At 38.6% G+C, this 576,716-nt stretch overlaps 1 protein-coding gene across 1 annotated transcript; it reads right to left on the reverse strand.

The window, feature by feature from the left end:
* Positions 1 to 91,177: 91,177 nt before the first annotated feature.
* On the reverse strand, positions 91,178 to 370,201 carry LOC150065030 (proprotein convertase subtilisin/kexin type 5). Its single transcript, XM_090329624.1, has 21 exons — positions 369,530 to 370,201; positions 331,962 to 332,066; positions 288,107 to 288,220; positions 254,756 to 254,899; positions 253,298 to 253,374; positions 223,267 to 223,355; positions 219,524 to 219,696; positions 193,031 to 193,243; positions 180,192 to 180,292; positions 150,524 to 150,627; positions 126,456 to 126,573; positions 125,324 to 125,512; positions 113,484 to 113,620; positions 111,538 to 111,681; positions 105,033 to 105,135; positions 103,175 to 103,368; positions 101,814 to 101,898; positions 97,337 to 97,434; positions 96,821 to 96,950; positions 96,438 to 96,553; positions 91,178 to 93,886 (listed from the first exon to the last, which is right to left on the reverse strand). The coding sequence occupies exons 1-21, from the start codon at positions 369,725 to 369,727 to the stop codon at positions 93,771 to 93,773; spliced, it is 2,748 nt and encodes a 915-aa protein (XP_090185750.1). The 5' UTR covers positions 369,728 to 370,201; the 3' UTR covers positions 91,178 to 93,770.
* Positions 370,202 to 576,716: the final 206,515 nt, after the last annotated feature.

Genomic DNA, 576,716 nt, shown 5'->3' on the forward strand with positions numbered 1-576,716 from the left:
ACTAGGAAATGCTACTTTAACATGAACTAGTGTCTCAAGTGTTAAAACTAGTTTGGATCAAAGTTGTTTTTTTTTTTTTGTTGTTGTTAGTTTGTTTTAAATCAGTCCTGGGGCCTGAATTCAGGGCCTGAGCATGTCCTTTGGCTTTGCAAGGCTAGAGCTCTACCGCTTGAGCCATAGCACCACTTATGGCTTTTTCTATGTGTGTGCTACCAAGGAATTGAACCTGGGTCTTCCTTCATGCATGCTAGGCAAGCACTCTTACCATTAGTCCAAACTCCTGGCCATGCATTAAAGTTTTGATGGAATAGGAAGATTTTTTTGTATTCTCACATTTAATTCTTGAAATGATTATGAATAGTAAGCTTCTCACACTCTCATTTTATAAATTAGGAAACCAAGGCTCAGAGATGAATAGTCATTTGCTCAAAGTTATGCTGCTAATAAAAAACAAAGCCAGGATTTGAACTCAGGTCTACCTAACTCTAGAGCTATTTTTATTTTATAGTGCTTGGCCAGACATGTGCTCTACCACCAAGCTTCTCTCCCAGCCCCTAGATCTGCTTATCTCCTTCACTCGAGAGATTTTTTTTTTCAGGAGTGAAGTTGGATTCTAAAGTAGTTTTAGAGATGCCAAAGCAATGGTATGCTGGCTAAACAGTTCTCTAGACAACAATACATTAGTAGCATTGACACTTGCTGTGGTATCCATGTTGCTACTTTAGCTAATTTCTAGCAGTGTCTGTGGCTTAAAAATATACCTATGAAGTCCCCCAGATGTTCACTCAACAATGCAGGTCAATACAAGTGATTTCTTCATATCACCGGGCCAAAATGGTAAGTGCAAGTGTGTACAGTGACTTACGTATTCTATGTTCGGTACTCTGATTGGTCAACTCAATAAACATCACCTCCTCCTTCCTACGTGATGACAAGTAATGCACATAGATGGATGAAGTCCTTCTAATGATCAGCTCTCTAGGGCATCTTTAGATAAGCTGTAATAACTCCTTAATGTTCAGTTACTATTAGAAAATGTATGTTACCAGGATTGAGGTTAGCTCCCTCTCCTCATTCAGTATTTGTGAATGAGTCTGAGATTCCAGTCTTTCTCTGAGCCCAGCTAGGAATTAAGATCAAAGGATGGGCTAGTGATAAATTATTAGTTTGTGGGGGAACTTTCAGGATCTACTCTAGCACTTCAGCACTATTAGGGGAGGAGTGAGAAACATCCTGAGAAAGCACAAATGCCTTCACAGTAGCGAAGGGGACTATTTCCATTTCCAGCAAGGAGCATCTAGCAGCCAATGAAGCATCATGTTCTCAGACTAACTGTAGCTTGCAGTACGTTACATCTGGTCACTCCTAGACATGCTGGCTGTGTGTAATGCCTGTGACACAGGGGTCACTGCAGAAAAGTCATTGGCTCTGTGTGTGTGTGTGTGTATGTGTGTGTGTGTGTGTGTGTGTGTGTATGTGAGTATGTGGTGTATGCACATGCACACACACGTGTATACCAGCTCAGTTCTAGTGCTTGAATTCAGGGCCTGGTGCTGGCCCTGAGATTTTTTTTTTCTTGGCCAGGCCTGGACTGATGCATGGTGCACTCTCCATCCTTGGACTACAGTAGGTCTTCCTATTCTGTTGGTAGTTGAACTAGAAAAATGATTCTTTTACTGATATCCTCCTGGTACGTCCAGTGTTTAAAATAAAAAATAAAACAGAGTTCCATGAAATCCAGTCAATTATGGGGCTTGAACTCAGGGCCCCTGGGTGCTGTCCCTGAGCTTTGTGCTCAAGGCTAGCACTCTACTACTTTGAGCCACAGCTCCACTTCCGGTTTGTAGGTGGTTAACTGGAAGTAAGAGTCTTGTGTACTTTCCTGCCCTGGCTGGCTTTAAACTGTAGATTCTCAGATCTCAGCCTACTGAGTAACATGATTACCAATGCCCGGATCTAGGATTCTTTTTTCCCACCTCTGCTCCAGGGGTGGGCTGTGATCTTTGGATGTGAGTACAATATAATTGTTTCTACTATAGAGGAATGGATAATACATCTATAAAAATTCCTGGATTTTAACAATGTCTAATAATCAGAGGTAAGAAGTTTGTGGCAGTTTATCCATGTTAAAAAATAAAAACAGAAACAGCAAAAAAAAAAATTTTTAAAAACCCTTTCCTGGTACCACCTAAGTAGCTACATTCTCTTATAAAGCCTCTGTAATGTGTCTGGGTGTTCTCAAAAGTTTCCAGGAATGGCTACAAATCTGCTTTCCATCCTGTGAAAGGTGTGGGCTAATTAGCATTTGCTCTCCAAGACCCTCCACTGCCTGGTGACACTCTTGACCTTGCCTTTGAGGGGAAGAAGGCAGGAGGAAATAGGCTTTGACTCTCGTCTTCCCCAAGCTTCATAAAATGCACTTTCTCTCTTAAATGCCTAGCAATAGAGCTGGGGGGAGATGGAGCTGTCACCTTCCCTTGTGTCATGAAGACTATGTATATATATATATATATATGTTAATATTCTACATGTTTTATTTCATGGGTCATAACCATGGAAAAGTGCAGATCTGTCATTGGCTTTATTGCCTTTATTCAGCCCTGAAAAACTTTCTTGTTAGGGTAGAGCCCCTTCCCAGGGAACAAATCCTTTCTTCAAACTAGTACATTGTCATGACAGGAAAAAGGAGAAGGGGTGGGTGTGGTGCTTCAGCAGAGGGGAAACAATCAAAATCTGATTTTTGCTTGCAGAATGCGTAGTCCAGTTGAAGAGACATGCAATCATTTGGGGAATCAAGTCTATCCTGACTCTTGGCTCCTTGGATCTTTTCCCTCATCTGGACGCCAGATAAAATACAGATGTTCTTAGCAAGAAACACAACCCCAGACTGTTTCCCTCTTGGCTTGAGTTGCCTCTTAAATGCCTGAATGCCAGACAAACTCGTTTGCAGCATTTTAGTTTAGCTATAATTCATGGGAGATATCCCAATTGGGATGGATTAATTTTCTCCTCAGCTCTGTGTCTGAAGTTAGGCCTTCTCTGTTCCATGGCTCTTTGGCTGCTGAGTTTGGGATGGTCTCTGAGCAGTGTTTCCTTTAATATGTGTGCCAAGTTGTTGGAGTCTACAGCAGCTAGGGATACCCTTTCTCTGAAACCAACTGAGACCTTTCTATTCCCTTGTGTCTGTCTGTCTGTCTGTGTGTGTGTCTGTCTGTATCGCTGTTTCTCTTTCTCTGGAGCGCTAGGAAAGCTGGTCCTGTGTGGCTTCCTTTGGCTTCTGCATTGAGAAGATCCTGAGCAAGTAGATCACTGTTTGCAAATCTGAATAGAAGTCCCTACACAGAATATGACTTCGATTTTTTTTTTTGCCAGTCCTGGGCTTGAGCTCAGGGCCTGCGCACTGTCCTTGGACTTTCTCAAGGTTAGAGCTCTACCACTTGAGCCACAGCACCATTTCTGGCTTTTTTCTATGTATGTGGTATCGAGGAATTGAACCCGGGTCTTCATGCATGCTAGGCAAGCACTTTACCACTAGGCCAAACTCCCGGCCCATGACTTCGATTTTTTCCAACAGGATTTTTGTTTTTATTAAAGCAACATGGGCATGGATGGCTGGTAGAGAGCTTGTAGTTAACTTGCCCATGACAGAAGTATACTGTAAGGAATTCTAAAGACAGGCTGGAAGGAATACCTGAATATCTATTATCTTAGAACCTAAGCTCCCACACATTTGTTTTCCTTGCGGTCCTGGTTTCCCCTCCTGCAACTGAGAAGAGCAACTTCTTTGTTTCTCTTCCCATCCCCACTCCTCCAGCACTAGGGATTGAATTTAGGGTCTTACTCATGCTAAGCAAGTGTAAACTGCTACTGAGCTACCTATATCCCTAGCCCCAAAAGGTAGCTTTTTCTTTTTTATTCCTTCCTTCCTTCCTTCCTTCTTTCCTTCCTTCCTTCCTTCCTTCCTTCCTTTTTTCTTTCCTTCCTTTCCTTCCTTCCTTTCTTTGGTGTCAGTCCTGGGGATTGAACTCAGGGCCTGGGTGCTGTCCCTTAGTTTCTTTTGCTCAAAGCTCCCATTTTACTGCTTTGAGCCATAGCTCCACTTCTGTGTTTTTGGGGGAGTAGTTTAGTGGAGATAAATAAGAATCTCACACACTTCCCTGCCTAGGCTGGCTTCAAACCATGATCCTCAGATATCCGCTTCTTGAGTAGCTAGGATTACAGGCATCTGGCTTGGGGCAGCTCTTTAAATGCAAGTTGGAATGGTGGCAAGTTCTAGCTTGTTAGTAAAATCACGGGTTCAAGCAGAAGTATAAATTTACAAGTCTAACTAGGAACGCTCCCTTCTATATGAAGGGTTCTTTTTAGAAGAGATATCTACATGAGATGGAAGTTATTCTAAAAAGTTTGAAGAAATGACTCCTGGGCTACTCAGGCATGAAGAAATTCAAGGACCTGACCAGTCATTAACCAGCTCCTCTTGGCTTCTAAGTTTCAAAGGTCCCTTCCTACCCGTTCTCTCTGCAATTTAACTTGGGGAGAAGCCAAAACTTGATTCTCATTTTAAACCTATGGGATCCATCAGACACAGGTGCTACAGAGGGAGGGAGGCAGAGAAGGCAGCTGGACTGCTGCCATCTCTCTTTGAGAGGCACTTACCATTCCAAAACTTGCCTTCTACCTGAGCCTGAGTGGGTGGCAGACACATCCCTAGACGCAGCTGGAGGCCATCTCCACAGCTGGTGCATTCATCATAGCCAAAGCCAGTGCAGGTCTTGCAGGCTTGGTGACAGGGCTCACAGGTTCTCACCTCTTGGTCACTGTAGAAGCCTGGTTCACATTCCTGCACACAGCTGCCACCTAGGTAAGGAAGGGCACAAGAAGGAAGGGTTGAGGTTATGCCTCTGGCCACCTAAGATGGATGCATGATTCCATGCAAATCCAAAGGAGGCTTTTTGACTGTTGTTGGAAAAAAAAAAACAACCTGAATTTTCTTTTTATCTTTTTAGCATATTTCAACTGAGAAATGTATTTGAATAAATCCAACACTTTTTTTTTCTTTGAGTCAGGCACGGGGTTTGAACTCTGGGCCTGGGCACTGTCCCTGAGCTCTTTAGCTCAAGGCTACCCACTACCACTTGAACCACAGTGCCACTTTGGGGTTTTTCTGGTGGTTAATTGGAGAGTCTCACAGACTTTAGAGCCTGGGCTGGCTTTGAACTGTGATCCTTAGATCTCAGCTTCCTGAGTAGCTAGGATTACAGGTATGAGCCACCGGCACCTGGCTCCAACACTTTATTGAAGTTCTCTTTCAACTGAGAATTTAAACTGGCCATCATCTTCAGGATTAAGAAGCTTTGAATAAATATTTATGAACTATTGAGGCTTTGAAAATTGCAAATAAAATTAATCTGGTCTTGGGAACCTCATGGTTATAATCCTAGTTACGAGACCGAGATCTGGAGGCTGGATATTTGAAGCCAGCTAGGAAAGAAAAGTTCATAAGACTCTATCTCAAAAAAAAAAAGATAATAAGTGAGCAAAAAGCTAGAGTGCCAGCTATAAGCAAGAAAGTGAATGAAGAAAAAAATAATCTATTAATAGTCCTATATTGAGACTGGGCATCAGTTATTCATGCCATAATCCTAGCTACTCTGGAGACCGAAATATGACGGTTCTGGTTAGAAGCCAGCTCAGGCTGAAAAGTTTGTGGGACTATTATTTCCAATTAACACCAAAACCCTGAAAGTGAAATATGGCTCCAGTGGTAATGTTCCAGTCTTGAGCAAAGAAAGCTAAGAGACAGTACCTAGGTCCTGAATTCAAGCCCAAGTAAATGACAAGAGAGATGGGAGTGGGATGGAGAGGGGGAGAGGAGGAGATAAATTGGGGATCAATGAGGATTGTGCTTCTCTCTTCCCCCAAACATTCAAGAGCCTGTGAAGACTCATGGAATATTCCTTCCCTAATGATCCATTTCCATTCAAGATGAGATACTGAATGAAGCCTAAAACAAAGGATTTCATTCATTTCTCGTTGTGCACAGGAATTTATAACAGGAATTTATATCAGGAATGATGTCTGTTGAAAATATTCATGGCTCTGACTATTTGTTACTTGATCATCCCAGGTGACTTAAATTCCAAAACAGTTATCTTCAGGTCCCCACCTAATGGTTCCTTTATGCCCAACCTACTCTTGTTTCCATTGGCTTGGAGATATTTGAGATTAATTAGTGGAACAGGAACTAGTCTTCAGTCCTAATTTCAGAAAGAAGTAGTTCTGGTTAGTGTTTATTGTCAAGCCAAATTAAAATTCCTCTTTGGACCTGAGACTCCTCTACACAGACTCTGAAAACCAACCACAGAAGCATGGAGGAGGAGCCTGGCCCAGCCTTTTGCTGGTGAAATGCCATTGTGTTCTTTGGCTCACCTGAGAGAAAGAAGCCTTCCTCACACCAATAGCACTCATTCTGGTCACAGCTGCCACAGTTAGGGTTGCAAGATTTGCATGTCCATTCTTCACTGAAGGTCTTCTCAGGGCAGGTTTTATAACAATGGTGTTCAAACCTAGGGGAAGACAAAATAAGTTTTTTCTATGAGGTAATGTTCTTACCATTTTACCAGCCCTAATTTGACCTCATAGATGGGTGTGTGTGTGTGTGTGTGTGTGTGTGTGTGTGTGTGTGTACGTGTGTGTGTACATGACAATTCTAGGCCTTGAACTCAGGGCTTAGTGCTCTCAGTTGGTATTTTTTGCTCAAAGCCAGTGCTCTATCTCTTGAGCTATACCTTCAGATTTATAGTCTTGATTATATGTTCAGAATCATCTCATTTAAATCTGTGCACAGGATTCCTTCTCTTGAATTTCTTGATAGGAGAACTCAAAATCTAGCTAAGGATGAGACTAGAATAATAACCAAAATCTGTGTGAACAGACAGCTTACACAATTCACTACACTGACATGCAGAAGGCTGGAGGGTTCAGTTTAAGTAGCTGATCATAACAGCTGCAACCAGATAATTACCAATAACAGTGAAATGCCTTAGACACGAGTCTACTTCTATGTCAACATACATTGCTGCATATATTATCTGTTATTCTCATCAAAAACAAAATAGAGTAATTCAGACTCCATCAGTAAGGTATCAGGGAAGACAGTTGCATTTTTTCCTTAAGCACTTCTGGTATACAACATTTCACTGGCTGTATTCAAAAGTACTAAATTTTCTAGAGGTGATAAATGTGATGCTCTATTATTTGAACCATACCTCTAGGATTGCATTTGACTGGTTCGTTTGGAGATGAAGGCTTGAGAGTTTTTTTGGGGGGGCCTGGCTGGCTTTGAACTGCAATCCTCCATGTTTCAGCCTCCTGAGTAGCTAAGATTACAGGTATGGGCTACTGGTTCTGGGCCTTATAAACATGTCTTTCTTGAATCAACTATTCCATGGTCTATCCTAGAGACATTGGGACATGTTATTTCAGTGCATTTCATTTGTAAAGAACTTCATAGAATGTGTTCTTTAGGGAGCACAGAGGCTAATCTTTGATGACAAAGGAAGCAGGTGCCCGTAAGGAGTCAAGGTACTTGGAATGAAGATGAAACAGCAGGGCAGTGCTAAACTAGAGGGATGCAAAGTTATAAGAGAGATGAAGAAGAGAATTTCTCATTTGTATCTGTTACAATTGTTTCTTATATTTGTGTCTAAGTTTTCTTTCCTTGGTTCTTCAAGAAACCTTTTGTGTACTGACTATCTGACCTCACCAACAAAAACTTTGTCATTTATTTCTGCTTGGGGAACGTGTAGGTTGACTGTGAACATGCTGGCAAATCACTTTCTGTTTATGAAATGTCAGTTGGTCTGTCATGTAATATAATAACAGGTGCCTCTTCTGTATCCATCCTTCTCTGGCCAAATTGGACAATAATTTAAAAATCAGTGGGTCAGGAGTGCAAAGATTAAGGACCCAGTCCATATATTCTAGAAGAGTTGAATTAAAATCACAAGACAAAATAGAGGTTTAGTCTATAAGTCTGAACTGCAAAAGGCTCCCAGATTAAAAACTTTTTGAGTAATACTATAATGTCCTAAGTGAAAAATTCCATACCAGCTATGAAATTTACTTCATGCACAGAATTTATTGGATGTTTCATAGTATTATCCTCAGGTTCTATGTACACAATAACAATAAAGTCCATGTTAAATTTGATATATCTATGTATATGCAAATATATCAAAGCAGTTTTTTGCTGGTCCTGGGGCTTGAACTCAGGGCCTGGGCACTGTCCTTGAGCTTTCTCAAGGCTAGTGCTCTACTACTTGAGCCACAGCTCTGCTTCTGGCTTTTTCTGTGTGTGTGGCACCAAGTAATTGAACCAGGGCTTTGTGCAGGCTAGGCAAGTACTCTACTGCTAGGCCACACTCCTGACCCCATCAAAGCAGTTGGGGCTTGCACTCTGGTCCTGGGCTTTGTGCCTGAGCTCTTCAGCTCAAGGCTAGCACTTGAGCCCCAGTGCCATTTTTGGTTTTCTGGTAGTTCACTGAAGGTAAGAATCTCGTGGACTTTGAAGCGCAATCTTCAGCTCTCAGCCTCCTGATAGCTAGGATTACAGGCTTGAGCCACCAGCACCTGACTATCAAAGCTCTTTCTTTCTTTCTTCTTCTTCTTCTTTTTTTAAATCTGAAACTCTTCTGGTCCTAACCATTTCAATGAAAGGATGCTCCATCAATAATCATTAAGTAAATTCAATACTTTCTATTTGCTTTTGTTTTTTTCGGGGGGGGGTTCTTTTTACCTTCCCTTTTTTTGCCCTTTTTACCTCCTTCACCAAAATCTGAGCTCCTGGAAGGTGATGAAGAAGAGGGCAGAATGGTGTCAAAGAAAAGTGACACGCTGAAGCATGGATGAGCTGGATGTGCCCCTGCTACTGGCTTCTGGGGTGGTGGGTGAGGAGCTAGCACCTCCCTATGCTTTGCTTCTCTTCCACTTGCCTCCTGTTCCTGAGAAGTGTGATGGGAATGGGCATGAGAGATCCCAGAACTCATCACAGCACTCAGCACAACTAGGCAGTCTAGGCAGTATAACCACTTGTCTTTCCCTTCCATCTGTTTTTCTTCTGGGATAAGCAAACAAGGCAAGCTGGAAGGGAGAGTAGATCAGGAAAAGAGGTGTCATTGAAACACTACATCTTTGAGTTTTGCAGATTTTTATTAGAAACTTTGGGGATGGTTATCTGTATTTTATTCAACCTGATGGTCTGTCTCCTTTTACTCAGGGGAAGTCTAAGAGCTAATATAATGCCTGGAGTGTCTGACTTCAGTTAAGGACAAGACGTCTCCATGGTGACATTTGGAATCAGTTGACTAGGGGTGGGGTAAATTATTAAGGTCTGTCCATAAATGACAAGGTCTGAATCTTGGTAACCCATGGCAAGATTACTAGACACCAGTGTCAGGCTGGATGACTTCCAGGATGAAGAGAGAAAAGGCCTCCTTTCGAGGCAAGAAAACAGCTGGGCTCTCATTGTTGAATCCAAGAATTACTTATATTAATGAGCCCACAGAACAGAGCTGCTTCAGCCTGCAGGGCCACTGCTTTAATCATAGGATTTAGGATTAAGTCAGTAATGCTTAAACTGCAGAAAAGTTAGTGTCATGAAAAAACAAAAAAGAAGAAGAAGAAGCCAGGCTTACATGTAATATGTCGCAGCACAGGAGGTACAGGTTCCTGGGTCATCTGGAAAAAAATTAGGATAATGAAAAATTATAATTGCCAAGAGTGTCTTATTTGGAAAGAGAAAGAGAGAGAGGGAAAAAAGGACTTTGGAAAAGTTGTGGTTTGAGACAGATAATTTTCTAAGACAGTTTTATGAAATGTACTGCCCAGAACTGATATTTGAACAGATTGCACCATTTTTTAATTAGTAACAAGAAGTACACTGTAATTTATCTTTATCAAAGGTAGTAAAATAAGAGGCCTCATAAAAATCTTGGCCCCAAGTTTCAAAGAAGAATAGGCCTTATGCTACTGGATCATCAAATTACAGTTCAACCACTGTCCACATTAAGAAGCTTTTCACCTCCAAGAGGTGTAGCTCAGCTCTAGATGCTCACCTAACGTGTGAGAGGGTCTGTGGATTGGTGCCCCAACACTACAAACCAACAAACAAACCAACCAACCAACCCACCAACCAACTAACCAACCAACTTTCTGTCTTCTGCCTGGAAGGTATGAACCCATTCTGCCTCTTCCTCTTATCTGTGACCTTTTTAAGTAATAGGCACCTCTGTCAGGTCTTCCCATGATCAAATCAACAGTCCAGTTCTGCTCCTTCCATTTTTATTGGACATGAAAAACAGCTGTCCCACCTTACACCAGTCTTCTTTGTTGTAAAGATTTTCCGGTCACCCTTAACTTCATTTAAACTAAGGAAAACCATGGCCTTAGAACTCTGAGCACAAATGTCCTTTGAAATTTATTCTGTTCTACTCTGGTTTCTTTAAAAATCTGCCATTTATTTATTTATTTGTTTGTTTGTTTGTTTATTGGTCAGTTGAAGGGCTTGACCACAGGGCCTGGGTGCTGTCCCTGAGCTCTTCAGTTCAAGGTCAGCTCTCTACTTTGAGCCACAGCACCACTTCTGGTTTTCTGGTGCTTAATTGGAGATAAGAAACTCACATACTTTCCTGCCCAGGCTGGCTTTGAACCTCAATCCTCAGATCTCAGCCTCCTGAGTAGCTAAGGTTACAGACATGAATCACCTGTGTCCAACTAAATTATTATTATATAGTGATATACAGAGGGGTTACAGTTACTTAAGTCAGGTAAAGAGTACATTTCTTTTTGGACCATGTCACTCCTTCCTTCATACTCAGGGCAGATAGTCTTGCCCCAGCCTAATTTAGTCACATGCTTGTCTTGGTTCTTTCCAAGGTGGCTGCAAGATGATTCTACTCTGTCTTGCCCAGCAAACAACATATACATCACAACAAGAGTTACTGTGGAATGATTTCTAGAATAAGCACAGCCATAACCTCCTGGAACTAGCCTGGAAACAATATAGTGGTAGGAAGCATACTGGGCTTCAAAGTTTAACCCAGGCTTTGTCTTGTGAACTTACCTAAACATCATGGTACTTTTCTGGGTTGGTCCAGGTTTCTGCAGTTATAAAATGAATCAGTGAGACTCACTAAAGTCAAAGATTCTCATATTGAGAACCATGGAAGTAGAGAATCTGTGATTCAACCCAGGGCCAAATCCTGCCTTCTCCATTCATTCATACTCTATAGATGAATGCCTTATGCTGCAGTAACAATGTGGACTACTTGTAAAACCAGGGGGAATCTTTAGGATTTGCTTCTTCATAGAAAAAGTTTGCTGACCCCTAGCTATGGTATTATTATCTCATGACTTTGTCAGGATCATTTTTGTTGTTGCTGTTGTTTTGCACTGGAATTGGGGTGTGATCTCAGATCCATATGCTCTCATTTGCTTTTTTTGTTCAAGGAAGATACTTTACCACTTGAACCACAGCTCCACTTATTACTTTTTACTGGTTAATTGGAGGTAAGAGACTCTTTGATTTGTCTATTCAGGCTAAACCAATAGTGTCAGAACTCAGCCTATCTGTGTTCAAACACATTCATCTTTGTTAGGTAGCACAGATGTAAATAGGCTTGTCTTCACAGATGATTCCAGTTTCTCTTAATGAGAGAGTCACATATACACTTAGGGGATGAATTGTTAAGCTACTTGGGGTAGAAGTTTAGTTGGAAGCATTATGTAAAAGCCAAGATCATCATAGAGACAGAAAGACCTTTGTACAAGGGAAAATGTTTGATTCCTTGGTACCACATACAAAGAAAAAGCCAGAAGTGGCACTGTGGCTCAAGTACGATTTGCTCATGAAAGGCAAATCATTTTAAAAATGTTTGGGTCATCTTTAATCCTAAATACTCAGGAGGCTGAGATCTGAGGATCATGGTTTGAAACCATCTCAGGAAAGAAAGTCCGTGAGACTCTTATCTCTAGTAGACTACCAAAAAACTGAAAGTGGAGATGTGATGCAAGTGGTAGAGTACCAGCCTTGAGTAAAAAAGGTCAGGCACAATATCCAGGCTGTGAACAAAACAAAAACCAAAACGAAACATTTGGGCCAAAACAAATGTTGGGTTAAAATTGGGTACCAAAATAAACCCCAAATCAAGCTAATTAAGTGGAAGTGGAAATTCACAGCTAGAGGTACTCATGAGAAAAAAAAGTCCTCTGACATTCTTAGAAATTCCAGGTAGTGCTTTATGTGTCTCCCTTCTATGGGCCCAGGATCTAAATCCCGTATGTCAGAACCATGGATTCTTCAGGGCTTGGACATTTCGCACAACTAGTCAATTTTTATATCTCCGTTCTTCTCAGGTTTTCTAAATAGCTTGCATTTTGGCAGCTGATTTTTCTCTCTCTGTCCCTAACTAATATCTTTGACTCGGATGGTTTTGCTAATTTGGCAAGGGCTAGGGCAAGTCTGTTTCTCTTCTTTAATGTTCAGATCATCTGTCCCCTCTAGAAACTTAATGAGTTCGCTAACTGGTCTTTGAAATAGGTCACTGCTGAAAATATTAAACAGAATCAAACCTTACCACTGTGCATACCAATATAATCCTGAGTTCAGGGACTCTTCCAGTCCAGTGGCACAGTGAATTTGGTACCTTTACAACAATTTGCACACATAAATAATGCATATGCCAGGAAATGTGCCTTCTAACAGATTATGAATGCCCATTAGCCTTTCTCATTATTACCAGTTATTCTAAGGAATGAAAATTAGTATTTTTTAAAAGAAATTTCCACTCCATAAGATCCGCTAGTCAGACATGAGCTAAATGGATTTAGCTTGACCACTGAGAGGCAGCTGTTACAAGATTAAAGAAAAAAGTAACAATCCCAAACCTAGAACTTGACTGTAAGTTAACAAGGCATTCAGATGGTCGAGAGAAATGGCTTAAGGAGAAAGATTATTTTTCCTGGCTTCTCCTGTCCATGTAGGGAAGTTTAGATGAGAATTATCTTGGAATGTGATTTTGAAAGTAGGTTGCTATCATAGCTTTGACTGTTTTTTTGTTTTTTTTTCATTGTTGCTATAAAGATGATATACAAAGGGTTACCATTTCATAAGCCATAACTACATTTTGTTTTGTACAATGTCACCCCTTCCCACACTCTTTCCAAGTTTTTCCCTTCCATCCCCATCCACAATGTTATAGTTCATTTTCAACACAATGTCTAGTGAATACCATTGCATTTTCTTACCCCATTTCCCTCCATTTCTCTGCTCCTCCTTGCCCTCCGAGAGACAGATAAAGGAAGAAATAAGACAAGAAGAAAACAAAAACAAGGAAGAAAAGCACCTCATATCTGTTTCCTCAGTTTCATTCCACTAATTTTTTTTTTTTTTACTTTATATGGTCACAGGCACATAGGCACCTTTGTGTTCTTCCTCTTATTGTCCTTCGGTCTCACTGTGTGTGAGGGTCTAGAGTCCTAATCTTGTCAAATATTGGAGCTGAGAAAGTCAAGTTGGATCAGTCAGAATTCGAAGCGAGCCTGTCACATTTAGTAAACAAAGCTGTCAAGTTATTGGCCTCTAGCATCTCACATTCTTGCTAAGAGAACGTGGAAGCGGCAGAGGTCTTGTCAAGATGGGAATTCAGGCTTTGTTTCTTGTGAGCATTCATTTTTTGTGGGCTTGTGTGTATGGACTAGAATGTCTGGTCTGTATGGAGAACTTAACTTGATCCTCGGAGTATCTTTCCATCAGTGTCCTTGGGGTGTCCCCATCCAGAGAAGCCTTGCTCATTCTCTCCATATCACATGGTGGTCAGTGCTATTCTACTGTTGCTCAAAAACACCCGCAGCCTTCGCCATTCACTATGGAGATGAATCAGTGCCAAAGGAGCTAAACATTGAAGCCCATCCAGAAAAGATGAAATTTATTTTTATGATTCAAATAAACTTCGGGTGTTCTGTCACTAAGGGTACACACAAAACTAAAAGGCCTTTAATCCGCTTTCTGATGATTTGATTGCTCTTGAATGTTTATATTTCACTTAGAGAAGGTGAAGAAACTCAGTGTCTTCAGGGCAGACTTGAAAAATCATAGAATATCTATCTGTGCACAAATGAGTCATAGATTAGATATGATGTTGAGGTAGAATTGACTGCTAAACAGTGGGGGAAAGTTGATAATAGGGTGTTTTCACCCTGTCTTTGGCTATTTTTCCAGGCTTGTAGGGCCTTTGTTAACATCCCATGCTAGCACGACATTGATCTGTTATTATTTCTTGAAGCCTATCTGTTTCTCATGATAGACTGACATATTCATATTTGGACTCTTGAGGAAATCCAAGCCTTCACTCCCCACAGTCTCTTCTCAAATATATCTGTACTTAAGTTTCTTCTGCCTTGTTTCTCTAAGGCCACATCTGTAAGCATTGCATCTATTTTATTGCAGTAACACAGCCTAGATGCTTGCTTTCCCCAACATTTTGGTCTCAATCTTTTGGCCTAGTCACCTTTGTTGGTTCAGTCATCTCAGAACTCTTGTTAAATTCGCAATATACATCTTGGCCAGTGTCTATCACACTCAGACAAGTGTTAGACTAGTCTACTAGTCCATTCATCCTTTCAGGGATTTCTAGTCCCCCCGATAACACTCCAAATTCTGTTGATGACAGAAGTCTATCATAATGTCCATCCATTTTACTCATCGCCTCATTGCATTAGAAAATTAGCGTGTACCTATAATGCATAGGCATGCATAAATTATTCAACTATTAATATTTATTATGTGTTAGTTAATAGTTATTATGTGTTAGTGCATGAGTATTTGCACCTACTTTTTTGCTAGTCCTGGGCCTTGAACTCAGGGCCTGAGCACTGTCCTGGGGCTTTCTCAAGGCTACAGCTCTATCACTTGAGCTACAAACACCACTTCTGGCTTTTTTTCTATGTATGTGGTACCAAGGAATTGAACCTGGGTCTTTGTGCATGCTAGGCAAGCACTTTACCACTAGGCCAAACTCCCCGTCCCCGTGCACCAATTTTCAGAAAGTGTGCTCATTAGAAAATTTAAGAGGATAATACAAAACTGTGAACATTTTTTTTCTGTCATCAAATTATCCTGGAGATCCCTTTGGAGACCATTGCCACCAAACCAAATGCCATATCTGAGCTACTGACTTCATATTTAAAAGACTTTTAAAATATATGAACATTGTGTGTGCATATTATAATATATATTAATGTTATAACTGGAAGAAGTGGATTTCTGTTGGGGTTACTCATCCGTATATATGCAAGAATTTGGCTGCTCTTCTTGCTTATTTCCTATTTAATGGGCTATTTGGGTGCAATTAAGTCACTCACCTAGCATTTTCAGGTTAGAACTGTAACTGAGAATCGAAGTGTCAATTATTTAATTAGATTCCACTTTCCCTACCACTCTACATCCTCTATAACTTTATTACACGGATTTATTCCTCAGAACAAATATTCTAGATGAAACTGATTGTGAAATGAAAGTGATTGTGACCCAATTAAAGAAAAATCCTGAAAACCCATTTGGTACATTTACATAAATTGTGCTAGTACTAGTAGCCATTATGTTTCTGTTTCTTAAGAGTATTGAGTGTCATAGAAAAATTTTTGCCGCAGGCCAAGTGAAATGGATGATAATGCATAGCTATGTGATATATATGGTTTGTATATGTACTGATCTGTCTGTATATGTGTGTATATGTATGCTTTTGCTACAAAAAGAGAAAAGCTAAAATGATCATCTCTGATTTTATCTTTGTGTACATTCTGCATGTATATATTTCTATGCTTTCTCAATAAATACGTTACAGAATTCACTGGAATGAAGTTTGTTTTTTGTTTTTTTGTGTTTTTTTTGCCAGTCCCAGGGCTTGAACTCAGGGCCTGAGCGCTGTCCTTGGGCTTTCTCCAGGCTAGAGCTACAGCACCATTTCTGGTCTTTTCTATGTATGTGGTACCAAGGAATTGAACCCAGGTATTCATGCATGCTAGGCAAGCACTCTACCACTAGGCCAAAATCTGGGCCCTGAAAGGAGTTTTTTTAAGCAAAGAAAAAAGCTGGATATAGTAGTACATTCTGGTAATTCCAGTTAGTTACTGCCAGATGTTTTCTAAAAACTCCATGGGAAAAATTCAGTTTTATTTGGTATCAGTGGCTCATTCCTGTAATCCTAGTTCAGGAGGCTTAGATCTGAGAATCACAATTTGAAGCCAATCCAGCCAAGGAAGTCTATGGGACTTTTAATCTTCAATTAATCACCAAAAAGCAAGAAGTGAAGTTGTGCTTCAGAGCACTAGCCTTGAGCACAAAAGCTAAGGGACTGCACCTAAGCCTTGAGTTCAAGCTCTAATACACACACACACACACACACACACACACACACACACACACACACACGTGTATGGGGGGTGATATTGAAATATGAATATGGGGGGGTGATATTGAAATGTGAATATGGGGGGGTGATATTGAAATGTGAATGTACTTGCTAGGCAGGTATTCTATTGCTTGACTCACACCTCCAGTCCTAAAACTCAGTTTTCAGGTGAGTACTATCCTCTGTTAGCACTCTGAAAAGAAAGTAGATGAAATGGAGTCATTCTTGGGTCTGTCTCAGATTTGCTAGCAGCACCAGGGGCTGCCCCATTCTTCCACCATTCCTGTTCTGCCCTGGCAGCCAGCAATCTGGTATCTACCTGGCACAGGTGTTCCTCTGCTTCTTGTGAGGGCATAGACAGCACCAGAAAAAGCCAATACTTGAACTGTTTTCAGAGATAATCAAGCAAATTGTCAGTAACACATATTCTCCCAGAGTAAATATGTACTTAGTTACTGGATGACTCTCTACACATTTGTAAAAGAGTTGCTGACATTTCTCAATCCACTAGAGGATAATGAATTGAGGAGGAAATTTCTATGCCCAAAGAGTACAACTAATTATGAGCCCCAAATAACCCTAAGAAGTAATAATTCAAATATGCTTTTCACTGAACATTTTGTATTTGAACTTTAATTCAAATTAGCATTCAAATATAAAATGGGTCTTTTGACGGTCTTGAAAACTGAATTTTTTTTTTCTGGAAGGTTCAGTGGAGCTTGGAGATGAGGCATTTGATTGGGAGGACTGGACTGTTGGTGTTTTTGATCATTTTACTCTTGAGGGTGTCCAAGGATAATGAATAAATATTTGAATTGTCAGTAAGACAAATGGCACAGCAGACAGTTGGGCAGGAGTGACATGGTAGTAGAAGGGATATGAATAAATAATAGGAATCATTATCTACCAATGTTGGCTGAATGAGAGCTCAGTCCTTCACTGGATTAACAGCTTTACCAAGTCTACTGGTTTCAGCCATGGAAGATCATAACAAGCAAGCTGTTAGTGGATTTTCCTGGATCTCTGGCCCTAGCAGAAAGAGGTGATGAATAAATATTCCCAGCTAATTCTTTCACAGATTGCTCATAATAGATGTATATGCATCCTTTTTTCCTTCCTTCTAACCTTCCTTCCTTCCTTCTTTCCCTTTCTCCTTTTTCCCCTCCCTCTTTCTTTCCCTCCCTCCCTCCCACCCTCTCTCCCTCCCTCACTCTTTTCTCTCCCTCCTTCCTTTCCTTTTCTTTCTTTTTTGCCAGTCCTGAGGCTTGAACTCAGGGCTTAGGAACTGTCCATGGACTTTCTCAAGGCTAGCGCTCTATCATTTGAGCCGTAACACCATTTCTGGCTTTTTCTGTGTATGTGGTACTGAGGAATCGAACCCAGAGCTTTGTGCATGCTAGGCAAGCACTATACCACTAGACCATGCTGCTGCCCCTCCCTTCTTTTTCTTTCTTTCTTTTTTTTTTGCTATAGTACTGGAGATCAAACTAATAACTTCACACATGCTAGGCAAGTGCTTTACCCCTGAGCCATATCTCCAACTCAAACAGGATCTCACTGACCAGGAAAATAAATGGTTTAACTACTATCTAAGAGTAGTAGAATGCCATATGGAGTCTTACATAGTTTTCTTTTTTTTTGCCAATCCTGGAGCTTGAACTCAGGGCCTGAGCACTGTCCTTGGGCTTTCTCAAGGCTAGCACTCTACCATTTGAGCCACAGCACCACTCTGGCTTTTTCTGTGTATCTGGAATCAAACCTGGGGCTTCATGAATTTTAGGCAAGCACTCCACCCTAGGCCATGTTCCTGGCCCCTGTTGTTGTTGTTTTAAGACCCAATGTGTTCTGACATACCTGATAAAAATCTAAAAGGTCACTATAAGTGCTGTAGGGAAAATGAGTCATTTAGCTATAGAAATACTTAAGTCAATTATAGCCTTCTTAACTCAATTAGAATTCTATGTAACATTTTCTCAAGAAACACTTTTTAAACCAATATAAGAGAGAGTAAATGATTAGGGACAAATCAAGACTGTAATAAGAAAACTCAGATCTTAGAGACATTAAAAAAGTAAAGGTAAGATTAGGATGAGCTCTCAGCAGCTCTAAAACGAACATAGGAAGACCAAGCACATATTTAACTAGTCACATACCACAATTCATATATTGCTGGGATATTACTAGAAGCATGTGCAGATGATAAAGGCAATTCTACAGTCTGGTGAGAAGACAGTAAGTAAGGAAGCTGATTAGAGAGAGACCACTGTGTGGTAAGTGATAGAATGGAAAAACAAACCTTTAATTTTGCACACGATACCGTATTTGTTTAGGCATGCAAGAAACCAAATTATGATTCTCCCTCCTCTTTCTTCCCACAGAGGTCTTTTATTTCTGGTTCTTCATGGAAAAAATCCAGAGTGTTTTAACTATAGAGTGACTAGATAAAATGTAGGATTGAAATAAGAACCAGAGGACTAGAATTTTTGCATAAGAATGAATGAAAAGTTTTTTTTTTTTTGCCAGTCCTTGGGCTTGAACTCAGGGCATGAGCACTGTCCTTGGGCTTTCTCAAGGCTAGCTCTCTACCACTTGAGCTACAGCACCACTTCTGGCTTTTTCTATGTATGTGGTACCAAGGAATCCAAATTTGGGTCTTCGTGCATGCTAGGCAAGCATTCTACCACTAGGCCAAACTCCTGGCCCCAATAGTGTATTACCTTGCAGGCAAGAGCTCTATACTAACACAGCTCCCCAGGTCAATAATTTTAAATTTTAAAACATTAATTGCAAAGCAAATCAGATAATAGGAGAAAAAGTCACAAGAAATAAGATACCATAGTCAGATCCACACAGACAATGGAGTTTTTTGGCAATGAATGTAATAACAAAACATGTAATATTTAAAAAAGAATGTATTGCAAATTTAGAAGTGCCAAAGTTGTTTGGAAGAAAATTGAATGTAATTTTTTTGTGCTAATCCTGGGGCTTGAACTCAGGGCCTGGGCACTGTCCTTGGGCTTTCTCAAGGCTAGCACTCTACCCTTGAGCCACAGCACCACTTCCAGCTGTTTTTTGTATATATGGTACTGAGGAATCGAACCCAGAGCTTCATGCATGCTAGGCAAGCACTCTACCACTAGTCCATGCTCCCAGCCCACTGAATGTAACTTTTATTAGCGGAAACTATGAGTTTTAGAATCTGAAATTTAATTGATAGAGTAAATAGTAGGCTAAATATAGCAGTAAGAGAATAAACTCAAAGATAGATACAAAGAAATGATGGAAAAGACAGTCTATAGAAACAAAAACACGGGACGTGTTGGATAAAAAACAAGAAGTTAAGGTGAACAGATCTGATAAATGTCAACATTTCAAAAAAGATATATTGGAAGAAGCAATATTCAAGAAAAATAGAGAATTTTCCATAACTGTTAAAAAGTCATTACTACTAAGAAGCTACACAGTCACACACATACACACAGACACATACACACAGTTACACACACACACACACACACACACATACCCATACACATATATATATATATATATATATATATATATATATATATACGCACACATTATTAAGAAATTTGGGGTCGGGAGCCCCAAATTTGTGCTTGCCTAGTATGCATGAAGCCCTGGTTTTGGTTCCTTGTACCACATACACAGAAAAACTGGAAGTTGTGCTGTGGCTCAAATGGCAGAGAGTTAACCTTGAGAAAGCTCAAGGACAGTGCCCAGGCTCTGAGTGGAAGCCCCAGGACTGGCAAACAACAAAATATTCTACATGAAGATTATCTCAGTGAAATTACAGAATCAGTAAGAGAACAAATTACCATTCTTCTTGAGAGGATAAAGAGACAATGATAAAGAACTTTGGGAAAAAGTTGACAATTTGCTGAACAAAATAGAATTAGTTCAGAAAGTTTTTGAAATTTTAATAGAAGAATAAAAATCTAAGCCAGAAGAGAATTTAAGCTTAAGGCCCAGGTCAACTGTTGAAAGTAACTATATAAATATTTTTGTGTTTTTTTAAGCATTCAAAACAAACAGCTCCATTCATCTGACAGAATATTACTAAACTGTGTAAAGATGCTACAGTTATTATTTGGTTGGAATACAGTGCATTGTTAATAATCAACCCTAGGTAGAGAATACATTTTATTTACCTCTTCAACTATAGTACTAAGTTATGTTTGGCATTAATCCATTCCTTCAACATATATATTTTAAGCCATCATTTATGCCAGGCCACACGGAGACTCCTTGCTATTATAGTATGGAAGCTGGTGTCTGGAAGGAGGGAGGGAGGAATAGAAAATTACATGGAAAGACAATGATACTACGAGATCAGTGCAACTAATGGGATTATGGACAACAAAAGAGTGTTAAGAAGCAGAAACAAGAAGTTAAACTCAACTTCATGGAATAGAATGTGTGTAGGGTTTCTTGAAATAAAGTTCTGGTAGAATTAGAGGGAGAGAGACAGAGAAGGTGGAAAAGGCTTTCCACGTATTCATGCTAAGTCTATGGAGTTAATACTTTTCTTCAATTGATTGACAAAATTACCCTTGAAGAAATTGTAGAGAGTCAAGATCTTGCCAAAACATAGTGACATAGTGCAGCTTGGTGCATCTTTTTTTTTTTTTTTTGTACTGGTGATTGAACCCAGGACATTACACTTGCTCAGCAGGCAAGTGTTTTGCCACTGAGCTACATCCCAGCCCCTTTAAAGGACCTGAGACTCTTATTTTTATTTTATTTTATTTTATTTTTTGCTAGTCCCGGGCTTGAGTTCGGGGCCAAAGCACTGCCCTTAGACTTTCTCAAGGCTAGAGCTCTACCACTTGAGCCTCAGCACCACTTCTGTCTTTTTTCTGTCTGTGGTACTGTGGAATCAAACCTGGGTCTTCGTGAATGCTAGGCAAGCACTCTACCATTTGGTCAAACTCCCGGCCCTAGATTCGCTTATCTTAAAAAAAAAAATCAAGGCCGGAAGTTTGGCCTAGTGGTAGTGTGCTTGCCTAGCATCCATGAAGACCCTGGTTCAATTCCTTGCTTGGTACCATGTACATTTAAAACAAACAAACAACCAAGAAGTGGTTCTGTGGCTCAAGTGGTAGAGCTCTAGTCTTGAGAAAGCCGAGAAAAGAGCTCATAATCTGAGTTCAAGCCCTGAGACTGGAAAAAAAAAAATCAAAGGGTGGCAAAAGTACCAAAGTGGGTTGTAAAGACTATGGGTCAGCAAAAGAGTGGTTCAGGGAAAACGAGATGAGAGAGACAAGGCTGAGGAGACCAGAGGCTGAAGGTTCTATGCCATGTTTGAAGGTCAGATTTTTCCCTAGGGCCATATTTTGGAGAGATCACCAGTGTTACAGTATAGGAAATAGTTCTAGATGCCGGGTCTAGATGATGGGAAGGGCCCTCGAAGGAACCAACCCTACCAAACCCTTGGTTTCAGATGGCCAGCCTCCAGAGCAAGGAGAGAATAGCCTTCTGTGTTTTAAGCCATACCAGTCACTGTACAGTACATTGTTAGAGCAGTTCCAGATACCTTTCAATAGGACTCGGTAATAGTTCCAGGACAGTTTTTCTTATGTTCCTGTCTGGATCTTTAGAATATTGGAATGATAATGTCCTGTCCTTTCCTGTCCTTTTTTAGGGAGAAGAAGAATTCTTTACACCATCTATGACCAGCAATATGGGGTGAAGAAAAAACATTTCATTATGCTTGACAGAACTACTGGCCAGTTGAGAGGAATATTAGGAAGATTGTATTACTTTTTAGTCTCTGTTTCACTGTCAGTAATTAAACTGACAATGGTCTTTATTGTTTCTTTGAGATAGGATTTCACTATTTGATTATGATCTTCCTGTCTCAGCTTCTTTTAGGGAAGTTTGACTGACCTAACAAAGTCCAAAGGGACAGGAAGGAACAACATTTTCTAGGATTTTGATTTGAGCAGTGAGTAATGCTATTGTTGGACCCATGTAACTCAGGAATAGGATTCTTTGGGTACCTAGTGAAGATGCTCTGTGGGTCTGACAAATTGAAGAGGGTCTAAGTCCCTCACTTTAGGGGTGTGCAGATGAAGTGTAAGGAATCCCAGGGCTTGGCTTGGATAGGGTCTGTTTCTCCTAGGGTTCATGTATCAGAATGATAGTCCTAGAATTGGAGCCATGTCACAAGTGGCAAAAAAAAGATCAGTGGCCAGGCCCTGAGTTCAAGTCCCAGGATTAGAAATAAATAAGTAAATAAATGGAAAAAGAAGTGTCATCTTTAGTATGATGATGTAAAAGTGGTAAAACCTTTTTTTTTTGTGAGTCATGGGGCTTGAACTCAGCCTGGGTGCTGTCCCCGAGCTCTTCAGCTCAAGGGTAGAGGTGGCAAAACTTTTAAGAAATGGGATTTAGCGAGAGGTGGTTAGGTCACTGGGGCCCTTGACTTCTATTTTTGTGTGTGTGTGTGTGTGTGTGTGTGTGTGTGTGTGTGTGTGTGTGTGTGTGTGTGTGTGTGCCAGTCTCGGGGCACACTTGAGTTACGGTATCACTTCTGGCTTTTTCTGTGAATGTAGTACCTAGGAACTGAGCCCAGGGCTTCATGCATGATAGGAAAGCACTCTACCACTAGGCCACACTCTTGGTGGCCCCTGACTTCTGAAAGGAAAAATTTAGTTCTCATAAGACCTTGGTTAGTTCCAAAGAGAGCAAGTTGTTGTGAAAGATAAGTCTGGCCTCTTTATACACTCTGGCTTCTTTTCCCAACATTTGATTTTTTTCATTTTTGTCTAAGCTCTGCCACAGGTGTCACCAGCCAGTGAGAGTCCACTGGTAGCTGAGTCAATGGAGTCTTCTGATCTTGGACTTCCAGTCTCTCAAGCTATGAGCCAAATAAACCTGTCTTCTTTATAAAACATCTAACCTCAAGTATTGGAAAACAGTAAAAACAACAATAATAACAAAAATTACCACTTGGGTACTTACCCAAAACTACACAGAATAAATGCAGATTTGGTGATTTCTGTTCCTCTCAATCCTAATGATTTCTTTAACCCCTTCCTGCATTCCTTCAACATAAGATTATACATTTGTGCTTAATAAAAATATTCACACACACATCCTCTAAGAAAATTGTATTTTGCAGGGAAAACCCTCACCAGAGTACCAACTTAAGAATGTTGGCTTGGTGCCAGTAGTTCACGCCTTTAATCCTAGCTACTCAAGAGGCTGAGATCTGAGGATCTTGGTTCAAAACCAGACTGGGCAGGAAAATTTATGAGACTCCTATCTTCAATTAACTACCAGAAATCACACAGTGAAGCTGTGGTTCAAAGTTGTAGAGTGCTACCTTTGTGGGAAAAAAAGCTCAGGGACAGCATCCAGGCTCTGAGTTCAGGCACCATGACCAATAAAACATTATGTATATATATATATACATATATATATATATATATATATCCCTCAGGCCTAGGGATCCTTTAGTCTGGCTGTAGGAGAATAGTTTACTCAAATCATTCAATTAGGAACTATCTCTTCCTTTATAAGTAGTCCCCAGGATATCAGGCCATGACTTTGTTTTGAAACTCCATACTGTGCCAAAGTTGAACTGACTGAAGCATAACTGGGCAGCCCTTGGGATTATGAAGTAAGTGTCCTGTCATGCAGGAGGCAGTCTAGAGAAACGGAGGGATTGGGCATGCAGATCTCCCAAATCACATATTTCTATTAACATTCCAGATAGACAGGGGAAGTTTACATCAAGTACAACTTTTTTGGTTTCCTGATTTGTTCGGTTTACCGCATGTTCCTAGCATGGAAATACTCCAACTAAATATATTGTTGGGAGAGAGAAAGACAAGACAACATCTATTTATCTCCCTTGCTGCTTAAATAGAACTGAAACTTATTCTCCAATAGATATATTTTTTCTAGTCTTTCCTTTTGGGTCAGACTGCTGGTTTGTATAAATAAATGAGGGTTTATGTAAACAAGTCTTTTTATCTGGGACAGGGGGGAGCTAAGAGCTACCCTGTGTGATTTTGTCTTTGAAAAAAGAGATTGCTCATATTTTAAAACAGATATTTTGAAAGACTCTGCCTATTCATCATCAGGCATATTTTAAGGAAGTGATGTTTTTATTTTCTGTATCTTCAAGTCACTATAGCAACTGGACCACTTTCTACTCATTAATCAGGAGGCACCAGCCAAAGAATCTATTCTTTCTCCCTGGGTTTGGAGCCTTTGTCTATCGCTTTACTTATTTTTAAGAAGTTTATTATTATTTATTATTATTTCTTGCTCTATCTTTACGTTTTTTCACAGATTTTGGAAATATTGTTTTTCAAAACCATTTCCTTCATCAGACAGCTTTCCATGGTTCAGAGTATTATTTGTCACTATGTATTTTCTCCTCAGTGTTATTTGTTGGGCTCTTTGGAGGAAAAAAAAGGTGTTTTTTGATTTTTTTTCCGTTTTCTGTACTTTTGTGCTTTAATTTCCTACTGCTATTGGAGGTTCTGCTAAGTTTCTACAACAAAAGAGCTACCTTTCAACAGAGAAGTTTATGAATACAGTGCTTCTTGACCAATGTTACCTCTCTCAACATGCTCACCCACCATTCCCATGCCACCCCTTTTCTCGAGTTTTTTAATTTTTAGGTTATGTATTGGATTTTTTGTCAGTTAACAAAGCAATTTATGCAAATAATGCATCTTGATCTGTGACATACCTTCAATATCTTCATCCTCTTTCTACCCATATCATTTCTACCCTTCCCTTATTTTTCTCAGTTCTGTGGCATATACAATGCATTCTTGCCTGCATTCTACTTATTTCCTCCATTCATTCTTCTAACCCCTCTCCTCTTGACTGCCCCTTGCATGTACTCATTTCCTAATACTCATATTGGTAGGTTTTGACTTAGTCTTTCTAAAGAATCACTCTATTTTCATTTTCCATAGAACCTATTATACTCCAGTTAATTCATTTATAACTGCTTGGGTGCTAACCAGTGTGCTGAATTCTAGATTTATAGTCACATTCTAGTTTACACTAAGGAAGAAAACCATGTGTTTCTCTGCATCTGGTTTATTTCATGTAACATAATTCTCCCCATGTCTTTCCATTTCCTTTTGAAGGGCTCGATGTCATTCTTTCTGATGGACAAATAGAATTCCATTTCATCTATGTGCACGCACGCACATGCACACACAATACAGACCTTTTCTTAATCCATTCATCCATTTAGGGTCATCTGGGCTGATTCCAGATTTTGGCTATGGTAAATAATACTGTAATAAACATGGTGGTGGTGGCTTTATTCTTGTTTGTATTCCATTGGATAAATGCCCAGGAGTGGAATTGTTGGGTCACAGGGAAGCTCTGTGTTTAGCCTTTTAAGGAACTTCCATACTGCTTTCCATAGTGGGTGAACAAGTTTACATTCCTACCAACAATGTAATAGAGTTCCTTTTCAGACACACCCATGTCAGCATTTAGTTTTCTTGATAATGGCCATTCTAACTAGGGTGAAGTAGAATTACAGTGTTGTTTTGATTTGCATTCCCTTTATGGCCAGAGATCTTGAAGATTTTTCCATGTGTCTTTTGGCCATATTTACTTCCTTTTTTGAGAAGTCTGCCTTTAAGTCATTAACCCATTTATTAATTTGGTTGTTTCTCTGAGGGTTTATTTTTTTGAGGGTTAAGGGTTTTGTTTTTAGCTCTAAATATATTTTGGATATTAGGCCTTTGTCTGATGGATAGCTGGTAAAAATCTCCCATTCTGTGATCTATTTAGCCTGTTAGTTATGCTCTTTGCCTTGCAGAAACTTGTAAATTTGATATAATGTTCTTTTAAAGCTTTTCCTCCTTCTTAGCTTTGGCAATTTCATCTCAATTTTTCATTGGTCATTTTTGGACCACAGGAACAATGATGAAAGATTGGCCTAAGCCTTCATCACCTGACATCTTGAGGTCTTTGTGACCGCCTTTCCCAGAGTGAATATACTATTCTGAATACGGTACTCATTTTGTATATCAATTGCCAAATCATCTTGAATGGCACCCAAAATAGGGGAGGCATAACCTCAGTATGCCAGAAGTCCAGAAGTGGAATCCAGTTTACAGAGAAACAACTCATTTTCTCAGCACAGGGTGGATCCAGATAAAAAGGTTTGGGTAAGGAGTTTAGCTCAGAGGCACAGGATACTTGATTTAGTGCAATTTCTACCTCTTCCAAAGTTTTACAAGTATAAAGACTGAGTCCCACCACTTTTCAGGGACTTAATCAAAGCTAAACAATAGTCACTGGAGAATTAAACATAGCAGTACTTGCCACTAACCCAGAATGTCTAGTTATCTAAGATCTATGACTTTGATTGATTCTTTGTCATACAGAGTGCTCTAGGCATTAGGGAAATACATTTACACCATGATTAATCTAAGCAAAAGATCACCAGGTGACAATATCACAACTTTTGCTGCTGCAAAAAGCATTCAGTAGTATTTAGAACAAAAAGAGAATTTTTATTTTGGTATAGAGGCAATGAACATGTGTGTGTGTGTGTGTGTGTGTGTGTGTGTGTGTGTGTGTGTGTGTAGTGTGTTTGTGTGTGCATTTATGTGGCTTGTAAGAATAAAAAAAGAGATTGATTCAATCAACAAATGTCCCCAAAGTTTTGAAATTGTCTACTTCAAATGAAATATGTTCATCTGAGAGCCAAGAGATATGAGCACGGTAGAAAAGGTTAGAAGCAGCACTGTAATCGTCAAGCTGGTTTATCTAGAGAAGGTAATCAAAGATGGGGAATAGTTTCACGTTATTTGCACTCTCTTTAATTAACAGTTCACATCCTGACGTCTGGCACAAGTCAGTTTATCTACCTCTCTGTGCCCTATCAGACCATCACTGGAAAGGCAGACCCAGAAATGTGTGTATACATGTATGTGTCTGTATAATTGTTACCTTCTATGTGTGCCCATGCACTTACAAGCCTGTGTATGGGCTTTCTGAGGACGGGCAATGCATTACTGAACAAAAGAGGTAATCTTCTTCAATTTTTTTGTGAGCCTTTTTCTCCTTATTTCCATTCACAAAGAGTACAAAAATTCATAAATACATCCTAGTTGTTTTGAAGCTATAGTAAGTAAAGAAAAAAGTTGGCCGTAAATGAGAATTCAGGCTGTGGTAATGCTTATTCTAAATGATTCATGGTGGAACCAAACCATTAAAATAATGAAAATAAAAGCTTAGCACCTGCCAGTGATTCAGGCCACCACTGAGATATTATGTCTTGCAGGGTGGGAAGATGCTCTGTTGTAGTGCCTACAATGGTTTTAATATAGGAGCTTTGTGATAGCAGAGAAAAAATTTCAAGAAGAGCCAAATACCCTTCTCCTCAAAGTCCAGCTCGTTTTCCTAATGAACCTCATGTGACCACTCTATCTGCATTCCAGGAGCACTTAGGTCTGAAGACAAGAGGGATTTCACAGTATGATTAAGTTTACACAATAGGGCATAAAATAGACAGCAGCTAACAATCATCTGCCAAATTTCAGGAGAACTTTGCCTCCCCCCACCCCCTGCCCATGAAATGTCTTAAATTAGTTGCTTTTCTAGTATCCGATTCTTTGGGATAATTGCTGGCTATCTCCTCCCCTTCATTTCAAGTTTTCTGGGCCCTAATGTTTTGTATGGCACAGGAAACACCCCAGTTTTCAAGGTTCAGTTAGAATAAGAGCTCCATTTTATAAGGCTGGCCATTTGTTCCACAGTCTGCTAAGATGTCTCTCACAGACACTGCAAAGATTTTGCTTCCCAAGGCTTTTGTTCTTCCTGGCATTTTGTAAGGGAGGAGGGGAAGGGCATTATTGATGGTGACAAGTGATAAGCTATTCTCAAGCCATGGGGGTAATCATAGTAATTCAGTATTTTTCCTCATTTGCACCGCTGAAAGGGGAAGTTATGCTGTCTCTCAGAGGTTTTAGTCCATATAGATTACAGACGAGGCTGTTGAATGAAAAAAAAAATCTCTCAATTTTTCTAATAGTCAAGTTACATGGATGAGAGCCCTGGGTTCAATTCCTCAGTATCACATACATGGATGAGAGCCCTGGGTTCAATTCCTCAGTATCACATACATTGATAACAGCTAGAAGTGGTGCTGTGGCTCAAGTGACTAGCCTTGAGAAAGCCCAAGGACATTGCCGAAGCCCTGAGTTCAAACACCAGGACTGGCAAACAAACAAAAAAAAGTGACATGGATGAATGATAGATGCATGTGTAGCTGCCTGAGTGTGCAAATGTTTCCTCTCAGGGATGAGGTAATTTCCCAGCACATTGATACCTTTTAGGAATCTTCAGAATTTTCTAAGATGAAGGGGGTGGGGCAGGGCGTGATACAAAGAAGTAAATTTAGACACCGAAGACTTATGCATTTTCGTATGTGAAGAGAAGGAACAGGGTTCAGCTCCCATAGAAATTCCATCATCAATGCTAGTTCCTTACTAATGTGATACAAGAGTGAAGTCTGCAATGGGTATCGAATAAACACACATTTAGAAACATTGAAGACAAGTGATTTATCTAAGCACGATGATTCCCCTTTGGGCCTATTATTGCCAATTAAATCAACATGGACTAAGTACATGAAATTAGTTTTTATAACGGACTGTGTATTCTATTCAGTTTTGTCACCTTTTAGAAGAAATGTACTTAGTCAAATTGATGACTAAGCACTGTTCTAACATTCCAAGGCCTAAGAATTTTGTCTAAAACTAGTGGTTTACTTGGAAATTGTATGCTCTTTGTTCAGGGCTGACATTTGACACATGAAAAGAGAACTTTGAAGAAAATTTCCCTCCTTTCTTCCTTTCTTTCTTCCTCCCTTCCTTTCATATACTGTTACTGGGACTTGAACTCAGGGTCTCATACTGCCCCTAGGCTTTTTCACTCAAGGCTGGTGCTCTACCACTTGGGCCAAACCTCCACTTTTACCCTTCTTCTGGTGAATTGAAGATAGACTTTTTACAGACTTATCTGCCACTCTTGACTTCACATCAAGATCCTTCAATCTCAGACTCCTGAGTAGCTAGTATTTACAGAAGTGAGACACTAGTACCTGGCTTAAAAGTGTCTATCTTTATGCTAATTTTGAAAGCTATCCCTTTAAAAGTCTGAAGAGTGAGCAGAAATGACAAGATAGAGAGCAGATTGAATTATAAATGAGAAGGAAAATACGTATTTTCAAATGACACCAAGTGCTAAACAAATCCCGCTCTTAGATCAAGTACTAGCAGAGATGAAATTTAAGCTTAACAGGTTAAATTGGGAGGACTAGTGGGGGGGAAGGGAGAGGGCTTCATAGAATTAACATGGATGACCACTGATCTAGGGGCTTCTGTGCTCCCTGATCTAGTTGTGAGGTTCTCCGAAGGGATGGGAAAGGTGAACTCTGAGTCTAGAGTCCGGCTCTTCCACTCTTCACTGAAGCTCTTTCAAGCCATAGTTGCAGCTCTTGGTACCTGGCTGTTTACATGTTACAAATTATAGATTGTGTGGTAAGTGCAGTCCATTGTACAGATTAGACCTCTGTAAATAAAAGGCATTAATATTCTCTGCCTTCTTGGAAGTTACACTGTCAGTGAGGGAAAAAGAATAGCCCATGAATTTTAAATTATTAAGAATCAAAATAATCAGATAATTACAGACAATCCATTAAAATTAAAATAGGATTGTGTGTGTGTGTATGTGTGTGTGTGTGTGTGTGTGTGTGTGTGCATACAGTTGCTTGTGCATGTGTAAAGACAGAATAAGGGGGCTGAATTAGGTATTGCGGGAGTCTTTTAGGAGGTCAAATTTAGCCTGGGATGGGATGACAAGGAGCCAGCCATATTGATGTCTTGAGAAGGGCCTGCCAGAGGGGAGCTATACTGAACACCTGGAGTGGATATGATCTGGAGGTGATTAAGATGAGGGCAACTGGAAAGTAGGGGTTTGAACAGAAGACAAGCTCATAGGTGTGTAGAAGGCTAAAGCTAGCAAGGTTATCTGCACATTGGCTAGCTGTTGGGCATTACTAGGGCTAGTAGTATTTCTGAAATACCAGCTAGTTCTAGTACTAGCCATAGACTTCCCAAGTACAAGTCAGGTGCCAGTGGCTCACACCTGTAATTCTTGCTACTCAGGAGAATGAGACCTGAGGATCATGGTTCAAAGCCAGCCCAGGTTGGAAAGCCTGTGAGAATCTTATTGCCAAAGAAACACTAAAAATGCTATAAGTAGAGCTGTGGTTCAAATGAGTACTAGCCTTGAGTAAAAAAGCTCAGGGATAGTGCCCAGGCCCTGGGTTTAAGCTCCAGGATAGACACACACACACGCAGAGTTCCCAAGTACAGAATCACTGGGATCTTTGCAAATCAAAGCTTAGTGCCCTATTATACAAGATGTTTGGTAACTGGGTAAGATTGCAATGTTTCCTCAGTAAGTAGCCTAAGCCATGTACGCCCTTAATGGCTTTCTTGCACACAGAATGTACTACTTGGACAGTGGCTTTGTGTTTTTGCCATTAATCATGTGTACAGTGAAGCTCTTCCTGACTTCATGATTCATATTTCCATTTCAACCTCTAAGAGTACAATGACCATATCTAGTTGTGAGGAATGATTGACCTATTTTATCTTTAAGATCTCAACAGGTCTTGCTTCTCATTTGTAAAAGGTTTCAATTGTCCTTTACTAAGCACATAAAATGAATTTACTTCTGAACTGAGACCTTGTATATTCATTTTTTTTACAACTTTAAATATAACATTTTATTGCTACTATAAATGGTTCTTGACTTATTTCTTATAAACCCTTGAGTGCTAAAGACAAGAGGCCTCCCTAGCTCTCTTGACCATTCATGTAGGATTTCTAAATTGAAGCCAGGTCATTTGGATAATATTTCAAACATATAGTCTGCACTTCTGTTAAACAAAATAAATGTGCAATTTTACAATTGGCCAGGGCAGCTAGCATGATTGTATTAGACTCCCCAATAAGAACTACTTCAGCACAGCTTCTTTCTCTTTTAAAGCTCACAAAACTAACCTAATGGCTCAGTCATCACTGAAACTCTGGGGTCATGATATTTAGAGTGTACATTTTTAGGTCAATGTATTTTTCTCATGGAACATCTACATTTCCAGCAATTATGGAAGAGCATAAAAATCTATCATGATGATCAATCAACTTGGGAATTCTTTCTGGCCCAAATTAGAGGCTGCATTCCATTTTAACATTCTACCACTTTATCACCAGGTCATATTTTTTTAATCCCTGTGGAGGTAATGCTATATCAGTTGTTGTCTTTGCCCCTGGTGACTTAATTAAATAGGGACTACTCTCCCCATGTTCATATTGGCTTCTCTGACCCAGTGGGTATTAATCAGCTATCTATCACCATGACAAAAATACTAGAGATAATCAACTTAAAAGGAGGAAAGATTGGTTTAATTGTTTCAGAGGTTTAATTCCATGGCTACTTGGCCCTGTTGCTTTGGGCTCATGGTGAGACAGAACTTCAAGGTGGGAAATAGGTAGTGGGATAAAGTTATTCACCTCATAGAAGCAGGAAACAGAAAGAAAGAGTCTGGGATACTACCATGTCCTTCAGGATCATATCCCCAATGACCTAACTTCCTTCCATTAGGCTCCACCCCTTGAAGGTTCTACCACCTCCTGGCAACACCATCAACTGGAGATGAAGCTTTCAACCAATGAGCTTTTGAGGGAAATTTAAAATCCCCAAAGAAACATCTGGTTGACTGCCTGGTTCATACAAAACATTATACATTTGTGTCATCCAAGAGTGAGTGAGTGATGGCTATTCAGAATACCACTTTTTATTAGGAAAATTGAAGTTTGTCTCTAGTTATGGCCATATGTGTAGCTGGTAGGAAAAGGTTTAACTAATCCAGTAACATCATCAGTGAGGACATGGCTAACACTTGGAAAGGCCAGCCTGGCTACTCATTGCCTTCTAAAGCTCCAACTGGGTCTTTGGCCAATGGGTGGCAAGTGAATCCTGGATCCTGTTCCTGAGCCCCCTGCCTTCTTCACCTTGCTTTGCTGATCAGTTTCCATTCGGCTTCAAATACCCTGAGCTGGCTCACAGAGCTAAAGATGAGCTGAAGGTCGTTGGGAGTGGTCTAGCCAAGATTTCTCTGTGTGGGAACTGCAGCAAGACCTCATAGAAAGGAGAAGTCTAGACTCCACCCAAACAACCCTGGTTGACTTTTGGAAAGCTGCAATTTGAAGCTGTAGAGGGGCAGGAGATAATGTACTGACACTGTTGGCCCCGTTGTCAGCTAGGAGCCAGTCTGTTGAGCAGGTGAGTAGTAATGTACAAATGCGCCTGCTTCACCACCCACTCTCAGCTTCTCTCTGCTCTGGTGTCTGCTTTGTGACTTGAATCCATTTTTCCCCTGCTCCTCAACCAGTGGAGCTTGAAGTCCTTGCCTCCATCTGGGAAAGGACTATGAAATGGCAGTTTGGCAGTGGCCTCGAGGAGATGGAGAGTTAGAGGTGAAATGAAGGCATCTAACAATGCACCTAGGAACTGCAGTCATTTCCTGATGGCCTACCTCAGAGGCTGTGCTAACACAGCAGGGCACGCAAGGTGTGTGTATCTGAGGATATATACATAAGCTTCTTTAATGATGGCAGATAGGATGGGAAAGGAAAAGAATGAAAATGAAGCAAATGGAATTTTAGTTTGATAGTAATGCTAGAACTTCTTGAAATTTCTTTCCTAAACAGCTCAAGATATGGTCATCTTTCTAGTTTCATTGCAATCTCTAGGGACCTATCAAGTGGTAAAAGGAAATGTATATGATATACATTTCCTTTCATATAACCAAAAGAGAATTTTAAGAAAAGTTTGTGGGAAGAACCCACGACTTTCATAGTAGTGAAAAGATAGGGATGAACAGACATTAAGATTTCCAATGCCATTTTCCACACTCCTTGCAGAATTAAGGGAAGCCTAACCATCTCAAGTTCTTGCCATTACTTCTGTTTCACTGTGTTTTTTGTTTGTTTGTTCATTTTATCTGGTTTAAGATTGATAAAGCTAGTGGGCTTAATGTGGTAAGGAATTCAGAAAAATGGAACCTATTTCACCGAAAGAAATAATTTGACAATGGCTTAACAGCTTATTCTTAATCATGTAAGAGATAGCCATTGGATTCTAGAGACATTTTTATTTTTTTGTGTGCAAGTTCTCTGGCTTGAACTCAGAGCCAGGTCATTGTCCTTTAGCTTTTTTTGTTGTTATTCAGAGATGGTGTTCTATCTCTTGAGACACAGTTCTACTTCTGGCTTCTTTGCTGGTTAGTTGGAGTTAAAAGTCTTATAAACTTTTCTGCCTGGGCAGAACCACAGTTCTTAGAGCAAAGCCTTCTGAGTAGCTAGGGTAGGCTCTTCGCTTGTAGAGTTTTGTAAAGGCAAAATCGACTCCTCCAGTTAGTTTTCTCTCCTCTTGTCACCGGAAGCTTAATGTCACAGACTTTACATTACCCTCAGCAATGGAGAACAGTCTTCTGTGTGTTGGGCTGGACCACACTTGGTGCTTTTGCTTTAGTTTGGATTACTTGGTCCCACTATGTCTCTGAAAGCCTACATGCTCCAGACAGACTTGGCTCACAGCTCAGCTTTGCAGGTTACACAACAAGTAGGAAACTCTTTGATTATACCCAGCTTGGGGGTGGGGTGAGGGGAATAGCATGAAGAGCCAAGATGATGAGCTAATCGCTTAGAATTGAGCTTAGATTATCTGGCCAACATGTCCTTCTCTCCCATAACCATAAGAATGTGAACTTGAGTGTAGGAGAATTTGCAAGGGGAATGTTAGAAGACACAACTAAGGGATATTCTTATATTCCTTTTATTATCATGTAGCTAGGAATGAAACAAATACAGAGACTTTAAATGAGACTTTCATTTAAAGTATTTAGCAAAATAGTGCACAATCAGTCTAGTTGGAAAAAGAACAAATATTTGGTTGGCCTGTAGGTTTGGAGCCAAATTGTCATAAGTTTGTATTTGTCTCTAAACTTGCTTGATATGTAACTTTGGCCAAATGACATAAACTTTCTGGCATTGCCTCTCTCATCTCTGAAATGACAATAAGGGTTTTGAACAGAGAGAGTTATATTGAGGTGCGTCTATTTTATCAACAATTAGCCTACCTCACTGAGGACAATATTATATACAAACAAGTATAATAAGACAATGTCCCTGCCTCTGCTTCCACTTTTATCCTCAACAAAAATATTTAAAATATGATGCTGAAATTATGTTTATATCTATCAATTTTCAACTCTTACTATACATCAGGATCAGAGAGTTTCTAAAAATGATCAATTCTGGAGATATGGCTCAAGTGGTAAAGTGTCAACTGTGAGTACAAAGAATAATGATGTCTGAACCTCACTCCAGAACAATCAAACCAAGGGCATTGGAAGAAGGTGTCAGGATGTCCAGGTGATTATAACATGCTTATAAACTGAGAACCAAAGGATAGACCACTTGCATGTGAGCACCTTTTACAGCAGAGATTAAGCTTATTCATCTTTATCTTCCAATTCCTAGCTCAGCACAGATGTTCAGTAAGTATCAGTTGACGCTTGCTCAAAAACGGAGTTATCCAATTCCAAGTCTTGACTCCTGGGAACTAATACTTTTCCTGAGCACAGACCAATAGGAAAGTCAGAAGTAACAAAAGGCCAAGTCCTTTAGGATGGCATCCCACTCACTGATCACATTACTTTGTGTTCGTGTGTGTGTGTGTGTGTGTGTGTGTGTGTGTGTGTGTGTGTGTGTGTGTGTTAGTAAGTAGTGTTTGAACTCAGGACCTTTCACTCTTGCTTAACTTTTTCCCTCAAGGCTGGTTTTCCATCACTTGAACCACTCCACTGCCAGCTTTTCTTTTGCTAGTTAATTGGTGCGAAAAGTCTTGAGGGCTTTTCTGCCTGGCCTGTCTCTGACTTGATTCTCAGATTTCAGCCTCTTGAGTAGCTAGGATTACAGATGTAAGCCACAAGCACCTAGCTGCTCAAACCCTTTATATGAAATGGATAGTATTTGTATATATAATGTCATTTTATATATTTTATATCATCTCTAAATTATATATAATACCTAGTACAAGATAAAATCTGTGTATATACTATATCACTAAGGAACATAGTGACAATATAAAGTTTGTACATTTGGTACAGACAGATGCAGTTCATTCTGAAAAATATTTACAATCCACACTTGTTTAAACCCATGGATGCAGAATCTATAGATGTGAATGGGCTTCTGTAGTTCACATACAAATGGGTGACTTGAAAGATCAGGCTCTATCAGTCACAGACAGGGTGAGTTTGTGACCACTATTTATGATAATTATTTCTGCTTTTTTGGCAAACACATGATCCTGAAAAGGATCAAGTGATCAAAAAATAAATATATAAGTAATAGATACAAGTAATCATATTCATGCAAATTCTCCCATGTATGTGCTGCCTCTGCTGTGTCAGATCAAGTAGCATCTGCTCTATTTATCTGGTTGTGGATGGAGGAACACACAGTACAAAGTTCTCAGTTTATCCCTATGGAAGATATAGCACGAAAGGAAAAAAAAAAAAAACAACCATTGTTGCCTGAAGTCACCGGGATGTGAGGATTATTTGTTAGTACAGCACAACTCTGCCCATCCTGATTATTTTTTCTACAGAGAAAGTGAGCAAAGTGTTGTACAAGATTGCTCAAAGCTGACAATTTCTGAACCACTTCTCACTCGTCATATATATAAAACCGGACAGGCTTCAACACTTCCCTAACTTCCACTCTCCTTATCTGTAAAAATCATTGGGCTGTGGATACAAAACCAAACATCTGCATTAAGGGTTAATGCCTGGTGAATGACGGTTATACATTTCTAGTATTTGTCAGATAAACAGAACACATAATGGAAAGGCAGAAAGCACAAAAGCATGCCATAAATACTTGCTAAACAAATGAGTGAAGAAATCCAAGATGAAGAAAGGACAATGACTTCAGAACATTTGTGAATCCTTTCAGCCTGGTGCTCAATTTCTAAAAGGTTTTCTGCCTGGGAAATGAGGTATATTAGAGAAAGAGAGGTGAGGAAAACATTAGTTGATGAAAAATAAGAATATAGTATTGTTGCTGGGCTCACATTTGTAATCCTAGCTGCTCAAGAGGCTGAGATCTGAGGATCGTGGTTCAAAGCTAGCCCGAGCACTCAAGTCTGTGAGACTCTTATCTCCAATTAGCCACCAGAAAATCAGAAATGGCACTGTGGCTCAAGGGGTAGGGTGGTATTCTTGAGGTGAAGAGCTCAGGGACAGTGCCCAGGCCCAGAGTCCAAGCCCCATGACCGATAAAAATAAAATAAGAGTATTGTTTTAAAGATCCTACTGTCTTATGCGACTTTCTTGTTTCTCCTCTCTTCAACAAATTATTGACAGCACATTTACACTCTTGTGAAGCTGGCTGTGTTCTGTCTCTCAGGGACAAGGAGCATCTAGGAAGATGAAGGCTGGTGGCCTCCTGGATTATGCATTAAGGCTGGCTAGATATGGCTGAGCCACAGGTTCCTGGAAGGAAGATTCTAGGTAAAAGCTGAGTTTTTTAATTTACAAGAAGCACTTCCTTCTGATTTATTGTTATTTTCGTTTATGGGGTACTGGGGAATCAAATCTAGACCCTCATGCATGCTAGACAAGCACTCTACCACTAAATCACATTCTTGGTCCCTTCCTTCTGATTTAAAATTCACTGTGTTATCATAAAACGTATTCTTTCATACCTTTAGTTTGGAAAATCCAAATATTATTGGACACTGTTCTTTTCCCATGGAAAGTTGTGGAGAGGGTCCAATAGATCTGGATATAAATGAAATAGTGTCCTGAGACTACAACATTTGATTTGTAAATAAACAAAACAAATCAAACATAATCCTGCATAACTGCTCCATTAGAAAACACACAGGTGAACTTCATGTCTCACAGCTCTGTAGTATGTTTTGAACTAAGGCCTCACTTTTCACATACACAGAGAGAAAATGGTAAGAAAATGAGATTGGTCCCATCCTTCCAGGATCTAAAGGTTAGCTTTAATGTGGGAGTTACAGTGAAGGATGGCAGATGTTCCTGTCAATCATACCTGTAGAATAGAATGTCCTTTCTCAAACAGCAAGAGTTCTTCATGGACGAGAATGACAATACATTGGTGTGAAGAAGCCAGAATGAATTGAAAACCTGCTCTCTACCTTTTCAGTCTTGCTGCTGAAGGAATCTCCTCTTTTCTACTCTGTTCCATCTCAGAAATTTCCAGTTGTAGGCTGACAGCTTGGGTGAGTAGTGACGGCAAAGTAGCTTGCTTGAGTGTTATAAATTTTCACTGTTTGATCCTTAAACTCAATTATGTCATTGAGTACAAAGCTTAGCCAACTCAGGGCAAGAGCTGTAGTATGAATGGCTCAGGAAAGGGGAGAAAGTAAAGCTTTATCATTTTGTAATTCCTAAATCCCAAAATATTCTTTCAGAAGAGAAGAACCTGAAGAGGTATGGATGGAGATGGTAAGAAAAATGTGAGAATTAGTGTTGGGCTGTCCTGGGTCAACTCCTCGTTTTCAGGGGTGAATAATGCTGAATGTATTTCTCCTCTTCCCTCCTTTCTCCTCCTCTCCTCTCTCCTCTCATTTCTCTTTTTGATTCTCTTTTCTTCATCTCTCCTTTCTCCTTCACTCCACTTCTCTCCTTCTTCCCTTCCTCTCTCCACAAAAAATGACTGAAGTAATGTACAGTGAACAACTTAACATGGTTTACCTGAATTCTGTATTTTTCAGAATTATTTGAAAAATAAGTTATAAATATCATGGCATTTTTTTCACTTTGTACTTTCTCTTGTATCTTCTAAGCCATTGTGTATTTTAGTTTATTCAACCCATCTTCAATGAACAGGTATTCAGGCTGTTTTCAAAAGTTTACTACCACAACTAATACCACTGTGAATGACCGTGAATATATTTGTCTTCTCTTTCCACAGTTTTAGTAAAAAGATCTTTTGTAATTCAGTTGAAACACAACATTAAGTCATCTAAGTATGTGATCCTAATCTTAGGTCATAATCAAATGCTGTATATATTACTATATTCTTTAAATGAAAATTAAAAGGTAGGCTGAAAACAGTAGGTAAAATTATTCTATTTCTTCTCTCACCTCAGTTACTAAAGAAATATAATCCAGAACACAGACTTTTCTTTGTTAAAAATTTCTTTTCAAGATGCAAAGAAAAACAAAGAATTTGATATCAAATACTCTTGGAATGAACTGGTGTTATTTAAATGCTCTCTGTTTTACACTTTAGAATGAAGCAAAATCTAAGCCCACAATAATTAAACAAAACCACTCTGTTCTACTCTAGAATATCAGATTGAAAAGTTTTCTCCAGACAAAATAACTGGCTTAGTTTTCAGTCTAGTTTATGGTAATAGTTCTTCTACCTAGGAATTAGGTGAGATGGCTATCAATGTGAAAATCAGTTTTTCCTTATTAGCTGTAAAAGGTCACTATTAATCTACAGTGTTCTAAATATCTGAAAAGAATTATAAAACTCAAAAATATTTCCAATATCTCAATAATTATTTCTTATGTAGTGTAGATAAAATGTTTCCAAGTGCCTCATATGTAAAATATATCAACAGCTAAAAAAATTGAATTACTCCAAAACTAATCTCCAAAGAAACAACCATCCCATTAAAAGATGGACCAAAGACTTTGAGAGTCTTCTCTGAAGAAGAAAATAAGAATGGCCTATAGATACATGAACACATCTCTGGCCATAAAAAAAATGTAAATCAAAACAACTCTAAGGTTCCACCTCATTCCAGTTAGAGTGGCCATGATCAAGAAATCTAATAACAACAGATGCTGGAGGGGATGTGGCCAGGAGGGATCACTACTACACTGTTGGTGGGAGTGCAAACTCGTTCTACCACTATGGAAAGCAGTAGGGCAGTTCCTCAAAAGACTAAACATAGAGCTCCCCTATGACCCAGCAATTCCACTACTTGGCATTTACCCAATCATCCAGAAACAAGGACATAGTAAATCCACTAGCACAACGATGTTCATTGCAGCACTATTTACCACAGCAAAGATATGGAACCAACCCAGATGCCCCTCAGTTGATGAGTGGATCAACAAGATGTGGTATTTATACACAATGGAATTCTATGCTGCTGTCAGAAAGAACGACATTGCCCCATTTGTAAGGAAATGGAAAGGCTTAGAAAAAATCATATTAAGTGAAGTAAGCCAGACTCAAAGGAACATAGGCTCAACGGTTTCCCTCTTTTGTCATAATCAGTAGAAACCTTGGGCTCTCCTAGCAGATTTACAATAGAACAAAACCTAGACACATAAGGCCGTATAGTATGACGCTAAATGAAAGGACCTCCAGGATATAGAAACAAAAACCATATAGTGAGTGATTGTTGTCCTTAATGTACTATGTTATCTCTCATCTTTTTTGCTGTCCCTTGGTTATCTCATATTGTTACAGTATTTCACTTTGTTATCTGATATATTGTATATATGTGTATTTGGTTATTTGAATTAGGATAGGGAAGGGGGGAAAACAAGATGGGACAGGGGTGGGGGGAGGGAAACGGGGACTAAGACATGAGAAGGGGTATCAGTGTATGTGAAGTAATGCACTCTGTATCTGGTGAATATAATATAACCCTTCTATTAATTGCAATAGAGATATATGGAAAAAATGTTTCTGAGTGACTGATTTTACTTTTTTTGAATTCCTCTAGAAAATGTCTAGACCTGGTCCAAAAATGAATCTACATTATTAAGACAGAACAAAGGTAATTTTCCCCCAAGGATTACATCTTATTTTAGCAATATCTTCATTGAAACTAATCATATATGTTAAAGTTTACATTTTTTTTCATGTGTGCTAGTGCTAGAGCTTGAACTCAGGGCTTTAAGTTGCTGTTGTTTTTTCATTCAAGGCTGGCACTCTACTACTTGAGCCACAGTTTTAATTCCAACTTTTTGATGGTTAATTGGAGGTAGGAGTCTCATGGATTTTTCTATCCATGGTGGCTTCTAACAGTGATCCTCAGAACTCAGTCTCCTGAGGAGCCACTTAGGCATAAACCACAGGCACCCACCCAGCTGAAATTTATATTCTTACCTCATTAAAATCATAAAATTTAGCAAATCATGTCTTCTTCAAATCTTCCTTATAGTTCTATAATTTTTATTTTTAACTGAAGAGAAAGATATCTGTTCTCTAATTATTGAACCACATGCAAATATGATTAGAAGAGTCCTTAAATCCCCAGGACTTTTCACAATGTATCTCTATTTTGAATTTGGGGAACTCTCAAATTCAATAACTTTTGTTAACAATACGATTATGTGTTGATAAACTTATCTGTTATGCTTAATCTGTATGGCTACTGTAATTGGATTAAGAAATCCTCAGGAAATCTAGTAAAGCATATCTCTGGTATGTCTAAGAAGGTGTTAGAGAAATGATCTATCACAAATGAGTTCTGATCTAATGAATGAATGAATGCATTTGTTGATAGATTGGTAATACGATAGTGTTATCTGGAGGTGGTAGAAGACAGGAAGTGGGACACAGGGTCATGGAGGGAGGGAGTCATTGGGATATGTCCTGGGCCTCTGTTTTCTCCTGGTCCCTTCCTGTCCTTCCCTTCTCTCTGTTTTCTCTTGGCCTTGATGTAAGCTTATTTATCATGCCATCTCTGTCATGATCCACAGGATCCTTTGAAAATGTGAGCTCATGGAAGTCTTCTTCCTCAGTTATTCTTTTTGGCATTTTGGTCACAGCCATACACAAGTTAATTAATACAAAAATCCTAATTGAAAATATGATTAAGCTGAAAATGTGTTGAATACTCTAGTGTAAATACTCTCAGAACACCTACATTTTCCTACGTTTGGGATTAATCTTCTAATCCAAGGGTTGTTTTATAATAAAACATTAAATATCTCATGTAATTTATCAAAATGAATCAATTATATCTAAAATACTAATAGCATACACTGATTTTATGTAAAAAAATGAATACTAATACCAGATGGCATGGGTTATTTCTCTATGTGACCATGTGGCTGACTGACAGTTGAGGTTTTCTTCCCCCCACCACCCCCCTGGCTGAGTTGAGGTTTTCTGCTTCTGCCCTGTGTGGCAAATGTACTGCATATTGCTACCCCAAGGAATAGGGAAAATTCTAAATCCTAAGTACAGGTGCTACTCAGTGTGTATCCTTTTTATATCATTGTTAAGCTGAAATCCTGTAAGTCAAGCCATCATTCAGTTAGGGTTATTTGCATATTATGCTCTTACCATGTCTTAGACATATTTCTAGTTCTTGTACAGAGCTTATTCTTAAGTTGTTTGATGTCTAGTGAAAAAATGTGTTAGATAGGAAAGATTATATCTGTCAGCTGTAAAAACTGTTATCACTAGCCTATAAATAAAGGGGGACAAATGACAAAGGAATTCATTGTATTGGAGAAATCAACAAAGTAGGAATCAATCAAAAATAGGCGATATTTGAGTTATACACACACACACACACACACACACACACACATACACACACACTTATATTAACCCAAGAGCACAACTGGTCCAATATATAGAGATTTCATAAATTCAGAGAAATTTTAGGGTTAAAATGTGAATAGTAGTAGCATTTACAATACCCTGGTCCTCTCCAGTGACTTTACTGTATTTTGTGCCGGTCCCTATGGCTGTTAGGGACCTTATCCATTTCCAAGTAAGCCACGACAGAAAGTGCTTCACAGTAAGCCTTCACAGTAGCACCTTTGAACTCCAGTTCCAACGTCAGCACTTGCAAATAGTAAACAACTAAAATTACTAAAAGGTGCAACCTTTTATAAAGTGAACCCAACTCTGATGTGTCTGTTTTTGTTTTCAAGTCAGTTCTTTCCAATTTGGAACTTCTGGATGGACAAAGTCTGCATGGAACTAACTCATTTTCTGGAGGTTTCCCCATCTCCTTTTTGATGGAGTCAGTGAAGAGGGTAGGTCACTGTGATCAGGGTTATCTTGTTACTGTCCCTACCCCTACACTAAGATCCTCACAAACGCTCACACCTTCCTGTCAAACTGTTTTAAAAGATGTGGAAAGAAAGGCTGAGAGAATGGTGCCCCCCCTCAGATTTCTTCTCCCTCCTTCCTTATCCTTTTTGTTTTACATTTCTATTTTTTGCCAGTCCTGGGCTTGAACTCAGGGCATGGGCACTGTCCTTGAATACTTTTTGCTCAAAGCTAGCATTCTGCCACTTCAGCCACAGTGCCACTTCCAGCTTTTTCTGTATAGGTGGTACCGAGGAATCGAGCCCAGGACTTCATGTATGCTAGGTGAGCACTCTACCACAAAGCTACGCTCCTGGCCTTCCCTTATCCTTTTTTCTCTTTCTCCTTTTTCTCTCTCATACACACTTACACATGCACAAATTGGCACACAGCACACAGCATATAATAATAAAGATACAAAAGGAAACTATAGGGTTAGAGTGTAGCTCAGTGGCAAAGTGCCTGTCTAGCAAGGTTTCATCCCCAGTACCAAAAAAGAAAAGACAAGGTCACTGTTTGAGGGAGGGGGAGGGGAAGCATAGAAGTGGAGGAACAAAGAGTGAGCAAATGCAGCTGTGGCACTCACTAGACACTGTGTTGAAAATGAACTATATGACTTGTGGTGGGGAGGGGGAGTCAGGAGGGAAAATCTGAGACAAAACAAGGGAAGAGGTAACAGTGTTTGAAATACACTCATTACCTGACTTATGTAAATTCAACCCCACTTGTACATCACCTTTACAATAACAATTTTTTAAAAAAGGAAATACAAACAATATAGTTAAAACAAACTACTCAGAGGTATATATTTTTTAATGGTGATTCTAAGAAGCTAAGAAGAGGCTGAGTCCCATGTTCTCCTTCACGCATGCTCAGTAAGCATTCTATCAAGCTATCCTGGCACCCTGACAAGTGGCCCCGTGCTTCAGAAGCATGGACATTCTCACTGTGTCCCTGTTCATATTGGAGTAAGCCTCCATCTTGAATGTTGATGGGACCATGATGGTAAGGACAATGACTAGAGTTTTCCTGAGGCTACAATGGGATGAGGATAGGTGAGAAAGAACACAGTGACTTCAGTTCTTAGGAAAGGCAGGTGACCTACCAACACTGCATCCCAGACATCCTTCCTCACAAGGCAAGCATTCTTCATAGTCGGAGTCTTCCACTTCACCTATGCAGTAAAGGGTGAAAAATAGAACTCATTTCCATACTAAGTGAAGATACATTAAGTGCTATAAAAACACATAGGCATAAAGTTTATGTGTGAGTAAATTATCAATCAATTATAAAACCCATCACCAACTTTGAGGTGATCTCTATCAGTTTAATTGATTAGTTCAGCTTGTTTAGTTGGGCACAAATGGAGCCAAGTTGGACTATATGTCATTTATGTAACTTTAGGATCAAATCAGTGGATTTTATATATTAAAGAAATCAGGTCTGAGCTGGACTCTCCTGGCTCACAACCTATAATTCTAGCTACTCAGGAGGCTGAGATCTGAAAATCTTAATTCAAAGATAGCCCTGGCAGAATAGACTAAAAATCTTCAATTAACCACCAAAAATCCAGAAGTAGAAGTATGGTTTACGTATTAGAACCCCAGCCCCAACACTGGCACCAACAACAACAACAAAAAGAAAAAAATGAAGAAGCATTAAGGAGAAAAAGAAATCAGTTTCTCCATTACAAAAAAAAAAATCTTAGAGCTTTCTTCAGCAGTGGACCAGTAATAACAAAAATAAAGCTTAAATGGAGCAGAAAAAAAGATGTGGCATTTTTACATAAAGGAAAGTCAAACTGCCAAGTACTGTTTTCTAATTTTCCTTTTTCTATCTGAGAAAAAAAAAACAGAAATGACATTCTGATTCACAACCATTTGCAGAATTTCAAGTCATTTTAGGTAACTTCATAAATGAAGACCCCTAAGGCAAGGAGACATGAGATTAGTTTTGTCTTGGGTCTCAAATCTAGGAATTGAGAAGTAAAAAAATCTGTTGGCCAAGACTTTGGGTTCTGACCTAATTTTCTCTCTACTATATTTATAAACCTCCTCTTGTGTCTAGGGAAATCCAGGGAAAGAATGTGTAGGTCAACTCCTGCTACAGAGAATAAAGCCTGGGTGATCGTTCTAGTCTCTACATCACCCAAGATGAGATGCAGCACTTCACCTCCTGATACTAGCAGGGACTCATAAACCCTTACCTTGTCCACACTCCAATTTCTGGCAGGTATGGTTGGTGGGCAGTAAAAAGAAGCCATGCAGACATCGTGTGCAGACATGTGGGCTTTGGCAAAGCTCACAGTTGTCTGGGCAGGGCAGGCAAGCGTTTTCCTTGGTGGGGTAGTAGCCCACTGGGCAGCTCTCTCGACACTCCCCTTGGTACAGGAAGTACTCTCGGCCATGTTTGTCTGACCAGTTATAGAGGCAGTGAAAAGAAAAGGGGGGGGGGGATATGTACATAGTCAGTCATAGAAGCTAATATTATGGAAGACATTTTCTTTTTGAAAAAGAGAAACAACTGAATGCTTTTGTTCCTAGAGGGCCAGGATTATAAGAATGTACTTAATGAAAAGTGCAATATCTACTATACCCTGGTTGAAAGTTTTCCTTGTAGGAAATCACTTTCTACTGTTTTATATATTCGAGTGAACAGGGATGTCATTGCAAAACCACAAACCATGCTCGGTGAATAATGACAATTCAAAATGGGTTTAACTTTCCCAAAGGGCTCCTTTGGTATCTGTGGAACTTCTCAGACTTAGACATTAAAGAGATCCCATAAGAATAAACACATGCTTCTTGACAGATATGCTTTATAGAAGTGCAGTTTCTAAAAATGACTTGGAATTGTTATCAAAAATCGTCCGCATTTTTGCAAAGTTACCAGGTGCCATAATGGCAACTGTCCTGAAGCACTAAAACCAAGCATGCCTTTCCAATTCCTTTACACGAATTCCTGAAGGTTCTGATTTCTGTCAAAGTTGGGCTCCAATTCCCCCAAGCATGACAGAATATGAGAATTGGTTCCTAGAGGGAACCGAAAAATTGAATCAGTTAGAAAGCATCGCAGCTAATGACAAGGGCTTATAATCAGGCACAAATATAAAAAGCAGCACTCGAATGAATTCTATACTTGTGTGCAGATTGCCTACTTCATTCTCAGTGTGTGTGTGTGTGTGTGTGTGTGTGTGTGTGTGTGTGTGTACACAGGTGTGCGTGTTTGCAGGCATGCTGACTGTGCACAGGGTATGTCTTCCCTGAATCATATTTCTAAAATGTTCTCACTTCTGAAGAGAAGCCAATCTGGGTTACTCAGAGTAACCGAGTCTAGTGTTCACTCAGTGTGTGATCTACCACATAAAGATCCAAAACCATTGACCTTCTAGATGCAACGCTTACCCTCTGTGGTAAGTGCAGAATTGAAAGCCAGTGTAATGTTAGACTGCACCATGTGAAATTGCCAGAACTATTTTTTTTTCACTTACAGATGTGGCACTCTCAAACAGTTCTTCATTTTTCATTCTTAATGAAGCATTGCTTCAAATACAACCTTGCCAACATATTGTTGAATGATGGACTTTCTTTTCAGATGGGATTTTCAAACTCAAGTCTGCTGCCTCTTGTGGGACCAAGAAAATGAAGAAGGATTCTATTAAGGTGGTAGGGAAAAAAGATTCAACTCTTTCCCTGATATACTAAAAAAAAGTCATCTCTGAAGATGGAAGAGCGTTTGGGGAACTATACTACACCATGTGGTGATAATATAGCTACAAACTAAAGTTTTGGATCACAAATCTCAAATCTGGCAGGATGTGAGCCCTGAAGAGACCACAAAGTATATTCTTCTCAGACCTTGGCAAACCCCAGGCCCCACTCTGACCGTTTCACGAACAATAGTGTTTTCCAACTTCTCAAATGTAAATGGGATGACGTGATGGACAACGTTGGTTATTCTACATACCTACAACTTTACAGGACATCATCTCCTCATCCAGAGACTTCACAAACTCTACTCCCACTGACTTCTAAATATATATCGGCTGCATGATTGCTTCAGTGAGGGAGAGGGTGAAGTCAGATGTGGCCATATTCAATTTCTTCCACAAAGAAAATCTACTGCATGCGGGTTGGTTAGCCAATGCCCTCTCCAGCAAGCCTCCTCTGCTTACCACAGTTGCAGATAATGCTGCTTCTGCAGCTTGTGACAAGATTCCTAGCATTCATTGGCTATTTGTTATGTTATAATACATGAGGACAAACTTCCTTAGTAGACTGTGAACGTGAAGGTGAGTATGGTGGAAATTCTGGGTTTTGTTATTGTTGCTGTGACAAAACACTGGACATAAATAGCTTACTTAAGGGAAGGAAAAACTTATTTTGGCTCAGGGTGTCAGAGTTTTCAGTCCAACATGGCAGAGCAGATCAGAGCAGAGCAGCTCACTTCATGATGCTCAGGAAGCAGAGAGGAATGGGGAAGACAGAGAGGGAAGTATGGAGGGGTGGAAGAGAGAGAGGGGAGAGAGGGAGGGAGGTAGAGAAAGAGGAAGAGATGAGACGTTTGTTTAGTATCTACACTTTTTTCTACTTCTGTGCTATAAATGGAGATTTAGAATATTTTACAGGGGAAAGTAACTTGAAATGCCAACTTCTCTTCTACCACCTTCTTTTCCTCCTTTTTCTGTGTACAAATAGTAGCTTAAAAATGGGAAATGACTGTGTTGGTGTTTTCCAGCCAGTAACAAAGCTGGGATCAGAGCCCAGGTTTTCTGTGTATTGGTTGTGATGTTCTGTTTACTGAATCATTTATTCACTCCCTTATTTTTTGGGCCATTTCTATAAGCCAGATGCTCAAGCTTAGAGCAGAAATTAAGGTAGAAACCTGTTACAGCTGCTACGGGGAAATCTTATGGCAACACAATATCAAACGTTATGAGGCTGTGAATAGAAAGTACAAGCGCCCACGGGTGGTCATGTGAGTGGGGCCTAATCTAGACCAGGACAGAGATGCTTCCTATGGCGATGACACTGGATGAAACAGGAAGAAGTCAGTCATAAATGAGTGGGGACAGCTCAAGGGAACCTTTGAGGCTAAGGAGTAGGCACATGAAATCAACAACAGTAGTAATAACAGAATCTAAAAAAAAAGAATAGCTAATATCATTGATTTACTATCCTAAAATTGCTTCATGGCTTTGTTTTATTTAATTTTCATAATTAAATAATGCCATAAAAGATAAAGATAGTTATCACTTTAAAGATGAGGGAAACAGCATGAGATAAAAATATTGAGGTAAAAGTGTATACAGTGTTTACATACAGAATGCAAAGCAATACTTTTTTTTGTCAGTAGTAGGGCTTGTACTCTGGGCCTGGGTGCTCTCCCAGAGCTCTTCAGCTCAAGACTAGTAGTCTATCACTTAGAGCCACAGCACCACTTCCAGTGCTCAGGTGGTTAACTGGAGGTAAGAGTCTCATGGACTTTCGTGACTGAGCTCGCTTTGAACTGCAGCTCAGATCTCAGCCTCCTGAGTAGCTAGGATTACAGGCGTGAGTCACCACCATCTGTAAAAGCAATCAATTTTCCTTCATTTTTCTTGGATTTACTGAAAGCAATAATAGAAAGAAATAGTTCTCTTCCATTAGAAACCTGATTTCTGTATGACAAGGATGGTAACTAAAAACCCTGGGGTCAGTGAGACTGGGAATGGCGAGGCAAGGAAGGAATGGAGAGCAGCATTTCTAGTGCTCCAGCTCTAAAACTTTTTGGGAAAGGTAAGGTGCTATGGTGTGAGGTCACTCTACTTTTCAACAGAAACAACAATAACAGTAACAAAAACCCAAGTTCTTATTTGAAATTTAAACTTAGTTCCCACTGGAAATAGAGAAAATGGAAATGAGAGATATCAAATGGCGGAGCCCAGAGACTACAATGACACTTGGAGAGTTCAGACTGGGACATGTCAGGAATTGAGATGCTTACCTTGTTCCTTCAGGACTCTGATGCCACCTGCATCCTACAGCTCAGCTCTGGGGAGACCTTACACAGCCCCTGATAGATTATCCCTTTTGTCCAAATGTGTCTCCTTTAATTCTCAGCATCCACTTGGATGCTACCTTTACTGCATTTGTGTGTTTCTATGCCTCCTCTCTCTCTCCTTCTCTTAGCTTTTCTGTCTTCTCCTCACAGGCAATTATCTGCGATAATGCCAGTAACATTTTCATGGCCTGAAAACAGACAGAGACTTCCAGGTTGGATGATCAACAGCTGTACACACAAACCTCAACACCAGGAAGAATCTTCTGTATCAACCCAAATCCTGATCCCTCCAGAGAACAGCTTTGAAATAAGGGGAGCGAGCCAGCAGCCAGCTCCCTCACCTGCTCTGCAGGAGGTGCAGTTGAACGGTCCACGTCCTTGGCATCCTTGGCAGGTGTGGTGGCATGGATGGCATTGGTTCCTAAATCCAAATTTCCACGAAGGACAGTTCACCACGCAGCGGCCATCATCCAGGACCCTAGAGGAAAAGCAGACGTTTAGAACCCATCACTGTGACTTCCCAGAATGGCTCAAGAATCAGAACATGTGGTATTTGTGTTTCACTGTACAGATGTGGTTTCCTTGGTCCAGAAAAAAGAGGGATGCCTGGGACTCATGAACTCAGAACATGTGAATCATTAGTCACGTACCCATTCTTGGCCCGAGATTTGGTTCCAAAGACAGGCCAACCAGAAACTGGCTGGAGATCTCATCCTGCATCTGGTTCTAGGTTCGCTTATTGGGTGTCCAAAGGGATTAAACGCACATTATAGGCCCCAGTCAAAATCAGCCAGCAGTGAACTGGAGGTCTCTGAACTTTCAAGATGCTAAATGAGCCTCTAAATCCTGAGGCCTTGGGGATGCGGGGTGGGTGGGTGGGGCGGGGGGTGGAAGGTTCCTCTGCCTTCAGTTATCAGCACACTCAAACTTACTTGACAAAGGGAATGATGGCTTCAAGGGCCTTTGAAGAGAAGAATGAAGCATTATTCTGTAAGCTTAGGTGCTACTTAATGAATTTGGTCTATACATGCTGTAAACAATCAGTGAACTCTGAGTTTGACATAGTACTACAGTCTTTATCTTATCCATGCTTGTGAACATCTATCATGGCACTGCAAATGAGTTAGCATATAGCCTTCTAAAATCTTTGGGTTTTGTATACTTACAATGTATGTCATTATTTCATTGCTAATGTTTTCATGCTTTTGCTTCTTGGTTCTTTGCCAAGTAATCTTGTTTTTTTGTTTTTTTTTTTTTTTGTGGGTCATGGAGCTTGAACTTGGCCTGGGTGCTACCCCTGAGCTCTTCAGCTCAAGGCTACCACCCTACCCTTGAGCCAAGCCCCTTCCCATTTTCTAGAAATTAAATGGAGATAAGAGTCTCAGGTCCTTTTGTGCCTCGCTGGCTTTGAACCTTGATCCTCAGATCTCAGCCTCCTGAGTAGCTAGGATTACAGGCATGAGCTACTGTGCCAGGCTTCTTTGCCAAGTAATCTTAAGAGAAAATGGGATTAAATCAATTGTATCTAAGAATTCTGCTCAGAAAAATAGAAATAGAAAAATAGAATTCAGATGGACAATGTATATAAGTGGAAAGAGCTATTGACTCCATCTCTGGAGAATCCAATTTAAAAGGGCTCCAAGGAAGGGAACTGAGAATTTATATTCAGGACAAATTTCCAGGTGATACTAACACTGTTGGTCCAGAGAACATATTTAAAGCATTCCTTTGTTATTTAGTCTCTGTGTGTGTGTGTGTGTGTGTGTGTGTGTGTGTGTGTGTGTGTGTGTGTGTGTGTGTGTGTGTGTGTGTGTTGATTCTGGGGCTTAAACTCAGGGCCTGAATGCTGTCCTTGAGATTTTTCTTTCTTGTGCAAGGCTTAAGTCAGAGCTACATTTCTATTTTTTTTTTTGCCAATCCTAGACCTTGAACTCAGGGTCAGAGCACTGTCCTTGACCTTTCTCAAGGCCAGAGTTCTACCACTTGAGCCACAGCACCACTTCCAGCTTTTTTCTATATATGTGGTACCAAGAAATTGAACTCAGAGCTTCATGCATGCTAGGCAAGCACTCTACAACTAGGCCAAACTCCTGGCCCCTACTTCTGTTTTCTGTTTGTTGTTGGGTTTTTTTTTGGTGGTTAATTGTAGATAAGAGTCTCACACTTTCTTGCTGGGGTTGGCTTCAAACCATACTCAGGTTCCTGAGTAGCTAGGGTTATAGGCACAAGCCAATGATGTTTGGCTATTTATCCATTTTACATTAATTTACTAATCCACTTATTCATTCATTTTGGTGGTAATGGAGTTTGAATTCAGGTTCTTGTGTTTGCTAGCTAGGTACTGAACCGCGTGAGTCATGCCCCCACACTGATTTTAGTTTTTGATTAATATGCATCAATTGTCCATTTTGATGAGGTGCAGCTTGATACTTTAACACAAATGTAGAGTGTGTGCCAACCAAAGCAGGGTACTATTTCTCTCTCCTTATCTTTCCTCTATGATTGGAGCTTTTGAGCTCTTCCCTTCAGATCCACATTGTGGTTCAGGATATCAGAACTTACTTATTTGCCTACATTTCCATCTCATTTATCTACCTCTTTTCTTCCCTGTCCTTCTCCCTCACCATTCTCAGCCTTTAGTAATTACTCCTCAACGTTCAGATACACTTTTCTTTCTTTAGCTTTTTTCCCCCCATAGGCATGAGATCATTGCAGTCTTTGTCATTCTATGTCTTATTTCACTTAACATATCCCTCAGTTTCATCAATTTTGCTGCAAATGGCAGGATTTCTTTATTCTTGATGGCTGAATACCATTACAGGTATATCCCATTTTCTTTATGCTTTCATCTTTGATGGACACCTAGGATGATTCCATGTCTTAGCCACTGTGAAAAGTGCTTCAAAAGTCAGCACATCTTTGATTTGACAATTACATTTTCTTTAGTGTTATACCAGCAGTCCTGTATCATATGAAGAATTTGCTTTGAAAATTGATGCTCAGTGACAATATGGATTACAATAGAATTATCTAAATTCTTCCCCTCTAATACAGGTGATGCCAAACTACTATCTCTTGTTGCTTCCTTGTAGTAGTAGTTATTGCTTGAATTGTGAGGCTGAGTAGACCTGTTAAGAAAGGAAACCTTTCCTTCTCTCTCCTCTACCTTCCTCCAACTAGGCTGGAAGGGACACAACAGGCCTGGTGTAGATAATTTGTGTCTGGGTTGATACTTATTTAACTAAACCCTATTATTTTTACCTCTAGAAGTAGTCCTCTGTGCCAAAGGTTTAGACAGACTGAGAGTACTGGTGATTTTGTTGTCTTCCAATTGCACGCAGCCTAGATTCATTTCCTATTTCCTGTCCTGCTATGCCCTGGAAGTGATCATATTCTGAATTTTATCCCAAACTCAATTATTCTCACTGGCTGTTGCCTTTCCTACCATCCTCCAGTTCGTTGAAGTCAAGGGTAAACAACAGCAGGAAATCTGAGGTGGGAGGAAGGTGAGATGTGAGGGTATTTATTTCTCCCTTACAACCTTGATTCTATCATCTGTGGTCAGGTATCCATGGGTCCGCTTTGGGTCCAGCCTCTGTTGAGGCTCATCCATGGGTCCAGTTATTATTTCACATAATGTGTTAAGATCTCCTCACTACTGCTTGATCCCAGGTGTGCCAAGAGCCCTTGATTGTGGCACCAATCTTTAGGGGTGTGCCCTAAAGAGCACCTTGGCTTTCTATCTAATTCATGGCTGGACACAAAAGCAGGCATTTTTGACTTGTCATGGATCGCCTGATTCTACTTGCTATGGTTTGTATGTGTCCCCAGAAGCTCATGTGTTGGAAAGTTAATTCATAATGCGAAAGCATGATGAGGTGGGGTTTAGTTAAGGGGATTAGGTATCGTGGAATTTTCTACCATGGACGGATTTGGTCTTCCTTTTGTTTTTCTCTTACTCTCCCTTTCTTGTGCTTACTCACTTCCTGCAGTGGGATAAAGGCCCTTCTCCTATACTAGTTCTAGGACTTCTAATTCTTCAGAACGATCAGCCAGACTTCTGTGGTTTATAAATAACCCAGTCTCAAGTAGTTTGTTATAGCAGTACAAAGTAAACTAAAACTCCCATCCAGGAAGCACTTTGGAAAACACTTAAGGAAAATACTTTGCCCATCTTTCAAAAACAAATAAGTCAATATCACCATCTTTCCACATAGTCTCTTTCTTTTCATCTTCTCAACTCCCTTCAGGGAAAATACTGGAATAATAAGAAAGGAGATCAGGTAGTTCAATGACACGCTACGTTACCCTTCGTGGACATATTTGTAAATAATGGACATCAAAGAAGAAAGATGGGGAAATAAATGCAATGCTCAGAGGAATGAGAAGAAAATTGTTCCCGGGAATAAGATTTTCTTAAGAAGATAACCTGGTTTAATATCCATGCAAATGTTTTTCTTTTTTCAAAAGCCAAAGCACAGGCAGCAGCACAAATGAAACTACCAAAATGACCCAGCGGCCTTACTTCTGATCTGCTCTCAATGGCTAAGATTTTTTTTCTCTCTTCAGAAAAAAAAAAAAAAGTGATTCTTTTGGAATCACTTTATGCTGATCTCAAACTCTAGTTCTTCCCATCTGAACATCTCAGGCACAACTATGGCTCGCTCTGACTCTGATTGAGTCATTAATTGTGTCAGTACTAGGGCTTGAAGTAGAGTCTCTTGCTGAAGACTTGCCCTACCTCTGTTGAGCATACCTCTTCTGGCTTTTTGGTGGTTCATTAGAGATAAGTACTCACAGGTTTTCCTGCCTGGGATGGCGTGTTTTTTTTTTTTCTTAATTAAATTTTATGGATTCAGGGCCAGGAATGGGTGTGGTACTGGTAGACTGTTTGCCTTGCATGCGTGAAGCCATGGATTCAATTCCTTGGTACCACATGCCCAATAAAAGCCAGAAGTGCTGCTGTGGCTTAAGTGGTAGAATGCTAGCCTTGAGAAAGCCCAAAGATAGTGCCCAGGCTCTGAATTCAAGCCCCAGGACTGGCAAAAATATTTTTTATGAATTCATGTATTGAATAAATTAATAAATAGATATTCAATAGTATAAAAAGAAAACACAAACATTATAAGTTTTGCCAGTCCTAGGCCTTGAAACTCAGGGCCTGAGCACTGTCCTTGTGCTTTCTCAAGGCTAGCACTCTTACCACTTGAGCCAGACCATCACTTCCAGCTTTTTTTTTCTATGTATGTGGTACCAAGGAATCAAACCTGGGTCTTCGTGCATGCTAGGCAATCACTCTACCACTAGGCCAAACTCCCAGCCCCCTCTAGATTTTTTTAGAGTACATTCATATTCATTAAGAATAAAATACTGTTATTTTTCCTCAATATAAAGCTGAATTTCAACAAAGCTTCATAAAGACACACTGTTTAATAAGCAAAATTCACAGAAGATTAATTACTACAAGTTCAGATGTTTTGCTGTCTTAGAGGAGATAGAAAGTATATGAGGCAGTTTAAATTATCCTTTTATAGGACTTTCCATTTTAAGGTAACATTTAAATTTGGTACAATAAACTATATTTTAACCAAAAAACAAAACTAACTATGATCTTCAGAGCTCAGTCTCTCTGAGTAGCTAGAATTGCAAGTGTACGCCACTACAGTTGAAACAAGATTTTGAATGGCCATTTATACTGGAAGAAATATTTTCTCATTTCTTATTTCTGGTGAGCAGGGACAATGATGTCTACAGTATAACCTGGATGGCTATACCTGCCTGTTAAAGAATCACTAAATATTCCCCCAGTTCAAAAGATGTGCCAGCAAGCAGTCCCATTTAATTATTTTTAGGTGAAGTGTAGGAAGAAATATAGGACTTCCTTGTGCTAATGTTTGTATCTTTTTTTTTTGCCAGTCCTGGGCTTGAGCTCAGGGCCTGAGCACTGTCCTTGGACTTTCTCAAGGCTAGAGCTCTACCACTTGAGCCTCAGCACCACTTCTGGCTTTTTTCTATGTATGTGGTACCAAGGAATCAAATCCGGGTCTTCATGCATGTTAGGCAAGCACTTTAACCATTAGGCCAAACTCCTGGCCCTAATGTTTGTATTTTAAAGTAAACTTTAAAGCTGCTTTAGAGGCATAAATTCAATATTTAGAAAGAGGCACTTGGAAATTATTCCTCTGGGTAGCCCTAAAAATTCTTAAGACTTTGTTCTTTACTTCTTTTCTCTCGTCCTTGTCTCAGACAGCCAAACCTACAATATGGATTACATAATGGATCAAATTCAGCAAATACATATGTATAGAATTGTCATGATACGGTCATCATAGTAGGGAAGTCAGCCCCTTTGCACAAGGCAATTAGAGTCCTAAGGAGAATAAGGAGAGAATTAAAAGGAAAGGAGACATGTATTCCAGAGAAGCAAAGCCACAACCTGCCACTGGAGCAGCCTTATCCCACTAGTCCTGAGAGAAGACCCTGCTTCCTACAGAGTTAGCTAAGCAATGAGGCCAGACATTTAAACCCATAGTTCTTCTTCCTTCCTGAGTAGTTGAAGTTCTAGTCAGAAAATCCTCAAGGATTTTCCCTGGATGTTTCAAAGTTGATTCACTCACTTTCAGTTAATATTTGCTCAAGGAAAGAGAATAGGGATCTAGTTTCAATCTTCCTCCTGTGATTTCGAGTTTTCTCTGCATCATTTATTTGTTGAAGTGACCCCTCTCCAACACAGGTTTTTTACACCTTCGTCAAAAATCAGATGGCTCGTTTCTGAATCTTCTATTCCATGGATCTATGTGTCTGTTTTTATGCTAGGCAGTTTTTGTTTCTATGACTCTGTAGGATAATTAGAAGTCAAGGATTATCATACCTCCCTTACTGCTCTTTTACTCAGTATTGCTTTGTCCATTCAGAGTCTTTTATTCTACTCAATGAAGTTTAGGTTCCTTTTTTTCTATTAGAAAGGATGCTATTAGAATTTTGATGTGGATTTTATTGGATATATTGATTATTTTAAGTACTGTGGCCATTTTCATAATATTAATTCTGTCAGTCCGTGGACAAAGGAGTCCTTTCCATTTTCTAACATCTTCAATTTCTTTCTTATAATTTTTGCTATAGAGGTCTTTCACCTGTTTAGGTTTATTCCACCCCCCCAGCATGTGTAGACTTTATGATCTTTTAAGTATAAGATCATATCTTCTACAAATAGGGTTCACTTGACTTCTTCCTTTCCTATTTGTATCCCTTTCATTTTTTTCCCTGCCTTATTGCTCTAGTAATTCTAATTTTACATATTGAATAAGAATGAAAAGAGAGGACACCTATGTCTTGTTACTGACTTTAGAGGAAATGGTTTCAGATTTTTTTCTCATTTAGGACAATGTCAGTATATTGAGGCAAAGCATTAATTAAATACCCAAAGAATGAACAATCCAATTAGTAAGTAGGCAAATAAATTGAACACACAAGCCTCAAAATAAGCACAAATGGCTAAATGTTCAAAATCCTCATTTATGAAAGAAATACAAATCAGAACTACATTAGAATTTTACCTTGCCTCCATTAGAATGGCAATCCATAAGAAAACAAACAAAAAAACAAATGCTGGAGATGGTAGTGCACAGGGACCTCAATATTGTTGGTGGGACTATAAACTAATGTGACCACTATGGAAATCATAATGTGACTCCCTAAGAAATTAAATAACTACTATAAAATCTTGTATGTCAGTGTACATTTGAAATGCCTGTACACTCATATTTATAATGGCATTCTTCCCAATAGCCAAGGCATAGAATTAATCCAGATACTCATCTTACTCATAAACTGATTAATGGGTAAAGTTAATGTATATACATACATAAGTTATGAACATATATACATAGTATTTATAGATATACATTATTTTTATCCATTCATATACATAATATATATATATAGTGTGGGGGGGTGTGGGTGTGTCTGTGTCTGTGTGTCTGTGTGTGCATATTCAGCTTTATTTTAAAGAAGAACGAAATCTGCAGGAAAATGGATGGAACTAGAGATTATTGTATTGAGTTAAGTAAGCTAGACTGAAAAAGGCAAACATTGCATGATCTCTTTCATATGTAGAATCTAGAATTTAAAAATTAAAAATTTAACAAATGTGAAATATAGACTGTTCTAGGATAGGGACTGGTGGGAAAGGACAAAGGAGAGGGCACAGTGGAGGTGATTATGATTGAAGTATTTCATAAACATGTGTGGAAATAGACTAATGAGAATGGTTAAACTTTGTTTAAAAAGGGAAGAATGAGAAAGGGACACTGAAGAGCTGTTGTACAATTGACATTAACTTAAAAATCACTTTAAGCCGGGCTTGGTGGCTCACGCTTGTAATCCTAGCTACTCAGGGGGCTGCAATCTGAGGACTAAGGTTTGAAGCCAGCCCCGGCACAAAAGGACCTGAGACTCTTATCTCCAACTAACCTCTAGAAAACAGGCTTGGCTCAAGGGTAGGGCGGTGTGCTTGAGCTGAAGAGCTCAGGGACAGCACCCAGGCCAAGTTCAAGCTCCATGACCCACAAAAAAAAAATTAAAAAGAGTATGCCTGGTGTATTCGCAGAGTTGCTATTTCTACATTCACTGAGTATTGAATGCAAACTCTCCCAAGCCCTGTGGTCAGGACTGGAGATGATGCACAGGTGAAAAGCTTAAGGACTTTATGGAGAGATGCAAATGTCTTTAAAGGCTCCAGGTGCTCCAATGACAGCTTATCTAGAATACAGGGAGTAAGAAGAGGAGGCTAATTTCTCTTGGAAGTGGTCAGAATGACTTCAAAGGATTTAACCTTTGAACCAACTCATTTGATCAGAAGATGGGAGTAATTGCTGAGGGATGGATATGTAGAAAGGGATGAGGCATCAAAAGTGACATCAAGGGGCCGGGAGTTTGGCCTAGTGGTAGCGTACTTGCCAAGCATGCACAAAGGCCCAGGTTCAATTCCTCCGTACCACATACATATAAAAAAGTCGAAAGTGGTGCTAAGGCTCAAATGGTAGAGCTCTAGCCTTGAGAAAGCCCAAGGACAGTGCTCAGGCCCTGAGCTCAAGCCTAGGACTGGCAAAAAAAAAATAGTGGCATCAAATCCACCATTTACACTATCAATAAAACCCTTCTACTGTCTAGGGAATTGGTCCTTTCAGAAAAAGGAGAGTTATGGGAAAAGATGCTACAGAGATGGACCATACCTAGACCAAGGACGAGCTGTGTCTCGGGAAGGAGTTTGACTCTATTTCCTGCACGCCTACAGGGTACCTCTAAAGTGGTTTATACCTCCCGTCTTCATCCTGCCCTCCACTATCCTTCATTCCCAGGAGATGCTAAGAGGCCACTCACCTTGTGAGGGGGCAGCTGGTGCAGTCTTCCTGGGTGGGCCCCAAGCACGTGGTACACGAAGCTTCACAGCCCTGGCAGTGGCCATGCGCATCCATGTATTCTCCTGGAGAACAAATCTCATTGTTTACTTCATTTCTACACGACTAGTCCTCCTGAACTGCTAGCCTGAGAGCAGCATGACCTCTCTGGGGCTGCCTGAACACTATCATGGTAAAAGACACACAAGGCCATCAAACAGCTTCAGCGACTAGTCCTCTATCTTGAGCGTGTACTAAGAGCCCCAGAATGTTACAACCTGAAACTGCTGTGAGGCAGTGACGTGACTTTGGATTTGATCAGCATGTCTTACAGAGGATGAGGAGGAAGATGAAGAGGATGAGGATAAATAAGTTGATTCTAGCTCAGTTTTTTTTTCTTGTCTATAAAGCATTTAACCCCCCTGTACACAACTCACTTCTTTTAAAGAAAAAAATTGAAATGTAAGGCTATGTAAGATTTGTTTTTAATCTTTCCAGTGCCTTTTTTTGGTATAGTTAACACACTGCAGAATGTGTCTTTAGATAGCCTTATCCTGGTGGTCTTTTCAATAGCCACTAACCTTGCCTGGTACAGTATGGGGGTTGTAAATTGGCATGGAAATTTAAAGCAGGTTCTTTTTGGTGCACACCACAAATTAGTTATATATGGGGACAGTAGTTTTTTTTTCATCTTCAGTTGTCTGATGCAACTTCTACAGAATAATTGTTGTTCTGTTAACTGAATACCACTCTGTAATCACACAAAAAAGTTGCAGCTGTTTTGCTGACATTCTGAATGCTTCGAAGTAAATACAATTTTTTTTATTAAAAAAAAAGAATGGAACTTGCATGTTGGCTGACATTTGGCAGGTATGAGCCACATCTGATTATGGAAGAGAGAGCAGAGAACTCTTCTTTTCACAGAGTGGTTATCATTTCCAAGGAAAAACACACAGGAGACCTTGCCACAGGGGCAAATATAATCTCGCAAGTTTCTTTTGAACATTTTGGAAATGACTTCTTTGGCAAAGGTGGTGGGGGTTGACCTCACTGAGCACAATAGTTCAAGGGTGAGCCTGGCTCACTGAATCCAAACCCTCTTTCCATATCGCATCCTTCCTTCTCTGCCATTGTTTTAACAAATAGTGACCAGCTTCTTCAGTTATATCCAGAGAGCCACCATTTTTAATGGGGGTGAGGAAGAAACTTAGACATATGTTATGCTCAGGATAAAATGAATGTTCAGAATTTTGGCAGAGTCATCTCCTTCACTTGACCCCAAGCCCCACCCCCCACCCCCCCGCAATTCTGACAGCCCTGTGTGCAGCTGAGTGTTGTTGATTTGAAACACAGCTGGCCTGGTGAGGTATCCTGATCCACCCATGGCTTAATCAAGCTGTCTTACTGATGCTCTAAGATTTACTGCTGCTTCATTGTAGTTGCATTGGGAAAAGCCCAGGAAACCCAGACTTGACTGGTTGAGGAATGGAGAGAAATTCATTCCTCTATCTTTTTCTCTGCATCTCTCCTGATGTGGTATAGTCAGAAAAGGTAAGGTTTACGTTAATAAATCTTCCATTTTCTTGAAGGAAACCACAAAGACAGAAATGAAGGGATTGCTACAGCTTACCCTTACCAAGAAGAAAAGGCCTTTTGATATAGTTATTCTACTAGTTTTACGAACGGGGCAGCAAGAATATTTTTGGAGTGATAGAGACCCTATCTATTAATTGTTCTCAAGGTACGAGGTGAACCAGAATCTGATACATAACTGTCAGAATGGAATTGTGTTTCTTACTCAGGAGTAGAGTCCTGGGCTCCAAAGCCTGACTACCCACCAGGAACAAAAGAAATTAAGATATGCAGCTTGATGTCTGCTGGTCAAATGGTTAAATGTTGACTAGACTCTAGCCCCTGTGTGTCTCACCAGGCCATGTTGTCTGTGTTAACTATCTCTGCCTCATTATCCAATGATGCTTTTTCTTAAGTCACTCCAAAATACTGAATGGCTTATTACTTTAATAGTCCTAAGGCAAAAAAAGCAGGAGTTGTAATTTCAAGATGGTCTCAGCCAAATAAGCATCATGTAAACATAGACTTTTTTTCATTGTTTGGATTTTCCAGCTCCCTTATTTATTACCTATTGTCTCTCTCTCTTATTCTCATGGGAAGCACAATCTATTGGGCAGAGGGATTATCATTTCATGCACTTGGCACAATGAAGAGCGCCATAACCAGTGGATTTTCTTGATCAGCTCAATGATCATAGTTCAAGAAGTATCTAGAGGAGACCTGGTTGGAAGAAATAGACCTTGTCTTTAGGGACCAATGCAATTTGTGTTCATAGAGAAGGATGATATGTATATATCTGTCTCGTGTGTGTGTGTGTGTGTGTGTGTGTGTGTGTGTGTGTGTGCTGGTTCTGAGGCTTGAACTCAAGTCCAGGGCACTTTTCCTGAGCATTTTTGCTCAAGGTTATTGCTCTACCCACTTTAGGGGGCAACTCCACTTTTAATTTTTAGTGGTTAATTAGAGATGAGTCCCACAGACTTTCTTGCCTGAGCTGACTTCAAACTGCGATTCTTTTGCATTCAATATCTTTCAAAAAATATGCTAAGTGGGAGGGGAATGGAAGAGGGTCACAGAGACTTCAAAACCTAAAGAAAGTGTATTTTAAAGAAACCTAGGCTCAGTGAAGTAAGTTTCTTCATTCATCCATCCATTTTATGTATATTTTTGGATAACAAATACAGGGCTGGTACTGATGAGATTCAGAGACATGCAAATTTGAAAGGTGTTTAAACATAAAAGGTGTTAAGTTTCCAAAGATTCTTGAGAAGAATGATTTATAAGGAAAGAGTTATAACTCAAATACTAGCCATCTACTCCCTCAGTCTAAAGAACAAGAGAAGGAAAGATATAAGGCACATGGCTAGACCTGTGTAGACTGAGAGGTGAAGGTGACTGCTTTGACTCCACTGCAATAAAGTCCCCAAACTAGAGGCAATTCTCAATAATGATCTCTTGCTCTGTGAAATCACAAGCAGCTTAGATGATTCTGAGCATTTTTTCAACCTATATCTGCACCCAATGCCTTTCTAATTACTGATAATACTTTGCTAGGTCAGGAAAGGATTATTAGGATTAGCCGGAACTTTTCTATCTCTCCTCATTTCCCAACATTTTGACTTCCATAACCAGTGGATTTTCTTGATCAGCTCAATGGTCATGGTTGTAGAAGGATCCACATGAATGTGACTTAGATTTCAAATATGTCCTCCAAACATAACCCCTCATACCTGTATGATTCTCCATTACTGCAGGTGCCTTCTATAATTTATAACTCACCCTGGCATTCCCCACTGAAGCCAGGTCAGACCATCTCACAACATAAGTTCCACCCCTTCTTGCTGGGAGGGGGGAACCCCTCTTAATTTGCTGATAAGGTATCTGAGTTCCCTCAGCTCCTTTTTCTCAATGTCAAAATAACTTCTTATCTTCTTAACTGTTTTCCTACCTCTGAGAATGGTAAATCTCTCTCCACTCCATTGTCAACTTTCCATTTAAAGGAATTCATCTTCTGCCCAACAGTGTTTTGTCCTCAATCTCTTCTTTACATCTCCCATTGTCTTCTACCCCATCACATTTTTCTTCTAACCTAACACCTTTCTCAGCTCTTCCTTTTCCTGATAAGTGAGTCTCCAAACTTGTTTTCTCCCTCCCCCCTCTCCCTTTCCTCTTCTCCCCTACACGCCAGCCACTTGGAAGCAATATGGAGAACACTTCATGACCTTGAAGCTTATGTAAGAGAGTCAGGAAATGACAACTAACTGGTTCATCTCTCTCCAGTCTGCATGCTTCTTCACTTTGCAGCAACTTCTGGCTTTGCAACTGATGACAATTGAGGGACCTGCCCTAATTCTCATATTTATATAGAAGTCCAATTAGTTACATAAACAACTGCCCATAGCCCTTACAGCACAAGTTTTCCACTGCACATTTGCAATTAAGGAAGTGAGATTCCAAGGACACAAGGAAGTTGGATAATTTTTTTCTGGTTGTTGGAACAGCAAATTCTTGTCATCTGTCTTCATTGCACAATGAAGTTGAATGTTTATGACAGGCGTGATATACAAAATTCTCAGAAAATGTCAATTTTAGCAGAGACTTCAGGAGCCAGTATTCTGTTCTCTACCTTATTCTCAAAGCTCTACTTTCTGGAATCTCTGTCCATTCTTATCATGTCTAAATTTTCCTTCTATGTGATAAAATTGTTTTCCCATTTCCATTTGTTTCCTTTTTCCTCCTATTCTATCATGGCCATAGGACACTAAAAAAATGGGGTCATATGAGGAGGGATGATGCCTTGAAGGTAAAGTCCTGGCTTAAGGATTCATGCTAGCTAGCAAATTTAGAAATGTACAAGTAGGCTGGAACTAGTGCTTCATGCTTAGAAACCTTAGTAATTAGGAAGTTGAGATCTGAGGATTACAAATTAAGCCAGCTCTGAAAGAAAAGCCTATGGGACTCGTATCTCTAATTAACTAGAAAAAAGCTGGAAGTAGAGGTGTAGCTCAAGTGGTAGAGTGCTAGCATTAAGTAGAAATGCCAAGAGACAGTGTGAGGCCCTGAGTTCAAGCCCCAACACTGGGATACACACACACACACACACACACACACACACACACACACACACACATTCAACTAAATAGCAATCTCTGTTTCTTTTTTTAAATCAATTTCTTGATAACACAACAGGAAACTATCAACAAGTCTGGGCTATAAGAAATTCTTAGGAAGCCATCCAGGATAGATGAACATATATTACAGCAAGAATTACTGTTAGATAGTTAGTTATAAAACGTGATGGAGACAATTATTTTTAGGTTTTTACATGGTAATTTCAGCAAAAGAAATACTGTTCTACCTTTGATATATAATACTATTTTATGATACTTCATACCAATATAAAATGTATGCAAATGAATATCTACCTCAATAAATTAATAAACCCTTAAATAGAAAAGAATTGAGTGGAATTTACAATAACTTTTGGACCAGTTGACTAGAGTGACAGGATAGAAAGAATCATTGAGCATCCAACTGCTTGGGTTTTGATCTGGTTATCTACTGAGCCACCTTGAGTGGTAAATTATTTCTAGAGCTCTGTGTGAAGCCTATTTGTGTACCTTATCACACAAGTGCCAGGAATCATAGTGAAACTTTTTTGAATAATTCCATTATCACAAGTGCTAATTAAATAATGCTATCTGTTTTCAAGGAGGCAAATAAGCAGTTTCCAACTTAAGATGCCACTATGTGAAAACAATTTCATAGGAAAAATACACCATACATTTATTACTTTCCATCAGCTACAATAAATGCTCAGCAACACTTTCAACTAATTATATGCTAATGAAAAAGTCCATTTTTAAAGCCTCATTAAACTGATGTTCTATAGCAAAGGCTGAAAATATGAGGCCATCAATGAGCCTGCAACACCTTTAAAGCCTCTGAGATCATTTCAGCCTTAAAGAGGAAGGAAATTCCAATACCTGAAACTGCAGGTATCACTTTCAAAGACAATCAGTAAAATAAAATAAACCAGCCACAAAAGGTCTTTCATGAGGTTAGTATAAGTCCTAAGACAAATGGAACAGTAGTTTTCTAGAGATGAGGGGAAACCCTAATGGTGGACGTTGTTCTATGGTGCCAGCGTTTTAGTTGGGAAGATGGAATGTTCTAGAGGTAGATGGTGAGGATCGTTACATAGCACTTGGAATGTGCTTAAGCCATGAAACTGAACTAAAAATAATGAAAGCACTAAATTTTGATATAGCTATATCCACAATTTTTAAAAGTCCACTCACTGAACTGGTTCCTTAATACTTCCATTTATTTTTCTGTGAGTCTGATGTCTTATGGTGGTACTAGGGTTTGAAATCTGGGTCTTGTCCTTGCTAGGCAGATGTATACCACTGGAGCCATACTTTCTCCAAACCTTGGGCAGGTTCCAAGTTCTTAATATTAACCAGAAAAATTCATGATATCTGTATTTTTGTGGTGGATAGCAGGACATTAATCATTGAGGAGTGCCAGGCTTGAGGGCTCTTTTGTGACCATTGGGAAATGCATACATGGATGAAACTTGCTTGTAAGAAAGACATGTGGCAAACAGAAACAATGTGTTTCTATCTCTCGGCATCCACTGTAGAGTGAATGCAAGGCAGCTGTGAGGCTGGTAGCTTCGAGGAGCCTAGACACCAAGGTTGCTTTATTTCAATTCTTACAATGGAAAGAGAATTTCCCATGTGTGCTTTTCTGATGCACAAGAACTCCTCTCCAGAGAGGAGTGCCTGATTGTTCAGTCCTCAGGCACATTACTTGGATCCCTGTGGTTTGGGCAGATACTTGGTGTGTTCCTCTGATACGCTCAGGGTTGGCATTCCTACAAAAAGCATGGGTCATAAATTTTGAGTCCAATACATGTGTAAATATTTAGTTTCCTTCAGCGTTTATGATGTTGGAAGAGCAGATTTGAGAGTGGTGCATTTTCATAGTTTAGACTATTGTTTGGGTGGTAACCACAGCAAGCCAGTCTTGGCCAACACACCTGAGGTGTATCTAGATCACACAAACTCTTATTCATCAACATTTGCCACAGTGTACATGCTGTACGGCTTGATATTTAATCCAGACAACTTCTTTTGTGAGTGAGAATCTGGGACTCAGAGATAAAAAAAAAATTAGGTGGGCAAGTGACAGAGTTGAGCTGTGACCTGGGCAAGCTCTTTCCACAATATGTCCCTGCTATGGATTCAATTCCCCTTTCAGGGTTCTAAGAAGCATTGTTGTTTATAGAAAGCTAGAACTGAATTCATAACTCACATAAACAATGTGGTGAAGTTATAGTATCAGAAAGGAGTTCATTGTGAAATAAATGGACTTTGAGCTGACTGATTGCACAAGTCTCATTTATTCAGTGATTGACAATACACTACAAATTTACTTTCTCTGATAAAATGGTCACCATTTATGAAAGGGTTATCTTATGTATCAGATAAACTGAGTTTTACAAGAAGTTTGTTCCATTCATTAGATACATATCTAAGTGGAACGCCAAGTGTGTGTGTGTGTGTGTGTGTGTGTGTGTGTGTGTGTGTGTGAATACTAGAGTCTGAAATCAGGACCTCATGTTTTTGCTTAGCTTTTAAATATAGCTAATTCCTCTTGAGTCAGGCCTCCAGTCCAGAACTTTGCTTGTTAATTGGTGACTGGTCTCAAGGACTTTTCTGCCCAGGCTGTCTTCAAATCATGAACCTCAGATCTTAGCCTTTTGAGTAGCTAGAATTACAGGTATGATCCACTGGCATTTAGATAGTATTTTTAAGTAATAAAATAAATTTTAATTAATAAAATAATAAAATAACTTTGGACAGGAGTTTTCTATAGAGTTCACTATCTAAAATGAAATATATTGGTGCCTCAAGAAACTTAGAGCTACAATTATAGTAATGCTTCTCTAGTCTCCAACTTAGATGAAAATCTATTGTAAAAAACAGTTCTTGTGGGCTGGGAGTTTAGCCTAGTGGTAGAGTGCTTGCCTAGCTTGCACGAAGACCTGGGTTCGATTCCTTGGTACCACATACGTAGAAAAAAAGCCAGAAATGGTGCTGTGGCTTAAGTGGTAGAGCTCTAGCCTTGAGAAAGCCCAAGGACAGTCCCTAGGCCCTGAGTTCAAAGCCCAGGACTGGCAAAAAAGAGTTCTTGAATATTTTTCTCTTGATTAAGGAGATTTGGCATTGCCTGGGTACTAGTGAAAAATCACTGTAAATCCAGCATGAAGATGAATGTAAAAGGCCCAGAAACATAAATACTGTAAAATCTTTCTTACATGAACAATCTAAAAACATGTATCTCAGGGAGGCAGAGTAGAATGTTGATTCCCAGGGGCTAAGATTCGAAGGACTTGGGCTGTTTGTCAAAGGATACAAAAATCTCAGCAGATTCTATTCTACCACTTGGTGACTCTAGTTTATAGGAATGCATTATATACTTGAAAATCATTAAGAGAGTAGATTTCAGGTATTTTCATCACAAAAAAACTGCGAGGTAGTGCACATGCTAATTCAGTTCAGTTTAACCCCACACAGCAAATACGTAAAACAGCATGCTGTACACTCTAAGTATATACTATTTGTACTTGACAAGTAATAACAAAGTGGTTCTGAAGAGTTGATTGCAAGATTAGACTCAGTGAGGTTAAAAGGCATCAGTGTAATTATTATCTGAAAGTGACTAACATAAACTTACAAACCATGTTATAGAACTTGTGAGTGAAAATGTGGATGGAAATATTCATGAGCCTCTATATATGTATGTATGTGTGTTTGTATGTGTGCTGATCCTGGGGCTTGATCTCTTGACCTGGATGTTATTCCTTAGCTTTTTCTTTCGTTGTTGTTGATCGTGGGGCTTGAACTCTGGGCCTCAGTGCTGTCCCTGAGCTCTTCAGCTCAAGGCCACCACCCTAATCCCTGGAGCCACAGCACAATTTCTGGTTTTCTAGTGGTTAGCTGGAGGTGTCAAGGTGGCTCCTTAAGTGGTAGAGCACTAGCCTTGAGCACAGATTGGCTCAGGGAAAAAGCCCAGGCCCTGAGTTTGAGACTCAGGGCCAGGAAAAAACATATTGTAAAAGTGAGGGATTACAGTTACATAAGTCAAGTAATGAGTTAATTACTTTTTCAACAGTGTCATCCCTCCCTCATTTTCTCTGTTTTTCCCTTCTGACCCCTTCCCCCCCCACAAGCTATACAGTTTATTTCCAACATAGTGTTCACTAAGTGTCACTGCTGAAATACTTGCAGCTTTCTGGTGGTTAATTGGCAGAGTTCCATGAACTCTTCGGGAGCAGGCTTTAAACCGAATCCTCATATCTGACAGCCTCCTAAGTAACTAGGATTACAGGTGTGAGCCACTGGTCCCCAGGATTTGGAAATGGTCTTGTAGGCTGGGTGTCTGGCAATGGAAGCTCATTTATTGCCCATCTCAGTTGGGAAAATTTCTCAGCAGTTTTGGAAGTGAGCTGCTGCTGCTTCTTCTTCTTCTTCTTCTTCTTCTTCTTCTTCTTCTTCTTCTTCTTCTTCTTCTTCTTCTTCTCTCCTCCTCCTCCTCCTCCTCCTCCTCCTCCTCCTCCTCCTCCTCCTCCTCCTCCTCCTCCTTCTTCTTCCTAGGTCATGGGGCTAGAACTCGGCTTGGATGCTGTCTCTGAGCTCTTCAGCTCAAGGCTACCGGCCTGTCCTCAAGCTAAGCCCCACTTCCCGTTTTCTATAGGTTAATTGGAGATAAGAGTCTCAGGTCCTTTTGTGCTGAGGCTGGCTTTGAACCTTGATCCTCAGATCTCAGCCTCCTGAGTAGTTAGGATTACAGGCATGAGCCACCACTCCCAGTGCAAGTGAGCTTCTTTTTGTACTCCTGTAACCGAGCTTAGCATTTTTCACAGGCTTTGCTAGAGCACTCAATGTCCAGGTTCCAGTTTCTGAGTGAAGAAAGTGTCTTCCCTGTTTTGTGGCTGCAGAAACAGAACTGGATGCGCTGACAGTGAGGGGATATCTGGGTTTTAATGCACAGTGATAGACATAAGGGCTGTGATTGTGAGAGGATAGCTCATTTACCTTTCAGAAAGCATCTCTGACTATACAACTTGGTTACCCCTGAGAGACACTCCCTGAGGAAGTGAATGCCTGGAGATGGGACTGAGGTCCAGAAGGCTGGGGACTGTCACTGACAGATGCAAGCTGGCACAGGCCAGATGGATTGTGGGAATCATGCGTAACTCCATATGGGAGCCCAGAGCTGTCAGGCCCTCACATGGATGCCACTTAGTTCTCTTTGAAGTGATGGAGATTGCAGGTGACAGTGATCAAGAGCATGAGCACGGAGCCTTCCTGACAATGCTGAATCAGACAAGGAGACTAGCGTGAAGGTGGTCAAAACCTCAAGTATTTCCTATGAGGCCTAAGTAGACAAAGTGTCTCCAGGAGACCCGAATCCCCAGGGACACCGGTGAGCCTGTGACCATCCCTTTTCATTTCTATAGTAACTCTGAGCACTTCTCTACAAGCTGCTATAACTTCTCTTAAGCCCTTCCAAAGTAGAGTTGCAGCCACCTTCTCCCTTGTACTCTGTCCCATCGGAAAAAAGGTCCTCAAATCATCACTATTTCTTTCTTCCTATCACTAGACAGTGCTGTTGTTGTTGTTGTTTTCCTCCTCTGCATTTCCTCATGCCCCTGCGTCATGGCGGAATCGCTGAGTCGAAGACGTGAAGACCGTGGAAAGAGGAGGCTTTCCATTCAACTCCTAGGGCTCTAACTGTACTGTAGCTTGTCCCACTTCTGGTAATTGACAATTTAGCCTTTAATTAGGTCACCATTGCCACGTCTGTTCACAGGAGTCGATATTGCCTCTTAAGAGATCTGCTAGTTTAGTGCCAGGTCTGTGTGGAGCGTGGCATCCAGAATGCTCTGGTTGGTCTCTTGATAAGCAAAGCAAACTGTTTCACATTTGTCAGTCCACTCTCTTCGGGGGCTGGGGGTGGGGAGTGATCAATTGGTCCTGTGTGTAAATAATGAAGGAAACCAGGATTGACTGCTCTGTGCCTGTTACGTGTCTGCTTACTAGGAAGCACGAGGTTGGATAAAGGCACAAGATTTGGAGTCATCTGACGTATAGATTTTGGAATCTCTTCTTCAGCTGTCTGAAATGAATCAAACATCCCTCTTGTGTAAACTGTGGCTAATCATGTCTCTCCTCTCTTTTTCTTATAGGATATGGTAGAGGCCAAGTAAGAAAACAGATCTGAGCACCTCACACAGTGCCTGGCACAGTATGATAACTATCAGGCACCTGATGTTGTAGCATTATATTTTTGATAGTAATGTAGGATGGATGGATGCCATTGGCTTCATTTGTCCAAATAAGGAATCGAAACATTAGAATGTTAACTAGGAACATCATTCAAAACCAGGATAGACCTCACTCTTAACTTTGCTTTTCTTACCATTCTCACAAGAATTTGAAAAATAGGTTGGCTTTATTACAATGAAGCAACTAAAATGAATGACTCTGGGAATTAAGAACAAGGTCCTCAAAGCAATTGAGTTGCAAGGTGCAACTTATCCATTCCTCCCTTCATCCTTTTCTTCGTACCTCCCTCCCTCCTTTCTTTACTTCCCCTCTCTTTCTTTTCCCTCCCTCCCTTCCTCCCTTCTTTCCTTCCTTCCTTCCTTCCTTCCTTTCTTCCTTCCTTCCTTCCTTCCTTCCTTCCTTCCTTCCTTCCTTCCTTCCTTCTGTCCCTCCTTCCTTCCTTCCTTCCTTCCTTCCTTCCTTCCTTCCTTCCTTTCTTCCTTCCTTCTTTTCTTCTCAGCCAACCACCCTTTGAAGACAGTCTCTCTGACCAGAAGGCACCTTCTGCCTTCCAGAGCCATGGTCTCTGTGCTTGTTAGGCTACTGAGATCAGTCCACAGGAACAATGCATGCCCATTAGAGGGGCTTCCTTCCAGCAAATCGTGCTCAGTACGTGGGACTCTCGGGTCCTGTGGTAGTGTGATCATTGTTCTTAGACCCTTGCTTCTCTGAGTGTAGAGATATGCAATCTGCAGGTGTCAGGACAAATTACACACTTCTTTCTCTACCTTTTCTCAGTGGGGGTGGAAAACATTAACAAGGGAACACAGAAGAGAGGTCAGTGCTCTGTGTGTGTGTGTGTGTGTGTGTGTGTGTGTGTGTGTGTGTGCCTGTGCATGTATGTTATAAGGAAGATCTCAGAATCACTGGGTGTCAAAGAGAGACTAAGGTGTTTCTCTGACTGCTAACATTTTCCCATGTGGTGTGCATTTTTTCAAAACTTTAAAATGTCCAGGGCCTGTTCTTGGGGATTAGACCCTCCTGTGGTCCCACTATACAGAGAATGCCGGGTTCCCATGTTCAAGACTCCTCTCATTTTTACAGTATGTTCAAACAATTACCAGTTGTCCTCTCTACTCAGAGAGCAATGACTTTGCCTGAGAGGCAGAAGAGAGGTTGAAGTACGTGTGTTCCATGTGAACTGTATTGCTGCCATGGCCAGCTGTGTGATTTTTGGATAGCTGTATAACCTCTCTGTACCTCACTCACCTCACTTGTAAGGTGGAAATAGTCACAGCTACACTGTAAAAATTTCAGAGGACTTGTGTTAGCTATCAGTTGAAATGTGCTTTGGAAGATTCTATCTATCACTCTAAGGGTTTAATAATATTAGTCATTGCTTTTCCAATGAGTACGGCCAGATGTCTGGATAAGCAACAGAAGAGGGAAAAGACCTTTAGAAGCTCTCAAAACTCAGCTCCCGTATTACTGTGTCTTTAAACAATTCACCTTTCTTCAACTTTGTAAATTAAGATCAATTACCTTAAATTTGATTTGTCCTTATTTATTTCCTTGACTGATGTCAGGTAATGCTCTTTATATACTATCATTGATGGAGAAGTGAATGTGTAAATGTACATGAACTATCTTGGAAAAACATTCCCTTTCTCTACAACTGATTAAGGACCACTTGCAAAAATGAACCCCAATTTTATTAACCATTTTGTTATCTTTAAAAAAAAACCTCAACAGGCATGTTGTTCATTAGCAGTAAAGCTCTGGGTAAGGAAGTGATAGCTCTTCTACCTTCTCATCTTTTCCAAACTGTGTAATTCTGGAACAATTAATGTTGGGTAACTTGGGTATCCCAAGTTAATACTTGATAGAAATGCAGTTCAGCTAATCTGTGATGCCACTGGTATCCTCTTGTGGTCTTGTAGGGAATCACATACATAGAAAAAAGCCAGAAATGGTGCTGTGGCTCAAGTGGCAGATTTACTAGCTTTGAGGAAAAAAGCCCAAGGACAGTGCTCAGGCCCTGCGTTCAAGCCCCAGGACTGCCAGAAAAAAATAAAAGAAAAAGTCTTGGCTTTGATCTTCATTCAGTTCTTAACCTAGTGGTCAGGAATTGGTTATGAGCTATTTTGTCCAAGCTCAGTATAAACTCAAGGAATTCATTTTTAGATAGTATCATAAGAGAATTCTTAATGAATCAAAATGTTTGAGGGCATTGTGGCTTAGAGTGGTCTTCCTCTCTGATCTTTTCCATTAATGCCTTAATATCTCCTTTAGAGATGCTACATGCATCAGTCCATGCCATCTACACTACAGAGAATTTTTTCTTTCAGTAAATATGTAGCCTCTGCATTCCTCATCAGATAGACCTCAGAACCTGCTTTCCCAGCCCAGTCATGCAGACCAGTCTTGCAGAGACATAGAAAAGAATATTGAAACAAAACCTCTGACTTTATCAGCAAAAGGCAAAATGGCTAAGAAAAAAAAAAACATCTCTTGGACAATTTAGTTGCGTTTATTGAAAAGCTAGAAGGTAGGCAAGTCAACATTTGAGGAGCATGTAAACTTTTCTCTCTCGACTCTCACCCCCATTCTTTGCATCATCACATTTATAGGCTCTTGGCACGTCTCCTGAGGTCACTGTACCTTTCTGAACTATTGACACTGCAGATCCTGGGAGGAAAGTAGTCTGGGTCCAATTTTAAGGGTCCTGGGACCCTCAGGGCACAGCCCATAACTTGAGCTGTAGCTACCAGGCCGCACGGGAAGGCTTAGCATCCTGGGCTGAGGAAGTCTGTTTCTCCCTGAACATTTGGTTTTGTGATTCCCTCTCTCAAGTGTAAATGGGGAATCAGGCCCGGCTCCTCTGGCTCAGACTCCCAAACCCCCTCTGGCTGATGTCTGACCTGCTCTGATTCCTTGTTGCTTTCAAGGCTGCTTTTGATAGTCATCTTAACCAGATTTTACATGGTGTGATGTGTCTGGGACTCCAGCTCTCCTGGAGAGAGTCGATTCTTTGCTCTGCTGGTCAGCATTGGCCAAAATGTTGCAGGGACATGTTGTAGAAAAGACGCCTGTGGGCCAGGGGCAGTTGAAAGGTCTCTGGCTTGTGCAACTGTCTGGTGTAATTTATGTTGTAATCTCCTAAGGATGTGTTTGTAAGAGGCTAACATTTTCTATGAAATATAAACGAATGGCTTCCTACGGTAGCATGAATGGAAAGCTCCAAACAAGCAAAAGGAGGAGAGACAGATGTAGTTGTGTTGTTTGAGGATTATAAGTGTAGATAAAGGAGACTTTTCCCAGAAAATGTTTCTCTTCCAGCCCCCCTCACCCCACATTTAATTCTCAGGGACAGCTTATAGAGATGCGCACTGTTTTCATTTTATAACTAAGAAAACTGAGATTCAGGAAATTAAAGCAATCTGTCCATGATCATAGAATTAGTGTAAGAAAATTAGCACTTTTAAAAAAGTAATTGCCATGTACCCATGTGCTAGGAATTGAGCTTATGGCCCTAATATATTTACTCACTTGATTATAATAACACTCACTTGGTTAATAATCTTGTTGGAGACAGATGAGATAGGCATACCTACAATTATAAAACTTTGGTGGAGTGAGGCAGAAGGATGGAAAATTTGATGCCAGCTTGTATAGCAAGCTGTATAGCAAGATAATATCTCAAGAAAATAAAACAAGTACATAAAAAGTAATAACCCTGCTGGATTTTTTTCTAGGTCTTTCCATTTCCTTACAAATAAGGCGATGTCATTCTTTCTGACAGCAGCATAGAATTCCATTGTGTATAAATACCACATCTTGTTGATCCACTCATCAACTGACGAACATTTGGGTTGGTTCCATATCTTTGCTATGGTAAATAGTGCTGCAATGAACATTGTTGTGCTAGTGGATTTAGTGTGTCCTTGTTTCTGGATGGTTGGGTAAATGCCAAGTAGTGGAATTGCTGGGTCATAGGGAAGTTCTATGTTTAGTCTTTTGAGGAACTGCCATACTGCTTTCCATAGTGGTTGAAGGAGTTTGCACTCCCACCAACAGTGTAGTAGTGATCCCTCCTGGCCACATCCCCTCCAGCATCTGTTGTTATTAGTTTTCTTGATCCTGGCCATTCTAACTGGAGTGAGGTGGAATTTCAGAGTTGTTTTGATTTGCATTTCTTTTATGACCAGAAATGTTGAGCATTTCTTCATGTGTCTATAGGCCATTTTTATTTCTTCTTCAGAGAAGACTCTCTTTAAGTCTTTGGCCCATCTTTTAATGGGATGGTTGTTGCTTTGTAGATTAGTTTTGGAGTGATTCAATTTTTGGAGCTGTTGGTATATTTTAGATATGAGGCCCAGACTCAAAGGAACATAAGCTCAATGGTTTCACTCATTTGTCATAATCAGTAGAAACCTTGGGCTCTCCTAGCAGAGATTTACAATAGAACAAAATCTAGACACATAAGGCCATATAATATGAAGCTAAATGTAAGGACCTCCAGGATAGAGAAACAAAAGCTATATAATGAGTGATTGTTGTCCTTAATGTATTATGTTATCTGTCATCTCTTTTGCTGCCCCTTGGTTATCTCATATTGTTAAAATATTTCACCTTGTTATCTGATATATTCTATATATGCTTAATTGGTTAATTGAAATTTGATAGGGAAGGGAGGAAATCAAATGAGCGGGGTGGGGGGAGGGAGAGTGGGAGGGAAATGACGACTATGTCATGAGAAAGTGTATCAATGTGAAGTAATGCACCTTCTATCTGGTGAATATAATGTAACCCTTCTATTAATCACAATAAAAAGTATATGAAAAAAGTAATAACCCTGCTGGAGTTTCCTTCCTTTCTTCCTTCCTTCCTTCCTTCCTTCCTTCTTCCCTCCCTCCCTCCCCCTCCCTCACTTCTTCCTTCCCTCCTCTTTCTTTCTTTCTTTCTTTCTTTCTTTCTTTCTTTCTTTCTTTCTTTCTTTCTTTCTTTCTTTCTTTCTTTCTTTCTTTCCAGTTTTCTTTTGAGGGAGTTGAAGCCTTGAGATGGTTAAGTGGCCTATTACACTATTACAGCCATCCAGCTGTTGACAGCTGGGCTTTAAATCAAAGAGATCAGTTTCTTAAATTGTCTTTTCTGAACTAGGGTTTCACTGCATGCCTGTGTTCAGAAAATGGCAGAGATAGCATTTTATTTTCAGATGCTCTCCTCTTTCAATATACCAGCAATTCAAATAATTAGTGAGATTAGAATGTGCACACGTGTTTGTGTGCATGAAAATGCAAGTGAACACAGGGATAGAGAAAAATACAAAAATTTAGACTAGTTATGCAACTTATAATTATTTGCATTGCCTATCATTTTCTGGCTATGTTTTGGAAAGAAGGCTCAGTGTCTACTCTTCGTGGGACAGACAGGATCAGCTCATCACCAACATCAAGAACATAAGGCAATGAGCAATCAAGGGCTCATAATAAAAGACTTGCCCAGAGCAGCTGGTTCTGTTTTTACTCCTCTCTGAGGACAGGACCAGAACTTGTTTGTCTTGGGATTCCCATGGCCTCATTGCCTGAGTGGAAGATTATTCCTAGGTTATTTTGTGTTCTTTCGGAGGAATCCATTAACATTATTTATTTGTCAGACAGAAATAAGGTTGGCTTGGGTCTGAAAATATGAGTTATGTTTAGAAGGTCAAGAAAGAAAATGGAAAATATTTCAGGAGAGGAGAACAAGGGAAACAGAAAACTGAAGGCTAGAATGTCCATGTGTCTCTAGAGGCAAGCAAACGTTTGGATGGATGACTGGAGCAGAAACTGAGCTTGGGGGCTGGAAAATGTGTATGGATAGAGGATATAAATAGGTAATAGAGTATCAACTGAGGTGATGGCTGGCCAAAGAGAGCCATTCACAACTTAGGAAGAGGTAAAAATCCATGATGTACATAATTTTATGGAAGATCTCCGAGGAACAGTAGAAGGACTAGAGGTGGAAATTTAGGAAGTTATGATAATAGTAAACCACACCTGAGGTAACAAAGCTATTACAACCAAAATAGCAAGAGCAGAAAGGTCCCCAGAAACTAAAGTCAGAAGCAGGGCACTGACAGTGCATGCCTGTAATCTGATCTACTCAGAAGTCTAAGATCTGAAAGATCAAGATTTGAAGCCAGTCCAGGCAGGAAATTATGAGACTCTATCTCTAATTAACCAGCAAAAATGCCAGGGCAAAGGCATGGATCAAGTGGTAGAGCTTCAACTATGAGCAAGAAAGCTGAGAGAGAAAATGAGACTTTGAGCTCAAGCCCTGGTGATAACATCTCATGAAGAAATGGGCCATATAGCCAATATACTTTAACTGTTCCTATCTCTTCTTCCTGAGAAATTTGCTAAATTTCCTTAATGGAATAGGAGCCTGAATTCCCTTATAATTACTTTTTCAGTCCAGTGATTATGCCGTGTCTGAATGAATCCTGCAGGAAGAAAAACTCTATCTCTACTTCTGTTTTTTTTTTTTTTTTTTTTTATAAAATACTGACCATCAGAGATATCTTGGTGGTAGGTTAGAACTGGACTTCTGGGAAACCTCATACATTGGGTATTTCAAAAGAAGAAACAGATACCTTGCTCAGAGGAAGAAACATCTATGTATATGTGGGAACAATCTCCTCTCAGGTTCTTGATATCAAAAAAGGCCTCATCACCAGCTCAGGATTCATGGAGTTATGGATTATAGACTGAATGATCAAAATACTGAGAATCAAAATAAATACTTCCTCACTAAAGAAGCCATTGTTCTCAGGTATTTGGACTAATTTTGTGAAGAGGTAACTAATATACTATTTAACTTCTCAAGTCCTAGTATATATAAGGTAGGATAATTATAGTCTGCTATTCAGCTTTCATCACTGTGACAAAATGCTTGAGAAACATCTTAGAGGGAGGAAAGTTTATCATTTTCTCAGAGGTTTCAGTACATGACCATTTGTCCCTGTTGGGACCTGTAGTGGCATCATACATAATGCAGAGTATAAGACAGATGGTGTCTATTCACCTTATAGTGGTCAGGAAGAAAAAGAAAAGAGAAACAGAAAGTGATCAGGGTGAATTTTCCTTTGACCCCAGTGACCTTTGTACCAAGATCTACTTCAATAGTGCTACAGATTGTAGACCAATCCTTGAATGCACAGTCATCATCATTCAGAGTATAGCAAAGCATAGTCATACTTCAGAAAGTTGCTGTAATAACTACATTTGATAGAGAATAAGCACTCAGTACAGAATGTGTCTTATAAATAATAAAAGGGAAAGGAGCATGATTGATCATTTTAGGTAAATATAACAGCTTGCATCCAGGAGATGAGCAGAGAAAGAGAAGTCAAATCCATGGACTTAGTAAACAAAATGATGGTATCATTGTTACAATCTGAAAGTGTTAGGGGAGGGGTTTGGAATAATCTGGCCGATATTTTGAAACAGTGCAACTCCTGCATTGGTCTGCTGGTTTACCCGTATGCCACAGGCAGTGTTTTGACAGTGGCTTCTTTGGGAGCATGCTCTATGCTGGGGTGGCTGTGCTCTGTCTCTGACATGCATGAAACAAGATCTGATGGGGTAAAATATAATGCAGGCGTTCAGAGCCCATTCTGCCTAGAGCCATGCCATAAACAATTGGGAGCTCAAATCACTGCAGCCAGATCGAGTGTCATGTTTAAATGCCAAGATGGTGAAAGAAATGTCATCACCTACGCATTCCTAGGGAAAGGCCGGCCTGTCCTTGGCTAGAACAATGCTTTGGCAGAAAAGACATGCATCTGTAGACACTCAGTGGAAAAACCATGTAGAAGGAAGGTAAATTGTTACAAGGGCTGTTATCACCATGGTTTCAGCTGCTTGGATTTTGTGACTATTCTAAACGGTGGTCCCAAGGGTACATGCTTTACAATCAGCCAATTCCTAGGGGAAAAATAACCCAGCACCTGCAGGTTAAAGGCCCAGAGTATTTCTACTGATGTGGTTAAGTACTTTGTATGGTTAAAAAAAAAAACAAACCATAAGTTTGGTCAGGAGGGTCAATGAGCTTTGCAAATTTCTAAAGAAAATGTCAGATAAGTGGATCACTGCTTATAGGATTCTATACTTTAGAGATGAAGAAGCTGGTAATTTGAGTTTAGACAACTTGCTCTGAGCCACACAATTTATCTTGCTCACTGTCTGTATCCAACTGTGCTGAGGAGAGTAAAATAATCATTTTGGAAATTCATAGAGAGAAATCTAATCCAAGAAATACCCAGAGGTGATAAAAGCCATGTCACTTCTAGATTGTCAAAGGACTTTTACTAGGGAGATATTGACATGCAACTAACTCAGCCCATATGGGCAACAGCTAGTCATTTATACTGGAATTACTTCTGCTTCCATGGCCTCAAGCATCTTCTATAAATTGGTGGTTTCTAATCATCTCTGCTAAGTTTAGATCTTTTCTCCACTGATCCTGAATTCATGCCCCAATGGATTCTGCACTTAGATATTTGAAAGGCAATTCAACTCACCATTTTTTCGTAGAGATTCCCTTTTTCTTATCTTCTGTTTCTTTTTAGTTTTGTCTGTCCTTGGGCTTGAACTCTGGATGTGGGAGCTATCCTTCAGCCTCTTTGTGTTCAAGGCTAGCATTCTACAACTTTGAGCCACAGCACCATTTTTCACCTTTTCCTGGTTAGTTTGTTGGAGCTAAGGATCTCACAGACTTTCCTGCCCTGGTTAGCTTCCAACTGTGGTCCTCAGAGCTCAGTCTCCTGAGTAGCTAGAACTACAGACATGAGCCACTGTGCCTGACTCAAGTAGAGTTATTTTAATCTGAGACTTACATTCTCTCTTGTATCTTCTATCTAGGTGACTACAACCATCATCCAGTCAGGGTCAGACAGCATAGGAAAGTCATCTTCCATCCTCTCTTCAAACATGAGATTTCTCCAGATTTATGAGAATTCTCTCTCTATTCATCCTTATCTCTAGAGCCATTTTGAGACTTCCAGCTCAGTCATTCCTTATCTAATATGATGGAGCCATTGTTTGCCACTTCCAACACCTCCTACTCACCCCATTCTGCCTCTCATTCTGCAGCCAGAATGGTATTCAGTTCAAATTCTACCAGCCCTAAAATTGAGTGCTTCTCCCTCCATATTGGCCATTCTAAGGAATGGCCTATAACAGTCTTCAAATTTCGGCCCTTGCTTCAATTTCTAGGTATACTCCCCGCCCCCCCCCCCACACATTGCTCTTTTTACAAACTGCAGCAAATGCTTGGTGCCCAGTGCCCATGCATTAGCCTGACCACAATGCTATGTAGAAATCAACTCCAAGGTATAGCATCTGCTGGCAGTTGCTGAGACTTTCTCTAGGGCCTCAGCAGTCATCCTTCATGCACAAGTAGCAGGCCAAGGACTGATGCAGTTGGTGTTCCTGAACTGTACGCAATCATGAGGATTTAGTTTGCATACTTCAGCACCATTGTCAACTAGAGGCATAACAGTGAGTCTTCCTATGGAACTAAGCTCCATTTGCCTCAGTGGTTTCTGGCTTGATGATGTAAGTCTTCATTGCTTACCTTCCCTTGTCTCTTTTTGCTCACTCATGGAATCACTGGCATTTTCTTTCATTCACAAACAAAGCTCTTGCACTTGAATCTTTGTTTCTTTGTGAGATTCTGAGTGGCCAATGAAGACCCATCGCTGTATTCTAAGAGACTGTCAGGTCCCTGAATCCTTCACGTACTCACCCATTGGAATGACTATACACACACACACACACACACACACACACACACACACACACACACATACACACACATGTTTTTTGTTTCTGCTTCTTCCTTTCTTCTCCAAAAAAAAAATCCCACTCATTTGTTGTTTCTGTTTTTAAGGTCAGATCTTTCTAGGGACTCCAGGCTAGTCTTGAACTTGTCAATTCTTGTGTCTCATCCTCCACATCCTCCACTCACTCTATATCTCAAAATAGCCTTCTCTAGGAAGCCTTCTTTAAATCTTTCCTATATTACCATTATGCAGGGGGATTGATTTTCCTATACTTGGACACAATCTGATTTCTCCTATGTGGTGATCTAAATTTCTCTTAGGGGACTAATTGTTCTTTGTAGTCAATAATAATTTCCCATGATGTACAATCATGATTTGCTGTGTGATCAAGAGTTCAAAATAATTTGGCAAATAAATATATTGGTATTAGTCGTATATTTTTAAAAGATTACCTAATAGCTGAAAGTTGCATGAAAAGTAGCTCATGAGTTCACTCAACATAAAATGATTGAGAACATAGGATATATCAGGCCCTATTCAAGGTATTTGCTATAAAATAGGAGACAAAACACAGAGCTTTTCTCATAGTAGAGCTTACAAGAGAGCACAGAAGAGATAGCTAATAAATTGTCAATAAAATACTAGTAATTTTATATGGTTGGTGTGGTTAGCAGCTACTAAATGCTATCGAGCTAAAAGCCAAACAAGCTGAGCAAATTAAAGAGGGATACAGAAGAGTATCTGTGGGAATGCAGCCTGCTAGCAGAACAAAATAGGATCCAGAAATCTCAGCAACGGGACCAAGAAAAGTTTGGGCATATTATTTTGGGGTTTCTCTGAAAGTGGGCAAAGCTAATGACTAACATGTGGGATGGTATTCTTGCCTCCAGTAGCTAGCACACTAGCCCTCTGCTCCCCAGTCCTGAGATGACTTTAGCTGAAAATGATTGCGTGCCATGGAGTCAACTTTTAACGCAAAATATCTTTCCAGTAGAGAAGTTCGCTCACAACATATTGAAGTTCAGGAAGCAAACACATTGGTAGACAAAAGCCTATTAGAGAGGCTTGCTAAGTTTCTGGAAGTAAAATGAGGGGTGACACAGAGCAGGGACAATGAACTTCAAAAAGCAGACATCCTCGACTGCAGGCCTAGCAGTTACCATCATTCTTCTTTAAACAAAACTACTCAGGTTGAAAAAGAAAATAATGCATGAGAAATCAGAGTGAGTACTGCCTAATTGTTAAAATGTCAAGCTAACATCTTTTGAACATTCTCATACGAAAAAGAAACTGCAGTGGGGTACTATTGGCTGGCACCTATAATTCTAGCTAATCAAGAGGCTGAGATCTGAGGATCACAGTTGGAAGCCAGCCCAGTAAGGAAAACCCACGCGAGACTCATGGCAAATGAGTAGAACCTGTGGCTCAAATGGTAGCGCACTAGCTTTGAGCAAAATGGCTCAGGGATGGCACCTAGTCCTTCAGTTCAAACCCCAGGACTGGCACCAAAACAAAATAAAACAACAACAAATAACTTCAAAGATTAGGGCAGGAGATGGAATACCAAAACAAGAGTATTCTAAAGAGAAAAGGATTTTTTTTTCATGTGATTGCTACAGATCCTGTGGAAGTTGATAGCTCAGCATGATGGGTGGCCCTAAAAAATAGCATTTGGAAAGTGTCAATCACAAAGGAAGAGGGTGGGAGGGGAGCTTTCAGACACCACATCCTGCTGGCTTTGTGAAGAAGAAACTTAGCAAGCTGGGACTTCCTTTACACAGATGCCAAGGCATGCCTTGAAACATTACTCCACAGTGTCAGGCTCACTGACTGCAGATAGGGGAGCTGTGGGTGGCCATCAGTCATTTCTTCCATTCAAAGAGCATGTAATATGCCGCAGCTCTGCTGCATTTGTCTAGGTAAGGACTGATTCTAGTCTGGCTAATCCCTCAGTGCCTATCTTTTTGGTATAGACTACTTGGCAGTAGCAGCTCTCAAGAGCTTAAACTTTACATCTTAACCTGTGATGTGCTCACAGGAAACCTTGGAATCTGACAGAAGCATTTGTTCTAGGTCGGGACCAACGGAATAGGTTCGCCAGCATTCCCATCACAAGTTAGCACACATTTTGTAAATTAAAGAACATGTGCCCCCTTCACAAAGTACTTGGGCTTGAACTCGGGGCCTGGGTGCTACCTCTTGTTTTGTTTGATCAAGGCTGGCACTCTGCTATTTCTGGCTTTTGTTGTTGTTGGTGGTGGTGGTTAATTGGAGATAAGAGATTCATAGGTTGTTCTACCCAGACTTAGAACTGTAATCCTTAGATCTCAGCCTCTTGAGTAGCTCTGATGACAAACATAAGCCACTAGAGACTGGCTTAGGGAACACTCATTTTTAAAATTTCGTGCTGTGTGGGGAAGAAGTTTGGACTTTGTGTGGCTCTGCTGCATCTGGGCTCTGGGATTTAGAGGGTTGAAGTCAAGGTATTGGCAGGCTGTATTCTTTCTGGAAGCCCTGTGCATGCAAGGATTCTAAATTCCTTCAGGGTTGGAAGAACCAGATTAGACCCCATTTCCTTGTCGACATTGGTAGCAGGTTATTCTGCTTGTAGAGTTTGCTTGGCTCTTCTGGCACATTTAGCATCTTCAGAACAGCAGCTGTGTCAAATTTCTCTCATGCCTGTTTGTCTTGAGTCTCCCCAGAGCTTCCTTTTTGCCTCCCTCATTCTTTACACCCCTTTGACCAAATTGACCTTGTTCCCACCCTCTGGATAATCCAGGCTGATATCTTTATCTTAAGGTTACTTGTTATCAGGCTTTAATTTCTTTGGCAAAATCCCTTCAAAGCAATGGACCACCAGGAAACTGTAATTTCTGGGACATGTTTAGAATTCCACAGCTATGCAGTTAGCAAGCACCAAGGAAGGGCCCAGCTCCCACAGTTGCTGTTGCAACTGCATCTTAGCAAGGTCCTAAAGCCCTGTTTGTGTTGTTTTATGGGGTTTGATGGTTGCTTGAAAATAGAGAATTCTAAGATATGGAAAGAATGCAAAAAATCAGGGAGCTAGCTGGGCTGACATGGATTAAGGAAGGTGAGGATGGTGAGAGGTTAGTGGGCCTTCAATAACTATGGAAAGGAACTCTAACTTTATCCTAAGGAAATGGGACGCCCCAGAAGGGTGAATTCTCCAGTTGAGCTTTGAGTTGCCGAACAGAGTGTTCAGGCTGCTGTAGAGAATGGAGAACATTCACTTGCAGATGTGGACACATGGGTTGCGTTTCATAAGTATAATAAGAAGGTGCTGCTGCACTGGGGGTACAGTGGCCTGATCACAGGGTGGCATGGGCTGTAGAGGTGAAGAAGAGAAAATGAGTCAGGGGCCAAGAATGTGGCCTAGTGGTAGAGTGCTTGCCTAGCATGCATGAAGTTCTGGGGTCTATTCCTCAGTACCACATACACAATAAAAGCTGAAATCAGTGCCGTGGCTCAGTGGTAGAGCTCTAGCTCAAGGACAGTGCTCAGGCTCTGAGTTTAACCCCCAGAAATGGAGAAAGAAAGAAAGAAAGAAAGAAAGAAAGAAAGAAAGAAAGAAAGAAAGAAAGAAAGAAGAGTCTGAGATAGAATTTGGTGCATGCTTGCTTGCCTGCCTTCCTTCCTTCCTTCCTTCCTTCCTTCCTTCCTTCCTTCCTTCCTTCCTCTCTCTTTCTTTCTTTCTTTCTTTCTTTCTTCCTTTCTTTCTTTCTTTCTTTCTTTCTTTCTTTCTTTCTTTCTTTCTTTCTTTCTTTCTTTCCTTCTTTGTTTCTTTCTCTCTCTTCTTTCTTTCTTTCTTTCTTTCTTTCTTTCTTTCTTTCTTTCTTTCTTTCTTTCTTTCTTTCTTTCTTTCGTTTCACTATGTAGCATAAGTTGGCCTTGAACTTTTCCTCCTTTTTCCTCCTGAGTACTAGAATTACAGGCATGCATCCTCACCCTTGGCTGTCATTTCCTCTAGGTCCATTCTGATTTCCTTCACTCATATGGTCCATTGGAGTGTGTAAGAACCCAGTTTTAGATATAATTTTCACAGAACATAAGAACCCAGTTTTATTTAGAGTTCTTAGACTTTCAGCCTTCTCCCTCAATTAAATGGTATGCTAGCCTCACCTCCCAGTCCTGAAACGACAAGTATCTCTAGCCTCCAGCAATATCAGCAGAATGCTGTCTGCCCATGTGGGATTTCAATTGTTGACCCTGTGGGGTATGTGGTAGCTTTGCTGTCCAGAGACAGCTGCAGAGGTGCCCTCTGCCCCTAATAGCGTCTACGGGTGACCTCATGCTCTTGCTTATGAAGATAGCCTATGAAATCGTTCCTGATAAGGCTAACTGCAAGTTTCACTTCTGTAAACCAGCCTGCTTGCAGGAAGGATCAGGGAATGTAGAACCCCTCCCCTAGAAAGCTCTGTAGATATCACAGCCTGGGCAGGCTGGGGATAGCAGGAACAAAAGTAGTCAAAGAAAGGACTGAAGGCAACTGGGCATAACTATCTTTAGCTGGTCACCAAGAAATTGTAGAAGTAGTCAAAACTTGAACAGTCTGGAATGTGAACCTTGTTCTGCTTGATGATGGATAACTGTTACTGAAATTGTCTTGCTTAATGATCTATGACATATACCTGAATTGTAATTGGTATCACTAACTGCTAGTTTCTGCTTCCGTAACTTTGCTGGCTGGCTTTCTTTGCATGTCCACGCCACCTGAGTGTGGCTTATGGCTTTTAAAAACCCCACTGGATGGAAGGACAGAACTGCCTTGTACTAGTGGATCTAGTTGCCACGTGGCTGATTAAAACTTTTAGCTACTTTAACTGAGTATTGGGTGTCTCTCTGTTTTCCAGCATACAACAGAGACTTTATTTTCATGATGACATCAACAACGACTTCCATGCAGGCACAGTGTGTTTTTCTAGATGAGGGGTTCGCTATTCAGAAACTGCAACCTGGGCCTTCAATTAAACAATACCAGTAAAAATATATAAACCTGATACAGATCCCAAGACCACGGCAGACTTCGTTCTTGGCTCTTGTATTCCTCCTTCTGGGGGCTCTGATATCAGATTGTCTCTCCGCTTAAATTTATCCTAGATCTTCCACTTAACATTGAGGTATCTTAGGCATTTACCTTATCTGCTTCCTCGTTTTAAAAGGGTATAAGAATCAGGCTGTTGGGAATAATGGAGGAAAGAACTCATATGAGCTATTCCACAGATGGGAGTTATTATTAGTGTTTGCACTGTTGGAGGAGGTGCTTGTGCTTACATATTTCTTTCCTTTTGCTTTGTTTGAGGGGGTGGTGGCGGTGGTGACAGTTTAGAGGGCAAAAGGGCTTATGACTAGAGGAAAAGAGGTTTGAGGAAGATGTAATATCCCTAGGACTAGTTTGGTGAAGAAGTTTTGCCAATTTTCTGCTCTGGCAGTGGACAGAAGAGCCTTGAATGGCCTCCTCTTATGTGTGGCCATGACCTCTGCTTAATTACCTTTCCTTTCATTTAAATGCAGCAAAGTAGCCATCAATCCTCTGGGGAGTGATTCAAGTTGGGTGCCCTCAGCAGTTTGTCTGAATGAATGCTTCCTAAATATGTTGGCAAGAGACCAAAAGGTGCTGGAGATGTAACTCCATCCATAGAGGAGTGCTTGCTTAGCATTCGAAAGGCCCTGGTTTCCTTTAATATCAATGTGGGGGGACAGAGGAGGAGGAAGAGGAGGAGGAGGAGGAGGAGGAGGAGGAGGGGCAGGGGGAAGAGGAAAAAGGTGAGTTGATGAGGATCTCAGGGCCATCAGTGAGCCTCTCTGAAAAGAGACTGAAAGACTCTGATGATGAGGAAGTGGAGGACAGACAACAAGGAGCACATCAGATCCTGATTCTCCCCCTAGCTGCACACTCTACTTGCTTTCTGCCCCGATGCTCACAGTTTTCCCCCACAGGATCATTATGTGGCTTTTTGCATTTTACAAATTCTCTCCTCTCTCTTCCCCTTTCCCTCCCTCTCTCCCCCTCTATCTTATACTACCTTACTTAGTCTTTCTTTTTCCCTCTCTTCTTCCTACGGTCCCCCTCCCTCTCTCCTTCTCTTTCTTTCTCCCTATCCCCCTCTCTCTCTCCTTCCTTCCCTCCCCCCATCTTTACACACACACACACACACACACACACACACACACACACACACACACACACACACACACACACATTTTCTCTCTCTATCCTGTTTAAGTGTCCAAATTTCTTGGCTCTTGCTGAGCCTTCAAGACTCAGGTCAGAAGTCCTTCCTCTCTGATATCTTCTTATTCATTCATTCCACAAATATTTCTTACGTGAGCCCTGCTAGATATGTAAGATGCAGCTGTGAGCAAGATGGAAAGCTCTGTTCCTATGGAGCTGACTGGCAGTAAACAAGTAAGTGAACTCCAGAATGTCAGGTTTTGATAAGTGCTATGGAAAGATTAAAATGCGTGCGCGTGCACGCACACACACACCCACACACACACCATGAGGCAGGTAGAGGCTCTGCTTTCTGAGGAAATTATTATTATTATAATTATCATTATTATTATTAGTTACTATTATAAGTAATATGAAGATATGAAGCCATCCAGCCAGGTGACCAGCAGAGGTTTTGCAGCACCATTCCGGCTGGTTCTGTCTGAAGGAGGAAAGGTAAATTGGTGTGACCAGAATGTGAGGGGCAGAAGGAAGGGAACCTGAGGCTAAATCAGATTCTACTCTGTGAGAATGGATGGGGCCTAGGGGGGAGGGGAGAGAAAGGAAGAGACAATGCATCCAAACTGGAGATTCTCTTAGCAGTCCAGGATGGTAACAAGGGGTCCCTCCCACTTACAGCTGAGGAGCCAGGGCACATCAAATAGAGATACACTCTGGGAAAATGATTCATGATTTTTTTTGCCATTCAGGCAATTTGGAGTAAAAAGGAAGAGGGCTCCTAAGCAACTGAGTGAATTTATTACTCTTTTATTTTTTTGTGCCAGTCCTGGCATGTGAACTCGGGGCATGAGCACTGTCCTTGGGCTTTCTCAAGGCTAAAGTTCCACTATGTGTGGCTTTTTCTACACATGTGGTACTGAGGAATCGAACCCAGGTCTTCCTGCATGCTAGGCAAGCCCTCTAGGGCCAAACTCCTGGCCTGAGTTTTTTATTCTTTATTGAGGTGGTGAGGATGAGTAAGAAGTTGGGGTGTTTATAATTATTGTAGAATTGTTAATTTTGAGATTCCTGTTAGTTATCAGAAAGGAAATGTCAAGTAGTTAATGGAAGCAACCACATGGGAAATTGGAGAGATCTTAGGTTTATCAGCATTTCGTTGGTGCTCTGTTTCAGATGGGCTTTGATGAAGTTGGCCCATGTTTCATATGTTAGAAGCTAGGTCTCAGTGTAGTGTTGTTATTGTTGTTACTCACTATTACTATTATTGTTATGCATGTGCTGGTATTAGGGTTTTAACTTGGCTTAAGAGCTGTCCCTGAATTTCTTTTGCTTAAGGTTAGCACTCTACCACTTGAACCATGGCCCCACTTCCTTTTTGTTGTTGTTTATCACAAGATTATCATTAAGACTTTTCTGACAGGGTTTGAACTAGAGTACTCAGATTTCAGCCTCCTGAGTAGCTAAGATTACAGATGTGAACCACTGGTGTCTGGGTAGGTATGGTGATGTTAAGATATGGTGTAACCTGTAAATGTTAGCTTCTTAAAAGGTCGCTGGTTACATTGTCCTTATGAGAGATTGAGGTGGTGCTTATGGGATCCCAGCTCATTCTAGAGGAGGAAGGGGAGGAGGAGGAAGAGAAGGAAGAGAAGGAGAAGGAGGAGGAGGAGGAAGAAGAGGAGTAGAAGTAAGAAGGAGGATGAGGAGAGAAAGGGAATGAGGAAGAGAAGGAGGAGGAGGAAGAGAAGGAGAGGGGGAAGAAAAGAAGGAGGAGAAGGAGGAAGAAGAGGAGGAGGAGGAGGAGGAGGAGGGTCAGCCTCCCTCATACTTTGATGGCAGCCAGAGTTGCCCTTGTTATACTAGTGCCATGCTGTTGGACTTTCAGAAGTGTGAGCTAGCTGTCCACTGGTGGCTTATGCTTGTAATCTTAGTAGCTTGGGAGGCTGAGACTGTCAACATTGTGATTTGAGGCCAGCCTGGGAAGAGAGTTCTGGAGACTATGTCTCAGTGAAAGCTGCACACAGTGGTGTAGTCCTGTTAGTCTAACTATCAGAAGGCCTGACATTGGTGAATCACCCCCAGACATGACCATCTCCAGAAAAAAATCACTGGCTGAAAATAGGGCTGCCAATGTAGCTTAATGGTTATCATCTGCCTAGCAAGAGGACTAGAATTCAGATCCCAGTACAACAACCAACCGACCAAACAACAAAACAAATGCCCCCAAGCCCTGGACACAAAATTATTAGCTAGATACCTGCGCTTAGGTATGCAGGCTCAGGTATTTTGTTATTGCAATGGAAGTATACCTTTTCACTCTCTTCCTCAGTTTAACCTGATCAGCTTGTCCCTTGGGACTGAATAGTGAATTTCTCCCTCCTTTGTAGCATCATATTAAGATCTTTGCTGGGTGCTGGTGGTTCATGCCACCAGCTACTCAGGAGGCTGAGATTGGAGAACTGAGTTTTAAAGCCACGCCCGACATATAATATCGTGAGATGGTTATTTCCAAATAGCCATTAAAAAGGCAGAACTGGAAGTGTGTGGTTCAAGTAGTAGAGTACCAACAATGAATGGGAGAAAATAATGCTAAGCAAAAAAGAATGTGAGGCCCCAATATTAGTAATGTCCCCACCAAATAAAAGCTCATGAAGTTCCTAGGTGATTAGATTTCTGTAGGTTGCACATCATATATTACATCCAGCATATTAAATTTCACCTTCATCCTACATTAAATTTAATTATACATGGATTCTTAAGAGGGAAAGTTACAATTGACCAGTTTGATATGTTGCAATTTGCAGATATTTAATTAAGGCAGCATTTGTTCTTGACCTCTGCAGTTTTATTTGTACAGCCAACTTTGTTATGTTTCATGTTACTTTTGGACAAGCTTGTAGTACAAGGGCATGGGATCCAAGTGCATCATGGGTAAGTCAGCCTGCTCCTCTGGATTTCTAACAATATTGCAGGTTCTTTTATGGACACTTAATAGCTTCCTATTATAATAATGTGAGTCTTTTTCCTCCTTTAGATGATAAGCTGGACAAAGGCAAGAAGAACCCCAGAGCTTGATCTATGGCTGGGGATCAACAATGTTTATGGAAGCAATTAGATTGAGCTCATGGAGAAACAAAAAAATTACGCTGGTGATAGGGTATATTTTTCTGCTTTCACTTGGAAAAAAGATATTTACCTTCTGCATGTGCAAAGTGAACTTGTGAACTTGGTTTTCTCTGGCATTTTTTTTTTGCCAGTCCTGGGGCTTGAACTTAGGGCCTGGGCACTGTCCTTGAACAGTGGACTTTTTGCTCAAGGCTAGCACTCTCCCACTTGAGCCACAGCACCACTTCTGTCTTTTTCTGTGTTTGTGGTTCTGGGGAATCAAACCCAAGGCTTCATGCATGCTAGGCAAGCACACTACCACTAGGCCAGAGTTCTGGCCTTCTTTTTATTTTAGCTTTTTTTAAAGTTAGAGTTATTATCGGTGTGATATATAGAGGGATTACAGTTACATTCATAAGGTAGTACTTCTTGAACATTGTTACCCCTTCCTATCTTTTTCTCCCACATTCCCTCCCCCTACCTTCTCCCCTTTCTGGTACTCTTAAAAAAAATAGTGTTTTGCACAAGGCTGAAGCAATGGGCTCGAGTCCCAGCCATATTCCCAACTATCGATGATTCTTATATTAGAAAATCCATCTTTATTAGCTTGAATTTTGTATGGGTCCCATTAAGTAAGGCAATTTTTACAAAACCCTCTCAGTCTTAAGACACTTTATTCTTTTTATTTATTTATTTTGTGAGTGTGTTACTGGAGTTTGAATTCAGAGTCTTGTGCTTGCTCAGCTGGTACTCTACCACTTGAGCTATACCTCTGGCTCTATTTTTGCTAGTTATAGTGAGGATAAGAGACTCACTGACTTGTCCGGACTGATTTTGAACTGTGGTTTTCCAGCTTTCAGCCTCCTGAGTAGTTAGGACTATAGGCATGAACCACCGGTGTACAGTTTGTATTCTTTATTTTTCTAAACTGAAAAAAAATGCAGAAAGACTTGAGATCTTACAATTCAATCCTAATTCTGGAATTTTCGAGAAAGTGGGATGAAAAGTAGCTTTTGCTTCTTGATTTCTGATGCTGGAGAAAAAACAAGATTGTATCAAAATGGTGCAATAATCAGTGAGTCCAGTCATTCTTAGGTCTGGAGACAATGGAAAGATGCCTTGCTGATCCAGATCACATGCACTCAGTGACAACGAGGTTGGACTACAACATCCTCTTGTGATGGACAGGAGACATGATTGTATGGATTTCAGCCCACTATTAAGTGCCAAGTAACTCCAGAGAGCCACAGTGAAATTCGGCCCATCTTGGCTATGCCCTGCTAAATATGTCAATGCCTCTAAAGGGCTCTGTTGAGAACTTCAGATTTTATGGGTTGGCAATCAAAATAAAATTTGGATGCTGACCAGAGAAGAGAAGCAGGCTTATGTCATTTACTTATATTGAGTATAGGGCCCAGAGCCCAGCATGGGCCAGGGAAGGTCAAGTTGCAGCTGTCCTTTGCTCTTCTGTGCCATTTTGTATTAGAGGCTGGGAAGAGGGAGTGGCAAATTGGCCTGGTCAAGATTGGAAATTGCCTCCAATTCTATTCATTATGCTACTTCATCATGCTCTCTTTGTGTGAGGAATAGAAGTGCTGTGAAGAACACACATTTACTTTATAACTTCAGGGGCACTGATGAACTTTTTATTTGGAGGAGAGCAGGAGGTGGTGTATGACTTCATATAGTCAGATGTGCCTGAAGTGTTGACTACTTGTACCAAGCAAAGCGTGGATTGTCAAAGGGTGAGTAATGGCTCGGGTGGAAGTGACCAGGTATGTGATCAGAAGCTGCTGGTATGGAGGTGGGAATGCGAAAACTCTGATCAGTCTACAAATGGGAGCTGAGGCCGGCAAGCACTCCATCTTCTAAAACGTCTATACACAGAGATGCTTCTTGATCAGGCCATTATAGCCTGAAACAAACTTGGTAGCAACAGACTGATTAGATCAAAAATCATGACAACATGTTGTTGCTGTGAACATCTCTAGTGCAGGTAATGGACTCCCAAACCAGTTCAATTCAGAAGAGTCTGCCTGTTCTGAAGTTAACTGACTGTCCCACGCTTTTGAGATGATTTCAACATTCAGGACTTTCTATACAATTTCATTAATGTTATGAGTCTACATATGTCATCTTCATCAACGAAAGTCTATGAACCTTAACTTTATTTTTATGTGTAAACAAGATAACCCTTCTCCCTCAGCTCTTGAGTTTTTGACAATCAAGAATAGGCAGACTGTGTTTACATCAACACATATATTCTGTAGATGTTCACACAGTAGGTGTCAAGTAAAAGTCCTGCCTTTCTTTCTTCCTAGTGGCATTTTGTAATATGCGGGATTCCCTCTTATGGTGTAGCTGTCACGTCTTTAAACCTGGCTGGAGCTTTGTTGCCTTGGATCGTTTCTCATCTCTCTCCTCAAAAGACAGGGTACTGAGCTAGCAATGCTATTGTTTGCAGGGGACACAAAGACCTGCAGCCACTGGTGTTTTGAGCTGATTCCAGCCCCATCCTGTAGCATGATCTGGGTCTCTAGGTGTTGAATCACTGCTAACTTGACACAAAATATCAGCCACTGAACAAATCTATCTTCCCATCTTTCTCTCTGGCAGCTTTTATTCTCCCTCCATTTTGCCATAGCCCATGGGTCCCATGTGTATACACATACAGGGCCCAATGTACAACAGCAACTGCAAAATACAGGCCTAGGTGATCTCAACCCTGGCCACCAACATTTGCACAACTTAACAGAAATCATGACAAGCTCTTATGGATATTGTTCAATGCTTGCTTTCTAAAAATGGAACTTGCCATACATTCATGTCTAGATCTAACTCGTTTCTTTCTTACGTAACTGTTTGCTTCCCCCTTTTTTCCAATCCCCACTCCGGTCCACTTTCCTTAGACCCTTCATTCATCTCTACCCTTTCCTTCATATTCTGCATGGAAGTAGAAACAGAGAAGTTTCTGATTACCTTACCCTTTCAGAGATGTTTATACGTGAGTATGAACAGATGAAATAAACAGGAACTTAGGTTAATTTAATAGAAAAAATAAAATATGGGATAACATTGAATTTGGCCAGTATCAATTACAACCATTCGACTATATTTTACAAAAAAAACAACTGAACATTTTACACATGTACAGTATTTTTTTTTTCAGTAAAGTGGGTTGAGATTTAACAATGGGTCATTTTTCATTAGTGGAGTTGAAAATAAAAAGACAAAAAAAAAGAGAACAGAAGACAGGGCTTTTGATTCTAGAAGGTTAGAGCATTTATCACATCTGCAAACATTGTACTATCCATTACATATATCTCATTATGAATATATATATATATTTATACATAATATATAACATTAACTTAAACTTTGAAAGCATTATGTTCTAGTTAATAATGTTATGTAGATAGATGAGGCAGTAACACTAATATTTTGAACTGGTAATCCTGTGAGGTGCACCCTGTATGGCCAAGTTAGGAATAGAATGCACTGGTGGACCCCAAAGAATTTGTCTGCCACATGGATGGCTAGGTGTTTAAGCACAAAGACATCTTTTTTTCCTCTCTTTTTCATTGTGACCTTGTGCCTCACACATTATTGATTTATTTGCAGGCAAATCTAAATCTATCGTCTGTTTGAGCTTGCTTTGGGATCATGGTTCCTTCTGTTAATTTCAACACTGTGCTTTAAAGTGCCAAATGTATATGCTTTCCCCAAGATTAACTTCTTCTGAAGTGTTGAAAAGGGGGAAGATGATCAGCAAATTCATGAGTTGCTTAGTTACTTATGAATCATGATGGGACTCAAGATCATTACAGTGTTAGGATGAGGGTCATTAAGAGTATTTACTTATTATTCTCCTTGGACTGGCAGTTAACTTTGATGTCTAGGAATGTTTTTGAGGCAGGATTTTTTTTTATTAGCCTGCAGCTCACATGACAACTTTAGCATTCATCTATTTCCTCCCAAGATTTGCCTATATTAAATCATTCTCAGCAGCAAAGCCGGTGGCATCTTGGAAGCAAACCTCTCTAAAGCTTAGTGCTTGCAGTATTTGGCTGGTCCCTCCCAAAGCAAATGAGGTCACCATGGAGATTTGATATAAAAAAAATAAAGAAACTTGGTATCAGTCTCCCTTCCCTTTCACAGAGGAACTGTAAAACGAGCTACCAGGTTTCTTCATTTCTAACCACTGATTCAGAACAGTTTCCTTGTAATTCATTCTTCTACAGCTCATGAAATGTTTATGGAGAAAACCACTGACTGAAGAAATTTCTAAAGAAAAGAAGAGAAAACAAACAAACGACCCCCCCCAACATTTAAAAAAAAACAAAACCAGGTGACTTCATCAACATTCAATGGACAAGAGTGTAAGAGCATGGCCTAGTGAGAGAGGAACCAAAGAGTGAAAAAATACAGGACTGAGGGTACAATCATGCCACCCATATTCAATTTCCAGTTTTATTATTAGTTGTTTTCAAATGACAAGATGAAAAGACTTCTAATAAGCACCATTGAAAAACATTGCCTGGCTAAGTTGAGCACAAGCTTAAATAGATTTAAATAAATTCCATTTCTTAAAAAATACAAGGACCTCTTAGAAACTTTTGACTCCAGGAAGAAATTTCCTGCATCGTATCCAAAATGCTTCCCATTGTGATCAATGGAATTTCTGATGATCTTCAAGGAAAGGCTATGGGAATAATGGCTAGATAGCACCAAAAGATTGTGCAGGGTTTGGAAATTTAACTCTCTAGGTTTTAGGGGAGCTGAGCCAGTCTCAGCTCTTCTCTGTACTCTGGATTCTTGCCATCACCAGTTGTTTGGCGTAGAACAATCCTTTTAGACCAGCTGTGTATAAAACAACCCAACCTTCTATGGAAAAAACCAGTAGCAGCAAGACTATCCAATAGAAACCAGTGGCACAGACTTATCAAGTGAGTAAAACGCAAAGACTAGTACAGAATGCATCAAGTAACTTACATGTAAAAAGTATCGATGTGAAGCTATGGAACACTAAGACAAACAACACTGAATGCTAGTCTATAGGATGTTCTCAAAGCCCTCAGGTCCAGTTTCCTGCCATTTCCCCCAGGAGCGGGCTCAAGCATAAAAAATAAGTGATATCAGAACTTGCTGTTTGATTTTGATCTATGTACATTCTTGTGATAGTTTGGAAAAATATTTTTAGACATTTCAAAGGGGGAAACAAGCAAGTAGATGCAAAAGAAAATTAAAAAAAAAAGTAAGAAAAGGACCTTCAACACTCAGGGCAGGAAATCAAATGATTACTTTTAAAGTCAAATTTTGGCATCAAATACTTTGGTCATACAATACTGTCTCTGTAATTCTGGCTGTTTAGCACTTAAACACCCAGTTCTAAAAGGTAGGCTTGTTGTAGGTTCATTTTTTTTTCCATTTAAGTTCTAACAAAAGTTCACCAGCATCTCCCTGCACAAACTTGAGAGAGAGAGAGAGAGAAAGAGAAAGAAAAAAAAAAGATAGCAAGAAAGAGAGAAGTGGCTTGCTTTTTTTTGGCTTTTTTTTCTTTTTAATAATATGGAATAATCTATAAGTCTACAGGAACAAAGAAATTTAAGACAGCTGCTCAGCCTTGGAATGTACATGTTTTGCAGCAGAGTTGTTGAAGAACCTTCCGTTGACACAGATTGTTCTTTTTCACAAGCACACAGAAGCCTCCTTCCGCCCAGGACTCTTCCGTTGCTTTTCAGGAAGTCAGCAAGACAGAAGGGGGAGTGGAGGTGAAAGCCCCATGATGCACAAACACCGAGGGAGGTTTTGATTGGCCAGAGAGGCAGATTGGGGGGATGGGAAGAGGTCATTCAGGAGCAGTTAACAAGGAGAAAATTGGGTCCACCCAAAGTGATTTCAGCATTGTTGTTCAAGAAGAGAGATTGCAGTCCAGCAGTATATGTGATTGGTATCCATTGTGAAAGGGAAAAAAAAAGATTAGAGAAAGAATAAATTAGAAATCAATAATATCACAAGCAAGGATTCCCTCCCCCCCCCAGAATTATAAAGAATAGAGAATAATCAGTCATTTACGACATATTTCATTGAATCGAAGACAGAAGGATTTCAAATGCATCATTAGGTATGACAAAGAAAATAAAGCTTTGTAACTAAACTGTGATACCACAGTTGCCTGATCAATTAGAATTTTAATAACAGTATTTGTCATATAATGTGCAGTTTTGTTTCTATGCTTATATAATGATCCTCCCTTTGAGTACTGGATAATAATTTAAACTTTTCAAGCTCTATTCTACTACTGTTAAGAAAGTAGAAGCCATGTGCTAATTAGTAATTTAGTAGAATGGCCAACTCATATCCAGACAGCCTCATATCCAGATAGTGATGAGTATGTTCTGTTTACCATCTGCCAGTCAAAAGCAGTTGCCATAAATTATAAGATGCATTTGGTTTCCAAGATCTTAAAAGTGTGTCTTAGAATCATAGAAATATAACCATTGAAAAGGCATAAACAGTACATTCTTACAGGCAGATGTCATGGGCCATGAAGAATCTCTTGTGTGTGTGTGTGTGTGTGTGTGTGTGTGTGTGTGTGTGTGTAGGGTACTGAGGCCTTGCCCTCTCACGTGACAGTTATGCTTAAGGCTGATGTTCTGCATTAGAGCCACAGCTCCACTACTGGGTTTTGGTGGTTAGCTAGAGCATAAGAGACTTATGGACTTTCTTTCTCAAACTGGTTTTGTACCATGATCTAAATTCTAAATATCTAGGATTACAGATGTGAGCCACTGGTGTATGGTGAAGGATTTTAAGGGACTTGACCTTTGAAATATGGTGGTGAATGTCCTACTTCAATCCTTTGTCCTCCTCAGTTTTCTGCTCACTTGTATTCAGATGTAAAAGAACCAGACTTGTAAGTAAAAGGTAATCTCTCTGGGGCATTCAATTGAAGGGACAGAATAAACTTCATTTTGCCTCTAAGAAAAGCATCTTCTATTTTTTTACTTTCTAAAGTATGCACAAATGACTACTTTCTATTAATTGTAGTGAGTCCCAAAGATGTTCTGAATCACAATTCAATAATGCTTAAGTCCTATATTTTGTTTATAGCTTTCTAGCCCCCCCTATCTTTGGTTCTCCCTTCTGGAAAACTGGAATATTCGGTGTTAGACTCAGGATTCTTGAAAGATTCAGATCCCATTTGATTATCACTTACATATGAAAATGACAAAAAATCCAAATAGTAAAAGTGGCACTCCCCTGCCCACCAAACTTAAAGAATCCTCATAATTTGGTTTTATACTGATAATAAAAACTGAAGTTTCAGACCCAAATGGATGAGCACCAGCTGTCAACAAAAAAGTCAAGTGAGAGTGCAAGACCCTGAGTTTTACCCCAAAGCAGTGTGTGTGTGTGTGTGTGTGTGTGTGTGTGTGTGTGTGTGTGTGCGTGCGCGCGCACCCACACACAAAATGTCCTTTTAGCCTTTGGGAAAAAAAAGGAAAATTTTATGCATGTTATTTACTATAAAAAGGATATGAAAGTCTTCATGGCTTTTAGAAATGGAATAAAAAGTACATATGGTAAAAACTAGAAAGAAATTCATCAAAATGAACAAGAAAAGCCTACACATTATGATTCCAACTATATGACATTTTGCAAAAGGAGATTCTGCGGAGACAGTAGGAATTAGAAAAGAGAACAAATAGAGCCCAGAAGGATTCTAGGGCAATGAAATGGCTTGGTTAAGACATTGTAATGTGGAGTACACATCATTATGCCTTTGTTCCAACCAGGGGATGCAAAACGCACCAAAGGCATATACTAATGTCCACTGTGGGCCTTGTAGGAAAATGAGGGAAGAGCACACAGACAAGTAGTGTAAGAGTACTACTGTACTTTCTACTCAAAGAAATGAGGCTTATTAATTAAAAGAACTAATGAGCCATCTTGGTCAGTGGGTGACAGGTGATTAATCAGCTGGGCATGATGGCATATACCTATCATCCCAGCACTCAGGAGCCTGAAACAGGAGTATCAAAGTTGTAGGCCAGCCTGTGCTACATAGTGAGACAGTGTCTCAAAATAAATACGCGAATAAAAAATTAAAACTCTCAGCTCATTAAAGGCATATTAAAAATGAATGAATGTTAGCAAAATATTTGGCAGGTTATATAGAACGCATGCTTATTAGTTGCTTGTTTGAAATAGAAATGATGTTAAACCTTAATGTAGAAAGATCACACTTTGCTCAGAGATCAAAATGGACAGTAATACTCACCATCTTTGCATATGGCTCCCATCTGACATGTTCCTAAGTCTAGGAGATACCCACTGGGACAGCTTGTACAGTTCTTGAACCCAGGGCCATTGCATGTTAAGCAACTCGTATCACATCTGCAGGAAGAATGTACTCGTGTTTAATGCTTTTGCGCATCTTGCTCACATATGAGAAGGCCTGTTACTATCAGCTTGCTAATGTCTTCCTTTGAAGAGGATACAAAAAAACAAATCTTGTCTTAAAACAACACACCAGATTATTAAGTCAAGGTAAAGTCATAGGGTAATGCCTAAGGATGAATGGTTAAATGAGGATTGATGTCTCATGATTAGAAACAGTGTGTTTTCTCCGTGTTATGTTAGAGTTGGGACAGGTGCACTTACTTTCTGCAGGACTTGTAGGTGTTCTCTGAAGAGCGGTCTAAGTAATAGCTGATGCTACAGCTTTGCACGCACCTCCCCTCCTCCATGAAGTAACCTTCTGTGCAATTAATGCACCCATCAGCTCCGGCCCCTTGGAGAAACAAAGCTTCAGGTGAGGCTGTGGTTTGGCTGCTTCTTTACCGGTCTGTCACAATTTCAAGCCATAATTTACTTTTGTGCCCCCTACCCCCTACTTTAGGTAGGATTGGTGAAGTTCCTGTTTTATTTCAAATCAATTTGCTAAAAACATGTGCTGTCTTTAGAATGAGAAGAAGCTATCGCTAGGATATTTATTGCAGTAAGGAAAGGATGGAGAGAGGGTTTGCTTTTCAAAACCACATACATGGTTACCAAAATACTCTGGTCTTCATTTTCTTTAAATTCACTGAGTAGGTTGCATAATTGGTAGGTAGAACTGGCCAAATAGAAGCCAAAAGAGAAAGAAAAGACTAAATGGAAGAAAGCTAGATCATGTACCAGCACAAGTAGCACAGAAGCGGTGGCAGGGTTGGCAGTCCAGACCATTGAAGAAGCGTCCAACTTCACAGGTGACAGTACACCGGGACCCCTGCAGGCTGGGAGAAGTTAAAAAAAAGCTCTGAGCAGCTTGTGTGATCAAAGTGAGTGAGCATTGACTCGCCCAAACTCCACAGTAACACATACACCAGCCTTAGAGACCAGAGGATTTGGCAAAGAATCAAAGCAAGGCAAATGACTTGGTGTTCTCGTTTTCCATTTTGATTCCTATAACCACATCTGTAGCATGTACAGGTGCTGCTTAAGCTTTAGGGACATTGTTCTGAATTCACTGGACTGATAGACACTCATACTTTGCTTAACATTTTAATGTACGTTTTAAAATGAGTAGGATTCTAATCACACTGCCTAACCATAGAGCAGGTAATGCTCTAATATCCAGATCTTCTCTACAATAAGCTTACACCATGTTCTATAATTCAAAACACATTCAGAGCATATGAAATGAACTGCAACTAAACAGAAGTGTAATGGTTATTCCACCCAGCTCCCAACTCTTACTTCCCGGGGGAATCATTTATGTACTTAGATTATCTGATTTTAACTTTCTGTTGGTCCTATCAAACACACAAAATTCTTGGGCTTAGAGGTAAAGGTTGTGCTTAGCTCTGAGTTCAATTCTACAACTGTGTAAGCACACACACACACACACACACACACACACACACACTCCAATATACCTTTACTTCTATTTCTTGATTTATTCATTTTAAACATCATAATGACAGGAATTTAGCAAAATAACCTTACTTATGTTGCTTGACTTAGTCATATTATTATTTCCATGTTTAATCTATACCACATTAAATAATTTGTTTCTATTTTTCTCTTTTCTTTCTTTCTTTCTTTCTTTCTTTCTTTCTTTCTTTCTTTCTTTCTTTCTTTCTTTCTCTTTCTTTTTTTTTGCCAGTCCTGGGCTTGAACTCAGGGCCTGAACACTGTCCTTGGACTTTCTCAAGGCTAGAGCTCTACCACTTGAGCCTCAGCACCACTTCCAGCTTTTTGTTTTTTTTCTATGTATGTGGTACTGAGGAATCCAACCCGGGTCTTTGTGCATGCTAGGCAAGCACTCTACCACTAGGCCAAACTCCTGGGCCATCAGATATACTATTTTCTTAGCCTACTGATTGATGGTTTAAAAACAAATCCAAAGAATAAAAATATATTAAAATATTTAGCATAAAATATTACTATTATAATCACAACTACTATGATTGGAAACAGAGATGAAATTCTCCATCATCGAACTGAAGACAGCAAGATTCTGTGTAAGAACTACAGTCAATTGATTGGTTTTCCTAAAGGCTATATGCTTGCTTTTCATTTCCATTATATGTGCAAATATTCATGCACACATATGCATATATGCACATATATCCACACACATATATGAACATATTTATACACATATATAGATATATATTCTTAAAAGGTTTTGTCATTGACAGAGCCTATGATAAACTATTATTACCTGAGGATGATACTCATTTTAAAAATTAAAACTTATTTTTCCTTATGCTCATTAAAAAATGGGGAAATTATGGAAATAAAGAAAGTAAAAAAAATACCTCTCTAGCAATCTCTCATGAGCATTTTAATTCATTTGCCTTCTGGATTTTATGCACAGAAACTTTTCCAGAATTTTTTTCTTAGCCTGTAGTAAAAAATATTTACAGGTCTCCTGAGGCCAAACGGTCAACTGTAGGAACCTCAAAGAACTTTTCTCTGAAAGTCTACACACTGCACAGACCTTCTCGCTGGTCCAAGAACTGTCATTTCAAATGACAAGGAAAGAAACATCTTTTTCCTTTCCTACAACAGTAGCAAAAATGTCATTGCACCCAATAGCTCCTCTCATGGGAAGAAATGAACACTTCAAAATTTAGCAGTGATAAAAACAGCTGTCATTTTCTTCTTTCTTTCTTTAAATGAAAGGATACTGTTTCTGAGATGACATCTATCCAATAGGCACAGAGGTTGAACCATGTGGCTACTGATAAATGAAGGGAGACAGATAATAAGAGCAGACATCAAGCCCGAAGCCTGATGAGGCCTGATACTGAGACCACTTTCTTTCTTGCATACACTGGTTAATTTAGTCCTGTGCTGTCCACTGTGGCAACTGAGTCCTTGAAAGGTGGCTAGTCAAGGAGCTGAATTTTAAAAATGGAAGCCTACATTTGAAAAATGTGTACTGGTATGATTTATTGGACAAATAAAATATTAGACCTAAATGAGAATGGCTTAGCTGTGTGGTTCTCTCAATGAGATTTCAAAGCAGCTAAATCTAGAGTTGGATGCCAGTGGCTTCACACATGTAATTCTAGCTACTCAGAGGGATGAAACCTGAGGGTTGAGATTGAAGTCAGCCTGGCAGATAAATCAGAGAGACACATTTCCAAATAAGCAGCGAAGACTGGCAGTGGAGGTATGATCCAAGTAGGAAAGCACCAGCTGAAAAAGCAAAGCTAGAGCATAAGGCCCTGAATTCAAGCCCCAGTACTGACATACAAAACCAACCAATCAAACAAACAAAATTCATCTTAAATAGAGATATTTATCCAAAGAGTTAATGTCAGAACTGAATGTAATTGATATATACCAGACTTCAAAGACTTAACATGGGAACAGTAGTAGGGGGTATTTGACTTAAGTACCCTGTAGGCAGGTTTAGAAATATAAAAATGAAACCCCTTTGTACAACTAATATAGACTAGTAAAAATATATAAAAAGCCTTGCTATACCAGCAGAGAAGAATATAAAATACCCCACTAGAAGATTTTTATATTGGTCACATGTTGGAATAACAACATTTTGGATTTATTAAGGCAAATAAAATATTTTATTCAAATCAATTTCCTCGGTATCTTTTTTACTTGTTTTAATATGGCTACTGGCCCATTTAAAGTTATACACGGGCTCATATTTTTATTGGCACTGGTTTAACATACTCTTCAAAATGTTCTTTGAGAAATAAAGAATATAATTTAAGACATTTTGTTACACATGGACCAATTATGTGCCAGGTGCTGGAGTAAGTAGTTCATAAATGTTATCATAGTTTAGTTTTATCGTAATCTAGCAAAGTAGAAATTATTATCACCATTTTATACATGAGCCAATAGTGGCTGAGTGAATTATTCAAGGTTATGCAGTTAACAAAGAACAGAAGAAGAGCTGAGCCCACATCTCTCTTCTTTCTGTTACGCCACTTTTCTGCTTCTCCAAGAAGTAGGAGGCTAAAAAGCAGATATTTAGCAAGATCAAAGTCTAGAGATTTATGGAAGAAAGAAATTTATGAAAGGAAGGAAAAATTAATGGAAGAAAGGAATAAATCTATGATAAATCTACAATTAATGGAAGTGAAAATAATCTCCTGAAACGAATTCATGTGAAGAATTCTCTGCTTGGAAACTGTATGGACCATGTATATTTTATCTCTGATGAGAGGTAGAAATATATGCCCTATCATGTCTTAATGGGAATCTAACAATAGGTTCCAGTGGCTCATGCCTAGTATCCTAGCTGCTTAGCAGGCTTGAGATACGAGGATCAGGGGCTTCCAGCCAGCTAGGGCAGAAAAGACTGTGAGATTCGTATTTAAAAAGACAAAAAAAAACCCCACCAACAATGAAGGAATACATAAAGTGGTAGAGTATCAACCCTGAGTAACAAAGCTAAGAGAGAGTATCCTGGCCTTGATTTCAAGCCCCAGTATTAGCACATACAAACAAAAAAAATCCAATGTGGGAGAATTCACACTCCACATAAAACCAGGATTCCACTTCACACTCAGCATGGACTGACCTTTTCTGCTGAAGTCAAAGACTGAGTTCATTTCAGTTGCAGATTGTTCTCTTATACAATCTAGTAAATATCAGCTTCAGCAATGAGTAAGTCATCTATTCAATGAAAATGTCTCGTGGTGTTAAATCTATGTGTGTACTGCAGTATAATAGAGCCAAGCCTGAGGTACTTAAGATAAGCAAATGATTGGGCTTGTGCAGAGAAATAGTAAAGATAAGGGAATAACTTTGCACCATGCAGGGAATTAATCAGGTGGATTAAATATAATTCACTAGCATTACTTGCACAGCAATCCTTGACTGACACAATACAGGTCACCAAGCATGAAAGATGCCTGTCAAATGGTCATTTTTATTGACATGTATCTGAGTCATCTTTTCCCCAGAGAATATCCTTAGTTAATAACCTTTCCTTAGCCAAGGTGACATGCAATTTTTCAACCTAACAGTAGAGTTAATGGGAGTAGTAGTTAAATGCTTCAATGGTTGTCACATCAAGGGTAGAAGGTAAAAGGTCTTTATTTACTTGTTTTTCCTTCTGTTTTCCATTTTGTTTGTAACGAGAAGTTTCTTGTGCTCTGTGACTTGATGAATTCCTCCCCTCTCTTACCTGAATCCATCTCTGCATTCTGTGCAATTATGAAACTCGGTACATGTCTTGCAATTTTCACTGCATTTCTGGCAAAGATTTTTCTCTGTGAAGAAATTAAAAGAAAACAATATTGATGGGGGCAAAATGGATTCCACAGAAGCATGTGTGGAGAGGTTCCAATATTTCTAATATATGATAGAAGACCCATGGCCTTAAGTGGAAAATTTGCAGGAAAAGTTCCAGGATCACCATTTGTTATCATACATAGACATAAATTATTACACTGAAACAAGATATATATCAGCCATCCTACAGACAAGATAGCCACAGCTTGCTTAATTCTTAGTTGAATGCTTCATTGGCTTATTTCTCTTCCCTTGTGCTTTAGTAAGCGGGGTTCCCTAATTTCAACACTCAGATTCCAATTTATGGAGCTAGAACACTACCACTATGTAAGGATTACAAAAGCAGTGCTAAGAAAATAGTGGCTGTCCACGGCTGCATCCCTATCCCTTCCTCCTCTCCCCCTGCCATGTCTCTGTCTCTGTCTCACCTTCATAGTCCACACTGGCCTGAAATTTGTAAATACTTCCACCTTCATCTCTTAACTCACAAATGTTGGAATTACAAGATATTACAAGGTGAGTTACACCATGCCCCACTGAGAATTGCAATTTTTTCAGGATTTAAGAACAGGGGTACCCATTTCAGGCATTATTTCCCAGTGGGTTTTTTTTTGAAAGAACTCCTGTTTTGTTAAGCTTAGGTTTCCTTAGGCTGTGTAGACACATGATATTTCAGAGTCATGATAAGCTGCAATGGAGAACAATTACCCAGAACACAGAAATAAAGCCAAAGATTATCTATAGCTATTCGAGTGCCAAATGGGAGTACTAATATTTCTATTTAAAGGCTATCTACTTTTCTAGGGCAATGTATCTTTGTTTATTGAGTTATTATAATTGGTGAGAAACCACATTTTTGCTTGGTGGTAGTTCTGCCCACTAGGAAAAAAATACCTCTTCTCAGATACAGTGGGGCATGGTTAGGCAGGAAATTATTCAATTTTACTTTTAATTCAACAAAAGGATTTCTTTCTTGCCTTTGTTAGTGGCTTATATAGTACCTGATCACCTTTGATTGCAGTTGTCTTCTAACATGTGCCGTCATAGGTGAGTAAAAAATATTTCTGACCCAAGTTCATTCCTTACTTACATGAAAGTCACATTTAGAAAATGTCTCAAAAAGGACTTAGATCTTGTGTGATATGAAGTAACATCCATATTTCATTGAGGAGAAAGAGAGATATCTCTCTCAAGGTCACTCAAGGGCAAACCCCATGTGTCATCTGAAAACTCAAATATTTGACATTAACTCACTGGTGTCCTGATATGACCCATCAGGGCAGTGAGTGACACAGCTGTTGATTTCTTCATTCAGGAAGTATCCATATTTACAGGTCAGACACTGGTCACTGTGGCTGCCAAAGCAGGACTCACAGTTGGGCGCACACTTGCGGCATCGCTTCTTGTCTGCATGGTAGTGGCCAGAAGGGCAGCTGGACACACAGATCCTGTATTGGAGCACATAAAAGAGAAGGTTAGGCCACCTGCTAGTTGGTCTTCAGCAGTCCTTTGGGAGAGCAGAGCATGAGCTGACCTTGGCTGCAAGATCAAGTCTAAATGAGGATAATGAGGTTAAATCCAGAGGGCCACATGCAAATTGTGAAGTTGCTGATGGAGTAACACAAGGCCCTCATGGAGGAACACAACCATATAGTTCTGGTCTACCCATTAACGTGTAGTTTGGTCCTAACCAAAACCTAGGTTATGTGCACCTCTTTAAGAGGGATGGTGGTTAGATACTGAGTCTTGAGTAAGCTTGGGGTAGTGATTAAGAGGGAAAGTACCTGGGAACCATGAATATACACAAAAAGATCTCCTCAATAAGTGATTCCTTGTAATATTGAATGTTGAACCCTGTGTCTGCATGTGGATGGAATATATAGTCTCATCCAAATTAATACAAATACATTTAAATTCATGTTTCTTGTGAGAACTTGTATCTTTTCTAGATAGCTTGTCTGTTGCCCACAACTGAAAGACAGGGCTTCATTTATTCATTTGACAGATATTTGACTAAATGGCAATGAAATATAAGGCATTTTCTAACATGGTAAGAAAGGGAACTGAGATAGCCAAGGACCTTTTCCTTGAGGAACTGAAATTCCAGCCTGCACTTAAAACAGGAATCCAAGCTTCTGGGGAAATATCCGGGTATCTGGGGTACATATGCACTGGAAGGTACTTCTTAAAGTGAGCCTTTGCCTGGCCTCATGGGAGAGGAAGAGGGTGGGGCAGAGGAGGGACATGGTCTAGGGAGGATGGTCTGTGGGTGGATAGTCCTTGGTTCCCAGCCTGGACCTACTGGGAATATATAGGCATAGTTCTAGGCAGAGTATGGCGCTTCAGGGCACCGAAATCCGCCCCAGTGCTCAGAAGAAAAAGGTAAGATCAGCACTGTTGCATGTTAGGGAATGTGTTAAAGCATCAATTTGGCCCAGATCCTGACCTTTTCATGAAGGGACAAATACAACCAGAGTATCAAATACCCATGGGATAAAGAGAAGAACGGCAGTTAGGACAATTGGGTTCAGGAGATCTGCTGCACAACGCGGTGGCTAAAGTTAAAACATAGCGATCATAACAACTAAAAGAGTAGATTTTTAAAAAAATGAACTGATAAGTATGTGAAGGAACGCATATGTTAAAGAGCTTGGTTCAGTCATTCTATAATAGATGGACATTTTACAGTGTCATGTCCCGCCTTGTGCATTATAATTTATACAATAATATATAAATTATATAATTATAAAAATTATATTGTACATAAAGTACATCTAAGTATGTATTTAAATACACATATATATGATTGTATTTGCCAACTAAGAAATAAAAGAAATCCAATGGAATGGAAAAGATAAGGCATGAGCCTTCTAAACGTGAGAAAAGAGCTGCAGTTTCCTGGCAGAGGTGGTCATTTTGTGTTTTGTGAAGGAAGTGTGCAGGCCTGTGAAGCCACATTACTTCTGTGTCAGGGCATGTGGCACTCATGGGAACATTGCAGCTGTTTGAGGGCACTGGTGTCATTGTTTTTCTGGCCAATAAGGGGATGGAAAGAACATGGAATTTCATCTCCAGCCCACATTGTGGGGACCTGATGAGGCCTCTCTCTTACCTGGTGTTGTTTTTCAGCTTGTAGTAGTAGTGTAAGCAGTCATTGCAGTGCTCTGGTCCTGGGCCATCACAGCCAACCTCACTGCACTCAGGGTCACAGGGACCTTTCCAAAAGACATCAGAGTGAAACTTAGCGGGGAAAAGCAAAGATTCTAGTAGATCAGCTTAACCTTGAAATTAGGGTTTTTTTTCACCCTCAAGAACTGAAAAAAAAATTTAAGACCAAGAAATAATGGTCAGTGCGGCGGCTGTATGCCCAGAAATAACTATTGAGTTTTACTGGTAAAACCTCAATTGCTTAAATATTAAGCATGCAAATTCTAGTCATGACCGGGTCTTCAAAACCCATATGGCTACCTTGGGAAAACTAACAAGTTTTTTTTGAATTCACATACTGTGAATTCGCTACTGTGGTAAAACAAACAAACAAACAACTGCAAATAATATGCATAAGACTTAAATGTGAGAGTTATAGAAAAATGAGGTGTTGTTGACAAAAGAGATAAAAAGGTTATTAAGCAACCCCTGGACAAGATAGCCTGTCTTGTCAAAGGTCATTCAAGCCACTGAATACCTGTGAAATACTGTGGCTAGCATGAAACTTCATTATGGCTTCGCGTAGAAGCTTATCAGCATCTAGTCTTGGATCACAAAGCAAGTACTTCAGGCACAGATAATAGGTTTAAAATTGCATGCAATTTAAGGGCCAATGGGCAACTCAGCAAAGGAAAATGACATAAATTTAAAGAAAAATGCAAGCTAGCTTAAGGAATTCTAGGCCTATAAGGAAGGATCATAATTTCTCTGGCTACATATTCTTTGATATAGAACTAGAGAGAATGGATAGTAAGGAGGGAAAAAGAATACCAGGGAGATAGAATATTTTGTCACTGATCAAAAGCTTTTGAACAGAATTTAATAGCTCCTTAAGCCATTTTTTAAAAACTTAATTTCCTTCATTTTCACATTTTATTGCATTTGATCTCATAATCTTGGTGTTCTTTTTCACTGAAAATTCATGGTTTTGACTATCAATAAATAATTACATGAAACATGCAAATATCAAGGGTCCCAGAAATGTTTTGAATCCTATTTGCTTTAATCAAAAAGCCTTACTGTTGAGCCCTACAAGATCTGCTAGTCATTATGGAACTATATGCTATAATTATTGAATTGCAAAAATGTAGAATGTTAATATGATTTGGAGAAAAAGAAGCTAGAAACCAAATCAACCTACTGATGAGAAAACTGACTTTCCCAGAGTTGCAGTGGCTGCTTTATTCTCATAGACCTAGGAGAGTTTGGATGAACAAATATCTTGTGTAAAGGTGGCGAACTCTGCACCTGCAATGACCTCTTGATTTAAATAGAGATATGTCATTTGAAAATGCTGCAGATTCAAGAAGGAAGGAAAGGGAAACACTGATCAAGAAGCATTGTACTTGGCCCAGGAGTTTGGCCTAGTGGTAGAGTACTTGCCTAGCATGCATGAAGACCCAGGTTCGATTCCTTGGTACCACATACATAGAAAAAAAAGCCGGAAGTGGTGCTGAGGCATAACTGGTAGAGCTCTAGCCTTGAGAAAGTCCAAGGACAGTGTTCAGGCCCTGAGCTTAAGCCCAGGACTGCCCCCTTCTCCCCCAAAAAAGAGGAAGCATTGTACTCCTAACCTGACTTATAGAATTGCAATTCCTCTGTACAGCTACTTAATAAGTAAAGAACTGTAGACTTCAAATACATTTTCGATGAACTGAAAGTCATTTGACATTATTTCTGTTTTTCCCAGCAACCTTAATCTCCAAAGTAAACTTCCAAGCTATTATTATTATTGTAGTTGCTGTTGTTGTTTAGCTATCTACCATCACACACCAGTGAGATGGTGACTGTGCTGTCTAAGAGTTATGTTTCATCACCTGGGGATTTCATAGTCCCTGGGACTTAATGACACCATGTAGAGATCTGGTTATGATAATGCCATCTGTGCCTCTAGTCAGGCTGGCTTCTAAATGCTGGGAAAATCATAGCTGGAAGGAAAGGAGTCATGGGTGGCCCTAAATTTTCACCAGATGACTTCTAGACTTTAATAAAATCCTACAAACATTTTTTTTTGATATGTGCTCAAAAGATTCTCTTATGGCAGGTTCACATGTTTTGCTATTTCAGTTATAATCTTAAATGGTCCCAGATGCACGCTAGCAGAGTAGATTACAGGATAGTCATGAAATAATAGTCTTTGTTCTCTCCTAAGAGCCAATATCAATGTTTGAGAGATGAAATCAGAAAAGCCCCACAGAGGTGCAACTGTGTTCACAATGTTAACAATATTAATCCAAAGTTGAATTAAAACATTAGCAGAACTTGAATATGACCAGAGTTAAATGTTACAGAATTGTGCTCCATTTATGGGTCAGAAAAAGATAAAAATGGCTTGCTAACTCACTAACCTTACTCAGGAGGCTGAGATTTGAGGACTATGGCTCAAAGCTAACCAAGTGGTAGAGCACTAGCCTTGAGGAAAAAGAAGGTCAGGGACAGAACCAAGGCCCTGAGGTCAAGCCTTAGGATTGGCAACAACAACAAGAAAATTTTGTAAAGCATGCTATTTATAGCATAAATTGCAATACTATAAGTCCAGAGCAAAATAAGATAAAACAAAATCTAACACAATTTAGCTCTGCTTAGCTCTGCTAGTCTTCACATATTAAGCATGTGATTAACTCTAGGAGACTACCTGCTTAGAATAAAAGGAACTTTATGAATATTTTGGATATTCTTTTAGGTGATTAATGAGGTACACTTTACTCAGCATCTAGAGAAAACTCCCAGAACTGCAGGGATGAAATATTTCCTGTCTACCAGGTACATTCTATTTCTATTTATAAACAATTGTCTATTATCAAAGCTGTATGTATTAACTATTGCACAATCATTATATCTCAGAAGGACTTGATCCTACTAAGAACAGCAGCCTACACAATAAGATAGGAATCAGAAGAATAACAAGGACAAATGAACAATCTACAGATAGTGATGCTAATTTGTTGAAATCTGGGATTAGAGCTTTTCTTATTTCCTTCTAGTGAAATTTATGGTGTTCGGGTTTTGTTTATTTTGTCCCAAAGGGGAAACTTATAAATCTGAGTGGAAATTATAAATATATATTTATCTTATGGACTTTTGTCACAAAAATCTTGATAATAACTAATCTTGCCATTTTAATACCCTGGTTTTGTAAAAATTTTTAAAAACTTCATGCCAGAACATTAGTTATAAGTAATATTACCTGGAATACCAGGTTGCTATGATTCAACTGTTATTAATCCCTTTAGAGTATTTATTTCTTGATTTTGTTCACATTTGTCTCTTGTTCTTATACAATACAATAACTGATTTTCTGGAAGATGTAACTTCTTACTGTATAAAGAATGCAAGGTCATTCATTGGGTAGAGAATCAATTAGTCAAAGATTTTCTCCTTTCTTTCTTTCTTTCTTTCTTTCTTTCTTTCTTTCTTTCTTTCTTTCTTTCTTTTTCCTTCCTTCCTTCCTTCCTTCCTTCCTTCCTTCCTTCCTTCCTTCCTTCCTTCCTTCCTTCCTTCTTTCTTTCTTTCTTCCTTCCTTTCTTTCTTTTTTTCTTTCCTTCTTTCTTTTTTTCTTTCTTTCTTCTTTCTTTCTTTCTTTCTTTCTTTCTTTCTTTCTTTCTTTCTTTCTTTCTTTCTTCTTTCTTTCTTTCTTCTTTCTGGGTCATGGGCCTTGAACTCGGCCTGGGCACTGTCACTGAGCTCTTCAGCTCAAGGCTACCACCCTACCCTCCAGCCAAGCCCCACTTCTCATTTTCTAGAGGTTAATTGGAGATAAGAGTCTCAGGTCCTTTTGTGCCTGCTCTGGCTTTGAACCTTGATCCTCAGATCTCAGCCTCCTGAGTAGCTAGGATTACAGGTGTGAGCTACCAAAGCCCGGCTTATTTTATAAATCTTAAAAGAAGGAAATGGTGCTATAGCTCAGAGTGGCAGAACACTAGCTTTGAGTGAAAGTGTTCAGGAACAAGACCCAGGCTTTTAGTTCAAGCCCACAGCCACCAACACCACCAACAAAAAAATCTTAAAAAAGATTAAAGTCTTTATCTTCTCTTCTCCTTCCTTCCTGAAAACTTAGATTTTAACAAGTGACCAAAATAATGGTTTAAAAGTCTATACTTGTTGGTAAGTGATGGATGCAGAGATGAAGTGATTATTATATACCATTTACCACCGTATTAAATAGAAGTGACCGTGTACATTAGTTTGCTTGAAGAAGATACCTTTGACAGAATTCTGTCATTTGTAGATTTTCTTGTTCTAAATAAAGCAGTTATTTTCTCCAAAAAAAAACTCCTCTAAACTATCCCACAAATCAACTGTAAAATGAATAAATTAAGGGAATAATTACTGTGGCTAGATACAAGATAAAATGTTCTGTATCACAAGATCGATAAGACCCCAGGTGCTAAAAGAAAAGTACATTGGCACAATTAAAAGATTTCATTAATAATGTTTTAGCTGGAAAGACTTGGTATTGCAAAAAAAATTCTTGCTATTAGACTGCAGGTAAATTCAAATTAAATTTCTATGTATGCTCTACAAATATTAAAATACATCAATGGGCTGAAGATGTAGGTCATTGATAGGGCATGCTCAAGGTATTGGGTTACATTTCATGAAAGAGAGAAAGAATATAAATAAAATAGCATCAATTTTATCTTACATTGATGACTGAGAAAAAGTGGCATTGGTAGAAACTTGATTAAGGAAAAGAAGTGATTCAGCAATGATTTAATCTATTTAGAAAATGGCTAAAACCATTTCTTTTTGTCAGTTTTGGGGCTTGAACTCAGGGCCTGGGCACTGTCCCTATGCCTATTTGCTTAAGGTTAGCATGGTACCACTTTCAGCCACAGCTCTACTTCCAGTCTTCTCGTGATTAATTGGAGATAAGAGTCTCATAGACTTTCTTGTTTGGGCTGGTTTTGAACCATGATCCTTAGATCTCAGTCTCCTAAGTAGTTAGAATTACAGGTATGAGCCACCAGGACCTGGCTAGAATTTGGGGGGGGGGGTTGTTTGTTTCCTTTTTTGTTTGTTGGTTTGTCTGTTGCATTGGGAAGTGAACTCATGGTCTTGATGCTGGTGAGGCAACGTTGTGCCATGCTTTTGGGACACCTTGGTTGTTTTCTCAATTGGAGTCTTTTATACACTATTTGCTTGGGGTTAGATTATTTCTACTTGTGCTTCACTGTGCTGCTGACGATGAGAAGGCCCTCACCACTGCACCTAGCCACTGTATTTCCCTGGTAGCTGGGATAATAGGTGTCAGAAGCTGTTCCTTGACATTGGTTGAGAAAGAGTTTTAAAATTTCTTCCTCTCCCTCTCCCTCTCCCTCTTCCTCTCCCTCCTCCTCTCCCTCCTCCTCCCCCTCCTCTCTCTCCCTCCTCCTCCCCCTCCCCTCCTCCTCCCCCTCCTCTTCCCCCTCCCCTCCCCTTCCTTTCCCCCCTCCCCCTCCCCCCTCCCCCCCTCCCTCTCCCTCTGCCTCTGCCTCTTCTTCTTCTTCTTCTTCCTCTTCCTCTTCCTCTTCCTCTTCCTCTTCCTCTTCCTCTTCCTCTTCCTCTTCCTCTTCTTCTTCTTCTTCTTCTTCTTCTTCTTCTTCTTCTTCTTCTTCTTCTTCTTCTTCTTCTTCTTCTTCTTCTTCTTCTTCCCTGTGCTGGCCTCAAACCTCCTTACAAGTAGCTATGACTATAGGTTTGTGTCACTATGTCCAGTTTAAAAATAGTTCAGTTTTCGACTAAATAAAATAAGCTAAAAATGTTCTAGATGAATTAATGGCTAAAAAAACAAAAGCCAATATTTAGTTGATAAAAGTGCAAAAAATTTACAAATGTAAAATTTTATGCTACCTTTTTCCATAGTGTTCCTGGTTGAAAATACTATAAAATACAAATTATATTTGGAACAAGAGTGTAAAACAGTAACACAGACAATTCTTATAAACTGATAAGTCAATCGTTGCTACTTTGAAGATAAAAATGGGTATAAGACTTGTGTTTAAATGAGAAGTTACAGGTGAAGAACACCTATGTAGACCCTTTATGTGATACATTTCAGACCAGAACTCTGTTCTAAACTAATCACTAAAGATACAGAAAAGATTGATATGTAATGTTCATCTTTGAACCTTGTTTAAAACAGTGTAGACTAGGGATCTTAGAATATGGATTAAATAACTCACAATATAATTATAGTACAGAGTATTCATTTTGGACACTATACATGGATATTCGAATAAGCTAATGTACACACAAATAGTTGAGGAAATGGAAGAAAATATACCAGAATATGAGTAATATATTATTTTGGTATGCATTATATAGGTAATAATATATCATGTCTTACTACATGATATTACATTATCTCACATGGCAGGGGTGATGTATGCATTTTCTTAGTGGTGGAAAGGCATGGAAAGGCAGCTCACCTGTGTAATCTTCAGGCCCATAGTCATCTGTGGGGTCTTCTACTCGGCTGTAGCGGAAGCGCTCCACTTTGGGAAACTCGTTGGTTGGGGAGTATGGCTGCACAGACGTACCATACAGGACCAAGGACCATTCTTTCAATTTACCTGGAGAGACAAGAACGAGAGTGGGTAGTTAATTGGAGTCTCTAGGATTTTTCTATCGGGTCTGGCTTCAAACCATGATCCTCAATTTCAGCCTTCTGTAAACTGGTTAGTTTTCACATATTGAGTCAAGCCCTGTCTAGGGAATAGGGTCTCCCCATCCAGGGCTGGATTTGCTATTTACCTTATCAGTTGCCATAAATAAGCTTCAGAGAGTCACATGGGGTGAGAACCAAGTTACTGAGGTTGAGACTAAGATCTGGATAATATCTCAATTTCCATGTTTTTGGTTTTGATCAGTTGTGGGGTCTCAAACTCAGGGTCTCAAACTCAGGCATTGTCCCTGAGCTTTTTTGCTCAAAGTTATCACTTTATCTCTTTGAGCCACAGCTCCACTTCTGTGGGTAATTGGAAATAACAGTCTCATGGACTTTTTTGCCTAGGCTGGCTTTGAACTGTGATCCTCAGATCTCAGTCTCCTGAGTTGATAAGATTACAGGCATGAGCCACCAATGCTAATGATTTTCATAGTTTACACAGCATAATGGCTTTATTTCCCTTGGCTCATGGGCTCATTCTGCTTGGGAGATAGTCATTTATTTTCTTTGACCCTAACTAGATTAGCAGGTATAGCCTAACTTCAATTTCTTGTCTAAATGGACAATTAAATTTAGAGGAAAGAATAAAGAAAAAAACCCTATCATCTCTTGTGAGTCAATTATGACCAAAACATGTAATTCATCACAGGTTCTCGAGAAAGGCTGGATTATTGACTTCGAAAGGACAGGGAGGTAGACAGAATCATTGGATATGTACTTTGAAACATCAATCAACAGCTGTCATGTATTTTCTACCCTTACGTCTTCAATATCTACTCAGATAATGATTACCAGTGTCATCTTCTCCCTAATTTTTCCACTCAAGTTGTATGGCTCATGTCCAATGTACTGTCTAGTGAGCATCACTGGTGAGTTGGCTCACCCTGTGTTCCACTGTTTCTCTGTTTCCCCTTCTTCTGCTCAAATCAGATAAACTGGGTGCTGGTTATGGTGCTTGAACTCAGTCCTGGGCACTGTCCTTGAGCTTTTCTTGCTCAAGATTAGCACTCTTCCTCTCCGAGTCACAGCTTCACTTTCCACTTTTTGGTGATTGATTAGCGATAGGATATCTTATAGAATTTATTTTTGTTTGTGTTGGCTTTGAACTGTGATCCTCACATCTCAACTTCCTGGGTAGCTAGGATGGTGACATGAGCCACCACAGTTTTCACCATCAGAACCCAGTGTCCACATAGTTTTGAGATTTAGAATATGTGCAGATGGATCAAAATGTATATGAAATAAATAACATAAAAAATGTTGATGCTGGTATCTGAGTGCTGTTAGGGTTGGGATGTAGTTCATGTATTGTACACTTATACTGTGGTATGGTAAAACCTTTAATAGCTGGGGCTACTGGTAGATAAGTAGGTCATGGGCTTCAGCTACTCTGAGTGTATTAAGTAATTCTCTATAAAGATAGGCTGTTCTACGTGTTTGGTCTCCACTACACAAGCTCTTTGTCACTCTGGCATGTGCTCTTTCTACTAGGATGCCATCTACCTTAAATAGCATCACTTACGCTAATCAGATGCTAGCATCAAGTTCATGAATGTTCGGAAGTATGTTAGATATAAAATACTGTGATGAGAATTCTGTTACAGAAACATAAAACTAAGCCAAGTGTAATATATTCTTTGGACAAAATAGACCACATTGTTTCTTCTATCTTATAAACTGATTAAAAGCCAAAGAGCTTCTTCTCACCTGGGGTCTTGAAATTCCTCAGCTGTGAGGGTGTATCATACACTTCAAGGATCCAGTCACCGGCTGCTCGTTCTCCCCAGCAATGAATGGTCATAAATTCCCAGTTTTTAAAACCTTCCATGGAATGATCAAATAACCTGAAAAAGATCCAGAAAATATGGTTACTTTATTAGTCATGTTTAAAACCCAGTGAGGGGGCCAGGAGTTTAGCCTAGTGCCATGCATGCATGAAGAACCGGGTTTAATTCCTCGGTATTACATACATAGAAAAAAGTCAGAAGTGGTGCTGTGGATTAAGTGGTAGAGTTCTAGCCTTGAGAAAGCCCAAGGACAGAGCCCAGGCCCTGAGTTCAAGGCCCAGGACTGGCAAAACAACAACAACAACAAAAAAAAAACAATGAGACCACCATTAAAGATCCAAGATCTTTCTTACCTATCAGCTTATTCAGTTGTGAGGTGTTTATCCTGGATGTCACCAATGATCACATGTGTCCTATGTTATTGTGTCACAGTAAGGGCTAAGCGGGCAAATGTAAATTTGACCCACCATAAGAGAAAACTCTACATACAAGATTGAGGAGTGTTGATGATGTGGAACAAATGGAATATTCTTAAATACGTAAAGGGAATTAAAAAAATAATGATACTGGAGCTTTGGAGAACAGTTTCAGAAGCTGATGAAGTTGAAACCATTTTACATAAGCCTAACAATCTCTCCTGATGTAAGAGAAATGAGAAATCATGTCCACAGGACTCAAAGTTGTCAAAAATTGCAAAGAACTCAAGAGGCGGCTATGAATAGGTGAATGTATAAACAAACTATGGTATATTCATAAAATAAAATACTACCCAGAATTATATATGTATGTAGGTACCATATATATATATATATACATATATATATATCTTATACATCTTACAGCATGGGAATAAATTTGCTATAAAGTAAATACAAATAAAATAATGAAGAAATGGACATCCGAAAGGGATATCGCTGATCAAGACACATTATACTTCATGGGCTGATTTGTTGAATGGTAGATCCTCTGGACAACTACTTAAAGATATTAAAATTAACAAAAAATAGTGCTGGAACCCTTATGCCAGAGCAATAAGGCAAGAGAAGGACATCAAAGGGATCCACATAGGGAAAGAAGAAATTAAACTATCCCTATTTGCAGATGACATGATCCTATTCCTGAACGATTCAGTAAACTCCACTCCCAAACTCCTAGAACTAATAAACCACTTTAGCAAAGTGGCAGGATGCAAAAATTAACCTGCAAAAGTCAGTAGCCTTCTTGTACGCCAACAATATACAAACAGAAGGCCAAATCAAGAAAATGATCCCATTTGCAATAGACCCCAAAAGAATAAAATACTTAGGAATTAACTTAACCAAAGATGTAAAGGAATTATTTAATGAAAATTATAAAATCCTAATGAAAGAAATTAAAGAGGATACCAGGAAATGGAAAGACTTCTCATGTTCATGGGTAGGGAAAACCAATGTAGTGAAAATGGCCATACTGCCAAAATTGATATACAAATTCAATGCAATCCCCATCAAAATCCCAAAGACATTCTTTACTGAAATAGAAGGTATATTCCAAAGGTTCATATGGAACAAGAAAAGACCTAGAATATCCAAAACAATTCTAGGCAAAAAGAGCAATGCAGGTGGTATTACAATACCAGACTTCAAACTCTACTATAGAGCCGTAATAACAAAAACAGCATGGTATTGGCACAAAAATGGACCAGAAGATCAATGGAACAGAATAAAAGATCCAAAAATAAAACCACATACCTATAGTCAACATGTATTTGACAAAGGAGCCAAAGATATGCAGTGGAACAATCATAGTGTATTCAATTATTGGTGCTGGCAAAACTGGGCAGCCACATGCAGAAAACTATGCACAAGTATTAAACTCAAAATGGATTAAAGACCTCAATATCAGACCTGAAACTGCTACACAATAGAGTTGGAGAGACACTGAAACTCATAGGCACAGGCAAAAAATTCCTGAACAGAGTCCCAGGGTCACAACAGATTGGAGAGAGACTCGATAAATGGTACTACCTAAAAATAAAAAGTTTCTGCACAGATAAAAGCATAGCTACTAATGTAGAGAGACAGCCAACCAACAGGGAAAAGATATTTACCCATAATACATCAGACAAATGCTTAATATCCAGTATCTACAGGGAACTCAAGAAACGAATCCCCCACAAACCCAACAAACCAAATCCCTAAATGAGTAAGGGAACTAAAGAGAGACTTATCGAAAGAAGAGGTTAAATGGCAGAAAAGCATATGAGAAAATGACTATCATCCATGGTCATAAAAGAAATGCAAATAAAAATGACCTAAGATACCACCTTAGCCCAATTAGAATGGCCAAGATTCTGAACTCAGACAATGACAGATGCTGGTGGGGTCGGGGAGAAAAAGGAACCCTACTGCACTGCTGGTGGGATTGTAAGCAAGTTCAGCCACTCTGGAAAGCAGTGTGGAAGTTTCTTAAAGAGCTGAAAATAGACCTTCCCTACCATTCCTGGGCATCTATCCTTAACATCATAACCCAAGATATGATAAGGACACCTGCTCAGCTATGTTCATCTCTGCACTATTCACAATAGCCAAGTGATGGAAACAACCCAGATGCCCCATTGCAGATGAATGGATACAAAAAATGTGGTGTGTGTATATATATATAAAATGGAATTCTACATAGCCAACAGACAAGATAAAATAATGGCATTTGTGGGGAAGTGGATGAATCTAGAGCGAATAATGTTGAGTGAGATAAGTCAAGACCAAAGGAACAAAAGGTGCATGGTATTCTTAATATGTGGCTATTAGATCCAAACAGTGCAAGAGCAAGGACTCAATATTTGCGTACCCAATGCTATGGACATAGTATTGGAAATATGAACACAACTAGATAGACATAAAAATTTATGACTATATAGACATAATGTTTTATGACATAGATTAACATGTAACTATGACATACAAATCCTCAGCCTAATTTTAATTATGTTCTAACATCTAAGTGCCAGTGATTATATATAGAGATTCCCTTCTTGAATACTTGTTTGTTAAACATGTCATTTGAAATATAAAAATCAATGTTAATAAATTCTTTAATAAAAAAGATTAATAAAGCTACAAATAAATAGTTTAAAAAAATAAACGAAAGGAAATGGATATGTCATTTGTGTAGGCATCTAACATGATGTGACTACCCACACAGCTATGTAAAAGATGTGAAAGACATTTTCTGTGAAGATGAAGTGATAGAGAAAAATGAAGGGGCATGGGATAGGTTTTAAAAAATACTTTCTCTCTCTCTCTCTTTTTTTAAGTGAGTGCCTCTAAAATTTTACTCGACATACAGCAAAATGGGAAAAAGAAATTGAGAGTCAAAGAAGCAAACAGAGAGCAAAAATCTCTGTATCCTTGACTTAAAAGCAGCCATGTCCAGGTAATAGCTTTCAGTGGAGATAGCACTAAAGCCTCCATTTTACTGGATATTGATGGCTATTGAGAACATGCAGTCCACCCTCCTGATTTAATTGTATATTGCCCAAATAAATTAATGGTTATAATTTGATTTTCTGTGCAAGTGTTCCCCTTGGGAAAAATGAGGTGGGGGTTAAAAAACAGAGATACTTTTAAAACTTAATGTGTTAAAAATCCTATCTTAAAAATTATTTTATCAGTGGTTTGATCAAAATGCTGCAAGTGGAGAGAAATGTGTGTCTCCAAGGAGTAGAATGCCAGTCTTCCCGAATAAGCCAAATGAGAGCATTAAGGCCTGAATTCAAGCTCCAGTACTAACACACACACACACACACACACACACACACACACACACACACACACACACACACACACACACACACACCATGTATCCCCACTGTAAATGATACTTAAGAGAATTAGGAAGATATATTTTTGGGCCAAGGAGAAATCTCTGGGTTGTTATGTAATTGGCATGTACCCATACAATCTCTTGTTTAGCACCTGAGATGTTCATAAATTGGGGAGGGGCACACAAACCAAGAATGTGGAAGAGGAGTTGTGTCAGGATGGCCTTCATGCTGGGGATACCATTATAGGAAGTATGTTGACATTGAATTGAATGCAAAAGGAAAAACACTTCAGAACTCCTTCCCAAACGGTTTCACAGTTCTTCCTTGAACTCTTAATTTGTGGAAACCACTGTGCCATTTGAGGGCACTGGAGCCATAATTTGCCACACACAATCTCTCTCCAAGAGTACTGAACTTAAAAGACATTCCCAAACCGTTTAGTTTAGACAGAACATTGGATCCATTGCCTCACATCTAAAAACTACAAAGGAGACTTGTGGCTGGCATCCTGTGGGGGGCAAGTCTGGTTTGCGTCACTGTAGCCAACTTACAATTTCACGTGGGTTACTTGATGGCGGGATCAGTAGGCTTGAGATCTTTCCCTGGTCGTTCTTTTTTGTCCACCTTTGCAGTTGATTCCTTGCTGCTACTCACCACTCTCAAGTCATATTTGGAACAATTAAATTAAATGGAAACTGGGTACCAAAAAAAATTAGAAGGGAGGGATCTTTGTAAGTAACCATTTCAAAGTTCAATTATCACTGGGCTTGTTTATGTCAGTATGGTGACAGCAGTTCCCAACCCTGCTCTCTTCACCTCAGAGATGGAACAAAAACTTAGGCAATTTCATTTTGGTGAAAGAGTTGATGGAGAAAGAAAAAGACAGGGGTGATTGGGTCAGCTCAGTGAGTTTCATGTGATCCCTGGTAACCATAGAAATGGTTTGAATAGGTATATATAGTCCCATGTTAGGATTCTAATTCAACCTTTTGATTATTTTGGATTTTTAGTTTTGTAGTAGCAAAATAAAAAACCCCTGCATCTTGCAGGTGCCAGTCATTCACGCCTATAATCTAGTTCACTCAGGAGGCTGAGATATGAAGCTGAAGATTATGGTTCAAAGCCAACTTGGGCTGGCACATTCCACTTTTATCTCTAATTAACCACCAAAAACGTTGAAAGTAGAGCTGTGGCTCAAGTGGTAGAGTGCCAGCCTTGAGTAAAAAAAAATTAAGTAACAGTGACCAGGCCCTAAATTCAAGTCCCACCAATGACAAATAACAAGAGCAAACTACATCCTTTGCATATTAAAAAAAAGGTAATATAGCTTGTATATTAGCTTGATATGCAGGACCCATTTGCCAGTATGACAATTATATAAGAAACCATGGACAACTAAGGCAGAATCTTACCAGGGGCTATCTACTCATCAGCTAGAAAATCTAACTCTCCATTTGAAGGTCTGTATTTTGCAACTGGGGAAAGACCTGACATTGTGTGCAAGCATAGTAAGAAGAGAGCCAATGTGCTGCAAGCCAGCAGAGGTGAGCTCTGTGCCTGGATCCATGTCTCCTGTTGCAGAGAAAGACAGTTCCATACATGCTGAATTCACATTCACATGCTCAATGAAATGATCTACACAGTGGCACAGATTATATAGCCAGGAGTTAAAATTATCCCTCACAGCCCTGTCCCCGTGAGTGGTTTTCAAATAAATTACTGTAGATGAACCCCTTTCCCCCTTTTTAAGACTATCATTAACACTAGTAGAGCTTTCTGAGGAATTAAATTAGGAAATAACTCATAAGTACTGTATGATTCCCCCACCCCTTCTCTTTACTTAAAGAGTCTAATGTTTCAAAGATATAACATCTTTTAGGATGTTACAGAACCTGAATAAAAAGGCATTTTATAAGTAGTGACGGCCATGTGTTAGCCTGTAATTATTTCTAATATTGTAAAAGGATCTTAATTTCAGATATAGTCACAGCTACTCAAACAGTATTTATCATTATAGATATAAACATCAGAACACTATTCTTTGAAGATTTTTTCTCTTTCTTTTTAGCTTATTAATTTTTGCAATGCTCCATCATAATTTAAGCAACTGCTTATAGAATGACTATGGGTCAAATGCAATTGCGTTTGTATACGTGCCTGTGCATATGTGTGTGTGTGTGTATTTAGATATTTAACTTCTGTAAGTTTTAGATGATTTGCTTTTGATTATAAGGTAGTTAACATATATAGTTCTCTTTCTCCTAATTTAAACTGCTTGTTTAGGAAAAGCTGAGAGAAAGATACTGGTTCTAGAGGTTTAGAACATCTAAAAGAATGAATATTTCTTTTCAGTGTAAAGTTCCAACATGCATATTAGTGTCAAGTCATTCACTAACCCCCGTCACATTCTTCTTTGTAGGCATTCTGATGGAAGAATTTAATCTGGTGGAAGATTTATTCCATCTTATAGAAGATAGCTTTTATCTAAGAATCTGCTTTATATTATCATCTCCTTCGAGCAACATACTATTCACATGTCTTTTAATGACAAAATAATAAAAATATGTATGCACAAAAGCAAAATGATGTGTTTTTTTGGTCACTTGTGGGACTTGAATTCAAGGCTGGGCACTGTCACTGAGCTCTTTTTGGTCAAGACTAGTACTCTACCACTTTGAGTCACAGCTCCACTTCTGGTTTTATGTAGTTAATTGGAGATAAAGAGTCTCACAGACTTTCCTGCCTGAGGTGGCTCTGAACCACGATCCTTAAACCTCAGCCTCCTGAGTAGCTAGTATTACAGGCGTGAGCCACCAGAGCCTGGTTCTATGTGATCTTTTTAAATTAAGACTGAGGAATGCTTCAGAGACAGGTAGCTTTAGTCTTCTTTGGGAACATATGAGAAATGATAACCAGGATCTTGGGAGGGGACCAGGAATTTGTGTTTGATGGATCATTGATTTTGATAGGCATTATGCAAATAGATACCAGTTACTTATGACCTACTTAAACTCTCACTGTAAGATATCGTATTAACATTTGTACCGATCTTCTGAGGTAGACACCATTACATCTATTGTATAAATGAGGAAATTCACTTCTGTCTAACTCTGCTGTTTTTGAATGAAGGAATCAGGTTCGATGGCAGAGCCTTCCTAAAATATGCAATTTCCACTATGAAAGTATAATTTTCATTATCAGCCACAGATTCATTTACCACCCAATATAAAGGTGTTCACAATGATTGGCTAGTTGTCACTGAACATTTTTTGCACTGAGTTTTAAACCATTAAGCCTATGGGTTTTTCAGACTAGAAAGCATACCTCCTTTCTCCTTAAATCCATAATTAGAAGCAGCGATAATCTTCTGTAATCAAATTTAGGAAGCAAGGAAAAGTCCCAGCTTTCAATTCCAGGCCAAAATGTGGAACAGCCAAATACAGCTAGGCTAAATCTAAAACTCAATGAGTTGGGAGTGAAAATTATTTAAAGGTGGCTGTTGGGTGGGGAGGAGACCCCACAGTTCTTTGTAATTCTAACAAATACAGTTGAAAGGAGATTCTGAGGGGACAGGCTTTTGTTAGAAAATCTTTTATTCAGGCAGAATGAATGTAATTGTCATCCTTTAAAACCTTCCATTAGACAAACTGCTCTTATCTAAAAGCATTTTCAAAAGAACCCCAGCTAGGGTGGCTTCTCCCAGCCCACCTGACCTCCATCATCTGCATCCAAGTAGATGGAACTGAATAGGCAGTTTGGCTTTTTGTTAGGCAAGGGACAGAGGCCAAGAAGAATACTTGAAAGGGTGGAAAGGGTGGATGGGACAGGTGGGAGAAGAACAAAGGAGAGAGAAGGAAGTATCCATTTGTCTACCCTACGATTGATCTGTTGACCCACAATTCGAAGCCCTTAAATTATCAACGTAGCTTGCCAGGGGAGCTTCCTGCTGAGATAATGCAGCTGAAGTTCAAGTTGGACTAGAGTTCTGAATGCTGCCTAGTGCCTTCCAGTGCTCAGCACCTGCAGCTTGGGCAAACCATTCTCTTTTCAGCAGCTGTTCTCCACAGGCACTGGCGGACTTGCACATCAGCCAGAACAGGGAGCCACCAAGGGGCTCCAGACGGCCCACACAGATGCCACTGAAGTGTTTAGCCCTGTGCAGAAAACATACTATCCAAGGACTGCTGTGGGGGTGGACAGACACAGAAAAAAATTTTCATTGGAAGGCCCAGGAAAAGAAGGCCCAGGGGAAGCGTCATAACCAGAACCAAGCCCCAAATCGTGAGTCTAAGTGGTTTCCGTGCATCTTTCCTTCAGGTGACTGACTAATCCATGAGGTGTGGGCTCCTTCAAAATCATCAGAGGGTTTTTCACACTTCTGCCAGGCTGGCAACAATGTGCTATATGGAATTCAAAGTCTGGGAGAAAAGGATTCTAATCTTCCAGAGATGCAGGACAGCTGAAATCGGCCATCTCTGCTATGGGGAAGCTATATGCTCATGTCACATCAGCCCTGCTGTAGACTTAATTTAACCTTCCATTGTTCCTACATTCTAACTACACTCTGCTTTCTGTGCCTTTCCTTAGAGAGCTATGGTCCTTTTGAAAGATGAGTCTTCCTGTATAGACCAGGCTGGCCTGGAACTCATATATTTTTGGCCTTCTGCTTCAATTCCAGACAAATTCTACCATGACCCATTAATAATCTTAATGTCTTTGACATAAAGGGCAAGTGTTGATCAGAGGATCGATGGCACAGATTCCTGCTACAATATGACCTTAGTCATCTTTTCCTTGAGAGGAAGAACTGCCTTACAGAATGACATAAAGAATGCCATGGTCATATCAGGTCTTTGCTTCATCCTCTCTCCAGCTCTCTAGTGCTCCCACAATCTTAGCTTCCTACCCTAGGTCTATATTTAAATCAGGGCAAAGGTGAGAAGATATCAGGTCTCCATGCCACCAGGTTTCAGGTAGAACTTTCCTTTATAAAACAATGAAAGCCTCAATGTGTGCAGGAAGGAAAAAAAAAGCCAAAAGAAATGGTCTTTCAACATAGTGTCTAGTATCACTGCATTTGTTCATCTCTTGTCTCACTTTTCAGTGTTCCCACTTACCTTTCCCAAATAGCTAAACTTATGTACAAGAGAAAAGGTACAGAAATCAAAAACAGCGACAAGGGAGAAAACATAAAAAACAAACTATTGTAAGGAAATGGAAAGACTTAGAAAAAGTCATATTAAGTGATGTAACCAGACTCCTTTGAGTGTTCCTTTAAACATAGGCTCAATGGTTTCCCTCATTTGTCATAATTAGTACAAACCTTGGACTCTCCTAGCAGAGGATTACAATAGCTCAAAACCTAGATATGTAAGGACATATAGGATGAAGCTAAATGAAATGATCTCCAGGATATGGAAATAAGAGCCATATAATGTGTGATTGTTGTTCTTAATGTACTATGTTATTTCTCATCTCTTTTGTTGTCCCTTAATTATTCTCATATTGTTACAGTATCTGACCTTGTTATCTGGTATATTGTATCTACCTTTATTTGTTTATTTGAAATAGGATAGGAAAGGGGAAGAAAACAAATTCAAGGGAGGGGGTGGGGGGAAGGAAATGGGGACTAAATCATGAGAAGGGGTACCAATGTTTGTGAAGTAATGTACCTTCTATCTGACGAATATAACTGTAACCTTTCTATTAATTGTAATAAAAATGTTAAAAAAGCAAAATATAAATCAAAACAACAGCAACAACAAAAACCCCTCTATGTTGAACTACATACTTTGTGGGAGAGGGGGGAATCAGGAGGGAAAAACTGGGAGAAAATGAGGGAAGGGGTGACACTTCAAAGAGAAATGTACTCATTACTTGACTTACGTAAATGTAGTCCTTCTGTACATCACCTTTATAATAACAATAGTAATAAAAGAGAAATGGTCTGTCTTTAGTTGCCTAGACTGCAGAAGTGCTACTAATATCAGTACAGTAAGAAATACAATGCTCTGCCCTAGAAAGTGGGTATAGGTTTTTCAGGGAATGGTATACCTGCTTCACATCGCATATATCAACGACAGGCAGCTAGAGACAAATTCATGATATCCTTTCTATCTGTAGGTGCCTTCAGCTCTTTCCAATCTCACTACTTTTTTTATTGATGGCTACCTATTTTCAAGGCTCTTATGGAGAATGTACAAAATGCATGATGTAGACTAGGACAATCTGGGTGCAATTTTCATGAAAGAAATTGATGTCACTCTTGTAAGTATTGCCCTCTGAGCATCCACAATGCCATTATCTCATCTCTGATGCAGGTCACAAGACACCCTTGCATCATATAATTTGCAAAGGTGCTGTCAGGTATGGAGGAGTTCATTTGAGCTTGGAGGCAGTGATCTTGCAATCCAGCAAATGTCTGTTTGGGAACTCATAGGTTCTTTGCCTCCAAGTACTCCCACTGACATTGTTCTCGAGGAAGCTAATACTAAACAGAAAAGATCAAGGATCAAGGAAGGATCAAGATCGGCAGAAGACACTTGAATTATCCAAGTAAATTGCCACAGTGCTTGGTGGCTCCTGATACGTGAAGCACATATAGAATCTTTCAATGTTTAATCAGGACAGTCTGTTCAGTCAAACCAAGGTAAATAATATTAGAAATTAAAAAAAATGAGGAATAAAGATTTCCCTGGCTTGGGTAACAATGGTTGGTAAGATCTCCATTAATCACATAATGGCTTGCCTGGAAAGAAATGCCAGGCAGATAAGGGCAATCACCTGGCAGACAGCACCAGGAGAGGGAATAGATGAATTCAGAGTCGAAATATGCTTATGTTTCTTGCACCTGCATACTTATTTCTAGCAAAGCTGCACTTTATATTCAAAGCCTGAAGCCTGGGTTTTTCCAGGCCCCCAAGAGAAGATGTTGTTTGTATATGAAGAATACAGGAAGTCTAAGCATAGAAATCAACTGCACTGAAGGTTTCTAACACTGTACTTTTAAACATGCACTTAGAGCTGGGTGTTTGGCCTAGTGGGACAGTGCTTGCCTAGCAAACATAAAGTGCTGGGCTTGATTCCTTGGTACCACAAACATAGAAAAAGACAGAAGTAGTGCTGTAGCTCAAGTGGTAAAGCTCTAGCCTCAAGAAAGCCCAAAGACAGTGGTCAGGCCCTGAATTCAAGCCCAGGAGTGGCAAAAAAAAAAAAACCTCACCTAAAGATACCATTGCTCATTTTTTTCTCACTATCTTATAGTGGGTCAAGTTTTGAACTTTCAAAAGAGAAACTTGGATGCCAGATGCCTGTAATTTATATTTGTAATCCTAGCTGTTCATAAGGTGGAGATTTGAGGATCATGATTTGAAGTCAGCTCAAGCAAGAATTTCTGTGAGACTTTGTGACACACACACACACACACACACACCAAACTGGGGACCAAGAAGTCTCCATTTGGGATCTACAGATTTACATTGACTGACAGTTCCCTTGACAACTGACAACCTCACAGTTGCCTTGACAACTCTCATGCCATCCTCTCAACTACTCAAAAAGCCAATGGAGCAAAAGAAAATGTGTGCCTAAACATTTCTGGACTTATTCTTCCAGCAAGTTTCCAGCTTGCACACAATCATTACTTCTCTATGGGTAACATGTATGAGAATAAGAAGGGGAAAAAGGAAGAGAAGAGAAGCTGGCATCTGAGTAATGAAGACTGAAAGGAGCGACCTTGTATCCATAGACCAACATGGCCTCTTGAAATGGTTGTCAATCATTGTTCAGCATCTTTTCATTTTCCAACTATTAAATTCTGTACTGGCTCAAGATGTAGCCATTATGGTGGTTCCCATCCTCCCTCAGATGGTACCAAGACTAGGAGGAAGGAGCAGCTCTCTCTTTCTACCCTAAAAGATAGCTATGTGCTGTTGTGACAGAAGCCATCAATGTACCTGTTGGCCAAAAGTTGTGATCTGGTTCCGGAGGGTGAAGTCAAGTAGATGGCCAGATCTCCTCTTCGAGGATGGGTGATGGTAATGCGTACAACGACGTGTTCCAGGTAGTTGACATGGTGGTTGGGGTTATCAGAGCAGCCTGAGGCTTTGTAGATGGAACGCACTACACTGTTGGGGCGAATCGTCCTGCCACATGGAGAGAAAGGAGTTTGAATACATTGTGTGGAAGAACTCAAGTAAGTGAACCTGAAAGCTTGGAATATGTGTCCAAGATAAAGCAAATAGCTTAGTCATGGGATACTAAATGCCAACAGTGTCAACAAATGAATGGGTCGGGGTTAGATAATGAGGAAGGAAAAGGGGAACCAAGGTTCTTTGGTCTTGCTTAGGGTAGGAGGCTCACACTTGAATGTGCATAGAAATCACTTCCAATAGTGCCAGTATCTAGGTGGTTGACTGTAGCATGTTTGTTTTCAATCAGTTACTAGGTGACAGTGTCCTTTGAGAACTGTTGTACTATGGGACAGTCGAGGCTTGGGGTTCACACAACCTGATTCAAATGCCAGGGTCTCTACCAACTCCTTGCCACAAACACAGTCTTTCCTCTTGCTAACACAGTCATATCTTCCTAGCTTCCAGCCACAGTAGCTTTTGTCCCACTTCTGTCATAATGTAAGGTTCTCCACCAGAAGGTAGATTGTTCCCCATATCCTTTGTTCAGGTCGAAGCTTAGCTTTCCTATCTCTGACACTTTCACTGGGCTCTTCAGCTCAGTGCTACAGCTCTACCATTTCACTTCCTGTTTTCTGGTGGCTAATTGGAGATAAAAGTCTCACTGACTTCTGTGTCCGGGCTGACTTTGAACCATGATCCTCAGCCTCCTGAGTAGCTGGGATTACAGGTGTAAGCCACCAGTGCCCTGCAAGAAAATTTATCTTTGAAGGATATTCACAATATATTAATGTGGATTTGGAATTCTAGACATTCTATCATGATTTTTATAATCACATTAAAAAGAAACTACACTAGTAGTGTCTAGATTTCCTGTACAACAAAGGGCTTTGGGGAGCAGTGGTGCTGGATGTTTCTGGGGACGATTTTCGGGTCACTGAGTAGCAGCAAACATTACTTGATTTGTCGGTCTGTGCTCTCCACACACACATGTTGCTGAGGAACTGTGGTCCACTTTTCCGCCTCCATCACCATGGCTTCTGCATCCATCAGTCCAAATCCATAAAGATGGCTTACTGTAAAGGGCAGGAAGCTGGTCAGTAATGATATAGTTAGGAGCAACCTATATTACACATGTTGAGTGACAATGTCACTCACACAAACCCCAGGCACCCCATTGGTTAATAGTTATGGATTGGGCCAAGATCTGAAAAACCAAATCACATCAATCATCCTAACAACAAGTAAATAAGATAATGATATAGATGTGTTACTACCTGTTGGATACCAGCCTACAATTTTTACATGCAGTCTTGCCAACAATGGAAGGATGTTACCATGACTGTCATCAAAGGAACAGATCTTAGCAGAAGTTGACCAGTAAATTGGTGGATTAAGCTGGATTCTAACCCATACTCACTGCTTGCTCCAAGACCCTGTAGTTCATCATTTGCATTAGAAAATGACACAGTGGTTTTGAACAATAAAATAACTAGTAGCTTTAAAGGAAGGTGATAACATGTTCAGTTTCTCAGAGTGCAAGTAAAACTCACATGGAAGAAATACCAATTTTTTGACACATATAGCAATTAGGTTAAAGAACCCAGAAGACATAAATTATTACCTTTCTTCTAGCATATGAAAAATGTATGTAACTATATGCATAAAATATTTGGAGCCCTCAAGAGTTTTAGGGCAGCTTCTTGTCTGTAAATCTGCTGGGTCTCAATCAGAATTCTCATTGAGCTAAAGTTGAATTTGATAAAAACTGTTTCAGAAATGTCAATTAAGTACAGAAATACTTTATGATGACTCAGAAACATTTACTTCTGCAGTACTTTCCCCCAAATGCTATAAATTCTCAGGTGAATACTTAAAATCTTCACTTTGCATAGGACAATCTCTTGAATCATTATATTCAACATGAAGTCATGCTTCTATCAGATTAGGCCTAGTGTAATTTCCATTAGCATATTAATTATACGAAAATTTCTATAACTGCATGGGTTTATGCATTAGTTAAACACACTATGGCTTAAAACTCACTGTATTCTATGCTATGGTCTTATACTATTCTGAAATCAACCTCCTCACCAGACATTTTGCTTTCCCAAATTTCCTCTGATACAGCTACAAGTCAGAGGTTAGACTTTCTGTCTCAATGCTTTTGCTCATGCTGAGTCCTTGGCCTGATATTCCTACATTTTTCCTTTCTACAGAGTCAAACCCTACTCTTTAAAGTTCCTTAGGGACTAGTTGCTTGATTTTCCCCTTCCTTAAGTATCCTGTGGCCAATATAAAGATCAAGAGATTTATGGAAATTCAGGCATCTGTGAAGGTTCCTCCTTTGCTCTTCTAGACTATTTTGTCAACTTATTTGTTCTGCCCACCCATCCACCCATCTGTTCATCCATCCATCTATCCATTCACCCATCTGTCTATCCATCCACCCATCTGTCTATCCATCCATCCAGTCACCCATTCATGCATCATCTTTGAATTCCCCTTAGGCTCTAGGTGCTGCATTAGACACTGTACTGTTGGTCTGTGTTGTCAGCTGAACTGCCAAGTAAGTATATCTGTAAGTATGTATCTCTATATTCAAACTCTTCTATAAATTGCTAGATGGCAGGAAATGGGTTTTCTATTTTTTATAGCTTTTGTGAATTTATGTGCAAGGAAACACAGAGACATTATAGGGACATTGTGCTAGGATTCAGTAATGGCTCTGTTTATATTACCTGATGATCATATAATTCTTAACAACAAAATAAAATACGTGGTCCACCATTTCCTTAATGTGGGTCTTTTACTAAGTTCATATATATTCCAGGTGAGAAGATTGGAGTAAAGAGATACGCAAATGCAAAGGGTCATTATTTTATAGGCACATAGCTAGGCCAAGCACACTAAATAAACAAAAGTAAACTTACTTGGTTATAGAAAGATGCATAGAGGATTTTTTATTCATGTATGCTTCTTCAAGTTTTATTATTCATCATTTTTCTTTTAAAAATGTTTTCTTGATTAAAAATTAATGTAAGTCCATTTTAATATCTTATAATATATTCAGAAAGGAATATAGGAACAAAATCACTGATAAAACCTAGTAAATAAATCATAAAACCTAATAACCTCTCCGAACAATTTTGTGTAATTTGTTTTAGTTATATAATAGTATGTAAGGATGTTACAAAGACATAGTGGGACCCTCCTCATAATCTGGAAGAAAAATTAAATTTGAGCTATGAGAAGGGAAAGGAGAAAAAGAGAGAAAAGTTGGAAAACACAGTGGTCAGGTAAACTAAGCGTTAGTGCTCCAGAGTGAGGTGACTATAGCTCACATTAAGTTATTATAGACTTTATACAGAAATGGAAAAGAGGAAGTCAAAAGCTTTATATATACAAAGAAATGATAGGACATTGATCAAGATATATTCATACACTGCTTTGTTAAACAGCAACTCCTTGTACAATTACTTAAAGATCATAAAATGTATTTTTAAAAATGATAGATGGGAAAACTACCCTGATTTGACTGTGACACATCACACACACACACAAACACACACACACAAACACACATATACACACGCACACACGCACACACACATACAAAGCACACCATAAACATGTATAATTATTACATGCTAATTGAGAAAAATTTAAAAAGTTAAAGTAAAGTTGAACTTTAGCAAACAAAATTGTGGAGACCTTATGTTACCATTCTGTGCTGCATATGTATGTATTTTTTTCAGTCTTCATTTCATCATAACTCATGCACCATGCATATTCAATGGTATATTCTTTCCTTGGATTAACTGAAATGTTCCTCCAGCATGAAATTTCCACAGTTATTACACAGGACCTTTGACTTTTGCTCAATGTTCATACTCTCGACGATGTCAAGTGGGATTAGCTAGTACAGTCCAAACTACCATTTTATTCCAGTTTAGGGGAATAAGATGAAAGATTATTTGGCATGTATGTGGAGGGTGTAGAGAAAGGAGAGCTCTGGGCAGACTCAAAGCAGTTGCTTACCTGAGCTCAGGTACATTTTGGTCTGTTTCTACTCTAAACTTTCCCCAGTAACTGTTGAAACACCACGAGGACATAATGAACAAAAATTATCATTAAATGCAACCAACACTACATGCCTATGAAGCAACCACTTGAGGTAATAGAAAATCACTCTGAGTCTTTATGAAAGCCATAAAAATATTTCCTTTGCCAATTCAATTCCTACCCTCAAAGGACAAGCTCTTTTTAGGAAAAGAGGTTGAGAATTTCAACTACCAATGGGCAGGTGAAGAGACAAGATTTATCTCATTACTTAATGAGGAAACTGGATTAGATAATAAAGGTCATTGAGTCAATGATGGAGACTTTTAGTATTTTTCAAAAGGTAAAATTGTAGTGATAATGACATGCAGCTTACCAAAAACATATATTCAATTTTTTCCCTTTGTGGCTGTCAGTATACTAACTATGTAGTTTGAGTGATAGTTATGTCACATGATGAATGTATTGGACATATAAGCTCCTTCAACTGTGTGGTAAATAGAAGAAATAACATTTAACAGTTTGGAGAGTAATAATTATTTTTTATATAATAGAAAATTTTCATACACATGTAAGTAGGCCAGCAAGCAAGACCTCACAATTATGGACATTCATTCATTTTGTACAGGAAGTATAGCTAGCTTTTCTTTTCTGGGGGGTAGGAGCAGGGGAGGGGGGGAACTGGAGGTTGAACCCTCCACTCTACCATTTGGGTCTGGGCCACTCTGCCAGTCTCACTAGCATTTATTTCAAGTGATCCAAAGACTATCTTGCTTGAAACCCTCAAAGATGGATAAGAGACTGCAGGAAAATAGGTAATGCTTTCTGGCAGGTGTGTTTCCATTATCTGATGAGACCAGAAATGCTGAGAAGCTAATTGCAAAGTGTACGACAACGTTATCACTCAGTTTGAAAGCAGATATGGTTAATTTAGGAAACAGCTTTAGCTAGGAGGCCCAATAAACTCTGTTCTAAAGAAAAGCTAGAAAGCTCAGCAAGAAGCAAAAATGAGAAGTTTTTGAACACAAGAAGCTTTAACCAGAGAAATTTGGGAACTTTTATCTTTTTTAGTGGATTATTCTCACTAGAGTCAGCTATTTCAATTGTTTTTCTTTGTTAACTATCATATTGAGTGAATATATCATGACTCCAAAATAACTATTAGTAATCAAGGAGTTGATTGGTTGAAAACAAGAGTAAGTTTTGGGGGTTCCTGAAGTGAATGAGCCTCTTTCTGCTACCAGCTGTCAGATGCACAAAATATTATGCAGTATGCAATGAGAAATGAGGGCAACACAACAGCTCTCCACAAGCAATCGGGAGAATGTTAAAATTCTGCCTGTGATGGACAAAAAGTGACAGTAGTTCATGAATGAATATTTAATGTGAAAGCCATCTTCCATGGAGGAAATGTCTGACTCTTCCTCGTCAGTGACCAGGTTGGCTCAGGACTATCCTGATGTTAAGGTCACATGTCCTGGGTGATTTCTCATTTTTGAACATACTAGGGATTGGCTGCTCTATGTGAAATTAAGAGAGAAATGTGAAGCTCTAAAGGAGAACCCATATGGTTGTTCTTTTTTTGCCTCCTACATTGATGATTTCGGAGATAGGGTCTCACTTTACTATTTCCTAGGCTGGCCTGTGATCCTTCTATTCCTGTTTCTTTGTATTGCTGACCATTGATTGTGCTTCTGAAGTAGCTGAGATGGATTCTCAAGAACATATTTTTGTCCAGGTTGGACTTGAGCCACATAATCCCTTCAAGGGTAGTTTCCCATGTAGCCTGGATTACATACTTGAGATACTCCATCAGCCAGCCCTGTTACAGCATTTTTTTTCTTTTGGGAGGGGGGTCATGGGGCTTGAACTCAGCCTGGCAACTGTACCTGAGCTCTTCAGTTCAAGGCTACTGCCCTACCCTTGAGCCAAGCCCCACTTCCCATTTTCTAGAAGTTAATTGGAGATATGAGTCTTAGGTCCTTTTGTGCCCAGGCTGGCTTTGAACCTTAATCCGCAGATCTCAGCCTCCTGAGTAGCTAGGATTACAGGCATGAGCCACTTCGTCCAGCCCTGCTACAGCATTTAAGATCAATAACATAGTAACAGAGGGTGGATAATTACCTAGAACCTATATGTGCATGTGTCAAAATGCAGCAACAATAGCTAACAGGTTTGATGTTGTGATTGTTCAAGTATTGATTCCAATATAATTTTGAGCAATAGATTGGCATCCTTACTGGGAAAAATCCAAAACTGTAAGTTTTTGAATGATGATATCATGCCACATGAGGTAGTTTTCATGTTTGGTTTCATGGAACAGGTTGTGCTCAAAATGATAAAGAACTAAAATACAGTATACAATACTGTACAAAATTACCATTAGGTTATTTGGAATGCATCAATGAATTGGACCACATCTCATTGTGCATATTCAAGAAGTCCAAAGCACTTCTGTCCCCAAGGATAAGGTATACACGGCATGAATAAACTAATAATTGACTCAGTTATTATACTACTAGGCTGGTTTTTGCAGCATTTATTCAGTATTTAACATATGCCTACACTGAAGCTTCAAAAGAAACTGAAAATAATTTATGTCGCAGTCAATTAAAAGGTGTGAGAACAAATAACTTGATGACCCAATAGAAGGCAATTAGAGGCACCAAAGTGGGTGATTATATTAAATCTAAATGAATTTCAAAAGAGGTAAAACACTATTAGCTTGGTGCAGGTGGCTTGCACCTGTAATCCTAGTTTCTTGGGAGGCTGAGATTTGAGGAATATTGTTCAAAACCAGCCTGGGCCAGGAAGAACTCTAAGACTGATCTCCAATTAAGTATACACACATACACAATGTAAGATGTAAGACACCATTTAAAATGGAAAGGACGCTGATGATGTTAGCCAAGTTAGATTATGTTGGCCTAGTCAGATAATTGTATCACATAAACTGAGTGGGAAGTGGTATTTGGCTTGAAGTTTGATGCATTTAATCTTTAGTTATATGCACATGCAGACACAGAGAACATATTCCAAGGGCCAGGACTATGCCTCCTTACATAGTCAATGAGGCCATCATATTGTGGTTTTCTTTTCTATATAGGGTCTCACCCTTTTTTCCAGGCTGGTGGTCAGACTAGGATCATCCTACCTCTGTCTCTTGAGAGGCTGGGATTATATGCATAAACCACCATGCTCAGTTATTTAGGTCATTGTTGCAATTTAAACCATGGGAATGGGGACGTGGTTAGCAGAACACAGGGAAAATGGGAAGTACCACAGGAAAACAGGGAGTTCGTCAGAGTTGGGGGAGAAATGAAGAACAACCACGACTGTTGCAAGTCACCCACTACCAAACAAGTTGTTGTCATTCTACCTATGAATAGACGACCAGAATAAGGTAGCTATCTGAGTTCCAGGCTGGAGGGAGGCTGCTGGATATGCAGGTGGTCAGAAATCTGCATTAGAGATCAAAGAGCTGTCTGCAGCTGTGGTTGTCCTGGTACCTTTGGGCTCTTTGATCCATGGTGTGTAGAACCACCTGCTCTGAAATAGCTGCTCCGAACAGGGGTCTGAGCTGCCTGTTCCTGTTCATCAGACTGGGAAAAATGTGTGGGGCAGAAGAAAAGCATACCAGCAGGGAGAGCCTGGGTTCCTATGCTAAGCACCATATACCTGTGCAAAAGAGCAAAATATGAAAACTGATGATGCATGTGCCTTGAAAGAAAGAACAGGAAGACAGCAGACCCGTGTTAAATTGACATTCCCATGACCGTCCTTTCTCCTCTTGCCTTCCTCCTCTTCTTCTCTGACATCGCCGAATCCCTGTCCTTTTCCAGATTTGCATGCAGAGGACAGGTGACCTTCACAGAGACAGAATCAGAACAACAGTCACCACACTTTGCTCTGCAAAATGCAGACTCCTTTGGGATAGGAAAATAGAGCAACTGACACATGTCCTCTGCTCTGTGGATTTGTTTTGATTTTCCCCTTGCTTTTCCTAAAATCCCAGGCTTGAGCAACAACTCCTGCCAGATCCAAACGTGCCACCAGCCATCACCAGAACTACTGACAGCTTACATTTGGAAAGTTTCCAGATACATGGCTGTCTGTCTGCTGGGGCTGTACTTCAAAGCTCCTCTTGGGAAAGGTTTGTTGAGCAGCTGCTGGTAACCAAACAGGCTCATCATTACCAAGACAAAGAAGCGAGAGTTCAGAAAATACTGCTCTTAAACACATAGGATGCATAACATTACTCATGTATGCAAACACAACTTATTACAGGTGCATATGATATGATGTATTTATTATTGGTTTGTGGTGTAGAATTAAAACAAGAAAGAGATCTACCTGTTTTCTCTCAAAGGCCTCTTTTCTGTAAGGAAAGGGCAAAATGCTGAATTATTTTCTTCTTTCTCATGGCTAATCCTCATTTACTTTCTCCCAATGACTTTTGGAGAGAAAGTCATTTGCTTCTGGTAATTGAAAAATTTTATGGACACAGGGAGCAAAACTACTTTGCCAGCTTGGGAAGAGTTAGTTTTGTCACTTTAGGACATCTCCAGTTCACAGGCTTGCTTGTTTTTAGAAAACAAGATTGTCTAGACAAAGATGAGGACAAGATGAAACAAAATGTACTATGAGGGTCTCTGATCAAGAGCAAGTTATGACTTGGACTAACCATGTACCAGTCCCATAGTCTGAATCTTTCTGGTGTAAAAAAGTCTCACTAACACAGTGAGATTTGGTGGCTGATATTCCTATTTGTGGACTATTCTCATATTGTTTTCAGACCATTTCTTCTTCAAATTCCCCATCTTTTGGGTTTTCCTATTGAATTCTCATAAAAGAAAAAGAAAAAGAAAGAAAAACTAGTTGACGTGTAACTTAAATGAGTGCATTTTCACTCAGTGGTTAAAGTGGCTTAGAAAGTCTCAGTTACACCATCCATCCACAGATCGATTCACTGGCTCAGCTGGTGCTTGCCCGATACTCAGCTATTTATAGGAGATAATCATAAAGTACAAATAAGAAATGATGGCTGCAGGGGATGCCATAATCTCATCAGGAGAAAAGCTACTTCGTGTCCTTTTGAGGTTCAAATACATGTTAGAATTCTCATGAACATTTTCATTCATTCACATAAAGCGCAAATAACTTCATGATTAAGAGTGCTTCTTAAGCTGGGTTTTGGGGACCGGGGGTTCACACCTGTAATCCTACCTACTCAGGAGGCTGATTCCTGAGAATCATAGTTCGAATCCAGCTTGGCCAGAGCAACCTGTGAGACTGTCATCTCTAATTAACCACCAAAAAATCTGGAAGTGAAGCACGGATCAAGTGGTAGGGTGGTAGCCTTGAACATAAGGTCCTGAGTTCAAATCCCAATACATACACACACACACACACACACACACACACACACACACACACACACACACGACAAGTGCTCCTTATAATTGTAAGAAATTTGAGTTGGAAAGAACAGTAGAATTAAGGGCATAAGAAGGAAGAGAAAGAAGGGTGGAAGGAGGGAATGAAAGAGAGAGATGGGTTAAGAGTGGGGGCAAAGACATGTGCTTGGGAGATCTAGAACATGTAATTCTAGAGGAAGAATGAAGCCTTAGACCCTGACAAAAGGACATGGGTGGAAGTTTCAAATCTGTTTCAGAGGAGGAGGTAGAGTCAGGTTTGGGGGAGGTTGCAGAAGGAAAGAGGCTGTATGGGGAATTTTTAGTTATGAAAGGAAAGATAGGATCAAAACAAGAGAATTACTCTCTCAGAAGTTTAACAGGCAATTTGAAATAGTGTCATAGTTCAATGGGCAGGCAAGAGAATGAGGTGTAGCAAGATGCTTTGTAACCAAAAAGGGATGAGATAGGGTACAATTCTCATAAATTCCTCCTCACACTGTAGAAAAGCCAAGCTCAAGCCATGATTGTTTTCAGTTCTGCTAAGAATGGGACTTCATTAGCACCATTCCAACACATAGGGGGGAGTTAGTTGATTGATAAGAAGGATGAATGAAGTAAGTGGTTCTCCAAGAAGCAGGTACATTAGCCAGCCAGGGCTTGTTGAAGCAGTCTGCTCAGTCCTATTGTACTGTTTCTGAAGGTGCAGTAATGTTTTTACCAAGTTTTCAGGCAGTAGTAAGCTTGCTGATCTTGGGAAGGCACTTTAAAGATCACTCAGCAAGGGTGGCCTCTGTCGTGGAGAATACTGGTTAATAAACAGAACATCTCCACCATAAGGCATACACATTTGTGGGCACGATCCTCAAATGTCCTTTCTTTCATGCCAGGAACAACCGAGATGAGAGTTGGCAGTGTATTACATGATGGTGATGTCTTTTTAAGAGGACTATCCCAAACATTTTTGCTTGTTTTCCAAAAAAAATCATGTAGTAGAATTTTTAAATAAATCTATGAATACAGTGCTTCTTCCTTTGCAAGCACAGGTTGGCCCAGATGTGGCCTGTAGTAAATTCCATACATGGTCAGGACAGTAACAGACTTTGAATTCAGGTAAAAACTTGTACTGTACTCAGCATACAAACACAAATAGATACTCATACGAAGAAGTAGGTACCCTGGAGTAACTATTTTCTAATTCTACTGCCTTGAAGACAGAATCATTTCTTACATCAAACACGTTATCTAAACATAACAAGCAGAGATGACCTTCTAAATGGAAGGTAGAAATAGTGTTTTGCACATGTATTTTATTTCACCAGTATTTAAGGATTTTTTTTTCATTTTATTGGTGTTTTGTTAAAATAGCATGCTATTTATCACGATTTTTGCAACAGAAAAAGAATAGTTTTGTGGCCATTTGTATAAATTGAGTGTGGTGATCCATGCTCCATGCTCTGTGATCCTAGCACCCAGGAGGCTTAAGCAGGAAGATCAAATTCAAGACCAATTGGGCACATTTTTGAGACCCTGTCACAAAATATTAAAAGAGAGAGAGAGCGGGGGCGCGGTGGCTCATGCCTGTAATCTCAGGAGGCTGAGATCTGAGGATCACGGCTCAAAGTCAAGCCGGGCACAAAAGAACCCGAGACTCTTATCTCCAATTAACCTCAAGAAAACAAGAAGTGGGGCTTGGCTCAAGGGTAGGGTGGTAGCCTTAAGCTGAAGAGCTCATGGATAGCACCGAGTTCAAGCCCCATGACCCACCAAAAAAAACCCCAAAAACCAAAAACAAGAGAGAGAGAGAGAGAGAGAGAGAGAGAGAGAGAGAGAGAGAGAGAGAGAGAGAGAGAGAGAGAGAGAGACAGAGACAGACAGAGAGAGAGACAGAGAGAGAGACAGAGACAGAGACAGAGACAGAGAGAGAGAGACAGAGAGAGAGAAGGAAAAACAGTAAGATGGGCTCTAGTGGTTCATGTTTGTAATCTGAGCTACTCAGGAGCCTGGGGCCTATAGAGTACAGTTCAAAGCCAGCCTGGGTAAGAAAGTGTATGAGACTCTTATCTCTCTTAATTAACCACCAATAAGCCAGTAGTGGAGCGATGGCTCAAGTGGTAGAGCTACCATGAGCAAAAATAGCTCAGGGATATTAATCCCTAGGATCAGACAGACCCCCTCCCCAGCCACACACACACACACACAATACACACACAACACAGAGTCCCTAGCCCCACTCAATGAACAAACAAATGGACTCCTCATACAAAATCAGAGGGACTGCAATTCAAGTCTTCAGAATCTCTCCTTTAAATAATTACTCACTGATCACCAATATCTATAAGTTGCATAGTATTTCATTTAACTAAGGTATTCAAGGCACTTCTATCCTCAGAATCTGTGCAAGCCAACAGCATAAAACCTTTTCTTTCTCTTCCTTCAAAACTCATAAAAATATGTTTAGAAAAAGAAAGTGTAACATCTGGTCTATAGCACTTTCCCCCTCTCTGACTGAGAAATGACTTTATTCCACCATTCCTATCAATGAATTTCCTCTGGATGTGGAGACAGTTGTATGAAAAAGAGACATTATATTATATCGATACTGGAGTCAGATTTTTATTAGAACTAACCAGACTCACTCAGATAGAAATAGGATGAGGAGTGCTAAAGAAACAACTTCCCCTGTGTTACTGTCCCCCAGAGATCACTATACCTTTCTACTGACTCAAGGATGATTGGAAAATTTGGGGGTGTACCAGCCCTCTTGGTATCACACTGGAAATGAAGCCTGTTGAAACCATTACTGGGATGTAAGAGCAGTTTAATTGCTCTGAAATACTGTAGGCTAGCAAGATGTGAAAGTCTGAATGGAGCCTCGAAGGGGGTGGGAGAGAGTCTGAAGCTATGGATTTCACAGGAAATGTGTCTAGATGGATTGTTCAAAGTGATCGCCTGCAGTGCTGGCTGTAGGGGCCTTAGGAAGCCAATGGAGAGGACCAGCAAAGGATTAAGTTTCAGGGTTTCTTTTTGAATCTTGGGATCTGGTTTACATTAAGGGCATCTGCAGCAACAGATCTCTGTGCATTCTTGAAAGGGATGGGCTAAACTATCTCTTCACTCATATCTTGGTTTGAAAATATATAACTGTGCATGGGTCCTGATAGAGGTCCCACAGTGCTCAATGCCTAGTTCCATTCTCATGGCACTGATGGAGACAAAGATGCTTCTGTCTGAGATGGGAACACAGAATCCTCAGCCCCAACCCACATGCAGTCTGTCCATCCTTATCAGTAGATAAGAAGATCAGTAAGAAGCACAGCTTGACTACAGTCATAGAACGCTTTAAACCACACCTTTCCACCCCTGCTCTGTGCTCGCATACTCTGCATGCCACTATTTATAAAGATTCTACCCCACAAATGGGGGTCTTCTCCTGTTAGGACCCACACAAAATAATCATACACTTAAAAGTCATTCAGTATCGTTCATGTTTTGTTGTATAAAAAACATAAATGTTGAATATATGCCAGGATATTTAAGCAATTGCTCATGTTCATTTGAAATTATGAGGTTGTTTTTTGTTCATGATCATCTTGAGAACTAGAAAGACAGACAAAAGAAACACCCAGTCATTGATGCCAGTCAGTCTGGAAATAATAAGTTACTTGGTTAATGAAGGAATAGATTCTGTGAATATCAGCATAGAAGCAAATGGCGAAGTTACAGGTGAATGCAATCATCTCTGGATGGATCTGCTTTAGAGCTAACCTTTGACAAGTGTCTTTGACAATTTGGGGAAAATCCAACAAAATTCCATAAGAGCACAAATCTGACAGATAGGATGGATTAGAGAAAGGTACAACTGATTTTTAGAGTTCATGTATTTAACTCCAGCTACATAGTCAAGCTGACCTCAAATTCACAAACTACCTGCCTCAGTCTAGTACAGGTATATACTGCCATAGTCGCTGCCACTTTCTTTCTCTTTGATTTTAGGGTAGACATGATCATACATGAGTGCATGTGGCTTGGTTTGCAGATCTCAGGTTTGATTTCAGATCCCATTTTAGCCATCATCTTGGTTCACTTGTGCAAGTTAACACAGAACTGGTGCAATCCGCTGTGTCCGTCCTGTTAAAAGCTCATATACATTTCCCACAAATTCAATGGTAGGCATCTGGAGCTCAATGAGCGTTTTCTAAGCAGCACAACATTGCAATTCGCTGTGGATCAAAGCTGGATACATGCTTGCTGCCTGTGTTGGCTCTACAAACATTTCTGAGGGTAAAGCATGAAAAGAAGCAAATTCGTTCCAGACAAAACCTCTTCTACTTTCTATGTAGAAGGCATCTACATTGCCACCTTCCATGGATTAGAAACAGCAATGCACCTCCTAAAACGATTAACAATTCTTTCTTTTTACTTTTTATTGTCAGGGTAATGTATAGAGGGGTTACAGTTACATTCACCAGATAGTGGGTGCATTACTTCTCACACATTGATAGTTATCTTCTCATGTTTTGGCTCCATTTCCCTCTCCCCAACCCCTCCCAATCATCTTGTTCCCCCCCCACCATGATTGACAATTCTGGATTGTTTCCATGACTGAGAAAAATTACATCAATGTGAAAATGTTGAATACACAAGTCATTGTAAACCCCAAAGTTCTTGTCATTCTGCCTGCCCCATGAACTTATAGCAACTGAAGATGAGAACTAGACTTATGTTACTTATTTCTTTTTCTTTTTTCTAGCTGAATTTCAAGAAATGTGAGTTTGAACTCTTAGTTAAGGAAGCATTTTGGCAACTCTTAATATGAGCAAGAATTATTTTCTTAATTCTTTCCAAACTCATGTGGCAAACCCAGGGCCTACAAATCTGTATTAAAAACCTAGACATCACAAGTTAAGGGGTTTTCTGAAATTTGTGGTAACAAACAACAATAAGACTTGTTGAAAGAAATCTGGAAAGCCTTCTCAAAGCACAATTTTGCCATGACATTTTTTAAGATGCAATTCTTCCTTTTGCCTGAGACCAATTAAAAAGCCACCTCAAAAAGTCTCTCTCTCTCTCCCTCTCTCTTTCTCTCTCTCTCTCTCTCTCTCTCTCTCTCTCTCTCTCTCTCTCTCTCTCTCTCTCTCTCTCACTCAAAGATGGTTATATATCCCAACTCTATAACTCTCATCATTCAGAGGAAGGCCAAGAGAAGATAACCAATTTTTCTGAATGTTAGATTCCTTAAGGTCAAAACTGCATACTAAGATAGAATAAAATGATCATTGCAGGAGGATTTTATCCATTTCAACAAGTCAATTTGTTACATTCTTGCCATTTTATAGGCCTATCTACAGGACCAATGGATTCATACAGTCAATTTAAGAAATATTCATTTAGGAAATTCTTTCTGACATTAGACTAGCTACTAGAATTAGGATGCTTGAAAGTCATTACTATTATCAAAGTCCCCTTTTCAAACCACTACAGTGCCTTTAAAAGTATTTCAAATCATATAGAAATTCTGGACTCCAGGAATCAAGTAGCTTCACTTTCCGTTTCCTTTAAATTGCTTTCCTTATCACACTGAGTCTGCCTTATTTCATGCACTCTGGGCCCTGTCTTCCACCCTTTGCCTTCTAGTGCAGCTTTTATGACAACTCTTACTCCCTGCCATAATTCTCAGACCTCCAGGAAACAAAAACCACAGTCTGCTCTATTTGCCTGAAAACTCAAGACGCTGTTTAAAGTTAATGCTGGTTCCCAATTGTTGATAACTACAATGTTTTTAGGCATATTTTACTCTGTCCTAGTACTAATTCAGATTATGTATACAACATTAATACAAGCCATGATGATAAGCAAATGATGCCTTCATTTTAACCCAGTTGAATTCATTTGTAGAGTGAGATCTGTCTGTATATATATAAAAAAAGAGATCTCCAATAAGAACTCAATGTAGACTCAATGAAAATCACTGAAAATATGACAAAAAAGACAAGAATGGCAATAAAAAATAAGAATCCAAATTAGAGAAAACAGTCACAAAGACGAGAGACACGTGACTACAAAGTAGTAAGTTTCATACTTCAAAGTAATGCTAGGGCTAGTACCACTTCTAAGACATATGTATCACTTTACTGGTCAAAGCTCTTTGCACATGTTCAATTTTATTACACAGAAACTGGACAGACCAATAACTAAACATGTTAGACAAGAGCCATGCAAGGTGTATAGCTGTCTAAGTGAATTTTGGTCATGAAAACTTGCTAAATTATTTACATTGTCCTTTGCTTTGCTCACTACACCCTACCTATCACAGTCTTCTTTCTTTCTTTGAACAAGTTCTCTGTATACTGTTAGCCTCGTAAGAAATAGTCTTTGACTGGAAATCTGGATCATTCCCTATTCTCCAGAGCTTCTGTTAAAATGAGTTTTTTCCCCCGTCTAATATTTTTTTAAAAAATATTATTTGTCTGCACAAAGACTCGCACATGATGAATCAGAGCAGTATTACTGAACATAATCCCAAACTGGAAACAAGAACATCATTCTTGAAAATGTGAGGGAATAAGTGGAATACTACTTAGCAATGAAAAGGAATAAAGTTCTCACATAACTCAAAAGAATAAGTGTATCTAAAAATACTAATAAAGAAGTCAGACTCAAACATTTCTACTTATAGAAGTCTCCACAAAAAGAAATACCCGCAATCTAATCTTCAGTGATGAAAACTAGACCAGTTACCTGGGTGTAGTGGCTCACACCTATAATCTTAGCTACACAGGAGGCTGAGATCTGAGGATCTCAAGCCAGCCCAGGTCCTAAAGAACTCGAGACTCTTATCTCCAAATAACCATTAGAAATCTGGAAGTGGGGATGTGGGTCAAGGGATAGGGCATTAGCCTTGAGCTAAAGAGCTCAGGGACAATGCCCAGGCCCAGATTTCAAGCCCCATGAGTGATCAAAGTGGGGGAAAAAAAGTAAAATAGATCAGTGGTTCCTTCTGAGAATATAGATAAGGGAATAGGATGGGAAAATAAAGATCTTGTTAATTATAAAACAATTTACCTCTTGATGGAGTAGTCATGACTACATTAGGGTATTCTGAAAAATGCACCAAACTGAGCACTTAAATTAAAATGGTGCTTTTCATTGGATGCCAAGTTGTAAAATAGGTGAAGCATGTATGGAAATGATCAGGTACACTGTTCACTTGTTTATAAAACTGATGCAATCCCAGGTTGAAGATAGAGCCCATCCATGCTCTGAACCACTATGAGTTTTTGTTTTAAATTAATAATAAACTTTAAGGAAATGACTGTTGAATTCCAAAACAGTCTCTGAAAGAGAATGTACGTGAGCCTATACTGACATTAAGGATGCCTTGGCATAAATCCTTTAAAATCTTATTTTGGAACTGGATTTAAAATCCAATCATCAATGGTACAAAGAAATCCATTTTATTACTTTCTAGTCACAACATACTTTTAGGCAAAAACATATTGGCTCTGTCTGATAACCCTCTACAAATTGCTGGGCTTACTGCTTAATGACTTTTGCCTTTGTCTAAAATATGAAGTGTCATCAGAAAATTCCAAGATTTGCTACTCTTAAAGAGAATCAAACTCAGGTGCTGAGAGAAGAATTTTAAAACTGAGTACTTCAGAGGTAGCCAGGGAAGGTGGGTTAATAGAAAGAGCTGGAAGAATGGTTCACCTTCCAACCTGTCATCCTGACTACAGGGAAGGTATAGCTAAAGACAGAATGGACAAGTGGGGGACCCTACTTTAAAAAAATGGTTATAACAACAAGGATGTATGACTCAAGTGGTGGAGTGCTTGCAAAGATTTGGGAGGTCATGAGTTCAAAATCCCAGTATCACTAAAGAAAAAGAAATTCCTGAGGGATGGTATATATTAATTACAAAAATGTTAAGATATTGGTAGGGTGTAATATTTTCAGATTTCAGATACAGGCTGAATCCAAAGTAGTATTTAAACATTGGCAAACAAAATTCAAGTGTAGGTGTGTGACAATCATTGATATGATTAGATATGATTTGTTTGGCGACATATTAGTTTCCATTTTACTATAAAGTCCTTTATATATCTTTCTAGCTCATTTAAGGCTATATAATAAATTTGCAACCCCTAAACAACCTTCTCACTCACAACATTGTTCTATATTTTTATTTTTATTTCAGAGAATAGAAAAACACAGTTTTGTACTTTTATTCTTATTTCAGAGAATAGAATATATATATATATATGTATATATATATGTATACTTTTAAAGCCAGGTGCGGTGGCACACCCCTGTAATCCTAGCTACTCAGGAGGCTGAGATCTGAGGACCAGAGTTCAAAGCTAGCCTGGGCACTAAAAAGTCCATGAGATTCTTAACTCCAATTAATCACCAGAAGTGGCACTGTGGCTCAAGGGGTAAGGCAGTAGCCTTAAGAAGAAGAGTTCAGGGACAGTGCCCAGGCACAGAGTTCAAATCCCATGGACAACCAAAAAAAGTATATATATATATATTCACAAACATATTTTTAATATTCTTTTTAAAAAATTTTGATAGTATTGGGGTTGAACGCAGGGCCTTAAACTCTCAGCTTATTTATTCACTTCATTCAGTTGGTGCTCTATCACTTGAGCCACACCTCCATTTCATTTTTTTTTGTTGGTGATTATGGAGTTCACTGACTTTTCTGCCCATGCTGGTTTTGAACTATGTTCTTATAGATCCCAGCCTCCTGAGTAGCTGCAATTACCACACAGGCATCAGTGTTTAAGGCTATTTTTGTATGGTATATTCCATTTTCAAAGCACTTCTCATCCAACTCAGCCTCTTCATTATATTTGATATCAGCTATCAATGTTCTGCAAAAACAATGATACAAACCCTTGGCTTTGTTGGCTTTCCCAAAGGCCATAAATAATGTCACTGAGTTTGTCAGCTAGTGAGAAAACCAGAAAACCATTCCCATAATCCTCTCCAATCAACTCATCATGTCTAGTTTAGTTACATTAGGTAAAGAGTACACCCATTCACTTGCATTTTGGGGACAGGATTTGCAAAGGTTAGACAAGGGCTCTACCATTGAGTCATACCTCCGGTCTGACTATGTGAATCTAACAAATATTACATTACTTATTTTTTTAAGTGCAAGACCAGCTGGGGAAAGCAGAATTTGTGGACAATGCTGTTAAAAATCCCATATTTGATGGGCATGAATTGAACATGGTGGTAGGATTAGTAAACACTTTGGAAATGATGCAAAAATTAAAGATGTTTTCAGAAATCAATCCTTAGATAAAGAATAGAGGTAAAATCCTTAAATCATATCTGATTCTCCCCACTGTCTTGTTAGGTAGATGGGCTAGAAGTTTATATATATGTATAGATATATACATAAATATATATACATTGCTCAATGAACGTAAAGAGTGCAAAAGTTAAGTCAATAAGGTGAATATAAATTCACAGACCATAATAGTAGACATCATAACATCTTGAGAAAAAAAATCAGGTGGCATTTCCATTAAGCGTTCCCCTTTATCGGGAAGATTTGAATATATGTATCTCTCTACCTCTATCCAAGTAGTCATTGCCATATTTTTCTAGATACACTGAGAAAGGAACCAAATAACAGATTTTAATCACATCTCTAATACTAACCAGATAAAAAAGTGTTATTTATCCATCATTAGGTAACTTATATCACAGCAACCAACAGTGATTTTACATACTAGATGGCAGGGCTGGAATATTATTTAAACAGTGAAATAACACAGTAAAACAAAAACTTGTCTTTTCAAATGACACCATGTTAGAAACTACTACATATCCTTCAAACAAAGAACCCAATTCAAAACTATTCATTTTAATTTCACACACGGCCTGCTTAACAATTTCGACACTTGACATTCTTTTAAATAAGTGTTATACGCTGAAAACAAGACAGGTAGGGATTTAAAAGTATATTGGAACATTTTCAAAGTACTAGCCTTACCGGTGGAGATGAGCAGATGGCAAATGAATGTCATAAATGGTATTAAAAGTTGAGGCCTTTGTGACTACGCAGTCATGTTAGACTGTCCATTGTTTTGTAAACAGAAATTAAAAAAAAAACTAGTAGTTGAGTTGTGGACAAGGCAGAGTGCTGGAGGAGGGGCTAGCAACATGCTGTAGACAAAGAACAAGAAACTTACATAGTCTGGGAGGACAGTGATACAGAAGATGTGGTAAATTCTCTCATTTAGTTGTCTTTTTTATAAAAAAATTTTCAATGACTTTTTTTCATTCTTTCACCTACTAAAGATGACAGAAGTTCCTAGTTTATTATCTGATGTCTATTCCTTCTCCTAGATGTAAGAGACTTGAACTGTATACATTCATATAAATATAATACGTAACCTGTGATGAAAAGCTGGAACAGCAGCAAGCACATATCCCATAATAATCCCAGCTGCACAATCAAACCAGAGCTTAGAGTGCAGGGCAAGGAATCAGGCTGTACAGCCTGGGAACTGGGCTGGGAACATGGAGGATATGCTATCCTTTGATTAAAGTCTTGGAAGGGAGGAAGCCAACGCTAACTTCTCCCTGAAATAATGGAAGCCATTGCCTAGAATTTGCACATCTTCTTTCCTACATATACTGGTATATGACCATATTTTAAACACACAATGCCATGGTGCTCCAGCACTGCTTTCCACATTCAGAGTGCACTTGAACATATAATGGGCTCAGGAAAGACTTACAAACTGAGAAATACTGAGACATCAATGAATTAAATTCCCTGAAGAAAATTACCCAGATGGCAAAAGCACTCAATTCTATAGCTGTCTGGTACAGCTGAAGGAGCACAGAAAGAATTAAAAAGAATAGAGAAGATAAAACCAAACAAAACTGAAAACATTTCTCAGAAAGAGGGAAGGGAGGGAAACAAGGGCGAGAAGAAATAATCTTGATAAAAATCCCAGATAGAAGCCAGGTGTGATGGCTCAGAATGCTGAAATCTGAGGATCGAGGTTCAAAGCCAACCCGGGCACTAAAGAATGTGAGACTCTTACCTCCAATTAATCATTAAGAAACAGGAATTGGGGCTATGATTCCAGGGGTAGGGCAGTAGCCTTGAGCTGAATAGCTCATGGCAGTGCCAGGCCCTGAGTTCAAGCCCCATGACCAACAAAACAAATCAAAACAAAACAAACAAGAAAAAAAAAAACCTCAGATAGTGTAATGTCAAATACATCTGGCATTGAAAACATTGGACAGTAGCAAAATACTGGAATTTGGATTTTAATTCTGCATTGGCAAAATTTAACATCTGCTTATCATGTCTAAAACAAATAATTTTCCTACTCCCTTTCACAATTTCAGGAAGATTCTTATTGTGTATTTATTCCTTTTATTTTTTAAAAGGAATTTGTCTCTGGGAAGTTGTGAAGTCAAATCATGCCACCTGACATTTAGCTATAATACTGTATTCACAAGACGAATAAGGCAAATTAAATGAATAAGGTAAGTCCATGGGTGTGTATTTCTTGGCTAATGTTCAAATCTGAAAAACTACTCTATCGTAGAAGATGTTTTAATTATACCAAGAGATTGTTGTTGTCATAAACACAGCAGCAGGGTAGAATAAAAATGTTACAAAGCATAAGAATGTTGACTTTAGCCCATATAAAGAGTGATTGTTGTCCTTAATGTCCTGTTATCTCTCATCTCTTTTGCTGTCCCTTGGTTATCTCATATTACAGTATTTTACCTTGTTATCTGATATACTGTATATATGTTTATTTGGTTATTTGAAATATGATAGGGAAGGGGGGAAAACAAAATGAGGGGTGGGTGTGGAGGGAAGGAAATGGGGACCAAGACATGAGAAAGGGTATTAATGTTTGTGAAGTAATGCACATATTATCTGGTGAATATAATGTAACCCTTTTATTAATTACAATACAAATATATGAAAAAAATACAAAAAAGAATGTTGACTTTAGCTTCCTTCTTTAAGGCATTCCTCACTCTGAGTTAACTGCTCTATGGCAGCCATCTACAGAGAATAAAGGGAATAGACTGGAAAAATCAGCTGGCACGCAACTCAAGGAAACACAGAGATGACCTGGCAGAGTCTCATGCTTTAATGTTGTATCTATCTCCTTGGCTGAATAATAACCTGTCCCTTGGGCTGCTGTAATTGGAGGGAATCTCTTTGTATTCCAAACGTATAACATGCTTGGGTTGAGTGTGGGTGAAGTCTGGCTTCCAGAGACCTTCACATGTCTCTACTTCATATCTCATCTAGCTCTGCTCATACCTATATAGAGGTATATGGCATGGGGTATGCCTAAAGAAATGTAGGAAAGTACTGTAAATGAATTTGACTGCTATTCACTCAAGGCATTGGCTTTTCCAAAGACTATTAAGTCTACTGAAGCCCAATCTGTGAACAGAATAGATTGGTACTCTTGAGTGGTTTCTATTTCCCTAATGAGAAAGAAATTCTGACACACATAATGTCCCCATCATGAAGAGTTATGTATTGAGAAATTTGTGAAATTGCTCTTATAAAAAAAATTCTGGGGGCAGAGTGGCTCACACCTGTAATCCTAGTTATTCAGGAGGCTGAGATCTGAGGATCAAGGTTCAAAGCCAGCCAAGGCACCAAAGTCCCTGAGACTCTTATCGTCAATTAACCACCAGAAAACAGGAAGTGGCTCTGTGGCTCAAGGAATAGGGCAGTAGCCTTGAAGTGAAGAGATCAGGAACAATGCCCAGAACCAGAGTTCAACCGCTTCCACCCAAAAAAAAAAATGTGGCTGGGAGTTTGGTCAAGTGGTAAAGTGCTTGCCTAGCATGCACAAAGATTCGGGTTTGATCCCTTGGTACCAAATACATAGAAAAAAGCCAGAAGTGGTGCTGTGGCTCAAGTGGTTGAACTCTAGCTTTTAGAAAATCCAAGAACAGTGCTCAGTGCTCAGGTCTCAAGGTCAAGCCCAGGAATGGCAAAAAAAAAAATCACCACTCTTTAAGCCCTCGTTCACTATGGGACCCCAAAGCACAGGTGTTTTCAAATTCATGTTACGAGTGCATTTTACTCAGTATTAAGACTGAGCGGTGAGACACAGTGAGCGCTATTGTTGCCAAAGGCTTCCATTGGCAGGCAATTTCCATTTCCTTCTAAGGGGAAGTGCACCCTTGGATTCCTGCATAGTTAGGCCTGCAAAAGCCATCTGACCTAACTTCAGGGACAAGTCCTTCCTGAGCTCTTATTGCACAAACCATCTCAAAAACATGAGCTCCTTTTTGTTCTTTTATTATTTATTTCACAAAAAGCCCAGTTTTTTTTTCCTAGTGCTGATGTCCTGAATTTTGTTTTCCCAAAGCACATGCATTCTCCTGCGAGTTTCAGAACGATCACTTTTAAGCGTGGGACACCTGGGAAGGGATGGTAATGTTTAGAGTAAGGAAGAAAAGAACTCTTATTTTTTTAAATATCCATCTTATTATTATTATTATGTTTGGAAGAAATATAGGGCAGACCATCAACAAAATTACAAAACAATTCCACTGGGAGAGCAGGCTGTTCAGAGTAACTCATCTGTGAAAAAGTGAACTTTAATTGTTACTCTTGGCAGCCGTCTAAGAGAAGAGTGAAATATTATACTACATATTGCCACGTGCAATAGTAAAATACGATTTCCTCCATGCCAGAAGCCGTGCACAGTCCCCCTCAGATTTAGGCTTGAGTCTGGTGATTTCGTCTAAATCCTCTTGATTCCCCTCTCTCCAAAAGCAACAGAGGTTTTCAAAAGAGCTGCGTTTTTTTTTATTAGAACCATTTGCTCTTTTTCAGTTGCCAAAAAGGAGTAAGTAAAACGAAAACTTTTATTTGTGTTAAAGTTGATTCATCAGCTTCAGGGAGGTCAATGTACTTAGTCTATGAACCTTTCACTAAGAAGTTCAATCCAGCCTTGAACAAGCCAAGGTTATATGGTCAGTCCTTGCAGTCCCCAAAGCCTTGTGGATTTTTATCGTCCGAGTTTTGCTGGAATTGGAAGCTAACTGAAATAAAATATACATATGGGACATCGTCTGGATTGTTTTTGAGGTACTGATATGTTAAATAATTTTGATGCAGCCCACATAATTGCAATGTGGGAAATGACTGTCTGCATTTAGGATTAGGGGTTCCCGTAGGTATTTCAAACTTTTCAGATTAAAAATACTCATTGAACATGACTGCATTATATAGCAGAGAAAAGCTTTTCAGTAACGTATAGAAAAGGTGACTGGTAATACTGTAAAGCAAAGGGATAGTATTCTTTGCCTAAAGAATCAAGGAAAGTCTTCAGTGAACAAATGTAAATCCAAGAGTGATTATGTGGTGAGGGCTGTCTGAGATGTAAATTCTGGTAAGCAAGACTAGATGACAAGCTATTTGCAAATAACCTTTAGGTATATATTCTTGGGCTGGGGGCATGGCTCAAGTAGTATAGTACCTGCTTAGTAAACACAGAGCTGAGTTCAAACCCCATTCCCATCAAATATATATACACATATATGTTCATGTATACATATATATATATACACTCACAAAGAAGCACATGCATTGCATACACACAGTGGCATGATATATACATATACTGCATATAACTCCCAAAAGCTATATTAACATCAAATGTATATCATATGTACTTAAATGTTTTTAAGCACCTAAAATGTTTACCCTGGGGCAATAAGGTCCCCTAAATCATCTTCATTATCAATTAATGGATTAAAATCTAGGTTTATATAAGTTGAGTAAAACATATTAATCTTTTGAATGCTATATATAAAATATTAATAACAACTTTTTACATAATTACTTTCTTTTTATTACAACATATATCATCTGTGGCAATAAACATAATGGCTACTGTTAATAATACCACTGGAGAGATATAGGATCTGTATCAGTCCTGGGAAAAAATTTCCAGCATGTATTCTATGTTGTGTATAAAGACTCACATTACAAAACTTCACAAGAACTTTTGGTTTGCACACAATATTCTAGGAAGTATGTCTGTTTCTTTGTGTAACTTTAGAAACAATATTTACAGAATGCTATACTCAATTAAACCATATCCATCTATACCTGTTTATAAATACATATAAGTTATTATTTAAGTAGAAATAATCACTATAGGAGGTGAGGAATTCTAAAATACATGGCCATAAATACCACTGAGATAAGCAATAACAGCAACCAAGTAACAAATTAGGAGTCCCTATCGGCTGACTATTCTTAGAGGTTGGGTTATCTTTATTCTTTAAAAAAAAGGATCTTATTTTTTGGGAAGCCAAAGAAATCTGCTGTGATACATACTGTTTTAGTTTCAAAAAAGTATCCATCTGTCTTAAGCTTTACGGCAAGCTCATGTGTGAGCATACACTTTCAGGTTGCATTTGAGAGGTTTGGTTTCCTGTTCCCCATTGGAAATGGGAGAAAAAGAAAAACAAAAATCTTTTGCCTGTGACAGAATAGGAAAGAAGTTCTCACCCTTAAAACCAGCAGCATTGGTTTTCCAGTCATTAGCGTTCAAATGTCCCGCACGGGAAGTCCTGACAATAACATGCTGTACGTCTCTCCAGGTCAGAAACGGACTGGGGAAAGACAAGGTAAGAATCATTGTACCAAAAAAAAGAAAAAAGATGGGGGAAGCAGAGAGTCACAAGCAAATCAAAAAGCAAAATCAAAATGGCAAAGTATTAAAAACAAAGGGTCAGAGATTTGGGTTTGGGATTAACCAAATTCCAGATGCTGCTCTCGTTCTCAACATGGGCAAATGATATCTGTCTCTGGGACACAGAAAACAGAAACCTCTAAATTGAAGAAATCACATATTGGAAGTTGTTGGAATTTTCTTTCCTTTTTCTTTTAAGGGTGAGGATTTCTAGTTTCCTTAACAAAATGACTTCTCACTGTCCTTTGTGTAAAGGTTTGCATCATCCTTGGAACCTAACAGTACACTACAGTCAGAATGGAAGTTCTCCTCTTGAATCACATAACTAGGCAATGAGCATGCAATGTACCAACCCATAAAGCGATGTTATTTAGCCTTTTTCATAGGATATGGGAAAAATTCAACTGAAACCAAGCCCCCATCTTGCGTGCTCTTTAAGGTACACATCTCGAAGTTGTTCTAAGGCACAGAGATTAGCCTTGGTTTGTGGTGAGTAGTTGTGATACTAAATTCTTGTATCCCTACCCTAGTTCTAGTGATTTGTTAGCACTGAAGAGCACAAGGTAACAGCTGACCAGGATACACCTTATAAATCCCAATGCGCACACACACACACACACACACACACACACACACACACACTTTGGTTCTCTCTTAAAGAACAGATGTTGTAGAAGGTATTTGTATCATTGCATGCATGTGAAGCTCCTTGAGATTTAATAAGAATTATAATAACAATTACCACATTATCCATATAGTCAATTTTTCTTTTTTTTCCTCATTGACCACCTCCAGTTCAGGGTCTTGGTGCTATCCTTTATCTTTTTGATTCAAGGATGGCACTCTACCACTTGAGACACAGGTCCACTTCCCATTTTGTTGTTGGTCATTGGAGATAACAGATTAATGGGCTTTTCTGCTGGAGGTGGCTTTGAACCACAATCCTCAGATGTGAGCCACCAGTGCCTGACTTTCCTGCCTTATTTTAGAGCTATTTATAGGATGGAAAACACATTTCAGAAAGAAAGAGATAAATTCCTATTTTATCTTTTTTCCCCTTGGTATGAATGTGTATTAGATTCAGAGCCTGTGGTTGTTAGGCATAGACTCTACCACATGAGACACTTTGCCTTAGTTTACTTTTTAGATAAAGTTGAGTACTCTCCAACCACAATCCTACCTCTACCCTTTTAGTAGCTGGGAGTACAGGTATATGCCACTACATAGAGAAAGAAATCATTTTAATTACAGTTAATCTGGAATGGGGAAGTAGAGGCAGTGTTTCATATGACGTGACAATTTTCCTCTCATAAAATCTAGGATGTGAGGGTGAAGTTCCAGTATCTACACAAAGTTCTGTATCTTCCCAGGGAGAAGGAGCTTTGTGGCCAGATCAGATTTCTGTTTCTTTTAATTTCTTCATTTAAATGTGGATATTCATAGCCTCTTCACTGTACTGATTGAATCAGTTAAAGGGATGCTGTTACTTAACCCTGGTGTCTGGTGCATGCTAAGTTATTAAGAAGTTGTAGATAGCACAATATTTTGCTAAAGTAAGAAGCTACTACTTTTATTTGGTGGTTTGGATATGAAGAACCCAGGCAAAAGAAAATAGCTATTTCTGAATTTTGTTACGCTCTCATGCTAAAACACGAATAAGGAATTAGAATGACCATTTTCACAATTTTGTAAAGGGGTTAAGACTTGGATCCAGACTAATTTTTAATTAGCAAAAGAACTTAAATTTCAAGAAACTTTAAAAATATTACTCAATTTTCATTTTGATTGAACATAACCTTTATTATAACTTAATATTAGAAGCTCAGAAGGCATGTAACTCTCAAGGAAGGGAAAAAAGTAGATGACAGTTACCAGAAGAAAGTTTTGCTTCTAAAACAAATGGCATGATTTGGCCCTTTGCAGACTAACCCCGAGTTTACATGATAGTTCACTATACTCCATGTATAGGAAATGCATCAGTGATGGTTTCAGCATAAGATGCTACATTTGACTGAGATGTGATGTCTTTATCTATTTTCTTCCCCATTACATTACTTGTGGCAAAAACAATTACACTAAAAAAAACTTAGCTTGGAAATGAAATTCTTGCTACATATGTGGTATGGCAGAATCCTTTCAAATAAAAGGACATATTCTTATGTTTGCAGTGAGTAAACAGCTGGACAGCAAAAAGAGCATATAGATTTAACAAATATGTCTAAATCAACCTAGTAATTTAAAAATAACCCAGTTATAACTTCTGTATTTTAAACCATGCCCTTCAGGGAGAAAAAGGTTTTCACGTTCTCTATTGTCAGGGCAATATACTTCCAGAGACAGAACCAAAGCATTGAGTTACACATAGTCAGGAACAAACACAGGTAACAAGTCACAGAGATGGAATGGAAACCAACTGGGCTTGGCTGCAGGACCCACACTATTGCTCACTCCCTAGTGTCTGAATGGATCCACAAAAGTGCTGCAGAGACACACAAACTCTGGCTTTTCAGGCGGTTATTACACACTGGAGAATCAAGAAGCTAAACATGGCATGACATGGTTTTGTGGTTGCATAATCTGTGCACCCATATTCTTTCTCAACTCACTTTTGTACTGTAACATTCAAAAGTTTCTGGAGTCTTAATTTGTTTTACAGTTTCTAAAAAGCCTGGCTCCTGTATACTCTATGAAAAGAGAAAATATGAGAAAATACCATGCCAGGGACCTGGTACTGTCCCTTTGTTTGTTTGTTTGTTCATTTGTTTAGCTCCACTTGAGCCAAACACTACAACTTGAGCCATAGTTCTACTTGCAGATTTTTTTTGGTAATTAACTAACTAGAGATAAGATTCTTATGGACTTTCCTTCCTGAGCTGTCTTTGAATTGAGATCCACAGATATCAGCATCTTGAGTAGCTAGGATTATATGTGTGAACAAGATTACATTATTCTATACCATTTTTGTTTTTGTTTTTGTTTTTGTTTTTTTTTGCCAGTCCTGGGCCTTGAGCAGTGTCCTTAGGCTTTCTCAAGGCTAGAGCTCTACCACTTGAACCACAGCACCATTTCTGGCTTTTTGTATGTACTGAGGAATTGAACCTGGGTCTTCGTGCATGCTAGGCCAGCACTCTACCACTAGGCCAAACTCCTGGCCCCTATTCTATAGAGTTTTTTGTGGTGAACTTCTTGCCTTCTTTGCCATGGTCTCAGTTTGATGTGACTTATGGTCTGGTAAGGTTAATTCTTCTTAGTGAGCCAGCTGGATCTACCCTCACATACTTGTAGTCATCATTTCCAAGAACAGAACAACAGCACGACCACTTTCTTGGGGTTTGTATTTCTGTTTTTCATGGGCCCCACATGAGATTGAGAAGCAGAATGCATCCCAAGAGTGCTTCTTACTAAGCTTTCTAAGTGAAATTGCTAGCACTTATATTAAAAAAGAGAAAAGATGAAAGCCATCACCAAGAGTTCATCCAGGTAATTCTCTAAGGGTATGTTAGAAGTGGCCTGCACTTGAAACCAAGGGCCAATTTGAAATCTTGGACAACTGCATTGATTGAAGAAGAAAAGACTCTCACTATCTTGAAGAATAACATGCAATGCAGTGGCAACGCATAAAACAGACAGTAGACACATCCCAGAAGAATTTATCAAAATGAGGAGCAACTACTAATAAAAACTTCTTGACTAAAAGAGGTTATTACTATTATTGTTTTTTTATTGTACAAGCGTGATTCTGCCTAACAAAATGATGAGGTTTATTATCCTGATCAGTGGAGGAAAGTGAATGACCAATCAGAAATCATTCCAATATATCAACTTACTGAATAAAACAACAATTCAAGACAAACTTGATCTCTCTTAATCTTCTTTTAAAAAAAGATTCATGAAACAGAAATGGAAACAAGCAGCCAGAGAATTAATGTCCTCCTCTTTGTGCAAAAGGAAATTGGTCATTAAAGAAATAGATTTATTGAGAAATAGATGAAGATGAAGCAGTGAGTGTTTAAAGCCTTCTGAGACTGGTGCAAACATTATATTCTAACTGCTTCCAGTCCATGCCAATGGCAATTCAAGAATGCAATACACAGAACATTCATTTAACAAAAGGAACCAATATTGTTTTGTAAGCTAGGGAAACCTCTGAAAGGGTTACTCAGCAAGGAGGACCAGTCCCTCCCGGGGCACATTTAGTTTGTGTTCTACTTTAATTCAGAGGTTCCTGGTGATTTTTGAAAACACAGTTATGAATACCCCAAGACTTAGCTATATAGTTCGAATTGTAATTCCCTGCATGGCCTCTCACACCTGAACCGAAGCAGAAAAGATGAAAGAAAAATAAAAAATTGGTTCAGAACTATCCACATTCAATTTTTATTTCACTTTCTTGAGAAAGCAGTCTCTGGTTCCATGAGTGAATTCGAAACCAAGGGAAAGAAACTTAGTTCTTGAAACACATTTAGGCAAGAACATCCCTAGTGGGCAAGGGAAAGTTATGTCATTTAAACTAAAGTGACCTTTACCCTTTATAAATTCTGGCTTATCACTATAGGTATGTGCTACACCATCTAAAAGAGTTCCTATGAAGATATATTTTGGTTCATTCAATAATTTCCTTGAGCGCTTACAGAATGAAACCTGATAAAAGGTCACAAGGAAGAGGCTGCATGCATGAGGAAAGTCGCAGTGACTGTGGAAGACTTCTTTTTAGCTAACTCAAAACCCTGAAACTAGGTCTGGCCTTCATGTTGTTTTTGTCCCCAAACTTTAAAATCTTCTGGCATCCAGAATATGTGAAAAACAAGGATACTTCTCTGAACTTAACTCAGCATTAACCCAGTGAACGTTTTAGTCATAGATAGTCCCCTTCCTTAAATGGTTTAGTATGGCCCTGGGTATGGCACCAGGAAACAGGCAATTCTAAGTTAATGAGCTGAATTGTGTAGAAAGACACTAGCAGCCCCATTACTTCTCTTTCAAATAAGCCAGTGACTCACACCTGTAACCTTACATACTCAGAAGGCTGAGATCTGAGGACTGTGATTCAAAAACAGCCTAGGCAGAAATGTCCTGATGAGAATCTTATATTCAATTAACCACTGAAAAACCAGAAATGGAGCAGTGGTTCAAAGTGGTAGAGCATTAGCCTTGAGCAAAAGAGCTGAGGGACAATGCTCAGGTCCTGAGTTCAAGCCCCACAATTGCCAATGCTATTATTACTGCTACTACCAACTCCAATCACCTGAGGACAGTAGAAAATAGAAGTAAAAGTGGACCAATTTTTTGTTTTTACTGTCAAGTGTCACTTGGATACTCGTAACACCATTCATGTGTCAAGCAGCATGATCAGTATAAGAAGACCATCCATGGAAAACTAGAGGAGGCATAATATGCCTGTCCATCATGTGCCATGGATTTGAGGGTGGGTCATATGCATCAAGAAATCATGGGCAGATGGGCTTGGAGTTTGGGCCAATGGTAGAGTGCTTGTCTAGCATGCATAAAGACCCGGGTTCGATTCCTTGGTACCACATACATAGAAAAAAGCCAGAAGTGGTGTTGAGGCTCAAGTTGTAGAGTTCTAGCCTTGAGAAAGTCCAAGGACAGTGCTCTGAGTTCAAGGCCAGGACTGGCAAAAAAAAAAAGAAAGATAAAAAGAAATCATGGGCCAGATGTCCCTCACTGTGCAAAAAATAAAGAATAAATTATGACCTATTTCTAGCTCTGAGACACTGGACAATTCACTAACCATCTACTCACTGAGCCTTCCTCTTCTGCAATGTAGAGACACACATTGACTTGGCAATTTGGTCACCGAATTTATGGGTAATGATGAGTAGAAAGTGCCAGGCGTATGCTAAATTTTCAGAAGCAATAGGCACTATAATCTATATTAATGACCTATTATATTAGAAGACCCCCAAGGACTACTACTTCCTGAATTTACCTTAGCATTTGATGCAATTCATTTAATTTACCTCTGGCTTGGGGAATTTTTTTTCATATTCTTAAATTTTTATAATCTTAAAATTTTTACAATTTATTTTTGGTTCCACTAACACACAGCATAACAGCATATTTAGCACCTTGGCACATTTCTATTCAGAGAAATAATTATTTCACTAAGATCTGTTAAAGAGATATGTTTTTAATAAAACCAAGGGATAGGTGGCAATCTGTCTAGCTGGGGAATGAACTATCTTGTGGTAACAAATTCCTTTTAGTTGCGGGTAATCCTCTCTGTGTCTGTATCTGTGTCTCTGTCTCTGTCTCTCTCTCTCCCTCTTTCTTTATCTCTCTAACTACCAGTCCTGGTGCATGTGCTCAGGGCACCCTTGGGCTTTCTCAAGTATAGAGCTCTACTACTTCAGCCACAGCAACAATTCTGGCTTTTTTCTATGTATATGGTACCGAGGAATCCAACCTGGGTCTTCCTGCATTCTAGGCAAGCACTCTACCGCTAGGCCAAACTCCTGGCCTACTGCAGGCATTCTTATTCACTTAATTGAATTGTCAGATGAAAATATTTTGGATACTCATACAGAGTTCAAAGATTTGAAGGGTTATCATCCCCTAAGCTAGAAGTTAGTGTCACATATCTGTAATCTCAACTACTGTGGAGGAGAGACAGTAGGATCTTGGTTTGAGGACAGCCTCATTAACCAAGTTAATGAAAATTCATCACACAAAATAAGCTGCACACAATGGTGCATGCCCATAATTCCAGATACTGGGAAGATATAAGTGGGAAGGTTCAGACAACTGAGAAGGTTCAGGCAAACTAAATCAAAAGGACTTAGGGCATGTGTCTCAAGTGGAAGAGCACCTGACCAGGAAATGTAATAAAGTAGTAATACATCAATGGGAAACAAAAGATCAATGCCTACAGGGATGGGGCAGTTGGTAAGAGGGAACTTCAAAAGGATGTCACTTAGAAAATCTATACAATGGACAGTTCAAATGGTAGAATCCTTGACCAACAGGCAGGAAGCCTCTAGTACTAAAGAAAAAAAAAAGCTAGCTAAATCCTTTGACCGGCAACCAAGCGGCTAAATTATAGCTGTTAGCATTGTTATTATTATTTATGGTGCTGGGGATTGAACTCTAGGCCACAGTGCATGATGAGGAAAGGCTTTTATCACTGAACCAGATCCCATTAATCTATTATCCTAAATTACCTACAACCTTTCCCTCCCACTTTTCCTGTTGAATATCCTTGATTTAAATAACACCTTCTTGTACACTTACAGAAGAAGTGTATACACGTTAAAGAAGATTTCAGGTTTTAATCTTAAATGTTATTGAAAAATCACTAAGCATTTTAGATTCTAGAATGTCAAATAACTGTTGCTGTACCTATTTTCCAAACTCTTAGCTTGTTAGACTAATTTCTGGCAGTCTTCGTAATTATTAAACATCACCGCAACAAATGATTATTTTCAAACTAGACAATATATTCATAGAAGAGATGAAAACTAATGGAAACCTTCTATAAAATGCTTGGTGTTATTATAAAACATTGGGAATAAAGAAAGTAATTTGTTAGCTATTTTGCCATTGGCTTCCTTTATTATATGTATTGTAATGATAAAGGCATGCCTTTCTTTAAAGATACACAAGCATTCTGCCTAGTAACACATAAGTCTGGGCAGTACTCTCCAGAGAGCCTACTGTTTCGCCACTAGAGAAAATGCCCATCTCACATCACTCTTTTCTTCCTTCTTTCACATGGAATGTAGAACTACAGCACCCATTGAAAAAAGACCCCAGTAATATGGTACATGTTGGTCTTGGCAGCTACAAGCTTCGAAATCAACCCTGGATGGTGGATTTCCTGTTATGTGAGCTATACTTTCTTACCATTTTCTAGTGGAAATAGCTACCAAATTACAGTGATAGATGCTATGCATGGAATGCTTACTGTGTTAGGCATGCTGTGAAACATATTCTATGTTCATTATTTCATTCATGCTACAGGACAATCTTGTGTACAGTAAGCTTGACAGTCCTGCTCAGATTCCCACTATTGGATTGGCAGGAGCTGAGATTGTCTGACTCAAGAGGCTGAACTGCGACCCCAGCATCAGCACTGCACACGAATGGGGGTCAGGTTAGTGCTGATGGAAGGGACAGGTTTGCACCTCTACTTTGAAGCATGGGGAGGAAATGAGCCTCTCTTCATCTACCACCTCACTTTCACTGATGGTGTGCCAGGATTTGAGGATTTAGACTGGGAATTTGTTTCTCGTGGCGCTCTTCATCTGCAGGCTTGTGTAAGTCTGTGATTGGAGGATACTGTAATTTGAATCTTGAAATATCCTAAAAGGCTTGTGTGTTATTGGCTTGGTCCATAAGGTGGCAGTAATATGAAGTGCTGAGAACTTTTGATGGGTGGAGCCTAGTGAGAGGGGCGTAGGTCACTGGGTGTGTGTCTTTAATAACAGTATCAGACACCAGTTTCAATCCCCTCCTTTCTTTCCTGGTTATAAAGTTAGCACTTTGATCTATCATGTGATCTTGCCATGATGTAATATTTCACTACAGGTCCAAGCAATAGTATCAACTGACTGGAGAAAAATACTTTTTTATAACTTAATTATCTCAGGTTCTTTGCTGTAGTGATGGAAAGCTGATTGGTAAGGATGTTAAGTAAAACAATGGCAGCATCACAATTTGGGGGAAGCAGGAGGAAGTTTTCATTAAGAATGAATAATTTTCTCAAATGTGAAAGAAAAAGATGAAAGATTAAGAAGAAAGCCAAAAGAGATAGGAAAAAGAGAACAGAAAGAAAGAATATGGAACAAAAGAACATTTATATATACAGAACTTATAAAAAAGAAACAGTAGAAAGAAGACACCCATCCATATATCTCAAGAGAGCAGAGTGACAGCAAGGACTGCAGAAGTATAAAATGACATTATTAAGAACAAGGCTTGATTTGGAATAGATTGACAATGGAATTCATCCTGTTGAAAACTGAGTTAAATGATGGGGAATACACATGCAAGAACTTCTTTCATAAATTAATATGTATCTATGATATAAAGAACTTCTTGTACTGTTTTTTAAGGAACAAGATAATAAAGAAACACTAAGATAATATTTTTGGAGGACAAAGCAGAAGCTGGCCTATAGATTCTTTTCTACCTACATCATATGTTCTCAAGTGCTTTCGTTCTATTTCTCTACTTAAAAGACAAAACCACCCAGGAGACAGAAAATGTTACTATTTGCTTTCTGTATTTTTTAGTCTAATTAATTTTATTGGCTAGTATTGAGACTTGAACTCAGAGCCTGGGCACAGTATCCCTGAGTTTATTGTTTTGTTGTTGTTGCCGTTCAAGGATAGAGCTCTACTACTTAAGCCATAGCTCCAATTCTAGCTTTTAGATGGCTAATTGTGGAAAGGAGTATCATGGATATTGTTAGCCTTTTGTCTCAACCTCCCAAGTATCAAGGGTTACAGGTATAAGTCAGTAGCGGCCAATATTATTTTCTGTTAAGGGACTTGGAAACTAACGGCTACAGTGATGATGGATCTAATTCAAGGTCATCTAACTGGTAAGAACTGTAGTAGAAAAGTGAAGCCAACTCTCTCAGATTTTGCCAACCAAACTCTCGAGAGGCTGATTGATAAACATGTGGATTTTGCCAGTTGTCAAAGTCACAACTGATTAAGCACATGGCTAAATGAAGACTAAAATTATTCAAAGTATTCTTCAAGACATTAATAACAAGTCAGATCTCCCCCTAGATTCGTGCTCAAATACATTCATTTTATTACAAAGGCAGAGAAAAATAAATACCTTAAAAGGTTTTACTCAGGAATTTTTGTGGCGGGGGAACCCTAAGCAAAACAAGATTTCTGGTTTAAGACTTTCTCTGAAAAGCTGATTTGGAGACACAATTTAGAATAGTTTAATGTATTGAAAAGCATTGAACTGAAAATGCATTCGTTTCCTTTAGTAAGTGAATGTAGGAGACACACATTTGCAAGACTGAGAAAATATGCCACTCTAGAAACATGTACTCTGAGAACCCAAGTAAAATAATAAGCAAACAATGCAAAGATTACTCTAGCTCGAGAAGAAATAAATTAAAATTAAAAACTTTAGAATGTTAACCCTTGTGATGACTCTAAACTAATGACTTAATAATTATTCAAACAGACATTCTTCTTAGAAGTAAATAAATGAACTGGCATAGTCTGCTGCCCAGGTCCAGGTGAGAGGATAAAAAGATGGAGAAATAAAGAGAAGGTAGAAAAATAAATGTAGATCAAGTGTGTGTCGCAAGAAGCAAAAGGAGACACTCTTTTTGCTATAAAATTTATTTATTCTCATCTATCACTTTATATATAATTACCTAAATATATGAAAGCTAAGAGTTAAAGAATGAAATTATTTTTTCTCAAAATGTTCACAAACAATGAGTTGCACATAATATGATTCAGGCAAAAATTTAAAAAAACCAAGAAAGGCAATTAAAAGGACAAACTAATTACTTAAAAGGAAAGTGCCTCAAAGACTGGTATGAATTACAACAAAAATGGAAGAACATGCCATTTGAGCATGGAGATGAATGAATGAAGAGTTCAAGAAAAGTAAAGTGAGAGGAACACAGTTGTGATCAAGAACGGTAATTCTTTTCTGGAAAATAAAGATAGGTAGATTGCTTATATAATAAATATGATCAAATAATACTGATGTAAATTCCCTACAGAAAGTTGTTTTTGAAAAATGGATCAACTGAAAAGAAATTGTTGAGATATATTGAGGCTAAATTACCCTAATAATTGTGCTAAGGAAAAAGAATGGCATGCTACATACTATCTAACCTTATTATCTGACCACAGTGCAATGGAAAAGCATAAACAATGATTCTACATTGCAACAAAATTCATTAAACACTTAGAAGTAGTTTTTCAATTGTCATCATATCAAAGAGAATGTCAAAACATAATTAGGCAGAATTGCAATCAAACAAAAGTGTGGTCAGAGGTAAATTCACAGCTTTAAAACTTATTATTGTTAAGGCAAAGACAAATGAACCATGTCTCTGCCAATGAGCTTCATAAGAGAACAAAGTGAGATCCCAAAGAAAACAGGAAATGAAATGAATTAAATAACAGCAGATCAAAAGATCCAAGAACTGATCCAAGAACTATAAAATAATAATAAATCTAACCAAGAAAAAAATTACAAATAAATAAAGTAAATTCTAATTAAAATCAATACACAAGATGTTATTTGGTATACAAAATGCCATACTTATGAAATAAACATAGTTCTGAAGGATATTAATTTAAAATTAAAATAATTAAAGAATAGTCTACAAAAATGATTTGGGGACCAGTTATACCAAGTACAATGATCTCAAAGAATTTTGCTAGTTATTTTGAAAATTTGCATAAAATTATTCTTTTCGTTCTTTTTAAAAATTGAAATCACTGGATTTCATTTTTATAAACACAAATAACACATATAAAAGTTATTAGAACATTCGGCCCATAGCCTTCACAATGTATTTTTAAAATTTAATTTTGTCAGGGTGATATACAAAGGGGTTACAGTTATATACATAAGGTAAATTATCCTAACAGGTGACATTTTGGCATCATCTGATAATAAAATTTACAGAAAGAAAGGCCAGAGAAAAGCACTCTGGATTAAAAGCCTGACTTATCATTTCTTTCAAACATGAGAAAGAAGGTACCCTTTATATTAAATACATTAGTTTATTTTAGATACATTAAATATATTATTTATACTAAACAATATAAATAATTAAGTATATATTGCATGCCTTTATCCTGCTTTGAGTATACAACTGATGTTAGCTGGCTGCTGTAATAATAATGGAATGAGTGTGCATGTACACACACATACACACAACTATGTCAATAAACTGTAAATCTCACTCAAGGAAAAAATTTACGATACATCACAAAAGCTCAACTAGCAGCATATTCAAGAACTAAATTTAGTTTACAAATGCAGGTAGAGAATAATAACGCTGTTACTCTAACAACCACATTTCCAAATCTAGTATGAAAAACGATATCTTTTTGTTTTTTTTGTCAGTCCTGGGCTTGAGCTCAGGGCCTGAGACCTGTCCTTGGACTTTCTCAAGGCTAGAGCTCTACCACTTGAGCCTCAGCACCACTTCTGGCTTTTTTCTATGTATGTGGTACCGAGGAATCAAATCTGGGTCTTCATGCATGCTAGGCAAGCACTCTACCACTAGGCCAAAGTCTCGGCCCTGAGAAACTATATCTTAATTTCAACAGATACTGAGAAATCACTTAAGCCTCATCAATTAAAAAAACAAAAACCCCTCAATGTCTCAAATGGTACCTCTAAAGGAACAATCAAGACCATCTAAAGGGAAAGTAATTGTAAACTGAAAGAGAATATACAGAATGTTAAGAAAAGCAGTGTTCAAACATGAAAGTGCACTATTTGTAGTGCTTCACATTGATTGAGATTACCTAATGTAATGGAAATAATACCGTGATGATATAGATTTCTTTATTTTTCATATTTTCTATATATCTAACAACTTTCTATATGTCCAACAATGTTCTACATATCCTAACAACATTCCTTTTACTCTAAAATTGCTGACTTGAATTTCAGATGAAGATACTGAAATTTAGCAAAGGAGGAGATACAGTTCTTACTTACTGAGTGCTATCCAGGTCATAATGATAGAACAAGCTTGGAACAGAAATTAGCTTGACTCCAAGTTTAGCTGATATCAACTTCCAGTGAGAACAAATATGAAAAATACATGTCACAAATGAAAGAGGACAAATTCTATAGGCATTCTGAGGAACAAAACAAAACAAAGAAGATAACTGGCTAAATGAAAGGGACTTGAGATTAGAAAAATATACAAAAAGCAATAGTTCTGTTATAGATAAATCATGTCCAGGTAAGATATTACAGGGAAAGCTATGTAAACAAACATTTAGTATTCCAATAATTAAGTCTAAACTTCTAAATAAAAAAGAATTAATGTCATATCTGACACTGTATTATGTCAATAAAAAGTAATTCATAGAGTTGGCTGCCAGTGGCTCACACCTGTAATCCTAGTTACTCAGGAGGCTGACCTCTGAGGATCGCAGTTCAAAACCAACCCAAGCAGGAATTTTCAGGAGACTTATTTCCAATAAACGACTCAAAAAAGTTGGAAGTGGCACTGTTGCTCAAGTTGTGGAGCATTCACTTTGAGTAAAATGAATCTCGGGAAAGTGCCCAGGACCAGAGTTCAAGCCCTAGTTCCAGCAATAAAAATTCACAGATGAATGTGAATAATTCATAGATGGGTTTTCTTGAGTGGGAATGGCAATTATTATAAAGAAGACAAGATTTACACATGGTTGCAAGTTTTTAATGGGATTGTTTTTGGACCTGAAGAGTAGTTCTAAATTTTAGTTGGGAAATCTAGGGGGAAAAAAAAATGTTGGAAAGGGCTGGGGATGTGGGATGTGACTTAGTGACAGAGTGCTTGTCTAGCATGCATGAAGTCCTGGGTTTGATTCCTCAGTACCACATAAACAGAAAAGGCAGGAAGTGGTGCTATGGCTCAAGTCGCTGAGTGTTAACCTTAAGCAAAAGCAGCTCAGGGACAGTGCCCAAGCCCTGAGTTCAAGCCCAAAAACTGCTCCTCCCCCATCCCAAAGAAAGAAGAAAAAGTAGAAGGAGGAGGAGGAAGGAGGAAGGAGGAAGAGGAAGAAAAGAAGGAAGAAGAGGAGGAGGAGAAGGAGGAGAAAAAAATTAGAGAAAGGCATAAAACACGAAGTGATTATTGTTAAAGATACAGACAGTTCAGAAAAGCATATAAGAGGATTTTCACAAATGAAACAAGGAAATGAACAACTAGGAGCATACAGGTGACTTTGCAAATGATACTTGTTAAATATGATTATAAAAATTCAGTTTAGATCCTCACACAAAAATAATTCCATCCGATTAAACATTAAACGAAAATGAAGTGAGGAAATGCTAGCTAAAAAGTAAGTTACCTGTAGACTTTGAGATGGGAAATTGACTTTCCAACCTAAGTCCTCCTGCCCTCACCCTCTGTTACCCTAGGGGACAGCAAATAATCCTGTTTTTATTGCCCTACTTAAGATTCTCCAAAATATACCAAAGGATCAAGTATGAATATTAAAGAAATCATAAAAGATACATAAATTTGACAAAATATGTACAGTATAATATGTACTGTGTCAAAACTGTAGGAAGAAAACTTGAAAGAAAATGACAAATTGGTAACACATTTGCAATAAAAATGGAAGCATAATATATTGAGTATTTAAATGAAGGAAACAACAGAAATGATTAAGTAACTTGTAGGGAATTCATAACATTCCTATATTATTTGAGATACTTTGAAATAGCTTTCTAAAATTCAGTTTGGATATTAAGTCTGATAATTCAAGATTTCCTAAATAATTTCTAACAACTGAACAGGATACATAAGGAACTGAAAACTTCTTATATAATCCTTTTTGAGTCTAGGCTGGATAGAGTGTTATCTGATTTAAAAGGTTAAGATTTATCTTAGCAAAGCACACACACACACACATATACACATTTGATGAAAGAAAATGGGAAAGCAGCAAGCTGAATATTATATGCAGGGAAATAAATATATAGACTACACATAACCTATGAAAATATTTTCATAATAAATGACATCATATATACTCAAAATACTTTTAAGTTAATGTTGGTGGCTCACGTGTGTAGCCCTATCTACTTTGGAGGCTTAGATCTGAGGACTGTTGTTTAAAGCTAATTCAGGCAGAAAAGTCTATGAAACCCTTGTGTCTCATTAACACCAAGAAGCTGGAAAAGAAGCTGTGGCTCAAGCAGTAGAGCACTAGCCTTGAGCCAAAGAGTTCAGGGATAGCATCCAATCCCAGAGTTCAAGTCCCAAGACTGACAACAAAAGAAAGGAAATATAAACAACCAAGATTATTTGGAACTAGTATCATTACATCAAGAGTTGTTACATTATTCTGACATGCCACAATGAGGAGAAGTGACTAGGGAAGGAAATGTTCACTGCATGTGTATATGTGCATGATTTATATTCCTTTTCTTTATTTCAAAACAAGTATATGTATGATTAAATGGCTCTATTGCCACTGGTAGCCAAGAGATTGCCATTTCAGGCATTCATCAATAGTAAGTAGATGTGATTTTTCTCATCCAAGAACATAAAGGCAATAGGAATGCCAATACAGAAATAAAACAGACTCAGTCCTTTCAACTTCAAAGACCAGCATGTTGTTCCAGCACGGGCATCAGTGTAAGGTAATAATCTTCCTTTAATTCGCCAAAGACAGTCATCCAGGAAGAAAAAAGGGCGAGTATGGAAGATGGGAATGAAATGCATTGTATCTGAGAAGGTCACAATGAAACATAGAAAAAGAGTAAAGGGAGAGGTGACTGTGATTCACATATATAAATGTAAGAAAATCTGTACAATTAAAAGATGGAAAAAGAAAGGTTAACAGCAAAATAGCTTATTATTACATAAGTTGCTTTATTTTTTTTTTAAAAAAAAACAAGCTAAACATTATACTTCAAAAAACAATCTTCTATTCTTCAATATTCTTCCTTTCCTATGCCTTGGGATACTTAACGTTCTCAGCCAAGCTTCTCCACAAACCAGATGGTCTCTGGGCAGCTTTCCAATGTTATGATTCGCAGACACACTGATAACAATTATTTTATATTCCAGGTATGGGATCCTATGTAATTGAGGGTTTTAGTAGAGTGAAATTTATAAAATTGAATACATCTGCTACAGACGAAGAGGCCATCACATGTCAACTCCAATGGTACCTAAATTCAGGGCAGTAAGTAAGAATTCCACATGACTAATATGATCACTTACACATCATACTTTCTCTGGGCAACTCTCACAAGTCATTTGTAAAAGTTTCCCATTCTTAAATAACTAACAGACTAGTCTGAGAGCCATTTCCCCACCTTGAATTTCAGGACAAGTCTCTTCTGTCAACCCAACATTTGCTGACAGTATATACAGTATTTGAGGTTATATCCAGTATCCACCAATGATCTAAAATAATACATGATTTTTGTTTCATTTTTTGAATGTTTTTATTATTGTTAAGTAATTGCGTACTACTTAGGAGTTGCATACTGCAAAGCAATTTATGAATATAGTGCCTCTCAGTCAATGTCATCCATTTCAACACTCTCATCTTCCCCTTCCCTCACTTTTCTTAAAGTTTTTTGTTGTTGTGTTGTTGATTTGTTTGATTTGTTACTGTGGTCAGCTTAGTTGGTGAACAATTTTTGTCTGTAGTCTTTGAAGTAAATGTCAGTATTTCACCTACTTCCAATTATATACAGGCACGTTTCAAAATTGTAGGAATATAAAAATGTACAGATAATTTAGGCTTTCTTCTGTATCATTTGGCTTTCTATTCTGAATCTTAGTCACTATTGCAATCACTCACTGGTTGACAGTTGAATTGTTGTTAATGTTGCCATTAAATTATAACTCCAACAGTAACGAATGGTATTACCAATATTTTTTCTTCTTCTTCTTCAGAATATGTCTGTTAACGGACAAGAAGAAGCTCTTATAGTGAGATTCAAGGTCAAGTGTGTGCTCAACTTGATTGGCAACCTCTGGCTACTGTGGCATGGACTATGAATGTTTTGTCTTATTCTTGGTACAGTGCTCATTTGGCATAAGGTTAAAATAACTCTACTTGAGCCAGGCACTGATGGCTCATGCCATCTGAGCTACTCAGGAGACTGAGATCTGAGGCTTGTGACACAAAACATGTCTGGGCAAGAAGTCTGTGAGATTCTTATCTTCAATGAACAACCAGAAAACCAGAAGTGGTGCTGTGGCTAAAAGAGGCAGAGTGCTAACCTTGAGCAAACGAGCTCAGAGAAAGTACCCTGGCCTTAAGTTCAAGCCTCAGGACTGACAAAATACAGACAAATAAACAAAAACATCTACTTGTGGCATTAGAGCCAACATTCTTCAGATTCTGGATAGCTCCATGCATTTCAAAACAACTGTAGGGAGAGGTCTTTAACCCCATCCAGTCTCTCAATCACTGTACACATGTGTGATTGACAGCTTACTCTATGCCACGCAAGTGTTCTTTGTGTTGCAGCTAGTGTAGCACCCTCCCATCCCACATCAGCTTACAGCTAATCATGACTTATGAATAACTTGAAATAAAATCATTTGGTTTTGAGGGCTTCGAACTTTAAAATAAGATCCCATAATAAAATACATGCACATTACAGTTAAGAAAAAAAACAAACAAAACATCATATATTACAAATCCCACTCATTCTATAAAGTCTTCCTAATCCATGCCTACTCAAAGTGATCTCTTTTTTCCAAACTCACATCCCTTGTACAGCATTATGGCCATTTTGTGCCTTGTTGCTGCTTTAAACTAGAGGGGAGAGCCTGGTGGTGCCTTGCTTTCCCTTCAACATCTAGATGTCACTTACTGCCTGTGAGATCCTAAGCTTCATTTTCCATATGTGACACATAGAGATAATGCCTACCTTGAAGTTCTACTTTAGCTATAACCAGGTAGTTCAATATTTGACAAAGATCCAACACTGAGTGAATGCTGACTACATTTTTTTCTTTATCACCATTCATCTATTTAAACACTTTGTAATGTCTACACATTCAGAAATGGATGAAGACAAAAAGATACCTTTCACCTTGAGATGTCCCTAACTTTATTTGCTTTAGGACCTTCTTTATTAGTCAAGGACAGTGCCACCCCTCCCAGATCTCCCTATATTTTTTGAATTATGCTCAAAAAGCTTAATACTTTTTCTTAGTCACATACATTGTTAGTTTTATGATCATGTAGAGAAATGACATGAAAACCAAAATCCAAAATCTAGATAATAACTAAATATTGTAAATATCCAATGACTTCCTTCGTGCATAGCAGAGTCTATTCCAGGTACCAATGAGTCTATTTCACCATGAATAAATTGCTTGGAATTTTCAACACATCAAACTCCACAAGCAACTGGGTGGTGTCAAGGTGAACAGACCTCATTATTGCTGATGACATGTGTTCTGTTTATGTTTTTCTTATTTTTCCTTTCATACTGATGGTAAAATATCTTTTCAATGTTTCTGAAGATACATATATATGCTTTTTAAAAACCCTAGATTTTACAGTTATTGGAGCAAAGAAACACTAGAAAGTTGAGTTTTTAAATGATAAAAATGTCCTATGAGGTTTTTTTTAAACGCTGTATTTCAAATCAATGTAGGTAAAGAACAAACTGATTAAAAACAGACCATGTGCACTGGGAATATAAACAGACTTGAACTTTACTTGGATTCCAATGTAGAGCTTAGGGATCTATTTAAGCGCCTACAAATACAAAGATATGATATTTGAAGAAGCTATTGAATGAGCCATTTTGGAGAATGTCTTTTAATAATGCTTTGATTGAAGTGATTAACTAGGAAGCTATGATGTGAAAGTAATGAGCCCTGAACAAAGAAAAAGAGTCTCCTTTTCTTAGCAAGAAAAATTATATTTGAAAGTACTTGGGGGTGTGATCAGAGGTACTATTAAGAGCAAAAATTTCCTGGCAATGCGTAAATTCTACAAAATTGGAATACTAAATTTTATATATTTCTTGTAAACTAACAAATGCATCAGTAGATTTTTCTGAGCAATCATGCCGAGTCACTGTGTAAAGGTTAGGGATTTGCTGTTAATATGATACTGTGTATCCAAGGACATAGAAGCTCATATGCAAGTTTGAATACAAATAAATCCCCATTCCTCATTTGCTTTCATTTTTCAAAAAATATGAATTGTCGGGGCCGGGAGTTTGGCCTAGTGGTAGAGTGCTTGCCTAGCATACACAAAGACCCGGGTTCAATTCCTCGGTACCACATACTTAGAAAAAGCCAGAAGTGGTGCTGAGGCTCAAGTGGTAGAGTTCTAGCCTTGAGAAAAATCCAAGGACAGTCCTCACGCCCTGAGCGTAAGCCCAGGACTGGCAAAAAAATTATATGAATTGTCTCAGTAATTTATAGCATTCGTGATCTAGGTGATAGGCGCTGAAGGTTTAAAACTACTGAGGAGCTGGGAGATGAGATACTTGATGAGATATTTGCTCTACATCTCATTTCTTTTTTTAATTGTTGATTGTAGGGTTTCGTCTCTGGGCCTTGGCTGTCCCTGAGCTCTTTAGCCCAAGGCTATCGCTCTAACCCTTGAACCACAGCACCACTTCGGGTTTCCTAATGAATAATGGGAGAAAAGAGTTTCATGGTCTTAAAAAAAAAGTCTCGGAGCGGGAGTTTGGCCTAGTGGTAGAGTGCTTGCCTAGAGTGCATGAAGACCGGGATTCAATTCCTCGGTACCACATACATAGAAAAAAAGCTAGAAGTGGTGCTGAGGCTCAAGTGGTAGAGCTCTAGCCTTGAGAAAACCCAAGGACAGTGCTTAGGCCCTGAGCTCAAGCCCAGGACTGGCAAAAAAAAAAAAAAAAGGAAGTCTCATGGTCTTTAGTGCCTGGGCTGGCTTTGAACTGTAATCCTCATATCTCAGCCTCCTGAGTAGCTAGGATTACAATGTAAGCCACCGTGCTGGCTCATTATCTTTTCGTTTTTTAAAAAATATTTTTAAAATTATTAATCATTTTCTTTTTAAAAAGTATTGTATTACCATTAAGTAATTGTACAAAAGAGTTGTAATTAAACATGTCATTTACAAGTACAATACATTTTGATCATTCTCTCATTCTCCCCCATCTTTCCCAATCTCACTCATTTTAAGGCAAATCTTCTAGACCCATCAGCTTTTTATGTTTCTTATAATTCCCAAAGCACCATAGGAAAAAGCAAGAGACACTGATGACAATAAGTGGCACAAAAAATATCCATCCAAATTCAGCAAGGAAACTAGATCTCAGTTTGCTTCCCCCCTCCCAATCCCTTGCCCTTTTCTTCTAGGTACATATGAAACTTTATTGCCTTACAGGCTGTTCCTGTCCAATGCACATCGAGTACCCACATATCTCTCTCTATCACCTTGTCGACATTTCTCTCAATCTCTTCTGAACCACTAAAACTAATTTGCCACATCATTTATCTGCCTCCCCAGCTCAAATTAGATATTTATAATAACCTAAGACATTTCTGAAGTTTGACACACAATACTTGAACAATAGGACTTGATATACAAATCCAAGAGACCAGAAAAAGCTGGATGTGGAGTCATGTTTCAGGGGTATAGTGCTAGCATTGAGCAAAGAAACCAAGGAAGAATTCAAGGCCCTGAGATCGAGCCACAGCATTGGTACAAAGGAAACAAACAAACAACTAAACACACCAACAAAAGAAAAGAATAATATCTTCAGTGAATGAGTTTTTAAAAGTCTAAGTGAAAAGGGGCAGAGGGACAACCTTTTTCAGGTTTGGGGTATCTGAAAGCTCTACTGTGTTTATCAGTTTCCTCAGAGGGAGGGAGATAGAAAAACACTAGCTAAATAGCAAGGTGAATAAGACTATTGACTAGGGTTTTTCCAGTCATAATGGATACCTTTGGAAGCCATCCTGCTTGAAACCATTACTTAGGTACAAAATGAAGTCCAGGGAAAATTGGCTCATACATAATTTCAACTTGAAAAGTGCTAGAGGACAGAGTGTATTGTCTGTGTGTACGTAGACATAACAAAGCTATTTTCATGCACAGTCCTGGCAGAAGGCCCGTGGTAACTGCTCTCAAGTCTGGTTACAATTATTTCACTATAGGGATAATCCAGGACAGTACATCCCTTCTCTACCATGCAGCCTCAACTTAAAAATGCATGCTGCTTTTTACCACAGTTTCTTTCCACCTCTCCTGCCTGATTACCTTGTAATTCTGTCCACCTTCCTCCTGCTGTATATTCCAGCCTTTCATACCACAAATCTGAGCTACATTCAAAGGTCAAACTATGTTACAACACCCAAGAAAATGTAAAAGCAAAAGTGGGTGGGATATCTGTTCCTTTTTTACAATGTGATTGTGCAGAATCTGGGTGCCCACACTTGTGTTCATTGCAATGTGGGCATTTCTTTCTACATTCTAATTGAAATAAGCTCCCCTCATAGACCCTCTGCAATTTCATCTCCATAACCAAACACTTCATTTGCATTCTCTTCCCACTGCAACTTTCATACAGTTGAATGGTGGCCTGAGGGAAAAATTTGCGATAGAATATGTCATGTGCTTTTAATTAAAATAACAAGAAAGCAGATAAGATAGGCTTTTACAGGGTTCAGGTATTAAGAGTTGACTCTGGTATTGAGAAAAGTTTGAGGCTAGGAAGTCTTTTACTTGGTTTTCCTTGAGGGTGCTGTGATCTAGAAGTTTGAAGTCCTCTCCACCCCCACTAGTTACTTACATTCAGAGCTAGTTGATTGAAATCTCAGATGTTCCTTACACTCTCTCAGGTATGAATTTCTCATAAAAACAATAACACAAGTATTTGGGGGGCATTTTGTGATATCTCCATGAACAGGAAGTATATATCAACAACACAGATGATGATGAATGTGAAGCAAAGTTATACAGAAGTTATCAGAACAGCAGAAGATTAATATAGGTGAGTTTTTCAGGTTTACAAGAGATTCAGACAATTCAGTTAATCTGTACTTATTTACTGTTTATTTTGGTGCTAGTACTAGAGCTTGAACTCAGAATCTTCCAATTTTGCTTGGCTTTCCTGCTTTACCAGTTGAGCCACATCTCTATACCAAGCTTTCTCCTGATTAATGGAAGGAAAGAGTCACAGACTTTCTTGCCCTGTCTGGCTATGAACCAGAATCTTCAGACCTCCTGGATAGTTAATATTACAGGTGGGAGCCACTGGCACCAAAGAAGTTTGAGTACTAAAAATAAAAAAAAAAAAATGGAAAGAAAAGCCTTCCAAGAAAAGAAAGGAAAAAACCTCAAGAGCATGTGATGTGAATTATGCTTTATGCAACACAAATGTTTTATGCTTAGATATTTCCATGTATGGTCTCTTCCCATTACGATAAAACATAGAGATACCTCTTTTTGAAGTATAGAGAGGAAATGCCACTAAGTCTTTATTTTACCTAATTGAATGAAAGAGGAAAGAGCTTAGTTAGGGAGAAAAAGGAGAAAGTTAGTAGCAAATAACAACTAAGGACTTGAAAAGCAAAAAATAATTTATATACACTACACTGAGAAAGTGTCTTAACATCTCAGTGTTCCTGTGGAGAAAGGGTTCAGTAGAAAGATTAGTCAAATGTTGGCTATAAAATGACTTTGTTACAAATGAGGGAAACCATCGAGCCTATGTTCCTTTAGGTCTGGCTTACTTCATTTAATATGATTTTTTCAAGTCTTTCCATTTCCTTACAAATGTGGCAATGTCATTCTTTCTGATGGCAGCATAGAATTCCATTGTGTATAAATACCACATCTTGTTGATCCAATCATCTACTGAGCAGCATCTACTATGGGTTGGTTCCATATCTTTGCTATGGTAAATAGTGCTGCAATGAACATCACTGTGCTAGTGGCTTTAGTATGACCTTGTTTCTGGACATTTGGGTAAATGCCAAGGAGTGGAATTGCTGGGTCATACAGGAGTTCTATGTTCATTCTTTTGAGGAGTCGCCTTACTGCTTTCCAGAGTGGTTGAACGAGTTTACACTCCCACCAACAGTGTAGTAGTGATCCCTCCTGGCCACATCCCCACCAGCATCTGTTGTTATTAAATTTCTTGATCATGGCTATTCTATCTGGTGGGTAAATAGTACACATCTAAGACTCTCCTAGCAGAGGATTAGAATAGCAGAAAACCTAGATACGTAAGGTCATATAGGATGAGACTAAATGAAAGGATCTACATAAGAAGGGGTATCAATTTGTGAGAAGCAATGCACCTACTATCTAGTGAATGCAACTAAAACCCCTCTATACATTACCTCAATAATAAAAATAAAATGAAAAAAATGTGCTCATTACCTTACCTATGTAGCTGTAACCCATCTGTATATCACCTTGATAATAAAATTAAAAATAAACTAAAAATAAAGCTTCATTTTGGTCCTAAAAATAAAAATAAAAAATAAATAAAATGACTTTGTTAAAAAACATTTTATGTATGAGAAAGTATTCCAAGGCATGAGAGGAACTCTGTTCTCATTGAATTATCATTTCTACATTCAATTAGGTCTTGAACCCTCTATCACCTTCAAGATTATTTCATTGCCTGTTGTAAACAATTCATATCTGCTAGTGAACCTTTGCTTGCCTAACTAGATTATGAGATCCTTTGACAGCAAGAGACTTTTAAAACAAATATTTTAATACTTATTTACTCTACATAATTTATTTAGTATATACCAATACACCTTAAGTTTTTCTGGTGTTCAACAATGTTTTTTATATTTGTACATAGAAAGATTTTAAGACACAATTCTTATTCACTAGAATTTCAGGTCTCATTTGGATAATAGATATGAAAATATCTCTAGTATAATAAAATTATCAAGATGATACAGAATTTGTTTCTACATATCCTACATGTTTATGTGTGCTCATATGTCATATTCTATATATAAGTGGTAATAAGACAAATAAGAAGGAACAGGGCATAAAGAAAGATGAACTTGTATGGAAATATGTTTTGTGTTGTGTGCTATTGTGTGTGTGAGTGTGTGTGTGTGCTCATGGGTTGTGCATGAGTATATAAGATACAAGGGGCAGTACTGATTCATATTATGAAGCTTATTTTTAGTATATAGTTATAATAATAGCTATCACCTTAGTTCTTTTATTTTCTGAATTGTAATCTCAATACATTGCTGGGTTTTCTCATTGTAAGATGAATTCCTTTAGATGCCTTAGAAATGAAATTTGAGGAATAGGCTTTGAAGCTTTTGACTCACCAATTTATGGAATGTTGCCCCTATCTTCTATGTCCTCAACAAGTTCAGAAGTTCTACCTGACTCAGTCTCTTTTACTTATCATTTATGGTATAGAGTACTGTTTCCTTGTTGCTGAACGAATACTCTTCAATTGTTCAAAAAGAGCCTTTGCAATTTAAGGGAAAAATTATCTTTGGTGAACTTCAATTTAATGTTGCTGTTTCAACATAGCAAACACTCTTTATAAAAGGCTTTTCTTTACTAATATTTGCAGACTGAAGTTAGGAAGATTTTCCAAAGGTGTGTTATTATTAACCCAAACACTCTAAATTTGTAAATGTCAGTTTTTTCAGCTTTTTTTTTGCCAGTCCTGAGGTTTGAACTGAGGGCCTGGGCACTGTCCTTGAGCTTTCTCAAGGCTAGCACTCTACCACTTGAGCAGTAGTACCACTTCTGCCTTCTTCTGTGTATGTGGTTATTTCCACTTTACAAAACATTTTATGTGAAGGATGATTTGCCGTTTGCATCTTCTCCTCTTCTGCCCTTACCTTCTTTCCTAAAGATCTGGAGAACTACTGCTATAATACTAGACTCTCTGTACAAACACTGTATAAATGTGACTGCACTCTCCTGGTCTGTTTACCCAACATGAGTATAGTCATCTCCCCTTTCTTATTCCTGTAAGAAACCTGCTTCCTAGTGTACTCATTTTATATGAAGTCGCTGAGCTTCATCATATAAGGACATCATTTTAAATCACTATTGCCCACAAAGCAATCAAATCCCTTGCAATCCTCAGTTACATGCTCATTAGTGACTTAACTAAAACACCATGACGTTATTTCAAACTAAATTAAATTATTTAAAATTAAATGAAAGCAAACAACTGGAAATTTTAGGTCTTGTGAGCTAATACATTCTGAAGTTATTCAAAGGAAAATATATTTTATCCCATCTCCTTTTTAAGATGACAGTTATTTTCTTTACTTTCATATTATTTATGGTTATAATGGAACAGAAGAAAATAGATTAACCTAGTAGAGAAACTATATGTATGACTAACCTGTTAGCTACAGAACTTGAGAACATCCATCCCCTCTACCCCCAAAAATGGCAGATAAGGGATGGAATGGTATAGGAAGGAACTGAGATTCATTCCAGTTTGGGGACATGAAAAAAAAAAGATAGTCATTCTTTAATATCTAGGAAGGAATGTTTTAGGACAAATGCCCAAATCAATGGATCTTCAAGCTATGTTATGATGTATTGAAATACAGATTGTTTCGTCTAGCCTCATGTGTTGGGGTGGATGGCTGAATTTTGGGGAAGAGATTGTAATTTGAAGGCTCTAACCTAATCAGTGGCTTAATCCCTTGATGGATTGATATTATGATGGCATTACTTGGGGAGTATAGAAAGCTGAAAGGTTGGGCTGGTTGGAGAGATAAAGTCCTGGGGAGGAGGTCTTTTGTGTCCTATGATCCCTTTCTGCTTCCTGTCTGTCATGAGGTAAATAGCTCTTCTTTGCCACAATATTGAGACATTGTAATTTGTTGCTCAAGCAGCAGATTCCCAAGTGGCATGCCCCAAACCTTCTAAAACTATGAACCAAAAGAATATTTTCTCATTTATCTGTCAGGTATTTGGTCACAGCTATGCAAAAATAACTAACTCAAATTCCTTCTATAAAATAGCACAGCACTTACAAAAAAAAACCCTATGTACCCTTTAAACCAACTCTAGATTTATTACAATTCTTCATATATTGTAAATGTTATATCTGTCAGTACTGCTATTCTATATTTTTAGAGAATGATAGAAGTATGTATATATTTAGTACAGTTGAAGTTGCTTTCTCAAATATTTTCGACTGTGGTTGGTCGAAATAAAGAATGTAGAGCCCATGAATGCAAAGACCAACTCTATTTTCACCAAAGAACAGGGGTAGGGGGCGGGAGTAGGGGTTGTATGAGAGTGGAGATTGCTGCAATGTTGACTCTTACCAGTAGAAAGAGGCTGCCATGGAAGTTATTTCATGATCAAACAATTATTAAAGTCTGGCCATTTTGAGCTTATCTGATTCTGTTTTGTTCTTATTTGCTTTACCCTTAGTTTACTGAGCAGGATTAGGAATGCCAGGCAGAACACTAGTAACAACAGCATCTGTGAGATGACTTTTCCCACTGATGCAGCAAAGCTGTCATGTAGGCAGGCACTTAGGGAGTGGAAGAAAACAGGCTCAGGTCGGGGAAGGGTTTAGAATATAGCACCTTCCCCTGAGGCCAGCATGACTGCGATCTACAACCTGGTGCATTCAGAAAAACAAAACACATTTCTCCTTGCTGTGCCGGAATAGCTGGAGCATGCAGCTTATTAAGGACTTAGCCAGTTCTGTTTGCAGTTTTCTGACCTGAGGCTCTGTATGTCTAGTTACTCAGTAAACCTTAATGTGGGCAGCCCTGCTCCTTTGAAGAAAGGAGATAGTGTCCTGAGTGGTAATTCTGTCTGGTGGTGGAGCTTTCTCTCAACTCTCTTTCCAAAAGAGTATCTCACAGATCTGACTATATATCAAAATATCAAGGTTCAAGTGTTATTGAGAAGCAACAGGGGTGAAGATTGCAATGCGTGGAACTGGGTAAATAGGCAAAAGTCTTGTGCAAGGCTTAGCCATTGCAAGCTTCATGCACTATGATTTGAGGTCCTCTCTACAATTTCTCCCTTTTAGATAATTTCCCCTGAAGCCACAGTTTATTTTACTGCTGGTTTAATATCAATGCCTGACCGACTTCTTTAATACACAGACCCTTTTCCTGTAATTTTCAGCTTCACTTGCAGGCAGAGATTGGCCTGTAGGTCAAACCAGTGGTGTTACAAAGAAAGGATTATTCTTTTTCATTTTATTATATTGTTGACCATTTTAGACCCCTGACTAAACTTCACTGCTAAAATGTTAAATGTTAAAATATAGTACAGTTTCCAGGAATGTAACCTGTATTTGGGGAATACAAGTTAACTTCTACCCATCAAAGTTTGAGCCAAAATAAATAATTTTTCTTTGAAAATTCTCAACATACAAAAGAAAACTGTTGCAGTCTTCCAATGAGTTAACCAGCCCCTGCATTGAATGACTTTCTGGAACCTAATGGAAGAAATTTGTATTTCAGCTTAAAAGAAACTATGATTGAAAATAAGAGTTACAGTAATATTTCAATGAACTAAGTACCACTAAAGTCTATACTAGCAATTAGTTAAGATATAGATGCACATATATAATATAACATTACAGAGAAAACCCTGTGTGCAACTAATATAGGCTAATAAAAATGGTAGGAAATGCTAAGTGACCACAGTCTTTATGTGGAAGATAAGGTGATGGAGGAATTCTTGATTCTTATTTTCCTATAGTATTTCATGGGAAGGAAAATATTCCAGAACAACCACCTAGAATGTCAGAAAGAAAACAAGCTTTTCCAAAAGTTCTATTTAGAGTCCACCAAATTAAAAACACAGACACTTAAACTGAGATTTCAGCTGCCAGAACACTCCAGCGAAAAGTGGTAAAGTGAAAATTTCATAGGGTGCCAGATCCTTGCTAAACCCAAACCTTTAACACCTTAACAACTATATATCTTAAATAACTGCATAGTACATCTTGTCAAAGAGAAAGAAATGCAAATGTGCATGGTCTCCCAGTGATGAGGCTTAGTCGAGAGGCCACCCAAAGATATGGTACAACATCGGGAGCCTGTGTTCTGTTCCTTGTTCCAGTCTAAACCCTTAGAGACTCAGCAATGCACTCTACCCATTTTGTATCCAGTCCTTAATGTGACTCTTTATCAACATATGTAGACACATCTACATGTGTCGAGAGACTTCTGTATGGTGGGAATGAGGACATGGGGTTCTTCCTGTAATACCTTAGCTCAGTCTTCATCCTTCCTCATCATTTGATATTACTCTAGTTCATGGTGCGACTAGATGAGTCCATTTTTTTTGTATTTTTGAAAACATTAAGGTCATCACTCTAACCCTTTTTTCCTAGGATGATCTTGCAGGGAGAGCCTCCAAGAACAGGCTTTCCAACCCTCTTCTATAAACCATGATCCACATGTGTTTGGAACTCAAAATACTTTCCAGAGATGACGTTTCTAATGTATATTACACAAGGCCTTCATTGGGGTCTGAGTCAGCATCTTATAATTACATACATGAGGATTTCTGCAGCAGAAATAGGAATTTTCAGAATAAATTGAGTAAGGAAAGAATGAAAATCATCTTAAATTAGTGCAAGACAGATTTGTCATCAAATGCTACATTTGAAAAACAGCATATAATTTTCTGGGCATTTTGAGTTTTGAAATTGAGGATAAGAGAATTTAGATCTATATTAGTTTTTCAAATCACAATGGCATATTAGCCATTGAGAAAGAAAGAAAATGAAGAAAGCCTTATCATTGTAATATCTGTAAGATCTTTGAAGAAAAAAAAGAATTCTCTTTTGGCTGGGGCTGATCTTGTGTTTCTTTTCTTTTCTTTCTTCTTTTATTTTTTGCCATCCTGGTGCTTGAACTCAAGGCCTGGGCACTGTCCTTGGAATTTCTCAAGGCTAGCTCTCTACCACTTGAGCCACAGCACCACTTTGGACTTTTTCTGTGTATGTGGTACCTAGGAATCAAAGCCATAGCTTCCTTCATGCCAGGCAAGCAGTCTACCAGGAGGTTACAATCCCACCCAAAGACTGCGTGTTTCTTGAGAGCACATGTGACTTGTGAGGTAAGTTAGTAGACTTTGGATTAGTGAATGGCATCAGGAAACCTCTTTGATGTTACAATCCCTAGATCATGAGACAGTATAGAGAGATCTAGAGTGGAATATGAACAGATCTCTCAGACATAGAAATAGGTTTTGAGATAAGTGGGTCATCCTCTCCCCTGGGCTACCTTGCCACCAATTCTGTCCTCTAGAGTCAGTGTGTGACAGTGCTGTTGCCATGGAATCTGAGCAGTCTCACAATACTATATAAAAAGTGGTCTGAAATGGGCTGACCTAACGTCTTGGAGACTCACAAAAACGTTCCTAGACTAGAATAAAAAAAAAATCTCAAGACAAAGACATGATTTCTGCAGCCAACTGGCATGTTCATACTATGACTCCATAATAAAATAATTACACAACTTGAATTTTTTAAGCATCGAAAAACCAAAAGCTTATCTTTTTAATATAGAGAAGTGTGTGTGTGTGTGTGTGTGTGTGTGTGTGTGTGTGTGTGTGTGTCTGTGTGCGTTTGAGGCAGGGTCTTATGATGTGGCTCAAGATGGCATAGAATTCAAGATCCCTCTGTCTCCATATCCCAAGTTCTGAGTATAGAAATGTACCAGCATGCCCAGTTTGATGTTTTAGGGGTGACATTGGGAAGTGTATCTTCTGGGGCCTTTATGCTAGGAACTCTATAGAAGACAAGGGGCAGTGAGGAGATGGGGGGGTGTCACCAGTGGAGATATAAGGAGATCAGGCTTACTTGGCTTCCAGGGCTAGTGCAATTATGCCAGCCGCCATTGGGGCTGACGCTGATGTCCCAGTGTGATTGTCCGTGCACCGCTGCCTTAGGTCTGTCGTGATCTACAACACAGAAATGAAAACCACACTGAGGCAGTCCACATCAAGCAAAGGCAAGGAAACAAGGAATTTACTCAGAATGTTAAATTCTATGTTCCCATGATTATGTGATCCTATCACTTGGAGAAAATCACCTGTGTACATCTTCACTAAAGCTTGAAAACAGGACTCCTGGTAAAATGGGAAACAAGGCTAGAGTGAGCCTATGTAGAGAAAGACCAAGGGCTTGTTGTATTTCCTTTCCTTAATTAATTGTACGCTAGGCACTGTGCCCTAGTGACAGCCCTGCTTCAAATGAGACTTATCTCATTGAGCCAACTGTTCAATCAACAGCTAACACTAAACATTGTTAGCGTGATGAATAAATACGAGGCATTGCAGTCCTCCCCAAGTGGCTGTCACAATGCCACTGCAGGTCTAAGTCCAAAGTAAGCTGTCACTGTAAGCTGGTTTGTATCTTTCTAGACACAAGTTTTGGATGACACAAGTTTTCACTACAGTTTTACACAGATAAGAAAAGCAAGGCAGCATCCACTTGCATCCATTGCATTTCATACACAATCACAGTACAGCATGTCTACTGGCACATCTTAGGAGATGAGCTATTATCTAATATTGTAATCAGATCATTTTCTTGGCCCAAATCCAGTTCACTTTTAGTTAGGGCTAAAGAACATTACCTTTCAGCAAGGGCAATGCTTCTCAACTTTTGTTTCATTATTGTCTCACTAAGAAAGAAGATTAAATTTAAAATCACCTTCACAAGAGAAATCAAATATTACTCAGTACAGTTCCCAAATTATTATAATATCTGTACAGTCTCAAAAAAATCTGCCCGAGATAAGAATCCCTCTTTACTGTGTCTGATAATGTGTGAGATGTGATTGGATCCTTCATACTAATGAATAACCTTAGTAACTCTTAGTAACCTTAGTAAGACAGCCATATCACTACACACCACAGAGAAGATATGAGGAGGAAAAGGTCAACAGAAAGGAAAATAGGATGGAGGCACTAGAAAACCAAACCTTAGTGTTCAAAATGCTTCCTTCAAAAGTCATGTAAAGATGAGTTTAGTTTGGTTTGGGAGAGTTGCCATGTAACTCCCAAGAAATAGACTCTCCCTTAGACGTTTCTCTATGTCTCATGAAGATATTTCAGTAGACCTCTCTATAGTACATTATGGACAGTTTATACATCTTGGCCTACTTGGTTTTACATGAAACTATCTGCCAGGTGCCAGTAGTACATACCTACCTTGATCAACAAAAACAAAACCCCAAAAATAACAACTCAGGACAGTGGCGCTTAGATCAAGTTCAAGCCCTAGGACCAACATAATATAGACAGACGATACTAGGTAGATAGGTAGGTAGATGGGTAGGTAGGTAGGTAGATAGGTAGGCAGGTAGGTAGAAAAACACAGAGACAAACAGACATATGGACAGACAGACCGAGAGACAGATAGATAGATGTTATGGTATGGTAGAACCATAGCCATTTTTATGTTGATAAACTTTCTGGACTTACTATTATTAACAATAAAAAAGGAATCTTTTATTGAGCCTAAAAATCATATAACAAAAATGTACCCTTCTAGAAGTTCATATATGGAATACAGCATTGTTAACTCTATGCATTCCCCTTTTCATCTTAAATGATGAAAATCTCTAACTATGTCACAACTGTTTATTGTCTCTTTATTCCCCTCCTATAGGGAACCCCTGATCTACTTTTTCTATGCATTCAATTCCTCATCAAGTTAAGTCATGTGGTATTTGTCTTTCACTTAGTGTCATGTCTTCAAAGTTAAACCATAGTGTAGCTTGTGATAGGATTACCTTATTTTCATTTTTTTTTCATTTTGTGCCAGTCCTGGAGCTTGAAATTGGGGCTAGGCATTGTCCCTGAGCTTCTCTTGCTCATAACTAGCACTCTACCACTTGAACCACAGTGCCACTTCCAGCTTTTTCTGAGTAGCTGATTGGATATAGGAGTCTCATGTACTTTTCTCTTGAGGTTGGCTGTGAACCTTGATTCTCAGAACTCAGCCTTATGAGTAGCTACCATACAGCTGATTTTCTTTCTTGTTATTCATTTAAAAAAATCCATTGGCTGGGCAGGGAGTTTGGCTTAGTGGTAGAGTGTGTTTGCCTAGCATGCCCCATAACCCGAGTTTGATTCCTTGGTATCACATACATGGAAAAAGCTAGAAGTGGTGCTATGCCTCAAGTGGTAGAGCACTAGCCTTGAGCAAAAAGTGTCCAAGGACAGTGCCCAGGCCCTGAGTTCAAGCCCAGGAATGGGAAAAAAATTCATTGGGCTGGGAGTTTGACCTAGTGTTCAAGACCTGGGTTCAATTCCTCGGTACCACATACTGAGGGAAAAAATCCATTCATCTGTTGATGTACATCTGGTTTTTTTCCCACATATTATCTGTTGTGAATAATGCTACTCATGTACAAAAATATCTTGGGAACTTCTAGCTTCAACTTTTTTGAATCTGTGACTAGAAGTGCAATTATTGGGCCTTTCAAAAAATATCTCCTACATTTGAAATCATGGGTGAATTTTCGCCCTAAGTTTGAATGCACTGATACACTGGTGCTGGGACGCATCAGGAACAGCTTCTCCCTCCTGCCCCCGAGTTTCCAGCAAAAAGAAATGCTGTGGAGAGATGGCCTTGTCTGCATTCTTCTCATTTTACCTCACCCCGTGGTCACATTCTTTTGTCCAAGTTTTATTATAGTATTTTTTTTCAATGACTTGTGGCTGGATTCAAGATTTTTCATGATGTTTCCCTACTTGGCTCATATTGCTTATTCTTCAGCTGCACCAGACACAGAAACAGATCCAGAATAAATAGTCAAAGTGTGTGCAGCATATTTGAGCATCATAAATAAACTACCTCCAGCCAAACATGAACAATGAAAATTTTATGATGTCGTGTTTGCAACAGGAATATGCCTTACCCATACACTGGCATACAAACATACAGTCATTGGTCAAATAAAACCACTACTTAATGTTTTTACATATATACTCCAATGAGGTGTTAAATGCTATTAATGTAGGAAAATGTGTAGAAATCCAAATCACCATCATGTTGTAATCTTTTCAATTGGAATGAAATGAAATTTGAGAATAGAATAAGAGTAAGAAAGAGGTGGTCCAGGAAGGTGATAGAAAGAGGGAAGGTTAAAAGGAATGAGAAGAACAGAAACAAAAACATCCTCAACTCCCTTTTCCCTTGCGTTAGTGGAAATATCAGCTGGAGCATGTCCTGCCACTGGAGGACATACTTAGATATAAATTACCACGAAGATCTAAGGCAAAATTTTCATCCTCAAGAGAAACTACAGTACCAGAGGATATTTTATGTTGTCTTCACAAAGAAAAGGCACAGACCACCAAGGAGTATGCAATCTTGAAGAAAAATAATGTTTTTGAAAACTGGAACCATGTAGCCTCAGTGCATTAATCACAACACATGCAGAAGAATCAGGCAATGTTATTGGAAGAACAATATTCAGTTTACAATGCAGGGCAGAAAGTTTGGAGACTGTATGCAAAGCCAGAATGATCAACCCTCAAGCTTTACTTTACACACACCAAGAAAGAAGGTCTCAGAATTTGGTTGCAGTATTGAGGGTACATTACACACAGCCCAAATGCCCTCAGTTCACTAATCAAATTACAAATAGAATATATCTCCTAAGAACACAGATTCCTCAAGGAAATATTATTTGTGTCCAGAAGAGGAAAGGGAACTGGACAGGACTCCAAACTCCGAGCCAGATCAAACATATCCTAAAAAGTGTTCAGCTTCTCTCAAGATCAGTAGCAGATGAATTTTTGGACTTTACACACTTTGGGGATGTCATCTTGATTTGTTTTTTTTTTTAAAGGAGGTCGTGGATATTCTTCAGGATTTCTTCTTAGAAGAACCATTGTCTTCTCTCATCCTAAGTTCTTATTTTGTTATATTTTCATATTTCATTATGTGTGTTGATTGAAGTTTTTTATTGTTCCCTATAGAGACAATTCTCCTGGGAACTGCAGTTCAGTTTGATTTTGTTTTCAATGACTTGCCTTTCCAGAAAACTATAGCTGTGAGTTTCTCCCCATCTAATATTAAATATTGTTCTATTCTCATGATGCCAAAGTCATTCCTAACTGTTAAAAAAAAGGCAACTGAACAGATATTTTAAAACATGAGGGAGCTGGGTGCCAGTGGCTCATGCCTACAATCCAAGTTATTCAGGAGGCTGAGATCTGAGGATCATGGTTCAAAGCCAGCCAGGGCACAAAAGTCCATGAGACTATTGTCTTCAGTTAACTGCCAGAAAACCAGAAGCTGTGGCTCAAGTGGTAGAGCACTAGCCTTGAGCTGAAGAGCTCAAGTCCAATGACCTACAAAACAAATGAACAAACATAACAAACATGAGGGGATTCTGTGGCCATGTAGCTGTCTGTCCAGCTGAATTTTGTTTCTGCCATTGATTGTGATTTTGGATGAGAAATGTGCCCAGGGAGCTGTCTCAGCTCTAAATGTGTCAATAAATAAAACAGAAGGAGCTCATTAATAAACACAGTACCATTAAAGGGATGAGGATCAATGGATGCTCATTGTATCCACAGAAGTCACCATGATGGGTAGAGAATTCAATCACAAATGACACGTGCATACAAAATCCAGCTTTCATATTGCTAAGAGAACATGATGTGTTTAAATGTGAAAACTTTCTGACAAATAAGAGATAAGGATCTCACTTCATATCGTTATGGCATCTCTACCTTCAGCTTGGTTGATTCACCCTTTCCACTACTGACCTGGACTCCAACTTGGAATCTAACTCTTTCGTTCATTAGCTGGCACAGTGCCACCTCAACTATACCTGCAAACCCTCAGCTTGGTTATAAACAACAACAAAGGTACAATATTTTTGCTAAACTCAAGCACACCTATAACTCTTTTTGTCTTATACCTCTAACTCTCTCACTTACTCACAAGGCAACAATTTGAGGGCATTTCTTTGTTCTTTCTTTCTTTCTTTTTTGACTAGCTAAATAAACTACCAAGAAATTACCATATAAACATGATTCATTCTCACATTTACTATTGCTGCCTTTCTGTTTCCCCCTCAAATGACCATTGTAAACAACTGGTGACAAGGAAATTTGTAATGACATGTGTGTACAGGTAAAATTACACACTACCCTATGAAAACTGTGCAAGAAACATACCTTCAAGACAAAGGATGTTTGACAGAAGCCAAGTAACTTGCTCAAAGATAGTGAACATCAAAAAGGATGACCTGTTGAGAAGATATTTAATCCTGAACTAGGAGCAGAAGAAAAAACTGATTGTAAATGTAGACAGAAGCCTGAAACGAAGGCAGATGTGATCTTGTGGCAAGTGCAGAACACAGCTCTATTTCTTATTACATCTACAAAATCAAGAACTTCTCAAGAACAACGTTCCTTTCCCACCTTTCAACAATCTCGAGAATGGCAGACAATCTTCTGAACATAACTCATATCTAGACTCACGTCTCCATTATTCATGAAAAAATAACAGCATTTGTTAAATCAAAAGGAGAAGTGGGGATGATGCAGGGTGATCTGATACAAAGGATGACGGCACAGGAAAGAGGAATGAGGTGAAGGGGTTGTGGGTGGAGAGCAGGCTGTTTGTACAAAGTGGCTTCTCTGCTGAGAGGTAGTCAGGGCAATAAGATAATTCCTCAACTCGAAATTGGCTGTTCAGGCTGACCCTGAGATACGTCAGGCAGCAGGTTTGTTCTGAGCTCAAGTAAATAAACTGACGTCAAGACAGCAAGGGAATACATTCTCCAAATTTTGGCTCCCAGAACCCCTCTTGGGGGAATAGGGCAGACCCTGTACCTTAATCATGAAGACAAATTACTAGGCAGAAATTGAACCAGTCCCCAAAGGAAGAGATAATTTAGTGAGGAGAGCTTTATCTATAAAACAGAACTTGGTAAGAAATTTGGGGAGGTAAAAAGGGGTGGCAGATGGATTCTTTAATGTTGTTGGATAGTCAAGAAAGTTGTACTTAAGGCTTTATCACATAGGATTCCTGGTAGTGGTAGATGTGAAATCATTGAGCTTCTACCAACCAAAGGGGTGGAGAGGCATGAAACATATGCCTCCCCATCTTCTGGGGTATACACAAAAAAATCAAAGAAGTATCTGACCTTCCTAATGCCTGACAGGCATTTATGCATGAGTATTTATTGAACACAGGCTCGGGAAAGGAACACAAAATCTTCATCCTCAAGTAGTTTCCATTCTCACATGGAAACCAGACATTAAATAAGGAGATGTACACAGTCCTGTTAAGTAGCTCTAAGTGCACAGAAAGGAAAATTGAAGAGGATAACAGAAAAGTGAGTGGTAGAGCAGAAGGGCTTGGTTTCAGGGAGCTTGGTGAAGAAAATTCACAGAGGAAATAAGACATAAATTGGTAGGAAGCTGCAAAAGAGAGCTCGTTGCAGGGGACAGAACTCTGATTCCAGCATTATGCACAAAGGGCAACCTAGCAGTGGAGTGACAGTGTACTTAAACTGGGCTTTCCATTTTTGGGGGGAGAAGTTTAGTTGGCAACTTGTGGGTGGGGATGGGGGGGAAAGAGCTTGGAGAGATAAGGGGAAGGAGTGACACTGTTCAAAAAGCTGGGTTTGGTGGCTCACACATGTAATCCTAGCTAATCAGGAGGCTGAGATCTGAGGATCATGGTGTGCCGCCAGCCTGGGCAGAAAAGTTCCCATGAGACTCTTAACCACCCCAAAACACTTAATCACTTCAATATGAGAAGAAGAGTAGTGGCTCAAAGTAGTAGAGTGCCAATCTTGTGCAAAAAGAGCTCAGGGACAGCTCCCAGGCCATGGAGTTCAGAAAAAGAAGGAGGAGGAGGAGGAGAAAGAGGAGGAGGAGGAAGAGGAGGAGGAGGAAGAGGAGGAGGAGGAGGAGGAAAAGAAGGAAATGTGCTACTTACATAACTTATGTAACTGTAACCCCTCTTTACATCACCTTTATAATAGCAATAAATATATACATATATTAAAAATTAGGCAAGGAAAGGAGTGACATTGTCCAAATGTAACTGTAATGACTTTGTATATAATAACAATGTTTTTTAAACAACAAAGAAGTATGATTGAAGGAATCATGACAAGGGGTAAAACCATGGAATTAAAAAAGAAAAGATTGGGGCTGGGAGTTTGGTCTAGTGGTAGAGTGCTTGCCTAGCATGTATGAAGACCTAGATTTGATTCCTCAGTACCACATGCATAGAAAAGCCGGAAGTGGTGCTGTGGCTCAAGTGGTGGAGCTCTAGCCTGGAGAAAACCAATGACAGTGCTCAGGCCCTGAGCCTAAGCCCAGGACTGGCAAAAAAAAAAAAAATAAGAAAAGATGCCTTTTAGCCATATAATGAGTGAGTGTTGGCCTTAATGTACTATGTTATCTCTCATCTCTTTTGCTGTCCCTTGGCTATCTCATATTGTTACAGTATTTTACCTTGTTATCTGATATATACTATATATGCATATTTGGTTATTTAAAATCGGATAGGGAAGGGGGAAAAACAAGATGGGACAGGGCTGGCGGGAGGGAAATGGGGACCAAGACTTGAAAAAGGGTATCAATGTATGTGAAGTAATATACCTTCTATCTGGTGAATATAATATAATCCTTCTATTAATTACAAACAAAATGGAAAAAAAGATACCTTTCTTCAAAAACATAATGGACATTCATATACTCTAAGCATTGTTTTTCAATCACTGAAAAGAATACAAAACACAGTTCACACTTCATGTCCCTGTAAAGTACTGGGATCGCAAGGGCACTGTGATTAAAGATGGGGAGTGGTTCTTCATGGTGGATTCCTACTAATTACTGTCATGTGTGTGCACATGTACATCCTGTGTGTGTGTGTGTGTGTGTGTGTGTGTGTGAGAGAGAGAGAGAGAGAGAGAGAGAGAGAGAGAGAGAGAGAGAGAGAGACAGACAGACAGACAGAGAGAGACAGAGAGACAGAGAGAGAAAGAGACAGACAGATACACAGAGAGAGGGGGTCTATGGTTTAACCTTTCAAACTTTGTTTTCCCGTCATTACAGGGAGCATGGTGATGGCAAAAAAAAATTCAAGAAATGTTCAATACCTAGTCATAAAGAAATGCAAATCAAAATATCACCTCATCCCAGTCAGAATGATAATCAATAGGAAAATAAAATGTAGCCTATGGTGGCAAGGATGTGAGGGCAAAGGTAATGTGAGCTAACCTGTAGTGAAGATACTTGCCCACACATTTATAGCAGCAACATACACTGTAGCTAAACCAGCAATCAGCATAGGTGCTTATTAACTGTTATATAGGTAAAGAAAAGGTGACTTATATATGCAATAAAGTGTTATTTGGGCACAAAGAAGAATGAAAATTGTATCATTTACAGGCTCGATAAAGAAATAGTGGTTTATATACAAGATAGAGAATTATTTGGCTACAAAGAATGAAAATGGTGTCATTTGCAGGAAAATGGATGAATCTAAAGATCATTATGTGAATTAAGTGAAGTAAGCTCTACTGAGCAAGTAAAATATTGTGTATTCTCTTATATGCAGAGAATAGTTCTTAAAATGACAAATACCAGGAACAGAAAACAGGTTCAGTTTGTGGGGAAATAGAAGTGGAAGGGCAAAAAAGGAGGGTATGGATGAGAGCTAATTTGACTGAAGTATTTTATCTACATGAAGGAAAATATAGCCAAATAACATGTTGAAATTGGGTTATTAAGAGAGGGGGGTGTGGTGGGGATGGGAGACGAAGGATGGATGATATGAGCTTTACTGGGGACACTATTTGTATCTACAGAAACATCATAGTAAAAACCTGTTTTTACACATAATAAATGCTAATAAAATAGCAAAAGACAAAAAAAGTCATGTAGATGAGGTCGACAGCATAGAAAAGAACTTGCCTTTATAATCTACATAATTTGGATGTTTCATGTGTTAAATTAACCCTTTCCCCAGACCACTCTATCAAATCTGTAATGTGCAAGTGCAATACATATGCAAGACTGTACTCATTTCACAGAGGTGGAAACCTTGCTGTCTTTTGAAACCAGTGGCAATGTTTTCCATCTTGCAAGCATGAAAATGTTCAGGAGGAGTAAAATTTATTGAACAAAAATGCTTTCCCAGAAGCAGAGAGGTGTCCTATCCTCTCTCCCTGGATCTTTATTCACTGTCTGGGTTCAAAACACAAAGGTGCTCTAGAAATGAAGAATGACAACCGTGCTCTTCGGGAGAGGCTGCAAATGACAAACGGAAATGAATGGCTTGGGAAAGGGAGCCCAATACAAAGGAAGACACTGCCATTGCTGTAGCACTCAATCACAGATGCCACTAACAGGATGTAGGCATCACCCGGGGACCAGAGGCGTCTAGGTTCAAAGCCTGGTGGAGGCAAAGTCTCAGGCACAACCCAGGCATATTTATCATCTTGACATCTAGAAGGAAAAGGGGTCAGCTGGACCATAAAAGGCTGCTGCCGCTGCCAACTCCACTCATGTTCAAGCTGTTAACATGTTCATGATCAAAGTGCCGCTCTTTATGGTGTGAGTGGAACAGATGACCATTATTTTATAGATTGGGAAAATGGCGCAACCAGTATTTCTGTTAACAACAGCTGGAGAAATGAGTTCTTACTTTCCCAAGATGCTGAAGGGCTTCAGCAACTCATGTAGGGAATGGAGACATCATTCATGGAACAGTGCCTGGGCCACAGATGTACACCGTCTTTACACTATGTTTCACTACTGTCACTGAAAGCTCTAAGGTCAGTGCAAAGATCTTACTGTCATTTTACACATGTGGAATCTCAGACTTTCTAAGGGCCACCCAATATTGGGTAGTCAGTCTAAAGCGAGAGGTAAAATAGCTTTCAAATTTCTGCTCTCACATGAGTAATTTGAAAATCTTGATCTAAAAAGGGAATTTCAGGCTGAGAACTGGTGGCTCACATCTGTAATCCTGACTGGCCATGAGGCTGAGACGTGAAGATCACAGCTCAAAGTCAAGCATGAAAGTGAAGCCGAGCTAGACAACCACATGCAGAGAGAGAGAGAGAGAGAGAGAGAGAGAGAGAGAGAGAGAGAGAGAGAGAGAGAGAGAGAGAGAGAGAGAGAGAGAGCGAGAGAGAGAGAGAGAGAGAGAGAGAGAGAGAGAGAGAGAGAGAGACAGAGAGACAGAGACAGAGACAGACAGAGACAGACAGAGAGACAGACAGAGACAGAGAGACAGACAGAGAGACAGACAGAGACACAGAAAGACAGAGAGACACAGAGAGACAGAGACAGAGAGAGCAGAGAGGCTAGATGGAGGAGAAAATTTGGAGACAAGTCTAGAAGTTTGTTCTTGATTATAAATGTTTGGATTGCAGATCCATTTTCAGATTTTGGAATATTTACACACACAGGATGAGATTTTGGTGGGATGAAAATTAAGTCCAAACCTAAATCCATTCACGCTTCATACATTTCACTTTATGCACATCAACTGAAGATATTTTAAAATAATGTTTCTCTTATCAATTTTATACACATGTTAAGGTATGGTATCCTGATGTGTGTCATGTCAGGGTTCAAAAGGTTCTGGGTTTTGGAACAATTTGAATATGTGGGTTAAAATGCTCAACCTGCAATATTCGATCTTCTCTGTTTCAATGAGAACACGAAATACCTGTTTGTCAGAGTGAACCACATCTGTACAGCTGTTTGCTCTAAAGTGAGGCCTAGGGAAAGGCTAAATAGTGTAAGGTCTAGCAGCTCAGCTGCACTTTAGAAAGATAAATTCTACCAGGGTTTAAAAAAACCATGCCCAAACAAGAAGTGGTATTTATACACAATAGAATTCTATGCTGCTGTCAGAAAGAACATCATTGCCCCATTTGTAAGGAAATGGAAAGACTTAGAAAAGATCATATTAAGTGAAGTAAGCCAGACTCAAAGGAACATAGGCTCGATGGTTTCCCTCATTTGTCATAATCAGTAGAAACCTTGGACTCTCCTAGCAGAAATTTACAATAGAACAAAACCTAGATACATAAGGCCATATAATATGACGCTAAATGAAAAAACCTCCAGGATATAGAAACATAAGCCATATAATGAGTGATTGTTGTCCTTAATGTACTATGTTATCTCTCATCTCTTTTGCTGTCCCTTGGCTATCCCATATTGTTACAGTATTTCACCTTGTTATCTGATATATTGGATATATGCTTATTTGATGATTTGAAATCAGATAGGGAAGGGGGGAAAAACAAGATGAGCTGCAGGGGCAGGGGGGAGGGAAATGGGGACCAAAACATGAGAAAGGGTATCAATGTATGTGAAGTAAAGCACTTTCTATCTGGTGAATATAATGTAACCCCTCTATTAATTACAATAAAAAATAAATGGAAAGAAAAAAAACATGCCCAAGAATAGCAAAGATGTTTGACATGCAGAATGAATTGCAGCATGCTGGGTACTCCCTAAGGCAGAATTCCCCTAAGCTTAACAAATAAGCATTTTGCTCTGTACTTTATAGTGACTTGTTCATTATCTGTGCAGTGCCTCCATGAACTAAATATTATTAAATTCCCATTTATCAGGAAGATTGGGTATTTTGTTCAAAGTGAGTGAATGGCATGAAATTATAAGAAACTTATGGAAGTTGGCCTGGCAACCTGTTAATTCTGTGTCTATTTGACTAATGAATAGGAGACTCCCCCGGGACTTTTATAATTTTCTATTTTGCAGACTTGGCGCTGTAGTTTTAGAAAAACACTTTGTTACAGATTTAGTTCAAATTAAGTAAGTACAAGGATTCACTGTTATCTGGAGAAGATTGAATTCAGAGTTCTCATAAATAACAAAATCTGATGATAGTCAAAAGCTTCATAAAAATATAATGCTATAGGTTGGCATATAACATATATACATAGTACCTTATACTGTAAGTCATCTCTAGATTGCTTATAGTACATAAAACAATCAAATATTATATGCACAGTTATGCAATGCCATATTATTTAGGGAATAATGGCAAGTGAAAACAAGCTTTTCCCACATATTTTTAGTTACTGATGTGGAACAGAGGGGCAGCTGTCTACTTTAAATGTAATTAAGACTCTCCAACATCAAATTAGCTGCACTTGTGATATTGGCTAAGCATAACTATGCCATAGTACTGTAAAATATATGTAACAATTTAATCTCAATTTTTAAAAAAGCATTTTCAAAAAAACCTGGTGAAAATATCATTTCTATCCATGGGACTATTCTGAATAAATGATTAAAGGATCAAAACAAACAAACAACTAAACCATTGAAACAGAGGTTAAAAGCCAACGCCAAGGGCTCTGGGCTGTCCATTATTCTAGTTTTTTCTCCATCATTGAGTTACAGTGCATATGTGGACTAATCCTTTTTCTAAAACCAGACTGAAGGTTTATTGTGTCTAAGGTGAGATTAAACACTGGAATGCAAAAGACCCAGACAAATACATTCAACATATCAGTAATGGAATCTTTCCATTTACAGTGGCTGTCTCATCAGCTACTCTGCCCTGCTATTTCCATGTATTCCTTATACACAGATACTGATTATTTTCCTCTAACTATTAACTAAACAGATAAGAAGAGGCATACAGATGTCACCTACTATTTTCTTATCATAGGACTCTCCACTGCTGTAGGTTGTAGCCAGGGTAGATGAACATTCCTCTAGGTACCAAGGTTTCTTGCCGCTTTCTGCTGTGCTGCTGATGGAGATGGTGTAGATGCTGTTGGTGTAGCCATCGCAAGAGCAGTGGTCTTTGCTCCTCCCACCATTGCCAGATGCCCAGACAAACACAGAGCCAAGGCCTCTCCGTCCCTGTTCACAAAGAGAGAAAGCTAAATAATGGCATGGAAAGACAACGGGTCAGTGGCTTTAGATAAAGAGTGGATCAGAAACAGCAGGACAAAAAAAAAATGTCTGCAGGATGCGAATGCTCGACTGAAGCTGCTTTCTATGGGGAAGAATGAAAGTGGTTTCAATAAACTAAAATAGCCATGAAAGCACCAAAAGCAGAAGAGTACCACAAGGGCTGACATTTATAAACTAGGCACATTTGTAAATTCTTTACATGAATTAGATTGTGTTCTTCAAACACCCCTGTGGGATTCGTACAAAATTTTGCCCCATTGTTTAAATGAAAGATTGAGGTATAGAAGTTAACTTATGTTCTTTTCTTTTCTTTTTTTGAGGAAGGAGTGGGAGAGCAGTTGTAGGACTTGAATTCAATGCCTGAGTGCTGTTCCTGAACAATTTCACTCAAAAATAGCACTCTACCATTTTGAGCCACAGCACCACTTTTGGTTTTCTGGTAGTTAATTGCAGATAAAGAGTCTCATGGGCTTCCCTGTCCAGGCTGGCTTCCAACTGCAATCCTCAGATCTCAGGCTCCTGAGTAGCTAGAATTCCAGGTGTGAGCAAGGGGTACCTGCCTTTAGCACATGTTCTTAAGGTGACATAGTTGTTCCAGAGTAGAGCCAAAATCTGAATTCAGACAGCTAGATCCTAGAGTTGGAATATTATTAGTTGTAACCACCATAACCATAGAATGCTATTTTCAATTTATATATTTATCACTTCAATTTCACATCTGAGGAGTATGTTTCATATATTTATATGGCTTCCCATCTCTGCTGAATCCTGTCAGTTAGCAGGTATTTTGTAAATACTTACAGGGATTATGTTTTTCCCATTTCATGATGCAGACCCGGGATGCTAATGATTCAACTATAACAGAATCTCAAGATCATGTAAGTTTAATCAATTGAAAATGCTTCTTTATTGTGAAACCTCTTAAGGTTTAAATAAGTGAATACTCATTATAAAACCTAAGAGTGGGGTAACTACAGTAATTTACAAACACATGTGGCCATAAATTATTTTCTTCAACCAGATCCATGAACCTTTACTTATTAGGCTTGGAGATAGAGGGACATCCTTCATGTCCACAAAGGGTAGCTTCAAGTCCTAAGTTCTAAATAGAAGCCAAGGAGAACATGGATGTAATAAGCATTTATTTGGTTGTATAAAATATTTTCTAGAGAAAATGCAGAAGTAAGCCGAATGAAGAGCATGTACAGATTAATTTGTAAGAATCTGTTTATTTTAAAACTAGAAGGCATATTGGAACACATCTAGACTGATGCCATTATTTTCTAGTTAGATTGTGAGAGGCAAAGTCATACTGCTGATACTGGCTGAGCCTATTTCTTTCACCAAGGAAGGAAGTATCTGAAATGCTGTTTTAGGCTTGTAGAAGAGTTGCTAAAGAGAAAGAGCTTACAAGCAAAGAAACAAACAAATAAAAGATCCAAAAGTATCCAGTATAGACTCTTCCTGAACTTGCATTCTCAGAGACTGAATAGGTTAGCCCATGGCTTGACTATACTGAACCAAGGTTTCTTGGAAAAATGCAGTATAACCATACAAGAACAGGAAAATTCATATCGAAAAAGACAAAGACAGGAATAAGCACTTTCAGGTGCTTTTGTTGCTAGTCAGTTAAGCGTCACTTACCATCCCTCACTTCCCTAACACAGTATGTATGTAACCTAGAAAAGGAAGCAAATATTCATCAGAGTCAACTGGCACTACAGGAATTGCCAGTGTCACCTTGCTATGAGCAGTTATCGTGTGCCTTCCATCTAGACCTCCAAGAACAGACTAGCTAGAGAATAAGAACACTCCCATTTCCTCAGTAGCATGTTTTCTCTTTCAGACACTGTGGGGCTGTGTCGCAATCTAAAAACATCATCACATGGGCCCTACCTACACAGTTCAGCAGAGCCCATGGGATGATGGCATCTAGTTTAATCAGCAGCATTTGAGAGAATAATAACCAAAAAGAGCCGGGTGCCAGTGGCTCACGCCTATCATCTCTAGCTAGACAGGAAGCTGAGATCTGAAGATCATGGTCCAAAGCCAGCCTGGGCACAAAAGTCTTTGAGACTGTTATCTCCAATTAATCATCAGAAAACCAGAAGTGGTGTTGTATTTCAAGTGGTAGAGCACTAGACTTGAGCTGAAGTGCTTGGAGACAGCAACCAGGCCCAGAGTTCAAGCCCCACGACCAACCAAACAAAAAAAAAAACAACCAGAAAGCAATGAAAACATTTATAAGTGTGCAATTATATTTGGTTATCTGTATAAATCAGTGACTGTATTCTTATATTTAAATTGCCATTAAAAACTATAAAATAATTTGAGTCCATACAAATTTATTAAGAAACTATTTTAAAGTACTATTATGTTAATGGTATGGTTATAAATGTCGGATATAAAAAGATACAGGACAAGGCATAAAGCACTTAAAATAAATGTTTATTTTAAAATGAAAAAAAAAAGAATTACAGGAGACACTAGGAAGAGAGATGCTCTCTCCAAACTTCCATACTAATGCTAAATTCATTGAATTGCAATCATCTATTCAACTCCTGAACCCCCATGTCTCTGTGTACCTCCAGAAAAAAAGAAATTAAAATTAAAAAAAAAGATACAGGATGGTCTTAAGAAAACCATGCTTTGTGTTTCTCTCTTTGTGTATGTGTGTGTGTGTGAGAGAGATACTATGTGATAACATATGTATATATTCATGCAGAAGTCCACAAGCTTAAGCTTAAATTAAGCTTAAGTTATATACATGAGCCTATCATTTGGGGTGGGGGGTGATGGGAGTTGGTTATAGGGATTCAACTCAAGGCCTGGGCATTGTCCCTGAGTTTATTGCTGGAGGCTGGTGCTCTACCACTCTAATGCTCTAGAATGCCACTTCTGGCTTTTTCTGGGTAGTTATTAGCAGTAAGAATCTCACAGACTTTCCTGCCCAAGCTGGCTTTCAACTGAGTTCTTCAGACCTCAGCCTTCAGAGTGGTTATGAATATAGGAATGAGCTACCAGTGCCAGTGCATGAACCTATCTTATCTGGATTTTGAGTCTTACCTGTTGGCCAAAATTAGCACTTTTATTTTGAATATGAATCCCCATGATTTTGAATTATCTTGATAGATATCCAATCACTAATTCTGCTCTTAAGAGAGGAAACACAGAAGCAATTCTTAGGAGATAAATCTGCAGTATGATCAACATGGGTTTTAGCCATAGAAGGTTGGAACCTTGCTATGTGCCCTGTCATTGTACAATCATGATTATGTATGATCCCGGTTTGTATCATTCGCATTTTACAGTTGATCAAACATGTCCCAGAGATGCTGATAATATCAGAGCCAGAAATTGAACAAGTATCCAAAGTAGGAATCGTTTACTCTCACAACAGTGTTCTGTGGGGGCAAAAAAAGGACTGTTCTTGGTGGACTCTCCAGAGAGGTAGAGCTCCATTCCCAGGGTCCATGGGCCCTCCTTTGGGTTTAGAGTCCTTTTGTGAGACAGTAGTGAATATCCCTGTTCTAAAATGATACTTGGAGGGAATTATTATATAAACTATGGAATCCTCAAAGGACATTGAGGGCACATTAACCACTTGCAAGTCTGAAGAGATTTCAGAAGAAGGGTGTCACTGGGGCAGGAGACCAAGTGCTTCTAAGATTTGATCAGGGCTCTGTGTAAATGTAGGGAGATTGACAGGCTCATAGATACTGAGAACCCACCCCTATGGCATCTCATACCTGTTTCTAGCCAGAAGGCAGTGGACCAGGTGTCCTAACATAAATTATGGAGATCAGCACATGGAGCATGGAGCTGTGATGAGACGGGAGGCAGAGAACCAGAGACCTGAAGTCTTTTGTTTTGGTTTGGTTTTGGCAGTTATGGGACTTGAACTCTGGGCCTGGGCACTGCCCCTGAGCTCTTCAGCTCAAGGCTACCACCCTACCCCATTTCCCGTTTTCTGGTGATTAATTGGAGGTAAGAGTCTCATGATTTTGGTGCCCGGGCTGGTAAGAGTCTTACAGACTTTAGTGCCCAGGCTGGCTTTGAACCACTATCCTCAGATCTCAGCCTCCTGAGTAGCTAGGATTAGAGATGAGAGCCATCGTGCCTGGCTAGATATGAAATCTTTTAAGAAGGAATATTTAACACATTTCAAAATAGAGCCACCCCCCACAATTCCTATATTCCTATGTAAAAAAGCTTTTTATAGCTCATTATGACTGTATAGATAAAGCTTTTAGTGAAGTAGCTAAAATTAAGTGAACTCATGAGTGTAGAGCATCATAGACTTGGGCTTCTCTCTCTCTCTCTCTCTCTCTCTCTCTCTCTCTCTCTCTCTCTCTCTCTCTCTCTCTCTCTCTCTTCATTCTATTCATTGGCCCCTAAGATGAGGTCATAGAGGACAGGCCATGTAAAAAGGTAGCTATTTATACATCAGGGCAAGAGGCTTCACAAGAGCTCAGCTCCACTGTTACTTTGACCTTGGACTGAGAGAACATCAATTTCTTTTGCTTGATCCACCCAGTCAGTGTTATTCTATATGACAGCCCTAGCTGACAAATACAAGGAGGAAACAGGAGATAAACTGTGATCTGTCCTCACGAGGGCAGAAAAATAGATGGCCACAACCATTATCCTATCTACAGTGTATCTGACATTGATGCTCATGTGGTTTATGATCAAAGAGCCAAATGTAAATAAATTTGTGAGCTGAACACACATGAACACACACACACACACACACACACACACACATAAAAGAATACCAATAACAAAAACAGATGCTAGAGGTCTACGTGGGCGATATAAAACAATTAGTAATGGACAAGGGGTTTGAATTAGTACAAAATATCCAGAAACCAAACATATTTGACATAAAAGAAAACTTGGACATTTCTCAAAAATGCTGTGTAATCTGAGAATTAAACCGGATTGTGGGACTTGAGCAGAAGGAAAGGTGTGTAGAATGTGTCCAGAAGTATATGAAATAATGATATTTTCTAGGTTGAAGTAATATGATTGCAAATTGGTTAATTATTTTCTGGTAGGGGAAAATCTTCACGTAATTGAGTGCCAAGTTAAAAATTAATAAACTAAAGGCAGTATATATTATGAAATGCAACCCGAATCCTTTCACCCAAATGCCAAGTAGTCTTTTTCATTGAACTTTTAAATGTGCACATATTGTTGTTTTTTAATGTATGGCTTACAAAAATCAATTTATACAAGCCCACGAGCATTGTTATTAAAAGATAAAAGAAACTGGTATTACCTAGGGCTCTGAAAGTCAGAAAAAGCCATTTTGTATTGGTTTATTAATTAAATCATACACTCTTAGACAGGTTTGTGAGCTTAAGAGAATGGTGGAATTTAACTATTTTGTTGTTGTTGTTGCTGTTGTTAAAATAGTGTGAACACATTTTAGCCAGCAGACTTAAATTTAAAATTTTATTGATTGCTTTCTTTTTTAACATTGCTTAGTAAGTTGTCTTAAAGGGTTATGAACAAAATGATGAAGCATTCTTGCAATATAAAAAGGAAACAGAAAGGCTGGGCACCAGTAGCTCATTTCTATAATTCCAGCTACTCAGGAGACTGAGATCTGAGGGTCACAGCCAGCCCATGCAGAAAAGTCCATGAGACTATTATCTCCAATTAACTACTCAGGAAAAGCCAGAAGTGGTGCTATGGCTCAAGTGGTAGAGTGCTAGCTTTGAACACAAAGAGGCTCAAGGATGGTACTTAGACCCTGAGTTCAAGTGCCAGGACCAGAAAACAAGCAAACAAACAAACAAACAAACAAAAAGGAAGCAGAACAATGGCATGAATTCTACTATGGTAATTAAGAGCAACACCCACAGAGTAGGTGTTTTATATATTTTCAAAGATTAGGAACCTATGAAACATTAAGTAACATGACCTAAATAATTTAACCAAAGCATGGTATAAACAGGAAGTAGACATCTCAAGTCTGATGGGACCCTACATATGGTGATAGAAAAGAGAAAAGAGTTTGGGAAAGAACTTTTAATTTATCTATAAAATTATATGATGACAGCAGCCTGAATACTCAATTCAATGAAGCCCAGTTCTGGTCCTTTCCTCATGTTTTGAGAGATATCACTGTTCAGGATATGCTACATCCATTCTGAAAGTTCTTACATATACCATAATTATACTATTCTCCGTAGTAAATAGACCCAGAGTTTCCAGAGATAAATGGAGGAGGTTGAGAAGACTCTAATAACTAGGTAGTTGTAAGAGGAAGAGAGAATTGTTCATCTTTCTAAAGCTCAAGGACACTCTGACAAGCATGTCCAAAATAAATCTTATTCTTTCACAAAACAGGGTTCATTAAAAGTAATAGATATGATTGGTCTAGATATAAACATATAGTCAATCCACCAAAAAACAAAGCAAAAACGACTTTAGAAATTATTTTACCATTCATACAAGGTATTTGATTCACAACCCTAAATTATATTGCTACTTGAAGCAATGTTAGTAATTTTTTTTTTCCCCAGTCCTGGGCTTGGGCTCAGGGCCTGAGCACTGTCCTTGGACTTTCTCAAGGCTAGCGCTCTACCACTTGAGCCTCAGCACCACTTCCGGGTTTTTTTTTTTTTTTTTTTTGCTATGTATGTGGTACCAAGGAATTGAACCCGGGTCTTCATGCATGCTAGGCAAGCACTCTACCACTAGGCCAAACTCCCGGCCGATGTTAGTAATGTGAGCAGAAAAAGACAAGTCAGCAATGGAGCACAGATCAGGAACGAGCAGCTATACTCTCCAGTGATCTCAACTTGATTGAGAAAGCTCTTGTGGCATGTGCAAAGAGAACCAAGTGGGATAAGAGATTACTCAATATTTTAAAATATATAATCTTGTTGTTATTAAGTTAGTACAGAGAGGGTTCTGTTCTATAAGACAGGTAATGAGTACATTCCTTTTTCAGAATCACCCCTTCCTTCACTTTTCCCCAGTTTCCCCCTTCTGTTCCTGCCCACAAGTTGTACGGTTCATTCTCCACATGGTGTTTACTGAGTGCCATGCTTCCATTTGTTCATCCTTTCCTGTCTCCATTCAGTCCCCTAACTCATCCCCTCACAGGACAGAAAAAAGAACAAACATAATAAAACAACAAAACAACCAGCGGCAAACAACAAGATGACAAAATCATATTCGTTTCACCAGTCAGTTCATTTAAGTAAGACGAGACATGGAGATTAATTATATGCAACTGAATTAGACCTAGGGAATCCTTTCTGTTCTACCCAGGGACTTGAATGCCAGTAGGAAGATGTTTTTAAACAAGAGATTTGTCCTATAAGGGTTAAGAACTTGGAAGATACAGGCTACTCATGTCAGAAGCTGTCCTATAGCTAGCTACTAAATTTCTGAGGCCACCGAATTGTCACCCAGAAAATAAGTATGTGCAACTCTTATTCTCCATGATTTTCTTTGCAGGCAGCACAACCTATGTGAGAACCGTACAGGTTTCATGGAATTCTGTTTCCAGTTCCAGGATTTCTTACACTATGCATTGAGAACAATTAAGGTAAGCAGAGGAACAATGTTTTGCATTTAAAAACCAGACTGGCTATTGAGCTGGCTTACAATAATTCTAAGGAAATAAAGTTATTAGCTAAAGGATGCCACTGAAGAACATTATATTAGGGAAGACAAAAGACAAGATTATAAAACAAAATGTAGTACATTTTCACTCATATGAGGAAACAAGATCTAAAAAAACCTCCCTACTATTGGGGGAAGGGAATATGAGAAAGTAAAGGAAGGGGTGACATTATTAAAAACAACAACAATAACAAAGACCCAGCTGTACTCATTATCTGACTTATGAAATGATAGTCTCGCTGTACAACACCTTAAGCAAAATTATTCATAGAAACATTCATGCTTTGGATATGCACTTGTATGTATATATGTGAAATCAGTACATCAGCTGCTAGAGCTGTTCCTGTAGTCCTAAGCTGAACTCAGTGACAGGATAATTTAAGCATTCACAGACTTGACTGCGAAAAAGCAGTCCATACGATTGGCTGCATTTTCATTCTATATTCCTTGGCCTAAAAGGATGGTTATTCAAAAGGTTAAATATACACATGTACTTCTCGGAAAAGGGAGGGGGGAAGTGGGGCTGGGAGACATTGGAAGTGGAACAAATGCTTTTGTGAACATTAAGCTAAATTTCTTTTACTACTTCTCCCTGTCTTTTTCCTTTTCCACCCTACAACATATGTGGTATATTTTCTGTGTATTCCATTGGCTAGTAAGCCACGCATTATGAAGTAATTTATAATGTTCTTTTGACATTTTAATAATACACTGAAAATAATAGATGCAGTTATAAGCAACCATATTTAATTTTATATAACCACACACAAATGAAAATCCATTTTATATGCTTTCCAAGCATACCAAATGCAAATGAAGTTGGCTTCACATTTAAAGGAACAGCGAATCCAATGATAATTATGAAATCACTTGCTTGACAACTGTTATGAGAATTTCCAGTAAAATGAAAATTTCTTGCCAGACACCAGTGGCTCATGTCTTTAATCCTAGCTACACAGGAAGTTGAAATTTGAGGAGTGAAGTTCAAAGCCAGCCCAGGCAGACATGTTCAGGGTTTCTTAACTCCAATTAATCAGCAAAAATCCAGAAGTGAGATGGGGCTCAAATGGGATTTTATCTCAGTTTTCAAAATTCATCCTTGGAGATTGTGAGCCACCTCATCAAAACTAACTAGAACATGATATACTGAAGTCCTCTGTACATAATCTTCATGATAACAACAAAGAATTTTAAGGAAAAAAATTATTGGACTCATGAATTGACAGGTTGAACTGAAACCTCCTTGTATATCTATTTGATGATGATGATGATGATGATGATGATGATAAAGAATAATAATGTTGAAAATATAGGATGTCCTGCTCACTGATATGAAGTTCTCAAGAAAATAGCTACTTTTATTTCTGTGATGTGAAAAAGTTGCTTAAAACATTCATTTATTAAAGCCTTAGTAGAAACAATTCTGTTTAAATAGATGTCTTTTCCTCATAAGGATTGAATCTGAGGGTTTGCACTCCTATATTTTTTTTTTTGCCAGTCCTGGGCTTGGGCTCAGGGCTTGAGCACTGCCCTTGGACTTTCTCAAGGCTAGAGCTCTACCACTTGAGCCACAGTACCAGTGCTGGCTTTTTTCTATGTATGTGAGTACCGAGGAATTGAACCCGGGTCTTCGTGCATGCTAGGCAGGCACTCTACCACTAGGCAAACTCCCGGCCCCAGCACTCCTATATTTTTAACCTGGATGGATCCTGGATCCTTTCCCCTTTCCCTTCTCCCTTTCCCTTCCCCTTTCCCTTCCCCTTCCCTTCCCTTCCCTTCCCTTCCCTTCCCTTCCCTTCCATTTCCTTCCTTCTTTTGCCGGTACTGGGGAAGACATTTCTCTTTTTACTTCATCTTTCAGTTTACTTTTACCTAAGCCTGACTCGGGCCAATACGCTCCTGTTTTCACTTCCAAGTAGTTGGAGTTTCCCATAGGTGTCAGCTACCTCATGTGACTCTTTAACGTGGCTTATTACACTGTATCACAAAAGTACACAATGGTGTGGCAGTAGCTTAGGACAGCATATTAAAAGAGTGGATTTCTTTTCTTTGAGTTATTTCCAAAGCATAACTGGAAAAAATAATCAGTCTTTCATAAGGGTAGAATAGTAGCTGATTACAGGCCCATGTCTGTAATCTTAGTTAGTTAGGAGGCTGAGATGTAAAGATAGAAGTTCGAAGCTAGCCCAGGCAGGAAAATTAACAACAAACAAGCAAGAAATAGAGATATAATCCAAACTAATTGAACTCTAGCTTGAGCAAAAATGTTCAGGGGCAATGCCGAGATCCTGAGTTCAAGCCCCAGAATAGCACCTTGTACCCCTCCCAAAATAGTAGAATAGCTATAAGCAAAAATTATGTGTGTTTACTAATGAAAGAAAATATACATGCTTCTGCTCAATAATGTTACTTATATTAACCTTCAGGTATTCTGTATATCTGGGAACTTCACATAAAATATTTTGAAATTAAACAATGAATTATGAAAATTATATAAAGATGGATATGTAAGAGACCTATTTTTGAAAATTCAAATTGAATCAAAGGAAAACTGAGAAATTAAAATTATCAGATTTAATCAGAGGTTGAGCTGGGAACAAAGCACACTTGGTCCTTTCCCGTCCATTAACACCAGATGCTACTAAACTTATTATTGTATTTCAGGTAAAAATAGTTGCTTAACAATTGTGGTTTAAACAAATCATTTCTTCCTGCTTATACCATCCTATCTCTGGCCAATCCATGCTGATCAATCCAGTTTTTGTTTTGCTTTAGACTTCTCCTTCCCTGGACACAGAATTCTCAGCAAGACTCTAGGACCTCAAGGAGTAAACAAGGAAGTATTTTCCTGATAAAGATATGATAATTTTCCAGGGATCAATGAATCATGCTTGTAATACCAGCTTCTCAAAAGGTTGAGATTTGAGGATTGCAAATCCAAGCTAGCTTAGACAGAAAAGTTCATCTTATCTCCAATTAACCCCCATAAAAAGCTGTGCTGTGGTTCAAATGGTTGAGAATCAGCCTTGGGAGAAAAGTTAAAGAACAGCTGGGACTGAGTTCAAGAATTACTACCAGTAAGAAATAAATGATATATATACATATTTATATATATATAAATATATGCATATATACATATATATGACATGTCTAAATACATTAACATATTCAAACTGACATCAGCCAATATGTATCAAAACATCACTTGGTACATTATTCATGTCACATATTTTGTTTGTAAACATTTGTAAAAAAATTAATTACCAAGTGCCAGTAGCTCACGCCTGTGGTCCTAATTATTCAGGAGCCTGAGATCTGAGGATTATGATTCAAAGGTAGCCATGGTAAAGATATTCAGAAGACTCTTATCTTCAGTTAACTACCAAAAGACTGGAAATAGTTCAGTAGCTAAAAAAGTACTTTTCTTAAGCACAAAAACTCAGGGTTTAAGCCCCAGGACTGGCATCAGAATAAATCAATAAATAAACTTACAACAAAACAAAACAAAACAGGAGTGTGTGAGAATGTTGAAAGGGGAAAACAATGATGAAGAAAGACTATATTCATAAACTGATTTGCTGAATGGCAGCTCCTTTGTAAATCTACTTAGACAATAAAAATATTCAAAATGAATCAAAATAAAATATAAAAAGGTCCAGATTATTATTTTCTTTTGGTAACTGCCGCAGATGCATGGTATGAGTGCTGTGCAAGCTGCTCTTCCAGTGTGTTCAGATGGAAAATAATAAAGGCAAAGAGAAGCAAGCAGACTAGAGTTCTCAATTTCTCATTCTAAACAACAACAAACAATACATGCATATCATATGTTCTATAAAATAATCACTGTCAATAAGTCAAACACCAACACATCTTTTTTGGGCAATCATGACATGCATAATTCCTATTTATTTATTTATTTATTTTAAAGCCACTGTCAAATCTGCCAAAAACATCTACATCTTGGATCATGCCAGAGCAAAGGCTAAACTTAAACTATACTCAGACCTCTAGAGGGCGAGGCTTTTAAATGGAAAGGGCCATTTCCAATAGAAATATGAAGTATCAAGTTTGAATACCAACTGCTCTGAGATATACAATCACTTCTAAACTTACAGGGCAGGAGTAATATTTTTAAAATTTCTTTCATAGAGACTACCAACATTTATTATCAACAAGGGCATGGAAGGAATTTACTGTAAATGTTTGGAAAGGCACTTACTTGGAAAGGAGAATAGAGGGATATGCCAGTAATGATGAAGTTTATATTCTTCTCTAAGTTGGCTTTAGATTATGGAATTCTTACTGTGAATCAATTCCAACTATAGGCTCCGCTCTGGAGGAGAAAGCAAGTTACCCTTCCATTAGCCCCACAAGGGGCTCGAGTGCTATCAAAGGCCTCTAGTAGATAAAGCAATAACCTTGACCTTACACGGAGCAGTTCATAACATTTCTGAAAGAGAAATTTAACTCAGTACATTTTCTGCCAATAAACACAAACCTGCCATAAGTGAAGACAAGCTACATTTTCAAAAACATTACCACTGGTATTAGGTTCGTATATTTCGAAACAACACTGCAGTAAACAGTCTGGTGCTATTCAAGACTCATCCACTGTTACTTTTCCTTTGGTTGCTGTAATGGCTTCATAAATTGAGTATTATCACACCCTTTCCTTGGGAAAGTGGAAGTAATGTCAACTTAGTGACTTGTCATCTCTGATCAGACAGGCAGATATGGCTGAACTGCATGAGGCCCGTATTTTCCATAATATCCCAAGCAATTGCCCGGGTGTTAAGTTCTCTGGAATTCAGAAGCGAGCAAGTTCTTCATTTTCAACAAAGTATGGATGGATGTATCTGACCTATTTTCATGAGGTGGCTAAGGCTCAGATTCAAACAAAGATCTGATACGAGGGACCACATCACTATCTTTGCCAAGACTCAGCTAACAAATATATAAATGGGTGCCTCTGTGAGGCTGGTTCTCAGGTTTAGTTCAATGAGCCATTTAGCTATCATCGTAATATATGTACACTCCTAAGTAATGATCAAAATTTATAATCTTTGAAATCCTGGCTTAGATTGTAATCATCAAACATGATGAATATGGCTCAAGTGAAACAGACTAAAATCTGTGAAAGAAGTCATATACATTTTCTGTTTGATGGTATCAGGTTAATACAATGTGTCCATGTTTATTACATTGTTGTCTTTATTTTCTGATGGCTTGTACATCATGCAGAAGGTAGCAGTGGCCACATCTATGTCTCCAATCATTACTGTCAAAACTATACTTTCAACTCAGCATGTAGAATCACAACAATGTGGAACTGCAGTGACCTTAACCTGATTGGATCCTTATATACTTTTTAGTCTTCTACTGAAAGAGATATCTATATCACAGCAGAACAACTTTGGAATTCATTTTCCTCTCATGTAGCTCAGTAGTCACTATTAATAGGAAAACAAAGGAAAAGAGGATAGCTATTGATATCTTGCTAATTCAGGAGTATGGTAGTCTAACAGTGGGATTTGCCAAAGTTAATTTACTCACAGAATTACTAATCTCTAGGCTAAAACTAAAATTGAGGTAGCAATAAATATTTCAGATTTTCACCTATCTTTAAGGATACCATAAACTGTGCTGTTTCCCATAAAAATGTACCATAATTTATATTAATACAGTAATAAAAATCTAACTTGATTGTGATTATTACAAAATGTGACACTATACATATATTTATGAAAGTCACATTGTTTCTGTTTCCAAAATACATGGGAATTGTATTGTATACATTTGGCCAGTAGATCCTTAGTTACTCTAAAGTTTTAAATACAGAGTTATAGGAGGATGCAGATAAATCCCAAGAAAGGATTACAAAACAATGACAACCAAGCTATAGTTAAAGTGGAGCCCATTTTAAGTAAGCTCCCTTATCTAATATCACCTACCTCTAGAACATTTCAAAGTACAACAACACTCATCACCTAGCCATTGTCATTTAAATGCAAACTTGTACCAATCTTGGTACAGCTGGGTATCTATCAGATAAAAGCATATCTCTACCAGGTGGAGGTGGTTAATTTTATTATGATTATTATTACTGTTTTTATTATACAAGCCCATTATGCCTCATCTATCTTCTCTTGCTAAACATATGCCTTTTTTTGCGGTACTGGGCTTGAGCTCAGGGCCCGAGCACTGTCATACTTTCTCAAGGCTAGAGCGCTACCATTTGAGCTCAGCACCACTTATGGCTTTTTTTATATATATATGTGGTAGCGAGGAATTGAACCCTGGTATTTGTGCATGCTAGGCAAGGATTCCACTACTAGGCCAAACTCCCAGCCCCATCTAAACATATGCCTTTTATGTAAGGATGAAGAAATCCGTGTGTGTGTGTGTGTGTGTGTGTGTGTGTGTGTGTGTGTGTGTGTGTGTAAAGAACAACTTTCTGATTCAGAAAATAACCTAAATATCCATCAGCTTTAATGTTGAATCCAAGAGTTGATCTTTGCTGGGAAGGAAAAGTAGTAATCAACTATCATAAAATCCTCAAGAACCAGACATATGCAATAAGTGTCCATGAAATATCATAGTTTCCATCCTGTCCCAGAAATTTAAGAGTGAGGTTAGAATGACAGCCACAATTCCAAATAAATAGAGAGATTAATAGCTTGAGTTCACTCATTCTTTTTTGCCTATCCTTGACATGGGCTTTTTTTTTTCCTTTAGGAATTGCTTAATGCTTTTATTGACATTTCCGAAGCCAGACAAAGGAAACAAACAAATGATCTGGACTTGAAACTTCACATTTACACCAAAAGATAAAGCAAACAACCATTCTATGATCCATGTTTTTATAACATCCATACTGATCTACTTTATTTTTTTTCAAGGAAACACAAAGACAAATGCCAAACAAGTGCTGGGTATATAATGGTTGTTTAAGAAAGATTCCTTAGTAAAATAATAGACTTGCCTCATCACAAAAAAAAGATTCAATTTCAGGTTTCTTGCTCTCTTTGCAAAGAATGCTATTGACTACACTTACAGGAAGTAATGAAATGCTGTCAATGAATTAGACACCTGCTGATGAATATCAATTGCAGCCAGCCTTATTAAAGTTTAATAATCCAAATGGGACAGAAAGATGGTTCCACAGCAACTAGACTGTATTTGCTATTGTGTGCTGTTTATTCTGCCCTTACCAGAGTGGTAAAACTAAAGAGCTGGGAAGTTGGCTTACATTTTATTTAGAACATTTTTTTTCATCAAACCATAGCAAGTCCCCTGTGACAAAGGCTGTGTGAATCATCATTCTCTCTCACCTAGTTAAGTCCCTAGACAATAATAGCCACATTATCACCCAGCTAAGTACCTAGATAATTAAACCACACTGACTGCCACCTAACTAAGTACCTGAAAATGACAGCCACACTGCCTATCTCTTAGTTGCAATCAGAATAAATGGACAAATAATGTTATCTCTCAAAGAAAATTCTGGCTCTGAGTTTCTGCAAATCACATCCCCTCTTATCCAAAACACTGCCAATGGACACACCTGTTTTCTTTTTCTAAAAAACAAATCAGTTTGCTATTTAGAACTGACTGGGAAGATGAGGGCAAGAACATCTGTGGAAGGGATCTTGGTTATCTGAAACTTGATAGGGAAGGGGGGAAAACCAATACGGGGAGTGGGTGGTGGGTGGGGGGAGGGAAATGGATACCAAGACATGTGAAAGGGTATCAATGTATGTGAATTAATGCACCTTCTATCTGGCAAATATCATGTAACCCTTTTATTAATTACAATAAAAATATATTAATTAAAAAAAGAAGCAGTGTCAAACTCTCTTAATACTGAAGAGAACAATGTTAGGGTGTGCTGGCTCATGCCTGTAAACCTAGCTGCTCAGGAGGCTGAGATATGAGGATTGCAGTTCAAAGCCAACCTGGCCACAAATGTCTATGAGACTCTTATCTTCAGTCAACTACCAGAAAACAGGAAGAGGTGCTGTGGCTCAAGTGGTAGAGCACTAGCCTTGAGCTGAAGAGCTCAGGGACAGTACCCAGGTCCAGAGTTCAAGCTCCAGGACTGACAAAAAAATAAAAAGAATGTTCAAACCATCTGTTTTAAAGATGACATGCACATTTTCTATTCTGTGGTCCCTGCAGTGATTGTCAGAAACCCTATGTGCCCTTCTACAAAAGCCTAGAATGTTTCTTGCCAGTCATGAGGAGTTCTGATGAATTGTAAAGGGGAGAAAAAGAAAGGGGTAAGGTTTTCATGTAAAAATACATGCAACAAGGGAAGAGAAGCTACATTATGAGAGGAAATGTACTCATTCCCTGACTCATGCAACTGGCACTCTCTGTACATCACCTCCATAATAACAATAAAGTAAATTAATTAAAAAAATTACATGCAGGATTGAAAGGTAAAGCCTGCACCAGAAACTTGGGGAGCATTCACTGGACGAAGTCTGCCAGAGAGGTGTCAGTTCTAATGGTGAGGATAGGAAGACACATTTGATAGACTTGTAACAAGCAGCAGAGGCAAGATATATTTTAGATGACTAGGATCAAGAAGGAAAAATAACTCAGGATTTAGAAAGGCAGAACAGGGGAATGTGGTACTGTATGGAACAAAGAAAGATACAAACATTAGGAAAACTGTGAAGGTCAAACATGTTCAGCTTAATTTTCATGCAGTAGTTCAACAGAATGTGAAATGAAATTCAATTTTAAAAGCAACTAAAATGAAAAAGGTAGTCAAGCACCAGTGGCTTAGGGTTCCTATTATAGCTCCAATGGAGGCCAAAATCTGGAGAATCATGTTTCAAAGCCAGCTTTGGCAGAAAAAAACTAAGGGATGTGATCTGGAAGATAGCCAGCAAAATACTGGACTGAAGGCCTGGCTCAAATGGTAGAGGACCTGTAGAACAAGTGTAATACTTTCCATTAGAATTCCAGTAAAGGAAAAATAAAAGCCCAGAGTAGTAAAAAGCAAAGCTTCAGTCTATGTATGCTAGGAGGCTGAGATCAGGAAGGCTGCAGCGCTAGGCCAACTCAGGCATAAAGGTTAGCAGCTCCTCAATTTCAATCAATAAGCCAGAAGTGTTGCTATGTCCTTATGCTCCCAGCTTTGTCAAAGTTTTAGGTAAATAGAATCATGGTCTATACCATTACTGGACAAAAAGTAAAAATGACTTTAAAAAAATATTTGAAAAGGAAAAAATAAGGAGCTACCCATGCAGTGACTTATGCCTGAAATATTAGCTTATACAGGAAGAGAACTGAGGACAGAGGTTAAAAACAAGCCTGAGCAGGAACGGCTTTGAGACTGTTATATTCAATAAATAAACAAAAACAAACAAACAACAACAAAACAAAAACCAGAAGTGGAGCTGTGGATCAAGGGTAGAGCATAGTCCTGAGAGGAAAAAGGTCAAGTCCTGTGTTCAAGCACCACAACTAGCATCAAAAATGAAAAGAAAGCTTTTGGACTTGTCACAGTAACAGAATATACTAAGGAACTTTGAGAGTCTGAAATCAAACGCCAGTACAACAAGGAAAGATGCAAAAGTGGAAGGAAGGAAAGAAAGAAGGAAGAAGGGAGGGAGGGAGGGAAGGCGAGAGAGAGGGGGAGAAGGGAAAGGGGGCAGATTCGGTCTAGTACAATGGTGCAACAGCTATAATCATAATCCCACACTTCACAGGCTGATGCTGGATGATCTCAAATTCAAGGCTAGCCTTAACTACATGCTGGTAATGGCCAAGAACAAAAGAACCCCAAAGTATTATATGGTCACAGATAAGAACCTGATTAAATAAAGTGAAAAATGTTGCAGTGTTGCAAGATTTTTCAGACCCATTTCAAGTCTAGAAAGTTTCACAAGTGTTCTTGACAGAAAATCTCATGTACACTATCCTTATTTTGTTTATAATTGTAATATTGTAATGGTTTGTGAAATAAACTTTAGTGATGATTTTCTTGGTATTTTCTCTTACTGAGATCATTCATTAGTAACAATATCAGGATTATATAATTATATTCCAAATGGTCATTTAGCAGGACCATTTTGATTAATCGCAGACATATGTAAGTCAAGATTTTAGTGATACTTTACAAGATTAATCAGTAATTCATCTTTATTACTCTTGTCCACATTCCAGGATAATAACAATTAAGACTCACAAGAATCAGACACTTAGATTGGCCCAAGAATGGGTCAGAGTACTTTACAGGTATTAGTTATATAAGCTGCTAAGAAAATTATTAGCCATGAGCTCTGTTTTATAAAGGAGAAACATCCTTATTGAGGCTGGTTACATTGAATGAGCTAAGAAAATACATTTCGAAATCAGAAGGGCAGAACAGACTCTGGGCCTTTTTAAAGCCTGGTTATAATGTAGTAACAGAATGTTAAGCAAAAGCAATGCGAAGATGATTCTTGGGGAAATCAATTCAGTACACAAAGTGAATTTGCATGAAAATCACTCACACATTCCCTCACTCATCCAGCTTTTACTCCCTAAACACATCTTGAGTACTGGATACTGTTCTGGGAAATTGGTACACAGTGGAACAGATGCTGGATGTTTATAGAAGAGGCAATCAATAAGTGGCAAATATAATAACAGATAATAATCACAAAAAACAGGTTCTGCAGGGTTGCAGTGTGTGTGTGTGTGTGTGTGTGTGTGTGTGTGTGTGTGTGTGACACATATGTACATGTAGGTAGACAGAGCAACATCCTGGTTGCCCTGTTAGGTCAAGTTGGATGAGAGCACAAAGAAGTGCTGTGGTTGGCTTGGAAAGTCACAGTGACCTTGCCAAGAGCATCTTTAGTGGATACCTAGGGTGGAGTCCTGATGTAGGGGCTTCAAGAGATAATGAAAGAATTGCTGGGAGAGGGCAAGATTGGATAATAGACTCCAGAAATTTCATCCTCAAAGGAAGAAGGGGAATAAAACTGTAAGACATATGGTTTATCTGTATATTGATGGTAGTAACAGAGTTGAAAATAAAATTTGCAAAAATAAGTCCTTGAGAGGGATCTTTAATGGGGAAAGCAGGGATAGGACTCAGTGAAGAAATGGACAAGATGGCTTCAGGTAGAAGAAAAGTTAATTCACCAAAGTAATACAAGTCATGTTCTGTTCTGTTCATTCCTGAGGGGGAACTTAAGAATGAAATGTGTCAAATATAATAGCTACCATAATTACTACATTTCTTTGAGCTTCATGTTTAGACTTTTGTGACTATTATTGGATTTCCAGTTATCTTATATGTGAAATTCTAGAAGAAGTGCACATAGCACAATTTTCTCCAAGGTCTTCAAACAGTTGAACACCTGGCTAACAAGAACAAGGCCCTCATTTGAAAGCTCTGTGCCATCAAAAACATAATAACAATAAAAAGATTACTGTGGAGATTACCACTTAATCATATATTCTAAGGCTTGGAAGAGCTATTCCACTATAGCTAGCCAAAATCTTAAATGAAGTTCCTGTTATTACCATTAGTATTTACCATTAGCATTAATTGTATGCAGCCCAAACTATATTCTAATACTTGCAGGTAGTTTTTATTTTTTCCTTATAGCTTCTTAGCATCAAATAAAATACAGTTCTGGAGCAAGTTGTCAACTATGCTATGCTTTGTTTACCATAGTTTCTTGAATGCCATTTTGGCACATTAATTTTAAAGGGGCTATAAATTGGATCAACCATGATTTTTCTCAAATCTGTGAAAGCATCCTATGGAGCCAAATGCTTATCTTCGAGCAAACGAGACCATTTTGAAATTCAATACTTGCAATGTTTTTTTTTCTTTTTGTCAGCAAGCAGAAGAAAGAAATGCAATCAATACTTGGATTCCCTGAGCAAAACATATTTCTTTCCTCCATGGAAGTCTATCTTGCTACTAAGATTTTCCTCTGTTGCTGCCTATTTTTTCCTGTGATGTGGACATGGCTGCCACCCTGGAACAACTTTCTTCAGAAAGCATTCAGACTTACACTCTTATTTCCCATCTCTGACACCAAACACAATGACATCGCATAGGAGCCATGTATAGGCCCCTCCATGTTTAGAGATTTCCAAGGTACTGATTAGACTCACTATTGGGCCCTTGACCTCCAGCTCTCTTTTCAATCTGCATGTTTTCAATGCCACAGATAGTGTACTATGCTGAGAATGCATGAAGACTTTTCTCCTCTGGATTCTTTGATTCTGCATGGCACAATTCTCCCCACAGCAATTCGAATGACTGGCTTATCATTTATGCTTCTGTTCAAATGAAGCCTCCTAAATGCTTGCCATCCTAACCAACATTACTGCCTGCCCACATCTAACATTCAATCCACTTCATTCATTGCACTAACGAAATAGTTTTCGGTAATCCAGTTCTTGCTTGTTTGTTCTCTTGTTGCTAGAGTCTAGGGATTTTTGTGGATTACATACAAAGTGTAGAGGTCTTCTTCACCCCTTTATCTAAAATGCATAGAGGGCAGAGCTCATTGAATTTAATAGGATGAATAAATCATAACTATTCTTGACTTTCTTTGTGGATAATGGGGCTTGAGCTTGGCCTAGGGGCTGTCCCTGAGCTCGTCAACTCAAGGCTACCACCTTACCCTGGAGCTAAGCCCCAATTCCCCTTTTCTGGAGGTTAGATGGAGATAAGAGTCTCTGGTCCTTTTGTGCCTGGGCTGGCTTTGAAACTTGATGCTCAGATCTCAGCCTCCTGTTTAACTAGGATTACAGGTGTGAGCCACCACACCCAGCTCTTGATTTTTGTAGATGGCACAGGTAAAATATCAACCGGGCAGAGTGGCTTCTGGCTGTCCATGGAATCTCAGTTACATAACAGAAGGCATTACTTACTAGCCATGTAACATATAGAGGGGCAGCCATGCATTCTTCTATATTTTTTCCCAGTATTGTTTTGAAGTACCAAAGTTTGAATGCATATTCTACCAGTGCTCTACCATTTAGTTCATAACATCAGCCCCTTTTTTATTTTACCTTGGCTATTATCATGCCTGGGCTTGCCTTGGACAAGGATACTTCTACTTATGCTACCCTATGTAGCTAGGAATGGCAGGAACATAGCACTATATCAAGCCATTTTGTTTCTTCCATAGATGTGATAACAGGCACACGTGACTGTGTCTAGCCATTGGTGAAAATGGAGTCTTAGAACTTGGAAGTGCCTTGAACCAGGATTCCTTGATCTCTGATTCCTAAGTATCTAAAATTATAGGCATGAGCCACTACAGTTAAATTATTTTTCATCTTATACCTCTTATTTATCTGATTAATTCACAATGGATATTATATAAAGAGTGCAAGTTAGAATAATTTCAAGGAATATAAAATTTCTTGTTTTGTTCATGCCTAATAACAGAAAAGACACTAAAATTTCCGTTTACTGGAAATAACTTGTTAATATGCATTGTTGTTCCTAGGTATCTCAAGAAACATCTTTTGGAAAAATATGTTAAATTCAGGACTACGCACATGCATAACTATCATGAATAATAGATCTGAAAGGTATTGCTTTTTCACTGTCTTTAGTGCTAGTCATACCTTCAGTTTCACTTGCAATGAAGGACAGAAAGTCTGCCCTGACCTCTATCATATTATTTCTAATCTACTGCACTTTGCAACTCAATGGAATTGTCTGAAAGTTGCAATTCAGTCATTTGTTAGACAAGAAAGATGGGGGAACAGAGGATAGTCATTTGGAATAAAGTGATCTTTCCTCAGCTGGGCCTTAGTGACTCATGCCTGTAATCCTAGCTAATGAGGAGGTTGAGAACTGAAGATCAAGGTGCAAAGCCAGGCCCAGAAGGGAAGTCCATGAGACTGAAATTAACCACCTAAAAACCAGAATGAGAACTGTGGCTCAAGTGGTAGAGTGTGAGCCTTGAATATAAAATCTAAGGGGGCAGTGCACAGGTCCTAAAAGCAACTTCCTGTACTGGTGGAAAACCAAAACAAAAATTTTCTGGTTGTGTATAATATTAATTCCCTTATGCACCTTATCTCATTTAATGCTCATAACATTGCTGTGAGCATGTACTATGACAGTTTTAGATGAGATGTGTAGGAGTAGACTATTTCATCTATGTAACATCACAGAAAAGTAAATGATATTGGACTTGATCTTAGCCTAATTGCAAATTGTCTGTGTGGATATCACATAGAATACTGACCAGTTGAACTTTTCTCTTTTCAAGTGATTGATATTGGGGTTTCCATATTGACATGTATCATTATTGGAGTTAGAAAGCAAGTTGGTGTTTTGATTTTTCTTTTCTTTTTTTTTTTTGTGCCATCCTGGGACTTATACTCAGGGCCTGAGTGCTATCATTGAGTTTCCCCACCCTACCAACCTCAGGCTAGTTCTGTACCCCTTGAGACACAATTTCATTTAAAAGTTCCTTTTTTTTTAAAAGCAGTTTATTGGAGATATGAGTTTTCAAGACTTTTCCATCCAGGCTGGTTTCAAACCCTATCCTCAGATCCTCCTGAGTAGGTAGGATTATTAGTTACTACTTCAACACTATAAGTGAAGGATTCACTTATAAACAAAATTCATTTTTGTTCTTCAAAGAAATGCTAAATATATTATGGTGTCTAACGTTTGACTGCTTTTGGTACTAAGGAGTAAACCAAGGGCCACACGCATACTAAAATGTGGTCTATACCACAATTTTGAGATTAATAAAACAAAAGAGTTCTGTCCTTGCAAGTTACTCTGGAAGGGTGTTCAAGGGTTACTGTTGAGAGAAAACAGCATTGTGTAAAGGTACAATATGATTCTCAGCTGACATAGTCAATGTCTAAGCATAGGAAACTATGTCTATACTTTTAGCATTACCTAGTTAGATTGGAAATGCTATAAATAGTTTCAACTCCATTTTTTTGTGTGATCTTTCACAATAAATACAAATATAATCTGTGTTTTGGTGTGCTCACATGACCTGATTTCTAATACTCACCTGCCTTTTGCACTACAATTTTTTTACTTGAACTTTCCAACTTCTAGAACTATAAGACAATAAATTTCTGCTCTTGTAAATTATTTTTTGTCATCATATCTCAACACGGACTAAGATTTTTTATTTATTTTATACAGAAGCTTACAGCTTATTTGTATTAAAAAAACAAGTTCAGAAGCAAAAGTAAGATTGAAACTTGTTCCAGAGTATCTGATTATCCATTGGCATTCTTATCATAATTTGCAAAAATAGTTACTGGACGTGGCCACTTTTTTTTTGGTCAGCCACTGGGCTTGAACTGGACTTGGGTGCTGTCCCTGAGCTCTTCAACTCAAGGCTACTGCCCTACCCCTTGAACCACAGTGCTACTTCTGGTTTTCTGGTGATCAGTTGGAGATAGGAGTCTCACAAACTCTCCTGTGCTGGCTGACTTTGACTCTGATCCTCAGATCTCAACCTCCTGCAGAGCTAGGATTACAGGCAGGAGCCGCTGGTACCTGGGTAATATGGCCACTTTTTCCATGAGCATATACAACCACGAAGGTATGAATAGCACTACTATAAAAAATATCATGTCCACGAGAAAATCCAGATTTTTTTTTCTTTCTTTGACTATACTGGGAGTGGAGGGATGTTGACTTCCTATATTCATACATGCTAGACAGGAGCTGTTACCCCTGAGGAAATAGCTCCAGCTCTGACATTTGAGTTAGGGTCTCACTCTCTGCCCAGGCACACTCGGGTACAATGTAGCTAGAACAGTAGCTAGAATCATCGACACGTGTCAGTCTCAGCCTCCAAAGTAGATAAGGTTACAGGCATGAGCCACTCATAGCCAGCTCAGATTATTCTTTATTGTGTCGTACATATAAAGCCTGATTAGCTATGAATTAAATTTAGTTCACTTAGTGAGAATGAATAGTCTATGCAAGGCTTAAATAGCAAAATTAGTCATTTATAGTCCACAAGATTGCCATTACTCAATATACAGGATTTAGTCTTAGAATGTTTTGAACTGAATATTGTAGGCCATGAGTTAGAAGATTAACCTACAGTTTAAACGCTAAGGGAGCTGAAAATGAACAGAGCTAGAGAAAGGAACTGTCATAATCAAACCTGAACAAGGATTTAATTAGAAAATGCTTACAAAATTAACACATAATTTCTCCCTGCAACCAATTTCAAAATAATCATAATGATCTACGTTAGCTCACCCTCTAAAACTAGCCCAGTTTCACAAACATGTGGAAGACTCATTATTATTTTACTCCTGCTGCAACACTGCATTAATCAACCGACTTTGCTTTGATATTCCAAAGTTGGGAAGAATACCTAACAACTTTGGAGTTAGCATCATTCTTTGTAAATTAAATTTGTTCTAGCAAAAAATTCAATGCACTGTCTGGATTTTATGAAGCCCATTCAAGTGTATCAAGCACGAGTTGTTTTCTTCAGGGATTTAGAATTTAGTGGTGAGGATGAAGATATACACAGAAGTTTGATATTAAACACTGTAACACCAATAAGAATATAAACAACAGGAAGCACAGATTAAAGCTGATGATCATGAATCACAGTTTGTGGGAAATGGGGAATAACTGAAACTTGAAAATCAAAGATGATATGGCCAAATGTGTTAGGACATGGGTATGTGGTATGCTGCTGAGATCATTTTCGGGAAATCAGTGCGTGGGGATGAATAACAAGGGTATATTGAAAAGAGTTAAGGAAAGCATGAAAGGTTAGGGCCAGATCAATGGTGGCTTTCAATGAATATAACTAAATATACATTTGAACTCGCCCTAAGAACCATTCGAAAGTAAGAATGCTTATGATAGAGCTCTTCTCCCTTCATGATTGTATTAGCCCCTGTGTGTGTGTGTGTGTGTGTGTGTGTGTGTGTGTCTGTGTGTAGTTGTATGTGACTGCACTAAGACTTGAACTCAGGAACTCAGCATTAGGCTTTAGGTTTCTTGCTGAAGACTGGTACTCTATCATTTGAGTCACAAGTCTAAGTCCAACTTTCTGGTATTTATATGAAGGTCAGAGTCTCTGGGTTCCAGCTTTGTGGTAGTTAAGAGAAGGATAGATCCTCAGTGACTTTCTTAAAACCCTGCCCAGACAGGCTTCAAAACACAGATCTCATTCAGTGCGTGGTAGCTCACGGCTGTAATCCTGGCTACTCAGGAGGCTGAGATCTGAGGATCAAGGCTCAAAGGTAGCCCTGACACAAAAAGACATGAGACTCTTACCTCCAATTAACTTGTAATTAACTTCTAGAAAACAACAAGTGGGGCTTGGCTCAAGGGTAAGGTTACTGTCTTACCCTTGAGCTGAAGAGCTCAGGGACTGCACCCAGGCCAAGTTCAAGCCCCATGACCCACAAAGCAAACACACACACATACAAACAAAAAAACAGATCCCCCAGTCTTCTGAGGAGCTATGAGTATGAGTTTGAACCTCCAGAAGCCAACAAATGTCTTTAGTTTCATTTAAGACAGGATCTCTTTAGATTTGTGCTTTGAGCCGGGCACTCACGTCTGGTGGCTATAATCCTAGCTACTCAGAGACTGAGATGTGAGACTCAAACAGGGACAGCACCCAGGCTCTGAGTTTAAGCCCCAGGTCAGGTAAAGAAGGAGAAAGAAAGAAGAGGAGGAGGAAGAGGAGGAGGGGGGGAGAGGAAGGGGAGAAGGAGGAGGGGTGGGAAGGAGAAAGAAGGAAGGGGTGGAAGGAGGAGAAGCAGAAAGAGGGGTAGGAGGAGGAGGAAAATGAAAGGAGGAGATTTGTGCTTTAAGATAGTCATTATATTAGGTGGTTAGTGAGCCTTTTCATATTTATTTATTTATGTATTTATTTATGGATGTATGTATTTATTTGTTACTGGTCATGGGGCCTGAATGCTGTCCCTGAGCTCTTTCACTCAAAGCTAGTGTTGTATCACTTTGAGCTACAGGGCCACTTCCAGTTATTTGGTTGTTAATTGGAGATAAGAGTCTCACAGACTTTCCTTCCTAAGCTGACTATAAATTGTGATCCCCAGATCTCAGCCTCCTGAGTAGCTACAGAAGTGAGCCACCAGTGCCCAACAACTGAGCCAGTTAATGAAGTCAAATAGAATAATAGGCTAGACACCTAGTCAGAGAGCTTGAGAGCCGGTATGAAGATCATACTGTCTTGAAACAGGTTGAGAGTAGGGAAGAAATGGCAAAGGGGAAACACTAAGAAGGGTCTAGCTGGATGTCAACTGACATCAAATGGACCTGCCAATCACTTTTAATCCTAAGAATTTCCTTTAACAAATGCAAGAGCAACATCTTGATATATTTCCACCAAACGAACCTAAGCAGCCTTGTCCTTTCTCCAAAGAAACTAGAGCTTCTAGTTCACTCGTCGAACCAACAGAATTCACCATGACAAGCTTCCAATATTTCTATACCTTTTAGCCTCCCAGGCCCAGTATATGAACTCAATCATTTCTGTAGCTTGGAGGATGGGGAGATCTCAAATTTTCCTAGGTGTACCATCACTTCAGATGAGTCTCACTGCTTGTAAGACGTACCATTCTTACGCCATTTTCAAAGGCTTGCCGTGTGAGGGGAGCCGGTCCATCTACAGTCTTGCCATCATCATCTGGGCCCCAGCTGGCACTGTAAATGTGCACGTGCTGGGGATTGAAGCTGACTGACTTTGCTTCCACCATGTCTGTAACATCTCCATCCAGCATCCGCACACCTTCAAAGCAGAAAAAGCAAGTATGAGTTCATTCCAAAGGTTTCAACACCCAAAATATTCAGGATCAGGATTAGGGGAAGAGGATACATGTTGTTGTTGTCTTGGGCTAGTTCCAGGGCTTGAACTCATGGATTTTTGCTCCTTACTCCTTTGCTTTACCAGCTGAGCAATGGCTCTACCTCAGCTTTCTGCTCGTTCATGGCAAAGTCTCCTGGAATTTTCTCCCTAAACTGGATTGTAACCATGATACTCCAGGTCTTAGACTCTTACGTAGCTAGAATTGCAACAGTATGGCACCACTGCCCATTACAAATTACTTTTTCACTCAACATTTAACTGACCATACTTCCCTGTTAAAGAATAAAGTATACCTTGAAGAGGCAGTCTTAAAGAAGAAAAAGTTATATTGCATATAAAAGAACAAATCTTAAACAACAGCAACAATAATTTTTTTCTTTTGTCTATTTTCCCAAACTTCCTATTTCTACAATTCCTATTTCCATGATCTCTTCCTTCTCCTCATCCGCTCCTAAGGGGTACTTGACAAAGATCATCAAGTAATTTACCTTCCTGAATTTCTCATTATTAAGTAGCTTGTGTCCATATTTGTTATATAATATTCTAATCTAAGTAGGAACGGGTGGCTCACACCTAAAGGCCTAGCTATTCAAGAGAATTAGATCTGAGAATAAAGGTTCAGAGTCAGACTAGGCAGAAAAGTTCTGAGTCTTATCTCCAATTAATCACCAAAAAGTCTAGAAATGGAGCTGTAGTTCAAGGGATAGAGCCTGAGTCTTGAGCAAAAAAGATAAGGGAAAGCTCACAGACCCAATATTGCAACAAGAAAATAAATAAAGAAAAATAATTAATTTTAACTTTAGCAGCCTTATAAAAGCTGGGATGCTGCCAAGTTAGCATAGCTTCATTTTTTCCATATTTATATTGTCTCTTAGTTTTCAGATTGACATAAACTTAATATAGATATATATCTATATATGATTTTTACAATATTATTTTTCAATCCAGTAATAAATAGGAATGTGTTTAATGCTTCAGTTAATTCTCAGACAATTTAAAGAAGGGAAAACAATTTATAATTAACCGTTTTTCAAACATAATTACTGTGATAATCAAAAATAAATTGTATGTCAGATGAAGGGCCTTCCTTTATCTCTTTCTTTTTGGAAACAATATGAGCATATCTACTTATCAATATCCCAACTATAACAAAATGTCTAATTGTTAAGTAAACCCATCAGTCCTTACACTAAATATCATTGTCAACTAGGTAGAATTTCAAACAGTCATTGGTTATCAATAATCATATTTAATAGTAAAACCTTAAGGATTAGATATATATGGATTGAATTGGGACTATTCACAGAAAATGAAAATATATTGTAGAAACTGTACTTCCTATGCTTTCAAAAATTAACTTTAAAACCTGAAAAAATAGAAATGATGCACAATAAACACATATGTGCTAATTGTTCATCAGTAGTTAACATTTTGTCTGATTTTCTTCTTTGAAAGATACAAACATTAGGTTGAAATATTTTGGCCTCCATGAGTGACAGACATAACAATCACTTGTTTATTTACAAAAAAAAATATAGAGTGAAACCTCTATTGTCACCTAACTTCCAATAACACAAATTTCTAGTAAGTATCTCCACAAACATGGGTGCTTTTTACATCTCTGCCACAGATAATCTCCTTTGTCGCTTCACTGGATTGAGAGATACCTAAGAGATTAACAAACAATACTTCTCAATGTATTTCCAGATAGGTCTGATCCATCAGAAAGTAACTGAGTGGAGAAAGATCTGGCAGGAATGTAGGTGGCACTGTCAAATTGACCAGGGCAGACACTGGAAGAAGGAAGAAACCATCTACTGGATACATGCTCACTCTTAATGAGACAGTGTTGATGCTGCTGGAGTTCAGATTCCGTCTTCTTGAGCCTTTCAGTGAAGAGTTGTGCCAGTAACTCTTCAGTGAGTTGTATTGCCTTCAGCCTTCTTCTAGAGCTTTCTCTCTGGTCTGCATATTTTGAGACTTCTAGCTTTTTGGATTAAGCACCTACTAGATTGTACATCTCACTCTGTAGCTTGAAGTCCACTATGGTTGTATTGTAACTATCCTCTATTATAATAAATACCCATTTATAATTATACATAATTAGTGAAAATGGTCACGTGTAATTATTTAACATAATTTATACGTACATATATAACTCATATGTAGTTGTGTCATGTCAGAATGTTCATGTGTAGAGCAAGTTTAAGATATGATCATACACTTGATTTTTTTCTTCTTAAAGAGGAATTGCCATTAAGATAGATCATTATGTTCTTTAGTTCCTCCTCTTCTTCCTTTAAGGTCAGCAAGTGGGCTGGGCTTGGGTTGGAGTGTAATTCTGATGACCCAGCCAGTGAGAATGTATGTAAGAGTTAAGGGTAGCCATAATCTCACTCCTGTGGAGGATGCTGGAAGCACTGTCAGCTCTCTTCATGAAAAAGCTTTTGTCTTCTTTCCTCAGATTCTCCACATACCTTGAGCCATGCTGACTACTAAATAACAAATAATCATATGTGAAGAACTCAGGGTGAAATAACGGAATAAAAGAGATGAAATGTACAACCCACTGAAAATCAGGTGACTGACTGTCAGAAAACTTTTCCTTCGCATTGTTACTAACTAGTACAATTCCATTTTATCTGTGGTTTTCCATCAGTAATTTCAGTCACCCAGGATAAACTGAGTACTAAAAATAATAAATGGATTATTCAAGAAATTCATGGTTTAAAATAATCTTACCTAATATGATTATAGCTCTCTGCATTGTATTTTGTTATTATTTATTTATTTTTTATTATCTGGTTGTGGAAGTGTGATTCACGTTATGACACTTTCAACAGCCTCTCCTGGAATACCCTTAAGGCAGTGACTCAAATCTTCCCATTTGTATGTGTGTGGCTGTGGAAATTGGCTGTTGCTTATGAAGATGAGTTCAAATGAGAATGTGACAGCTCGCTTCCATCAACATTTATGTTCACACTGCCTTGACGGAATCTTTACATTAAAAACGGATGTAATTTATATATATATGCATGTTTTATTTATCATTATGAATCATTCATGAATACACTACTACTAGTTCTGGGATGAGAAGAGTGTATTTTAACATCATTAGTTCAGTTACAACTAAAATGAAGTTGATGTGAAGCTTTGGCAATGCTCTGAGACAAATCTTAAAATTCTACTTCCACAAAGATATTTTAGTTTAATGTTTCAGTATTAGTCCTGACTTAGGCAGTAAGGTCAATGGTACAGTTATCTTAATGAATGAAGTTTGCTCTTAACCCTGAGATACTTTAAAGGTCCTGCATCAGTGGTCCTCAAGCATTCACAATAATTCATCATTATCATTCTCCTATGGCTGCAGAAACAGTTGAATACTTCAATGCATAGCTATGTCCGTTTATAGTTTAAAAAGGATTCGGAAAGTCAAATAGCAAAAACGCTGTCTGGCTCTCGTCCACATCCACGTAACTTGGTTGCCCATACCTCCAATCTTGGCGTTGAAAGCAATTCCCACAGTACAGTGAGAGTTGTTTGCAGCAGCTGCCACTTCTCCAGCACATCGGGTCCCATGCCTGCAGGCAGAGCACACACATGGGCCAGAGTAAGACACTTCCATCTCACAAAACCACCGTGTCACTGCCACCACTCACACTGTGAAATGGTGAGGAACATATCCAGCTGTGGCTTTTTCTAGAGCTACTACCCAAGTAGCTCTTAGTCTGTCTATAAAAAAAAATTAACACATCATTATGTGGCTATGGATTATATTCTTTATATGCCTATATTTGATATCTTGGTCTTCCAATTACAAAACCTTCCCATCAACTGAAAAAACACTGTCTAGGTTTCTTTATGCTCTCTAAACCTTGTCAGAACAATGTGGTAGGCAGATACCAGATACTAATATGCATTTGAAATGTGACTGATACAATTTTTTTTTGCCAGTCCTGGGCTTGAGCTGAGGGCCTGAGCACTGTCCTTGGACTTTCTCAAGGCTAGAGCTCTACCACTTGAGCCTCAGCACCACTTCTGGCTTTTTTTCTATGTATGTGGTACCGAGGAATCGAACCCGGGTCTTCATGCACGCTAGGCAAGCACCTTTAACCACTAGGCCAAACTCCCGGCCCCTGACTGATACAATTTTTATAATTTTAAAAGTTAATAGTCCATTCAAGTTTTAGAATAGTTGAGAATCTCCTTTTCAAGCTGTGAACATAGAATACAGATCAAATATTCCCAAATAAATGTTGTAATATAGGCTGTGTTAAGTGGTAATATACACTGGATTGCAACAATTCTGTACAGGAAAAATGTCTTCAATCTGAATTGACCTTCAGAATCATTCCCTCCAAAAGGGGCAATTTGAAACACAAGGTGGTTACAAGTGTTTGCTTAGAAGACTGCAATGAGAAGAATACTTGAGTAAATCACATCTATGGGAAAAGCACCAAAACTAATAATATCTCTGATGGTTACCACAGAGAAAGAAGGCAAGGACTGGCAAGATGTGTTTGATCTTGCTAATGATATCCAAAGCCCACATTTTTCCACATTGGCAGAGATGCACACACTTGGGAAGATTCACGATATTGATGAAAACAAGAGCCAAAGGGTGACTAAAACTCACATACCAAAATCCATTAAAATGCTTTCAATTGCCTGGTACAGGTGGCTCACCCATGTGCTCCTAACTACTCAGCTAGCTCAAATCTGAGCATTTGGTTTGAAGCCAGCCCAGGCAGGAGAGTCTGTGAGACTCTTATTCCCAATAAACTACTCAGAAAAAAAAAACAAAACAACAAACAAACCTGGAAGTGGTGCTGTGGCTCAAGTGGCAGAGCATTATGAGTCTTGAGCCAAAAGAAGCTTTGAGCACACCTGGCGCTCAAACCCAAAAACTAATACCCCCCAAAAAAAGTCATTATTTTTTATTTTGCTGTACACCTTCTTTGGACCACATCTAGCATGGGGGATAATCTCAGTCTCTATAATTGTAAATAAGTTATTGCTTAAAATACTATACATACAGATTCACAGAAAAGGTATCATATATGGCTTTTTTCACTTATTAACATGATACTTAAATACCTATATAAATATTTTTATATACTACATACATATGATATATATATACACTTTATGTACTATATATACTATCTATAGTAAACATACCATATATTTGATTTATTGTATATACTGCAATATACTATATAAATGATATCTATATTTGCTAATGCACTGCAGTATACAGTACTCCAAAGCACACTATAATGCCTATAACATATTCTTATCTTTTGGTGTTTTACAAGTATTTTTAAATTAATTACATTAATAAAAAAGTATAAAGGGCACCCTTGAATATATATAATCTTTTTTATTTCTTTTATTTTTTATTGTTGGGGATAATGTAAAGAGGGGTTACAGTTACATTTGTCAGGTAGTAGATACATTCCTTTTCACACATTGATACCCCCATCTCATGTTTTTGTCCCCTTTTCCTTCCCCCAACGCCCTCCCGATCATCTTGTTTCCCCCCTTCCCTTCTCTTTTTCAAATAAAAAATAAACATATGTACAATATACCAGGTAACAAAGTCAGATACTGTAACAAAATGAAATTAACCATAAGGGCAAAAAAAGAGAAGAGAAGTAACATAGTACGTTAAGAACAACAATTCACAAGATAAAGCTCTTGCTTTCATATTGAATATATATAATCTTTAATGTGTGTGTGTGTGTGTGTGTGTGTGTGTGTGTGTGTGTGTGTGTAGTTTAACACCGAGAATATGGTCCTCAAAGTAGAATAACTAGATTAGAAAATATAGATTATATTGTTGGTAATATAACCAAATTACATGAGAAATATATTCAAGTGGACTGTAAATCATGCCTCGAGCTAGACAGATAGATAGCTACATAGATAGGTAGGTGTATAGATATGGATGGATGGATGTAGGTAGGTAGATAGATAGATGATAAATAGATAGATACATACATACGTACATACATACATAAGTACAGAAATAGAGAGATAGACACAGAAAGCTGGTAGTAGAGGTGTGACTCACATGTCAGTGTGCCACCCCGAGTGAAAAAGGGATAGTACTTGACTCAGTGCTGACACAATATACAAAAACAATATTCATCTTATGATGATCAGTGGGGGATACACAGTATTTGATTTTTATACGTTTTAAATTTTTATTGCCATCTATTATTTGGCTGTGTCTTTTTAACATACTGTTGAAGTCTTGCATAAACAGCGAGTTTTTTTTTCTGCCAGTTCTGGCCCTTGAACTCAGAGCCTGAGCATTGTCCTTGGGCTTTCTCAAGGCTCTACCACTTGAGCCACAGCACCAATTCTGGCTTTTTCCTATATATGTAGTACTAAGGAATTGAACCTGGGTCTTTGTACATGCTAGGCAAGCACTCATACCACTAGGCCAAATTCCTGGCCCCCCAAACAACTAATTTTTATACAATCCCCAAACTCAGCTCAGAATTTTCTCCTGAACCTAGCAGTTATTAACAGATACTATGATTCTTCATTAGGCTCTTACTGCATATTGCCTCATGGTGTAAGTTATTTTTCTTCAGATTTGTAATTTATTTAATGAGTCCACTGTTCTCACACTTCTATCTATTATTCATTAATGCCAAGTATCCCTGGAGCAAAGGGCTCTATTTTAAGATTCAGCTCTGATTTATTCTTTAGCCCATTAGTTACGAATACATATGCTTTTATATTTTTAAATGTTTATAGATCAGTTCTTAAAATCGTTGATGACTATTTACCTTATGATGAAAGAGCATCATTTGCATTTTTGAGTATTATTTGAATGTTTGAGTTACACATGATCAAGGACATGGCAGATGACACTAAATATGCCTGGAAAATATGCACTGTATCATCTTCAAGTGCTCTTCATTGATGATTACCTAAATATTATTTAACATGCTTCAGTTTTCTTCGTGTTCACAGTTCTTTCAGTTCTGTTTCATTTAGAATTGAATTGTTATCCTTCTTAATGAAGTAAATGATTTTAAAAGGTAGAAATATTTAGTATGTCTTGTATTACTATATTCATTTTACATTGCAGTGTTTTTTCATATTAGTTGTCTTTCATGAAGACTTTTCAAATTTTTTTTGCCGGCCCTGGACCTTGAACTCAGGGCCTGAACACTGGGCTTGGGCTTTCTCAAAGTTAGAGCTCTACCACTTGAGCCACAGACTTCCAGATTTTTTTCTATGTAAGTGGTACCAAGGAATTGAACCTGGATTCAACCTTTGTGCATGCTAGGCAAGCACTCTACCACTAGGCCAAACTCCTGCCCCTCTTTTTTTTTTTTTTTCATTTTGGCTATCTGTCTTTAACTAGGAAATGAGAGCATTTATATTAACTGTTGACTGATTCTTACAGATTCATTCATGTTCTTTTCCATAATATGCTTTTGCTGTACCAGTTTTGTGGTTGTAGACTTAACTATTTAGTGGTAATCCTAGGGTTAATTAATGAACATAGAAACCTAACAATACCAAGTATGAAACCATTCGTATTTTTCTCTCTCCCTCTTTTTTTTTTTTTACAAATAGTACATAATTTTGACTATTTGCTCATCTCATAGTAAGGTACTAATTTTTCATGATTATAGTTATACCCAGGGATTTTTAGCCCTATGACTATTTATACCATTCAAAACAATCAGTGTTTATATAGATTTCAAAATAAAGCCTGTGTTTTGCTTTGCTTCAATTTGTATTTCATGCTTTCTTCTTGGATCAGTGGTTTCTTTATAGAGAGCATTCTCTAAATGTACCCTTTAGAATCTTTTGGTAGCAGAAAGGTTTTAGGTAGCTTCAGAAAATGACTTTTACTGTTCTTGAAAAATACTTTTAGCAGGTAAAGAATTTCCCACTAAAAGCACTTCAGGGTCTTCATCTCACTGTTATCTAGCTCCCATTGTTCTTGGTAAGAAATCAGTAATGTGGACTGTTTTCTCTGTAGCTACTTTATAGAGCTTAGAATTTTCTTAGAAAAATCAATTTTACTTGGGAAATTTCTCAATTAATGCTTAATTCTTTAGAATTCTTAGCTGTTCTAAGAAAACTGACTTTTTATTCTCTCCAATGTCTCTTTTTAGGATCCCAATGAAGCTAACACAATGGCCGACTCCTCCTCTTACAATGTTCTTTTGGAGTTTTGTCTGATTACTACATTTCATTTTTTTAAGTTTAGAAAAAAACTTTTGTTAATTTTTATAGTCCTCCCCCCAAACATCTGATTAATGTTAACTTCTTTATGAACACTTATTGTGTAAAAGAATTCTGTTACTGAGTTTGCTGCTGATTTGTTCCCACAATGCCATTTTACCTATGACTTTCCCTTGTAACTGGCAAATTTTCCATTTAGAAGGTCAGGTTGCTTGGGCTTTTTATTCTTGTGAATGCATGCTTTGAAGCTGGTCTTGAAGGCTTACTATTCCAAAGAAGATTTAAATTTTCTTTGGTAATGTACTTATTTATATCACAATCAGACTTGTCTAACTAAATCTAAATTTTGAATTACATAGATAATATGAATTATGGGTAAAAATCCTACTATTAAAATTAGTATTTCTGGGGCCAGGAGTGTGGCCTAGTTATAAGACTGTTTGCCTTGCATGCATAAAGACCAGGGTTAGATTCCTTGGTATCACAGACATAGAAAAAGCCGGAAGTGGTTCTGTGGCTCAAGTGGTAGAGTGCTAGCTTTGAGAAAGCCCAAGGACAGAGCTCAGATCTTGACTTTAAGCCTAGGAGCCACAAAAAAAAAAAACCTCACATTGTTACTGTATTTGATTTTGTTACCTGATATATTGGATATATGTTCATTTGTTTATTTGAAATAGGAAAGGGAAGGGGGGAATGATTGGGAGGGAGTAGGGTGAGGGAAATGGAGACAAAAATCATGAGAAGGAGTATAAATGTTTGAGAAGTTATGTACCTACTATTTAGTGAATGTAACTGTAATCCTTCTATAACATTAACCCAATAATTTAAAAAATAAATAAACAAAATAAAATTTCTGAAAGGGTAGTTGTTTATCCTTTTGTCCCAGCTATTATCAGGCTATAAAAAACAAATGTGTTGAATGATATTTATTTTATACTTTTTTTCCTACTGAAATAATAATGATGGTTCTCCTTTATACAGAACTAATTTCTCACACCATTACACCAGTTTTCTTCCCTGACATCTCTAAGTTTGTAGAAATACAGCTCTAGACTCTAGAATTGGTTGTTCATGACAGAAAAAGCATGTGCCTACTTAAAGACTGAAGGCTTCTCACAGAATTTCTCTTAGTATCTCACTAAGTCAATCACATGCTAGACAGTCAGACCTTTAATGGTTTCCCAGAAGTTTTAGATATATGATAGTCTGAGACATTTAATTGGATATCAATTGTACCATATTATTAAAGCTTAAGTAAATAACTTGATTTAGTATTCCCAATATTTAATACATTCACATATTACATGCATCAGTAATGCATAATAATTCCCCTGAATGGATAACTGCACATTTCCTTACACAAAATATTTTTTGCCAAGCACATTGTTCTGCATGAGTCATTTTTGTGTGGCAGTTAAATTGTCTGAGGAGAACCTTCTCTGTCTTGCTGACTCATGCCTTTTAAAATATCACTTAGATAATATATTGCAGCATACTATAATCAAGTGTCCAAATGGCTAGTTTAACTACATTTATATAGCCTGTGCTTTTCCGATGACAATGATTGTTATCCACCCAGAACGACAATGATCTTTTTAACTTTTGTACCATTGTTGGATTAAGCACATGGATTAAAAACAACAAGAACAACAAAACACCAGAGAAATAGTCTTCATCATGGTTCATCATGGCTTGTGTGGAGTTCAAATATATGAACAGTTTTCCCCCTTGCTCCTAAAGAATAAGAGTGGATAGTAAAAAACTATATAGTGTTAGATATACATGAAAAGAAAATTAGTCTATATCTAAGATATATTTTGGTTTAGAGACCATTTTGAAATTTTTAGCATACTGAGAAAACTTCAATGGATTCTAGTTCGGAGACTAAAAAGTTCATTATATTATACTCTACCATAAAATGTACCTAAAGACGAACTTCAGTCTCCAATTCTCTTTTAATAGGTACTTATTGGAAAGGTCAGTCGTATATTACATTCTCATGTTCAAGTAAGATCAGTTACAACTCATGGCTATTTCTATCAGGATACAAATAATATAAGAAGTGAAACTGGCCAAGATACTACTTGGCCAGTCCTTCATGTCACTTCTTTATCCTCTCAATCTAGACTGCTGACATCTTTACTTCCACTTCTATACAAAAGTAGCTTGCCTGTTGTTAAAATCATACTAGCACATGTCTAAAAAAGAATAACTTAGTTGATCAGAAAAGTCACTCTCTCCCTAGCTTCTGTTGCTTTTTCAAACATACTCTGCATAAATGGAGGGTAGCAAAAACCTATAATGAACATGTATGCATGTATATGCATTTCCCTTTCCAAGATAGTCTGCTTTTTATGAGCCTAAGGCTCTTCTAATGTTTGTCAGAAGGGATAAGAGATTCTCTTGTTGACCTATATTAACCAAGATAATGGAATGAGCTCTTGTTCTTGGTTTCTTAAGTAACATTTCATATTTACAGCTGACATGCTTTTTAGTTCTAGTTTGGGCTTTAAATGATTAGTTTTCTATTTAGTACTTGTTTAGTAATATTCTTAAGCCTACGTCTATTGGTTTGGAGCTTTAAAAATGCAATACGAAGTTGTCATCATTCTCTAATGATGAGGTAGCAGTCAGTGTATCAAATATAAATGATTAGTGTTTTCTAAAACAGAAATACCTATTTCATTTACTACGATAAGTGGAGGACTGAGATTATTTCATTTACTCTTTGACTAGGTGGAGGAGAAATGGTTCTTTCCTATTTGTTTACTTTCCCAGTTACCTTAAGTGCTTTTGCTTACAAGTAGAGAAATAAAGACCCGATGGCCCTAGCTCCTACTTAAAGCTGAAGTATTCAATACCACGTTCATTTTGTTCACTGATGAGCTCTCTGTGCTACCAAGAAAACTACTGTTATCATTTCACGAAAACAGAAGCACAACTTTCTTATGTAAGGAGGCCTTTTCTATGGCTAAAAACAGATAAAAATAAACTGGATGAACAGTCTCTTGTGTGTAATCCAAGCTACTAGAAGCTGAGAATCATAGTTCAAAGCTAGCCCAGGCAACATCTGTGAGATTCTTGCCTCCAGTTAACCACAAACATGCCTGAAGTGAAACTGTGGCTCAAGTGGTAGAGTACTAGCCTTGATCACAAAAGCTAAACAACAGTACCCAGGCCCCACCTTCAAGCCCCAGTATTGAAATAAACAGAAAAAAATTGCAAAGTATTTTCTAAGAAATATGTCATTTAACAAAATTACTCTACCCTTCTCTTTCCTTCCGTAAGTCCAAATAATTCATGTACTATGTGGTAAGCATGTGTAAAGCTTAGAGTCTACAAATTTGAAGCCCCCAAACTGTCATGCTCACTGTCTTGGGAAACATTCTGAGAAAAAAAAATTAACAATGCCTTTCTTCCTTATCTTGTAAAAGTTACTCTGGTTGAACTTGCTAGCTAGTCCCTCCCTTCGATGTCTGATAAAAGTAGGATGTCAGCTAACAAGAAACACTGTTTATAATAAAAATGTATTCAGGTCCAGGAATGATAACAAACCCCAGAGCTCGTGAGGCCAAATTCAGGCAGCTAGGGCAACAGTATGAAACTTTGCTTCACCACACACACACACACACACACACACACACACACACACACACACACACACGAACAATGATTGTTGAATCACCACTAATAAAAAATTCCTTAGCTTTGAGCATAGGGGTGTAGACATGAAATGGAGCAAATGCTTCCTCCTGCATGGCTCTGGACATAGATTATTATACAAACACTGTCCATATACACTTCTCTCTGTACAAAGTGACCCTCATACTCAAACCCATATGGCTCATTCTTGAGATGACAGAGGCAGTCTAGAGGCAATGGTGGGACAGAGAAGAGTAGAAAAAAGCTTTGGGACTATTCATTGCTCTTTGATGAAGAAATACATTATATACTGACTGATAGAAGAAATAATGGAGGCCTGATGGATCCTACAACTGTGAGTGACTAACTGACCTACGATCAGTGACAGGGGTGTAACAAGACTGATGCAAGTAGTTATGCAAATATTGTAGTACCTGCCAGTAAAGTTTATGAGGAGAGTATGATGAGAACTTCTGCTCCAGTTGCTCTGGTTTTTGATTGGTGCTTGTGAAAAATGTTTGGTATGCAATGAAACTAACCTCCTCCTCCTTACACCTGAACTGATATTTCTATAATTTCACATTATCATAATTAAAAGAAACTTTCATAATTAGAACTTAGCAAAGCATGAAATATGAAGTGTACTCTGAGTGTATATGCTAAGAGCCTGAAAAAAGACCTCTAAAGATAATGAAAGAAATAATGACATGTTACAAATTATAATTTTGATTTTTTGTATATTCTGTTTTTTATACATACATTATACTCACATAAGTCCTGAAAACTATTTCTAATAAATCTTTCTAAAGTGAAAAACAAGAGAACAGAATGCTAAGATGTATCCCAAACAAACAAACAGTGTATGTGTATGTATGTCTAATGACCTACTTACCTATACCTAATGAGACTACGCCCATGAACTGACACAAAATTAATTTAGTTCTCTGAATTATTCATTCAGCATATATATATATATATAAATGTATTAAGCCCTACACTAATACTGACAAATGTGTTAATCACTAGGGATTTAAAAGTAAGAAAAACAGACATGAAATTACATTGTGTTAATGATTGTTTGGCCAGGACATGGAATAATAATTCATAAATCTATGTTCACTTAACAGTTACATGTTTAATGGATCTGCTATGGATAGGTTTACTAAAAGATTCAAATAACCCTTGGTTATCTCATATTGGTATAGTATCTCACTTTGTTATCTGATATATTGAATTTATTTGTATTTGGATATTTGAAATTTGATAGGGAAGGGGGGAAAACCAAGACGGGTGGGGGGTGTGGGGGGGAGGGAAACGAGTACCAAGACATGTGAAAGGGTATCAATGTATGTGAATTAATGCACCTTCTATCTGGCAAATATCATGTAACCCTTTTACTAATTACAATAAAAAAATTAAAAAAAAAGATTCAAATAAACATGTGATTCAATGCCTAGCCTAAATGAAGCTAAAAATAGTTGTTTTGCTCAAAATCTCTTAATGACTGACTGATGGAGAAGGTGATATGATAAATGTTGATTCTTGCTTACAGATCATGAACAAAATGTCAAAACATTTCTGAAAGAAGTGTGACTTTGCAGGAAATGAGGGTCAAAAATTGGTGATTACCATGTATTCCACATAATCCTCAATCCAGGTTCAAACTGGAGATGGGACTGAGAGGATCCAGCCTGCCTACATCTTGTTTTCTCATGAAGTTTAGGGAACTGCATGCACAGCCCCTCTTGTCTGCTTGAGAACACAAAGACACCTGGTTCTTCCTTGTCTAATCTACCTGTTATGATTTAATATTGAGGCTGAATGCAGGTTTTTTTTTGCCAATCCTGGGCTTGAGCTCAGGTCCTGAGCACTGTCCTTGGGCTTTCTCAGGGCTAGAGCTCTACCACTTGAGCCTCAGCACCACTTCTGGCTTTTTTCTATGTTTGTGGTACCTTTTCAATCCTCATACCAACATGCATTTTTTCATCCTCACCTTATAATGAAGAAAATTGGTTTTTATGGGTTAAATTCACTTCTTCATCATAATCCAACCCACTTGCTTGGAAAGAACTTGAACTCAAATCTCCTAATCCCAAACCTTCCTGTTTCTACAAAAGTAGAAACACACAATGTATTTCAGGGGGAATTTTGCATTTATCCTGTAGTATGTACCTACCTGAGAAAGACCAAGCTGATGGTAATTTGAATAACTGTCCACCTGTTCTTTTCTTAAACCAGAGTACCATGATGATTATGTATGCTAAGCTAGCAAATGAACAACTCTATCCACAGTGTTACCAGACAAGGGGTGTGGCTCAATGGGTGAGTAAATGGTTAGCATTCATATGACCCTGGGTTCAATCCTCAAGACCAGGAGAAAACATACAAACCAAACCAATTCAAGAGCAGACACACACACACACACACACACACACACACACACACACACACACAAATGTTACCACTGGAGAAATTAGTGCTGACTGAATGATCCTTCGCCTTTTCGGTTGCACAGTTTATATCTCTATGTAAACTTGAAATACAAACAAGTAGGCCAAGAGTTTGGCCTAGTGATAGAGTGCTTGCCTAGCATGCAACAAGACCTGGGTTCAATTCCTTAGAAAAAGGCAGAAGTGATGCTCTGGCTCAAATGTTAAAGCTCTAGCCTTGAGAAAGCCCAAGGACAGTGCTCAGGCTCAGTTCAAGCCCCAATACTGGATATATATATATATATATATATATATACATATATTACATGGCAAAGCAGACAAATCCAAATCAATTGCTTCATAAACATGCAAGTCGCAGCATTTCAAACAATAAGGGATTTAATGAGAGCAGCATCCATCATATACAAAGCCATTCTGTAAGAGGTCTTGGAAATGTGAGTCTGGTAAAAAATAGAAAGAAAAATCAACAGAATGGCAACATGACAGTAGCTTTAAATGAAAATGATCTACCAATAAAATGATTCCAAATGGTCCATGGAACAATCACTGAAGATTTTTTACAAACTGAGTCTCTTTATCACCAACTAAAATTCAAATTTCATGATATTACAGCAAAATTACAACTTTAAACATGATTCATTTAAGTTTAATGTAGAAATGCCTATAGCAGCATGCTGTGTTAGATAATAAACTACATGTAGTTTGCTAATTTCATTTTTATTGTTCAAAATAAAATGCCATTTGCTGCTTTTACAAGACTCTGGATTCAATTTAAATAGATTCTTTTATTTGGATCAATCACTGATTGGATCAATCACTGAATCAGATCAACCATTGCTTAAATGAATTAGCAAGCAAATGAGTTTATTTCTTATCTTTACTCATCTTCATACTCATTTATTCAAATACTTAATTCTTTCTACAATAACTAGCTAAATTCAATCTGGTTGTGGTCCAATTAAGAGAAAACGGTATTCCTGACAGGAATTAGCTTGTTAGCTTATTCTCCAAGGTATACTGTATACTCTGTACATTTTTGTTTATATTCTGAATAGTTCTTTCTCAAGTTACTTAGAAGGCACAAGCTGTTTATACCAGTTTTCAAAGTGATATTCCCCCATGAATATGATGTGATAATAAGAAGTGTCAGGCCCTGAATTGCAGGCTCAGCATCATCAAGATTTCCCTTGAAGGACTCATGCTGTTTTCTAAGTCCAGTAATAAGAATTTCATTTCCTTAGTTGACATACTACTACTCGCCTTGTCTAGAAGGAGGAATCACACTTAGAGGCAGAGGCAGCCCAAGGCTAGAGGCTATTCTGTCTGCTTTTCTTCATTCAAAGGTAGGTATGGGACATGCACAGAGGAGGTATTTGTTCAGCGAACTAAAGTGATTGATTTAATTAAGTATTCCAATTGTGTGCCTTATTAACCTATTACTAAACTAATATAAAAGAAAACATGCATTAATGCTATGAAACATTTTTATTCTACCACTCATATTAATGGAACTGTTAGAATCATTACACTAACAAAAACTCAATTATATTGTGCTTTACCATATTACATATGCTAAAGCATTCTTCTATCATTCTATTTTATCTTCTATTCATTCTATCTATAGAATAGTTCTGAGAAATGTAGTAGTGTGTCTTATTAACCTACTATCTAAAGACGATAGAAAAGAAAACATGCATTAATGCTATTAGACTTTTTATCCTATTATTCATACTGACTGAACTGTTAAAATCATTAAAGAAGACAAAAACTCAATTGTATTGATGCTTTAGCATTTTATGTTAAAACATTCTTCTTTGTATGAAATAGTTCCGGGAAATGAAGGAGTTATGTGACCATCTGAGAAATGGAAAATCCTTGTGGCAAATTAACCGATATTCTTCCAGAAGTAAGAATTTTTCCAACTGCCCCTCCCCCAAAATGCTTCTCCCATGAATGACAAATTGTTTTTTTTCCTTTAAATCTTGGATCAGTGAGATCATCAAATTGCTACATTCCCACATGTTGGCCCCCTTCCTGTTCAATGGAGACTACAGCAGGTGGAGAACCAGTAGGATTGCCACAGTCCAGTAAAACTGAAATGAAGGGAAGGAACTTTGTGAAGTTTGAAAAGCTGACTAACTCTGACTGATTTGTCAGAAGAGACTCTATTAAACTTTGTATATGTCTAATAGTCATCTAGCAGTGGTTCCGATCATTATAAACCCATGTTCTTTTCACAGGGAGAAAAGTAAAATGTCTTGGCAAACATTTTCCTTTCCTCTCCCTCTGCTACTTTAAAATGGAAGAATTCTGGATCCTTGTTGTTAACCAAATGGCATTTACAGCTCTCAGTTGGCATGGGGCAGCTGAGAATCTAAAACAAGGAATGCTTATTTCATTTCCATTTCCATGGAAACCAATCACCAACTGGTGAAAACAAGGTAGATCAAATTTTTGAACAAGAATGTTGAAATAATCACGGGTCTAAAACTTTGGTCTTCAATGGCAATAGACAGCATGTTCGAACCTGAGGATCACAGAGCTCTCTATATGAATAAATTACACCCACTTTTTCATAGCTGCAATGCTTCTTCATGATTACACATAATTATAGTGTTCACAAGAGGTTTTGGATCATTATTTGAAGGAAAAATTAGAAATTATTATGAACATAATAAATAAGTTATACAATAAAATGTGAATGTCTACCAACTGTTATGATCATGTTCCTATTTCACTATATCCTTTAAGCAAATTATGAGAGAAGAAATGATTTCAAGAGGGCAGCACATTATGTGTTTCATTTTGATTTGTTTTGGGAAGAGGTTTGGAAAGAGCATTCAAAATTTCTTTTATATACCCTAGTATGAAGACGAAACTTTTGAAAAGACCATTGAAATACCTGTTCATTATTAAGCACACAGACCTCCATAGCTCTTTGACACATTCTATATTTCCAAGAGAATTACAAGGTCTCTCTATCTCCTTCTACCATAAAATAATTAAGTAAAAATTAAAATTATAAAAAATAAATCTAGGTATCATTCTCATTGCTTATATGTTTAAAATATAAATACTCTAAATAAGATAGAAATAATTTCTCCAGAAGAAAAATGTCAGTGATTCATTTTTCTTAGAATTTGTCGCTAGATCTTCATTGATGACAAATCTCTTAGTGCCAATATTATTAGTAATTACCTGGATATTATAAAAGGGCCTGTGGTATTCTGAATATTCAGACTACATGCTACTATCCTCACAAGCAAAATGCAAGGCATTCTTTTCCCAGTGTTTTATACATAGGGTATAAGTCAAGTTTTCTAGTAGCAAGAAAACTCGCCTCCATTCCTTCCTATATCTTTGGAGTTTTCATGTTCACAATGTTGCTACTCATACACATTTCCATGGTTTCTAGCTTGGAACACTAGTTGAGAAATATAACCATGTCCAGTTCCTGCCTCATTAATTCTAAGCCAGGGATTAATTAATGTAAGTCAGATATGCATAGCACTGACATCAAATTATATTATTTGTTATTGTATCCTGATCATTGGAGTCTTATTTCTGACTTTCTTTTAAATCTCAAATTTTTAAAGTTTTAGCTAAATACTATATCGAGGGTTTGTGAATATTTGTCTAACTTTTTGCCTTTTCTAACATATACTCTAAGAGATTTCACAATCAGTGAATTTAAATAGGACAATAAAAAGTTGGTACATATAAGTATTTATCAAAGTGTCTCCCTCCTTACCATCCTTTTCCAATCAGTATCAGTGATGAAATACAAATCCAAGTAAAATTGTTCAACCACTCTGGAAACCAGTATGGAGATTCCTTAAAAGACTAAACACAGAGCTACCCTATGATCCATCAAACCCGTTCCTGGGCATTTATCAAATAGAACAGAAATAATAGCACATGAAAGCTACCAGCACAACCATGTTCACTGCAGCATTGTTTACTATAGATACGGTAAACAGATGCCTCACAGTGGATGAATGGATCAAGAAAATGTGGTATATATACAGAATATAATTCTACTCATCCAGCACAAAGAATGATATTATACCATTCTAAGGAAATGGAAAGACTTCGAAAAAATTATATTAAGTGAAATAAGACAGAAGCAAAAATGATTTCCCTTACTTTTGATAAATAGCATGTGTCTAAAAATCTACAAGTAAACATACTGAATGATTAATGTACACACACACACACACATGATAAATGATATATTACTTGAGATATCCACACACTGAGGCCTCAGGAGAGTATGCATAGGAGTGTTAGACAAAGGCTCAAAAGCTATATGAAATAATATTTTATGCAATGAACTCTATGAAAAGGAAATGAGACACTTTTAATTGCTTTTCCTTTTGCCTTGTTTGTTTGTATTTGGAGGGTAACTGGGGGACAGAACAAATACAACCGTGATACTAATTAGACATTTTGGAAAATGAACTATACGTCTTGTGGATGGGGACAGGAGAGAAAAACTGGAAGAAAGCGAGGGAAGGGGAGACATGATTCAAAAATAATGTTACTTATGATCTGATTCATGCAACTATAACCCATTTGTAGAGTTTGTCATCTCTACAATAACAATAAAATTTAAAATAAATTTAACAAAAATGTCAAGGACTCACAAGGTCTAAACGAATGCTTTGTAACTGAACTACATTTCCCAGCTTCACTACTATTAGGACTAAAACTAAATTGTTTTGTTAATTACATAGTGTGTGTGTGTGTGTGTGTGTGTGTGTGTGTGTGTGTGTGTGTATGGAGAGGGAGAGAGAGAGAGAAACTGATTTATTTAGGATCAATATCTCCCAAAGAATTACTTTAAAAGTTTTACTAGCTAGTAATTGTGAATGTGTGTGTGACCCATTTTCACCTTCTCTCCCTAAAATTACTTAATGAACACTTTTCTAAGAGTTTATGCCAATGACTTGCCTACGTTCTTTCAAGAAAGATCAGCACATAACACCTGAAACCAATAAAAAATCCTCCAAAGCAAAGGTTAATTAATTCATAATTTCCATTCAGTTGCATTAGAATAAAAATCAATCAATATTAATGAACACAGCTTCAGGTTACTTACCACATTTTCTTGTTATATAATTTTCCATTTTTAAGTGTCAAATAGAAGTCTATGTTTAGGACAGATAATGACTCTTCCCCAGACAAGGGGCCTAGCAATACTCATCTGCCAAGTGTTTTAAATTATACAATAAAGATAACACATATCAAGATGATATTTTATATTTAAGAATCTCCAAGCAACTTAGAATAACAATATGCAATTATTGAGTGTCTAATATTCATGAGCCTAGCATGAATTAAGCATGCTATGTTCCCACAGCTGTCAAAAAACAAAACAAAGGTGTAAATCAGAATGTGATATAGGAAGGATTAGGTGGTGAGGCTCATTGACAGTGAACATATTCTAAATTCTTTGCACTATCTGAGGAGTTTTCACTTACTCATGAGGAATTCTAGCTTGAATCTTAACTATCTCAGATTACCCTAATTGGCCATGAGCCTATGGTGGTATGAAGTGGTGAAACCTTTACAAGGGAGATTACTGGAAGAAAGTCAGGTCAATAAGGAGTAACCTTGAAGCGAATGTTGGGACCTTGCTCTCACCTTCTTTCCTGGACTATTATGAAGTGAACAGACCTCGTTCAAGACAAGCTTCCACCATGATATATTGCCTTGTCACATGGCCCCTCCCCATCAAAGCCCCAAACAAACAAGTACCTACAAGTAAAATAGGACACCAGTACAATTTTCTATGGCTTATTCAAATAATTCTTCATAGTTGTATATGGGCTACAAAGATTTCAACAAATATGAGCAAGTATATAATCGCATCCGTAAAAAGAGTATTGCGCAAGTAAGCTTATGTTGTGCAATGAAGTCCCAACACAACAATGCCACCAGTATTACTACCCAAAGTGGGTTGAGAAATCTCTTATTAATTTAACCCATGAAAGAATTAAACCACAGTCATGTTGGCATCTTTGTAGTGGTTTGCTTCAAATGTGGATTTGAAGGCAAATGCACAGCCGTTAGGGGAGATGTTTCTGAGAAAGATCCACACATTGGCCACACCTCCCTTTGAGTTAAAGCACATTAAAAGCAACTTCTCTAATTCTTTGATCTCTTCACTTCATATCCCAGATCCTTTGAGATGCTCCATAGCCCAATATTTTTCTTTTCCCCCATCAGACAGGTGAATTAGAAAGACATTTTTTCCTGTTTTCAATATACTGAATTTTGACTATTCCCATTTCATTGGAAGGTACGTATGGGACTTAGCAACCCTTCAGGAAAGGAAATAAATATGAAAGGGTCTGGCATCCAAGAAAGTTAACAGCACAGGTCAAATGGGAAACCACTGTCTAAGTGAATTAGAATCTGGTCACTTAGTAAAAATAATAGTTAGCTGATATCAAGAGGAGGGGAATGGCTAGAGACACTGTGCTTCTTTCTCAGCCCAGTGACAACATAATACTAGTGCCTACGGGAAGATCACACTATCAGGATGGTGGAAAAAGAAAGGGATATGGGACAACCTGATATACCAGGACTGGAGGACTGGTGAGAAACTACAACTCTATTTTTGGTAGTGAGGTCAGGCATGGGAGGAGGTGAACCTCACAAGGAAGAAATGCCAACCCACAGGAAGAAGGTCATTCAAAATCTGTAGCAGTCAGCTCATCTCAGCTCAGGATGTCACCACAGAGAATTTTTGCTACAATTCATGCAAAATCAGATGTATCTACTAGCATATGTAAATTATATGCAGATGGTGTATAAATGTCTAAAAATAGGAAGAAGTAAATTCAGATAACAAAGGTCAATCTACAAAAATTCATGAGAGGACAGTTTGTGAGGACAGTGAAGAAAGGGGATTAGTAGAATGTAGGAAAACCAGTAGTTGTAAATTCCTCTTCTCAATACCTTGGGGCTATTTAAATGCTTTATAAGCAACAGAAGTTAGCTACAATTCCCTAAAGTTGGGTACATGCTTAACATTCTATTGCTCTCTAGGGAAAGAGAAGATACTTCTATTTTGTTTTCTTAGTTTAGCCTTTTCCTAGAGAGAATCTTTCTTTCAAAGCCCACATTTCCAGAGCAATCCCAAGGTGATCTCCTGTGCAAAATCTTTGGGCAAGTGTATTTTACCATCCTGTCATTTCAACTTCAAAGAGGTCACATCTTGAAACTGAGAAATATAAAAACAAACCAACTGGGCTTTAAAAATTAGACTAGAAAGTACTTAATAATCATTCTTATCATGGTATTTTTAGTTGTTAAATACTTTTTGCATACATTCTGATAATCTGCTCCTCATTAAGCTTAAGTAAGAAAAATATACGTTATTTTGTTACAGTATCTCACTTTGTTATCTGTTATATTGGATATATTTGTATTTGGTTATTTGAACTTGGATAGGGAAGGGGGAAAAACAAGACAAGGGGCGGGGGTAGAGGGGAGGGAAATGGGGACCAAGACATGAGAAAGGGTATCAATGTATGGGAATTAATGCACCTTCTATCTGGCAAATATAATGTAACCCTTCTATTAATTACAATAAAAATATATGAAAAATGAAAAATATATGTTAATATATTCTCCATAGAACTGTTTATGAAGAGCAAATGATTCAGCATCAGCTTCTTCACAGCCATTTCCAATCAGATCAAACCTGAAGTCTTCCTTACCATGCAACACTAATCTGCTTTTGAGTCTGTGCAAGTGACAGTAGCTGAGAATTTGTTAGAATCAGATCTGTGTAGTTTCTCGGCTCAGTTGGGTGCGCATAAATTATTTCCACTGAAGAAATACCATTATAGAGTCAGACATATAATATCTTATTGAAACAATGATGTCTGTTATCTATAGAAAGTCATAGGAAGCTACAAACTTTATAGACCAAGCCTCTGTCTCTGGAGAAAAAGATCCCAGACTATCAGCATTTAGTAAAAGCAGGCAAAATATTTACTAAACACAATTCTTTAGCACTATGGTGCTGTAGTTTGTTTCTCCAAAGGTTAAAACATTACTGAAGCTTGAACTCAACCTAGAGATTAATTTCTTATCTACTTGACCATACTGTAACTTATCTGTGCAGGTAAATAGATAGCATGGGAGCAAATGTGCTTAAATTCTGACTCTACTTTCAGTAATAATAGGCATGTTATTTAACCTTTCTAGACTCTCTGAATTCTAGCTCTTCTGAGCAGTAAAGGAGACAGCATGCAGATGTGTGCTACTTTGTTGTTTTATGCTTATGCTAGCATCAATAGGTTAAGAGTTTGTTTCTGTTTGTTTGGTTTTTAATGTATACTTTCAGCTGAACAAGAACATTAGGATCCTGACTTGGCAAAAGAAATTCTGGGAAGAATGTTCCTCTAAGGTCACACATATACACACAAAACAGGCTTGGGGCTAGAGACCAAGACTCTTCTTAAGCAGGATATGTTTTACACTATATAAATAACCCTGCCTTTTTTTGTCAGTCTGACCACTGATTATGTAATTGATTTAACAAAGGAGATTTTTTTCTACCCTTTCACCTTTTATTAAGGATTATAGTTAAAATATGTATCTATAACAAATCTTTTATATACACACACAAGCACATACATAAAGGACTTAGTTTCTATTGTAATACACAGAATGGCTAAACATAAAAATTAAAACATCTCTACTAGTTCATGAGGACAAGATAGGAGTCAACTCCTCTTACCTATAAGAGAAGGCACTGATATGAATGAAAAGTTAATGAATACCTAAATATATCTCAATAATATTTACTCTGCAAACTAGACATTAATTTTTGCCACATGGTCTTCTTCTGGTAGCTATACATTGAAAAAAATAAATAAAACAAGGGTTGAGGGAGGGTATAGAACTCAAGGATGGAAAAGTGCAGCAGTGGACCTCACTGGACACTGTTGAAAATATAGTATACAGCTCATGAGTGGAGATGGAGGGAGAGGGAATAAGAGGACATAAGACAATGCATGAAGAGAGACGTATCATTATCTGACTCAAATAAATGTAATCCTCTGTACATCACCTCTATAACAACAATAAAATAAAGGTTCTTTATTTTTTTTAAAAAAAGAAGAGTTGTTTTCTTTAAGAAACTTTCTTTTTCTTCTCTTTTTGCTTCCTTGTTCAACATCAAATATGTGCACTCATTGCTTGACTAGCTAAGAGAATTTTTCTCTAATGTTTGGAAGAATACCACTATTGATTGACCAAGGTCTTAGTGCTCTAATTTTTTGCATATTTATAAATAGAAGGAAACAAGAGAAAATATACAAACCCTAGGAAGGGATGATAACTCCAACATTAAAAAAATACACCTGTCTGAATAATCTGCTCAAGTTCTTAATCTATTATTTAAAAAGGTACTTATCTATCACCTTACTGCAATTTCCATCTGCTTGAGAGACCTAGGAACATGGGAGTTTGGTTTTAAATAAGAAATTTCAATTCAAGCAACTATCAATTATTCATGTCAACAGTACACAGAGTTTGAATAAACTACACTCTAAATTTATTTTAACCTGTAGTATCAATCAGATGCTATATCAGAACCATTTTTAAGAGGCCCAAGAAATTAAATCCCTGAAACACAGAGGAGAAAACAGTAAAATCCACAAAGGGCCAAATAAAAGAATTTGAAGGTTACATTATCATGATTATTAGCCCTGAAATGATTAATATATTATTTTATAAAGATGAATATGTATGGTTCAGGTAATAAGTATACAGGAATTTATTCAGCTTTCATTAAATAATACATAGCCTTGTAGACAACACACAAGAATTTAGTTTAACTCTCAGAGGTATTTGAGCATTTTTCCTGTTACTATAGCAAAGATAAAAGGCTAAAGGACAATGTTCCTCTGCCTGTTAAAGGCTTATCACAGAACATTGAAGGCTTTTCTACTCAGTAACATACTCAGTAATGATGCAAGGAACCAATAGGAAATAGTGTGGTGTTCTGGTTATAAATATAGTTATATATCCCGAAAGAGCATCTTGTAAACAAGCATTCAGGTCACCATGAAGGAATTATGATCCACAATGATACAGAAAATCCTAAAGACCAACAAAGCATAGGGGAAGAGAATCAATACCCCTGCTGTCTTCATTCTCCTGCATCTCCATGCATCCCTACCTGAGGCTAAACCCAATGGGAGGCCAGCTACCAGGAGGCCTCTAAAGCAGTCACTGTAAGTCAGCTTTCTAGGACAGAGCAGGACTAAAGGTGTCAAAATTCAAAAACAACATTCATCTATCAGTGATTTCGCTGGGATACCCTTTTTCAATTCATTTAATAGAGTCAACTCAGGGCAGTGTTCTTCCTGTTACTCTAAAACAGACCAGATGGACAACTTATATCTATGCCAAACAAAAACTCTTAAATCATTTTCTCAGTATTTTTCCTGTGTTCTGTTTCCCTTCACTGGCAAATGTGACCCTGGCTGATGTAGAAAGCTTTATTAAAGAAATAGATAAGTTCACAGATGTAGTAAAGAGTATTGAGAGGGAGGCAGTTGAGATGGGGGAGTGTGTGTAAAAGAAGCATCACAGGGAGAGGAGCATGAGGTTAAGGGGGAAGTAGAATTCTGGGAACAGCTGGTGCACACTCAAGGGACTCAAAGCTCATGAAAGGGTCAGAGAAGGAACAGGAGGAGAAAGTGGAAAAAGAGGAGGAGAGACAGAGAATGGGGTTACCAGTGAGGGAAGAGTTGAGTAGGAAGGGTCTTAAAGGAGAAGGAATGGGAGAAGAGAGAAGACGAGAGGCCATTTAGGAGACTTAGGAGAATGTAAGTATGGAATGTGACATACGAACATAATGCATCATTTAGACAGGTATCAAGGTTGTGTGCAAGGTTGCTGTTTCTTGTTGTTATTGTTGTTGTTGGTGTGTGTGTGTGTGTGTGTGTGTGTGTGTGTGTGTGTGTGTGTGTGTGTGTTGTGAGGCTTGGCTGGATCTCAGGCCTTGGATACTGTCCTTGAGCCTCTCTGTGCCACTTCTGGTTTTTGAGTGGTTAACTGGAGATATGAGTCTCATGAGGGTTTTCCTTCTTAGACTGGCTTTGAACCATGATTCTCAGCTCTCAGCCTCCTGAGCAGCTGAGATTACAGGTCTGAGTCAACAACACTTGGCGTGTGTGAGGTTTTAAAAGTTGTTGAAGAGGAGGGATTAACAACAAGACTTATCAGAACTTGATGAGTAATAGGGGTAGACAGGGGGTGGAAGGAATGTTCCTGGACTGAGAATTCTTGACTTCCCCATGTGAGATCATTTCCTAATTACTACAGAAGTTCAAAAATATTACTTGCTTCAATGTATTATTACTTATTGAAGCCATACAATCATAATTGAACTTAAAAAATCAGTTTCTAATTGTTCCACAAATATAAAAGTCTGTGATTACTACTAATGTTCTCAGGTATTATCTCCTTGCAAAACTTTTATGTTGAAGTCTATTCCTTAATGAATTTGTATTAAGAGGTGAGTACCTGGACAAAAACTTCATCTGGAAGGTGTAGCTCTGTGAATATATCAATGTCCTTATAAAGAGATTTGAGAAAGCAAAATGGTGTCATCTGTGAGGTGGGACCTGCTCTTTACATTAAATTTGCTGCTGCCTTGAGAGAGAGAGAAAGAACATGCATGTGTGTGAGCACCAATGCTAGGGCTTGAACTCAGAGCCTGGACACTGTCCCTGACCTTTTTGCTCAAGGCTAGCTAGCACTCTATCATTTGAGACACAGCTCTACTTCTGGCTTTTTGATGGTTATTTGGAGATAAAAGTGTCAAAGAATTCTTGCGGGGGCTGGTTTTGAACCAAGATCCTTGGATCTCAGTCTCCTGCATAGCTGGGATTACAAGCATGAGTCATGGCTGCCCAGCTAAATGTTTATTATATATAAGTCATCTAAAATATTTGTTACAGCAGCCTGAAGGGACTATGGCAGTTACACATTTAAATATATATATATATATATATGTGGTATATATATATATATATATATATAGTCTGCATTGTATATGCTAAGCCTCTAGTAAAACATTGCATGAAGTTCAAGTAACTGCTACATAGTGTGCTAGAGATGCTATTTTGCAGAAATTTGAAAATATTTGTAAAGACAAGTCAGACTGATATTGAGCCTACTTTTTTATGGTACACTATGCCAGGAGATATCAATATCTTAGTAGATTTGGCCAAATTTTGGAATATATAAATAATGTTAGGCAGGTGTGATTGCTCACACCTGTAATCCTAGCTACTCAGGAGGCTGAGATCTGAGAATTTGGTCTGAAGCCAACCTAGGCACAAGAGGCCAATTAACTCCAATTAACCACCAGAAAGCTGAATGTAGTGTTGTGGCTTAAAAAAGTAAACTACTAGAGCTCATAGACAGTGTCCAAGCTCTGAGTTCAAGCCCCATATGAGACAAGAGAGAAAAAGGGGGAGGTGGAAGAAGAAGGAAGGAAGGAAGGAAGGAAGGAAGGAAGGAAGGAAGGAAGGAAGGAAAAAAGGAAAGACGGAAGGAAGGAAGGAGAGTGTTTTTACCTGTTAAGCCACAGATCTGATAGTGTGGTATTTTCCGTAAGTATATTTCCCTAAAACTCAGAAAATATTAACTATACCCATTGACTGTATTGGTACAGCATTTGCTGACAACCATCATGTGGGAGTGAGAAAGAGAAGTACATGCACATTTGGTTTCTGCAACATGCAGACTTTCCTTAAAACCAGACATGATGTGTAAAGATTAAAGAACCAAAAGGAAATGTATTTCCATCCACCCTGGTAAATATTCCTCAAAAACAGAGATAAGAAACAAAATGAAAAATCCATTTCCTCTAGAAAATGAATCTTTAACCTATGAGTTGGTTTATTTTGAAAAGCAATTAGATTCTGAAGCTACACACCATGCATCTAAAAAATAATTCAGCGGTCTCATCTTCTGTCACATATGTTGCTATGGCTTATGCAAAGAGAAAATTTCACAAGAAGCAACCTAAGGAAAGGATGATTTAATTCAAACATCAATAATTCATTTATCAGAAATAGGACCAGTGGTATAAAATGTAGGAGACTATCATTCGTTGTGATGAGCTCTCTGTTTGAAGCCCATAACGATTGAAATTAAGATGAATAAAGGCAAAGACAAATTCTCCATGATCTCTCTAGCATCAGTTAGGTCAGGAAAACCATAGTTTTGTAACTTAAAATATATGCAAGAAGTCATGTACTTACTACCTGGCAAATGTAACTGTAACCCCTCTATACATTATCCCAACAATAAAATAAAATAAAATAATGGCATGTAAAGGAATTTCCTTCACTGTAAAGCTTCGATACTTTGCATATAATTGTACAAGTCTAAGAAGATAATTTGAATAAAGTCCTGAGGGTACATGCTGTTAGTACTGAAAACCCTTTAGTCATTAGTTTCTTACTAAGTCGACTCCTAATTTAAACCACTAAAATAATCTCATAGATGTATTTCATAGATATATTCAATGATTACTAGAGTGATTAACAAACAAAATCTCAACTAATACTCACTGATTAATTGAACAAATCAACCTAGTCAGGTGACATTTTTGCATAGCATATGTATATATTTCAACATTCCTATTCTTTTGTTATTTTTTATTATTACTATAAAGGTGATATACAGAAAGGTTACAGTCAGGTGAAAATTTTTCTTTTTTTCTTTTTCTTTTTTGGTTGATTGTGGGACTTGAACCCTGGGCTCTACCCCTTGAGCCATAGCATCACTTCCTGCTTTTTGGTGGTTAATTGGAGATAAGAATCTGACGGACTTTTGTGCCTATGTTGGCTTTCAACAGTGATCCTCAGCTTTCAGCCTCCTGAGTAGCTAGGATTACAGGCATGAACCACCAGAGCCCGGCAAAAGTACATTTCTTTTTGGACATTACCCCTTCTCTTGCTCCTTCCCATTGCCAATCATATGTAGTATAGTTCATTTGCAATATAGTGTTTAGTGAGTACCACTGCTGAATTTGTTTACCCTTTGTCCCTCCATTTCTATGCCTCCCCTTATATTTCCAAAGACATATAAATGAAGAAACAGAACAAAAAAGGAAGAAAACCAAAACAACAACAACAACAAACACCTCTTATTTTCATTTCCTAGAGTCCATTTCAATAAACATTATTTTTGCATGACTGGATGCACATAGGCATTGTGCCGTTTTGTTCCTCTCTTAATAGTGTCCTCCTTTTGTCTTACTGTATGCGAATGGCTAGAAATTTGTATAATTACTTATGTCCCAGTATTTTAGATTTAGTTTTCACACTAGTTGCCTCACTTGTCTCACTGTGTTCTAGGTCCTTCCATTTCCCAGCAAATAATATAATATTATTCTTTCTAATGACCATGCAAAATGTCATTGTTTATAAGACCATATTTTTTGGATCTATTGTAGGACCTCTGGGTTGCTTCCACAACTTGGCTATTATGAATAGTCCAGCAATGAACATGAGTGTGCTGGTGTCTTTATGGTATCCTGGCCCGTGTTCTGGGTAAGTGTCCAGGAGTGGCGCCTACGTCCCTTGTCTGACGATGATCAGAAATCACAATATTACAACAATGTCAGAGTGTAAGCTTTCTCCCTTGTGCTCTGAATCAGCAGAAATGAGATAACAAAGTAGAGACTATATTGAAAAGAATGAAGTTGAGAGAAGCACTAAAAAGCCACCATGATGGGAATAAGCTGAAATGTGGTAAACCAGAAAAGTGGCAAAGAAAATTAGGCAACATTGTGGAGTTTAGGTACCAAGGTTGTAGTAGGATAAACAAAGGAAATCTGTTGGTCTGCTTCAGAGACTACTAAACCTAGTTATGGGAAAAATCCACACCTCTTGGAAGCTTTAAACTGTGGTGCAGTGAGTTGATGAGTCAGTGACTACACCAGTGTGATAGGCCAATGTCAGACAGGACAGTCTTTCCATCCTCCTATCTCCAGGAGCTGCAAGGAGGAGCCATCTTGTGGAAAGGCCTCCTACTTAAGATTGAGGAATTTAATGTATTTCAGATTACATGATTTGCACAGTAGCTGCCTGGAGCCAACCAGGCCTGGAGACTGAGATACTACTAGGGGTGGGGAAAACAAGAAAGTATTAGGAGAAATCCATGACTAGTAGCTTCAGTGTGAGGAAAGCAGCTAGACACAGACAAGCTGACAGTGCCCAGAAACAGCAAGAGTTCAGCCAATTTAGGGATTGGTGATTCGGGGTTTTGGTAAATCCCAATGCCTGAGAATCACTCAAGAAAGAATACCAAATCCAAGATTGGCAGAGTACTCAGGTTCTAGGAGCAGCCTACTAGGTTTGTGGGTCTTGTTTTCAGGAAGAGCTTGACAACACAAAGCCCAGGACAAAGGCTTCCCTCAGGATCTTGGGGCTCCCTCGGGGTCTCTGGACTTAGGGTTCCAAGGATACCAGTTTCTTTTCTTTTTGCTAGTCCTGGGGCTTGAACTCGGGGCTAGACCTCTACCACTTGAGCCACAGCACTACTTCCAGCTTTTTCTACGTATGTGGTACCAGGGAATCAAATCCGGGTCTTTGCACATGCTAGTCAAGCACTCTACCACTAGGCCACACTTCTGGCCCCAATGTCATCCTTCCTTCAGTATGTTAACTAAAAAGTAATATTGATAAAAAGTAATAAAAATATTACAACCCATTCAAAAATTCATACTCTATTGAGGGAGATAGGAGAAAAGATGGGAGTGAATGAGTCTGGCTTCTAGCCCTGAAACAGAAAATTTGATGTAAACCTCTAAACCTAGAAATAAACATCTAGGCCATAATTTAGATTTGAAAGTGTGCATATGCATACATAAATGAGGTAATTGTAATTCCAACTGATTATGAAGAATCCTATATCTGAATAGAACATATAATTTGAGTAGTAACAGCTACAATTATCTAGCACCTATTATGCCGTCAACTTCATATTTACACGTTTTATTGTTATTTTTGAGAAGTAAGTATTATCATGCTACTTTTGAGTTGAAAAAAAAAGTAACAAAGATCAGAGGAGTTGGATGGAGAAACCATAAAGCTAATCAAAGAAGGTCAGGGCTAAAAGCCAAGTATCTAACTCTACAATTCAAATCCTCGGGCTAAATGACTACTATCTAAAGAGAATTATCCACTTACAAATCTGTGATTTAAAGAGAGATCCCTCAATGAACACTGATGGTCCAATGAGCAAAGAGGATATTTTAAACACAAATTCCTGAATATGTGCTCTTGGTAAGCAAAGAAAACCACAACATAGAACATAACTACTGTGGACAGAACATATTTTTATACCCCTGGGGCTGCCAACTCCCATAAAACATAGATATGGAGTGTTGGTGTTGAACCTCAAAAGTACCTTATTACTCTGTCAAGACTTTAAAGCTTAGCATGCAAAGCTGTTAGCATCCTCCAGCGATCTAACTCTTAGTATATTCAAGGATTCAAGGAGGATGCTTGGAATGGGACAAAACATACTAAAATACCAGTACTACAGTGTATGCATGACCACAGTTAGTCTTCATGAACAGAAGTCTTGGAGGGAAGTGAAGCTGAAAAAGAATACAATTTTAGAAAAATAGGTTATGTGGAACAAAAAGGCTTTCAAATACTGAAGATAACTGTCTTTCTTAGACACAAATATGCTCGTTAGTAAGGTTAGTGAGATGAGATGCCATCTGGGGAAAGAGTCATTCTTACAGCTAATCCTCTCAAAGCAAAAACCACCCTATCTAGATTTGGATACAGCTGGGAAGAGAGATCAGCAAACACAATGGTCTTGGGATTCTAGCTCTGGAGGGGCTCTTTGTTCCCCCAATTTGCACTAGTGTAAGTTCAGGTATTAACATGATCTAGAATTTGTAATTCTAATATATTCAGTACTGCTCTAATGCTTGCCTTCAAAGAGCAATTTCTTCTAGTATGGTTGACATGCTAGGAAATATCCTGAGCACATGGAACTTACATGTGCTTATGTACCATTTTGTTCCCCCCAAACTCTAGGTCACTTCTGAAAAAAAAACCCACAACTCACTCAGTGGCCTAATGATCTATACTTAGCCACATTGGATGCTGCTCACAGAGGACTTCCTAGGACACATTAACATTAACACTGAGCTTCCTACATTACAAATAGGCCATACTTGAAGTCCTTCACTCTGCTTAACTTCCTCTCCTCTTTCTTCACCTGCTTGTATTTTTCTGCTCTACATTCTGATTTTTCTTTTTAATGGTGCCAGGAATGGGACTTGACCTTAGGGCCTCTCATTCTCATTTAACTTTTTCTTTCTTATGCGATTTTATCCATTCATTTCTTTACTTATTTACTAAGTTATTTTTCTTATGTAGTTGTACAAAGAGGCTTCAACAACTCACTTGAATTTTAATGAAAAGCTAATACTCTATTTCTTGAGCCATACCTCCATATGTCCAGCTTTTTTGTTGGTTAATTGGAAATAAAGATTCTCATAGACTTTCATGCCTGGGCTGGCTTTGAATTGTAATCCTGAGATCTCAGCCTCTTGAGTACCTAGGGGTACACATATATGATGGCCACACAAGTATACTTTTACTTTATGCAGTTTTGTGTTTATTTCAATTTTAATATGCAAAAACTTGAGTTGTCATTTTTCAACTAATGTGTGTGTGAACATTTTTAAGTATTAGATTCAAAGTCAATTTTTTTATTACTCTGAATTTTCAGATTCTGCAGAAAACTGTTATTTTTAGGAAAACACCTGTTATATTCCAGCAGAATGAAGTGTCTATTAAAAGTTATCAGTGGTATCTTATTTTTTATCAAATATTTCCTAGATTTATAGCAAAATTGAAAATACGAAGGTTTCTCATATTCCCAGTGCCCCCAGAGATACATGCCAGTAGTGTGTCTTTCTAAAGATTAAATAATTCAGAAGTCTCTAGTGATGTTTCTGAGTTTGCAATTAGGCTAGAAAACATCATCTCACACTGTCTGAAACTGCACTGCCTGTGTGAAAATCACTAATCATTGCAATAAAAGCAAGATGTAAAATAAATCTATCCAGATCAACAAGTCCCTACATTTTTTTGTTTGGAAAGTCTGGATACGTCAACTTACATAGATTTGCATATTAAAGATTTTTTCCTCCAATTCTGACCAGTCATATTAACAAGCAGCATACTTCTACAAAGAAGTCTCTTTGATGAGATTTCTTTGTAGATGGTGAGGGAAAAAAAACTCACACGAAATGAAAAAAAAAAAAGCCCACATGACCATCACAACTTTCAGGTCATATCATCTTATCTAAACTTCATGACTTATGTAACCATATAATAATAACTTAGCATTCCCCCCTAATGGAGAAAAATAGTAGATTTGAAAATGGCACATAATACAATGGTTTTTATTGCAGTTTGGTTGTAGTTCTCAACATATGTAACATCAACAAATATTCACATATATAATGAAATGTAAATTATATTGGAAGAGCTTCGGAATAAAAGGAAAAAATAGTTTAATTAATGTGATACAGTGACCAGAAATAACTAAGAAACTGAGTCATTTTAAGTAAGAAAAACCATTTCTACTTACAAAAGAATTATACTATGTTACCATATGGAGGTGTATTTTCATCTAAAAACTATCATACTAACTAGAACTAACTAGGAAAGGTACCACAGTCCACAGCCCATTAGCTTGCATTAATCCTTCTTCATGTTCCATTACACACCAGTGGAAAACCCAATCACTTCCAGAAAGAAGAGAGCAAGGAGAAATAATATAAGAAAGCCTCTGGCAATTACCGTGAATGTAGTATCCAATTAAATTTGTTGAATTTAATAGAATAAAGAAACTCTTCTGTTTTTCCTCTCCCTAAACAAAAGGGTCATAGACTAATTATTTCATGAGTGACATCTTACAATCTTTGCCAGTGCTTAGCCAGGGGCTCTGTGCAGGCCAGGCTTAGTATGTAAACCATTCTTTGTCTAATTCAGGAACTTTGGTAGAAAAAAAATGATTATTCATCATGTGGTAAATCACAGATCATTTGATACCAAGGATTTTGAAAATACTTTCCTTTTTTGCCTCAGAAAACCCTCCCTGCCAGCCACCTGTCATTTGAACCTTACTTGTTTTCATTGCTTGCATCGTAACGAGGCATTGGATCCAAGTCATTTCCATTCACATCACAACTTGCCAGAGCATCCTATGACCGCAGAGGAAAGAATGAGAGGGAGAAACAGTCATTAATTAGCCATTGACCCACAGGCTCATGCATTCTTAAACACATTTCTGCAAGAGAGAAATTAGGTTAACTAATACACTTGTGGTTCACTGGTATCAGCGGGTTTTAGCAAGAGTGTTGGTTCAGTAATAATAATCAAGACTGCATTTTCCCCCTTAAGGTGAAGAAGTACTCTACACAGACCAAAGGACAGCCTGGTTTGCCATGGCTACATTTTTTTCCCTCAGTACCTAGTTATTGAAATGTGTGGCATTTAAAGATGTCTTCAATTACTGACTTTTCCAGGAAATACTCCTGTATATCTAAAAACACTGATTCATTCTCCAGATAAATTCTCTATCTCTTACTTGACATCTAGAATGTGTAAAAATTATCTGAACTAACAGGAAAGCCAATTAAAGTTATTGTTAGCTATTCTATCAGGTATCTTGGGATGGTTATTAAATAATATATCTCCATTTAGATACTGTATATATTATAAAACAGCCTACAATTCAGCCTTTTACTAATACTCTAAGCTCTGGAATAACCAAAATGATGAGACAGGTTTGCTTATGCCAAGGCTTCAGAATAAGAAAATGGAACCACACAAACCAAATGTGGACTTACTTATTTTTGCATTTTTTTGCTTTGTTTTGAAAGATTATTTAAAAAAACCTCTCTGAGCCAGGTACAGTGGCTCTCACCTATAGTCCTAGCTACTTAGGAGGTTGAGATCTGAGGATCAATGTTCAAAGCCAGCCTGGGCACAAAATGACCTGAGACTCTTATCTTCAATTAACCTCTAGAAAATGGGAAGTGGGGCTTGGCTCAAGGGTAGGATGGTAGCCTTGAACTGAAGGGCTCAGGGACAGCACCCAGGCCGAGTTCAAGCCCCAATGACCCCCCAAAAAAAGAAAAAAGAAAGATAAAAGAAAAACTCTATGACACTAAGAGTTTACTGTCCTTTTCTGTTATTTTATTTTTCCCAATGTTTTTCTTCCACTTTTCATCCCACCATCCCCTCCCAAGTTGTAGAGTACATTTCCAGCATATTGTCTTATGAATATTGTTATTAACATTGCTTCGTCCTTCATCCTTTGTCTGAGCATCTTGTTTGTATCACTACTTGGGATTGTTGTGAATTTTCATATGCACTATGAAGAGTATAGATCAGGACATTCAGGGCATCCAGAAGTATAAGTGTTATCTTGAACTTTCCATACACTTGAGAGCTTACCTTTAACAAGTAAGTCCTGTTGCATCAAATACTATATTTCATGGTATTTCCTTTATTTTGAGAGTCTAAATATAAGCCACTGATACCAAAGCAGAAAGAATTCCAGATGAAACCAACACTCACATAGTTTTGCATCAGATCAGGGTGTGTCCTCTCAATGCCATCATCCAGAATAGTCACCACAATATTCTTTCCTGTGTAGCCCCTCTTCCAGGCTCCTTCAATATTCATGTCTGATTGGCAGGGGTGTGTGTTGTCACTGCAATGCTAAAGGAGAAAAAGGACATTGCAAATTACTCGATGATAAGTGTATTACCCATTTGTCTAAGATCATGTGTTCAAATTACCAGCACTGGGTAAATTACTGGTAGAGAAGAAACAGAGATCTCCAGCAAAATAATGCAAGGAAGATGAGGAGAGAGATAGGATCACCAGCTGTTATCTGTTCTGATATCATATTCTTTTGGGGGAACATATAAGAGAGCAAATATTATGATTAGCATGTATGAATGAGATAGAAATAATCATTTTATTATAAATCCAAACAAGGTAACTGAAGAACATAGACTATATAACTCTTTTCCCATCCTGGTCTTGAACTCAGGGCCTGAGCACCATCATTGGGCTTTCTCAAGGCTAGCAATCTACCACTTGAGCCACAGCACCACTTCCAGCTTAGACTACATAATTTTTGAGCCAGGTACCAAGGAACCAATCCTGCCACAACTGGAACCAACTCAGGTGTTTTCTGTACAATTAGCTAGAGGTGTGCTACTATGAGACACCCATGATTAAGAAAAACTAACACATTTTCTAAACTCCTTGCACTACATCAATGATGGTTGCTTTACCATAATTTATGTAAGTTGACAGACTTGGAGACATGTCTTTTGGAAATGAAAGACTAATGGGAAGTCCAGAAAAGGGCACTCCATAGGAAAATGTGTGTGTGTAAGGGCAGGATGGAAAATGCAGAACTTTGTCTCATTATGTGCAGAAATTTCATTCTGCCATGGCAGCAAAGCAAAGCCTTACAGAAAAAGGAACTGAGCCAGAGGCTTTCCCTAATACCATTTACTAGCATCTGTCCAACCCACACAATTGTTCCTTTCAAGTCCATCTCTTTGAAATATCCCTCTAAGTGGTGCTATTCCACGGCTTCTTGATACACTGAAGAGGCACAAAGGCAGAGATGAACTGCTTGAGAACGTCATAGCAACACCCGCTATGCCAGCACATTCCCTGTTCACAGAGGTCCTTCTGCTTCCATTCCCCAACAAATGGAAAAGAATAGCAGGCTCTTTCTGCTCTGAGCACAGGGGAGCCCCCATTGCAGTGATTCATTACACACACACACTTTATTATATGCCTACTATACTGGGGATCCCGGCGAACAAAGTATGTAAGGTCTTTGTCCTAAAGGAAAGAAGTGGAAAAGAAATAATAGACAAAACCTTTAGAGTGCTGAGTGACTGAGGGAGATATGAAGGCAAACCCTGAGGCATCTGGCCAAGCTTCTTTAGGCAGGGTGGTCAGAAAACAAAAATAATAACTTCGGCCAGGTACTGATGGCTCAGTTCTGTAATCCTGGGAACACAAGGTGCTGAGAGTTGAAGATCTTGAGTCAAAGCCAGCCTAGGCAGGAAACTTCTGTCTCCCATTAACCTCTAAAAAGAACTGCAACTGTGGTGTAAAACCAGGTCCTCTGAGTTCAAGCTCTAGTTCCAGCAAGAGAGAGAGAGAGAGAGAGAGAGAGAGAGAGAGAGAGAGAGAGAGAGAGAGAGAGAGAGGGAGAGGGAGAGGGAGAGGGAGAGGGAGAGGGAGAGGGAGAGGGAGAGGGAGAGGGAGAGGGAGAGGGAGAGGGAGAGGGAGAGGGAGAGGGAGAGGGAGAGGGAGAGGAACAGGGAGAGGGAGAGAGAGGGAGAGAAAATGAGGGAGGAAAGGACATGGAGGGAAGGAAGGAAGGAATGAGAAAGGGAGGAAGGAAGAAGGGAGGGAGGGAAAGAAGGAAGGAAGGAAGGAAGAGGGAAGGAAGGAGAGGGAAGGGAAAGAAGAGAAGGAAAGGAAGAGAGGGAAGGAAAAAAGACCAGTCTCTGATAGAATAAAATTACTATACTAGGTATTTGCTATAAATATCAATTCCACAGAAAATAAGGGCTTATGACATATTTGTTAGAAATATCTGCATTTTTCTCCACTCTCCGACTTTTTCCTGACACTTGAAAGTCCTACTGCTAAGCTCCTGATCCAAATCCCATTCTCCCTCTTTGCAGTTTTCCCTGCATAGCTTTGTACCTACCTCCTGCCACAAAGCCTTCTTGGCTTACTCATCTTTTTTCCAACCCTGAACTTTGGAACACATAGGTACACACACACACACACACACACACACACACACACACACACACACACACACACACAAACACTCCATTACTCTAAACAAGCCACTACCTACATACTTAATTATTATTAACTGTTAAAACATGCATGTGGACTTTGTCTCCCAAACTGACTTTAAGTAAGTCTAACCCAGAATTTCAGAAACACTTGTTTAATTGTCAGAACACTTTTTCCCCCCCAAGTTCAATTTTACTTCCAAGTTCAAAACTGTCATTATGCTTTCTGTTCCAACCTCTGCAGAGTCAGCCAATTAATATTTGATTATCACAAGTTACAAAGAAAATAAAAGAATGTAGATTTCTGAAATAGACATTTTTTTAGAACTCTCATAGTAGCAAAAAATCCAGGCCTTTCTTCCCTCACTTTGTTAATTTAACACAAAGCAACCTGAACAGATTTTCATGTCTTTTTCTTTTCAAAATCTGGTGTGACCACCTGCAGTAATGATTGTGACAGAAAGTAATGTTAATGTGGCCAAGAGGTGGGCTGGAGGAAGGAAATGTACAGGAAATAGGCAACCCACAAATGGGATAACCATCTTGGAATACAGGGATGCTGTCTGAAACTTTAATTATGGAAATTGAAGGAAACCAGCTGTCTATGAAAAACATGTGTGTGAGAAGGAGAGTAACTAGCTTGCCTTTTACCTTCTTTGCTTCTGTTGAGTCTGACTTTACCATTAAATATTTTGGTACAACCTCATTTCTTTTTCTTACATCCATACCACAGTATTGTGGAGACAGGAAATATTCAATTGATTCATTCATTTAGATAATGTAATATAAAATAAAAGGTATTCAAAACTCAGTGTGTGTGTGTGTGTGTGTGTGTGTGTGTGTGTGTGTGTGTGTGTGTGTGTGTGTGTGATGTTCCAAGGCATAGAATGCTTCCTAAAAAATGAGGAATGGGTTAGAGGTCACTTAAATAAGAGCTGTAAATTATTGATGTGAACCTGAGATGTTTTCATACTCTTTAATTGGTCCAGGCTTGAAGAGCCTAGAAGTCTCCAAAGGAGTCAAACATGTTAAAGCTGAAGAAACCACGTATGTGGTTATAGTTATACAAGATCATATTTAGATGGGGGTCGGGACAATAGATGGAGCAATACTTTGATTTCAGGTAGTATTCATGCAGAGATGACTATGTAGTTAGAAACAATTCTTGGGACACAAAAGAGAAGGTTTCCTGAAGAAACAAAGGTTACCATCAAGGTCTTCCAGCCTGTTATCAAAAAAAAAATATCTTCTTTCTAGGAATGTAATTATCAAGAGCATGTTTTCTGAGTTCAAGAAACTGCTTTTACCATACCAGAGTGATGAGCTATTCTGCTTATAAACTGTGATGGATTTGCTCATAGATCTCGTGGCTTCATAAACATATCACAGTGTTTGCTCAATGAAAGAACAGTTTACATCCCAAATAAACATACTTGTTACATTCTCATCTTCATTTTCTTCAGACTAAGGGGGGAAGGGAAGCACTCAACAAGATTTTTTTAATTCCCCAAGTTTTCAGGGTCTCCAATGATCTACTCTGTGTGTGTGTGTGTGTGTGTGTGTGTGTGTGTGTGTGTGTGTGTGTGTGTGTGATCCAGCAACTTGTACATGGTAAGCAATAGCTCTATCATGGAGCTTTAGGTCAACCCTTGAAATACCACTTAGTGTGTTGCCAAAAATTCATGGGCATTGAAAACACCATTATTATTAATACAGTGGCTGATAAGGCTGTATTTCTGATCATACAATGTTAGTAAGAAAATGGGAGAGACATGTTAAGAAACACATATTATTGGGTCAGTAAGGTCATAATAAACTTTACATTCTTTATAAAAGCTGGAGCTTAAAATTTTTTAATAGATTGAACAAAACTAATATTCTCTTAAGTGACATAAAACTAACAATTACAACGGCAAAACATTATATTAATCAGTGTATGTGGATAGCATTGTTTAAAGTATGGAACAACAACCATTTAGAAGAGGTAATATTTTTCTTATGCTATTAAAAGTAAAGACTTTCTTTCCCAGCCTCTCTAATCTTCCTTAGTTCAAACATCTGGTCAACAACAGTGGAATTAGGACTAAACCTAAGTGTGTTTCAAAAGCACAGATATCCAAACTCTCGAGTTAAAAATTGAAACAGAAAGAGCTGAGATCAGGGTCAAACACCTGCATGTAAGGAGATAAAAAGAGAGGAAGTCGTGCTGTGATTCTAAATGGTAGGGCACTAGCCTTGAGCTGAAGAGCTCAGGGATTGTATCCAGGCCCAGTTCAAGCCAGAGGAAGAAGAAGAAGAAGAAGAAGAAGAAGAAGAAGAAGAAGAAGAAGAAGAAGAAGAAGAAGAAGAGGAAGAGGAAGAGGAAGAGGAAGAGGAAGAGGAAGAGGAAGAGGAAGAGGAAGAGGAAGAGGAAGAGGAAGAAGAAGGAGAAGGAGAAGAAGAAGGAGAGGAGGGGGAGCAGGAGGAGGAGGAGGAAGAAGAGGAAGAGGAGGAAGAGGAGGAAGAGGAGGAAGAGGAGGAGGAGGAGGAAGAAGGAAGAAGAGGAGGAGGAGGAGATAAGGATTGGTTGTGAGAGAAAACAGACCCAGCAATCAAATAACAGAAATCACACTGCACAATGACAGTGCTTTCAATTGAGAAAGTGGAATATAGTTAGATAAGACCTAGTGAACTAATATTTTCTTTCTTCCTTTATTTGCAACACATCTTTTAGGAAAATTTTAACAAAAGATTGACTTCTATATTAAATAGCCAGTGATATGCTGATCAGTCATGTCTTTTTGTTTCTGAGTCTTTGTTAGTAGTTATGAAGATGAAAAACTCACAGTTGATATATTGTGCAGGTAATTTCTTTTAAAAAGGTACAAGTGATATCTAGCGATCAGCAGGGGCCTGCTGGTTCACACCTATAACCTTACCTACTCAAGAGGCTGAAATCCGAGGATCACAGTTTGAAATCAGTTCACAGCAGTCTTGAGCAGACAAATCCAAGAAAGTTGCAAGTGAAGGCCAGCCATAGGTGAAAAAGTTTGAGAGTGCAAATCCCGCAGTTCAAACTCTAGTATTAACTCACACACACACAGGGAACTTCTCTCATTTACACATTATCTTACAACAGTGTTCTTGATTATCAAATTGCCAATGCAAATTAAAAATGGAGGGATGAAACCTTTCAGAAGGCATTATAGAAGGCATTCACTTAGTACGTGGATTAGTCTAAATACACCAAATAATGTTCAATACTTTGGGAAGAAGAGGTGTGACATAGTGGCAGGTGAAATGTTATTTTTACCAGACTATTGAAAACTTCTCCTGGCAGAAGAGATCAGAGAAGGTGGTCTGTTTTCTTTGGAACGCAGAACATAATGGAGGCAAACATTTCTCTACCCTTCTCTGATTTTCTATAAATGAGTCAGTATGAATACTGTTTTCCACTCCAGGCCATGCAGCAAATTCTTGATGATTTCAAGAGAAATTTGGTATTAACAAAGAAACGACTTTCTTCTTAGAAAAGTGTAAATCAAAACCCAGATATTTCTTAATATCTTTTCCAAATACTGCAATTAGTATATTAATGAATTGTCTTTGCTAAGGGATGACCTCAATTAAATATGTTTCCTTAATAGCCTACAAACTAAGAAACAACTCTTATGCTGGAGCTTATGAAAATCAATTTAGAAGAAATGGAGTTGCATTATTTAATAATTATGAGAACATTAGCATGAAGCAATCCTTTTCTTGTATAAGGCAATTTCTTTGTGTACATTATTTGCAGAATTCTGTTTATATAGAAATCTTTGCCCTTTTTGTTCCCTGAATTGCATAAATTGACTCAGAAGTTCCTGTCTCCCTTTGTATTCACCAAGTACTCAGAGGGCCTGCTAGTAGAATGGAGACTTCTTTACTTCTTTCAAATGAGCAGAATACAATATGTTTGGATAATCACAACCAACTGGCTACAGTGTACCATTGTCCTATTTTATTTTCTTAAGTCGCAAAATAATTTTTAAGACAAAAATTATGTAAAAGCATTTTGTCCCTTATTTCAGAGATTTAAGAGGTCAAAGGGGGAAATCTGGAAATTCTTACATGTAGCTGTAATAACAAATCATATAAAACTTTAATAACATCTCTTCATTTATATTGCCTTTTGAATGACAACAGTCTTACAGAACATAAAGGCAAAGATGGATTTTTCAGGTGAGAGAATTTTTTAGTTGAACAAATAGTGAACCCATATACATGCCATCCTCTCAAACTTCAATCATTCTGCAATCAGGTTTTGACAACGTATTTATTATCTCTTACATGAATGGTTGGATGGATGAATGGGTGAGTGGGTATATGGATGCATGAATGAATAGATGGGTAGATGGATAGTTGGAAAGACAGAGAGAGAGACTTAAAAACAACACAAGCAGCATTTTATTTCAACCCCACGTTCTTAGGGAAGGTGGCATATTTTCCAAGGAACCTGTGGAACCACTAAACAGTGAAAGGCACTTTAACTTTGTCAGTAGCATGTGACAGATTAGATGTATTCAAAGGATATTTTCAATCAAAGTCAAATCATAGAGGAAACAAATGAAAGATATGAAGAACAAGAGGTCAAATGTGCATACAACAAGCTGAACTTAGTCCACACAATATTTCTGTGGCAATTAAAGTGCTCTATTATTTTCAACAGTAAATGGCATTTGAATTTCTTAAAAGAACACAAGTGAGATCTGTTTAAACGTGATATGTAGAGTAGAAAAACTTTTGCCTTGAACATTAACAATGGTCCCCCTAATTTTTGTCTCAAAACAGTTATTTAAGAAAATGAACTATGCAACTCAGTAAACAGTGAAAGAAAGCAAAGGAAGAGGTAACACTGTCCAAAAAGAATTGTACTCATTACTTGACTTATGAAATGGTAACTTCCCTGTATCAACATGTCACTCAACAAGAAATTATAATTTTTAAAGTCATTAAAATACTTTTAAAGAGCAAGAAAAATACAAATAAAGAGGCTGTGTAATTTCAAATAAGTATTTCCAAGATGTTTTGAGTTGTTATCTCCAGATAAATAGGATTACTGACTCTACTTTCTGAATATTCTGATGTCCTTGGAAGATTTTCACCGTGCCTTCTTATAAGGTATTACTTCAATATGTTTGTTTCTACTGGAAATCTGCAGCAGTTGTAATTCAGAAGCCCTGAAAATAGGGAATACTATCGATATGTCAACATTCTCATTTTTTAAATAAAAAAGAGGCAGGGTAGTGAAAACCCACATTGACCATTAGTAGTTGCAGCTAAAATATAAATTCAATTTGTTTTCCTGACAACAACACTAAGCCTGCTCACACACCCCCAATTTTTCTTTTCTCAAGTAAAACATAATATTTAGGTAAACTAATCTTTTGGCTTTTATCTGTTAAGAAATAGCTCCAATACATATAATGGGCTTTACTTTCTGAGTGGTGTGTTGACGCCCCCCTCCCCTCAAAAAAAGGAGACAAATGTTAGAATTCATTTTGTCACTTTTTCCCCTCCGTGTTGTACACACACAGATTCCCAAACTTAATGGTTGGAAACATTCATTTTTATGACTCCCAGTTATATGGGTTGAGTAGGTTTAGCTGTGTGGCTTTCATTCTGCCCTAAATTATCCATGTATGACATGTCCACGGAGCTAGTGGCATCTGGTGACTTGGCTGGCACAGAAGTTAATATCACTTTTTCACTCATATAAAACAACTTGCAAAATTATCAGCCTTATGTGTAGGAGTTATTAATGTACATTTGTCACAGTTGCGTTACCCACAAGTCCTTGTGAAGGACTACTGATATTTCTCAACTTACATTGGGATTTTGCCCCTGATAACTCCAGAGTAAATTGAAAATATCATACACTGAAAATAACAACCTCTATGTACTGAACATCAAAGCCTAGCTATACTATACCCCTTAGCGAGCTGGTCCTGTCCCTTGTGTTCATGTGATGGGGATTGGGCTCAGCACATCATAAAAATGTCCGATCCTATTACACGTTGTTAGTTTAGGGAAAGAGAAAACTCAAACCACAGAAATATGATTTTGAATGATGCATATTCCTTATGTGCCATCAAAAATTTGTACCAGGTATCAAAAGTTCTTGCCTGTAATCCTAGCTACTCAAGTGTCTGAGCTATGAGGATCATGATTACATGCCAGCCTGGGCTGGGAAGTTCATGAGATTCATATCTTCAATTAACCATCACAAAGCCAAAGTGGATCTGTTGCTCACCTGATAGAGTGATAGCCTTGAGGACAGTGCCCAGGCTCTGAGTTCAAGTGCCAGAATGTATATAGAGGGGAGGGGAGAAAGGGAAAGGAAGGGAGGGAGAGTGGGAGAGAGGGAGAGAGACAGACAGAGACAGAGACAGAGACAGAGGCAGAGACAGAGAAGAAAAATTCTGAGATACTAGGTTGACAATCATTAGTATATTTATTGAATAATCATTCTATCACAGAGACAGAGGGATGACAATTGCAATACAGTTCCTTTGTATCCTTCAACTGTTCAAACATTTACTGCTTCACATCTGTGTGTATTTTATTTCCCAACTAATCCTTAATACAACAGGGGATGAAACAAAGTACATGTTCTGACCTTTGCAAAGTTTATGTTCAAATGGAGTGAATGAATAATAAATAAGTAGGCAAATAAATAGACACAAATATATAGAGATCATGTAATAGTTATGAAGGAAGTAAAAAAGAAAACTTTGGAAAACATTAAGAGAAATGTGTTATTAAATCAGTATCCTTGATACATAAGGCCATATAGTATGAAGCTAATTGAAAGGACCTCCAGGATATTGAAACAAAAGCCATATAACGAATGATTGTTGTCCTTAATGTACTATGTTGTCTCTCATCTCCTTTGCTGTCCCTTGCTTATCTCACTTTGTTATCTGATATATTGAATTTATTTGTATTTGGTTATTTGAAATTTGATAGGGAAGGGGGGAAAACCAAGACGGGTAGGGGGTGTGGGGGGGGAGGGAAATGGGTACCAAGACATGTGAAAGGGTATCAATGTATGTGAATTAATGCACCTTCTATCTGGCAAATATCATGTAACCCTTTTACTAATTACAATAAAAAATGCAAAAAAATAAATAAATAAATCAGTATCCTGAATTCTTTACAATTTTGTTAGAATTGAGCCACCTCTTACTTAGGGATTGCATTAACTACAGTATTGAATGGTTGTTTATTTGATAGACACCACAGAATTAACTCTAGTCCTGGAGTGGTAAGCTAGAACAAGCTTGAGGTTCTAGACCTACTGCCATTTGAAAGTTTTAGAAGAAAATAAATAAAAATGTTTACATGTGAAATAAAAATTTAAGACATAAAACTCAACAGCAATAAAGAGGGTGATGGATCCACTGACAAATATACTCACAAGGAAAAGCAAAAAACAATATGAACCTCTGGCAATCAGCAAAATCAATTCAGAAAGTTGCTGAAAGGTCACTTTAATATCATTCCTTCTAGACTGGGTAAAAATAATTGTGAGCTTTCATTGTCTGCTTGAAGATATAAGATAATACACATTCTATAAAGTTCTTTGCAAAGAAAATGAAACATTTTGCTTGAACAGGCCAATGATATATCCAAGACTATTTCTACAGTAGTATGTAGTTGTAGCTTCAGAAAGATAAAAGATTCCATAACATGTTTGATTAGCCACTCAATAAAGAAACTACAGAGAAATTGTTTCTTTGACCTGATAAGATTCTCACTAAGCTCTAGTGTATAATAACAAAGGAAACCGATATTTTTATCCTATACAAGCAAACAAAATTGCAAATGTTTTTCTTATTAATAAAAAAGTTCAATACATTCAATCTTTTAAGCAACTTCATTCAATCTTACTAAGCAACTTTCTTAATAATTCTTGAAAAGGAGCTGTCTGATCACAATTACACATCTTCATACATGAGAAATGTCACTGAATTTTCTCTATAAAAACTCTTAACTCTTTGAGGTATAGTCAGGTTAAATATTAAATACTGTCCCTGTAGGAGGAACTATATTTCTTCCCCATTCACTAATGGTAAGAATGTTAATACATTTAAATTCAACATTAATGTAGCAGCTTTTTACTGCTACACTTATCAGGCCTACATATAGATTTCAAGGCACAGTTTTCTTTATAAACATTTATTGTCATGTTTTCCTGTTCTCATTAGCAAGCCCTTCCTGGGTAACATATGAATGTGTCACCAGCAATTGTGACTTGTATCATTCTCAAACCTGACAATGCTATGTTATCTCTGCCAAGCTGGGACACAGCTTTCCAAAGTCAAGAAAGTGAAGATAAATGTTGAACTGGCATTTCAGTAATCCAAATAGCTGTTCAATTCACCTAGCAGAAAAACGTACTGCTTTTTTATTTCATACTGAAACATCTTAGCACAGGAACATGAAATTGACAGATAACAATACCCTCAAAAGGTATAACAACAACAAAAATAAATTTTTCTTTAAAAGGTAGGTTTAACCTATAAATTCCTCAGGGTTCTAGCTAGTGAAGTTTGGGTTAGTTCACATATTTTGAACTATGAGAAAAGGACACTCAATTTACCACACCCAGAAAAAAATAAGAAATTGAGAGCCACACACATGTAATCTTATTTGGAAGGCTAAGCTTTGAAAATAAACATTTGAGTGTGTGGGGGGGGCGGGAGAACAAATCTTAGAGATATTTGTTTTCAATTAACCAATTAAAAGCCAGAGATGTAGCTGTGGATCAAGTGCCAGCCTGGAGAGAAAAAGCTAAAGGCAGCTCCCAGGCCCTAAGTTCAAGCCCCAGTACTGGTACAGATGCATGCACAAACAAATAGATAGGTATCTGGAAACAAGTGGTTTAAAATTAATGATATCAGTAAGGAAACACTCTAACTTCTCAGCCATTGTGCTTAGCTATGAGCCTCTTATCATCTGAATTTATCTCTTGGTTGTAAAATTATCATCATAGCTTATACAACCCTCTCTTGTATCTTATGTAGAAAGAAGACCTTTTATAATAAGAGAAGGAAGTCCCTCAATGTCAACTCCATGAGACGAGGGTTGTTCAGTTGAAACGGGATCACTGGTGTACCTTCTTTTCACTACTGATGAAGATTATACAAGTCCCTTAGGGGCCTTAGCTTATTCATGATTCATCTCTAGGGCTAAGGAATGGTTTACCTTTTCTGAAAACTGGGTGATACCAATCTCAGCTACACAAACAAAAACCCAGAGTGCTTAAACAAGAAATAATGAGGTACACAGTTCTGGGTCAGTAAAAGACACTGTCTGAAATAGTGTACCTCATTAGATTTTGAAAATTATTCCACAGTGCAGGCCAGCAGGGGTAAAAAGTAGAATTCTATTAGAAAAAAAATATATATAAGAAAGTAAAAGAGTGGCCAGGAGTTTGGCCTAGTGGTAGAGTGCTTGCCTAGCATGCACGAAGACCTGGGTTCAATTCCTCGGTACCACATGCATAGAAAAAAGCTGGAAGTGGTGCTGAGGCTCAAGTGATAGAGCTCTAGCCTTGAGAAAGTCCAAGAACAGTGCTCAGGCCCTGAGCTCAAGCCCAGGACTGGCAAAAAAAAAAAAAGAAGAAGAAGAAGAAGAAAGTAAAAGAGATAGAGTACCTGCCTAGCAACTATAAGGCACTAAGTTCAAACCTGCATGCCATAATGAATGAATGAATGATGATAAGCTAGCTAACTAGCTTGAAAAATAGTCCAAGAGACAACTGATTCCACTGAAACTATTATAAAGAGCACTGAAAAATATCAGAAATAAAAGAAAAAGAACCAAAAGCATACAGGTAAAAGTATCCAAGGAATGTTGCTATAAAGAAAACAAGCTGAGGCTGGGAGTTTGGCCTAGTGGTAGAGTGCTTGCCTGGCAAGCACAAAAACCTTTCTTTGGTACTACATATATAGAAAAAGCTGGAAGTAGTGCTGTAGGGCTCTAGCCTTAAAAAAGCCCAAAGACAGTGTAAGTTCCAGGACTGGCAAAAAAAAAAAGCAAAAAGCAAACAAAACAACAACAACAACAAAACAAGCAAGGAAGGTCTAGTATGCTTCTAACTGGGATCAAATTCTTGATATTATTCTTCAAAGACAAATGCCCTTCTAGCCTCTTACCCATCCAAGTAAATGTTACTTTTAGGGTTTAAACAAATAAAAAAGATGAAAGTCAGGCACTGGTGGCTTAAAACTTTAATCCTACTATTTGGGAGCCTTAGATCTGAGAATGGAGGTTCAAAGCCAACTTGCAACAGAAAAATATATAGACTATTATCTCCACTAAACTACCAAGAAAGCTGGAAGTGGAGCTGTGGCTCAATTGGTAGAGCCTTAACTAGAAGCAGCTCAGGAACAGTGCATAGGTCCTGAATTCAAGCTTTAGGAACTAGTGCATGTGCATGCACCTGTGTGTGAGTGTATGTGTGTGTGTGTATGTGTGCACGTACATGTACATGCACACATGCACATGCATGTAGGCACAATGCACACAAAAGCAATCACTCAACCTAATTACCTAACATTTTCATTTTACATAATTAAGAATTCAGATTATCCTACATTAGAAGCGCTATAAGAAAATCTAGGGAAAAGTGTGTTTAATCTGACCAAGATAAGACAGAAAAAGAATGGATGGTGGCCATAACATGCATTTCATTGTAAATCTGAGGTTAAAGCATAATCAGGAACCAAGGTAGAAGGTTAAGTACCACCATATACTGTGACGTGGGAACTCTGAATTTAGAGTGGAAAGGGAGGAAGTATGGTAGTGTGCTTATCTAGCACGAATGAGGCCTTAGCTTCAATTTCCAGAACCACAAAAGTAAATAAGGCAAAACCAAAGGATATGATTGTTAAGCTGAGAAACAAAGCACAGAAGCCAAAGAAAAAAGGAAATGAAGCATATAAAAAGTTATTTGAAACAATCTCTAAAATAATGATACACATCTTCCTCTAAACCATAAAAAGATTAAAAAGGCCAGAAACATAACACACAGTTAACATAGTAAAAAATAATATAATACAAGCCATATACAGACATCATTTGACTTACAATGAGGTTACACTCCTGTAAACCCATTGTAAATTAAAAGTATCACAAATTGAAAATTCATTTATTACACCCAACCTACCAATTAGCTCAGCTCCAGAGTGTCCTACAGAGCATTTCTAGGTTCCCAGTGATTCAGTGGCCTAGAGGCTCAGACTTGCTGATGATTCTACCACCATAACATGTATCGCTACATGAAGGTCAAAGGTTGAAGGTCAAACCTTCATTATCACTCCATGTATACTACTCATGTTCAATTATTAAGTTGCAGTCTTAGTGGACCCACTCTGAGTACCATCTTTATATAACAGTGTAATATGATGAAGAGCTGAAATTCATTTTATTACCATAATTGTAAAATTAAAGGAAGTCAAACTTCTCTACTAAATGAAATGTACATTAAGTACAAACTGCAACTCCTAATCTTATCATCTCTTCTTCCCTGGTCTTTCTTTGAAATACCATTATGAATGTATAGATTCTTTTCTAATGAAATGATTCAGGACTGACATTTACTTTGACTCATAAATTGGAAAATATTGGTTCCTATTTTTTTTTGATACATTTCCATAATTTTTTAAAAATCATTTTCTCTTTTATGGACTAGTGACACCGCAGTATCATGGCTTTGATATCAGTTAAAACACCGAAATATGACTACATTCATCAAGTTATGCAAAATTAGAAAATGCCAACACCCCAGGTGAGGAAAAGAAGTTGCTTCCAATCAAAGATGACACAGATGTAAATTGTTTTGGAGACTACTGGAAGAAATTTAGCAATATCTAATCAAGTTTGACAATATCTAAAAAAGGGTCTCATTTATTTCTAATTTTTGACTGAACAACCACCCTCATGTTAAAAACATTCACCCAAAAACAAAAAACATGTGCACAAAGCTATTCAATGTAAAGTTACTTATAAACACAAAACAATCTATATACCCACTGGTGATCACTTGAATAAATTATGATAACTCTACTACAACACAGTTGTAAAAAAACAATAAGGATCATTATCAAATAATAAGTGATTACATGGTAAAAGCAAAATGAAAAACTAATTCATATAGCGCATTATAAGTACTTTATTGTAAGCCATCTGTTTTATATTTCAATGTGGTAATCAATAAATTAACAAAATCAAATATATTGAGGTAGAATAGAGGAAAGTGAACAGGACAGAAACAAATAGATGTAGTTTTTTTCAAATTGATGATATAATCATGGAGGAAAAAATAATTTATTCAAGCAAGCTTTGAACCTGGAATATATTCTGAAGACAAAAACAAATCTTACCCATTTACTTAGGTAGGTGTGCCATCGGTAGTAATATTAGTATAGTAATTCCTTACTGCCTTTTGTGTATGGGGGTAAATGTATTGACACTTTTGAGAACAATGATATTCCCTGTGGGAAGAAAGGCTAGAAATATGAAATGCTAAGAAAGAGGAAGAATTTATTGTATTGTTTTGAACATGCCATTATAAGATTTACATATAGTTTTCCATACTCATGGATTCTGCATTAGTAGAATCCAATCACAAAGCCAAAATTAACAAAGAAGTAAAAACTTTGTCTCTATTTATAAGGTTTACCTCCCTCCTCTACAAAGCACTTGTGCTGGTTTATCCATTCCAAGTCATCTAGAGATGATTAAAAATACAAAGGTGGATGTTCATAAGTTATACTGCCCAAGCCATTTAATATAATGGATGTGAGCATCTAGGGGTTTTGTTCTGTGCATCCTGGAATCAGTTTCCTCAAGGATATGAAAGGATGACTATATTCTTAACTCTGTCCACTGAAGTTGAGCTGAATGTAATTGATAAGCTTACCACTGATTATCTTGAGTTTTAAATATCATTACTCAGTAAAAAGAAATCAACTATTGGATTAAAAGCTATTTCTAGGTCTGAGGTAGAAAAAATACAGAGTGAACCTTCTGTCATATCACGCAGAAGGAAGTGCTAAACAACTAATGGAGACGTCTAGAAAGGAGGCAAGAGCTCACTTAAAAGGTGTCTCACTCATCACACTAGGCCAATTTAAGAACCAATGAAGAATAATGTCAAAAATGACTCAACCCATTTGCAAAGAATCCATGTGCTCATGATATTTAAAAAAGAAGAGGTGTGAAGAAGAGATTACAGAATTAGAAAATCATTTTGCTACTGCTGATACAATGATTAATTTAGACCAGAATCATCAATAGATTATGAAACTTTGGGGACAGGTTGGTAAGGAAGAGAATATTCATACATTTCAAAGTATCACCTCTCAAATCCCTCATTAATTACAAAGACAAACAGAATCTTTATAATGATGAAATCTGATGATTATCTCAACCAACACAGTAAGTGTAAAAATTATACACACACATATGCACACACACACACACAATGATATTTCTGACTTTATGCTATCTAGCCTGAAGCACTAGTAAAGGAACTATTTTAGTTAAGAAAGTTTTGTGTCTAATGCATCTAGTCTTGAAAAAAAAATTATCAAATTTACCATGGGACTTACTCTACCTACCAGCTACAAGTCTGGCCACAGCAAAATGGTCGACATAGGAAATTGGCCCTAGTGCTACGTATCTACCACATTCCCCAGGGAGCTCTTTTAGATGAAAAGAGTTAGATCATAACACAAGTAATGGCAAGACACAATCCAGAGTTCAATATAGGGTTATCAAAATAGGATGATCAAGACAGAATTATCCAAGTATTCTTGTGAAAATTGGGACAGTGTGGATAATGCGGCTGCTAAGATCATCGTTCATTCTCCTACCAGTGGTGATGATCTGTTTAGTCATATAGGACAACATGGTTCTCTCTTTTAGGAGAGGTATCTTCAACTATTTAGGGATGCATTTTCACCGTATCTCTTTCTCTGTATAAAGAAAGAGCATCTCTTAAAAAAAAAAAAGAGCATCTCAACTTCTGGTAAATCAAAACCCATCATTGTACTGTTTTTCTAACTCATCTGTAGATTTCAGATTTATCACAATAAATAATTCACAGCCACCAATGGTTAAGGCCAGGTCATGCCAGAATGTTAGATGAGGGCAGCTGTGTTCAGGAGTCAAAGAGCAGTCAAGCCAGTTCCTTCCCACCACCACCCAGTGTCCTTGATGACCAACATGGAGCTTTTCCCAGAGTAAGTATCTATCTCATTGGCTTCTTTTTCTTTTCTTGGAAAACTAAGGAGGAGTTTTCACCAATAGCTGCCTTCCCTCTGCCATGGGCCACTCATGGTGAAGACGTCTACCCAAGATTTCCATTTGGGAGTGGGGAAAAGTCCATCATCCAAAGTCCTGCTCGCTCTTGAATAATACTCTCCTTCAAAATTGCTTTGTCACAGAGATATGTGACAAGGCAGCTGAGGGCCTGAATAGAAGACAGAAAAGCAAGGAGAAAATGAAGCCCAAAACGAAACCATGTAGATCCCTGAAGATTTTTCTTGACATACCTAAGTGGGGAAAAAAAGGCTCTCATTGTTTTCCTATGAGATGTTGAAGCAAGAACTTTAGACAGCAACTATCTTGCAATCTCGAGCAGAAGGCTTATTTGAGAATAAATCCATAGGTACAGTCAGCGGCAATGAATAGGGTTCCTATGACCCTGAAATACTTCCTACCAGTGAACATACTAGCTAGGGAATTGACGAATTGTCTCTGCCTCGTTTACCCCTGTCCCCTTAATTCAAGTGATTGAAATTCCTGATTATTTGCCATTCAATCTCATTTAAAAGAATACTTTATTTAAAATGTTTCCTTTGGACAAAAAGACTAGTGAGAAAAATTCTGCCTACTCACATTCCTCTCCTATCAATTCACAAAGCATATAGGATAATCAAGCTTTCTAAGAACTTGTGCAAAACCAGGGGCATTGGAGGGACCTATTAAGAATCCTTAAAGGGGTGATATTGCCTAAAAATGCATTACCTGAATTGTGAAATGGTAACCCCTCCGTACTATACTTTAATAGTAACAATAAAACCATATTTTTTAAAAGATTCCTTAAAAGTAATGTTTCAAGGGAAGCAACTTGCACAACATTTGTGTGTAAATCCTTACTCCACTTCTGCATCATTGTATCATTTACTATATAATTGCACCCACCTCCACCTTAGGAATTGGAGAACAAATGTACTCGCACCAAAGATTACACACTTTGTATGTTCCTGTTTTATACTATCAAATACAACCTAATGTCAGCTATTACCCAGGTTAACTATGACCTGCAGAGAGAAAAATACATAACCATTTTATAATATTGTCTCAATGGGGTGACTTATATTAGATACATGGATGGAGTACAATTAATTGTTAAATGAATAAAATCACTTCCAATTAACTTTTTCTGGGTGAGTCACAATTTCTTGTTTCTTTCCTTCATGTTCCTTTCTGTGATACATTAAATTAATGCCTTTATTGAACAGTCTGTAGTAGTTCCTAGGCTTGTTTTTTTAAATCCCAGGAGAACAGAGAAAATTCAATATTCATTAGTGTGTACAACTAGTTTAAATGATTTGTTCACTGTGCATTCTCTTTTACTTGTCTAGAATGAAATGAATAAGGTTTGATCATTACAGATCTCTTCAATCTTGTATTTTCTTAGGCAAAATTCTCCAATTAGAAAAGCATTCAGTCTTACTTTGCCTTATCTTTCAAACTAATCTTTTTTCTAAAGTAGGCACATTAGAGAAAAAATGATAGGCTATTGTGCATAAACCTAGAAGAGTCAATTCCATGTCTTCAAAATACAATGTAGATTATTCCCAGAGTATCAGGTCCCTGAGACAGATGGTTTTATTACCTCCTAATCTTTTGCTTGTACCAAACACATCAATGGACATCTTAGAATTTTTTTTCTGATCTCCATTGCTAACACAAAGATAACAAGTTATGACATCCTGAAAAAACTACCTTATGCTGGTTTTTTTTAAGCATGTAATATGTTACACGAAGTCATTTGTCAAAGACAAAGGTGACTTACCCTGAGAAGACAGTAGGCAGCCATTTAAAACTAATTTGAGAGACTGAATGTAGCTTAGTGGTAGAGACTTGTCTGTGAAGATTAGTGTCTGGTCTCTGAAAACATGCACTCATAAGCACATGTGTGCACACAGGAACACACACACACACACACACACACATGCACACACACACACACACACACAAACTATTCCAAGTAATTGGAACAATGAATTTGACTATGTGGTGGACATTTAAGGACAAATGAACTACACAATATTTATATTATTTGCAGTTATAGCTCTTACTAGATTATGGATATGTGAGGTAGCGTTCTATGTGCAGGGTAAGATAAAACAAAACAGTAAACTACATTGGTGTCATACAAAACAGGAGTTTCAGCGTAGGAAGAAGATTCAGATACACAACAAATGAGGGTAAAAACAGCGCAATACACTCAATACTCATACTGAAGTCTCTAAGCAACAATTTTCAAAGTAAAAGGAGCAAGTGACTCTTCGGAGACATGTTTGACTTCCAATTTGGAAAAGGAAATACACAAAAGATGTAGAGATCTATTTGTTCTATAAAAAAAATAGTGGAGTCACATAAAATGATCTGAAAGTCCATGTGAATGGGCTTCAATTAGCCAAAGAGATAAGTTAAGCAAAATTAAGATGTATAACTTTAATGAAATAAAATATATTAGCTATATCTTAAACTCATGAATTTATAATGAAGCTAGAGAAAAATCATTGGTGGCTCAAGGTAGTAAGCCTCTAATGAACATCATGAAAGTATTGAGCATTAATCTTGTCTCTCCTATTAGAATTTTATCTTATAGTACCAAATAATTGATGAGAAGTAGCTGAGGAAAGATTCATAGAAAGAGAATACCTGGACTTGATAAATCTTAAGAAATGGAAGGAAAAAAAGAGGCAAGCCTAAATCTCATGATGGAAAATAAAATGTTTAGAGATGGGCTGGGAGTATGGCCTAGTTGGAAAGCCCCATGCCACATACACAGGCTAGAAGTGGCATTGTGGCTCAAATGGTAGCAAAAAGAAATGGAAGGCCAGTGCCCAAGCTCTGAGTTCAAGCCCCAGGACTGGCAAAAAAAAATGGTTAGCCTGCAGATTTTAGATTCACATAAAAGTTATGGTAATAGTAGCTGCCAATATGATATAAAGAAAGACAAGCAACACATTGTATTTTCAGACAAAAGTATACACCATGAACAAGGCACCAATCTCCCCTTATAGTCTCAAAAATATTCAATTTGCTGGGTGCGGAAGCTCATGCCTGTAATCCTAATTACTCAGGAGGCTGAGATCTAAGGATCAAGATTCAAAGCTAGCCGGGCACAAAAAGACCTGAGACTCTTATCTCCAATTAACTTCTAGAAAAGGGGAAGTGGGGCTTGACTTAGGGGTAGGGTGGTAGCCTTGAGCTGAAGAGCTCAGGAACAGTGCCCAGGCCAAGTTCAAGCCCCAAGACCCACAAAAAAAATAAATTTAAACTAAAACTTTAGCTCTTACTACCTACAAATTTATTGATAAGATTGATAATGAGTATATGTGTATCTGTAACCAATTCATAGTCATCATCTTGCTAAAAATCAGATGAAATGCAAACAGCAAACCCCAGACCACAAAGCTTGAAACACTCTAGAGTCTTCAACATTTTCAAGAGAAAAGACATAAAATGGAAAGGCTCTATAGATTAAAGAAGTTTAAGAGTGGTATCAACCAAATCATAATATATTGGCATTAGAGAAACCTGATTCAATCAAATTAGGCAGTAGGGGAAATTTGAAAATGTTTTCCTTGAGTATAAAGGGGTAACTGTTAAACATTTTGCATGTAATAAGAATACTATGGATATATCATGGAAAAGGATGGTTCTTATGGGGTGGTCTTTGGACTAGAACCAGTGATGAAATGAAATACATAATTGGCTTAAGATAATTACAGAAGAGAGTCAATTAATGAAAAATGTCCTTGAGATGATAATTATTTAAGTTGGTTGCAGAGATGTAAGTATTCATCATAAATTCATTTGCTTTCGGCTTAAGCGTTCCAAAATGTTGCATTATATGCATGTGAAAGAAGTTCAAGTGTGATGCGTTCCAAAATGTTGCATTATATGCATGTGAAAGAAGTTCAAGCGTGATGTGGAATGCAAAGAAAGTGACCTTAGATTCTGACAAAGGGCAAAGACCTGTTTTGGAATGAAATTCCTTGTTACAAAAAGGACTGAATAGAGTACACTTCTGGTTACTGAAAACATATAAGGTTGAATGTTAAGCACACACTGAATATAAGCTCAAAAACTGAGTTATATTTCAGGCTCATTCTAGTTTGGTCATCTATGAGTTTTTAAAAAATATATATTATTATTGACATCAATTAACTGTATAAGGAGGGTTCATATCAACAAGTGCATTTATGCATGCAATGATTCTTTATCAGTCACCTCATCATTATTTTCCCTCCTCCCATCTCCTAATTCCCAAACCAGTTCCATTATCTCCTTGTTCTACTGTCACACATTACGTGATGACATTTTTTTAAAGTATCTTCTTAAATACTACCTGATTGCAGGCCAGGAGTTTGGCCTAGTGGTAGTTTGCCTAGCATGTACAAAGACCTGGGTTCAATTGGTACCACATATATAGAAAAGCCATAAGTAGTGCTGTGGCTCAAGTGGTAGAGCACTAGCCTTGAAGAAAGCCTAAGGACAGTACCCAGGCCCTGAGTTCAGTCCCTTGAACTGGCAAAAAAAATAAAAAAAAGGAAAAAAAAAGACTACTTGATTGAAAGTAAGCAATAACTATGAACAGAGGACACAATAACTATGCACAGAGTTCATCACAGTGTGCTTCTGTAGAAGGCATGGCTCTGGAGCAGAAGGCCCTGTGCTACAGAACACAGGCATGGTAGAAAAATGAGAAAGGGCATATTAAACAATTCGGTGTAATGGAGATGAAGTAGAACCAATATTATGTAGACCTGCTAAACTTAATTTACTACTGCTGAGAGTGTTGTTGAATTTCTCTTAGTTCATTGAAATGTAAGAAAAGTTTGCCTAACACCAGCAACCAACACATATTATTTACTATAGCTAAGATGGAACCAACCCAGATGCCCCTCAGAAGATGAATGGATAAAAATATGGTATAATATATAATAAATATGATATATATGTCCAGTCTTTCTGTGCTGCTCTCAGAAAAAATAACATTGTCCGATTCAAAAGGAAATGGAAAGGCTTGGAAAAAATCATACTAAGTGAAGAAAGCCAGACCCAGAGAAACACAGACTCTGTGGTCTCCCTCATTTGTAATAATTAGTATATGTCCAAACACTGAAGAACCAGAACATTAATTTAATCAAGTTTCAGCAAACCATGCAAGGATATTGTTGGAGCATAATTCTGTGTTACCTGTTTTGCTACTAACATGTCAATTTATTCAGTCTGGCTCTGAACATCTACACCAGTAGACTTTTTACAAGGGTCAAATTCAACTTATCAAGACACAAATATAAAAAAAAAAGTGACATTTCTTCTGAGTATTCTTTGATAGTTATTTTGTAAGTTTTGAACAATGTATTTGAATACAGACTATCCAGACAAACAGACCAACTTATTTTATAACATTAAGAGAGAAATTTGGCTTTCCATAGAATTCTACTTTTCCTAATCAAGGAAGAATAATCTTTGTGTGTGTGTGTGTGTGTGTGTGTGTGTGTGTGTGTGTGTGTGTATTTTTCAAACTTGGTCCACATCATCTATCATCAAAATAATAACACCTTCATTCTGAACCAAATTTTTATTCTAATCTACGCCATTAAGTAATCAAATTCTAGTCCTAGAATTAGTAGCTTTCTTCTACTGGTCCTCAGGAGAACTTGACTGCAGCTGGAGTGCAGCAGGTCTTCAGTCCATGCCATTTGCATACTAAGCTCTCCACCACTAACTTAGAATCACTTCGCTCTCCATGCTGAGGCAGCCTACCAGTGATTTCTCACATTGCAGATGCTGGAAAAGTCACACTGATGAGCATGTGCAGTCTATTTGCAGATAATTATTGCTTTCTCATTCCCCAGGCAATTTTGGCATTTCCTTTTTTTTAATTGTTCTCATCACTAGATTCCTTTCTCTCCATTAATTTTCTGACCAACTTCCCTGCCAAAGAAAATGAAAGAAAAGATGCATTCCAGATGCCTCTATTTCTGACAACTTTTAAATTTGCATTCTCAACAGAGGACATTTGAAGTTACCATCACCTTTCAGGAACAGTCAAAATCAGTTCCATGAGTTTGAAATCTAGAGGACTATTTTCTTACTTTATATCAATAGGTGTTTATTGAGCACGTTCTAGAACAATCCTACTCATTAGCACATAGACAAGCTACCATAAACCAAAAAGAAATGTCAGTTGATTACCAGAACTAATCCTAATCCTGGCTGAAAAACAAATTAAGAAAAGAAGAATTAGAAAAGATGTTTTATAAACACAGACAAACAACTGGAATCAATACATTCAGGACATCTACAGATTAAGTGAGTTCATGGATCAATCCTTTCTTTCGCCAATGGAAGTTACTAATTAAAAGAATTGTCTCATCTAAAATCTGAGCCAGGTATCGGTGGCTGACACCTGTGATCCTCGCTACTCAGGAGGCTGATATGTGGATGAAGATCAGAAGCCTCCCAGGAAAGGAAAATCTACAAAATCTCTTATCTCCAATTAATCACCAAAAAGCTGGAAACTAATGCTCAACTGGTAGAGCACTGGTCTTGAACAGAAAAGCACAGGCCTTGAGTTCAAGCTCTAGGACTAGCACACAAACAATTCTGTTAACAGCCCGTTCATCTTACCATGGAAAAAAGATTGAGGCCCAAAGGGCCAGTATACCCTCTTCAAAAGGAAATCTGACAAAAATGAATTAGTATGTTATATCATGCTCAAAAATATCCAAAAAATGTCACAGGACTTAGCACTGGCAGAAATAGATGATATGAAAAGTGAGGCTTTTCTTTTCCTCAATTCTGCCATTAATTACCAGACTCTTTCAAGGCTCTTTAGTACTTATTTATAGATTCATTTAATGTTCCTAGTATACCTACTACCTTCAGACCCATCACATGGGACAATGATCACCTAATTAACAAAATCATCCTGATTTAATCAGTGTATCAGCAAGGTTCTGCTTTGTCCCCTCAATGGCCTAGCAAACTGATTACAATTATAAAAATCCTATCTATAAAATGTTTCTACTGACTTTCCCTATATAAAGGATCACGATCATTTCATTAACTATATTCTTCTTAGTTTTATGAATATTGTCAGTTCTAGGGGAGAAAAAGTAGTATTTACTCAACTATGAATGTATGAGTATACCATTAAGTGTGTGCTCCTTAGGTATATCAAAATTTGCTTCAGAACATAAGTGTTTTCTAATGATAGATAATGTAGACCAGGTCTACAATAGGATTTCCCAGGCTGCAGAACATGTGTAGACCCTGTCTGGGATACAAGTTGGCACTTTTTCCTAAAATTATCACTTTTGAGTATGAGTATGTTTATCTGGTATTATTTTGTTGATTCGACAAACACAAAGTGTTCTTTTTAATGAGGTGTTATTATTTCTGCTCCCTCCATCACCTAAATCCTCTTAAACCAGTGTTTTCATTTGTGGATGCCACATGGAATAGATCTTCACAAACTAACTCTGATGAAAGAAACTGGGGACAAAACAGGTAATAGAGACAGAGTATAAGAGTATCTGACTTTTTAATGCATGGGAAATCATTTACTATTGGGAAGAAAACAGGATGAAAGAATACTGTGTGCTGTGATCGAATGAATCTTGTTGAAGTAGTACTAGTATGTGTAGCTTTTAAAATATTAGAGTGCTATCTAGATCACAGATACAAGCTAAACAGTCTTTTGTGCACTGGTGATGGTAAATGTTCCTGGTATAAGGATTGAATAGTAAGTACCCTTCACAAACACTATGGCAAACTCATGAATCAGAAACGGCTTTCAAGGGAACTTGAAAATAGGGAAGACTTTCAAGTAAAATGACAAAGTCATAACTTCTTTAAAACCAAACAAATCATAAAATATCCATTTCTTCTTTTCATGGAAGTTTACTAAAGTTCATATAAACTAAAAACGCAAAACTAATCCAAACACTGGTGCAAATGATCTTTTTAATAATTTATGCTTTATCGATCCATTCATGCATAGAGAACTATTGCCTTGGAGACCAGTCTGAGGTGCTGAAGACTTGATGATGATTTTTTTCTATGTTTCTTTTCTTCCTCTGTAGAAGAAAATCTTAATCTTATAAGGGGTAGCTGTCACATGATCACACAGAGAGTAAAAAGTTGTAATTGTATCAAGTAGTAACACAAAGATGTGCATGGTGACTTGGCAAATACAATGAAAGATCTGACTGTTTGACATATACTGAGGGAAAAAATTGTGATGGTAGAACTAACAAGGAAAAGCACCTGACAGGGTGGGGAGGGGGAGCTATTCTGAGGATCACCTTGTGTGAAGAAGAATCTGATATGCTTTAGGAAGAAAAATAAATCCTCTCAAATGAAAGCAGAAAGTCTTGCAGCTGAGTTTGTAAGGAAGGGTGGTATAAAGACTCAAAGTTGTCTAGATTTCATATGGATGGCCTAAACTATGGATAGCTACTGTGAAGCTATCTACAAGAAAACACAGCTGCGACTAAGGCAGTGACGGTGGGAAAGGGAGATGGTGCCCACCGAAAAGAGAGAATGGCTGTGACTAGGTAGAAGGGTCAAGGATGACTAAAAGACCATAGTAAACTGCCAAATCTAGGAAGTAAGATCATAACATTTGGTTTGACAAAGTATCAAAAAGATTTGAACAGTATAAGCAAGCCTAAGACTAATGTCTATTGAAAGGCATATTTCCAGAGTTGGCCTTTGGCTGACATCTGTAATCCTGGACTTCTGATTCTCCAACAATCTCTGCTCTAATAAAAAAAATGGCTCAAATTGGGTGTCAGTGTCTCACACCTGTTATTCTAGCTACTTAGGAAGCTGAGCTCTGGGGACTGTGGTTTGAAGTTGCAATGGGCTGCAAAATCCATGACACTCTTATCTCTAGTTATACACACACACACACACACACACACACACACACACACACACACACACACACACACCAGAAGTGGAGCTGTGGTTCAAGAGATAGAGCACTGGGCTTGAGGAAAAGGGCCTGGGAATAGAGCCCAAGCCCCTCAGTTCAAGCCCCAGAACTGGCACAAAGAAAAAAGGAAAAAAAAAAAAAACAGGCAAAAGAAAGATGTTTCATTCTTATTTTAATTGTAGATGAAAAAGAAGCCTGAAATTACATTGTGTCCTCCAGCTTCTTCTGTCTGACAAGATGGGAGTGGCAGGGAAGGAGGGAGAGAGAATGGCTATATAAATTAAACAAAGATTATGATATGTGCTGAAACACCTGCCTTCCTTCTGGGCATATAGGATTATGGTAGATGTTGGGGGCCGAGTAACGCCATGTCTAATAACTTTCTGCTGAGGCTTGTAGTAGGGATAAAACACGTGGACCTCTTTGTCCTGTCCATCTTGTATACTGATAGGCTCCCTCACCCAATATAAGGAGGAGGGATTTAGGGAATAAAGATAGAGAGATCTTCCTGCCTTGATGGAGCTGCGTGGCGTCTCTGTTCGTGCTCCGGGGTAAGAAGGCTGGGTGCGGGAGGACATTGGGTCCCTTCCTCTCACGGCTTGGCCTGGTCGGGGTGTGTTTTTCCCCATCCCCCTACTAGTAGAGAGGGACCGGGGACGAAGGACCCCAACAGGTATACAGGAGGCATTTTCCCAATGCAACTTGAGGCATTGAGTCTCTAATGAGTTTCTGAGTAGACATTTCATATGGGTTGTCACATACGGCGTGGGGCAGGGGGAATTAAAGTGGTCTCTATGCAACCTCACTAAGAAAAGGATTTTTGGAAGTTTGATCTGTGTTTCTCTGCACTTCACCCAACGGTGCCTGCATCTTTTCCCTGATAGAAAGTATAACCTTGAGGATGAATAACGAAGTGATGAGTCATGGAGCCTTTCTGGTGATTCACTGAACTTGCAGATAGTCTTGGGGACCTCTGACACAGAGTGGTCCTGAGTTTGAAGTAACAATGTATGTTGTACAACAATAGAAGCTCATGGAGTACTCTTGGCTGGAGGTCAAGACATGGTTCCATTGGTATATGGAACTCAATATCCAATCAGTGTTCCACGTGGAATCATATCAAAGAGCAGTAGCCTTAGGAAATCATGCACCGATAGTCTTAGCTTAGCTTTTTCAGAGGAACTAAAGCTAACAGAGGTAAACTGGAGAGGTCATAAACGCAAATACAGGAAATTTATAATAAATTATAGCATATTAAAATCATATTTCAACTCCTAGGGATTCCCCATATTCACTGATGCCAGGCTGGAGCCTGTCCTTTCTCAGAAGTCCTCTCTTGCTTGTCTCAGACGGTACCACACCGCTACAGATTTCCATGTTGCATTTTCAATTAAACCAGCTAAATGAGGTGTCCTGAAAGGACGGTTTTGAAGCTGCCAGAACAATGATGCCACAAACTCCACCAGATTTTATTAGAGTCAAATGACAGCATAAATCAGTAGGGAAAATGTGTGCCAACCACAGAAACAGCAATGTCTCAAACTTTTGGAGACTGAATGCCATCCAGTTGGCTGAGAAAGAACCATGTGGCTTAAAATCATTTTTCGCAATTACTATCCTAGCTAGTTCATCGTTTCTGGCAGATATGTCCCACATGCATAACTGAACTCAGCTAATTTTCACTCTGCTGATCGACAAATACAATTTTTTTCCCTTCAGAAAAACCACCCAGAAAGCTTTCATAACATTTGGGGTAGTACATCAAAAAAAAATAATGCCCAGTTGTTATAGTCAGCCTTGAAATGATACATATTAATAGGCCACCCAACCTCATCACAAAAATTCTACTGTGCTGACATGGTAAATAACCATTTGTCTAAGAGACAAATGACAAAGTTTCAGAGAATTTCTACACTTTTTCTTGCTTTCTCCTTCATCTCACTCTCTCTCCTTTCCTCCCTTCTTTCTCTTTCAAGTTTTAATTTTAAGTGAAATGTTAAACTGTACATATTTATAGGAACTACGTGATAGCTGTCTAGTGTTTCAGAAACACATGATCTGTTATAGGACCTATAGTCATTGTCATGGACAATGAAATGAAGAGCTTACTTCAGTTTAACTTGATATTAAGTACTCCTTGACCAAATTTTCCCCATCCCTTCTTCTGTTTCTTTTTCTTTTGAACCAAGTTTTCTTTTGAGTCAAACTATATATTTTGAAGTTATTTAATATGAGCTTTTTCAAAACTCCTTTAATCAATAACCATTAGACAAGAAAGACCATATATAGGGACTCATGAAATTCCTTAAGGAATAAAATATTTATATGACTAAAAGGATAGAACTTTTCCAAGTTTAATTTCCCTGTTATCTTCTTCAGTCTGTTCATCAATAATCCAAATGTTGTATTCTATGTAGGGATGTGTTTTTGATGAAGTGTCAATTAGATAACCCCTCCCTCCAAGAGAATAATTTTCCAGCATAGGAAAACTAGTGTATGTTCTAAACTCAGCACTGTGACTACCCTGGATGGAATGAAGGGATGGTTTAAGACAGTGATCACAGGGTCCTTTTAATTGTGTAGATTATGTTCTCTTCTCTAGTTTGAGGTTCGATTCCTTGGTACCACATAATTAGAAAAAGCCAGAAGTGGTGCTGAGGCTCAAGTGGTAGAGGAAAATCCTTGAGAAAAATCCAGGGACAGTCCTCAGGCCCTGAGCTTAAGCCCAGGACTGGCAAAAAAAAAAAAAAAAAAAAAAAAAAGCCATGAGACTCTTATCTCCAATTAATCACTAGAAAACAGGAAGTAGGGCCATGACTTAAGGAGTAGGGTGGTATCCTTGAGCTGAAGAGCTCAGGGACAGCACCTAGGCCAGTGTTCAAGCCCCATGACATCCCTCTACCACCCCTCCCAAAAAAAGAAGAAAGAAAGAAAGAAAGGAAGGAAGGAAGGAAGGAAGAAAGAAAGAAAAAGAAAGAAAGAAAGAAAGAAAGAAAGAAAGAAAGAAAGAAAGAAAGAAAGAAAGAGCAAGCTATATTGGCTAGATAGGACTTAAGATGTTCAGTACTTTTACAAGTGCTTGTTCTCCTATCTTATGCTCAGGAAATAGAAGCAAGCTATGCTAACTAGCATAACCATGTGTTTTATAATGTACAGTAGAGCTGGGGTTTTGAAGGTTTCTTAGACTCAGAATCATCATCAGTAGGGCAGTGTATAAGACACTGGGAAAAGTATTTGTAAGGATGGAGGATGAGCAAAAGTAATCTATTTTCTTGGGTGAATTTGATTGTACAATAATTTTCATGAATGGATTCTGTAACAACTTTGCAGTTTATATAGTTTAAATTGATTTGACTATAAGCTTGTTTTAAGATTTTTCTTTTCTTTTTATTTTTTTTAGATTTTTCTTTTATATAGTCACTAAAACATGCTAGATTTCACCACCAGCTCCCCCTTAAAGTGACCTATTAGTTTTAGAAACTTTGGAACATTATGTGAGAAAGAAACATCTAAGCCATATCAACTGCATAGAACTCCTGTTTTCTGCCATATATAAAATTAAAAATAGAGTTTTTAGTTGTTTTTGCTTTAGTTTAATTCTTAATTTGCTTGACATCTCTAGTGCTTTCTTTCCCTCTGTGTCAATCATTGAAGGAAGGACACTATGTCTAGTAAGTTTTTGTTATTTTGAAATCCAGAATATGTATTCAGTTCATGACTCTGCTTAAATATTGCCCCCATCAGAAAAGGTTCCTCGTTATTCAAGTTTGTTTTTGTTTCTGTTTTTGCCAGTCCTGGGGCTTGAACTCAGTGCCACTCTGTTTTCTCAAGGCTAGAGCTGTACCACTTGAGCCGTAGCACCACTTCTGGCTCTGTGTGTGCGTGTGTGTGTGTGTGTGTGTGTGTGTGTGTGTGTGTGTGTGTGTGTGTGTTACCAGGAATCGAACCTAGGGCTTCCAGCATGCTAGGAAGTATTCTACCACTAAGCCATGCTCCTGACACAGTTATTCTGTTCAAGTATTCCACTTTAGCAGAACATTTCATTTGAGGTGTCTCTTCCTTTTGGTACTTGTAGTTGTCCTATCTGACCTACTTTAAACACAAGGGGAAAGGTGGTATCCAACTGATTGGCTTTGGGATTCAAATATAACTTTCCTTTCTGTGTGTTTCTTCTGCACAGAATTGAGATCTTACCAATAAAAGGTATAATCCACTCCCGCCTCAAAAAAAGAAAAACAAAAACAGAAGAAAGAAAAGATGAAGAAGGAGGAGGAGGAAGAGGAGGAGAATGAGAAGGAGGAAGAGGAAGAGAAGGAAGAGGAAAAAAAGAGTGAAGAGAAGGAGGAAGAGGAGGAGGAGGTGGAGGAGGAGGAGAAGCAGCATTAGCAGCCTTCTAGGTGATTCTGATGCCTGCTAGTATCAGAAAGCACAGGCAGAGAAGACAGTTGGAATTTCAGATGTCTGGCCAGCTGACTGGGCTTCACATCAAGGACTATCCCTGGTGAATGAGGTAACCTTGGGCCAGTTAACTTTTCATGCTTTAATTTTCTCATCCACAAAATGACAATGGTAATATTTCCTAATGCACTGGAACACATAATAACTTAATACACAACATACAGGCTTGAGCTGTATTACACACTCATAAGTGGGTGATTATTTTCTGTGTTATCGAGTGATCAGGGGTTTGCTCATCCATTTCCACAACTATCATTTATTCAGCGTTTAGAACCAACCAGGGAGTTCTAATGAAATCCTACTGCCTAACCCCATTCCATACCAAACCATAAAGAATCCCTGATGGTAAGACCAAGCTTCTATAAAGGATCAAAGAAGAATTAAATCTGCAAACCAAAACTAACTACCACCAACACAGAATATCCCAGGCAAGCTTTGGAAATGCTCCTTATTGAGCTTTCCTGGTCCTTTCCTATTACCAATTGCTTTACTGATCTTGGAAGTATGCATTGTGTCTTGTTAAGCCCCCACTGTTTAACACCCTGCCTGAGAAGGAATAAATTCAGGAGAAATCTGGGTTATTAACAAGGAATGAGTTGTATGATTTGGGACTATGCTTTGCGATTCCTGATTGATAACCTGGGTATAGTACATCAGGATAGAGGAAGAATCACACAGGCATTGAACTCTCTAAATGCACATTTCCCTGTGTATATTACCCTAGCCTGAAAGCGACACAAAATAGCTTTGCACATTAACATCCAAGGGGAGGAGCGTCAGGAGCAAAGCTTTTAAAATTAATTGAAAGAGACACTCAGGAACACTTCATGCCATTCTTTAATCTCCATTCTTCTGTGATAAATATAAAATGACAGGAACAGGCCCAGGCTAACGAGCTGGAGGCAGGACTCTATGGAGGCTTGCCAGCCAGTCTTCAAACACTACAGCAGGGATCCCAGTTTGGTAAAAGAAAGAAAGGAAGGAACATGTTTGACTCAACTGTGTATCTCACCAAAGACTGCTTCAAAGAATGTCTACTGAACATGGGAATTTTACTCTTAACTAGTAGTAATTAACAGTGAAAAAGATAACAGCATGCAGGGCAATTAGGAAGCCACAGAAGAATAACAACCATCATGATTTATTGAGGGTATCCGAGTGTCATTTCCTGCATGAAAGGCAAAAATTTCATCTTATAATAGTAGCTATACCCAAAGACAACATCAATGGCCCTCACTTTCCTGTACTGAACACCCTTATGTAGTAGTCTCTGTTGACACAATATCAGGGCTGACTTAAGGCTAATAGCAAATGACAGAAGTAACACTGTGACTTCTGAGGTTAAATCATAGCAACACCACTCCTGATGCATCTTCTTGGAACACCTGCCTGCGGGAGAAACTAATGTGGTATCCAATGGAAACCCTGTGGTTAGGCCCATATGGAGAGGAATGAGTTTGCCAGTCGTGTCACTAGGCCACCTTGGAGGTAGATTTTCCAACTCTCATGAAGCCTTTGAGATTTCGCCACTGCGAAATCACAGAACAGAGGAATATCCGTCATGGCTGAGCTCTCTTTGAATTTCTATTGTTTCAAAAACTAACTCCTGGTGTGTTTTGGCTACCCAAACATGACATGCTCACATATAAAAGCTACTTACTTTGAATGGTGTCCTTGAGGAAACTAGTCGATTTCATTATGGACATAGTAAGGAAAGCCAAGGGGATTTGATCCATGTTTACAAAGTATTCTAACAGAATGCTTTGGACAAATGGAACTTGTTTTCTACCCTTGTTCGGGTAAGGAAAAAAATTACGAATAAATAGAAATCTTTCAAAAGTTTTGGGTCATCTCAAGATATGATGTTCATCCTGCATGGTACCTGCTAGTACTGGTGTCTCAGTCATTTCTCTATGGTCAGGTTAAGAGTTCCTGGGGAGGACTGGAATTGTTCCTTCATAGTGCTCGTTAAGAGTAGATAGGTGGGAACTGAATGCTGTACTCATCCTTTATTTACTTGGGGACCAGCCCGGCTGCTCTGGCATGGTAGCTTTAGCATACCAAGTTCAGGTGACCTTAGACAAGCTGCCTAAAGAAAATTCATGAAGTTGAGATGCCTCATTCTTGTAACAGGAGCAATCTTAACATATATTTATTATTGGCACTAGATCAGAAGAATGCCCACATCATGTTTGGCACTTAACCTACAATATAATGTGTCCTCTATGACTCAGTACTATCCAATATGTGTTGGAAAATATCCATCAATTTAAATAACCCAACCCAAACCCTTGGCCTTTCTCATGTCAGGCAGGGAAACTTCAGTGATTCTTTAGAAGGCAGGAACTGACACTTTGAATTACCAGGTAGAGCAAGGTACAAAAGCTATGGTCATGCTTCTTTCTAGAGACCACCCTAGTCAACTAGCATGGGAAATTCTCAGGAAAAGCCTGCTGTGTGCTTCCCTTATCTAACAAGGTATTTGTAGATAGCAATTTGGGTTTTCCCTGTGTAAGGCAATAGAAGAAAAGCAAGGGGTATTCATCCTGTTATAAACAAGGTTTTAGAGGCACTTCTGCTTCCATCTATTTCTTAATCCGAATATATTCGTGTCATTTTATGAGCACACACGAAGCCCCTTTGAGTCCTGCCAACACTTACTTGAATGCCTTTCCTTGTGGTCCACTCCTTCTTGGTCTTAGAGCTAATAAGCTGCCTTGTGTTTCTGCCCTCTCTGGCAATTCCTACTAAAATGATGTCTCCCCTCCCACCTATCCTTTAACTTAGCTGGACGACTCCATTTCCTTTCCCCCTTAAACATAATGAAGCTTTCTGTGTAAAATTCGGTGCAGTCTAAAAATGTCTACAACTTTTCACTTCTAGAAAAGACCAAGAAAAAAGAGAGTTAAGAGAAATACCAGTTAAGTCATCCTGCTTCCAAGGACATGCAAATTCCTGGCTTTGCAAAGGATGGGTGAGGCTCTTACAAGGTTATGAAGAAGAATCAAAGATCCTTTTTGAGTGAGCCCAACAATCTATCATAGAGGTTTTAAAACAGTATTTACAACCAGGTAAGGGTCCAGAGATAGATGCTCTGAGCAGAGGGTCAGAAGATGAGGGGTGGATGGATCCTAGGATGGATGAAGAATAACATAGGAAGACTTTCAGGAGAAGCAGGTCTCAGGTATCAAGGAACTAAGTTCAAACCTATCTAAGGAAATATCATGGCCCATCAATCAAGTTCAGGTGGTAGAAAAGATGGTTTCTTGAAAGAAGAAAAAACCCAGCATAAACAGACTTTCCCTATTCAACACAAAACTAGCCACTTACCATATACCACATGCTTGGCCACTTGGGGTCGTTGAAGTAGGTAGACTGGGTACGACTGAGTTCATAATCTCTCTTGGTCCTTTTTTTCACCACTTGCTGTTGGATCCATTCCACCTACCAAGAAGAAAGAAGGTAGGTAGGTGTTCAAGTTCCATCAAACATACCAAAACAACAGCTAATACACTGAAATAGCAATCTAACACACTTCCAATTTTATTCAATGTTATTTATGCCTCAGGCTTCACTATGGCAACTGAAATCTTTAAGTGCAGGAGCTATGGGATTCCCTGGAAATTCAGGTCTTCCTTTTATTGTTCAGCAGCAAGGTATTTTTATTTTTCCTCCAGAAAGAATATAACCCTTAGATTATTACAAAGTAGCAGTGTTAATTTCTTTTCCATTCTTTTTTTTTTTTGCCAGTCCTGGGCTTGGGCTCAGGGCCTGATCACTGTCCTTGGACTTTCTCAAGGTTAGCACTATACCACTTTAGCCTCAGCACCACTTCTGACTTTTTTCTATGTATGTGGTATGGAGGAATCAAACCCGGGTCTTTGTGCATGCTAGGCAAGCTCTCTACCACTAGGCAAAACTCCCGGCCTCTTTTCCATTCTTACATAGTAAGAATTGGCAAATTTTTCTCAGGTTCAAATAATAAATATTTCTGGCCATACAGGTTATATGATCTTTGGTGCTCCTTCCTTCTGCTACTACCAGACATAAATGAACCAGTACAACCGCATTCCAGTAAAATTTCTATGCACAAAATGGTTTGAATATTTATAATTCTGAATGCCTCTGACCTGTATTATGCATCAAGTATTTCATATTTGGGGCTCATATATCAATTTTTCCCCAGAACTGAGATTTGAACTCAGGGCTTCATGCTTGCTAGGTTTGCTTGCTTAGCTGGTATTCTACCACTTGAGCTATGTGTCTGGCTTGGCATTTTGCTTTTCATTTTGGAGATATACTCTCAGAGATTTTTCTTCTTGGGTAACTTTGAACCAGTGTTCTCCAGGTCTCAGCTTCCCACATACCTAGCCATTAAAATATGGTTTATATAGCAAATTTTAAAAGTGCCCTGGGATCAAATGCTTCACAAGTGTGCATTTACAAAATGGCTTTCTGCAACACAGTAGAAGAACACTGTTTGAAGAATCAGAAAAGCAAATATTTAGTCCCATCTCTTGCACAAAATCGGATGAATTATACTAGTCTTGTAGCCCAAGATATTCCTTGCTTGCTCTAAAAGTCATTACCTTTGCTTACAAAGTAATCAGAAACTTTGGGTTCAATGCAGGATCATTAACCTAATGGTTGGAGTATATAACAGGTGTTTGATTTTTATTTAAGTTCTCATAATAATAACCTAAAACAAAAAAGTTTCATAAAGTCATCTTCAGTTTCAATAAAACATCTCAAATGCAGTATCAGGTTGGTAAAATTCTTCAACTTGTCCCTGAGAGTCCCTTTGTTTGAGTTCTTCCATTGATTGCTAAGTTAGTCACACTGGTGTAACAGGATGAATTGCTCTATCCGATCATTCATCCCTCCTTCCACAAATGAACTAATAATTTGAGGAATCTTTGTAGGCTACCTCTCTAGATCCATGTGTGACCATTTAGAATGACTGCAATTGTGGCTTGCAAATTGATTATAGGATTACTAAAGGGGGAAGAGATGCTAAGGCATGCTACTTAACTGAAGAAGCAAAGCATATAAGAGATATGCATGTATATATATTTTACGTATTTCCAAAAAGAACTTAACCTCATTATTTCAAACAATCTTTTTAGTGAATGAGTTTCATTCACTTATTTGTTTACTCAGAAAGCAGTTAAGCATCAGGCACTTGTCTGGAAACATAAGATGAGTAAGAAATGCATCTACTTTTAATCTCTCTGTCTCTCTCTCTCTCTGTCTCTCTCTCTCTCTGCCTGTCTCTCTCTCTGTGTCTCTCTCTCTATCTCTGTCTCTCTGTCTCTCTCTCTCTGTCTCTCTCTCTCTCTGTCTCTCTCTCTCTCTGTCTCTCTCTGTCTCTCTCTCTCTCTCTCTCTCTCTCTCTCTCTCTCTCTCTCTCTCTCTCTCTCTCTCTCTCTCTCTCTCTCTCTCTCATAAGAGAGCTTGTTTGCTCTCATTTTCTGTGCCCATCCTGGGGCTTGAACACAGAGCCTAGGCATTATCCTACAGTTCTTTTGCTCAATGTTAGCACAATACCACTTGAGTCACAGCTCCATTTTCACCTTTCACTGGTTAATTGGCGATAATTGTTTCATACATTTCCCTACTTGGGCTGACTTCAAGCTGCGATTCTCAGATCTCAGCCTCCTCAGTAGCTAGTACTACAGAAGTGAACCACTTGCAGATCGCAGAAGACTTTGTCTTTACCAGGGTAACTTGGCGAGTATTTCACCATTCTCCACTTCATAAAAATATAATTGTCTCTATAAATGACCTGACACATCACTGTATTACTTAAGCCATTGGTAACAAATTCAACTATGTAGTTCTGTTCACCATCATTATCTTAAAATGTGTTTAACACTCATGACAGTGGGTTGAACAAGTTCATAGTTATACACTACATTAAAGTGTATACATTTGTGTAGATAGAACTCTTTCTAAAACAAATCTTAAATTAGCACTGGGCTTTCCAATCAGAACCTTCAGAAATTCTAAGCTGCTCATATGTTTGTTTGCATAAAACAGAAAGTATCATGTTCCTTGATGTGGATTCAGTAAAGAACTTCCCAGAGGTCAGGATTGTCTACACTGGGTGTGAGTGGAGAGTTAAGTCACTGTATGTACACACCGCTTGAGACACGTAGACAAGTAGACAAATGAGAAGTATAAGAGGAAAAACTAAATGACAGTCACTTTCCTAGATGAACTACAGGTACTAAAATAGAACAAGATATCTTACCAAAGAGCATCTCTGCTGTAATTTTACCAAAAGAGAAATATTTAATTACAGAGCTTGGTAGTTAGAAGTGGCATAGAAACTTGGCATCTAGATTTTACTGCAAGTCGTTCTGTGTGATCACAGGGCTGTCATGCTAAAAAAAAAAGTTGGTGAGGGTTGTTTTTAGTGCTAAATACTATGTATTTTACTTCAGTGCTTTATGGCTCCAAGTGTATAGCCCTATTTTTTTTGAGAATGGGAAAAGCACCTCTTGGATCAGAAGGTTTCTATGACTAGAAAAATCATAGTTATATTTTTAAGGTTTCATCCATATGTGCATCCTTAAGCTCTTTAAAGAAAACTCAAATGTAATACATTATAAAGATTTCATCCCTTTCCAATAACTCATTGCAAAGGAAAGGCTCTTAAAAATTCATTTTCATATTACAATGGTCAGGCTGTACTTTCCTTCACTCATCTAACATCTGAAAGTTCTACTTCCTACACATTAAGGAACTACAATGAATCCAGGGTTTCAAAAGGAGAAGATCTTTGAAATCATGTCTCTCCTGTTCCATTCAACATGTGTATGTTATAAGATTCTAAGTATAAAAAAACATGAGAAAGGGTAGCAATGATTATTAAGTAATGTACCTTCTATCTGGTGAATATAATGTAGCCCTTCTATTAATTACAATAAAAAATTTTAAAAAGACTCTAAGTATACACTCTCTTTTACCTCAGCGCTCTTCTCCCACTGCAGTCAAAACAAACATTGCACTCACTTAGTAGGAACTTTTGCATAAGCCAAAATATTAAATCTTACTTGACCAGCACAACACATCAATGGAAAGCCTTCCCTCACATTCTCGTCTAAGCTCATCAAACTTGCCAACTTTCTAATATCATACATGTAGTAGAAAAATGTATCAATAACTTGGGGAGATATGGTATGTGATTATATACTGTATGTTTTTACTGAAATACTGATGAGAAATAAATTTAGTGTATCATTTTAAAATGTATCCTGCATTGGATAGGAACTTAGATCCTTAGACAATCAAAATATATTCTAGCTAATGATTCAAACATATACTTGCAGCAAATGTCTGCAGATATGTAAATGGAATAAAATAAACGATAAGGAAGATAGAAAGTGGGGGAATGGCTTAAATGGTAGAGAGCTTGCTAGCCACGTATAAGGCTGTCAATCACACACATCATATGTTATTCTACATTATACCATGATTTTATACTATGATCCCATGGTATATATTTGAAGCTCCATTTCTATGCAAGTTTATGAATTACATCATTTTTGCTGTTTTTGGTGGTGGCTGTGGGGCTTGAACTCTGGGGTTGGGCGCTGTTCTTGAGCTATTCAGCTCAAGGATACCACTTTTCCACTTGAGCCCAATGCAATTCTGAATTACATCCTCTTATATATAAAAATTCCCCCAGCTAGGTCCTGGTGGCTCACAACTATAATCCTAGCTACTCAGGAGGCTAAGCTATGGGGATCCTGGTTCAAAGCCAGTCCAATCAGGAACATCCATGAGACTCCTTTATCCAATTAACCTCCCTAAAAGAAAATAGAAATGGAGCTGCATCTTAAGTGGTAAAGAGCTAGCTGTGAGTAAAAGAAGCTCAGGAACATTGTCTAAGCACAGAGTTCAACTCCCAGGACAGACACAAAGAGCATAAAAATTTTCCCTCAGTGTCATGAGATTAAAGTGTGGTCATCAAGGTAGAATGTTAAGAGGTATGAAACCTTTTAAAGGTAGGTTATAACAGAAAGTCCTTAGGTGAATGAGAGTGTGATCTCAAAAGTAATTGTGGCATCATGATCTCTCTTTGTGTATCTTCAGATATAAACACTCCTCTCCAATGTCCTGTTGTGATGATGTACAATCATACATCACCTTCCAAAGAGTCTAAACCAGGACCTAACAGATCTTGGACCTTGAACTTTCAAAACTATGGGTTAAATAAAGCTCCTTTTCTTTATAAATAAGTCTTCGTATATGTTAATCACATAATAGGAAGAATATACATTTTGTTATAGAGAAAGATCAATAAAGGTAATTAGTATTCATTGAGCTCTTAAACCATAAAACCAGAAGGCAACATCTCCCAGGAATTCTCTAAACTCTGGTGAAGAAATAAGAAATAAATAGTGGCTAGGCACCAGTGATTCACACTTATGATACGAGGAGGCTGCAATCTGAAGATTGTAGTTCAAAGCCAGACCAGGCAAGAAAGCTTATGAGACTATTATGGCCAATTAATTACCACAAAAAAAGATGAAATGGCACTGTTAGATTCAAGTGTGTTAGAGTGATAGCCTTGAACAAAAGTGCTCAGGCCAATCTTGGAAGCACTGAGTACAATCCCCAACATAAGCATGGTAAAAATAGAAAAAAAAATCTAGTGAAACAATGTCAAAGACTCTAGTAACATTATATACATAGACAAAATATTCTGTTCTTTAAATTTTGTTCCATCTAGTAACATAACAAATGAGGTATTAAATACTGGATTTATTTTGTCACTTAAGAAAAAATATAATTACTTGACATACTTTATTTCTGTTAACAAAATAAAGCATTATGTTTTATATAATGAAGGATTTTTTATAGATTTGAAACTATTTAATGATTGCAGATATCGAGAGCTTACATTAAGCAAAACATCTGGTCAGTGATACAGGAAGTCCTATAATTTTTAAATGTCATTCTTAGAAGAAAGTAAAATGAATATTGCATGTACATTTGGAATAATGTTTTAGAAGGCAATCAATACAGGACAAACTAAAAAATGATTCTGTCATAAATTTTTGTATTTAGTTAGCCATTAACAGCCAAAGTTTTAGAAATCAATTATTATCACTTTAGTCTTGTCATTTTATGTTTAATAAAAACAAATGCAAATCACATAGCATTATAGTTCTTAATTCAACAAATTAGACTTCTTAAACTATTCTGCAATCACTTACATAACTTCTTCAATTTTAACATTTTAAAATTGTTGTCTGTTTTTACCTTTCACTTATTAGGTGATACATGAAATGGAAAAATAAATGGTTTCATCCATCTGAAGCAGTAAATTTATTCCCCGTACTCAGGCTCTTTCTCTTTGTTCATTCAAAATGAATTATTACTGTGAATTAGACACCATTTACACACTATAGAATGACAGTGAACAGTTAAGTCCATTGATATTGAGGGTCAGGATTGAGAAATATTTATTAGTTCCTGCCATTTTTAAAAGCTTTTATTAGGGCCCGTGTCTTGACCGTTCTTGTGGTACTTAGATGGTATGAGTTTTAGGTGTCATTTCTTTCTCTGTATTACATTCGATTTTCTATGTGTAGAACATCTTTGAGAATTTTCTGTAATGTTGGTTTGGTTGCTACATAATGTTGAAGCTTTTCCCTGGAATAGAATGTTTTTATTGTTCCCTCAGTTATGAATGAGAGCTTAACTGGGTACAGTATTCTTGGTTGGTAGTTATTTGACTTAAGGGCATGACATATATCCTTCCAACCTCTTCTTGCTTGCATGAGAAATCTGGGGTTATTCTGATTGGTTTGCCTTTATAGGTGATTGTTCTCTTCTCCCTGGCTGCTTTTAGGATCATTTCTTTGGTCTCTATTGATACAGTTCAGATTATCATGTGGCAGTGGGATGTCCTTTTCTGGTCAGGTCTGTTTGGGGTTCTAAAAGCTTCTTGTATCTGGATGGGCCTGCCCTTCTGGATATTTGGGAAGTTCTCTGAGATGATTCCCTGAAGTATATTTCCAATACCATTGACCTCTTTCTCCATGCCCTCCTCAATACCAATTAGCCTTAAATTAGGTTTCCTAATTGTATCTTGGACCACCTGAAGTGGTCTCTCATATTTCCTAGATTTGGATTGACTCATTTTCTGTTCTTTCTCTAAAACAACTAAATTGTCTTCAACCCAGGAAATCCTCTTTTCTGCATAGTCTAAACTGCTATCAAAGCTTCCTACTTTATTCTTCATCTCCCTTGTTTCTAATTTCTCATTTTTGATGCCTTGCATCTCTTGTTTTAGATCATGTATGGATTTCTTTAACTCCTTGATTGCCATTTGAGTGGTTAGCTCAGCAGCTTTATTCTCTTTGGACATTTGTTGGAGTTCAGTTACCTTTTTGTTTGTGGATTCTATGAATTCGTCCATTTTTCTTTGAAAAAGCTTTATTATGGCCTCCTTTATGGCACAAATCACCTTGTTTATGGTTTCCTCTTGTTTAGCTATGGCTTCCTCCCTTATCTCTTTCTTTATATTTTCATATTTTTAATTTATCAATTTATCAATTGCTTGTATAGCACTTGGAAGACTCTCCTCTAGATTTGCCAGTGACTGCTCCATTGCCTCTTTATATTGGGTGGGAGATGCTATTCCTTGATTTGACATTTGTCTTGAGTTTCTTGTTTTGCCCATTTGGAAATGGGAGCAAGATTAATACTAAACAAGATTATAATTTTTCAGATATAACCAACCTAGACCTTTTTAGTTGGCTGACAATAGATGTTCACACTTTTAGATTGGTAATATCACTCTCTCTTTCTTTTTGTGCACTTATACACAAATCTAATACAACCACAGATTACCGTTTTATGACCAAAACAATAAACTCCTCAATCCAATCTCTATTGTATTTAACTGTAAGCCTTCTATTAATTATAATAAAAAAAGAAACAAGCTATATAAGATTCCATAGAAAGTGATACAGGCAACACAATTTGACCTAAAATGACTGTATTTTCATATTTTTGTCTATAACTCATCCAGGGACCAAAGAGGTTTATGTAATCCCTCAAGCCTAATGGAATTGCATTTTGCCCTCTAGTGGAGAGATAAAAGAATTCCACATAGATGTGGCAGATGCAAGCAGATTCCCAGACATCTGGTCAACCAATTTTGACCTCCCAATTATTTGAATTGATCTAGAAGGGAGAAACTGGTTCAAGAAAATGTGTTTCTATAACACCACCAACTCTTCAAATTTTGAGGACAAACTCAGCTGAAAGAGAGATCAAGCAATGGGCCCAGGCAATGGTCCCTTTTTGCCCTGATCTAGGAGTAATATCCTTATGATGCTACCCAGTGTAAATTGGTTTGTTAAGGGAGTTTTGCTGTCCCTTCTGTTCTCTAAATTATGCACACAATATCAACAGTAATTAATATTAATTTTATCTATATAGCAGAGATATTATTGGTAATTGCTATAGGTAGGGTTCCAAGTATAAAACATCCAACCAGCTGTATAAAGTACAGTTTAATATAGTAGAAAATGTAAAGAAAAAATATGAGAAACTGGAGTACTTAGTACTTAATCTTTTGATCTTGGATATTACCACTTGTGAATCTGTATAGAAAGAGGAAATGCTACTCATCATATGAGGAATCTTACAAAAAAATAGATATTAAGGTAAGTATTACAAAAGTAGAACTTTTCCTCTAGGAATGTATCTAAGAGTACCCAGTGTTTATATTCTTTACATTTACCATAAAGACATAATGTTCTTAATTCAGAGATGGAGAGCTGTGATAGCAGGTGCCACAAATGAGCAGTGAAGACATGGGCCCTTCATACTTAGAAGAATATTGTCAGTGGCTGGCCATTTTTTGTTTTGGGGTTTTTTATGGTGGAGAAAGGGGGACAATTAAATTCCTGGTATTCTCTATTTGCCATTGTAAAACATAATTATTATTAAGAATCAAATGATATTGAGCTGTCCAAATGTAAGGTGTTATGTTACTTAACAGTTTGTTGTTAATTGTATGTTTCACCCTTTACCTTTAGGAAAAAGAAGCTGAGTTTTCATCATGCAAAAGGTAATGACTAAATAAAGCCCTTCAATAAATCAATGTAGATGAATGAATATTTTTACACTGCATCCATCCATTTTCTTGATATTCGTGTCTCTAACATTTCTACTTATTAAAAGGAAAAATAGCATAAACATTTAAAAAAAACAGGAGGGAACCAGGTGTCTATTTAATCTTTCCAAGCTGTAACCAGATATTTTCTATTTCAACAATGACAACAGCAGCAGGGTTCTATTACTATCAATGATCCCCATGTGAAAGTTTAATAAAGGATGCGTTCTTTCCATCTACAATTCTGTTTTCACTGTGTCACTAACCGCTACTCTGTGTGACCTCACTTGAAACCCACACCTGCACAAATTGTTATTATTAGAGATGAAGACATTTCCTCTACCTTACCAGTTTTAATTTCAGAGTAACAAAAGCAGTGCCTGCAGTTAAAACAGATAAATACAAAAAAAGACAGTAGTTGTTGATACAGGTCAAGAACCTGGAATATTGCTGCCAACACAAGAAGTAATTTTATAAAGCCCAAGTAATTTTATAAAGCCCAAAAGCCTAGGGCATGCTAAAGCCAATGAATCTGATGGTGTTAAGTGATGCTGTCTCCAGACTAATAAAAGACCTTGTCAATACTATAATAGTCACCGACAAGTGAATAATCAAAGTACACAGAAAACAAGTATGAGTTTAAACTAAGGTACATTTGAAGTATCTCTGTTTTAATATTCTAATATTAAACCATCAGTCACTAGTAATATTCATAAAGAGGTTCTTCCTAATTTGCAAGGAAGATTAGACAGACTGACAAACTGACAGACAAAGATAGATCATTCAGTTTGATTTTAAAATTCATGTTGTCACTCCTTAAACTTCTTTAAAATCCACTAAAGGCAAGATTTGTTTTATGCTTGTTTAGAGTTTATTTGCCTTTTAGACAAGTGCCAAGATGCATTTCAATGAGAAAAGAAGGAAAATAAAGAGGGGCAGAGGGAAAGAAAGAAGAAAGGGAGGGAGGGAGGGAGGGAAGGAGGGAAAGAGGGAGATAAGAGGGTGTGTGTCTGTGAACTCACTTGTCCTTGGCATGCTCCAGTATAGGGAATATGGCTGGGGTAGTAAAATAATAAGTCACTGATGTGAACTCATTAAATATTTGTCAAGTGCCAAGTTATATTTTACCATTATATTTCTAATTTGCATTTCAGGTCCCTCTATTTTAAACTTTAAGATAACTACTTAAAGCAAAAGGAGGAAATTTGAAAACAATGTTAAATGCACTCAACTATTAAAAGGAAAAAGAATTCTAAAGTATTTGAAAATAATTCTGTTGTCTGTTTCACACTTAGGATTAAATGTGATCTCTCAACACAGAGACTGCACTGAGATAGCACCAAATTCCCTTCAGCTTCCTGTTAGGATCAAGAATGAAAACTCAGTCCAAGTTGTCAGAGGCTCACACCTGTAATCCTAACTACTCAAGAGGCTAAAATCTGAGGATCATGGTCTGAAGCAGAAAAGTGACCATGAGACTCACAAACCAGAAGTGAATCTGTGGCTCAACGTGGTAGAGCACAAGCCTTGAGCAAAATAGCATAGGAACACTGCCCACCCCTGAGTTCAAGCCTTACAATCAACAAGAAACACACACACACACACACACACACACACACACACACACACACACACAGTTCTACTTTATTTCACATGTATTGGTATCTCAAATGATCATCCTCTAAGCAATTTGAAAGATAAGGCAGTGTAATTAATTTTAAAGAACCCATTCGATAGTTAAATACATTACATCACATTCTTAAATATTCATTTTAGATAGCTTCAAGAATGACAATTATATATTAAAATCTGGCGGCGGATCACTTAACAGACTTTGGCTTTCTTTGACCAATCTTGCCACTAGGTGCTTAAATCACTCAAGTGGAAAGTTAAAAGCCAGAGTGTGACTGAATGGTTAGAGTGCTTGCCTGCCATGCACAAAGCTTTGGGTTCAGTTCCTCAGTACCATATACACAGAAAATGCCAAAAGTGGTGCTGTGGCTCAAGTGATAGAACACTAGCTTTGAGCAGAAGCTTGGGGCCTGAACATAAGCCCCAAGACTGGAAATAAATAAATAAATGAATAAAATAAGGATAAAGCAGGCCCAGAAAGATAATGGAAATCTATTTTCTCTCCTATGTGGAAGCTAGAACTAATTTATTCCTGTACAAATAAACACACACAGAGTTGTATATGCAAATGTGCACAAATATATTAACTAAAGTATGGCATTTAGAAAAAGTAACTCAGAATCCAAAAAAATGAAGGCCATAAAACTGGTATTTGAAGAGTAGGGGAGGAGGTCAAAGGGTGGGGGAGGAAGATGAATGAATAGAGGGAGGGGAGGAGAAGTATATAGTGATAGTATTCAAAAACATATTATATATAACACAGCATAGCCTAAGACATTAATTGAAGGGAAGACTGGGCTTGGGAGAGTTGGGGAGAATGATGAATGGGTGACACCAATCAAGATGCATTGTACTTACAAACTGACATGTTAAATGGTAACCCCTTAGTACAGTCAGTTAAAGATAATAAAAACAATTTTTAAAAAGATATTCCCAGATCTGTATTTGTAAGAATTGGATGCCCTCAAGTTGTACACTAAGTGAATACAAAGAAGAACATTATTTTATACAGTGGATAAATTGCTCAGTTCAGCTGAAATTAAAATAAAAAGAAGCAAATAAATGCTAAGGCAGATAGTCTCATAATTTCTCTAAGCAGACAACATGAGTTGCTATATTAAATACTGGAAAATATGTCAGCATCTCACTTTCCAATATAGCAGACCACTTAATTCCATAGTCCATAGCAATCATCATGAGACATTCATATAGAACCCTTTCTCTCATGAATAATTCAACTGCATCACACATATTGTCTTATTCTCCTAGGTACTTAATCGTAAATGCCAATGTACTTTGTGTCTAAATTCCATGGAATCTATTGCTAGGGTTTTTATCCCAGTGGGAAAACTGAGAAATAAGGAATGATTTGGGCAGGTAAGTTCAGAATTGAGAGGCTTGCTTAAGTTTTATTTCTCCCTCTCCCTCCCTCCTCCCTCTCCCCCACCCTTCTGTCTCTCCCTGGCCCTTCTGTCTCTCCTTTTCCCTTTTCCTCTCTCTCTCCCACTCTTTCTCAGAGTGTGGAAGTATGAACTCAGGACCTTGACTTGATAGGCTTGCACTTTTTACTTAAGCTTTATTTGTGCCTAATTTTCATAGACGTGGTGTTATGTTTCTGTCTCCATATCCAGAGTAGCTAGGTTCACAGCCACTATGCCCAGTTATTCTATCCATTGCATGAGAGGCATTCTCACAATGCCTATGACCCATTCCATAATCTTTCCAGCACACTTAAATCTAGTTACCATGAAAAGTGTGGATATTAAGAACCTACCCACTGGTCTGGCCAAGTCTAGCCCTACAAATCAAATTGAGTTAGGCAAAAACCAGTCACTTTTTTCCCTTTTGTTCTAAGATTAATGAATATGCAATGTTTAGGGGGAATAGGTACAATCTGCACAGATGGTCTATGCTCCTTTGAGGTTAGACTGAATTATAAAACCCTAAAATGAGTTCAAATTCCATAAATAAGAAAGTCCTATGAAGCTACAAGTGAGAAACAGACTCAATGAAGACATCCACATGGGATTCCCAGCTAGCAAAGAGACATGAAAGGAGCCCCCTTTGGAAGAAAATGTATGACATGGTCTCTGTGATGCTTTTCTTTCTCCTGAACTCTAACCTTAGACTTGGCAGGCATGACAGGGGTATTTTGCAACCCAAAATACTGGGATTGTGGCAGCTCTTAAACACCATCATCACTCACTGAAATAGTTAGCAAACAGCTACTTTGGTCAGGGTTTAGGGGGAAAGCATGCCTTTCAGCCTCCAAGGAAAATCCTGCCCAAGATCCCTGGGCAAATGAAAAAGGGGTTGGAATTTTCACCCCTAAATCCAGTTGCCTGAGGCAAACCAAATGTTTTCTCAGTCTGAGTAGGATTCTTCACCTCAGAAACCACAGGTGGTACTTGACAGAGCTTGCAGGTCAGCACAGAAAACCCTGGAAGAGAGCCTGATGAGTGAGTGTGCCTGCTTACACAGCCCTCCAGGAAAGAGAAGACAAACCACGTCCAGGCTCACAGCTTCCAGGCAGTCTACGTGTGTGTCACAGAGCAGTGCCAAGTCATTTCCCTGGACCTCCCTCTCCTAGAACATGTAATCCATACCCACCACAGTCAATTACAGGAACCCAGGGGCTGAGGCTCAGGGAAGAACAGAGAAAACATTTCATCACTGTCATCTAACGACACCTTCTCCCTCTGAAGACACAGATGTAGCACAGTTCTACCATGAAGCCTCCTTCTTTCATGTAGTGTGTTTGTGTGTGTGTGTGTGTGTGTGTGTGTGTGTGTGTGTGAACACGCACACACATGCACATGTGCAAGCCACACTCTGGATGGATGACTTATCCTGGAGTTTTTGTTAAGTAAATATGATGGTTTACTACTTCTGAAGAGAGGGAGAGCTGCTACCAATTCTCTCATCCCAGCCCCCTCCATCTCCTAGACTTCCATCCTGGTCAATGTGGCCTGGACCACAATCCCAAGCAACCTTACTGAATCTTGAGAAATGTCTGTCAAAATTCTAGCACCTGCCAGAGACCCTCTCTAGCTCAATGAGAATGAGGGACAGCAGAGAATGAACACTAACACTGGGAGAGGGCATTATGGGGATTCTACTTTGACTTCAGGAGATTTAGGGACCCAAGGTTGAGTTCACAAGTTTCATCAACCCCATAGCAGACATGTGCTGTTTGTCCAGAGTAGGTGGCCAGCAAAGACTTAACAGGATGAGTGGTTATTAACTTCCTGTTCCATAAAAGAATGAAACATTGGCAGTTGAGTTGTTTTTAGCCCCAAGTCATGTAAGGAAAAGCAGAAGAAAGTTCTAAGATCCATGTCATTCACTATTAGAAGCATCTGGATTTATATTCATGAAAAACTGGCTTCAGCTACAAATAATGTAGGTGATGACTATTGCTATTTTCCAGGAATTATGGTTTCCACTGGATAGAATGATCGGTGAGAATAGTTTTTTAAAATACAACTGTTGGATTTTTTTCCCATTTTTATGAAAATGAAATCATTCTACCAATTATTTCTTTAATATCAGTCTTCTCAACCAAAAATATCATTATTTTTATCAGTAGAGAGAATGAGGCTATCCAGGCACAGTGGCTCATGTCTATAATCCTAGCTACTCAGGAGGCTGACATCTGAGGATCAAGGTTCAAAGCCAGCCAGGGAACAAAAGGGCCTGAAACTCTTATCTCCAATTAACCTCTAGAAAATGGGAAGTGGGGCTTGGTTCAAGGATAAGGAGGTAGCCTTGAGCTGAAGTGCTCTGGGACAGTACCCAGGCCAAGTTCAAGCCCCAAGACTCACAAAAAAGAAGAAGAAGAAGAAGAAGAAGAAGAAGAAGAAGAAGAAGAAGGAGGAGGAGGAGGAGGAGGAGGAGGAGGAGGAGGAGGAGGAGGAGGAGGAGGAGGAGGAGGAGGAGGAGAAGGAGAAGAAGGAGAAAGAAAGAAAGAAAAGAGAGAGAGAATGAAGTTAGTTAAGTAGCTTAATCTAGTCAGGAAGGAATGTGAAACAAGAAATTTTATTTTTATTTATTTATTTTTGTCAGTCCTGTGGCTTGAACTTGGGGCCTGGGCACTGTCCTTGGGCTTTTTGTCTCAAGGCTAGTGCTCTATCACTTGAGCCACAGACCCATTTCCAGATCTTTCTGTGTAGGTAGTACCAAGAAATTGAACCCAGGGCTTTATGCATACTAAGCAAGCACTCTACCACTAGACCACGCTCCCAGCCCCTGTTCTGACAAAGAAAATCCTGTAGCCATCATTTTCCTATGTGCTCTACAGAGCACACAGTATCGCCACAGCTAAGTGTGAGCTAAAAGTTCATTTTTCTCTTCCCTTCAATCATCACATTTTTTATGCCTGGAAAGCTGATTGTAGCTGATCAAGCATTTTATTAGAAATGAAGTAGGAAAGAATATAGTGCAGGCCATGGTGTGCATTGGAGCTTTTCTCATCCGTGCCAAGCACTGGAGGGAATGCCCAGTTACTCAAGCAGAAGCATTTTAAAGCATACAGACCAAGCAATCCCTCTGTAAATGGCACAAGAATTATCTAATGAGTGGCGAATAAAAATCTGACACTAGCAAAAGAACTCTAAAGCACAGATTTGGTCATGATGACAGAAATCCTTTTTCCCTCAAGGGCACCTTCTGACTTGTAACTTAAGAGCACATAAAGTTCATAGTCTGAAAAATTTCCAAATTAAAAGCAAAAAATACCACACCTAACAAAACCAAGTCCTCATAAATAAAATCCTTAATTACCCAGCTACCCTGAACTTGATAGAGTTGACAGATGAGGCAGATAAATCTGAAGGCCATGAACTCTGCATTGCTTTCTGGAGTCTCAGACCTGGGTTGAAAATTCTTGTTCATCCAATGGAAGGCAGGGCTACTTCACACAAGTTTGTGTTGCTGTTGCTGTTCTTGTAGAATGAGTACATCTAGGGACATACATGAGTGACTCACATCCAGTGAAGGCACAGTGCCTGGCACAGCATTGCCTACCACACAATCATGGTTATGCTCTGATATACCAAGTTTTGCTTACCAAATTGACATCTTTTATTTGCCCAAGAGCTTTGAGCTTGAGTTGGGCCTCCACTGACCAGAGTATAACATTGAAAAAAAAAGTTTTACAAAGAAAGTATTACAAATCAGGAGATTTGTACTGTCCAGTCCTATTACAACTTGGGTTTCAATTTTCCTAGATACAAGCTTATAGGTTGGTGCCAGGTTAATGATTTGAGCCCACTGAGAAGCCTTGGGGTCTAAATTGGTAAGGTCAAGCAGTAAGGCCAAACATCATTCTGGTACACACATGGGGTGGTGGTTGGGGGGGGGGGCGGTGTACTGGAGATCCAGTCTAAGACTTTCTGAATGCTAAGCCAACTCTACCACTGAGCTACATCCTGTGCCCCCAGTCATGATCTTGACCAATTTCTCTCTATTCAACAAAGCAGGCATCATTTCTCAGGAAGTGCTCTGCCTCAAATGTTTCTGAGAGCCGGTAAGCTTAGAAAATGTCTAAAGTCTCTGAAAATTTTAGATCTACAACAAACAGCACTCTCGGCTGAGAACTACCATTCATCAGAAACAAAATTCCCAACTATTTTCTTCTTGTGGAGTAGAAGCAGCAGTAAACTAGGATGAAGACTAGAATCAAAGAGTGTGATACTAATGGTAGAATTCTACTGAAAGCAAACCATTACGGCTCCCCGTGGGAGTGGATTTCCAGGCCTTCTACAGTAAAAGTCTAACAAACACAAAGTTATACTCAGAAAGAAGTAGACTATGTGCATTTTCATCATCATTATTTAAACAATTTAGTAAAAAGATTTCACAAGCTTATCAAAGGATCCCCAGCACAGGCTATGGGAGAACTGTGAAATCTGTGACATGGATAACACCAAACCATTTTTTTTTTCATTAAGCTTAGTAGAGACTAAAGATGACATTAAAGGACCTGGTCTTACTGATAACATATGTGGCCCAGACTGAGCAGATTGAAACACCTGCAGAGGCAGCACTAGTTTTCCTTTATGCTGACCACATACCATGAAGTGGAAATTGGGCTTTGTGTGATAGAAAGGGGATTTGGGCCTGGGAAAGAATACACAGGGTTCATCACTCTACCTAAGTAACGGAACTTGCCTCGGTACTTGTTTCTTCACTTTGTGTGACCCAAAGTGCAGAGCTGTTTGTCATATGCAGGTACTGACCCATTTACAATGAAATCATGTCCCAATAACTTATCATAAATTGAAAGATATCATTAAGTGAAATAGCACACTTTATATGCTAAACATCTTAGCTCAGCAACATAGAGGATAACCAACCATTACTTATTTCCCTTTGGTACCCTGTGGCTGATGGAGCCACAGCTGGCTTCTGTTTCTTACATTAAGAAAAAGCACCCTAACTAGGTGACCACTTCTCTTGCCTGTAGTCCAAGCTGAGGAGTTACAGGAGTCTGAGGATCATGGTTTGAAAAACTCAGGCAAGAAAGCTTGCTTGATTCTTATTTCCAATTAACCACCAAAAGCCAGAAGTGGATAGTCCTAAAGCTCAAGTGGTAGAGTGCTAACATAAGCTAAGAGAGAGAGCACTCAGTACACACACACACACACACACACACACACACACACACACACATACACACACACAGAGAGAGAGAGAGAGAGAGAGAGAGAGAGAGAGAGAGAGGCACCTTACTGCATTGTATATCACAAGCACAACAGAGGACAAAAGTCAAAATTAAATGTGTAGTTCTTACTAAATGTATATAGCTTTTCAAATTATAGTAAATTAGTAAAACTAAATGGAACCAGTGTTAAGTCAGGAAAAATCTGTATGTTTATTGACAGCTGAAGAGAACCCACCAGGAGTTCAGACATGGGAAGGTTCATCTGCAATTAATTAAATTTATTAAATCTATATAACCACAAAACAATATTTGGCTTTAAGGAAAAAAGAAAGATTTTTGTTGAAAGCACATCCTTGTGGGGTTAAAATGGGCTGCTCTTTTCCCTGGGCGATGTACACAATAAATATTCTGCTTATAGGTAGGTCTTTTGAAATCAGTATCGGAAAAAAAAACCAGGGTTGCAACCATCATGTCATTTTTCACCTCATTAGCTACACATGCTCCTCAGAATATAATTAAATTGATGGAGTTTTGTCTCCCAGTCACCATTTTAGTACAGAGCCACTAGGCTATTCCCCACTAGGAAGCAAGCTGTTAAGAACAACGTCTGTGAGGACTTTTGGTGACATCAATCACCACTGTCTAACATACCACCAGGGAGATAACAAGGATGCAAGCCCAAGATGCAGCCTGGCATCACAGGGCAAACACTGGTGGTAGAGGCCAAATGTGTGCTGCCAGACTTATCCATTCAGTCCCTTCCCTCCACTCTAGTCCCCATGCTAGAGTCTTCTTCCCAATTACAAACCACATCACTGCTAGTCATTTGTTCCAGGTCAAAGGTAGGATGAGATGGGACATAATTGCCAAGAAGTTTCTTATTCTAGAATCAGTAAATAAACAACAATAACAGCAACAACAAAAAGCCAACTTTCTATATCATTAGACTTGGCTACATCAACTTAAGAAAAGAAGAAGTAACCTTAGTTAAATGGCACCAGGAATTTTGTACATTGGTTAGTTTCATGTGCCAACTTGACTAGACTTCAAGGTGCCTGAATTTACCTGTGGTTCTTTCAGAGTGTTCCTGGGTGACACAAGCATTAGAGTACATGGATAGATGTAGGAAGGTATCATTTAGTCAAATAATGGCTTGAAGAAGGTGAAGGGAAGATGGATCCTTTCCTTGCCTGTTAGATAACTGGGGCTTCCATCCTCAGTCTAGGATTTTTGCTCTACTGGATCACCTGATTCTCACCCCATTTGGACTGAGATTATACCACCAGCTTCCTGAGACTAATGTGATGAAAGCAGATAATGGGACTTCTCTTGGTTTCTGTAATCAAGTAAGCCAGTTCTTCACATGGTGCCTGGTATGTTGTATTCCAGTTGGCACTCTGTTATTGTTAGATTCTTTGCTTTTTTCTAAAGGTGGGAATCTGGTTCATCCAGTTCATCTAGCTCAATTCCTTCTTACAAATGAAGAATCTGAATCCAGGTCAGATAGGAAAGGTCTGCTCCACTCAAGCCTGCCCACTATTTTACCATCATTTCAGAGTGACATTTCATCCTGGGCTAGTATGGATTATTAAGCCTCAAGTGTGGGGGCAAGAAGAAAAAGAGTGCTACTTAAACTTTTTGGAGGCAGAGATAGGTGAATCATGGTTCAAGTCCACTTAGTGAACACTACCTCAAAAAAAAAGTTGGAAAGATTAGTACACAGCTATAATTCCAGCTCATAGACTGGAGGTTATAAAAGGACCATGATTTAAATCCAGTCTAGGTAAAAGCACTAGACCTTATCTGGGGAAAAGAATAAAAATAGCACTAAAATTCAAAAGAACTGGATGGAACTTGTGTCAAGTGCTACTGCATTTGTTTCCAGAGTGTAAGGCCCTGAGTTCAATCTGCCTTACTAAAATACAATGAAAAACTTGACTTCCTAAAATGTGACAATAATTGTTGATTTATAAATGGTGCTACAAGGAATTGGTCTTGCCACTCATACAGGATAGATAGGCAGTGAGCAGGGAATTAGTATATGAAATAGAAATGAACCCCAAATTAATAATGGCATTCATCTAAGCAAAATTCTATAGCTATTAGTCATGCATTGGCATTTGTGAGTTTCATTCCACTAGCCATACATAAATAGGCACACACCTAGTAACCACTAAATATCTTGAACAAACACACAGGTGCAGGGTGAAGATTCTGGGCAGCCTTTGGTAGAGTGGTGCTGGCCATTCCATAAATTATATGGCTGGCATGGCTTTAAAGCCCATGTTCTAAACCCCAAGTTTTAATTCATCATTGTTCTTATCTCAAACTGTATTTAACATTTCAATGATTTTGAGATGTTAGGAAGAAGGATCTGAGAACATTCTCAAACTTCTCAAGCAATGTAAATATTCACTCTCTTGAACAGAGAAAGAAATAAAATGAGGAAAAGAAAACCAGAATATAGGGACTATAAGGAACCCTTAGAGCCATCACTTGTTGATGTTATAGCTAAAGGATCTTCACCTCATTATGATCTGACCTACCTAAGGAAAAAACTTAGATTTTCTTGTGTCTTAACCCGTACCATCCCAAACAGATTTGCCCAAATAAACATGTTATCCTGAGACAGGAAAACAATACATCAATTAGAGTTACCATATTTATTTACCAAGAACCACCCTGGCTTTTGACTGCATGACCTTTAATTCAATAGAATCAAAAATTAGGTGTTATATGCATTCTCTAGAAAAGGAACCTGAGACACTTTGTGAATAATAGGCAAAGAAAATGTCTACATCTACTTGTAAAAGTATGCAGGCTCAAGGTACACACACTGCTAATTAAGCCTTTATTTTTCTCACTACATGACAGACAATAATTGAATTATTCATTAACCAAAAAAATAGTAGACTCAAACCCATAGCCTTCCACTACCCCCTCAGTCCTTGCCTGCATGAAGTCTACACACCTTGTGTTGGCACAGAATAACAACAACAACAACAACAACAACAAAAAGCCCAAATTCATGATGTTCTGTGTGTCAGACATTGTTATCCAAATGATTCAGGTGAACATGCCCCTGGACTTCTTCCAAGTTGCTTATTTTAAACGCAAAAACTCTTCAGACTTTTTTCCACTGTAAATTGTTAGAATTGGAAATGTGAGATATAATGCTGGAAGAAAACTGTGAGTTCCATGACTTTGCCAAAAAGTCTGCTGCCCCAAAGAGCCAAGATTCTGTTATTTTTCCCCTGAGTGGTATGTTAGCAGAACTATTTCACTGGATTGCCTTGGATAAAATGTCCCTAAATGCTAACTCGTGAACTATGGTCCAATCTGATCCATCTAACTTTGTTTTTACATACTAATAAAGAACAAAGAAAGAAAGGGGTGCAACAAATAGCAAGTATAATGGCAATAATAACAAAACCTACGATGGACTAGGCACTTGAAACCTTCTAAGAAGAGGACAAGGCTAAATTCTTTGATCAGGTTCCCCCAGAAAAGTAATTGGCAGAGTAATTGCCAGACAGGACAAAATTTGGAGAAGGGAAGACCCATTCAGGATTCAGCCACTCCTCATTCTTGCTAGCTGCATTTCAATTTTTAACCAAGCAGCCAGGTGTAATGTCTCATCAGCTCATGACACCCACGGATGTGGCTGTGCTCTACAGATGGACCAAAGCATGTGACCATGTTACAAATGCTGGCTCTTGGTCCACTTCCAAGTCTGCTGAGATCTCCAAGGAGAGGACCATGGGTCACTGTTATGGAGAACCATGACCTTTTTCAAGGTTAAGCAGGATCCGGGCATAATTTAACATCTACTATACATCCTACTGTGCACATCCAGTTGTTAAACTAGTGTTCTGATTCTTACAGAAGAAGAGCCACGCTGTCACATTCCTAGTCCTCAACTTCTAGCTGGCTCCAGAGGGATGAATCTGCCGACAGACTCTCGCCCCATGTGCTTGCTGATTGTCTGGCCCCTGGCCCAGCTGGATCTGTGCTTCTAAGTTGCCAGGCCTGGTCTCAAGCCAAGAACTTTCTTCATATCCTCCTTTTGACCCAGCAGCTGAAGGAGTTTCTCTGAATGAGATAAAGGGAGAACAGCAAAACCACCCTGCAGAGCCCAATGAAAGGCTCCTTCTTTCAAGAAAGCTTCCATCAAGTTTCTCAGCACCTCCCTATCCTTTGAAGGTTCATTCAACTTTAGTCACAGAAGTCTCTCAGACGTTCTCAACAGGGCAGCTCATCCCCTAGTGATGATCTGGGTAACTGCTTCCTAGTCTTTAGCAATGTCTGAATTCATGCAGATGACTTATGTTTATCTGTTCATTCCTATCCCCTTCCATGAGAAAGCAATGCCCGGGCTGTGAGTTTGACCTAATGGTAAGAGTGCTTGCCTGGCATGCACAAAGACCCAGGTTTGATTCCTCGGTACCACACACAGAGAAAAAAACGGAAGTGGTGCTGTGGCTCAAGTGCTAGAGTTCTAGCCTTGAGAAGTCCCAAGGACAGTGCTCAGGTCCTGAGTTCAAGCCTTGGGACTGATCAAACATAATAGAAGTAATGCCCTCCAGACACAGTGACATCATCGACTTTCCTGGACTACAAGCAAGACAAAGGTGGATAATCAAAACAGTAATCACCACTATCCAGCAAAGAGAATGAAGGCCATATGTGTCTTTTAAAAATTGCAGTGACCACATTTATAAAGAAAAAGCAACGAGTAAGGGGATTTTTCAAAGACAGTCACCAGGGACTCACATCTGTAATCCTAGCTACTCAGGAAGCTGAGACCTGAGAATTACAGTTCAAAGCCAGTCCAGGCAGAAAAGTCAATGAGACTGATTTCCAATGAACCCTGAAAAAAGCCAGAATTAGAGCTGTGGATGCAATGGTAGAAAGCTAGCCTAGAGGAAAAACAAACTCAGAAACAGTGTCCAAGGCCCAGTTCAAGCCTCAGGACACACACACACACACACACACACACACACACACACACACACACACACACGTCTGAATCTGAATGATCAAATGATGCAATAAATTTAGAATAAGTTTAAAATGCCAACTATTTGATCAATTAACTTTAAGGAAAATTTTGGTGTCATCCATTGATTGAAAAGCCTTAAAATATGTTGGACTGTCTCTAGTGCTCACATCACTTTGTCACAAGCAAGTAAAATCTTGTATCCTTTCCTTGCTGGGTACACAGATAAGGCCACAACAGAGACCGGGATGGAGGCCAGGATTCCAGTTGCATCTCAATCACAAGGACTCCATTCAGTTCAGCAAAAGCAATAACTTCTAGATTGAGGGACACCACTAAGCACACAGTTCATTTGTTTGGTTAGCATGAAGCCCTCCTTTTACACAGATGTTTGCCCCATGACATTCTGTTTGTACTTTATCACTTTCCCCATTTCATTCTGATTGCATTCCTATTTCAATTTTCTTTTTCTAAGTCAAGCTGGAGAGAAAGCTTTTTTTTATCCCAGAACAGAGTAGCTTGATATCTCCTTTTGACCAAGATGACTGTAGTTCAAGCCTATTATCCCAGGGTCTGTATTCCTTTTTCATTCTCAAAATTAGTGAGGACTCTCATTTGTTTATCTATACATTTATGTACGTATATATGTATGTATGTATGTATTTAGTGCTCCTTTGTGCTCAATGATAGTGCTCTACACTGGAGCCCTAGCATCACTTCCAGCTTTTTCTTTGAATAACTGGAGATAATAGTGTCATAGACTTTTCCTGCCCAAGCTGACTTCAAACTACTATCTTCAGATCTTAGCCTCCTCACTAGCTGGCATAAGCCACTGAACACTGGGATAAGACTGTCCATCTATGGTATAACCTCTTAAGCAAATTGAATTCCTGGCTGTCTAAGGTAAGGAACAAAGCAGGAGAACCAAGGCATAATCATTAGCCTTCTCTTCCATATACTTAATTTTAAGGAATAATAGACCAAAACAACTTCAGAACAAGTAAAAGTGTAACCTGGCCTGAATTCTAATATGATTTAATTTACAATCTTTGGTGTTTGAAATCTCCTTTTCCTTTCCTCTTGTTTTTCCTTATCCCTAACCTTTTCTCCACAATGCTGTTGTATTTGTATAAATATAAGAATTAGATTTTTTTTCTCTCTCTCCCTCCCTGTCTTTGCAGTTTCTCTGAATTGCCTGGCTCCCCTCCCTACTTCCTTTCAGGACTTTCTGCCCAGGGAGCTTTGGATTTCTCACTCCATCAGAAATCTCTGCACTACAGGCTTCCCTGACCTCTGGGTGTTTCAAACTAATTCTATTCCCCAGTCTGTCATTTCCTCTTCAATCCTCCAGCTTGTTAAAGTGCAGGGACAAGTTCTTGTGAATTATGGTTTTAAAAAGTAGGCAAAAAGAAAAACGATTTCTGTTTCTTCCTTATTTTGCAGATGAAAAGGGATCCTGAATCTACATTATTTCCTCAAGCTCCTTCATTCTCCAAATCTTTCTCATACAAGCAGTTAGCATTACACACAAGATTCCATCATAGACCAAACCTGGGATTAGAAACAAGGCCTTTGGAGTTCTGTACCAAGTCTTATTCTTACCTGTGTAGAAGAGAAATTAAAAGCTACGAACTGGCTCAGATTTATAATCCTAAGTACTCAAGAGGCTGAGATCTGGGAATAATAGTATGAAGTCATCCCAGGCAGAAAAGTTCATGAGAGCCCTATCTCGAAACAGCCACCAAAAAGCTGTGGGAGAAGGCCAGCCTTGAGTGAAAAAGTCAAGAGAAAACATAAGCCCTGAGTTGAAGCCTCAGTGTACACACACACACACACACACACACACACACACACACACACACACACACAATTCATATGAATTATTTCTCTTAACTATGAAAATTCTCTGAGACAGAAGAAACAGCAGAGTCTCAAGCTCTTAGAACTTCCTCAGTCAGGAACCCTGGGTTCTAACCACAGGATTTTGGACTCTGAAATTCATGTCCTTATTCTGAACCAAGCTGTCTCCAAGCTACACAGTCAATGGACATTCATGTTTACTCAGAAAACAGAATCTCTTCCATCTGTTGTTTACCATCAGCCAGGTTGGGTAAATCACTGCTAAGTATACAGAGTAAAATGTCCCAATAAACTTGCTTCATTTTCCACCCCAGAGCTCTGTTCCAACTGGGACAGGAGCTAGAGAGGTCAGTTCCTAAATACTGCTACGCCTACACTGGGTCAAAGGCTGAGTTTATTCTAGTCCTCTTTCAGTGCTCTGGTCACACACCAGGAGTCATTTTTGAAGCTAAGTCTGGCTGTCCCAACTTAGATCTTAAATCTTCTTGTTTGTAATGTGTTGCTTTTCCTAAAATCAGGGTTTTTTTTGCATCTGTAAAGCAGTTTAGAGAATTCCTAATGAAGATCTATACAGAATGCAGGACATATGTGTGATCAAAGGTTAGGGAATTATATTATTATTCTTTATTTTGTTTCATAAAATGATCAGTCTTAGGTATGATGAAGATCTGTTCACCTAGCCCTGAATGCTTCAAGGAACAGGAAATGAAACCCTATCTCGCAAGACAAAATTTCCTAAAATAAGACATCCATGCTATGCAAATATGAAAAATGATTGCATTCTGTACCTGTTTGGTTGTTCCCTATAGAAAGACACTCTAAAAATTCAGACATTCTCATGTTCTCTTCTTCTTTAACAGAACAAACTAATATTAACTCTGCAATGAATTACAATGAAGTAGTAAGTTAAAATAATGAGCATCAAGACTATGCTATCAGGAATCAGTTCTATAGTTTGTTATTTGTATACTCTACACAATTAAGAAAAGTGAAGCAAAGGTTGGAAGAGATAAGTGAGAATGCTAAAAAGGGTGACATTAATCAAGATGCATTGTATTCATAAACTGCTTGGTCAAATGGCAACTCCTTGTATTAAAGATGATTTAAAAATGTAAAAGCCATATATATAAATTATATAAATTAGAATTAAAAATTAAACAAGCAAGACATATAAGTGAGAACCCTTTAGATAGACATGACTGAGGCAGCTCTTAGTAGGAAAATTATAGGCATGCAGATAGGCAAGCTAATGTGTCTTAGCAGATGTTTGTCAAAAAAATCTGTATTTTGAGCTTTTAGTTTCTTCTAGAAAATAGTGAAAAAGAGAGACTTCCTGGTGACAATTTCTATTTCTGATTTTCTGGTATATCCACAAGTCATCAAGTGTACAAAATTTAAGCTGGAGCCACTAATTTGCTATTTATTGTAACAACACTGCCTAGTGTTTATACTGCACATTCCGTTCTGTGATCTCCAAGAATGTTATGATCCTTTCCACCAAAACAGATGGAGAAACTAAGGCACAGGAGACCACCCACACAGTCACCCTGAAGAGCCAAGCTTACAAGCCAACTCACTGATCAGTCAGCCCCAGGCCTTTGCCAGCCTTCAGTCAAGAATCAGTTCAATTAAAAAAAGAAAAGGAAGAAAGGAAGAAAAGAAAAGAAAAGAAAAGAAAGAAAGAAAGAAAGAAAGAAAGAAAGAAAGAAAGAAAGAAAGGAAGGCACAAGAAACTAGGTACCAGTAGCTACTCAGGAAGCTGAGATCTCAAAATGACTGTTCAAAGCCAGTCTAGAAAGAAAAGTTACTGAGACTCTAATCTCCAATTAAGTTATCTACCACCAAAAAGCCAGAAATGGAGCTGTGGTTCAAATGGTAGGGCACCAGCTTTGAGCCAAAAAGCTAAGGAGCAGTACTCAGGCCAAAACACACACACACACACGCACACACACACACACACACACACACACACACACACACACACACACACAGCAAAAACAGGGAGGGCGGCCATGGGAGGAAATATGAGAAAAAGAAGATGCAATGCAAGGATATGGTATAATTGTATACAGCAATTCTTATGATAACAATGCTTACTGATATACCTTACAACCTCAGATAAGTCTGTTGGGATAGCCATCTGTTTGTGTAGAAGCCTGTGATACTCTCCTCCTCCTATAAATTTCCCCATCTCAGACCCAAAATGTCATCCTTAATATTTTATCCTCTAAGCTTTGATCTCTGCCAAACTGCAAACCCTCTGAGGAGAGGTAATATTTTTAAGCTATTATTGGTCTTTCATAACTTGTGAGTTAAGCCTTTGAGCATCAGTCTGCAAAGTGCCAAGAAAGAGAATCAAAGGATAAGAACAAAAAGAAGGAAAAAATATAAGAAAGATGACTTCAGCTACAGGCAGGCAACCAAGATGAAACTGGATCTATTTGTTAATCTAAGATGCTTTAGCTTCCATTTTGATCGATCTTCACTCAGCAGTGTCTTCTTATTTCTCCAGTTTGTATCTTAAGTCATTGTGAATAAGGCTTGAAAATCCCTTAGATTTCCAAGAAGGAAATTCTGTTGTTCTTGAATTTAGTCAGTTTAAAGAAACATTTGCATGACATTAGTATTAGTTTCAAATGTGATGAGATGTTTGAAATCTACCCTGGTTGCCAACGAAAATTATGTGGGAGGTAGCCAAGGATTGCCTGAGTTTTAGACCATAACCAATCAGGGCAGCTAACTTCCACACATAGGTCACCTGTTCTGGGCTCTGGGCTAGGCTACCGAACCTCTTAGAATTGCCCTGATTCATTTTTAGGATCAAGTTAATAACCCTTATCCGATTCACAGCTCATCAAGAGGATTGAGTTAGAAAATACACTAAAGGACATGCTGAGTAACACATTGATAATCTCTAAGGCTCATGCTGAGTAATACACCGATAACCTCCAAACCTTCCTGAACCAGGATGTAATGACAACAGAGCATTCATTAATGACAGACCTGATGACATTCCTATTTTGAAAACTAAATGTGCATATAAGCAGTTGCTGAAGTAAATAACTGAAGACTTGGACTACAGAAGCTTCAGCTACTTTTCATCTATGTCATAAGCAAGTTACTTAGCCTCTTGGGGCCTTTTTTTTTTTTTTGCCAGTCCTGGGGCTTGAACTCAGGGCCTGAGCACTGTCCTTGGGCTTTCTCAAGACTAGCACTCTACACCTGAGCCACAGCACCACTTCTGTTTTTTTTTGGTGTATGTGGTACCAAGGAATCAAACTAGTTTTTGTGCATACTAGGCAAGCACTCTACCACTAGGCCAAACTCCCAGCCCTCTGGCCTTTGTTTTTCTATCTGCTAATGGGAAAATCATTCACAGAGCCTCCCTCAGGGTTGCTAGAGCTTTCTATTAGTATCGGTACCCTTTCACACTGGTGGTCATAGGAAGCAGACATCTTTGCACAAAAGGGTGATTAATGAACTTCTAAAGTTCAACTGAATCTGACAACAACTTATTCTCTACTATTTCACTTATCTTTATGGAGGAATTCATTTTAACTTCAATTCATATTAACTTAATTAAATTGTTTTCTCCTTAAAGGAACAATAATGCAGAGGAAATATATGTAAATATATAAAATATTAAATCTATAGAAATGTAATGTATGCTTTAGTATTTATGAAGAAATGTATATATATATATATTATAGATAATAAACGTATCATAATGGATCTGACACACAATAAATGGGCCAAAACATACATTCTATGAGAGGAAAGTAAGTACGCCAAATTCAATAAAGTACATACAATTGAGTTAATTGCAAATCATAAGTTTATTTGCTTGAAGCTACTAAAAGCTATCCAAATAGTTGGGTACCGCTGACTCATGCTTGCTAATCCTAGCTATGCAGAAGGCTGGGATGTAGAGAATTATTGTTCTAAGCCAGCCTGGGCAAAAAAAAAAAATTTAAAGTTCAAAACATTCCATCTACAAAAGTACTCACCAAAACACTGGAAAGGAGGTGTAGGTGTAGTTCAAGTTGTAGAGTGCCAACACCAATGAGTAAATAAGCTGAGCCCAGTAGGAAGCCCTAAATTTAAGCCATGATATGACTTGAAGTGAAATGTTTGTGAGAAAAAATTTTAGGAGTGGGAGCTATTTCTAGCCAGGCCAGAGAAATCCATCCTCCATAATGTGTTTTTATTTTCATGGATGTAATTTGTTGAAGTATAGTCTAGATGCCAAGCTAGATGGCAGATTTCATTCATCTTAACACTATATATAGAAATGGAAGCCCATTGGAACATTAAGTTTCTTGTTCATCTGGCTGATGTTGGAGAACATGACGCATACTTCTGTCTGAAGGGAACATCTCTGGACATCTTTGAACATAACAAAAATAATTTTTTCAATTTTTAAATTTTTACTTTTTATTGCTATTGTAAAGGTGATGTATAGAAGGATTATACTTATATAAATTAGGTAAAGAGTATAGATCTTTCTTTCTTTCTTCCAATCTTTCTTTTTTTTGCTTGCCAGTCATGGGGCTTGAAATCTGGGCCTGGACATTATCCCTGAACAAGATTAGTGCTCTAACACTTTGAGCCACAGAGCTACTTCCAGTTTTTTGGTGGCTAAAATTGGAGATAAGAGTCTCATGGACTTTCATGTCCAGGCTGGCTTTGAATCACAATCCTCAGATCTCAGCCTCCTGAGTAGCTAGGATTACAGGCATGAGCCACCAGCACCTAGCTCTCTTTCTGTTATGTGCTTTTTATAATGCCAGTCCTGGGGCTTGAACTCAGGGCCCAGGCACTAAGTTTTTTTTGCTCAAGGCTAGTGCTCTACCACTTGAGTCACAAGGCAAACTACTTATGCTTTTTTTCTGAATTATTTTATAGCTAAGAGTCTAACTGCCTTTCTTGCCCTAGCTGTATTCAAACCATGACCTTCAGATCTCAGCCTACTGAGTTGCTAGGATATAGGTTCAAGCCACCAGTATTCAGCAAGAGTATATTTCTTTTTTTAATTTATCTTTCAGTTTTAATTTTTTTCAAATTTTTAATTGTAAATAATAGAAGGGTCACATTATATTTGCCAGATAGAAGGTGAATTACTTCACAAACATTGATATCCTTTCTCATATTTTGGTTCCCATTTCCCTCCCCCACCCCTGCCCCTCATCTTTTTTTTCCTCCCTTCCCATCAAGAGTATATTTCTTCTGGGACAAAATACCTTCCCTAGCTCTTTCCCAGTTTTTCCCTCCAGTCCCCACCTACAACATAGTGTCTAGCTGCATTTGTTTACCTTTGGTCAATTCATTTCTGAGCCCCTGTTTAACCTTCCAAAGAAAGATAAACAAGCAAAACAAAAAGAAAAATAAAGAAAAACAACAACAGAAAAAAAATCCTGTTTCCATTTCCTGGAGTTCTTTTAAATAAATATTTTCATATGATCAGAGTAGGCCTTTATGTTCCTCTCTTAACGATATTTTTTCTTTTTTATTTATTTTTTATGTATGTATGTATGTATGTATGTATGTATATATGTATGTATGTATGTATGCATGCATGTATGTATGTATGTATTTATTGCCAGTCTTGGGGCTTGAACTCTAGGCCTGAGCACTTTCCTTGGGCTTTCTCAAGGCTAGACCTCTACCACTTGAGCCACAGCACCACTTCCAGTTTTTTCTATGTATGTGTGACCAAGGAATCACACCTAGGTCTTAGTACATTCTAGATAAGCACTCTACCACTAGGCCAAATTCCCGATCCCATAATGATGCTATCTTTTTGCCAGTTCTGGGGCTTGAATTCAGGGCCTGAGCACTGTCCTTAGACACTTTTTGTTCAATGCCAGCACTCTGCCACTTGAGCCACAGTGCCACTTCCTGCTTTTTCAAGTATGTGGTTCCCGGGAATCGAATCCAGGGCTTTGTTCATGCTGGATAAGCACACTACCACTAGGCCACGCTCCCGGCCCCTAATGATGTTTTTTTTTTATTAAATAATTTATTAACATTGATTTTTACATCACATTTCAAATGGCATGTTTAACAAACAAGTATTCAAGAAGGGAATCTCTATATACAATCACTGACACTTAGATTTTAGAACTTAATTAAAATTAGGCTGAGGGTTTATATGTCATAGATACATATTAATCTATGTAATAAAACATACCTATAGAGCCATAAATTTTTATGTCTATGCAGTTGTGTTTATATTTCCAATACCATGTCCATAGCATTGTGTATGCAAATATTGAGTCCTTGCTCTTGTACTGTTTGGATCTAATAGCCACACATTAAGGATACCCTGCACCTTTTGTTCCTTTGGTCTTGACATATTTTAATGGCTACTTCTTACCTTCTTTTTTAATCTTCAGGAAAGAAGCAAACAAATGTAGGATAATATAGTATAGTGAAAACAGCAAGTACTCTAAGTTATTAGCTTCTCTGATTCTTAGTTTCCTGGTAAGAAGTGCTTTACAAAGACTTTCCACGAACATCTGATAACAGCATGTTTTTGAATGATAGCACATATCCAAACATAGCAGGTACTTGATGAACATGACTTTTCTCTCACAACTATAGACTTAGTAATGTACCCACTACCTGATGAATGTAAGTGTAACTCCTCTATACTTTACCCTGATAATAAAATGCAATAAAAAAGAATTCTACATCAAAAAAAAAACCTATACATTTAGAATTAACTGTATTTAGAGGCTTTCATCAAGATGTAGCCAGTCAGGACCAGGAGCATATCTCAGTGGTAGAATGCTCATCTAGCATGCACAAAGCCCTGGATTTGATTCCTTGGTACCACATACTCAGAAAAAGCCAGAAGTGGTGCTGTGGCTCAAGTGGCAGAATGCTAGCCTTGAGCAAAAATGTCCAAAGACAGTGCCCAGGCCCTGAGTTCAAGCCCAGGGACTGGCAAAAAAAAAAGATGTATTCATCCTTCAGTATAACATCTGAAACATTTTACACCACAAATCATTTGTTTTACACTTGGTATCTCAGATCATTTAAAAGGAAGTTATCTATATTTTTCAAAGAAAATTCAGAGTGCCCTTGGCTTATGACTATAACCTCAGCTACTCCAAAGGCTGAGATCAGAGGACAGAAGTTCTAAGCCAGTCTTCTGGGAAGATAAATACCAGAATGCCCAATTAACCAGCAAAATGTTAGGCCAGAGGCATGTCTGAAGAGAAAAGCATCAGTCCTGAGCAAGTTTGAGATCCTAAGTTCAATCCCCAGTATTATCACAAAAGAGGAAAAGAAAGTAGGAAGGAGAGAAGGAGGGAATGAAGGAAGGACGGAGGAAGGAAAGAGAAAGAGAGAAAAGAAAAGAAAAGAAAGGAAAGGAAAGGAAAGGAAAGGAAGGAAGGAAGGAAGGAAGGAAGGAAGGAAGGAAGGAAGGAAAAGAAAGAACGAGGGAGAGAAAAAGAAGGAAGAAATAAAGAAAAATGAAAGAAAAGGGAGAAAGATAAAAGGTTTAAGGTGCTGACAAAATTTGCCAACAGTACTTCAGAAAGATGTGCAAGAAACTTACTACAAAATGAAATCTAGTGCTTTTTCATAATTTACCTTTCTTTCTGGCAATCTCAGGTTTCTAATGGAGAAGGCCCTTGTGAGACAGAAGAGGGCAGTCCAGCAGGCCCACAGTATCTGGCTTATTTTATAGAACATGCTTATATTATATTTCCCTTCAATTTTCCTGATTTTAAATCTACTTGGTCTACTCACTCGCACTTCACGACAGTGAAACTCTAGAGAGCCAAGTATTTTAAGTCTAACAAATTGCCGTTGTAACTGCTGCAATTATAAACAAATTTGATCTTGAAAGAGCCAAGGCACTGTAACTCAATAACTGTAACAAGCAATCAGTATAACATGGATAAAGTGCCTCAGTGTTCTCACTGGTCCTTCCTCAGCCTCCTCTAGTGGGAGGAGTGGGAAAGGGGCAGATCTGAGGATGAACTTCCTCTCCCTCCCAGGATGCTCATTAACTAATTCCTGTGCTTGTAAATTCATAAGCAGCATGGAGGTTTACAAACATAAGGACAGATTTTTGATGCTATTTGAGTGACGGATCAGCCTAATCTCAATATGAACATACCAGTAAAGAAAATGTTTCCCTGATGTTAATCTCAGTAGCTGGTACAAAATTCAACATGAAGAACAAGTAGGCTTGCATGTTTACAAAAATCGCTTAGCTCCCAATGCTTATATGTACTCATTTGCCTCAAAATTACCATTTATTACTGCACTCAGATGGCCTATAGTGTCCTTTCATTCCTACATGAAGCTAATCAGTACAACTCTGAATGCTAAGTTTGGCACCAATGGCTTTGTGCCTATAAACCTTACTACTCAGGAGGCTGAGAACTGAATATCACAATTTCAAGCCAGTCCAGAAAGCTAAATCCAAGAGACTCGTGTCCAAGTGAGCACCAAAAAGCCAAAATGTATGTGTGGCTCAAGTGGTAGAACATTGGTCTTGAGCAAAAAGAGAGAGGGGCTCACTTATAGAATTCACAGAAACCCGCAAATAAATTCTATCTCTATTTTTTTGTGTGAGGGGGTCAGGGGGCTTGAACTCGGCCTGGGCATTGTCCCTGAGCTCTTCAGCTCAAGGCTACCACCCTACCCTTGAACCAAGCCCACTTCTTTTATCTAGAGGTTAAGTAGAGTTAAGAGTCTCAGGTCCTTTTGTGCCCGGGTTGGCTCTGAACCTTGATTTTCAGATCTCAGCCTCCTGAATAGCCAAGATTACAGATGTGAGCCATTAAGCTCAGCTTCTATTTTTTAACACTTATGTTAGTTACAAACATGAGTCTGTGACTCAACTTGCTTATTTTTACCAAAATCTAGTTAATTCTGTTTCACAGTGTGAGGACTTTCGATATTCATTATACATTTGTATTTAACTGAGTAAATAAAGAAATAACTGAGTACACACAAAGAAACCATCTTCAACTCTATCACAAATGTATGCACACATGCATGTGCATGTACACACACACACACACACACACACACACACACACACAGAAGAAAAGAGACCAGATTGAGTGTGATGGCTCAAGCCAAGGCCCTGAATTCAAACCTCTGTATTGTTGAAAGAAAGTTTTTAATAAGGGAAAAAAAAGAAAACAAAACATCACCACCACCAACAGCAGCAGCAACAATTTAAAAAAAGGGATGGAGGTCAGATGATTTCTGATTTTACAGAAAATATTAGGAATGAGAAGCAACTCTCTGCAGTAGATACCCAGGTAGCTTTCAGCTTAGCTTTTCACATGTAGCATTTGATCTAAGACCAAAGAAAAAAAACCACAACCTGATGATGAAATGCACAGGCTCCTGAAGCTCCCATTTAACTAAGTCCTACATCTTACTATGAGGCAACTACATAGCAACAAGGTGAAATATTTATTAGTGGTTGCTACTGTTTCTTGGAGCCATTCCCTTTCCTATATCCCTTTTCCACAATCTCACTTTTGTTTAATACTTTCTTCACCCTCAGTTCTCAGAGGACAATGCCAGATATCTGTTTCCGAGAAGACTACTAAACTTAAAACCTTTCTCTGGCTAGCCAATAAACAAACAAACAAAATGTTGGCCTCATCAGTGAGCCAACATTTTATGGAATGAAATGTTAGCACTGAATGATATTGTTTTTTAGGTTCCCAAAGTGAAAATAGACTGTTCAGTAATTTAAAATGGAACTAATTTTAACATATCCAACCTCATGGATGTAACCTCAAATGCAGTATATCAGCACGAATGAGTCTTAGATTCAATCGATTACATAAAAGATGACACCATTCCTATATCATTCTAGAAGATGCAAAATTGTAGGAGCAGAAACAGACTAGTAGTTGTCAGTAACTTAGAATGGACAAGGGAATTGATGAGAAAGAAGTCCAGACCATTTGAGGGATGAACAAATGGTTGTCTGTATTCACTGTAGCAGTGGTCACACCTATACACAACTGGTCAACGTTGATCAAGTTGGATGCAGTGGTTCATGCCTTTATCCATCTTAGGATCTTGACTTGAAAGCAGCCCGAGCAGACAAATCCAAAATACTCATATCCAGTGAACCAGCAAAATACTAGATGTGAGCCAGGCACCAGTGGCTCACATCTGTCATCCTAGCTGCTCAGGAGGCTGAAATCTGAAGACCCCAGACCAAAGCCAGACTGGGCAGGACAATGATAAAGCACTAGCTTTGAGCAAAAGTTCAGGGACAGCACTCAGGGTCCTGAGTTCAGGCCCCAGGACTGGAGTGTGCACGCGTGCTCACTCACACACACACACAATACTAGAAGTGGATGTGGGATTCAAGTGGTCAAGCACCAGCCTTGCAAAAAAAAGGGGGGGGGCTAAGCAAGAGAGCAGGGGCTCTGAGTGCAGACACACAAAAAGTATTGGCACAAAAAAAGAAAAAGAAAAATCTGTATCAAAGTAAGTTTATTATATATATATTAAACTTAACTCAATTTTTCAAAAATATGCCACCCTAAAATCAATTACCCGACAGTAAGCAAAATGTAAACAGAAATTGTCTCCATAAGGAAACAGCTAACTAGGATGGAACTTGAGGAGATCTTGTGGAGTGATGGAAGGACACACATTCTAATAGATAAAAATTTGTCAAAACTTGAAGGCTACAATTGAGCATAAATCTTAAAACATTTAATGTTACATTGAGAGGAGAAAAAGTGTAAGCAAAATCTGAAATTAGGTAATGACTATACATGCTGGGGAATTAGACTGAGCTCTCCAGCTTAATTTGAAAACTGCCAAGAAATTAGATGGATTAATAGATGGGTAAAATGAATAAGTGCAAAGATATGTAATAAAGGAAAATATGTAGAATGCTAACCACAGAACAAGGTGGTTAAGTGCATTGGTATTCATATTAAACTCTTTCAGAACTTTGCTGTACATTCAAAAGTTGTAATAAAATGTTAGGGAGACAATCCGTTGTAAAGAGTTTAATATATATGTAAGGCTGACTACAGGTGGTTCACACCGGTTATCTTAGCAACTCATGAGATCTGAGGACTGTGGCTGAAAGCCCGTCCTATAAGGAAAGCCCATGAAACTCTTATCTCCAATTAACCACCAGAAAACCGGAATGGAGCTGTGGCCAAAATGGTAGAGTATTACCCTTGAGCACAAGGACTAAGCCCCATGACTAACACCCCCCCAAACAAAAGCAGATAGTAACAACACTCTAGGTGTTTCCCTATAACTCTTCTTATATAGTCACCGAACATATTCAGATTGAAAGCTAGAAAAGTATGGCATAAATGCAGAACCAAGTCTTTTAGTTCGTAAGACTTGTTGAGCTACAAAGTTGAATTAAGGCAAATGAAGCTCCATTTATTCACAGATTATAGGAGAAAGCCAACTCTTTTAAGAATGCTCTCTTGCAAAATCTTGATACATAAGGCCATATAATGTGAAGCTAATTGAAAGGACCTCTAAGATATTGAAACAAAAGCCATATAATGAATGATTGTTGTCCTTAATGTACTATGTTGTCTCTCATCTCCTTTGCTGTCCCTTGGTTATCTCATATTGTTATAGTATCTCACTTTGTTATCTGATACATTGAATTTATTTGTATTTGGATATTTGAAATTTGATAGGGAAGTGGGGAAAACCAAGACGGGTGGGGGGTGTGGGGGGGGGAGAGAAATGGGTACCAAGACATGTGAAAGGGTATCAATGTATGTGAATTAATGCACCTTCTATCTGGCAAATATCATGTAACCCTTTTACTAATTACAATAAAAAAAATAAAAAATAAAGAAAGAAAAAAAGAAATAAATAAACTAATGAAACAAGCAATGTTTCATGAATGGTGATTAAAAAAAAAGAATGCTCTCTTGAATCTCTACTACTATATTTACTCATTCATGATATAGGTGTTGAACCTAGTTCTCTGGAGAAAAGTATTGCTGAACTTATTTCCAGTGATGAAATCCCAATGTTTCCCCAAGTTTGTATGCTGAAGTTGTAACACTAAAAGGGACCAGCTTCATGTGCTATGATTCATCTCTTTATCTTGACTCAGGTCTATATGAGCAATCTTTGTCCTCTGAGGATAATTCAGCAATCTCTGATTTGATGCCTGGCCGGACTCCTGACCTATCAGTTAATACTAACTACTGCTTGGGACTCACGGCCCAGGAATTGGAATTTTTCTCCTCCACACAAACAGAGTTATAGCACTATTTGCATGATTTCCAAAATGTATAGATCATGAAATGGTTGATTTTTTCTATAATCACACCATCTGAGAGATGTTATCTCATTAAACACTGATAAGTAGATGCTTTCATTTAAAATGCTGTTGAGGTAGCAGTGAGCAGATTACCTATAGGAATCCAACACACACACATACATACATATATACACACACTCACACATACATGCACACACATGCATACACACTCTCACATACATACACATGCCTCTATGAAAGAGACCTAATATTCAGATGTACAGAAGAATCACTTGTGAAATATCTTTCAAGGATGTTGAAGGAGGTTGCCTTGCTACTCAACAACACAGAACCAATCATTGGCAAAGAGGGCCTCGATTGCTGTACAAAGGATACTCCTATAAATTAGGGAAACAATCTAAAAGTCCTAACATAAAACACATGGGGGATAATGATGATTATCATTCCACATGTGTTCTTCCAAGACATACTTCAAGACTTGGAGGATGTGGAGAATCTACTGACTGTTGTCATGGATACTGAGATTGGGTCAGTACTGAGCCATCTGCCTCGCTACATGGATTACTATCTCAGTATTGGTGTACTTCTTCCTAATTCTAACTTCAAAGCTAATTCAGGGGGGCCAAATGAAATTTGCCAGACTAACCATATGAGAATGTAAGATGATAACGCAAATCTGAATATAAGAAAAATACTTTTAAGCACATCTCAAGCCATATTTGTTGTATTCTCTAGTTTATAAAAAATTGGGATATGTGCTACTTAAAAACTTTTAAGCCAAGAGCTGGTGGCTCAAGCCTATAATCTTCACTATTTAGGAGCCCTGGATCTGAGGATCAGAGTTCAAAGCCTAACTGTGTAAGAAAGTCTGTGAGACTTATCTCTACTAAATCTACCCCCAAAAGCTGGAAGTAGAGCTGTGAGTCAAGTGGTCGGATATAAGCCTTAAGTAAAAGAGAAACTGAGGGACAGAACACAGGCTCTGAATTCAAGCCCAGGATCTACACACACACACACACACACACACACACACACAGCTGAAAGTAGAACTGGATTTCAAGTGATAGAGCACTAGCCTTGAGCAAAGAAGCCCGGGGGCAATGTCCAAGCCCTGAGTTCAAGTCCCAGGACAAAAAAAATGACTTAAAAAAAACTTGAAAACAAAAGCCAACAATTAAATAGTGCCTTCAAATCTCAACACTGCATATTGCCAATACTGCATATTGGTGTCCATGCTAAAAACAACTTTGCTTCATTCTTGGACTTTTAGGTTTGACTAGATGATGAGCCTTATGAGAGCCATAACTCTGTTTTAGCTCTTTGTGCAAAATGCCCATGGAGAATGCAAATGAATAAATAATTGATTGAACATTGGGGTCCTTCTCTTGTTATCTCATTCGTGGAGGACTTCAGCTTTTACCATGTTAAGGAATGAGTCTTTGTCCAATCTCCCCAGAAAGTTTCCCTCATTATCCTGCTTGAGCACAGATAGGACAAATTTGAATATCTGGTTCACATTCTCAGGGACATTGTAGGAATGTTCCATCCAGAGCAAGAGCTGTCTTTCAGCTTCCATCTAGCAGTCTGGCACACATTCCTGTATGTCACTGCTTACGGTCTTTTGTAGTTTTTTTTTTTTCTTAGAGTGACAGCCTAGGCTTGACAACTCATATATGAAAATGCTTTCTTAGATTTTCTAATAGACCAAAACAACCAAACAAAAACAAATCCACATGAACACCATGAATTGAATGTGACAGTAAGTATAGTAAATATTGAGGTGAAAATTAGACAGAGGAAGTTTGGGAAAGAATGCAAATGGGCAATGTAGAAAAAAATGAGCATCCGATAGCCATGTGGAAAGATAGGAAAAAAATCACAAGTGACAATTATTCAAGATGGCAAATGATGAATCGGAATGAATATTAGAAAATAGCTCCATAATTTTACAAGTGAAATGAGCTCAATGAGGAGTGACTTGCTAATAGCAACTCTGAGCTACAAAAGTAGGAACCAGAATCCAAATACACTAAATCAAGCCAAGGCCTCTTTCATCTTACAACACAGTGTCTCTCCAAGAGGTTGCTCTATTGTTCATTCTTCGAATGATACAGGATTGTGGAGGCCATCACAAAAACAATTTTAAGTGCTAGGAATTAAAAGAAAATTACACCTCCTCATTTTCTTGTTGTCCCCATCACTTATATTCCTCTTGAAATGAACTGGAACATATCATTCATCCATTTGTTCCATTTATTTTACTGAATGATGTATGTGCTACACAGTGTTCTGACTCCTGAGAATACCACAGTTAATAAGATACATGTGGCTCCTGTCCCTATTAACTTGTGAAGAAAGCCAATAATGACCAAATAAAGAATCAGTATGCATTTGGATTCACACAGATACCCAATCAGAATTTAACATATTGAAGCAATATGTGTGAGCAGCTACATGAGACTACAGATTCATTCAGGCAATGCTTTTTGGTGGGGGGGGGGAGGGTAGAGGTCTTCAACAGCAGATGACTTAAGTTTTGTATATGAAGCTTGTGAAGGCATCCAAGGTGAATGACCAATGAGACATAGTCCAAGCAAAAGCTAGAAGGCGAAGAGTTTAGTGTATCTGAGACACAGAAAAAATGTGACTTGCCAGGCACCAATGGCTCACACCTGTAATCCTAGCTATTCAAGAGGCTGAGATCTGAGGATCTTAGTTCAAAGCCAGTCTACACAGGACAATCGTATTTCCAAAAAGAAAGAAGTGGAGCTGTGGTTCCAGAGTTAGATCACTACTTCTGAGGGGAAAAAAAAAGGAAAGAAAATCTCAGTTCCCAGGTCCTGAGTTCAAGTCCCAGGGCAGATACCACCAAAAAAGTGATTTAGTTAAAAATGAACCTGTTTCAAAGATTGACCTCATGGAGGTAAGAACAAATCAGATCATAATGACCCTTTAAGATTATTAAGAAAAATCTGGGTGCTATTCCAAGATCAATGGGAAACCAATAAAAGGCTTGCTCTTTCCTAGAAGCATATTTTGTGAGGAATATCCACACAACAAGAATGTGAATGACAGGAATGGCTCTGGTCCAGGTCAACAAGGACACTGAGATTACCCATAATGTTGGCAAAGCAAGAGAAAACAAGTGCTCAGACTCAGTTTTCAGAGAAATTTTAGTAGTAGAGCAAGGGGATGGTCAAATGTTTCAAAGAAGGAAGGAATCAATAAAGCCCAATTTTTCTCCTGAGCAACTAGGTCAATCATAGTAACAATTACAAAGAAAGGGAAAGGATTGAGGCTATAGTGATGGACAAAGATTTAAAAAATATACCTGTCATCTTAATGTTTATTAGACATTTGGCTGAGGATGTCAGCAAATAATAGAAAGGCATGCCAATCTGACAAAAGGCCCTCGGCATAAAAGTAGTCTTAAAGCCCAGCGGTGGCTCACACCAGTAATCCTAGCTACTCAGGAGCCTGAGATCTGAGGATCACAGTTCAAAGCCAGCCTGGGCACTAAAGACTCTTCTCTCCAATTTACCTCTAAAAAACCAGAAGTGGTGCTGTGGCTCCAGGGGTAGAGGGTAGCCTTGAGCTGAAGATCTCAGGGACAGCGCCCAGGCCCAGAGTTCAAGCCCCATGACTGACAAAAAAAAATTTTTAAAGTAGTCTTAAAAATATAGAAAGTGAATAAAATACCCTGGAGAGAGTATAAGGCTGACTGAGCCCTAGGTCTCACTGAAATTTACATACGAAGTATAGCAAAGGTACTAACCATCAGCAAAGGTCCCGTCTTTTTCCTTTCTAGGAAATGGAAAGTCAGAATTTGGATAAAGGAGATGGGAATTTGGCTTAGTAGTATAGTGCTTGCCTAGCATGCATGAAGCCCTGGGTTTGATTCCTCAGTATCACATGAACAGACAAAGCTGGAAGTGGTACTCTGGCTAATACTGAGCAAAAGAAGCTCAGGGACAGCACCCAGGCCCTGAGTTCAAGTTCCAAACTTGGCAAAAGAGAGAGACAAGAGAGACAGAAGAGACAGAAAGAAAGAAAAAAATTGGACTAGCCAGAAACTTGTATCCATATTTTTTTAAATTAACTTCTACAAGGAGATTTCACTTTCTTTTTTTTTTGCCGGTCCTGGGGCTTGAACTCAGGGCCTGAGCACTGTTCTTGGACTTTCTCAAGGCTAGCACTCTACAGCACCACTTCTGGCTAACTCCACAAGCTCAAGACACAGCTGCATTTTCCACAGTTTCTTCATTCGCAGCAAAGAGGTTGTTGCACTTGCCCCAATGTTTTCCTATCTCTCCCCCTTGCTCATTCTTGTTACCTGCACTCTGTAGTAGGCATGTGAGTTGATGACCTTCCAGATGAAGGGCTCTAAGAAAGAACTGGGAACCTTGGCCAAGTAGCTGACTTGGGTGTTTTTCTTTTAAATTTACTTTTTATTAATTCACTCTTATGGATGAAATATTTGGACTGGGATCTAACCTTTCCTATCAATGATCTCTTGAGCTTTTGCTTGTCCTGACATACAGGAACCCTGAAAACAAGACAGAAGGGGTGTGGAGAGCACAGGAAACTCTTTGCCTTAAAGCTCCTCAAGTCCTATTCATCTAATCATCTTGTTTCTGCATATGGAACCCAAGCTGCAAACCTATGGCTACAATGCTTCTTCCGGGAGAATGTGTACTTCCAAAGCTTCAAATATGCTATCTAAATGAAAATCCAAAGAACAGGGGGTGGCTACCCCCAGTATCTCATGGATCAATGAAGCATGACAGAGAAAATATGACCTTGGCCCAAAGAAAACATTGCTGAAAATTATGAATAAAATATGTAGATTTAATAATAATAATATTGAGCTAATATCGATGTCCAGAGTTTTAATGTTATACTTTAGGCTTTATTAGAGAATGCTTACCAATATATTTGATATTTTTTAGTATTACCATAAATTAATTGTTCAAAGAGGTATCATTTTACCCTTAATTTTTCAGTAAGTACACAGTGAAGTATTCAGAATTGAAGGAGCATGCTTGTAGTTAATTCTCAAGTGTTAAGTTATACACTTTCTCTGTTACCTCCCTCTCTTCCTTTATATATAAAGAATGACCAAGGAAGTATAAGATGAAGAGAATGCTATAATAGGAATTCATATATGTATATAAATACATTTTTCATATTATATTCATGTATACAAAATCTTATACATATGTGGGAATTCTCATGCATATACCTATGGGTGTATGTGCGTGTGTGGATTCCTTTACAGCATTCTAAGAAGAAAAACCTTGGCTAGGTAGATCTAAAGTTTTTGCTGGAAAAGCCAGAGAAAAATTATAGTACCCCTGCCTAAACACACACACACACACACACACACACACACACACACACACACACACGTGCACACTTTCTGTGTTCTAACCAACCCCAGTGCTGAGAAGCAGCACAGTTCCCTGAGTTAATCTGAAACTTGTAGTGGGACATTCTAACAGAAGTCTTCTTTGAAGAATCACCATGTCTCTAAATCCCCAGAGCCTAACTCAAGGTCTGGCAGACACCAGAGACTCAAGGAATGGACAATGAAATCAATGGAATACAAGAAATACCTGAAAGAAATAATGGGTAAAGTTCTATTTGCCTGTTCCATCTGCTGGTGGAAATACATTCACTTATGAAAATAAGCAGAGGGCACATAGAAGGAGGGAGGGGGGTGAGGGTAAGACCAGCTCAGTTCTGAGGGCTTTTTTATTGTTCCTCAATAAGACAGTCTTGCTCTCTTATTGATGGAAGGTAATTTGAGCTTGTACCCTTGATCTGGCCTAAGTGTCCCTAGGAATCAGACTAAGTAAGGAGGAGTGTAATTTCAGGTACAATGTGTCCCTGGACCCAAGGTCCCTGTTGGATCATGAAGCTTTTCAGTGAGATAAGAAGAAATGAAAAGATGCCCAAGATACCAGTAAGGGTAGAAATAGCTCCATATTCGGTAAATCCTTCATCAAGAAAACAAAGTCTCATTACGTTCTGTTCTTAACTTTCCAAGCTGGCTAGTACATCACATGGACTTTGCGCGTGAGCTCTGAAATTAGAACCATCTTAACTACCAAAGTTCAAGACAGTTGTTTAGCGGGTGAAAAAAAAAATGTGATTTTGCTTTGAAAATGTAGCTGATTCTACATTGTCCCAACAGATTACTTTTCTAGAAAAACAACTTTTGAACAGAGGCGAATAAAAACATAAAATATATAAATCTACATGCCACTGCCATGTAAGTATGCACAGAAAACTGGGATATATATACACATATATGCTTTTTCTTACCAGCAATATATAATTTCACAACCATTGTGATTGTCATAATATTACAGGAAAAATTATACAAAGCCCAAAGTGGAAGAAATATCTAAAAAAAAAATAAAAAGAAATGCCTGATTTGCATTGTAATTCAGATAGGAAACACTTTGCTTTAATGGTTTTGAGGACTCATTAGCTAAGATTAGTATGATGCTGACAGAGACTTGTTTACCCATTTATTTGAAAATGTGTTCTGATGGAAACCCAAATAATAATTGGGGGAAAATAATAGCAAAATACTCTTATCAATTAGTCATACACCATGAGTCCACAAAGGGCCTATAACAGGTGGGAAGGGCTGCCTTTTCTTCCTTATTTTTAAAATGTTATTTTCTTTTGTTGTAAAGGTGATATACAGGAGTCAGTTACATAAGTAAGGTAATGAGTAAGGTAATGATCTTTTCCAACATTATTATCCCCTTCCTCATTTCCTCCAACGCCCCCCCCCCGTCTAACTCCCCTCCCCCCTCCCAAGTTGTATAGTTCATTTCCAACATAATACCTTGTGAGTTTTGCTGTTGCATCAGTTCACCCTCTGTCCTTTGTCTCACCATTTTGTTATTCACCTATCTAACTCTATATTGGTTGTCTTCTCTTAGATTGTCCATAATACCCTTTGGCTTCCATCTCTCATGTGAAGCTGTCTCACCCTACTAACAACAGGAGACTCAAGCCTGCCACCATTCCACCTCGGCTCTTGGCCACAGGTGTATATTGTGTGTACCACACAAAAAGACTTATTTGGGGAAAGATACCAGAAGAACACTTAAGAGCAGGAGTCACCTTGTATCCCTGGGGGTTCGAGTATCTGCCTAGTTCCAGTAATTGTGATCTGGACCTGGACTATCAATGTAAACAAATAAATAAGGATTCATGGTTGCATGAGATCCAGCTTATGGGTACAGAAAAGTCTTCTGTCAGGAAGGAGCTCGTAGGATGGCAGATCTGTATGTGAATATCTGGATAATATGGTATTTGTCCTTCAAGGATTCTCAATCAGCTGGGACCTTCCAAGTCTTCTATTCCCTCAATTTTCTCCATATCTACCATTACCCTGGGCTGGTCTACAGATGCAAGTAAAATTCAAGTCAGAGTGAGCATTTATCTGAAGAAGAGGCATGGATATTGGATCAGAGAAAACTATGACAGTCAAATCTAGAAAAATGAGCCTCATGATTGGTGTGTTAGCACCAATAAAAAATGCAGAAGGCTTCGCATCTTTGTCCCCACCCAGCTGGGTCTTCTTACCTTTGGTTCCATTGAAATGAAACTGTGGGTTCCTCTGCTGGAGAGAACTGACCTTTTAATCGTCCTGCTATGGTAAAAATGGTAGTAGTCCTTCAAGGCACCAATCTGCAAAGGCAAGGTGGGAGAGGAAAGCACAGAAGAAAGATGTTAAAGTTTGAATACAACCTATTTTTCTGTTTTTCATTAAAATAAGAACACAAAATAGAATGGTCCATAAATTATTCAATTGCCTGCTGTTCTTAAATGTTACTTGAACTGGGGTGATCACTTTTCAAAAGAAGGACATGTGATATGAAATGGGTGTCCTTGAAGTGGTGACTGCAAAACTCAAGGTTGTAATGGGGCAGTACAGTCTCTCCATATCTTCTATTTAATGTTTAATTTATATGCAGCATTTTAAGTAATTCTATATCAATCTATATCCAAATGTGGGGAAGGGGAGGGCAGGAATTAAATAGCACTGTGGTTATAAAAACACACTGCAATTTGTTTGCTTTGAGATATACACAATGAAAGACCTTGTTAGAATATTTATATAGTTAATTTGAAACACATCTCAAAGCAGTTGATCTTTCACAAAGATAACACTGTGTAGTTTGTCTCCTGACTTCAGTAGACTGTATAAATGCACAGTCCTCATTCATTTCTGGCCAACCTGCAAGTACAGTTGCAATTTCAAAAACAGAACAAAACTCATATGTCCTACCTAACAGCTAAACTTCAGGTATACAACCTTTTTTGATTTGCTTTATATATTTTTTTACCCTTTTAGTCTTCTGTTTGTATCCCTGTTCATAGATAAGAACAGCTGAAATTAAGTCCTAGACTACTTGGGGAAAATAAATGAATGAAACCTCAACCATAGTCTCTCAGCAGATAGTGAAATGTAGAGCATTAGTCAGTAGAAGGGGTTTCCATTTGTAACCCTAGCTACTCCAGAGGCCCAGATCTGAGGACCACGGTTCAAAGCCAGCCTAGGCAGAAAGGTCTGTGATTCTTACCTCCCATTCTCCCATTAACCAATAAAACCCTGGAAGTGGAGATGTGGCTCAAATAGTAGAGTAACCACCTTTGTGCAAAAAGATGAGCAAGAGTTTAAAGTTCTATGTTCAAGCCCCAGAGCCAACACACACACACACACACACACACACACACACACACACACACACACACACACACAAACAAGTTTTGGATCACTGAATGAAAACTGAAAAGCCAGGAGAGCTTGTGTACAGTTTCAGTTTACATTAACTACAACTAAAAATCATATGCTGCCAGCCACCAGTGGCTCACACCTGTAATCCTAACTTTTAGGAGGCTAAGATCTGAGGAGTGTGGTTTGAAACCAGCCCAGGCAGGAAAATCCATGAGACCCTTATCTCCAATTAGCCACCAAAAAGCCAGAAGTAGAGCTGTGGCTCAAATGGTAGAGTACTAGCCTCCAGAAAAAAAAAAAAAATTCAACTACAGTGTCCAGGCCTTGAATTCAAGCCCCAGGATAGGCAACAAAAATCAAGCATACTGCTTCCTTTTCTATAAAATTTTATTTTGGACAAGTTAATTTCTAGAACATTACAGGACTCATTGTATTTTCTAGCATTCACACTTCCCTGACTTTGGGCAAATTCATTCTCCAGAATAATCATAGCTCTGCCTAAAGAATGGCCATCATTAGAATTTTTGCAGATGGGACAATGAAAAACTTGGGCTTCACTAAATGTCATGGATAGAGGCTAATTTTTATTCTAGATGAAAGTTTTACTTCTAGATAAAACCTTTCATTTCTAATTCCTTTCATCATTTCTCAACTACCCTCCCACCCAATTTTTATGTCATTTAGAAATCAGCTCTTGGCGAAGACTTTCTACTATCATCAAATATTACACCAGCATTCATATTTAAAAGCAAGTCTGAAGCCTTACATCTTGGCTTCAAGTGCAAAATGCCCTGACCTAAACCGAACAAATTGCAAACTCGAACATCAGCCAGCAAGGGATAAAGGCAAGGAAATCTCAGCTAAAATCTCTAATTTTAGTGATCCTGGGCTCTGAGACAGCAGCAAACAATGAGCAAAAAAGACACAGGTTCTGACCCCAGCCTCCAAAAGTGGGTCCAGAAAGGAGTTACTGGCCAATTTTAAGCTGTTGGAGAGCTTAAGGTAGAATTCAGGAGAGGCTACACAATCTTTTACAAGAAAATCTTAAAATCTCCCCAAAGCTTAATGTGTTCGTATCATGTAGCTTATGTCAAGTGCTCCTTGAGAAAATAGAGTATTTCTGAAAGAAAGAAACAATAGTGTTTGTGAGGAAGAACTTCATAGAAAAATAGGTCATGAATGTGTGAAATTGCCAGTTTTCAAGACCACAGCTATTCCATTGTAATGGAACTTCTCTGATTACAGGAAATAATGAAACTCAATTATTTAACAATGGATAAAATTTACATTTTTAAATACATAATGGTGAAAATTAACTCCAGGATATGGACACAAGAGGTTTTGTTTTGTGACTATTTTTAATGTACTATGTGAAGTTATTTCTTTTTTCTTTTGTCTTTTGTTCCCCCTTTGGTTTATTTCCTGTTGTCACTCTATCTGATTTTGGTACCTGTTGTATTGTACATACATTTATTTGAATTAGGGAAGAGGAACAACAAATTGCTGATACAAAGGACAAAGGATGAACCAATATAATAGCAATACACATATATATGTTGGAAATTAACTCTACAACTTGGTGGGGGGTGGAGGGGAAGGAAAATGGAAGAAAAACATGAGAGGTATAATAATGTCCAATAAGAATTGTGCTTTCCAGGCGCAGGTGGCTCACACCTGTAATCCTAGCTACTCAGGAGGCTGAGATCTGAGACTCATGGTTCAAAGCCAGCCCAGGACAAAAGTCCATGAGACTTTTATCTCCAATTAAAGACTCTTATCTCCAATTAAAGGTAGAGCAATAGCCTTGAGCTGAAGAACTCAGGGACAGTGCCCAGGTCCAGAATTCAAGCCTCAAAACCAACCAAAAATAAATAAATAAATAAAAGTAAAAAAGTAAAAGAACTAAGTAGAGTGCAGTGGCTCACACCTGTAATCCTAGCTACTCAGGAGGCTGAGATCTGATGATCTTGTGTGAGCCTGGGCACAAGCGGACTAGAGACTCTTAGCTCTAATTAACCTCTAGAAAACAAGTAAGGCTTGGCTCAAGGGTAGGGTAGCTTAGGGATAGAGCTCAGGCTAAGTTCAAGCTTTATAAGCCACAAAAAAAAGAAAGAAAAGAAAAGAAAAAGAACTGTAACATATGCAACTATAACCCCTCTGCACATCACCATGACAATGAAATTAATTTAAAAAGGCTGATAGAGCCTGGAATTCCACCTAATGGATTATAGAAAGAGCTGGATAAAGGAGATGTGTCTGACTTAGGTTGTTTGGGGACTCTGGATGAATTATTTAGTCCCTTCATGTATTGAGTTTCTTTCCTCCGCAGTAAACTGAGGAGTGTATGGGTGCCGTGAACAAAGATAACGAAGATTAGTGTCTGAGCCAAATGAGGGATAAGAATGTTGATGGGTTGATGTGGTTATGAGGACTGATACTGATTTGACTCACAGAAGAATTGGATGTCACTAGTTTCCTTTCTAAACTCAAATCCTATCTTCTCTCACCTCATACATCTTCATCTTTCACCTCTATCCTTTCATCTACACAATCTCACTAGTGGGGAAAAAGAAGATAGGTGAAAAACAGTATTGTGAGCATGTAGGTCACAAATGTGGTTTACAAAAGATTGGTAAAAAGCCTAACATGGGACAATTATTTGAAGAGAATTTGGGAATGCCAAATTTTAAACCGTATCTAACCTTTGCGTCCTACTTCTATAGACTGATTCTGCAGATAATCACTTACATGCAAGGATGGATGTTAGAACAATAGGTCACTGATACTATATGAAAATGAATATCATGGTTTGAAGCAGGCCCAGGCAGAAAAGTGTCCTTGAGACTTTTTGAGTTGTTGCTCAAGTGGTAGAGTGTTAAATGTGAGTGCAAAGAGACTCATCTCAGCTCCCAGCCCTAAATTCAAGCACCACAGCAGGAAGGAAGGAAGGAAGGAAGGAAGAAAGGAAGGAAGGAAGAAAGGAAGGAAGGAAGGAAGGAAGGAAGGAAGGAAGGAAGGAAGGAAGGAAGGAAGGAAGGAAGGGGAAAATAGTCTCATGGACTTTCCTGCTCTAGGTGGTTTTGAACCACCATCTTCTGTTCTCAGCCTCCTGGGATTACCGGCTTGAGCCACTGGCACTTGGCACATCTTGCATTTTAAGTTAGTTTTTAAAGTTAAAAAAGAATGTGTGGCTGTGTGCCTATGGCTCATGCCTGTAATCCTAGCTACGCAGAAGGCTCAGATCTGAGGATTACAGTTCAGAGGAAAGCCCATGAGACTCTTTTTATCTCCAATAAACTACTCAAAAAAGTCAGGCATGGTACTGTGGCTCAGGTGGTAGAGTGCTAGCAGAGAAGCTCAGGGACAGAGCCTAGGCCTTGAGTTCCAGCCCAGGACTAGAAGAAAGGAAAAAGGAAAAAAAAAAAAGCAAGACATAGTAATGCATACCCATAATCAATCCTAGTCACCCCAGAACTCTAAAAATTGGGAGGCTAAGGAAGAAAAATAGCAAGTCTGAAGCCATGCCAGACTACATACCAAGAGAAAAGAAAGACAGAAAGAAAAGAAGGAAAGGGAAGGAGGGAGAGAAGGACTCAAACAAGTAAAGGAAACACTGTGCACACACACAATCTACTTTCCCAGAGTTCATCTGTACTTCAAAGTCCATGTGGTAGTGCAAGGTCCCCAAATCTCTCAACAATAAACTCTTGTTTATCTTCATCTCTCTAGGGTTCTGTTTCCTCTGTAAAGCTAAGAATGGCAGGCCTCACCTTACTGCTTGCTGCCTCACAGACTGAATGCTTACCATGTGCCAAGTATCTTGTTGCTTTTCTGCATTTTACCATATTTAGCTTCACTCCCCAAAACCCTGGTAGACATCTACTCTGAGATTTACTTTGATGTTGGAGCTAACAGACTGACTGTGATGTAGTAAAAATGAATCCTCACTGCCTAACTGATATCAGTGTAAACTTTATTAGTTCAGTCCCATGCTGGTATTCTGAAGTAAGATCATTGACTATGCAAAACACAATATACTTCTTCTTCTTCTTTTCCGTTTTTTTTCTTCTTCTTCTCCTTATTTTTGTCAGTGCTAGGGCTTGAACTAAGGGTGCTGAGAGCTGTCCATACAGAAAGACTGGCATTCTTGCATTTGAGCCACAGCTAGACTTCTAGCTTTTGGAGGGTTAATTCAGAGATAAAAGCCTCATAGGCTGTGCTGTCCTGGCTCAGCTTCAAAATGTGATCTGAAAAATCTGAATATTAGTCCCTCCTTAAACATTTGAAACAATACCAGGAAATACTCTGTATACTTTGGCTACCACACTGAATGTAGTCCATTCAGCAATTACCCTGACCTACAGGTTCAGCATCATCTGGGCTCTTCTTCTCCAGCCCCCAGCCATGCTGGCTGATCATGGCGGTCTTAACTATGTCATGTGGGCCAATGCCTCTGATCAGAGCACACTTCCCTGCCTCCACCTGCTCCCTGTGGATTCCTCTTCCTCTTCTTTAATGCCAACCTTCAGATAAGGTCACTTCATAACACCATAAGAAAATATCCCTTGAATAGTACAACTTGCTTTGGTGCCCATGCTCCCTCACACTGCGTGCTCCACTGAGGCAGTATATATCCATTTGCTTGCCATATTATACCCAGTTTCTGGTACACAGTTCAACATGCACTAGAACCTCAGGGAAGACTGGAAATAATCTGAAAATCAGAATCCTTGGATTAATAAGATCATACCCACTGGACCAATTTGGGATTCAAAAACTTCTCATAAGAATATCAAATAAAAGCTAATATTAGCAGGGAGGGTTCAATTTTCTCTTTGCTGAAATATCAACTCTGCCACGGTTATGGTTCTGAAGGTTGTGGAGATCCACTCTACATGTATATTACTTTTATTTATTTATTTTTGCATTATTTGAAAAACATTAGTAAAGAAATGGGATCCTTTAGTCCGATTGTTTTGTCTCATCCCAACAAAAGAATCAATCACTTTCGGGGATATATATATAAACATTTATGTCTCTTTTCTATTAATATGCATATCCCTTACTGGAGAGCATTGCATCTTTTATATTCTTTCAACAGCACTGAGCTTGCTGAGGGCATTTAATAACCATTAAGAAGAAAAATGCCTTAACATGTTGGGAGTTATTAAAAAGAAAGAAAGTATATGAAAGCAGAGCAGTAATATTATCTATAAACTGGCTTGCATGGGGCTTCTCTGGGGTAATGGAAAATGAGAAAAGACTATGTTTGTGCTATGCAACAGCAATGAGAGCTGAGGAGAAGTATAGAACTGACATAGTAGCATACTATAAATGAATTAGAAACAACAGAAGTATATAAAGAGCGTGCACCAATGGCTCACACTTGTAATCTCAGCTACTCTGGAGGCTAAGATCTGAGGATCATGGTTTGAAGCCGGTCCAGGAGTAAAGTTGCCAAGTTTCATCTTTTCTTCCTAATTCTGTCCAGTTTGGATGATTCTTTTATTTGGGGGGGGGGCACTCTTGGAGCTTGAACTCAGGGCCTGAGCACTGTCCTTGGACATTTTCCTCAAGGCTACACCTCTACCACTTAAGCCACAGCACCATTTTTGCCTTTTCCACGTATAGTACTGAGGAATCAAACCCAGGTCTTCGTGCATGCTAGGCAAGCGCAGTACCATGAGGCCAAACTCCTGGCCCCTAGTGATACTTTCTTTCTTAGTGGTAGCTCTATCCTCATGTGGCACAAATTTTCCTTTCACTTCTCCCTCCATTCAAAGTGGACTCTTAGGCTTTCTCGGGCAATGTATATTCAAGTGTAAATTACTGGTAAGACTCAATATCTTAGGTCTTCCGGAGATAAATACACTTGATGAGAACATTATGCCTTAAGCCAAATGAATGCATCCTTATTGCTTGTAATTTTGAAGAATAATCTTTTCCCAGTGGCAGGAGGCTGACTTCTCAATGCCTAGTGTCATGTGAGGGCTATGTCCCACTTTCCACATAGTCCTTACTGCTGAAGAGGAGCTGAGTCCTCTGCCTGTGGTCATCAGCCACTGATACTATCACAAGCACTTGGAAATGAACTTGCCAGCCTAAGCTAGACACCCGTAGCTCCCACCTACAATCCTAGCCACTCAGGAGGCTGAGATCTGAACATCACAGTTCAGCGCCAGACTGTGCAAACAAATCTATAAGATTTTCATTGCCAGTTAACCAGGAAAAAGTCTGAACTTGAGGTATAGCTAAGTGGAAGAGTGCTAGCCATGAATGTGGGAGGGAGTCAGTTTAAGGCCCTGGCCTCAACCCCCCCAGTACAGGCAGGCAAGCAGACAAGTACGTACACACACACACACACACACACACACACACACACACACACACACACACACACACACCTTCACCAGTCCATTGTTTCCCAGCAGACTTTGCCTCTTTCTTTGTACATAGTTCTGTAGGATAAGCAACCATCACCTGAGAGGTTTGCCTAGAACAAGACTGTCAGTGCTGAAACCATGACATTCCCAGCAAACTAGAGCAGCTGGTCACCCATTTATGAATTACTAGAAATGCTGAGATTGTTAGGGCTTGATAAACCTGTCATTTCTCTTAGGTTGCCATGTGCTCTGCTTTTCCTCTTGTCCTCTAATGTATAGACTTCTCAAAATTCTGTGCCTATTTTTTAAATTATTTACTTTCATACTGAAAACAAATTAGCAGCAACCACAGAGTGGGCAAAAAGTTGGAATAGATTGAACACAAAACAAAATACATACTTGGCTAACAAGCACATGAAAAAAGGCTCAAGTGCAACTAAAGTCACAATAACTCTGTACTCACATCAGATAGCTGAACTAAAGAGCATGGCCATGTCAAGTTTTATTAAATTCTGGAGCATCAGAATTACAAATTGCTAGTCAGAGTAGAAGAGAGTTCAACATCTTTAAAAAAAAAAACCACTTGGCAATTTCTGATTATATATAATATATCCTTTTTATGCTCCCTGTGACATAGGCATTTTATTTCTAGGTCTTTACTTAAAGGATACAAAAAATGTATTCGGGAGCAAAACTTATGCATAAATGTTCATAGATCCTTTCTTAAAAACAGGCTCCAACCTGGAAATAATACAAATGGCAATCAATAGGTAAATCGATTTTTTTAAGATTAGCTGAGCTCTAACTCTTAGTGACTCAGGAGGCTGAGATCTGAGAACTGAAGTTTCAAGTGGCCCAGGAAGAAAAATAAATCTATTAAATTCTTATCTCCAATTAATCAGAAAAAGATGAAAACAGAGTTGTGACTAAATTGCTATGGTACTACTTCTGAGTGAAAAAAACTAGGAACAGCAAGCAGGCTCTGAGTCCAAGCCCTAGTTCCAGTACAATCAACCAATCAGAATATTATGGGATATTCTTATAGTAGGAGGTTCCCTAGCCATAAAAGGCAATCAGAAAGAATGAAAGTTGAGGACATGGCTCAGTGGTAGTGCTCTTGCCTATCATTCTTGAAACCTTAAGTTCTATCCTCAAATAGGGAAAATAAATAAAAATGAGGAACAAACTACTAGTATATGCAATAACATGAATAGATTTCCTGGTACAATGGTGATACAAAAGATTCCATATTGCTTAAATCCATTAATACAAAAATTTAAGTCAAATAAATCTCCAGTGGGAAGAAACTGATAAGAGTTAGCTTGGATATTGACTATGGATTAACTTAGAAAGAACTAGGAAAAAGTTAGAAATGTTCTCTTCCATGTGTTAGAATTATCTCCTCAAGAAATTGTACATGTCACCTGACCCACTATATGCTCAGTGAAAATACATCTATAACATTAGCAATGATGGAAATAATTACATGTATGTATGTATGTACATATATTTAGTGTGTGTGTGTGTGTGTGTGTGTGTGTGTGTGTGTGTGTGCACCAGTCTTAAGACTTGAACTCAGGGCCTAAGCACTGTCACTGAGTTTTTGTGCTCAAAGTTAGTGCTCTATCACTTGAGCCATAGCTCCACTTCTGGCTTTTTGTAGTTAATTAGAGAGAAGAGTCTCTTGGACTTTTCCTGCTTGAACTGGCTTTGAACCACAATCTTCAGATCTCAGCCTACTGACTCACTAAGATTACAAGCATGAGCCATCAACACATACATGGATAATAAAAAGTATTTATCACACACACACACACACACACACACACACACACACACACACACACACGACAGGCATTGGTACCTCATGCCTGTAATCCTAGCTAGGCCAGCCTAAGGATTTGCTTTAATTACTGCTAGATTGGTCTTATCACCTATTAACTAACAGTACAATGTACACAAAAAAATACATCAGGTAAGGGCTGGGAGCTTGGCCTAGTGGTAGAGTGCCTGCAGGAAGCCCTGGGTTTGATTTCTCAATATCACATACACAGAAAAAGCCAGAAGTGGTGCTGTGGCTCAAGGGGTAGAGTTAGCCTTGAGAAAGCTCAAGGACAGTGCTCAGGCCATGAGTTCAAGCCCCAGGACTGGTAAAAAAGAAAAAAAGAAAAGTCCACGAGACTCTTATCTCTAGTTAACTAGCAATAGGCTAGAAATGCAGCAGTGGCTCACTTGGCTTTGCATCAGCCTAGAACAAAACAGGAATTGTACTCAAGCCCAAATACTAACATAAATAAGTAGATATGAAAGCACAAATGAAACGACTTTCTCAAAAAAAAAAAAGTAAACAACTTTTGGCATCAAACCCAAATGAAATGGCACTGATAGAAGTCAGCACATGCCACAAGTTTTCCTCCTCTCAATAATCCCAGAGGGGCCGGGAGTTTGGCCTAGTGGTTAAAGTGCTTGCCTAGCATGCACGAAGGCCCGGGTTCGATTCCTCAGTACCACATACATAGAAAAAAGCCGGAAGTGGTGCTGAGGCTCAAGTGGTAGAGCTCTAACCTTGAGAAAGTCCAAGGACAGTGCTCAGGCCCTGAGCTCAAGCCCAGGACTGGCAAAAAAAAAAAAAAATCCCAGAAAGGAGATGAACTGTACTAATTTTGTGAAGAAGGAAACAAATCTTAAATTAAAGATTTTGAGTTACATGCCCAAGATTGAACCCAAATCAGTAAAGCAAAAATTTTAAGCATTTTATTGTCAATAACACTGTGATTATGTTTTCAGTGGTTCAGATGGCACCTCTGTGGGTACACACAGCTATTATCCTTATTCATCTTATGGCCTCACCCTTGTCAGATTTAATGTATTCTAAAGCTTCCTGATCAACAGAGCATGTGAGAAACTGCATCCTTTTAGTTCCTTCTAAAGGTAGTCTCAGACACCTTCAGACGCTTCCAATTCTGAGCAAGTGAGAAATGAAGAACCTTTTCAATAAGTAAACCTAAGACACAGAAGAACAAGCATCAAATCTGCCTCAAAGCAAAGCATGAAATCTTGGAGTTGAAAAATATCTCAGCAGGACTATAGTCTCATTCCCCCTCTGGACACAGGGATCCCTTCGTTCTTTGCACCAGTACATACCACCACATTCTCCAGGGTAGTTCACGTGTTAGAATGTGCTTCCTGGTAAGTAGCTTAAATCCACTCACTACTGGCTCAAACCAGTAGCACTATTGCTTGTTATTGTTCCTCTTACCTATCAGAGAACCAGTATACCCTTACTGGGGACTTCCTGTGGAACACACCAATCTCTCTATTTTTTTCTTCACATAGCAAGGCAGGTATGTTGGCCCTAGACAAGCAGAGACCTGTAGTTTCTCTCCAGAAAAGCATATGGAGCCTAGAAGACAACACCCTATCAGGGGGGAACCAGGCAATGCACTTTACATAAAATGGCATCAAATTGGAATAGTTTTAGAAGCATGAATTAAATAATCCTCATAAACCCCTTTTGATGTTGGTTCTCCTCCAGTCTGTATTTTAATTTACTCAATGTAAATGACAGAAATTTACATTTCTGTTGAATATTGAATTTCATTTACTATATTCCACCTTATGCTTTTATAGCCTGTCTAGACATTCATTTGTTTAGTGAGTGTGTACTATGTGCCAAACATAATCCACAGACTGCAGATTGAATGAACAAAACAAAATCCAGACTAACATGGAGATAACATTCTGACCTGGTTCCATCATCCCCATTGGAGTTTGAAATTTATATCTTCTCTACTAAATCAGAATATTTTCCCCAAGCCTGCTCAAATAAATTTTTATATTTGCATACAACAAAGGAAGGACCAAGTCCAACAGTGAACCTGTAATAGATTTGCAGCACTTATTTAACAAACCTGGAAATGACATAGTTTTTCTCCAATCCAGCTTTGTTCAAGAAGAATAATTATTGTGTCCTTAATGTAATCACACACACACACACACACACACACACACACACACACGCACACACAATCTTTGTCTCTAAGACCATTTATTACTGCTATTCATAGTCAGCTTTTCTTTTCAAATATTTTTTTAAAAAGAACATCTGTAAGTAATTTCAGGAGAAACTAAAAGAAATTATTATTTAATATTTAAGCTATTCCACCTACTTTTAAGATACATACTACACACACAAGACTAAGAAAGATCACTCCTGGCTTACATATGAGCCAATATTCTTTTCATTAACAGTCATCATAGGTAACTTGGAATATTCCTACACAAACAGAAACCAACAGAAAATACATCACATTTCCATAAGTGGAAATGTTGCTAGAATTAGCTACTAGGATAATTCGTTTATGACTGTCAACCTTGTCGACCTATTAGAATTATATCATGATACAAACAAGAAATAAAAATACCAGGATTCACCTACCCTAGAGATTCTGATGTAAGAATTTGCGGGCCAGGAGTGTAGCCTAGTGGTAGAGTGCTTGCCTAGCATTCATGAAGCACTGGGTTTGATTCCTCAGTACCGCTTACATAGAAAAAGTCAGGAGTGGTGCTGTGGCTAAAGTGATAGAGTGCTAGCCTTGAGAAAGCTCAAGGACAGTGCTCAGGCACTGAGTTCAAGACCCAGTACTGGGAAAAAAAAACAAAAAAAAGGGAATTTGAATTAAGGTGGAGATGGAGGTAGGGCGAGGGTGGTAAGTGTTTTATTGTAAAAAGTTTCATAGGTGATTTTAATCTGCTGCCAAAGAAAAACATGGTTCTAATCTAGGCACTGCATACTGTAACTATCAAACCACAATGCCTTGAACTGTGAGAGTTCTAGTCATATATCCCCAGCTACTTAATTATCATGAATTAAAGTGAGAAATTCTTCAAATTAATTTTTATTATTTATTTATCTTCATTTATCCTCATGTACTTATTCATTTTGTCTTTACACGTGGTAGGCAAGCTCCAAATGAATTTTAGAGATAATATAATAGCTTATTTTGTTCAATTGTTCCTTTATTTCATGAGTCCTCTTTCCTATGACCAAAAAAAATACCATTTAGAAAAAAATGTATTTGTATACTCAGATTTATAGTTTTTAATATTTTTGTGATCCAGGGATCAACAGAGGTTCTTTTGATACTATATAGAATTTTTAATAACTCATTTTGTTCTTAAAATGAAAAGTTACAATTTTCATACAGAAGATGTTTTGTAGGTGCTGGTAGCTCTCACCTGAGCTTTGAAGAAATCAGGAGTCTGAGATTTAAGGATGAGGGTTCAAAATCAGCCTGGACAGAAAAGTCTATGAGACTCTTATCTCCAATTAAACATCAAAAGCCAGCAGTTAGAAGACTGGCTCAAGTGGAAGAATGTAAAAGCCAAGTAAGAGTGCAAGGCCCTGAGTTTAAGCCTCAGTACTGGCACAATCAAGATTTTAAACAGCTGAGTGCTCACGGCTCTCTCCTGTCATCCTAGCTACACAGGAAGCCGAGATCAGAGGATCAGAGTCTGAAGCCAGCCTAGGCAGAAAAGTCCTTGAACCAGAAATGGAAGTATGGAAGTATGGCCCAAGATGTAGAGCATAACCTTGAAAGAAAAGACTAAGGGGGCCCTAGTACTGAAACACACCAATGTGTGCGTGTAATTATCATATACAATATATACAGCCTTCCTCTGGCAAAATGAAAGTGTTTCAACATTCTTTAGGAAAGCACTGCTTTCCACTAAAAAGGCCATCTCAGTCACAACAAAATACAACTGATTATGCTACATGATGGAGTCATTTGGCAGTACTATAAATTGGAAAAGGAGTTGGCAATTTCAGAATAAAGATGAGTAGGCAGAAATGGCTCAGAGGCTCTAGGAGCTGTTAGCCATGCATCTGAAAACACTATCTTAGAAACAAATGAGTTAGCATAATCCTGGACTCACCAGGCCCAGACCAGCAGCTCTGGCACTATGTACAAGATTGGCAAAAACATTTGCATAAACCCCAACTCCCACAAACCTGAATCTATTAATCTCCCTGCTCAACCAGCCGAATCCAGAAAGGTGAATGAGAACGTCTTCATGACATGTTTAATCAAACGAGTATATAGCCAAGTTTCAAAAATTCAGTAGTAGTGTGACTAGCGGCCTCCAGGTTAAACAATACAGTTCTTTTTTGGTGCCATTGCTGTGGGCATTGTCCCTGAGTTTTTTGGCTGGGGCTCTGCTACTTGAGCCACAGCTCCGCTTCTGGCTTTTTGGAGATGGTTAATTGGAGATAGGAGTTTCACAGACCTTACTGTCCAAGCTGACTAAAACTGTAATCTTTGGATCTCAGTCTCCAGTGTAGCTAGGATTACAGGAGTGAGCTACTGATGACTGGCCTTTTATTTTTTTTCACTTGAATTTTAAAATTATATACTTATCGTTAAGTAGCTGTAGTTGATGTTACAATTCAACCTGTTGGTTTCAACACCCATCTTTATCAATGTCACCCTTTCATTTAATCATAGCATGTACTGTTAGATGACAAAATAAATTGCCCTTGTATAAAATGTGACTGGCAACTAAAAGCATAAATAGGTCAGAATATATATTATATATATGGTGTGTGTGTGTATATATATATATATATATTATATATATATATTTAGAAAAGCCCTGTGCCTGCTCAATCAATTTGTATGGTCATTTACTAGAAATCACATACATTATTTTTCTTTTATTTTTTTATTGACAGGGTAATATATAGAGGGGTTTCAGTTACATTCACCACATAGTACTTGTCACACATTGATACCCCTGCTCATTACACTTGAGTAACTTTGACAACTGCAAATTCACCAATAACTAGTCATTAAAAGTTGAAAGTTGTCAGGTACCAATGACTCACGCTAGCTATTCAGGAGGCTGACATTTGACAGGAGGCTCAGGGCCAATTAGGGCAGAAAAGTCATGGAGAATCTGATCTCTAAGTGATCAGCAAAAAGCTAGAAGTAGAAGGTATGGCCCCAGTGGCAAAAAAAAAAAAAAAAGTAATCAAAAAAGTCAAGTGATAGTGGGCCTGAGTTCAAACCCCAGTAGTGGTACACACACACACACACACACACACACACACACACACACACACACACACGTGCGCGCACGTGTGCGCACTAAAGAAATTAAAGTGTATTTGAAGCCAGGTGCCGGTGGCTGTAATCCTAATTAATCAGGAGATCAAGATCTGAGGATCACAGTTCAAAGCCAGGAAGTGGTAGAGCACAAGGTGCAAGCAAAAGAATTCAGGGATAGCACCTATTCCCTGAGCTCAAGCCCCACTACAACAACAAAAAGTTTATCCCCTCAAAAATCAGTGAGCCTATCATGGTGACCCACGCCTGTAATCCTAGCTACTCAGGAGGCTGAGATGTGAGGATCAAAGTTCAAAGCCAGCCCAGACACAAAAGGACCTAAAAATCTTATCTCCAATTAACCTCTAGAAAACCAGAAAGTGGGACTAGGGACAGCACCCAGGCTGAGTTCGAACCCCGTAACCCACCAAAAAATAAAATCATTGAGTCCTGACCTATACTGTTTTAGGTGAAGTAAATCTTCTTAGCTTTCACTGCTCATGTACAGACAGTCTAATTATATTTTCCAATTTTCAATAAATTCCTAACACTCTGAATGTAGAACGTATTTTCTTTTCAAATAAAATTCTTTGATATCTCAACAGGCATTTTTATTTTTGTAAGGTGTCACAGTAACAATTCATCAGGCACTGGCTTTATCTTCATGAACTTATCAATGCTTCCTCTTGGAGACACTACCTACCCATGATACCAAGGACCATACATTACTCATTCTGTACCTGCTTCCGTCTTTCATTATCTAGGAACAAAGATTTTACTGGTTATGCTAACCCCCAAGTGACCTCATTCTTCAGTCAATGCATACTCAAGAAAGCAAACTAGGAGCATGTGTTTAAGGAAAGCATTGCTAAGGCTAATCTGTTGCCCTCACCTACATACCACTTGCTCACAAAGCACGTATATTCTTTTAGAAAAATGCCAAGTGGTCTGGATGATCTGCGAGTTTCAACACCATTTGCAATTGCCTACTTTTAAGAATTTTACAACCTTCTCAACAGGGACCAATAAATAACTCACCAGGCCACATGAACTATCCTATCCCATTTCACAACAGCACTGCTTGTATTCTCCCTCCTTTTCGCACTGTCAAAGTTCCCATCATTTGAAGATGATGCCATATGAGAAAACAGCAGTCATGGTACAACTTCTGGGTTAAATCCCTAGTACTACAACAACTGAAAACAAAGATGATGTCATAGCCTTTTGTACAGATCGATAACACGTTTTAATTTGGCTCAGGAAAGACTACCAGATGTGATACCCACTTACCTTTCTACTCTCATCTCCTCATAGCCCCTTAATTCACATAGGCCAACTCCAGTGGCCTCTCCTCTATTCAGCCTCTGGGCATTTGCACTGTCCATTTATCTGCAGAGCATTCTCTTTGTTTTAGTCTCCCCATTCCTAATTCCTTCTTAGTTTTTTTAGATCTTGATGGGCATATCATTTCCTCAGGAATCAACATCTTTTGAGATCCTAAGAAGCTTTTTCAGTTTTTTCTCTTGGTGAATTTGTTTATTTCCTTACTAAATTTTAAAACATTAATATATTGTTAGCACTTATCAGTGCCTGATGCATAGTTGTTATCCAGTACATGTTTATAAAACAAATAAGTTAATGAATTAATGCTATGAAATAGAAAAAGGATAAATATTACATCCATTTTCCAAGTAATAAAACTTCAACCTCATTAAATTCAATGATTTACCCCAAATGACCCTAGCAGTAAAAGGTTGAAATCAAATTTTTCTGATATATTCAGTGTGTTTTCACTTTGATAAACTTAACCCTAAAGAGTATCATAATTTGGCTGGGAGCATGGCCTAATGGTAGAGTGCTCACCTAGCATGCACGAAGTCCTAGGTTAGATTCCTCAGTGCCACATACACTGAACAAGCTGGAAGTGGAAGAGTGCTAGCCTTGAGCAAAAGTGTCCAGGCCCTGAGTTCAAGCCCCCAAGACTGGCAAAAAAAATAGATAGATAGATAGATAGATAGATAGATAGATAGATAGATAGATATCTCATAATTTTTCCTGAGAGCCATAATTTCAATTTTTACTGAAGTTTAAACTCCAACAAGATTCACTTTAGGATTAAGATCTTTAACCTCCAAATTCCTTAGCCTCACTCATGTCAAACTGTTATTTTTTTAATTTATTATCTGTTTATTCTCTTAACATACAATCCTATTGACCTTTATCTTCGCAGCTTGCTTATTTTTTAAATATATCTACTTATCAAATAAATCCAAAAAGAGAGTTTAAATAGTCATTGTGCCCACCAAGTAAATGTTTGTATCCATCAACTAGAAAGTCAGAAGTAATGTTTAAGAAAATGTACTTGGTGCAGTAGATTGAGTTTTAAGTATCTCTCATGCATCATTCCTAAAGTACTTGTCTGTTGACATAAAAGATAAACTCCATACAGCATTTTACTAGAAGAATCATTGCAATGTTTACAGAATTTGCAGTAACTGAAGACATACTTATCTAGACAAAAACCTCATATTTAGAGAAGCAAAGGGTGAAAAAAAACCTGCATTTAATATAATCAGTGTCTATGGAACTGAAAATTAGTCCATAGATTATTTTAATATTCCAAACCTTGGTAATGTTGAAATGGGTCAAAATAGATGCAAATAATTTAGTGGAGGAACAGAGCTTCCCAAAGTTTCCTCCTCCTTGATTGTAACATGCCAACATTCTGTAGCTGAGTTGTGAAACAGCTTTAATGCCCCAATAAACTAAATTGATAAGGACCTAGGGTGGAGAATGGTTCGGGCAGTCACAAGCTCTTACTCCCATTTCAAATGCATCATGTTAATTTGAATTCCTACGGCGACTATATTAAATATGCTGATAGAGCTGTAGTCTGTTATTATTCCAGGCAGGGCCTAACTTCCAGAGATTTATAGATAAACAGAACCCACCATGGTGAATGTAGCAATGTTAACCTCATTGCACCATCTTACAAACTACGTGTAAGACACTCAGGAACAATCCACACAGCCAGGGTTCACTGCCGTCAAGCTGAAGGCAAACCTATTAAAGCAGTCCTCTTTCTACTTGGAAAAGTAATGGTGATTCCTGTCTTCTCCAGCATGAGCTTTCTAACAGTTATAGCAAACAAGTGTCTGATTCTCAGAGATGGACCTAACTACATCATGCCTTAGCTTTTTAACTAATATATCATATTATTATACAGCCACCATAATAACCCAACTGTGAACTCTTTCCCAAGCTTGTTGCAGTCAGAAAAAAACCAAAATATCATTTCTTATCAAGACAGCTTAAGGAAACTTTCTACATGGCGTGTGTGTATGTGTGTGTGTGTTATTAGGATTTGAATTCAGGCCTCACATTTGTGATGTTGGCTGGTGCTCTACCATTGAGTCCTGCCTGTAGCAGTTGTTTTCCCATCTGAGCAAGACCTGCAATCAGTGTTTCTTGGATGGCAGATGCTTGCCATTACCTTGGAACTAGATTCCTGTGGACTTTTCTTCCTGGGTGGTCCTGGGTGAGCCTTCCAATCTCAGCCTCCCACATAGTTTAGGATGACAGGCGTGAGTCACTGTGCCCAGCTGCTGCTCTACATTTTTAATAAGGCAAATTCTATTGCCTTGTTAAAAGTTGTTTTCATAATCAGCACTTAAAGATACTAGAAATCAGATCTGCTCCATATGAGGTCAATGTTCTAACGATATCTCTCTTTGAGCCTTGCTGTCTTCATTTTTATAAGGAAGGGGGCCTCGGTGATATCTTTGCTTTGAATGCTAAAACCCAATACATCTATAATTACTTAAGGGTCATGTATAGTCTAAGAAATTAATACCAGGACTCTTCCATAGACTTTATGGAAGAGACTTTTCTTTCAAGACAAATAAATTAGTGTTAATTAAAACACATACACACATGCACACACGCACACACACACACACACACACACACACACACACACACACACACTTTCTTCTCAATAGTAAATAATAATCAAAGCCAACAGGGGGAAGAAGAGGAGGGAAGTCATGTTTTCATGGAATTGTTGGATCCATCAAGATTCAAGCAATACATTTTATGAAATTTTGTCATACTCTCCCATCTTCGAGCTCTTTAAGATAACATTCAAGTCAATCCATCTGGTTGAGTTAATGATTAGTTTAAATTGTTACAAGTTAATGATGCACAGACAAGTCAGTCTGGAACATGATGATACAGCAAATTTGTGACACAATTTATACATGGTGTTTTGCATAATCTTTTACTTTTAGTTCTAACTCTGATGGGAATACAAAGGGAGAGGGAAGCCACTAAGGAATAAACAGAACTCTCCAAGAAGACTCATCATTATTATCTGGATTAAAAACTAAGAAAGCTGGTCACAGATGGCTGAGGCCTGTCATTCTAGCTACTCAGAAGGCTGGGATCTGACAACCATAATTCAAAGCCAGTCCAGGAAGGAAAATCTCCAACTAACTCCTAAAAAGAAAAAGAAGTGATCCAAGGCCAAGTTTGGGACTTGGTTGAGGTAAAATCCAATCCAGACTTAAGTGCTCATGTTGATTGAAGTAGATAGAGGAAACTAGGTCTCTGAGTAAAAAGGATATCCAGACACTTGAAGGGAAAAAATATCAGACACCCCATTGGAGTGCATGATGTTCTCGTCTCTTATATCTGCATTGAGACATTCTAAACAACAGGAACCTTCTCATCATCTGGTGGAGAATAGGCCATCACTGATCTCACCCAGGAAATGACCAAAGTCATTACTGCAAAAACACCTAGAAGCTTGCGCCTTAGGTCCTAGGGCCAGCAGCAGTGGCAGCACTAATACTTGAGAGCTTACTAGAAATGCTCAATCTCGGGCCCCTTTCTCCTAAATCAGAATCTGCCTTTTAATATGACCTCCATGTGATTTAACTGCACACAAAAATGTAAAAAAGCATCAACCTCAACTGGATAATATGGCCAGCTGCAATCCCAGCCAACAAGGTGGTAAATAAAACCATTCAAAGCTACCCAAGCCCCAATTGACCCAACCAGCTGTTAAATAAGTGATCAATAATCTCATGGCTTCAAGAGCAGTAACTATTATGGTATTAAACCAGAGAGTTCTCTGGGAGATTTCTTTTTTTCTGAGGCAAGCTGATATTCTGTTCCTATGATCATATAAAGTCCTAGAATGTAGGGAGTATCATATACTGCATAGAACAGGGCCCAGCATAGTTTGCATACTCTAAGATACCAGTGTTGAAGGACAGAATGATGGTATGGAGACATACGTGAAATAAATGTGTGCTAGATACCCTCCTCATAGCTGATAGGTTAGCAAATGGCAGGAATCCTTTCTAGGTTCACTATCATCTCTGCCTTTTCAGAATTAGGTTGAACAAAGTAAAATTTGGACTACTCTCATGAAAGGATGTTTTAGCAAAAGAAAAAAAAATCTAAGATGAGTTCCAATGGCTCATACCTGTACTCCTAGCTACAGTGGAGATAGCCCTGAAAATACTGTGGAGACAGCCTGGGCAGACAAGCCTATGAGATTCTGATTTCTAATTAACCATTAAAAATCAAGTAGAAGTGTGGCTCAAATGACAAAGCATCTGTCTTGAGTAAGAGGGGAAAAAAAGCTAAGAGAGTTCAAACCCCAGAACAAAAAGAAAAAGTGTACATGTAGGTATAACAATTTTTTAAAAAAACAATTCTGATTGCATGTGTTTAGTTTGCCTAGGACTGTACAACCCTGTACACCCTTTAGAATATTTTTCACATTACTCTTCTCACTTTAAGTTATCTCAGTTTTTTAGCAGATCACAAATCAGCAAAACCAACTCATTTCATGTTGCTTTAATTCTATCTTCTCAAAGAAGAAAAATCTGCTACTTTGGATTCATTTCAACAGCTGGAAATTCAGGCCATCACATTTTATATCTCAGATGTTCCCTACTGTGTCCACATCACATAAATCAAAGAGTGCAGGCTCCCAACATACATTGAAGCCAGTTCTCCAACCATGGAGGCCTAACATCGGCTGGAGAGAGATGGCAAACTCCACTGGATCTTGTAACAGTGGCTATCATGATTCTAGAAGCACAATGTGCCCACTGAGAAAGCACAAGCAAGTGTTGTGGGCCAGCAGAGAGTTTTCTGCTTTACACAATCATTTCTTTCTTTCTTCCTTTCGAGTGTATGTGGGGGGGGGTGTTTGGGTGTGTGTGGGTGTGGGTGTGGATGTATGTAAGCTAATGTATCATTATGTTGCCCAGGCTGGCCTTGAAATCTAGGACTCAGTCTCTAGAGTAGCTGGGACTGTGGCAACCATCTTTTGAAATGCAAATTTAATGTGTTATTTTTCATTTGATGAGAAAAATGGAAGACAACCTGCAACACCCTAGATGTCTATCTTTCTGGAAAATTCAAAGAAAAACCTTGAATTTTCTAAGGCTTACCAATCACTAACAAGTATATCTGAACTCATCCAAAGAGCTGAGAGTCAGTGTGCAACAGGGAGACAGAGAAACAACTTGAAGGGCAACTAAGCTCAAGGATCTTCAAGGTTACCTTCAAAAAGTATAAATTTCCTCTAACACAGAAGTATAAGTACACACATTCACAAGTTCCTGTTTTGCTTTTTGCTTTGTGACACATGTAATTATCAAGTGAATGGGAGCAAAATGCAAAGTGGAGACCAGAGCATTCACAGAGGTCTCTTGCCATGTTCACCCTTGAGTCCATACTGTGCTTGACACTAAGGAAACAAACTCTTTGAGATTGGACTTTCGTTATTAGTCAGGATGGGCAAAGTTCTACTGTGATAACAAATGACCCCGTGAAATACAGTAATTTGAACAAAGGTTTATTTCTTCCTCATGTCCACTGGGCACTGACTGGGGGAGTGCTGTTTAAAAGCCCCAAGGACACAGGCTAATAAAGCATGCAGCACTGCCTGGAATGCTGCCAACCACCCAGGCAGATGCAGACTGCCACAAAACCTTCAGGAAGGGACATATGTCACTTTTGTTCACATTTCACTCACTGACTAAAGTCACCTGGTCACATTTAACTCCAAATATAGGGAAATTCAATCTTATCCAATGGCCAAGAGAGTCAAAAAAACTTGAGTGGAAAGTACTAATAATTATAGTGGTCTGTATCTATCTGTGCTTCTTTTACTCATCTCTGGTTTATTAGTTTCATTTCCTGAGTGTATCCTTCTAAATGAATGAGTATCTAAGGGCTGGGAGTTTGGCCTAGTGGTAGAATGCTTGCCTAGCATGCACGAAGACCTAGGTTCAATTCCTTGGTACCACATACATAGAAAAAGCTGGAAGTGGTGCTGTGGCTCAAGTGGCAGAGCTCTAGCCTTGAGAAAGCCCAAGGAAAGTACTCAGGCCTTGAGTTCAAGCCCCATGACTGGCAAAAAAATATATAATGAAGAGTATCTAGGGGCCAGGAATGTGGCCTGGTGGTAGAGTGCTTGCCTAGCGTGCACAAAGTCCTGGGTATGATTCCTTAGTACCACATACACAGAAAAAGCTAGAAGTAGTGCAGTGGCACAAGTGGTAGAGTACTAGCCTTAAAGAAAGCCCAGGGACAGTGCTCAGGCCCTGAGTCCAAGCCCCAGGACTGGAAAAAATTTAAAAATAAATTTGGTAGTGAGACCATCACAAATGAGAGAAGGAAAAAGTTCTCTACTCCAAATCTTATATCCCATGAGAAAACTCAGCTTTCCCATCTCTTTCATCTGTTCCAGAAAATAGCAACTCATCTTTCTCTGCTATCAGCCTTATGAGGCAGAGGGCCTGTTCATTTGACACTTCGATCTGATTTAAAAAAAAATGGAATAGGTCAGATAGGCAGACCCATCTCAGTGGAGAGAAGCTGGCTTCAGGCCATATCACCCAACCAAGAGAACGTTTCTTCTGTCATGAAAAGGAGTTCACTCCCAATGAATACTTGTTCTATTTGTCCTGAGTTTGTTTCCTATCTCCAAGGATATTTCAGAAGCCACTCCTTAAGATTTAAACTGCAGGGCTTAATTTATGTGTTTGTTCTGGAATCTGCAAATCCTTTCTCTCATTAAGCTTTTCACTTCAGAGTTTAGGCCCTTCAGAATGGCCAGAGTAGGTAGGTCTTGCCATGAAGTCTGCAAGCATCAATGATTCTACTCTTTCTTTCATGTGGAGCTTTTAGGGCCCTCAAAGCCAAACTCAATATGCTCATGTTGCTATTCTCGTTGTTTCAAAGCTACCAGTGAGCTGAAACTCTATGAGTAGACCATCTCTTTGTAGAAGAGATGTGATGTTCTTCTTCCATTTTCCTAATAGACTCAAGATGTCCACTTTCTGAGAAGTCATTATCATCATTCTTTAGGAGTCTCCAGAATGGGTGGAGAAGTCACCTCACTCTCTGGATAAGCTGGTTATCTAAGAGGATATTGTCACATTGAAGGCTGTGACTCATATTAAAAAAAAAAAAAAGATCATGGAAGTCAGCATGAAAAAGAATGGCCCTGAGGTCGACAGTGCCAAGATTTGAGATGCTAAGAGGCGAGTGTGAGGCTACTTCCTAGGAAATTTGGGCTTCAGAGTCCACGCACAATGAATGATGCATGGATCCTGGAATCACTGCTTTTCACCAGATCCCCTTTATGGCATATACTATGAACAAATGGGCCTTTCTATTGACAAGGCTGGTAATAGAAATTTGCAATTTTTTTCTTCTGCTCAGGTTTACTTTGCATATAGAATGCATGTCTGTAACATACTTCATGGTCCAGACACTACATAGTAGTGATTGTTTCTAAAGAACAAGGTAGCATGCTACATGGTAGAGTAGTAATAAAGTCTTCCAATAAGAAGAAACAATGCGAAACTTAAACTACATTAACTTTTCTGAGAGAATTTTGGGAAAATTACCATGGGAGTCAAAGAATTGGAAAATCTGAGTAATTTTTAAGTTTATTTTAACTATACTTCTAGAGCAAGGTATAGGCAAAGAAGTGAGATCTGAGATGAGATAAAATTTCCAGAAAAGCAAGGCAGTAACAATACTCTAGAAACAAGAAAGCATTCAGCATGGTATCTGGGGATGCAATGGAAGTCTGGTTGGTTTTATTCAAGGACAGAGTAGGAGAGAGGATGTGTCAAGGCCTTTCAAAACTAGAGAAGGAATTCTTAATGCAGTGAGAAGGAATTCTTAATGCAGTGGACTAATGGGAGCTAACAGTGGCTTCTAAGCCAAAAAGGAACAGTTCCAAAATTAAACATTCAGACCATCCTCACTATCATCTCATTGAACATCTTTATCAGACTCTATTGATATCAGCTTGCCTGGCTTCCTCCCCTAGGACTTTGCCTTTGCAATCTCCTTCTGTGTGGACCCCTCACCACCCCAGACCACTTTGTAGTTGGTTCCTTCATAACACTGAAGTGTCTAGTTAGTGTTTCTTCTTGATGAGCCCCCTGCACCAACCCAACTAAAGTAGTTTGTGCACTCTGGTTATTTCTTAGTCTACTAACATGATTTGCTATCCAACAATACTAGTAAATTTGAAATAATCTTATTCAGGTCATTATTGCTCATTTTTAATTGAGCAATTGATCTTTTTATTGCTAAGTGTATATTTTAAATCCAAGTCCCCCATCGGATATTATTTGAAAATATTTCCCTTGCTTTGTGGGTTGTTGAGGGTTTTATTCTAATTTTTTGTAGTATCTTTTTGAATAAATCAATGAGTGCAATGAATATTTTAGCATGAAAAAATAAAAGCTTGCGACAAAAGGACAAAGGGTCAACCACCAGTGCAACAGTGATAGTAACAAGACAATCTGTTGGAAATGAACTTTACAATTTGGGAGGGGCTGAAGGGAAGAAAAGTGGGAGAAAAACATGGGAGGGGGTAACAATGTTCAAAAAGGAATACACTCACTACCTCTTCTTTTTTCTCCAGTCATGGGGCTTGAACTCATGGGGTTTGAGCACTGTCCTTGGATTTTTTTTCTCAAGGCTAGCACTCTACTACTTGAGCCACAGCACCATTTCCAGCTTTTTTCTATGTATCTGGTACTGTGGGATCGAACCTGGGGCTCGGTGTATGCTAGGCAAGAACTCTACCACTAGGCCAAACTCCCAGCCTATCACTACCTTTTGAGTGTAACTGTAAGCCTTCTATACATCACCCTGACAATAAAATAAAATTTTAAGCATCATTCATTTAAAAATCTAAGTGCTAGTGACTGTATATAGAGATTTCCTTCTTGATTATTTGTTTGTTAAACACATCATTTGAAATATGATGTTAATAAATTCTTTAGTAAAAAAATGTATCTCTAAAGAAATGCAAAAACAAGAAAAAAGCCTGTGACAGATTGGTGAAGGGACTGTTCCTCCCCCCACCACACACACACACACTGGCTTTCCAAATAAGCTAACAACTAGGATGAAATGCCATCATCCTGTGATGAACCAGAGAAAACAGCATTTAGAAAGATGGTTCCAAACATAATTAGCTGGTTCTGAGCACAAGCCCAGTAAAAAACATGCCCCATGGCTTAAAAGATAGAGGAAAGACACTGCAGCACTAGTAGTTCACACCTGTAACCTCAACTACTTAGAAGCCTGAGATCCAGAAGTTCAGCCTCGGTAGAAGGCTATGAGAGATTCTACATCCAGTTAACCAGCAAAATGCTGGAATGCATGCATAGGTTAAGTGGCAGTGTCAACCATGAGTAAGAAGCCCAAGTGAGAGCATGAGATCCTGAGTTTAAGCTCTTATATCAAGAAAGAAAAGAGCTTTCCCTTCAACTCACACTGTAGTAAATCCCATAGGGTAGATTAGTTTTTATTTAGGAAACTTTGAAATGGATGCTTTTCGAAAAAGCACACACACACACACACACACGCACGCACACAGGCACGCACGCACGCACACACACATATTTAATGCAACTAGAATAGGCCCAGGATGAATCTATTCAGCTATAGGTATCCTGCTTACAAAAGTCCAGAGATTGTGTCCTTTCCCTGAACTATTTGCCAACTTGTGAGCCCAGATTTATTTTGGTTGAGAAATGTGTACTTGAGAAAAGAAGGTATAAGCCTTGAAACGCAGACACGCAGGGAATAGTATACTTTTACAGCTGGAAGAGCCTCCCCAGACTTCATATATGTAATACTTACTATAACAACATCAGCTCTTGAGTATACACACTACACACACACACAAGCACACACACAAAGAGAAAGGGAGAAAGGGAGGGAAGGAGAAAAAGAGGAGAAGAAGGAGAGGGGGTAGAGAGAGTAGAGAGATTGTCATGCTAGGACACTGGGAAAGACTTGCTTTTAATTAAATCTTCATTTCAATGCTGACATGTTATCCAAAATGTAATTTCCCTCAAAGAAAATTAACCTCCCAGATAATGCACTAAAGATTATGAGTAGCTTAGTATTTCTTTTGTGATACTAACCCTAAATTAACATACAGATTAACATACCAATGCAAACGAGATTAATATAATATTACAGAGCCATCTTAAAGTGTCATATATTATAAAAAGAACAACCTATAAATAATTTTAAAAGGCACAGTTTAAAATATCTCTGTACTCCTGTAGGCAGTAAACTTTAGTAAAATACATAAAAGAAACGTTCAGGATTCAGCTTCATTGTGCTACCAAAACAATTTGTGTATGAAGGGCAGACTTTGTGACATGTGAATTCATTATAGTTACTATTATTCATTACACTAGAGACACAGCTCTGTCACAACCTGAGTTGGAAGAGAACCTCAAACATGACATAGCATACCCCATTTGAAAACCATCTTTAAATATGATTTCTGCTTTTGCATTCACTGTTGATGCTGTTTCTTCTAGAGGCAATGCTCCCTTCAATCTTCAATTTTCAAGTCAAATAAGGGAAAATACATTTGGGAGTTGAAAGCAATCACCAATGTGTCTGCCTTTATCCCTTAAGTTGGTATAAGACCTGCTGTTTGAATAATAGCACGCAGTTGTGTAAAACAGAGATAATGCCTACGTTTATCCCAAAAGAATTAGAATACAAGCAAGCCTTGTGTTTATCTGCTCAGTGGGTAGACTGGCACAATGCTTTGCAATCCCCACTAACAAGCCTTCCAATATTGCTGAAGCCATTTCCCTGACTCCTTTTAACCCACTAGCCCTCCTCTGTTCTCTATCTATTACTCTACCTGTGTGACCACATCTAGGATTTCAAGATCTACTTAGTACCTGATAAAACTTTTCTTGGGTGGCTCTCATCTACCCACCATCTCTCTGGTTTATCAAGCTGGCCCTCCATTTTTATTTTTCATTTCTAGTCCCTAAGCCCATACCATTCTTTTGTCCTTTTGTCCTATTTTGACCTCACCTCCTTCCTCACCACAAATTCATACACTGGTCAATTACTGCAAAATGGTGCCTTTGCCAGGAGCTGATAGCTCACACCTGTAATTGTAGCTACTCAGGAAACTGATATCTGATGACTGCAATTCAAAGCCGGAATGGGCAGGAAAGTCCATGAGACTCTTATCTACCTAAAAACTGGAAATGGAGCTGTGGTTCAAAGTAGTAGAGGAAAAAAAGCCTTGAGGAAATAAAGCTCAGGAACAGCACTCAGGTCCTGAGTTCAAGCCTTATGACCAAGCCCACCCCCGCCCTCCAAAAATGGTGCCCTTGTGCATAAATTAGAAAAGAACAAAAGAAGGCATAACAGATCCATGATTCACTATTTTTTACATATCTGTTTAATCAATACCTAAATAATAAATACAAACAGTAAATGACTTCGTGGCTATTTGACACTTCATTTTTATAGTGATCTACTTTGGTTGTTAGCAGAATTTCCTGTAAAGGTTCCCACACACTGTGGTACCATCAGTTCTCACTTGGGCCCAGTCCTTACTATCTGCAGGTGGCCTGCAGCTCTTCAGTGCCTGAGAGTAAGGACACTTGACACCATGTATTTTGTTTATTCACACCCCGATAGGAACTCCTTAGAGTCCACTTGCCTTTTATTCCTCTGTGGGCTCAGAGGCACCAGTGTTCCTCTTCTTTTTCTAACTTCCCTCTGTCTACCAAAGCCTTTTGTGTCTCCTGCCCACTCTGCCACCATCCATGCTTCCCCAGGCCATATGTCTCTGTTCTAGGTGTCAGAAACCCACCCTAGACTCAAGGAATTACAGACCAGTGGAAGAATGGGTGTGTGGCTTCACACACACACACACACACACACATACACACACACACACACACACACACACACACACAAAGATGACTGCTGTTTCTAATCTTTGACATCTATAAGAATGAAAAGGGACATTTAAATAGTGGAAGAGCAGGGCTGGGGGCATGATTCCAGTGGTCAAGTGCCTGCCTAGTAAGTGTTAGGCCCTGAGTTCAAACCTCAGAATCATCTCCCAAAAGATATTTTAGCCGGGCACTGGTAGCTTACATCTATATCCCCAAATCACAATTTGAGGCCTGACTAGCCAGGAAAATCTGATATTCTATCTCAAATTAACCAGCAAAACACCAACAGTAGGGACTTGGAGGGTGGCCTAGTGGTAGAGCACATTATCACTAGAGTATTCACCTAGTATGCACTAAGCCCTGGGTTCAATTCCCCGGAACCACATACACAGAAAAAGCCAGAAGTGGCACTGTAGTTCAAGTGGCAAAAACCCTTGAGCAAAAGTGTCCAAGGACAGCACCCAGGCCCTGAGTTCAAGACCCAGGACTGGCAAACAAAAACAAAAACAAACAAACAAAAAAACACCATAGATATGGCTCCAGTGGTAGGGTATTAAGAGCTAAGAAGGTCTCTGAGTTCTACCCCAGTCCAGTACCAGCAGCAAAATAAAACAAACAAACAAAAAACTAACACTGATGAACTGACTTTCATAGAGAATCCTAAGGGGGAAAAAAGCCACCTGTACAGAAACAAAACAGAATAATGGTTACAGGAGATGGGGCAGGATAAATAAACATGGAGACCAAATCAAAGAGTATTCTTCCACAGGATGAGAACTTGCAGAGACCTAATGTACAGAAAAGTACTGCAGGTTGTAAACCTTGAATTGCTTATGAATGCTGTTAGAAACCTACATTTTATTTCCTATTAGTACATAAACACAGAGACAACCATTGAAGTCATTTGCTTATGTTTACTTAGAATACATTGATATTAATATATCAATGATGTCTATATATATGTATATAGCAAAATATGATGTTGTACATTTTATATATACTATAAAAATAAATTTAAAACTAATGTTCGACCAAGAATCTGTTATTTTTGTTGTTGTTGTTGTTTTGGCGAGACTGGGATTTGAACATGACTTGAGTGATACCCCCTAACTTTTTTGATTTTGAGTTTATTTTTCACAAAAGGTTCCAGGCTTTTGTCTGGGCTCTTTGACTCTTTTACCTCTATCTCTCTCCCTTCCTTCCTCCCCCACCTCCCCATCCTGAAGAACTGAGATTACAGATATACAAGCATACAATGGTTTTACTCTTGTTTTACAATTGTCTTACAGGTTGTCCTGATTTCCATAATGAGGTTCTGAGACCACCATTCTCCTTTCCACAAGCTAAAAGTTTACAGATATAATCACATTCTTCTTCCTCTTCCTCCCCTACTTCTACTTAGCAAGCCTTGATGAATTCACCTCCCTGAGACTTTCCAAATCTTTTCATTATCAGAACTTCCATTTTCCTTATCCCCGTAGCCTCTCTGCCTCCTCCAGTTCTTTATATGCTCTTTTCTTCTTGGGTATGACTGAACCATATTTTCATGCCCAGAATTCCCTCATCTTGTTCTTACTGGATGGCAGTTATGAGCTAAAAAAGAAAAGACCTAGACTCTTGAGAACAGAGAATGTCTTATGATCTGTATATAATCTGATGGACTCTCACCTTCAATAGAGTCTCTCTCTCCTTAAGGATTTTTAATCTTATCCTCCCTGATAATATTGAAACTCCCTCACCTAGGCATTTATTGCCTTATATAATCTGATCTGTTGTGGGACTATTCCTTGCCTTACATCTGTTTTCCCTTACTCTAGTAACAGCATTTCATTTTCCTTTAGGGAACTATCCCTCCCCGAATGTTGGACGGCTTCATAAAGGTCAACATCTCCCACACTGCAAGCAAGGTTGGCCACGTGCCTTAAGCTGACCCACCCAAGTTCTGCCACCCCTCTGGACAAATTGGCCTGAATATAGGGACATGACCTCACTCAGTGATTAATACCAACTGGAGGCTATTGGGGGATTCATGTCAATACTGGGTAAGACAGGTAGTAAGACTTTGTCAAAAACACTTGTCTGAGATTGAAGCTAAAACATGGAATCACAGAAATAGCAGCTATGAGCACTAACTCTGACTTTGCAATTAGACAATCTCCTAATCGCTTTTGTTTTTAAATCCAAACTCTTCATTTTTCATGATTCAGAAGCCTTCAGCTCAGAAAAGTACAGCAGAGCTCAGCTGGAATATTGTATATATTCCATTATATATCAATCATATATATATATTCTATAACTAGATGAAACACAATAGCCTCCTAGGCAAACTCATTCATATTTCTGTGACTCAACAAAATGTCATCATTAATGTTGGTTGTGGTCAGTATTGATTTTACCACTAACTAAGTTAATGGCAGCTGGGCACGACTGGCTCATGCGTATAATCGTAGCTATTCAGGAGGCTGAGAGATAAGGGTTGAAGTTCAAAGTCAGTCAGCCTGGGCAAGAAAGGTACATGGGACTTTTATCTTCAATTAACTGCCAAAGAAAAGGCTGGTAGAGCACCAGACTAGAGTGAAAAAGCTAAGGGAGAAAACCTATGCCCTGAATTCAAACCCGGGTACCATATCATCATACAAAACATAAACCAATGAACAAATAATTTTCTCTTGCAATGTCTATATTGTCTATATATGTTATACATATTAGAACTGTACAAGAACCCAGGAAAATTTAGCTGGTTGTCTGGTCATTTACCCCAGTCCCACACCTTACGTCCACACTGTTGGGAAAGTAGAAGCTCCAGGAGGAGCAGGCACACATCACCAACACCTCTCCCTTTCTATCCCATGACATCCTCAGAGCAATCGTAAGAATGTGGAAAATCACAAACTGGTCCTCTATGGAGGCCTGCACTAACCACAGCATTCTTCTATTTTTCCTGTGAGCAGCTCCCTGGTGCCATAACAAATACATAATGTTCTCTGTGCCTCCTTTTACCTAGATGCTCATTTTCATTATTAGGACACCCGATTTTCACCTCCATCATATGAGGTGAATGGAATACATAACACGGTCCCTTATTTGAAAAATAAGTCAAATTGGGAATGAAATCATCTTGAATTTCATTCAAGCCCAACTCTAGTCTTTTCTTTCAGGTCTCATTTTCCTGCTAGGGACTGATCTAAGTTAAGGGATTCATTAACAGGGATCCTTCTTCTTTAATGCCTTTAAATGTCACCCTGTGATCTGGACTCCGGATCATGTCACTCTGAGTTCTGTGCAAATACTATTTGGATTAAAAACAAAAAAGGAGGTGAGCATGAGTGACTCAGGACTCTAATCCTAGTTACTTAGGGGGCTAAGATTTGAGGACTGAGGTTTAAAGCCAGCCCAGATAGCCTATGAGACTCATCTCTACAATTAACCATCAAAAATCCTTCAGTGGAGGTGTGGCTTAAGTGGTAGAGCACCAACCTTGAGCAACAAATCTAAGGGAGAGTGATCAGACCTTGAATTTGAGAGCAAGTACTGACATAGATAGATAGATAGATAGATAGATAGATAGATAGATAGATAGATAGATAGATAGATAATGAGGAAACAAGTTTGCATGTATATGTATACACAGAAAGCTAAAAGCTTTTTGTCATCGAATTGAATCAGAATTAACAGAGGGATATACCCTGAGGTACAAAGATACCTGGAAATACTTCAGGCCTGGGGAAAACCCAGACACTGTTTCACAGAACTTGGACAAGCAACACAGATATCCCTCCCAGCCCAGGGGATATTTCTGGGTCAGGGCTCCCTCTCTCTCAGCCAGAGTCAGACAGAATTGGATATTTTCCCAGCATAATACTACCCTGCTTCTCTGGCTGACCTTTAAGGTTAAAACCTCTGGATATCAGCCCATGAAAGAGAGTGATAAGGCAAATTCAGTTGCTTTGAGGCTCACAAAATATGCAGTTTTTCATTTCAAACAGACCCCTAAATCCTCATGGGCCACATAACAAGCCATTCCTGGTCTATGAGGTTAATGTCACAGACCCACCATCTTCAGGCCATGCCCTCTAAATGACTCTTTCCAGCCAAGGTTCCTTGATTCTCCTCCCCCACCCCATTTACTTCATCATGAGAAAAATGCATGTGTGAGTAGCTAGTTGAGGTCAAGGCTCAGGTTCTTGGATGTGAACAGCTGCCTTATACAAAGCCAGATGTGCTGCACAAGAACCAGCCTGGTATTATAGCATCAGTTTACACTTGTTTACAAAATATCACAGAATTACTACTAAGGGCCTCTAGTCTACTACCACACAATGCAACAGGTTTACTGAGTCCTCTAATTCCATCCACAGTCACCAAGGCACCCTCCACACCGGTTATCATCATTTCACCATTTCTCACAAACAATCAGTCAAGCAGGGAGGTTCAGGACATCTCTGAGCAAGATTCTTCTGCTCAAGCATCCCTTTCTACTTATTTGAAAAATTATTCTTCAGACTTTACCCAGGTAAACTACATTCAGAATCAAGATATGACTCCAAACACAAGATTGAACATAATAAACTTCCATAAGATGTTTCACAAAAGAATTAGTCTTCAAATACTTTTATCCTTCCACTCTATCTCCTGCCAAGCTTATCCTGCTTTTATGTTTTGGTTCCTGGACTAGGACTTGAACTCAGGGACTTGGGTTCTATCCCTTAGGTTTTTCATTCAAAGCTACTGATGGATTAGTTGGCTTTGAACTACAATCCTGAGATTTCAACTTTTGGATTATAGGCATTAGCTACCAGCCTGGCCATCCATCCTGTAATATATAAAGGATAAACAAGGAACAGATTTTAGGCTTTTCCTCAGCTCAGGGTATGGCCCATGAGGTAGAGCACCTTTCTAGCAAGTGATAGATCCTGAGTTCAAAACATCTGTCATTTTTCAAATGTCTTTCTTTCCCCACATTTACATTTTGGTTTCACTTACTTCATTCTTTCTCCTCTGATTCAGAGTCAACAGATCTCACAGTAAGCTCGATTAGGTCCTGGCCAATGCATAGTTAACTCACTCTGTTATCTAGAGACTTTTATCATTTTGCACATGAAGGAAGAGGGCTCCATAAATTCAGTGACTTTCTAGGTCTACAGCCTTGCCTATGGCCTCTGCAGAAGTCCATATGATGTTTAAGGAAACTTCAAGTAAAGTACCTAAGTCTTGCTTGTACCTGGTTTTTATTCCTGGAGACTTGTTCAAGATGTGACAATTCAATTCTTGAATCCAGGATTATAGGCAAGTTACAGAGTGATCAATATATTAATTGTCCATTGTCGTTGTTGTCATCATCATCATCATCATCATCATCATCATCATCTAGAAAATAATTCCTTAGTATAGATCTAATATACACAAATGTCTACAATGAGCAATATGTTCAGTTTTATTTTTTGATATATAATTTAAATTCTCTAACTGGTAGACTTTAAACTCAAAGGGTCAGAGCACAGGATGATTAATTGCTGAGATTAATGACAGAGGACAGAGGCCTCTTCCCTTCTTCATGAAGGCTAATGGACATGTGCTTCTCCTTCCCTTTAGCCAGCCAAGCAAGTGATGCCAGTGCTACATACTAAGAAGAAAGTCTATAAACAAAGCTTTCTGTAGCCAAGGCACTATCAAGCAAAACAGGATATATGCTGGCATGATAACAAGGATGAACATCGATTATGGTTAGCTATCACTTTGGTATGTCAAGGTATAGCTATTCATAAAATATACACGTTTTGTGAAAACTTCTGAAAGCATAATGCAATCTCTATAACCAGAGGCAAGAAAACCTTCATTACTCTTGCTTTATAAAGGCCTGTCCCTGTTGCTTGTTTGTCTGATTGCTTTTGTGTTACTCAGCATATCCTGTCATTTAGGAACAGTAGAGACAGCCTATGCTTTTTCTATTGAAATCTCCAGGCCAGAAAGCATATCTCTGGTGGCTTTTAAACGCTAAGATACTATAGCAAACCATTACATTGACATTCTGAGTAAGCTGTCAAAATTGAGGCTTTTTTTACTGTGAAAATTCACTATCTTACTCATCTAATAGACTATCATGCAGAAGATATCAAAAGTACTACCAAGATAGTAAATGGCTTCAGGAATAATTACCAGTCATAGTTTCAATTTTCAACAAAAAAAGAAGATGAGACTCTATGTCCAAATGGACAAAAACAGGAGACTATTCCAGAAACATTTGCAAATTAGTTACTGCCCTCAGCTGAATCACAGATGGCTTATTGCTAGAAAGAATAACAAAACAAGGTCTAAGGTGTGAAAAGGCCAGAGCAGTAAAGGATAAATAAGAAATACATTTGGTCCTTGCATGTGTGAACTCAGTTCCCCATCCCAAAGACTTAGTATAGGCTTAGCTCCTTTGATCTGGAGGGGGAAATGCTTTATACTGTAGAGCAGTAGATCTTTTTACAAAGGTCATGGCATCAATTCCAGGGCTTCTATGCAACCTCAATATGCACTAAGTGTCCTTATGGGCACTGTAAAAGTCAAAATAATCAGCATTTGGTACTATTTGTATGTAAACTTTCTTTGGTATGACTTTTAAAATGCCAAGCCAAGGATCTTCACGCAATAAAGGCATTTTTCTAAAGTTCTGGGAGGCAGAAGAACATGACTTGTGAGTTGGGCCAGGCAACGCCTGTGGCTCACGCTGTGATCCTGGCTACTCAGGAGGCCCATATCTGAGATTTCAAGACAGCCCGGGGCAGGGAAGTCAGTGTGACTCTTACCTCCAGTGAACCAACAAAAAGCGAGAACTGGAAGTGTGATCTAAGTGGTAGAAAGCAAGCCTAGAGAGCCCTGAGTTTAAACCTCTGTACCAAGTGCACACACGAGCGCGTGCACGCGCGCGTGCGCACACACACGCACACACACACACACACACACACACATGGAGGTGGATGACAAGTTTTTTCCATCACTAGAGAATCTTCTAGATCCTGCAATATCCATGTTACCCTCTATGTGAGTTCAGAAAGATACAGGTAACTACCTTGGCGAGCATAGGTTTGTATAAACTGAATGTTTGTGAACTGGGACTAGATTTTTGTTTTGGAGCCACGAAAGAAGAATTCAGGGCTAGGGAGAGTTTCTTTTCTCCTTCTTTCCTCCACAAGGGATGGAGGTGGCAGTCAGAAGGATTCATTAAAAGGCAGGATCCCTAGGGAGTGGGCCTGGACCATAGTCCTCGCCTCAGCATTGCCACTATCTATCTGCTGATCTCATGGGGTCAGCTTCTCAACAGTCCTGCTTTCCTCATCAGCTGTATGTGAAGTGATAGGCATGAAAGAAGATCATACTTGAAATAAGTTGTATCATCCAGGTGCTGGTGGCTCACACCTGTAATCCCAGCTCCTCCCAGTTCCAGGAAAGTTCATGACACTCTTATCTTCAATAAACCACCCAAAACTAGAAGTAGAGGTGTGGCTCTACTCAGCCTTGAGTACAGAAGTTCAGGGACAACACCCAGGCACTGACTTCAAGCCCCAAGACCACACACACACACACACACACACACACACACACACACACACACACCAAAAACAAGAAAAAAGAAAAAAAATATCCTTCCAGCTATGCTTGGCATATGGGAGATGTTCAATGTTGGCTGAACCTGAAAGATGTCTTGGAGATTATCAGTACCATTGAACTTTCAGTGTGAGTCTTTGCAGTCACGTTAGTAACAGGATCAGGAGATCAACTTTAAGCTCTGGTTTAAGAAAAAAGAAGAGGAAAAAAAAAATCATGCCCCTTGTCCTGATCTCTGTCCTCCACCAGACTGGCCTCCAGTGCACAGGGTTCCTCCCTCTGAAAGGGCAAAGAGCAACACCTCGCCCTCCTGTTCCGAAGAACCCTGTGAGCGTTTTCTAGACACTTAAGACTGCAGCTCTGTGTCTTCACGGGGTGCCTCATTCCCCGAGGTGGCCCAGGGGCTGGGGGAGGGAGGGGAGACAACGTCTGGCTTTCTAGGACTTGGTGGAGCGCATCGCATAGGCAAATGGCATCAAGAAACCATCCGGGCTCTGTTGCTCCAGTGGCACCAAATGGCATCTTGAGCTCTCCCAGCCCAGGCAGAGGCTCGCTGGGTGCGTGTAGCGCACGCCGGCCCCACAGCGCGCGCGGACTGGAAGGGCGCCTTTCCCCCCATCAGTACCCCGAGCCAGCCCAGGCTAGCCCGAGGGTCCCCACTCATGAGCCAGGCTTAGAACTGGGAGGAGGCGCGTTATAGGGCCCACTCATAACAGCCTTCTGCACCCCTACTTCTGAAAGGGTGAGGCCAGAGAACGAAGATGCGAAGACCTTGCAGCAGCCCCAAACCGCCTTCACATCCACGACGCTGCCAATCAAGCTATAGAACACAATCCACTGACTGGCACCCCCACCCCCACCCAGCATGGAAACTCTGCAGAAAACTCCTGAGAAGCATCCCCTCCCATTAAAAATAATAATAATTAAAAAAAGCCCTGCGCCCCTGCAGACCACCCGACTCCAGTCCCACCAGGCCTCCCCTGGATCTGCACCTTGGATACAGGCACACAGCACCCCTCGGGCAATCTCCCCATTTCCCAAGGCAGAACCTATGCACTGCCTGGAGAAGTTTTCCATCGCCTCTCTCTATCGTCCCCCTCCCACCCCACCCCCGACTCCGGGGAGACCCCACGCGGACCCTGCGCCAGCCGGGGAAGCGGCGAGGTTCCCCCCCACACCCTCCCCACCAAATCCACGGGTATCCGGCGCCCCGCCCCTCTTCCCTCCTCTTTCTTCTCCCCACCCCTCCAAGCTCCAGTCCTGGCACTCCGGCGTCCCCGGGTGCCCGGCGGTTCCCTTCGCCTCTAAGAACAGGAAACTTCTCTCTGGGTTACATTCAGGTCGCCTTCACGGGAAAAGCTTTTCCTCCCCGACAGCAGGCATCAAGTGGAGGGGACCGGGAAGCTTCACCGGTGACCCTGAAGAGAGCTCTGCATCCCCCCCAAAAAAACCCCCACGCCATCCACACCCACCACACACACACACACACACACACACACACACACACACACACACACACACACACCTTCCCGGGGCTGCCCGCAGAGACCTGAAGTCACTAGTGTTCCTAGGGCGAAAGGTTCCCCCCAAAAGTCTGAAATACCCGATATTCCCAGAATTCCTACCTGCCCCGCAGAGCTGGCAAAATTAAATAAAAAAGAAAGAAAGAAAGAGGGGATGGGAAGAGAGAGAGCGAGAGAGAGGGAAAATAACTAACTAAATAAATCCAAGTGAACCAAACAGGAAGCCTGGCAAGTTGGACCGGAGTGTCTGTGTGTCTGTGTCTGTGTCTGTGTGTCGACCCGGCGGAGCGCGCGCCAGCCGGAGAGCATCGCCCAGGAGTAGGGGCGCACCGCTGCCAGCGCACATCTGGAAGAGGGGGAAGGGGGCCCCTCCCCACGACCCGGAGGAAACACGAAGCCGCCCTCCCTACCACCATCACCACCACCCCAACCCCTTCCCCGACCCCCCCCACCCCCCCACCCACCGCTACCCCTTTCCCGGGGCAGCTGCGGGGTTCGAAGCCCCCGCGGTTCGGTACCTGTCCGAGGTTGAGGAATCCGTACTTGCTGGCTATGCGGTTGGCCTCCGGAAAGCCGCCGGCGATTTTGACCGCCCAGTGGTTGGTGTAGACGCGCGTCCGGCACACGGGGAGCAGGCAACCCCCGAGCAGCGCCAGCGTGCACAGCAGGTCCAGCCGCCCGGAGGAGCAGCAGCGGCGGCCCCAGCCCCAGCCCATGACGGTCCCGGCGTCCGTGTTCGCCCGCCCTTCCCCTCCCTCCACGGGTTCTCTGCGCTCGCTGGCGGGTTCAGCGCACACACGGTGCGGCGCGCAACAACTTCAACTTCTCCGGCCTGGGGCCGCCCCGGGAGCGCGCTCCAGCTCGGGGTTTTGTCAGCCGCTCGCTCAGGGGCGATCGGAGCCTCCCCACCACCTCCGCCACCGGGAGCCGAGCAGGGAGCCTCCAGTCGGCTTTCCTACACCATCCCTAGAGCGGGGCTTCCTTCCCCGGGCTCCCTGGGCCGGCCGGCGGGGCGGTCGGCGAGCGCTCCCCTCCCCGGCTCGGGTGCTGGAAGGCGGCTGAGGGAGACTGGCGCCCTCAGCAGTTGGATCTCGCCGGCTCCGCTCCCGGACTCTCTAGACTCGGCGATCGCTCCTCCCCGGGCCCCCCGAGAGTCCAGAGATGACCAGTGGGGGGCGGTGCAGGCAGCGGCCGGGCTCCCCCTCTGCTGGCCCCGGGTTTCCCCCCCCCCCGCACCCCGAGGCTTTCTTTCCCCCCCCCACCCCCGCTCCCTTGCGCTCCCTCCGGCTCCCAACGGGCACACGAGGAGTGTGAGCGGCAATGGCAGCGGCGCCCGCTCTGCATAAATGACTCCCCCGCCCCCCCACACCCCTCCTTTCCCACAACGCCCCCCCTCCCTACCTTCCCTCCCTCCCTCCCCTCCAGCCCGCCCTCCCCAAAGAGGCCGCAGCCAGGCGCCAACCAGGTCCTAGCGCCTCCGGGTTATCCAAGCTGTAACCTCCAGGGTCCTCGGCTGCACCTCCAAGTCTTTCCAAAAGGCTTGAGAGGGGAGCTCCAGGATGGACATGTTTTGTTTCTTTTTTTTTTCTGTGTGTTTATTTGTTTATTTATTTATTTTTAACCTCCATATTTCTTTCTTTTCGGCTAGATTTGCATTCATTCACTCGAGGGAAATTTACGCGTCGGTGGACTTGGTTCAAGCGCCCCTGGAGAATTCATTCATCCTTTTCCCTAAACGTCCTGAAAACCCCCGAGCATTTCAGGAAGGTGGCCCAACTAACAAGCCGAGATGTTTCACTTCGTTCATTCTTCACGCTTTTCAGCAACGGTGTCTTTTCCTCATTCCGCTTCTTCGGGAGAAGCAAACGCACAGGACCCTAACTCTGACACACAGGCTCTGACTGGGACAAAAGCCCAGCCCACTCCCCCCCCCCCCCCCGCCCGGTGGCTCTGAAGCCAAGTGTGTTGCCTGCTGACTTTCGTAATCCGCGGCTCTGGAGAGTAAATTCCAGCCCCGCCGACCAGCCAGGAGAGATTTCTATGAAAACGTGCTCTGCGAAGTGGATGGGCACCTTCGACCAAAGGATTCATTTCATTCATTTATTGGATGTGAGCCTGCTGGAGGTTTCTGTGTCTTCAAGCAAGGGAAAAGTTTTCCAGCTTTTCCAAGCACAACCCTGAAAAAGTAAATGGCTTTCCCTCCTTTTTTTTTTTTCTTCTTCTTCTTCTCCTTCTTCTTCTTCTTCTCCTTCTTCTTCTCCTTCTTCTTCTTCTTCTCCTTCTTCTTCTTCTTCTTCTCCTTCTTCTTCTCCTTCTTCTTCTTCTTCTCCTTCTTCTTCTTCTCCTCCTCCTTCTTCTTCTCCTCCTCCTCCTCCTCCTCCTCCTCCTCCTCCTCCTCCTCCTCCTCCTCCTCCTCCTCCTCCTCCTCCTCCTCCTCCTTCTTCTTCTTCTTCTTCTTCTTCTTCTTCTTCTTCTTCTTCTTCTTCCTCTTCTTCTAAAATGCAGCTCCTAGGTCCTGATGTACTTGTTTCTAGGTGTTTGACGTACTAGGGCCTTTGTACTTGTGTCTGGTGCTCTACCAGTTGAGCTACAACTCCACTTCCAGCTTCTTGCTGGGTGAGATAAAATGCACCTAAGCTTAACAATACAAGGCATATTTTAACACGTGGGCCAGAGAGTAAGTTAAAACATAGTGCATGAACAAAATGCAGCGGTGGTATTTGCTAGACACCATGTTGAAAATGAACTATAAAACTTGTAGGTGGGAAAAACTGGGAGAGAGTGAGGGAAGGATGATATTGTCCAAAAGGAAACATACCCTTTACTTGACATATAACCGTAACTTCTTTGTGCATCACCTTTGTAATAACAATTTAAAACATAAGTTAGAGGGAAAAATGCAATGTGTGACTGACTTCACTGTTGTATCATGAGTAGTGACTGGAAAAAAGGAGAGGGAACTGGATTAACCCTCTTCTGGCTTCTCTTATGTTTCCTTTTGTAGATGAAGGGATCCCAGTGGCTTATTGTAAAAAGAAACAGTGTCTCTTATGAAATAATTCAACTAGCCTTGCAAGCTTTCCCTATAGAAAATTATGGCTCTCTTCTATAATCCTAGCTACTCAGGACAATGAGATTTGAGGATTGCCATTACAGAAGCCAGCCTGGGGAAGACAAATCTGTAAGACTCTGATCTCTAATTAACAGGGGAGAAAAAAATAGAAATGATGGCATGGCTCAAATGGTAGAGTGTAAGCAAAGAGTGAAAAAGCTATCGGAGAGTGGTATATCTGCACATACATGCACGTACTTATGTGAATGCACACATGTGCAGGTGTGAGTGTGCATGCATTTTCACTATAACCCTAACTGAACTTGCTTTTTTCCCTTATGTGTTTGCGATTACTTATGTTCCCCCCCCATACTAGCTGAGTGTATTTGAAATTAGCCCATCACCCAATGATACAGTTATCTGAAACACAACTGGAAAGTCATAAATTTCTATAGCAACCTAGAGCATAACATTTTAAGAAATTTTATACATTGTGAAAGTCTGATCATATTACTGAGTCATGCAAACAAGCCCACAAAATAACATTATTGAGGAAGAAGTAGAAAAACTAAAGATTTAAATAATTCGCAGAAAGGCACATATACTATCAATTTATCTGTCAGTTTTAACATATCTCTGGAGCACCTAGCACTCCTCACACCAGATCATTTTGGCACTGGAGAAGAAGGAATAAAGGTAAGGTATGCACAAAGTATTACTGGAATTGAAATTGAGTGGCTTACACATTATTATTTATAAATTGAAAAGAATAAGCACAATATCCAGCCTTAAAACAATAGTTCAACTACTAGCCAGTCTCTTTGGACATTATCTCTTCCTCCCTTCCCCACCATCAAGGTTGTTTTGTTGTTGTTTTGTTTTGTTTTGTTTTTGTCAGTCGTGGGCCTTGAACTCTGAGCCTGGGTACTGCCCCTGAGCTTCTTTGGTTTGAGTTTAGTGCTTTACCCCTTGAGCTACAGTGCCATATCCAGCTTTTTCTGAGTGATCTGTTGGAGATAAGAGTCTAACAGACTTTCTTGCCTGGGATGGCTTTGAACTATGATCCTCAGATCCTGGCGTCCAAAGTAGCTAGGATTATAGGCACAAGCCACTAGTTCCCAGCTGCCTTCTGAGTTTTCTTAGATCACTGTTATCTACCATCTCAACCATCCATATCTGTAACTAGTAACCTTGCTTTATCTTTCCAGAATCTGGTAGGTTTCAGGTGAAGCAAAAGTTCACTCAAGATCTAAATCTCAATATACAAAGAAGGAACAGTTGGCCCTCTTTCTTTGTAAATTGTGGTTATTTGCTCTCAAATGAGAGGGAGACCTTGTCTGACCAAGATCTATAGTAGAGTGGCCGCTCACAAGGAACTGTGTGTATGTGTGTGTGTGTGTGTGTGTGTGTGTGTGTGTGTGTGTGTGTGTCTTGGGGCTTGAACTCAGGACTGGGGATGCTGTCCCTTAGCATTATTTTGCTCAAAGCTTGCTAGCACTCTATCCCTTGAGCAACAACTCCTCTTCTGGCTTCTTTTTGGTGTTGACTTGAAGATCAGAGGCTCTCAGACTTCCTTCCCTTGCTGCCTTCACACTCAGGTCTCTGCCTTCTGAGTAGCTGAGTAGCTAGGAATCCACACATGAGCTGCCACCAGCACCTCACAAGAATTTTTTCTTTTTTTTGCCAGTCCTGGGCTTGAGCTCAGGGCCTGAGCACTGTCCTTGGACTTTCTCAAGGCTAGAGCTCTACCACTTGAGCCTCAGCACCACTTCTGGCTTTTTTCTATGTATGTGGTACCGAGGATTCGAACCCGGGTATTCTTGCATGCTAGGCAAGCACTCTACCACTAGGCCAAATCCCCGGCTCCCTCACAAGAAATTTTAAGAGTCAAATTTGAAGCCTGGCCTGGGGATTTCTCTCTGGGACTGTGAGGCCATTATCTTTTGGACTACAAAGGCGCACAAAAAGCTTTCCTTGGAAAGCCATGTCGCCTCTGGGCTTCAACTTCTGAAAGATATTAAGAAGAATGTTGCAACAGACCTCCAGAGGCACAGAGAGGTTTCCCCAGGATGATAAAATTGCTCATTAGTGTGTGTGTGTGTGTGTGTGTGTGTGTGTGCGCGCGCGCGCGTGCGCACACACATACACATGCCCATTCATGCACAAAATGTGCTTCTCTTTTTTTTTTTTTCCGCTAACACTCTTCTATTCTGCTTGGATGTTGGACATACGATGGGAAAAATAAGGAAAGAAGTGGAGAATTTTTTCTCCTTTTAGATATATGTATTTTTTAAAAGGAAAGAAAAACACATTCATTCATTAAATCAAACACGTGAATGGAGATTTCTGTCTCCTACGCCCATCAGTGTTGCAGGTAGTTATCTTCTGGCTCAGATTATAAGTGCATTCTCTTAAAAGTGCGAGTTCTAAACCTAAATGACATCAAAGTAGTCCTTCTCTCCAGTCTTCCTGCTTTGTAATCTCCACTAATGAACTCATTAGCTTCCCTAAATAAAGCCCCCCTTAGCCAAGACTTAAAGCTTCTAGATAAGGATCGATGCTTGCACTAAGGGACTGCCTTACTTCATGGCCTTAAGCATTCAGATTATGACAGTCAACCCCATTTCAAATATTTCAGTAGTCAAAGAGAGGTAAGTGATGGTAGAATAGTAGTAATTAGTTCAAATCACTGACATTGGAAAAGAAGTCGAAACACAATAATTACATAAATATTTCCTTCTCCGTGAAGAAAATGTGAGTGCAAGGCAATGATCAGAGATCTAAACAGCTTAGCAGAGGAAGAAATAAACAAGAATTCTGTGAAGGCATATTTTGAAACTGCAACCTGGGAAGAGTTTGCTTTATGAGATATCATATTTCTTCCTCTATGAAATCTTCTGCTGGAAACTAGCAGATTTCCTGCTAGCCTGAGATTATTCTGTGAATCAATGATAAATTCCTAATGATCTGTTTGGAGTTGACCAAGGAGGAAAAAAAATGCCACTGGACATTCCCCTGCTTGGTAAAGAGTTACCAAGTCCTTGCGATCCTAAATAATTTTCTAGTATATTAATTCAGGATTGGCAGTGAAAGCTCATCAAACTGAATTATGATAATAGATTATGGCTAATACCAATATTTATCAAACATTTGTCCTATGCCAGGCACTGGGCCAAATATATGTTGTCTTAATTTCATTGATAGACTATCAAAACTGAAGGACACCTCATATATCACATAATCTTACTTCTTTATTTAACAGATAAAAATACATAGGCCAATGGAGAAACCAGTTTGGAGGACAGTAAACCCACTGAGGAAGTGAATGTTTAATAAAAGAATAGAAAAGCCTGCATGAAGCCGTGATATCATTGTGCTATGAACCAAGGATCATCATCATCTAATTTACATAGCTTACTCAATAAAACAAATTCAATGGAAGTCAACTGATGCTACTTTACACCTAGCTATTTATGACACTGAGATTTGAGGACTGAGGTTCAAAGCTATCCCAGGAAGGAATGTCCATGAGCCTCAACTCCAATTAGCCAGCAAAAACAAGAAAGTGGAAGTGTGGTTTAAATGGTAAAGCTAAGGAACAGCAGCCAGTTTTTGAGTTCAAGCCCCAATACAGGCACAATAATTAATTTAATAGAAAGAATGGAAATTTGACTTCTCCTTTTAGATGCCTTAGGTATTTAGCCCCTGACACTTGAAAATCCAATCCATTTCATATGTGAGCCTACAATTAGAAGCAGTCCAGAGCTTCACATTATATTTACTGTCAAACATTTATATCTTGAGACACTAACAAGTAATTCAGATCCTGTAAATTGTAGAAAGCTGCAGCTTCTTTGACATGTATGAGGTTGATTTTGATTGGCATCGTTGACCTTCCTCTGTAGAAATTTAAATCCTCAAATGACAGACTGATCCACAGGACACTTTCCAGTTGGAGCTAAAGTACAAAAGCTGCAGATGATGCTGTTGAGGGATGAAGGAGCAGAGGCTAGCAGTCAGCTTCTAGCTTTTATCCTTGCAGAGAGCAAAGGCTCTCCAAGAGAGAATCTCCATCTCCGCCTCACTTTTCTCAGAGCATCAGGGGGTGAGGGCAATTTGTTACAACTGACTCAACAACTTGATCTTGCTGGGAGGACAAGAGTTAAATGTGCCTTAGAAATTACAATTTTTTTTAGAAATTACAATATTTTTAGAAGGATTCATTGACACCAAATGAGACATTTTCAGTCAAAACATTCTAAATCGAACTCAGTATGATTCCCGCTTGTTAATCTGAAGCAAGGCAAATCTGGAAAAAGCATTTCACAAACACCTGTGCATTTATAGTTCCTTACAATCTCAGTTCCTTCATAAAGGATGCACATAGGTAAACTTACATGGTGAGAATCAGTCACTTGATGCGTTGTCCTGATGCAGTCAAGGTGAGCAATGTATGAAACGATGTTATGCTGCTGGTTTACACACCGACAGGACCGGTTTATAATAACCTCATTTTTAACTAAGTAGGAACACACTCTAAACAGTAAGACAAGTGACTCACTTTTATAATCCTAGCTGCTCAGGAAGCTGAAATCTGAGAATTATCATTCAAAGCCAGACCAGGCAAAAAAGTTCATGAAACTCTTCGTTCCAAATAACTAGCAAAACACTAGGTGTGGCTCAAGTGGTAAAGTACCAGCCATGAACAAAAAAGATAAGCAAGAAAACAAGACCTGAAATTCAATTCCCGGTACTGGTACTTTTTGTAAAATTAAAAATACTAAAGTAATGATTAAAAAGCACATTATAATAAAATAAGCCAGTAACCTAGTCATTTATTAGCACTATCAAGCATTATGATACTTCACATAATTGTGTTTAGTACACTTTTGGTTGTTTGTAGTACTGAGGATTAAAGTCAAAGCCCTTATGCTTGCTAAGCAAAGGCTACCTCCTGAGTCATGGCCCAATCCAGTGCTTTAATTTTACACAACTGGTTTTTTGTGTGTACCAATATCACTTGAGTATACTCGTGATGCATCTGAGTTAGGTATTGTGCCGTTACTAGTGATAGGAATTTTTCATCTCTATTATGATATTTTGAGACTACCCAATGGAATTATGTTCCAAAAAGACAACAGGTAAAAATGCAAGAAGTAGCAGCATGAGATAGCCATCCCTCTCAATGGCAGAGTTCGCTTCTTGCTACTTTGTGGACTTTGACCTATCACAGTGGGCTCTGGAACGTAATTCTCCCAGATAGGTAAGAGATCACTGATTACATTCTGATTTTTTTAATCCTAGATACAGTGAAGCTGCAATAAGTGAACTGAGATATAGAGAGGGATGACTGTACTATGAGGGCCATCCCGGGCTGAAATGTTCTTATTACACACATTTCTCTTACTCTGTCATTTCCAAAAGCTGTGGCACTAGATGGCTACCCTGTATTCTTTCCACAGATTATTTGGGATGTCGTCATTTCTAAGCCACACTAGGGCTTTTATTTATATATCTCTGCCAAATTCCCTTGTCCTATCTCAGATTTTACGAATGCATGAGAAAAATATAGATATTATTATTATTGCCTTTGTCTTTAGATTTATGGTAAAGATATTTTTCAGAGCCAAATTTTACTGCAATAATTTGCGTGGATGTGAAAAAAAATATGTTTGCTTTGTTTCAAGAATGGTAACCAAGTTCTATTTTCAAAAACCTTATCTTAGCCAGGTATGGTGGTTCATGCCTGTTATCCTAGCTACACAGGAAGCTGAGATCTGAGGATCAAGATTCAAAGCCAGCCTGGACACAAAAGGACCTGAGTCTCTTATCTCCAATTAACCTCTAGAAAATGGGAAATGTGGCTTGGCTCAAGGGTAGGGTGATAGCCTTGAGCTGAGGAGCTCAGAGACAGTGCCCAAGCTGAGTTCAAGCTTCATGACCCACCAAAAACAAACAAACAAAAAAACCTTATCCTATACTTAGGAATAACTAATTGATGAGCTTCTATTTTTCCTAAAAAATAGTGGAATACATACAGCAGAAAGCCTCTCGGAGCTTTCAAATTTTAAAAAAGCATGGTATTTCCTTAGTTCTGCTTATAATTTCCTGTGGATACTACAAAAAAAAGATAATTCTATAGAAAGAAAAGGAGAAGAGAGGGGGGTGAAGGGAAGGAGAAAAGAAGGGAAGGAGGGATGAAAGATTGGAGAAGAGAAAAAAAGAGAATGAGAAAGGAAAGAAAAGTTGGGGGGAGAAAAGAAGGGAAGAAGAAAAAAGAGAGAAAAAAAGAAAGAAAGAAAGAAAGAAAGAAAGAAAGAAAGAAAGAAAGGAAGGAAGAAAGAAAGAAAGAGGGAGAGGAAGGAAGGAAGGAAGGAAGGAAGGAAGGAAGGAAGGAAGGAAGGAAGGAAGGAAGGAAGGAAGGAAGGAAGGAAGGAAGGAAAAGAGAGACTTCAATTTGAACTCTGGAAAATCACTTTTCTCTTCCCCAGACATTCATGAAGTCTCATTTATCATTTTTTATTTTGTCTTTGTCATATATTTGTGTGTGTGTGTATGTGTGCGTGTGTGTGTGTGTGTGTGTGTGTGTGTGTTTGTATCCATAAAGATACTAGTTGGCAAGTTTATAGGATCTTTGCATGCTGACATTTTGGCAGCCAAATGAAAAGAATTTTATAGAAAATGTCAGCGATGCAAAACTTAGCGACATTCTATAAAACTGGACTAAGAAATATTAGGGAAAAAATTTAAGGGAGGATGGAATTTAAGACTCGTGACTCCCAGGGAGACTTAGATGCTAGATGCTGCATAGAAAACCAAATTGAAGTAAAAAGATGACCAACTAAACATCTTAAGGTCCCAGTGTTGGCTGGATGGGATAACTAAGATTTACATAAAATTGATTTTGCATGTAATAGCCTAGATATTTTAGAAAATACTTTTTCTACTCAAGTGTGTACTGGCGAGTTCTACATTTAACAGATTGATTCTCAGGATTTTAGAGATGTGAAGTTCCAAAAGTGCTTCAGTTATGTGTGGAAACTAATGACTTCGAGGCAAATTATCTAATCAATATCCTATTATCTCATGGGTCTTTTACTTGCATTGAGTCTAGACGGCTACAGTTTCTCCAGTATTAGCCAACCCCTCTGTACATGTGATGATAAACTTGGAGTCTAGGCAGGAATTGGCCTTTTCCTTTCTGCAGCTAGATTCAAAGTCAAATCCCCCAAAACATCTGGATCAAAGGAAAACAGAAAGTTGACAGAGGTACATATTAAAGGTGAAAGTGAAGCCTTATTTATTTATTTATTGCTGCTTTTAGGGCTTGAACTCATGGTTGTGACACTATCCATAAACTTCTTTTGCTCAAGGCTAGTGCTCTATGACTTGAGCCATTATACCACTTCTGGCTTTTTCTGAATAGTTTCTTGGAGATGAGAGTGTCATGGATTTTTCTGCCCCAGCTGGCTTCAAACTATGACCCTCAGGTCTCAGCCTCCTAAGTAGCTACGATTACAGATGTGAGCCACCAGCACCTAGCTAGCCTGTCATTTTGATGGGATAAATAGTGACTTCTAATGAGCCTGATGATAAAGAACCACAGAGCACTCACAGAACCTTCCCACAGACTTTACACAGTACTTGCAAGGTCACCTATTTGCTGCTTACACTGACACATCAAATGGATGGATATCTGGCCATTGTTTTAACACAGTTGCAGCTACTGATATTATGACTTTACAGGCACTGAAAGTAGATGTGGAAATCATAGCTGTACACAGCTAGGGGGTGATGATGCTCAGTTGGGGTCTCAAGTTTCTGCATCCCAGCTGTGCACTAATTTCTTCATCCCAGAATGACAGCCATGTCTTCACCAAGATAAGCCCTCAGAATGGGCTCTTCTGTTCTGTCTGGGCACTCATCAGCTACACTGTGGTATGAATGTGTGAAAAGGGGACTAGAAATTTCACGCTCACCTCTAGCTTCTTCACCTCAGAGTCCAGTACGTGAACCATTCCCATCGAAGTAGCAAATCTGCACTACTACCAAGTTTCTGGCCTATAAGTGGACTGTTTGTGCATTTCCCCTAGCTAGATATGATGGTGAGGTATTCTTTTCAGTTGCTGATTATCTAAATCCTACCAGCTGCCCAAGTGATGGCTTCTGAGGCAGTTATTTTGATTCTACTATTTGGGAAGTCAGTTGGAATTCATGATAGTGGATATTTTCATAAAAGGTCCTCTTAAGATATCCAGTCATATGTTTTTTTATAAGTAGTTGTGTGTGTGTGTGTGTGTGTGTGTGTATTTGCATGTGCAGAAGTGCAGGGCCTAGGCATTGTCCTTGAGCTTTACCTTTTCTGTTTTGTTTTGTTTTTAACAGCAGGTTAACTCTCTATGGCTTGAGCCAGAACTCCATTTTAAGTTTTTGACTGATAAACTGGAAGTAAGAATCTTTTGGGCCAGGGCCTGATGGCTCTCACTTGTAATCCTAACTACTTAATAAGGATACTGGGTCTGAATGGCACCATATGGGCAACGCGGTGGATGATAGGAAATTGGGTCTAACTGGCACCATATTGTCTTCTCGGTGGATGAAGGGGAAGTCTCACCCCCAGAGGATGGGCATGTTTGAATTCCTAGACGCAGGAGTAGAAACTTGGACAATAAATTATTAGACCTGCCAGTCCTTTGCCATGAACTCATGAGACTCTCCAGCTTTCTGTGATGCTGGCTCCCTTACCCCTAGGACCTTATTTCAGCCCCAACCAGCTCAGCTGCCATTTTGCACCATGCCTCATATCTCCTGATTCTCCTCAGGCCACCGTGGCATCCATCTTTAGCTCTCTATTAGAGTTGATTATGTTGGTTTGGGATTTTTTTTTTGCTCTTTCTTTGTTTTACTGTGGTCATGGCTCAGTTCTCTAACAGGATTAAGTGCATTTGAGGCGGTAAGTTTTTGTTTTTGTTTTTGTTTTTGTGGGGGGTGGGGGGGGCATGTGTCTGCTCACAGTTGCTGGCCTTCTAGTTAAGACGCCTGATTTGATCTCTCCAAATGGGGTTTCCCCTAACTTTTGATTGAATTCCTATATAACATTTAGGAGACTGAGATCTGAGGATTGCTGTTCAAAATCAGCTAGACAGAAAAGTCTGGGAAACTCTATTCTGTAATAAACTACTCAGAAAAGGTAGGAAGTGGCACAGTAGTTCAATTGTAGAGTGCTCTCCTTGAGCACAAATAAGCTCAAAGACAGTGCCCAGGCCCTGAATTCAAGCCCCAGAACTGGCAATAAATGAATGAATGAATAAACAAATATTTAAAAAAAATCTCCTGGTCTGGCTTGGAATCATGATCCTCTGTTCTGAACTTCATGAATAGTTAAGATTATAGGAATAAGCCACTGGAGTCTTGCCAAAGGTGAATTTTAACATTGGGTCTTACACACGTATAAACACACACACACACACACACACACACACACACACACACAGTTGAACACCTCTAATATACATAACTACTAGTAGAATTTTTAAAAATACCAAAAATAAGATTCATGGACAAATAAATAGACGGACTCATGTGTAAAGAATTACATTCATCAGGTACAAAGGGGTCTTAACAGAATATACTTATTATTATGGCAAATTTAATTTCTTCACTTCCCTGTATTCCCAATTTTTTTTTGTTAAAAATTGCCCTTTCTTCGGCCAGGAGTGTGGCCTAGTGGTAGAGTGCTTGCCTAGCGTGCATGAAGCCCTGGGTTCGATTCCTCCATATCACATAGAAAGAAAAGCCAGAAGTGCTGCTGTGACTCAAGTGGCAAAGCAATACTGCCTTCAGCAAAAAGTGTCCAAGGACAGTGCCCAGATCCTGAGTTCCAGCCCCAGGACTGGAAAACAAACAAAAAAAACCCTTTCCTTAAGTTCTATCTACCTGTGTATTTACTAAATGTCTTTTACCTCACAGATCCTCACTGGAAAAATGATGCAGAAATATTTAGAACAATGTGAAAAGATGAAAGGTAGAGATATTTCTAGTGCTCAAACTCAACTTCTGTTTTCATATTTATATAATCTTTCCCAGATTTATCTGACTACAACCATATCTTTACTAGTTTTGGGGTTTTTTTTTGGGGGGGGGAGGTTATGGGGCTTGAACTTGGCTGTCCCTGGGCTCTTCAGCTCAAGGCTACCACCCTACCCTTGAGCCAAGCCCCACTTCCTGTTTTCTAGAGGTCAATTGGAGATAAGAGTCTCATGTCCTTTTTGGCCGGGCTGGCTTTGAACCTTGATCCTCAGGTCTCAGCCTGAGTGGCTAGGATTACAGGTTTGATCCACCCACCAGCACCTGGCTACCATTGTGTTTTTCATGATCAGAGAATGCCATGCAGACCTAAGTCAGACTGAAGTATGGGTATTGGGTCTAACTGGTGCCATCTTGGCATCTTAGTGGTTGATGGGGACTCTTAGAGATGAAATCACTTCCCCACCCCTACCTTTCAGGCGATAGGCTTCTGAAGTAGAAGCTGATAGGCAGGAACTTGGACAAGAGGTTCCCAGACCTGAAAGACCTGTACCATGAACACGTGAGACTCATTGAGCTTTTGAGCTCCCTGTGAACCGACTTCCTCCCTGATCAGGAACCTGTTTTAGGCACCTTGGCCTCTGATGTCATTGTACCATGCCTCCTATCTCCTGACCCTCCTCTTGTCACCAGGGCAGCCCTCTTCAACTCTCTAGTAGGGTTGATCTGATTTGTTTTCCTGCTCTTTTGATCACTCTATTACCTTCATGGCTCAGTTTCCTAACTATTAATTGCATTCAAGGCTACGAATTCTGGGGGGGACACAAGTCTACCTGCTGTTGCTGGCTTTCTACTAATGACTCCTGATTCAACCTCTCAAAATGTGGCTTCTCTGTATCTCATGACAGAATTCCCACATAACACAGACAAGTAACGAAAATAAGGGAAATAGCCAATGAATACAATAACCTAGAGCAGCTCCCATCTCCAGAGCTCACTGCATTCCATACATTTGAGTACTAATCTTGCCTTCCCTTGTCCATCTATCCAGTGTCAGCATATGATCTATATAGTACATACTTTTTTCACAAAGCTTTAAGCCATTTGGTGAAATTCTTGAATTGTTTTGTTTTTTTATTTACTTTGTCTAATTGTCAATGTCTGTACTCTCATCAGTAAAATACAGTGTAAAGAAGTCACTACTAGATGTGACCAGTCAATTTCATGGAGCAAACAGAGCTTGAGAGAAGTGTCAGTGGATGGGATGGGCATTGGTGTTTGAATAAATCATCAAATGGGTCTAATATTTGGTGTACTTCTCAGTCTCATTATTAGGGAGAAATGTTAGAAAACATATTTTAAAACTTTAACCAAAGTTAATCCAATTCTTAGGTTGAAAAATACCAGATACGCTGGATGTGGTGGCTCACGCATGTAACCCTAGCTACTCAGGAGGCTGAGATCTAAGGAAGGATCAAGGTTCAAAGCCAGCTCAGGCAAATAGAACCTGAGACTCTTATCTACAATTAACCTCTACAAAATGGAAAGTGGGGCTTGTCTCAAGTGGTAGCCTTGAGCTAAAGAGCTCAGGGACAGCTCCCAGGCAGAGTTCAAGCCCCCCAACCCACACACACACACACAAAAAAATACCAGATAAACCAGTAGAGTCTTAAAAACTTTATGTTCTCCTTAAGTTTAAAAGTCAACTCTGAGCCAAATGTGAGATCTGAGCTCTCTGTTAGATTAGGAGAAAATCAAAGGGTTATGGAGAATGCTTTGCTCTCTGAGACATTTAAAATCCATTCAGAATTATCTCCTCGTCTTCATTACATAAAGCAAACCATCCTTGTACAGGAAAATGGAATCTCTGTAAAGATTTCTGTGTAAAATGCAGTATTCCAAAAGAGTCTTTCAATTGTAACTTTGTGACATGAGTTCAAGCCCAGGACTAGCACACACACAGGAGAAAAAAAAAGTATAATTAGAGTATAAAAATGTTTGGAGACCGGGAGTTTGGCTTAATGGTTAAAGTGCTTGCCTAGCATGCATGAAGACCCGGGTTCAATTCCTCGGTACCACATACATAGAAAAAAGCCGGAAGTGGTGCTGAGGCTCATGTGGTAGAGCTCTAGCCTTGAGAAAGTCCAAGGACAGTGCTCAGGCCCTGAGTTCAAGCCCAGGACTGGCAAAAATAAAGAAAAGAAAAGAATTAAAAAAAATGTTTGGAGAGATTATAAAATAATTTCATTTATATTAATGTTTCCCATAATAAGAATACCAAGAAATACCAAAAAAAGACTTTACTTTAAGTACAGCTATCTTTACTTATAATTTGGAGTAGAGACAGTAGCTTAAGTTTAAAAGAATTGTACATTCATACAAATTTTGCTTGCATTCCAATGCTATTGCTAGCCATTTTATTTTTATGCTGAGAGGAACATTGAAAGAAAAGTCTATATTTAAATGCTGTGATAAGCACTTCTAGTCTTGTCTTTATTTTAACCCATTTATAAGTGCTTTTAACAGGAAATTATGTGCCCTCTGGTGTATTGCCTGTCTTCAAGCTCCTGAAGGAAGGTCTTTTCTTCATTGATATTTATCTGACAAATTTTTAGATATAATTGTATTGTTACTATTAATGGGTTATACAAAGGGTACGATTTCATAAGTCAGGTAATGAGTATACATGTTTACATTTTTAAATGATTTTAAATCTATATTTGCAGAAGGACGCAGTAAAATAAAAGATTAGAGATGATAAAATATTCTGTACTAAATTATGTGCTGCTTTGTAGTTTGACACAGATTTTTTTCAATTTTGCATAGAGTCATGCTTCCTTCCTGCCTGCTGTAGCTTCAAACTGTCTTTTCTTTAAATAATGCAATGAAGAAATTAAATAATTAAAGTTGCGGCCAAGAACTATTAAACTCTTTAAGTAGGAAGGGGCATGGTGGCAGGGAGACGGCGAAAGGATGAAATGAGTGTTTTAAAGCAGATAAACACTTCAAGTAAATTCCCCACTAAAAGGAAAGCCCAGGTAAAGAAAATTTTGATGCATGAAGGAAATGACCATACTTTGTTTGAAAAGAAATTAGTGCTCTTTTTGACTGTTTCATTTGAATAAGGCCGCTGGTATTATTGATTAGATTGCTGAGCTTAAAATTACTTAAATTACTTACATCTTAAATTACTTTATAAAGCTATTGTTCAGAATAATGAAACTTACTGGAAACTTGTTCCTGTTTTCTAGTTATTGCAGAAGCAATACTGTCCCTGAGTATATTTTTGCTCAAAGCTAGCTCTCTTTTGGCGATTAATCAGAGAAAAGAATCTCATGAGTCAGGTGCGAGAGGCTCACACCTTAATATTAGCCACTCAGGGGGCTGAGATCTGAGGATTGTGGTTCAAAGTCAATCTGGGCATTAGAAAGTCTGTGAAACTTTTATCTCCAATAAACTACTTGGAAAAAGTGAAAAGTAGTACTGTAGCTGAAATGAGTTCTAGCCTTGATCAAAACAAGTGCAGAGACAGTGCCAAGGCCTTGAGTTCAACCCCCAGGACTTGCAAAAAAAAAAAAAATCATGAACCTCCCTCCCTCCCTGAGATAGTTTTGAACTGTGAACTGTGATCCTTACATCTCAGCCTCCTGAGTAGCTAGGATTACAGATGGAAGCCACCAGTGACTGCTGACTCGGTTTTGGAGGACCTGTATTTTCTATCTGACAATGGACATGTATTAGGACCACTTTATAACTCTATAAAGAACTAATCAATAAAGGTGATTTAGCATTCAATTTCATATAGTAATTTTGTGATATACTTAGCAGTAAAAGCTATTTTTATTAATATTAGAGACCGTGAAATATTGTACAACACAATGTCTCTGAATACCATCAAGTATGAAAAGTGTTAGCTCACTTTCTCCCTGCAATCATTTTAAAGTTTTTTTTTTCATTTAAGGTTTTTTTTCCCCAGTATTTTCGTATGTTTTTGTGTGTTTATTTGTTGTGGGGCTTGAACTCAGGGACTGTGTGCTGTCCCTGAGGCTCTTCATTCTCAAGGCTAGTGCTCTACTACTTGAGCCACAGCACCACTTCTAGTTTTTGAGTGGCTAATTGGAGAGAAGAGTCACATGAAACTTTTCTGCCTTATCTGGCTTTGAACAGAGATCTTCAGATCTCAGCCTCCTGAGTAGCTAGGATTATAGATGTAAGCCACTGTGGCCCAGCAGGATTTTCCATTTAATAGCATTTTTTAAAAAAGATCAACTTAACATGCAGAATAATTGTGTAACTGTGCCATCATTTCTTTTCTTTTAATGTTCTGGCATGGATACTCCACTTACTAGATTAATTGCACAAAGTTTTGCGAAGACTCACTGAAAACACACTTAATTTCCCCTGAATGTGAATAGATCTCCTTTGGGCAGTATGTATTGAACATTTTCCTGGGGGAGCTATAGATTCAAGATAGAAGAGATAGTATAGAGATAATTAGATTCCCCCCCCTCTCTCTCTGTCCCTCCCTCCCTCCCCCCCCTCCCCCCTCCCTCCCCCCTCCCTCCCCCCTCCCTCCCCCCCTCCCCCCCTCCCCCCTCCCTCCCTCCCCCTCCCCCCCTCCCCCCCCCCCTCCCTCCCTCTCCTCTCTCTCTCTCTCTCTCTCTCTCTCTCTCTCTCTCTCTCTCTCTCTCTCTCTCTCTCTCTCTCTCTCTCTCTCCCTCTCTCTCTCTGTCTCTGGATTTATTTAGTCAGTTCTGACTATGGCTGAACACCAGAATGGTGTTAAATGGCCCTCTTATGAAAACAGACTAGATAATTTCAGCAGATGGGCATGTGGATATTTAACATACTATCCAAGCTAGAAGTTTCATAGCCTGGAACAGACTTCAACCTCCACATCATTTGATATAGATCTTTAAAATTCAGCTCCAGGTATCTGTTCTGGCAAAATCATTTCCCAAAGCTTATTGTTTATATCTCCCTTGCCACAAACAGACAGGAAGTGCACTGTAGCCAACTTTATACTGTACACACACACACACACACACACACACACACACACAAATGAGCAAATGGGGGGAGAAGAGGAAGGAAAGAGAAGGAGCACTTAAAACGAAAGCATTTAAAACTATGTGCAATTCTATATTTTGTCTTCAGTAACAACTCTGTGTTATATGTAGCTGCCTGCTGAATGAATAATTTTGTAGTATTGTTTTATTTCTGGTAAAGACAGATGGTTCATATGATTTTAATTCCAGATGTGCTGAATAGTTAGTACTACTGGCATGGATTTAAAAGAATACTCTTTCTGACACATACATGAATGAAAAGATGTACCTGGTATTTGCTTCACCTGGCAGAAATCAACGGTATCAATGGGAGAAGAATTGGTCAAGGTGATTATTGACTAAGGATGTGCTAACTATATTATTATGATAAAGTGATATTAAATACATTGTTCTCTATTTCCATACATTTGAAATAATTCTTAAGACAAACTAAATGTACACACAAAGTCACCAAACACAGAAACAAAGAGCACTTCCTAAAATCACAGACTATAAAATGCTAGTATCTTAGAGAAGAGTATACATTGATGGAGTTTTTAGTTTTACAACACAGGTTGTTATGTTTAGAGGGAAAAGATTTCAGCAAATCTCATGCATGGTTGGTTTTGCTATGAAAGACTCACTAGTACTGGGATGCAGCCAAAATTGATGCGATTACAAGAGTGAGTGAATAAAAGTCCCTTTTGAACAAGGACCCAGAGGCAGACATTGAACCAAAAACATGAAGAAAGAGAAACAAACTGTAGGGTTCGGAAAGAAACAGAAACAAACTACAAGCTTCACATGTTAAAAAAAAAATCCTAGCCAATAAAACTTGTCTGCAAAGTCCAGGGAGATGGGAGTGGGGGGGGGTGGATATGTTTGTGTTGGCCACTTCATCCCCTCCCCAAACACCTTAGGAATCTCTAATCAATCCCGTTGGAACAGTGGTAGCTGAAACTCATAATCCACTGCAGTCTTGTCCCATGCCCCAGCCAAATGTAATCCTGAGATACTTCAGCTACACAATCAGGGACAGGATTTTCCTTTGGATTTAAGAATAAATAGGCCAAAGCTGGGCACCCTTGGCTCATGGCTATTGCAATCCTACTTACTCAGGAAGCTGAGATCTGAGGATCGTAGTTCAAATCCAGTCAAGTCAAGAAAGTCTGTGGGACTCTTATCTCCAATTAACCACCGAAAGAAGTGGAGCTGTGGTTCAAAGTGTTAGAGTGCTAGCCTTGAGCAAACATGCTCAGGGACCATACCCAAGCCTTGAATTCAAGCCCCATGACTGATAAAAAGAAAAAGAAGAATGAAAGAATGACTAGGCCTAGGGTTCTCCACTCTGGGTGCTCATTGAATTAATTCAATCAGTAGAAACTGGAAATTCATTTTTAACTTCACCCCAGATGATTCTTCTTTGGTAGACAAATACCATAGATGCTGTAAGAATCTGCCCCAATCAAAGAAAGATATCATTGATAAAGGAGAAGAGGTCATTTCACAATAGATTACTCCAGTGGATGCTGTGGTATGCTGTCAAAAGCTCCCCTCAAACGGACAAGCATTCCTAACATACCTTCCTTCCTTCCTTCCTTCCTTCCTTCCTTCCTTCCTTCCTTCCTTCCTTCCTTCCTTCTTTCCTTCCTTCCTTCCTTCTTTCCTTCCCTCCTTCCTTCTTTCCCTCCCTCCTTCCTTCCTTCCTTCCTTCCTTCCTTCTCCCCTTCCTTCCTTCCTACTTTCCTCCCTCCCTCCGTCCCCCTTCCTCCTCCTTATCCTAGGGCATGGGGGCCGTCCTTGGACACTTTGCTTAAGGCTAGTGCTCTTCCACTGAAAGTGCACCACTTCTGGCTTTTTCTTGTATATGTGGTCCCAAGATACTGAACCCAGGGCTTCATGCTAGGTGAGTACTCTACGACTAGGTTATACTCCCGGGCTCTTTTTTCTCTCTTTTGTGCTGGCTCTGGCATTTGAACTCAGGGCCTAGGTGTTGTTCTTGAGCTTTTTGTGCTCAAGATGAGCATTCTACCACTTGACCAAGAGCTCTAATTCAAGATTGTGTGTGTGTGTGTGTGTGTGTGTGTGTGTGTGTGTGTGTGTGTGTGTGTGTTTAATTGAAGATAAGAGTCTCATGGGCTTTTGTGCCCATGCTGATTTCCATCTACTCAGATCTGAGCCTCCTGAGTAGCTAACATTTCAGGCATTAGCCCCAGCATCCCATTCCTAAACTTCCTTCCTAACAGGGTTATACCCTAGGCTCCTCTCACACCCATGTGCTTTGTGGGGACTGCCTCAGCCCAGGGATGCTTCCATACTCATACTGTTCCACTGGCACAGGGATTGTGTTTATCTAGTGACTCCACAAGTAAACACGCTTAGCTTCTTCATCTCCATTTGTCATTATGGGAGGGCCATTCTTGTTTCCGAGCTCTCCGTGGGATCCACTGAACCTCTGTTTACAATTACAGGACAGGTCAATGTGCCCTGTGTCCCATTTTCTTTGCTACTTTCTGGTAAATGTGGTTCTCTCTATGGATGGATTGCCTCAATATACCAGCCTCGTGGAAATTCACATCTTGGAGGCTGTTTCCTAGGGCACCTGCATCCAGACGACTAATAAGGCTTTTCTGGGATGCTGAGATGCTGCTCAGCTTTGGTGCTTCTCTTGCCTTTCCCAAGTGGGGATAAAACAGCCCATTATTTGCTTTGCTATGATTGATTGTTTACCAAATCATGCGAGAACTACAGTAGAGCTGCTTTTCTTATCACTTCTAGTCATAATAGATGCAACACTTGAGGCCATTTTATTTGGATGCAATAATGGATTATGGGGTTTAAAGAGCATTGGAAGATACAGGCACATACATCACAATCTGGCTTAGTAATTTTGGATTAATTAATGCAAAAATGCCTTCTTTGTATCTCCTATGCATATACTGTGAATCAGCTACAGTGATTGTGAATAGTTACCAGTATTATTTTCTTTAGATATTGCCAGACTCATCATGTGATAACTGAGTATTATTTGTACTGTTCAACTTCCTCTTCATACACGGGGTATCTCTTTCGACTCCGTGATGTTGATTTGTTCTTTTCCTATGCTTTCTTACTTGCTGAATTTTTCCTATGCTTTACATCCAATGCAGGCACAGGTCTCTGTTTGGAAGGCTTGTTGGGAATGAAAATTTATGGCAATCTACAAACCTATTGTCTACAAAAGAGAGTAAATGCTGGCTATACAAGTCTGTAGACACCAACCTTGCTCTAAGCAGGCCTCTCACGTATAGGATGGAGGATCTATGATAAATGCAAAGACAAGGTGCATGGGCAGAATGAAAGGTATACGTGATATCAACTAGGTCTTTTGCCCGATGCCTTGTTGACTACAGTCTACATGGAACAGAGCACAGTCTACTTAGCTAGGTGAGTGGTGCCAATCACCAACCTTAGAAAATCTGAGAGTGTATTACCGCCTTTGCTTTGACGAACACCATTCAAATGGTACCTACTCGACAGCTCAAACACAAGTGGGAGGGAAGAACCTGGCTTTCACAATTCAACGAAATCCTTGCTGATGAGTGCATCACCGAAGCATCACTGATACCATAGGAAAGCTTGGGAGAAATGTGTCTGTATTTTTAGAAGGCCTCAGGTCTATTGATGCCACTGGTCCATAGAACACATCTCAGGTAATTAGGCTCTAGAGAGTTCTATTTGTCTAACAGTTACACTTCTTATCCCTATAGGAAGCCAGGTTGATATATATATATATATATATATATATATATATATATATGTATATATACACACACATGTTTTATAAATATAATATGCATGTGTATTATATATATATACACTTCTTTATTCTATAGTGCTTTGTTTAAGTCTCATTTGAGCCAAATGAAGAAGTATCAGATAAGAAACAGAACCCTAGAGATAAAAGGCTGTTATTTGCAGAGACAAAAAGTGGCCAATGGGTGGGATGTAGCTTATAGCCTAGCTTTGGGAATCTCCATCAGCTTTATTCTGAGACAGAATGAAGTGGTGTGTGAGAGAGGAAATCCCAGCATTAATGGCATTTCTTAAACTTCTAACTTGGAGAAAAAGCCCTGGACTGGGAAACGGGACACTTGGATGCTGTATGTGACTACCCCTCCAGCCATATATAAATATAGATAAGCTCAGTGGCCTCTCTGAGTTTGTTTCTCATCTATAACATAAGGGAGTTTCTAAGGCCTCAAATGTCTGGGAACTCATATGCCCTGAAATTGGCTGCAGAATCCACTCTTACCACAAGAGGGAGAGCTCTTTCTGAAATCGTTAAAAATTCTCTGAGTAGCCTCACTGAAGACTTAGGTAAACAATAACATTTGAACATCCAGAACAAAATGAACTTTCATAAACAATTAAAAAGGATTAAAAGGTTCATTTTAGTTTAAATAGTGAATAATCCTTTGCCTGAGGATAGGGAAAAAGGAGAGCAGCGAGAAAGACAGCAGACAACCTTAGTTTGGAAGGTTGTAAAATGCACAGATAAGGGTCCTACAGTCAGTCATCTTTAGTTTCATGAAGACTCACTGCCTAGCTGAGTCCTAGATTGTAGGTCTACCCGGGAGAACAGCCCCCTCCCCAGTTCTTTTTTTTGTGAAAGACAGCATGAAGCCTTACCAGAAATCAGCTGCCTGAAACCAGTAATCATCTGACTGTCAATCACCTGACTGTGAGTCAGCAAAGGACCCCAGATTCTGAGGTAACTTTCTGAACCACCCTGGTCATGTCTCCTTTAAATAGTGAAAGTTTCTCTAAGCTCTAAGATCACATCCCCGTCCTCTGTGATCACATCCCTGTTTTTCTCAATACAATCTCTTTCAACCGCAAGTTTTCTCCTCCCTTTCCTCTCTCTGCACACCTACCTCTTGTGCAGGCTGGCAGTTTGCTCTCCCCCCAATAAGATCTTTGCTACCTGGATCATGTGGAGGTCTCCTTTCCATGAAACTTACACTAGTGGTTCATGCCTGTAATCCTAGCTACTCAGGTGGCTGAGATCTGAGGACCACAGTTTGATGCTACTAGGGCAGAAAAGTCCTTGAGACTTTTATCTCCCATTAACCTCCAAAAGGCTGGAACTGGAGCTGCTGCTTAAGTGGTAGAGTGCCAGCTTCCAGTAAAGTGGGGACAGCTTACAGACCTTGAGTTCAAACCCCAGTAGCAGCACACACACACACACACACACACACACACACACACACACACACTAATCTGAAGCCTGTTCAGTATGTCTCTCCGCTTCAAAGAGCTCCTCACAAAGCTGTATGGTTACATTTTATATGTCCAAGAGTAAACGTGGAATTGTATGTATTGGTGAAAATAAATAATCCTGGGAGGGAATACACTGGTATGGAAGGTGGGAAAGGATATTATTTATAGGATTCTAGATCTCTGCATAAAACAGAAGAGATCTTATCAAGATTCAACACAGTGCCTTCACAAGAGATATTTTCAAATACTTTCATGTTAGGTATGAGAGATGCTCAACACAGTTGATGAGCTGAGACTTCATTTGGTTTAGATCATCTAGAACTCTAGAAATGTAAGGTAGAGGCTGTTCGGCAGGAAGTGAAGTTCACACCAGGGTTTGGAGAAAAGGCAAATTTGGATGACTTTTGGTAGGCAACTTTGTTGTGTGGGCTTAAGATGGCATCTCTCTCTCAGCATTCTAGACACGTCTTTTTAGTACTGAAGGCAGCCTCAAGGTCACCAAAACTGAAGTTTCTTCAGATGCGTTATTCTCCCTGCTTAGAAAAGCTTATTTCAGATTTTTCATGGACATAGAAACAACAAAGAATAACAAAGGGAGAAAAAATTCTTTCCTTCTTAGCTATTTCCAAAGCTTCAAGGAAGATGCCTGTTTGGGAAAGGTTGTTTTAGGATTGGACCTCAAGATCTTCTTTCTTGCTAGGCTGACTTTTTATTGCTTAGTCATAGTTCTTCCAGCCCAGAAGCCTAATTCTTAGCATGGTATAGATCTAGGGTCCTTCTAACATTTGTTGATTTCTCTTTAAAAAAAAAAGACAAAGAATGACTAGTTCTTCACAAATCAGAGTCTTCACCAGGCAACAGTATCATCCATCCCAGAATAAAAATTGGTTAAACGCCGAATACTAGTGGCTTATGCCTGTAATCCTAACTATTCAGGAGGCTGAGATTTGAGGATTGCAGCTCAAAGTCATCCTGGGCATAAAAGTCTATGAAACTCGTATCTCTAATTAATCACCAGAAAAACTGGAAGTGGAGCTATGGCTCAAAGTGGCAGAGGCTAGCCTTGAGCAGATAGGGCTCAGGGACAGTGGTCAGGCTCTGTGCTCAAGCACCAGATTGGTTGATTTGCTGTATTGATTTTTGTGGCTGTTATTTATATTTTTCATCCATGATAGTAAAATAGGGAAGTGGCTATAACTGGCACCATCTCAGCTTATTTTTTTTTTGGTGGATAAAGGTGAAGTCCCACTCCCCCCTTAGTGATAGGCAGGCTGGAATTCCTAGAAGCAGGTATGGGGACTGGGACAATGGGTTTCTGGACCTGCTTGACCTCTACCATGAACTCAAAAGACCCATTCAATGTTCGAGCTTCCTGGATTCCTGCCCCCTGACCTATGTAGACCCCAACCAGCTCAATAGCTATTTTGTACCAGGCCTCCTGTCTCCTGACTGTCCTCAGGTCACCAAACAATCCCTCTTCAACTCTCCATTGGAGGTCAGATTTTCTGGTTTGTTGAGATTGTTTTCTTTTTCTGCTTTCTTTGCTCTTCCACCCTTGTGGCTCCGTTTTCTAATAGTATTAAGTGTATTTGAGACTGCGAGTTATTTTTTTTTTTTGAGGCCATGTGTCTGCTCGCAGTGGCTGGCTCTCTAATAAAGACTCTTTATTGGTCCTCTCAAAATGAAGCTTCTCAGTAGCTCATGATGAAATTCTGGTATAACAGTTGCAGCAACTTTGCTGCTTAAGGAAATAAATGAAAGTCTTAAAGACAGACGTGTAGGTAATAATGTAGGGAACAGTATAAGTGGGCACAGATAAGAAAAAAAACTGTATGGTGGTATTAGCTAGTAGCTTAACTTCACAACAAAACATATAACCCTGTAGTAAGTGTTCACACATGCTGTGATTCTGGTTCTGTGATGGGACTGACCACTAATGAGTGACGTTAGTCAGACTGACACAGAAAAACAAATGGTCCCTAATTTCCTTTCAGCTAGTTAAGTCCCCACTCCATTCCATATATTAAATAAATCAAATTGCTCCTTAGAGACAAAAAGGGGGAGAATTCCTTTTATGCCAAATAATACAGTTCTATGTTAAATCCCAGTACAAACCCACAGGCAAAATCCCATAGCCAATTCCATTTGAAAGAAGGCTCTCTATTTCCATATCCCTGTAGCTCAGGGTTAATACTACTTGGTTTACTTAATTACAACAAATACTTTCCAATAATAATCCTTATAACTAGTGCTTTCTCTGGCCCTGGGCCAGTGATGGAATAAAGCAAATATCTGTTATTTCCTTGAAGCAGGAAATCCTTTTCCTATTACCTTGGCTATTTCGGAACTATATTTGTGTATTTAGCATTAATCAGTACAGCCAGACTCCTCAAATTATGTGAGCTCCTCGAAGGTAGGGGGCTCATATGTTTTCTTCACTTCTGTATGTCCAATGCTTGGCACAGGGCCTGTTCTTCAATAAACATTTGTTAATTAACTGCCATATTAATTAAGTGCACTGGTGGGAACAAGTCTGGATTGGGGGGAATTGCTTGTTTATGTAAAGCCAAGGGGAACATCTGTTCTGCATAGGTACACCTCTCAGAAAGAGCTTTTGTCTTAAAGCAGGAGATAAAGAACATGCCACAAATTGAAGTTTTGTCCAACTTGGGGAATCATGGGTTCCTAAGAAAACCAGCAGTTACCCCCCAACTCCTCCATCTCACCTAGAGGGGAAATGCCTAATGATTGTCCACAGATATCCAGACAGTACATGGCTTGCTGACATATTTTGTATTGCTTGTAGGTAAATTTTCTTCATGGGAAAGAATGCAGTTTTCAAAGCCCTCTGATGTTTTAATGATGTAAAAATGTTTATAAACTACACATTCAATTCACATACAGACTGGGTGCTGGTGGCTCATGCCTGAAATCCTAGCTAATCAGAAGGCTGAGATCTGAGGAGCCAGCCCAAGACAGGAAAGTTTGTAAGATTCTAAACTCCAACTAACTACCAGAAAAACTAGAAGTGGATCTGTAACTCAAAGTCATGGAGAGCTAGCCTGAAGCAAAAGAGCTCAGGCAGGTACAATGTCCAGGCCCTGAGTTCAAGCCCCAGGGAAGACACTGATGCTACATTGGCACCATGACATCAACCACAGCAGTTAACTTCAGTTCAGTGGAAAATATAACATGTACAGGAAAGGTCAGGGCCACAGATAGAACTGCTGGTTAGTTAGAACTGATCCCTTGAACATCGACTCTATTTGCCATTTTTCCCCTGTTTTCTTCCCTTTTTTCTTCATTTCTTTCTTGCTTGCTTCACTTGCACTCTTTCACTTTTATTGGTCCTAGGGCCTAAACTCTGGGCCTGTATTATGGAAGCCCATTCTTTATTCTTCATTCTCTATTTCCTTTCTTCCTTCCTTCCTTCCTTCCTTCCTTTCCTCCTCCTTCTCCTCCTTCCTCTTCCTCCTCCTCCTTCCTCTCTCTCTCTCTCTCTCTCTCTCTCTCTCTCTCTCTCTCTCTCTCTCTCTCTCTCTCTCCTCTCTCTCTCTCTCTCTCTCTCTCTCTCTCTCTCTCTCTCTCTCTCTCTCTCTCTCTCTCTCTCTCTCTCTCTCTCTCTCTCTCTCTCTCTCTCTCTCTCTCCCTATCTTCTAGTGCTCTGCTCCTTGAGCCACAGCTCCACTACTGGCTTTTTGGTGGTGGTTACTAGGAGATAAGAGTCTCATGGACTTTTCCTGCCAGGCTGGCTTTGAATTGTGATCTCAGATCTCAGCCTCTGGAGTAGCTAGGATTATTGGCTTGAGCCACTGGCACCTGGCTACCTTTGTTTTCTTAAGGCTTCCTTATATGGCAGAGCACAATGGGGTTGTATTCTGTCCTCAAGTGGGAACCTGAGTGAAAAGGGAAAGACAGGTGATAACAGAGTGCTTGGTCCTCTTTTAATAGAGAATATAGGACGAGTGGCAATGCAGTTTTTCTACATATGGAGAGGATAGAAGTGCCAAGAAGGTCACCTGACAAGAAATCAATAACATACTGGCCTCGTAAAGCCAGTAGTCAGTGCACATACTGTATCCCTAACAACTCAGGAGGCTGAGATCTGAGGACAGTGGTATGAAGCTAGCTAGTTCAGGCAGATAAATCCTTGAGACTCATAATTCCAATTAACCATCTACAAGCTGGAAGAAGGGGTTTGGCTCAGGTAGTAGAGTGCCAGCCTTGAGTGAAAAGCTAAGCATGAAACAAAGGCCTAGATTTTAAGCCAACACACACACACACACACACACACCCCTTGTAGGACTCAGCAAGGTAATAAGAATAAAAAATAAAGAATGAAGAATAAAGAATGGGCTTCTATTATACAGGTCCCATTATCACCCTCACCCTTCAGGAATGACTACTCTGTTTTTTTGTTGCTTCTCTCCATAGAGACATACTATTGCAAAGCATAGAGCTGACTTCAAAGAATGCAGTCTGACCTGTTGCTTCCAGGATTTAAGAAAATCCTAGAACCCCTCCCCCCCCTTTTTTTTGCCAGGGGTAGAGTTTGGCCTGAGTAATCTGGATAGTCAAGAAGTCAAGGAGCCCACACTGCTGTACTGCTTGGATTGTACACTATATAGCAATGCTCAGTGTTTAGCACCCCCCACACTCTCTCTCTCTCTCTCTCTCTCTCTCTCTCTCTCTCTCTCTCTCTCTCTCTCTCTCTCTCTCTCTCACTCTCTCTCTCTCTCACTCTCTCTCTCTCTCTCTCTCTCTCTCTCTCTCTCTCTCTCTGTCTCTCTCTCTGTTGATACTGGGATTTGGACTCGAGGCCTCAAACTCTTGCTTGGCTTTTTGTACAAGGCTGGCTGTAGTCAATTAAGCCACATTATCTAATTCTGGCTTTTTGATGGCTAATTGAAAAAAAAAAGTCTCAAGGATTATTAGTCTATCCAGACTGACTTTGAACCAGGATCATCAGATCTGTCTCCTGAGTAGCTAAGATTACACCAGTAGCCTAGCACCTGTGAAGATTTTAAAGGGCTGGCTCAAATGTGTCCTTAGATACTAGAGAAATCTTTATTTCTCTATTATGGTAGGCTCTTTATATAGAGACAAAACAAATAAAAACAAATCTCACAAATATCTCTGGGTGGCAGGCAGAAGGCATGAGAGGGTGACTGTGAAGAAAATGCCTCTTGACTTTCCCAGAGACTGTCAAGAGTGTGCCGCTCGTCTTCCTTTAAGACAAAGCACAGATGATTTTAGTTTTTTTAAGTTTGCTGATTCCTGAATAATTTATAGGCAATTAATGTTACAAGAAGTTGTTACTTTATTTGTATATAATTAAAATTTTATACTGAAAGTATTTACAACTCACAAGAAGCTGCTGAAATAGAACAAAGAACAAGTATTTCTTCCATATTGTCATCTAGCTTCCAGCAAATGAAAGCCTTTAAACAACCACAGTATTTTGTTGAAAACAGTTTCCCTAAGATTTTAATAGGTCAGCCTTCCAAACTAGAAATGTTCTCTATTATTATTGTGCATTGGTGTTTCTTTTTTGTTTCTTTTTGCTTTGTTTGTTTTGTTGTTGTTTGCAGGGCTGGGTATGGAATCTGGGGCCTTGCACATGCTACCTACATAGCTACACCCTCAGTCTTTATTTATTCTTGTTATCGTTGTTGGTCTCAGGGCTCGAACTCAGGGCCTAGGAGCTGTGGCTGAACTCTTGCCCTCAAGTGTAGCACTCTGTCACTTGATCCACATTTCCACTTTTGCTTCTTTGGTAATTAATTGGAGATAAGAGTCTCATAGACTTTCTTGCTCAGCCTGGTTTAGAACTACCATCCTCAGATCTCAGACTCCAAAGTAGCTAGGATTGCAGGCCTGAGTCACCAGTACCTGACCCCATCTATTCTTTTTAAAATTTATTAACTCCACAAGTATTTTCAAGGAGTCATTCTGTTCCAAGCACTATGCCAGCACAGCACAAGTTAATGAAAACATGGCCAATCCATGAAATGCATACTCCAGCATAGGGAACGCAGTGGAATGATGTGATAAATCCTAGGGCACAGAAACAGTATTATTAGGGCCCAGAGGAGAAGTTCCTCATGTTGTTTGCTGAAAGACCCCTGAAAGATAAGCCTGATTGGAACCATCTGGAATTCCAATTGTAAGGGATTAGGATCTATAATCACACAAAGGGATAAAAAAAAATACTTGATGTAGAACTCTGTGTAGTAAGTTCCAGCCACATAATACGGCAGGATGGAAGGAAATGAAATCAGCTTGTGCTTCGAGCAGACAAAGATGGAGAAAGGTTAAGGAAGAGAAAGAACTCCATTCTAGAAAGATAGTGTCTCTCTGTTTCTCTAGAAAAACAGAAGCAATCATAGGGAAGGAGGGGCTGGGGAAAGGGAGAATTTATTGTGAGAACTGGCTCATGAGGTTATAGAGGCTAAGAAGTCCCTCCATAGACGATTCATGAAATGGAGGACAAGTGAGGGCAGTGTGTATTTTAATCCAAGCTGAACATGCTGGAAACCCTGAGAATCTGTGCTGTCATTTCAGTGCAGTGTAGAAGCCCAGAAGAAATCAGAGACCCACTGGTACAAGTCCTAGACTCTGAAGGTCAGAGAATCTAGAGTTCAGAGGCCTTAAGGCAGACAGTATTTCTGCTTCAGAAGAGAGCAAATTGGTTTTGCTCTTTTTGTTCTATTCCAACCGATCACTGGGTGCCTGACCATAAAGAGTGAGTATGAATCTTCCTTAGTTCACCAATTCAGATGTCCAATCTTTTCCAGACATAACTTCACAGACACAAAATACAATGCTTACTAGCTCTGCCATCCCTTATCCCAGTCAATCTGACTCCTTAAACTCACCAGGACAGGCAGGAAGGGAAAGATCAGGAAAACCTCCGTTGGTTTAAACTATTGCTTTTGTTCAACCAAAGCCCCTGTTAAGCCTGTTGATGGACTTTGTGAAGTAACATTACCCTTGCATTTCAGGATGATTGCTTTGATATCAGGATGACTGAGGCATTGAGAAGAAATCCTAGGAGATTACAGTTAGGAAGCACTATTCAATCCTAAAGCAGAGAAAGGAAAAAAAGGAAGGTGTGAGTAGGGACAATGGGAAAGAAAGGAAGCAGAACGGACGTACAGTAGTTCAGTGGTTGATTGGCTATTGAGGATAAAATCTGTGTACAAGAAAAAGCTTTGGATAACTTCTAAATTTCTAGTTCTGATTCCGGGGTGATATTCATGGAGACAGAAAACAAAACAAACTAGGGGGAAAAAAGAACACTGAGAGTAATATTAAGTCTTACATCTATTAAACTGAGTAGCGTTATCTAGTTGGCTATTATTTCTAAGGCTGATATTAGTGAACGCTCTGGTTTGGGTTCTGACTGTCCCTGAGGCCCTAGTATTAAGGCTTTCTCCTTGACAGCAGAGCCTGGAGAAGGAGCCTAATGAGAGGAAGTGAGATCATTGGGGTGTGGCCTTTAAGGAGGTACTGGGAGACCCTAACCCTTCTCTCTATTTCACCTCCCAGCAGACATAGATGAGCGGCAACTTTTTTCTGGTACGTGCTCTTTCCCTCTGCCACATATTGCCTGACCACTGCTGCAAAAGCTATGGGCCAACTGACTAAGGGATGAAACCAAAACAATCTGGTTTTCCTTTTTTATATTTTCCTTTTGCCAGTCCTGAGGCCTGAACTCAGGGCCTGAGTGCTATCCTTGGGTTTTCAAGTGGTAGAACTCTACCACTTGATCCACAGCATCACTTCTGGCTTTCACTCTTCTGGCAAGCTCTCTACCACTAGGCCAAACTCCTGACCCCTTGGTTTTCCTTTTTAAATTGATTACCTCATATATTTCATGACAGCAGCAGAAAGCTGATATAGCAATAAAATGTTACTATTTTTTTGGTTCCTGTAAACATCTGATGGGAGCTGTAAACTTGCTCAAGGTGACATAACTGAAACGATGAATTCCCCACCTTCATTTCATTCTGTTTCTTTGTGAATAGCATACAATTTTATACCTGAGACTGTTAGTGATAAAATGATATTATTATAATTTGTTACAGTTTGCCCATTTAAGTATATATACAGTTAAATCCTTAACTTCTTTTATGGGTTGTTTTCTCCATCGTTCAACATTGATTAATAATAGGAACAATAACAAAAAACATGGATTCCAGTGGTCCTTTCCATTGATTAAAAAATTCTATACATTTGTAATAGCTCTTATCTTAGTTAATGTCCCAACCTGTTTTCAGCTCCCAATGTCTGCCAAAAAATGGACTTTCCCAATAAGACAAAGTTCCAGGTTCAAATGTGGTTGGTGACCTCCACCCATCATTGGGTTTTTGGCTTCTGACCTTGGTATCAAAGATCTCAGCATTGTAGGTCTAGGAAGGGTGGGGACAAACCAATGACCTCATCCTTTCACAAAAGGAGTAGCTCTTTCCCAGATAACAAATCATGCCTAGAAACATACTAGCTGGGAAAGGAAGGGCCAGTTCAAGAAAATCAGCAGCCCCACTCCCCATTCATTCAATCCTTGGCCTCAATTCCCTGAGAAAATATTTTTTTGAACATTATGCGCAGCAACATCTGTCTGAGAGATCTTGGAAGGCCAGAAACATAGCCATAATTGCAATCATATTTGCATCCAGTACAAATAGATGTAAAAATGTGTCAAAGGATATATTTTTTCTTTCTCCCTCAATTCTCTATTATGAGAGAGAAAAGCAACCTCAGATATTGCCTGTATTTCTTGTTGGCATCTTATTGAAAAATTTATTTCCTTTCGGAGTCTATCTATCTATCTATCTATCTATCTATCTATCTATCTATCTATCTATGCTTGTCCTAGAGCTCGAACTTTGATATTGGGCATTGTCCTTGAGCTCCTTTTTGCATAAGGCTACTTCTCTACCACTTGAGACACAGTTCCATTTTTAATTTCATTTTTTTCTGTGATTAGTTGGAAATAAGAGTCTCACAGACTTTTCTGCAGGGGCTGGCTTTGAACCATGATCCTCAGATCTCAGCCTCCTGAGTAGCTAGATTACAAGTAGATTACCAGTGCCTAGCTTCTGAATTTATTTATTAGCTCAGTCAACACAAAACATATACAGTAGTAGGCATAAAAATACCATTTTATATGTGCAAGATGATGTTAAGAGCTACTCAGAGAACAACTCTCTTCCTTATATCTCATGATCCAAAAAAATGTAAGGTGATCTATCAGGACCATAATTTTCTTCCCTCTATTATACAGCCATCCTCCTCAAATTCTCTTAGGTTACTTTGCCAACAAGCTTAGCATATATAGGGACTCAAAGTATATTATCTCTCTCAAACCAAGAGATGTATGTTACATTTTAAGGAATCAAAATCTACCAGTCAAAAAAAAAATCTACCAGTCATAGCATATCCTCTTTTAGATTTCAAACATAATCAGTATATGTCAAACTTCCTGAAAAAATATATATACATTTGATAAAATGGAAAAAGTACATAGAACATTTGATCAGGTCATGAAATTTCAATATGTGTCACACAAATGACATAAAAATCAGACCATATTGCTGTGGACCTGAATTTCCATTAAAAAGGGGCTAGTAAGATTTGTGCTTTTATGAAATAAATATGAAATGGTTGTAGGAGCTGCAGGCGATGTGCGTTTCAGTAAAATGTCTTGTTTCAAAGCTGGATCTGAGCCAGTTAAAGTTGTGCTTTCTACCCAAAGGTGGCAGCATGCGTATTATTGGTATTGCTTTGGATTGTGCTTATGACTGCATTTAACACCGTGGAGTCTTTGAGAGCTGAATGGCACCTTAAGGATTATCTAGGACAGTCACATGTCTTAGAAGCTAAGTAAACTGAGGCCAAGAAAGGTTCTGTGATCTGCCCATTAGTCTATACCTCTTTATAGCCATATACCAAACCAGAACCCAAATAATCCAACTCTCACATCTTTATTCACAAGTATACTCCCCTTTATTTGATAATATATTCCCAGCTAGCCAAACACGTGTTTTTAAAAGGGAAAGAAGGAGAAAAAAGATAAAGATTTTGGGTTGAGAGAACAAATCCTACTTGATGAAAATGCAAAACCTTAAAGCATGCCATAACGTTATAGAAACTTCAACAGCTTCCTTTGACTTGTATAGTGGGTATCTTATTTGAAAGATTAGTTTAGAATCTCTTTCTGTGCTAATTCCTTGCCTGCCTATTTGGGCCTGATAAACCAAGACAGCAATACTAGGGAGGTTATTAGAAATGTAGTTATAGCTCTTTTTCCTCCAGAATTACCAAAGCAGGACCTGCTTTTAAAAAAGACTTACAGGAAGATAACTAGCATATGAACTAGCTCTCAGGTAGAGTTTAAAGTTCAGGTTCTCTAAGTGTGCTCATGTCAACATCATCAGCCTCACTCAGGAACTTGTTAGAAATGCAACTAGTCGGGTCCCAATCAACCCACAATGGAAGAAGCGATTGCTTATTTAGTTGCAGCAATCTATTAAGGGCCCAGCAGGTGACTCAGTTCTCCATTCAGCTTAGAAGCTCTACTTTGAACTTTGCAGATACTTTGGCTCTCAGAAGTCCCGCATCCCTGGTAACTGCAAGTCTGTTCTCTGAATTGTTTTCTATATCTGACGTCATCTCCCTGTTTTCTCACTTGTCTGAACAGTTTACAGCAGACCTGCTCAAATGAATTGACTTCCATTTATTGACCTAATCCTTTAATACATGAATAGGAATAGAATGAATAATCTGATAAACCACTTGGCTGGTTATGACGTTACTAAGTGCCATGACTAGTTAGGGAGAATGATAGTGTCTAAAATGAGATCATTCAAGCATTCACAATTTGTTGAGAATGAAAATGTGATATAATGGAGTTTTATTCATCCACTAGAAAGTATACTATTGTGACATTTGAAAAAAAAATGTAAAGACTTGGAAAGAAACTATGTTAAGTCAGACATATAGAGGAAAAGGATGCATGTTTTCTCTTACATATAGAAGCTAACTTGAGCTTATAAACATAAGTAAATACACTGAGTGGTATGCAAGTGTGTACAGATGTAGTAACTGAAATATGATAGATTCAAAGGAGAACTCAAATAGTGTAATTCCTTCGAAAAGCAAAGTCAAAGTTCAACAAAATAAACACCAAGAAGCCAGTAGTTGAAAAGGGTGGGGTAGGATCAATGGGAAAAGGCTAGATGAATGAAGAGAAGAGGGGAAAAGGAAGGCAAGAATTCAATGTATATGTACAAAGTTGAGAGGAGTAACACAAGGGACAAGTAGGGGAAGGGAGGGTAAGAATCATAAAAGGGTGAAACTGATCAAGAAGCAATGTATCCATAAACTTCTTGTTAAATGGCAACCCTGTTACACAAGTATCTATCTATCTGTCTGTCTGTCTGTCTGTCTGTCTATCTCAGTTCTAAGGCTTGAACTCAGGGCCTGGGTACTGTCCCTGAGTTTATTTTTGTGCAAAGCTAGCCTCCTACCACTTGAGCCACAGCTCCATTTCTGGATTTTATGTGGGCCCGACAAGAAATTCTATCATCTACATTTGTCCCAGTCCTGTTTCCAGATATAGAGATGGCTAGATAGGGTCATTTGTACACTTCTCAGAGCCTATGAAATGGCCGTAAGTCATAGACCTCTTGTGGTCAAACGTGCGATTGGGTACATTTATAGAAGAAACATAGGAAAGAATATAAAAGCAGCTTTTTCCCTCAAAGGAAATATACAGAGACAGAGACAGAGATGGGCTAGGCGTAGTGGTAGATTGCTTGCCGAACATGCATGAAGCCTTGGGTTCAAGTCCTCAGTACCACATAAACAGAAAAGCCAGAAATGGCACTGTGGCTCAAGCACTAGATACTAGCCTTGAGCAAAGGATGCTCAGGGACAATATCTAAGCCCTGAGTTCAAGCCCCAGGACTAGCAAGATAGATGATAGATAGATAGATAGATAGATAGATAGATAGATAGATAGATAGATAGATAAAAAATTGAATCATGCTTCCCTTCCATGGGAACTCTATGAAGCAGAAATCTTCAAATCCACCATTGCGGACCTTTAAGAACCACTTTCAAGGTACAGGACAGAGGTGTGTGTGTGTGTGTGTGTGTGTGTATGTGTGTGTGTGTGTGTGTATGTGTTTCTAGTACTAGGTCTTGAACTCAGGGACTGGGTGCTATTCCTTACTTATTTTCTTTAAGGCTGGTGCTTTCCCACTTGAGCTCCATGTTACATTTTTTAAAGTTGGTTAATTGGTAATAAAGGTCTCAAGGACTTCCTGTCTGGGCTGGATTTGAATCCTGACCCTATGTTTGCCTCCAGGATAGCCTAGGTCACTTTGACACCTGCTTGGAGCAAAGAATTTTTAAAGGTGATGGTGATGATAAAGAAGCAGGATCTGCACATTTCTGTAGCTACAACTGTCACAGGAGGATATGAAAATTGGGCCCCAGGGTCACCTACCATGACGAAACCCAGATCCCAGGTCTCCTGATCAATTCCTGCACTTTGTCTCCCTGTTTCAAATATGTTACACTACCTGTTCCTCCTGTGAAATAGTACAGAATTTGAGCAGGGGTACTAAACCTTTAGCTGGTGCTATCCACTGAGTTCATTTCTTCCTCATTTTCCAAACGTCAACCATGATGGTTTGAGGCCAGAAGAGGGACAGCTTTCCATCCATTTTTAAGTGAAAAGCTTCCATTTCTCCCACCTCCTCTCACAATCTTTGTTAGTGTGTCCATTGTAGATGGATAGCTTTGTTCTTCTAAAAGAAGGAAACCAATATTTGTTCATTGTGTGTTAGAGGAAAGTACAGTTGTGCATAATTAAACTCAAGAAGATAGAGTACATTGTCCAAAAGCAGAAAAGCTTTCTTGGAAGCTGTCAAGGCCATACTCCATATGAACTCCTGTACTTTGCCATTTTTGAGACTTGAGTTCAGCACATTATGCTACCCTAGGGATGCAGAGCTCAGGCTGCAGATCCCCTTCAAGACACAGATGTGGCACTTCCCTGATGATTTATGAGCTTCCCCAGTCCTTTATGACCATGTGTAGCTGCACATGTGCATGCATGTGCTCATGCACAGCCAAATTCTTCAGTAACAGGGAAAGCATTTTCCTAGGTACCTATTTCACATCATACGTGCATGTACTTTCTAAGGGATCGTTCTAGATAGGTTCGAGTTCAGTTGCCTTCAGCCACATAATATGACAGGAGTTGAGTTTCAACTCAGGGCTTTTGACTCTGAGATAGCACTATTTTCCCTTTCTTAATCCTTTACTATGGTACCCGATAATCTCATTATATTACCTATAAAGGATTATAGTGGGTTGAGAATGATAACAATGCCCCTCAAATATTTTGATTTTGCCACATCATGTTATCAAATAAAGCATTTCACCTCTGGATGCCAGTGGCTCAAACCTGTATGTAGTCCTCGTCACTCAGGAGGCTGAGATCTGAGGAATCATGATTCAAAGGCAGCTGGGGTAGGAAAGGAGACTTATCTCCATTTAACCACCAGAAAACTAGAAGTGGAGCTGTGGCTCAAAGTAGAAGAGTACTAGCCTTAAAGCTCAGGGACAGTGCTGTGACCAAAGAGGGGTGGGGGGGGGGAGGAAGCATTTTATTAAGTTATAAAGCTCTACAGACAGTGAAATTTAACCAGTTACAAGTAGAATGAGAGAATACTTCAGATATTGCTTTGTGATTTAATGAGTTACCTAATCCTATTCTTTAACAGACCAGGAGGAAGGCAGCGGAGGAGTCATGAATCTGCTTGAATTCAGGAGCCTAACTCAGCCTGTCTCCTACCCCTTCTCCAGCTCACCCCTGATAAGTTCCATAATCCTCTCTGCCCATGCTTTTCCCATTGAATTGGGTGGTTTAGGATCTGCAAATTATCCAATCTGAATTGAGAGTAATGAGTCCAGAATGTAAATTCATATGGCTCACAAGTGGATTGTGGTAGTTCCACTCACAAGTGAACTGCCCCCATAGAAAGATTGTTCTAGCCATTGGCTATAAAACAGAAGCACAGATACAAGAGTTCAGAGCTTCTAAATCCTCCCGCAGCCTCCATTACACTGGTACAGTACACTGTTCTGCTGGTGTTGGAAGATAGGAATAGTCTTGCTCATCTTAATTTTTATGCACTGACTCTTCAGGGCAATGAGATGTGTTTTATGCATTGTTTTTAGCTTTGTATGTGTCAACACTGGCCATTTCCTTCCTTGTCCTCCATACATCCATTTATCTGGATAATTCCTACCTAGACTTTACTTCTTTTTTTAATTTTGTGCCAGTCCTGGGGCTTGAAATCAGGGCACTGGGCACTGTCCTTGGACTTTCTCAAAACTAGCTCTCTACCACTTGAGCCACAGCACTACTTTTGGCTTTTTCTGTGTATATGGTACCAAAATATTGAACCCAGGGCTTCATGCATGCTAGGCAAGCACTCTACCACTAGGCCATACTCCCAGCTCTATGGCATGTTTTTGACTATACATTAGATCTGATACTTTCTGGTGAGGAAACTTATATCCTTAAAAACAAACAAACAAACAAAACCTTTACTAGTGACATAGGATTATATTAGTTGCAAATATGCAACATAAGAAATAAGAGAAGCTAGCATGGATACTCAGCCCATTCTCAGATCCTGTCTCTTCTTAGAGGTCAGTTATGGTAAGAGTTTGATGTGTTCATTTTGAACATTTTGTAATATATTGTATGAAACATTTTCATAAAAACCCTTATGGGTCTATGGTTATCCTTAGGGCTTCTTACTTGTCAATTTTGACAATCTTCCAAATTGTGAGGAGAGTCATAGTGACAGTATTGCTAGAGGATCATCAGATAATTTTATATTTATGTGCCATTCCCAGGCTTTGCTGCCTCAACAAAGCTACATAAATATATTATATACAGTTTGAGCATCCCTAATTAAAAATCTGAAATCTGAAAGCATGTCTGGATCGCTAGCATTTTAGATAAGGGATACACACACACACATGTAGACACACACATACAATATGTGATGTATCTTGAGCTTAGGTACATTTCAAATTTTATGTGATTATTTTTCAATGTGTTAAACCATCATTTTAATATCAATACGTAAGCTATCTCTAGAAAATTCTGTGATTCTCTTGAAGGTCTTTATTTAATAATAAACCATGTACTTCCATTGCTACCTCTACCAATTCATTACATGGTGGGAGCCATCCCGCAGGCAGGTTTCTTTGGTTTTGCTTTTAAAGGCTCACACAAGCTTCATGACCATACATTAATAATTGTGCTCCTTATTAGAACTCTAGTCCTAAATATCATCTCCTTGATATTCACAACTAATCTAACACACACAAGTACAACAGATACCTAAGAAGTGGAAGCCATCTGAACAGTCCTTCCTGTGATGATTTTTATTACAATCACTTTACCTTCTTTGCGAATCCTTTATATAATAGATGAAATGAATGATCCTTTCTTAACAGTCACAACTATAGGACATCAATGATATTGAAGCTAATATTGCCTGAAGAACACGCCCTATTCATATATTAATTTCATCAGAAATTCCTCACTCATGAGCAATTCCTTCATTGGGTCTAAAAACAGACGCAATTCTGGGATGACTAAACCAAGAAACCTTAATATTTTCATGACTAGACTTAATTTATGGACAATGCTCAGAAATCTGTGGAGCTAATTACAGTTTCATACAAAGTGATGGTCTTGTTTGATGTGTGATATCACAGCCAGTCCCTCCTTCCTGCTTGGTGTGTCTGGGGCCTGCCTCCATTTCCTCTATCAGGACTCATGGTGCTCTGAAAGGAGGCCATTGGAAAAAGCACTGAGGCACTCAGTAAAGGGACATTTTATAGACAAAATCTGCAATATAAACACCAGATCAGTCTTCACTTTGCAGTTCCATACCCTTCCGCCATCTTTTTCAAGATGAAAGTGTTGCTACATAGCTGGAGTGATTGTCCTTTCTTTACATCCCAAGTAGCATACATCACCATGCCTGGCTTCTAACATATTTACATTTCTACAAGTGTAAGAAGTTTGGACAGGTCTGTGATTTTAAATTATTTTCTGGACCTTAATTTCTTCTAAAAGGAGAGGTTGAGAATTCATTAAAAAAACCTCCAAGTTACCCTTCCACATTGTATATGAAACAAATAAGAATTGCCATGGTTATTATATTATATTCAAAGCTATGTTGTACTTATATGCATTCAGTCTTAAGCTTATTTCCAACTTACCTGTTTACATTTGCCTAAAGTCAGTGCTACTTTTTTTTGGTGCTGTTTTCCTTTTTTCTCAGAAGAATATCTGAAATATCTCAAATGGCACAACATTTTTTAACTTGCAAAGCTGTCCAATTTATTAAAGTAATCTGTGCATTTCTTATTAAAGGAAAATTATTTCACCCGCAAATGAGGATAATTGGATGGCTTTTAGAAGTAGGACATCTTCTTTCCACCTTGCTCTGCTATTGAAAAATTAAACCCTAAAGAACATGGGAAAATTAGATTATTCCCAGAAAAATATTATTTATTCTAGAAATTGTCTGGATCACTAGATGAAAGGTTTTTTTTCAAGTCTCCATTCTTTAATAAAATATAGAGATATTGGCCAACAAGTAAAGCACTAAGTAAGAAATAACTGTTTTTTTGTTAGTCATGGGGCTTGAATTTTGGGTCTGGGTGGCTGTCCCTGAGCTCTTCAGCTCAAGGCTACTACCCTACCTCTTGAGCCACAGCACCACTTCCAGATTTTTAGTGGTTAATTGGAGATAAGAGTCTTGCGGACTTTAGTACATGGACTGGCTTTGAACAGTGATCCTAAGATCTCAGTCTTCTGAGAAGCTATGGTTACAGACATCAGCCACCACTCCTGGCAACAATTTTTTATAATATCAATAAAAATTTTATAATATCAATAAAAATAGCACTTTTTGTGGTGGTACTTATTTGTGGTACACTAAATAATGGTTCATAAAAATATTTAGCTCTGTGTTGGGCGTGGTGGCTCATGCCTTTTATCTCCAATTAATCACTAGTAAACTGGAAGTGGGGCTGTGGATCAAGGGGTAGGGTGGGAGCCTTGAACTGAACAGCACCCAGGCCCATGACCCCCCCCCAAAAAAAAATTCAGTTCTTATTTTCTGGAATCTGTGACTATGATATTATATAGCAAAAGAAGAAAGTTTTGTGAGATGTGATTTAGGCTTTCTCTCTCTCTCTCTCTCTCTCTCTCTCTCTCTCTCTCTCTCTCTCTCTCTCTCTCTTTCTCTCTTTCTTTCTTGTCAGTTGTGGGGCTTGGACTGTGGGCTCAAGGCTATCACCTACCTCTTGATCTGCAGCACCACTTCTGCTTTTTTCTAGCGGTTAATTGGAGATAAGAATCTGACGGACTTTAGTGCTTGGGCTGGTTTTGAACTGTGATCCTTAGATCTCAGCCTCCTGAGTAGGTAGGATTACAGGCATGAGCCACCAAGCCCAGCTTCAGTCTCTTTCTACTGAGCCTGGTACCGATGTGACTGATAATTAAAGCCAAGGAATGCTCATACCTCTAGGAGCTGGAAGAGTGAAGGAATGAATTCTTCTCTGAAACTTTCATAGGGAACCAGCCTCAATTTTAGTGCTGTGAAACAGATTTCTGACTTCTGACCTGTAAGAGAATAAATGTGTGTTGTTTTAAGCTACCAACTGTATGGTTATGTTATATAAGAAGTAGTACACTAGTAAATTACTTTTAAGAAAGACATTATCATCTATCTATCCGTTTGACTTTAGAAAAAAGGATGGTAATGTGTACAGGGTCCTAGATAGCCTTGAAATCTTTGGTTAATATGCTTTGTAAATAGAAGTCCATGATATAGGAACAGATAATTTTTGTTAGGTACTAAAAGCTAAGAAACAAAAGAAATAGAGGGATGCTATATAACTCAGCTTAGGCTGTCATAACTGAGTAGCATAAACTGGGTAGGTTTAACAAAAAGAAATTTCAGTGTCATAGATCTGAAGGCAGGAAAGTTCTAGATCAAGGTTCTGGTCAATTTAGGCACTGATGAGGCCTCTCTTTCTAGTTTGTATGCAATGGTTATTTTGGTATATGCACACATGACTTCATATATGTGTATGTATGTATGTGTGTGGGGAGAGACAGAAAGAGAGACAAAGAGAGAGACTGACAGAGAGAGAAAGAAAGGAAGAGAGAAAGAGAGAGAGAGAAAGAAAGAGAAAGAGAGAGGGAAAGAAAGAGAAAGAGAGAGAGAGAGAGCGCGCGCGAGAGAGCGCTCACAAGTGAGAGCTCTTTGATTTCTCTCCTGTGTGTGCTGGTCCTGGGGCTTGAACTTCAGGGCTTTGCATGGTGCCTGAGATTTTGTGCTCTTAATTGGAGATGAATGTCCTGGTCTACCTTTGAAAAGCAGTCTCCAGAGTAGCCAAGATTTCAGGTGTGAGCCCCAGCATGCCTCGCTTCTTATCTCTTCTTGTAAAGTCACTAATCCCATCCTGAGATTTCCATCTTGAAGACCTCACTTAGTCCTAACTATCTCAAACACTCCATCTTCACATACAGTCATGGTTTGGATGGTAACTTTAACATGTGAATTTGGGGGAAGCATAAACATTTGGCTGGTAACTTCTTTCTCAAGCAGCATGGTAGTATGTGCTTTGTAAAGCATTTAGTTGTTTTTTTTTTCTTAGAAATTCCAATCAGATTCCTTATCTATGAGGACTCTAAGGAAGTCTTACAGTGTTTACAGATTATTTCCAGTAGAGCCAGCTCCCTTCCTTCAGGTCATGGTACTCCAGAAAAATTAACATGTTTCTCTCTTCCCTGACCATGTTCAATATGAAAGAATGTTAATAGGAAAGAAGCAAAAGATGCTGTTACTAGACAGATACATTTGTTGAATGATAATCATCATTTTACCTCTCTATATATTAGGGACATAATATATGTGATATATGTACTCATATACATATGAATGTAATATATTATATATGACATACATGTTTTATGCACATTTATACCCATAGTATACACACCATTTTTGATATAACATGCTATCATATATTATGGATGCATATAATATCTTCTCTTCATACATTCAAACATGCATGCATATATAATGTATTATGGAAACATGACTGTATATAATCATATATAATATGAATGTATAAAATATATTATATTCGAGGCTAGGAGTTTGGCCTAGTGGTAGAGTGCTTGCCTAGCTTACATGAAGACCCAGGTTTGATTCCACAGTACTACATACATAGAAAAAGCCAGAAGTCGTGTTGTGGCTCAAGTAGTAGAGCTCTAGTTTTGAAAAAACCCAAGGACAGTGCTCAGGTCCTGAGCTCATACTCCAGGACTGGCAAAAAAAAATGTACATCATATTCATATGTATATGTATACATATTATATATTCACATTTCTATACATCCATTATATTGAATATATATTTATAAACATATACATACATATATTTTATAAAATAAATGGTGCATTGCATACTAATGTCATACAAATGTTATGTCATTATACACTAATTTTTACTGTGTCATTTGTTTTTATAGAATCCTTTTTGTTATAATTAAGAAACAAGGTTCTGCTGGGAATTGGTGGTTTATACTTGTAATCCTAGCTACTCAGGAGACTGAGATCAAATGATCTTGATTCAAAGTCAACCCAGGCAGAAAAGTTTGTAAGAGTCTTATTTCCTATTACCCAACCAAATCTGGAGGGAAAATGCTAAGTAAGAGCACAAGACACTGAGTTTAAGCCTCAGTACTGGCAAAAAAAGAAAAGAAAAAAGAGAAGAAAAGAAAAGTCTAGCTGCTTCCACAGGAACAATGATCTGTATTTGTGAAGCTTTTTCTTCAGAGACTTTATCCTTTTATTTAGGATTGTATTTCCCAAATGGTAGGCATTAGGCTTGTGTGGCTATTTAAATTGAAATTCATTAATACTAAGTAAGGGATTCATTTATTCACTTGAGTTGGAATAGTCATGTATCATAGCCACAGTCACCTGTTGCCAGTGTTTAGCATGTTACTCAGTACAGATAAACAGAGAATTTCTATCACTGTAAAACGTTCTGTTGGATCGGTCTGACTCAGAGTTTAGGAAAGAGTTTTCTATCTCTAATCTCCTCAAAAGACAGAATTTCTCTTTCATTATCTAGAGGCCTGAGCTACTTCTAGCCAGGCTCATATCTACACCTGAATACATTATGCATGCTAATGGTTTGTGGTATTTTCCACCATCAGGGGATATTTTAGATGAATCTCCCATTACCAACATCACTCAACAGTAAGCAGAAGGAACTTACAGTAGCAACAATTCTGTTAGGAAAAAAGATGAACATTTATAAGATTTATAACATTTATAGGGTTCATCAAAATAGATCAAACCAATGTAGTTTTTGTTTAATGGTCATATCAAATCAAACCTTGGAATTAGATCTTCCGAGATAGTAGACATAACAGAAGAATTTCTACAATCTCTGTGTTGGGTTGGATTTACAGAAAATTTTGGATTGAGGAGAGTTCATATCTGTTACAAATGGCAATTATCATTTTAGCAAAGGGGGCAAATAAAGCATAAGAAAAAGAAATGGTAAAATAAGCTACTCTTCCTCAAATTTTTTTGTTAAACCATTAGCCAGACACTCTGTTAATTACTAGGAGAATACAAAGAAACAGATGACTTAGTCTCTATCCTTAAGGTCTTTAAGGTAATTAGGAAGATTAAAATAATCAGTCATGGTAATAGCTCCCCTTTATAGGACTACATTCTATTTCCCAAACTAGACTTAACATTTCCAGTAGATTATTCAAAATCCTATAGGGATAAATAACTAGGTACCTGTCAAAGCAGAGATTAAATAGGCTTTAAAGAGATAAGAGTTTCTTATTTTCTTCTAACTGTGGAGACATCAGACCATTGGAGTAGTCCTTATTAAAAATAATAGAGCCTTTAAATAGCCATTCGATGTATAAATTACAAAATTAAGGACCTCTTTTTAAATTTTTTCCCAAATTGTTAGTATAAAGGCGATGTACAAAGGGGTTAGAGTTCTGTAAGGTAAATAGTTCTTTCTTTCTTCCTCCCTCCCTCCCTCCCTTGCTTCCTTCCTCATTTCCTCCCTCCCTCCCTCCCTCCCTTCCTTCCTTCCTTCCTTCCTTCCTTCCTTCCTTCCTTCCTTCCTTCCTTCCTTCTTTTTCCTTCCCTCCCTCCCTCTCTTCTTGCTTTCTTGCTTTCCTCTCTCCTCCCACCATGCCCGCTCCCTTCCCACCTCTCTCTCTGGTCATTTATGGGGCTTGGACTCAAGGCTTGAACTCTGTCCTTGAGTTCTTTCACTCAAGGCTAGTGCTCTATCACTTTGAGCCATATCTCTACTCCTCGTTTTCTGGTGGTTAATTGGAGATAGGAGTCTCATGCACTTTATAGCTGGGCATGGTGGCTCACACTTGTAATCCTAGCTACTTAGGAGACTGGGATCTGAGGATCATGGTTCAAAGCCAGCCCGGGTGCCGCAAAAGCCATTGAGACTCTTATCTTCAGTTAACCACTAGAAAATGGGAAGTGGTGCACTGGTTCAAGGGGTCAGGAGAAGAGCTCAGGGACAATGCCTAGGACCAGAGCTAGGACTGTAGTTGTGAACTGAAGAGCCCAGAGTCCAAGCCCTATGACCACCCCCCCCAAAAAAAAAAATCTCATGAACTTTAATGCCCAGGCTGGCTTCAAACCAGATCCTTAGATCTCAGCTTCCTGAGTAACCTGGATTACAGGTGTGAGCCATCCGCACCTAGCTCTTTTTAGATAATGCTACCCCTTCCTTCACTCTTTCCTAGATTTTCCTTTCCATCTCTACCCACCAGCTGTTTACTTCATTTTCAACATAGTATGTAGTGAGTACCATTGTTGCCAATATTTACCCTCTGTCCCCATCCATTACACTCCCACAAACAGCTAAATGAACAAATAAGACAAAAAAAAAAACAGCAACAAAGAAAAAAAAAAAAAACAAAACCTCTTGGGGCTGGGATCAAGGCCTAGTGGTATAGTGCTTGACTAGCATGCATGAAGCCCTGAGTTTGATTCTTTGGTACACAGAAAAAGGTGGAGGAGGTGTAGTGGCTTAAGCGGTAGAGCACTAGCCTTGAGAAAGCCCAAGGACAATGCCTAAGCCCTGAGATCAAGCCCCAGGACTGGTTAAAAAAGAGAGAAAGCAAGAAAGCAAGCAAGCAAGCAAGCAAACAAGCAAGCAAGCAAGCAAGCAAGCAAGCAAGCAAGCAAGCAAGCAAGCAAGAAAGAAAGAAAGAAAGAAAGAAAGAAAGAGAAAGGAAGAAAGAAAGGAAGAAAGAAAGAGAAAGGAAGAAAGAAAGAAAGAGAAAGGAAGAAAGAAAGGAAGAAAGGAAGAAAGAAAGGAAGAAAGGAAGAAAGAAAGAAAGAAAGAAAGAAAGAAAGAAAGAAAGAATTCAGCTGTGATTCCGAATTTTTTCTTTCTTTCTTTCTTTCTTTCTTTCTTTCTTTCTTTCTTTCTTTCTTTCTTTCTTTCTTTCTTAGCTGGTAAACTAATCAGGAAGCCTACAGAGTGGGAGAAGATCTTCACCAACCAAACAACGGACAAAGGCCTCATAACTAAAATATATCAACAACTCAAAAAATTGAATCACTCCAAAACTAACCTCCAAAGTAACAACCATCCCATTAAAAAATGGGCCAAAGACTTAAAGAGAGTCTTCTCTGAAGAAGAAACAAAAATGGCCTATAGACACATGAAGAAATGCTCAACATCTCTGGTCATAAAAGAAATGCAAATCAAAAGAACTCTAAGATTCCACCTCACTCCAGTTAGAATGGCCAGGATCAGGAAAACGAATGACAACAGATGCTGGAGGGGATGTGGCCAGGAGGGATCACTACTACACTGTTGGTGGGAGTGCAAACTCCTTCAACCACTATGGAAAGCAGTGTGGCAGTGCCTCAAAAGGCTAAACATAGAACTCCCCTATGACCCAGCAATTCCACTACTTGGCATTTACCCAACCATCCAGAAACAAGGACATACTAAATCCACTAGCACAACAACGTTCATTGCAGCACTATTTACCATAGCAAAGATATGGAACCAACCTAGATGTCCCTCAGTTGATGAGTGGATCAACAAGTTGTGGTATTTGTACACAATGGAATTCTATGCTGCTGTCAGAAAGAATGACATCGCCCCATTTGTTAGGAAATTGAAAGACTTAGAAAAAAATCATATTAAGTGAAGTAAGCCAGACTCAAAGGAATTTAGGCTCAATGGTTTCCCTCATTCGTCATAATCAGTAGAAACCTTGGGCTCTACTAGCAGAGATTTGCAATAGAGCAAAATCTTGATACATAAGGCCATATAATGTGAAGCTAATTGAAAGGACCTCCAGGATATTGAAACAAAAGCCATATAATGAATGATTGTTGTCCTTAATGTACTATGTTGTCTCTCATCTCCTTTGCTGTCCCTTGGTTATCTCATATTGGTATAGTATCTCACTTTGTTATCTGATATATTGAATTTATTTGTATTTGAAATTTGATAGGGAAGGGGGGAAAACCAAGACGGGTGGGGAGTGTGGCGGGGGGGAGGGAAATGGGTACCAAGACATGTGAAAGGGTATCAATGTATGTGAATTAATGCACCTTCTATCTGGCAAATATCATGTAACCCTTTTACTAATTACAATAAAAAATAGAAAAAAATGAAAGAAAGAAAGAAAGGAAAACCCTTTTGTTTCCATTTCCTGGAGTTCATTTTGATAAATATTACTTTATAGGATCAGATGCACATAGACATTATGCCTTTGTCTTCCTCTCCTAAGAGTACACTCCTTTTGTCTCATCTTGTGTGAATGCCTAGCGACTGGCAAAATTTATCATGTCAGTGTATTTTATATCTAGCTTCTGCATATGAGACAGAATATACATGGTTCCTCTCTAAGCTTGGCTTACGCCACTTAGGTTAAGTAAGTTTTTTTTCTAGGTCCATTCGTTTCAATGCAAGTGGCATAATATTATTAGAACCTAGTTTTGACTTGACCAAAGCTGCTGCCCCCTCTAAGTCCTTGAGAGTACAAAAATGGTAGAAAGAAGTGATAGATGAGTTAATTTACTGAAGGCTTTTCAGATGTGGGAAGGTGAACTCTAGCCACCCACTTCCTCTATTGTTCTCTTGGAGATTTAGAATTGAGGAAGTTAACCAAGGTGAACTGAACCAGTTCTCTCCCATTCGGCTGGTGAATGGGGTAAGTGTCCAGGTATCGAGTTAGCATGAGGGAGAAAAGTTTCAATTGTGTGCATAGTTGTCAGAAATATTTTGGTCACCATACCTTTGCTTTGCTGCCCTTCCACTCCTTAACTAATCCTCCACATTTCTAAATCTCAGAAACAAACTATGGAGAGTGATGGCTGCTACTTGTTTTTTTTTTAAATTTTTATTTCTTCACTTCCCAAAGCCTTATACCTTTTTTGTATGGTAAATTCACCTATTTCTTTAAAATTTAAAAAAAATACAATTGTATTTTATTGTCCGGGTGATGTATAGAGGGGTACAGTTATATTTGTTAGATAGTAGGTGCCATACTTCTTGAATATTGGTACCTCTTTCCCATGTTTTTCTCCTGATTTCCCTCCCCACTGCCATCATCTTGTTTTTTCCCTTCCCTTCTCTATTTCAAAGAAGTCTCAGTTCTCTAGAGGACGAGGGGTGCAAGTGAGTGAAGAGCTTGATAACACAGTATTTACTGAAGAGATCCTCTGGAATATTCAACAACAGAGCATTCTGCAGATTTTGCTGACTCCACGCCATTGTTTCCCAATGTAACTGAGTGAGGCATGAAGAGGGCCACACTGCACAGCATTTTCTGAGCATCTTGGAAATTAATGTTCGTGCAACAAGAGTTCAAGGGATGTTGTAGAGATGCATCCTGTTCAGGGCCTCTCCTTGAGCCTCCATACCTATGCATTAGTTGTAGGAATGCTGGGTAATATTGTATACCTCACAATCATGACATGAGATGACTTCAGTTGGAACAAGTGGAACACTACTTGCCCATTCTGATCTTGAAATTTTAATGAAGGTAAATTAGGAAAAGAATCAAACATACTTATGATAAGTCTCAGAGAGATCTGTTTCCTTAGCGACACATGTGAAAAAAGGATTTGGGGTCTTTCAGTGAGAGCTCACTATCAAAAAAATCATGCCCTGATTCACCAATAAAAATTGTCCAAGTTTTAGGGGTGGGGTAGGGAGGAGGGTAATGGGGACCAAGACATGTGAATGTATGTGAATTAATGCACCTTCTATCTGGCAAATATCATGTAACCCTTTTATTAATTACAATAAAAAATATTAAAACAATTGTGCAAGTTTTGAAGAAGCTTTGCTGGAATCTAGAAGCATCCTTGCAAAGCAAACATGGCTGAAGTCCCACTTGCTGTTCCTGCTTTGGTTCTACTGTTGGTGGCAGATATTAAGAAAGGGTTTGTGAAACAGAAGCTGTTCAATTCCACAACTAAATAACACCCTGATGTGCTGTTTGTTTGTCAACTTTATCTGTATCCCCTTCACCATGTGGTTCTGAGCTAGACAAGTAAAAGAGGGTCTTTCTTGAAATGGAGATCCACCAGCAATGATGGTTTCCTGGGGTGATATGTGGGTCACATTCAGTAACAGGCTCAGTAAAGATGAATATTTCTTATCCTCTACTCTGCATCTGACCCTTCTTCCTGACTAAGGACCTCCAGATCATCATAAAATGCTGGAATACTCATATTTGTTTTTGTGCCTGTCCTGGGACTTGAACTCTGGGCCTGGGCACTGAGCTTTTGTGCTTTTTGTTCTTATTAATTTTTTATTTCCGTGTGTGTGTGTGTGTGTGTGTGTGTGTGTGTGTATGTGTTGCTACTGGGGCTTTAACTCATGACCTTACTCTTTGACTTAGCTTTCATCATGTCTGGCATTCCACTTGAGTCATATCTCTTATTCACTTACTCTTTTTCCCACCCTGGTCCTGGGGCTTGAATTCAGGGCCTGGGGGCTATCCCTGAGCATCTTTGTGCTCAAGGCTAGCGCTCTACCACTTGATCCACAGCACCACCCCTTCCAGCCTTTTCTGAGTAGTTTATTGGCAATTAGAATCTCATAGACTTTTTCCCTCCAGTCTCATTTATAACTCTCAGCCTCCCGAGTTGTGAGGGTTACAGGCATGAGCCACTGGCATCCCACACCACTTATGTTCCTATCTCATAGAAAGTTGGAATATATCATAACTTGAATATGCATTAAATATAACCCAACAAAAATCATAGTTTAGCAACCTGGTATTCTGTAGAATATATTGTACATGGTTTTCCATAGTGGTTTTAGTGGTTTTTCATTTATATTTTTCCTTGTAGTGGGGCTTGCACTCAGGGAGGGTCTCGGTGCTGTCTGTGCTCTTTTTGGTCAAGGCTAGCATTCTACACTATGAGCTACAGCTCTACTCCTGGTTTTCTGGTGGCTAATTGGAGATAAGAGTCTCATGGACTTTCTCGCCCAGGCTGATTTTGAACTGTGATGCTCAGATCTCAGCCTCCTGAGTAGCTAGGATTGCAGGCGTGAGCCACCAGTATGGAGCTATTTTTCATCCTTGTGATTGCATTAGTGACCAGTGGCTGCAACTCACTACTACTAACAACCATCACCTTTGTTCAAATCACATAAACTCTAGCCAGGAAAAGACCAAACTCCAACATTAAAATGACAGTTTCTCCTGCATGCACGTTGCTTTCATACCATTGTAAAACTGAAAACTTTGAAAGCCAGATCATTATGAGTTAGGTACCATCTGAATTAACACCCTTATTCCATAACTGGTATTTCTTTCGCCACTTGAACTGTGATTGATTCAGATTCAGTTTTACAGAACAATAATCATAACATACACCATATCATGTGTAAATATTATTATTGTTCTCTCATTCTGAAATGTTTACTCTGCCAAGCACTATTGTAAGGTATTTATATTGATAACGTATCCAGATTCAGGCTATCATTTTTTCCATTTTGCAAATGAGGAAATGAAAACAAAGGAAGGTTATGAAATTTGCCAAGATTTCTCAAGTGTGTGAAAACAACACGAAGATTTCAACCTTAAATGCTGACTACTCTGAATCGATTCCGTTAAACACTACAGAGATGAGCCAGTCAGAGTCATAGAATGCCCAGGAGTCAAGCTAGAAAATAAGTAATTGGAAAACAATGGGGAAATCTAATATAAAAGTAATTTACAGGAAGAACTTTCATATCTCTCAGGAAGAGTGATAAGGAAAAGAGTAAGATTGCCTTTTCACTCTCCTTCTGGGTAGAAATACAACTCGGTTAAAATGGAGAAGACACAAATCATTAGAACAGTTCAAAGTAAAATGTTCTATCATATTAGTAAGGTCTAGCTAGTATTGTATGGTCATCAATCAGAAAATGGCACATTTAGCTCCATTGTGAACAAAATGTGATTTGATTCATTTAAGACATAAGTGAGTACTGAACATTTCATCCGCAACATACTTTATAATATAGACCTAGTTGGGGATATTTTAGTTCAGTAAGTGGGAGAGACACACAACAATAGAAACAATATATAGACACATACAATAGAAGTACAATACAATATATAATAAATACCGTGAAGGGAAAAAAATGGAGCACACAAAAAGGAATACAACCAGACTCTTTAGCTTATAGATGAGTTCTATGATTGAATGACATTTGGTTTAACTCTTCCAGATAAATCAGAGTGGTTTTGGATGAACTGGTCGCTTTTTGAATATGGGTCACCTCTTGAAGCATAACTTTTAGATTGGTGAATGGTGATCTTTGAAGATCTATACATGTCAATCATGTAGAACTTTTCCTAATTTAACGAGAGACTGGGTGAGATTTAATATTCGGTGATATATGAAAAAACACAGAAGAATTGGCCAAGAAATTAGATAGTGTCTTCTTCTTACACAGGCTGAGGCAAAACATGTAATTTTCTGAATTTCAGTTTTCTTCTTCGAAAGTAGCTGAAAGATAAATTCTTCATCCTTCCTCAGATGTGTAAGGGATAAAATAGTCCAGGTGGAAGCACCAGGCAATGGCAATATGAATGATATGGTCTTTGTTATATTAACTTATCTCTGCTTCTGTCCCACCTCAAGGATAATAGACAAATGTTTTTGATGTTTTTCAATAAAACCATATTAAAGCTGGGTGCCAATGACTCATGCCTATAATCCTACCTACTCAGGAGGCTAAAATCTGAGGATCACAGTTTAAAGCTATCCAGGCCATGGAAGTCTGTAAGACTCTTATCTCCAATAAACCACCAGAAAACTGGAAGCTGAGCTGTCGCTGTGGTAGAGCAGTAGCCTTGAGCTGAAACGCTCAGAGACAGTGCCCAGGCCCGGAGTTCAAGCCCCATGACTGACAATAAATAAATAAATAAATAAATAAATAAATAAATAAATAAAACTTTATTAACAAAAGCAAGTAGTAGTCACAACTTTCTGGATAGGCTGTAGTTTACAGGCTTACTGTAAATCTGTACCTTTTCTCAGTTCAAGATAGAGGAGCCATTACTCCTTCTAGTCTCTTGTTCCTCCACCCCTATGATCCTTCCAACTTTTGTATTTCCTCTTCTTCCTCTTCTTCTTTCTCCTCCTCCTCTTCCTCCTCCTCCTCCTTTTTCTTCTTCTTCTCTTTTTTTCCTGTAGGTAGGGCTGCAGCTTTATCCTCAAAGGATAGATTTAAAGTTATAGGTTCTCTCTATGACTTTGAAAGTCCTTCAGATATTTCAGAGTGAGCCAACAATAAGGCAAGTTTTTTTTTTGGTGAATATTGATTAGTTCTCTAAGCATAATGTTTTTAGAATATTTACTATGTGGCCCTTCATAGAAAAGTTTGCCTGGTCTGTTTTATATCTGCCTTTAGACTCAGAATTGTTTTATTGCACACACACACACACACACACAATCAATTCCTTTAGAGAAAAGTTCCCTGCCCCTGCTCTTAATCTGATGCCCTGGCAACTATGAATCTATTCTCCAGGTCTACTGTTTACTATCTTCGTTGTTGTTATTGTTGTTGTTGTTGGAGTCATGAGGTTTAAACTCTGGGCCTGGCTGCTGTCCCTGAGCTCTTTTGTTCTACACTTCCTGTTTTTGAGTGGTTAATTGGAGTTAAGCGTCTCAAGGAGTTTCCTGCTCCTGCTGGGAGAGATCCGCAATCCTCACATCTCAGCCTCCTGAGTAGCTAGGATTACAGGTATGAGCCACTGGCACCAGGGATGAGCCACTGGCTTTACAGTCTGTTTTTGTCTATTCTCTGTATCATTACTTACTATGAGCACTTACTACCCATATATTTAATACCTACTGAATAAATGGATAAAGAGAAATTATGTTAAATGTTTTATCTTTTTAGAGAAGTTTGAAAGCTAGGTATCATTGGCTCACACCTATAATCCAAGTGACTCAGGAAGCTGAGATCTGTGGATCTCAGTTCAAAGCCATACCCGGCAATACAAAGCTGAGGTACTCTTATCTCCAATGAATCACTAGAAAACTGGAAGTGGGGCTGTGGCTCAAGGGTAGAGTGGTAGCCTTGAGCTCAAGAGATCAGGGACAGTGCCCAGGCCTGAGTTCAAGCCCCATGACTACCCCCACCCCCCCAAAAAAGAGAAAGAAATTAGCTTGGGTGGCAAAGTCTCTGCTACTCTATCTCTAGTTAAGCAGCAAAAAAAAAAGCCAGATGTAGAGCTATGTCTCAAGTGGTAAACTGCTAGCTTTGAGAGGAAAAAAGAAAGAACATTAAAACTAGAATATTTTAGGGCTGGGACTGTGGCCTAGTGGTAGAGTGCTTGCCTAGCATTTATGAAGACCTGGATTTCGATTCCTCAGTACCACATGCACAGAAAAAGCTAGAAGTGTGCTGTGATTCCAGTAGTTGAGCACTATTTCCATTACTAGGTCAGTGCCTAGGTCATGAGTTCAACCCCAGGACTGGCAAAACAAACAAACAACAACAACAAAAAAAACTAAAATATTTTATACTCATTAAAAAAATTCTCATCAGTTGGAAGTTATGAAAAAGTTAGTAAATCATTACAGTCAGTTCTACTAATATTTAAAAATAACATTTTTAAGGCTATAAAGGGAACCCACATAACAATGAGTGTTAAGACAGTGTAATGACCCCATCCATGGATCATTGGCTGTGTTTTATAGAAAGTGTGTTGACACTTGTAGGCAATATTTCAGCTAACATGTCAATCAGGAAGCATGTGTGTTTAAAGGAGTGTGTTTAAAGCAGTTTACTACGCCACAGAAGGTATGGCCAATGTAGGTGTTTGAAGACTGAGACTGGACCAAGTTTGAAGATTACAAATATTCACTGTCATCTTTTGGGTTAAAGCTCCAAAGATTCTCTGTGACAGGGACTTGTAAGGGGAAAACTTGGGGAAGTTATTAGAGGAGGAAGACATCCCACACAAATATTCAGCTGGAAGCCTCCAACCTCCCAAAAAAATTCTTTTCAAAAATTATAGAAGCTGAGGTGACATTTCAGTTCACAATAGCTCTTTTCCCATTTAAAGTCACAGTGGCATTTCTTCTCCTTCTTAGAAAACTCTTTGCTGGTTTAGATTGATTTTAAGAGTGCCACATGGAAGAAGAAGCTGTGTTAATGGTTAATTAAGTCGCCATGGTTACGTAGACTTCCTTTCTTAAGTATATCACTGCTAAGGGTAAAACTTGTTCTAAATTGGTATTTTCCTCCATGGTAGATTATTCTGAAATTCTCAGATCTTCAAGTAAGATTGAGACAGTCATAATCAATGTCTTCAGTCCTCCAGCTATTAAGATCATGAAGCCCTGTCAGAAGATCCCTAGAGCTAGCCTGTGGCTCATGTCTGTAATCCTAGCTTCTCAGGAGGCTGAGATCTGAGGATCATGGTTCAAAGCCAGCCCAGGCACAAAAGTCCTGATCTCCAAGCAAGCACCAGAAAACCAAAAGTGGTGTTATGGCTCAAGTGGGTAGAGGGCTAGCCTTGAGCTGAAGAGCTCAGAGACAACGCCCAGGCCCAGAGTTCAAGCCCCAGGACCAACAAAAATTAAAAAAGAAAAAAAAAAAGAAGATGATCTATCCCACAGGAGTAGAGCAGAACACTGGAAAATAGAGAAAATTGAATTTGGAAGCATTATTTGGAAGGATGGGGTAAAGACGAAAGGGGTAGATGAATGAAGAGGGAAAGAAGGAAGACAAGAATCCAATGTATATTCTACAAAATTAGAAGAGTGAGGGAAGATCTGGGTTGGGAGAGATAACTGAGAATGTGGAAAGGGGTATACTCTATCTATAAACTGATTTGTTAGATGACAACTCCTTTGCACAACTAAAATAATAAAAAAATCAAACACAAGCTCACTTCAGCTATTTTCCATGATTAATTATGAGCTATAATGAACTGAAAACAAAATAGCACCTTCTAACAGCCCAAGTAATATGGATTGCTTGAGTTTTCTCAAGGCTAGAGCTCTACCATTTCTGGTTTTTTCCATGTATGAGATACTGAGGAATTGAACCTAGGTCTTTGTGCATGCTAGGCAAGCACTCTACCACGAGGCCAATCTTCTGGCTCTATTGCTACTGATTTTTTAAAATAAATATAACTAGAGTATTTTCCAGTACTACAAAAATTTCCAAGATAAATCTCTCCGATAAAACTTTTATGTTGTTTCTTTGAGATCTGAGACGTTACTTAATAGTAATAACTATTGTACTAAATGTGTTTTGAAATCTTTATTTATGTACAGTAAATTTGTGTGTTTTATTTTATCCCACTTCTATTAACAAGAACAGCAAAAAGCTAGCTAGTCAATTATCAGATTCATTTTTAGTAGTGGTATATAGCCTTTCATAAAGTTCATTAGTTAAATGTGCTGACAGTATCTAATTAATAAATGGGTCTTTCCAACTTGAAATTTTTGACTCTAATTTAATTACTCCTGAAAGCCAAGCACTAGAATGTATTTCCTAAGTAATTTTCCTTTTATATTATACTTCTTGCTTCCTAAGTAACACAATTTAGCAACATATTATGCTCTTATTAAGCAGAAAATGAATGAACATATTGATTTATTTTCTTAAAATTATATATAATACATGTATTAAATTTATTGGATCTACAATAATTTAATTCTGAGTAATTTTAGTAATGTGATAGTAATTTAGTATGAGATATGGTCTATGTTTTTGTCTTTAAAACATTTTCTAAAGTGATTATATTTATGTTGCAATAGAATAGAGTTAATAAAATCGTAACAGGACTTATATGGCCTGCATGAAATGAGACCTGACCTTTCTAAACTAAATAGTAGAAAAGTCCAATAATCTGAATAAGCTATGAAGGTATATTAATAGCTTATGAGCAGGTAAATGTATGTACTAAGAGGTGTTGTAAAAATATACTTCATTAATCTTTTGATCTTTTTAATTTTGAAGTTAAAAGCTTCTTTAAAATGAAGAGGAAATGAGTATAAATAAGGATAGTTTCTGCTTGCATATTTCTGAACTGCAGAATTTGTAGAAAGTAAGTATGTAGGCCATGAAATGATTTTGCAATTCAAGTGATTTATTTCTGCAAAATTAAAGAAGGATGCAAGGCTGGGCCCAGTGGCTCATACCTTAAATCCTAGCTACTCCGGAGACTGAGATCTGAGGATCACAGTTCAAAGCCAGCCTGCCACTAAAGTCTGGAAGACTTTTATCTCCAATTAACCACTAGAAAACCAGAAGTGTGGCTGTGGCTCAAGGAGTCGCCTTGAGCTGCAGAGCTCAGGGACAGTGAGAGCCCAGGCCCAGAATTCAAGCACCACGACCGACAAAAAAAAAAAAAAAAAAGAAAGAAAGAAAAGGAAAGGAAAAAAACAAGAAGGAGGAGGAGGAGGAGGAGAATAATCCAATGAAATTGGTAAGTAATATGCTTATTCATGTATACATAGTTCCAGTCACATTTCTAGAAGCAAGAAATGAAAATAGAATAAATACTGGTTCTTCCTAATTTGATAAAAAGCCATTTTTTTATCCAAAGATACATGAACAAATTGAAGAAAAAAATAGTACATTTATCTTATTGGAAAACATCTGCAATAAAAGTTTAGTCTTTATTTCTCAGTTGCTCATAAAAATTTGTAACATATGAACATTATTTAAAACAAACGCTTGCAAATAATGATTGTAAGAACAACTCATTCCAGAAGAAACTCAATCACACTAAGACATATGGCTACAGGAAACTAAACTAATTAAAAATTTTATGTGTTTATGCTAATATATCATTGTTTGATAGGATGACAAATGAAAGACTTTTCATATTAAGTTCATGTGAAATTAGGTGAAGGAGGTAGAATGAAAATTTGGACAAACCCAAATGGATATACAAAGAATGGCTAAGAATTCTAATAGATAAAGTAAACCTAGCTCATGTATTTTTAAAAGCATGATTGCAATATTGAATTATTAATGGTTTAGGATACATCAGAAGTTAGCTGGGGCCATGAGAAAAAGACCTCTCTCTCTCTCTCTGTCATGGAGCTTGAACTCTGGGCCTGAGCGCTGGCTCTGAGCTCTTCAGCTCAGGCTAGCTCTCTACCACTTGAGCCATAGCACCACTTCTGGTTTTCTGGTGCTTACTTGAAGATCAGGACTTTCATGCCTGGGCTGGCTTTGAACCACAATCCTTAGATCTCAGCCTCCTGAGTAGCTAGGATTACAGGCGTGAGCCACCATGCCCGCTCTCTCTCTCTCTTTTTTCCCCACCAGTCATGGAGACTGAACTCAGAGCCTATATACACACTGGTCCTGAGTTTTAATTTGCTCAAGGCTAGTGCTCTACCATTTGAGCCTCAGCTACACCTCCAGTTTTGTAGTGGTTAATTTGAGGTAAGAATCTCATGGACTTTCTTGTCTAAGCTTGCTTTGAACCATGATCTCAGCCTTCTGAGTAGCTATGATTACAGGCATGAGCCACTGGCACCCATTGGCACACTATTTCACCCACGCAGCTTCTAAGGGTTAGGATAAGTGAGCCACACAATACTGGACTATTTAGAAATTTTCAACTTTTGAATTTATTAAGAAGAACAGAAATTCAAGATGAGAACTACAGTTCAGCTTTTTATTTTTTATTTTTTTTAAACCAATCTCAGGTAAAAACAGTAGCCCCTGGCCGGGAGTTTGGCCTAGTGGTAGAGTGCTTGCCTAGCATTCATGAAGACCTGGGTTTGATTCCTCCATACCACATACATAGAAAAAAAGCCAGAAATGGTGCTGAGGCTCAAGTGGTAGAGCTCTAGCCTTGAGAAAGTCCAAGAACAGTGCTTAGGCCCTGAGCTCAAGCCCAGGATTGGCACAAAAAAACCAAAGCAAAACAAAACCAGTAGCCCCATGTATGCTGTTCCTTGGGACTCATTGACAAGGAGATGTAGGAATAACTAGGAAATCTCTAAGCTTAGGAATTTCAGAAATATAACCTGTTCACCAGCTAAGGAATCTCTATAAAATGCATTTTTACAGAGCTGCCCATCTTTCTTGAGATCATAGTTATTTCTAAACAAATGCTTCTTGCGAGGTGCCACTGTTATCCTGTAATCCTAGCTACTCAGGCAACCCAGTTCCGAGGATAACCATTCAAAGTTAGCCCAAGCAACTAAAAAGTTGAAGGTGAATCTGTGACTCAAGTGGTAGAGAACTCTAGCCTTGAATGTGAACCGCTAAGGGTCAGTACCAAGGCCCTGAGTTCAAGCCCTGGTACTGTTGTCTAGAGATGTGCTGTGTTTTGATATCATTTTCTGAGGATCTTCAGGCTATGCTTTCTTTTTTTTTTATTGTAATTAGTAAAAGGGTTACATGATATTTGCCAGATAGAAGGTGCATTAATTCACATACATTGGTACCCTTTCACATGTCTTGGTACCTATTACCCTCCCCCCAGGCTATGCTTTCTTGAGATTATCTTTTGACTGAGCCTGAGGGTCAGACTGGAAGAACTGGCTGTTCTGGCCTAGCTAGCCCTTCTCTCTGCTTACTCACATCTTGTAGCTGCTTCTGTTTTGCATGAATTTCTGGGCCTTTCAGCATTTGTCGTTGCTTTGCTGTACACTCCATATTTCCTCTTGCCTTTCCTAGACTTTGGCCCCATGTGACCTTTTGTGTTACACTTAATTTCCTTCTTGTAGACTGAATACCAAGTCCTTCATTAGCCCAGCCAAACTTTTGGCACTGACTTTCCTGATTCCAAATCTAGCCTTACTTTTCCTGCTATTGAACCCACTTCCTGTCCTCTGTATGTTCAACCACCCACTCAAAAGCTGGCACAGAGGAGGACTGTGAGGCTGTGTGCTCTGTCTCCTCCTTGAGGCATAGCAAAGCACTTGAGTATCATTCACAGTTCAGACTCAGGCAGGTGTGTTGAATTTGGGAAAGAGATTGGTGTGTGGAATTATCAAGCTCACAAACAGCCCTAGGATGGAGATGTAAGATGAGCAATTAGTGGTTCCACCCCCTCACTTTGCCTGAAATATGGAATGAGGTTATACACACCAAACAATTAGAACTTAAACACTATGCTGCTTGAGTAACTGTCTCCAAACTTCTATTTGCTTTACCAACAGAGTTCCATGAAACACTAAATATTTGTTTCCCAGCAGCTGGAGACATGAACAGCAGATGCCTAAAACAGATCAGACACAACACGTGGGTACCCTGACAGAGATTTGGCAGCATAGAGAACCATTGCAGGTGACATTTGGTGATAGAGATTTTCAGCCAGGCCATCACTGTGCTCCAGGTGGCCACAGCAGTAAGAAGAGACATTCCAAGGGCACTGGATGAAACAGTTAGGTCTGAATCTAAACGATTCCCCGCTCACCCCAGGAGAGGCCCAGAAAGAGCTCCAAGCCAAATGACTGGAAAATAAAACCAGGAGGCTGGCAAGAGCTGGGCTGGAACTTCAGGCCAGCAGAGCTACAGGCAGAACTGAAGTAGGACATGTGAATTCTCACTGGTCTTTTTGGGTCTCTGAGCTAAACAGAATAGATAGGAAGAAAGGCTTGGTTGAGTGCTCTTCTCTTGGGAAAGTGAGCTATATATTACAGGAGGGGCCAGAAGAATCCAGTTCTGTTTTCTCAACTTGTATTGGCTGAGCCAATACAAACTGGGTGATATACACATAATCTTAGCAAACAACCTTGCACAGTGCCAAGTGCTTCAAGAGAAATTTACATTTATGAATCATTGTGGAGCTTTTAATCACCTACCAACTGACCTTCCTATGTGTAACAAATACAATTGTACACAGCCATTTCCTATGAATAGAAAAAGAATACACACACAATACCAGAAATGCCTTGTTAAAAACTACATAGACCCAAAAATCTATGACTCTATAGACATAATGTTTTATTACACAGATTAATGTGTATCTATGACATACAAACCCTTAGCCATGACCCCAGACTTTTTGTGTGTGTGTGTGTGTGTGTGTGTGTGTGTGTGTGTGTGTGTATGCGTGTATGCACACACATTTATTCTGATATTGCATCTTAAATTTAGGGCATCAGATGCTTGCTCAGGTTATGATTCACGGCCACTTGAATCATTCTCCAGTTTTGGCTGTGTGTGTGTGTGTGTGTGTGTGTGTGTGTGTGTGTGTGTGCTGTGTAAGTGGAGGCAAGATTTATTTTGGATTTATTTGTCTTCTTAGGCTGGCTTTGAATTAAGATTCTCAAATCTTTGCCTTCTGAGTAGCTAGAGTTTACAGGTAAGAGCCACCATTACTGAGCATTGTTTTTTTTTTTTTTCTCGCTTTTTTTCCCCCAGTAGGATCGAATTGTTATTTATTTATTTTTTTGCCCAGGAGGATCAAATTGTTATTTATTTATTTTTTTGCCTAGGGCAGTCTCTGTCCTTGAGTTGTCTACCAATGTCTTTCAGGTGTCAGTGATCACAGTTTTACTTATTGTTTGGGATGGGTCTCATTAACTTATTTTGTTCAGACTGGCCTCAAACAATGACCCTCCCTATCTTTGCTTTCCAAGTATCTAGGATTACAGATGCTTAGTCCAGTGTCCAGCTGTTTTGGAGTTCTCATCAAATGAGGAAAATTACTCCATTGTCAGTGTTGTAGTTTCTTGCATTGAGGATTGTTTCAGGAAGGGGATGGAGGAGAGAGAGGCAGGGGGAAAGTTTGATCTGGGTATGTGGTTACTATGCATATATGCAAATATCTCCAAGGAAACACTCCATGAGGCACTTATACTAATAACTATAATAACAACTTATAATAATACTAACATTAAAAATGTGAGGTTTATAATAATACTGCTCTTTCAAAGAGATTTGTATAAAGATGAAATTAGTTAGCATTTGCAAAGTTACTTTTTTTTTTTTTGCCAGTCCTGGGCTTGAGCTCAGGGCCTGAGCACTGTCCTTGGTCTTTCTCAAGGCTAGAGCTCTACCACTTGATCCTCAGCACCACTTCCGGCTTTTTTCTATATATGTGGTACCGAGGAATTGAACTTGGGTCTTTGGCATGCTAGGCAAGCACTCTACCACTAGGCCAAACTCCTGGCCCAGAAAGTTACTATTTTTTAAAGTGACTTCTAGTCTTCAAGGGAAAAGGATTAAAAGGGCTGAGTCTTGGGTTTCCATAAACACAAGCCAGCTGAACTTAGCAAGTCTTGTGTCTGAATTATCTCTACATCTCCATGTCCAGCTGAATGCCTGGCACATACTAAGTGCTCAGTATATATATATATATATATATGTATATATATATATATAATTTTTTTCCCCTCTTGATTCTCTGTCATGTTCTGTCTGTGACCTGTTCAGACACTTGCCTGCATAGCCCATGCAGAAAGCTCTCTCAGAGTCTGGGCCTTGCCTGTAGATTGCTTAGACTGGAGTCAGCCTCTGCATTGTCACCAGTGGAATGGGTTCAGCAAGCATTTTAGTGCCCAGAACATTCTCTTATCCATAAGCTGCTTTTCTGTTGCAGTAGCTCACCATGTGAAAAGATTAGGGATTTCTATACTAAGTATGTTTTTTTTTTCCTGAAAGACTGTAATATACCAACTCAATATACTAGTATATTATTATCATTATTATTATTAACCTAGTATCTTCAATAAATTGTGAATCTGTGCTTTAAATATATAATTATATTAAATATAATTAATGTGCCCATAGTGGTATACAAGTGCATTGAGCCGCTCACTATCCTTTATAACTTTACTTCTTTGGTATAATAAATTGACCACTCAGAATTAGCTATAATCCACTAAGGGCTGTCTGTTGGGCCAGCACTGAGTACAGTAATCAATGGGAAATATTTAGGCTTTTGCCTCTAGCTCCAGGCATGCTGTGGAATAGAGTGTGTAAGCTGGGATCAAGTGATTCATGTGTGTAATCCTGGCTACTCAGGAGACTGAGACCTGGAAAATCTTGATTCAAAGACAGCCCAGGCAAGAAAATCAGAGAGATTTCATCCTCAGTTAACCAACAAAATGATGGGCTGGAGGTGTGGCTCAAATAGTAGAGTACCTGCCATGAGCAAGAAAGCCTAGTAAATTTGAAGCCCTGAGCTGAAGTCCCTCAGTACTGGGAGCAAAAGAAGTGAATTTCAATGCACTGGGATGCTGCTTAGTAAGTATAGTCCTGTAATGTATTCAAATAATGAAGCACACTTACAGAGTTTCTCCTAGGCTCCAGGTACTCTTCTAGGATCTAGGAGAAAGGGGAGGAATCTAGCAGTCTAGGTAGATTGCATTTTGTGAAGAATTATGTGGCCAGGAGAGATCACTACTACACTGTTGGTGGGAGTGCAAACTCCTTCAACCACTATGGAAAGCAGTGTGGCAGTGCCTCAAAAGACTAAACATAGAGCTCCCCTATGACCCAGCAATTCCACTACTTGGCATTTACCCAACCATCCAGAAACAAGGACATACTAAACCCACTAGCACAACAATGTTCATTGCAGCATTATTCACCATAGCAAAGATATGGAACCAACCTAGATGTCCCTCAGTTGATGAGTGGATCAACAAGTTGTGGTATTTGTACACAATGGAATTCTATGCTGCTGTCAGAAAGAATGACATCGCCCCATTTGTTAGGAAATGGAAAGACTTAGAAAAGATCATATTAAGTGAAGTAAGCCAGACTCAAAGGAACTTAGGCTCAATGGTTTCCCTCATTCGTCATAATCAGTAGAAACCTTGGGCTCTACTAGCAGAGATCTGCAATAGAGCAAAATCTTGATACATAAGGCCATATAATGTGAAGCTAATTGAAAGGACCTCCAGGATATTGAAACAAAAGCCATATAATGAATGATTGTTGTCCTTAATGTACTATGTTGTCTCTCATCTCCTTTGCTGTCCCTTGGTTATCTCATATTGTTATAATATCTCACTTTGTTATCTGATATTTTGAATTTATCTGTATTTGGTTGTTTGAAATTTGATAGGGAAGGGGGGGAAAACCAAGACGGGTGGAGGGTGTGGGGGGGAGGGTAATGGTTACCAAGACATGTGAAAGGGTATCAATGTATGTGAATTAATGCACCTTCTATCTGGCAAATATCATGTAACCCTTTTATTAATTACAATGAAAATAAATAAATATTATCTGTTCATCTTATAACACACACAAAAAAAGAAATAAAGGTAAGTGATATAACTAAAACACAAGGTCAGGAGGAAGGCAGAAGGGTAGATAGAAGATATTATTAGGAGATGACTTTTCCATCTGAGATTTCAAAGTGACTAGACTGTGTCATACCCACAAAAGCCTATGGTGGGAAAATCTTGGCAGACAAGAATGGAAACAAGCATTGTTGTGTGATGAGTGAGGGAAGACAGATAGATAGATAGATAGATAGATAGATAGATAGATAGATAGATACATAGATACATAGATACATAGATAGATAGATAGATACATAGATACATAGATACATAGATAGATAGATACATAGATAGACAGACAGACAGATAGACAGACAGACAGGTAGATAGATAGATAGATAGATAGATAGATAGATAGATAGATAGATAGATAGATAGATAGAACAAATTAGGCTCTGAGAGTCATTTGGATTTCATGTGTTTGACATGGCTCTTGGAAACCAATAAAGATGCTCAGGAGAAACTACTGTCCCCTCATGGGGAAAGAGCCCAGTCACAGGTCAGTTTAGCAGGCTACAGAGTGTCCTGTGGTCAAAATGGTATCAGTGGGCACATTGAGCCATGAGTCAATTCGATATGCTGGAGTTAGAGCAGGTAAGACGAGATAGGTTTGATGGTATGTGTGGGAGGCAGAGAGGATTAAGAATGTCTGTTAGTTTTCACCCTAAACCAAGTAGATGGCTTGGGGTACCATTTACTGAAATGGAGAAAACCAGGGGAAGAACAAGTATGGGAAAGTTAGAAATTGATAATTCTGCTTTGGATCTATTAACTTTGAGATGTAATATTGTTTTCATAGTTTTCAATTTTGATCTCAGGGAGCTTACTTGGTAATTCACTGAAGAAGGCCTATCTGTTAAGGTTTTAGTGGGTGAAGGGATAATTGGAGAGATGAAAAGAAAGGGCTTAGCTTTCCCAGAGTATGGATAGGAGGCTGCAAGGATGTCCCCAAAGCTGAACAACCAGTCTCAGAATTCTCTGTAGAACTTCGTGGCTCTCAGAAATCATACACTCATACACTCAGGAAAAGGAACAACAACAAGACCTGCTGATACTATCCTGCACATTCTCTTCTTGAAAGCGTCAAAGTTGTGTTTATTTTCCTGGCTGACATGTAACATGCAAATGTGATTTCTCATGGCATCTGAGAAAACCCTACCTGTATCAGCATCCGGGACATCCTGAGCTGTAATTTGTCCCTTTAGGAGTTTCTTGTGGAAACTTCCCACTGGCTTTCCAACATGGAGAACATTGCCTAATTTTTATGTGAATATTCTTCCCAGGTAGATTTGTTTTTCTTTTACCTGTGCAGATGTTTTTTCACTCTTGAAAGGCACATTCAAATTTGCAGCTCCCAAGCTTTCAAATATTAATATAGGCAGTCTAAAACTGATAAGTTGCTGATGAGACACAAGTATGAGAGAGCCAATAGAGAAATGGAAAAGTATTATTAAGTGAGGGAAAAGCCAGATTAATTTTCTTAAAATATGACAAGAATTTGTATATTATAGCTTACATATAATTCAGAATTATTTCAAATTAATGTTCAGGAGTCTGTACATGGTCACTTTGAAGGCTCATTTTTTTCCTATCTTGTGCGTGTGTGTGTGTGTGCTTAAGTCAGTAGTGGGGCTTGAATTCAGGGCCTGGACACAGGTCTCTGAGCTGGTAGTGCTCTACCATTTTGAGTCATATCCTCACTTCTGATTTTCCAGTGGTTAATTATAGATGAGTCTCAGGGATTTTCCTGCCCTGGCTGGCTTCAAACCACAGTTAGATCTCAGCCTCTTGATCTTACAGGTGTAAGCCACCAGCACCTGGCAACTTCTGTGTTTTTAATGGCTAATTGGAAATAAGAGTCTTATGGAATTTCCTGCCTAGACTGGCTTCTTCAACTCAGCCTCCTGAGTAGCTAAAAGTACAAATATGAGCCACTGGTGCTCAGCTTTTCAATTTCTTTTTAATTATATTAAGTTTATTAATTGATTATTACTACCATTATTTATTATCATTATTAATTTGAGGTGCCAAAACTGAAGGAACCCTTACATTTTTTTTCTTTTTTTGCTCAAAGCTCGCTTTCTAATAATACTTGACCCAGCTTTACTTTAAGCCATACTTTGAGCTCCACTTCTGGTGCTTAATTATAGATAAGAGTCTCATGGACTTTCCTGCTTTGTATGACTCCAACTGTGATCCTTAATCTCAGCCTCTTGAGTCGCTAGGATTATAGGTGTGAGCCACCAGCACCCAGTTTGTAAACTTATTGTCATGAAATGTCCATAATCAGCAACATATTTTAGTAATTATCTTTTTGTATATGTGGGTGTTCTGATCCTGGGGTTTGAACTCAAGTGTAGTGTTCAAGGCTAGTACTCTACCACTTGAGCCACACCTTCACTTCTGGCTTTTTGATGGTTGATTGGAGATAAAAGCCTCTACAGACTTTCCTACCCAGGCTGGCTTGGAATCTCCCTTCTCAGATCTCAATATCCATAGTTGTTAGGACGCTGGGATTATAGGCATGAGCCACCAGCATCCTGCAATAATTATCTTTTACCTCATGCAGTTAGAATTTTAAACAAAAATTTTTATTTTTACCTTTTATTTTACCTTTTTGTTTGCCTGTTTAGTTGTATTTGTCAGTTGTCTAGATTTTTATGTGGATTTTAGAAAATCTCTAGTGTCCTTTCATGTCAGCCTAAAGAAATCTTTAAGCAGCTCTCTTAGCATAGATCTGTTAAGGATGAATTATTTTGGTTTTAGTTTATCTGGGGTAAAATCTTTAGTTCTCCATTGTATAGGATAGCTTGATATTTAGAACTGTTATTTGGAATTCTTATTTAGTCCAGCCAGTTTGACTAGATTATCCCACTGTCTTCTGGCCTTCAGGGCTTTCATGGGAAATCAGTGACTTTTTTTCTTCACAACTTCTTGTGAATAATGAGCTGCTTCTTACTCAGTACATTCAAGGAGCTTTTATGTCTGTTTCCATAGATGGGTTATGTAAATTACCTCTGTTTATCCTCTTAGGAGCTGGGCTTCTTGGATGTGTATATGAATGTTTCTAACCAAGTTTGGAAAGTTTGCAGCCATTATTTCTTCAAATATTTTCTGTCTTTTCATTTTTCTTCTTGGCACCCAAGACTTCCAATTGGTGTATGTATATGTTACAATACTCAGTATTAGCCCACAGGTTTCTGAGGCCATGTTTGCTTATTTTTTTTCATTTTTATTAGTTCTTTTCTCAAATCTGGTTTTCTCGGTGAATGTGTTTTCAAGTCATTGATTATTTCTGTTTTCTGTTGAGTTCTGCTCAGCCTCTCCAGTGACCTTATTTATTTTAGTTGTATGTTTATTTATTTATGGTTATTAACCTTATTTATGGTTTTGAACTCCAGATTTGCTTTTAAAATAATTTGTTTCTTCTATTGATTATATATAATTATATATTATATAATATACATTATACCATACACACACATACACACGCGCGCGCGCACACACACACACACACACACACACACACACACTGGGGCTGGGGGTTTGAACTCAGGGTTCAAACTATTGTTGACTTGCTTGATCAGCTGATGTTCTACCACTTGAGGTATGTCTCCAGCCCTGCTTTTTGCTGGTTATATTTGAGATCGAGTTTCCAGACTTTTCTGCCTGAGGTATATTTGAATTGTGATGCTCCGGATCTTGGCTATTATTGTTGGCCTTTTTTCCTCCACCTTCTTACCCAGTCTGCTATGGTAGACCTTCAACAAAAACAGAACTGGCTTTCCCTGAAATCAGGTGACAATGGCCATTCCTTGAAAACAGGTGACACAGGCTTTTGTATGAAACAGGTAACATAGGTAGCTGAAGTCTCAAATGGCAGCCCTTCTCCAAAATGCAATTTTTCTCTCTCTTGTTTATGTAGTTACAACTGCAAATGTTAACTCCTTCCACTATGCAGTTTCCCACTCTCACAGTCCACATGAACCCAGCCCTATAAAACTGTGCTTATAGCTCTGCCCATTTGCTACCATCTGCCTGCAAGATAGCCTATCAGGTTGCTAACATTAAAACTCCTTTTCCTTTGATTGTGACCAGGTGTCCCAGTGCTGTTCTTTGAGAAGCCTTTACATTATAGCTGTGAGTCACTAATCTTTGGAAATATTTTATATTTTGTGAGATGCTTTCATGCTTTAGATTTATTTATTTATTTATTTGCTTGTTTGTTTTCGCCGGTCCTGGGATTTGAATGCAGGGCCTGAGCACTGTCCTTGGGCTTTCCTCAAGGCTTGCAATCTACTACTTGAGCCACATTACCACTTCTGGCTTTTCTATGTATGTGGTATCCAGGTCTTCATGCATACTAGGCAAGCACTCTATCACTAGGCCAAACTCCTGACCCTGCTGTAGTTTTTTCAGTCAAGCTTTTCTCTAATTTGAACATATATCTAATTTCTTTGTTTAGTAAATGCTATTCTGGATGCCCTCAGAAATAGTTTCTTTCTTCTCTCTGTATGAAGTGTTCAAAGGTTTTTCAGATTGTCCCCAAGAGTACATAAAGTACTGGTTATGTGTCCAGCTCTGCACATTTGGCTGACTTCTAGATTACAAGGAATAAGTGAGCTTTAAAAACAACTCTATGGGAGCTAGGAGCATAGCTTATTGGTAGAGTGCTTGCCTAGCATGTGTGAAGCCCTGGGTTCGACTCCTTGATACCATATACACAGATAAAGCTGGAAGTAGTGCTGTGGCTCAAGTGGCAGAGTGCTTTGAGCAAAATGTGTCCAAGGACAGTGCCCAGGCCCTGAGTTCCAGTCCTAGGACTAGCAAAAAAAAAAAAAAACAAAAAAGGAAAAAAGAAAAAGAACTCTATGGATATAGACATGTGCTGGAATTTGGTTTCGAGGTTTCTTCTTTTTTTGTTTTCTTTTCTTTCTTTCATTTTCTTTTTTTGTTTGTTTATTGTAGAAAAGACCCTCATAGATTTTCTGCGCCTGCCGACTTCAAACTGTGATCCTGAGATCTCAGCCTCCTCAGTAGCTAAGATGACAATACTGGCAGGAGCCACCAACACCCAGCAGTATTTTTTAATTGCTGTCTGTGCCCATGTTGCCACTGTCTCAGGCAGATGTGCAGTGAAGTAATTGTCACATATTGTTTTTGATAAACAATTGGGTAGAAAGGCTGGTGTTGATGTCAAATGACAGAGCTGTAAGACAGGTTCAATAAAGACTCATGATACAAGTGAGGTTTCCCAGGAAAACATATCAGGTAAAATAATCCCAATTTTCTGGAAATATTAAGTTAAAGGAACTTCAATCTTCTTCTAGCTCCTTTGTGGCTAGGCTCCTTACGTCCTTCCATGAGGGTGAGACAGGCCGCTATCAAGGATTCTACAGAAATGGCAAGTCTTTTCAGTGATATTTGGCTTCTGTTTTTGAATACACATTTTACAGATTGCTACAACTCCACAGTTAGCAACACAGCTCTGATTTTGTGTGTGTGTGTGTGTGTGTGTGTGTGTGTGTGTGTGTGTGTGTGTGTGTGTAAGTTTACTTACATTTATGTCCAGTACTGGGACTTGAATTCAGACCCTGAGCACTGAACCTTAGCTTTTATGTTCAAGATTTACATTCTATCACTTGAGCTTCTTTCTTGCTTGCTTGCTTGCTTTTTTTTTTCCTTTTCATTTTGGTGTTTAAGTCTCACAGACTTTCTTTCCCAGGCTGGCTTCAAATTATGATCCATTGAGTCAGAGAGTAACTGGGATCATTGGGTTGAGCCATTGGTGCCTGGCTTTGACGGCTTTTTTGTGAGGGATTTCTCAAGCCTTTATGAAAGAGAGAGAGAGGGAGGGAGGGAGGGAAGGAGAGAGAGAGGGGGGGGGGAGAGAGAGAGAGAGAGAGAGAGAGAGAGAGAGAGAGAGAGAGAGAGAGAGAGAGATAAGTTTTTAGAGATTCATGTCACCATTTTCACTGAGAGTACTGTGGTATTTTCTGGTTCAAAGGCTTTGTCTGTAACTCGATTTGGAGTATAATTAGAGAACTGGAGCACAACTATGTTTGACATAGGAAGGGAAAATTGGGAGATTGTGTTCAGGACAGAATAGAAATGGCATCTCTCAGAAATGGCCAGGAATCTGAGGACAGTAAATTGTAATAAGAAAGGAGATGGCTTCTGAGGTTGTGAACTTTAAGGAAGACAATACTATCAAATGTCCACTTAAAATAGACATAAAGCAAATATGTATGAAACATAGCTCTGGGAACATATAACTGCTTATGCAAAAACATCCATGAAGGGGCCAGGAATTTAGCCTAGTGGTAGAGTGCTTGCCTAGCATGCACGAAGACCCGGGTTCAATTCCTCAGTACCATATACATAGAAAAAAGCTGGAAGTGGTGCTGAGGCTCAAGTGGTAGAGCTCTATTCTTGAGAAAATCCAAGGACAGTGCTCAGGCCCTGAGCTCAAGCCCAGGTCTGGCAAAAAAAGAAAAAGAAAAAGAAAATCCATGCATGCACACTATATACATATGTATATACATATATACATATATACATATATATATATTAGAGAAAGAGAGAGACACTTTTAGAAATGAATTTTTGTCAAAGAAACTTCCAGGTATACACAAATGTTATAGAACATGGTAAGAAACCCCAGTTTATTTCTATACCATTTCAATAATTATTAAGCTGCTGCTGTTGCCTCTTCTTCTCTCCTCCTCCTCCTCCTCCTCCTCCTCCTCCTCCTCCTCCTCCTCTTCCTCCTTCTCCTCCTCCTCCTCCTCCTCTTCTTCTTCTTCTTCTTCCTCTTCTTCTTCTTTGGTCGGTCAGTCCCGTGTCTTGAACTTATGGCTGAGAACTGTCCCTGAGCTTCTTTTCTTCAAAAATAGCACTCTATCCACAATAGGTACCATGGAAAATTACAAAAGAAGGGAAAGGCAAGTTCATTCTGAACTAATTCAGAATTCATACCACGTGAGCCACACAGCTCTTCCACTTTTGGGTAATTTTATTGAGGATAAAAGTCTCATGGATGTTCCTGCCCAATCCGGCTTTGAGGCATGGTCCTCAGAACTCAGCCTCCTGAGTAGCTATGAGTGAAGCTATGAGCCACGAGTGCCCAGATAAGCTTCTTTTTATTTATTTTTCTTTCTGAAGACTATTTTTCCTTTTTGTCTGAAGTAGTTTTTATAAAATTTCAGACATTGCATTTTTTCACATCTAACTGCTTTCAGAATATAAAGATTTTTTAGTAACTGAGATTAATAAAACACTTGTAATGATCATTTCATTATTGTTTCTAAGAAAACTAAGGATAATTCTTATACCATTGCTTCCAATAGATTAGTGAGTAGGGGCCGGGTCGAAGGATAAATATTCCAGGGAAATAAATTTTAATACAGTGCAAAATAGTTACAGTTGTACATGGTGAGTCAGTCTGTAATGTAAAATATTCCTTGATTTGATGATTTGTAAAAAACAAGCTGAAAAATATAAGGCCAGGAGGGCTAGTGTTGAGAATAAAAAACCATCTTGAGAGATGAGTGTCCGTAAGCCTAGCTACTCAGGAGGCTGAGATCTGAAGATCATGGTTTGAGCCCAGCCTGGGTGGGAAAGTCTATGAAATTCTCATTTCCGACTAACCAGATAAAGAAGTAAAGTTCTGGAATGCTATCCTTAAGCACTTTAAATTCTCAAGGACTTCTGAACTCAGACCCTGAATTCAAGCTTCAGGATTGGCATGAGAAAAAAAACAACTTTATTCATGTAGCTTTGACACAAATCTGTAATCCTTGCAACCCAGGAAGCTAAGATCTGAGACTTGTGGTTTGAAACCAGCCTGGCAGAACTCTTGTTTTAATTAACCACCAAAAAACAGAAATGGAGCTGTGGTTCAAGTGGTAGAGTTCTAGGTTGAGTGAAAAAGGTAAAGGACAACACCAGGCCCTGAGTTCAAGCTCCAAGACTGTTGCAAAAACAGTAGGATAAAGGATAAACTAATGTAACATTGGTACTCACTTGATATTATGTTGGATATGAATCTTACAGCTTGGGGGATGGGGAGTAGATAGGAGTAAGTGGGAGAAAAATGAGGGATGGGGTAACAGTGTTTAAAACAAGTGTACTCTTTATCTCTTTATCCTATTTATGTAATTTTAATCCCCTGCTGATCACCTTTTCAATAAAAAAGAACAAAATGAGAGAGAGAGAGAGAGAGAGAGAGAGAGAGAGAGAGAGAGAGAGAGAGAGAGAGAGAGAGAGAGAGAGAGAGAGAGAGAGAGAGAATAAAGAGACACAATTCAATGTTTGGGTTTTAAACTATAGTTAGATATTGGCTGTTTGCAGACACTGCTCTGGAACTTTTGAGAAAAGTGGGGAATGCTGTGTGAAAGGATGAAATATAGTTCAGTCGCTCTGCTTGCTATTGGAGCTAGAGAGATAGAAAACACAGGCCAAGCCATGAGACTACCAATGAGACTGCCTCTTGTCCCATGGAGAAGACCCAGTTGCTCTGTCTTTGTATCACATGAGCATTCCTAGTTGCTTTTTCACCCAATCCCAGCCTTTCAGTTGAACAGTCTCCAAGATACTCTTCTTGACTCTTAGTTTAGGATAGAAATTAATTTTGATTACTTCAGTCTTCCGGGTATATTCCTCTGTATCGAATACTTTATTCCCCAAATACCCAAATGTACATTGATTATTTACAAGGATGTAAGATAAATGAATACAGCCCTTTCCTGATCTCACAGAATTTGTCTTTAGTAAATATAACATTGCTTTTTAAAATATATTTTCCTATTCATACAAGCAGGTCTAATGTTAGCCTGGAATGTGTCATTACTCTTAACTGTGACAAATGTGACTATTTTAACAACAAAGACCCTAAATCCCCCCCAAATCAATTTTATATGATTAATAGAGAAGGTATAGCATGAAGATTCAGCTAATATTTCATTTCTATATGATGAACAATGAAAGAATCAGCGAGTGAACTAGATCCAGTCCAGAGTTTCTCAGTTCTGGCACAATGGAGATGTGTGTGTGTGTGTGTGTGTGTGTGTGTGTGTGTGTGTGTGTGTGTGTGTGTGTGTGTGTGTGTGCTGGTCCTGGGGCTTGCACTAAGGACCTGGATGTTATTCCATAGTTTTTTTCACTTAAAGCCAGTGCTCTTATAATTGAACTACAGTTCCACTTCTTTCTTTTTGGTGTTTAATTGGAGACAAGAATCTCAGGGACTTTCTTACCTGGCTGACTTCAGACCTCAGCCTCCTCACTAGCTAGTATTACAGATGTGAGACACGAGAACCTATCTTACAATGGATATTTTGAGTCTGATCATTCTCTGTTTAGAGGAAGCCCCTAATATCATAGCTGTTTCACAGCGTCTCTCATCTCCATACCCTGTAATGCCAGCACCTTACTTTCCCCTCCCCGTAAGTTGTGATAATGAATAACAGCTAGACACTGACAAATGCCTTCTGCAGGAAGTTCCTCCCAGTTGAGAACCATTGGGCTAAAATAATAAGCTTGCTAAAAATTCCTTTAAAAGATAAGGCATTGGGTGGGGGAGGAAGCTAAGAGGGAATGCTCAGAGTGGCTTTGGAAGATGAGTAAGAGGTTGAAATGTAGAGAGCACGATGGAGAAGGTACCTCACAGGGTGGTGATTGTTGACTTATGGACACGGTTTGAGCTAATGTTCTCTGGAGGGACTGGAGTAGGTTGGAATATGAGTAGTGGAGTTTAGCTTCATATGGTCAGATCATATAAGTTTCTGTTGCTTGGATTTCATCTTGTAGTTCTCCAGAACTCAATAAATCAAAGTATTTCATGATCCAATGAGCAAATTGGCTGATGTGTCACCGAAGAAAGAAAATCAAGAAGCCAAAGAGGAAAAATTTGCAGGAGAGCCATTGCAAACTCACTAGCCACATGTGGCTAAGGCAAAAGAAAGCACCCATTTATAATTTTCTGCAAAGCAGATAATCTAAATCCGCAATCACCAGATTAACTCTAAACTTTATTTAGAAGATGGCAATGTGGGAATGTGGTTGGGTTGCTTAACTTCCTGTGTTTTCACTTTGCTCAAGTAAAATATAGCCAATATATTCTCCTATGGCACAAGCTATTGTAAGGATTTAAGAAGGCAGCACACAGTACTCAGAGAATGTTACTGTTGTCTTGTTTCCATCACTATTATTCTTAAATTAAAAAAAAAAAACAACCAAAGTCTTCTTGTTAGTTCCTTGTGGAACTTGAAATATTCTCTCAGCATGACCTTGAAACCAAGGGAAAGCTTGAATACATGCTGAAGCTTCACTTGCTTTTGGTTACTTTCTTTTATTATCAGTTTTAGAGGCCAGCCAGCTAAACAGTAGACTTCCATTATCTTTGCTATGGGCCACAGCTGAGATGTGTAGTCACTATGGTAACTGTTGTTTAAGTAGTTTTTCAAGAACTTTCAAGGCCATTTTCGTCAGTCTTAACCCACTGGAAACCACACACTCTTCCCTTGGGCCTGTGCAAGGGTCTGATTAGAAAGCCTTTGACATCAGATGGCCTCAAACTCCACCCTCCTGGTCATGCTAAAGTCATCGTTTTCACATCACGCATCCTATGAAGAATGTGAGTTTTAACTATGTGTACACAGACCATTGACTACTTCACCCTTTCCTACATCCAATAGTCTTTCCCAATGCCTCAAATTGCCCTGTTCGTTCACTCCATAAATACTGCTAAGTCCTGTTCTAGGGACGAGGGTTGGGGCAGTGTGTTTTCCCTCCTGACAGTGGGCACTGTTGGGTTAAAAGAAAACTGTCTTTTGTAAAATTTGTTGCTTCAGGGATTGGTATACTGGGTAGCAGACAAAATGAGGTTCGTTTCAGTAACACTACAATCAATTCCCATTAGCTGCAGAGGTTTCGTTCTGCGAAGTTGTCACGAACACGATGCTGGCTAATTCTCAACTGTAATCCCCAGGGGAAACAAAGGTTGAGTTTCCTTGAAACTGTGGACACAATGTTTTGTCAACAAATCAACACACAGTCCTGCTTTATGTGTATGTATTTTTAAAGGCATTTTAACATATATTGTTGATTCATTAACATTAGAACATATCATGCAGGCTTCGATCAGGTATATGTGGTAGTGCTGACACATATACTATACTTTATATTATATATTATACATCATATGCCATATGTTTTATAACATACTAATTATATATTATATAGCCTATCATGTCTTCATGCCCTTAGGAAGATTAGAACTTTGTCATTATGTTTGATGGCCACTTTTACAACTAAATTACATACAAAAAACACAAGAGCCAGGTATTAGTGGCTCATTTCTGTAATTCTAGCAGTTTCAGTTTTCCCTAAATTTAACTGTATTAAATGCATTGAGAAGCCAAACCTCATCCTAAATTCCAGAAATATTTGAAGGCCTTTGATACAGTAATTTATATTGTAGGATTTTTTTCAAAATTGTATTGCCTAAAATTTCCCCTAAGATTGTTGCTGGTAATGTGCTTCTGACAAAATTATCTGGAATATAATCTTGGTACTCAGAAATATTCTATTTTAATAGGACAGTAATTTGCATTGTAAAGACTATCAAGTATACTGTTATTTCCAGTTCTCTGCCTTCTAGACATATTGTTGGTCCCACCTTTCCATGTTGTAGCTAATGAAGTTCAGTTTCTCTTGGTGCTATTATTGGTAGCAGTTTTCCCAGAAGCAAGCTAATTAGCATTCTTACTGTCTCTCATGATTAGGCATTTCCAACTTCAATAAGCAATTAATACAACTCAAACTTAAAATTGCTAAGAGAGAAAAGACTGAAAGCATAACAGCTGAAGATTGACAGTCATGGCTTTCCAGGCACCACCATCTTAAACATAAACAGCAATGTAGCCACTGGAAATGGAAGAGGTTTTTTTTTTTTCCATTTATTTGCAAATCCACTGTGAGACAGATTTGTAGCCTATTATTTTAGGACAATTGTTTAAAAAGCATTCTTGTCTTTTTGTTTAGTTAGAAATATCATAATTTCTTTCTGGAATTGTTTTCTGTATCCTAAGACTTGACTGTTGCTAAGTCTGTGGTAGGTCACTGACATCTTTCTCTTTTAGAAGCAGGGAATTGGGATAAAGGGAGCATGGTTTGAAAGAAGGAAGCCAAACCCTGAAGATCTGTATAAGCCAAACTGAAAGGCAGAGACAGAGAGAGAGAGAGAGACAGAGAGAGAGAGAGAGACAGAGAGAGAGAGAGAGAGAGAGAGAGAGAGAGAGAGAGAGAGAGAGAGAGAGAGAGAGAGAGAGAGAGAGAGAGAGAGAGAGAGAGAGAGAGAGAGAGATTGGGGTCGGGATCCTTGAAACAAGGGCTTAGCTGTCACTCACAGTGACAAAGTGCCAAGAAAGCCAACTCAACTTAAAGGGAGAGGTTGGGTCATACTGGCTCATGTCTGTAATCATAGGAGGCTGAGATGAGACGTGAGAATTATGGTTTGATGCCAGTTGAGGGAGGAAAATCTTTTCAATTTATATCTCCAGTTAACCATACACACACACACACACACACACACACACACACACACACACAGAGCTGGAAATGGAGCTGTGGCTCAGGCAGTCGAGTGCTAACTTTGGGGAAAAAAAATGAAAAAAGCACAGGCACAGTACTCTTGCCCCTTACTTTGGCACAGTTTTGGAAACTTCTATCTGGGGTCGCTTGTCCCCTTTGTCTTGGGCCTGTGGTGAGGCATAGCATCATGGTGGGGGTATGTGGAAGAGTAAAGCTGTGAAGCAGAGACGGAGTGAGGCGCTAGGGTCACAAGCTTAGAGGCATACTCTCAATGAATTTGTTTCAGCTAATAAGCTTCATGTACTAACCGTTCAGCTGCCTCTAAACAGAGCCACAGAATGGAAACCAAGCCTTATTACAGGACCAACAAGGAACATTCAACAGTCATACCATGATAGGTATGATGTGTTTTTGTATTCAAGTTACTAAATTTCTGCACTACTGGGGACCTAGGATCTGCTGCATGTAACAAGGATGAGCTTAGGAGCTTGTTTAACTGAAATCCTACTGCGTAGGATTTCATCTACAGTGATGTCCACAGAAGGAGGCTGGGACTTTTATGATTTCATTTAGCAATCCCCAAATCCAGCTCTATTTATGTAAAAAACAATGGATATTAATTAGCTTAGCTAAAGCAATACCTCCCACATCTATAATACTGGTGGGCAGATCTAATGATTGGAATTTGTAAAGACTCAGGTCATGATAGAATGAAATCAATATCAATTTATATTAATATATGCATAAAGACTATGTATAAATGCCTTGAAAGGAAGAAAAATGAGTTTTCTACCTATCTAACTTCTTCCTTTACTCACTCAACCCTCATTAAGATAGTTGAAATGGTCTTTCTTATATTCCTGTTCCCTAACTTGCAAATATTTGGAGATTTTCCATTTTATGAAATAATGGCTTTGGGCCCAACGCCCTTTTGGACAATGATAAGTCATTATTTTTCTGCCTGGCATGCTTTTTTCCAATCTGTGGGATGTGTCATTAGGAGAAATCACAGAGTAGATGAAAACAAAATGTCCCAGATGTAGCCAAACACCTGGACTCCAACAACACAGCCTCTCCTAACATCCTCTCAAGGTCTGACTGCCAAGCAAGAGCTGAAATGCAAAAATCACTGTACACGCAAACATTTTTAAGACCTTTCCATGAATATTTGGGTCCAACACTCTAGCTTCTTAGACACCGGTGCCAAACATATTACATTCTTAAGATAGCAAGCACTCTGGTGGGTTGCTGATATCTGTGATTTTCCTATGAAGGAAGTGGCAGTGTTTCCTCTTGGGTGTCTTAAGAATGTTTGTACTCAGCATGCTGAGGGAGGCCCCTTTTCTTTCTTCCCTACCCCTTTTCTTCACCAAAGATTTATTGAGTGCCTACTATGACTGCAGTAATAGTGTCCATGCTGGGGAGATGGAGGCTTGGAAGTCACAATTTATCAGCACATTTATTCCCCAAGCACTGCAAATCTTCATTTGTTTAAATGACTGTGCCATGGTGAACAAAATAAAGGGTCAGGATGGCTCTGGTCCTTGACTGTGCGTGGGAGATAAAGGAGGATTAAAATGCACTGAGATCAGTGATATGAATGACAAGATGCCAAGTGCAAAACCCCTGGATGTCTGGATTTGGTTTTAAGTTGTGGTCTTGGCCTTACTATCTTAAGAAGAGGGAAGCAATATTGAATTAGAACGATGCTTAAAGGTAGCAGGGAGATTGCAAATATATTTTCTTTATTTAAATTGGTTGAATGTAGCCTATCCAAAATTGTACAGTTAGAGTTGGTTATATGTGTTCTTGGGTGAGATGCTTTGAATCTCTAAACATGTGAGTTATAATCATCTGCCTTCAAGTTATTCATAAGAATCATGGCTATCTTTTCAAGTTTTGTCTTAAGAAAAAGACTAATTTGGGGGAAGGACAAAAAGATATCATATGTATGCTATTATTTGTTGCCTGAGGGATGTTCAATTTTGCCTTGTCTAACAAACATAAATGAGATTTCAAAACTGTTCATCAGGGAGATAATGGAATAATGACTGGGGATGTGATGAGTCGGGGATGGGAAAAGTCTGCAACTTGGAATAATTATAGAATCATAGAACCGTGTGCTGGGAAAGGGCTTTAAACTATGAGGTATGCTGAGTGTATTATGGTATGCGAAGATGATTTGAAAAAGTCAACTTGGACTACAGAATTTAGCATTCTGCATGTTTTTTAATATTCTATTTTCAACTCAGAGGGCTTTGATGAATACTGATAAAGCCAGATGAGGTCATCTCATATCTGTGTGAATGCATTGCCCCAAACATCACATCCTGATAAAGGGGAGGGATGACAATGCAAAGAAATTATAAAACAAATTTAAAATGTTAGTGTGCTTTTAGGGGAATGGTTCAGATTCAGATCATCATATATAAATTATAGAGAAACATGTTAAAGAAAAGGAGCTCATTTTACATAATCATGTAAATATATGTTCCTAACAATCATGCATATATACATAGCATTATCTATGACATATAGGATATAAAATATATGTTTGGTATAAAAGACCATATAATATAAGCAAGGCTCAGGAAGTTCACTGGGGCTCACTGTTCACACTGGAGCTTAACTAGAATTACTATGACAACCACAACTTTTACATTTCCTAAATTTTCTTTTCAGTTTGAATTTGCAACTTAAATGTCACATTATCATAGGTTTAGCTTTCTTTCTCTCTATGTAGAGCCAAAAAGAAAAGTCACACATCAATGCTCCTGTAACATCCTCATTTAATAAAGTATACCTCTTGAGCACAGCATACTTGTTTCAGGATGAAACATCTGGGTGTACAGCCTTGCAGTTAGGAAAAAAGAAGAGTGAAAATAAAGATGACAGTGCAGTCTTAGAAGAAGTTTTGTGAAAAAAACTCCTATCATGTAGAATTAGCAGCCATTGCACCCACCTCTCTTACTGCAGAGTTCTTTCTTCCAAATGACTTATTTATAGAAAAACATCACAAGAAAAAGGGGACATAATTTGAGCCTTAGGATATGAACCCATGGAAATTTTATTTCCAGATGGTTCATAAAAGTTAAATAGGGAAGAATCTCTGTATGATGTCATGGTGTTGCTTGCTTTCTCTATATTCTGCATTAGCTTTCATAGAGTGATCGTTTTTTCCCCCAAGTCAAATTTTTGCCTATGTAATTGTGACGACAGGATTTAGCTGTCTTTTCGTGAGGCTAAAGTGTATCACATAAAACTCTCTGATAGTAGATTGAAAGTGATCCTTATGCAGATTGTGCTTGTGGCCTAACAAGTGCTAGAGGGACTGGAGTTCTAAATCACGGTACCTCTCTGCTGCACGTTGATTTACTCCAAGATAGGGCTGACTGCCCTGAGCAGCTCTCCTGCTTCCATGCAGAATGATTGCTTTGTTTGCATCACCTGCAGTATAATGCACTTGGGGAGATGCTTGGCTTGAACTTTTGCCCCCTTGGATGATGTACTGATATCCTTGCAGTGAGTGGGAATCTGTCCAGCCCACAGGCTGCAAAGCTCTCTGGACTGGGAGTGGCTTCAGATATGCAAAGAAGGGAAGCCTCTAATGACTGCATCTCTGACACTGATAACATACCCTTAATCATCCTGCCTTCGCTTGCATCCAGCACCCACCATTACAGTCAAGGTAGAGAGAATCGGACAATGGACCCAGGCCATCCCAATAGCAGATGACTCAGAAATAATCCTCTCTGATCCTGTCTATCCTTTCTTTTTTTTTATCACAGTAATAATAATTTTGGCTAACATTTATTGAGCCTTTGATCACTTGCTGGGTGATTTTCAAAAATTTTTTGTTAGCGTAAAGTAATTGTACAAAGCAAGATGAAAGGGAGCAATACACCAAGACGATGTAACAATTGTAAATATATGTAGCAAGTGTGGATGTCTGCGATTTGATATAGTGAGAACTATATGGTCATTAAGGCACAGATGGTAACCTAACACAATAATAGTGGATGACTTTAATAGCACAGCTACCTCAGTAAAAAAGTTTGTATAAAGAAACTTTAGAGACAAAATGCACCATAGATCAAGCAGATTTAAACAGCTACAGAATAACCTATCCAGACATCAGTTGTAGAACATGTTTTCTTCTCAGTGGCCTGTAGAACTTACTAGATAAAGGGTACTTCACAAATTCAAAGAGCTAAAACAATTTTTATCAGGTCATAGTTGAATAAAACTAGAAGTGACCAGTAAAAGAAATTATAAAAACTGAACAAGCCAGGCACAGTGGCTCATGCCTGTAATCCTAGCTACTTAGTAGGTTGAGATCTGAGGATCACAGTTCAAAGCCAGCCTGGGCACTAAAGTCTGTGAGACTCTTATCTCTAATTAAACACCACAAAAGTGGAAGTGGCGCTGTGGCTCAATGAGTAGGGTGGTCACCTTGAGCTAAAGAGCTCAGGGACAATGCCCAGACCGAGTTCAAGTCCCATAATCAACAAAAAAAAAGAAAAAAAATGAATAAATAAAACAAAAACTATACAAATTCATGGAAATTTAACAATGCATATTTGAATCATGAGTAGCCATTGAAGAAACACAGTTGGAGAAGGGGTAGGATGCAGAGAACATAAAAACTTTACAGAAGTAAATGAAAAATAAAACAGAACTTCTAAGATAGTAATTTATATGTAACAGTATTTGTATTAAAAAATATCAAAGGTCTAAGCTGGGCATGGTGGCTCACGCCTGTAATCCTAGCTACTCTGGAGGCTGAGATCTGAGGATCATGGTTCAAAGCCAGCCCGGGAACAAAACTCCATGGGACTCTTATCTCTAACCACCAGAAAACTGGAAGCGGCACTGTGGCTCAAATGGTAGAGCACTAGCCTTGAGCAGAAGAGCTCAGGGACAACACCCAGGCCCAGAGTTCAAGTCCCTTTACTGACAAAAATAAAAAAAAATTGACATCTTTAGGAATCAAGAAAATATAAATCAAAGATACATTGAGATTTTATTTCACCCTAATCAGAATGTTCATCACCAAGACAATAAATAACAAATGTGGAGGAGCACTCAAGGAAAAAAAAAAGATCCATTTTACATTGCTGTTGGGAATATAACTTAACCCATTCATGCGAGAATCAGTGTGGAAGTTCCTCAAGTAACTGGAAACAAAACTACTATATGATCCAGCAGTACCAAAAGGAATCAATGGCAGTGTACAACAGAAAAACCTGGAAAAATCATGCTCATTACAACTCAAAGATAGCCAACTGTTTATAATAGCTTACCTACACCAAGCTGCCTACAGTGGTCAATACAAAGTTCACAGATAGATGCTGCTTCTTGGTTGAGTAAGTATGTACCTATGATAAAGTTACAAGTGGAAGAAGTGGAGAAGTGCACCTAAGTTTTCCTTTCTCTGAAAGGATAAGGATGCATGGACTCGTACTCATGGAGTCAAATGAAGTTCTGTGAATCAGATGCTATTCCTACTGAGAGAATTGAGAGTAGGCCAATAAGATGATATATTCAAAGTCACATATAACTATCCAGTATTAATTTCACCTCTTGAAACGAAGCCTCTGCCCTTTACTTTGTTCTGATGAGGCTAAGAGGTCTTAATCAATTGATTAAGGTCTTTTTTTTTTAATTAGCCAGTACACACTTTGTGAATGGCTGATAGTTGGTTCTGAGAGTGGAAAACGTAAGGACAAATCTCTGCCCCTGCCAACACCTGAACTTGTCCAGGAGACGTACGCTAAGCTGACTTATAAGAAGGGCTACAACAGCAGAATAACTAGGTTTCATAATTCCTCAATGTGTGTACAGAGGAAGAAGAGGGCCATTTTGAGCGATTAGTAAGAAAGGACTCCATGAGGGCATCATGGAGCATTTAGGAGAAGGCTTATTAGTATTTGATAACTTGGGTTCAAATCCTAGGGCTATTACTTAATTGCCTTTCCTCAGACAATTTGTTCATCCTTACATCAGAAACCTTAGCTACAAAGTGGGGATTATAATAATGACTGAATCCCTAGAGTAGCAAAGAGTATTAGCTGAATGAATATTTATAAAAGTGCTATAAGTTGTGACTAAAGAAAAATTAAAATCATAGTATTTAGTCTCACTAATTTTAATTAAGGAATAGAAATAAAGGGGGAAATGAGGCATAGAGGAAAGTGGGCATGGGAATTGAAAGGAACAAACTATAGAAATCTAGGGTTATGATTAAGGCTGGAAATACAAAAAAGTATGTGACCAGTGTGTAGCCACACATAGATACACACACACACACACACACACACACACACACGCACACACACCCCTTCATACAGATTTTAGATTAGCCAAAGGAGAAGCTTGCATAAGATTTGAAAGATTATATGAAATAGTTGTTGCTACTCTTATACAGTTTTTTGAAATCACAGTCACACACGTACAAAACACGTGTGTGTGCAGCATTTAAAAATACTGCTTTTTAGTGTCCATTAGTCATACAAAGACTCATACCCTCCATCACTGAGGGAAGCATTTCTGACTACATACGAAACCAACACATAAGCCCTTAGAAAAGCTAGTCTGAAATCAATATAGGTCTCATGATTACGGAACACAACGACATAGATGAAAATGTTACCAGATACAGAGTTCAGAAATGCAACTCACAAGTTCAGGAGCATCCTCAACAAAACCCAGGCCCTTCAGAACAGGATATACTAGTCATAGAGGATCTCTGAGAAATTGTGAAAAAAATCACACAGCTGTGAGAACCTCAGGACATTTGCTTACACTTGCTCTCAAAAGAACGATAGAGATTAGAGAAGGGAAAAGCCAGAAGTAGAGATGGATTGCTCTTCGGTGAATGATGGAAAAAGCCGTAGGAAATGTCGCACAAGGAAATACACTGAGGTTTGTAAATTAAAGGGAAATTGACTTTCTATACAATTCTCTCTTGTGAGCCACTCAAACATGGGTTAATCTTTACCTCAAAAACTTGCAGAACAAAAAAGTTGTTCTTAACCACTAAGTGAAGATATTTCTTTTCTCCTTATGGCTTATTTCATGTCTGACTTTGGTACTTGGTATATAGTATATATGTTTATTTGTGTATTATTTATTTCTTTACTTATTTATTTATTTATTGCCAGTCTTGGACTTGAGCTCAGGGACTAGGCACTGTCCTTGGACTTTCTCAAGGCTAGAGCTCTACCACTTGAGCCTCAGTACCACTTCCAGGTTTTTTTCTAAGTATGTGATACAGAGGAATTGAACTCGGGTCTTCGTGCATGCTAGGCAAGCACTCTACCACTAGGCCAATCTCCTGGCCCCAGTGTATTTGAAATAGGGAAGGGAAAGGGGAAAACAAGATGATTGGGAGGGACTGTGGGGAGGGAAATTGGGAGAAAAACATAGGAAGGGGTAACAATGTGCAAGAAGTAATATACCCACTACCTGATGAATTTAACTGTAACCCCTTTATAGATCACCCCAACAATAAAATACAATTATTAAATCTTAAAAAACTTTTTAGAATTAGAGGCCAAAATACCCCTAAAAATTATAATTGAATGTACAAAATTATTAAAATTAAATGATGTTGAGAAAACTGCTTGTGAATCATTTGTGGCATGCCATTAAAGTAGAAATTAGAAATAAATTTATAGTTTTAAGTTATTATATTAGAAAACAAGATAGGCGGAGATTAATGAACCCAATATTCAACTTAGGAAGCATGGAAACACTGACAACAGAAAGTAACATAAGGAAGATAACAAATAGAGGATCACAAATTAATGAGGTGGAGAAAACAGATCGCAGAGAGAACATCAGCGATGTTAATACATCTTTACAAATAACAGCTCAGTGAAAAGTGGAGTAAGAGAGACTAATATCTATTGGGGGCAGTGAAGAAGAAAACAAGCACAAAGTAGTAACAACAAACAGGCTGAAAAATCCCATATATCGCTGCATAAGAAGCTGACCTCAAGAGGTTTATTGTTCTGACCAGGCCCAACAAAGCAAACAAACGAAAAAGTCCATGAGACTTCAGCTCAATTGAAGAAGCTGGTATGTGTTTTTCTAGCTATGGTGGGAACACAGTAATAGGAAGATTACATCAGGATATGTGCCCAAGGACACAAAACTATCACAAAATTACATATATATATGACATATATAAGCACATGTATACAATATATTTATATTTAAATAAATATATGACATCTGTATATAATATTTCCTTATTTTAAATATGTTTCTAGTATTAAATACCTATATATATATCATATACATAATATATGTCTCACATTGTGTGTGTAAAAGTGAAATTACATTGTTTACCGAAAAATGAATAGAACTAAACATCTTTAAGTTAAGCTAAATAAGCTAAGTTCAGAAATACATTTGCCACGATTGATGTCATTTGTAGAATCTAGATAAATATTTTTTGTGGGTCCTGGGGCTTAAAATCAGGGGTTGGGCGATGCTCCTGAGTTTTGTAGCACTCAGTGCATGTCTAGTTTTATTGTTATTGTTTTTGTTTTGATAGTTTATTGGTGATAAGAGTCTCACAAACTTTCTTGCCTTGGTTGGCGTCAAACAATGACCCTCAGATCTCATCCTTCTGACTAACTAGGATTCCAGGTAAACAGAGCTGGCTCAGATATACTTTTTAAAGATGTGAAAATGGAAGGCGAGCCATGAGGGGGCTATGTGAAGAGGAAAGCTGATAAAGTGATGGATACGATCAAATATATTGTATGTATACATGTATGAAAAGGCCACGATGGATTCATTATGTATACTTAATTATTTTTCACAATTAATATGCACTGGCAAATATTAAATTAAAAATGTACCAGGTGCTTGTGACTCATGCCTGTAATCCTAGTTACCCAGAAGGCTGACATTTTTAGTTCTAAGTCAGCCAGAGCAGGAGTCTGCAAGAGTCTTTATTTCCAATTAACCATAAAAAAACCCCACCAGAACTAGAGCTGTGGCTCAAATGTTAGAGTGCTGGCCTTGAGCATAAAATCTCAGGGATAGCACCCAGGTCCTGGGTTCAAGCCCTAGAATTACACACACACACACACACACACACACACACACACACACACACAAACACACACACCACAAAAGAGAGATATGGTGATAGCAAAGATGTGGAGAAATTAGAACTCTCCTATGTTAGTTCACCATTACTATAACAAAAATACCTGATGTAGTCAGCTTATAAGAGGGAACGCTTGTTTTGTTCATGGTTTCATGGATTTTACCGCATGGTTTTTCAACTTCATTGCTTTTGGGCCTCTGGTGAGACAGTATATTATGGTGAGGAACGTGTGGTGAAGGAGTTACTTACCTCATGGTAGCTTAAAGCAAAGACAGGAAGAAAGAAGAAAAGGATCTGATTCTCAATATTCCTCCAAGGACCTCACATCTCCTAACTGGGTCCTACATGTTCCACCACTTACCCTTGCCCAATGCATCTGTGTCCTTTGCACTAGTCTTCACAATATACTGATCCCGTGTGTTCTGTAAATCTGTCTATCTAACAGCACCTAAGCAGGAGGTTATGAGGATTCTAATTTGTAGCCTGTCAGTAAGAAGCATGGGTAAACAACTTGGGGCTTGTATGGATATCAGAATTAGGGAGAGGGGGCAGTCTTTTGAGACTGAGCTCTTAGAAGAACTGATGCCATTTCCACATAGCTACCACCAAGACTGAATTGTCTTAGAAGACTCAATAGATGTTTACTGAAAGAAAAAAAAGGAAAGGAAGGAAGGAAGGAAGGAAGGAAGGAAGGAAGGAAGGAAGGAAGGAAGGAAGGAAGGAAGGAAGAAAGGAAGGAAGGAAGGAAGGAAGGGAGGGAGGGAGGGAGGGAGGGAGGGAGGGAGGGAGGGAGGATTTGATTGATTGGCTGCTGGTCTACTCACCTCTAGTGATAGGTCATGTGAGTGTTCCATGTTATGCTATGAGATATGAATATGTAAAAAAAGTTCACATATAAAATACATAGGTCTACCTAAGACAGTATCTGCATAAAGGTATGAATAAAATAATATATAGTTATTTGCTGGCGAGTCTTGCCTCTAATCTTATCTTCTCAGATGGCTGATATATTTCGAGGATCATGGTTTAAAGTCAGGTAGAAACAAGATGAGGGGAGGGAGTGGGGGGACAGAAATGGAGACAAGAACATGAGAAGGATTAGCAATGATTGTTAAATAATGCACCTTCTATCTGACAAATATAATGTAAACCTTCTATTAATTACAATAAAAATATATTAAAAAATCCATGAGACTCCAGCTGGGTTGGAGGTATGGCTCAAGTGTCAGAGTGCCAGCTTTGTAAAGACTGTGCCCTAAGTTCACACCCTGGTACCTGCAGATATCTTTATCTAGGGTTACATAATAAGTTCTACACTATATTTCTGTCTATCTTTATATTTAAGATTCAGAGCTTAATATTAGTTTTAAGATCTAGAAAAATAGTGGTGAAATTATTTTGCATATCGCAAAATGTGCAAAATGTGTTCTGGAAGTAATTAGCTTTTACTTTGCATTTGGAATTTTAAAAGCTTTGCTATACTAATCAGATAATTTAAGATATGAATATTATCTAGCCCTTTTATAGTCTGACCTTCCAATTTTTTTTTAGCATGTGGGGTAGTTGTACGTGAGCCGTTGGAATATATCTGATACCTTTTTTTCCCTGAGATATGATTAGTCTATTTTATGGGCTCTTTCATGTCTAAAAATATCTTTTTGTTTCCTTTATATAAGAATAGTGTTTCATGAGAATATTATTAGGCTATTCCATTTCTCCAAGAACTCCAGGTATTGTTTCATTATTTTGTAAAATAGAGTATTCCAGAAAGGGAGTTGGGGTAAATTGGTTATGATTTCTTTGTTAGAGATGCCTTCATATATTCTGCCTGAATACCAACACAGATGTTTGTTTCCATCCTTATACTTCGAAAGTTTTTCTTGCTTATATCTGGAAATCAGTCTTTCAATTAATTTTGCCTACAGTTGGCTTACTCAATACATAGCTCTTCCATCAATACAGGGAAAACGTTGTTGTTGTTGTTTTTTTCTCTTATTAGGTGCCTTCCAGTCCCAGCATATCATCTTCTATAAATGCTTTCTTTTAGTTTTGTTTTTCTACACAAGTACTAAAGTGTTGCTTCTATAGATCAGATCTGTTCTTTGCTCGATATGTTTTTACTTGGGTGCTGTGTTGAAATTTTCATTACATAATATTTAATAGATAAAGCAACACATTTAATAAATAGAGGCATGATTGGGCATGATAAAATGTTCACTCATAATTTAGCAATTAAAAAACGTTACGAGACAGGAACTCACTACATAGCCTGAAATGACTTTAAACTGGTGATCCTCATGCATCAGCGTCCTGAGTGCTAGAATTACATGTGTGTACCAGCAGGTTTGGCTACTTAGCTAGCCTCCATTTCCAATGCTGAAAACCACCATTACCTCAGAATCCATACTTCTTACCACAGTTAGCATGATCTTGAACACTCTGTTTACTGTCCCTTTGATTCTTGTGAGGGACACTTTTCTCTCAAAGTGGCTTTAGTTATGAACAGAAAAATTGTGGAGACACCAGGGAGTTCCCACATAGCCCTTGTTATTTCATTTAACACTCGGTAGTTTTTTTTGTTTTCTTCATGCTTTGCTTCTGAATCTAGCCTTCTCATTTTATTTTTTTCCACACTTTGCCCCACAAAATTTCACAGCTCCTTGCTTTTCACAGAGGACCATGTAGTTTATGGAAAGTTTCATGCATTTTTTTCAACATAGTTTTCAAGTAGGCTTTTTTGTTGTTGTTGTTGTTGTTTTGTTTTTATTATTGTTGGTCATGTTTGCACTCAGGGCCTGGGCACTGTCCCTGAACTTTTTATGCTCAAGAATAGTATTCTCCCCACAGCACTACTTTCAGTTTGAGAGTGGTTATTTGGAGATAATACTATCACATACTTTTCTGCCCAGGCTGGCTTTGAACCATGATCCTCAGATCTCAGCCTCCTGAATAGCTAGCATTACAAGCATAAACCACCAGGGCCTGGTTTACAGGTAGGCTTTCCTTTTGAGCCTCTGCATGACAATTTTCCCCTGCCTTTGATTTTTGTATATCTTGTATTTGTGTTTTAGGCCTGTCCTGACAAAGCTTTCATACTTCATGCTAGAGTTCTACCACTTGAACAATGGCTCCAAGTTGCAGCCATTTGCTAATTAATTTGAGATGAACTTCCCATGGCCTTTTCTGTCTAGGCTAGATACAAATTGGCATCCTTTGATCAATTGGAGGTGTGATTCACTGTTTAGTGAGTGCTGAGTTTGTTCACCTATTGTCCCTCCTTTTGAGTGTCCCTCATACCCTCTCAAAGACTGATAATATATATATATAACATATATATGATATAATATAATATATATATTAGGGCTTGAACTCAGGACCTCATACCATTGGCATTTTTGATCAAGGTTAGTGCTTTACCACTTTAGTTAAAGCTCTGTTTCTAGCCTTTTGGCAGTTTATTAGAGGCTCACAAACTCTCCTATCCAAGCTAGCTTTGAACCACAATCCTAAGATCTCAGCCTCCCAAATAGCTGTATGTATCTGGCCCAAAGATTTTTGTACATGCTTGAGATACTTTAGGACAGTATTGGAACCTTCCCAAACTTGTTTTCCCCTGGCAAATGATGGAGACAGGCTCACACACAAGAAAGTCAGACTAGTGATGGGAGTATAGCCTAGTGGTAGAGTGCTTGTCTAGCATATAGGAAGCCCTGGGTTTGATTCCTTGGTACCACATACACAGAAAAAAACTGGAAGTGGTTTTGTGGATCAAGTGGTAGAGCACTAGCCTTGAGAAAGCTCAAGGACAGTGCCCTTAGCCCTGAGTTCAAGCCCCAGGACTGGCAAAAAAATTTAATAAGTTACACTACAAGATAGCCACTCTTTTGCTCACTGTACATTCAGCCTCAGAAACTTTGCATGCCTGGATCACAACGAATTGTGCATTCAAGTACTCAGCAATGACAACTCAGCCTTTCAAGTTGAGGAGTGTATGGACTACTTCATCAATCACCCTCGCAGTCATACAGCGGCATGTCGGTGTGTATCAGATAGGTTTTGGCAGGCCCGCTGCAGGGTACCCAATATCAGTAGAGATGCCACACTTAACTGTGATGGATGCCAGTCTTATGACAATCGCTCCTGCCAGACCCTTCCATCACTCCCTGGCAGTGTTTTTCTGAGTACTAAATAATTTCTCTGAAAGATCACAGCCACTTTATAGACTGACTTGCAGAGATGTCTTTTGTCACAGCAGCATTCCATGGGTCTTTTATCTTGCCTGTTCCTTTTCTTCCTTTTTCTTTTCTTTTTTTTCTTTTTTTTTTGCTTTGGATGGATCTTTCCATGTTTCCATCATTTTCTCCATTTATCACAGTGGGGTATTAGCAGGTAAATAACAAGAGTATTATAATCAGCCTAGTTAAGCAGATGTTTGAAATCCGCTTCTAGTTCGGCATTTGGCTGGCAAGTGGACCTTGAAAACGTGATTATTATGATGCTTTTGTATTTCTCTTCTATCACATACTGTGGTTTCTAGAATTTGAAATTTCCTATAGATCCAAATAATATGCCTTTCCCTGATCAATTTGGCATTGGTTGGTGACAGAAACCTTTCAAATGTAGACTTGTAAAAGAGTTTCTCCATTCCTCTCATTTTTTCCCTCACCCAGCATCCCACCTCTAAACCCAAGGGCCAACTGCTTTATTGCCATCAGTAGATGAAAAAGACTTAAGAGTTCCTCATGTATTTGTATTGCATGCCTCTGATCAGCCATGTCTTCTGTATTTTCTCCCATTTCATGTTAGCATCTACTTTTCTTTGAAACAAAAAAGCTTTCTTTTGATGAAGCCTATGGGATTCCTTTATTTCTTACACTTTAGGCACAGAATCTAAGAAACCATTGCCTAATTTGTCAAGAAGATGATGGATGCTGTTGTACTCCTGGAGTCAAAATTCTACTTTAGCCCTTTTGATAGTTAATTAGAGATAAGAGTCTCACAGTCTTCCCTGCCTTGTCTGTCTTTGAACCAGGATCATCAGATCTCAGCCACCTGAGTAGCGAGGTTACATATATGAGCCATAGATACCTAACTCTTCCTTATAAATATAGACCTGTACAGCTATAAATTTCCCCTGAGAACTATTATTGATGATCTTACACATTTTAGTATACTGTGTTTCCCCAGGCATTTATCTTAAAGTATTATCTAACTTGCCTTGTGCTTTCTTCCTTACTTTTGTTAAATCTATCAATTTCCACACATTGATAAACTCACCAAATATATTTCTATTACTATTTTTTTTATTTTACTGTAATGTGTGTGGAGAGTACACTGTATATGATTTCATCCTTTTCTGTTTTCTGCATTTTGCTTTATAATCTTGCATGTAAACTGTATTGGAGAATGTTCCATTGACACTTGAGAAGAATATAGAGTTCATTGTCTTCTGCAATGTTCTTTTGTGTTTTAATTGGTTTGTTCATATCTTCTATGTTCTTGTTGGTATTAAGCATATTTCTGAATCATTTTTGAAAGTGGGATATTGAATTATCTAAAGTTATAATCAAAATGTCTAGTTTTTATTTTAATATGTCAGATTTTGCTTTATGAATATTGGGTTTCTGGGGTTAGAATCATATATATATTTTATATATATATATATATATTGCAGTCCTGGGGCATGAAATCAGGGCCTGGGTATTGTCCTTGGACACTTTTTACTCAAGGCTAGTGCTTTGCCACTTGAACCACAGCACCACTTCCACCTATTTATTTATTTATTTATTTATTTCTGTGTATGTGGTCCCAAGGAATCAAACTCAGGGCTTTCACCATGCTAGGCGAGTGCTCTACCACTAGGTTATGCTCCCAGCCCAGAGTCATATATTTTCGACAATCAAATCTTGATAGATTATTTTTATCACTATACATCCTATCATTAAGTAAGTAGTTGCTACCTGATTACTTGCTTTTTTTTGTTGTTTTGTTTTTGGTTTTTTGTTTTGACATGCCTTTGACATATTTTGCTGTGCAGTCTTATCCAATTAAATTTAGGTCTCTTTTCTAGAGCAAGTTTTGCACCAGGTTTTTGCTTTATTTGTTTGTTTTTTCTCTTCTGGTAATGCACAGACTTGCAATCTCATTTTTTACTGTTATAAAACAACAACTTTCTCTTAATTGCATACTACCCAAATTCCTGTTGTGTCTGAAAGTTTCTTCGGGCTTGAACTTCTGCGTGTGGTTTTGAAAAAAAACAGCAGCTCTTTTAAAGAAAACTTTTGGACATTCTGTCCTTATTCATTGCCTCCTGCTCTACACACACAGCTCATAGCTTATGCTCGACACATGGGAATAGGAATAAAAATTCTTGCTTTCTAAATGGTCTCCAGGCAGTGACTGCAGCCTCCAGAATTTCAGCTTGTCTCTTGGGGATGGAGTCTCTCCTCCATTTTTGATGTGGCCTGTCATTTCTCAGAGTGGAATCAGGAAAGAAAGAGGCTCCTGGCTTTTTGCCTTACTTGTCAATAATGTGGATCCTGTAACTTATGTCTCCATCTGGTAAAATACTATGTCCTTTAATTAATATGGCATGGGTGTTGCCCTTTGTCCTTTTCACTCAAGGCTAGAGCTCTACCACTTTAGCCACACCTCCACTTGTGGATTATTTTTGTGTGTGTGTGGTTACCTGGAGACACGAGTCTCATGGACTTTCCCGCATGGGTTGGCCTCACAATCTTTAAATTTCACCCCCCTTATAGCTAGGATAGCAGGCATGAGGCACTAGCATCTGGCTTCTAACTTTTTCTTGTACTTATTTGTATTAAAATAATTTGATTGTTATTGCTAAGGGGTTGTGCAGAGGGATTAAATTTGCATAATTCAGATACTACAATTAATTCTTTTTGGACAGCCCTAGCCGTGAAGTACCCATGAGACTCTTATCTCCAATTAATCACTCAAAGACCTGATATGCTGTGGCTCAAGTGGTAGAGCACCAGTTTTGAGCACAAAGAGACTTAGGGACAGAACCCAGGTTCAGAGTTCAAGCAACTGACAAAACCCATAACCAACACAAAAAGCCCCCAAAACTCAAACTTAGTAGAATTTTATGAATAAACATTCTTTTTTATTTCTTAGTGTAGTATCCACCATTAAAGGAAGCTTCCACCCGCTTTAAAAGATTTTGTTGGTTTCTTCTATTTTCTCTTAATATTTTTCATGAGTTTTGCTGCTTTGGTGGAACCAGATCCCTGGAGACTCTCATGACACCAACCCAGACACGGAAACAAACTTTTCTCCTTTTACACTTACCATGAGAAATCTATTCTCAGCTCACAGGCTGTATCAAAACAGATGATAGCCTACATTTGTCCTTTGGGCTTGTAGATTGACAGTCTGTGCTCTGTAGTCACGTTCACCAAAGTGGGATGGCAACGGCCTGAACATTTTAGTTACGCTAAATAGTTAGGATTCTACGCATTCTTCTGCTCTAGATGAAGGTTTTATTTGCCAGAGCATGTAATCATATTATTGTTACATATGTCATCTGGCCTCTAGAGGTATAGTTTTACCATTAGTGATTCTTACCTTGGGTAATGCGTAAGGGTAAGTACAACCTCTTTCATGGTCGGCTTTATCCTTTTGTGTCCGTTCTACAGAGCTGCTTTTCTTTTCAGAAGATTATTACTGTTTGAATTCATTGTCTAAGAGATCTGCAAGGATTGCCAATTTCCTCCAATAAGCACTGGTCACAAATGATTAATTTGTGTGTGTGTGTGTGTGTGTGTGTGTGTGTGTGTGTGTGTGTGTGTGTGTCCTGGGGCTTGAACTCTGAGTCTGGGTTGTTTATTTTATGGCTAGCACTCTACCACTTGAGCCACACCTCCATGTCTGGCTTTTTGCTGGTTAATTGAAGATGAGTGTGTGCTTGGATTTTCCTGCTCTAGGCTAGTTTCAGTCTTCAGATCTCAGCCTCTTGAGTAGCTACAATTACAGGCATGAGCCACCAGTGCCTGGCTACAAATGCATAATTATTAAAAAATTTAAAAAAATTATCAGGGAAACGTCCAACGACCTTCGATGTCCAGCCGGATGACTTAGGCTGGACATTTTCCACATGGAATGGCTCCCTTAGAAGTCTGTGGCAGCTGACAGCAGGAATCCTTTGTGATTCATTCCTGAAGAGGGAAAGGAAAGAGTCATCTTCTCCAGAGCATGCTCGAGGGATGTCATTGCCTCCATCTGTCCACAGTACCACCCCACACCCACCAACAGCCTTTCCACTGCTCTGGCAGAGGTCACCAGCCCAGCAGTGAAGAAGATACCCTTGTGTAGTACCACACCAATAACCTTCTCTTGAAGTAACTATCAAATATTACATGGAACCAGGTGCTGGTGGCTCACACCTTAATCCTAGCTACTAAGGAGGCCGAGATCGAAGGATTGAGATCCAAAGACAAGAATTAACCACCAGAAAACCAGAAGTGGTGCTGTGGACAGGGACAGCATCAGAGGCCCAGGCCCTGAGTTTAAATACCATGACAAAAAAAAACAAACATAAAAGCATGGCATTATCTTAGAGCATCTCTCCATTATTTTTGAAGTTTGGGATGCAATGAGGGCAGATTATTTTTTTGCCATACCTTGGCTTAAGCTCAGGGTCTGAGCACTGTCCTTGGGCTTTCTCAAGGCTAGAGCTCTACCACTTGAGCCTCAGCACCATTTCTGGTTTTTTTCTATGTATGTGGTACCAAGGAATCAAACCCAGGTCTTTGTGCATGCTAGGCAAACACTCTACCACTAGGCCAAACTCCCAGCCCAAGATTTTAAGAATGATTTCTTAACCAATGGGAGGAATAAAAATTTCCCCAGAGTTTTTCTCCTTCCCAGCCATTTCACATAGTCACTAGTTCATTGGCTGTGGCTAACATCTTTCAATAAGTCTTTCGAGTTGTCTCATTTCTAAAACTTGAGGGACTCTAGCATGATCATGAGACTCTTAGAATCCTTTGTTCTCAACTGTCAGCTGTAATCATTTTTGAAGCCCAGAGACATAATCTTTTTCATGTGCTATATCATCTCACCAATACAAAAGTCAGTAATAAAATCCATTGGGAGACTTGGACACATATGGAAGAAATCATCTCTGTTGTTTCATTAATTATTAAAGCAATAAGACACAGTTCATTCTTAGTCAGATACAACAACATCTAAGGTGATATAATTCAGTGACTAAATTGAGCAGCTCCAATAGATGATGAATGATTTTGTAAAGATTTCTTGCTATTGGGTGAGAAAACAAGTGCAACCCTTGTTGCTCTCTCCTTTGCCACAAGTCATTTTTTAGTTTGCTGTCAGTCTTCCGATGAATTTCCAACACTCCATTTCTTCCTTGAACAACAGCCACACAACCGCCTCCAAAAAGTCAGGGGAATAGAACAGTAGGAACTAGGTAGGAGAAGCTACTTTCTTTTTTATGAGCATGGGCACATGGATTCTACAGTTGGCTGCATAGACCACACTAAAACTTAGACTAAAACTTCACTTGAGAATCTGGATTTAAATAGGGTGGGGTGGAGGTTAATTGTATATCATAGAAACTCAACCTAGAGAATATGACTGATCTTATAGCCAAAAGGGTCAAGGTCTTTCTCCTGGGGCCTATCTTGGGGCTGGCAATTTACAGCTGCCTCGTGAAAGGACGGTTGGAGAGGAGAAATCTGTCTTATTAGAGGGAGCACTTGATGGGTGAACAAGGAACAGAGTTGTAGTCACTGAGTCTGTGTGAGCCTCCTTAGCAACTTCTGTGAGAAAGAAGTTTCCCAAATGCATAAATGCTGAGTCCTGAAATAGAGGAAGCAGATAACTTTCCACCCTCCACAGCAAACCCTTGTGCAAAGAGCCTTCCATTGGTGGCCTGAACAGAAGTAAGTTCCCTCCTAGCCAGTGGCAGGTTCCTCCAACATTTTCCATCTCCACACTAAAGAAAATGATCAGTACAGAAACCCATGGACTGTGATTGGTAATCCTACAATTCAGAATTGCAAAAAAAATATAGTTTAGGGCATGAATTATTTCTCTAATCACAACATTACTTCTTGGAAAATAACTTAAGCTCCAATGATTAAGAGGGTTTAATGAGCTTGAGTAGAAGCAGCAGTTTTCTCATGAGATATTCACCCTCTTTTCAAGCTCTGAGTTTGACATGCCTGAACCTCTGGGTTCTCAAGGACTCCCTAGGCCCAAGTGTATCTCCCATAATGCCACATGAATTCCCTAAGTGAAAACTAGGAGTGCAGGAAGAGAGCCCAGATATTCCAATACTGAACAATCACACATTTCCCTCCCTCAAATCATTGATGTCTAGGGATTACTTTACAAAAGGAAAGGCTAATGTGCCATATAACACTTAATAAAAAAAAAAGACAACAGAGGAAATCCTCTTTTGATCACATTGTGTGCTTAAGATACTGTTCAGACTGAATGATGCTACATTGAAACCACAGACAACGATGTAGAATTCTCCTCTATAGAAACACAGATATTTTTCCATTTGTTCAGTAAACATTTTACAAGTCTCTTCCCTTCTTCCAGGCCCTGGACAAGGCCCTGGCATGAGAAAGACTTATCCTTGATTGCCAACAGTATTCACAGCCATCCAGGAAGTCTACATCTGGTTGCCTCTATGTTCACAGAGAATAAGATAAATATCAACTACCTGAAGCCTTAATAAAGACAATGCTGAAAGTAATGATGTTGAAATATTAATAACATCACAGCTACATTTCAAGCATAGCACATTCAGTTCAGTGACTGCTGAACACTGGACTATTTGTTCTTCACCACAGTTTCTCCTAGCAGATATGGCTCCCATCTTCACTCTTTAACTATTGAGACTTACTTACTGAGACTTAACTATTGAGACTTACTTACTGAGACTTAACTACTGAGACTTTAACTACTGTGACTTAGTATCAAATAATTAATTCACAACAGAAGACATTTAAGAACAGACAAAAGAGATGCTATAAAGTAATATTAATCTGAGAAGAAGAAATGGATTTAGATGGATGGAAAAGTACAAGGCATTCTGCACCTAGAAAACAGCAAAATATGGAATGGCAAGGAAATTATAAGCAAAATTAAATGACCATTTGTATTGAGAATGGAGAAAGGGTAGCATTAAAATGGATTTATATATTATGGTATACATACACAATGAAATACTACTCAGCCATTGAAAGCATAATTTGCATTTCTTTTATGGCTAAGGACATATCTCAAATTAGTTAGAAGATGGGAATTTGAATGGATTCCTCATAAATGCTAAAAGTGATGATAATGGATGTACTAAGTATTGTGAGTTTGTCAATGCATCTATGAGCCCAACTTCACATTGTGTCTAGTAATCCATAAACATTTAAGTCTCAGGAGCTAGACATTGGTGGCTCATGCCTATGATCCTAGCTACTAAGGAGGATGCAATCTAGATGATTATGATTTAAGAACAGTCCAGGCAGAAAAGTTCAAGAGACCTTTCCAAAATAACCAGCAAGAAAACAAGCTAGGGACACAGTTCAGTAGAGGGACAGCCTAGCAAGTCTCTAGGAAGTTCAAAGCCCAGTACTAACATGCAAATGACCCCCAAACCTTCTACATACAGGATTTCAAACACTTTGATTAGTGTCACACAATTACATTCACAACAGATACCAAGAAGTGTGATGCTGCAGAATGGATTGCATTTTCCACTCCAACTACAGGTTTTCATATCTGTTAAGCTGCATTAATTGATGTTTGCTTTTTGCCTAGGCTGAAGGATCTTTTATTATTATTATTTTTGATTCTTTAACCTGTTTATAATACTTTTTCTTCTACACATCAAGAAAAAAGAGATGCAATAACACTGGCACTCATTTCAATAGCTTGAAATTAGAAATAGGGAAAATATCTGTCATATTCAACACATCAGTGAGATGGAGGGGAAGTTGTCTTAGAGCAATAGCTAAAAGACATTGGATACATGGATGGTCAATAAAAGAAGCCTGCTGGAAATTGCTCTGTGGTTCATGGGTAGGGTGACAGCCTTGAGCTGAAGAGTTTAGGGACAACCTCCAATCCCAGACTTCAAGCCCTACAAGAGACAAAAAAAGAAACCTGCTAACCTGTTGTACCTGCTTTGTGCCAGAACTCTATTTCCTTTCTCTCTCCTTACTCTGCCAACATGGTATTAGCTTTCCTATCTCGATGGGAAAAGTTTCATACCTGGACATACAATCTGCAGGTAACAATGGCAGACTCAAGTTTCCAAACCCTATCTGAGTCCAAATTGTGTGTTCTACTATGATATATTGACTTTAGGATAACTAACATCTGTTTAGGATCTTATATTAGAATACCTTAGAATATATATGCTTATATATGTATTATATATATACATATCTATACATCACATATGCAATGTTGCATCATGAGGATTTAGGTTGTGTAGTCTGGGAGACAGTAAAGAGAGAGATAGTTGAAGTTCAAGGCATGCCACACTGGTTGTTCTGTGAAGAGAGAGTAGGATGCATACAGGAAGCTGTTTTCATAGTACAGTTGGGATAGGGTCTGGGATATTGGCAGTGGGAATAGAAATCTATAGACACATATGATAGAGACAAGAATGTTGGAATAAGACAGAGGTTTCAAAGACAATCTCTAGCTGCCAGTGTCAGTAAATGTGTCAGTGATTTTGCTTTGTTTCTAACTCCCCAAGTACGAGTCATGTAAGAAGAAGATGTGGTTGGGCAGGTGAACGGTGATTTTGAGAATGGCATCATTATCAAAATGGAATGTTCAGCAGACCATTTTATGTATGTGTCTGAATCTCTAGGCTGGAATTTCACATTGACGAGGCTTCGCTGCTTTTGTCCTCTACTTGAAAAGACAGGTTCACCACCTTAACATTGCTGACCAAATAGAAGATTCTATAGCAGCCCCATAGTTACATCTCTTTGAATCCCCTCCACACAGTAAAAATAGAGCCTGGAATGAAAGTCCACGATTAATGTCTACAAGGAAGTGAGGTGACAATCAATTTTGTGACTATGAACTGCTCCATGGTAAAGTAACTGATAGATACTTACCTGGCATAAAATGGGCATCTGTGCAGCTGAAAGCAAAAGAAATCAGGGAGACACCTGAAGTAAGAACTCAGTAGAGAGCTCTAAAAAGCACCAGAATAAAAACTAGACATTTGCAATGACACTACACACAAGCCAGGCCCTTTCCTTTCAGTGCTTACAATCTACGTGGCAATCAAGGCATGGAATAATGACTCTAGTACAGGTGACTGTAAAAACAGAGTGGCAAAAGAGCATAGGTGTGGAAAGAGTCTTCAGAAAGATTTTTGGCAGGCAATCTGGGTCCACAATCTCACAATGACAGCAAACCAACTCTCCTCCAGCTGAAGGCTTCATGGAGAAGCCACTGCCAGCAAAGCATCTCACACTGAACAGCAGGTGCTCAATTCAGATGGAGGGACTAAAATGCTGAATTAAAAAGTGGGACAGGAAATAGAGCCTGGAAAGTTCAGAAATAAAAGCTGTCACATTTTTGAAAACTATACAAAAACAACAGAGAGCAAAGCTCTAGAGAATGAAGCTAAGAAAACGATCCTAAATCCTCTCTTCCTCACTCAGGAAAACACATTTCATATAAAATGATCAAAGGACCCAACTTCTTTTGTTTTATAAAAGAGATAACAAGGAAGGAAAGAACATCCCCATAGGTAATAAAAGAACTCTAGAAAGGCATACTATTAAAACATATAAAAACTGTCACATTTAGATAGATGATAGATAGATAGATGATAGGTAGATAGATGATAAATATCAGATAGATAGATTGATAGGTAATTCAACAGAGAATAGATGATGGAGGGATGATAGATTGACAGATAAATCAGTTGATTAATATACACACATATATATATATATATATATATACATACATACATGATAGCCAGGAAGATTATAGATAACTACGTAGATACAAGATGGATAACATAAAAATAAATAGATAGATGACAGGGGATAGAGGTATAGACTGGTATATAATTATAGATAGAAGTATAAATGTATAGAAATAGGTAGATGTATAGATAGATAAAAGAAGAAAATAGATCACACACAGATATGTTTGATGGTTTCTTTTCCTTTCCATACATTGTGAAAGTATCTTTGTTGAGACTGTTCAGTGTATAAATAAAGCAAATTAACAATTACACAGTCTTCAATTTTTATTATCCCATGACCTTATATATTCAAATTCTTAGTTTAAGATAAAGAAGAGGTAAATATAAAACAAAAACTGTTAAGTAAAATTCTTACAGTCTTTGGTCGGAGTTAGACGTATTAGTAGGAATCCAAGAAGTAATATTCTTTTCTTTAGGGCTATTTATTTATTTATTTATATTATTGTGAAGTAATGTACAGAGGGTTTATAATTCCACAAGTAAGGAAATGAGTACAATTCTGGTTGAACATTATTACTCCTTCCTTTAATTTCTCCCGCCTCCCCTTCCTCCAACTCCTCTCCCTCCCTCTCCAAGTTACAAAGTTAATTTCCAACAGTGTCTCATGCCTATCTCTGTTACATAGGTTCACTCTTGGTCCTTTGTCTCACCATTTCTTTTTCATTCCAGAGGTGATGTCCATAGGGGTTACAGTTACGTAAGTAAGGTAATGAGTACACTTCCTTTCGAACACTGTTATTTCATCTCTCATGTTGTCCCACTTTCCCTCCCCGCACTCCTCTCCTCCTCCCCGAAGTTGTAAAGTTCATTTCCAACATAGTGCCTAGCTGTTGCATTGGCTCAGTACTTTGCCCCACTATTTCTGTGATTCCCCTTCCCTCCTCTATATCAGAAAAGCATATATATGTATATGTATATATATATGTATATGACAAAGGCACCAAAATCAGAAACAGTGACCAAAGGGAATAAATCAGAGGAGAAACAAAGAAGAAAGACAAAAGAAATAACTGAAAACAGTAAACACATACACACACACACACACACACACACACACACACACACACACAAATGAAAAAACCCAAAACAACAACAAAAAATCCACCTCTTGTTTCCATATCATGGAGCTCATTTCCATTGACATCATTTTATACAGTCATATGTACATAATCGGAGCTTTTGTGATCCTCTGCTAGGACTATCCTGGATGAAGCCTATTTTGGGGGGGTCTGGCTTACTACACGTAATATGATTTTTTTCCAAGCCTTTCATTTTCCTTCCAAATTGGTCCATGTCATTTTTTTCTGATGGAAACACTGTGTATATATACCAGATTTTCTTGATCCATTCATCCACTGGGGAGCATCTGGGTTGATTGCATATCTTAGCTATATCTATGGTAAATAATGCTGCAATGAACATAGTTGTGCTGGTAGCTTTAACATATGGCCTCATTTTTGGACATTTTGGCAAATGCCTACGAGCGGGATTGCTGAGAGTGGTTAAACAAGTGTACCCACCAACAGTGTAGTACCATCCCATTTGGTCACATTCCCACCAGCATCTGTTATTATTAGTTTTCTTTTTCTTTTCTTCTTTTTTCCAGTCCTGAGCTTGAACTCAGGGCCTGAGCACTGTCCATGGACTTTATCGAGGCTAGAGATCTACCATTTGAGCCTCAGTATCACTTCTGGCTTTTTTCTATGTATGTGGTACTGAAGAATTGAACCCCGGTCTTCGTGCATGCTAGATAAGCACTCTACCACTAGGCCAAACTCCAAACTCCCTGCCCCTATTAGTTTTCTTGATAATGCCCATGCTCTATGGGATGAGGAAGAATCTCAGTGTAGCTTTGATTTGCGTTTGTCCTGTTGCCAAAGATATTGAATGTTTCTTCATGTGTTTATTGGCCATTCTTTTTTCTTTTTTGTGGGTCATGGGTCTTGATCTCTGGGCCTGGGCACTGTCCCTGAGCTCTTCAGCTCAAGGCTACCATCCTACCCTTGAGCCACAGCCCCACTTCCAGTTTTCTAGTGATTAATTGGAGATAAGAGTCTCACATTCTGTAGTATCCAGGCTGGCTTTGAGCCTCAACCATCATACCTCAGCCTTCTGAGTAGTTAGAATTACAGGCTTGAGCCACCATGCCCGGCTTATTGGCCATTTTTATTTCTTCTTCAGAGAAGTCTCTCTAAGAGCCCACTTATGAATGGCCAAGGACTAAATTTTGTCTCTACCTATTGAAAGAGATTAAAAATAGTTACAAATACTACCAGCATAAACATTCCTAACGTTCAGAGGTGGTCTTTAAGTACCATTCTCCAGGGGGAAAAATGGAACACAAGAAAAGGCTGAATCAAGTCTAATGCAGGAAATCTGCAAGATAAGCCTGGTATCATAGTATCAACGACTTTATCCATGGTGCAGAGGCAAAGGGACAGGTGACAAAAGGATCCAGGAGTGAAATGGAGAACCTTCCTAACTGCTTCTGGTATCACAAACGCCAATCAAATAATTCATAATTCATTGAAACAAACTAATGTGTTTAAACCATAATACTAAAAACATTAAGCAGTTCATTCTTGGCGGATTCTAGAAAACACACCTCTTCTGAAAACTAGCAGATGACAAGAAAGAACAAAGAGGAATGCAAGGTGATTGATTACACAGGGAGCACATTAAAGATCAAAGCAGTATCTAAGGTCAGGACAAGGGAGAGACAACGAATGTCAGAAATGATCATCAGGTTGAGGCTTGCTCATAGGTCTGTCTAGGAACCTCCTTATTTTAAAGACCATTTAAGTTTATTCTCAAAAATATGTATAGCATAGTCAATAGTATATATAAACATATATGTATGTATGTGTATGTATATACATATATATATGTGTTAGGAAATTGGGGCCAAGAGGAAATACCAGAAAAATGTAATGAAATTGAGCTAAAGTGTGCTACATGCAACATATAAATCATGAAGTCCGTTATGCTTGCTGAACATGGAACACAATTTACAACAATGAATAAAACACTATCAGTTACAAATTGTTATCTATGTGCCAACACACACACACATACACACGCACACACACTGACCTTAAGCTATTTCCATTAATGCCTACAGGAAATTAATCCCATGAGTCCCCTGATGTAAAATAGCAAGACATTTTAAGGAACTTTTTAAAGAAGTTTTCACAAAATGTCATAGCTTCCTCTTAACCTAGGGGTTATGGCAAAACACTGAATGCAACTAGTTTCTAGACAGAGAAAAATGCTATGATTCAGGTCCTTGCTTTATGAACTAGGCCAAATTCAGAGCACTCATTTGTTAAAATCTGCAGTAAAGCAACCACAGTATCCTCTCCATAACATTGTCAATATGTTTATCTGAGCTTTGTGGGAGATTGTAAGATTAGCATCCACTTAAAAGGTTCAAGTGACCCAGTGGGTGCCTGGGTTCACAGAAAAGGTAAACCCTTTGGCTTCATAGTTGAGCAACGGAGTTGCCAAGAGTGCAGAGCTGGGAGGTGGTGTGCTCGCATTGGCTGGCTAGTCAGGTCTGCTGTGTGTTCTTCTTAGGAACTCTATATTGAATGTAGAAGTAAATAATCCAAATGTAAACAGCAATCCCACAGTGCCTCCTCCTTCTTCCGCTTTGGGATATAAAAAGCATCTGCAAACATATGCTCCTGCTGGATGTTTCTTTATGGTGCTCGCTCTCCACAATGACACTTAGGAAAAAAAAACAGGATAAAACAAAACAGCAGCAGCCTACAATCTCTTTCCAAGCCCACATCTCTTGTTTGTCATTTTCAAAGGACAGAAATATGGCATACAGATAGCAAGGGAGGCTGGGAGAGAGGAGAGAGAAAAAGAGAGGCTTTATTTGGGAGCTGTTAGGGATATGCATAAAAGTGACTAGTGCTCCAAAAAGGAACTCAGAACTATACACTGCAGGCATCCACTTCCACTCAGTCAAATTGCATTGGACTGTGGCCATTGAGGGGACAGTGATAGGTACTTTGAATGAGAGTATGTTAAAGAACAACCCCGTGCTTCCTCCCATACCAGGTCCTGTGTTCAGGGTATTGGCATTATAATTAAGGTTAATTATAATGAATATTAATAACAATGCTATGGTATGCTCAAATGCAATTTTCAGTGTTCAACTTGAATGAAAGCAAAATGATAAAAAAATTCACACTAAAGCAGTCAGGATTTTAAAAAAATTTTTTATAATAAAGGTAATGTACAGAGGGGTTACAGTTATGTCAGGTAATGAGTGCATTTCTTCCTGGAGAATGTCACCGCTTCCTTTGCTCTTTCCCACTTTTGTCCTCCCATTCCCTACCCACAGGTTGTATAGTTCATTTTCAGCACAGTGTGCAGTGAGCACCACAGCTGCAATTGTTCACCTTTTGTCCCTCCATTTCTGTGCCCCCTCTTATCCTCCCCAAGACAGATAAATGAACAAATAAGACAAAGAGAAAAGAAAACAAAAGCAATGACAAAGAAAAAGACCTTCTTTCCATTTTCATGAAGAGTCAAGAGTTTTAATTTGGTAAGGGAATAAGTTTTCTCTACTGAATTTCTACATTTCTGCTGTGATTCCTAGGACAGGAGGAAACTAACAAGCAAATGAATAAATAAAATCCTAAGGTGTGGCTTTTTTTCCTCCTTGGCAACCTTTGTACCAAGGAGTAGAGAGTAGCATTTTCCATACAGTTGAGGCAGTGGGTCACACAAAAGAACTATCTTTGGGACTTTCTTGGCAAATTCAATATTAAAACTTAAGGAGACAGCATATTACCATGTGAATACAAAAGAGTTTATGCCAGTTAGAGGTCTAGTAGTTCTGAATATGTGAAGCACATGCCTAGAGCTTTCTATTTCTCAGAAAGTCTTTGAATATTAACTCCGGAAGTCTAGGAAGAGTTTTTCCAAGACAGCTAAGTGACCTTTGCATATTTGAGAAGCAAAGTGTTAATAATTGAACTGAACTAAATCGAACTGAATATGAAATCTAATAGTAGCAAGCAGAGTAAATAATTGTATTCTAATGACTTCCTAAAATGAATATACAATTTCACTTTCTATTTCTGCTGTAGATTCAAAAAGCCTGTTGAAAACATAGCAATCACACTGTTTCCTTTCCTGAAGGCACCTGTATCTCCCAGAAGAAAATGGATTTTTCTTCTTGTTTTTCTTCTAATACTCAGTAAAAATAAATTTTAAAAATGATATGCTTGGAGTGATGAAGCATACAATTCAAATTCACCCAGATATACTTTATTATGTCTGGTGTCATATTCTTTGATTAGAAATACTGAATTGAGGGCTGGGAGCTTAGCCTAGTGGTAGAGCTATCACCTAGCATGCACAAAGCCCTGGATTTGAGTCCTCGGTGCTACATATACAGAAAAGGCTGGAAGTGATGCTGTGGCTCAAGAGGCTGAGCACTAGCCTTGAGCAAAATGTGTCCAAGGACAGTGCCCAGGCCCTGAGGTCAAACCCCAGGACTGGAAAAAAAAAACTGAATTCAGGAATAGATTTTCTCATCCTTGGCCAGGGGTGGAACTAGGTTGGGATGAGTGAGATAACTGTGTTGCAAAATGTAGGAAGACCCATCTAGTCATCAGAAACCCAGAGCCACCAACACACTTGCCTAAGTGTATCAGCCTTAATTCTGCCCTCTGACCACTACAAAAGTGGACCACCTTTCATCATTCTCTTAGCCTCTAATTCATGTAACTAATACTTTTTGTGCTTCTGATATATATCTTACAACTAGTAGTAGTATTACAACTATCACTGCTATTATTATCATTATTATTTTTTTGTTTATCTATTTTTTGCTGGTCCTGGGACTTGAACTCTGGACCTGGGCTTTGTCACTGAGCACCTCTTTTGGCTTTTTCTGAGTAGTTTATTGGACATAAGAATCTTACTGAATTTTCCTGCCCAGTCTGGCTTGAAACAGTGATCCTCAGATCTCAGCCTCCTAAATAGCTAGGATTACAGGCATGAGCTATCAGCACCTGGCAAAAAGTAGAATTCCTGATTCTCACAGTCTACTAAACCAAAACAGTCATTATAAATAAGACATGCTATGATATGACAGAACAGGTGAAGTGCTCTGGCTAAAAGAAGAAAGTAGTAAAATAAGCCAGGAGTTTCAGGAAGAGTTTTAGCTTTAGATGCAGGTGTTTAGTATTATGGGGATCAGTGGACATTAATGAGAACACATTGTAGCATTGACTTCAGGAAATTGTGGACGGAGTCAGGTAGGAAATGGTTGAAAGAGTTCTACAGAAATATGATAGGTCCAACTTTGCATCCCTGTGATGAATCCTGTTTGTTCAAGGTGTATAATGTTTTTGATGCATTGTTGAATATGATTAGTTGAGAAGGTTTGCATCAATCTTCATTAAAGAAATGGGTCTACATTTCACTTTCTTTGATGAGTCTTTGTCTGGCATTGCGATGAGAGTTATGCTGGCTTCATAGTATGAGTTTGGTCAAGAGCCCTTGCTTTCAATTTCATTGAAGAGTTTGAGGAGGATTGGTGTGAGCTCTACTTTGAAGGCCTTATAAAATTCAGCTGTGAATCCATCAAGCCCTGGGCTTTTCTTGGATGGGAGGTCTCATTGCCATTTCTATTTCAGTACTTGAAATAGGTCTGTTTACTTGGTTTAGGTCCTCTTGGTTCAGTTTGGGTATGTTGGCTAGAAATGCATCCATCTTTTCTAGATTCTAAAAGTATTCCCTTATGATGCTCTGGATCTTGGTAATTTCTGTTGTGATATTTCCATTCTTGTCAATGGTTTTGTTTATTTGTGTCATAGAGCTCCCATGTGACCCAGCAATTCTATCCCTTGACATTTCCCCAAATGTTCAGAAACAAGGACATACTAAAGCCACTAGCACAACAATGTTCATTGCAGCACTATTTACCATAGAAAAGATATGGAACTAACTCAGATGTCCCTCAGTATATGATTGGATCAAAAAGATGTGGTACTTATACACAATAGAATTTTATGATGCCATCAGAAAGAATGACACATGCTCATTCATAAGGAAATGGAAAGAGTTGGAAACAATCATATTAAGTGAAGTAAGCCAGACCCAAAGGAACATAGGCTCAATAGTTTCCCTCATTAGTAATAATTAGTACACAACTAGGACTCTCCTAGCAGAGGATTACAATAGCTCAAAACCCAGGTACAAAAGGTCATATGGGATGAGATTGAATGAAAGGAATTCTAGGATATGGAAACAAGACTTTTATCTTGTGTGATTGTTGTTCTTAATGTACGATGTTATTTCTCTTCTCTTTTTTTGTCTTTATGGTTAACCTCATATTGTTACTGTATCTGACTTTGCTACCTGGTATATTGTGTATATATATATATATATTTGTTTATTTGAAATAGGAAAGGGAAGGGGGAAAACACGATGATTAGGAGGGGTTTGGGGAGGTAAATGGAGACAAAAACATGAGAAGGGGTATCAATGTGTAAGAAGTAATGCACCTACTACCTCGGGAATGTAACTGTAACCCCTTTGTACATTATTCAAATAATACAACAAAAAGAATAAACAAATGACAAAAAAAGAATTGCGATAGGTCCATGTGACATAATTGTGTCTGATGTGCTTAAAAAGCAATGAAAAGGGCAGTGTGATTGACTGGAATGTGTAAGAGAGTGAAGGATGAATCCAGAGAAATGTCCAGATAGTACTTATTACTACACATTAAATCATGAATATAATTCTTAAAAGAAATATAAATCACAATGAGAGTTTGAGGAGAGTGAGATTAAACTGTTCTAAATTTAGTAGGCTCATTCTGGATGCTTTTTTTTTCATAAAGAACCAGAACGTAAAGGTAAGGTGAAAGAAGACCAACTGGGAGGGTATAGTGACATTCTAAGCCAAAGATGACAGTAAATTGGACTAACCTCATGATAAGAAGAGGTTGGATTCCAGACATGTTTTAAAGGTTGAACCACTAAGACTTCCTGATGGACTGACTGTATGGGGTTAAATAGAGGAGAAAAAAAAGTAACTAACTCTAAGACATTTTGTCTGGTTGGTTGGAAGTAAGATTTTTCTAGTTACTAACAAGGGAAATGATAGTGGTAGAAAAAACTGATAAAGACTTGCATTATAATTTTGGTTACATTTGAGATACTCTTTGCAAGCAAGCTAACTGAATGTCTCAAGAAACTGGCTGAGTAAGTAAGCAGTGATCTTAAAGAAAAATATTTTGAAATTATCATTATCAATAGGTTGTCTAGAAGTATAAAATCCAGTGAGATCATCAAAAGGATACAAAAGAAAAATGTAGAGAAGAGATCCAAAGACTGAGACTTGAGACACTCCAATGTCAAGAGAAGGGGAAGATGATTAGGTAGCAGGAAGGATTGTGGAAAACCAAGGGAAAACATTAATAGGGATCCAAGTACGAGGAGAGTTTCCAGGAGGAAGGGTCAAGTGTCAAGTGTTGTTAACAATCATGAATCAGAATGGCTAAAATTAAGTGGTGAGTTGGGCGATGTGGGTGCCATTGTTTACTTCTAGGAAGAGCACATTGAATTAGTTTGAAGGATGGAATAGGATTAAGTAAAAGTAAGTAACAACAAATACAATAAGAACAGGTAGATTTCAAGGAGTTTTGATGTTAAGAAAAGTTAGAGAAATGATTCCAACATGTCAGAGTAGAAAAGGATATGTTTTGTAAGATCAGATAAATGAGAGCATGCTTCTTTTCTAATGGGAATTGGTTCTGGCCAATCTGATTATTCTAAAATGCGATTCTGCAATTAGCATTCGATCTTATCAGAGATATTTCTATATGTACAGCAAAAAGCTTAATACCTTTTGTAACATAAACAGTGAAAGAAGTGGATACAAATTCATGTACAAAGAAATTTAAGAATTTAGCCTAGAGCTGGAAAAGTTAGAGGCCCATAATCCAAGTAGTTCTAATGTATAGAAAAGGATCTTAGCCAATAAACCAATTATTGTCTGTTACTCATTAGTGATCTGGGTTATCTAAGTTGCTTTTATCTGGATAAAAGGATAATAGTGAAATCATGAAATGATCTCTTCATATTTCTATTTGTAAACTTTGTAGATCACTGCTTCTGTTTCTTATTTAAAACAAATCACAGATTAGGCTTGATGGTCTACTCGATTCCATTGAGATGCAGTTAGGATACTAGCAATATAATGTCTGAGTGCCTCTCTGAGACAGTTTTGGGAGAAGATTAACCATGAGGATGGGAGGAGACATCCTAAATATGGTTTGGATCCCAGACAGAATAGATCTGGGGGAAGAGGAGAGAATCCATTGGCACAAATATTCTTCTTTGTACTCCCTGGCTGACAACATGTGAGCTGCTCTTGTCTGCCATGTTGTCCTGGTGATAATGGGTGAAAACCTGTGAGACCTTTAGTCAAAATAAATCTCTCCTCCTCTAAGTTCCTTCTGTCAGGTATTTTGCATAGACAAGTATGTTACTTACTGGGTAAGACATAAAAAAGAAACCTCACCTATCCATCAAACTTGTCCTCAGTGTACATTTTCATTTCTGAAAATGAAATGAAATGTCTCTTTTTCTGGAGGAAGCAAGGCAGCAATGAAAAAATAAAGCCAGTGCCTACTCTCTTTTTCATGAACTTCGTTTGCCATTTGAAGTTATCAGTTCCAGAGCAAATTTAAGAGAGTGGATCTCACTAACTTCTCTTACTAATAGAAATGGTGGCAAAATTCCTATTTCATTCCTGGTGCCATTTTTTCTAAAGATGTACGTAAAAGAGATGCTTGTTCTGTGTTTCTTTGAAACTTGAAGTCTCCTTGTATCATTTTCAGATTCAAGCCCAAGTTAAGAGAATAAAATACTCATGCTATTGGACTTTGGGTAAGGAGATTGTAGCTGTGATTATTCACTCCTGGGAGTCAGCTATATTCTTAGATACTCGATCATGACCTTTTATTAATTTATAGGGATTCCTCAGCCCAGATATAAGACATCTTGCTATGCCACGAATTACCCCAAATTATTCCTTCCGGGAGGAATTGTCTCCTATTTAGCTTCTTCCATCTTCCTTTCCTTTCCCTACACCTGATATGAAAGCTGGGGTTTAGGAAAGCTACAGTCCCAGCTTACATTGCACTAAGACCTTCCTTGTCTGTTTGCCTTTCTTGTGTAAGACTGGGGAAAGCATAAATGTAACTGCCCTGTCATAAGACGGAAAGACACACTAAGATAGAGGGTTGGCTTCCAAGCTCATGCATTCCATTTCTCCAGTCCCCCCACCTTTTTTTTTGGCCAGTCCTGAGCCTTGAACTCAGGGCCTCGGTACTGTCCCTGAGCTTTTGTGCTTAAAGATTGTGCTCTACCACTCTGAGCCACATCTCTGCTTCCAATTTTCTGGTATTTGATTGATGTAAAAGTCTCAATGGTTTTCTTGCCTGTGATGACTTTAAATCTTTAAATCTCAGACTCTTAAAAGACTAGGATTAAAGGTGTCAGCTATTGGTGCTGGAAGTCTCACCTACATTTCCATGGTTCTTAGAATCTTTCTTCTTCCTAGTTCTACAGATTTCTGAGCCACTGCCTGGAAAATTGCTCAGATCACTCTTTATTTACAATAGTTCCCTCTTCAGCTAGACTTGATCTGTTTCAATTCAGACCTCAATATTTTTATTTCTGGAATTCAAATTTGATTTCTTGTCTTATCTGATCATTTTTGTCCAGAGCCTTTTTTCATTATTCGAGGAATCCTGTCTCTATCATCAATAATGTTACTGAAAAGTTACAACTTCTTAGGATTTTAATCCTGTTCTTTATTGTGTCTGATGGCTTTGACTCATAGGTTTCTTTTCACATGAGTTTTATATTTTTGTACTGATATGTATATATATATATGTGTGTGTATGTTTATATGTAATTTTATATTCAGTGCTTCCGATGTGTTATACTAAAAATAAACCTATGCATTCTCAGAGTAGTTATTCCATGACAGTTTCTGAACTAGCTTAGGTTGCCAAGTTGCCAACATTCAAAGTTGACCTTTAAGTCTGTATGTATCAGTTGCACTCATTTAGTATCAGTAAATTGCTCAAACATGACAGGTATTTCTTATGGCCATTTTATAGGCACTTTAACTTGGCCAATAGAAAATACTTGGTTAGAAGATAGTGCTTTTTCTTTGTTTTTCTTTTTTATTTTTTTAAATATTTTTATTGTATTTAATAAAAGGGTTACATGATATTTGCCAGATAGAAGGTGCATTAATTCACATACATTGATACCCTTCCACATGTCTTGGTCCCCATTACCCTCCCCCCCACCCCCTGCTTTTTTTTTTTAATCCTTTATCGTGAAACTTTAAAGAGGAATTGCAGTTCTTTCATTTACTAACTTAGAAATTTTGGCCAGGTTACTTCACCTTGACTTCTTCATCAAATAAAAGAGAGAATATCTTCAAAAAGAAGAAAAAAAGATTAAGGATGTAACTTATGGAATTGTTAAAAATAAGTATGTAAATAATTTTGCATGCTTGGTGTTTAGGGTGAATTTAAGAGTGTTGCCAGGCATGGAGGCTGATGTCTGTAATCCTAGCTACTCAGGAGGCTAAGATCTAAGGATCAAGGTTCAAAGCCAGCCTGGGCACAAAAGGACCTGAGACTCTTATCTCCAAGTAACCTCTAGAAAACTGAAAATGGGGCTTGGATCAAGGGTAGGGTGGTAGCCTTGAGCTGAAGAGTTCAGGAACAGCATCCAGGGTGAATTCAAGCCCTGTGGCCCTCCTCCCGAAATAAAAAAAAAAGTGTTAGCTCTTTCCTCTAAATGTACAAAAATTTCTAAGGCATTTAAACATCTTTAAATACTTTGGTTGCCTTCGGAGCTACAATCTAAGAGAATACATTTCAATCAGTTAAATGCATTGATAAACAACCATGCAGCTATTCTGTCCCATATTGGTATGAATATTGGGATCTTCTTAGTCCATACATTGAGTATCTAATCCTGATGGTATTTGAAGATAGAGGATGAATTAGGTCATGATGGGAGATCTTTCATGCCCCTTCTCTTCACTCTTTTCTCTGCTCTCCTCCAGGTAAGGACATAATAAGAAGATAAAAATTGGGAGGCCCTAACCAGATCCTGAATCTTGATCCTAGATGTCCAGTGACCAGAAAAGTGAGAAATACTGAACATGTTATTCAGGCCATACAGTGTATTGGTCATTTGCTGTAGCAGCCCATACTGATTAAATATACATATTACTAGGTTCCTGGGTAGACTATTCCATCAACCAACAAGTGCTATCAGGCCCTGTGGCCAGTTTCAAGGTAAAGATTTTTTTTTCAGATTTAACTCTTAAACATCTTGTGACTGAATTGTCAGAAACATTCATTATATATGCTTAGGTTTTTTTCCATATTTTTTATTGTAATTAGTAAAAGGGTTACATGATATTTGCCAGATAGAAGGTGCATTAATTCACATACATTGATACCCTTTCACATGTCTTGGTACCCATTTCCCTCCCCTCCCCACACCCCCCACCCATCTTGGTTTTCCCCCCTTCCCTATCAAATTTCAAGTATCCAAATACTAATAAATTCAATATATCAGATAACAAAGTGAGATATTATAACAATATGAGATAACCAAGGGACAGCAAAGGAGATGAGAGACAACATAGTACATTAAGGACAACAATCATTCATTATATGGCTTTTGTTTCAATATCCTAGAGGTCCTTTCAATTAGCTTCACATTATATGGCCTTATGTATCAAGATTTTGCTCTATTGCAGATCTCTGCTAGTAGAGCCTAAGATTTCTACTGATTATGATGAATGAGGGAAACCATTGAGCCTAAGTTCCTTTGAGTCTGGCTTACTTCACTTAATATGATTTTTTCTAAGTCTTTCCATTTCCTAACAAATGGGGCGATGTCATTCTTTCTGACAGCAGCATAGAATTCCATTGTGTACAAATACCACAACTTGTTGATCCACTCATCAACTGAGGGACATCTAGGTTGGTTCCATATCTTTGCTATGGTGAATAGTGCTGCAATGAACATTGTTGTGCTAGTGGGTTTAGTATGTCCTTGTTTCTGGATGGTTGGGTAAATGCCAAGTAGTGGAATTGCTGGGTCATAGGGGAGTTCTATGTTTAGCCTTTTGAGGCACTGCCACACTGCTTTCCATAGTGGTTGAACGAGTTTGCACTCCCACCAACAGTGTAGTAGTGATCACTCTTGGCCACATCCCCTCCATATATGCTTAGGTTTTAGTGATTTTTTTTAAAATTTCACATATAGATTCAGGAAGACATAAAGCATAATATTCCACTTTTTGGTGATTTTCAAAATTTTTCACAGGAAAATTTTTTTGGAACAAAAAGGACAGGGTGAATGGTGACTGCAAAGTGAATGTTCACTGACTGTTCAGGGCAATCTGACTACAGCATTTCAAAAATCAATTTAATGATCCCCATTTGTTTTTTATCTTCAGGAAGTGTACTGCCTGTTAGTTGTAACATTTCACACAGGCACTGTCTAGATTTTTATAAAAATCATGAGACACAGTTGAATTGTCATGACTGAAAGTGCTTGAATCGACTGTTAAATCTTAGTAACAGGAGTTAATTCAAAAGACACACTCATCACCTTGATCACTTTTCTCCAGAGAATTGCAAAGCAACACCACATGCTAGAAAAAAATCACTTCCAAAAGCAGCAAGTGTTTCAGCAGCCACTGAATTATTTACTAATATTTTATGTGTGAACATAGAAATATAATCCTATTTTCAATATCCCCACAATCGAAACGTGTGTTATTTGACTTTAATGGAGCAAACTTAATCAAGAGGTTCTGACAAGAAGAGTTCGTCCCACAGGCAGTGTTGTCCTTGGTTTTTCTTTGAAACATCTCTGTTATTTTTACACTGACATAACTGTGTAGAGGAATAACATTTACTCCCATTCTATTCCCAAGAAAAATTTAATATTTTCAAGCTTTTCTGGGGAAAAAGTCATAATACTACAGGTAATCAAAACAGCAAACAAGGTTTAATTTTACCATCATTTCCCAAGATTGCTCCTAATATAATGTTTACTACCAAGAGGGACTAATTCAGTAGTTAAGCCAAGCAACTCTGCTGTGTATTAAAAACATCAAAACAACATTAGTTTGCAAATCTCAGTTGAACCTTAATGCAATCATCTCTAATAGCAAAGCATAGAACTTACAGTAGATTCTTAGAGGAATATAATTTTTGTCTTACAAGATTAAGCATTTCCCTAGTTAGTTGTCAGGGAGAATTAATTTATAATGAGTGTTACATAAAACAGGTTGAAATAGCCTCTTAGTGTGGACTATTTTATGGATATGTAACCAGAGTTGAATAATTGTAGGTCTTTACTAGTGCATCAGATTCATAATAAAAGACAAGTGATAGTCTTTTACAGTTCACAGATTAGAATCATTTTCCCATGCCAGGTGCAGGCTCGCACCTGTAATCCTAGCTACTAAAGAGACTGAGATCTGAGGATCTCAGTTCAAAGCCACCCTGGACACTAACGTATGTGAGACTCTTATCTCCAATTAACCACCAGAAAACTGGAAGTGGTGCTGTGGCTCAAGGGGTAGGGTGGTAGCTTTGAGCTGAAGAGCTCAGGAACAATGGCCCAGACCCAGAGTTCAAGTCCCACAACAAACAAAAGGAAAAAGAGCCATCTTTCAGTGTTACGATTCTTTTTATTTATGCTTGCATTTTGTTTATGACCAAATCAGGGCTACATAAAAATTTTACTCTTTTGATTATGTTTGTTTGCTATGCTATATTTAGCAGTGATCAAATTGAACAGATTCAAATCTCTGGTCAGCTATAAAATTGAATCAGAACAGAACTATATAACCTAGAGGTCTACTGTCGTTTTCCCAACTTAGTTCAGTTAAGGATGATAGATAGTATCATGAGTTGTGTGTGTGTGTGTGTGTGTGTGTGTGTGTGTGTGTGTGTGTGTGTGTGTGTGTGTGCTGCAGTGAGAAAAATATAAAGGTGTATTGTTGTCATCTATTTTTTGGCAGTACTGACATTTGAACTCAAGACTTCATACTTCCTAGACTAGGTATTCTACTGCTTAAGCCACATCGCTAGTCCTTTTTGCTCTTATTTTCAGACAGAGACTTATATTTTGTCTGAGTTGACCTGGACTCTGGATCCATGCTTCCTCTGTTTCTGGGATGACAGGCATGTATCATTATGCCTAGCTTTTTCTGGTCAGATGGGGCCCGACATTTTTTTTTGCCAAGGCTGTCTTGACCTCTTAATTTTCCAATTTCAGTCTTCTTTGAGGCTAAGATGACAGATGTGTGAGTTTGGGTCTAACAAACTTTTTGTTCCAGCTTGCCTTGAACTGAGATTTTCTTGATTTTTCTGCCTCCCAAGTAGCTGGGATTATAGGCCTGAACTATCTAGCACCCAGAAGCTTAAGATATTTAAACAGCTTTAATGACTGGTGTACTTGAAAATGTGTAAAAGTTTACCAAACTGGAATATAAGGAAATAAACATTGATAAGTAAACAAAGAACTGGGGAGATGGAGATTTACACTATATTTCTGGGAACACAAGAAAATGATTATTTCTTTTCATATCTGAAGTTCATTTTAGAATGCCTTTTGGTTTATCTTCAAAGAATGAAGGGTGATCAGTCCTCAGTCTTCTTTCTGGTATGAGTTCTGAAGGGTTTGCTCCAGTCATGTGGATGAGGCGCCTCGGGTATCTCAGCATAACCTGCACACTGCTCTCAGGCTCCGTGACCTTGGGCTCTTCTCCATTTGAAGGCAGCAGAATCCCTCCCTCCATGGTGAACATTGTACAGACAGGAATATTTTCCATGGAGCTCCAGTTGCTGGGCTCAGGCTGTGGCCCTCTAGAATGTACATGTGGTGCATCTATGAAGCTCTGTGGCCTTGAACCTAAACAGAGCTCTGCTTATTATTACTTCAACAACACTTCTGCACTGGAGCCAACGGCTGGCTTTCCCTTTATCCTTCTAAGTGGGCCACTATTCCCCTTCTCAAAATATCCATTCTTTCTCCCTCCCTCCCTCTTTCCATGCGCACGCATGTGTGTGTGTGTGTGTGTGTGTGTGTGTGTGTGTGTGTGTGTGCTGGGTGTGTGCTGGGTGTGTGCTGGGTGTGTGCTGGTACAGGGGCTTGAAATTAGGGCTTCATATCACACTCTTGGGCAGATTTTTTTTTTTGCTCAAGGCTGATATCACACCTCCTTTTCTGACTTTTTGCTAATTATTAATAAGAATATTAGAGCTTTATCTGCCCAGGCTGGCTTTGAACCACAATCCTGAGATCTAAGCCCCTTATTAGGATTACAGGTGCAAACTACTGTTTTCTGTTATCTTTTAATACCCTGGCCTTCCAAACAAAGGTATCTATGACTCCAGTGATACTGTGGAGAAGCAATTGAATTACAAATCTTCACTACTCATAGAGCAAGATGTGTACAAAGTAATTACTGAATTGTCATTCTAAAAGAGGTCTTTGAAGCAATGTGTAGTTTTCTCATTCTCTGAGGCTCCCACAATCGACTTATCATAAGACAATTAAGGGATATCTACATAAGCTCTTCTGTTCTTCAGATCCTGTTAAGGAGCTGGACTTGACCTTTGAGGCTGTTCTCTGCAGATTTCTGTGGATTCTACTGCAGGAAAACCTGAAAGGAGGGACAAGAAATTCCATCTGGAGCTTAGAGGGCAAAATAATAGCGAAACCTTGAGCAAAAGGCAAAAGATCCCAATGGAGGAGGACTGAGCACAGAAGTAAGGGGTGGGGGTGAGCAGTACTTAAGTACATACGCAAGGATCAGGAAGAGCAAAGGTGAATTCCCACACTGAAAGTGCAAGGCAGGCTACTTGGAAGTCAGGTAAGAGTTATACTTTTTGTATGTGCCAGTGGAGCTTGAACTTGGGCAGGGGTGTCATCAAAGAGATTTTTTAACTCAAGGCAAGCACTCTACCTCTTGAACCTCAGTTCAACTTCCAACATTCTTTGGTATTTAATTGGAAATAAGAGTCTCATAGACTTTCTGCATAAACTGGCATCAAATCAGAAACTTGAGATCTCAGTAGCCAAGATTACATGCTTGAGCCACTGGAGCAGATTCAGAGTTGCTTTTTTTTTTTGGCAGTTCTGGGGCTTGTACTCATGACCTGAGCAATGTCCTTGGGCTTTCTCAAGGCTAGAGCTCTATCACTTGAGCCTCAGTACCACTTCTGCCTTTTTCTATGTGTGTGGCACCGAGGAATTGAACCTGGGTCTTTGTGCAAGCTAAACAAACAGTCTACCACTAGGCCAAACTCCCAGCCCCCAGAATTAACATTTTGAATCTATCTCTATCCAAGGGGACTCATAAAGACATGATGTACCTAGTGTGTTTGGAGTGCTTCCTGGGCACATAGTAAGCACTTAATAAGGGATAGATTAGTGTGAGTATGTGTGTGTGTGTGTGTGTGTGTGTGTGTGTGCACACGCATGCGAGCACACGCACTGTCCCTGAGCCGCATTTTCTTGAAGGCTAGTGCTCTACTGTTTGAGTTACAACCCCATTCTGTCCTTTGTCTGAGTAGTCTGTTGCAGATGAGAATCTCATAGACTTTCCTGCCTGGACTGGCTTTGGCCTCAAGATTTTCAGATCTCAGTAGCCCAGATTACAAGAATGAGTCCATGGCACCCAGCAATATATTAATTTTCCAAGACCCACACCTTTGTGTATATACCATACTACTTCAGTTGGCCATGTAAAACAAAATGATGTATTAATAGATCATTAGTGAGCATGTTGTCAAAACTTTTCTACTATTTTGGTGGCTTTGTCACTTTCTCCATAAGTTCTGTGAAATCTGCTTTATGGTTTTCTAAGCTCTGGCATTTAGTATAGAAGAAATTAGAAGTGTTCTGTCTTCCTGATTCAAAAAACAAGAAAACATTAGTTAATATTTTGATTTTTCCCTGTCCCATATTTCTGTATAAAATTCTGTTTTGAATAAAATTCATGTATTTGTGTCCTCAGCATTTGCCTGATGTCCCTTTTCATATTGTGTTTCCTTGAATCATTGTACATTCTTAGGTTTCTAATGATTTTTATGAACAGCATGTAGCTATTTTTTATTTATATTGCCTCTTTTGCTATTGCAAATAAAGCTTCAGGCCAGGAATTTGGCCTAGTGGTAGAGTGCTTGCCTAGAATGCAAGAAGACCTGGCTTCAATTCCTTGGTACCACATAGATAGAAAAAAGCCAGATGTGGTGCTGTGGTTCAAGTGGTAGAACACTAGCCTTGAGAAAGCCCAAGGACAGTGCTCAGGACCTGAGTTCAAACCCCAGGATTGGCAAATAAAATAAAGCTTCAATTTCTGACCACTTGATAATAATGTGTCTTTGTTTGTTTTTGCTGGAATCATTTTAGGTCAATTCTAGAAAGTATTTGATGTACAGAAAGTTAAATGTTCACAGGAATTCCCTGTTATTGTTTTGTTAGCACATGGTTAAAATAGTTTGCACTGTCCACAGGGATGGATGAGCTTCTGCTCATCACCTCCGCAGCAGTAGAAAAAGAGGAACTCTGACATTTCTGCTAATTCAGTAGCTGGCCAGTGTTTCCTCAATGTACTTTTATTATGACTGAAGTTTATCCTCTTGCTGTATGTCAGAGTCATTTGCATTTAGTTTTTCTGTGAGGTGTCAGCAATATTTTAAATTAAATTTCTGGCCTGGGGATCTTTGGCCTTCACATTTTAATCCAAGCCCCAATAGTAGGTGATTGAAGGTTGTAGTAATAAATTCTCGAAAGAGACATTTTCTGCTCCCCCATGAACTGAGGATGAGACAGAAGTAACTCCTGTTTATAGAGCAGTGGCTAGTTTGTCTCCTTGCACATCACTGTTTAAGGGCTTGGCTCTCTGCAATGTTTTCTAACCTGATTTCTTCTCTTTAAATTCTATTTCCCATTCCCTTTTCATATGTGGCCTATTGGAAATACCTTCCAGAATCCCAGGAATACAGATCTCAAAGTGGTTTATAGTTTGATTTGAAACAGTTACATCTTTTTTTATGTTTTACTGGGCACGAGTAGCTCGTCCCTGTAATTCTAAATACTCAGAAAACTGAGATCTTAGAATTGTGGTTCAAAACTAGCCTAGGCAAGAAAGTTCATGAGATTCTCATCTCTAATTAACTACCAAGAAGGCAGAAAAGGAGCAATGACTCAAGTGGTGAATCATGAGTGAAAAAGCTATAAATTGTAGCACTCATTCCAAATTCAAGTCCCAGCACACACACACACACACACACACACACACACACACACACACACACACAATCAGTGATCATGTTCAGAACAGTGGTAATGATTTCATGCTCACTGCAGAACTCCCAGGATTTAGCATAGAAATTGGATAAATAGATTCTCCACGACTCTTTGGAATGAACACAAAAATGAACAGGAGCTCTATACAGATCTTAGATATGAACGGGTCAGTGGAGATGCTAGACCTATTACTAAAAAGTGAATCCAAGCAGCAACTGTACCCTGAGATGTGCCAGTAGCTCTCTGAGAGTTCTAAGTTTGAGCCAGGAATCAATACCAAACAGAAAACATAGCTGACACAGCATAATATAAGCAGCATGGATCAAGTGAATTCATCACAATCATTGACTAGAAATAAAATAATGTTATTTCTGTTTCCCATTTACTAAGGACTGGAGACAGAGACAAGGAAGAAAATCTGAAGTAGATGTTGTCAATGAACAAGAGAGGAAAATACTGAAAAAGCCATCTCAGGGTGAGTGAGGGGATGGCAAAATCCAAAGTTGATTTATGGCCTGCTTCCTGCCAAGGGGGGAAGACAGGACTTAATTTATATTGTCTTTACCCAATCCTCTAGTTTAGGAGCTAAATGACTGAGAAGAACATAAAAGAAATATTTTTCAGACATAAGATAATGTACATTGCAGGATAGTGGTCTCTAATTCAGAGAAAACTTTTGTCTTCACCCACAGTTGGGAGTCTCCGTAATGATGGAAGGGAAACAAGCCATTAACTAGAGATGTTCTTGAGTTGGGGGGTGAAGAGGAAAGATTTCTGGATTAGCAACCAAGGGGAGGAGAGAGGACTACAGAGAGAGAAAGGGAGGAAAGAAGACAGGGAAGGGAGGAATTGGGGAAAGGAAGGGGACAGGGAATGGAGGGAGAAATGAAGGAAGGGAAAGAAGAAGGGAGGAAAGGAAGGAAGGGAAGAAGAGTAAAAAGAGGCTGACAAATCAGTTTATACAGGTGACAAAACCACCCGAAGCCAAGGAAGACCTTCAGAGAAGCAGCAAATGGGGCACCCTAGAATCTACACCAGGCTGGAGTGAATCTTGCTTCCATCACTGAAATTAGGCCAGCCTTAGCCCAGATAGGCCACAAGGTAGAATGGTCAGCAGGCTCTGACCTGAAGGCTATGAAGGAGAAAACTGGTCCCAGAATAGACTCTTTTGATTCTTGTCTTACAATGCTTCAGAGCAAGTCTCACAAAGATCCAAGAATTTCCAAGCAACACATCTGGACCACAGAACAAAAATCTATGGTATTTTTAGATATGATACTAAACCCATCAAGGTAAAATTCAAAACATTTGGCATACAATAAAAAAGCATGAAGAAATAGTAAAATATCATCCATTATATACACAGAAAAATTATCAACAATGATCAGAGGTTGGGGGATGGTATAAAATTCAAAAAAAAGATAAAAAAGATGATCAGAAATGATAAAGGTAATACAGTTAGAACCCAATATGTCACACAGCTCTTATTTGCCCTGAATACTATCTAAATGTCCAAAAAGTTAGAGGAACAAATGAGTAAGTTAAGGAAAAGTCATGAAAGTACAAAAAAATATTACAAATGAACTTTAAGTATGAAAAATACAATGTCTGAAATGAACAATACATAAAATAGGATTAAAATGTAGTAGATATCTCAGATGAAAGTATTAATTAATTGACAGGTAAAACAATAAGAAACTATGCAAAATGAAATTGAAGCAAAGTCTCTAAAACTTATAAATATCATTTGAGGCCTAATGTTTGCATAGTTTTGATGAGTTGTTCCATATATTCATTTTGATTGTAGTTGTATGACTGTTTTCAAAATCATACAACTATTCTCTCAGTAAGGTAGATTTTTCTGTAATTCTTAAATCATAGTTTAAGAACACTTTGTTGTTCATGTCAGTTATAGAACATGAACTTCAGGTCCGGGTCCTGTCTCTGAGCTTTGTTCAAGGCTAACATTCTACCACAGAAGCCAGTCATTTATTGGAGACAAAAGGTTCACTAACTTTTCTGCTCCAGCTGGTTTTGAACTACGATTCTCAGATCTCAGCCTCCCTGCTTAGTTAGAATTACAGCTGTGAGACATCAGTGCCTGGAAAGAATAACTTGATTAAACCTGAATAAAAGTGACTAGATGCAAACAGTTGGACCAAGCTGAACTTAAACAAAACCATGTAGGAAAAGTTTGGCCATGATACATCTTCCTTTATCTTCAATTTCTTTTTTTTTTTAATCCCCATGAGCACAAAAATTTGAATTTCTCCAAACTTTGGGTTCACTAGGGTCAGAGGAATGCGTTCAATTCAAGTCTTCTTGATTGTGCAGATCAATTGTGAATTGGCTAAAAAATAGGAAGCTCTTTTTTTTTTTTTACCTTCCATTTCATCTTGGGACAGAATTTTAAAATTAATTAATTTTTATTGTTATTGTAAAGGTGATGTACAGAGGGTTTCCAGATGTATATGTCAGGTAACGGGGGCATTCCTTTTTGAACAGTGTTGGGACAGAAATTTTAAATCAGTAGATGTTTGCTGAAGTCAGGCTTCATGGATTATTATTATTATTATTATTTTGCCAGTCTTGGGCTTGAGCTCAGGGCCTGAGCACTGTTCTTGTACTTTCTGAAGGCTAGAGCTCTACCACTTGAGCCTCAGCACCATTTCCGGCTTTTTTCTATGTATGTGATACCGAGGAATCAAACCCGGGTCTTTGTGCATGCTAGGCAAGCACTCTATGACTAGGACAAACTCCCGGCCCGGGATTATTATTTTTTAACCCAATCTGTATTTTAAAAAATCTTAATCAGTCACTGACATTTTTTTATTCCGTGGATCATGGGGCTTGAACTCTGCCTTGGCACTGTCCCTGAGCTCTTCAGCTCAAGGCTACTGCCCTACCCTTGAGCTAAACCCCACTTCCCGTTTTCTAGAGGTTCATTGGAGATAAGAGTCTCAGGTCCTTTTGTGCCCAGGCTGACTTTGAACCTTGATTCTTAATTCTCCTCCTCCTGAGTAGCTAGGATTATAGGCATGAGCCACTGCATCCGGTTCTCACTGACATTTTTAATAAAGAACTTTTATATGAACATTGAGTAAAGATTTTTAAACTGGCATGACAGGAAAGTAAGGCAGATTTCAATTGGGAGGTGGCATCAGCAGGAGAGAAGAGGGCTGACAGAGAGAGCTGACAAAAGAGTGAATGAGAATGAATAGGATAAAAATAGTTTCTCTGTATGTATGACTATAGAACAATGAAACATATCTACTTTGTTTTAGGAAGGGGTAATGGGATGCCAAAAAGTGATGGAGAGAGGTTGATCAGATACATTGAATATATGTGTAGAAGTGATTCAATGAACCCCTTATTCAGCTAATACATGCTAATAAAAATAATTTTGATACCTGCTTCTATTTGTTAAAAATGAATGGAGTCTTCTCTAAGTAGCTTGGGCCCAGACTCTCCATCCTCCTAAAACCTACCCCTCTATGTTTATGTTCCTTCATTAATCTTTAGGAGATATTATTTCAATCCCTACCTTAAGCTACGTATAGCTACCCAACTTGGATTATTTGGGCATCACAATTTTCCCAGTGGACTGGCAACACAGCCATCAAACACAGAAACCAGCAATGTGGGCTCCAAGCCAGAGTGTGATGCTCTTCAATGATCAAGGAGCAACTAGACTTAGACTTCTGAGTTTCACTCCCAGAAATGGATCCACATGCATCAATAACAGCCAAAGTCTTCATCCTTCTATTGTAATGTGTACATTAACTTTAAAAGCTTTGACTTATTTGCATGTTTCAGTTCAGAAGTCCATAAAGCAAGAGATCCTTTCCTTTGCCCGTTACTGGCATTTTCTTTCAAGCTTTGCTTTGAACTTCAATCTAGTTGCATCCATTTGCATTACGAGACAGCACATACATGCTGAAAGATATCAGTAAGTCTATTTCACTCTTCTTTCATTTGTGCTACAGAAATGTTTAAAGCACTGTTAAATGAAGCTGTCCATGTTCTTGGAAGTGTCCCAGGAATGGATAAGCTGGGTTAGTTATAGTGTATATAAGAGTGGACGGTCCCTTGTTTGCACTGACGGCTACGCACGAAGTTCTTCACACCATAGTACGACAAGCCATGCTACTGCAGAACTAATACCAGAATACACCCAACAGCCTGTAAGACAGCTACTGCTGACTCATCAGAGTAATCCGAATGCTGAACGTTGTATTTTAATGGCAGGACCCAGAAACGGCAGCTTATGAACCGAATACCATTATTCCTGGCCACATACTTGATACAGTTGTCAGTTTCAGATTGTTCTAATATGTGCTGGTGAAGGAGAAAGGGGGTGTTTGTGGTTTGGTTTAAATTGTGTGCTAGATTCCATAAAGCCTTCCCAAACCTTTGTTTTACCTGGTGCCTTGATGCGTGACCTTCATTTGAAAGTACGGTCTTTGCTTATGTAATTATTTAAGCTGAGCTTGTACTGGATTATGGCTGAACTCTAGATTCTCTTGTTATTATCTGTGTAAGAGAAGAGGTGCAGAGGAAATTCACACAGCAGGAAAAGGGTCTTATAGAGACAGAACAGAGGGTAGGTGAAGAAACTACTTGTCAAAACACACTGAAGACTGCTGGAAACTCTTAGGAGTCAGGAAGAGGAAATGAGGGATTCATTTCTAAAATCTTCAGAGGGAGCATGGCCTAGTCAATGGCTTGGTTTTAGACCTGTGGACTCCAGAAGTGTAGAAAACCCCATCTCCGTTGTTTCAGGATATTCACTCTGTAGTTATTTGTAGTGTCCATCTCGGGAATTGTATGTAATTGGGGCTGGGAGCCTGGCCTAGTGGTAGAGTGCTTGCCTAGCATGCACAAAGATCGGGATTAGATTCCTCAGTACCAAATACACAGAAAAGGCCAGAAATAGTGCTATGGCACAAGCTTTGAGAAAGCCCAATGACAGTGCCCAAATCCTGAGTTCAAGCCCCAGTATGGCAAAAAGCAAAAAAGAACTGTATATAATTGTACTGCAGTCATATATTTGGGGAGGAGTTGTGGAAGTTGCTGGCAGAGGGAATGAGTTGGCATTAAGACTGACTTAGCAACATTCACTAGGATGAAAATGTGCAACAGGGCTAAGTGTGTGGTGCACACCTAAAACCTCGGTTATTTTTATGGTAGAAAAATTGTGGTTCAAGGTTAGTGTGGGGAAAAGCCTGAAACTAAAAACTAAAACTAAAAGCTACTACAACAAACTAAAAGCAAAAGAATTAGGGGAATTGCTCCAGCGATAAAACGTTTGCCTAACAAATAAGAGGCCCTGGTTCAAATCCCAGTATTGTCTAAAATTATATGAATAATAGATATACTACATATACATAGAATATGTGATCTCAATGTATGCTAACATTTTAACATCAAATATCTAAGATAATGCTTATCCTTTCATCACCATAGAATGAATCTCTAAGTATATTAATATCTCAGCCCTCATAGTTTATAAATCTAAAAAAAAAAGCCCACTTCCAAAGCATTACCCTAAAAGGAGGATGAAAAAGCAGAGAGAAGTTGGTACTTGCAGAACACCCTGTAATCCTAGCTACTCAGGAGGCAGAGATCTGAGGATTGTGGTTCAAAGTCAGCCTTAGGCACCAAAGTACATGAGACCCTCATCTCCAACAAACTAGTCAGAAAAGGCCAGAAATAGTACTGTGACTAAAGTGGTAGAGTGCTAGCCTTGAGCAAAAGAAGCTCTGGGTCAGTTCCCAGGATCTGAGTGCAATTTGCAGGCCAAGAAAAAAAAAAAAAAGCAAAAAGAAAGGAAGTAAGAAATCAGGGACAATCTAAAATGAGCTGGAGTTCTTTGTACGCATCTCTTGAATATTATGAAAGGAATGATTTTTTTCCACCACTTTTTGTACAATCTCCATATTCATCCTAGTTTAACCATTACCATTACCTGCCACAGTTACTTTTTTTTTTTGTCGGCTGGGGACTTGAACTCCAGGCCTGGTTGTTTGCCCTGAGCTCTTCAGTTCAAGGCTACCACCCTACTGTTTGAGCCACAGCACCACTTCCAGTTTTCTGGTGGTTAATTGGAGACAAAGGTCTCATGGACTTTAATGCCCTAGCTTGTTTTGAACCTCGGTCCTCTGATCTCAGCCTCCTGGGTAGCTCGGATTACATCCATGAGCCACTGCGCCCAGCGCCCAGCGTCACAATCATTTCTTTCATCTATTTTTCAAAGTCTTCTTTCTTTCCTTCTCCCCACCCCACAGAGTCTTCACTACCTTAGCTAAATGTCGGTCTGGCAAAGCAGAGTTTGCTTTGGGGTAGGTGGAGGTGGAGGCAGCTGGGGAAAATTAGACACATCAAAGGCAGGTCAACCTATCACTTTCTTCCCTAAACAGGGCTCAGAACAAGACTAAGGATCTCCAGAAATGAACAGATTTTATTCCTAGATACATACAGGAGGTGGAATGGAGGAGCTATAGTTCGAAATACCAACGTCAGCCATTTGCCTGGTATGTCCTGCTTCTTGTACAAGAAGAAACAAAGACATACAGTTCAACATCCAAGTTTCAAACCATAGCTTGCTTTTTATATCCAAAGATTCCACACAAGTGGATTTAAGCAGTGTGTATTAAACAAATTTAAAAATTGCATCTATGCTGAAAATGTTTTATTTTTATCTTGTCATTATTCTTTTTTTTTGTATTGCCAGGATAATGTATAGAGGGGTTGCACTTACATTCATCAGGTAGTAGGTACATTATTTCTTACACATTGATATCCCTTCTCATGATTTTGTCACCCTTTCCTTTCTCCCCTTCCCTCCTAATCACTTTGCTTGACTTGTCATTATTCTATGAACAACATACTATAGCAATCATTTGCATGACATTGTGTTGTATTATGTATGACAAGTATTCTGGAGACAATTTAAAGGGAGGATGTGTGTAGGTTCTGGGCAAACACTAGATAATTTTGTATAAGGGATTTGAGCATCCCCAGATTTTAAATCTACAAGGGTCCTAGAATCAACCCCACAGGGAAACCAGAAAACATCTCTACAGCTCACACATTGTGATAGACACACTAGTATGAACGATGATGGTTCAGAGCTTTGCCATTAAAAATAGTGGAAAGTCAAATTATAATATAATTACGTGTTTGAATCCTGTGTCTGAGTTGGTAAAGGTCTTCTAGGCTTAATGCCAAAAGGAGAACAGAACAGTAAGATCCTGACTGGTAAGTGGGCCTGAGCATTTCTCTATCTAGGGCTTAGCCTGGCGTCCAAGGTGCAGCCTTAGGGTCAAAGCCTTGTCTCATTAGCCTACTTATGTCTTTAGGAGAAGTTCAACTGAGTGAACACAGTCTCATTCTGGCTAGACTTCATTCAAGACAAATGACAAGCTTCCAATTTTAGTCCTCCGCTCCTCCCTTCAGGCAGCATCTACAGAGCTAATGGAGCCAGTTACAGGAAAATTAACACTGTTCAGTGCAGTGACTTCCAGTAGAGTGCTTAAGTTCTACCTCTTGAGCAACCCACCTACTTCACTTTGCATAGCATTCATCTCCAGGCTATCTCCTCCTGCCAACAGTAGGGAAGGGGCCCCTCTTTTACAAGTCATGCATTTCTCTGAGAATTCATGAACAACCATTTAAATATAAGCATGTAAAAAATTCCAAGTAAAGTATCTCTTATGTAAATGGAAGAATTGAGGGACGTTGAACCCCAAATCAATAGGCTTTTTTTTTCCTCAGCAAGGGAGTATACATTTCTAGCTTAACCTTGGATAAAATATTTTAAAAAAGCAGACATTTTGATCAGAGGGAATTAAAGAAAAAAACTCAATATTCGTGGCAGCATCCATTTTCTTTTTTTTTTGCAGCATCCATTTTCTATACTTCTGATTAGTAAACAGTTCAAGTAATGTCTTCAAAGGATGATTGACTTTAATTTTATACATAAATATGAAGTTTCATTATACTATTCTGTGAGAAGCTTTCTTTCTGAAGAAATAGCACTGTTCAGTATGTTTCTATTCCCAGAGTGAGACATCATTCCAAATATGAAACAAGATTAAACTTGACAAGCTTTTCCCAAAAGTGGTTTGTTCTTGTTTTCATACATATGTAAAAATTAAATTGCAAGAGTAACACACTAGCCTCAATACTGCAAGTTCCATGATGTGGTGATTAGCATAATTGTGGACCACTATTGGAGTCCAATCTTAAATTAATGTGCATAACACAGCTTAGCTATATTCATTTAACTCTTGCTGGAAAAAGAAATCTTAAGTCATGAATGGTTTATAAACAGAAGTTGTGAAAAGATGATAACACTTAATTAGAACAGAAGAATCTCTATCTTGGTAACCTCTCACCCTGTACATATTCCCTGGTGAGGTGAATACAGGACAAACATAAAGCATATGTCCATGAAGGCACCTACTTTCCTCTGCTTGATTCTGTTAATTGTAAACCTATTCAGTTTTCCTTGATGGGATTAAGCAGTAATGAAATAAGTTAGTTAATTGTATCCTTAATATATCCAAGCCCTAGTTCTCCAAATGCTAGGTAGATATTGTCTTGAAAATGACAAAACATTGCAAACCATACTGCAAACAACCCAAGGAGAAGCTGTATCACAAAGTTTTGGCAAGAATTCTCAGAAGGAATACTTGTCCATAGGAGCTAATAGGAATGCTGACCCAGGCACAGGACAGGGTGATAGGATGTCCTTGATTCCCATATCAGCGGCACAGATTTCCTTAGTCGCTTTTTTTTCCAATCCTGGGGCTTGAACTCAGGTCCTAAGCACTGTCCTTGGGCTTTCTCAAGGCTGATGGTCTGCCACTTGAGCCACAGCACCATTTCTGGCTTTTTCTACGTATTTGGTACTGAGGAATTGAACTTGAGTCTTCGTATATGCGAGGCAAGCACTCATCCACTAGGCCACACTCCCTGGCCCCTCAAATGCTTTTCTGTGGACAGGATTAGGGGAATCTTGTGTGATCCAAAGGCAGGGTACCTCAGTTGGAATTTTGGTTTGCTCATTTGATCATAGACCTATGTATCAGGCATTCCTCAGGTCTGTCTGCTTGTCTCAGGCACATCATTGGAGATTTGGGACTCAATTTCAGATTCAGTCCGAGAAGAGTTTGTATGTGTGGATACAAAGGTTAAGTAGTCTCCCAAAATTTGAAGTGAACATATTCACTTGAGACCTAAGATACAAATTCAAAACATAATGAGAGACCATAGGGTAAGTAACCGTATCCCACGGATTACCCTCAATATTGAATTGGACTTAACTCAGTTGTAAAGGTGAAAGTCCAAGAAGATAGAAGGAGATGCAGGGATAGAAGGTTAAGAAACAGGAAAATGCACCCTAAATACTAATGGCCACTTGAATCTCTGACAGGCTTATTAAAAACACTCAATCTGATTCAGTAGGTTTGGGTTGGAGCCAGAAATTCTTCATTTCCAACAAGTTTTTAAATGACACTTATACTGTTGGTCCCCCAACCACACTTAGCTGAGTCAACTGTTTAAGAATACATTGTTCTTAGCATGAATAGGAGCTTAGTTCTAGGACCTCCAGTGATAGAAGAAGCTGCAGATGAACAAGCCTCTGATACCAAATGCTGCAGTGTTCCTATGGACTGAATGGATACCCTCCTGCCTGCCTTAAATCATCTGTAGATTAACCACAGTACACAATCCAATCTAAATGCAAATATGTAGATAACAGTTATGTTGCAGTGTATATGAAATAAGGACAAGGAAAATGTTTGTAGATGCTCAGTACCGGCATTTGTTTCCTTGTGTGTATGCTGAGGATTGAACTCAGGCTTTTCACACATTAGGCAGATTCTCTACCACTGAATCATATTCCCCTTCCTCAAATACTTTGTTGAACTTTGCAGAACCCATGGACATAGAGGAACACTCTGCTTTAAGGGAGCAAAACTGTTGTAAAATACTGACTAATAATAATTGACAATAATAATACATAATGATACCATGATTTTATATTAAAAAACATATTTCTGAAGGGAAATGAAGGAAGTGAACAGAAATGAAATAGGGAAGAAAGTCAGCAAAGGAGAAAAGGTCACAAAATGATAGAAAAGGCCTAATGACCCAAAGGAGACTTCTCAGAAGAAAAAGTAGAAATGCTCAACATCTCTGTCCATAAAGAAAATGCGAATCAAAACAACACTGAGATTCTACCTCATCCCAATTAGAATGTCCATTATCAAGAAAACTAACATAGAAGCTGGTGAGGATGCAGTCAGAAGGGAGCACTATTACACTGTTGGTGTGCCTAAATAACAATAGCAAATAGCAAGCAAACAAATAACAAACAAACAAAATTAAGCTTAGCTAAACTGATGCCCCTCGATGGATAAATGGATCAAGAAAATGTGGCATATAAACACAATGGATTTCACTTTTGCACAAAAAGAATGATAAATGGAAAGACTTGGAAAAAAATTAGGTTAAGTGCAGTAAGTCAGGTCCAGAGAGACCAAGGTTATATGGTTTCCCTTATATGTGGAAGGTAGAGTTAGCCTATAAATCTATTCAGAAACAAGTTGCGTGATATGCAAGTGCATACAAATGTATAAACTGAAACATGGCAGAATCAAGGAAATACTTAGAAAGGCCAAGTCAAAACCCAACAAAATAAGCTCTAGGGAAACTGGTACTTGCAAGAGACAAGGTGATAGATAAGGGAAGAGTGATAGACAAATGAAGGAGAGAAGCAGGGAAGAATGCAGTCAAGAATTCAATGCACATACTACATTTTTTTTTAAACAGTAAGAGAAGGTGTAGGTCAGGAAGAGTGGGTGACAATGTCAAAAGGGGTGACATTGATTAAGACAGATTACATTTCTAAACTGCTATATTAAATTGCAACTCATTTGCACAACTACTTAAAGAAAACTGAAAAATAAAAATGGTGCTCACATGACAAGAAATGCAAGCTGAAACAGATTCAGATGTACTGTTTCACTTTTGTCATCTATAATTAACATCTAACCTCATGAACTAACCTTTGGAATCTTTGGAATTTTACTTCACTCTTCCCATGGCCTTTTTTTTTTTTTTTTTGTCAGTTGTGAGACCTGAACTCTGGGCCTGGGTGTTGTCCCTCAGCTAGCTCTTCAGCTCCAGGCTATCCCTCTACCTCTTGAGCCACAACACAAATTTCAGTTTTCTGGTGGTTAATTTGAGATAAGAGTGTCATGGACTTTCTTGCCCGGTTTGGCTTTGAACTAAAATCATTAGATCTCAGCCTCCTGAGTAGCTAGGATTGTAGGTGTGAGCCACCAGCGTCCAGTCATGCATGGCTTTTTTTTTAATAGGAAGAAATTTATTGTCCAGGTTAAAGAAGATAATCTGCTCCTTAGGAGTAAATATAATTCCTTGTAAATTAAGTTAAACTTTCAATACAGCTTATACATCACAATTTCCCATGAAGCTAGTTTGTATGCCTCAGCATGTGTGTAAACTTGTTTCTGAAACATGCATGATTTAGATTTTGGTGACCATAAAACTGAAAATAAAATTTAAATATTGCCACTTCGGATCTGTTGGCCACAACTTAATACATATCATCCTACTGTAACCACATCTGACATCATCATGTACTTTCTTTGAAACTGAACATGACTTATAAGATAGTAGGTCAGGACAACGTTATTTAATTTGTCAACTGGTGTCCTTTTATGTTTTCTTTTCCTTTGTTGTTGCTGCTGTAATCAAATAGATCCTGACATTGGAAAACACCTTCCTTCTATCTTCTCCATCATCTTTTGGCAATCTTGGAAGGTTTGTTGTTTCAGTTACAATTTACCTTCTGTACATCTTCAGGGCGTTCTATTATATGCCATTTCATTATGCCTCATGTCACAGTTGTTTTCTTATTTCTTCTTTCCTATTTTTGACAAAAACAGAAATGTCATTTGAATGTATTTCTATATAATTGGTTGCAAATGTGGTATCAGAAAGAGGCCAATCAAATTTGTCTTTTCCATTTATAAACCTCCCATCAGCATGTCACACATAATTAGGAACCATTAGAAACATTAGGGACCGCTAGAAACTGGGTGACAAGTTGTCACACTTTGGTTAATGGTTGTCACTAAGCTTCTTGCTTTTGTGTCCACACAAGCATTGCTCTTTTAAACTGAGGCACTTCGGTGTCATCTTGTGACAGTGATTCATCAGGGAATATAAAAAGGGGTGGGATGGTTTTTAAATCACTTTTGTTAGCTGACAATTTAATCTCTGTAGTTTCTATTTCTAAAATCAAATTAATTTAGATGGCAATGATATTTTCCTGTGTATATGAAAATAAGAGGACTTTATGGGTGGTGGGGAAACAATAGTTTATTTTAATATTGTCCAGGGAAATGGGAATTTGCCTTCCTTCATAGCCTTTCATATGACACTGCAGTCTAAATAGTTCACGGCTCTTTAGACACAAGTCTGGCTCTCTTGCCTTCCCAATGTGGGGAGGAAGTTAAAGATGAGTTCTCACTTTTAAGATTTCAGTATAGTATATCTCACAAACTGAATTTGTATTAAATTTTTCAGATATCTGGCATTTTATCCTTGAATCCAGCTTGCTGCATATTAAATATGTCATCTATCTTATTCCACAGCTATTTCTCATTTCCTCTTTTTTTCTACATGCTTGCATATACTCTTTAAGATAAGATTTTATTTTGGTTGTGGCAGTCTTCACTTAACAGGATATTAATTGTTAGACCTATCTACCAACTGAATCTTTTAAAATGACATAGAAGAATCTTTTATTAAATTACTGAATGTGTTCCCCATGCCTTTTAAGATACTGTTTGATTACATCTTCAAGGAAGCTTATTGGAAAATCATTTTAGTCACTGAATTTTCATTACAACAGTACATATAATCATCCGGTACTAAGATGGAGTACCACACTGGTAGGAGTCAAATCTCTAGTTCCTATCCCTCACGAGTGGCAGGGTTCAGAAAGAAAAATCTCTGTGTACAAAGCATAGAGTTTCTTCCAAGTTTCCTGTGAAACTTTTCAGCTTGAGTTTCAGCTCATGAACATTAACATGCACAGAGGGCATCAGTAGAAAAAGAAAAAGAAAAAGATGAGAGTCACACTAGATTTAACTAGGCAAAGAACGATAACTGGAATGGTACATGGAACACTTGCCAGCCAGCACCGAGCACAGAAGATTCATGAGAGCTGGGAGCAGGCCTGTGTTCTGTACACATTGCATCATGTATATAAACCCTGGAGGAAGGAAGGCTATGCATGGTTTTGGGAATGGCTTCCACGTTGGCTCATTGAAAAGCAATGACTTGAAGAAGTCTCTTTCAAGTGTGACAAAAAGTGTTCTCTGAGTTTTAGTTTCTTTTTCTTTTTCATTTTGCCTTAAAAATAAAGGCAGAATAAAAATTTAAAGGAGATTTTTGCATCTAATGGATAGGCACACATATGGAAATAAAGAGTAGTCACTATTAAAAAATGCCCATTGCTTAAAAATAAGACATAAATGTCCCATGACAGTTTTACATTAAGAAACAGCCTACGATGAAGACATGGAGAATAATTGCCTTGCAGAGCCCATTGTAACCTCGGGAGCTTCTTTGGTGATGAGAACACTGATATTTAGAAATGAGAGAGTTTACCAGAGGACAGATCTCCTCTTCAGTATGGCTACCTGATTTACTTCTGTAAATGACAGAGATGCCCAAGTGTTGTATGAGTTTCCCCTGGTTGTTCCTCTAACTTGAAGCTCTGTACTCCATGTTTCTTTCTATCTTGGGAAATGGGATTTTGGGGAATACGCCAGTGGCATCCTTTCGCCTCTCATTTCCATTTTCATTGTGTCAAGAGGAGACCCTGAGAGTGAGAGCATGTAGTTATGCTGCTACTACACAATAAAATTAATATTTGCTGTAGTTATGACTTATGATTTATTTGCAGTGATTTTGTTCCCAGAACACACATACATATATATGTGTGGGTAGTTAACCATAGAATCTACATATACATATATGTATAGAGAGATGATATATGTATACATATATATAGTATAGGTTATTATAGTTTATAGTAGTTTATTATAAGCGGTGGGTGTGTATGTATATGTTTGTAGCCTACTATAAAGTCTTAAAAATTTTCCATGTTTAATAATAAGTTGGCATGGACACATGTTTCTTTAAAATTAGAACTTCTCTCTGGTGACACACTTGTAGCTACAGAATTCTCTATCAGTGAAGACAATCCCCTCTTCCATGTCCTTGTCACTTGGGTCTTTGCTGTCTTAGCTGGTAGAGTTGAGTATCTGGACTACACTTCTTTTAATCCTGCCTATTCTATTGTCATTGTTCCTTTGATTAAAATCTGCTCACTGGTGTCATTTGGTATCTGTTTTTCTTGTCTGACAGATTGTTTTCTAGAGAGACTAGATACATGCACAGTTCTCCACACTATTCTTCCCACTGGTTAACATGCAGGTATAACTGGAGCTGGGGCAGCCACCTTGGGTCACAGAAGGAAAAGGATCCTTGGCCTTTATGACTATGGACTGTCACATTAGCTCCTGGTGACTTTTCTGCAATTGCATTTTCACATTTTGTTCTTGTCTTAGAGAGCCATCTCAGCATTCCCTATTCATGTAACTCAAAGTCTGTTTGTTCCCTGTTTGACATCAACTTGGTCAGTGAACCTTCTATAGGTTTGGAGAGCTAAGACAGGAATATCCACTTAGTCTTTGATCACATAGGGCAAAGTAGTATTGTGTTTTTTACTTCCACAATCACAGATGTTCAATAGGAAATGAGACAAACCTCTCTGCCCTCGTATTTCCCTTGATTATTTTCCCCTAAAATGCATCCCTGTTCCAAGATGTGGCCAAGAGTGAGAAAATCAAGGCAAACATGTCTCATTACTCTCCTTCCAATTTCTATTTTCCACCATCATTTGAGACTGGAAAGATAGGAATCTTATCTCTTACTTTATACCTGGACCTTCCTTTACCCTTCAGCTTTTAACAGAGCTCTACAAGGAAGCTAGACTATCCTCCTGGGCAATTGGCAAAATGGGACTCAGAAATTTCAGTTGATCACTCATGCTAGGCTCAGAGTATGCTTTATTTTTCCAGTCAAAGAGTAATCTGCTTTTCTTCTGAAACAACCATTACTTTAATTGGTGAGGGGACCAACTCTAGGGCAAAAAACTTGGGTAGATACATCTGGAAACACTTAGACTGTGACCAATTGAACAGATACACTTGCAGATAAGCAATGTCTGGCTGAATAATGATAAACAACCATTAGATGCTGTGGGCATAGTACTGAGGCAGAGCTAGAACTCAGGGCTGCTGCCTTAGTAGTGTAAATTCTAATTTTGGCGAAAAGCTGCTACGTGTTAGGCAGTGGGTGTTTAGGGCAGCTTTCCTAAATCCAAATTAATGTTTATGTGACTCGTTGGAGGATTTATATCATCTGCAGAGTCACCTGCACTTCCATTAAGCTGCAAAATCTGATTCAATAGAACTGAACAGGGGCCTGTTTGCATTTGTTAGACTTCCATGTGTTGCTGATGCTTTGAGAAGAATATGGATCTCATTTTGAGGGCTGAGGTCAAAAAGGAATTAGGAGAAGAAAGAAAAAGAAGAGGAAGAAAAGCCTCACAAAGCAATAAGGAATTGATTAGAACCTAAAGTAGTAATAGAATGTAGACAAACCACGGCACAGATAAACAAAGCAAAATTAGGAAAGATTGAAAGGGAAATAGCGTGAGCAAGGTAAGACTCAGAATTAATGTGTAGACTAATAGACAGAGTTGATAACAGGGCCAGGAGAGAAATGGAACCCTAAGAAGAAATTGAATGCATAGATAGGGCAAGTGCTACAGGTTGGTTCTGCCATAATACCATCAAGTTGAAGGGTAAGAGTGGATTCTAATGCCTTAGCAAGATCTGGACAAAGGATGTATTGACCTGAAGTAGACTATAATCTCTCAGAGACTATTTTACAACCATAACCAATGTTCCAGGGGTCCCATTTAGTGCATCCTTCCATCATTTTCATTAGGTCCATATGCTTTAAGTTAAAAGAGGGAACTTTTGTTTGCTGCACCCTTCTCTATGCCTGTCACTTCCTGTGGCTTGTACTAGTCTGATCTGGGTTTGTCTATCCACCCTGGGGTTAGAGTCGAGACATAAAAGCTCTAGGCATATTATTGAAAAATCTCCATGGACAAAAACCCACAGACATGAAAAGCAGAAATGTAAGGGATGGAGAACGTTGGGGGTTCTGGAGAAATAAGCACTCTGATGTAACAGTGAAATACTCACATTTCATTCAAACAACCTTAGATTCACAGCACTAAGAATAACCCCAGATTCACTGAGATCTAATATCCCTTTCACCCACCCCTGGATCATTGGTAAATCATAGCCAACCAGTACACATCTCTCATCAAAAGGAAGTTCTCTTGCTTCCCAACAAAGATGCATAATGCACCACATGCTTTTGCTTTTACACCAAACAGCAAAGCAGAATCCAAAATTTAACTACAGTTATGTCAGAAAATTACTTGAAGAGAGTTTTTCAAACTATGGGGCATACTGAATAAAGATACTCATTTCATCTCGCCTATGCTAAAGTCCAGAAGTGTTATTAAAGTTTATATTTAGAAACTTATTAGCCAGAGACCAGTGGCTCATGTTTGCAATCCTAGATGCCTTTGAGACATATGCTAAGACATATGCTAAGGCTTGCTTAGTATGGGCCAGGCCCTGGTTCCCATCCCCAACACTGCCCAGAAATCAAAGTGAGTTAAAATGAGAGGTAGATTCTGATTCCTGGGGATATTGATTTCTCATGCAATAAGTTATCTCTAAATTAAACTGATTTTTTTTTCTTAAGGGAGCTTATCAATTAAAGGAGACAATAACAATGCCTGTTGCAATGTTTGTCACACTCAGAATGGTGAACAGTTCTTAGACTCATTTGGGAAATGGTCTTTGAAGAAAATGGACTTTTAATTAAGTTTTGAAAGTTTGGAAGTCAATTAAGCTGAGTCTGAGAAATGTAGTACAAGTCTGCTCTGAACAGTTTTCCTTCTATCACGTGTGTTTCATGCATTAGAAGGAAGGGAATCTCCACCATGAAGAGTAAAGACATCTTTCTATTACAAAAGCCCCATTTTTGTATGAAAAGAGAGAGACAAATAATTGAAGTTCAGTGGCTTAGTGTTAGGATTCTCAGATACTTTTTCCCTTGGAAAAGGTATTGCCACTACAATATGTGCCCAAATTTTGTTAGTATCCGAAGGGGATAGAAAAACTCCATTGTTCTGAACCTGAAAAAGGAATGACAGCTTAGTTGTGTAGTTCCATTGCCTAGTATATGTGAAACCCTAAGTTAATTACCCAGTGGAAAGACAGACAGACAGACAGGCAGGCAGGCAGACAGGCAAACAGAGAGACAGAGAAAAGGAATAAAAATACCTTACTAGGCTCTCAAAGGCTCCAGCTGTCTCACAAAGCTACCTATCATGACTGAGAAAAATGACACACAATTTTCCAGGCACAATGACTCAAATTAGACCTGGAAAGGGCAAGAAGACAGGGAAAACAAGAATCTTGCAGCTATGTGAAAGAGTTGAAAATTAATATTCATTTACTCATTTTGAAATATCAGAAATGAGGGCCTCTGCCAGCCTCCATTTTAATTTACCTTTCTATCTGTACCTGACCTTTATAAATATGTCAAAATTTGGGCTGATTTGTGTGTGTTCAAATGTGTGTGTGTGTGTGTGTGTGTGTGTGTGTGTGCCAGTTCTGGGCTTGAACGTAGGGCCTAAATGCATCCCTGAGCTTTTTACTGGCAGTCAACCACTTGAGCTCTACTTTCAGCTTTTTGGGTAGTGGAAATAAGAGCCTCTGGAACTTTCCTGCCCAGGCTGGCTCTGTACCACAATCCTCAAAGTAGCTAGGATTACAGATGTGAGCCACTGTGCCTAGCTTTGGGCTATTTTTTTTTTTAAGACCCTGATTGTGTAAGGTCTTCTGTTTTGTCCATTTTTTGCCGAATGGGAAATATTTAACTCTCCCTAAAGGTTCTAGTTCTGCTCCGAAATCAGCTTACTAGTTGTCTTGAAATCTCAGCTCCCTCAAGGGCTGAAAATATGATTTCTATTTGGCATTTTCTCATTCTTACATTAAAAAGAGATTTTTTTTGCATTCAGAATCCTAAGCAGATACTGACGTTGCCTTGTGCTTGTAGAAATAAAGCTTCTGTGAATACACGAGACCAAATTTTTGTGTGCATCTGTGTTTTCCTTTCTCTTGGGAAAAGAAATGGAATGTTTGGTTGTTTACATCCATTTTAACTTTTTAAGGAACTGACAACTCATTTTCCCAAATCATCACATCACTTGTTATTTTCAAGAAAAGAATGTGAGAATTCTAGTTGCCTGCATTTTTTCTGTGTTACCTATGATCAGTCTTTTGATGTTACTACTTATTCCTTGGGCAGGTGACTACTGATATCTCACTGCAGTTCGATATCTTGTTTCCTTGGTGATTATTTTATGCACTCTCTCATATGGTCATTAGCCATCTATAACTCCTTCTGTTAAGTATCTTTTTAAATTTGTGCTCATATCTTTTTCAGGCTGGTTGAATTCATAATGAATTATAAGGGTTCTTTACATAGTAAGGATATAAACCTCAGGTCAAATATAAAGGGCAAGTACTGTACTTTCTAAACCCTCCTTGTCTGTTGTCTATCAGTCTGTCTCTGTCTCTGTCTCTGTCTCTGCCTCTGTCTTTCTCTCTACATATATATCTTATAGTTCAGTTTTAGAAGCTTCTATTGAGACATTCTCAAGCTCAGAGATTCTTTTCTGTACATATCCAGCTTATTAATATGTCTACCAATGCTATTCTTCATTTCGTTGTTGTTTCATTGAACTAGCATCTCTCTGCTTACATGACTCACACATTCTTGCATGTTACCTACTTCACTTAGAATATTAATCTTAGGTGTTGTTTTGTTTTATTTCATTTTGTTTTGCCAGTCTAGAGGATTGAACTCAGGGCCTGAGCTCTGCCTTGAGCATTTTTGCTCAAGTCACAGCTCTACTTCTGACGTTTTTGGTGATAAGTTTCTTATGGTCTTTTCTGCCAAGGCTAGCTTTGAGCTGCAATCATTAAATGTCAGCTTCCTGGGTCATGAGAATTACCTTCATGGATCACAAGGACCTGGCTTAACTGTTTTAAACTCCAGGCATGGTAAGCTCAACCTCCCTAGCAGTCTGAGTCCGATTTTGTTATAGACTGTATCTTCAAACTGTGATTTTTGCTTTTTATTACATCCTATTGTTTTTTTTTCTTTGTAACAACACAAGCTGTACTAGATAAAGGAACTTTTGAAATAGAAATTTAATAATGTGATAGCAAGTTGTGAGGGGAGAAAAAACATGCTATGTTCTTGTGGTTAGGTTTTAGGTTTCTAATGAGCCTGCTACGAGTTTCACAGGCTTTCTCAAGTCTCTTAGGTAAGCCAGAATTGAGCCAGGATCACTGAGTCGGGCTGGAATTGGAGTGGTATATTATTCTTTCTGAATTCTACTCTCAGGATTTTTCCTTTTCACCTGTTATAGGAATAATTTCTTTTCCTCATTGAACATAATGACAATAGTTTCCTGAAGATCTGTCTGGGAAATTCAACATCTGGAGTGCTTTGAAGTTGTGTATCTGTGTATCACCTTTTATGGGTAATGCTTTCTATGGGTTGGCTTTGTTGATGAGTCATTTTGGATTACATACTAGACATTATGAATACGGTGTTTTGAAGACCTTTGATTTTGCAATATTTCTCTGAATACCAAATAATGCTGACTTTTTTTTCTAATAAGTGGCAGACTTCATTATACTCAGATGAAATATGTGATCTATGATGAGAAACAATTCAAATGTCAGTCCCATCCTTTTAGCCTAAGCTGAAAGCTTCTTTGAGTCTTCTGAGCAAGAGCCATTCATTTGTCTTCTTCTGCTTGGGGATATTGTATAACTTTCCTCAGGGCTCCCTCCTTGGTTACCTGTTGGGCAGAATTTCTTTCTTGCCTTCCAGCATTTGTGAATGCTATGACTCTCTTTTCTGGCACTTCAGGCTAGTGATGGCATCTTCTTATTAACAACTTAGTTGTGTCCTGCCATGCATTTGCAGCCTTCCAGCAGACCAATTCATTAAAATGAACCTACTCATTTTTCAAGTTAGGTGAATAAATTTCTTTTTGGACAACGTTGCACTTCTTTGTTCCCTCCAGTTTTTTCCTCCTGTTCTTACCCACAAGTTATATAGTTCATTTTCAACATAGTATCTAATAAGTGCCACTGCTAAATTTGTTCAACATTTGTCCCTCTATTTCTATTTTCCAGAGTTCATTTTGATCAATTTTATTTTATATGACCAGAGGTACATGGATATTATGCCTTTCTATTCCTCTCCTATGACTATCGTCCTTTGGTTTCACTGTGCATGAATACCTAGAGTGGGTGAATCTCTTAAAAAGTGATTAAAAGCTGACACACTGAAAACTTTACAGGAAGGAATAGGAGATACACTAGGCCTCCTTGGCACAGGTAGAAACTTTCTTAATAAGGACCAAGAAACACAACAAATCAGAGAAAGGCTGGATAAGTGGGACTGCATTAAACTGTGGAGCTTTTGTATGGCAAAGGACATAGCTAGTAAATTAATTAGGAAGCCTACAGAGTGGGAGAAGATCTTCACCAACCATACAACGGACAAAGGCCTCATATCTAAAATATATCAACAACTCAAAAAATTGAATCACTCCAAAACTAATCTCTAAAGTAACAACCATCCCATTAAAAGATGGGCCAAAAACTTAAAGAGAGTCTTCTCTGAAGAAGAAACAAAAATGGCCTATAGACACATGAAGAAATGCTCCACATCTCTGGACATAAAAGAAATGCAAATCAAAACAACTCTAAGATTCCACCTCACTCCAGTTAGAATGGCCAGGATCAGGAAAACGAACAATAACAGATGCTGGAGGGGATGTGGCCAGGAGGGATCACTACTACACTGTTGGTGGGAGTGCAAACTCGTCCAACCACTATGGAAAGCAGTGTGGCAGTGCCTCAAAAGGCTAAACATAGAACTCCCCTATGACGCAGCAATTCCACTACTTGGCATTTACCCAACCATCCAGAAACAAGGGCATACTAAATCCACTACCACAACAATGTTCATTGCAGCACTATTCACCATAGCAAAGATATGGAACCAACCTAGATGTCCCTCAGTTGATGAGTGGATCAACAAGTTGTGGTATTTGTACACAATGGAATTCTATGCTGCTGTCAGAAAGAATGACATCACCCCATTTGTTAGGAAATGGAAAGGCTTAGAAAAAATCATATTAAGTGAAGTAAGCCAGACTCAAAGGCTCAATGGTTTCCCTCATTCATCATAATCAGTAGAAACCTTGGGCTCTACTAGCAGATATCTGCAATAGAGCAAAATCTTGATACATAAGGCCATATAGTATGAAGCTAATTGAAAGGACCTCCAGGATATTGAAACAAAAGCCATATAACGAATAATTGTTGTCCTTAATGTACTATGTTGTCTCTCATCTCCTTTGCTGTCCCTTGGTTATCTCATATTGTTATAATATCTCACTTTGTTATCTGATATATTGAATTTATTTGTATTTGGTTATTTGAAATTTGATAGGGAAGGGGGGAAAACCAAGACGGGTGGGAGATGTGGGGGGGACGGTAATGGGTACCAAGTCATGTGAAAGGGTATCAATGTATGTGAATTAATGCACCTTCTATCTGGCAAATATCATGTAACCCTTTTACTAATTACAATAAAAAAGTGATTAAAAATGTCAAGACCAAGAAAGTATCCAATGAATTTAGTTCTGCTGATACCATGTGTCAATATATACTTATAGATTAACTCAAAATTTGTAAATAAAAAACCTAACAGAAGAAATAGCAGATGTTGTTGACAATTTACCCAAATTCCAAAGCCAATATTGTTTTTCCCTGCTCCATTCATATGCATGGAAGACTAGGAGAGATGACTAAATAATGCTTTCCTAAGTGGCCTCCATGAGCCTGCGAACACCACAGCTCTTTTGATCCCAGGGCAAGTTAATGACAAGGTATTAACATCTTCCCTCCCTCCCTGACAAAGTCCATCAGTCCTGAAGTGTAGATTTGTTTCTGCTTGTTTCTAAGTAATGCTTTGGTAAGATGGGACACATTCACATTTTTGGTAAACCAGATCAAGGTCAGGTATTTGTTGTTGTTTTGTATATTGTTGGGCTTGGAGTCACGTCCTGATAGCTGTACCTCAACTATTTTGATCAAGATTAGTGCTCTACCATTAATTAAGGATAAGAGTTTTAAGGACTTTCTTTCCCAGGGATGGTTTTGAACAATCCTCAGATCTCAGCCTCCTTCTTGAATCGTTAAGATTACAAGCATGAGCCACCAGCATCTGGCTTTCAAGGTCAAGTTCATTTTTTTAAAATAAATGTTTTTAGATGCTTGATCTCAATTTCTTCATTAATCTTATTTTTAATAAATAGTAAGACATAGCTTATAAATTGCTATCAGCTACTATTATCATAGCAATTGGGCTAATAAACTCATTCTATGCTGGTTTTATTTCTTTCTCATTTTTCTACTACCTTACTGACGATTCCAGGAAATGCCTATCAAATAAACTACTTTCTCTCAAATGCTTGTACCTGGTTTGCTTCTAGAATAATCTAACCAGGAACATAGGTAAAATGAGTTAAACATCAAATGTAACACTAATGTGTCACTGAGTCAATAAAAGAAGTTTTTTTTTAACTCAAAATAAAGAAAGCTCAGAAACTTTTCATGTTAAATCACTAACTAGAATCTTTTTGGAAGGGAAAGAGACTAAAAACAAATATGACTCAGGATTATAATTTCCTTCCAAATTAGGGGAAAATCTGACCTCAGAATTCTGATGATAAGCTGCTACTACCCATCTGATGAAAGAATGCCATTTTCTTTGTGAATCATATGATTTGATTATTTCTTTCATAATATTGTAGTAGGCCATCAAGACAATAACTTTTTCCCCCTTTGGCTTACATAGTGGCTTGTAATTGAACATGAAATATTTCTACATCAGTTATAATAAACACAAGCCTTTTGTCCTAAAATGCCCTTTCTTAGCTTACTGTTTAACTATGATCTTTCAGCTTAAAAAAGAATGAGGTCCAGAATACTAAAATGTAATGTAGTTTTGGTTAGAGTTTTTAACAAAAGGGAATGTCCAGGATGTGTTATATTGCTAGAGAGAAACTCTAAGTGGCCAGGTGTATAATATAAACTCAGAAAAACTCTCATATTCTATAATGCAGAGTATATGACTTTTGCATTTTTAATTCTGTCAGCCTGGCTAGAATTTTGATATTGTTTGTTACTAATGCGTTCCTGTAGAAGATTAATGATTTATCTTTCTATTTTTATTTTAATTAATAAATTTTAATTTTTTAATGGACAGATTTTTTATTGTAATGTATACAGGGTTCACAGTTATATTCGCCAGACAGAGTACATCACTTATAATGATTTATCTTTCTAATCTATTTATTTAGGCTGTTAAGTTTAAATGAAGTAATGATATATTTTTAATTATCTGGTTCAATTGAAAAGGTCAAGTTAAAAATTATTTCAGTGTTTACAATAATTTTCTTTTATTGTTTATTTTATTGTAAAGATGATATATACAGGGGTTACAGTTATGGAGGTAAGGTATTCTTTTTGCCCAGTGCCACCTCTTCCCTCATTTTCTCTCATTTTTCTTTCCTTCCAACCATCTTGCCAACTAAATAATTCTTATTCTACAATTGAGCATCCAACTTAAAAAAAATATAATATTGGGTTGGGACTTTGGCCTAGTCATAGAGTGTTTGCCTAGCATGCACGAAGACTCCTCAGTACCACATACATAGAAAAAGCTGGAGGTGAGGCTCAAGTGGCAGAGCTCTAGACTTGAGAAAATCCAAGCACAGTGCTCAGGCCTTGAGTTCAAGCCCCACACTGGCAAAAAATTATGTATATATATATGTTTTATACATATATATGTATATATACATATATATAATTTCTTGGAATCAATAGCTCAAGCCTATAATCATAGCTACCCAGAAAACAGATCTGAGGATTGTGGTTGGAAGCCAGATGAGCTGGAAAAGTCTGTGAGACCCTTATACTCTTATCTACAATTAAACATAAAAAAAATCTGAAGTGGTGCTATGGCTGAAGCAGTAAAGTGTTATAAAGGCCTGACCAAAAAGGCTCAGGGACCATACTCAGACCCTGAGTTCAAACCCAAGGAATAGCAAACAAACAAACAAAAAAGAAAAAAATACAATGGTGATTTACAGTATATATTATTATTTGTATGTAAATACTAATAGAATTAAAGAGGAAGTCAATGGACTCTGTACAAAGGCAGCCTGACTCAAATTAGAGTCCATCTGTTCCTGTTCAAGATGTTTGAAGGACAGTTAAAAGTCTATTTCCTCTCTTGAATCTCTTGGTAGTTATCCTACATATTTTGATTGTTGGATCCTGTGTTTTTCAGCTTCCTTGTCTCTCTTTTGAGGAAAAGGGCTTGAGACTATGAAACTTCAGTTGGTCATTTCTCAAAGATATGAATAGGTAAACTATGTAAGATTTTTCTTCTAATAAAGGACATGATAATATTCATACATGGCTCCAGTTGATAGAAAATTATGGCCCTCAAAAATGAGAAGCAAATAGACTGAGGAGGGATTATAATCAACCTGAACCCTGACATCATGCATTTCATCAGCTACCATTTCTGGTTGTTTATAGATGTCATTTGCTTATAAAACTGAATAACAGATGCTGATATCCACATGTTTTCAATATGGATATTTCAATCTCCAACTGCCAACTTCCAAGTTATCATTTTCAAACAGGAATTCTAGACTAGTTTAATCTGGTTTGGGCTCTAAACTAACATTCTACCTGATCAGAAACTCATAATCCTCCATAAGAAATACACATTCATTGCCACATGACCGATCTGACTATGCCCTAATGTGGAGATAAGAAATGGAATCCTGATTTGTGGAAAGTTCTAGACTTTTCACATAAATCTGATGCCAGCATGCTTACCACACTCGGTCAAAACCCAGTCATCATGACAATTCAGACCCCAGACCTGCTTGGGAGATATCATTAGGTCATGTTCTCTTCTTGTTTCAGAAACATTATTTCAGTTGGGCACTGTTAGCTACTCAAGAAGCGGAAATCTGAGGACTGGGATTCAAAATCTGCCTGGACAAGATACTCTATGAGACTCTGATCTCCAATAAACTACTCAGAAAAAGCAGGAAATGGCACGGTAGCTCAAGTGGTAGAGCATTAATCTTGAACATACAGAGACTCAGGAGGAGTATCCAGGCCCTGAGTTCAAGTTCCAGGTCCAGCATACATGCACACATACACACACTTATATATAAATATACATATATATTTAATAATATATTATGTATTAAATATTTAAATATATGTGCATTTATATATACATATATATGTACAGGTCTCTGTAGTTAGAAAAAACAGATATGATATGATATTGGTGTGAAGGGCAAGCAAAAGTAAACATGGTCTAGTTTTTTAACTATAGTTATACCAGACACATTTGCCACTCCATCTTCCCCTAATCACAACCAAAAGGGATCTATATTTCAGTGGATTCTGTTGTATTAATAAGGAACCACTTGGGCTTTCTTTTATTGTACTCTGGAATAAGATAATGCTCCAAAAAAAAAGAAAATCAAAGTAATGGCTGCTATATATGAGACCACAAGGACACGCAATGTAACCATATCATAAATCATTGGAGAAAAATGCAGGGGAAGATGCATGTCTCTAGGACAGCTTGCCTCATTTAATATATCTAATGCCACCATTATAGCGACTCTTTAGTTCCCCTTTTCTTTTGTTCGATGGTAATTGTGCTTTTCCTGGGCCATTCATCTCTCACTGAGTTGTCTACCAGCTAGGGATTGTATAGGACCAGCTCTGAATTATGGGTTCTCAGTCTGAAACTATTTCAGTTCAGTAATGATCAATATTAAAGTGAGGAGAATTCAGAAGCACACAAAGAAGAAAATGGTTCTTTGAAAAATTAGTTAAATAAAATAATTGATGTTGGTGAAAATACTTGCAATCTTCAAAGAATAAATAACAGACAAATTTTGCTTGGGAGATGCATCTAAGAATTTGACAATATTCTCAAGGCACACCAGTTTTAGGATCACAGTTGTAGTTTGTTTGTAATTCTACAACCATCAATAGGTCGCAAAGAAAATTTCATAGCATAGTTTGGAGATAGTGCAGTAGAAATGATCAGATATAATTTCAACTGAAATCTGTGTCATAAAAACAATTACAACCTAAAAAATTCCTCAGGATATGTCATAGCCACCAGGACTACTTGTATACAAAGCTCTACTGAAACTTTAAAAGCTTAAGTCCCTCTCAAGTTGGTAGCTAAATCTCTCACAGGAGATCTATTTATGCACAAAAGAGATTAATCGAATTGGCTCAGAGTTTGAGGGGAAAAAGTGAACAAAACACAAAGACTCAGCCCAAAGGGAAACTATGAGTGAATAAAAATAGAACAAGTAACATTAGTATTCTGATTTTCCTTCATACACGACTTATGAAACCTTCTGAAATAAGACACACAAAGAAACATTCCAATAACACAAAGGATCTTATGTAAGCTTACAGAGGGGAAAAATTAAAAGTTGAGAACAAGCTTTACAAGAGGATTAGGTAAGCAATCAAGTAGCTGGTTAGAAGCAGCAGATATAATAAATAAATAAGGTGTGTAGTCAATCCTTTTTTCTGTCTTGATTTGCAGCTACAAAAGTGAGATGGATTTCCTTTTTCTCATTCACAGAAGTATGTGATACAAACATAAAACCTCACTTTTCAGGGACTAGAACACAGGCATCTTTAACCAAAGCCTTCACTTACTTTGTATTCCAGAGGACTGAGGTGACACAATGAAAAAGGAGAGTGCTATTGTCTGTGGATGTGCAGCATTCGCATTCCCTTTAAAACAGCTCCAGAAATCTTGACTCTCTACATGGTTCCATCCTGTCAGGCTAAACCCATTTGAATTGATATGCCATGGAGTTAATTTTTACAAGATAGTTACTTCCACTTAAAGCAGCATGGCATGGCTACATAGTTTACTGCTTTCCCTTGGCCTCTTCTCTTCTTTCTTTGAAAGGCATGTTGGCCTTACATGTGGAAAGCCAGAAAAGATCCTGTCTAACCCTTGAGGCTAGTAGCAAAGCAATGAACCTTGTGAACAGAAGCTTGTAGTAAATGTCTTAACTTGCTCAACAATACTGGAAGTCTATCTCAATGCAGGATGATAGTGGTGATGGTGATAATGATGATGATGATGACAATGACAATGATGTGGAGAAGGAGAAGGAGAAGAAAAAGGAGGAGGAGGAGGAGGAGGAGGAGGAGGAGGAGGAGGAGGAGGAGGAGGAGGAGGAGGGAGAATATTAGGTCTGCCAAGGAAAACAGCCCTTCTCCCCTTCTTCACCTGCCTGAAACCACAAGTCACCTGGCTACTCTACCTGGAGGAAGAGGTTGAAGTCAACCCTAGAGTTTGAGTTCAGAACCTTGTCCTCTCATTCGTGTTTTCCACCCAAGATCGACATTATCACTTGAGCCACATTTTCACTTCTGGTTTTTTGCTAGTTAATTGATGAGTCTCGCAGGTTTTTCTGCTGAGGCGGGCTTTGAAGAACAATCCTTCACCTAAGCCTTCTAAATATCTAGGATTATAGGTGTAAAGCACCAGGGTTTAGCTCTATTTAGACCCATTAAAGTTTTAAAATTAGAAAAGTCTTACTTGAGTAGCAGATGTTGCAGCGAACCCCTCTTCATCCTTGTCTACTGCTAAAAATCTTTCTGGTGCATTCAATCACACTAATTTCAGTTTGCATTCTGGTGCTGACAATAAGGTAGTTTCCAAATCCATGTAGGAAGAAATGTTCTGCTTACAGGTGATATTTTGGGATGTGTCTTAGATACAGTGACATTTACGTAGGGGTAGCTCTTTCCAGAGACTTCATTCGTACAGGTAATAAACAAGTCCATGCCTCAGTGCGATTGCTTTTTAGTTCATAGTTATTGTTATCATTGTTATTCTTGGAGACTTATTTCCATTATCATCTGCATGGGAAGAGGGAATTAATGCTTCTGCCTGCTGGATCAATCTTTGGTACTATCAAGAAGATTCCCTGCAATGGACAAGAAACTATAGTCACACCCCACAGACATTTTCTGCAGTAATTTTGACCATTCACGGTTCTGTCAGTCACAGATCTGGTTGTATGCGGGATACTTTGTGAAGACAGGTGATTTCTGCTGGAATTCAGAAAGCTAGTGTCTAAAAAGGTTCAGTTCAATGCCTTAATATTTCTTTTCTCATATTTACTCACTAGTTTGACAAGAATCTCCTTTTCAAGTGTTCAGAAAAAAAGAGATGACAATCTAATGCTTCCGTACCATTCATTTCCCTTTTATAAATGTCAGTCTCCAGCCTACTAAGGTTGGCATTCTGATGACCAAAAGAAAGCCACATTACTCTTTATCACGAATAATTTAAGAAGTAACAATAAGGAGAGTAAAGCATCCAGCATTTTAAAATGCATAAGATAAGACAGAATAAGACTGCAGTTCCAGAGGATTAAGTTAGAGAGCCTAGTGTGCAGGGCACTGTCCCTGGAACTAGTTTAATAAGGCTTCAGAAAACTAATGAGACTGGGAGTTGGAAAGGACAAAAAAGGGGAAGGGATGGAGTAAGAGTTTTCAGTTGGGTGTGGATAAAGAAAGAACAAAATCTTGGTGATCAACATAATTTCGAAGCTGGAAAGATCTTTGAACAAGTTCTGATTAAGTCATATTCTGGCTGTCACTTTAAATAACCTACATCACTTCCCTTCAGTTTCTTAATTTACAAAATGAGAGTGATATTACCTCCTGCGCAGTGCTAGTGTGAGGGGAAAAGAGAGGAGGGATGATGCATAAACTTTATTTAGTAGCACATAAACAGCTGAAATTACCAAAGCAGGGATGAGTCAGACCAGAGCTAAAAGCCATCAATGGTGGCTCTTTGGGGCCAAAAGACATAACACTGAGAGATGATCTTGAGAACATACAATGACACCCAGTAAATGTGAATTTGAGTAGATAACTCACCAGATTCACAGAAGAGGTATTTATAAAGGTCAGGCTAAAGGAATGAATCATAATAGTCAACTCTATTGAGCACTATGTGTCAGGCCCTGTATCAAGTACTTGATGATAGTGCTTTATGATTCTTCCATGGAAAGACAGAGAATGTACAAATTATGGAAGCTAAGCAGTGAGGAGGAGGAAGTAATGATAAATTCACTGCAAGTAGCATGGTGGGTCTAAAGGCAGAGATATTGAGAAGTGTAACCACAGGGCCTCGCCTGTGGCATATGCTGTAAGACAAGAGTCTATGAATTCTCAATTAAGACTAAGAGCAGAAGTTACCAAAAAGAACTTAGACATGACAATGACTTTATCTTAACATTTTCTTTTCTTTTTCCATTTTCATTCTTTTTTTGAAATTGTTTTAAAAAATTTAATTGTAAGGGTAATGTATAGAGGGGTTACAGTTACATTCATAAGGTAGTGAGTACATCTTGAACATTGCTACATCCTTATCCCTTTCCATCTTTTCCTTTCACCCCCTCCCAAGTTTAGTCCTTCAGTCTTACCTTTTCATGTGTCATTTCCCATGGATATTGGAGTGAGTTCAGTTGATTCGTTTTTTTCTCCCATCCCTTCCTTCTTTCCTTCCTTACTCCCTTCCATCTTTTCTTTCTTTCTTTCTTTCTTTCTTTCTTTCTTTCTTTCTTTCTTTCTTTCTTTCCTACCTTTTTTCTTCCTTCCTTCCTTCCTTTTCTTTCTTTCTTTCTTTCTTTCTTTCTTTCTTTCTTTCTTTCTTTCTTTCTTTTTCTCTCTCTCTTGCTCTTTCTTTCTTTCTTTTTTCTCTCTCTCTCGCTCTTTCTTTCTTTCTTTCTTTCTTTCTCTCTTTCCTACCTTTCTTTCTTTGTCTCCTTCTTTCTACCTTTTCTTCTTTCATTTCTTTGAGCTCATCCTGAGGCTTGAACTCAGGGCCTGGGCACTTTTCCCTGAGCCTTTGTGCTCAAGGCTAACACTCTACCACTAAGTCACAGCTCTATTTCCAACTTTTTGGTAGTTATTTGGAGGAAAAAGTCTCATGGCCTTTCCTCGCTGGGCAGGCTTTGAACTGTAATCCTCAGATCAGCCTCATGAGTAGTTAAGGTTACAGGGCATGGGCCCCTGCTATCCAGAAGATCCTTTCAGTTTCTGAAGAAAGTACATATCCCAGTGCCCAATGTTATTTTTTTAGCTGATGATTTCTTTCACTCTTGATATAGGTGATCTTTTTTTTCAACATGCATCACATCTTCTGGTAAGAATCTTAAGAAACAGGAAAATTCCAAAGGGGCAAAGAATATATTTCAGAATTCATTGTGGGACTCCTTAGGAGAATCATTGAGTTAAGATGATTTCTAACGTTCAAAACTAAGAGAAAAGTAAATATTGACAATACAATTTAGAAAGAAGGTATGAACAAATTTTTGAGATGAGAAATCTTATTTTTTTATTCCACAATAATTCTTTCATTGAAAAGTCATAAAGTGCTGAACATAGAGGCTTGATCCTAGATAAGTGAAAGACCCTCACTAAGTGACAAAATAGGTAATAGTTTTAATGAAACATGGTGACACCAATATCAATTAGATGTGAATGTGACCATGTAAACTGACAAATGCTTGAGAGTAATTTTTAGTCAGCTCACTTCTGCATTTCTGTCTACAGTTGTCAAGACTCCAAATGACCTATACTAGATAAAACTAATTTTATGTTTAAAAGAATTTTACTTGAATATTCAAAACACCTTGAGTTTAAAAATCATACTGAGAAAATTACATAGCAATACACAGTAAAATTATGTGATTGAAGTACAGCAATAGAGAAAGCGAGAGGAGAGAACATCTTGGAATTTACTGCTAAAGAAATTAAAACTTCAATGGATTCTCATGTTGTCATGGAAACCTATCTCAATTGCAGGACCAGAAAAACTAATGCCTAGCTGTCTCATATAAGAGGGTTCAGATGTTATTCAGAACAATTGAAATTGTTTTGGCAGGAGACTCTTCAAGACACTAGTAACTGACTTAGTGATGGATCCGAGAATAAGGTATAAGAGACCTTAATAGAAATGAGAATTGAGGCAGTCCCAAATGGTAAATAAAATAAAATAAAATAAACTTTGATATATGTAATAGTGAATGGGAAAGGAGTAGATGAGTAAAAGAGCAAGTAATACCAGTTTGCTGTTCTGATAAAGATAATATGAAAGCTGTTTATAAATAGAAAAAATGAGCAAAAGTCAGTAAATAATAAGCTCTAATTATAGTTTTAATTACACAAGAGCATATTGCCATCATAAACCTATCTCTCCTCAAAACTAAGATTTTTATTTTTTTGTTTTAGGACACGCTTTAGAAAGAGACTGGAAATGTTTCTCATTACCAGTCTCTGGACCCACCCTCAGGGCTGGACTTATCCACTGGCCAATGGTTATAATTGCTGTTCTGCATATGGACTGTGGTCTAGTCATGGTAGCTAAAAGCTTTAAAAAAAAAAACAGGTTGGGAGCATAGCCTGGCAGTAGTACCACATACACAGAAAAAGCCAGAAGTTGCACTGTGGCTCAAGTGGCAGAGCTCGAGCCTTGAGCAAAAAGTGTCTAAGGACAGTGCTCAGGCTCTAAGTTCAAGCCCCAGGACTGGAAAAAAAAATAACTAACCCCTATCACATTGCTTGTGCCTTATTTTTTTTAGGAGAGACAATTTGACCCTCAGAAAGTTTCCTAGATAACTTGTCAGTGGTCATATTGCATGGAAAAAGCCAATGGGAAGTCAAAGTGTGTTTATTGAGCTCAAGGTCAATCCTCTTTACAATATGCTCAGATGAATTAACAAAGTGAAGTACTTCGCTATAATCACCATCTCGAAGCTTAGCGTTGAAAAGTAACCTAAAGATTTCTTCAATGTCCCTGGCCCATAGGTGAAGATACTAAGCTCCTAGAGGAAGGACATTCAGCTTGGTCTAAGATGTTATTATGTATCTCTCAAGTTCTGTGTCCTAAGAACCATTCTCTAACTCACAACTTGCAAAACCCTTCATATAGAATTGTTAGGAGTTAAGGAGTCCTGAGGGTCAAGGAAAATAAAAGCATGTTGAAATCAGCTGCATGCAGTACAAAAGCATATTCTGGGAATCTGTGCGAAATCACACCCATCTTTTACCTCTAGGAAGCCATCTTTTGTTTGGGAGACAAAAGCATGCTTTGTTCCTTGTTGAAATATGCCTTGAAAACTAAAGCTGATCCTTTTATATTCTTTTAAATAGAATTTCTCTAGAATTAAGTGGCAAATGTGCACTATGCTTTCCTGAAGGGGAAACAAAAATAAAAATGACTTAAAAATGTTAAAGATATTTATTTGGTCCTTCTCCTAAGAAATAGGGGTGACTGTTTCCATTGCAAGAGATACAGAGGTCCTTCAATGGCAATCCATCACTCTCCAAGTCCACTTGCTAAAAGCTCATGAACTTCACACTTGTGAACAAGTGAAGAGGTCTTTAGAGGTCCATCCCTGACCTCTGACTTTTGGCTGCCTTCCATTGCCTTTGCACATTTCCTGAAGAAAGACAAGTTCATTCATAGATGAAGCACTAGCTATCTTTGTGAAGAAAGTTTCTCCTGAGGTGAATGGATTGATTGATATTCCATAATCGTGGGTGTGGTGGTACCACAATTCAATGCTTTGCTCCTGGCTTAATCAGCAGTTTAATCCTACTCTTTCACAGGATTTCCATGGCTGGGTATTTTTTTTCTGATTCTTAAATTCTACAAACACTACGCTCCCTCAGAACGGACTGTGGAGAGCAGTTTTGGAGAGCAGTACTGGACCACCTAAGATTTCCCTCAAATGAAAGGCAACACCTTTAAATTGAGCACAGTCTTAGGAAAGCTTTGTAAGTTTACGCATGCCCATAAGGAAGTAGTTTGAAAAGCTAATCAGAGCTTTTAAAAGTTCTAATGTTCGAAAAGGAATGGATATAAAGTTCCAGCAAATTACTGCATGCCTTATTTGTGAGATTTAAGAGAAATAGAGCTAGAGTTACATAGATCAGTAAGTTGTATGGAAACAATTCTCTTCAAATGAAATTTAAAAATAAGAACAATTCTCACAGTAAAATGTAATTTCTATAATTTGTTGTTATTTAGTTTGAGTAAATTACTACTACTAAATCTTTTTCTCCATCCATGTCTGTCATAGAAGTTACACAAAAATAAAGCTTGAAATAACAGTTCAGAAAATTAAATATTAACAGTAAAACAATAAATATATACAAATAAATACAAATAAAAATTAAATTTAAGGTGTCTTTTTTTAGGATTTAGAACTCTGGTTAAGGAACGACAGCAGATGGAAACAGAGCAATTTTTGCTTTTAATCTTGCTAGGAGAAAAGAAGGCCTTTGCAGACTCCATGTGAAAAACTCTCTGTACATAAAGCATTTTTCTCTTCTCTCTGCAGGATCAACTTTGGCTTTCAACAAGCACTAATCCTGCATATGACAAATAGAGGCAGAGCAATTAAATAATTACAGCATTTGAAAGTTTTTCAGAGAACAGGTGAAATGCTAGGTATCATCAGACTCTGAGTCAGAATAAAAGCTGCTTTCACTGAAATTATAAGGTGCATCCTGTTTCTTGTCATCTTGTCCAAGCTGAAAGAAGAAATGGCAACCAATCTCAAAGAGAAGCAAAATGAATACCACTCATGGTAGCTCGGCTCAGACACCACATCTTCAGAACAAGCAAGAAAGCCTCTTCATAGAGAAATTAAAGCTCCTCTTTCCTGCCTCTGAAGAGGAACTATTAATATTCTTTTACTTCCTGACACCCTTGTTCTTTCTCAAGGGCTCATTTCAATCCTTACTGCTACTCTCGTTATTTCTGTTCTTTGTCAAGAAATCTGGATGGTTTGACAGTCATTGCTGAAGGAAAGTAAAAGATCTGTCTTATTGTATCTTCTTTTTCCTTACTTGCCTTATGCTATATTTTCTCTTCAGAAACTTGTAAGTGTGAACATATTAAGAAAGTTATTACAGTTGTTACAAATATGGTTTTTCCTTTTAAAAGAATATTAACTTTAAAAGCCTAGAGTGAATTACATCAAGTATAATAATTAGACTATTAGTATTTAAATTACTGAGATTATTTTTATAACAGCTTTACTGGTATATCAGTTATATGCACACAGTTCACTCATTTAACATCATAATTCAATGATTATTAGAATATTGCCAATATAGTCACTTTCAGAATTTTTTCATCATCTTTCAAATAATCACTCTATCTGCCAAGGGTCATTTCCTATTTCCCTTCAACTCCTTTAGCACTAGGCACCAAGTAAATGTATTTTATGTCCCTTTCTTGTGCATATTAAACATGTTAGACAAAATGTAAATCATGAATCACAAAACCATAAATCATAAAATATATAGTCATATGTGACAAGTTCTCTCTTTTAGTTCAGTGTTTTGAAGCTTTACCTACACTGAAAAATGTATTGCTACTTCATTTCCTTTTGCTTACTGAGTGGTATTCCACTGCACAGTTTTAGCACATGATGTTTAAATATCTGTTACAGACATTGGATTGCTTTCCCATTTAGATTATCATGAAAAATGCCTTCAGGAATGTCTGCCAAGCAGTTTTCTTTATTTCAAATTTAATTTTATTGTAAAGGTGTTGTCTAGAGGGGTTACAGTTATATAAGTAAGGTAGTGAGTACATTTCTTGTTGAACATTGTTACCCACTCTCTCATTTTTCTCCCACTTTACCTCTCCCTCCCCCATCTCCCCTCCCTTCTCAAGTTCTAAAGTTCATTTCCAACGTAGTGTCTTGTGAGTATCCCTGTGACAATGGCTCACCCTTTGTCCTTTGTCTCACCGTTTTGTTATTTCTCTTCCCTTCCCCAAATCACATAAATGTATATACAAGAGCAGGGTACTAAAATAAAAAACAGTGACAGCAGGGGATAAACCAAAGGGAAAAAAGGGACAGAAAAAAATAAGTAACTCCACAAAGTACATGAAAAACAACAACAAAAAAAGTCTATTGCTTCCACATCTTATAGCTCATTTTGATGAGCATCATTTTATAAGGTCATATGAACATAGCTAGTGAGCTATTGTGATCCTCTTCTAGGACTATGCTAGACATATACTATTTATTACAAATGAAGGAAACCATGAAACCTGTTTCTTTGGGTCTAGCGTACTTCACTGAATCTGATTTTTTCCAAACCTTTTCATTTCCTTCCTTACAAATAGGGTGATGTCATTCTTTTTGGTGGCAGCATAGAATTCCATTGTGTATGTATACCACATTTTCTTTGTCCATCCATGCACTGAGAGCCATCAGTTGTTTCCAAAGTTTAACCATAACAATTAGCTGTACGGGTAGCTATTGTGTGGCCTTGTTTGTGATCATTTAGGTAAATGCCCCAAAGTAGGATTGCTGAGTTATAGAGTAGCTCTATGTTTAGTCATTTGAAGACCATCTATACTGTTTTCCAGCATAGTTGAAGCAGTTTATATTTCCCACCAACAGTGTAGTAGTGTTCACTATTGCCAATCAGCAAATATTGGAGATAGGTCTGCTTCAATATTTCTGGTTTCCTGTCTTTATAAGGCCCACTTTGGTACAAAGCTGTGCTCAACTTAGCCTGGATCTGGGTTCTGTTTCGTGTACATGCAATCACTGTCATCATTCAAGGCCCCATGCTCAGAAGTCTTGAGTGGTTTAATGGTCAATGGTTGCCATTTTGAAATTCTTAACCACTGGGTATCTTTGACCTTGGGCTTCCTACTTGTAGCTCAAGGAGAGAGGGAGCACTAGAAATCAGAGTGCACTCAGTGTCTACTGCTCCTCACTGCCCCACTGCATAAAATGTGTATGATCCTCCACAAGCATGGAATTCTAACCTGTATGGATGGAAGCTCAGTACGCCTCAAAAAAAAATGCAAAGTTAAGCTTGGTATGGCTATAGGATGCAAAGGAGGATGTTGATTATTGACAGAGGCCGAATTTGTTGGACCCTGGGCTTCTGTGGACATAGGAAAAAAGTTGGAATTTTAATAAGCATCTGTGCACAAGGAATTCTGCCATATCCTTCTTTACTCATGAATTAATACTGTTGGTCACAACCATTTATCCTTAAAATCCATACAGAAAGAAAGAAAAGTAAGAGGATCTATAGTTTATTTTCTTTTCAGCCTTTGTCACACATCAATAAACTAACAGTCAACTTTTGATTGGATGCATTTTTATGAAGAAGTGGAAAAAAACCCATGAATCCAAATAGATATGCTAGTTTTCTGTAACATTCTCAGTATTCTTGTTGGAATCTAATGTATGTACATGTAAAAGCTATAAATACAGGTTACATTTGTGTGTGTGTACCATTGGTAATTGAACTCAGCCTTCAGATTGTCATGACTGATAGGCAAGAACTATACCACTCAGTTATACTTTGAGCCTAAGAACTGTCTATTTTGGTAGTTTTATTTCTGAGCTGAATATTCTCATAGTTGCATTTAAAACTGTATTGCAAAATGTAAAGTACAAAATTCGGTGTAATGTTTTAAGATATAAGATGAGAGGTCAAACTCCTTCTGATTTAAAATTTTTCTCTAGCTTTATAAGACATTGTCAAAAAAAAAAAAAGAAATCACTGTAGTAAGTAGAATTCTAAGCTGGCTCCAAGCTTCATCTGTCGTGTTCTGTTTCTACCCTTTAGCATGAGCAGAATTTGTAATTTGGTTCTAATCAGTAGAATACAGCAGAGGTAATAGCTTGTCAATCTTATAATTAGGGGTGTGTGTGTGTGTGTGTGTTTACGCACGTGAGCATAGACACACAAACAAGCGCACATGCACATGATTGTGCTGCTGAGTTTTAATGGCATACTCTAGAGATACTTTCCTATTGGTCTTGAAGAAGCAAGCTGTTAATGATGAGAGATGGCTGAAATAATTGCCTAGCTATCAGTTCTCCACTGACAACTCAGGACTTAATTCTTTTGAGTCAGCCATCAGGTCATCTACCTTCAAAATCTCTAGTTTTAGAGGTTCTTTCCTAGGACCATATATGGCCGTAACTTCTCTGCCTGTTTTCCAAAGTGAAGCTATACCTGCAGGAAATTTACTTGAGAGTCTTGTTAAGGAAAAACAACCAGTGAAGGAATCAGGATTGATGGAAAGAGGACAGGGAAAAACAATGCAGTTGCAACCATGCAGTTGGCTCAGCTGCACGGTGGGAAATCTTAATGTTGAAATGGCCATTTCCAGTTGTACTGAACTAAGACAGGAAACAAGACCTTTGTGGCCCTGTGTGTAGACCTTTGTAGGGGGGAGGGTCTAAGCTAGAGTGAAGTGACTCCTTTTAAAGGCAGTTCTGGGATGAGAACTCTGCTGGGAACTATCAGCGGGGTAGCACTCCTGGTTCGCTGAGAGGAGATTCTCAGAGGGAATATCTGGCTTGTGCATTCATTGCACATCATATTTATTGTGATGTGCTCTAGCTCTATGCAGCGAGCATATGACAAGCTAGAGTCTCCTAAAGCATAGCTGCACGGCAGAATCAGTTCCATTCTAATGCATGGGTCATACCGATACAGAGACAGTTCACCAAGGGTTCCAAGCATAGGTGCTCTTATAAAAAAGTCATGCGATGGACACTACCATGGTGCTTCATGAAGTCATCTAAAAAGTGCCCTGAAGCTCCTCTCATCAAAGTAAAAAATCTTTCATCAAGTCTAATGAAGACAAAGGATGACCGTGTTACCTACCTCACACATCTAGAATTTGGAAGTCAATAGCGTGTTATTTTCCAGCTATTTTTGAGCTGGCAGCTACAAGATCAAAGCACCAGGTGATGAGAGCTGGATGTCTATACGTCCTCGATGCTGTTTTGTTGCTGCATCTTCTGAAAGAAATGCATGTCATGTTGTCACGGGGAAAATGCAGGAATCTCCTCCTCAAGCCCTGTGGTTGGAGCTGTCATGACTCAGTAACTTCTTGCAGGTCACTTCCCAATACTCTTGTATTGGGGATTCAACTTAAATGAGAATTGTGAAGGAGTTAAAAACATTAAAACTATGTAATCTCCAATAGAGTAAGTAAAAATATCCCCCATGTTGGGCATTGTTTTTTCTTAGCCATGGTTTTGTTTGCATTCAGTTGTAAAGTTTGCTGAATATCTCTTCTCAAAAGGGTTTTGTTATACTTCACCTTTTCTGCTTCAATAGCCTCCTTGCATCTAAAGACCAAGTAACTGCAAAATCCCATTCTTTTTACGTTTTGTGTCAGTTTTTTTTGTGCCAATCTTGAAGCTTAAACTCAGGCCTTAGCACTGCCCCTTAGCTTTACACTCAAGGCTGGCACTCTACCACTTGAATTACAGCTTCACTTCTGGATTTTTGGTGGATAATTGGAAATAAGAGTCTCACATATTTTTCTGCTTAGCCTGTCTTTGAACCAAATTCCCAGATCTCAGTCTCCTGAGTAGAAAGAATTAGAAGTGTAAACTACTGGTACCTGGCTTCCATTTGAATAATTTCTAGAGTTAACAAAGAAACGTACTTGATGACACAGAAGACTTACCTGAGGATCTGTAAAATATATTAATACCCATGTTCCACCCTCAAGAAAAGTATTTTCATTGGCCATTAGGATTGGTATTTTTTAAAAATCTTTAAGAAGTTGTAAAAAGAGGTTTCAAGATAACAATTTATGTCTACAGTGCATATTGATTGCATCTCTTCCTTTGATCTACTTGCCTCCCCTTTTTCCCAGCACTGTGTGTGTGTGTGTGTGTGTGTGTGTGTGTGTGTGTGTGTGTGTGTGATGAGATGGTCCTGCACTCAAGGCCGAGGCACTTTTCCTGAGCTTCTTTTGCTCAATACCAGCGCTCTAGTATTTGGGCTTCATTTCCAGCTTTGTTGGTAGTTTAATTGATATAAGACTTTCCTGCCTAGGCTGACTCCAAACCTCAGTCTTTGGAGCTCAGTCTTCTGCATGGCTAGAATTACAGGTGTGAGGCACCAACGCTGGTCCACTATTAAGATGTTTGAAAACGCCTACATAGTAATAACAGGTAGCCAATACTGAAAAATACTTTGTCTAATGGACAGATGGCACCTTTGCCAGAAAGAACACTACAAAACTCAGTGGTTCTGAATCCAGGTGCAGTTCTGAGAATCACTAATTTTTCATCACAATCTCCATCCTACCAAAAAGCAATAGTTCTACATAACAGAAAATGCAATTCAAATCTATTACAATAAGACAGTGAAAATTACATTTCATGGTAGCTGGTTTAAAATGTGCATTAAGGAGAGAGCTGCCATCTCTTGGCATTAAAACTTTGAGGATTTTATGAGTTAGGGGAAGAGTTTGTAGGTGTGGCTATTGGCTGTGGATAAGACAGTGGAATTACTCAGCATAAGACGAGCTTAAAGGGCATTTGACCTTGTGTATGAAGGAGTACAAGTAAGAAGAGGTAAAGTTATGAAGATATCTACATATGCACAATTTCTCCCTGTTGTTTCATGAGAAATATACTACCAAATTAAGAAAAGGGAAAGAAGGAGTCAAAGGTAGGGTGAAAATGTTGAAAGTGGGTCACTAACCAAGCACTGCATTCATAATCTGCTTTGTTAAAAGGCAACTCCTCTGTACAATTATTTAAAAGATGATAAAAAGAGAATTTTAAGAGTTCTTGGTGTGTGTGTGTGTGTGTGTGTGTGTGTGTGTGAGAGAGAGAGAGAGAGAGAGAGAGAGAGAGAGAGAGAGAGAGAGAGAAGTAAAGTGAGAAGTTTCATTTTAATGAGAGAGAAAATGGAAGACAGAACAGCTGAGAGAAGGTTCCAGGAAGACAGGGAATGGAAGAGAGGGACTAACTGAAATCTCAGGAGAAGCATTTTAACAGTCTCTGGCATGGATAGACAATGGGTTTGAATCAGAGTTAGTTTCTCAAAGGGTCACACAGCCGTTGATTTACACTGGGATTTTACTTATGAAGTCTTCACATCTTCACACTAGTCAGGATATGTATCTTTTTCATTCTAAATGAGTGATACCTATCTGTAATTTATCTCTATGTAGAGATGTACTGGTGATGAACATATAATGTGACATATAGTCTTGCCTTTTTGTGAGGAATGATGCTTTTTCCACTAGGGAAGATTAGACTGTCCCACACTCAAGTATGTGTGTCACACATGGGTATCCAAACAAGCTAAAAGTTTGGCTGTTTGGAAAGCAGACCTCCATCAGATATCACAGTAGTGAGCGTAACTGAAATCCATCAGTCTCCCAACACCAGTGTTAGCCAGAGTTGAGAGGACAATAGGACAGGAAGAAGGCTTTGTTGAAACATTTATATTTGCGGACTAGGTGGCAGAGTAGGAGAGAGAATGTAATGTTCTGGTCTTTATGGGCATTGTCACTGAGCTTTGGCATGGCTTACTCTGCAGTCCAGTACCATGTATTAATTGGGAGAATATCCTCTTTGTTAGGCTGACTCCATTGAACATGTGCTGCAGGAGGAAGTTTTGTCAAAGCTACTCCATGCACATAGCAACAATTCCACCCATTGGGCCTTTATGTTTGAAATACGCTGGGTACGGTTGAGTGCTGTGCACAGCTGGCTCAGCTGTCTAACTTCCGTGCATTGCCTGTCTCCAAAATCTTCAATCAAAAGTCATGCACTGATCTATCAATGTGATGGCCTGGAGAGCTGGTGTAGCCACAGGGAGTCAGAACCATGGAGAGCTCTAGAAGGTGGGGACTCATAAGTCTGAGTCAGAAGAGGAAGAGAAAGAGGCTTCCTATAAAGGCTATAAGAACTCCATGAGGGAAAAATAATGGCGAATGAGCTAAGCTTCAAGAAGTTAGAGAACACGAGGGTGGAGCACAAGAGTATTTCACACAGCAAGGATGGTTGCATTCCTAGGACCAGCAGTTGGAAAACTTGTAACTGGCCACATCCAGTACAGAGAACCGGAATAACTGAGAATAACCACAACCCGCTCTGTCCATAAACTATATCCTTTGGTTGGTAGGTAAGAGACTCAAAAGAAAAACAAGGAACTTACATAGCACAAAAACTCTGCTTTCATCAGGTAAGTTATAGCCTTGATGGCCACAGAATGAAGGACTAATTGGCATAGTCCAGATCTTTCACTGCGGATCTACAAGCGGTCTCAGAATTCTGGATACCAGTCCTCCTAAAGTTTTTCTTTCTTTCTTTCTTTCTTTCTTTCTTTCTTTCTTTCTTTCTTTCTTTCTTTCCTTCCTTCCTTCCTTCCTTCCTTCCTTCCTTCCTTCCTTCCTTCCTTCCTTTCTATTCTCTCTGTCTGTCTGTCACTCTCTCTCTTTCTCTTTCATATTGTGCTGGCACAATGTCTTGAACTCAGGGCTTGGGCATTGTCTCTGAAGGTTAGTGTTCTTCATTTGAGTCAAGCTCCACTTTTGACTTTCTGGTGGTTCCTTGAATCTCAGTCCTCAGATCTCAGCCTCCTGAGTGTCTAGGATTATAGGTATGAGCCACTGGCACACATCTTAAATTTTTTGTTGGTCATAGGGCTTGAACTTTGGGCCTGGGCGCTGTCTCAGACTTTTTCAGCTCAAGGCTACTGCCCTACCCCCGAAGCCACACTCCCCACTTCCCATTTTCTAGTGATTAATTGAAGAGTCTCACATTCTTTAGTGCCCAGTTGACTTTGAACCATGATCCTCAAATATCAGCCTCCTGAATAGCTAGGATTACAGGCATGAGCCACTGTGCCCACCTTACTCCATTACTTTTGAACAATGAAAATGTTGTACTTCAGTTTTTTGTCTTCATTCAGTATATATATATATATATATATCTTTTCTTCATTAATTTATTGATATGGTAAATTATATTTATAAATTGCTTAATGTACAATCATGCTTGGTGTTCCTAAGATAAACAATTATGTTTGTGAACTAATAACCGTATTATTTGCCTCTGGTTTTGGCCTCATGTTTTTGTCAGGTTCCTTATATCTACACTCATAGAACAAGTAACTTGGTGGTAAGTAACACACAATCTGTGTTTCATCTATTTGTCTCTCAGTCTATCAATCAATAAATCCATCTAGCCACCTCTCTTCTATTTATCTATATGCTATTGAGGTCTGAACTCAAGGCCTTATATTTGGTATACATTCTCTATACTAGAGTCAAATCACTAGCCTTTGTTGTTTGTTTGTTTGTTTGTTTTCTGTCTCAAGTTTTTGGCCTAGAAGCAGCCTTGGATTGTAATTCTCCTACCTATGCCTCCCATATTGCTGGAATTATAGCTGTGAGGCGTCAGGCCAGGCTTGTTTGTCAAATGAAATCTCACTAACTTTTTGCGTGTCTAGCCTCAAATCTCCTGATCTCTGCCTCGCACATAGCTGTGGCCCATCACACCTTGCCTTATTATGTCTTTTTTTGTTAACTACCAGATTAGCCAAATGACAGACACAATATACACTCAGCAGATACTTTTGATATTGATAATGAAAGTAATAATGTTGCCAGAATGTCTTTGGTGTTGGCCTAATTCTAATTTAAGATTATGGTTTGGAAGATAAGAGAACATCTTCTCTGATTATAATATCCAATATAGATAGCAGTAATTAGCAAACTCACCTAATCCCAAATATGATCTTTAAAATTTAAAGAGAATAAAAGTATTACCAAGGAAAGGAAGTATTTCTACAGTTCTGCAATGCCATGGGGGAAATTATTTGGTAGAATGGGATGCCCTTATTTGCAGAGTAGGATTTTCTGATTTTCTGACTTTAAATAGAGTATCTTGTCACCCAAGATTACATTTTCCTGAAAATCCCCTGATGTTTTAGTAGAAATTCAAAGAGGCAAGTTAATTGACATTTCCTTCTATTCAGCATGTCACTTGTTACTGCAACAATTATCGTCACTGTCTTCCTCCTTTTCCCAGCTTTTTACCACGCCTCAAACATCAGAATTCATATTTGTTTTCAAAATGGTTTATGTACCAACTACAGGAGGAATTACCTCATAAAAATCTTGGTTATAGTATTTACTATAACAATGATCTTTGTTCAATTCCTCTATCTCTGTCAACACTTTTAGTAATATGTCATGATATTCTTTCATGACTTGTTTTCATATACCAACAAATGTAACAAAAGCAAAAGTATAAGATGATAAAGCAACTTCAAAATAGATAAGTAACTAAATGATACCTATATATCTGAAAAAGAAAGACACATGTATGGACTGCATGTTAATATTGCTTGAAGAGCCCACTGTATAAGTAACAATGACCCTGAAATTAATAGCAAGAAAAATGAAAAGGACAAATGGGTTATGAATTTCTTTTCTCTTGCAAAGGATAATATTTCTCACATTATTGTCCTCTAAATGCATTATTTTTATCCTTCAGCTTAGATGAGAATTATCGAGGCTAACCAGTGAATTGCTTTTGCCAGGCAAGAAAGAAAATGGAGCTGTGTAGCAGGAATGTCTGCAGGCTGGTACTCTTGATGAAATGTCTAAACCTGGAGATCTAATCAAATGTGGAACATGATGACTGTCATCTAAATTCTAGCTTTGAAACAAAGGTTAGGCAACAAAAAGAAAGCCATTAGATGCAATACACAGAGGGAGAAAGCTTCATCCCTGAGGTGCAGGAGGGTCTGTCACAGTATGTTGTTGGTCTTGATCAATTGTCACAGACGGTAGTTCAGGCCTTATTCCCACTTACTTAACTATGTCATTCACTCTCTGACACTTCCAGTCCCAGCTGCTAACAATCCACATTTCTACCAGAGATACATTTTGTAATTTCTCTAACACATTTATTTCTATCTTACTCTAGTGGGAAATGATAAACTAGCTCCAGGAGGTTAAAACTGCAGATAAGTTCTTTTTTGTTGTTTCTGATGTTTTGTTGGGATTTTTTTTGTTCAATGATTTCTTTATTAAAGAATTTATTAACGATTTTTATATCATATTTTAAATGACAAGTTTAACAAACAAGTGTTCAAGAAGAGAATCTCTAATTACAATCACTGGGACTTAGTATTTAGAACTTAGTCAAAATTAGGCTAAGGGTTTGTATGTCATAGAAACATATTAATTTATGAAATAAAACATTATGTCTATAGAGTCATAGGTTTTTATGTCTATATAGTTATGTTTATATTCCCATTACCATGTCCATAGCATTGGGTATGCAGTAATTGAGTCCTCGCTCTTGTAGTCTTTGGATTTAATAGCCACATATTAAGGATACCATGCGCTTTTTCTTCCTTTAGTCTTGACTTGTCTCACTCAACATGATTTACTCTAGATTCATCCACTTCCCTGCAAATGCCATTATTTTATCCTGTCTGTTGGCTATGTTTTGTTGTTGTTTTTTTTTTTAATTCTGAAGGCAGTTTGAGTCATCTAGGGTTAAATTCTTCCAAACAAGCATTTACTTGAAAGAATCAACTCATGCTAAAATAGTTAATTTCACTTCCTACCCTTCTACAATAGCTATGGCATCGGGGGAGGGCAGGGGTGGTAAATAAGCTTTACTGTATAGTCAGTGATACATGTTATATGCAAAAGGCTTTCAAAGGACTTTTTACTCCACAGTAAAGTAGGGTTTTAAGTGAGACATCATTGCCCTATATAATTCTCCCCAATTTTAATGAAATATTTGAGCTGGTAAAACAGGGAAAAGCACCAACTTTACAAAAAGAACATTGAGAAGCCCATCTTTTTAGCTCTTATTTCTTATATACCTTTAGCCATTTATGTCTATATCATTAATATTTTAGTAGAGGTCACTGAAAATGCATCAAAGATCAGGAAACTAGCCACTGCAATCTCACACCAGTAATCTGAGCTCCTCAAGAAGCTAAGCCCAGGTAGAAAAGTCTGAGGACTTGATCTCCAGAATAAACAATAAAAACAGGTCTGGGTCATGGCTCAAGTGACAGAGTACAGCTGTGAGTAAGAAAGCAGAGCAAGTATTAGGCCTTGAACTCAAGCCCAGTTTGAACCTGAAAAATAAAAGGAGAAATAATATACATATATATATATATTTCTGATACCATGATCATAGACAGATAAACTACTGTCTTCTAAATATAGATGCCCATCCTAGGAAAATGGAAAATATTATAAAAAAATTCCTAAAGTAAAAGTTAAAATGTGAAGTTATTCTATACTATTGGAACATCTCAAAGTTGCTTTTTACGCATGAGAAGACAGAATAGAACTTAAAACAGAGATAAATATGAATTATAAATGATTACAAATTTTTTGTTTTCTGCACTTTAGTAACATGCAAATAAATGAACACTCACTTCCCTTCCAGGAAGGGCTAGTGTATTAGTTACAGAGTCATTCATAATAAATTACCCTGCAAAGTTAAAGTTTAAAAGAATTATAAATTTGGTCTTCACGCAATTGTTCTTGCTCAGGAGTTTCAGATAGCATCAGGGGATGGGTCTGGAGCAAGGTCTTTCACCAGGTTACTGTAATTATGAGGATCAGTGCAGAAGTTATTTGAAGGACTGACTGGGAAGATGAAGATCTGAGAGAGCCCATTCAATCATCGTCAATGCTTGCCAGCTCTTCACCACATGCAGCTTTGCAGAATACTGCCAGAGTGCCCTTCACACATGGTATCTGGATATTTCCCAAGTGAAAAACCCAGATTGGATCCACAGTAGAAACAATGCATCTTTTATTACCTAGCCTCAGAAATGACACACCTACCATTCCACGATATCCTATTGATTTCATCTGGTCAATTCTTTCTTTCTTTCTTTCTTTCTTTCTTTCTTTCTTTCTTTCTTCCTTCCTTCCTTCCTTCCTTCCTTTCTTTCTTCCTTCCTTCCTTTCTTCCTTTCTTTCTTGTACCAGTCCTGGGGTTTGAACTTGGGTCCTAGGCTTCTTTTGCTCTCTTCCTTCCTTCTTTCCTTCTTTCCTTCCTTCTCTTCCTTTCTCCCTCCCTCCCTTTCTTCCTTCTTCCTTCCTTTCTTCCTTCCTTTCTCCCTCCCCTCCCTTCCTCCCCACTCCAACCCTCTCCCCCTCTCTCCCTCTCCCCCTCCCATCTCTCTCTCTCTCTCTCTCTCTCTCTCTCTCTCTCTCTCTCTCTCTCTCTCTCTCTTTCTCTCTCTCTCTCTCTCTCTCTCTTCCTTTTGTTTTTGTGGCCCTCATGGCTAACACTCTCCCTCATGAGCCACTTCCAGCTTTTGATGGATAATTGAAGATAAAAGTTTCACAGATGCTCCTTCCCAGGCTGGATTCGATCTGCAATCCTCAGATTTCAGCTTCCATAGTAGCTAGGATTACAAGCATGAACCACCAGCACCAAGCCATACTGTTTTCTGTTGGTACAACCTAATCTGAATTTTAAAATGGTCATCAGACTCTGAATTGTACATAGCTCCTTTATTCTGCTCCAAAATGCAGGGAAAACAGCCATCACCAGCTCTCATATAGTACTAAAGCTCAAAGTCTTTGCTGAGAGTTATATAACATTAGAAATGAGTAAGGCGCTGACAAGAATTTTCTTACACATGGTATGTTTTGTCTACAGTTTGTTGTGAAGTCAGAATGAGCCAATAGAACAAGAGGGATGAAAATAAATAGGCAAATAGGAAGAATAATTGCATGTAGTTGGCAGTATTATAAAATACAGCTTTCTTTTCCCAAGCAGTTACCTAGTGTGTGCATAGCCTAGGTCTGATCCTGAGCATCAGAAGGGAAAGAAAAGATATGGAAGGAAGGGAGAAAAGGGAAGAAAGGAAGGAGGGAGCGAGGGAGGGAAAGTAAGGAAGAATGGAGGAAGAAAGGAAGGGAAGAAGGGAGAAAGAGTGAAAGGAAAAGATAAGGAAAGAAAATGAAGCAAGAGAGGCCTTGGCTTGTGCCTTTTATTTTACTGTTAAGGAAACTGAGGTTATAGCAAATTCCATTGATCTAGGCAAAGCCTCGCTGCATAATATCCAGTTATACCCAGAAAAAGATTTTTATAGTCACGAGGCTCCTTTTATTAAATGTAGAATCAATGTAAGGTCAAACAACAGTTTTAAAGTACAAAGTTGAATTGAATTTGTCATTTGTCATGATCTAAATAAGGAGTTACAATGATTGCTTGCTAGACTACAGTGATTCTCAATTCTTTAGAAACATAAATCTGACAGATAGCTTAGCATGATGAAGGCACTTCAAGCTACAACAGATCTTTCTTTCAACTGATAAAGTGTCAGTGCACAAGATAGTATTTAAAATTAAAGAATCATTTTCACACTCTTATCATAACGTTACCACAGAGCAAAATACTTGTTTTGTTTTGTTTTTGTTCTTTTCCTTTCAATCCTGCTTTCAGAAATAGAAACTTCCTTAATGTGGTAAGCATGTTCATAGAAAATTAATTTCAGGTTGTGCCAGTAGTTCTGTCCAGATGAAACTTTTCTGCCGGAGCATAAGGTTTCACTAGTTGGCATTTTTACAAGAATGTATCGGAAGGTGATTTTTCAAACTGCAATGGGACTCGTTGCTTCTTTTCAATTCTGTTCTCTGACTCTCCTCAGTGTGCAAAAACTTTCTGATGGTCGTCATTTTGTTTTCATGCCACATTACCCTAGCAAACATTCTTCCAAACAAATGATGGCTGTCAAAAGGCAGAAGAGGCACTGTTTATCTTGGATTGCAGTGACGGAAAATAACTTAGGATAGTCTATGAAGTTAGGTTTGCACCTGGAAACAGAATTAGCACGTACTAACTGGTAATTCAGCAGTCACTCAGAGAAGAGGAAGTCTTTGGATTAATGATTAGAAATGTGAAAATTAATGAGCTCTGCAAATGAAAAACAAAGTCACAATTCTTCTGTTCTTCTGAGACTAAAGATTTCATCAGTCAAATATTTACCGAGTGGAGCATCAATCATGTGCTTAATATTGGCCATGGATGGTGCTGATTTAAGCTTTCGTAGTTGAATCTGGGCTTTGAGACTCGAATCCTCTTCCTTGCCTCTTTCGTCTCTCATGTTGTAAGCTGAATGTATTAACCACAGAAGGAAAGGGAGCCAGCTATCTCAAAACATACTCATGAATCAAGACTTTCCCAGAAAAGGCTTTGTCATATGGCTAAGGCCAAGAGGCTTAGATAAAGTTTCACTGAGCTTCTTCTGTCAGTCTTTCCTCTGCAAGTCAATTTAAAACACTCCACAGTGCCAGGGACAAGAGAGAGAGGCTAAGAGAAGATTCATACCTTTATTACCCATGCCCACTTATAGTTGACTTAGATAACTAGCCCCTTCTACGATGGATAGGAAAGTACCAGGAGAGATGAAGGAAGGCAGTTAAGAGGGGGTGAAAGGTCTGTGTGGCCTGCTTCACCAGATGGATCTAGAGCGCACCTTAAACTTGCTCAGGTTAGCCGGACTGTTGAGAATGAAGCCCCAGGGCATGATGTAGGAAGCAAAGGGGTGAGGAAGGCCTTGCATCACACAAAACAGCTGACCTGGGTCTCTGAAGTTCAGCTGCTATCAAAACAGTGACCCACTCAATATTGAAACAAGTGTGGTTCAGCAAGAATTTTGTTCAGACAAAAAAGACACCTCCTTTTCTGACAGCTGGGGATACCAGTTGGTTCCTCTAGTCCTCTGGGGAGAAGAAGGTTGGACAAATTTTTCACTTTCCGTAGAAATTGCTGAGTGCAAGAGAGAGAGAAGGAGTCTCCCTTCCTATGAGATGCCAGTGTATCCTTTAAGGAATTTGAGATTTAAAAGATTAGATTGAAATTGAAGCCCCCGCCCCAAATGACCACTACTAACTAGCTGGATAAACTTAAGTAATTGCTCATCAGCTAGGAATATCAGTTCTTTATTAAAAAGATGGGTATATGCTGAGTATCCATTATTCAAAATGCTTTGGTCAAGAAGTGTTTTTGGTTTGATTTTTTTTCCCCAGATTTCGAAACATTTTCTTGTAGATAATATACCCTCCTGGGAATGGGATCTAAACCTAAATAGAAGATTCATTTATGGTCTATTGGTATTTCTTTATATGGAGCATGAAGGTCATTTTTATAAAATACTTCTAATAATTGTGTGTATGAGAGTTAAATGTTACAGGGCTTTTCACTTTGTAGTGTCACATTGGTACTCAAAAAGTTGTAAGCAATTAGAACAGGGAATTTTAATTTGTTTTTGTTGTTGTTGTTGTTGTTGTTGTTGCTGCTGCTGCTGTTGTTTTTATCCATTGTGGGGCTTGAACTCAGGGCCTTGGCACTGTCCCTGAACCTTTTTGTGCTCAAAGCTAGTGCTCTACCACTTGAGCCACAGTGCAATTTCTTTTTTTTTTTTTTGAGTGATTATTTGGAAATTAGAGCCTTATGGGGACTTTTCCGCCAGGTCTGGTTTTGAACTGCAATCTTCAGATCTTAGTCTCCTGAGTAACTGGGATTACAAGTGTGTGCCACCAGTGCCCAATGAATTTCAGATTTTGGGGATGCCCATTGAGCCCCTATTGTGAGGACCAAAGGTGCTCTTCCTGTTGATTTAAATCCTGGAATTCTGAGATGGTGTGAGGGACTCTTAGAGACCTTTTATACCCTGGAGGGAAAGGATAGCATTGTCCAGTGTGAAGCCTGAGTCAAGAGTGAGCTATTGATTTCAAGGTCCCATTGAAAACATCTGTCTTCATATTATTGGATTTTCCTGAGAGTAACATCTACCCTGATCCCATAAGTGTGTTCCACTTCCTCAGGTAGGAAGCTCTATGGAACCCACATGACTGAGAGGTGACTCTTGCCTTGGCTCAAAGGAAGGACATACTTTGCATTGGGTTCCACTGCAAAGGCTTGCGAAACATGATAGTATCTGCCAGAAATTCTACCAATTTAAAGTCACATTCCCTTGGTGTCATGTCATGGGTTCTATGGCTTGGCTTCTTTGGGAGATCATCTGCATACCTGGTCCAACACTGTTGACACTCACAGGTTCTCTATTTTTCTCTCTGGGTCCCATGGACTTGTCCTAGTTACAATCTGCTTACATGTTCAAGCCATAGATCTCCAGTCTTGAGACATCTACAATAGTGATAAGCCTCAGTTTATAACACAGCGATGCCAAAGATGCCAAATCCAAAACATTACTGGGCTAAATCATTTTGAATAATAATGTACCCATCTTTTTCAAAGAGAGGACTTGAGATGCCTAGATACCAGGGTGGTTCTCTCTAGCTAATGATCTCTGCCTGAACATAATATGGCTAGGTGTGTAAAGTTTGTTGTTAAAGAAGGAAAGTCATTTCCACTACAAAAATTTTAGCCTGGGTAATTTCAAAAGCAGGTCTAGATCTTTCAAAATAGCACACCCAAGTTGAGACATTTTCTTTGTAACTAGTACCTTTTACATATTTCTGGGTTTCCTTTGTCTTCCGTTAGTGATGTTATATTCCAAGTATTGGGTTTGAATTCTAATTTGTTGACAGTCGATAACACTGAGACTCTATATAAATCATCTTTGTTTTATCAGAACCTAGGCTCTATTCCTGAGCTAAGCCTCTCTGTGCTCAAGGCTAGCACTCTACCACTTGAGCCATAGCACTGCTTCTAGAGTCATGACTGGGAAATAAATGTAGTATAAAATGAGGGACACAGAAGGAAGAATGGGTTAATATATCCATCTTTTTATTATTTTTAAATGAGTTTCCATTTAACAAAGCAGTTTAAAAAGTGAATCAGTGTCACCTCCCTTCAAGATTCTCATTCCAACCCACACCTTCCCATGCTTTTCTTAATTTTGGAGTGTATACAATGAATCTTAACTGTATTCTCTCCTCCTTCTCCCCTTCATTCATCTACTCCTCTCTCCTTGGCCACAGCTCCTACCCTTGCAAGTATTCATTTCCTGGTGCTTATTTTGTTGGGTCTTGACTGTGTCTTTCTAAGGAATTATACTACCTGAATACATCAATCATGTAGTTGGAATAGGGTATCATAGCCTATAAATGCAAAATACTAGTAAGTGTTCATCTGTCACTATCAGATTAACATGAGACACTGTTGTCAAATCCTAGTTTACAGTACAGCCTGTCAGTTCTAAGACATAGATGATTTCCCCTCAGTTACATTCTTGCAATAGTGGGCACATTCTACCCCCTGTTAATCAGGAAAAGCAGCCAAGGTGTAGTCCATACAATGCAAAGTAGCAAGGCAATTGTTCTGGCGTAGATGAAGTTCCTAGAAAGGATAGCTGGAGCACTCTTTCATGAAATGTGAGGCTCACCAACACTCATGATACTGTAGAGAACAATACTATGTGGGCAAATCACAGTATCTACTGCTTTGAGATGAAAGTTTTCAATAGAGTTAGTATTTGAATAGGATGAACTGCTTGAAGAACTTTAACCACTTGAATTTGCTGTTTTCCTATTGAAAGAATCCACAAGAGTAATAGATCATAAAACTCTGTGGCTAAATAAGTCTAAATGACTCTTTCATGAAGCAGGAAATAAAAACTCTGAGTGAGAGGAGGATGTTATATAAATTTAGCTGACAGCATTTTTTTCCTTTCTTAGTAATCCATAAGACAACAGTGAGTCTTATAGTCAATAACATTATGTTCTGTGAAATATGGAGTACTTGCTATAGAATTAGTGGTTTTTTTCTCTTTTCTTGAGAAACAAATGGGATTAGTAAATTGCTACTTTTATCTTCCTTAAAGAAGTAAAAGCTCACTGAGTTCTGGATGTACGTTTTCCCCCAAAAGATGAATTTCATGCTGCTGTAATAACAGAGCACATGATCTCTAAAAATTCCTTGGGAGAAGTTTCTCTGTCCAAACCCACGCTTTGTTATTATTTAATGTTACTGCTAAATAAAAGAAAGAAACCTACTCAGGGAAGCCATATTAAAAAGCAGCTAATATTTCTTTGACTGCAATGACAAGCATTTCTTTCTCTGCTTAGACATTTTTCCCATCGGCTACCCTCAAAGGAACCAATGAAAGGGATTCATAGACTCTTGCTCCTCAGCCATAGTAAGTTTGAGGTACACATAAGATTGTTATCAAACCCACACTTCTTTCCAAAGGAGGCCATCTTCGACATTTGAAATACAAGGAAAATCGAAGTAACACAGGAAAGAATTTTACGAGCAATGCACTCTACTATGAAATGAAGGGAGAAAACTTGGATGGCTTCTGTGCAGCCTGAATGCTCCACTCTTATACTTAATTAAAAATAAACAAACAAACAAAAAACTAGAACTCAACTAAATACATAGACCAGAGCCAAAAGAACATATAGAATATCCAGATTAGCACCACTAGCCTTATGCTGTCTTCGATCTCCTAGTCCTCCATGATTTCAAATTCTTCTCCCCACCCTCTACTTTCCCCCAAAACAGGCAGAGAACAGCAACATCTGTAGGATGTTAGTAATTTTCTATGCCTACATTACACAGGTGATACATTTGACAGCATTGAGTCTTGGATAAAATACAGCCCAGTTTCTGCCCATGCAAAATCTAGACTGGAGAATAAATAAAATTCCCTTCTGGGAGAATGTCTCCTGTGAGCAATTACAGCAAAATCTATAACTCCCAGCAGTATCTTTCAAGTTCTTCCCTTTTCAGATTCTCATGGTAGAATGTAAAAACACTGATTTACCACCTTTCTTGGTGAGGGTGTCTCTGAAAATACTCACCTGACTCCATCTTGCATTTCATTAAAAACTAGTGTCTAAAAGATCTAGGAGTTCACTTCTAAATTCCATATATGTTCCAAAAAGAAAAGAAAAAAGAAAAGAAAGAAAGAAAGAAAGAAAGAAAGAAAGAAAGAAAGAAAGAAAGAAAGAAAGACAAACATTTGGAAAGAAAGTGGGTACAAAAATCTGAATACAGGGGAAAAAAAGAAAGATAAATTGATTACAGGACTTCTAGCACTTTAAAATCCTCTGCAGCCACGTCCGTCAATACTTGAAGTCATTGGCTTTCAGCCAAGTGCCCAGCTGGTGTGTTTACAGTGGCATGGGCACAAAGCCTTGATGTTTTACAGAACAGAAGCTAATTGTGCCCCTCTAAAACATATTGCTGCATCTCTTTCCTAAAACAGAAGGTGCCACGGGCAGAAGTGGGGCATCACCCTGGGCTGATTCAACCTGGTATGGCTTGCTGTGCGCACGATGGGGAGAGAGAGTGGGTGGAGAATTAAGGTAGAGCCTCTTCTGGAGGAAATGAAACATGGCACACCGAGGCTTATGGGAAAACTTCATGCTTGAAAAGCATCCAGAGTTAATGGCATGTCATAGGAAGCACACAGTTTTTACTCTTGCTGCTCGGATTCCCTTTATAGTTAGAAATGTGAATGTAGTTTGGATAATTTTGTAGATGAGGGCAGAGAGGAGGAAGTATGAAAACAGTTTTGGGGATTTTGGGGTTTTTTTTTGTGTGGGTCATGGGCCTTGAACTTGGCCTAAGTGCTGTCCCTGAGTTCTTCAGCTCAAGGCTGCCACCCTGCCCTTGAGCTAAGCCCCGCTTCCATTTTCTAGAGGTTAATTGGAGATAAGAGTCTCAGATCCTTTTGTGCCCAGGCTGGTTTTGAACCTTGATCCTCAGATCTCAGCCTCCTGAATAGCTAGGATTATAGGTGTGAGCCACTGCTCCTGGCTGAAAAGTTTTTTATTGACAAACCATGAAGTAAGAATATAACAACAACAAAACTTCACAAGGCTGTATTTTGACAGGAATTAAGGTACAACTCATCTTCGCAGGGTCTTACATACCATTTGCTACAATAAATAAAACACAAAGCAGTGGAGGTATCAAATGGGAGATGGACTCTCCTGCAAAGTTGGCCTGATAAGAATAATTCTAGAAATTTTTTCATGAAAGGGAAAGGGAGAAAACAAGATGATTGGGAGGGGGTGGGGGAGAGAAATGAGGACAAAAACATGAGAAGGGGTATCGATGTGTGAGAAGTAATGCATCTATTATCTGGTGAATATAACTGTAACCCCTCTACACATTTCAATAAAAATTACAGATTAAAAAAAGAAATTTATTCATGAGATCTGAGGGCTTCATAAACCCAGCAGCAGTAAGACCCTCAATTCAACTTCAGAAACTCAACCAAACATCTTTTTTTTTTTTTTGCCCCCAGTCCTGGGACTTGAATTCAAGAACTGAGCACTGTCCCTGAGTGTCTTTTCTCAAGGTTAGCACTCTACCACTGAACCACATTCCCAGATCTAAAATATCTTTTGATAAGTAAAGTAAGTCATGCTCAGACAGACAAAGTATGTATCTTTTTTCTTATAGGTAGAAGCTAGATTTCGTTTACAAACTCATAACTAAACATGGATTGGGTAATATACAAGTGTATACAATGTATTAACCGAAACTTGGTAGACATAAGGGAGATCTCAAACAGTATAATTCCTTAGAAAGCCCAAATCAAAGTTCAGCAAAAGAAATCATCAGGAAGTTGATGATCAAAAGGGATAGGGGTAAGGCCCAAGAGAAAGGGGTAGATAAATGAAGAGAAAAGCTAGACAATGCACACAAGAATCAGTGTATATCCTACAAAATTAAGAAGAGTGAACAAAGAGGTGGGAAGGGGAAGGAAGGGGGAGAATGTTGAAAGGGGTGGCATTGATCAAGATATATTATTATATCTTATTATATATATTATATATAATATTATATATATAATATTATTATATATTATTTTGTTAGATGGAAAGAATTAACTTAAGGTGTGGTTGGGACAGATGCAGGCACAAATGCTGAAAGAACTGACATTAATCAATATTCATTGCACTCATACACTGACACGTTGAACTGAAACTTCTTTGTACAGTTTTGTTTTTTGTTTTTTGTTTTTTTTTTCCTGGGCTTGAGCTCAGGGACTGAGCACTGTCCTTGGACTTTCTCAAGGCTAGAGCTCTACCACTTGAGCCTCAGCACCATTTCTGGCTTTTTTTTTTTTCTATGTATATGGTACTGAGGAATCGAACCCGGGTCTTTGTGCATGCGAGGCAAGCACTCTACCACTAGGCCAAACTCCCAGCCCCAGTTTTTTTGTTTGTTTTGTTGTTGTTGTTTTGCCAGTTGTGGGGATGGAACTCAGGGCCTGATCACTGTCCTTGGGCTTTCTCAAGGTTAAACTCTACCACTTGAGCCACAGCACCACTTCCGGCTTTTTGCTATGTATGTGGTACGTGGGTTTTTATGCATGCTAGGCAAGCACTCTTACCACTAGGCCAAACTCCCAGCCCCTTGTACAGATTTTAAAGATAATAAAATTACCAGGCACCGCTAGCTCATACCTGTAATCCTAGCTACTCAGGAGACTGAGATCTGCGGATCATGATTCAAAGCTGATCCAGGCAAGAAAGCCCATGAGACTCTTATCGCCAATTAAGCACCAAAAAAACAACAACAACAACAACAAAAAAAAAAACCCAGAAGATTAACTGTGGCTCAGGAGCAGCACCCAGGCTCTGAGTTCAAACCCTGGGACCAGCACACATACACACAAAAAGATAATAAAAATTTTTTAAAGTTAGAAATAGAAAATGGAGCTGTGGTTCAAAATGATAGAGCACTGCTTTGAGCAAAAGAGTTCAGGGACAGCACCCAGGACATGAGTGCAAGCCCCAGGGACAAAAACAACAACAACAAAAAGTTAAAAATAATGAAAGTAATTTTGGAGAGGAAGAACTGCTCATCTATATCATCACCTTATTTTGCACATTTAAAGAATACCGTAGGCTGGTTCTACCATTGACCACTGCCTATTTTATATTCTCATCAACACATTTTTTTAAATTGTCGGGATAATGTATAGAGTGGTTACAGTTACATTCACCATGTAATAGGTGAATTACTTCTCACACATTGATACCCCTTCTCATGTTATTTTTCCCCATTTCCTTCTCCCTACCCCCTCCCAACCATCTTGTTTTCCCCCCCTTTCCCTTCCCTATTTCAAATAAACAAATAAACATATATGTATATATATATATATATATATATATATACTGTACCAGGTGACAAAGTCAGACACAGTAACAACATGAGATTAACTATAAGGGCAAAAAAGAGAAGAGAATATTTTGCTTAGTACATTAAGAACAACAGACACACAAGATAAACCTCTTGTTTCCATAACCTAGAGATCCTTTCATTCAGTCTCATCCTATATGACCTTATGTACCTATGTTTTGAGCTATTGTAATCCTCTGCTAGCGGAGTCCCAGATGTGTACTAATTATTACAAATGAGGGAAATAATTGAACCTATGTTCTTTGGGTCTGGCTTACTTCACTTAATATGATTTTTTCCAAGTCTTTCCATTTCCTTACGAATGGGGCAATGCCATTTTTTCTGATGGAAGCACAGAATTCCATTATGGCACATATTTTTTTTAATCTTGTTTTATTTTTGTTTAGCATTTTTCAATTTCTATCAATTGCTTTTAAAAGATAATTTTTATTGTTATTAATAGAGGGGTTATAGTTATATTCACCAGATAGAAGGAGCATTACTTCACACACATTTGTATCCCTTATGTTTGTGTCCTCATTTACCTCCCCCACCCCCTCCCCTCATCTTGGTTTTCCCCCTTCCCTTTCCTATTTCAAATAAACAAATCAACTTATAGTTTAACAATATGAGAATAACCAAGGGACAACAAAAGAGATGAGAAATAACAGAATACATGAAGAACAACATTCACTCATAATTAAGCTCTTGTTTCCATATCCTAGAGGTCCATTCATTTAGCCTCATCCTATATGGCCTTATGTATCTAGGTTTTGAGCTATTGTAATCCTCTTCTAGGAAAATCCAAGATTTGTACTAATTATTACATCTGAGGGAAACCATCGAGTCCAAAGTAAAAATGTCTCTTCCTTGGTAATTCTCTGTATTATACCTTCCACAGAAGAATCACTCCTGTATCCCACTCTTTTACAGTTTTTACACATTCTTCCAATGTCCATCCTCTCAGGCTTTCTCAAAAAATTTTAGAGTAATTTTTAAATAGCATGATAAAAATCATGATTGTTAAATGAGCCAATAAAAGTGAAACCATTACCTCTGGCCACCCATGGCTGGTCACTGGCAAGAAGAGAAATCGTATTACCAGATGAAAAGAGCTCTTGGCTGAGATTTTAAGTGGTTTTGATCTCTCCACTAACTTTTCAAGTGAGAGTTTGCCCATTGTGCAATGAGTTCTTAAAGCGTCAAACAGATCACCACAACACATTTATGTTCACCAGGAAAAATTAAAACGATAACATCTAGATGAGAGGGGGGGGCAGTTACCTGATGCCAATTTCTCTTTGCCCCATTTGATGTGTGGGCTTGTCAACATTAGAGCTCCAAAGTTGAAGTTTCATCTGAGAAACAGGCAGGCACTGTTGTTGGTGCAAATGGAGCTATGCAATAGTAGCCCCCCACTCCGGAGACCTGAGTCCTAATTCCTGAGTCCAGAGTCTTAGGTCCTGCCTGCCATGCATCCATTGAAATCTCTGAGTTGGAGCAAAACAGTAGTTCCCTCTGCCTCAAATCACACCAACCAGTGTGAGTCTCAGGTGACCAAATGGAGATGAACCAGGTGTGAAGAGCTAAGAACAAAGGGGACATGAAGCTTCAGAGACTGGAACAGGGGAAAAAGTGAATAATCCTTCTCTGGAATTAAGCCAAGGTCAGGAAGCCTGAACCTGGTCTTCTGAAGATGTCAATAGGAATATATGAGCCAAGTATTAGCAGTATCTTGATTATTCTAATTGTTACCTTTGTAACTCCAAATATGTATTTCACTTAACAAATCAGCCTCAAGGGCAGTACAGAGACTTTTCCCAGAGATCTCCTGGGCTCATGGAGTGCCCATTCTGACATTATATCCAACTCTCTGTCTCTGTCTCTGTCTCTCTGTCTTTGTCTGTCTCTGTCTCTGTCTGTCTCTGTCTCTCTTCTCCCCCACTATGAGAGAGGGTCTCACTATGCATAATTCAGACTGGCCTCAAATTTATGATATTTCTTCCTCAATCTTCAAAATGCTGAGATTACAGATATGTATCACCTTGCCTGGCTTGTATTTTTTCCACCAACCTAAATTATCTTCAAATAAACCTTTTCTGCTAATATGAAGATAGTATTATTCTTCCCTAGTTATGTGTGATCTGTACTTTGTATTTTGCCTAGTGTCAGATCTTTTAATCTTTGATTTTTCAAGTATAAGCAATAGTGATTTTTTAATTCTAAAAGTCAAAACTCATAAATCACTGGCCATGGTGATAGAGAGTTGTAATCATAGCCAAATGTTGGGCGCTTGAGGCAAGATCATGAATTAAAGGTCAGCTTGGGTTATTTAGCAAGATTTTGTCTCAAAAAATAATCTATAAGCATATTTAAGGTTCACCAATGATCAAATAGTCAAGTAGTCAAATGTGCTTTCATTATATTTTCTTCCTTAGAAAATTCATGCAGGGCTGGGAGTTTGGCCTAGTGGTAGAGTGCTTGCCTAGCATGCATGAAGACCCGGGTTTGATTCCTCGGTACCACATACATAGAAAAAAAAGCCAGAAGTGGTGCTTAGGCTCAAGTGGTAGAGCTCTAGCCTTGAGAAAGCCCAAGGACAGTGCTCAGGCCCTGAACTCAAGCCCAGGACTGGCCAAAAAAAAGAGAAAGATTCATGCATAATCTGTGAGCCCATTAAAAAGAATACTCATGTCGCAAGCTTTAGGATCAAATGAACTCCATTCTCAGACTCAACTAGTGAAATGCCTAAAATTATACCGTGCTATTCACGAAGATAATCCCCACAGCCAATCTCCCTATAACCAGGATTCTCAGGGTCATTTACCAACTGGGCCTCAACCTTGACTCATAAATACTTAAAGAAAACATGAGCACCCCTCTTTTTGACATCTCATTCCCAGGATGACCTAATCTCCCTTAAGATTCTTTCCTGGGAAAATTCAAGCCTGCCAATCCGTCTTATTCATGGCCTGAGATTAACTGGGCCCATTTCTTCATCTCTGGGAGTCTAAATTCAAAACCGTCAAGTAGGGGAGGGATAGGTGAGAAGCAGTGAAAGGGGTGACATTGATTAAGATGAATTATATTCATAAACCACTTTGTTAAATAGGATATCCTTTGTGCAGCTACTTAAAAATGATGATGGTGATGATAATATTAATAATAACTATAAAAGAAGCTCTTAAAAATAAGGAGCACCAGGTAGGAAACTCATGTGGATTTCACATGGATTGCTCTTCTGCTTTTGTAATTTTTCTTTTTTTTCTTTTTTGTCTTTTTTTGTCTGTGACGAGTATTGAAACTCAGGGTCTGGGCACTGCCTCTGAGCTTTTCCCCTCTAGTCTAGTACTCTACCACTTTGAGCTACAGCACCACTTACGGTTTTCTGATAGTTAATTGAAGATAAACAAAATGATTGGGAGGGGTTGGGAGAGGGAAAGTGGGACAAAAACATGAGAAAGGATATCAATGTTCAAGAAGTAATGTACCCACTGCCTGGCGAATGAAACTGTAACCCTTCTATACGTTACTCTGACAATAAAATACAATTAAAACAAAAAAACAGTCTCAAAGAGTCTCACAGACTTTTCTGCCCAGGCTGACCTCAAATCGAGTTTCTCAGGTGTCAGCCTCCTGAGTAACTAGGATTACAGGCATGAGCCACCAGCTCCTCCTGGCTGCTTTTGTAATGTTTAACTTCACTAAGCCTAATTATGGAATCTTAAAGGAAGAAACAAAAGGACAAGCTATAGACTAGGGGAAATATTCGCAACATACATATGTGATAAAAGTTCAGGATTCTAGATATATAAACAATTTCTAAAAGTCAATAAAAAAATCTATCCCAGTTTTAAAAATTGATTAGTGCTTGAATTTCACGAAAATATAACAAATAACCAAGAAGTACAAGAATAATCTATAATGATGCCCACAAGGAAATTAGACCTATAGTAAGATGTAACTAGGGGTTGATCAAAAATATCTTGTTAGAAAGAATATTAATAGCAAGTTGCTTTTTTTTCAGGTCCTGCAGCTTAAACTCAGGACCTGGGTGCTGTTGTGCTGTCCCTGAGCTTCTTTTTCCCTGAGCTAGTATTCTTACACTTGTACTACAGCTACACTTCTGGCTGTGTGTGTGTGTGTGTGTGTGTGTGTGTGTGTGTGTGTATGTGTGTGTGCGGTGTAGTGTATTGGAGATAAGAGTCTCACAGTCTTTCTTGCTCAGGCTGTCATCAAACAGCAATCCTCAAATCTCAGCCTCCAGACTAGTGAGGTTTACAGATGTGAGCACCTGGTGCTTTAGGATATTTTATAGTAAGATATCAAATTTTTAAATACTATATAGCAAGTCTTCCAAATTTAAATGCACACTTAGCAATTGCCCAGAAATTCAAGCAGTAGATATATTCTCAAAGACTACGATTCAGTAGTCTTCAAATCCTATGTGAGAATGTTTGTAGTAGCTCTAATCTTACAGTTCATACTAAAAGAACCCTAAGTCCACTCAAAGGAGGATAAACAAAACATGCCCCAATAATACAATGGAATAGAACTTAGCAATAAAAAAGAATCAACCGCAGAATGGTGCTACAAGCCACAGAAAAGTGGAGATTGCTAACTATACACAAGAAGCTTGGAGAGATTCCTTCCCACAGCCCCCAAAGGAATAGACCTTGTCATCTCATCAATCTTCTGTCCTTCTAGACTAAGAGACAATAAAGTCCTATTGTTTAAGCCCCTCGGGTTGTGGTACTTTGCCATACCAGCACTACTACCTACTTTTTAAGGTCTGCTGTCCTCGGGCCTCATTAGTCAGAAGATGAATGCATTAAACAAAGCAAGCACCCACAGACTTCTTCAAATGCTATGGTGCCCGTGTGGTTTCAGGGTTGATCTGATGTTTGTAGTGTGAGCCATAACTAGAAACATATAAAATCACTACTTGATAAACTCCATTCAAGAATTTAAATGTTTTTGGCTTTATGTCATCCTATATCTCTACTGATACATGCTTGTATGGCTGACCCTTATACATGGAAAACTTAGCTTCCCACTATGTCGTAGCCTCTTACACACAGGTAACTATAAACTTATCAGTTCAAGGTTGCTACCTTAAATTCTGTTAAGGTTGGGGGATGGGAAGAAGAGGAGTGGTGATGGAAGGAAGGATGGCATTTATGTTCAGTGAAGTTTTGATGTTAAACAGAAGAGCAATAACAGATGGTCTCTGATTGCTGTTGGATGACTGCCCACAATTCACAGGGACATACTGCAGGCAAAACCAAATGTGGTACCTATAGATCCTCATCACACACTTCAGTGTCCTTCAAAGACTTGGGATTATATCCCATGTCACTAAGTGCTGATGTGTGAACAAGTGCATGCTTATGCACATGCGTGTGTGTTATTCACATAACGAACTTTAAATATAATGAATAGATACGCTAATTAAAACATATCCCATTAGCGACATCTCGGTTACATAGTGATTTCTAAAGTACTAAATTCCTCATTGAGTTTAAATTTATGTTTATTTAGCAACTGTTTTCACTTACACAGGTGATAGAGCTTCAATGTTCACTCAGCAGAGGCTGCCGGTTGGCCATTGATGCCCAAGTTTATTGATGATGCTGTAACTTTGAAATTGCATCTCCGTGCTCTGTGATTCTCCAGCTTTCAAATGTTTTCCCAAATCTTAACAACTCAATAAAAATCAGGAATGTCTACTAAACCAGGCGCTTGTCTTTTGTATAACAAAGTAATAACATTATTGTCTTTCTCTTTGAATGTGATGAGTCTTAATGTATTTTTTTAAATTTTTCACTATATTGCATTACATAAAAATGAAAAACCATCCTCTTCTGAAGAGAATCAGAGTCCTAGCATGTACTTCGAAATACAAAAGCAAAATTAATAAACAACAAAGTTACATTTCTGTGGGCAGAAAACAGAACTGTTTTACTATAGTTATGAGGACACTGAGGTCAGATTGTTGTCTAGACAGACACAATCCTGGACCAAACTCCTAGGCAAGAATCCTAGTTCTGCCCTGCTAAGCTCCAAATGTGGTACATAGAAAGGAGGGTTGGCTTTGCTGTCTTGAGAATTTTTGTTGCTTTCATCTGTAAAACAGTGATAAAAATGACAACCTTTTCATATGGTTGTTTTAGGATTAAATGAGTTAAAACAAGTACTTGAGAGAGTGTGTGTCACTGGCAAGTGCAACTTAAGTGTTTTCTACTGTTAGGATGAAAAACTATTCAATGCCACACACTTTATATTAATAACCACCTTCAATCTCTCCAAGTAGATAAGATATGATTATATCCATTTTTCATTGATGAGACATTTCTATTTCTAAAACCATAAGTGGTAGAATTGGAATTCATACTCAAGGCTTTCTAATTCCATGGAGCTAACTAACTGACTCTCTCAGTTCTGAACTAGTTGTCCCGATGTTTTATTACAAGATCCTGGACAGACTTGGACAGCCCCCCCCCCAAAAAAATGCCCCATCTGCTATAGTCCATATTTGTGTCAAAAGTATCTGATTCTATCCCTCAGTTCAGGGCAACGAGTCCTGCAAGGAAGCAAGAGACAGATGGGATGATCAGAATCCCTTGTCTCAACCACTTTCTCCTCAGTATTATCAGGGAAGCACTCTGCAATAGTTTGCGATCAGAGTGTGTGATTTTCTTTCCCTTTCAAAACATGTTAATTTTTTCATACCACATTTAATATTTTATTGTTTCTTGTAGATGAAAAGAATAAAGCTTGTTCTGAAAAAAATATAACTCTTCCTTTCCACAGGAGAAAGATTCATCCAGGGGAGTCCACAGCCAGTGCTGCCAACTTAAAAAAAATGGTTCTGATATCTTCAGAAACCAGATTTTCATATTTGTTCTCTGAAGAGAGGAGGGTACAATTTTAATAAAGCTCTGGTTTTGATAAATGACTGGCTCAAAAATAGCAGGCAGAGGCTCAGCCAGTGTAGTGGCCTATCAGCCGTCAGGTGAATAATTTGCCTATACAAACAAGAGTACAGGGAAGTATTTTGTAAGGCTTATTTAGCTGGGTGACTTCATTTTCCCTTATCAGAGCTGATTGCTTACTAGGGAATTTGCTTTGGCTTTAGAATCTGGCCCAAACCTCAAGTCTAAATCAGCAGAGTAGATACTCATCTTCTTCATTGTGTTACAATATGTTTAAAGAATGGGGGCAAAAAAAATTGTATATACTTATTTATAACCAAGGCTTAGGGCTTGGAAAACCTTCTTGTTTAATTTTAGTGCCTGAATATGAATTAATTTGCCTTGCTTACCTTTTTTACTCAAGGCTAGCATTCTATCACTTGAGCCATGCCTCCACTTCCAACTTTTTGCTGGTTAGAGATAAGATTTTCTTTCTGAGTTGGCTTTGAAATTTGATCCTAAGATCTCAGTTCCTTCCTTCCCTCACAGTAACTAGAATTACAGGGGTGAGCTTCTTGTACCTGGCTAAATAAAGATTCATATTTTATGACAGAGAAACATATAGGCTTAGTAGGAAACCCATCCCTTGAATACAGTGGCTGGGACTGCTGGATGGTTCCTGGAGCAAGAAAAAACAAGGAGGATTTTAGTTTGCTGCATAAAAAACAAACAAACAACAACAAAAAAAACACTGCAATTGCCTTCATGGGCATGTTTGTGATACATTTAGCTCACCTCTCTAAGAGAGATGACAGTTTCAGAAAGGGCTTTGAGGTAAATAATCATTTTCCCAACTGTTACTTGAGTTTCCTGAACAAATGATTGAAATTCCATGGGTTGTATCAGTGGCCTCTCTGCTGCTGTCTCATTTTCAACAATGTTCAGTCAATGGGAAGGAGAAGCAAGAGGCAAGAGGAGACAGTAGATAAGCGGGATGAAAGCACAGGTTCTCTATGGCCTTTCTTTGGAGGTCATTGCAAGCTAGCTATGTCCTTCAAACAAGGACACAGCTCCTCTGTGATTGTCTTACAGGGATAGAGATTAGTCTTCAAAAGGACAGGTTAGATTGTTCCACTGAGATTTAAAAGGAAATATATACATGGATATATTTGTAGGTAGAAATGGCAGAATTTTCAGATAACTCACATGACAGCATGCTTTTGTAATTTGTGAAAGAAGGAGATAAACACAGTTTTCATGCTCCGCAGGAGGAGATCGTGAATAGATGAGGAATGTGGTAACAGTTGGAAAGAACTGAATCAGAAAATATATACAATGACAGCATCTTTGAAGACTGTATGGAGTTAGAGAACATGAACTGTTTGTGACATCAAGCTTGTAGTACCTCACTCAGAGGCCTGTGAGAAGGAACAGAAAAGCAATCCGTGGGAGATTAACAAACGTTAGCGTTTAATCGGCAGAAAAATTGGGAAAAGACACATCAAGGACTTTATGACTTTAGCAAAAGAGTAGCTGAAGAAATTTGTCTCAGGGTCATGGTGAAACTGATGACAATGTGTAGATGACAATGAAAGGAATGAGGGGATGGAAGATGCAACAAAGTGAAGAGGTGAGAAAAAAAAACTAGGGAATGGGTAGAACTGGTCATTGTTGTAAGGAAGTCCATGGTCTGGATGACAGGAGCTAGTTCTCAGTGATGACACAGGCTAGGTAGAATATGAGTATGGAAATGGGACAGAGGTCTTCAAAAAGTGAAGTAGTGGAAAATATTTTTTATTTCGATGATAAAACAATTAGAAAAGCAATTAACCAAATCTACATTTGTAAAACTTTGAACTTATTAACAGTAATGAGATGGTTGATGACCATGAGGATAGAAGGTAGGTAAGAGGGTGGACTGATGGTTTCAAAGCAATCTTGGAGAACAAGGAGATGCCCAGTCTATCTTCTGACACTACAATGTGTGGAGGATGAGTGACTACCTTTCAGTAGAGCTACTAGGACAGTCACTCCAAAACCAGCTCTCCAACAGAGATCAGAGATAACACATATTAAAAAATGAAGTCAAGGAAAGAAAAAAAGCCATTTGTCAGGAATGCAATGTTCAGAGAAAGGCATCGAGGCAAAGGAAAAGCAACAGTTGAGCTGAAAAAAGAAGCTCAGAACAATACGTACTTCAACCAGTAACATTTTTAGTGGCCTCAAAACTAATGGGTTAGATTGGCCTCAAATGGTCCAGATGGATTCCTTTAACAGTACTCTAGAAAAGGCTAGGGAGGAGAAAACACATGTAGTTCTCTCTATTAGATAAGACTTTAAGACCATCCAGAAATTCTAATGAAATGAGCAAGTATTCATGCAGATTAAGTAATTTCTTAGATTCCTACCACTATGTTTTTCTCAAGCATTTTGGTCATAAAGCCCCATTAAATTCCTAATAAGTTGTAGAGTCCAACAAAAAAAAAGTTCTTGTTTGTGCATTAGAAATGAAAACTGAGAACTTTTTTAAAAATCAAATGGAATTATGTAGTTTTCAAACAAAGTATTCCCCATTAACATAATTAATACTTTTGTAATAAAGATTAATTTATTGACAAAAATTTGCTTCAATGAGGTAAGTTCATTCTTCGCTTCAATGAGGTAAGTTCATTCTTCAGAAGATATTCCTTCTAGATTTCCAAGTTCTAGTCCTTCTTTTTGTTAAGCTCTTTTATAACTTGTTAAATTATAGATGATCAATAAGCAAATTTAACCCCACCTGATAAAGAATAAATTGGAACCTATTCTGTTTCAGTTTACAATTAACCTGTACCCACCTACACACAATATAAATTTGAGTTTAACTTTTTCTTTGAGCTATTTTAATATCTGCCTGGTTCCTTCATTGGTTAGTGAGTAGCAGAAGATCATGAGCCTGTGTTTATTTTTAAGTCTATATGAGAGTTATTACTTTTGTTTTTTAAAAATTATCTTTAACAACTGGTATTTTTTAAACTGGAAAAAATGAGAAGATTAGTGTTGTTTTATATTTTTGCAAGTCTTCAATATCTGGTATAGTGGAAAATGGTTTCTCCTATCTGATTCTGCAATCTGCTATGGATACGTTGTTGTAATTGAAGTATGTGAATAAAATCTGACCTCACACAGATATGTATTTGAGGAAAAAGGGAGTATTTTAATAGCCTTTCAGATCACTGTAGATATTCACTTTTAATAACCATCAAAAAGTGTGAAGTGAGCTTATTAAAGGTTAATTTCAATGTGAAATCTGAAATCATTTCAATAAACTTTTCATACTCTGTTAAATTAAAATTTATTAGTCTATCTTTCACATTGAAAGCATCATTTGTTACAAATGCCTGATTTTCTAATACGCTACAGTGGTCATTTGGAAAATATTGGGTTTTGCTGAGTTATACAAATCTTCCAAATTTTAACATATCTCATTACCTTATACCAAACACTCACATTGTCACTATCATCACTTAAATTAGAAGAGTCTTAGACATTACTTCTCAAATTTACATGTACCTTTGCTTTCTAAATTTGTAAAGCTTTTCCTTGATGTTGTTGTTGTTAGGGTTTGTGTGTTGTTTTTATTTTTGCCAATCCTGGGACTTGAACTCAGGGCCTGGGTGCTGTCCCTAAGCACCTTTGTGCTCAAAGATAGCACTTTACCACTCGAGACAGAGGGTCACACCTAGTTTTTATTTTGTTGTTGTTGTCACCGTGATGGATAGAGGGGTTACAGTTACATTTGTGAGGTAGTAAGTACATTATTATTTTTAATTTTATTTTATTGTCAGGGTGATTTATAGAGGAGTTACAGTTATATCAGTAAGATTGTGAGTACATTACTTCTTGAACATTTTTACTCCTTCCCATACTTTTCTCCTACTTCCCCCCCACCTCCTCCCAAGTCATAAAATTCATTTCTAATATATCGTCTTATGAATATTGCTGTTATATTGGTTCACCCTTTGTCCTTTGTCTTATCATCTTGTTTTTCCCCTTCCCTTCCTTAATACAAGCAAACAAATAAATATATATATATACAATACACCAAGTACCAAAGTCAGATACAGCAACAACAAGGGATAAACCACAAGGGGGAAAAAAACCAGAAGAATAAAGAAATAACTTCACATAGTACACTAAAAACAACAGCCATATCTGGCTTTTTTTTTTTTTTTTTGGTCCTGAGGCTTGAACTACCACCCTACCCCTGGGCGTGAGTACTGTTCCTGAGCTCTTCAGCTCAAGGCTACCACCCTACCCTTGGGCCAAGCCCCACATCCCATTCTCTGGAGGTTAATTGGAGATAAGAGTCTCAGGTCCTTTTGTGCCCTTGCTAGTTTTGACCCTTGATCCTCAGATCTCAGCCTCCTGAGTAGCTACGATTACATGTGTGAGCCACCATGCCCGCCCATAGCTTTTTGTTATTGGAGAGAAGAGTCTCACAGACTTTCCTGCCTGGGTTGGCTCTGAAATGTGATCCTCAGATCTCAGCCTCCTGAGTAACTAGGATTACAGGTGTGAGCCAGTAGCTCCTCTCCTCCAAATTTGTAAATTTTAGAAGAAAGCTAGAATTTTATCATTGCATATAACTCAACAGTTTTCCTTAAACTGAAGAACTTATTCATTTTCAAGAAATATTTTCCAGATACTCAGGTGTAATAATCTTTTTTTTTTTTTTAGTAAATTGGTCCTTTCCAAAAGTGTCTGGTGCTAGTTACAATTCAAATAATTGCCAAAGTGCCTCTTATCAAAGTAACTCTAATTTCAGCAGGTGGCAGTTATTTGACATCAATTTTCATTTTGTCATATAGACAGAGACTCCACACTCAAGGATTGAGGCTTAAAATTAATAATTTTTACTTTTGCATCAAGAACATTCTCAAGTGAAACTTTCATTTCCTTTGACTGTGAGAGAGCAGCAAGGAAGAATTCAACTACTTGGTTTAATGCCACTGCCATGAGAAATTATAATTTGCATCATAAATCCAAATGGCAAATAAGGTCTTTACTATTATTATTACTATTATTATTAAAACAGCTTTGCCTTGACTCTCTGAGAGGCTCCATCTCCCCTCCCCCTCAAGGGTAAATAAGACACTTTTAGAAAAACATGCTATTCCAGAGTTTCTTGCATCTCGCCTTCCTAGAGAGATATGTACATGTAGCCAGAATAGTCTGCTGAGAACCTCCATTTTTTTCCTCTGGTATTGGGATATATATATATATATATATATATATATATATATAATGAGTTTTGCAGGTATAACTGGCAGAAAAAAAATACTGCAGGTTGACTTTTACAACATTGAGTTGATCTGTCAAATGAGGTCATTCATTATTTGATGGAGATGTGAACCTTGTACTTGAGATTTACTTTCATGTTAGAGAGAGACACTTAAGAGGCATCAAACTCTGGGTGCTAGACAGAATCATGTCACTGAATGTGATCTCACAAGAAGGATGCAGAGTGAGAAAATAGGGTGAAAAATCAGAAAAAAAAAGAGTTAGAAATCAAGTTGGAGACTCAGAACAGTAATAGCCTTCAATCAAAGGGGGAACAAAGTTTGTGGAATTTTTTTTTGTCAGTCCTGCAGCTTGAACTCAGGGTCTGGGTGTTTTCGTTGGGTTTTTATGCTCAAGGCTAAGGCTCTACCTATTGAACCACAGCTTGACTTCCAGGTCAGGCTGGTTATGAACCTCAATCTTAAAATTTCAGATTCCTGAGTAGTTAGGATTATAGGCATGACTCATAGGTGCCTAGAGAGGAAGAAAAAAAATGCAAGGAAGGAAAAAAAATTCCACAGATTAAAGGACTTTCAGAGAGCTCAATACTGAAAACTATCTATTAGTTGGTGAGGATGAAATGAAGGTAGGAATTATAGGACATGAAAGAAAAAGTTCACAGATGATGAGAGGAAAGGGAAGCTTATTGATGGCTGTTAAAAAGCTTGTCTACAAAGAGAAGAAGAGAAAAGGGAGGAGATTACAGGTTTATAAAAGGACTTCAAAAAGATACTTTTCTAATGTAGGCTACATGTGAATATTTGTAACCCATGAGGAAATATCCACATGAATAAAAAGTTGATAGCAAAGAAAAAGGGAAACATGAAGGATGACCCTTTAAGAAAAGAGAATACAGGCTCCCCCAAACTGGAAGCTGTCTATACTTACATTGAAGAAATGACATCTCTTCTCTGCAACAAAAGACAAGCATAAGACACAAAAAGAAATGTGATCATTACTTGACTTATGAAATGGTAACCCCTTTGTACATCACCTTTATAATAGCATACAAACATTCAATAAAAAAAGAAGTCTATATTGTTGGAATGACAAAGGAAAATCTTACTTCAGAGACAATAGCTTCTATCCTCTCTATAGACTACAAAGCAACTTGTCTCTAGAGTCAGATGTTTGATGGAACATATCCTAGCCTGCATTACTCAGCGAACAAAACAGAGCCTAGGGCAAAAAGTTTATTTCTAGAACTTTGTTCTACTTGTGCAATTTGGTGTAATTCCAAGGAAGTAGGAGAGAGTGGAAAGTGAAATGAGTCAAAATTAACAAGAAAAGGATGAGAAGGGATATTTCTATTATCTGTCTCACACAACTATAAGTGATTTTGTGACATGAGAGGTCTTTCTTCAGAGGCCCTGGGAAACATTACAGGACAATCTAGGGAAGGAGGAATAAAGAAAGAACTTTTTCAGAAGTCTTCACCTTCACTGCTTAACGTTTTGTTGTAGAGAATGTCAACTTTCTTTACTAATATCTCAGTGTCTAGCACGTTCCGAGAGAAGTGACCCGCTCTGCCCATGTAGACAGTGGTAAAGCAGAGAACAGGAAATGTTCAGTGGGGGCTGCTTCTTCCAATGGCCTCAACATAAAAAAGGATGTAAGATCATCTAAGAATAGGAACTTGAAGTCCTAGGACTCTAGAATTTACTAATTTTGGGGGAATCATTTTTGGTAAAATGAGAACTATTCTTGAGTAATGAGTATCAATTCATAAAGCAGAATTTGAGTGAAAAATCTCATATGGCCTTCTTGTCAGATTGTTGGGGTTGGTGGAATTATCCAGGGTGATAGAGGCAATGAAGAGATATCAGTGAATGTCAGAAACTGTACTAGAGGTTGGTAGACTTAAGAAGATGGCATGTAAGGTTTCATTCATGACTTCTATTATTTGGTAAAATTACATATGTAGATGCTGGAAAAGCAAAGGTAAATAAAGTCTTCAAACTCTGACAAACAAGTAATAAAAGCAACATTGTACAACATTGTACAAAGGCACAGTGTTTAATTAAGCCAAAGATTATATTCATATGTGTATATATATATGTATATATATATACATGTATATATTGTGCTTTTGAAATCTTACCAGTTGATCCTGATGCTAAGTCTAGGACACTGACATTCTTCAGGTGGAAAAAAAGGAAGGAGAACTCAAAGCCAAGGGGAAAACGTAATCATAGCCACTGAGAAAGAGATTCAGCTAAAAAAAGAGAAGTGTTGATGAACTTAATTATTTTGAAGATGTTAAAAATATATTTATTATATGTTTAAATGTCATGCAGAACTTCTTCCAAGTTTTTATATATTTTTGTTGCAATGAACAAATTTATATGTGACTATATCTTATAATTATAAGAGCAATTCACACCTTCAGTTGGTTTATTTTCTTGGCATTCACATTCCTTGGTTCTCAGGAGTACTGAAAGATTATGGGAGTACATGGTGATTTAGCTCCCCCTGACTTGTGAAAGGAAATCGTAAGTCTCTTCATAAATATGGCCTGGGCACTCTGCTCTGGGATTAGTAAATCAAAAATGCCCACTCTAAAATCCTGTACTTCAGTAAGATGAAAATTAAGGTCTTATCTTGAGAATCACCTGCTTATTTTATAGGATATATGTCAGCTACTTTCCTTTTTTTTTTTTTTTTATTACTTTTGGAACAAGATTAACTTATTTTGTTTTTATGGCATTGGAGATGTTCTTCCAGTTTTTAGAGAAGCAACATAAAAGGGAAATAGCCCCATAAACTCTCATTAGCTTTACTTTAAAACAGTCTTGTAGAGAGGTGATCAGGTGTGATGGCCTTGAAGACCTGTTTATCCATTCATCGATGGACTAAGGACTCAAATACATCCAGCTTCCAATCAAGCAGATGGAGCCAAAGGTGATGGTGGAATGTGAGAGCCCAGGAGGTAGGAACTAGATGACTGACTGTCTGGTTAAACAAAGAACTGGATACAGGCAGGTATTTTGTTCAGAAATTCAGCTTCCCAATCTAGAGATTTAAACATAGATCTTTTGGTGTAGACTGGCCCCAAATCAAAATCCATAGTAAACACGGGTGCCCCGATAGAGCTTTGACCTCATGGAGATGCAACTAGATTCATGTGGCTTTCCAAACTTGCCCCTAATAGTCCTTTGGCTTAATTGCCTCTGTGGTTCTCCAATCCCTTTCTCATGAATGCCAGATCTTCACCGAATTTTCAAAGGGACCTGTGACCCTGAAAAGGTTTGGGTTCAAATTAATTGCACTAGCACCCTAAAATCAATGCAACCATTTTCCAAGAGGAAGCTATGGGAAGAGGGAGGTGAGAAAGTTGTCTAACCCATTGGTGGCTTGAGATGCAGTTATAAAAATGAGCTCAGGCTGAGAGTAAATGGTAAAGCATTTCTGAATTCCATCTCCAGCACAACAAAAATAATTTTTTTGGCAATAGCTAACACTCAAATAAATAAAATAGGTAAGTAAATAAGAGCTCTGAGCCAGCATAGTAGATACACATATCAACTCAGAAGGTGATAGAGAAGAGTTACTAGCCTGGGGGAAGTTAGTGAGACTTGAATTCAAAAGCCAATGAAACATTCAAAAACCAAACCAAACAAACAAACAAACAAAAAGAATTGTGAAGGGCTCCAAATAAGACCCCTAGTACCAAATAATAAAGAATTAAAGTAAAAACTCCCAAAAGTTAGCAAATTGTTGTTCATTCCATTTACCGTACACAAAAGCAAATGTATTATTTTCAATTTAATTTTTATATTTTGTTATGTTTTATCTATAATTGACAAATAGTCACTGCTAATGTTTATCAGGTACAGTGCAACCTTTCAGTACATGTGTATATTATGTAATGAGCAGTTCTGGGTAGCTAGTGTGTCAATCACTTCAGACATTTATCCTTTCTTCCTGTTGAAACAATGTAAACTCTCTATGATCTCTTTTGAATTATCTAATTGTCAACCATAAATTCCCCACAATACTGTAGAACATTAGAAGTTCTTTTTAGGGATGTGGGGGGGGGAAGCAGCAGGAATGGGAGGATAAAAAATAATTTGGGAGATGACTATGACCTAAGGACCTTTTATTTATGTCTGGAAATAGTATAAAACCCATTAAACTGTTTTAAAAAAGGGCAAAAATTAAAGGAGTTATAGGGTGAACTTGATAAAAGTGTGTGATATATAATATTTGTACATAAATATTCAATGTAATACATAAGTTATATTAATTTACATATAAATTACATAAATGATATATTAACTATATGTTATATATAATTATGTGCTATTGACTATTATATTCTTAATATATAATAAATATTATATCACCGTTACAATAAAATTAACTTAAAATGATATAATATGCCAGGCACAGTGACTCATGCCTGTAATCCTAGGTATTCAAGAGGCTGAGATCTGAGGACTGCAGTTCAGAGCTAGCCAGGGTATTAAAGTCCTTGAGACTCTTATGTCCAAGTAACCTTTAGAAAACTGTGATTCCAGAGGTAGGGCAGTGGCCTTGAGCTAAAGAGCTCAGGGACAGAGCCCAGGCTCAGAGATCAAGCCCCACGACCGACAAAAAACAAAACAAAAGATAATATATCTTACAATATGTTTAATTTGTAATTCTATATAACATAATAATGTATATAATATATATTTAATATATAATCAATAATATTCAAATATACAATATAATTAATATATAACATTTATATAATGTACAGAAGTATATTATAGCATATTATATAGCACGGTATATAATAATACATGACAAAATTAATAATCTAATAAGTATATGTTACATAGAATTGTATCTATAACATATTTTATAACATTTTAACATAAATTATAAGATTCATAAAAAATTTTTTCTAGTCCTGCGCCTTGAAATCAGGGCCTTGGTATTATCCTTGGGCTTTCTGAAGGCTAGCACTCTACCACTTGAGCCACAGCACCACTTCTGGCTTTTTCTATGTGTGTGATACCCAGGAATCAAACCCAGGGCCTCATGCATGCTAGGCAAGCACTCTACACTCCCATCCCCATAACTGCCATTTTTAACAAACTTCCTTCAAAGAATGTTTAATTCACTAAAATTTAGGAAGCACTGGATTTAATAATTTATTGGTCCCTTACAGATTTAGGATTCCATAAAAGTCTAATTTGGGTGACAATGGCAAAGAAGCCCATGATGACAGATAGATGGCCAAGGCCATTTTTAGCTATCATTCAGACTATGAAATATGTGACAACTAAGAACTCTGGGAGCTTAATTTTAGGAAAAATGCTTGGCTAACTTTTATCTCAATATCAGATTTAGGAGAAGATTTAAAGTAGGATTTAAGGTGTGGTCTAGGTCTCTAAGGCTGGTTCAGAAACCTGCCCCCATCAGAGTAGAGATCCCTTTGCCTCTGGCTACATTTGCTCACACCCTAAATTTGTAAAAATGTACAATTTGAGAGCAAAATGAGCCAAACAGCTGCTAGATTTGTGGGTTATTTTTTCTGTGCCTACCAGCACTGATCTCATTCCTGTTAGCTTGAGCTTTAAATAAATTCAGTAAGCAAATGAATTCTTTCCCAAATCTCCTTGGCCTATCATCCTGTTCGAGAAACACAACAAAATAACTTGCCTGAAGTCCTTTGGAACATGGCTGATCTCTTCAGAAGAGCTGTCTGTTTTGAAGGTTGCAGCTCATAAGAATTAGGAGGTCATTCAAGTTAATTGATTATACTTCTATTCACCTTTCCACTTGGGACAAGGCATTATTCAGGTATTTTTATTTTTATTTATTTGTTTTATTGTTAATCTAAAAACAAAACAGGCTCACCTTTTAGAGTAGTGACCTGGTGTCTGAAATGGCAGACATCTTGACTTGTTGCTGTCAATTACCACAGAGGGGCCATTAATTGCCTGTTGCTACCTGGAAGCAGCCTCAAAGTATGTAGGCAGACCACAGGAAGATCAAAATCCAAGGAGAATTTCAATACCTGGAACAGAGTCAGTGAACACTTCCTTGAGAAATAAATATGGTCGGGCCAGGCGCGGTGGCTCATGCCTGTAATCCTAGCTACTCAGGAGGCTGAGATCTGAGGATCGATGTTCAAAGCCAGCCTGGGCACAAAAGGACCTGAGATTCTTTTTTTTTTTTTTTTTTTTTTTATTTTGCCAGTCCTGGGCTTGAGCTCAGGGCCTGAGCACTGTCCACTGTCCTTGGACTTTCTCAAGGCTAGAGCTCTACCACTTGAGCCTCAGCACCACTTCTGGCTTATTTCTATGTATGTGGTCCCGAGGAATCGAACCCGGGTCTTCATGCATGCTAGGCAAGCACTTTAACCACTAGGCCAAACTCCTGGCCAGGACCTGAGATTCTTATGTCCAATTAACCTCTAGAAAATGGGAAGTGGGGCATGGCTCAGAAGTAGAGCAGTAGCCTGAGATGAATTGCTCAGGGACAGCGCCCAGGCTGAGTTCAAGTCCCATGATCCATGAAAAAAAGAAAGAAAGAAAGAAAGAAAGAAAGAAAGAAAGAAAGAAAGAAAGAAAGAAAGAAAGAAAGAAAGAAAGAAAAAAGACTGTAGAAAGTATCATCTAGTAAGGCCAAAACAAGATGCAATGAACTTGGAATGACCAGGCTCAGATATACAACCATATCTCAGTCCACTTTAGTCAGCAGATTAAAAATGGCTTATGGCTAGGTAGCAGTAGCTCACATCTGTAAATCCCAGCTACTGAGAAGCTTGAGATCTGAGGCTTGTGCTTTGAAGACAGCCAGCCCAGGGAGGAAAGTCCATGAGACTCTTATCTCTAATTAACTACAAAAAAAAATGCTGGGAAGTGGAGCTCTGGCTCAAGGGGTAGGAATCAGCCTTGGGCACAAAAGATCAGGACAGCATCCAGGCCCTGAGTTCAAACCCCAGGACCTCCTCCCCACCACTACCACACACAAAATAATTCATGGATTTACTTCTTTTTGCTTTTGATTCCTTACTTGTCGGCTTGCTTTTGCCTTCTATCCCTTCTTGTTCTTCTCAACTAGTCCCTCATCTAACATAGAAACGAATGCCATTTACCTAGAGCCAAAAGTAAGCTAGGGAATTACAATGTGAAAAACACACAGCTCTTCCTTTGGAATAGCATATCATCTAGTGGGAGAACCCTAATATGTGAATAATGACAATTGAACTTAAAAGCACGTTAAAGAAACTATACGCCAGGGAAAAGTTTAGCCCCCCTGCCACTGAACATCTGGTGATATCTGGAGATGGAGATATGCATGGTAAAAAGATCCAGACAGAAACAGGAAGAGTGATGTGGGTCTTCATTAGTAGAAGATAGGTAGGAAAGGAGAAAGAAATTAATCTTAGCTACACAGGAGGGTGAGGTATAAGGATTGAGGTTCAAAGTCAGCCAGAGCAAAAAAGTCGCTGTGAGACTCTTATCTCCAATACACTACTCCAAAAAAGCTGGAAGTGGACCTGTGGTTCAAGTAATAGAGTTCTAGCATTGAGCATGGAGAGGATTAGGGATTGTGTTCAGCTGGTCCTGAGTTCAGCACAAGGACTGGCAAAACAAACAAACAAAACAAGGACCAAAAAGAGCTCAAGGTCAGTGCCTAGACCCTGAATTTAAGCCTCACAATAAAAAAAAAGTCTCAATCATAGCCTAGGCTCATTACATACAATTCTAGCTGTTCAGAAGTCTGAAATTTGGGAGGATTACAATTTAAAGCCATCCTGGAGCAGAAAAATTTATGAAACTGACCAGCAAAAATTCAGACTGGAGATGTGTTCAAGCAGTAGACCAGCCAATCAAGCAAGCATGAGGTTCTGATGTCAAATACTGGTACCACCAAAACAGAACCATGGGTAGGCTAATGTATCACTGAAAAGAGATTTTTTTCCCACTAAATAAGTTATGTATTGGGCAAGAATAGCCTGTCTTTGGTGTCCCTCACATCCCGCCACACTCAGAACTCTTCTTCCTAGTTTTACTGTTGCTAAAGCAGGGTCCCTGACTTTTGTTCATGTGTTTGTGCACACAAAATTTGAAGACTTCTCCTCTTGTGTTGATATTATGTGTCACTCTGAGACCATGATTTCCTGTCCTGGAATGTTAAGAGAAGGAGTCAGAACACACACAAACACACACACACACACACACACACACACACACACACACACACACACACACACACACACCATGTTCACATATTTAACATAATGATTATCTAGATGCCTGCCATGGTTTCCTGCAACCACCTTTCTGTGAGCAACCCATCACCAAAGAATTAGCTTCACGTCCAGGTTGCAATTCTGTTGGGAAGTTTGAAGAGTTCTCTCTTGGTAGATCATAGAAAACAATCCAGAAATATCTGATATTTTGTGTAATTTTATTTGGAAGAATCAAGTGTGGCAGTGAAACTCACTCCTCTCCGTTTCTCTTGGCATCTTGATATTGGCATGTTTAACCAGCACGTGGGGAACCATCTGCCTTTTGTGCCAGCTTCTTAGGAAGAAAACATGGTTCTTCTATTATGTGGCTACTTGTATTGGATCCTGGTGAGGTTGTTCATTAAATGATGGGGCATACTCAAAACAGATTATCTGTGGCCCCAGCAACCAGAGAGAGCATGTTGTCCATGGAATGAATGCATTTTGCCTTCTGTCTTCAAAAAAAAAAGTCCCTTCTAAGTCCACAGCTGGCTTTTGAGCAGAATCACTGCTGGACTCACAGAAGCTATCTTATATCCAGCTGTGGATATAAGAAAAACTTCTGAAGTACTATACAGGCCTGAGTGGGATTTTTTTTCTTTTTTTCTGGGTGAGATTTTGGCTTAAAACCTGACTGCCAACAATCACTCCTCTGAAATAGAAGACAGAAAGCAAGATAAATAGATACTGCATTTGCTTCATTTGGATTATTCGTGTGTGTGTGTGTGTGTGTGTGTGTGTGTGTGTGTGTGTGTGTGTGCAGGCGAGCGCGTGACATTTTGAGGAAATAATTCTAGTGTTAAACATCACAGTGACACTCAGCTTCAGGTGCAGAATAGATTTTCCATGAAGTTCATGCTATTTCTAACATTTTCATGTCAAAATAACCTCCCATCAAGTTCTCCTCTTTGGTGAACAACACCAGAGGTGATTTATAAGAAAAAAGAATCAATTGTACAGATCTCCTGGCTAGATTACTGAGACAGCATGAGACTTCTTATATTATTTTTTCCAGAGGATTAGACATATTTATTTTATCTGGAATTGATTTGGGGAAGAGGAAAGACAAGCTTCCACACTGTACACCATCAATGTCAGAAGAGTTCTCCTATACAAATACTCAGTAATGACTTTAAAAAGTGATTATGAACTAGTTCATTTCTTAATGCAGCACACAGTACAGTAATAATCCAAATTGCCTGTGACTTATGAGTATATTTGGCAACAACCTCTAGTTCCCACTGTAGTGTGAAATTAACACCACAGACTGTAGCTGTGGCATTTATTGAGCACAAGGGAGCTGATTATAGCCTCATAAATTCAAAGGCAACCTCTACTATTACTTAATTAGAATCAGTATCTATGCATAAATTACAGTAGCAATACCTAGTACTGTTAGAGTTAAAGATTTGTCAGCTTCCTCGTACAATAACCCTCGTATTTCTTCCCCATAAACCCATAATTTAGGGGAGGTTATAAGATGTCTGTAAAAACTGTACAGAAGGGAAAATTGGCACATGGTATCTTAGAGGCCAGCCGTGTTTTGTTTCTAAGTAAACTTTAAAAAATATTAATCTTGTGCTGTTGTTTTCTGCACCCCTTAGGAATACAGCCACTAATTCCCATTCCACCCGTAGTGATAAATTGTTTTGGCTACATATGCACGTTTTTGAGAGTACAAAACTCTATCTTAAAAATGAGTATCATCCTGGATTCTTTTTATGTTTTTAAATGATCAGGAACAAAAGTATATCCAGACACACACACACACACGCACACACACACACACACACACACACACACACACTATATTCACACACTTAATAAACATTAAATGTTTTCCATTAAATGTTTGCTAATAGGCACTCAAGACTTTTTCATTGTTGAAGTCAGTGAGTACATTTTCATTGGGATCCAACTATGCAATTGTTTTTGTTGGCTTAACAATTTTTCAAATGGATGGAACCATAAGCCGCATACGGTTCAATGTCAAATTAGTTTTAGAAGGATAAAAATCCTCAGGGTCAAATAATAACTTTGCATGATGCAAGTACATGTTCCAGACCCCAAAAAAGGTAATTTTTAGGCACAGGAAGAGCCAAATATGATAGAACATTGGGGAAATAGTTGATTGAAAATATGGAATGAGTCCATGAAACAAAATGAATCCACTAAAATGTTGGCACTACACTGTGTTTTTAAATATCATTTGACTAAATTAACAATTTTTCAAATGGTTGTTTTTTTCTGCTGCATAGATACCACCTAATTCATTTACAGAGTTAAAAACCACATCACTTACAAGTGAGAAATTGAATACATTGTTCTCTATTGTCAATTCCAATCACTAGTCACTAACATCTTTTATCAATACAATGTCATTTAAGAACACATTTTGAAATTTGTCTCTATGTAGCTATATAACCCAGCAGGCTAATTATTTGAACTATTAGATATACTGTTTACTACTACCAAATTGCCATTGTTGTTACTGTTATTATATCTATTCTAAAGGATCCTTTCCTATGTATGCTGTCTTTTCTTGATTGATGGTGAAGTAAAAATATCTCCATGGTCAAACAAGTCAATAAATGCATTCCCCCACCCTTCCCTGCTCTGGCCATGGTTCAGTCTGAACTTGATTGTGACCAGGCATGAATTATATAAATTGTAAAGGGAGAAATCCAGTTATTAAAATCATCCTCCACCTGCTTTGCTATGCAGAGTATCTTCTTGGCTTTAAAACTTCTAACCAGGCTGAGCCACTCACTCACAGGCCACACAGATGCCAGTCAGCAAGAATGGGCTTCTGGACCCTGTATCGCTCCATATTGATGCCTGGCCTCCCAAATTTAGCTGCCTAAATGGCAGAATTAGATTGGCTCTGTTGAATGCCATCAAATACTTATAAGCTGTTATGATGATAGGGGAATATGGATGGACAACAGCAGCTGTAATAAGTGTGGGTATGAAAATGAAGAGAAATTACTATAGACAAACTCAATTTACCCAGCGAGAAAGGCAGACTATGAAATTTCCATCCTGCAATCATTTCTGCCCTTCTTATATGAGACTGAAAAGAAGAAAAGAAGAAAGAAGAAAAATACTGAGGGAAAACACCACGAGAAAACAATGCTGAGAAGGGCATATGGAAAGAAATACAGACCACCTTGGTCTTGGAAAAAAAATTAGAAAGCTAAATGTAATTCAACCTCTAGTTGATAAAAATAATCCTTTGATTTATATAGTGTTTGGGGTTGAATGGGGCAGGGACTGTATTTGTCAACAGAAACGGGAATCCACAGTATTTCTTCTTCCTCCTTCTTGCAAAGCTTGTGGGGGTGCTGGAAGATGTGTCTGATGCAAATGGCAGGATTCTGGAGATAAGATAACAAACAAAATGGAAAGAGGAGTTTGTGAAATGAGTTAGGGGGAGAGAAAACAAGACTGGGAAGAAAATCCTTCCATAGAAAAGCCTTGAAGAGAGATAGAGGACAAAAAAAGAAGATACCTTATAAGATTTATGGTGTGATGTGCTTTGTAAATTCAAAGAACTGCCAGAAATATTTACCTCTCCTTAATGGCAGGTTCTGAATCAGATTTGTGTTTCTATTAGGTATAACAGAAAGTTTAGTAGACTTCAAGAGATGCATACAGGTTTACAATTGAGGATGAATGAGTGCTCGGTCTTTAGCCTGTGTAGATTGTAGCAGAAAGGCACATTTTAAAAGGATATACTCCTTTTAAACTATCCTGAAGGCAGCAGACAATTTTTTTGGCTTATGATAGGGGTGATTAGATTCAGTCAATTAAGATATAGTGTCCAATTAAATTTGAATTTCATAAAAACAACAAATAATTTTTCTCATAATTTGTGTTATAAAAAGATTCAAATATGTTGGATATCTGTATTTTTATTTGTTAAATTCAGCAATCCTACTGCAGAGAGGAGTTGAAGATAGATAGTTCTGGGAGAAATTGGTGTTATCTTCTCTTTCTGAAATAAAAATTTAATCACTTTGTTGCTTGGTTTTTTTAAAAATAGAACACATTTTGGGAAAGAATATGAATGTTTGTTTACTAAGTACTGGACGCCTGGTAAAAGGATTAGCGTGTTAATATGAAATGATGAAGCACTGAAAGAACATAATTTAGGAGAATAAAAATCTATTGCTTCCAAAAGTGATTTAATATAGTTTATCACCAAGAGCCATAAGTACTCCAAATGACTTGCTAATTTATATAAAGTAGAAATTCTATGATGTGCCTTTGCATATTTTTCTAAGTATACATTTGCATTTATTAAATTTCCATATCTACTGTAAACTAAGAAAACTAGTTGTGATGTCAGCTTTTATGTGCCATAACAAACTTTAATTTTTCTTAACAGAATAAGCCCATTACACAATGAAGACAAATGCTGCAGCAGAATATAGAGAAATTAATATGTTTTCTAATATGTTTGGTATAAAATCAACTGAATGTAACTGGACCTATCCCCTTGGGGGCCTTATTACTAGAAATGTAACATAAAAAAATCAACTATTTTCAGATTGAATTTTGATTTGTATTTCCTTTTTTGGCCTATGATATTGATTACTTCTTCATATATTTATAAATCATTTGAACTTTTCCTGAAAAAGGTCTATTTAGCTTATTTGCTGATTTATTAATTGGGTTATTAATTGTTTTGGCATTTATATTTTAAATAGAGTATTATACATTTTATTATTATTATACATTGTTTATTAGACCTCTTTTAGCTATATAGCTGGCAAAAAATCATCTCTCATTTGGTAGACTCTTTGTAGTTTAGTGATACTGTCCTTTGTTGGATAGAAACTTTTTAGCTTAATGAAATCCCATTTGTCAATTCCTTCTCCTAATTGCTTAGTCCCCAGAATCCTTTTTCAGAAAGCTCTTGCATATACCAGTAAGTTCTAGTGCTTCTCATGCTCTTTCCTACAGTAGTTTTGGGTTTCATGGTTTTATGTTACGGTATCTGATCTTCTTGGAACTGATATCAGTACAAGGTCAGATAGGGATCCAATTTTTGTCTTCCAAATGAAAGCACCCCCTTTTTGGGGGGAGGGTCAGTCATGGGGCTTGAATTCTGTTCTTGGGTGCTATCCCTGAGCTCTTCAGCTCAAGGCCATGTGAGCCACAGACCACTTCCAGTTTTCTGGTGGTTAATTTTCTGGTGGTTAACTGGAGATAAAATTCTCAGAGACTTTTGTGCCCAGGGTGGCTTTGAACCACGATCTTCAGATCTCAACCTCCTCAGTAGCTAGGATTACAAGGTGTGAGCTACCAGTGCTCAGGTAGGCATCCTCCTTTTTGAGCACCTTTGTCAAATATTATTTGCATTTAAGAGCATGGGTTTATTTCTGGGCCTTTAACCTGTTTCATTGGTCTTCAGGTCTGCTTTTCTTTTCTGCCTATACAAAGCTGCTGTTGTTGTTTTGTTGTTGTTGTTATTGTTTAAATAATGGCCTCCTAATAGAATGTAAATCTGACATAGAGTTGCCATTACAATAATATGAGGAGCAACAAAGGCTAGTGGGAATGTGAGGAAGAAAGGATCCTAATCCACCATTGGTAGAAATGAAAATTATTGCAACCATTATAGAAATCAGTATGCTGATTCCCCGAACAAGACAAAAGAGAACAAAACTAGAATGACCCCATATCATTCCCAGGTATTATAGCACTATTCACAATAGTCAAGTTATGAAAACAGCCCGGCTGCTCTACATATAACACATGACTAACTCAAGAAGATGTGATATAACAGATGGCTAGATCAAGGAAATGTGACACACACCTATCTATTCTCTCTACCTACCTACCTATCCATCCATCCACCCAATGTACTTTGATTAGAGTCCTCCTCTGTGTCTATCTCTCATCCTCCTTTTCCCTTCCCAAGCCAATTTCAACAAGTGTCACGGTTACATTGTATGCAAGTACATAAAATATTTTGACCATATTTACCACTTTTCACTTTCTGTGTTCATTTACCTCTCCCACTATTGTTCATACTTTGGACAGAACCTGTTTTACATTCCTGTCTTCATTTCTTTACTTGGTGTGTGCTAATGGTTCAAAAGGATTTTTGCCACCGTATTTCATACATGTATATGCCATACTTTAATCAGTTTAGTCCTCAGTTTAGCAATCAACATGACCATCCTGGATCTTGGCCTGGCTTTATCTCTTTGTTCCTAAGACATGAGAGGAAGCAGCCACGTTTCACACAATACCAAAACTTCATCCTGCCAGGCCTTTGGGAAGTTCAGTCTAGTCTAGGTAGACGAGATAGAAAAAGGCTGAAATCCAGGCACCCAACAATTCAAATGGAGCCAAAGCAGGTTCTTAGCATTTTCTAGACATGAAGGCATTTCTCTGATGTTTGTTCTCATTAATCTTGCTTTTTTTCCTTCTCTTTTTCATCCAGAGTAGCTGACTTCCCATATTTCACCAGGGGCTAAAACTGTACAAAAAGCTCATGCCAGATGCTCATGCATAGCTCAGCATGTGAGCTGAAAGGAAACTCCTTCAGAGGCTCCAATCCCTGCCAGGCCAAACTGTGAGAAGAGAAAATGAAGCTTGAAAAATGGAAATAAAGGACAGAGGAAAGCGGAAAAAGTTAGGATGACAGGACACAGATATGACAGAATCAGTCACAAAAACAGAGGGTCATGCCTAAATGGAAAAGAAAAATCTATAATACACAGAATCTCAGACTTACAGAACAAAACAAGATCCTGGACAGTGTTTAGAAATGACACTATGGGTGGACACAAGTAAGCAGAGGATTTTACTAGACTCAAGATATGCTGCTGTCAGAAAGAATGACATCGACCCATTTGTTAGGAAATGGAAAGACTTAGAAAAAATCATATTAACTGAAGTAAGCCAGACTCAAAGGAACTTAGGCTCAATGGCTTCCCTCATTTGTCATAATCAGTAGAATCCTTGGGCTCTACTAGCAGAGATCTGCAGTAGAGCAAAACCTTGATACATAAGGCCATATAGTATGAAACTAATTGAAAGGACCTCCAGGATATTGAAACGAAAGCCATATAACAAATGATTGTTGTCCTTAATGTACTATGTTATCTCTCATCTCCTTTGCTGTCCCTTGGGTATCTCATATTGTTATAGTATCTCACTTTGTTATCTGATATATTGAATTTATTTGTATTTGGTTATCTGAAACTTGATAGGGAAGGGGGAAAAACCAATATGGGGAGTGGGTGGTGGGTTGGGAGAGGGTAATGGGTACCAAGACATGTGAAAGGGTATCAATGTATGTGATTAATGCACCTTCTATCTGGCAAATATCATGTAACCCTTTTATTAATTACTATATATATATACATATATATATAAAGATTCTCTTCAAGCTGAGTGACAGACAACTTGGTAGATCAACCAGAAGGCACTTAAGTTCTTTTTGTTTTACAGGTTTTCACTAAAGAAAGGTAGATGCTGACTTGAATTAGATTAGATTTGGTTGGAATGGATTGGACTAGACTGGATTAAATTGATCTCCACTGTCTGAATGTTGTGTGGTAGATGAACCAGCCAATGTCCAATATAACTACAACCTAAGCATTTGAGAAGAGAAAAGTTCATAGCTTTCTACACTCTGAGAACAGGTTGGAAGGGGTCAAAGAAAACAATTTGATTTCTTAATCACAAGATTTGGGCCCAAGAATCTTGTGTTTCATGTCTGAAAATAGTAACCCGTCTGCCAACTTTCTGTTTTGCACAACTGCCCAAATGGGTTACAGCTGTTTAAGTTATAAACTCCTGATTCTAAACCAACTATGTTTCTTGATGCTAAGGCTTGGTAATGATCAAATTATCACATTATTTTATGGGATGATCTTATAGCCTTCTTTGCAGAGGTTGACTCTCTTTCAGTGAGTAATAGCCACAGATATGTCTCTCGATTTGATCTATTACCACCCAGGTAAGTTACAGAAGAATCATGTAGAAATAGAGAATGTCTGGCTCACAGGCCATATAAACTGCACAGAATCACTTAGTACATGACAAGATAGACACATGTGCTTCTCATATACTTCTTGCTGGGTTCTTGGACCTGTCTGCCTATATTGATAATTTTTCAAGGCTTGCCAATGAGAGTATCATATTCGAACAGCCGTTGGCAGGATAAAGCTTCTCCACCCTTGCTAGGAACAACTCTACTTCTAGTGCCTAGAAACATATACACCTCAGAATCTCAGAATGTGTCTACAAAAAGATAGTGTGCAGAGAAAAACACCCATGTTAACAAGAAAAGGTTGTAGAAAAGACTTTGCTAGTTTGGCCCAGGCTGGTCTCAAATTTGTGATTCTCGTTCCTCCAGTGTGTGCCTCCACTCCCAGAAAGTAGTCTTTCTTTTAATGACTAAAAAGTCCAATCCAGTAGCCTGGTGGAAAAAATGAAATTAGAAAGGTGTGGAGAGAGCTGATAGACAGTGAATCCATTACCAGCAATCTCGTACATGAAGTATCAGCATCTGATTCTACATATAGGTTTAGTTCTTTCCCCATACTTTTTTGAAAGAGACATAACTATGCGAGGAAGGCCAAATGTCCCTGCACTCAAAATAGAGTTTATGATTCAAATTAGAAACAGAAGCCAAGAGAAAAGCATGAGAGGAAAAAGCCAGGAAGCAAGGTCTTAGTGGTGATCACTGGGGTCAGTTATAAATAAATAAGATCAGTCCAGTATACAGTTAACATCAAAGGAGACACAGTTATAGGAAGGGTTCTGGAAATATTCTGATTCTACTGTTTCAAGGTTCAAAGTTATACATTAGGATCAAGTCAGGAGCTCATCTTTTTGATGGATTTTTGGACAGCAACCCAGAGCAAATGGAGAAGAGAGAGATATTGAAATGTTGATCTACTTGGCTCAAAGTATGTGATATAGATTAATATCAATCAAGAAATCATCAAATGTTAAGGCAGCTCTGAGTTTCAGTACTTTATGGTGTGTGCCCTCTCCAATAGTGATTCTCAAAACATAAGGTGCATAAAAATAATCTGGAGTTCTTACTAAAGTACTATTTCAGAAGATCTCAGAGAGTGCTGGAGGTCCATCTTTCTAACAGATTCCTGGGTGGTATTTTTGTGTGAGGTCCTTGGATGACACTGTGAATAGCAAGAGTCTAGAGCAATGGTTCTCAACTTTGGTTGCAAAGTAGAATTTGGCTTTAAATAAGGTTCATTCCCAGGTCTCCTTTCCTGAGACTCTGATTTAATTGGTCTAGACTGAACTTTAGTTTCTGGAATTCTAAAACACTCCCCCAGTTGACTCAATTTGGATACTCATTTGGGGCTATTTCCATTGGCTCCTCAGTGGATTTCAGACCAATGTTTTGCTTTTTAAAAATGTTTAATTCTACCACCAAGTTCATTATTAATAGTTCGAAGATTTGCAACTATTCTGAGTCCTATGCATTCATTATTCCTCCAATCATGAAATACTGTAGATAATAAACCTTGTGTAATCTTTTGTTTTATACTTCGATTTGAACATGATAACACTGTATATCACAGAAATTTTTATCTCACTTTTAATTTTTGTCTTGCTATGAAAAAGACCTTTAAAATATGTCCTCACAGTAACAGGTTGGATGGGAGTTTATATTTTAGGGCTGGAAGCATAGCTAAAGAGGTAAAGTGCTTGCTTAGCAAGGATGAGATCCTGAATTCAACCTAGTTCTACCCAAAAGAAAAAGAAATAAGTTTATATTTTCTTCTTACTTAAAAAGAAAACATTTTCTTTGTCTTCAGAAGTCTTCTCACGGACTTCAATTGTGTTCATTTCCCCGTGTTGCTTGGATTCTACCCTAATGATGTGTTTGCTCTCTCATTATCCTCCTAGGAGAGCCAAATCCAATGGCATATTTTTAGGAAGATCTGATGTCTTATTTAATTCCACATATTTGTCTTCTTCCAGAGAAAGGGCAAACAAGGATAGCTATCAGTTGCAAGATATGTGCACACATAGATAATCTAGCTCTCTACTGGGAAGGTCACTTGCATGAGGCATGTCCAGGAACTATCTTTCTACTTACATCATCTATTCTCTTAAATCTTGCTTCATCCCAACCTCCCAAACTCCTCTACTCCCATTTCATCTCTTTTTTCCCCCTATCATCCAAGAGCAGAAAGCTTATATCAATTTAAAGACAGGTTTATAAGCCCTTGAATGTCTATCAGGTATGATCTTTTCCCCACTTGCTGGCAAGCTATAGCATTCTTGGAACTGTTTCATCTTAGGCATTATTGCTATGCTGGAGTGGGTTTCCACTTAGATCCTGGTGGAAATGTGAATGGCGCTGTGCACTATCTAAAAAGGCCTCAGTTAACTTTGCATGTGCTTGGTTTAATTTTTAATTTAATTTATTTTATTGTGCTGGCCCGATGACTTAAACTCAGGGCCTAGATACTCTCCCTAAGGATTTTACTCAAGGTTGATGCTCTATCACATGAGCCAAAGTTTTACTTCTAGATTTTTTTTTGCTGGTTATTTGAAGATAAGAATCTTGAGGACTTTCCTTCTCTGTCTGGGTTTGAGCCATAATCCTCAGATCTCAGCTTCCTGGGTAGCTAGAATTATTGGCATGAACCACAATATCTGGCTTTAACAGTATTTTAAAAGAAGCATTTTATATAATGATTGCATTTCAGAGGGATTTCCAACAGTGCTTTTCAGTCCGAAGCTCATCACTCCTTAGCTGAATGGTGGAATAAATTTTGACTCCTGACCAGCAATGTTTTTAACAGATAAAAAAATATGAAATAGAGAAAATAAAATATCAGAGAATATCCTACATCATCAGCAAATACCTTCTTAAAAGAAAAATCTTCTGTTTTCAGTTATATACACAAAAAATTATGTTTGTTTATACTCTGAGTTGTGTTTAAAAAGATGGAAAGCCACAGACTTAGAGCAATCATTTATCAGTCAGCTTTGATTCAGAATCGTCCAAACACTATAATAATTCAATGATAATTTATAATGATTTCATAATCTTCAGAGAAGTCGTCTTGTTCTTTTGGCAGAAAAAGAGAAATCTGAATTTATATTTTTTTCTTCTTACTCTAATACATTAATTCTCCAACTTTCTATTTCTATTTAGACTGGAACATAGTATATAATTTATTTACTCCTGTCCAGCCTCTCCTTCTCACCTGTTGGACTACCCTTCTATAAAGCTTTTACTCTTCTGTCTACTGTCATCAATCACTGTGAAACCCTCTTGTAAGGTTTCTGGAGCTATTGTGTCCTTTATAGAAGGAAGAAAATATCAATAACTGTTAAAAATTAAAAGCCTAGAAGAAAGAGAAATCCCAGGAACCAACCCAGATGCCCCTCAGTTTATGAGTGGATCAACAAGATGTGGTATTTATGCCCAATGGATTTCTATGCTGCTGTCAGAAAGAATGACATTGCCCCATTTGCAAGGATATGGAAAGACTTAGAAAAAATCATATTAAGTGAAGTAAGCCAGACTCAAAAGAACATAGGCTCAGTGGTTTCCCTCATTTGTCATATCCAGTAGAAATCTTGGGCTCTCTTAGCAGAGATTTACAATAGAGCAAAACCTATATACATAAGGCCATATAGTATGACACTAAATGTAAGGACCTCGGGATATAGAAACAAAAGCCGTATAATGAGTGATTGTTGTCCTTAATGTACTATGTTATCTCTCATCTCTTTTGCTGTCCCTTGGTTAGCTCATATGGTTACAGTATTTTACCTTGTTATCTGATATACTGTATATATGCTTATTTGGTTATTTGAAATCGGATAGGGAAGGGGGAAAACAAGATGAAGGGTGGGGGTGGGGGGAGGGAAATGGGGACCAAGACATGAGAAAGGATATCAATATTTGTGAAGTAATGCACCTTCAATCTGGTGAATATAATGTGACCCTTCTAATAATTACAATAAAAATGTATGTATAAAAAGAAAGACAAGTCCCATAACTGAGCATTGTTCTGGGCTGCCATCACCTGTGGAAGTTCACCATGGATTGCCAGGGTTAGGGATGATGTGAAGGAAATTTCTTTGGGTGTTATACTTTTGTTTTCATTGCAATATTTTCCACATTCCTAGACAAGACATTTCTACCCTCAGTCACTTTTCCTGACCGCCCTTCCTAAAGCAGTTCCAGCAGATCTCATCGTTCTGTTTTCATACATAGCATCTACTTCCATCATATTCATTCCCAATGTGACCCTAAGCGGCTCCTCCTAATATCCCTCACCCAACAAAGTCTGGTTTTCTATA

This window comes from Megascapheus bottae, chromosome 3 (genome assembly GCF_031878675.1).
Source record: "Megascapheus bottae isolate mThoBot1 chromosome 3, mThoBot2.hap1, whole genome shotgun sequence".
NCBI lineage: Eukaryota > Metazoa > Chordata > Mammalia > Rodentia > Geomyidae > Megascapheus > Megascapheus bottae.

Excerpts from the sequence above, each read along its gene's own strand:
- LOC150065030 (XM_090329624.1), bottom strand. The coding sequence starts at position 369,727 with ATGGGCTGGGGCTGGGGCCGCCGCTGCTGCTCCTCCGGGCGGCTGGAC. Across the intron at positions 193,244-219,523 it reads TTGAAAATGGCGTAAGAATG|GGACGGAGAGGCCTTGGCTC; the intron begins GTACGTCTTACA and ends CTTTGTGAACAG. Across the intron at positions 113,621-125,323 it reads TCACAACTTTTGGCCAACAG|GTTATTTGATCATTCCATGG; the intron begins GTACATTGATGG and ends GATCTTTTTCAG.